The 523,319-nt window shown below is 39.1% G+C and overlaps 3 protein-coding genes, 1 non-coding gene and 1 pseudogene across 8 annotated transcripts; 3 read left to right on the top strand and 2 right to left on the bottom strand.

Moving 5' to 3' along the window:
• The first annotated feature begins 54,872 nt into the window (after positions 1 to 54,872).
• On the top strand, positions 54,873 to 54,977 carry LOC122691128. The gene has a single exon (XR_006340363.1). It is a non-coding gene; the product is annotated as a small nucleolar RNA U13 (small nucleolar RNA).
• Positions 54,978 to 109,209: 54,232 nt separating this feature from the next.
• On the top strand, positions 109,210 to 470,971 carry EDA (ectodysplasin A). 4 transcript variants are annotated; one of them, XM_043896912.1, is made up of 8 exons: positions 109,210 to 109,873; positions 362,037 to 362,142; positions 454,083 to 454,106; positions 458,904 to 459,083; positions 460,984 to 461,018; positions 461,911 to 461,962; positions 464,850 to 464,965; positions 467,106 to 470,971. In XM_043896912.1, exons 1-8 carry the CDS (start codon positions 109,478 to 109,480, stop codon positions 467,355 to 467,357), a joined length of 1,161 nt encoding a protein of 386 aa, XP_043752847.1. In that variant the 5' UTR covers positions 109,210 to 109,477; the 3' UTR covers positions 467,358 to 470,971. The 4 variants fall into 4 exon arrangements, with proteins under 4 accessions (XP_043752847.1, XP_043752846.1, XP_043752845.1 ...); XM_043896911.1 differs by having other exon boundaries at positions 464,850 to 464,971; XM_043896910.1 differs by having other exon boundaries at positions 109,211 to 109,873; positions 464,841 to 464,965.
• Positions 436,088 to 436,832, bottom strand: LOC122690007 (annotated as a pseudogene).
• Positions 470,972 to 471,742: 771 nt separating the features above from the next.
• AWAT2 (acyl-CoA wax alcohol acyltransferase 2) lies at positions 471,743 to 482,334 on the bottom strand. 2 transcript variants are annotated; one of them, XM_043897723.1, is made up of 7 exons: positions 482,164 to 482,334; positions 475,135 to 475,245; positions 474,704 to 474,774; positions 474,254 to 474,458; positions 473,838 to 474,015; positions 472,846 to 473,045; positions 471,743 to 472,632 (listed from the first exon to the last, which is right to left on the bottom strand). In XM_043897723.1, exons 1-7 carry the CDS (start codon positions 482,246 to 482,248, stop codon positions 472,478 to 472,480), a joined length of 1,005 nt encoding a protein of 334 aa, XP_043753658.1. In that variant the 5' UTR covers positions 482,249 to 482,334; the 3' UTR covers positions 471,743 to 472,477. The 2 variants fall into 2 exon arrangements, with proteins under 2 accessions (XP_043753658.1, XP_043753659.1); XM_043897724.1 differs by having other exon boundaries at positions 473,838 to 474,012.
• A 23,398-nt stretch (positions 482,335 to 505,732) lies between these two features.
• Positions 505,733 to 506,608, top strand: OTUD6A (OTU deubiquitinase 6A). Its single transcript, XM_043895387.1, has one exon. It carries the CDS (start codon positions 505,733 to 505,735, stop codon positions 506,606 to 506,608), a length of 876 nt encoding a protein of 291 aa, XP_043751322.1.
• Positions 506,609 to 523,319: the final 16,711 nt, after the last annotated feature.

Below are 523,319 nucleotides of genomic sequence, written 5' to 3'. Positions count from 1 at the left end.
GACTTAGTGGATAATAGTATCACCAATAAACCTGAGAAACGATGGGCTCTGGTTTCACAGTTTGATGGGAGAAGACTCAGGGAAGTTAAGAGCTTGTTTGGGACATGTGAAATACTAGGAGGAGAAGGAAGAGAGAGCCAATAGACAACTGGATATACAGGTTTAGAGCTCAGGCAAGAGGCTCGACTGAAATGAGAGTTTGAAAACTCTTTGGTATGAAGTTAGCTAAGGAGAAGGTCCCCTTCATGGATCACAGCCTTGTTGTGGCAAAGGGGCTTGCATAACTCAATGAAGCTATGAGCCATGCCATGCAGGGCTACCCAAGATGGAAGGGTCATGGTGGAGCGTTCTGATAAAACATGGTCCACTGGAGGAGGGAATGGCAAACCACTCCAGTATTCTTGCCCCGAGAACCCCATGGACAGTATGAAAAGACAAAAAGATATGACACCAGAAGATGAGCCCCCCAGGTCAGAAGGTGTCCAATATGCTACCGGGGAAGAGTGGAGGACAATTACTAATAGCTCCAGAAAGAAGGAAATGGTTGGGCTAAAGCAGAAATGATGCTCAACTGTGGTTGTGTCTGCTGATGAAAGTAAAGTCTGATGCTGCAAAGAACAATATTTGCATAGGAAGCTAGAATGTTAGGTCCATGAATCAAGGTAAATTCGAAGTGGCCAAGCAGGAGATGGCAAGACTGAACATCAACATCTTAGAATCAGTAAACTAAAATAGACAGGAATAGGAGAATTTAATTAAGATAACCATTACATCTACTACTGTGGACAAGAATCCCTTAGAAAAATTGAAGTAGCCCTCATATTCAACAAAGAGTCCAAATGCAGTGAAAGTGAAAGTCCCTCAGTCGTGTCCGACTCTTTGCTACCCCATGGACTCACTATACATTCCATGGACTTCTCCAGGCCAGAAAACTGGAGTGGGTATCCTTTCCCTTCTCCAGGGATCTTCCCAACCCAGGGATCGAACACAGGTCTCCCGCATTGCAGGTGGATTCTTTACCAGCTGAGCCACAAAGTACTTGGATGAAACCTCATAAATGACAGAATGATCTTGCTTAATTTCCAAGGCAAACCATTCAACGTCACAGTAATCCTTGTCTGTGTTCCAACCACTAATGCCAAAGAAGCTGAAGTTGAATGGTTCTATGAAGACATACAAGACCTTCTAGAACTAACAGTAAAAAAAGATGTCTTTTTCATCATGAAAGTGTTAGTTGCTCAGACGTGTCCTACACTTTGCAGTCCCATGGACTGTAGCCTGTTAGGCTCCTCTGTCCATGGAATTTTCCAGATAAGAATACTGGAGTGGGTTGCCATTTCCTTCTCTAGGGGACCTTCCCAACCCAGGTATCAAACCTACATCTCTTCTGTCTCTGGCATTGGTGGGTGGGTTCTTTACCACTAGTGCCACCTATCATAGGGGATTGGAACGCCAAAGTAAAAAGTCAAGAGATTCCTGGAGTAACAAGCAAGTTTGGCCTTGGAGTACAAAATGAAGTAGGGCAAAGGCTAACAGAGTTTTGTCAAGAAAACAGACTGGTCATAGCAAACATCCTGTTCCAACAACACAAAAGATGACTCTACACATGGACATCACCAAATGGTCAGTATCAAAATCAGATTGATTATGTTCTTTGAAGCCAAAGATGGAGAAGCTCTGTACAGTCAGCAAAACAAGACCTGGAGCTGACTGTGGCTTGTATCATGAGCTCCTTATTGCAAAATTCAGGCTTAAATTGAAGAAAGTAGGGAAACCACTAGATCATTCAGGTACGACCTAAATGACAGTGGAAGTGACAAATCGATCCAAGGGATTAGATATGGTGGACCGAGTGCCTGAAGAACTGTGCACAAAGGTTCATATTATTGTACAGGAGGCGGTGACCAAAACCATCCCAAAGAAAAAGAAGTGCAAGAAGGCAAAGTGGTTGTCTGAGGAGACTTTACAAATAGCTGAAGAAAGAAGAGAAGTGAAAAAAGGGAGAAAGGGAAAGATATACCCAACTGAATGCAGAGTTTCAGAGAATAAATAGCAAGGAGAGATAAGAAGGCATTCTTGAGTGAACAATGCAAAGAAACAGAGAAAAACAATAAAAGACTAGCAATCTCTTCAAGAAAATTGGAGATAGCAAGGGAATATTTTATGCAAGGATGGGCATGATAAAGGACAGAAACTGTAAGAACCTAATGGAAGCAAAAGAGGTTAAGAAGAGATGGCAAGAATCCACAGAAGAACTATACAAAAGAGGTCTTAATGACCCAGATAATTATGATGGTATGATCACTCTCCTAGAGCCAGACATCATGGAGTGTAAAGTCAAGTGGGCCTTAGGAAGCAGTACTATGAACAAAGCTAGTGGAGGTGATGGAATTCCAGCTGAACTATTTCAAATCCAAAAAGATGATGCTGTTAAAATGCTGTACTCAATATGTCTGCAAGTTTGGAAAACTCAGCAGTGGCCACAGGACTGGAAAATGTCAATTTTCATTTCAATCACAAAGGGCAGTGCCAAGGAATGTTTAAACTACCAGACAATTGCGCTCATTTTGCATGCTAGGAAGGTTATGCTCAAAATCCTTCAAGCTAGGCTTCAGCAGTATGTGAACCAAGAACTTCCAGATGTACTAGCTGGAAAGGCAGAGGAACCAGAGATCAAATTGCCAATATTCATTGGATCACAGAGAAAACAAGGGAATTCCAGAAAAACATCTACTTTTGCTTCATTGACTATCCTAAAGCCTTTGACTGTGTGGATCACAACAAACTGTGGAAAGTTCTTAAAGAGATAGGAATACCAGACCACCTTATCTGCCTCCTGAGAAACCTGTATGTGGGTCAAAAAGCAACAGAACCTTACATGGAACAACTGACTGGTTCAAAATTGGGAAAGGAGTACAACAAGGTTGTATATTGTCACCCTGTTTAACTTGTATGCAGAGCACATCATGAGAAATGCCAGGCTGGATGAATCACAAGCTGGGATCAAGATTTCCAGGAGAAATATCAATAATCTCAGATATGCAGATGACACCACTTTAATGGCTGAAAGTGAAGAGGAACTGAAGAGCTTCTTGATGGTGTGGCAGAGGAGAGTGAAAAAGCTAGCTTTGCTTTTTTTTTTTTTCCGGTAAGTGGCCTGAGGTGACCTCTAAAAATGGTGCGCTATTCACTCGACCCAGAAAACCCCACAAAATCATGCAAATCAAGAAGTTCAAATCTTCGTGTTCACTTTAAAAACACTCGTGACTTTGCACAGGCTATAAAAGGTATGCATATCTGAAAAGCCACCAAGTATCTGAAGGATGTCACTTTAAAAAAGAAGCAATGTGTGCCATTCCATCATTAAAACAGTGGAGCTGGATTCTGTCATTACCAGTGGAGTTGGTAGGTGTGCACAGGCCAAACAGTGGGGCTGGATGCAGGGTCGGTGGCCCAAAATGAGTGCTGAATTTTTAACTGCATATGCTCAAAAATGCAGAGAGTAATGCTGAACTTAAGGGCTTAGATGTAGGCTCTCTGGTCATTGAGCACATCCAGGTGAACAAAGCCCCCAAGATGTGGCGCAGGACTTACAGAGCTCATGGTCAGATCAACCCCTACATGAGCTCACCCTGCCAAATTGAGATGATTCTCACTGAAAAAGAACAGATCATTCCTAAACCAGAAGAAGACGTTGCACAGAAGAAAAAGATATCCCAGAAGAAACTGAAGAAACAAAAACTTATGGCCCAGGAATAAATGCTGCAAAAAGTAAATGCAAACAAAAGTAAAAAAAAAAAAAAAAAGCTAGCTTAAAACTCAACATTCAAAAAAATGAAGATCATGGCATCTCACTTCATGGCAAATAGAAGAGGAAACAATGGAAACAGTGACAGACTTTATTTTCTTGGGCTCCAAAGTCACTGCAGATGGTGACTGCAGCCATGAAATTAAAAGATGCTTGCTGTTTGGAAGAAAAGCTATGACAAACCTATACCACATATTAAAAAGCAAAGATATCACTTTGCCAACAAAGACCTGTCTAGTCAAAGCTATGGTTTTTCCAGATGTAATGTATGGATGGGACAGTTGGACCATAAAGAAGGTTGAGCGTCAAAGAATTGATGCTTTCAAATTGTGGTGCTGGAGAAGACTGTTGAGAGTACAAAAGACTGCAAGGAGATCAAGCCAGTCAATCCTAAAGAAAATCAACCCTGAATATTCATTGGAAAGATTGATGCTGATTGGAGCTCCAGTAACTTTGGCCACCTGATGTGAAGAGCCAACTCATTGGAAAAGACCCTGATGCTGGGAAAGATCGAGGGCAGGAAGAGATGGAGGCAACAGAGGATGAGATGGTTGAATAGAATCACCAACTCAATGGACATGATTTTGAGCAAACTCTGGGAGATAGTGAAGGACAGGGAAGCCTGATGTGCTGCATTCCATGGGGTCACAAAGTGTTGGACACAACTCAGTGACTGAACAACAACAACAAAAGCAAGAAGGTATAGAGACAAGCAATGAGGATTAAAAACAGGACTTTCAAATATGCCAACTTTAAAAATACATATGAAAGACTATGTATAGGGGGATAAGTTAGGAATTTGGGGTTAACAGATACACACTACTATATATAACATATATAAATAATAGAACCTACAGTATAACACAGGGGAACCATGTTCAATATCTTATACTAACTATAGTGGAAGAGAATCCGAAAAGAATTATGTGTGTGTGCATGCTAAGTCTCTTCAGTCGTGTCCGACTCTGCGACCCCATGGACTGTAGCCTGCCAGGCTCCTCTCCATGGGGATTCTCCAGGCAATAAAACTGGAATGAGATCACCAGTCCAGGTTGGATGCATGAGACAAGTGCTCGGGGCTGGTGCACTGGGATGACCCAGAGGGATGGGATGGGGAGGGAGGTGGGAGGGGGGTTCAGGATGAGGAACATATGTAAATCCATGGCTGATTCATGTCAATGTATGGCAAAAACCACTACAATATTGTAAAGTAATTAGCCTCCAACTAATAAAAATAAATGAAAAAATAAATAAATAAATAAAATATTTATTTAAAAAAAAAGAACTGGAATGGGAAAAAAAAGAAATGGAATGGGTTGCCATGCCTTTCTCCAGGGGATCTTCTCGACCCAGGGATCGATCCAACATCTCTTGTCTCCTGCATTGGTTGGCGGGTTCTTTACCACTGGCACTACTACCTGGGAAGCCTGAAAAAGTACACACACATATATATGTGTGTGTGTATATATATATATAAACTGAATCACTTTACTGTTTATCTGAAACTAACACACACTGTAAATCAACTATATTTCAATTAAAAAAGACTATAGATAAGGCAGCAATGAAGACTGAGAAGAAACAGACCGTCAAAGAGTTAGGAGGTGAGCCATGTTAGGAGACAATCATGAGAACCAAGGTAGGTTTTCAAAAGGCAGTAGTGCTTAGCACAAATGGTGTAGAGAAGAGGTCCAATCAAAGAAAGACTGCAAATGCCCCTGAGGCTTCTGCCCTGACAATTGCCCGTACAATTAACATAGTAGCAGAAGCCTGGTAGCTGTGGTCTGAGGAGTAACTGAGAGGAGAGGAAATGGAGGCAATGAATTAGACCACTTTTTCAAGGTTAGCTGAGGCTCAACACATGAAAATCCTAGCTGAAAGAAAATAGATGCTCAAGAGAGAGTTTTTAGAAGATGAGACGTGTGTGTGTGTGTGTGTGTGTGTGTGTGTGTGTGTGTGTGTAATTGCTGGGGAAGAAGCCAGCAGAGATTGAAGAGACAACAAAGAAGCAGGCATGATGATTGCATCCAGAACACAGAAAGAAGAATTAGCCTTTTGCAGGAAAAGAAATACTCCTCTCAGAGCAAAAGGAAAGAGTGAAGACTAGGAGATGCAAAAAAAAGCTTGTGATTCTGGAAGGGGAGCTCATACCTTATGGCCTCTATTCAAAAAAGGGGCAAATGTTTAGAATTGTGGCCAAGGGAAATGGGAGAGAGTTGAATAGAAATAAAAGGATCAACAGTGTTCAGAAAACAACTAAAACAACTAAAGTTAGAAATCACACATTTGTAGTAGTATCCATTTGACGAGCATCCAATTCTTCTCTAGAAGTTCTGGCAGAAGAACAGAGGAGGCGGATTTTCCAGTTGAATCAGGGTTTGGGATTTGTAAGATAAGTGTGATAGATAGGTAAGAGAGCTTGGATGGTAAAGTTATACTGGTCAGAATGATTAACCACAGAATCCAGAATGTGTAGGGAAAGAAGCAAGGACGGAGGATTGCTAATAAATTAGGAGAATGATGGGGTTAAGCGTCTGAAGTTGTAATGAGATAGAAGAGGTGTGCAAGTAGGGAAGTATGAGAGCTAGAAGATTGTAGTGGGACTCTTGGGATGACAGAAGTCAGAAGTAATGAGATTCTAGCTGATATCAAGGTCAAGATAAGACCATGAAGTTGGTTTTCTGAAGTTTGGTGGAAATGAAAGTCATTAGAATTGAGGATGTCAAGGATCTGTGAGGCCAGGACAATGGTCCTTGATCCAGCTTGTATTAGAAATCTTAATGTTCATTGCAATCCTGACACACTAGAATCACCTGGGAGCTTTAAAGAAATCTATGCTAACATCCACAGACATTCAGATTCAATTGGTTTGAGTTGGTCCTAAGCATAAGTATTTTTTAAGTTTTCCAAGTGATTGCAGATTGAGAACCACTGGATGCATGCACTCATGCATGAGAATCATCTGCATGCATTTTGAAATCAGCCAGTGGACAACAGCAGTTGAAATAGGAAAGGAATATATATAAACCAGAGGGAACCAAAATCATCTAGGAATGTGGGAGAGTAGATGACAGTGATGGTGGAAGGAGGAGGATAGAGGGTGATAATACCAGGTGGAAAGCGTATTGAAGGAGGAAGTGGTTTTACACAATAGTGGGGAGCAGTGGTCTGGGAGCAGCTGCAGGGATTTAGGTGATGCTGATCCTAATTTGAGGCAGTGCACTGGTGGGATGTGGGAGGCGGAGCTGAGTTGTAGAGAAAGTATTGTGCCCACAAAGAACCTGGTTTTTGGAGTTAGTGCAGGAGGTACAGGGTGCATGCTGAGAAGAGGCTGAGCATGTAGAGGAACTTGCTTACCTTAGAGAGGTATTTGTAGAGCACACATTGGAATCACGGCTGCCACACTGCTCAGCTCCAGAGATGCCATTCATATTGGGAATGATGGGCCGGGTAAGGAAGAAAGTTCAGAGCAGTATGGGGGTGGGAGAATAAAAGAATGTTTGCAACTAGATGAGACTTCTGTGATTCTTCTCCCTCATATTGCTTTAAGTTTTGGTTTGTTTGTTTTTGGCTTCATGAAGAACTGATTAACAAATAGGTTTTGTATCTCACTCATTTCAAGTGGGTTTTTTCTAATGGCCTTCACTTTACATTTCTCAATGCATCTTTTTTCTTGAATTTTTCTCAGCCTTATTTGCCACTTACTCCTTACAATTTCTTGATGTGTCCCAGCTTGAAAGAACACTATTGTGACCTGATTTCACCACATCACCTTGCATTCAAAGGTCAGAGAGGCAACCGAGTCCCCCTACAATAAGGGCTGGTCTGCAGTTTCAGAGAAGCTGTTGAAGCTTTTACCACAAGGCTCCAATTGGGCATTACCTTCTGAAGACCTGATTCTTTCAGAAATAAGAGATGTGATAGATGTCTTCAAGAGAAGTGCAAAGGTACAAAAGGAGTTCCATGGTTAAAAGAAGTCACAGTTAAAAGAAGTTTAACCTTTGGGCCTCAAACACTGATGATTAGCGGACTAGAACATTCATTAGCTGAATAGATCAGAGACAGAATACTGACTCTGGTAAAGGTTAGAAAATAGATTGCAAGAGAGTAGGCATTTCCTATGTTAATTGGGCCTAGGAAAAGCTTCTGCTCTGAGTTGGCTAATCTGAACTCTATTTTCAAGGAAAAAAGCTCACGTAATAGTGCCCTTCCCCCACCCCATGCTTCGCATCCCCATCACAGCTATTTAGTGCAGAGTGAAAGCACCCGGCCCTGACTCTGGGAAGAAACAGCCAAATCATATTTGGCTTGGGGCTTGGCATTTACACATGTACCCTTACCTAACTTCAACAACCTATGGAACTTCCCAAACCAACCATACCTCACCTAGACAAGACACCAAGCCTAGGTAGTCTTTCTCAAACCTAGGGAAAGAAAAAATGGGTATGAATGGATGTTCCCAGCCTGTGATAAAAAGACTTGTAGGATGACCCCCTTCCAGTGATCCATATCCTTATATAACCTCCTCCCTTTGAGTGTAGGTAGGAGTATTAAATATGGTGTGCTATGCTACCACATTTCAAAATGGATGTTCCAGATGTAATTAAAGTCTGTAATCAGTTGACTTTGAGTTAATCAAATGAGAGATTATTCTGAATGGCAACTGAATCAGGTGAGCCCTGAAAAGAGACAAGAAATGTTTTCAACAAACAATGCCGCTGCATTTGGATATCCATAGGCAGAAAAAAAAAATTAAAGTTTGTGTAAACTTTGTACCTCATATAAAAATTAACTCAAAGTGGATCATAGATTTAAATATAAAATGTAAAACTATAAAATTTTTAGAAGAAAACATAGGAAAAAATCTTTGAGACCTAGGAATTGGTAAAGTGTTCTTAGGTTTAATATGAAAAGCCTGATCCATAAAAGAAAAAAATGAATATATTTGATGTCATCAAGATTAAAAACTTTTTCTCTGTGAAAGATTTGTTACAAGAAAGAAAAGAAAGCTACAGACCGGGAAAAAATATATGCAACCATGTATACGGTAAACAACAAGTATCATGAATGAACTCTCGAAACTCAGTGGTAAAAAACCATCTAATCCAATTAGAAAATAAGCAGAAAGTATGAAGATACACTGAAGAGAATATGGAGATAGTAAATAAGTAAATGAAAATATGTTCAACATCATTAGTCATAACGGGATTAAAGTCACCTATCCAAAAGGCTGGAGAAGGCAATGGCAACCCACTCCAAGATTCTTGCCTGGAAAATCCCATGGATAGAGGAGCCTGGTAGGCTGCAGTCCATGGGGTCGCTAAGAGTCGGACACGACTGAGAGACTTCACTTTCACTTTTCACTTTCATGCATTGGAGAAGGAAATGGCAACCCACTCCAATATTCTTGCCTAGAGAATCCTGTGAACTGAGGAGCCTGGTGGGCTGCTGTCCATAGGGTCACACAGAGTCAGACATGACTGAAGCGACTTAGAATGCATGCCTGCATTGGAGAAGGAAGTGGCAACCCACTCCAGTGTTCTTGCCTGGAGAATCCCAGGGACGGGGGAGCCTGGTGGGCTGCCGTTTATGGGGTCACATAGAGTCGGACACGACTGAAGTGACTTAGCAGCAGCAGCATCCAAAAGGCTAAAATAAACTTTTTTTTAAAGTGACAACACCAAATGCTGGTTAGGAGGTGAAAAACTGGATCACTCATACACTGCTGGTAGAAATGTAAGATAATATAGCCACCTTGGAAAAAGAGTATGGTAATTTATTTAAAAACTATAAATACACTTACCAAGTAGCTCAGCAACTGTACTCTTATGTTTATCCCAGGAAAATGAAAACCTATGTTGACACAAAAATCTGCACACAGTTGTTCATATCAGCTTTATTTGTAACAACCAGAACTGTAAACACCAAGATGTCCCTCACAAGTGAGTGAGTAAACAAACTGTCTTACATCCAGACCATGGAATACTACTCAGCTATAAAAAGGGACAAACCAATTGATACCTGCAAAAGCTTAGGTGGATTCCAAGTGTATTTTGCTGAGTGAAAAAAAAAAGCCAAAGGCCTCAAAAAGTCACGTTCTGTATGTTATATAACATTCTCAACATGACAAAATTATAGAGTTGGGGAGCAGATTAATAGTTGCCAGGAGTTAGAGATGATGGGAGGGAAGGGGGTGGGCATGACCATAAAGGAGTAGTAGGAGGGAGACTTTTGAAAGGATGAAATGCTTCTGAAACTTGACTGCAGTGGTGGTTACACAAATTTGTACATGCAATACAATTGCACTGAATTATATGCATACTTTGCACCAATGTCAGTTGCCTGAATTGGATATTAAACTGTAATTAAATAAGATGTAATCACTGAAGAACACTGGATAAGGAAACATGGGTCTTCTCTGTACTATATTTACAACTTCCTGCAATTTTATAGTTATTTCTAAATAAAAAGTTAAAAATGAGAGAGGGAGAAAGTCAGAGAGACAGAGAGGGCCAAGCAGATGCTCTTTTTTGGCCTCATAGAAGTAAAACACCATGTTATGAACTGCCTATGGAAAGGGCCATGTGGCAAGGACCCAAGAGTGACCTCTAGGAGCTGAGAGTAACCCCCAACCACCAACCAGTAAGAAAATGGAGACTTAAGTCCTACAATCACAAGGAACTAAATTCTGCCAACAACTAGTGAGCTTGGTAGAAAACTCCAAGCTTCGGAAAAGATTGCATTCCTGTGGACATCTTGATTTCAACCCAGTGAAACCCCAAGCAGATGACTCAGGTAAGCTTTGCCCAGATTTCTGAAGCATACAAACCATGAGATAACAAATTTGTTGTTGTTTTAAGCCACTAAATTTGTGATAATTTGTTACCCAGCAGAAGATAACTCAGGTACATCCCCAAGGGTGAGATGCCTTTGAACAACTGGGAGCTTTCCTTCTAGGGGCCACAGTTGAGACGTACACCACAGTCTGACAAAAGAAATCAGATCAGCAACATCGGTGGGGAGGGTCCAGTCTTGGAGTTGAAACAGATGCTCATGGTCTTTCCCCCAAAATATGATTTTTTAGTTTAGAGTCTTGAACTGCCTCCAAACCAACCCAGCCCTGCTGGCTGCTTGACCCTGCAGTCTGCTGTCATGTCCCAAATATGCTGTTCACAGTCACAAATGAATTGTGCATTGATGGCACCATGCATTTGCCCTGCTTCTTGCTGCAAATTTTCAGCTGGAATTAATTCCTCTTGCAGCCTTCCTGGCCCCGCCTGGGGAGGTGGCCTCACACCCAGGGCCCCAGCTGCTCGAGCAGCCCTATCTAGTTCATAGGCAGATGCATCAAGCCAGCTTCAGCTTCAGAAACTGGCTCCATTCCCCTTCCTCCTAGGCCCCAGAGCCAGGGCCGGGAGGACACCCAGGCTGGCTCTCACTGAATACCAAAAAGGTCGAAGAAATAGAGTGGGATTGCACAGTGGGCTGGGAGCTTTCTTTCAAACTTGCTGCTTGCTCACTCTCTCAGTCTACTCAGGCTGCCTTAACAAAATACCACAGATTGAGTGGCTTAAACAACAGAAATTTATTTCCCTACAGTCTGGAAGCTGGGAAGTCCAAGATCAAGGTGCTGGCAGACTTGGTTCCTGGAAAGGGTTCTCTTTCTGGCTTGCAGACAGCTGCCTTTCTCACTATGGTCTCACATGGGAGAGCGAGCGAGCTCTGGGGTCACCTCCTCTTACAAGGACACCAGCCTGTGGGATTAGGGTCCCACTCTAGAGGAGCCTGCTGGCTACAGTCCATAGGGTTGCAAGGAGTCAAACACTTGCAACTAAGCATGCACGCACATACGTATGCATGCACTTATGACCTCATTTAACCTTTATTACCTCTACATAGTCTCTATTTCCAAATATACTTGCTTTGGTGGTTAAGGCTTCAATATATGAATTTGGGGGAAACAAACATTTAGTCCTCAACAGCCACCTTCTGCTGTGCTGCCAGCATTCACAAATACTGTTCCGCTACAGGTGGGCAGGGTTGGGGAGGGGTAGAGAAAAGAGTCATCTGATCATGCCCTCAGAAGCTTGACCAACCTCACTTCCAGGATTGGAAGGTGGTATGTATTGTGGAAGGGCTTCCCAGGTGGCATTAGTGGTAAAGAACCTGCCTGCCAAGGAAGGAGATACAAGAGACTCAGGTTAGATCCCTAGGTTGGGAAGATCCCCTGGAGGAGGACATGGCGACCCACTCCAGTATTCTCACCTGGGAAATCCCATGGACAGAGGAAACTGGAGGGCTACAGTCCACAGGGTCGCAAAGACTCGGGCACAACTGAAGCAACTTAACACACATTCACAAATGTATAGTGGACTTTGGTGTTAGGCGTGTGTTTCCATTTACTGGTTGTGAGACTTTGGGAGAATCATTTAAACACACTCAGCCTGTTTCCTCATCTGTCAAATGGGGACTATAACATATATTTCTCATGGGTGATTTGAGGGTTAAATGTAAAAGCACCCTATCAGCACATAGCACATGGTGGGTATTCAATAAATATTGGTGTCCTTCCCCACTGAATCTCTCAGCCCATTCCCCACACCACCTACCTTCACCAGGTCCAACGCATGCTCTGACTACCACACACACTGATGTGTTTGTTCTGGGTAGAAGACAGCAATACTCAGCCTCCTTGAATTTAAGGCTGTGGTAGGCGGAATTTCTAAGAATGACCTCTAGGATTTCATGTCCTCATTCCCAGAACCTGTAAATGTGATAACACATTACGGCTGTGCTTGTGCTATGTTATATAGCCTAGTTGACCTTAAAAAATGGGAGATGCAAGGGAATAGTTTTCACCCTTAAAAAGGAAGGAAATTCTGATGAATGCTACATCATGGATAAATATTGAAGACATTATGGTACATGAATAAGCCAATCACACACAAAAAAAGTATTGTATAATTTCATTTATATGAGGTACCTAGAATAGTCAGATTCATACAGAAAGAAAGTAGAATAGTGCTTTCCAGGGGCTGGAAGAGGAAGGAATGGATTACTGTTTTATGGATATAGAGTTTCAGTCTGGGGTTTTGCAGATGAATAGTGGTGATAGGTGCACAGCAATACCAATGTATTCAGTGACACTGAATTGTACACTTAAAAATGGTTAAAATAGTATATTTTCTGTTATATATATTTTACTATACAAGAAAGGGATTTTTCTGAATGGACCTGATCTAATTACAGGAACCCTTAAAAGTGGAGCTTTCTCCAGTTGGTGGCAGGAGAGAAGGCAGAAGGAAAAGTCAGCGTTGATACCTTGTTGCAGGTTTGAAGATGAAGAGGGCCACAGGAGAAGAAATGCTGGTGACCTCTGTTTAAGCAGTGAGGGCCCCCAACTGACAGTCAGTCAGGAAGTGGGCCTACAACCATAAGAAAGTGGATTCTGCCAACAACTTAAACCAACGTGGAAACGGATTCTTACTCAAGCCTCCAGATAAGAACCTAGGACAGCCAAAACCTTGATCTTGGTCTTAGAGACTCTGAGCAGAGAACCTAGTGGAACCCATCCGAACTTCTGACCTGCAGAACTGTGAGCTAGTAAGTATTGTTTTAATCTGCTTTGGGTTTTAGTCCTATGAGGAAGAACCAGTTCATGCCCTAGAAATTTGCTGCTATAAGCTTTACTCTTTTAAATACATATGCATGCACTTTGCCACCTATTTTTTGAGTGCCTCCTTTGTGCCAGACAGTAGGCTTTGAAGATGCAGGAACAGCACAGATGGAGCTATGAAACTTCCAGCTTTGCCCAAGGGCAGTATTCCTCACTCTGGCCAAATGGAGGCATGCTTTCTGATCTGTTATCAAAAATCCCCTTGGGCCTTCCCAGCACCTGAAGGCTAGGTGCCATTCCCTAGTGGTTGTGATGGGAGTGGAAAAAGGGGCATTGACAGAGAGGTCCAGGTTGGGCAAATCTCTCCAAGGCTCAGGGCCTGGGCACAGCAATTCTGTACCAAAGCATGTCAACATCCCTTGGGTCTGCTTGTGGGAGCTGGGCAGGGCTCTCAGTATCTTGGGACAGACTGAGGCCCAAACAAATGAAATGGAACATTCTGCCTGAATTTCTGAAAGAGTAAGCATAGGGGGAGTTCCTATGGTCCAGCAGCTAAGATTCCATGCTCCCAATGCAGGGGATGTGGGTTCGATCCCTAATCAGGGAACTAGATCCCGTGTGCCACAACTAAGAGTTCACATGTCACAACGAAAATTGAAGACCTTGCATATTGCAACTAAGACCCAGTGCATCCAAATAAATAAATATTAAAAAATAAATAAAAAGAGTAAGTGCAGGGACGGGAGGTGAATTGAGTGTTACCTAGGGCCATTTTCAAGGTTCATTGTGTATGTGTGTGTGTGTGTGTGTGTTAGTTGCTCAGTTATTCCTGACTCTTTACGACTCCATGGATTGTAGCCTGGCAGGCTCCTCAGTCCATGGAATTCTTCAGGCAAGAATACTGGAGTGGGTTGCCATTCCCTTCTCCAGGGGATCTTCCCAACCCAGGGATCAAACCTGGGTCTCCTGCATTGCAGGCAGATTCTTTATCACCTGAGCCATCAGGGAAGCCCAGTCAAGGTTCATAGTGGTTATTTGAAAAGGAGAGCCAGAGAGAGGGCTGCATGGTGGAAGATGTGCTTGAGGGTGACTGGGAAAGTGGCTGGGAGCAGAGAAAGACTGGCCAAAGATAGCAGAAGTGCATACACAAGCCAGATGGGCAGGAGTCCAAGCCGGAGAAGAAAACAGAGTTGGAGTGGGATACCGAGAGAAGGCAGGGAGGAAGGGGCAACAGTGGAGAGAGGCCCAGGCCTGGCCAAGCTCAGGACTTCCATCAGCAACTGAGAGCCAGGGTGGGGCCTATGCTTTGGAGACCTGATTCTTCTTCCAGGCCCTCCTGGGCAAAGCTGGGGCCTAAACTTTGGGGGAAGTGCCAGGGGTGAGGCTGGGGACAGTTCAACTCTCCAACCCCTTAGCAGCCCTTACTAACTCACTGGTAATCTGTTTATGTGTTTATTTGCAAGATTGGTTTCTGCTTCAGTGAGGGGAAGTTTGGCTCCCTGCCCTCAGTCCCCCAGTTCTGAGTTAAACTCCTCTACAGGGCAAGCTGCCTGCTCCCTACCCCACTTGGCTGACTTTCCCCTGCCCACTCTGTGCCTTTGGCCCCTGGCTGGTGGACTAAGAAATTCTGGAGGGCTGGTCCTCTGGGACAGGCCAGGATTCTGGTTCCCTACAGACCCAGACATCTGGGGTGGGGGTGGGGCGGGCCTGGGCAGAAACTCAGGCTCCATAGGAACCCTGAGAAAATCAAACTGAAATCTCGCCCAGGGAAATTTGCAGTTGTCCAGCAAGAGCTTCATTTTAATACATGCGGTAATTTTTTGTTGTTGTGTTTATTCAGACTGCAGCAGCTGCAGAGGGAGAGGTCCCCAAGGAGGGCAATGAGGTTGGAGCAGAGTGGCAGGGTGGGGAGAAGGTAAAGGCTGGGTTGCCACCAAAGGCCAGAGTTTAATATGGGGGAAAGAGAGAGGTACAGGCAGTTGGGATATAAGAGGAAATACTTAGGGATGCAGGACTGTGTCTGGGGGGAGGGAAGAAGGGGAGGTATAGCAGCAGCCAAGGGTGGGGTGAAGGCCTGATTAGGGTGGCACATGGTGTGGATGATGGAAATGGGGCAGAGTAGGGAGGGCAGGAGAGAATCACCCTTTTACTGTTGATGATGATGGTCTATTGCCATCATTATTCAGCACGTGAAATATTTTTCTACTGCAAAACTAAAGAGATAAAAATCTGGAAGGTCATTCCCAAGGATAGGAGAGGGGCACCTGAATGAATCATCAGAGAAACCCTGGGGAAGTAGGTGGAGTTTGTAACCTGAACTGGAAAAAGCCTGATGATTCATTGGGCTCGAGACCTGTCAATCCTCTCTCCTCTGCCAACAGACTAAGAACTGGAGGTGTTGCTCAGGCGAGACATAGAAACCCAGTGAGTGCTGTAATAGGGGGAGGGGAGTGAGTTTTGAAACGGGAAGAGACAGAGTGTCTGCTATTGACCTTTGAAGGGGCCTGACCTGAATCATAGAACCAGAAATGACCTTGTGATCATCTGATCTAATCTTTTAATCTTACACTTACAGAACTGGAACTCAGAAAAGCAAAGTGATTTGGCCAAGGTCACAAAGTTGCAGTAGTGAACTGGGCAGATGGACGGGCTTCAGAAAGAGGCCACATAGGTCACTAGAGAAAATGGCCCCAGATGTTAGCCTAGATAAGGTCTGCAAATACTCGATGCCATTTAACCACTGCAAATACAGCTGGCCCTCCATATTGGCAGATTCTGTATCTGAGACTTCAACCAGCCACAGATTGAAAATTTATATTTTCAAATTTGCTGTTGTTGTTGTTGTTGTTCAGTCGCTCAGTCATGACCAGCTCTTTGTGATCCCATGGACTGCAGCACACCAGGCTTCCCTGTCCTTCACCATCTCCTGGAGCTTGGACTCATCTCCATTGAGTCGGTGATGCCATCCAACCATCTCGTCCTCAAAAATCAAAACTTGAATTTGCCCTGCTCTGGCAAATATTTTCATAGCATTTACATTGTATTTACAACTATTTTCATAGAATTTATATTGTATTAGATACTATAAGTAATCTAGAGATGATTTAAAGTATAAAGCACGATGTGCATGGATTATATGCAAATACTACGCCATTTTGTATAAGTGCCTTAAGCATCCATGGATTTTGGTATTCATGGCAGTCCTGGATACAGAGGGATGATTGTATGTAGTACCTTATATCCATTTCTCATGGTTACAGAGGGATGACTGTATGTAGTGCCTTATATCCATTCCTGTTCCCATGGTGGACATTGTTAATTGTTCACTGTACCCCAACTTCAGTGCTGACTCAACCTGAAAGTCCTTCTTAAACTGAGCACTCTAGGCAACATTGCAACAGAAATGAAAGCAGTTTGTAATTTCAGACTTAGAATAAATGCTGTGTGTCACAAAAGGATAGAAGTAGTTCTAATGTCTAATCGATTAGATGTCTTTATCTAAGGCTCTTTGTGTGCATGCATGCTAACTCCCTTCAATCATGTCCGATGCTTTGCAACCATATGGACTATAGCCCACCAGGTTCCTCTGTCCATGGGATTCTCCAGGCAAGAATACTGGAGTGGGCTGTCATGCCCTCCTGCAGGGAATCTTCCCAACCCAGGGAATGAACCTGCATCTCTAATGTCTCCTGCATTGGCAGGCAGGTTCTTTACCATTAGCTCCACCTGGGAAGCCCAGGCTGCAAGCAAAAGAAAGAAGAGTTGCCCTCAGGAAGGGAAGAAACCAGGACATCTCTGTCAACCTAAAGAGTAGAAGCTTGTGACCCTTCCTCACAAAAGCACTATGAGTCATGAGACTCAGCTCCCCAAGCTTTGTTGCTTTGTGTCTCCCATTATCAAACTCCCCAGACAGAGAAGTTGATTGGACCAACTTGGAACAAATTTTTAAGCCCTGGAACAGTAAGTGATTGGAGGGAAGACAGAGTCATATAGCACAGGGCAGACTTTGCCATTAGGCCTGTGAATTGGGGCATGCCTAGAGTTGCTTTCAGGAGAAGGCAATGGCACCCCACTCCAGTACTCTGGCCTGGAAAATCCCATGGATGGAGGAGCCTGGTAGGCTGCAGTCCATGGGGTCGCTAAGAGTCAGACACGACTGGGCGAATTCACTTTCACTTTTCACTTTCATGCATTGGAGAAGGAAATGGGAACCCACTCCAGTGTTCTTGCCTGGAGAATCCCGGGGATGGGGGAGCCTGGTGGGCTGCCGTCTATGGGGTCCATGGAGTCAGACATGACTGAAGCGACTTAGCAGCAGCAATAGCAGCAGAGTTGCTTTCAGCTACAATTAATAGAAAACACATCAAAAGTGACTTACATAATGAGGAAAATTCATTGTCTAACCAATACCATGTTTAGGAATATGGAGTTCTGAGATTGGTTAATTCACCATCAGTTCAGTTCAGTTCAGCTTAGTCGCTCAGTCGTGTCCGACTCTTTGTGACCCCATGAATCACAGCACGCCAGGCCTCCCTATCCATCACCAACTCCCGGAGTTTACTCAGATTCATGTCCATCGAGTCAGTGATGCCATCCAGCCATCTCATCCTCTATCATCCCCTTCTCCTCCTGCCCCCAATCCCTCCCAGCATCAGGGTCTTTTCCAATGAGTCAACTCTTTGCATAAGGTGGCCAAATTATTGGAGTTTCAGCTTCAGCATCAGACCTTCCAATGAACACCCAGGACCGATCTCGTTTAGGATGGACTGGTTGGATCTCCTTGCAGTCCAAGGGACTCTCAAGAGTCTTCTCCAACACCACAGTTCAAAAGCATCAATTTTTCAGCACTCAGCTTTCTTCACAGTCCAACTCTCACTTCCATACATGACCACTGGAAAACCATAGCCTTGACTAGACAGGCCTTTGTTGGCAAAGTAATGTCTCTGCTTTTTAATATGCTATCTAGTTTGGTCAGAACTTTCCTTCCAAGGAGTAAGCGTCTTTTAATTTCATGGCTGCAATCACCATCTGCAGTGATTTTGGAACCCAAAAAAATAAATTCTGACACTGTTTCCACTGTTTCCCATCTATTTCCCATGAAGTGATGGGACCAGATGCCATGATCTTAGTTTTCTGAATGTTGAGTTTTGAGCCAACTTTTTCACTCTCCTCTTTCACTTTCATCAAGAAGCTTTTTAGTTCTTTTTCACTTTCTGCCATAAGGGTGGTGTCATCTGCATATCTGAGGTTATTGATATTTCTCCTGGCAATCTTGATTCCAGCTTGTGCTTCTTCCAGCCCAGCGTTTCTCATGATGTACTCTGCATATAAGTTAAATAAGCAGGGTGACAATATCCAGCCTTGATGTACTCCTTTTCCTGTTTGGAACCAGTCTGCTGTTCCATGTCCAGCTCTAACTGTTGCTTCCTGACCTGCATACAGGTTTCTCAAGAGGCAGGTCAGGTGGTCTGGTATTCCCATCTCTTTCAGAATTTTCCACAGTTTATTGTGATCCACACAGTCAAAGGCTTTGGCATAGTCAATAAAGCAGAAATAGATGTTTTTCTGGAACTCTCTTGCTTTTTCGATGATCCAGCAGATGTTGGCAATTTGATCTCTGGTCCCTCTGCCTTTTCTAAAACCAGCTTGAACATCTGGAAGTTCACAGTTCACGTATTGCTGAAGCCTGGCTTGGAGAATTTTGAGCATTACTTTACTAGCATGTGAGATGAGTGCAATTGTGCAGTAGTTTGAGCATTCTTTGGCATTGCCCTTCTTTGGGATTGGAATGAAAACTGACCTTTTCCAGTCCTGTGGCCACTGCTGAGTTTTCCAAATTTGCTGGCATATTGAGTGCAGCACTTTCACAGCATCATCTTTCAGGATTTGAAATAGCTCAACTGGAATTCCATTACCTCTACTAGCTTTGTTCATAGTGATGCTTTCTAAGGCCCCCTTGACTTCACATTCCAGGATGTCTGGCTCTATGTGAGTGATCACACCATTGTTACTATCTGGGTCATGAAGATCTTTCTTGTACAGTTCTTCTGTGTATTCTTGCTACCTCTTCTTAATATCTTCTGTTTCTGTTAGGTCCATACCATTTCTGTCCTTTATCGAACCCATCTTTGCATGAAATGTTCCCTTGGTATCTCTAATTTTCTTGAAGAGATCTCTAGTCTTTCCCATTCTGTTGTTTTCCTCTATTTCTTTGCATTGATCACTGAGGAAGACTTTCTTATCTCTCCTTGCTATTCTTTGGAAGTCCTGTGTAAGTTCTGTGACTCTGTGCTGGAGTTAATGGTGACCTCCTCCAAGAGGGCTTATGCCATACCCAGGTCTGCTGTACCCGGAGCCCCTGCCCCTGTGGCAGGCCACTGCTAACCTGTACCTCTGGAGGAGACACTCAAACACTCAAACACTCAAAGCAGGTCTAGTTCAGTCTCTGTGGGTCTCCTGGTGCGCACAAGGTTTTGTTTGAGCTCTCTGAGCATCTCTGGTGGGTATGGGGTTTGGTTCTAAACATTATTTTGCCCCTCCTACCATCTTGCTGGGGTTTCTCCTTTGCCCTTGGATGTGGGGTATCTTTTTTTGGTGGGATTCATCTTTCTCCTGTCGATGGTTGTTCAGCAGCGAGTTGTAATTTTGAAGTTCTCACAGGTAAAATGAGTGCGTGTCCTTCTACTCCACCATCTTGTAGGCAGAGACATGCTTCAGGAAAACCAAAAGGGACCAAGGGAAACAGGTTGAGGTGAAGGTAGGCTTTTCAGAGATCAGAGCCATAGAGATCTCTAAGAAGAGCTACAGAAACCCCTTCAAGGCCTCCTGAGGTGCTAGATAGGGCTTTTGAGGGCTAGATAAGTGTTTTTCTTATGCATGAGACCAGGACCCAGGATAGTTCTCTCAGGGGTCAGCAGAATGACTCAGGACAAATATAATGTTTCCTAGGACCAAGAAGTCATCTGGAAATGTTCCCCATCTCACCCCCTGTCCAAAACTAAATTAACAAAGCAGTTTCTGGAAAAGACAGAGAATCCCATCAGCCCTAATGGTGGCACTAACCCAAACTTTCCAGGCAATGAGTCTGAGTAGCGTGATTGAGACACGATTGAGGCCAAGACTAGGAATAGGAATTGAGTGCCCTATATACTGTGCCAGCCAAGCCCATCAGTGGAGAGAACTGAGCTCCATTAGGAAAAGGAATCAGTCTTCTGTAAACTCATTTATTTCTAAGGTTCTGTAATTTAAAAAAATTTCTTGTGTTGCCCTCAATTTCTGAGGAAAATTTCTTTTGCAAACTCCCATCCTGTCTCAGATCAGTTCAAATGAAATGGCATTTGGCCACAGATGGGTCAAGACTGCTAGGAAGATGATCAAGCTCCCAAGCAGGAGGAATGGAGGTGGCTGTAATGGGCGACTTGAGGTCTTGGGATGAGAAGAGGGAGCCAAGGTAGATCAAGAGATGTCATTTCTTTTTTTTTTTTTTTTAAAGATGTCATTTCTATGAGACAAAGGTCCTTTCCAGACATATCCCTCATAGAGAGGGAATGTACATGACTGTGGTCTGTGTATAGGACACTATTTGAACACTTTGGACCTGAAGGCAAGAGGAGCTGATGAGGATTTAGGTTGGGGTCCTTTTGAGGAAAGACTATACCCAAGGGAGTTTCCACTCTTTACTCTTTCTCACTTTTGCCTCTGCCTTGAATATATATGTGAATGTGAAAGTGAAAGTTGCTCAGTTGTGTCTGACTCTTTGTGACCCCATGGACTACACAGTCCATGGAATTCTCCAGGCCAGAATACTGGAGTGGGTAGCCTTTCCCTTCAAGAGGGGATCTTTCCAACCCAGGGATAGAACCCAGGTCTCCCAGATTACAGGCAGATTCTTCACCAGCTGAGCCACAAGGAAAGTCCAAGAATACTGGAATGGGTAGTATATCCCTTCTCCAGTGGATCTTCCCAACCCAGGAATCGAACCAGGGTCTCCTTCATTGCAGGCAGATTCTTTACCAACTGAGCTATCAGGGAAGCCCATATGTGAATATGCACGTTACCAAATCTCAAAGAGCCCCAGTTTTTCTCATTTTTAAGGTAGAGATACCAAGTAGGGATGCTGAGAGGATTAAATGAAATAATTTGTCAAATGTTTAACATTCATAGTCCAGAGCAAGTGGTCAAAGAGTCAATAAAATCAATAAAACATATTTCCTTTTTTTTTTTAACTTACTTCAGTGTGTGTGTGTATATATGTTTGTGCCAGACATTGTATACTCTGCTAGGGGTTGAGTATTCAGAGATTAAATTATACAGTCCTCCTGCCCTTGAATATCTTGCAGTCTATAAGAAAGTTAAAGAAACATCATTTACAATGAAGTCTCTAGTAAGGGTATATATGCATATGGAGAAAGTGAATCCAAGGTCTACTTGAGGAATTCTGGGATGACTTTACAGAGGAAGTAGCATTTAATCTAGGCTCCAAAGGATAAAGAATTTGTTTGGTGGGCAAGCATGGAGACAATCTTCAAGATAGAGGAAACAGTACTTTTAAAGCACAGAGGTCTGGGAGGGCATACTTAACCCAGTGTTGTTGGAACTTTACCTGTTACTGTAATAGGCAAAGAAGGTACATTTAATCTTATAGTCTGGGGTATGTTACTGAATGATTTTGAGCAGGAAAGTGGCTTATAACATTAGCAGTGATATTTTAGGATGATTTGGGGGGTGGGAATGAAATTAGAGGTTAGACAAAAGAGTACTATGTGGGGCAAGGTTGGACCTTATCTGGAGCATTGGCAAATGGAGATGAAGAGGAGGAAATGGATTGGACAGTTATTGAGAAATCAGAACCTTTAGAACTTAGTGATGAATCATTTGTGGAGAATGAGGGAGGAGAGGCATCTACTATATGTCTGGTGTTTGAGTAGCTGGGTAAAATGATGGAAACATGCACTGGGATAGGCAACATGAAAGGAAGATGGATCACAGTGTGGGGCAGGGAGGAGATGACGAGCTCCATTTTGGAATGTCAGGTTGAAGAGCCTAGGGGATGTTCAAGTAGAGATATTCACAGTCAACACGGGAGTGAAATAGGAGCTAGAAATGGAAATTTAGAAAATACCAGCAGCAGTTAAGAGAAGAAGAGGAACAGTGACATTAAAAGGTAGACAGAAATCCTTTGGAAGACAGTCTGTTAGTTCTTCAAAAGGTTAAAAATGGAGTTACCATTTGACCCAGCAATTCTGCCCCTAGCTGTATACTCAAGAGAAATGAAAACATATGTCCACACAAAAACTTGTGCATAAGTGTTCCTAGCAGCACTATTCACAACAGTCAAAAGTTCTGAAACATCCATCAATGGATAAATGGATAAACCAATTGTGGCATATGCACACAATGGAATATTGTTCACTCATAAAAAGGAATGAAGCATTCACACATACTTTGACAGTGATGCCAAAGGAAAGAAGCCAGACACAAAAAAACCACATATTGTTTTTTATATAATTCCATTTTAATGAAATGTCTGGAATAGGCAAATCCCGAGAGACAAAGTAGACTAGGGGTTTCCTAGGGCTGGTGAGGATTGAGAAATTGGAGGTGGTGGCTAAGGGGTATTGGGTTTCTTTTGAGGATAATGAAAGTGTTCTGAAATTAGACAGTAGAGAAGGTTACACAACTTGGTGTTTACACTAAAATCCACTGAATTGGACTTACCTGATGCTACAGTGGATAAGAATCTTCCTGCCAATGCAGGGGACACAGGTTGGATTTCTGGTCCAGGAAGACTCCACATCCTTGGAACAACTAAGCCTATGCACTACAACAACTCAGTCCACACTCTGGAGCCCACATGCTGCAACTACTGAAGCCCATTGTGTGCCTAGAGTGTGTGCTCCACAACAAGAAAAGCCACCACGATGAGAAGACTGTGCACCACAACAAGGAGTAGCCCCTGCTTGCCACAATTAGACAAGCCCTCACGAAGCAACAAAGACCCAGAGCAATCAAAAATTAAATAATTAATGAATTAAATAAAATAAATATTCTAAAAAACCCCACAGAATTGCATACTTTAAATGGGTGAGTTGTTGTTGTTTAGTCACTTATTCGTGTCTGACTCTTTGCAACCCCATGGACGCCAGGCCTCCCTGTTCTTCACCGTCTCCCAGAGCTTGCTCAAACTCATGTCCATTGAGTCGGTAATGCCATCCAACCATCTCATCCTCTGTTGTCCCCTTCTCTTGCCTTCAATCTTTCCCAGCACCAAGGCTTTTTCTATTGAGTCAGTTCTTTGTATCAGGTGGCCAAAGTATTGGAGCATCAGTCCTTCCAATGAATATTCAGGATTGATTTCTTTAGGATTGACTGGTTTGATCTCTTTGCTGTCAAAGAAACTCTCAAGTATTCTCCAGCACCACCGTTCGAAAGCATCAATTCTTCAGTGCTCAGCCTTCTTTATGGCCAAACTCACACATCCATACATGACTACTGAAAAAACCATAGCATTAACTATACAGACCTTTGTTGGCAAAGCAATGTCTGCTTTTTAATACGCTGTCTAGATTTGTCATGAGTTAAGCAGGTTCCAGGAGTTGGTGATGGACAAGGAAGCCTGGAGTGCTGCAGTTCACAGGGTCGCAAAGACTCAGACACAAATGAGTGACTGAGCTGAGCTTTGTCATAGCTTTTCTTCCAAGAAGCAAGCATCTTTTAATTTCATGGCTGCAGTCACCATCTGTAATGATTTCGGAGCCCAAGAAAATAAAGTCTGTCACTGTTTCCACTGTTTCCCCATCTATTTGCCATGAAGTGATGGGACCAGATGCCATGATCTTAGTTTTCTGAATGCTGAGTGTTAAGCCAGCTTCACTCTCCTCTTTTACTTTCATCAAGAGGCTCTTTAGTTCCTCTTTGCTTTCTGCCATAAGGCTGGTGTCAGGTGCCATCTGTGTATCTGAGGTTATTGATATTTCTCCCTGCCATCTTGATTCCAGCTTGTGCTTCATCCAGCCCTGCATTTTGCATGATATACTCTGCATAGAAGTTAAATTAGCAGGGTGATAATATACAGCCTTGATGTACTCCTTTCCAAATTTGGAACCTGCTCATTTTTCCATGTCTAGTTCTAACCGTTGCTTCTTGACCTGCATACAGGTTTCTCAGGAGGCAGGTAAGGTGGTCTGGTATTCCCATCTCTTTAAGAATTTTCCACAGTTTGTTGTGATCCACACAGTCAAAGGCTTTAGCGTAGTCAATGAAGCAGAAGTATGGTGTGTGAATTGTATCTTAATAAAACTGTTATTAAAAAAATTTAATATGGGCAGAGAAAGAAAAACTGTCAGAGAAAATGATAAGGGGGAAAACCCAGAGGTAGGGTAACGCAGAGCAAGCACTGGGGCAGATACACAGAAAATAAGAGCAGATCAAGAGAGTTTTCTACAAGAAGGGTTAAATGCCATGGACAAGCCATGTATGATTACAGCTGCCTTTCTTCTTCTCTTCCCTCTTTTTCCTCCTGTCTGGATAAGGAGACATCTCCACTCCTGATCCCTAGAAGGCAGGAGAGTCTAGACCTTCTCATACTCAGGCCCTAGAACTTGTTCTCATGCAAAGTAATGGCAGTGTATGAACAAAACAAAAGCTTGTTTACACAAAGGCAGGGACCACATTAGGGGAAAGGATAAGATTATTACCAATGAGAAATCTTAAGATAATCAGCCAGTCTCTTCCAGATGACCAGTTTTTTTCCTAGAAGAAATATGAATTTTTTCAGTAGCTGGTACAAAGACAAATGCCAGTGGGGCATGGTACAATGAAGTAGAATGACACTTAAATACCCTTCATTTTGGCAAAGTCATCATCAAAAAGCACTAAGTCATTTCATATGCAAGACCCTACATAAAGTATTTTGACCAACTGGTTCCTTTGTCTTCAATACTTCCTTGAATGGAGCTTATAATCCAAATCCATGAAGGCCATGTGTACACTGGACTGTGAGTTCTACCCGTGAGAAGATCACTAGTTATTTGTTTCTCTACATCCAGCATACCACAGGAGACATGATACAATAGAGATGTTCAGTAAGGATTCCTTAACTGACCAATTGACTGACTGTCTAAATGAATGAAGCAAGTGGACACACATTAACAAAAGAGCAACATGTGTAAAGGCTAGATGACAGGAGAAATTAAATTCCTATAGTAGAGGGGCATGCAAGTGAGGGAAGATATGGAAAGTTCCAGGTTTAGTTGAAGGGAGTCTAGTTTGCCTTGCCAGTTCAGACCAGGCAGAGAAAGTTCCTGAGTGGAGCTGACCTAATCTGAGGCAGTATGGAGTGATGACCTGTGGAAAAGCAGAAAGGCAAGCCCATTCCACAGGCATACCAATCCAAACACTGCAGCCAACACACACAACAGAACTGCAAACCCAGTTTGGCCTGAGGGCCATATTTGGCAACCTTTGGGAAGCCTTCTTAAGAGGAGGTGGCAGTCAGAGATGTTTGGGTGAAAGGAGATAGAAAGCTTGTGTGTTATGGGGAGTCTGTATTCCAAGCCCAAGTTGGGACAGGTTGCTCTGAGGAAAGGAACTTTGAGTTAGGGACACAGACAGGCCAGCCAAGGAAGAAAGAAGAGATTGGAGAAATGAGGTTAGCTGGAGCTGCCAGGAAAGAGACAAAGTCCCAGTAAGTGAACAATGGAGAAGTCATCCCAGGAGAAAGAGATAGAATTTGGACTGGACTCATAACACTTTTGGGGTTTCCCAGGTGGCTCAGCAGTAAAGAATCCACCTGCAATGCAGAAGACGATGATTTGATCCCTGGATCAGGAAGATCCCCTGGAGGAGGGCATGGCAACCCACTCCAGTATTTTTGCCTGGAAAATTCCATGGACAGAGGAGCCTGGCAGGCTACAGTCCGTAGGGTCACAGAATCATACACAACTGAATCGACTGAACACAGCACACACACATAGCACTTAGAGCATAATATCACGAATATTTGCTGAGATGCTTGTCTTACCACCAGACTGAGCACAGGACCCTCATCTGATTGTTCTGAGCATGTGCCCCAATACCTGACAATGCCTGCAGACTGAATGAATGGTTGGAGAAGAAGTAGTATATTTAATGTGGTAGAGAGTTTAGGAAACCATCCAAAAGAAGAAATAGCTCTGTGTAGAGATGTTTATTGCAGCATCATCTGTAGTGGTGAAAAATTGGAAATACTTAAGTAAATGTTGGTGCATCCACTCAATGGAATATTATATGGCCATTAAAATGATAATTATAAAGACACTGTAGCAGCACAGCAAATGATTATGATATAATCCTAAGTGACATAAGCAGAATGTGAAATTGCATCTATGCCATGACTATATGTAAGAATGATGTATGCATAGGCCCAAGCCCTGGAAAGGGGAGCATAAAAATGAAAATAGATGACTCATGGGGTGGCAGGATGATGAGTGAATTATTTTTCTTTTCTTTTGATTTGTGTTGATGTCATTTATGACTTTACAAAGAAAAAATAAAGTTGATAGATGGCAGGCAACCTGAACCATGACCTTGAAAACTGGATAGAAGGGCTGGTGCCAGAGATGGGAATCCCCACAAAACGATATTGCCACAGTGAAAGAAGGCTGAGGCTGGAGCTGAGGCTGCTGGCATAGAAAGGAAGAAATGAGTTAGGGAGATATATGCAAATCTATGACCTCAGCAGGTTGTATCTGCACTGAAATGAAGACAGTAGGGAATTAGAAACAAGAAGACCAAAGTTCTGCTCCTTACTAACTGTGTGATCTTTTGGGCACATTTATGAACCTCTCTAAGCCTCAGTCTGATCATCTGTAAAATGGAGCTAGAAATCATTAATTCACAGGGTTGTTTTGAGAATTAAGTGGAACAGAATGCAGACAAAAGCCGTTTGTAAATGACAAAGCCTATACAGCTATAAACAGTTATAGTTACCATTCTTATAATCATTATAGTTATTATGTCTCCCAATTTGGCTTGAAATTCCATCTATAAGAGATTTATTTCGATAACAAGCACATACTTCTGTAGTAATTTGAAGGAGGAGCTACCAGTCAAACAAGAGTCAGTAGAGTCTAGTTCAGTGGTTTTCAACTCTGGCTCCTATTAGAATCATGTGGGATGATTTCATTAATTGATGCCCAGGCCCCAGCCCTAAGTAATTAAGGCAGAATCTCTTGAGGTGGAACCCAGGCAGGGGTATTTATTAAAGCTCCCAGTCTGGGACTTCCTTGGTGGTCTCGTGGTTAGAACTCCACGCTTCCACTGCAGGGGGCATGGGTTTGATCCCTGGCTGGAGAACTATGATCCTGCATACTGTGCAGTGCAGCCAAAAAGAAAAGCAGGGGCTCCCAATCTGCAGCTGGGATTAAGACCCACTGGTAAATGGGACCTGAAGCTGGGCAGCCACAACTTCAAATTCCAGGTTAAATTTTGTCTCCCCACGCAGACATAAAGAACAGACATGTGGTTGCCAAGGGGGGAGGGCTTTAGGGGGAAGGGATGGAGTGGGAATTTAGGGTTAGCAGATGCAAACTGGTATATATAGAATGGATAAATAACAAAAGTCCTACTATATAGCACAGGGAACTATATTCAATATCATGTGATAAATCATAATAAAAAAATATAAAAAATATATATAACTGAATCATTTTGCTGTACAGCAGAAATCATAACATTGTATATTAACTATACTTCAATTTAAAAAAATCTGTCTCCACTTAGTGTGTGATCTCTCTAAGCCTCACTTCACTTATTTTGAAATAGAACCAGCAATGGTACATACTTCATAGGGTAGTGCTGAGGAATTAAAGAAATTAATACATATGAACAACTTTAGTATATTGCCTGTCCCACAGTAAGCATTATGTGGTGTTCACTAGTTTTGTCGTTATTTGTAGGCTCTGCTCAGAGAAGGCAATGGCAATCCACTCCAGTACTCTTGCCTGGAAAATCCCATGGACGGAGCAGCCTAGTAGGCTGCAGTCCATGGGGTCACTAAGAGTTGGACACGATTGAGCGACTTCACTTTCACTTTTCACTTTCATGCACTGGAGAAGGAAATGGCAACCCACTCCAGTGTTCTTGCCTGGAGAATCCCAGGGACGGGGGAGCCTGGTGGGCTGCCGTCTATGGGGTCGCACAGAGTCAGACACAACTGAAGCGACTTAGCAGCAGCAGCAGCAGCAGTAGGCTCTGCGTCAATCTCACCCTGAGGGACCAGTCTTGACCTTAGCAGAGGGAAGAGAAGGTGCAGCATGGAGTCTGCTTTATCACCAGTTTTGTTCCCACTTTCTAACTCCAAGCCCCCAGTGGCTGGTATTCTTGCTCACAAGTTCTAATACCTTAAGCTTGAATCCCTGACACATGACTTTTTTTTTTTTACATGACTTTTATAGCTGACTCTCTTTATTTATTTATTTATTTATTTTATAGCTGACTCTCTTTAATGAAAATTGGCTTCCCCTGGAGATTTCATATGTCCATTTATCTCTTTAACTTCTAGGCCTACCATGTGCTATGGACAAGTCTTGGTTGTTGTTTGAATAAGCCTGTCACTTAGGCCAGATTCTACCTTCCCACTTTCACCTAAGCCTTGGTCCCAACCAGCCCAAATATTGCTTCTGAAGCATTCCTGAAAAGAAAACCCATCTCTGGAACAAAGTACAGAGATAAGTCACCCCTGATTTCTTATCTAATGGGGAGATGAGAAGGTAGTAGAAAGAGGCTGGGCATCTCTCTTGAGTGTGCACAATCTACAATGGTGACAGGCATCTGCAATATCTAAAAATGTCTGAACATTTTGGTACTTTGTATAAGTTTCCTATCGCTACTGTAACAAATCACCACAAACTTAGTGGCTTAAGACAACACATTTAACTTTTTACAGTTCTGTAGGTCAGAAGTCCAAAATCAATCTCCCTGGGCTGAAATCAAGGTGTCAGTAGAGCCACGCTCCTTTTAGAGAATCTAGGGGGAGAATCCAGTCCTTTTCTCTTTCAGTTTCTGGAAGGCCTCTGCCAGCATTCCTTGGATTGTAGCTGTATCACTCCAATCTCTGCTTCCTTGGTCATATTGCTTTGTCAATGTTCTCTCTGACTCCCTCTGATAAGGACACATGTGATGGCATTTAGGGTCCACCCAGACAACCCAGGATAATCTCCCCACCTCAAAATCCTTATATTAATCACAGCTGCAATGTCCTTTCCTACCATATAAGGTAGTATTCACAGGTTCAGGGGATTTCAATGTGGATATTTTTTAGGGGCCACTTTTCAGCCTACCACACACTCTCAGGTGTTTTCTCCTTTAATTCCCCTCAAGCTCTCTGCCTGGTTCCCTCCTGCCTGAGAAATGAGACCTGTTCAAGCTTCACAGATTTTGTTTGTGTCTTTTCTGTTTGTGTTTATGGTCTGTTTTCTGTCTGTTATTCATTTGAATGGCCATTGTCGAGCCTTGAGCACCCAGTGACCTGGGAATTTTAGTATTCCTATGCGATCTTCCCTTCCTTTGTATGGATCTGGGCCTCACTGGAGCAGGCTTTCAAGGAGCTGACTAGTTTGTTTCTCTGGAGAGATTGGATAATTGCTGGTCTGGATCTTCCTGCTCTTGCCTGAGTCCCCTGCCCTATCTTTTAGATTCAGCCCCTTCCTGTTAGTACCTGTTTCCTAGATGTAGTCCAGTACCTCACTCTGTGCCATGATATAATATTATTGATATTATATTAATAAAAGTAGGGGAGAGAGAAAAGTGTGATTCTAACACAGCTTTCTGAATGTGATACTAGAAATCCTAAGGTGTTAAGACCCCACTGAGAAGGGCCCCTGACACAGATAGGAGTTGTGTGCAAAGGGTCAGGAACCCTGAACTGCCTCTAACAGAAAGGTTATCTCACTTGCCCTAAATCTCCCTGCCCTAAGATGCTCTAAGGTGTAGTTGAGTATGGCAGGTATGGCAGTTCATGCACTTGAAGTGGAGTCCTAGCTTTCTCATTGATAGCTACATGGCTCTGCCAGGTTACTCTTACTCTTCTGAACCTCAGTTTCTTCTTGTGCTAAAATTAAGAAGGAATTTATGTTAACAATAGAACTCATATTAAAAACAGTTATATTAAGAACTCATATCATAATGCTAATAACTCATCTAATCATAATATCATCATAACTCATATCATAATAGCTATATTAACTAGTTGTTGTGAGGATTTGGTGAATAGGGTATGTGAAGGGCTTTATAAAATATAAAGCACCATAACCTGTTCTAGTGGTTATTCTTAGCTCACCACTCACTCAGTCTTTTCCTTCCTTGCCTGCTCTCCAGCTTTTTGCAGGCTATTTCATGCTAACCTTCTGTTTTAGCTAATTCCGTCCTGCTTCTTTCATTGTTGCCTGACTCATTCCTTGGTCTACACAAAGCAGGGAACAATTTGTTTCTCACCTATTGTTCTGCTTCCAGTCAATCTCTTGCCAGTCATACATTAACATTTACAAACAAGCCCATTTATAGAGAAGCACTACTTCAATGGGGGTTATTTATCAGCCTTCCAAATTTCTGTCCAGTCTAGAGGAGATTTCTCTACTGGGTTCCAAGCACTCATGCGGTCAACCAATATTTACTGAGCGCCTACTCTGGAATGGGCTTCCCTGGTGGCTCAGATGGTAAAGTGTCTGCCTACAGTGCAGGAGACCTGGGTTCAATCCCTGGATCTGGAAGATCCTCTGGAGAAGGAAATGGCAACCCACTCCAGTACTCTTGCCTGGAAAATCCCATGGATGCATGGGGAAGCATGGTAGGCTACAGTCCATGGGGTTGCAAAGAGTCGGACAGACTGAGCGACTTCACTTTCACTTTCACTTTACTCTGGAATAGGTACTGTGTTAAGCACTAGGTATATAAGTGAAAACAAGACAGTCCTGTTCTCTGGCCTCAAGGGAGCTCACAGGCTGGTGGAGGGGCTCAGACAAGCAAACAAGTGATTCAAGTTTAGTGTGAAGTTACCATTAAAAAAAAGAAAGCACAAAGTTTTGGAGGAGCAGATGAAGGGGCAGCAGACTCAGTGGCTAGCTGTCATCCAGAGAGCCTCCCAGTTTGGGACTAGTAGATCCAAATTATTATATATAGGATGGATAAACAACAAGGTCCTACTGTGTAGCACAGGGAACTATATTCAATATCCTATGATAAACCATCATGGAAAAAAACATGAAAAAGAATATATATGTATAACTGAATCACTTTTCTGTACACCAGAAACCAATACAATATTGTTAGTCAACTACACTTCAATAAAAAAGAGAGGCCTTCCAGAGGGAATGATACTCCAGAGGGGGTGATATCGAAGATGAGGCCTAAAGGATAAGTAGAAATTCAGTGAGGCAGAGAAGGAATTTTCCAAGCAGAGGAAATGGTATCCATTACAGACGGATTGAAAGAACTTTAGTGTGGCAGGAGCATACAGTGTAAGGAGGGGCCTGATGGGTGGTGAGCATGGAGGAGGAAGCAGGAGAGAGAGGCGGCAGCCTGATCGCATTGATCTATTTTCAAAGACATGTTTTGACCTTCAGTTCAGTTCAGTCACTCAGTCGTGTCCAACTCGTTGCAACCCCATGGACTGCAGTGCGACAGGCCTCCCTGTCCATCACCAACTCCCAGAGCCTACTCAAACTCGTGTCCATCGCATCAGTGATGCCATCCAACCACCTCATCCTCTGTCATCCCCTTCTCCTCCTGCCTTCAATCTTTCCCAGCATAAGGGTCTTTTCCAATGAGTCAGTTCTTCACATCAGGTGGCCAAAGTATTGGAGTTTCAACTTCAACATCAGTCCTTCCAATGAATATTCAGGACCAATTTCTTTTAGGATGGACTGGTTGGATCTCCTTGCAGTCCAAGGGACTCTCACGAGTCTTCTCCAACATCACAGTTCAAAAGCATCAGTTCTTCAGTGCTCAGCTTTCTTTATAGTCCAACTCTCACACCCATACATGACTACTGGACAAACAATAGCTTTGACTAGACAGACCGTTGTTGGTAAAGTCAAGTCTCTGCTTTTTAATATGCTGTCTAGGTTGGTCATAACTTTCCTTCCAAGGAGTAAGCATCTTTTAATTTCATGGCTGCAATCACCATCTGCAGTGATTTTGGAGCCCAGAAAAATAAAATCTTTCACGGTTTCCATCATTTCCCCATCCATTTGCCATGAAGTGATAGGACAGATGCCATGATCTTAGTTTTCTGAATGTTGAGTTTTGAGCCAACTTTTTCACTCTCCTCTTTCTCTTTCATCAAGAGGATCTTTAGTTCTTCTTCACTTTCTGCCATAAGGGTGGTGTCATCTGCATATCTGAGGTTATTAATATTTCTCCTGGCAATCTTGATTCCAGCTTGTGCTTCATCCAGCCCAGCATTTAGCATGATGTACTCTGCATAGAAGTTAAATAAGCAGAGTGACAATATACAGCCTTGACATACTCCTTTTCCGATTTGGAACCAGTCTGTTGTTCCATGTCTAACTGCTGCTTCCTGACCTGCATACATATTTCTCAAGAGGCAGGTCAGGTGGTCTGGTATTCCTATCTCTTTCAGAACTTTCCACAGTTTATTGTGATCCACACAGTCAAAGGCTTTGGCATAGTCAATAAAGCAAAAATAGATGTTTTTCTGGAACTCTCTTGCTTTTTCGATGATCCAGCAGATGTTGGCAATTTGATCTCTGGCTCTTCTGCCTTCTCTAAATCCAGCTTGAACATCTGGAAGTTCATGGTTCACATACTGTTGAAGCCTGGCTTGGAGAATTTTGAGCATTACTTTGCTAGCGTATGAGATGAGTGCAGTTGTGTGGTAGCTTAAACATTCTTTGGCATTGCCTTTCTTTGGGATTGGAATGAAAGCTGACCTTTTCCAGTCCTGTGACCACTGCTGAGTTTTACAGATTTGCTGGCATATTGAGTGCAGCACTTTCACAGCATCATCTTTCAGGATTTGAAATAGCTCAACTGGAATTCCATCACATCCACTAGCTTTGTTCATAGTGATGCTTCCTAAGGCCCACTTGACTTCACATTCTAGGGTGTCTGGCTCTAGGTGAGTGATCACACCACTGTGGTTATCTGGGTCATGAAGATCTTTTTTGTATAGTTCTTCTGTGTTTTCTTGCTACCTCTTCTTAATATCTTCTGCTTCTGTTAGGTCCATACCATTTCTATCCTTTATTGAGCCCATCTTTGCATGAAATGTTCCCTTGGTATCTCTAATTTTCTTGAAGAGATCTCTAGTCTTTCCCATTCTGTTGTATTCCTCTATTTCTTTGCTTTGATTGCTGAGGAAGGCTTTCTTATCTCTCCTTGTTATTCTTTGGAACTCTGCATTCAAATGGGTATATCTTTCCTTTTTTTCTTTGCCTTTAGCTTCTTTTCTTTTCTCAGCTATTTGTAAGGCCTCCTCAGACAACCATTTTGCCTTTTTTACTCTACTTCCAGGCAAATAGGAAACAATTGAAGAGTTTTAAAGAGTGATGCATCATATCTCCATTTACAAAGTACTTCTCACAGTTTTATAGGGAACAGATTGGAAGAAAGCAAGAAATGGATGCAAGGGGACCAGCTGAGAGTCCCATACAGGGATCCGGTGAGAGCGTGTGTTGACCCAGATAGGGTGATAGCAGTAGGGATGGAGCAAGTTAGAGCAATGCCAGAAAGATGTGGATGGGATGATTGATGGGATTTGCTTGGTGATTGATCAGATGTGGGGGCCAAAGAAGAGGAAAGAGTCAGAGTTCCCAGATTTCTAGTCACCTAGATAGACAGCAATGCCACGTGCTGGAATAGAGAGCACTGGAGCAGGGGCAGGTGCAGGGTGGAAGAAAATAGTTCATTGAGTTTGATGCATGTTGATTTCAAAGTGTTTGCAAAACATCCAAACAGATTTGTGGATGTGCAGGATAAAGGATCAGATGAGAGAGAGATGTGGCATCAACTGACCAGGGCTGCCCCCTGGAGCCATGTGAGTGAATAGAATGGCCCATGGAGAGTGCCTGGAGAGAAATGAGGAGAGGAGATGAGGACATGGTGCTGAGGTACCCCAGTCTTTAAGGAATAAGGGAAGGAATAGGAGCCCACTCTCTACCTCATGGTAAACAGATAATAAGCATTGCCAAAGGAATGAAAGTAGACTGAGAAGAATTGACTAGAGATAATTAACTCTCTTTGGGATGGAGAAAAAGAGACACAAGGCCTCAGAAAGGAGGTTAAGCTTGAGCTAAATCATGAAGGAAGGAAAGTTATGACCAACCTAGACAGCATATTAAAAAGCAGAGACATTACTTTGTCAACAGAGGTCCGTCTAGTCAAGGCTATGGTTTTGCCAGTAGTCATGTATGGATGTGAGAGCTGGACGGTGAAGAAAGCTGAGCACTGAAGAATTGATGCTTTTGAACTGTGGTGTTGGAGAAGACTCTTGAGAGTCCCTCGGACTGCAAGGAGATCCAGCCAGTTCATCCTAAAGGAGATCAGTCCTGGGTATTCATTGGAAGGACTGATGTTGAAGCTGAAACTCCAATACTTTGACCACCTCATGAGAAGAGTTGACTCATTGGAAAAGACCCTGATGCTGGGAAGGATTGGGGGCAGGAGCAAAAGGGGATGACAGAGGATGAGATGGCTGGATGGCATCACCGACTCAATGGACATGGGTTTGGTTAAACTCCAGGAGTTGGTGATGGACAGGGAGGCCTGGCGTGCTGCGATTCATGGGGTCGCAAAGAGTCAGACACAACTGAGTGACTGAACTGAAATCATGAAGGATGACTAGGAATTCACCAAAAAGACAGAGGAGGAAAACTTCATTTCAAGAGGAGTAAATAGCATGTTCAAAAGTTCAAAAATAGGAAAACTCATGGTCTTTGTACCTAGATTCCTCGATTCCATTTATGTATTTTCCCCTTATGGTCTGGCTGTGTATCCTTATTAAATCTTAATATCCTTAATAAATTCCTGTAATAAATCTTAGCCATGAATATGAAAAAGCAAAAGTGATGGTATATTCAGGGAAGATTTTCTGATTTACTATATAAGTGTCTTACTTCCCTTGTGGATCTGTATTCATGGCTCTCTCCATAACCGAGGGAGCCTAGATTCAGGTGGTAAATACATTTCACGCTGCACTCCAACTGAATGATGTGTTAAGGAGTCAGAGGATACAAGTAGACTCAGTGGTAGAATGCTATGATTAATAAGCAATGTCTGCCATGGATGACAGAAAGAGGAGTTGTCTCCTCCCATATGTCTGTCATGCTGGCCTAGACTTTTCCCTTATGCTTTCACCTCTCCCTCACCATCTAAACACTTCAGAGCTGAGGGTAGGGTCTCATGAATCATGAATTGACAGCTAGCTGTGAATTGACAACTCTCCACTCTTAAAGGACATGGTCTTCATGAAAGAATGAATATTTGCTGAGAACTTATTCACTGATCAGTCACCAACTGCATATGTACTATATGCCAGGAGCTAAAACTAGCCCCTGGTGGTGGTTTAGTCGCTAAGTCGTGTCCAACTCTTGCGACCCCATGAACTGTAGTCCACCAGGCTCCTCTGTCCATGGGATTTTCCAGGCAAGAATACTGGAGTGGATTGCCACTTCCTTCTCCAGGGGATCTTCCCAACCCAGGAATCGAACCCAAGTCTCCTGCATTGCAGGCAGATTCTTTACCGACTGAACTATGAGGGAAATCCTAACTAACCCCTAGGGGTTCCTTATAGGATGCATGATTGTTCACTCAGCCACAGACTTCATTGTGTTGAACTGATGGAATAAATCCTAGATTCAGGGCTCCATGCTGAAAGAAAGCATGGTTCCTTTATTCTCAGAGCAAGGGCAATGTCCATATTTAACTCTAAGGCACTAGCATGCAGTAAGGGTTTGTTTACTGTGAACTAGTTCTATTTTTTACCTTAGCTTATGCTGTGTTTACTGGCCCAGTGAGCACAGAAAAACAGAGCTGCTTGCTCTTACAAAAACTTGTAAATCATACAAGCATATTCAGCACAATGTAGCATACTCTTTTTCACACAACCACTGCTCAAAGCTTGTTTTTTGTCTGCCTCTTGTTTACATTGTATCCCTCCTCTTTCTATTCTCCCAAAACAACCTCTGTATGGGTTCTAATGCTCACTGCAGGACTGTTCTGAGTATTGTGTGATAGAGGGGAGTGAGTGATAAAGAGAGCACCTGAACACTTAGAGAAGGCTCCAGGGCCAGTTCTGGAGAATCAAGGATGCAATCATTCCTCTCCAGCAAATTGGCTAAGAAATAGGTAATTGTTGTGGGCTGAACACCAGAATTGAAAGTGTGAATCCTTTCAAGGCCTGTGAAATTTGAAGCAGCAGAGTGAGGATTTTAGCAGCTGATAGTTGGAAATGGGGAGGCAGAGGTGAGAGAGTTTGGGGGCTGAGATATCCAGAGGGCCTCATGACTAAGCAACAGGCAGGGTGCAAGGTGGTGGTAAAGGAAAACCAGGAGAAGCTGCTGGCTGATGGTCACATCAGCCCATCAGTGCATCTCAGTTCCCTGGATGTAAAGAGTGAAAGTGAAAGTCACTCAGTTGTTTCCAACTCTTTGTGACCCCATGGACTATACAGTCCATGAAATTCTCTAGGCCAGAATACTGGAGTGGGTAGCCTTTCCCTTCTCCAGGGGATCTTCCCAACCCAGGTATCAAACCCAGGTCTCCTGCATTGCAGGCAGATTCTTCACCAGCTGAGCCACAAGGAAAGCCCAAGAATACTGGAGTGGGTAGCCTATCCCTTCTCCAAGGTATCTTCCCAACCCAGGAATTAAACTGGGGTCTCCTGCATTGCAGGTGGATTCTTTATCAACTGAGCTATGAGGGAATGTAAAGAGAGACATTATTAATTGGAGTGTGCCGTACATGGGAAAGGTGTTGGAGCAGGGAAAAATTTATTTAGCAGGCCTAAACAGTAAATCTATCTCAAGAAAGAGGGTTTGGGGTCTCTGTAAATAACACTTCTATTTGCTTATTTTTTATTGAAGTATAGTTGACTTACAATGCGTTAATTTCAGGTGTACAGCAAAGGGATTCAGTTATATATATATTCTTTTTAAATTTATTTTTAATTGAAGGATAATTGCTTTATAATATTGTGTTGGCTTCTGCCATACATCAACATGAATCAGCCATAGGTATATATAAGTTCTCTACCTCTTGAACCTCCCTCCTACTCTCCACTGTATCCCACCCCTCTGCTGCTGCTGCTGCTGCTGCTGCTAAGTCGCTTCAGTCGTGTCCGACTCTGTGCGACTCCATAGACGGCAGCCCACCAGGCTCCCCCGTCCCTGGGATTCTCCAGGCAAGAACACTGGAGTGGGTTGCCATTTCCTTCTCCAATGCATGAAAGTGAAAAGTGAAGTCGTTCAGTCATGTCCGGCTCTGCGCGACCCCTCTAGGTTATCACAAAGCACCCAGCTGAGCTCCCTACATCATACAACGAATTCCCACTGGCTATCCATTTTACATATGGCAATGCACATGTTTCAATGCTCCTCTCTCGATTTATCCCATCCTCTCCTCCCCCACTGTGTCCCCAAGTCCATTCTCTATGTCTGCATTTCCATTGCTGCCCTGCAAATAGGTTCAGCAGTATCATTTTTCTAGATTCCATATTATATTCTTTTTTAGATTCCTTTCCATTATAGCTTATTATAAGACATTGAATATATTTCCCTGTGCTATACAGTAGGTCCCTGTTGTTTATTTATTTTATATATAGTAGTGTGTATATGTTAATCCCAAACTTCAAATTTATCCTTCCCCTTATTTCCCCTTTGGTAACCATAAATTTGTTTCCGAAGTCTGTGATTCTGTTTGTAAATAAGTTCAATTGTATCGTTTTTTTAGAGTCCACGTATAAGTGATATCACATGATATTTGTCTTTGTCTGACTTACTTCACTTAGTATGATAATCTCCAGATCCATTCACATTGCTGCAAATGGCATAGTTTCATTTCTGTAAAGAAAACTTTTCACTGCTTTTACTGGGCTTGCGAAATTCAAAACCTGTGGTATAGAAACCTGACTCTGTTGTTACTATTTTCTATAATTATTTTCTGTTTTCTCTTAGGATTTAGTAAAATTCCTTCAGAGAATGGAAGCTACACTAAGGAAAAACAGAGAATGGGGCTTTTCCCATTGTGGGCCTGATTTTTAAAGGGAGAGTGGAAATCCCCCAGAGAGTTAAGCATCATGCACTCATTTATTCACTCATTCATCGAATAGTTAAGTACTTACATGTGCTAGACACTGTACTAGGTGCTAAGGATTCAAAGAGGAGTAAGACATATCAAGGAACTTAGATTCTAATAGATGAGACATTCCTGTAAGCAAGTAAGTACACTGCATGATTTTAAATGGTGCAGAGATAAATATGATCAGGGTAGAGAATGGTGTAATAGTTAAGGTAAGTAGGGCCGCTTCCTGTAACATATGAACTCCCAAATATAAGGGACTTAACACACACAAAAAATGTGTGTGTTAAGAATAGTTAAGAATAAACTATTTCTAGCTCATGTTCAGGTTTATTGAGGGTCAGCTTGGGAAGGGAGGCTCTACTCCACAAAGTCATTTAGAGATCCAGGCCTGTTCCATCCTCTCCTAAAGACTGTTAAGCATCACCTAGCTGGCATATGGGGAGAGAGAGCCAGATTGGAGAAAATATACCTTTTCATAACCATTTTGTGGAAGAAGTAATACAGCATGTGGTCATGTGGCCCCATCTAGATGCAGGAGGGCTGAGAAATAAAGTCCAGTGCTATGCTGAGAAGGAGATTTGAAAACATGTTTTGGTGACATGTAGCTGGACCTCCTCAGATGGAATGCTCAAATCAGTCTGAAAGAAGAGAGGCCAGAGAGTCCTCATAGAAGACTCGACCCCTGAGTGGAATATCTAAAGAGAAATACATTTTGGGTATTAAAGTGAAATAATACTGTGGGGGGAAAATGAAACCTCAGAGGATGAAGCTGGAGTTGCTGTTACAGCCACATCTCACATGGAAAGTCTCTTTCCAGAACTCATTTGACCTAAATCTTTTAACTTTCTCCCACTCCCTACCCACCTTCTTTCTTACTCATTCTTTTTTTGTTTTTAAGTCTCAGTTTAAATATTACTTCCGCTAGAATTGTCTTACCTGATCAACTGACTGGGGAAAGTTCTCCCACAATGTGGTCCCAAAGTATCCTCTGATTTTGGTGTACTATTTAAATATCAATTTTTTTCTTATACTGTAAGCACCAATAAGGGCAGGGACCATGTCTGGTTTTACTCATCGTTGTATCTTTAGTGATTAGCACTGTACTGGTCAACATAGCAAGCCCTTGATAAGTATTTGCTAAATAGTGGATCTACCTTCCCAAAGCATTCTCTTACAGCATTTTTGTCAGTCATTCCTGCCACTGATCAGTCAACTGCTATTCATCCTCATTAAGTGCTAGACATTCTTTCGTGTACTGGAGTTGGTGATGAATAAAACACTGTCTTTTTGGTTTGATCATAGTTGCTTGTATTCCCATTCGATTGAGAGAAGCATAGGGTGGCCAAGTCATCCTGGTTTGCCAGGGCTTTCCTGATTTTAGCACTGAAAATATCATATCCTGGGAGCTCCCCCACCCCACCCCAGTGCTGCACAATATGGGACTGTTGGTCACTCTAGAGTCAGTTTCTTATCTCTATCCCAGATACCCAGCATTATACCCAGCATATGATAATTTCTTAATGAATATTTATTGACTGTAGGTGGGTAGATTGGTGGATGGATGTGACTGTGGATTTGGGTGAGTGAGCAGATGGCTGGATGGGTGAATGGATATGTTTGCCTTGGGAACTTTTCAGAATTTGGAGGAAAAGAAAAGAGACACCTAGAGATCTCAAAACACTCAGGAAAGTTCTACTGCAGAGGACTGGGAAGGAAGAGGGCAGGGAGGACAGCTTCTGGGGGCTGAAGGTAGTAACACTGTCCTTTGGCCACTTGTCTAAATGAGACTAATCTGGAGTTTTCTATAGACCCAGAGGTGAGGAGTGATTGCCACTGAAAGAAATCCCCAGCTAGGATGACTGGTGTCAGAGTGACCTGGCGCAAAAAAAGGCACCATTCTGCTTGTCCAGTCTCTGGATACATTCCAGAGTAGTCTGTGGCTACATTCTCAGGGGAGATCAAGGTATAAATTAATATTTTCAAGACTTTACTTTGAGAAAAATGCAACAAGACTATTGCATAGATAAGATATGTGGAGAGATGAGAAAACAGCCAGAATCTTGTAATAATTACAGCTAATTACATTTTTAATGACTTAATGGATAAAATAATTCCCTGGTAGCTCAGACGGTAAAGCGTCTGCCTGCAGTGCCGGAGACCTAGGTTCAATCCCTAGATTGGGAAGATCTCCTGGAGAAGGAAATGGCAACCCACTCCAGTAGTACTCTTGCCTGGAAATCCATGGATGGAAGAGCCTGGTAGGCTACAGTCCATGGGATCGCAAAGGGTCGGACATGACTGAGCAACTTCACTGGTTCAATGGATAAAATATAGCTAACAAAACTACAAAGATAGTAATGATGACCCTATATGCGAGACAGCAAAGGAGACACAGATGTAAAGAACAGTCTTTTGGACTCTGTGGGAGAAGGCGAGGGTGGGATGATTTGAGAGAGTAACATTGGAACAAGTATATTATCATATGTGAAACGGATTGCCAGTCCAGGTTCGATGCATGAGACAGGGTGCTCAGGGCTGGTGCACTGGGATGACCCTGAGGAATGGGATGGGGAGGGAGGCAGAAGGGAGGGGGGTTCAGGATGGGGGAAACATGTACACCCGTGGCTGAAATTAATTATTTTTAAAAAACTACATTTTTTTTTCCAGCTCAGATTCCTTGTGGGGATGGAACAAAATTTTCAAGTAATTACATTATAAGTGGCTGTGTATTCTTAAGAATTCATTCTCTACTGTCTTCTAGAATGTCCCTCAGCCCTAGTTCCACCGTTATTCCTCAAAAAATGAGTCACTTTGAGGAAGTATTTTTAGATTCCTCCAAGGATTTGGAGTATTTTATTCATACCCTTTATGGCAGGTCTTCTTGAAGAGAACTGTGAGGTATAAACGCCTGTTCTTCTCATTAGGTGGCCACTTTCCTGAGTACAAATACAGATTCAAGTATCCACCCAGCCACTTACTAGTTGTGTGACTTTCAGCCAGTTACTTTTTTTTTTTAACTTAAACAACAGAAATTTCTTTTCTTACACTTCTAGAGGCTGTTAGTTCAAAATTAAGGTGTCCACAGGCTTCATTTCTTCTGAGGCCTCTCTCCTTAACTTGTAGATGACCTATGTCGCATTGTGTCCTCACATGGTCTTTCCTCTGTGCACAAGTGACCCCTTTTCTGTGTTTGAATTTCTTCTTATGTGTCTAAATTTCCTCTTCTTATAAGCACAAGTGAGTTTAGGTTTGGGCTTCCCTGGTGTCTCAGAGGGTAAAGCATTCACCCACAATGCAGCAGACCTGGGTTTGATCCTGGGGTGGGGAAGATCCCCTGCAGAAGGTTTAGGGCCCACCCCACCAGCTTTATCTTACCTTCATCATCCCTTTAAAAGCCCTGTCTCCAACTATATAGTTACATTTTGAGGTACTATAGGTTAGGGCTTCAGCATATGACCATGTCACCCCATAACACTTGACAAAGTAAATACAAATTACAAGCCAATTTCACTTATAAACATAGATGCAAATGCTGGTAAACTCAATCCAACAATCAATCAAGTTATAAAACCTTAATACTAGGTTTGTTTTTTCCCCAGAATATTAATATATGGCACTTTTCATATTTAAAAAATCATTCAATTTAATGTGCCAGATTAACTATTGAAAGGAGAACATGGGCAATCATCTCGCTATAAACAGAAACTATTTTATGTCACCCTCTCTTCAAGATATGTCCAGCTCTAGTTATTTAACTTCTCTGAGCTTTAGTGTTTTCTTTTATAAAAGTATAACATTATTTATCTCATAAGATTTTTGTGAGGATTAAATGAGATAATATAAGAAACCTAGCATACAGCCTGGCACAAGAGCGCATTTGACAAATGTTAAGTCTCTTCCTCTTCCCCTTCTTTGAGGAAGGAACTGTGCATTTTTTCTGTATTTTTGGATCTCTGGCGCAGAGCTTGACACACAGAGGGCCTCAAATGTTTGCCAAGCTGAACTGTCAAAGAACCATGGTCATGTAGAGGATGACATTAGGTAAAGGCTCAATGACTTGGTATAAATCATGGGAAACAGGAAGAGGAGTCTTGCACAAAACAGTTTGCGGAATTAAACACAAGCCATTTACAATTCATCTATTTCTATCTTTACTGGTTTAGTATTAACCACATTTTTTTCCACTTGCTATCCTGCCTATTTTTTAACATTTATTTTGTTGAGATGTAGCTGATTTAAGATGTGTTAATTTCTGCTCTACAGCAAAGCGTGTGTGTGTGTGTGTGTATGTGTGTGTCGCTCAGTCACGTTCAACTCTTTGCGACCCCATGATTGTAGCCCGCCAGGTTCCTCTGTCCATGGGATTCTCCAGGCAAAAGTACTGTAGTGGGTTGCCATTTCCTTCTCCATACAACTGTGTGTGTGTGTGTGTGTGTAAAGTATACAAATATATACACTTTTTTTCATATTCTGTTCCATATGGTTTGTCACAGGCTATTGGATATAGTTCCCTGTGCTAAACAGTAGAACCTTGTTGTTTATTCCTATGTATGATAGTTTGCATCTGCTAATCTCAAACTTGCAATCCATCCCTCCCCCTAACTATATTTTTTAATTCAATTTTTTGTTCCCATTGCATTACTGGCATACTTGTACCTTAGCAATTATCAAGTTATAATAAAATTATATATTTATACTTTGTCTCCCCAGCTGAATTGTAAATTCCTTGAGTACAAATAATGTGTTTTATTTATCTTTGTATTGCCTGTACCTAGAATAATTCTTGTCATATAAATACTCATTTGACATTTGTTTGGTTTTTTGAAACTGTTGAGCTGTTTTCACTTACTTTGACATATCTACATTTGGTTAGAAACTTCTCCCTAATATGAATCTTGTCTCTTCAACTGAATTGAAATTTCTTTCAAGGGTGGCAACTCTATTTCTCCTATAGGTCCCAGCACAGGAATGGAACCATAGTGGGTGCTAACTGCATATTTAATTAACCAATACATATTCTCCTATAACAGAGAGATGTCATACCACATCATAAAAAAATTTCTGTGTGAAGTGAAAATATACAAGGTTCTGATATGGTCCACTCATGTCATACCATACCAGACAAAATTTGATTCCAGTGTAACCAAAGAACAAATACAGTTTACTTTCTTCTGAAAAAAATAAAATGAAAATCATGTTATTGTTTTTATACAAATAAAAAAGCAACAGATCACCCCAAATTCCACCATCCAAAAATAATCATTGTTAATATTTAATGAGACATCTGTCTATGCACAGACACAGAAAAGAGATGGATGGATGGCTAAATAAAAAAGATTTTATGATAATAGAATCATAGTGTGCAGGCCAGTTTTATTAAAAAGTATTAAATCTAATTTTACTTGAATTTAACAGAAGACTAAAATGAAACCAGAGGAATTGCAAACCTTTGGATAAATATTATTTCACCTCAGGAGATATTGATTCTACACTGTGGAAGATAAGATTATCACCGTTATACCTTCTCTCATCTCCTCTCCTCCAACCTTCAGATTTTTATTAGTTATAACATTATTCTGTCAATGTTGTTAACTTTTATATGCTGCTTTGCCACCAGCATCACCCCAGTTATTTAGGGAATGTATATATAGTATAAATATCTATTTGCTTAACTGAATTCAATGCTCTACCTGTATTCTTGGGTTTTTTGTTTGTTTGTTTGTTTTAAGCCACACTGCAGGGCTTGCAGGATCTTAGTTCCCAACCAAGGATTGAACCCAGGCCCATGGCAGTGAAAGGGCAGAATCCTAACCACTGGACAGCCAGGGAACTTCCCTACCTATATTCTTTTATCATGGTTTATCTATTCCCAGGTTTTTTCATTTCATTTTTCTCTTGGTTGGCTGGATTTCATAGACGGTTCTCTGAATGCTGTACTTGCTGAGTACTGCCTGTTGCCTTTTTGTTTGAAAAAGTGGTTGACTGGGTATGATGTCTGTGAGTCTCACTTAAACTTTGTCTCAACATTTTATGGACCTGTGTCATTTTCTTTTGATATTGAATAATGCTGTAAAGACTGAAGCCAAGCTGATTTTTTTTTCATATAAATATATTACTTTTTTTCTGTCTATACAACTGAAGAATAGTTTTTTTATAATCTTTGATGTTCAAAAGCGTGCTTATGGTAAGTCTCAATATCAGTCGCACTTAAATTTTTTCTGGAGCACAATATGTCCTTTCAGTCTACAGATTTGGTTCTTCTTTCATTTCAGGGAGAATCTTCTCTATTATATTTCTAAGTACCTTTTCTGCACAATTTGTTGAATTCTCCATAGACTTTAGGAACCCTGGCTAACCTAGTTAGATTGTCTTCATTTTCCATGATTATTATCCTGTCTATGATTGAATTAACACCTTTGTCCTTTAGCTTTGATTCATTATGATTATCACAATACTTCCTTCCATGTCAGTGATTCTATTTTCAGTCATGGCTATTTTGAGACACACTCTTTCCAACTAATTTATTAGTTCTGAAATAGTTATTATTTTGGTTCTTTCTATGTTTCATTAATTCTGCCACATCCATATTTTATTTTTTATTATCTTGTCTTCAAGTTCTTATTTATTGAATTCATGTTTTGGGGGAGTTCTAACATGTAAGACACTCAGAATTTTCTTGTATTTCTTGGGTTGTGTTTTCTTCCACATATTTTTATTTTAATTACACTTTTTATTAAGATCATTATAGCTTCACATGCAATCTTAAGAAATAATATAGGGAGATGCTGTGCACTCTTCATCCAGTTTCTCCCAAAGGCAACATCTTGAAAACTATAGTACAAATCACAACCAGAATATTGACATTGATGCAATTCATATATTTTATTCAGATTTCCCCAGTTTTACTTACATTCATATATGTGTATGTGTTTACCTCTATGCGTTTTGTCATGTGCAGGTTTGTATATCTACCACGGTAGTCAGTATACAAAATAGTTCCAACACCACAAGGATCCCTTGTGTTGCATTTTTAGCCACACTTTCCTACCTCACAAAGGGAGGGGATTGGCTTTTTTCACTCAGTATAATTTTCTGAAGATCTAACCAAGTTATTTTATCAACAGTCTATTCGTTTTATTGCTAAGTAGTATTCTATGGTATGGATGTACCACAGTTGATTTAACCATTTGCCTGTTGAAGTACATCTGGGTTATTTCTAGTTTGGGGCTATTATAAGGAAAACTGCAATGAAACATTTTTGCACAGGTTTTTGTGTGAATATAAGTTTTTATTTCTCTGGATAAATGCCCAAGACTGCAATTGCTGCTCTATATGGATTTAATCACTTGTTTGTATACTATATTTCTTTCCTTTTCTCCTCTGGTTATGGTGGTATATTGGCATGGTTTTTAAGTTGCTAAGTCATGTCTGACTCTACGATCCCATGGATGGTAGCCCTCCAGGTTCCTCTGTCCATGGGATTTCCCAGGCAAGAATACTGGAGTAGGTTGCCATTTCCTTCTCCATACCATTTCTTTTTGCTTCGCTTATGCTTAATGTGGCCAGGTCTGGCCAGAGCTTCTATTTGTTTTGATATAATTTGGTTGAATTCTCCATGGCACCCTTGCCAGCCTATCTATCACATTTTCATATTCCCTTCCAAGGTCTTGTTTGAAAGCAGAATGTTCTGTTCAATCCATTATTCTGTAGCTAAAGCTGTGCCTCTCTTCCTGGGGAACCTGATTCTGATCTCTGTCTTCTAATTTTTTTAAAAATATCCATACATGTCCCATTTCCACCTGCCAGGGATATATTCCACTTCCAAAGTTTTGGCTCAATATTCCTAAGAAATAACAAAGTAAGGAACCTCCAGAAAATGGCAAGTCCTAATAGCATCCCTGCCTTGGCTAAGATCCTGCAATAAAATGTTGGAACTCCCCTCTTGGACGTTTTCTCTGGATTCTTCCTCAAATTCTCTGTTCTTCAACCCTTCTCCCACCCCCCAGGCCATGCCAAACTCCTGTTGATTACTCCCTAAATTGGTGAGGTTTAGTGATAACTTATAGGATTTTGTTGAATGGCCTTTTTCCCTAAATGATACTTCTGGGGGTGGGAACAGTGTTAGAAACCTTGTAACACTGTCCCAAGGTCTTCAGTTTCCATCCTTGGCTGCTACTTTTGGTATTTTATGGTTATAAGTTTTACTCTTTGCTGTTGTTCAAATTTTTAGTGTTTTTTTTAAATTATGATTTTGTTTTGTTCATTTTGTTAGATATCTGGCAGCAGTGGTAGTGGATTAAGAGTCTGTAGGTCAGCTTTATTCTATCAGCTTTCCCAGGAAATCTCAGATAATATATTTTTAAAATCCTCTTTGTGCTGAGGGGCCTGAGGCTGAACTTTTAGGAAAGCAAGGAAATATTACAGAGTTGGGAAGTCACTGCATTTAGAACCAGGAAGGGAGGACATAAGTTGGCAAGGCACATCCAAACACGGAGCTGACCTGTGACCCCTAACAGAATATGAACCTTCCTTTCCTTCATTACCCGTACCCAACTCTTTCCTAATTTGATCAATTTGCCTCCAAATTCTTTTTCACATGTGGCCCTTACTCTTTACATTTTTGTCACTGTCTTTAGTGAAGCCCTCCTCTTTCTCCTAATACTGCTTCATGCCTCTACTTTCTTTCCCATGGAAGCCATCCTCCTCACACTGCTACTGAGTCAATTTCCCTAAAACACCACTTTGTGTATATCCTCTACATCTAAAAGCCATCAGAAAACTCCCAGCTGAAAAAAATGAAAAGAAAAAGAAAATTAAGTTTAAACTTCTTAACATGGCCGACAATAATAAGAGGAACTAATATTTACATAGTGCTTCCTAAATACCGAGAACATTCTAATTGATTTTTACATATTGAATGATTTCATCTTCAAATTTTTGGGGTAATTGTTGTAATTATTCTCATTTCCACATCAAGTGACTTGCTGTTCTCCAAACATACTTTCACACCTCTGTCCCTTTTCACATGCTGTTCTTTCCATGGACCACTCTCATTACCCTCTGCCAAATCTACTTGGTAAATCCCTTCATCATTTTCTCTCTTACTGTTTTTGCTAAAGTGCAAATCTAATTTTGTAGTTGTTGCTTTGCCCTTTAGTGAGGCCCCATTGCTGCTAGGACACACAGCTTTCTCAGCACAGTAGATAAAGCCCTGCCTGGTCTAGCCCTTACCTACCCTGTAAGTACCATCTTTTCATTTTTCCCTTCATGCCTCACACTCCACCCATACGAAACTACTTGAAGTCTCCTGAACACACCATTCTGCTCCATGCCTCTATATTTTTGTTTCCATTCTTCTTTTTGATTAGAATCCCTATCCACCTGAAAGACTCCTACATATACTTCAAGACTCAGTGTAATCATCTTTTCTGTGGTGAAGTTTCCCTGCCCTTCTCTTCCCTGCCATGACTTGCCCTGACCTCTTCTCCTTTATTCTCTTCCAGGAGAATTGACTAATCTTTTCTCAGTATCACCCATGTACTTTGTACATTAATTCCATTGTAGCACTTATCACACCATTGCACAATTATTTTTTTTTTCATACAGCTATCAACTGTCTCCTTTTTAAACCTTTGTGAGGGGAGTAACAAGTTGTTTTATTTCTTCAAAGTTTACTCTAATTTGTATTAGCAAACATCAGATACTCCCAAAATATGTGTTGTATAAGTGAATCTTTATACCACCAGCACTTAGCACAGTGCTAGGACACACACATTAGGTGCTTCATAAATATTTGTTTAGTTAACAAAGCAATGCTTAATCCCTTTTCTCACTGTTATGTGCTCTCCTTCTAGGTACTCTCCTACTTCTTCAAACAAATCCTTTAGTAGGAAGCCCCCAGTGCCTCTGAGCCAGCTTGTGGGTCTGTTTTCCAGGGCAAAGGGTTACCTTGAAGGATAGTATGACCTATGGAAACATGGCTAGAAAAGAGGCTGTATCAAGCTGGCAGTAGCGGACAAGGGTAGAATATTTGTCAGCACTTAAATAGGCTTGCTGCAAAGGTTGAAGAAGGAAATGGCAACCCACTCCTGTATTCATGGCTGGGAAATCCCATGGACAGAGGAGCATGGTGGACTTTAGTCCATGGGGTCTCAAAGGTGTCGGACACAACTTAGTGACTAAATAACAACAACAGACTTGGTGCAAAGGTAACTGTAGATAATGGCCAAGTCTTTCTGGAGCAATGATTCCCAAACTTGTGTGGACATCAGAATTATTGGGAAATAATTCTCCATGAGTCTATTCATGTGTTATGAGTAGAGGCACTGACTTTTAAAGAATGATTGCACAGTGAAAAGTCTTAGACGATAGAGATAGTATATCCTTCCAGAACAAAAGACATATTTATTTCTCTCCCATATAGTAAAGATAATCTCTCCTTCTAAAGCTCAGACATGCTTTTTGTAAAAGATTATGCTTATAAAAGATTCAGCTTCCTAAACTTGACATTCTTCTTCTCTAACACAACCCACAACACATGTGCTTGCATCACTTGACCCTACTCGTGTCATCTATGAGAATTAGGGCATTGGAAACTGACATGCATGCTAACAGTCTGGCTACTGGTACTGCTGAGTAGTAATAATAATGACCATATAATAAAATAATAATAACAACAACTCTTAACTCTGACCCAGGAATTTCATGTCTTATGCCAGAATTCATGAAACCATGACAAGCAAACTTATTAACATGCAAGTAAAATAAAATCTCAAACCTTTCATAATTCTTAGCAGGAATCACATGAAGAGCTTAGTTAAAATGTAAGTTCTTGGGCCCTCCCTCAGACTATCATTTGGTGATTCTAGAATGAAGCCCAGTAATATGCATTTTTGATAAGTGTTTCTGATGTCAGAAGTCTTTAGACCTCTCCAGAGAAATACTGTTTTTAGGATTTTGCTAACTTAGATTTGACTATTTGCTTGTGCTACATTGCTTCAGTCATGTCCAACTCTTTGTGACCTTTGGACTGTGGCCCACCAGGCTCCTCTCTCCATGGGATTCTCTAGGCAAGAAAACTGGAGTGGGTTGCCATGTCCTCCTCCAGAGTATTTTCCCTACCCAGGAATTGAACCTATATCTCTGATGTCTCCCGCATTTGCAGGCGGGTTCTTTATAGACAAGAGATATCACTTTCTTCTTGCATGGCTAGAGGTAATCATTGATTAGCATTGGCAGATTTTTTGGTTCGAAAGAAACTGTTAAAACAGAAAATATATACTCACTATTCCCTAGTAGCTCAGTTGGTAAAGGATCTGCCTGAATGCAAACTAGTACAGCCGCTGTGTGGAGATTTCTTAAAAAACTGGAAATAGAACTGCCATATGACCCAGCAATCCCACTTCTGGGCATACACACTGAGGAAACCAGATCTGAAAGAGACACGCTCACCCCAATGTTCATCGCAGCACTGTTTATAATAGCCAGGACATGGAAGCAACCTAGATGCCCATCAGCAGATGAATGGATAAGGAAGCTGTGGTACATATACACCATGGAATATTACTCAGCCATTAAAAAGAATTCATTTGAACCAGTTCTAATGAGATGGATGAAACTGGAGCCCATTATACAGAGTGAAGTAAGCCAGAAAGATAAAGAACATTACAGCATACTAACACATATATATGGAATTTAGAAAGATGGTAACGACAACCCTATATGCAAAACGGAAAAAGAGACACAGAAGTACAGAACAGACTTTTGAACTCTGTGGGAGAAGATGAGGGTGGGATGTTGCGAAAGAACAGCATGTATATTATCTATGGTGAAACAGGTCACCAGCCCAGGTGGGATGCATGAGACAAGTGCTCGGGCCTTGTGCACTGGGAAGACCCAGAGGAATTGGGTGGAGAGGGAGGTGGGAGGGGGGATTGGGATGGGGAATACGTGTAAATCTATTGCTGGTTCGTGTCAATGTATGACAAAACCCACTGAAAAAATAAATAAATAAATAAATTTAAAAAAAAAAAAAAAGGATCTGCCTGCAATGCAGGAGACCCAGGTTCAGTCCCTGGGTAGGGAAGTTCCCCTGGAGAAGGAAATGGCAACCCACTCCAGTACTCTTGCCTGGAGAATTCCATGGACACAGGAGCCAGGCGGGCTACAGTCCATGGGGTCACAAAGAGTCAGACACAACTGTGTGACTTTCACTTTTTTCCTAAGAAATACATAAGAGAAAGTTATGTACTGGCTAGAGTAAAATTGAGAGAAATGGAAACATAAGAATAAACTCATATGTATGTCAATAAGCTCAATATTTTAATCATTGTGTAAATTAAACTTGAGCTTTTGTTTATCCTCTGAGAAAAAGTGGGAAGTGGTTCTTACATTCACACTTAATTTTTTATTGGATTGGTTCCTCCAGCCTGAGTTTCCACAAATATTTATTGAACACCTATTGTGTGTTCAGCACTGTTCTAGTGTTGCAGAAACCAGTACTCGAGAAACCAAGCACCACACTCAGAGAGTTGGAGAACTCGGGTTTATTACACCGGCGGGCCCAGAGGAGTTAACACTCCAAGCTCTGAGCCCCGAACAAAGGGATTACAGAGTTTTTATACACGGACAGGCATGATTAAGCGGGTTTGTGGGTTTGCAGGGGCTAGGACGTTTGCAAAGAGCAGGACAAAGATGAGTGAGATAAACTCCAGTTCCTAGTATTGTGAGTCCCCACTTTTTGAGACCTACGTGATCCAGACTTTGCAAGGAGCAAGCTGAGTTACAGAGGCAGAAGGAGCAGGAGGTTATGTAAAATTTTAACTTTTCCTCTTCACTAGGTGTCAGAAATCCAGAGATGAATAAGACAAAATCCCAAGTTTGAGGCATTTATATTCTAGTGGGGGGATACAGACACTGAACCCATAGACAGACACCTCGCATATTTTCAGATGGCAAAGAAAATAAAACAGAGTAAAGAGATAAAGACTTGGTGAGTGTTTAGGGACATTTTAGCTATAATCAGAGAAGGCCTATCTGAGGAGGTAGCATCTGAGCTGTGTTTAAAGGAGATTTTTTAGCTCTGTCAGTTTCTGCCTGCTAGAGGCTTGTCCATTTGCAGACATGAAACCCTTTAGCCTTCATGGTCAGCCTCACCTCACCTAGCTTCTGACAAGCTTGAAAACATATCAAGGGCTTCTTTTTATTGATGGCTGAAGTTCAGAATTAGCCTGCTGCCTTGACTTCATTCATTTTACACATATTTATGGAATACATACCCTATCAAGACTTATTCTAGGCACTGGAGATGCATGCATGCATGCTCAGCCACTAAGTCATATCCAACTCTTTGTGACCCCATGGAGAGTAGCCCACTAGGTTTCTCTGTCCATGGGATTTCCCAGGCAAGAATACTGGAGTAGGTTGCCATTTCCTACTCCAAGGGATCTTCCTGAATCGGATCAAACCTGCATCTCTTGAGTGTATTACATTGGTGGATGAATTCTTTACCACTGTGCCACCTAGGATTTCCAGGCAGTGAGGATACAGCAATAAATAAGAAAGACTCCAACTTTCCCAGAACTTCTAGTAGCTTCTATGGCAGTCACTAACTTGAACTATCCCCTACATACACACACCAGCCTAGAACTTGCCTAGTCTTTTTGCTTAGGTTAAAAAGGGAACTGGATCATTTCATGATTCTCCAGCTGTGGGCTTGAATACTCTTCAATTCCAGATCAACCTCTGGAATCCAGACATTTCCCCCAAATTTCTGTGATTATCACCAGTATGCAAATACTACTGTTCCTAGTCCTCAGACTCCAAATTGGCTCTCAAAACCAGTGCAAATAAGACCTGAATTAGGGAATTCCCTGGTGGTCCGGTGGTTAAGAATCTGCTTGCCAATGCAGGGGACACAGGTTTGATCCTTGGTTGGGGAATACCCCACATGCTGTGGAGCAACTAAACCTATGCACCACAACTACTGAAGCCCACACACCTTAGAATCTGTGCTCCACAACAAGAGAAGCCACTGCAATGAGAAGCCCATACACCTCAATGAAGAATAGCCCCCACTCACTACAACTAGAGGAAGCCTGCATGCAGCAACAAAGACTCAGCACACCCAAAATAAATAAATAAATAGTTTTTTTTAAAAAAAGACCTGAATTAGCTGCATCCCTTTTGATAGGGATAGAGTTATTAGTTACTTTAGAAATTCAACTTGTGGATTAAAGATAGAAACGGAATTTTAAGAGAGTTTGGGAGACTGCTGTAAACTAATGACCACTCAAGAAAAGAATCCAGTAACCAAGCAACAATCTACATATGTGGTTAAAGTACAAGACAATAGATATGGGATCTGAATCTTGTTACATGAAGCCAGAGGTTAATGGTCCTTGAAGAGTAGCATTTCTGCACATAGCCAAGACAGGAATATAGGCGAAAGGAGAAAGAAACTAGGTGAAAGGGAACACTATACCAAAATCTGAGATGAATTACTGAATTTTAGAATGTCACCACCCTTCTACTAATATGATTTAAATAGTGTCATGACAGTCCCAGTTTAACCATATATGGTGAAAGGAGGAACGAATGATGTAAGCCTTAAAATCTACCCAAGGATGAGGAAGAAGATAGTCTTCTTCCCTTCCTACTTTTTCTTTGATTATAAAAATGTAGCCCCCTTTGTTCCTGGGACAGCTGTGCTCCCTTGCCTGCCCCATTGTATCCCTCACTAGCATCCTATGCTAATAAACTCACTCTTCACCTGTCACTTTGCCTCTCATTGAATTCTTTTTTGCACCAAGACTAAAGAACCTGAGCTTCACTAAGTCCTGAGGCCAGGTGTGCAGTTTCAATCAAAACACTGTGGGTTTGAGTCCCCTCCTAAGTCAGGGATTGTGGGTTCAGGTCCCAACTGAAGTATGGCTGGGTTTGAGTTTCATCTGAGGAGTGTAATTTCACCTTGAACCCTGCAACTTGGACTTTTGGTCATCTCTCTTCTTCAGGTTGGGCCCTGTACCCTAGAGGTTCTCTTCTCCTAATCACTGCCTGCCACTTTACTCTTTCCTCTCTTCCTGTCAAAATCACCAAAAGCCTGTTGATTTGGTTATTACACTGACTCCTAAAACTGCTTCTAGCTGACTTGCTCATTGCCTGATGATCAAAGCTAAATGAAAACAAAGATGATAGAGGCAGCAGTGCCTGCATGAGCAGCTCCTCTCAAATGAAGGGTTCCTTCCAATCAGGAAGAGGTTGCTCCAGCAACCAGACTCCTCACTTCTCACTTCTAATATACTCTAATCCCTCTCTTATTAATTTCTATTACAATGGAATGAGTTTTCTTCCCTGAGATAATTTTCTCAACCATTTTTACAACCTGCTTTGTGGCACCACTTAGTTTTCTCTTAAGGGGAACAAGTTCTTTCTCTTTCTAAATGCTTTCCAACAATTATCTCAGTGCTTATTATATGAAAGGCAGCATGCTGGACCTTGATGATAGATACAAAGATGGAAATATATTTATGATATGTGAGAAAGAGCACTGGATTTTGGAATCAGAATACCAAGTATTGTTAAGTAACTTCTTAAATTTATAGAAGTCATACAAACACATGCCCAAAAGCTAAAATGCACAAAGAAGCATAAAGTGAAAAATGAAAGTATTCACCTCTTATTCCCATTTCTCACATATAAGTAATATTTTCTTTCATTCTAGTAATTTTCTAGACATATATGCTTTTCTTATTTTCCCTCACAAATACAATCAATACTGTACATATCATCCTGCTAATTGACTTTTTGTTTCATATGTATTGAGCATTTTCTCTATCATCAAGAATCTATCACATCCTTTTTAATGGTTATATAGTATTCCATTGTATGGGTATACAATCCATTGTATTGATGATGATTTATTTGTCTGAACTGTTTTATTATAATGAATTTACAATAAACATATTATTACATAAAATTTGGTCAAAGACATAGTATTTGTGTTGGGCAAATTACTAGGTGTGAAACTGCTAGATCATAGATGTACACATTTTAAAATGTTTTGCCAAATTGCTCTCAAAAACAGTTGTATCAATTTACTCTCTTGACAACAGTAAAGAAGAATGACTGTTTCTTAAGAAAACCGGGGTTTAGATCCTTTTGTAGTTCATGAGCATGATGATTGGGTGTTCACGCTGCTGCGTGACATGTGCCTCCCTCTAAACCTTGTTACGACATCGGCACATTACCTGTCTGACGTGAGAAAAAAAAAAGAAAACCGGGGTTTGAATTCTATTATTTTTGGGTAGCAATGGCTTTGAACAAAGTACTTAAATTGGTTAAATTTATATTCCTCCTCTGTATAATAGAGATGCTAATACTATCCTCATAGAAATTTGAGAATTAAATAAGACAGTCTCAAGTTCCAGTTCGAGATGGCAGAGTAGAAGGACGTGCTCTCATCTCCTCCTGTGAAAGCATCAAAATTGCAACTAGCTGTTGAACAACAATTGACAAGAGAATGCTGGAACCCACCAAAAAAAGATACCCCACATCCAAAGACAAAGAAAAAGCCACAGCAAGACAGTAGGAGGGGCACAATCACGATAAAATCAAATCCCATACCTGCTGGGTGAGTGACCCACAGACTGGAGAACAATAATACCAAAGAAGTTCTTACACTATTGTGAAGGTTCTGAACCCCACATTAGGCTACCCAGTCTGGTGATCCGAGAAAGGGACTGGGAATCCCCAGGGAATCTGGCTGTGAGGGCCAGCGGGATTTGATTATAGGCCTTCCAGAGGACTGAGGGAAATAGAGACTCTAGTCTTCGAGGGCACAAAGTTTTGCATGCTCCAAGACCCAGAGGACAGGAGCAGTGACCCCACAGGAGACTCAACCAAAACTACCTGCTAGTGTTGAAGGGCCTCCTATGGAGGCATGGGTCAGCAGGGGCTCACCACAGGGATGGGGCACTGGAAGGTCGCCCTTGGAGTAAACTCTCTTGGAGTTCACCATTAACCCCACCATAGACCCTAAGTCTGGGTCGCCTCAGGCCAAATAACTACTAGGGAGGGAATGCAACTCCACCCATCAGCAGATAATTGGATTTAAACTTTACTGAGCAAGGCCCTGCCCATCAGAGCAAGACCCAGTTTTTCCCATCACCAGTCCCTCCTCCCAACAAGAAGCTTACACAAGCCTCTTAGCCTCATCCATCAGAGGGCAGACAGAAAAAGCAAGAAGAAACACAGTCTCACAGCAGCTAAAACAAAAACCATATTACAGAAATTTAATCACAATGAAAAAGCAGAAAGTTACATCCCAGATGAAGGGACAAGATAAAATCCTAGAAAAACAAAAAAATTAAGTGGAGATAGGCAACCTTCCGGAAAAAGAGTTCAGAATAATGATAGTGAAGATGATCCAGGATCTTGGGAAAAGAATGGAGGCAAAGATTGAGAAGATGCAATAAATGTTTACCAAAGACCTAGAAGAGCTAAAGAACAAACAGAGATGAATAACACACTAGAAGGAATCCATATCAGAATAACTGAGGCAGAAGAATGGATAAATGATCTGGAGGACAGAATGGTGGAAATCACTGCCACAGAACAGAATACAGAAAAAAGAATGAAAAGAAACAAAGACAGCATAAGAGACCTCTGGGACAACATTGAATGTACCAACATTTGCATTATAGGGGTCCCAGAAGGAGAAGAGACAAAGGACCTGAGAAAATATTTGAAGAGATAGTAGCCGAATACTCCCTGAACATGGGAAAGGAAACAGTCAACCAAGTCCAGGAAGCACAGAGAGCCCCAGGAAGGATAAACCCAAGGAAGAAGACACCAAGACACATAGTAATCAAACTGACAAAAGTTAAAGACAGAGATAAAATATTAAAAGCAACAAGGGAAAAATGACAAACAACATACAAGAGAACTCCTGTCAGGCTGTCAACTGATCTCTCAACAAAAACACTACAAGCCAGAAGGGAATGACATGATATATTTAAAGTGATTAAAGGGAAGAACCTAGAGTATTCTATCAAGAATACTCTACCCAACAACACTCTCCTTCAGATTTGACAGAGAAATCAAATAGTTTGCAGACAAGCAAAAGTTAAAAGAATTCAGCACCACCAAGCCAGCCTTAGAACAAATGCTAAAGGAACTTCTCTAGGCAGGAAACCCAAGAAAAGGAAAAGACCTACAGAAAATAAATCCAAAACAATTAAGAAAACAGTAATAGGATCATACATATTGATAATTACCTTAAATACAAACGGTTTAAATGCACCAACCAAAAGACATAGACTGGCTGGGTGGATGAAAACATGTGTATATATGCATTTCCACTTACCACATCACTCTGCTTGACTCCCCCCAACTGTTTGTAATTATTTTATATTGTTAAGTTAATCATGTTCCCATTATGGCTTGCAACTGTAATTATCTTTTAATTTTTGTCTGGCGACTGATTGTGAAAACTGATAAACATCTTTTACTATTGTGATTATTTACTATTACTCACTTAATACCATTGTATCATGATTAGTCAACAGAAAAATAATAGAACACTATATCACCAAAACTAAGATCGAATAGAAAAATACCTATAGTCACTTTTTAAAATCCAGATGCATATCAGAATTATCTTGGAATTTTTGAAAAATACAAATGCTCAGGTATTGCTTTTTTTCTCCAGAGCTCCAGATGTGTTTTTAATGAGCAGTCATGTTTAACAACAACTGGACCATATGATGATCTTTTACTTTTATCTAGTTCGTTGCACTTTTTCTATTTCATATTCAGTGCTCCCATTTCATTTAGTTTATGTTCTCCAATTTCTTCATCTCTTCTTTTTTCTTCTGATGTTCTTTCTCAAGCCTTTATCAAAGGTAGTAGAAAAGCTTTTGTATACATATATACATATAGATATGTATAATATATATTTTAGAAAACTTATAAATTTTTGCCTAACTAAAAAAATTATGACATTTTGATTCCACTTGTTTGACTTAGTATAAATAGAATGCTAGATTTATAATTTAAAAAAATAGATATGCAATAAGCAACAAAGGTTTACTGTATAGCACAGGGAACGATAGTCAATATCTTGTAATTAATAGCTTACAATGGAAAATAATTTCAAAAATAATATATGTATATTAGTATAACAAAAATCACGTTGCTGTACACCTGAAACATTGTAAGTCAACTATACTTCAATAAAATACGTATTTTTTTAAAAAAGAAAAAGAAAAAAGAAAAAAATAAGATAGTCTCAAAGGGTTAGCATTGAGTTACTTTGTGATCCAATAATTTCATTTCTAGGTATACACACAAGAGAAATGAAAGCACATGAACACACAAAAATTTGCAAATAAATACTCATAGAGGCTTTATTCATATATCCCAGCAGTAAAAACAACTTAAACATTCATCAACTGATGAATTAATAAATAATATGCATATACATGCAATGGAATATTATTTGGCAATAAAAAATAATGAAGTACTAATACATGCTGAAACGCAGAAGAACTTTGAAAATATTATACCATGTAAAGAACTAGTCACAGGGACTTCCCTGGTGGTCCAATGGCTAAGACCCTGTACTCCCAATGCAAGAGGCTGGAGTTCCATTCCTAGTCAGGGAACCAGCTCCCACATGCTGCAACTAAAGATCCCACATGCTGCAACTAAGAGTCTGTATGCTGTAACTAAAGATTTTGCATGCCACAATGAAAACGAAGATCCTGCATACCACAACTAAGACTGGGCACAGACAAATAAATAAATAAATATTGTAAAAAAGAACTAGTCACAAAAGACCACATATTGTATAAGCTCAATTATATGAAATGGCCAGAATAAGCTCATCTACAGAGACAGAAAGTAGATTAATGGTTGCCTAGGGCTGGGGAGGGAGTAGGGGAAAATGCAGAGTGATGGTTAATGGGTAGAAGATTTCTTTTTTGGAGGGTGAAATGTTCTAAAATTGATAATGGTAATGGTTGCACAGCTCTGTGATATACTAAGAATCATTAATTTGTACACTTTAAATAGATAAGTCATATGGTAAGTGAATTATCTCAATAGAGCTCTTGTATAAAAAATATTAAATAACATAATACTTCTGCTTCCAGCCAAGATGGAGTGATATGTAACACATTTACTCTACCATTTGAAACATCACTGCCCTTAAAAATGTAGACAAAATATATGAAACTAGGGTTTTCAGGACACTAGCTGTCAAGCAAAGAACAATAGTGATTCCCGAGAAATGGAAAACAAATAAAATGGGCCCTAAGATTGCCAGTTTACTGCTAGGAGAGAGTTTTCAGGTTATGACACAATGAGAGGAAGCCCAAGTGGATGCCTGCACACTTCAAGTTGACAAGATGGAGCTGACAGTCCAGGGAGACTAAAGTGGCTAGAGTTCATAGCTCAGAGTACTGAAGAAAAGAGAGTTGCACAAAAAAGAGAGACCCCTGAAGATTTTGAAGAGATTCTCTTGAGTATTCAGCAGAGTACTGATCACTGCATGCATGTGAGGAAACTACCTAAAGCCAGGAAAAAGCCATGCAAAAGAATTAAAGGGAGTATAACATTCATACGGGGCCAAGAACAGTGCCTGTTCCCACCAGAATGGGATAACTCAGAATTCACAAGGCATTAGAGTACACAGAAGTGTCAGTAATGGGAGATAATTAGCCCTAGATTGAGTACTATTCCAGATTCACATAACAAATCATAAAAGCAAGACCTTTAAGGGTCTGAGTTTTTCCAAGTAACATAACTGCATCCCAGATTACAGTTCAAGATTTATAAGAATACAAAAATATCTAGCACACAATGAGGTGAAAATCAATATCTGGCATCCAATCAAAGCTTATTGGGTGTGCAAACAAACATGAAAACACAACCTATAATGAGGATAATCATCAGTCAATTGAAACTGACCCTGAACTGACACAGATGTTACAATTAGTAAAGAAGTGCACATGAAAGAATTTGTTATAACTGCATTGAATATCTCTAAAGAATTAACTACAGATACGTACAATATAAAATAGACTCTAATTGAACTTTTAGAGATAAAAACTATAATGTGTGAGATGAAAAATATACTGGAGGGGGATAACAACAAATTGGACATAGCAGGAAAAAAATTCAGTGAATCTGAAAGGATAGCAATAGAAATTATCCAAAATTAAATACAGAGAAAAAAGGATTTTAAAGAGTTAAAAAAAAAGCATCAGTGGGGGAAAAAAAAAGCATCAGTGAACTATGGGACAACTTTAAGCAATTTAACACATGTGTAATTGGAGTTTCTGAAAGCATAAGGGAAAAGGGGTACAAAAAAATATTTGAAAAAATAATGGCCAAAATTTTCAAAATTTGATGAAAAATATAAGCCACAGAATAAGAAGCTCAAAAAACTTCAAGAAATATGAAAACTAAGCCAAGACGTATTATAATTAACTCACTTAAAAACAACCAGAGGGGGGTGGGGAATAAGCACATTAAATGCAGAGGAAAATGTTAACAGCAGCCAGAGGAAAAAAGAAATATTGCATTCAAAAGAACAAAGAATGAAAATAAACTTGTTATCATAAAAATGCAAACAAGCAGACAGTGGAAACTCTTCTTTAAAGGACTAAAAGGAAAAAAAAAAAAGCTGTTAATCTAGAAATCTTTGCCCCGTGAAAATAACTTTCAAAAATGAAAATGAAATAATTTTTAGATATACAAGAACCAAACTAATACATCACCAGCAGACCTGAACTATAAGGAATATTAAAGGAAGTCCTTTATCAAGAAGGAAAATGATACGAAGTGGAAATATGTAATTCTCAAAAGGAATAAATAGAACCAGAAATGCTAACTATGTGAATTAATATGTAATATTTTTCTTGTTACCTAATTCTATGTAAAAGATAATTGAGTGTTTAAACAAAAACAATAACAGTGTATTGTGGGATTTATAATAAACTAAAAATAAAATATGTGACAATAATGCAAAAGTCAAGAGGGAGAGACAAAAATAGACCATTTTAAGGTTCTTATAGTATCTATGAGGTGATATAACATCCTTTAAAGGTAGCCTGTGAAAAGTTAAAGACATATAAACCCTAAAGCAACCAGTAATAAAACAAAACAAAGAATTATAGTTAATAAGCTTGCAAAGGAGGCAAAATGGAAAAATTAAAAGTACTCAATCCAAAAAAAAAAAAGGCAGGAAAAGAACAAAAACAGACGGAACAAATAGAAAACAAATAACAAAATGATAGATTTAAGCCTAGCTTAACTATATAATTACATTATATGTAAATAATTGAAATGCCCCAATTAAAAGTCAGAGAATGTCAAGATTGGATAAAATAGCAAAACTCAATTGTGATTGCCATCTTTTTGTTGTTTGTAGCTCAAACAACAGAAGTTGTAAGAAGTGTGATACCTTCATCTTTGTCCTTTTTCAAGATTGCTTTGGCTACCCAATGTCTTTTTTGGTTTCATCCAAACTTTTGGAGGTTTTTCTGTGAAAAATGCCAGTGGAATTTTGATAGAGGTTGCCTTGAATCTGAAGGCACCCAAATTGAAAAGGAAGAAGTTAAATTTCAGTGTTTGCAAATGACATGATCTTATATATAGGAAACCTTATACATATATTTATATATATAAACCTTATATATATAAAGACTCCATCAAAAAACTGTTAGAAGCAACAAATTCAACAAAGATACAGTATACAAAATTAACATACAAAAATCAGTTGCATTTCTATACACTAGCAAAGAACTATTTAAAAAAGAAATTAAGAAAACAATCCAGTACTTCCCTGGTGGACCAGTGGTTAAGAATCTGCCTGGCAATACAGGGGACACAGCTTTGATCCCTGATATGGGAAGAATTCACATGCCATGGGGAAACTAAACCTGTGTGCCAGAACTACTGAGCCCTCTAGAGCCCTCATGATACATCTACTGAGTCTGTATGCCCTAGAGCTGGTTTTTGCAACAGAGAAGCCTCCACAATGAGAAGCCCATGCACCACAACAAGAGAGTAGCCCTCACTTGCTGCAACCAGAGAAAGTCTGTGCACAGCAATGAAGACCCAATGCAGCCAAAAATAAATAAATAAATAAATAAAATAAAAAATTTTTTAAAGAAAACAATCTAATTTACAATAGCATCAAAAAATATAAAACACTTAAGAATAAACGCAACTAAGAAGGTGAAAGATAAATATACTGAAAACTATGAGATATTGATGAAATTGAAGAAAGCAAGCATAAATAAAAAGATATTCTATGTTCACGGATTGGTAAAATTAATATATATGATGCCTTTTTTTGAAGTGTCAACTCAACTAGATTTCAATCTGCAGTTATCTAAGTGTTACTGTGAAGATATTTTACAAGTGAAACTAAAGTGTCGAGCCAGTTGACTTTAAGTAAGGAATTTTTTTCTCCTAGATTATCTGGGTGGACCTATGTGAATCCATTGGGAGGCCATAAAAACAGAGCTGATATTTCCCTGGGATAGAGAAAAATTTCCACCTATAGATTACAACTTTGGCTAATATGACTATAGAGTTCCACCATACTCTTGATCTTCTCTCCCTGACTGCACAAAGACAACAATTTCAGCCTGTGTTTTTCCTTCTCTGGCTGCTTACCTTTTGGATTTTTTATTTAGTTAGCCAGTTCTCACATAACTTAACAATTATGTGAGCCTGTTTCTTATAATCTCTCTATTTCTCTCTCCACAAACACAGACACACACGTGCACAATTCTACTGGTTCTGCTTTCTGACGTCAGTCACCCTAAGTCAACCTAAGACTCTTAAGTCATCCCTCAGCTGGTGATGGACAGGGAAGCCTGGCGTGCTACAATCCATGGGGTCGCAAAAAGTTGGACACGACTGAGCAACTGAGCTGAACTGACAGATTATCTCTTTTATGACTCTACCCCCTATCTTTCCCAAAATTCTGAAATCCTTCTACTATGCTCCCTGGAATTTGTGAGCAATCTTCACCAAATTTTCCTACATCCATATAACTGATCCTCTGTATATTCCCTTCTTCTTCTCACTTAAGTGAAATAAAACTCTCCTCTAAGGTCGTAACTCTCCTTGGAACCCTTTTAAATGTGCTATCTTTCCTCTCATGTGATAGATAGCTAAAACATCTATCACCAGAGGCCTGGAGGTGGGGAAAATATCCTCCTCATTGTCACTTTCAAGACATTCTCCTCCCTCCTTAGTAATAAGCCCCATGTTATTGAGGCTTGTTTGAATCTCATAACATGTTTGAATGATGACACAATATTCACATTATCAAACATCATAACATGTTTGAATCTCATGTTATCAGGTTACATCACCCACTATCTGTCCTCATGGAACTCAACCACTGACTCCTGAAACACTCACACTTATTCACTGAAGGTTTCAGTACCAGGCTCACTGTCACTTCCTCTAACACAATTCCTGTCAAATCTTGGTTACTCTGTTATCCACATAGATGATCTTCCTAATAGTCTGGCCTCTCAGATCCTTGACCTCTACTCCTCTAATTTTCTTGTTCTCCATCCTACTTTATCCACTAATCCACATAGCCATACCATTAATCTTACAATTACTAAAAAAAATCCCACTATTCCTCTCTTTTCTGTTTCAAGTGTCCCACTCTTCAACTACCACCTTCTTTTTGACTAATTTCTTATCTTTCTCCCATTTTAATGATACTTCAGCCTCACTTATTGAATCTACTATTCCGATTTTCCTGCATGTCCTCATCTCCCTCCCTAAGGAGTATAAATTTCATGGTTAATTATTATATTAATACTTCTATATGTGGTCTCAATTCCTATGCCCACTGTCATTCCTTATACAAATGGCCAACCCTCAAGTCTGGTTAAATCCAACACTTCATCTATTATGCATCTCCATTATGAAATTCAGTTCAGTTCAGTTACTCAGTTGTGTCCGACTCTTTGCAACCCCAAGGACTGCAGCACGCCAGGCTTACCTGTCCATGACCTACTCCTGGAGTTTACCCAAACTACTGTCCATCGAGTCAGTGATGCCATCTAACCATCTCATCCTCTGTCATCCCCTTCTCTTCCCACCTTCAATCTTGCCCAGCATCAGGGTCTTTTCAAATGAGTCAGCTCTTCGCATCAGGTGGCCAAAGTATAGGAGTTTCAGCTTCAACATCAGTCCTACCAATGAACACCCAGGACTGATCTCCTTTAGGATGGACTGGTTGGATCTCCTTGCAGTCCAAGGGACTCTCAAGAGTCTTCTCAAACACCACAGTTCAGGAGGATCAACTCTTTGGCGCTCAGCTTTATTTATAGTCCAACTCTCACATCTATACATGACTACTGGAAAAACCATTGCCTTGACTAGATGGACCTTTGTCAGCAAAGTAATGTTTCTGCTTTTTAATATGCTGTCTAGGTTGGTCACCTATATGCAGATCAGGAAGCAACTGTCAGAACTGGACGTGGAACAACAGACTGGTTCCAAATAGGAAAAGGAGTACGTCAAGGCTGGATATTGTCACCCTGCTTATATAACTTATATGCAGAGTATATCATGAGAAACGCTGAGCTGGAGGAAGCACAAACTGGAATCAAGATTGCCAGGAGAAGTATCAATAACCTCAGATATGCAGATGACACCACCCTTATGGCAGAAAGTGAAGAAGAACTAAAGAGCCTCTTGATGAAAGTGAAACAGGAGAGTGAAAAAGTTGGCTTAAAGCTCAACATTCAGAAAACTAAGATCGTGGCATCTGGTCCCGTTACTTCATGGCAAATAGATGGAGAAACAGTGGAAACACTGGCTGACTTTATTTTTCTGGGCTCCAAAATCACTGCAGATGGTGATTGCAGCCATGAAATTAAAAGACGCTTACTCCTTGGAAGGAAAGTTATGACCAACCTAGAGAGCATATTAAAAAGCAGAGACATTACTTTGTCCACAAAGGTCTGTCTAGTCAAGGCTATGGTTTTTCCAGTGGTCATGTATGGATGTGAGAGTTGGACTATAAAGAAAGCTGAGCCCTGAAGAATTGATGCTTTTGAACTGTGGTGTTGGAGAAGACTCTTGAGAGTCCCTTGGACTGCAAGGAGATTCAACCAGTCCATCCTAAGGAGATCAGTCCTGGGTGTTCATTGGAAGGACTGATGCTGAAGCTGCAACTCCAATACTTTGGCCATCTGATGCGAAGTGCTGACTCATTTGAAAAGACCCTGATGCTGGGAAAGTTTGAGGGTGGGAGGAGAAGGGGACGACAGAGGATGAGATGGTTGGATGGCATCACTGACTCAATGGACATGGGTTTGGGTGGACTCCAGGAGTTTGTGATGAACAGGGAGACCTGGCGTCCTGCGGTTCATGGGGTCACAAAGATTCAGTCACAACTGAGTGACTGAACTGAACTAAATTAGGTTGGTCATAACTTTCCTGCCAAGGAATAAGCATCTTTTAATTTCATGGCTGTAGTCACCATCTGCAGTGATTTTGGAGCCCCCAAAAATAAAGTCAGCCACTATTTCCCCATCTATTTGCCGTGAAGTGAAGGGACCGGATGCCATGATCTTAGTTTTCTGAATGTTGAGCTTTAAGCCAACTTTTTCACTCTCCTCTTTTACTTTCATCAAGAGGCCCTTTAGTTCTTCTTTGTTTTCTGCCTTAAGAGTGGTGTCATCTGCATATCTGAGGTTATTGATACTTCTCCTGGCAATCTTGATTCCAGCTTGTGCTTCATCCAGTCCAGCATTTCTCATGATGTACTCTGCATATAAGTTAAATAAGCAGGGTGACAATACACAGCCTTGATATATTCTTTTTCCTGTTTGAAACCAGTCTGTTGTTCTAGTTCTAACTTTTGTTCTTGACCTGCATACAGATTTCTCAAGAGGCAGGTCAGGTGGTCTGGTATTCCCATCTCTAATAACATAAAAATACACAACAATACTGAATGGTCTCATTTTATGTTCATGAGAAAGTTTTCTTTCTGTGTAGTTTTCTGGAGTTTTCTTTCTGTGTAGTATCTTTTCTTGGCCTTGATATTAGGGTGTGTGAGTGTGTTAGTCACTCTGTCATGTCCAACTCTTTGCAACCCCATGGGCTATGGCCTGCCAGGCTCCTCCGTCCATGGGATTTTCGAGGCAAGAATACTGGAGTGGGTTGCCATTCCTTTCTCCACAGTGGCCTTATGCCATGAGTTGGGAAATTCTCTCACTTCTTTTAATTTCTGTAAGAGATTGTGTGTGATTGTTATTATTTCTTCCTTAAATGTTTAGTAGAATTTGTGAGTGAAACCATCTGGACTTGGAAGATTTTTAACAACAAATTAAATTTCCTTAAATATTAGACTATATTAGTTGTTTATTTCTTATTGAGTGATTTTTGATAATTTGTATCTTTCAACAAATTGGTCATTTTATCTAAGGTGTCAAATTTATGATTATGAAGTTGTTTGTAGTATTTCCTTATTACACTTACAATGTCTGAAGTGTCAGCCATCGTTAAAATAGCAAAACAAATAATTAGAGCCAATAATTTTTTAAAAAGACAAAATTAATGATAAAAATTATATAAATAATCCAAAAGAAGGGAGAAAAAAAGGAAACAAAAATCAGATGGAATAAATAGAAAACAAACAGTAAGTTGATAGATATAAATCTATATATACACAAAATTGCATTAAATGAAAATGACTTCAACACTCCAGTGAAAAGGCAGATATGGTCAAACTGGGTAAGAAAACAATACCCAACTATATTTATAGCTTATAAGAAACATGCATTAAATATAAGGAAACAAAGAGATTAAATGCAAAATAATGGGAAAAATATACCATGGTAAACCTAGTCAACAGGAATCTGATACGGCTATTAGTGAGGGTTTCACAGGTGGCTCAGTGGTAAAGAATCTGTCTCCCAAGTAGAAGATGCGGGTTCAGTCCCTGGGTCAGGAAAACCCACTGGAGAAGGAAATGGCAACCCACTCCAGTATTCTTACCTGGGAAATCCCATGGACAGAGGAGCCTGGTGGGCTACAGTCCAAGGGGTCGCAAAAGAGTTGGACACAACTTAGTGACTAAACAACAACAATGGCTATTAATAGCAGATAAAATAAATTACATAGCAAAAGATATTACTAGGGATAAAGAAGTTAATTTTATAATGATTAAGAATTGAATTTTATCAGGAAGAAATGTTAATCCTAAATGTTTATGTGTTTAATAAAAGAGCTTCAAAATACATGAAACAAAAGCTGATAGAACTATAAGAAGAAATAGACAAATTCATAATCTTTTTTTTTTTAATATTTATTCATTTATTTGGCTGCACCAGGTCTTAGTTGCAGCATGTGGGATCTAGTTCCCTGACCAGGGATCGAACCTGGGCCCCCTGCATTGGGAGCTCAGAGTCTTAACCACTGAGCCAGCAGGGAAGTCCCACAAATTCATAATCTTGATTGAAGATTTTTATATCCTTCTCTTAACATTTGGACAAATAGAAAATTACTAAGGATATGAATCTGAACAACACCATCAAGCAACTTGACCTAGTTAACATTTATGGAACACTCCACACAGTGACAGAAGAATACAGTGTACATGGAATATTCATCAAGATTGACCATACTCAAGGTAATAAAAGAAACCTTAAGAAAATTAAAAGGATTCAGTTCATACAAAGTATGTATTCTCACTGCAGTGGAATTAAATTAGAAATCAATACCAAAAAGATACCTGGAAAATCTCCAAATATTTGAAAATAAAATAATACCTTTCTAAATAACCCATGAACCAAAGAAAAATCTAAATGTTAATTAAAACATATTTTAACCTTAATGAAAAAAAAACAACAAAATTTCTGGGGTGCTGTCAGAGCGGTAAAAAGTGGAAAATTTAAGCTCGGCTGGTAAAGAATCCTCCTAGAATGCAGGAGACCCTGGTTTGATTCCTGGGTTGGGAAGAAGCCCTGGAGGAGGGCATGGCAACTCACTCCAGTATTCTTGCCTGGAGAATCCCCATGGACAGACGAACCTGGCAGGCTACAGTCCATGGGGTGGCAAAGTGTCGGACATGACTGAGAGGCTAAGCACAGCACAGAACAGCTATATTAGAAAAAAACAAAGTTCTAAAATCAGTGACCTCAGCTTCAAACTTAAGAAACTAGAAAAAGAAGATCAAATTAAACCCAAAAATAAACAGAATAAGAAATATAATAAAGATCAGAATAGAAGTTAATGACAGGGAATGGTAAAAAGTAGAGAAATAGCAATAATATCAAAATTCCATTCTTTGAAGAAATCAATATAATTGATAAACCTCTAGCCAGACTACCCAAGAAAACAGAGAGAAAACATGCATTACTAATCAGTTCAGTTTAGTCACTCAGTCGTGTCCAACTCTTTGTGCCCCCATGGACTGCAGCATGCCAGGCTTCCCTGTCCATCACCAACTCCTGAAGCTTACTCAAACTCATATCCATCGCGTCGGTGATGCCATCCAACAATCTCATCCTCTATCATCCCCTTCTCCTCCCACCTTCAATCTTACCAGCATCAGGGTCTTTTCCAATGAGTTGGTTCTTCACATCAGGTGGCCAAAGTATTGGAGTTTCAGCCTCAGCATCAGTCCTTCCAATGAATATTCAGGACTGATCTCCTTTAGGATGGACTGGTTGGATCTCCTTGCAGTCCAAGGGACTCTCAAGAGTCTTCTCCAACACCACAGTTCAAAAGCATCAATTTTTCGGCACTCAGCTTTCTTCACAGTCCAACTCTTACTTTATAGTTCAACTCTCACATCCATACATGACTACTGGAAAAACCATAGCTTTGACTAGACATTTTGTTGGCAAAGTAATTTCTCTGCTTTTTAATATGCTGTCTAGGTTGGTCATAGCTTTTCTTCCAAGGAGCAAACGTCTTTTAATTTCATGGCTGCAGTCACCATCTGCAGTGATTTTGGAGCCCAAAAAAATAAAGTCTCTCACCGTTTCCATTGTTTCTCCATCTATTTGCCATGAAGTGATGGGACCAGATGTCATGATCTTAGTTTTCCGAATGTTGAGTTTTTTGTTGTTGTTGTTTATTTTTTTTTTCATTTATTTTTATTAGTTGGAGGCTAATTACTTTACAATATTGTAATGGTTTTTGCCATACATTGACATGAATCAGCCATGGATTTACGTGTGTTCCCCATCCCGATCCCCCCTCCCGCCTGAATGTTGAGTTTTAAGTCAACTTTTTCACTCTCCTCTTTCACCTTCATCAAGAGGCTCTTTAGTTCTTCTCTTTCTGCCATAAGGGTGGTGTCATCTGCGTATCTGACGTTATTGATATTTCTCCCTGCAATCTTGATTCCAGCTTGTGCTTCATTCACCCCAGCATTTCGCATGATGTACTCTGCATAGAAGTTAAATAAGCAGGGTGACAATATACAGCCTTTGCGCACTTCTTTCCCTATTTGGAACCAATCTGTTGTTCCATGCCCAGTTCTAACTGCTGCTTCCTGACCTGCATACAGATTTCTCAGGAGGCAGATAAAGTGATCTGGTATTCCCATCTCTTGAAGAATTTTCCACAGTTTGTTGTGATCTACACAGTCAAAGGCTTTGGCGTAGTCAATAAAGCAAAAGTAGATGTTTTTCTGGAACTCTCTTGCTTTCTCGATGATCCAACAGATGTTGGCAGTTTGACCTCTGGCCCCTTTGCCTTTTCTAAATCTAGCTTGAACATCTGGAAGTTCATGGTTCACGTACTTTTGAAGCCTGGCTTGGAGAATTTTGAGCATTACTTTGCTAGCATGTGAGATGAATGCGATTGTGTGGTAGTTTGAACATTCTTTGGCATTGCCTTTCTTTGGGATTGGAATGAAAGCTGAATTTTTCCAGTCCTGTAGCCACTGCTGAGTTTTACAGATTTGCTGGCATATTGAGTGCAGCACTTTCACAGCATCATCTTTTAGGATTTGAAGTAGCTCAACTGGAATTCCATCACCTCCACTAGCTTTGTTCATAGCGATGCTTCCTAAGGCCCACTTGACTTCACATTCTAGGATGTCTGGCTCTATGTGAGGATCACACCATCATTGTTATCTGGGTCATGAAGATCTTTTTTGTATAGTTCTTCTGTGTATTCTTGCCACCTCTTCTGAATATCTTCTGCTTCTGTTAGGTCCATAACCATTTCTGTCCCTTATTGTGCTCATCTTTGCATTTCTAGCACTAGAAATGAAAAAGGTGACATCACTGCGGATTCACAACATATTAAAATAATAACAGAATGTTATGAACAACTATATACATGGCTCAGTTGGTAAAGAATCTGGCTGCTATGCAGGATACCTGGGTTTGATCCCTGGGTCAGGAAGATCCCCTGGAGAGTGAAATGGCAACCCACTCCAGTACTCTTCCCTGGAGAATTTCATAGATAGAGGAACCAGGAAACCTATAGTCCGTGGGATTGCAGAGTCTGACATGATTGTGTGACAAACTTTCTTCCATATGCACATAAATTTGACAATTTAAATGAAACTGACAAATTCATTGAAAGAAAAACTACTAAAGCTCATGTAAGAAAAATTAGATAACCTGAATAGCCCTGTATTAATGAAATTAAATTAGAAATTATAAGCCTTTCCACAGAGAAGAGGTGGACAAGAAAATGGAATAGGTAGACTCTTAACTCGCCTCCTCCCATGGACCACCAACTTACAGAGGACCTACCTATGAGAACAACATGAAGACTAGCAGAAAAGATTTTCTATGCATGAAGACATAAAAAGTAAACATAACAAAGCAGGTAAGAGTGGCAGAGATGCAGTATAGTCAGGAACCACACCTTCAGGTCAGTTCAGTTCAGTTCAGTTCAGTCACTGAGTCATGTCTGACTCTTTGCAACTGCCATGGATTGCAGCATGACAGACTTTCCTGTCCATCACCAACTCCCAAAGCTTGCTCAGACTCATGTCCATCGAGCCAGTGATGCCATCCAACCATCTTGTTCTCTGTCATCTCCTTCAGGCCAGCAACCCACAAATGAGGAATATCACAATTGTAAAGGACCTCCACAAGAAGTGAGGGCTCTGAATGTAACATTGAGCTCCCAGTCCTGGGGTCCCACACCAGGAAAATGAGCCTGCAGAATGTCTGGCTTTAAAAATCAGCAAAGCTTAGGTTTGAGAGAAGAGGTCTATAGAAAACAGAGACTCTGCTCTTAAAGGGTGCATGCAATATCCACATGCTCCAAGTCCCAGTGCAGAGACAGTAATCTGAGCCTAGATCAGACCCATTTACAGATCTTGGAGAGCCTCTCAGAGAGGCACGAGGAAAGTGGGACTCCTTTTGGGTACAGAAACACCAGTAGCAGTCGCTTTGGAGAGTGTTCTACAGTGATAATACCAACACTGTGCTGCGCGGTTCACTCAGTCATGTCCAACTCTTTGCGATCCCGTGAACTGTAGCCTGCCAGGCTCCTCTGTCTATGGGGATTCTCCAAGCAATTATACTGGAGTGGGTTGCTATGCCCTCCTCCAGGGGATCTTCCTAACCCAGGGATCAAGCCCAGGTCTCCTGCATTGCAAGCAGATTCTTTGCCATCTGAGCCACCAGGGAAGCCCAAGAATGCTGGAGTGGGTAGCCTATCCTTTCTCCAGGGAATCTTCCCAACCCAGGAATCAAACTGGGGTCTCCTACATTGCAGGTGGATTCTTTACCAGCTGAGCTACCAGGGAAGCCCAATAGCAGCACTAGCAAACATCATTTTGGTATTAGCCTATCAGTGCTAGGATCTTGCCTGCCCACCAGCAGGCTGGCACCTACTCCAAGACACCAGACCATGCACACAGTTGCACAGGGACTTGGACCCAACCTCTGGCAGGGCAGCACCAATCCCATTCCTCCTTAGGCCATGTGGCAAACCACACTGGAAGTCTATGTCACACTCCAGTGGGGCCAAGGATATTGCAAAAACCAGGGGCTCATAGCCAACCAGGTTGAGGTCCACCACTATCCACCAGCGTGCCCATGGTAGACAGCCCCACAACAAAAGAAAGGCTCACATATCCCATATAGGGGCATTCCTAGAGCATATAACTCTGGTGGCAAGAAGGGCCTGTTCTGCTGGACCTCATAAGACATCTTTGAGATAAGGCCACTTCTCCAAAATCAGCAAATGTAGTTGACCTACATAATACTTAGACACAAACACACACACAAAAAATTGCAAAATGAAGAGACAGAAGAACATGTTCCAAATTAAGGAACAAAATAAAACCATAGAAAAAGGGGTAAATGAAGTAGATGTAAGAAATCTGCTCATAAGGAGATCAAGGTAATGATCATATAAAATGCACATTGAAATCAAGAGAAGATTGCATGAACACAGTAAGAATTTAAAAAAAGAGTTAGAAAATATAAAGAAAAACCAAACATGGCTGAAGAACACAATAACTAAAATTAAAAATACACTGGAAGGAATCAATAATAGATTAAGTGATACAGAGAAACAAATCAGTAAACTGGAAGCCAAAGTAGTGGAAATCACCCAAACTAAGCAGGAAAAAATAAAAAGGACAGTTTAAGAGACCTCTTAGACATCAACACATGCTAACATGTGCATTATAAAGATTGCAGAAGGAGAAAAGAGAAAGAAGTGGGCAGAGACTCATTTGAAGAAATAATAGCCGAATACTTCCTTAACCTATGAAAGAAAATGGACATCCAAGGTCAGGAAGCATAGAGTTCAAAATAAGATGAACTTAAGGTTCATAGCAAGGCATATTATATTTAAAATGGTTAAAGATAAAGAGAGGATCTAAAATGCAGCAAGACAAAAGCATTTAGTTACACACAAGAACTCTTATAAGACTAGTAGCTTACTTTTTAGGAGAAACTGTGCAGACCTGAAGAGAGTGGTACAAAATAGTCAAAATAATGAAAGGAAAAATGTTACAACCAAGAATATTCTACCTGGAAAAGCCATCATTCATATTTGAAAGACAGATAAAGATTTTTATTAAAAAGTCAGGCATAAATTAGTTCAGCATCACTAAACCAGCTTTATAAGAAATGTTAAAGGGACTATCATAAGCAGAAAAGGTCACAAATAGAAATATGAAAGGAAAAATTTCACTGGTGAAGGCAAACATACAGTACAGTAGTGAGTAAACCAACCACATATTTAACTAGTAAGAAAGTTAAAGACAAACATAGTAAAATTATCTATATCCATAGTGCATAGTTAAGTGATACACAAAACAGAAGATTGTAAAATATGATGTCAAAAACGTTAAACCTGGAGAGGAGGAGGAGAAGTGTAGTATTGTTAGAATTTTTTTGAACTCAAGAGATCATCAACTTAAAATATATGACTGAATGGATTTTTAAAAAGACCCATACATATGCTGATTACAAGAGATTCACTTTCAATCTATAGACACACACACAGTAAAAGTGAAAAGATGGGAAAATGTATTCCATGCAAATGGAAATAAAAAGAAAGCCAGGATAGCAATACTTGCATCAGACAAAATAGACTTTAAAACAAACACTTGCAAGAGAAGGAGATTACTTGATGATAAAGGGACCCATCCAGCAAGAAGATATAACAATTGTAAACATATAGGCATCCAACATGAGCACTAAATACATAAAGCAAATATTAACAAACGTAAAGGAAGAAACTGACAGTAACAAAATAACAGAAGGGAACTTTAACACCTTGTTTACATCAATGCACATATCAGCCAAATATAAAATTACTAAGAACCACTGGCCTTCAAGAACACATTAGATTACGTAGACTTAATAGGTAAATACATAGAACATTACAACCCAAAGCAGTAGAATACACATTCTTTCTAAGTGCACCTGGAATATTTTCCAGGGTAGATAACATGCTAGGCCACAAAGCAAGTCTCAATAAATTTGAAGATAGAAATCATGTTTTATGATGTTTTATGAATGTTTTATGTTTTATGACCATAAAGATATAAGACTAGAAATCAACTACAGGAAAAAAAAAAAACCTGCAATATGCAATAAACACAAACACACAGAGTCTGAACATCATGCTACTCAACAATCGATGGATCACTGAAGAATGCAAAGAGGAAATTAAAAAATACCTGGAGAAAAGTGAAATTAGAAAAACAATGATCCAAAATCTATAGGACATAGCAGAAACATGTCCTATAAGGAGCATTCTCAAAAAAAATAAAAAAATAAAAAAATAAAAAAAATTAAAAAAAAAAAAAAGGAGCATTCTCTAACAGGAAAGTTCATAGGGATGCAAGCCTACCTCAGGAAACAAGAAAAATCTCAAATAAACAATCTAATATCACACATAAAGTAGCAAGAAAAAGAACAAACAAAGCTCAAGTTAGTAGAAGGAAAAAAAATTATGATCAAATAGAAATAAAAGAAATAGAGACTAAAAAACAATAGAAAATATCAATAAAACAAAGAGCTGATTCTTTGAAAAGAAGAAAAAAATTAATAAACCTTTAGCCAGACTCATGAAGAAAAATAGAAAGAGGGCTCAAATAAATAAAATCATAAATGAAAGAGAAGTGACAACCAAGATGACAGAAATACAAAGTATTATAAGCTATTGTTATGAAGAATTATATATCAATAAAATGGGCAACCAGGAAGAAACGGACAAATTCCTGGAAATGTTCAATCTCCAAGGAATCAAGAATTACCAAAATATAAACAGACCAATTACCAGTAATAAAATTGAATCAATAATAAAAGGAGCTCCCAACAAACAAACTCCAGGACCAGGTGGCTCCACTGATGAATTCCACTGAACATTGCAAGAAGAGTTAATACCTATTCTTCTTAAACTATACCAAAAAATTGAAGGGGAATTTGAAATCATCCCAAAAGGCCAGCATCACCCTGATACCAAAACCAGCCAAAGACACCACAAGAAAAGAAAATTACAGGCCATAATCACCAATGAACATGCATGCAAAAATCCTCAACAAAATATTAGCAAACTGAATTTAACAATATATTAAAATGATCATACACCACGATCAAGTGAGATTGTCCTAGGGATGCAAGGATGGTTCAATATCCACCAATCAATCAATGTGATATATCACATTAACATACTGAAAAATAAAAATTATATTATCACTTCTATAGATGTATAAAAAGCTTTTGAGAACTTTAACATGTATTTGTGATAAAAACTCTCAACAAAGTTGGAACAGAGAGAACTTATCTTAACATAATAAAGGCCAAATATGAGAAACTGAGAACCAATATCAGACTCCAAAGTGAAAACATTTCCTCTAAGTTAGGAACAAGACAAGGATGCCCACTCATGCTACTTTTATTCATATTCAACATCATATTGGAAATCCTAGCCACAGCAATCAGAAGAAAAAGAAAATAAAGGGATCAAATTTGAAAAGATTTTAAACTGTCACTGTTTGCAGGTGAGATGATACTATAAAAGAAACTACCAAAAAAAAAAAACAAAACCCTATGTATTAGAACAAGTCAATGTATTCAGTAAAGTTGCAGGATACAATATTAACATACATAAATCTGTTACATGTGTACACATTAATAATGAACTTTCAGAAAGATAAATTAAGAAAACAATCCCATTACAATTACATCAAAAGAATAAAATACCTAAGAATAAATCTAACCAAAGAAGCAAAGACTTGTACTCTGAAAACTATAAGATTTTGATGAAAGAAGTTGGAGATGACACAAATAAATGGAGAGGTACACCACACTCATGGCATATACTGAAATCAGATTGATTATATTCTTTGCAGCTGAAGATGGAGAAGCTCTATACAGTCAGCAAAAACAAGACCGGGCGCTGACTGTGGCTCAGATTCAGTTCAGTTCAGTTCAGTCGCTCAGTCATGTCTGACTCTTTGCAATCCCGTGGACTGCAGCACTCCAGGCTTTCCTGTCCATCACCAACTCCCAGAGCTTGCTCAAACCCATGTCCATTGAGTTGGTGATACCATCCAACCATCTCATCCTCTGTTATCCCCTTTTCCTTCTGCCTTCAATCTTTCCCAGCATCAGGGTCTTTTCTAATGAGCCAGTTCTTCACATCAGGTGGCCAAAGTATTGGAGTTTCAGCTTCAGCATCAGTCCTTCCAATGAATATTCAGGACTCATTTCCTTTAGGACTGACTGGTTGGATCTCCTTGCAGTCCAAGGGACTCTTAAGAGTCTTCTCCAACTCAGATTATGAACTCTGTATTGCAAAATTCAGACTTATATTGAAGAACATAGGGAAAACCACTAGACCATTCAGGTATGACCTAAATCAAATGAGTCTTGTGACCCCATGGACTGTAGCCCACCAGGCTCCTCTGTCAATGGGATTTCCCAGGCGAGAATACTGGAGTGGGTTGCGATTTCCTTCTCCAGAGGATCTCTTCCCAGCCCAGGGATAGAACCTGGGTCTCCTGCATTACAGGCAGATTCTTTACCAATTCAGTCACCAGGGAAGCCCCCACAAAAAATGCCAGGCCTAAATTACTTCACTGATGAATTTACTCTACCAAAAATTTCAGGAAGAAACAATACCAATTCTCTACCATCTCTCTCTAAATAACAAAGACGAGGGATTATTTCCTGACTCATAACAACTAATAAAATATTTTCTATGAGGTCTGCACTATCTTGATACAAAATTTTCTTAACAAAATGTCAGCAAATTGAATCCAACAATATCTGCAAAAGATAAAACATCATGATGAAGTCAGGATTATCCCAGGAATGCATAGATGGTTTAACATTTGAAATGTAATTCACTACATTAACTAAAAAGGAAAAACATAATCTTAACAAAAGCAGAAAAAACATTTGACAAAATTCAGTGTCCATTTCTGATGCAAATTGTCAGCAAAGTTGGAAGATAAGGGAACTTCCTTCCATTTAACGAAAAGCTACTATTAAAAAAAAAAAAAAACCCTACAGTTAGTATCATACTTATTGTTGAAAGATGAGGAATAGGAAAAGAAATGTCTACTTTTTCTCTTCTTTTCAACATTATATTGGACATTCTAGTCAGTGCAATCAGATAGGCAAAGAAATAAAAGACGTTAAATGGAAAAAGAAGAAGTAAAACTGTCCTTATTCACAGACTTCATCACCAAAGTTGAAAATCTGATGGGATTGTCAGAAAATCTCCTCCAACCATTGTGTGTATATCAAGATTGAAGAATACAAAGTCCATATGTAAAAATTGTGTTTCTATATACCAGCAATATTACCTGATTTCAAGACTTCTTTTAAAATTATAGTAATATCAAAGTTACACTGTGATATTGGCGCATAACAGAAAATAGATCAGTGAAACAAAGTATAAAGTTCAGATAAAGACTTTTAAGTATATGGATAACTGCTTTTTAACAAAGGCAAATAGATACTTCAGTATAGATATAATAATTGTCTCAATAAATGATGTTAGAACAAATGGATGGATATCTGTATGTGAAAAAAGAATGTCTATCCATGCTTTGCACCTATAAAAAATTAAGTCAAAATGGATCAGAGACCTAAACGTAACACTTTTAAATAGAAGATCATGGACCTAAATATAAAACTTTCAGGAGAAAACAGGAAAAATTTTGTGAATTTGGGTTAGGTAAAAATTTTCTTAGACAGGCCATCCAAATCACAATCTATTGAAATATAGATAAATTTGGCTTCATAAAAATGAAAAACTTCTGTTCTTCAAAAGACACATTGAAGAAAATGGGTAGACAACCCATAGAATGAGATAATGCATATGCAAAGCATATATCTAATAAAGGACTTGTACCCAGAATATATAAAAAATTGTTGAAAGTTATTACTAAGAACACAAACAACCCAATTTAAAATGGGCAAAAGAAATAAACAGACATTTCACCCAGAAAAAATAAATAGATGGCCAATAAGTATTAATACATGAAAAGATGCTTAACATCATCAGTCATTGGGGGAAATGTAAATAAAACTACAAATGAGATATACACTAGAAGATTGGCTAAAATTAAAATTTTGACCATACCAAAAGTTGACAAGGATGTGGAGGAACTGGAACTCTCATACATTGCTTATGGGAATGTATATGGTACAGCCATCTTGGAAAACAGTTAAGCAGGTTCTTAAATAGTTAAAAAAACATTTTCCATATGATCTAACCATACTATTCTTAGGTTTTTACCCATGAGAAATTAAAGCATGTGTCAAAATAAAATGCTTGTACTGAATGTTCATAGTGACTTTATCTGTATTGGTGAAAAACGAAATAACTCAAATGTCCCTCAGGTCGGCATGTATGGTTAAACAAACTGTGATATGTCCATACAATAGAACACCACTCAGCATTAAAAAGAAATGAACTATCCCATGTGAATCCTTTTTTACAAAATTGTAAAACAAGCAAACTAATGTATAATGACCAAAATCAGATCAGTTGCCTTGAGACATTGTTGAAGGCCCGGGCGGGGGATTTACAAAGGAGCATGAAGAACCTTTGGAGGGTGATAGATTAGATATGCTCAATGGTGGTGTGTATATATGTCAAATTTTACTAAACTGTATAATTTCAATATGTAAAATTTTATTGTATGTCAGTTATATCTCTATATAGCTGTTTAATTAAATGATCCCAGAAAACTTTTTTCAGATATAGGCAAGCTTAATCTAAAATTTATATGGAAAAACAAGGAACCTAGATTAAGTAAAGCAATCTTGAAAAGGAAGAATAGGGCTGGTCTGAGTGCAGTGGTGTTTACAATTAACTGATCACAGCCAGCTACAGATTTCTTTGTTCCTTCTCCACTCCCACTGCTTCATTTGACTAGCCTTTTACTGAGTGTGGGAAAAGGGAAATTCATATTTTAAAAAAAAAGAAAAAGGAAGAATAGGGCTTCCCTGGTGATACAATGGATAAGAATCTGCCTGACAATGCAGAGAGGACATGGGTTCGATCCCTGGTCTGGGAAGAGTCTGAAAACTGCAGAGCAGCTAAGCCCACATGCCACAACTACTGAAGCTTGCAAGCTGCAACTACTGAGCCTGTGTGCCGCAACTACTGAAGCCTAGGTGTCCTAGAGCCTGCACACCATGACTACTGAAGCCCATGCACCTAGAGCCTGTGCTCTGCAACAACAGAAGCTGCCACAATGAGAAGCCCATGCACCACAATAAAGAGTAGTCCCTGCTTACTGCAACCAGAGAAAAGCCTGCACAACAATGAAGACCCAGCACAGCCATAAATAAATTAAAAAATTTTTTTATAAAAAGAATAAAATGTGAGGAGTCACTCTACACAATATTAAGGTCTACTGTATAACCACAGTAATCAACAGTGTCATATTGCAAGAAGGATAGACAGATTGATAGAACAGAGCAAAGAACCTAGAAATAGAACCACATTGATTTTTAACAAAGGTGCAAGACCAATTCAATTTAGAAAGTGTAGACTTTTCAACAAATGGTGCTAACAACAAATGAACATTCATAGAAAAATGAACCTTTATCTAAACCTTGCACCTTATGCAAAATTAACTCAAGATGGATCACAGACCTAAGCATAAAATGCAGAACTATACAATATTTAGGAAAAAAATAGAGAAACCTTCATGATATAGAACTAGTCAGAGTTCTTCACTTTATACTGAAAGCATCATACATAAAAAATTAATAAACTGGACTTCTGTGCTGTGAAAGACTATGTTAAGAGGATGATAAGACAAGCTACAGACTGGGAGAGAAGCAACCACATATTTGAAAAAAGGACTTGATATAGAATACATTAAAAAAAAACCCTCAAAATATAATAAAAAATTAATTAGAAAATTAGTAAAAGATATCAAGAAGATATACAGATGGCAAACAACTCATGAAAATATGTCAATAACACTAGGTATTAGAGCAATGAAAATTGCTCCATGTTGTGGGCAGAAGATATCAGCACACAACTATCAGAATGGTTAAAATAAAAAAATAAAATAGTGACAACACCAAGTACTGGTGAAGATACAAAGAAACTGGATCATTCATACATTGTTAGTGGGATTGTAAAATGGTTCCCCCACTCTGGAAAACAGTTTGAAAATATCTTCCAAAATTAAACATGTGACTACCATACTACCCAGCAATTGCTCTCCTGGGCAATTTTTTCTCCCAGAGAAATGAAAATTCATATCCAAATCAAAACCTATACAGGATATGATAACTATAGTTAACAATACTATATTTGTATATTCAAAAATTGCTAGAAGAGTAGAATTTTTTTTAAATTTTTTTATTAGTTGGAGGCTAATTACTTCACAACATTTCAGTGGGTTTTGTCATACATTGATATGAATCAGCCATAGATTTACACTTATTCCCCATCCCGATCCCCCCTCCCATCTCCCTCTCCAAGAGTAGAATTTAAAAGTTCTCATCACACACACACAAAAAAAATGTAACTATATGAGGTGATGGATAGTAACTAAACTTACTATGGTTATCATTTTCCAATATATGTATATGTCAAATCATTATGTAATACACCTAAAACATGTTATATGTCAATAATATTTCAACTTTAAAAGCCCCTGTATTTATGTTCATACAGAGTCCATAGCAACTTTATTCATAACAGAAAATATCTAGAAACAATGCAGAAAGCCTTCAACAACCCAGAGAGCATTCATGTGAATGATTAAACAAACTGGTAATCCATTGTTGCTGTTGTTGTTCAGTTGCTCTGTCCTCTCCGACTCTGTGTGACCCCATGGACTGCAGCACGCCAGGCTTTCCTGTCCTTCACCATCTCCTGGAATTTGCTCAAACTCATGTCCATCCAGTCGGTGATGCCATCCAACCATCTCATCCTCTGTTGTCCCCTTCTCCTTCTGCCTTCAATCTTTCCCAGCATCATAGTCTTTTCTAATGAGTCAGCTCTTCATATAAGGTGGCCAAAGTATTGGAGCTTCAGCATCAGCATCAGTCCTTCCAATGAATATTCAAGACTGATTTCCTTTAGGATTGACTGGTAGGATCTCCTTGCAGTCCAAGGAATTCTCAAGAGTACTCTCCAACACCACAGTTCAAAAGCATCAATTCTTTCACACTCAGCTTTCTTTATGGTCCAACTCTTACATCCATACATGACTACTAAAGAAACCATAGCTTTGACTATACAGACCTTTGTTGCAAAGTTATGTCTCTGCTTTTTAATATGCTGTGTAGGTTGATCATAGCTTTTCTTCCAAGGAGCAAGCATCTTTTAATTTAATGGCTGCAGTCACCATCTGCAAAGATTGTGTGTGCATATGTGTGTGTGTGTGTGTGCGTGTGTGTGTGTGCATGCTTAGTCACTCAGTAGTGTCCAACTCCTTGGGACCCTATGGACTGTAGCCTGCCAGGCTCCTCTGTCCATGGGGATTCTCCAGGCAAGAATACTGGAATGGTTGCCATTCCCTCCCCCAGGGGATCTTCCCAACCCAGGGATAGAACCCCGGGTCTCCCACATTGCCGGCAGATTCTTTACCATCTGAGCCACCAGGGAAGCAGTGATTTTGGAGCCCAAGAAAATAAAATCTCTCCCTGTTTCCATTGATTTCCCCTCTACTTGCCATGAAGTAATGGGACCAGATGCCATGATCTTAGTTTTTTGAATGTTGAGTTTTAAGCCAGCTTTCTCACTTTCATCTTCATCAAGAGGCTCTTTAGTTCCTCTTCACTTTCTGCCATAAGGGTGATGTCATCTGCATATCTGAGATCATTGATATTTCTCCCAGCAATCTTGATTCCAGCTTGTGCAATCTTGTGAAATCTTGATTCCAGTCCAACATTTTGCATGATGTATTCTGCATAGAAGTTAAATAAACAGGGTGACAGTATAGAGCCTTGTACTCCTTTCCCAATTTGAAATCAGTCCATTGTTCCACGGCCGGTTCTAACTGTTGCTTCTTGACCTGTATACAGATTTCTCAGGAGGCAGATAAGGTGATCTGGTATTCCCATCTCTTTAAGAATTTTCCACAGTTTGTTGTGATCCATACAATCAAAGGATTTAGCATAGTCAATGAAGAAGAAGTAGATGTTTTTTCTGGAATTCTACTGCTTTTTCTATGATCGTACAGACTTTGGCAATTTGATCTCTGGTTCCTCTGCCATTGCTAAATCCAGCTTGAACATCTGGAAGTTTTCAGCTCACGTACTGTTGAAGGCTAGCTTGAAGGATTTTGAGCATTACCTGCAAGCATGTGAAATGAGTGCACTGGTGCAGTAGTTTGAATATTTTTTGGCATTGCTTTTCTTTGGGATTGAAATGAAAACTGACCTTTTCCAGTCCTGTGGCCACTGCTGAGTTTTCCAGATTTGCTGGCATATTGAGTGCAGCACTTTAGCAGCATTATCTTTTAGGATTTGAAATAGCTCAGCTGGAATTCCATCACCACCACTAGCTTTGTTCATAGTAATGCTTCCTAAGACCCACTTGACTTTGCACTCCAGGATGTCTGGCTCCAGATGAGTGATCATACCATCATGTTTATCAGGGTCATTAAGATCTTTTTTGTATAGTTCTTCTGTGTATTCTTGCCACCTCTTCTTAATATCTTCTGCCTCTATTAGGTCCATACTATTTTTGTCCTTTATTGTGCCCATCTTTGCATGGAATGTTCCCTTGGTATCTCTAACTTTCTTGAAGACATTTCTAGTCTGTTCCATTCTATTGTTTCCCTCTATTTCTTTGCATTGATCACTTAGGAAGGCTTTCTTATCTCTCCTTACTATTCTTCGGAACTCTGCATTAAGATGGATATATCTTTCCTTTTCTCCTTGCCTTTTGCTTCTCTTCTTTTCTCAGCTCTTTGTAAGGCCTCCTCAGACAACCATTTTGACTTTTTGCATTTATTTTTCTTGGGGATGGTTTTGATCACCACCTCTTGGACAAGGCTATGAACCTCCATCCATAATTCTTCAGGTACTCTATCAGATCTAATCCCTTGAATCTATTTGTCAGTTCCACTTATAATCATAAGGGATTTGATTTAGTTCTTACCTGAATGACCTAGTGGTTTGCCCTATGTTCTTCAATTTAAGTCTGAATTTTGCAGTAAGGAGTTCATGATCTGAGCCACTGTCAGCTCCTGGTCTTGTTTTTGCTGATGTAGAGAGTTTCTCCATCTTCAGCTGCAAAGAATATAATCATTCTGATTTCAGTATTGACCATCTGGTTCTGGTGATGTCCATGTGTAGAGTCATCTCTTGTGTTGTTGGAAGAGGATGTTTGCTATGACCAGTGTGTTCTCTTGGCAAAACTCTGTTAGCCTTTGCCCTGCTTAATTTTGTACTCCAAGGCCAAACTTGCCTGTTACTCCAGGGATCTCTTGACTTCCTCCCTTTGCATTCCAGACTCCTTTGATGAAAAGGGCATCTCTTTTTGGTGTTAGTTCTAGAAGGCCTTGTAGGTCTTCATAGAACTATTCACCTTCAGCTTCTTCAACATTAGTGGTTGGGGCATAGAATTAGATTACTGTGATGTTGAATGGTTGGCCTTGGAAATGAACAGAGATCATTCGGTCATTTTTGAGATTACACACAAGTACTGCATTTCAGACTCTCTTGTTGATTGTGAGGGCTACTTGATTTCTTCTAAGAGATTCTTGCCCACGGTAGTAGATATAATGGTCATCTGAATTAGACTGAATGTGGGTTTGATCCCTGGATCAGGAAGATCCCCTGGTGAAGACAATGGCAACCCACTCCAATATTCTTGCTTGGAAAATCCCATGGATAGAGGAATTTGGCAGGTTACAGTCCATGGGGTCTCAAAGAGTCAGAAATGACTAGAGCATAGACTCAGCAGTCATAGCAGAATTAAATTTGCCCATTCCCATCTGTTTTAGGTCACTGATTCCTAAAATCTCAATGTTCACTCTTACCATCTCCTGTTTGACCACTTCCAATATACCTTGATTCATGGACCTAACATTCTAGGTTCCTATACAATATTGTTCCTACAGCATCAGACTTTACTTTCACCACCAAACACAACAACAACTGGGCGTTGTTTCCAATTTGACTCAGACTCTTCATTCCTCTTGGAACTATTTCACCTACTGACTTCGGGAGTTTATCTTTCAGTGTCATATCTTTTTGCCTTTTCATACTGTTCATGGCAATCCATACCATGGAATACTACTCAGCAATAAAAAGGAATGAACTACTGATACACACAATGACTTGGATAAATCTCAGGGTGATTAATGCTAAAAAGTATACACTGTCTTATTCCTTTTCTATAATATTCTTGAAATGACAGAACTATTGAGGTGGGAGACAGATTGTGGTTGCCAAGGGATTAAGATGGGATGCAGGAGGGTATGGGAAGATGATATGTATGGTTTTAAAGAGGGATGTGAAAGATGGATGTAATGATGGAGTTGTTCTGTATCTTGACTTGGTGGTAGATACAAGAACCAGATGGCTTCCCAGGTGGTGTAGTGGTAAAGAACTTGCCTGCCAATTCAGGAGATGCGGGAGACATGGGTTCACTCCCTGGGTGGGGAAGATCCCCTGGAGGAGAAAATGACAACCCACTCCAGTATTCTTGCCGGGATAATCCCATGTACAGAGGAGCCTAGTGGGCTACAATCCATGGGATAGCAAAGAGTTGGACAGGACTGAACAGCTGAGGGCACATAAACACAAGAACCTAAACATGTGATGAAATTGCATAGAAGTAAATAGCCATGCACACACACAGCTGAGTCCAGGTAAAACTGGGATATCTGAATACATTTGGGGGATTGTATCAACGTCAATATCAAGGTGATGATAGTGTACTGTATTAAACAGTTTTGCAAGATATTGCCATTGGAGGAAATATGGCAAAGGGTAAATGGTATCTCTGTATTATTTTTATAACTTCCTGTGAATCTACGATTGTCTCAAAATTAAAAGTTCAATTTAAAAAAATCTTCTGCTTATAACAGTGAGTTCTAAAAGACTTCAATGATATATAATTTGTGTAAAAGTATCAAGCACATTTTATGTACCTAAACATTCAGAAAAAAATTATAATAACAAGTCATTCATTTAATCAATTATTTAACATGTATTTATTGAGGATCTATTACACGTCAAGCACCACTCCAAGCTCTGGGTTATACAGCAATGGAAAAAGTAAAAATGATCTCCACCTTCATAGAACTTATAATCCAGAGAAGGAGACTGACAGTAAACCAAAAAATAAATCATTGAAATTACAAATTTTGAGAAGTGCTCTGAAAAAAATAGAGGGTTGTGAAAGAGCAACACGAATGGATCTCCTTTTGATAGAATGATCTAAGGAAGCCTCTATAAGAAGACAATTTGAGTTTGAGAGTTGAAGGATGAGAAGGAAAAGGCTGTACTCTCATGAAGAAAGATGTGAATGGATGTTTGAGAGAAACTAAAGGTCAGTAAAGATAGAGGGAATAGCATGTGTACCGGCCCTGAAGCAAGAGAAAATTTGTAGGGGGTTGGGGAAAAGGTGTTACAGAAAGAAGATAGTTGAAGCAGCGGACATCACCAGGGAGAGGAAATGAGTTCAGGATTGCAGTGCAGCTAAGGTCAAGATTATGTAATGCCCTATAGACAATGGTAAGGATTTGGGGTTTTATTCTGACTGAGATGGAAATCATTAGAGTTTTAAGGAAGGGAGTACCATGATCTGCTTCTGATATTTTAATCAGATCGCACACTCAGGTATATGAACCAAATGAGGAAGAAAGTGAAAAAACCAATTAGAAGATTGTTGCAGTTATATAGTTAAAGAATAGTGGTTTAGCCTAGAGTGAAAAGGACTTAATTTGTTAGCTTTGGGGAGTGAAGAAATGGCCAATGTTATGGACACGTTAAGGATTTTTACTAATCTTTCAAATAAAACAGATGGTGTTGAATGTAAAATTCTAATAAATCTCTCCAAATGGGACTTTCTAGCAGGTGGGTGGAAATCCAAGACATCAGCAGGGATTAAAGATATAGATATGGGAGTCATTGTCATTGAGGGTATGATTGAATGCATAGGAATAGATGACATCACCAAGGGAGAAAGAGAGGCAAGAAAGAACAGAGAGGATCATGTGTATAAATTTTCTGTTCTTAATAAAAAATACTTTTAATTACAAAAGTAGTATAACCGTATCACAGGACATTTGGAAAGTAGAAAAGAAAAAATATCTAATCATCTAACTCAACCTGTGAAGAAAGCTGAGTGCCGAAAAATTGATGCTTTTGAACTATGGTGTTGGAGAAGACTCTTGAGAGTCCCTTGGACTGCAAGGCGATCCAACCAGTCCATCCTAAAGAAGATCAGTCCTGGGTGTTCATTGGAAGGACTGATGCTGAAGCTGAAACTCCAATACTTTGGCCACCTGATGCGAGGAGTTGACTCATTGGAAAAGACCCTGATGCTGGGAGGGATTGGGGGCAGGAGGAGAAGGGGACGACAGAGGATGAGATGGTTGGATGGCATCACCGACTCGATGGGCATGAGTTTGAGTAAACTCCGGGAGTTTGTGATGGACAGGGAGGCCTGGCGTGCTGCGATTCAAGGGGTCGAAAAGAGTCGGACATGACTGAGCGACTGAACTGACTGACTGACTGACTGACTGAAGTAAACCTTTTATCATTTGGAAGTATTTCTTCCTCTAAAGCTTTCATGTACATCTGTTTTAAAATTTTAATTGGAGAATAATTGCTTTACAATGTTGTGCTGATTTCTGCTGTACAATAATGTGAATTAGCCATGCATGCATGTTAAGTCGATTCAGTCGTGTCCGACTCTGTGCGGTCCTATGGACAGCAGCCCACCAGGCTCCTCTGTCCACAGGATTCTCTAGGCAGGAATACTGGAGTGGGCTGCCATTTCCTTCTCCGAATTAGCCATAAGTATATATATATATGTCCGCTAATTCTTGATCCTCCCTCCCAACTCCCCATCCCACCCCTCTAGGTCGTCACAGAATGTCAGGCTGTACTGGGTTCCCTGTGTTATATAGTATCTTCCCACTAGCTATCCATTCTACACATGGTAGTGTATATATGTCAGTGCTAATTTTTCAACTTGTCCCACCCTCTACTTCCCCCACTATGGATGGCCGTAAGTCTGTCTCTATGTCTGCATCTCTATTCCTGCCCTGCAGATATATATATTTCTCGATTCCATATATATGTGTTAGTATACAATATTTTTCTCTTTCTGACTTACTTCATTTTGTATAACAGGCTCTAGGTTCATCCACCTCAGTTCAACTGACACATTATTCCTTTATGTGGCTGAGTAATATTCCATTGTATATATGTACCACAACTTCTTTATCCATTCATCTGTCAACATACATCTAGGTTGCTTCCGTGTCATGGCTATTGTATATAGTGCTGCAATGAACACTGGGGTACATGTGTCTTTTTGAATTATGGGTTTCTCAGGATATATGCCTAGTAGTGAGATTGCTGGGTCATATGGTACTTTTATTCCCAGTTTTTTAAGGAATGTCCATACTATTCTCCATAATGACTGTTATCAGTTTACATTACCACCAACAATGTTGGAGGGTTCCCTTTTCTCTACATTTTCTCCAGCATTTAGTGTTTGTAGTTTTTTTGATGATGGCCATTCTGACTGGTGTGAGGTAGTAACCTCATTGTAGTTTTGATTTGCGTTTCTTTAATAATGAGTGATGTTAAGCATCATTTCATGTGTTTATTGGCCACCTGTCTATCTTCTTGGGACAAATATCTGTTTAGGTCTTATGCCCATTTTTGACTGGGTTATTTTCTTTTTTTCTATTGAGCTGAATGAGTTGCTTATACATTTTAGAGATTAATCCTTTGTCAGTTGCTTCATTTGTAATTATTTCCTCCCATTCTGAGGGTTGTCTTCTCAACTTATTTATAGTTTCCTTTGCTGTGCATCAGCTTTTAAATTTAACTAGGTCCCATTTGTTTACTTTTGGTTTTATTTCCATTACTCTAGGAGGTGGGTCAAAGAGCATCTTGCTACAATTTATGTCACAGAGTGTTCTGCCTATGCTTTCCTCTAAGAGTTTTATAGTTTCTGGACTTTCACTTAAGTATTTAATCCATTTTGAGTTTATTTTTGTATACAGTGTTAGGAAGTGTTCTAGTTTCATTCTTTTATACTTAGCTGTCCAGTTTTCCCAGCACCACTTATTGAAGAGACTGTCTTTTCCTCATTGTATATTCTTGCCTCCTTTGTCAAAGATAAGGTGCCCATAGTTGTGTCAGTACCATTTTGGTTTCTATAGCTTTGTAGGATAGTCTGAAGTCAGGAAGTTTGATTCCTCCAGCTCCATTTTTCTTTGTCAAGATTGCTTTGGCTATTCAGGATCTTTTGTGTTGCCCTACAAATTGTGAAATTTTTGTTCTAGTTCTATGAAACTTGTCATTGGTAATTTGCTAGGGATTGCATTGAATCATGTCCATCTTTTAACTAGTATGCATTTAATCTTAAATTGTATTTCCTCACTTACTAGTATGTTTCAAAATAGCCTACTATTGGAAGTGGGAAAAAAGCTTTCAGCAAAGCCAAGAGAAGTAGTAGTTGGCAGAGGAGAATAATTTAAGGGAGTAAGTTCCATTATACTGTTATTGGTGACCTTGAAGAGGAAATACAAGTTTGTGTAGAGATGACCAGTTTTTATTTGGTGGCAAAGTGACAGAGAAGGACAAAATTTTGAATTGATGACTGGTTCCAGGAAGTGTATTTAGAGAAATAACTGAGTATGGTTATAGATAGAGCAAAGAAGCAGAAGACATGGTGAAATTAAAGATGTTGTTGACAGGATATAATTAGTGGAGCACAGTCTTTACAGAAGTAAGAGGGGTTGGGATTAAAAGCAGGAAATGAGACAAATTTTTCTCTAAGATTGGAGAGAAGAGACTGGGTAAGGGAAGAAGTGGAAGCAGCTCCTGCTGGAAGATAACTAGAGAGTCTCAGTCAAGTAGAAGATAAGGTCAAGGTTATTGCCTGAGAGTGAGGGAGAGACAAAAGTGGATCAGAGGCTTTGGGAATGAATAATGTTTGGACTGGTTTAAAATAGGAAGTCAACAAGATTGCACAGCAGACCAATGGATAACTAGTCATAGTACATCAGAATTAGGCAGGACCTCCAATATCATCGAGTCTGGTTCCTGATTAAACATGAGGAGTTGAGGCTCATTTTAAGAGACATGTGCCAGGAATTCCCTGGAGGTCCAGTGGTTAGGACTCTGCACTCTCACTGCCAAAGGCCCAGGTTCAGTCCCTGGTTGGGGAACGAAGATCCCACAAGCCACTTGGTGTGCCAAAAAAAGAAAAAGTGTGCTAATCTCACAACTGGCAAGAGCCAGAGCTGGCATGTGAGCCTAGGCCTACTGAAACCCTGGTCCAGCCCAGGATAGCAAGCTTAATGATTTCTTTCTGATCTATCCCATGGGAGGGACTTTCCCCTATTTAGCCAGAGACAGAACAGGACAAAACCAGAAGCAACTTTATTCCAGCTGCCAGCACTCTCCCAAATCTGCATGTTGGCTACCTTGCTCCCTGAGACTCATCTTCATGGATAATCTCTGGTCTAGCATATTGGAAAGCCAAGCACAGGCTTTCAAAAAAGGGTTGGATGGTTTTTACCTTAATCAGTTAGACAATCCTCCTCAAAAGAGCTTCTTTCCTTTTCATCAGAACGAAATAGAGACTAGCTAAAATTGAAAACAACCTAGAATGACCAACACTAGGGACAACGTTTGACAAATGATGAACCATCAACAGTAAGGAATACTATGGAGTCATTAAAACAATCATTGTGAAGACTATAGAAATGAAATATACTTGTAGTACAATGGTAAGAGAAAACACAGAATTCAAAATGGTATGTATACCATAATTGCAATATGTAAAAGTCATTTATGCTCACTGAAGGTGATATTCAGAAAGGGAAATTGTTCACATGATGGAAATGTTATAACTTTTAAATGTTCTTTATTTTTCTTATAACATCTATTCAAATGAACGTTGCATAAATAAAAAGTAACTATTAAGTTACTGGAAAAGAAATATTTATTTTCATAGTTACGGAAAATAAATGTTTTCTATTGTTAAATAAGTTTAAATTTAGACACTGAGGGGAACCTAATCCATTGAAATGCTCAACTTCTTCAGCACAGTAAGCAGAGGCATTCAGCAGCAATAAATCTGACTGTCTCAGGCACATTTTCTTGGGTACCTCTCCTTTAATGACATCCCTTCTTTCTCCATTTTCCTTCTCCAGGATTAGAAGCAGATGGTATAACTTATAGAAGCTTATAGAACTGAAAGAGCAGCTCAGGGAGAGAAGAGATTCTAATATTAAGCTCCCAGGTGTTAGGTCATCACTTGTTTCATTATTTTTTTTTTCATTATGTTTTGTTTTATTAATTTTTTTCATTATGTTTTGTTTTAACATTACTTTTAACTTATTTTAGAAACTGTACTTCACAAAAGGAAAAAAAATTATTTTTATCTGTAATCCCATCATCAAACAATTGTTTCTAGAGATACATTTTTATGGAGTTACAATCAAAATGTCTATACAATTATGTGTTTATTTTTTGCCTCAACCTATTATTGCATTTAAGCCTTTCTATGATTATTGCAGTCCTTAGAGTTTTGATTTTTATTGTCCACATAATAGTTCATTCAATCTATGTCTTTTTAAATGTATCTTAAATCACTTAACTACTCTTATTTTATTGGACATTTAGCTATTACCAGTGGAGAAGGCAATGGCAACCCATTCCAGTACTCTTGCCTGGAAAATCCCATGCACGGAGGAGCCTGGCAGGCTGCAGTCCATGGGGTCGCTGTGAGTCGGACATGACTGAGTGACTTCACTTTCACTTTTCACTTTCATGCATTGGAGAAGGAAATGGCAACCCACTCCAGTGTTCTTGCTTGGAGAATCCCAGGGACAGGGAGCCTGGTGGGCTGCCATCTATGGGGTCGCACAAAGTCGGACATGACTGAAGTGACTTAGCAGCAGCAGCAGCAGCTATTACCAGCATTTTTAGATTATACATAATGGCATGTAAAATGTGTTTGTATCTACATAGTTTTTTCCTGCTTTTGAATGATTACCTTAATGACAAATTGCCAGGAGTGGAATTAGTATGTGAAAGAGAACGAGTAGTTTTTATGACTTCTGATATGTATAGCCAAATTGCCTTTCAAAAGAACTATCCTAATTTATCCTGCTGAAAACAGTTTGAAGATATCTTTCCATCCTCTCCCTCCAAGCCAAACCAGCATTGTGCTTGATAATATTTTCAACTTTAATAAGTATAAAATGGTTACCATTCTTTAGTACTAGCATGGTTGAAGGTGTTAAATCACACTATCTAAGAGCCAGAAGGAATCTTAGATTGGGGATTAGGTCTTGGTAGCTCTATAATCATAGTCCAGTGCTCCCCTCCTCCCCTATTTTTATGTATGTATGACTTGTCTGTTTCATTCCTTTTCCAGCTGCCTAGTGGTGTGGGCTGTTGTTGGAGAGGGATGAGTGGGAAAGGGGCAGCTAAAAAAGCATTCAGGTTATCCAAAGCCACTGCTCTTCCACATTACCCAAGGGATGCCAAGATGCCAGTTATCTCCAATTTGGTCAATGAAGGGATGAAGAAAAAGGCAAGTTGATGAGTACTGCTGAAGAATGGAGAAAAGCACCAATGAAAAACTGGCTTGCTTTCAATTTCTGGACCTCTACTCATTTTCAGGCATACATAAAACCCAAAGGTGTACAGGCACTTAACAGAAAATCAGTTACACAATATGTGAACGGCTAGAAAAATTGGCAGAATTCTTCACAATCCTCCCTAATGTGTTCCTGAAGTTTCCCAGTGGGCCTGCTCATGGGGATTGTATTTACTTGTACTTTGTTGCCAGGCGAGAATCAAGGTGTTATATTTCAACCAGATGTCCGGAGTTGGGCTCTGCAAGATAGAGTAGCAGAGAGAGACATGTGTTTTCCTTTACAAAGACCTTCTCAGGCCATCACCAGCTGCTTTCAGTCTCATGGGTGGATCTCTCTGCTTGTCAGATTTTCTAGCTCCTGAAGCTTTGGAAAAGCCACCCTGGGTTTATCTAATCCACCTTGGGCATTGCTAATTCTCTGTTAAGTGTCAAGTTACACTTCCAAGAGTTTTCTTAGGCCACCCCCTTGGCTGCCTCCTGACCTGGGCCCCCAGAGTTATGGAGCTTGCTGACCTTAAAGCAGTTTGATTGCAACAGTTCTTTCTAGTGTCAAGGAAATTTGTGAAAGACTTTAAAAGGACAAAAAAGATTATTGGATATCCTGACTTGTGCACTCTTCTGTGTACATGCCTTTCATTGGCTTTGAGCTCTTTAACAACTCTATAGATTGTGAAAAACTAAAGGTAAGGCAAAAGATTCTTATACATAGAAATGCAAATGAATTTTGCCTGTTGTAATGCAACTGGTTATTGTCCCATGGGTATTGACCAGTTTTGCATCTGTTTGAAAATTCAGTGCAACATTCCTTATTACCTATGGGAGTCTCTGTCCTTGAATTCTCCTTTGAACTGGTTGTAACATCTTACTGCGTCCCTCATTAATGAGTTAAATACAATTTTTAACATGAGTTCCTTTTATATTTGTATGAAAATCATGATTTTACCTTTTAAAAAATTATCTTTTAACACTATCTTGCCTTTCCACAGGGGCTTACAGGACCCCATGGGTTGTTTTGTCTGAGCTGAATCTGTTTACTGTGATATTTTCAATTTAGCTTTTCTTTTTAAGGAGAAAAATTCAAAACAGCAACTATATTAGTTATAACTTTAACCAATGCTAACTCCAGCCAGCACTTCTCAGAATTCTGTTCTCCGGCTTCCCCAAAAGACATTTTTGGAAGAAGCAATTTACTTTGACAATAATTTTTTAGCCCTATCAGCATCTGCAGAAAGAAGCTCCTTGGGCTTTTCCAAAATAGGTCTGATCACCCCCTCAGATGTAGGGGCTTCTCATAAGTCAAGTGGTTCTTTGTAGTAGGTTTTGATCTTTCCAAAAGGGCAGTCTTGTGAGAGAAACCATTTATACTAGAAACTTCTCATTTCTCTCTCAAATTTCAAAATTTGAAGAGTGTATTTAAGGGACAGCTTGACAACTGTTTCTTCAAAATATAAATGTTGCTAATTAAATAATAAAGATAGCCTCATAAAGCCGCTTTTGGCGGCCGGATTCTGAAATAGGCAAGGTAAGATTATCATTTGCATTCAGCAGGTTGAAAACAGGAATGAGAAAATGGAGGAAGGAATACCTCAAAACAAAGTATAAACCAGGAAAATTATTGGGTATTTGTAGGGAATAAGACTAAGAATCAGAAGCAAGTCCAGTTATTTCTAGCCAATTTCCTATTTCATTCTTTTGGTTCAAAAGAAGTAAAATATAACTAATTTATGTGTTTCTAAAATGTTTAAAGATTTAAGGTATAGATAGATAAACTAGTGGCTTGAGGGGAAAGGAAGGAGGGGCAATTGGTTCTAGTCCAGTTAATTCATTAACTTGATGGGCATGATTGTTGGGTTTGGGGGCTTCAGTTTCTTCTGAAAAAAGGATGGGTTGGACTAGGTGGGCTCCAAAAGGTGTTCTAGCTCTGATCTCTTGAGTCAGCTGTAGAAGCTAAGGAAAGAAAACGGCTGTGACTTTAGAAACTCTGGGGGTTAAACAGAGTGAGGTTCTGCTAAACTAAGGGTGTCATACTTATTCTTGCAAGGCTAAGGCCTTTGGGCCTGAAATCAAGTCCCCTGAAACCAAGTTCCTCTGCTGAGTTTATGATTAACCTCTCTTTCCAAAACTTTATTCCCTTTCTTGCCCTCCCTGGTGCCCCTCAGGATTGAGAAGTATCAATGAAAAGAGGGGATAAAACCAAAAAGGGCTTCCCTGGTAGCTTAGACAGTAAAAAAAATCTGCCTGCAATGCAAGAAACCCAGGTTCAGTCTCTGGGTTGGGAAGATAGGGAATGGCAACCCACTCCAGTATTCTTGCCTAGGAAATCCATGGACAGAAGAGCCTGGCAGGCTACAGTCCGTGGGATTGTTGCAGGAAGGGGGACCCCTTCCAGGGCCCGAAACTGGGCTCTTGTCTAACACTCGGAAATGAATTGTCCGAGGAGACACATGCTGACAAAGCAAGAGATTTTTATTGGGAAAGGGCACCCGGGTGGAGAGCAGTAGGTAAGGGAACCCAGGAGAACTGCTCTGCCGCGTGGCTCTCAGTCTTGGGTTTTATGGTGATGGGATTTGTTTCTGGGTAGTCTTTGGCCAATCATTTTAATTCAGAGTCTTTCCTGGTGGTGCACGCATCGCTCAGCCAAGATGGATGTTAGCAAGAGGGATTCTGGAACGTGGATAGACATGCGGTGTTTTCTTTTGACCTTTCCCGAACTCTTCCGGTTGGTGGTGGCTTATTAGTTTCGTATTCTTTATCAGGATCTCCTGTCATAAAACAACTCATGCAAATGGTTACTATGGTGCCTGGCCAGGGTGAGCGGTTTCAATCAGTGTGCTTCCCCTAACAGGATTACCAAAAAGGACCCCGCAGCACCTTCTCAAGTACAAAAGACCTTCCATGTTCCCTGTTTTTCTTGTTTGTAGAAATAAGGCTTTAGTCTCCTAGGCCTTCCCTGAGTTCCAAAGATCAGGCACATGCAGTTATTTATTAGGGAAGTGAGACAATGCAGAAACAAAGGAAAAGCAGTTAAGCAAGAAAAGTAATAATAATAGTTCAGCGATAAAATAGAAACCTAGTTTTTCCTTAAGGGAGGAACATAACAGTTTTACACATATCTTTGTGTTGTTTAGCAGAAACTAAGACACTTCACCCAAATGAAGGAGGGTGGCTATGAAACAGGAAAGAAGGGGCGAAGACACAACTTTTATGAGAATGATATAGCTTTTGAGGATATGACATAAATTGGTTAGAACCAATTAGGTCCAAGATGGTAGAAGATTCTTGACTTCCAGTGGACCTGGAACTTCATTATACGCTCACTGTAATACCTTATCATCTATATGTATGGCTGATTCCCTTTGCTGTTCACCTGAAACTATCAAAACATTGTTTGCTAATTGGCTATACTCCAATACAAGATAAAAAGTTACCAAAAAATACATTAACATCTAAATGACACATTCACCAGCACCATGACAGTTCTGAGGTTAACCATAATAGGATAAAAAGTGGGTGGTGGCTGAATTCCTAGAAATCTCTGCCCCTTACCCAAAATAGTTGGAATAACCCTCCAGTCATTAGACTATGAAATTACTCAGCCTATATAAACTAACCACACCATATTTTTGGGCCTCTCATCTTCTCAGATGGCCCACAGTCTGTGGAAAGTGCTTCTCTCTAAATAAATCCACTCCTTACCTATCACTTTGTCTCTCACTGAATTCTTTCTGTGATGAGACATCAAGAATCTGAGCTTAAGTCTGAGAACAGGTGTGTGATCTAAATTAAAAGACCATGGGTTTGGAACTTCCCTGGGAGTCCAGTGGTTGGGACTCTGCACTTGTAATGCAGGGGGCACAGATTCAACCCCTGATTGGGGAACTAAGATGCCACACGGTGAGGCAAAAATAAGAACTTAGATTTGAATCCCAATTTGGGTTTTAGCTGGGTTTAAGTCACAGCACATGGGTTCAAGTCCCAAGCTGAGTTGGACAGTTTCAGCTACGTGCTGACCGCAGGCACCCCAGGTGATTAAGATTCCTGAACATCCTGTTACCTCTGTCACATGAGTGTGTGCTCCTCAGTTCTTTGTCTCGTCACAACAAAAATTTGGAGTGACGCCTCACTACTAACCAATCAAAAGAAAGTCATACACACTGCAGCCCTTATCAGAGATGTTGCCTTTAAAGATCCTTACCTGAAAAGCCCACTGGGGAGTTCAAGTCTTTTGAGCATGAGCTTGGTGCTTTTGTGCATGAGCTTGGTGTCCTGCACATAAAAGTAGTAAATGTGGTACTTTCCTTCACTGCAAACCAGTGTCACAAAGTTGGCTTTGCTGTGCGGTGGGTGAGTGGATTGAAGTTCAGTTTAGTAACACACACAACTACCCAAGTTCTGTTGGGCAATAGTGAAACTTAAGCCACTTCTCTGGGCTGCCACCTCATTCCCTCTCAGAGAGCAGTCTCTTTTCCCAAGCAATTTGATACATTCATAAGGGCAGCTCCTTTCCCTTAAGCATGGGCTTGGCATCTCAACTCCATTTTCTATGGATCCCACTTTCTATTGCCAGGTTAAGCTCAGCTTCCAGACTCCTCACAAAAGAGCAAGTTTATGGAAGCTTATTCTTCACAGCCATTGTTTATAAAGCACATTTCTGTCCAACAAAACCTATACTCCTAGAACTAATTGGAAATAGGTTCCCATAAGAAAACTAAAATTCCTACATTAACTGAGTTGAACTTGTAGGAAGAGAAGGGTTAAGTTGGTGATGAGGACTGCCACAGGCCTGTGGCCTGCTGGATTAGGCCTCCTGAGCATTCATTCCTTAGTTTCCACAGTTCATGGAAATTCTGTGATCTTTGTGTGCCTACAGACAATACTCAATATCTCTTTGAAAAGTGGAGAAATGAATGAAGTTAAAAATAGAAAAATGAAAGAATAAATACAATGCCTTCTGGGAAGTTTTCACTGAGAATATTCCTTTTAATAATGCTTTGACAATCCCCTCTGCCACCACACATACTACTATTTCTCCTTGGCTCTATCTCATATAATCTCCTGGGTCTATATTTTCTTCTACTAGAATCTTATTTAGTTTTGCTATTTTCAAGATCTAATTTGATTTGGCTTTGGTATTATCCTTTCCCATTAGACTGTACGATCATATTGGGGTGAAGAAAGTGTACCACCAACTAACATCTAATACATTCCAGCTGGAAAATTACAGAAAACTCCTTATTTCTTGGGTTCCTGTGTATGCAAAATAAGTTATTCATCATGGCACAATGGATGTGCCATGGCACATGGGCTTTCCAATTAGGATAGACCTAGATTTGAATCTTAGCACTACCATTTACTAGCTGGGGGGTATTAGGCACACTACTTCACTTTTCTTTGGACCTTTTCTTTTAACATGTAGAAAAATGAGTAACTTCCTTCAAGAAGTTGTTCTGTAATTGAGCAGGACCCTATGCAGGCTTCCTGGAACAGACACCTCCCCGGTATCCTCTGCTTTCACTCTTCTCTAGATAAAAATATTTGATGCTCATTTCCTGAGTTGTTTTACAGATGTTAAGACCCCTGCACCAAACGGAAGATGTTAACTACTTAATGACCATTGCCCCCCCAGGCCTACTGGAGCCTAAGGATTGATAATGTTAACTCCTGTGACACAGCCTGGTTAACTCACTATTAACCAATCAGAGAATTGTGCACGAGATGTTCACATACCCTGGGATGCCCCTGCCTCCCTCATGTTGCCTTTAAAAATGCTTTGCTGAAACTCATTGGGGAGTTTGGGTGTTTCAAACATAAGCTGCCTTGGATTCCTTGCCTGGTGCCCTGCAATAAACACCACACTTTCCTTCACCACAATGTGATGTCAATAGGTAGGCTTTACTGAGCATGGGTGAGCAGACCCAAGTTTGGTTCAGTAAAATTCCTGAAGATTAAATGAGATAAATATATCTAACTTTGTCTAGCTTAGTGCCTCACGCACAGTAGGTACTCAGTACAAGGTAGCTATTATCTTAATATCTTAACATTTGTGTAGCACATTCCATCTTACAAAGCATTCTGCCATACCTCCTTTTACACATTTCATACATATAAAACACACACATACAAATATCTATCAGACATTGATGCCCTAAGACTCAAGTTCAGCCAGAGCTTATCTTCAGGCTGACCTCTGATATCACAGAGGTCTGCTCACTGCACGACAGGTCAATGAACCTGAGAGATGAGGTGCTGAGGCAAGGAAAACAACTTTATTCGGAAAACCTGCTTACCGAGAAGATGGCAGACTAATATCTCAAAAAACCATCTTGTCAGGGTCTGGATGCCAGTTTCTTTTATAGAGCCAGAGAGAGAGTGATAAACAATGAGGAACTGGAGTCAAAAGGCAGAATAGAGAGGGAGAGGAAGTGAAGAAATAAAACAGTCCTCAGTGTGTATGTAAAGTCACATCAGTCGTATCTGACTCTGCTACTCTATGGACCGTAGCTCTCCAAGCGCCTCTGTCCATGGGATTCTCCAGGCAAGAATACTGGAGTGCTTTCCCATTTCCTTCTTCAGGGGGACTGAACCTGCCTCTCTTAAATTTTGTGCATTGGCGGGTGGGTTCTTTACCACTAGTACCACCTGGGAAGCCCCCAAAAAGGGTCTTAAGTCTTGCAAAACATTTCAGGGAAGGGTCAGCCTTTGGAAAGGAGTGTGTTAAGCTCTTCTTTTTTTGTAGTCGTTCACAGGTGCATTGGGTCAGGTTATCTCTTAATGAGCTGAACAAAGGCACTTTATTTTAACAGTAGGCAGAGAGGCAGGGTCCTTTGAGGCAGGCCATTATGTATGATTATAATAACAAAGCAATGAAAAACAAGTCAAAGAAACAGTTTCTAATATGGAGTCAGAATTGGGTCTTTTCTGCAACACTGACTATTCACCTTGGATGTAAGCTTCCATGTTTCCTGTCATTCAAGAAGCCAGACTATTTACCCAAAGATTTCTTTCCTGGACTTCTATTGAGTAAGTACTAAGCAGGTAAGTTGTTGTTTTAGTCGCTAGTCAGTTCAGTTCAGTTCAGTTCAGTTCAGTCACTCAGTCGTGTTCGACTCTTTGTGACCCCATGGACCGCAGTACGCCAGGCTTCCCTATCTATCACCAACTCCTAAAGCTGACTCAAACTCATATCCATAGTCAGTGATGCCATCCAACCATCTCATCCTCTGTCGTCCTCTTCTCCTCCTGCCTTCAATCTTTCCCAGCATCAGGGTCTTTTCAAATGAGTCAGTTCTTTGCATCAGGTGACCAAAGTATCAGAGTTTCAGCTTCAGCATCAGTCCTTCCAATGAATATTCAAGACTGATTTCCTTTAGGATGGACTGGTTGGATCTCCTTGCAGTCCAAGGGACTCTCAAGAGTCTTCTTCTCCAACACCACAGTTCAAAAGCATCAATTCGTTGGCGCTCAGCTCTCTTTATAGATCAACTCTCATATCCATACATGACTACTGGAAAAACCATAGCTTTGACTAGATAGACGTTTGTTGGCAAAGTAATGTCTCTGCTTTTTAACATGCTGTCTAGGTCGGTCATAGCTTTTCTTCCAAGGAGCAAGCGTCTTTTAACTTCATGACTGCAGTCACCATCTGTAGTGATTTCGGAGCCCAAGAAAACAAAGTCTGTCACTGTTCCCATTGTTTCTCCATCTATTTGCCGTGGAATGATGGGACCAGATGCCATGATCTTAGTTTTTTGAATGTCGAGTTTTAAGCCAACATTTTCACTCTTCTTTTTCTAGTTGCTAAGTCATGTCCAACTCTTTTGCGACTTCATGGACACAAGGCCTGCCAGGCTCCTCAGTCCATGGGATTCTCCAGGCAAGAATACTAGAGTGGGTTGCCATTTCCCTCTCCAGGGGGTCTTCCTGACCCAGGGGTCAAATCCACATCCCCTGCATTTGCGGGTTCTCTACCACTGAGTGGATTCTTTACCTGGGAAGCTCAAGCAGGTTGGAGGGGTGATTAAGTTCTAACAGTAGGCTGTTTCCTTAGCATTTCTTACTTCAGGGATACATTTGCTAGTTTTCCTGAGTTATTTACAGGAAAGATTTCGAGTTGGGGTAATTTGTGTATTTGTTCAACTTTTGCAGGCCCTGAAACTCTTAAAGACATGCGTGTGTGCTAACTCACTCCGTTGTGTCCGACCCTTTGCAACCGTATAGACTGGAGCCCACCAGGCTCCTCTGTCCATGGGATTCTCCAGGCAAAAATACTGGAATGGGTTGCCATTTCCTTCTCCGGAGGTTTGACAGAGGGATCAAACCCACGTCTCTTACGTCTCTCACATTGCAGGCAGATTCTTTGCCATCTGAGCCACCAGGGAAGCCCCTTAAGACATGGCACTTCCCCAAACCAAGGAATGTACCTGTGAGTCTAGCCTAGCTCAGAGGTGTAGTGGGAAGAGGCATAAGGCCATTTGAATGCACTTTGCTGTTAAATTGCCTTTGTGAAAAACAGAGTGATTATTTTTCAAAAAAATAATTGTAGGGCAGACAAAAAATCATGCCTGCCATTTCAGTAAACAATGAATGTTGCCTGCCATCAAGCCATCAGCCAATGCAGCCAACCCCTGCCCCAAGGGTGCACCCTGAGGGGAATTCAAGATGGAGATAAACTGGATACTGGCCCTAGATAGTTAAAGATGCATATCAAAGGAATGATTTCAATGAGCCCAGACTCTTGCCTCTTCTCATACATAGAAAAGCACTAAAATCATTAACTTTAGATGTCTGGTTTGTGCAATTAGCAGTCATCCTTTGATGTTCCACTACATGTTTTGTTTTGTATTTCAAACACCTATTTTGAAAAACACCCATTTTTTCAAAAAAACCTATACATCCTGGTTCCTCCATTACCTCTTTGGAAAAGTTCCTCAGTTCTCTGAGAGGCTGTCTATAGTGCTCAGTAAGTTCCCAAAATAAAACATAACTCACAACTTTTAGATTGTGTGAGGTTTTTTTTTTTCAGTTGATAGTAGACTGTACTAATTGTAGCTTGTATTAATTGTTTTTTCTACTGATGTATCCTTAGCACTTAGAATGGTGCCTGGCACATAGCAGGCACCTAGTATTTGTTGAATGAATATGATAGTTCAACCACTGAAAGCCAACAGTATTCCTTCAACATAATCTAATGGGTAGGAGGGTGGGTTTGGGGGAGTTGGGGCAAGTTTGGAAAGTTATTATAGCTTGAGAGTCTTCCAAGTCCTGCCACAGACTGTTTCTCACAGAGCCAAGATTTGATCCCCCAAATGCCTGATTCTCCGGGCCTGAGCCCGGAGATTTAAAAATCTAGTCTAGTCTAGTGTTAGTCACAGTCATGTCTGACTCTTTGTGATCACATGAACTGTTGCCCACCAGGCTCCTCTGTCCATGAAATTTTCCAGGCAAGAATATTGGAGTGGGTTGCCATTTCCTTCTCTAGGGGATCTTCCCAACCCAGGAATCAAACTCCGGTCTCCTGCGTGGCAGGCAGATTCTTTACCATCTGAGTCACCAGGAGGCTCTGTTTAACGATCTAAATTCCCCTAATCTCATTTCTCAGGAAACATATGTTATGGGCAGTCAATAAACTCTGGCCAGATCAACTAGGCAGATGTAAGTGTGATGAACAAGTATGAAAGTTCAGTAAGAGTAAGAGCCCTAGGCTAAAAGTCAGGTACCCTGACTATATGATCTTGGAAAAGTCATTCTATCTCTACTGGCTTCAGTTTCCTCCCCTCTTAAATAAGGGCTTCTCAGGTGGTGCTAGTACTAAAGAATCCGCCTGCCAATACAGGAGATGCAAGAGATGTGGGTTCGATCCCTGGGTCAGGAAGATCCTCTGAAGTAGGAAATGGCAACCCACTCCAGTATTCTTGCCTGGAAAATTCCATGGGCAGAAAAGCCTGGGGGGCTACAGTCCCTGGGGTCACAAAGAGTCAGACACAACTGAGCACACATACACACACCTCTTAAATAAAGGCAAATAGCCACTCCATTTACCACAAAGAGTTGTTTGGAAGAGGTGACAACCTATAAAGACAAAGTCAAAGATTTTCTTAAAGCCCTATTCTGCCAAAAACTGAAATTGTGATCTCACTATGGTGGTCTTGATGTGCCACGTATCAATAGCTCTGTGGAATGTGCAGTTTGTTTCTAAGCTACCTGATGATCTGAATGGTGGGACTGATACACATTGCAGGGGATATAGATGCAAATGACCTTTTGCCAACAACAAGGTCTTCTATTTTTGAATGAAAAATTCTTCTCTTGAAGTGAGAGGCTCTCCATATGCTCAGCCACCCTGTGAGTAGCCAAAGGCTTTATTGCAAAAATGAATACTCCATGTTAATGTTGTGCCATCTTGCTCTCTTACACCAAGAGGCATGTTTATCTCCTTATCACTGCTTCGTGGATTTCTACAAACATTTCTATGCCAGTCATGGCTATAGTCATTTCCTCCAGCAAGTAAGAGGTCTGCTGCTTTTTCCCTTCGTCAGTGTGTGTTTTACAATTTTTTCCCTAAATACTAAATGTGCTTGGCATTTTATTTTACTTTGCTTTCCATTTAGAACTGTCATCTTGTCTCCATCAAACCCAGACTACTTTTGCCTTCAAAACACTGCTTAAAAGTCATCTCTGCAGAATCTTTAATCCATTAACAAAAATTGGGTAAGCACTCGCTCAAGGTAAGCCCTGTGGGGGTTGAGACAAGGTCCCGCCCTTTGAAGAGCAGCAATTGTAATCTGGGGAAAATGAGACCCTCACAAGGAATAGTGGAAGAATTAGCAACTGTGATTGGCATATTCTAAATGCCAGAGGAATTGTATAGACAGAGTCTCCTGGTTGAGAACACTGTGGGCAGGTGGGGGGTCGAGGGAGGGATATGTGGAGTTGAGCGGGACCTTGAAAAATGTGCTGATTTTGAATAGGCAAAGGGGAGAGACAGGACATTAGAAGGAGGAAGAGGAGTAATGTCAGGAAAAGGCACTGAGGCAGGAATGTATATGTTTGTTTTCCAACAATGAGAGACACAGTTATGCAGACAGAATTTTGTCAAGGCCTAGTAACAGCATGGCTGGAACGGTAGTAGTGTTAGTCACTCAGTCAAGTCCGATTTTTTGTGACCGCACGGGCTGTAGCCCACCAGACTCCTCTGTCCATGGAATTCTCCAGGCAAGAATACTGGAGTGGGTTGCCTTTCTCTTCTCCAGAGGATCTTCCAGACCCAGGGATTGAACCCAGATCTCCCACATTGCAGGCAGATTTTTTCCTATCTGAGTCCTAGTTTAGGGCCAGATTGAAGGGCTTTGGATGTTGGGCATTCTATTACTGTTCTGTAGTTAGTTGATGGGAAGCTATTTAGGCTTACTATACAGAAGAATGACCTTGGGAACCAAATTTAAGCACATTCATCTAATCATAGTACACAGAATGTCCTTGGAGTTGAAGCAAAAGGGTGGTAGTGGCAGCAGCCAGCCTCGGGGGAGAAGAAACTATGACTTCCATCTGGTTTATAACTCTGTCACCCCAGGAATCTCACAGTTCCTGCCTGTATGTCTCTATAAAGCTGAATTTTGGATCTATCTGCCAGTAGGCAAGAGCTAAGGTTGAGAATGGAATATGGAATGTTTGAACCAATCAGATCTGGATTCAAATTCAGACACTGACACTTAGTTGTTTTGTGAATTTGGATTGGTCATTTAACCTGTCTGGTAAGGGCCTCAGTTTCCTCATCTGTGAAATGTCATAATACTAACTTCACACAGAAGTTAATGAGAAAGGCTGACACATAGGAGACAGAGGTTCAGGCAGTGTTCTTTTCCTTCCTGATCCGCTCCTTTAATTAGCTGTATGGCTCTTTATTTTTCTCTGGGGGTGTTGTCTCATGTAAAGTGAAAGAGCTGTTCCTTTCTGCTTTACCATACTGGAAGAAATGCCCTTGCCCATCCTCAAACCCATCTCACTAGTTCTCCTTTCTCTCTCCTCTTAATCTACCAGGGAAGGAATTCAATCATTTCTTCAATAAATATTTATTGAGAGTCTATTGTGTCAGGTACTGCTCTTGGTCTGATAGATAAAACAGTGAACAAAAACACAAAAATCTCTGCCCTCCTGGAACTGATATTCTAATTGTGGCTTCTCAGGAGTCACACAATAAACACATATCTAATACATCAGATGATAAATGCTAAGAAAAAAAACACAGCCAAGGAAGGGGACAGAGAGTGATGGGAAATGAGCCAGGGAAAGATTCTCTAACAAGGTGACATCTAAGAAGAGACCTGGGAGAAGTGAGGGAGAAGCCATGCAGTTAGCTAGGAGATTAGCATTCCAGACTAAAAGAAATACAGGTAAAAAAGACTCTTAAGTGGGGGCATGTTCAAGGAACAGCAAAGGGGTCAATGTGTTTGGAGTACAGTGCAAGGAGAACAGTAGTGGAAGGAGAGATGGCCAGCAATCGGATCATGTAGGGCCTTGCAGGCCAAGGTAGGGACTCTGAGAGAGAAAGGGAGCCACTGGAAGGATTTGGGGCTGGTAAAAGGATCTGACTTGATATTTTAACAGAAGTTTCTCACTATAGGGTAGGGAATAGATTGTAGAGTGGCAAGGACAAAAGTAAAAAGCTTGGAGACCTAAGAGAAGGCTAAAATAGTAATCCAATGAGAGAGCATGAGTGTTTGGACTAGGGTGGTAATCAAAAGATGGTAAAAAGTGGTAAGGTTCTGGGTCTATTTTAAAGGCAGAACTTACAGGATTCACTGACAGATTGGATGTGGGGTATTCAAAAAGAGAGGATTCGAGGATGACTTCAAAGTTTCTGTCTTGAACAATGAGAAGATGGAGTTGCCATTTGCTGAGATACAGAAAATCAAGGAATAAACACATTTGGGAGAAGAAGAGTTTTGCTTTTGGTCATACTGAGTGTAAGATGTCTACTAGATATCCAAGTGGGCTCTATGGTGGCTCAGATGGTAAATAATCTGCCTGCAATGCAAGAGACCTGGGTTTGATCCCTGGGTTGGGAAGATCCCCTAGAGAAGCGAATGGCTACCCATTCCAGGATACTTGCCTGGAGAATTCCATGGACAGAGGAGCCTGGTGGGCTACAGTTTGTGGGGTCACAAAAAATCAGACATGACTGAGTGACTAACACTTTCACTTTTCACTTCACAGACATCCAAGTGGAAACAGAGAGGAGGAAGTTGGATATAAGTTGGAGTCAAGAGTTGGTAAGAGGGTGGTGTGAATATCTGAAACTTCAAGAATACAAAATGGGGGCAGACATTTGGCAAGGGCAAAGTATGTAGCTGCTTTTCTGCATTTCTGCTATATTCTTGAGAACTGTTAAATGTTCTTCCTCTCATTTCTTTTTGCTGGAAGTCTCTTAGCAGAGACTAACGTTTACTGTGCATTTATTATGTGTCAGACACTTGGACATATAGCATCCCATTTCAGCACAGTTATCTTACTAAGTATAGGTTGTCATCTCCATTTTACAGATAGGAAAACTGAGGCTCTGCAAGACAGGCAAAAATTACTTGTCCTAAGTCACATACCTGGTAAATGAATACACTGGGATTCAAACCAGGATAAGACCTAAGCCCACAGTCTTCCCAACTGTCTATCTGCTTGTCACTGAATGGGTCAGAGAGTCAACTCTGTGATTTCTATGTCAGTGATTTGTTCTGTGTATTAACCAGAGCTAAGAGGTATTTAAAAACCAGTCTCTGTCCAACTCCTTAGCATCTTCTGCCCAATTGGTGAGTGCTCAGAGGTGGTCAACTTATTTTTGAATACTATTCAGATATTGCCAACTAATATTTTTTAAATATTTGTTGTTGTTCAGTCACTTAGTCATGTCCAACTCTTTGAGACCCTATGGACTGCAGCACACCAGGCATCCCTGTACTTCACTATCTCCCGGAGTTTGCTCAAACTCATGTGCATTGAATCAGTGATCCCATCCAACCATCATATCCTCTGTGGCCCTATTCTCCTCCTGCCTTCAACCTTTCCCAGCATCAGGGTCTTTTGCAGTGAGTCAGCTCTTTGCATCAGGTGGCCAAAGTATTGGAGCTTCAGCTTCAGCATCAGTCCTTCCAATGAATATGCAGGGTTGATTTCCTTTAGGATTGACTGGTTTGATCTTGCAGTCCAAGGGACTCTCAAGAGTCTTCTCCAGCACCATAGTTCGAAAGCATCAATTCTTTGGCATTCAGCCTTCTTTATTGTCCAACTCTCATATCCATACATGACTATTGAAGAAACCTTTGACTATATGGACCTTTTTAATATTGGGCCCAGGCAAATAAAATTAGGAAGAGAAATTTGATGGGACAGAAAGCCAATTAGGTACTACAAACCTTTTTGTATTTCTGGATTATCCACAACTTCAACAGTGGTACAAATAAAGAGGATAATTGTACAAATGTCATTTGGTTCTATTTCCCTTATATCCTTTGATAGTATATTATACAGCTCTATACACAGTAGTAGCTTCATAAGTAGTACTGACAGGCATCCTTTGGCCCAGTTTCATTTTTGGAATTCTAGGTAGCCTGGGTTACCATAGCAGATGTCATGCCCCATTCATTTGACAAACAATACTGGTATCTACTGTGTGTTACATGCTATGCTTTGTACTGAGACTACCAAAATGGAAAAGACATGGTTTTTACTATCAAGTTGTTCACAGGTTAGTGGTGAGAAAGCCTGGGGATAAAACAATATGATGTAGTCAGAGATATGATCATACCAGGGTGCAGTGAAAGCAAAAACGGAAATCTGTTTGGAATGAGTTGTGGGGCCATACCAGAGGGAACAAATGATTTGATTCTTGAAGAATATATGTTTTCCAAGGTGGGGGCATTCTTAGCAAAGAAACAAGCTTGTTCAAGTGTGGGACATGTCAGTGATTTTAGGATTGTGGGAGTATGGGTTCTTTGTAGGGTGGAGCTGACATCTTGTATTCTAGAGTACATGGGACCAGACAGGTAAGGTAAATGGGTGACAAGCACAGTAATGGAGACTAAAGGAATGAGTTGGGGAATGACTGTGTGAAACTTGATTGCTCATTCTTATCTCAAGGGGGCAGTTCTAGCTGATTGTAGCCATATGAGAATGTGGATCCAGTGTTAGCATGCTTTAAAGAAATAGGGATTTTAAAATGTGAAATCTCCTGATTTCTGTATCCTGGCAATTATTTTTCTTTAATCCAAAGTTTTAACCAACACTGCTCCAAACACAACACATCTGTAGACTGGATGTAACCTGCAGGCTGTCATTTTGAGACCTGTGCTGTAGAGGAGAGGGTACTTATGGAAGCATAGAAACTAACAGAGTTAACACTTCAAAACACTTTTTTTTTTCTTTCAAAACACGTTGAAAAGATAACCATGTACATTCCTCACTGGATTGCCCCATTCCAATATTTCTACTGCATATGAAGCCATATGTTCTTCTTCTGAGGAACCAAAGTGAGGTTCTAGATCAAATGCAATTTGCAGGACTTCTAAAGGCAATGGTGCAACCCAGGGTCTCAGTCAAGCTTCGGAAAGCCTGGTAGAACATGTTAAATTGAGACCAGTAAAACCTCTGAGCACGACCACCACTGTCAGGAGTAGCTGTTATTTGTTCCTTTTTCATTTTAGGGGAAGAAGAAGCAGCCTCTTTGAACCCTTTATGTATGCAACCAAGTCAAAATGTCAATGATATCACAGATAAAACACAATATTTTAGCTGTTTAAGTTCAAACTTCTCATTTTACAGTTGGAGAAACTAAGGTACCCCAAAACAGTGACTTGCTCAGAGTGACCCAGCAAACCAGTGTCAGGGTCAGATCTACTGGTTTCTAGTCTAGTATTCTTTCTAGTAATTCTGAGCTGTAATAATTAAAGTAAATCAGCCTGGCAGTTCCCCCTGCCAGCATCTAGAATTCCTTGCTAAATGCTCATTTTTTATTTTCATTATGATGATAGTCTTTGGAAACTTTATATTTCATCCATAAGGGCTAATGAGGAGACACAAAGATATTTCTGAAGCACTGAGGCAATACATAAAGTGTCTGAAGGACAAAATTGGCTGTGGCTAATATATTTAAGATTTATGACTTCTGTAATCTCGGGACTGACCTCCCTACCATATGCTTTGCTTTCATTCTTTTTGTTTCTTTTCTTCTCTATTCTTTCCTACTTCCCCTTAATTTTCTTCTTTCCTACCAGCCTAGGTCTTTGGTTCAGTTCAGTCGCTCAGTCGTGTCTGACTCTTTGAGACCCCATGGACTGCAACATGCCAGGCTTCCCTGTCCATTATCAACTCCTGGAGCTTACTCAAACTCATGTCCATTGAGTCAGGTCTTAGGCCTACTCTTTTCAGGTCAATAAAACTGCTAATTATTCCTCACATGGGAATATTCCTCACACAGTGACCAAGAAGCATACATACTTCCCCTGCTATGGTCATTTGGCTCTCTATAATCACAGACTAATAACTCTTGTCAATTTTGACTCAACTAATCCTTTCCATACTTCATTTCAGAGTCTTGTTCTGACATTTGCTACTTTTTTATTTGTTTTTCTGTTTGTTTGTTTTTTGCTCTGAACCCTTTTCTGATTGGTGCAGCTATTGAAGATACTGCAGTTGCAGCAGTGTACATCTGGAACACTTGGCCGACTTGTTGAACTTCCCCCAGGGACTACTCCAGGGAGAGGAGGAGAGGGGTGGAGAGGCCAGAACAGTTGCCTGCAAATAGAGATGCCAGTACTGTCTGGCCATTCTGTGGACCAGGCTTGTAAAAAAAATCCACCTTATTCTGGACCTCAGTTTCCCCATTTGCTTATTGAAGGCACTTGTTCTCCACTCCAAACTCCTGTTGCAGTGGAAGAGGAAAACTACGCTGGCTGTGGATTCTCTCCTACAGCACTTTCTACACTGTAAAGGGATCAATACGTTGAAATTATATACCAAGAAATCTTAGGGACTGTTTTATCTTGCACGAGGCAGCATCACTTCAGTTCCACCTGGCACAGATGGGTTTCTTACGCTTAGACTGAGGCCCCAGACTCACTCCAGGAGTGGGACTGACTCAGTCCCACCCCATTCTCACTCCCTTTGGCTCTCAGGCTCCTGGGTCTCCTTTGCTTTTGGCGGGCCATTGAATTGCAAACACAGCAGGCATGGTTTCATTCCAAACCCAGGACTGTTTTAATTAGTTTAACGTCTGTTAAACGCTTTGAAGATTGAAAGAAACAGATAAGTACTGGATGATGTTATTAACAACTGCAGTTAATTGCAAACATTTCTATTAATACTAGTTTCCGCCTCCTTTTCTTTGCTCTAGTTTCCTTCCAAGGTTCCCCAATTCTTCTCAGCCTCCCTCGCCTCGCCTCCTCCTCTCCCCTCTCCCCCCCAACCTCGAACTGGCGCTCAAGGGTTAAATTGGGGCGGAGTCCAGGGATGAACGACAGCCGCAGTCACCAACTGGAACAGGGAGAGCTAGAAGAGCTGGGTGGGGCCGCGGGACAGAGGCGAACCCACACGCCCCCAGGCCCCGCCCCGCGGCTGGAGGCCCCGGGTGGAACTGTAGGGGGCGGGGCGCCGAGGCTTGGCGGGCCCGGTGGTTGGGCGTACCAGCACCCGCTTGAGGCACGGGGCGGGGTCGGCCGGGGCCTCCTCCCTCATTCCCTCGGCGGGCCGAGCCGCCTGTCCCTCCCTCCCCTCCTCCTCTCTTTCCCACCCCTCGGAGAGGAGCTGCACATGAGGCTGCTCCCTGCTGGGTCCCGCCCAGCCTCCGTCGCGCAGGAACGGGTCCCTGCAGCCCCCAGCCGATGGCAGGACAGTAGCCGCCTGTCAGGGGTCGCGAAGGGCTGAGGCAGACGCGGCGGCTCCCGGGCCTCAGAGAGTGGGTGTCTCCGGAGGCCATGGGCTACCCCGAGGTGGAGCGCAGGGAACCCCTGCCCGCGGCAGCGCCGCGGCAACGCGGGAGCCAGGGCTGCGGCTGTCGCGGGGCCCCTGCCCGGGCCGGCGAAGGGAACAGCTGCCGGCTCTTTCTGGGTTTCTTTGGCCTCTCCCTGGCCCTCCACCTGCTGACGTTGTGCTGCTACCTAGAGTTGCGCTCCGAGTTGCGGCGGGAACGGGGAGCTGAGTCCCGCTTCAGCGGCCCCGGTACCCCTGGCACCTCGGGCACCCTGAGCAGCCCCGGTGGCCTCGACCCCGACGGTCCCATCACCCGCCACTTCGGGCAGCGGTCCCCGCAGCAGCAGCCGCTGGAGCCGGGAGAAACTACGCTCCCCCCAGACTCCCAGGATGGGCACCAGGTGAGTCACTCTGGAGGGGCAGGGCCCCTTCACCATGTGCGCGGGGCGGGGGCCGGGGGAGGACTCCGCCACCTCGAGCCGAGTTCGACGGCTGGACCGGGGAGGTGGTGGGCGAGCCAGGGAGAGGTCGCCTGGGGGCAGGTTGTCCTCGGTCCCTGGCCCAGCTCACCCTGAGTCTCTCAGGACCCCCGGACTTGGGAACTCTGGCCGGCGCCCGCCGCCCCCGGCTCCGGCTGCCTCTGGAAGAGTTGGCTGCGCTCCCGGCCGGGCCGCGGCGCGAAGGTGCGGGCGCTGCCCCCCTGGCCGACTAACGGCAGCAGCCTGGCCGTTCTGCTCCCGGTGAGATTCTCCACCCGCTGTGCTTGTTTTTTCGTGTCCAGAGTTGATGCCAGCACTAGCAGACTCTCGTTTGGAGTTGGAGCTGTAAACAGCTGTAATAACTGCTCCACGCCCGTTGAAACAACTTTGAACCGTGTTTTCTGCGCGGGGTCCTGGTGCGCTGACCATCGTGGACTTGTTCACACTTACCTGCAATTTGAGACGAATTGTCCTCGGTAATTTAGTGAGGATCAGCGCCCCTGAGGAATTCTGGTAGAAATATACCGTCTTGCTATACAACTTCTGAAACAGCAAATCTCTTTATTTAGGGAAATTTAGTGCACTTAAACTAAATATTCTCGTTTGCCATATTTTGTCTCCTGTAAAACTTAAGAGAAGCAGCCAAGGATCTTTTTGAGGTGGTTAAAGAATAACAGTCAATTTGTTCCTCTTGAGGAAGAGGGCAAGTTGTGCAAATAACTCCTTGAGGTGAGCGACCCAGGCCTTCTATATTTACTACCACATTTAGAGTCATTGCCATACTGTATAACATTGTGCTACTTTGACCACCCATCCAAAGCTGGTGTTGCATTCATGATAATGCTGTAATATTAGGACTGACACAGTTTCTACATTGTAAAGTTGTCCTGAGCCTTAAAATGTTTTGCTAGCACACTTAAACTTATATAATATAACAGTTTATCAAAGAAGTGAATCAATAGACATGCTTCTGGTACTTGAAACTTTAAACACTGTAGCTACATGATAATTAACTAGGATTCTGGTTCCCTTTATCTATCCACCCTACATCCCTGACTATACCCAGTAGAAATACTTAGCAGCTGAACATTGGTATTCTGTGAAAAGATGAAGGATTGAACTTACTTAGTCAAATAGTGGCCAAGGCTTTTTGGCATTCAGAACTGACAGACCTATGTTTGTAGGCTGAGGACTAGCAGAACAGCTGTATTCTGGGGCTTCTGTGATGGTATGGGATTCTCATATGGTCTATAATGACGTTTAGTTGCCTTTGCATGGTACTCAAAATAGTTCTGTCTAGGTTTAAATACAGTGCCCTATCTTCTGTCCTTTATTCTGTTTTAGTCTTTTCGAGGAGTAGAAATAAGCCTACTGGCTCTTTACGTTTACTGACATCAATTGGAGTTAGAGTTTTTTCTGAATTATGAGGGGCCATGAGTCCATTTGATCTTTGGAGAACACATGATTCCTATGGGGGAAATGACTTGTCTAAAGTCATACAACTATGATCAAAATTAGAATGGTAGCTGGTCTCTTTGCTCCCAGTTCAGTTCCCATTCCGAGATATACTACTTTCTGGAAACTTTTTGTCAGGTAGCTGGGTAGAGCTATGTAAATTTTACAAAGTAGTTTGCATCATTTTTTACTCTACCTTCATTTTAGCCAGACTAAGTTTAACCATGTATTCCTTATTCTTCCTGAACTTCACTTTCAGGAGAATTAGAGTAGCTTTGAAGGAATTTTATCCCAGAACAAACTTAAGATTTAAGGATATTAGGTTTAGTATACCAAGCGAAAAAAAAAAAAGGGAACTGTTGATTGGCTAGTAAATTGATACTGCTACATCTTGGGCAAAATGTTTAGTGCCCTGGTGCACCCTCTGCTGGCTTTGCAAGGACATTCAATTGCAGTATTGCTGACAGTCAAGATTCTAAATCGTGCTGACAGAATCTGATTCATAAATAAGGAAGTAAACAGCCTAGTGGGATTTGGCCACGTAGGTCATATTTTTATATTTCAGTTTTCAACACAAACAGCTGCTGTTACAGCAACTCTTAGATGGAGAGGAAGAAAGATAAAAATATACACCCTTCCATGGGCAAAACACTCAGGTTTCACACCAGTTTATCTGCAAGGAGTGCAGGCAAACTGATAAGAATAAATTGCAGGAAGATCTCATGAGACCAGGTAGGGAGAATAGTCACAGGCACTTCATTGTATAAGGTCATGCAAACCTATCCATGCTATGAGAGGATGGGCTCAGTTATGACTCAAGAAAGGGATCTAGAAGTCACTGAAGATGTATGTAGGCCATCTTTCAATTTTAAAACTTTAAAAACAGAATACAGAAGGAAATTAGGGCAGCCAGGATACATAGCAGAGAGATCGACAAAATTCTCCTAGGGACATATTAGAAAAGCCTCCCCAGTGGAGACAGTTGTTTGTGATAAAAAATGAAAGGGTCACTGTGGACCTTCTGGAATCATGCCTGTCTCCTTCAGCTGGAGTAGCTGAGTATCTGTAGGTTTATCTGGATACTCACTGGAGATGATCTCAGGAACTATTATAAATACATCTTATCAGTCTCTGACTCAGATAATATACAATATTATTGTTAGAGTAAAATAAAAATCACTGTTTATGAATCTGTGAAGAAGTTGGCCCAGTTGTGACTGTGGTCCTAAAAGCCAAGAATATGGTGGGCATTAACAGGAAGAGTGTTGAAAACAACGATGAAACAAAACTCTTATCATTTCCCTGTAAAAGACAAAAAGTGGATTTGCATTCACAATCATACAGGTAATCCTTGTGGCTGCTCATCAAGAAAAACTTAACAGCTGATACAAATCCCCAGAAGCCAACCTAAATTGATCAAAGTGTTGGAGGGATTTTCTAGTCTGTTTTTTTCAGTCTGTAGAGAGAGCAGTAGAGAGGATATGATCAAAGTATACTAAACCATGAGAGAGATGAGTAAGGTTAATGTACTAGTGTAATTTAACAATATAGTTCAATAAATAGAAAGCCTGCTATGAGCCAGCCACTATATTAGGTATTCAGTTCAGTTTAGTCTGTTCAGTTGCTCAGCTGTGTCTGACTCTTTAAAACCCCATGGACTGTAGGCTTCCCTGTCCATCACCAACTCCCGGAGCTTGCTCAAACTCATGTCCATCGAACTGGTGATGCCATCCAACCATCTCATCCTCTGTCATACCCTTCTTCTCCTGCCTTCAATCTTTCCTAGCATCAGGGTCTTTTCTAATGAGTCGGTTCTTCACATCAGGTGGCCAATGTATTGGAGCTTCAGCTTCAGCATCAGTCCTTCCAATGAATATTCAGGACTGATTTCCTTTAGGATGGACTGGTTGGATCTCCTAGCAGTCCAAGGGACTCTCAAGAGTCTTCTCCAACACTGCAGTTCAAAAGCATCAATTTTTTGACACTCAGCTTTATAGTCCAACTCTCATCCATAAATGACTACTGGAAAAACCATAGCTTTGACTAGATGGACCTTTGTTGGCAAATAATGGCTCTGCTTTTTAATATGCTGTTTAGGTTGGTCATAGCTTTTCTTCCAAGGAGCAAGCGTCTTTTAACTTCATGGCTACAGTCACCATCTGCAGTGATTTTGGAGCCCAGAAAACTAAAATCTGTCACTGTTCCCATTGTTTCCTCATCTATTTGCCATGAAATGATGGGACCAGATGCCATGATCTTAGTTTTCTGAATGTTGAGTGTTGAGCCAACTTTTTCACTCTCCTTTTTCTCTTTCATTAAGAGGTTCTTTAGTTCTTCTTAGCTCTCTGCCATAAGGGTGGTGTCATCTGAATATCTGAGGTTATTGATATTTCTCCCGGCAATCTTGATTCCACCTTGTGCTTCATCCAGCCCAGCATTTCGCATGATGTACTCTGCATAGAAGTTAAATAAGCAGGGTGACATTATACAGCCTTGACATACACCTTTCCCAATTTGCAACATGTCTGTTGTTCCATGTTCAGTTTTAACTGTTGCTTCTTGACCTGCATATAGATTTCTCAGGAGGCAGGTAAGGTGGTCTGATATTCCCATCTCTTGAAGAATATTCCACATTTTGTTGTGATCCACACAGTCAAAAGGCTTTGGTGTAGTCAATAAAGCAAAAGGAGGTGCTTTTCTGGAACTCTCTTGCATTTTAATGATTCAACAGATGTTGGCAATTTGATCTCTGGTTCCTCTGCCTTTTCTAAATTCAGCTTGAACATCTGGAAGTTCACGCTTCACGTACTGTTAAAGCCTGGCTTGGAGAATTTTGAGCATTACTTTGCTAGCATGTGAGATGAATGCAATTGTGTGGTAGTTTGAATATTCTTTGGTATTGCCTTTCTTTGGGATTGTAATGAAAGCTGACCTTTTCCAGTCCTGTGACCACGTCTGAGTTTTCCAAATTTGCTGGCACATTGAGTGCAGCACTTTATCAGCATCATCTTTTAGGATCTGCATAGTTCAACTGGAATTCCATCACCTCCACTAGCTTTGTTCGTAGTGATACTTCCTAAGGCCCACTTGACTTCGCATTCTAGGATGTCTGGCTCTAGGTGGGTGATTCTGTGTATTCTTGCCACCTCTTCTGAATATCTTCTGCTTCTGTTAGGTCCATACCATTTCTGTCCTTTATTGAGCCCATCTTTGCATGAAATGTTCCCTTGGTATCTCTAATTTTCTTTAAGAGATCTCTAGTCTTTCCCATTCTATTGTTTTCCTCTATTGCTTCCGCACTGATCTCTTAGGAAGGCTTTCTTATCTCTTCTTGCTATTCTGCATTCAAATGGGTTTATCTTTTCTCCTTTGCCTTTAGCTTCTCTTCTTTTCACAGCTATTTGTAAGGCCTCCATAGACAACCATTTTGGCTTTTTGCATTTATTTTTCTTGGAGATAGTCTGGAATACTGCTTCCTGTACAATGTCAGAAACCTCTGTTCAAGGTTCTTCAGGCACTCTATCAGATCTAATCCCTTGAATCTGTTTGTCACTTCCACTGTATAATAGTAAATAATATGATTTAGGTCATACCAGAATGACCTAGTGGTTTTCCCTTTCTTCAATTTAAGTCTGAATTTTTCAATAAGGAGTTCATGATCTGAGCCACTGTCAGCTCTCGGTCTTGTTTTTGCTGACTGTATAGAGCTTCTCCATCTTAGCTGCAAAGAATACAATCAATCTGATTTCGGACAACAACACAAGAGATGACTTGACACATGGACATCACCAGATGGTCAATACCATGTGTCAAGTCATCTCTTGTGTTGTTGGAAGAGGGTGTTTGCTATGATCAGTGCATTCTCTTGGCAAAACTCTGTTATTCTTTGCCCTGCTTCATTTTGTACTCCAAGGTGAAATTTGCCTGTTACTCCAGGTAACTCTTGACTTCCAATTTTTGCATTCCAGTCCCGTATAATGAAAAAGACGTCTTTTTTGGTTATTAGTTCTAGAAGGTCTTGTAGGTCTTCATAGAACCATTCAACCTCAGTTTCTTCAGCATCACTGGTTGGGGCATAGACTTGGATTACTATGATATTGAATGTTTTGCCTTGGAAATGAACAGAGATCATTCTGTTGTTTTTGAGAATGCACCCAAGAACTGCATTTCGAACTCTTTTGTTGACTATGCTGGCTAGTCTATTTCTTCTAAGGATTATCTTCATTACCTCCACCATATTTTGGTCTCAGGTCAAACAACAGGGAGGGAACACAGCCCCGCCTATCCACAGAAAATTGGATTAAAGAGTTACTGAGCATGGCTCAACCTGTTAGAACAGGATCCAGTTTCCCCCTTAGTCAGTCTCCCATCAGGAAGCTTCCATAAGCCTCTTATCCTTATCCATCAGAAAGCAGACAGAATGAAAACTACAGTCACAGAAACCTAATCAAACTGATCACATGGACCACAGCCTTGTATAACTTAATGACACTATGAGCCATGCCATGTAAGGCCACCCAAGTTGGATGGGTCATGGTAGAGAGTGCTGACAAGACATGGTCAGTGGAGAAGGAAATGGTAAACCACTTCAGTCTTCTTGCCTTGAGAACCCCATGAACAGTATGAAAAGGCGAAAAGATATTAGGTATTAGGCATATTTAAATGGTTGGAAGATTATTTTGTGGGATAGGCAAATAAAGGTAGTATCTCATTCAGACAGTTTCCCTAAGAGATACTCTAATTGGAACTCTTAAGGTTTAAGTGCTTAGAAAAATGTTTGTGTAGATTTATAATGGTTTATTGAGAACTGTTAGCAATATTTGGAATATGTCCCTAATTATTTGAGGTGAGGCTTTCATCAAGAGCCTCTTGATGAAAGTGAAAGAGGAGAGTGAAAAAGTTGGCTTAAAACTCAGCATTCAAAAACTAAGATCGTGGTATCCATTCCCATCACTTCATGGCAAATAGATGGGGAAACAATGGAAACAGTGACAGACTTTAGTTTTCTGGGCTCCAAAATCACTGCAGATGGTGACTGCAGCCATGAAATGAAAAGGCACTTGCTCCTTGGAAGTAAAGCTATGACCAACTAGATAGCATATTAAAAAGCAGAGCCATTATTTGCCAACAAAGGTCCATCTAGTCAAAGCTATGGTTTTTCCAGTAGTCATGTATGGATGTGAGAATTGGACTGCAAAGAAAGCTGAGTGATAAAGAATTGATGCTTTTGAACTGTGGTGTTGGAGAAGACTCTTGAGAGTCCCTTGGACTGCAAGGAGATCCAACCAATCCATCCTAAAGGAAATCAATCCTGAATATTCATTTGAAGGACTGACGCTGAAGCTGAAACTCCAATACTTTGGCCACTTGATGCAAAGAACTGACTCATTGGAAAAGACCCTGATGCTGGGAAAGATTGAAGGCATGAGGAGAAGGGGACGACAGAGGATGAGATGGATAGATGGTATCACCGACTTGATGGACATGAGTTTGAGCAAGCTCTGGGAGTTGGTGATGGATGGAGAAGCCTGGCGTGCTGCAGTCCATGGGGTCACAAGGAGTGAACAACTTGTCACACAACTGAACAACTGAACTGACTGATTTGAGGTGATGTCGTTGAAGTCAACCTTAACTTTGCACAAAACATCTCTTGGTTTAACTGGATAGGACATTAGTGTATCTAGATTTGATATCAATTATTAGTGTCAGTTGATGAAGAAAATGACTAGGAATCACTAAATCTAAGAATTATTTTAGGGGAATAGGATCCAGATAAAATCACTTTCTATAGGTTTAAATTTAAACTTTTCAGTGTGACATTGAAGGTTTTTAATGAACTGGCTCCATTATACCTATCCCATTTTGTCTCTTACTAATCTGCTCCTGCAACCCGCCCACCATATTCTGTCTTGGAATCATTCTCCAGTTTTTATTGCTGTTTCTGTGTTTAATAAATTTTGTGTTTTTATATTAGAGCTCGGAAATGTGCCTTCTTTTTTTGTCTTTTTCCACAATACTTGACACAGTGCTGGTTATAGTTGGGATACCTGAATACTCGTCAACTTATATATTATTTGGGGCCTTTGGAGATGTTCATATAAAACAAAGAGTTTTGTAACAGGCCTGTTTTCCTCAGGTCTTGCTAAGACTATGAATTGTCACCTATGCTTAGGTAAGTAGATAGCTCCACTGGCAATATTTCACTGGTTTTTAGAATCATTAGACAGTGAAATGGAGAAGAGGCCTAACTACATTACCTGTATGATGGTGCAAAAAGTTTCCTGTTATGTATTTGATGTTCTGTTTTATTTGCATTTAGGTCTTATCTCTTTCTTTTTCTCTTAGATCTTGTGAAAAATAACTTGTGATTTATCTGTGACTACCTTACAGAGAAGATCTCCTTATACCAGAGAACTTCTGAAGCCATTTAGTTCCCAAGAACATTACCAAGAAAACCTGCTTGCCTTGCCTGCAGGGTGCCCTCATAGAGGGTCGTTTTCATCTGACTAGTCTATAAATATTCATCATTCAGCTCTTCATTTCTTTTTTCCCCCTACTTTTTTATTGAAGTATACATACAGGAAAGGTCACAAATCATAATTGTACAACTCAAAGAATTACTATAAAGTGAGTACACTAATGTAACCAGAACTCAGGTCAAGAAATAGAAGTATTGGTAGCATCTCATAACCCCCATCTTACACCCCAACCCTATCACTATATCATCTTCTTTCTCCAAAGTGAATGACTATCCTGATGTCTAACATCATAGATTACTTTTTCCCATTGTGAACTTGATATAAATGATATCAAACAGTACATATTCTGGGGTGGCTTTTTTTGGCTCAGTGTCATGCTTTTTTGATATCCATGATGTTGCATGCAGGTGTAGTTTTTTAGTTGTATTATTGTATATTATTCACTTATTTGAATATACCACAGTTTATTCATTCATTCTACTGATAATGAATTTTTGGATTGTTTACTGTTTGGGGTTAGTGTAAATAACAGTACTATGAATATTGTTACACAGGTCTTTTGGTTATGTGTACTTGAATTTCTGTGGGGTATATACATAGGATTGGAGTTTCTGGGTCATAGGGAATGCACATTTTCAAATTTATTGATAATGACATCTTTTCTCAGTGATTGTACCAATTTGCATTCCCAACGTATGGCAATGTATGAGAATTCTGGGTATTCTACATCCTTGCTAATACTTGTTATTGTCACTGTTTAAATTATAGCCATTCTGGTGGGTGGGTTTGTAGTAATACCGCATTGTGATTTTAACTGGCATTTCTCAGAAGTTTAATGAAGTTGTACTCCTTTTCATATGTTTATTATCTGTTTGGTTATCTTCTTTTGTGAAGTGCCTATACAAGTCTCTTGCACATTTTTATTGGATTGTTTGTTCTTTTCTTATAAATTTGTGGATTCTCTTTTTAGATTTTTTTTTAGATTTTTAAAAATTAATTTATTTTTATTGAAGGATAATTGCTTAACAGAATTTTGTTGTTTTCTGTCAAACCTCAACATGAATCAGCCATAGATATACATATATTCCCTCCCTTTTGAACCACCGTCCCATCTCTCTCCCAATCCCACCCCTCTAGGTTGATACAGAGCCCCTGTTTGAGTTTCCTGAGCCAAACAGCAAACTCCCACTGGCTATCTATTTTACATATGGTAATGTGAGTTTCCATGTTACTGTTTCCATACATCTCACCCTCTCCTCACCTCTTCCCATGTCCATAAATCTATTCTCTATGTCTGTTTCTCTATTGTTTCCCTGTAAATAAATTTATCAGTACCTTTTTTCTAGATTCCATATATATGCGTTAGAATATGCTATTTATCTTTCTCTTTCTGACTTACTTCATTCTGTATAATAGGTTCTAGGTTCATGCACCTCATTAGAACTGATTCAAATGTGTTCTTTTTTTATGGCTGAGCAATATTCCATTGTGTATATGTACCACAACTTCTTTACCCATTCATCTGTCTATGGACATCTAGGTTGCTTCCATGTTCTAGCTATTGTAAATAGTGCTGCAATGAGCATTTGGATACATGTGTCTCTTTCAATTTTGGTTTCCTCAGGGAATATGTCTAGGAGTGGAATTCCTGGGTCTTATGGTGGTTTTATTCCTATTTTTTTTAAGGAATCTCCATAACGTCTTCCATAGTAACTGTATCAATTTACATTGCCACCAACAGTGTAAGAGGCTTCCCTTTTCTCCACACCCTCTCCAGCATTTATTGTTTGTAGACTTTTTGATGATGGCCATTCTGACCAGTGTGAGGTGATATCTCATTGTAGTTTTGATTTGCATTTCTCTAATATTGAGTGATGTTGAGCATCTTTTCATGTGTGTGTTAGCCATCTGTATATCTTTGGAGAAATGTCTGTTTAGGTGTTTCTCCCACTTTTTGATTTGTTTTTTTGTTTTTCTGGTATTGAGTTGTATGAGCTGCTTATATATTTTGGAAATTAATCCTTTGTCAGTTATTTCATTTGCTATTATTTTCTCCCATTCTGAGGGTTGTCTTTTCACCTTGCTTATAGTTTCCTTTGCTATGGAAAAGCTTTTAAGTTTAATCCGGTCCCACTTGTCTACTTTTGTTTTTATTTCCATTACTCTAGGAGGTGGGTTATAGAGGATATTGCTTTGATTTATGTCATCAAGTGTTCTGCCTATGTTTTCCTCTAAGAGTTTTATACTTTCTGGTCTTACATTTATTTAAGTCATTAATCCATTTTGAGTTTATCTTTGTGTATGGTGTTAGGAAGTGTTTAACTTCCTGATGTACCTGTCCAATTTTCCCAGCATCATTTATTGAAGAGGCTGTCTATGCCCCATCGTGTATTCTTGCCTCGTTTGTCAAAAATAAGGTACCCTTAGGTGCCTGGGTTTATTTCTGGGCTTTTTGTCTTGTTCTATTGGTCTATATTTTTGTTTTTGTGCCAGTACCATACCATACTTGATGATTGTAGCTTTGTAGTATAATCTGAAGTCAAGAAGGTTGATTCCTCCAGCTCCATTTTTCTTTCTCAAGACTGCTTTGGCTGTTTGGGGTCTTCATTGTTTCTATATGAATTGTGAAATTTTTGTTCTAGTTCTGTCACAAATGCCATTGGTAATTTGATAGGGCATTGAATCTGTAGATTGCATTTGGTAGTACAGTCATTTTCACAATATGGATTCTTCCTACCCAGGAACATGGAATATCTCTCCCTCTGTTTATGTCATCTTTGATTTCTTTCGTTAGTGTCTTATAAATTTTCTGTGTACAGTTCTTTTGTCTCCTTAGGTAGGTTTATTCCTAGATATTTAATTCTTTTTGTTGTAATGGTGAATGGAATTGATTCCTTAATTCCTCTTTCTGATTTTTCATTGTTAGTATATGGAAATGCAAGTGATTTCTCTGTATTGATTTTGTATCCTGTAACTTTGCTAAAGTTGCTGGTTAGCTCTAGAAATTTTCTGATACTATGTTTAGAGTTTTCTATGTACAGTATCATGTCATCTGCAAACAGTGAGAGCTTTATTTCTTCTTTTCTGATCTGGATTCCTTTTATTTTTTTTTTCTTCTTCTCAGATTGCTGTAGCTAGGACTTCCAGAACTATATTGAATAATAGTGGTGAAAGTGGACACCCTTGTGTTGTTCCTGATCTTAGGGGGAATGCTTTCAGTTTTTCACCATTGAGAATAATGTTTGCTGTAGGCTTATCATATATGGCCTTTACTATGTTGAGGTAGGTTCCTTCTGTGCCCATTTTTTGAAGGGTTTTAGTCATAAATGGGTGCTGAATTTTGTCAAAGGTTTTTTTCTGCCTCAATTGAGATTATCATATGTTTTTTATCTTTCAATTTGTTAATATGGTGTATCACATTGATTGATTTGTGTATATTGAAGAATCCCTGCATCCCTGGAATGAACCCAACTTGATTATGGTGTATGAGCTTTTTGATGTGTTGCTGAATTGTTTCCTAAAATTTTGTTGAGGATTTTTGCATCTATGTTCATCAGTGATATTAGCCTGTAGTTTTCTTTTTTTGTGTTGTCTTTGTCTGGTATTGGTATCACGGTGATGAAGCCTTATAGAATGCATTTGGAAGTGTTCTTTCCTCTGCAATTTTTCATAAGAATTTTAGAAGGATAGGCATTAGCTCTTCTCTAAATGTTTGAAAGAATTCTCCTGTGAAGCCATCTGGTCCTGGGCTTCTGTTTTTTGGGAGATTTTTGATCATAGCTTCAATTTCAGTGCTTGTGATTGGGTTGTTCATAATTTCTATTTCTTCCTGATTCAGTCTTTGAAGACTGAACTTCTCTAAGAATCTGTCCATTTCTTCCAGGTTATCCATTTTATTGCCATATAGTTTTTCATAATAGTCTCTTATAATGCTTTGTATTTCTCCATTGTCTGTTGTAACCTTTCGTTTTTCATTTCTAATTTAGTTGATTTGATTCTTCTCTCTTTTTTTCTTGATGAGTCTGGCTAAAAGGTTTGTCAATTTTATTTATCTTCTCAAAGCACCAGCTTTTAGCTTTATTAATCTTTACTGTTGTTTCATTTCTTTTAAATTTATTTCTGCTTGGATGGAATGTCCTGAAGATATCAATGAGCTCCATCTCATCTAATGTATCATTTAAGACTTGTGTTTCCATATTAATTTTCTGTTTTGATGATCTGTCCACTGGTGTGAGTGGGGTGTTAAAGTCTCTTACTATTATTGTGTTACTGTCAGTTTCTCCTTTTATGTCTGTTAGTGTTTGTCTTATGTATTGAGGTGCTCCTTCCTATGTTGGGTGCATAGATATTTACAGTTGTTTTGTCTTCCTCTTGGATTGATCCCTTGATCATTATGTAGTGCCCTTCCTTATCTCTTGTAACCTTTATTTTAAGGTCTATTTTGTCTGATATGAGGATTGCGACTCCAGCTTTCTTTTGCTTCCCATTTGCATGGAATATGTTTTTCCATCCTTTTATTCTCATCCTATATGTGTCTTTAGGTCTGAAGTGGGTTTCTTGTAGACAGCATATATGTGGGTCTTGTTTTTGTATCCATTCAGTTAGTCTGTGTCTTTTGGTTGGAGCATTTATTCCATTTCCGTTTAAAGTAATTATTGATATATATGTTCCTATTGCCATTTTCTTAATTATTTGTGGTTGATTTTGTAGATCTTTTTCCTTCTCTTGTATTTCTTGACTATATAAGTCCCTTTAACATTTGTTGTAAAGCTCGTTCGGTGGTACTGAATTCTCTTAACTTTTGCTTGTCTGAAAAACTTTTGATTTCTCCATCAATTTTGAATGAGATCATTGCCGGGTACAGTAATCTTGGTTGTAGATTTTTCCCTTTCAGTACTTTAAATATATCCTGCCATTCCCTTCTGGCCTGCAGAGTTTCTGCTGAAAGATCAGCTGTTAAGCGTATGGAGTTTCCCTTGTATGTTACTTGTTGCTTCTCCCTTACTGCTTTTAGTATTCTTTATTTGTGTTCAGTCTTTGTTAGTTTGATTAGTGTGTGTCTTGATGTGTTTCTCCTTGGGTTTGTCCTGTATGGGACTCTTTGTGCCTTTTGGACTTCATTGACTATTTCCTTTTCCATGTTGGGGAAATTTTCAACTATAATCTCTTCAAAAATATTCTCATACACTATCTTTTTCTCTTCTTCTTCTGGGACCCCTATAATTCAAATGTTGGTGCATTTGATATGGTCCCACAGGTCTCTGAGACTGTCCTCTGCTCTTTTCATTCTTTTTACTTTTTTCTGCTCTTCAGAAGTTATTTCCATCATTTTATCTTCCAACTCACTGATTCGTTCTGCTTCAGATATTCTGCTATTGATTAATTTCAGTAATTGTGTTGTCTGTCTCTGTATGTTTATTCTTTAATTCTTCTAGGTCTTTGTTAATTGATTCTTGCATTTTCTCCATTTTGGTTTCAAGGTTTTTGATCATCCTTACTATCATTATTCTCAATTCTTTTTCAGGTAGTTTGCCTATTTCCTCTTCATTTATTTGGACTTCTGTGTTTCTAGTTTGTTTCTTCATTTGTGCAGTATTTCTCTGCCTTTTCATTATTTTTTTTTTAAGTTATTGTTTCAGGTCTCCTTTCCCAGGCTTCAAGGAAAGTTGAATTCTTTTCTTAAAGAAGTTAAATTCTTTCTTCCTTTTGGTTTCTGCCCTCCTGAGATTGGTCCAGTGATTTGTGTGAGCTTTGTATAGGGTGAGATTTGTGCTGAGGTTTTGATTGTTTGTGTTTCCTCTGAAACAAGGCTGAGTAAGGTGGTAGTCCTGTCTGCTAATGATTGGGTTTGTATTTTGGTTTTGTTTGTTGCTCAGATGAGGCGTCCTGCACAGGGTGCTACTGGTGGTTGGGTGATGCAGGGTCTTGTATTCAAGTGGTTTCCTTTGTGTGAGTTCTCACTATTTGATACTCCCTAAGGTTAGTTCTCTGGTAGTCTAGGGTCTTGGAGTCAGTGCTCCTACTCCAAAGGCTCAGGGTTTGATCTCTGGTCAGGAACGAAGATTCCACAAGTGGTTTGTTATGGCATTAAGTGAGATTAAAACAAATATCCAAAAACGAGAAACCAAAGATGAACCCCAGACAAGTGGCAGTTACAAAGTCAGGCAAATAATAATTAAAATGATGGAATACACACACATATATATATACACCTATGAGCAAAGTGAAAAAATGAAGTACAGTAGATTGCCCCTGTGAACAGTGGAAATCAAAAATTATATTTACTAGTTAAGAACAAAACTACCTTAAGCACACACTGAAAAACAAAACTAAAGCAAGGTGCCAAGTGGGGAATAAAGCAGTAAAACCAAAACTAACAAATATGTTGAGAGGAAAGGAAAGAAAGAAAAGAAAGAATAGATACACAAAGTTAAATAGAGGTAGATGAAGAAGACTTATATACATTAAAGATTAACTGCAAGGGGAAAAGAACAGTAGGAAAAGCAAACAAAGGAATAAACATAAAAATATCATAGGTTTGAAAAAAATTAAAAATTTAAATTATAAAAAAGAGAAAAGAAAAAAACAGAAGAAAGAAAAAAGGGGAAAAAAAGGGAAAACTCCACAGAACTGCAAAAACCCAGTGTAGAGGCAGAGGTTTATAACAACAATAGAAAGTGTGACTGAATATACACATTTACATATATGCTCATGAGCAAAGTGAAAACAGTCCAACAAAATTAAAGTATAGTAGATTGACCCAGCAAACAAAGGAAACCAAAAATTATATCTACCAGAACAGAACTAATTAAAGCACAAACTAGAAAATGAAACTAAAGCAAGGTGCCAATTGGGGAAAAAGGCAATGAAAATAAAACTAACAAATATGTTGAGAGGAAAGGAGAGAATGAAAAAGAAAGAACAGATATGCAAAGTTAAATAAGAGTAAATAGAGAAGATTTACATATGTTAAAGTATAACTGCAAGGGGAAAAGAACAGTAGGAAAAGCAAACAAAGGAATAAATGTGGAAAAATAATAATGGGTTTTAAAAGTTAAAAAATAAAATTTAAAAAAAAATAAAATTAAATTAAATTAAAAAAAGAGAAAAGAAAAAAAAGAGGAAAACTCCACGGAACTGCAAAAGCCCAATGTATAGGCATTGGTTTATAACAACAATAAAAAATGTGACTGAGGGAAAAAAAAAGCTCAAAAGCTTAATTGGATTTCTTAGTGCCAATAAAATCGACAACTACAACAGAGGGGGGAAAATCCTATAGAATCTACAGAACAAGTCAGAAAATAAGAATAATCAATGTTTTTCTTGAGTCACTGCTGTCAGAGTCCTTTCCCTCGCTGGGAATCACAGTCCACCTCACCTCCCTAGGATGCCCTCCAACACTGTGCTGATCTCTGGACCTGCTGTGGGGGCAGCTCAGATTCTAATCTGGTCCTACTCCTGTGTGTTCTTGCCTCCAATGTCCACAGCTATCAGAGCTAGTGTGTTTTCTTTGTGGGAGCTCTCAATGGCCTTTTATATATTCCATCGACACAGTCTAGTTGCTTAGTTGATCGTGTGGATTTAATCTGCAGCTTGTACAGCTGATAGGAAGGTTTTGGGTCTTCTTCCTTAGCCATGCTGCCCGTGGGTTTCAACTGTGGTTTTATTTCCACTTCTACGTGTGGGCTGTCCACTGGAGTTTTGTTCCTGAGGCTGCCTTGGAGGGCTTGGGTTTGCCCTATGAGGGCCAGGTATGGAGGTGGTGCAGCTGCTTGGGTTGCAGGGGTTCCGGCAGCACCAGGTCGTTGGGGGTGGGCAGCTAGGGCAGCAGGAAATATAGTGCTCTAGAAGGGTATGGCAACCAGTATTAGCCAACATGCTCCAGTATTCTTGCCTGGAGAACCCTCTCTCTGACAGAGAAACCTGGCAGGCCACAGTTTATAGGGTCGCAAAGAGTCAGACACGACCAAAGTGACCCTGTGTGCATAGACGCAAGACTTTTTTTTGCCTGTGGCACTTCTGCCCCAGTGAGAGTTGAGCATGAAGGTGGCGCAGCTGCTTGGCTTGAAGGGACCCTGGAGGTGCCAAGTACACAGGGACATGGACTGCCTCCGCCTCAGGAGTTATGGCCCTATCAGAGTCTTTTTTTTGAGCTTCTTGTAGCTGGTGATCAGAAGGCCTCTTTGGCCAGTCTTTCCTCCGTAGCTCCATCCCTTCAAGCACTTAGAGGGTCCTTCTCTGTTGTTCGGCGCCTCAGGCACAGAGAGGGGCCCCCCTGGCTGGGTTCCTAGTCTGTAGATCAGTGTGTCAGGCACTTAAAAGAGCACCCTGGGTGTGGCCCCACACTGTAGTTCAGTGCATCAGGCGTTTGATGGGCCAGACTCTCTATTGTTCAGCTGCTGATGCCAGCCTGTGGGGAGAGAGAAGCTATGGTGATGGCTCCACCCCCTATGGGTGACTCAGCAGTCACCTTGCTTCCATGGCTGCCTGGCTTTCTTCCACCAGCATTTCCCACCACGATCTCCTCCCTCACGTCCCCTCAATCCATCTCTCCACAGTCAACAGCAGCCCCCACCCTGGGATTGCTCCACAATCCCTAAACTCCAGCTCCCAGCCGCTGCGCCTTCCAGGAGACCAGTGGTCCTGTCCCAGGTATGTATGGCTTCAGCAAGGACTGATTCTCATTCCATTTAGGCTGCCATAGATCAGGTGTTTCATTCAGCTTTAAATGTTTCTCTTCTGACTCAGACAATTGCCCTGCTGTGGGGATTGGGCCCCTGCTTCAGTACCCCCACCCACTGAGGGCAGGTCTAGTCCTACCAACACTCCTGTTTTTCCCCCTTGTTCCTTTGTCCTACAAGTTTTGCATGCTAGTGTATATTCTTTTCCAGTAGTCAGGTTCTCCTGTCTGCTGTCAGCTGGTCTTCTGCATGCACTTCTGTGTCTGAAGGTGTATTCCTGATGTATCTGTGGAGAGCGATGTACTCCACGTCCACCTACTCCTCTGCCATCTTGTTCTCTGCTTTTTAATATGCTGTCTAGGTTGGTCATAGCTTCTCTTCCAAAGAGCATGTGTCTTTTTATTTCATGGCTGCAGTCACCATCAGCAGTGATTTTGGAGCCCCCCCAAAATAAAGTCTCTCAGTGTTTCCATTGTTTCCCCATCTACTTGCCATGAAGTGATGGGATTGGATGCCATGATCTTAGTTTTCTGAATGTTGAGTTTTAAGCCAAATTTTTCACTCTCCTCTTTCACTTTCATCGAGAGGCTCTTTAGTTTCTTTGCTTTCTGCCATAAGGGTGGTGTCATCTGTGTATCTGAGGTTATTGATATTTCTCCCTGCAATCTTGATTCCAGCTTGTGCTTCATCCAGCCCAGCATTTCACATGATGTACTCAGCATAGAAGTTAAACAAGCAGGGTGACAATATACATCCTCCTTTTCCTGTTTGGAACTAGTCTGTTGTTCCATGTCCAATTCTAACTGTTGCTTCTTGACCTGCATACAGATTTCTCAGGAGACAGGTCAGGTGGTCTGGTATTCCCATCTCTTGAAGAATTTTCCAGTTTGTTGTGATCCACACAGTCAAAGGCTTTGGTGTAGTCAATAAAGCAGAAGTAGTTGTTTTTTTCTGCAACCGTCTTGCTTTTTCAATGATCCAATGGATTTTGGCAATTTGATCTCTGGTTCCTCTGCCTTTTCTGAATCCAGCTTGAACATCTGGAAGTTCACGGTTCACGTACTGTTGAAGCCTGGCTTGGAGAATTTTGAGCATTATTTTGCTAGCCTGTGAGATGAGTGAGATCTGAATCTCAAAATATTTGCTTTTGCAAGTTCATTGCAGCATTCAAAATAGCTAAGATGTGGAAACAATAGAAATGTCCATTGATACATAAATGGATATAGAAAATTTGGTATATATGTACAATAGGGTACTGTTTCACATTGAAAAAGAGATTCTGCCACATGTGACAACATGGATGAACCTTGAGGACATTATGCTAAGTGAAATAAGCCAGACACAGAAAGGCAAATAGTACATGATTCCATTTTATATGAGGTATCTAAAATAGTCAAATTATAGAATCAGAGAGTGGCATGGTGGTTTCCTAGAGCAAAGGGTGGGGAGAGAAAATGTGGTTACCAATCAACAGGCATTGAATTTCACATAAGCAATATTAGGACTTCTTGGTGGCTCAGATGGTAAAACGTCTGTCTACAGTGCGGGAGACCCGGGTTCAATCCCTGGGTCGGGAAGATCCCCTGGAGAAGGAAATGGCAACCCACTCCAGTACTATTGCCTGGAAAATCTTGTGGGTGGAGGAGCCTGGTAGACTACAGTTCATGGGGTCGCAAAGAGTCGGACACGACTGAGTGACTTCACTTTACTACTTCTAAGCAATATAAGTTCTAGAGATCTGCTATAGAACATATATAGTCAAAAATAACATGTTGTACACTTAAAATTTTAAGAGGGTGGTTCGCATGTTATGAGTTCTAACCACAGTAAAATAAAATTAAGGGAGAAGACCCTCCTGGGATTTTTGTTTTGATTGGATTGCATCTAAAAATCAATTTAGGGAAAACTTTCCTTTACTATATTGAATCTTCCAACCTATGAATATGGTATATATCTCCACTAACTTAGGTCTTTAATTTTTCTTGGTAATATTTTATAGTTTTCTATGTATGGCACTTGTATACCTTTCACTAGATTTATTCTAAGACATTTGATATTTTTGAAGCCATTTAAAATGTTATCTGCAGTTGATGCTGTGATCCATTTCCTAAGTCCATGTCTTAGTTGAAGAAAATTGTCTCAAGGACAGTTGTCTCATCTCCCAAGGAGACGCTTCCTTGCATCATCATGCATCCAGTGCCTGATTAATGAGGAGGTATAAAGGCTTGCCCTTTCCTCCCCAAATATAGAAACCTTTCAAGGGCCATATTAGCTCCAGAGCTATCTATGAATTTGGCTAGGGTCTTTTGGAGATTGTTTTTTCCCTCTTACACGTATGTTGATCCCCAAAGCACTTTCTAATAAAAGTAGTTCTTGATAAACTATGTCGCCCAGTCTGCTTCACAGGAAAACCAACCTGGGACCATATAATTTTAAAACTTAATTTTAAAATTGCTTCTGGCTTATGCCTAGAAATATATAGTTTATGTTATATAAAAAAAAATTGTGTTGAACTCATTTATTAGTACTAACAAAGTATCTGTAGGTCTTGTGGATTTTCTATGTACACCATCATACTATTTATGAAAAATGATGTGAGTCCTGCAAAAAGATGGGGAAAACTGAAATTTTTTACTGGGATGATGTCAAAAGGCAAAATTATATTACCTACACAGCTGTGATACATAACACATTTCCCAAGGAATAGAATTCTGGTGTTCAATGTTTAAATGCATACATGCACAAACAGAATCAATCAATGAATGATGTTTTATCTTTTTATTTCTTCCTTTCTAATATCTATACTTAAGATTTTTTTTCTTACCTTATTGCACTGGCTTGAACCTTCAGAAAAATGCTGTTTAGGAACAGTAATAGCAGGACAGAGGGAAGGAAAAAAAAAAGAAATAGTAATAACATGCATCTTTATCGCATTCCCACTAAGAGGGAAAAGCATTTAATGTTTCACCTCCATAATGTTTGCTATAGTTTTAAGTTTTTTCTAGTTATTTATCACTTTAAAAATTCTTTTTTAGTACTGGTTTACTGAGAGTTTTGTTTTAATCATAAATGGAAATAGCATTTTATCAAATGGTTTTCCTGCATCTACTGAGATAATCATATAACTTTTCCCATTTAATGTAGTGTTTAATGTAGTGTTAAAACAATTTTACACTTGTGGGATAAACCTAGTCTTGCTGTTTTATTTATTTAGGACTTTTGGTTTATTGTATAATTAACTCAGATTGTCATATTTCTTCTCATATATGAAGTGCAAAGCCTAGAAATTAAGGCTTTCATGTTCATATAGAATCACCTGTAATAATCCTGTTTGTTTAAAGAAGATCCATTTGCAAACACTTAGAGTGGGTGACAGTCCACATTATCTCCTATCTTTTGTGACATTCAGCATTTCCCCTAGCTCCATCCTAAGTAAGCACTGATATATAATTTCATAATTCTGTTTGAAATACATACTGTTATTTATTTTTCTTGATTTCACTTAGCTTTGTACATTTCTGATTATCTGAATATTTATTTTCTTCATAAAACTGTCATCAAAAAAGAGAGATTACTTCAGTTTGCTTCAGTGTTCAAGTTTGTTTTTCTTTTTCCCAACTTTGGTTCAGTTGTCCTAAATATGATGTATTATTTATTTTATATATTGCTAGATTTGGTTTGCTAAAATTTCATTTAGGATCTTTGCATCTATGTACATGATTGAGATTAGCATGTAGTTTTCCTTCCTTATCAGTCTTGGACAAGGTTAAAATGTTCCCATAAGATTAGTTGAAAGTATTTCATTTTTACTTTTTGTCTGTAAGAGTTTATGTAATACTAGTAATAATTCTTCCTCAAATGTAGCAAAGCATCTGCGCCTGGAATTTTTTGGGTGGGGGAAAGGGAGATTTTAATCTCTAGATTTTCTATCTTTTAAAAAACATTTATTTATTTGGCTGCACCAGGTCTTAGTTGTGGCATGTGAACTCTTAGGTGCAGCATGTAGGATCTAGTTTCCTGACCAAGGATTGAACCCGGGCCCCCTGCATTGGGAGCACAGTCTTAGCCACTGGACCAACAGGGAAGTCCCATTTGCTATGTTAATAGAGATAAGATTTTCAGATTTTATTCAGTTTTTTGGTAAATCTATGTTCTAGAAATTTATTTAGCAAAAAAATTTAATTTATTCACAGAATCAGTTTCATGATATCCTTTGCTGCTGCTGCTGCTGCTAAGTTACTTCAGTTGTGTCTGACTCCATGTGACCCCATAGACGGCAGCCCACCAGGCTCCGCCATCCCTGGGGTTCTCCAGGCAAGAACACTGGAGTGGGTTGCCATTTCCTTCTCCAATGCATGAAAGTGAAAAGTGAAAGTAAAGTCGCTCAGTCATGTCCAACTCTTCGCGACCCCGTGGACTGCAGCCTACCAGGCTCCTCCGTCCATGGGATTTTCCAGGCAAGAGTACTAGAGTGGGTTGCCATTGCCTCACTCTTTTGTTAATGATGTGGTAAAATATATGTTACATGAAACTTATCATTATAACCAATTTTTTGGTTCAGTGATATAGAGTACATTCAGAATATGGGTACCCATTGCCAGTATCTATTTTCAAAACTCTTTCAGTCCTCCCAAACAGAAAATCCATACCCATTAAACAGTAACTCCCTATTTCCCCCTTCCTGTGACCACTAGTAGCCTCTATTCTACTTTCTGTTTCTTTGAATTTGCCTATTTTAGGTATCGCATATATCAGTGTACTCAACTTGGGCTTCCCAGGGGGCTCAGTGGTAAGGAATCCACCTGTCAATGCAGGAGCTGTGGGAGATGCTAGGCTGGGAAAATCCCCTGGAGGAGAACATGGCAACCCCACTCCAGTGTTCTTTCCAGGATAATCCTATGGACAGAGGAGCCTGGCGATCTATAGTCCATGGGGTCACAAAGGATCAGACACAAGTGATTGAGCATGCACACATAAGTGGAATCATACAATATTTCTCCTTTTGTGTCTGTGTTATTTCATCAATGTTGTAGTATGTGTCAGAATTTTATCCTTTTTTAATGGCTAAATAATATTTCACTGTGTCTGTATGTGTGTGTATGTGTGTACACCATATTTTGTTTATCTGTTCATTTGTTGAGGGGTGTTTTGGTTGTATTTTTGGCTTTTGTGAATAATGTTGCTATGAATATTGGCGTTCAAGTGTGTGTGTCCCTGCTTTTAGTTCTTTTGTGTGAAATTGGTGGATTATATGGTAATTCCGTTTAATTTTTTTTGAAGTACTGACAAATTGTTTTCCACAGTGGTTGTATTTTTTTTTATATTCCCCCAAACAATGCAGTTTCACATCCTACCAACACTTGTTCCAATTTCTCCACATCCTCACCAACACTTGTTATTTTTTTATATTTTTAAAAATTACTATCTTAATTGGTATGAAGTCTTTTCTCATTGTGGTTATCATTAGCTGTTTTAAAAACTTTTTAAAAAATAAGTGTAGATTCAGAGGAGTTTTACTGTGAAGTTGCAAAGAGATCAGTTTTCCCCGTTGGTTACACTGAATGTAACTATGGTACAATATAAAAACCAGAAAACTTTATGTAGATATAAAGTATGTGTATAGTTCTATCATTTTACCACATGTAGATTTTTGTAGCCACAATTGCCAAATACAGAATTGTTTCATCACTGCAGTGATATCCCTTGTACTATTCTTTTTATTCACATCTCCCATTCCCTGTTATTTCTAACCTCTGGCAACTAATCTCTTCTCCATCTCTATAATTTTGTCATTTTGGGACTACTATATAGATGAAATTATACTGTATGTTAACATTTTGAGGCTAGCATTTTTTCACTCAGTATAATGCCCTTGATATCCATGCCAGTTGATATATGTGTTATTAGCAGTTTGTGTACTATAGTATGTTTAAATCTTTAACTTCTAGTCTATATGACCTATAGTGTTTCCCCTTTTCAATCCTGATATTGATTATAACAGTATGCTCTCTTTTTTCTTGGTTAGTCTTACAAGGGATTTATCAGTTTTACTACTTGATTCACACTATGGATTGTTTGATTTCTGTTTCATTAATTTCTGCTATTTTAAAAATTTTCTTCTACTTTCTTTGGTTTTAATCTAATGGTTTTAAAAGAATCTAATTTCTTGAGAAGATGCCCAAATCACCCTTCTTTTCTAATATCTGCATTTTTCGAATATAAATTTCTAAGCACAGTTTTAACATGTAAGTTTTTTTTATGATTTTTTTTTGATGTGGACCATTTTTAAACTCTTTATTGTATTTGTTATAATATTGCTCCTGTTTTATGTTTCGGTTTTATGTCTAACCTTCTGCAGTTAGGGAACATCTCTGTATGATTTAAAGTACTTGTGTATTCAAGGGATTAGATCTGGTAGAGTGCCTGAAGAATTATGGACAGAGGTTCACAACCTTGTACAGGAGGTGGTGACCAAAACCATCCCCAATAAAAAGAAATGCAAAAAGCCAAAATGGTTGTCTGAGGAAGCTTTACAAATAGCAGAGAAAAAAAAAAGTGAAAGGCAAAGGAGAAAAGAAAAGATATACCCATCTGAATGCAGAGTTCCAAAGAATAGCAATGAAAGATAAGAAAGCCTTCCTTAGTGATCAATACAAAAAAATAGAGGAAAACAATAGAATGGGAAAGACTAGAGACCTCGTCAAGAAAATTAGAGATGCTAAGGGAACATTTCATGCAAAAATGGGCACAATAAAGGACAGAAACTGTATGGACCTGACAGAAGCAGAAAATATTAATAAGAGGTACAAGAATACACAGAATACACAAAAAAGGTCTTAATGGCCCAGTTAACCATGATGCTTTGATCACTCACCTAGAGCCAGACATCCTGGAGTGTGAAGTCAAGTGGGCCTTAGGAAGCATTACTATGAACAAAGCTAGTGGAGGTGATGGAATTTCAGCTGAGCTATTTCAAATCCTAAAAATGATGCTGTGAAAGTGCTGCACTCAATATGCCAGCAAATTTGGAAAACTCCGCAGTGGCCACAGGACTGGAAAAGGTCCGTTTTCATTCCAATCCCTAAGAAAGGCAATCCCAAAGAATGTTAAAACTACTGCACAATTGTACTCATTTCACATGCTAGCAAGGTAATGCTCAAAATCCTTCAAGCTAGGCTTCAGCAGTACATGAACCAAGAACTTCCAGATGTACAAACTGGATTTAGAAAAGTCAGAGGAACCAGAGATCAAATTGCCAACATCTGGTGGATCATAGAAAAAGCAAGAGAATTCCAGAAAAACATCTACTTCTGCTTCACTGACTATGCTAAAGCTTTTGACTATGTGGATCCCAACAAATTTGTGGAAATTCTTAAAGAGATGGGAATACCAGACCACCTTACCTGCCTCCTGAGAAATCTATATGCAGGTCAAGAAGCAACAGTTAGACTGGACATGGAACAACAAACTGGTTCAAAATTGGGAAAGGAATATGTCAGGGCTGTATATAGTCACCCTGCTTATCTAAATTCTTTGCAGAGTACATCATGAGAAATGCCGGACTGGATGAAGCCCAAGCTGGAATCATGCTGGGAGATGACACCACCCTAACGGCAGAAAGCAAAGAGGAACTAAAGAGCCTCTTGATGAAGGTTAAAAAAGAGAGTGAAAAAGTTGGCTTAAAACTAAACATTCAAAAAACTAAGATCATGGCATCTGGTCCCATCAGTTCATGGCAAATAGATGGGGAAACAATTAAAACAGTGACAGACTTTATTTTCTTGGGCTCCAAAATTACTGCAGATGGTGACAGCAGCCATGAAATTAAAAGATGCTTGCTTCTTGGAAAAAATGATATGACCAACCTAGATAGTGTATTAATAAGCAGAGACATCACTTTGCTGACGAAGGTCCATCTAGTCAAAGCTATGGTTTTTCCAGTAGTCATGTATGGATGTGAGAGTTGGACTATAAAGAAGGCTGAGCGCTGAAGAATTGATGCTTTGAACTGTGGTATTGGAGAAGACTCTTGAGAGTCCCTTGGACTGCAAGGAGATCCAACCAGTCCATCCTAAAGGAAATCAGTCCTGAGTATTCATTGGAAGGACTGATGCTGAAGCTGAAGCTCTGGTACTTTGGCCATCTAATGGGAAGAACTGACTCATTTGAAAAGACCCTGAGGCTGGGAAAGATTGAAGGCAGGAGGCGAAGAGGAAGACCGAGGATGATTGTTGGATGGAATCACCAGCTCGATGGATATGAGTTTGAGCAAGCACTGGGAATTGGTGATGGACAGGGAAGCCTGGCATGTTGCAGTCCATGGGGTCACAAAGAGTTGGACACAACTGAGCAACCGAACTGACTGACAAATTTAGTACTGTTACAACTTTCTGTTTAATTGTACCTTCTATTATGAAATGTCCCTCTTTATCTGTAGTAATACTTTTTACCTTAAAGTCTACACTGCTTGATAGTAATACTACTTCTTTTTTTCATATACCATTTGCATGATATATCTTCCATCTTTGCCTTTTTGATGTAGACTGATCTCTTCTAAAGAGACATAGTTTCCTTTTTAAATTCAGGTTGTTTCTTTTAACTGGCACGTTTAATTAATTTTCATTAATGTAATTAATTATATATTGCCTTTAAATATGCCACATACTGTTTGCATTCTACTCATCTATTGCATTCTTTTGGCTATTTTTACTAACGTTTTTTAACGTTTTGTTAACTTTATAGATATATATTCTTTTACTATTGGCTTAGTAGATATCCTAAAGATTACAACATGCATACTTATTATACTCTGACATAAATTAGTACTTTGACCTCTTCCTATATAGTGAAAAATCTTTATAATACTTTAACTCCATTTACCCCCTGCTATCCATATGCTATTGTTGTTTTGTAATTTAATTATCTATATAATTTAAACTGCACATGACATTATTGTTATTGTTTTATTTAGATTCCCCATGTGTCTACCCTTTTCTTTGCTCTTCATTCCTTCTTCTGAAGTTTCTGTCTGGCATAATTTCCTTCTGCTTAATAATACCCTTAAAAATTTCTTTTTGTGTGTGTCTGCTGATGATTTTTTTGTTTTTGTTTGTCTGACAATATGTCTTTATTTCACCTTCATTTTTGAATGAAATTTTTATGGAGTATAGAATTCTATGTTAGCAGTTGTTTTTCTTTCAATGTTTTGAAGCTACTCTGTCACTTCTTACTGGCTGCTACTATTTGTGCTGGGAAATAAGCCGAAATTTTTATATTTACCTCTTTGAAGGTAATGTGCCTTTTTCTCTTTGCTGTTTTTAATGTTTCTGCTGATCTTTGGGGTTTAGTCATTTATCATGATGTGCTTAAGTGTGACTTTCTTTATATTTATCTTCATTGGAATTCAAAGAACTTGAAATCTGTCGCTTGATCATTTTTGTCAGTTTTGAAACATTCTCAGTTATTATCTCTTTAAGTGTTGTTCCTTCCTTATTCTATTTTGTCCTTTTTAAGATTGAGTTACAACCTTTTTAAGAAATTTTCTCTGTATCCCTGATGTCTCTTAAACAATTTTTGCTAAATTCCATCCTTTCTTTTCTCTGTATTTCATTTTGTGTATTTTTTCTGACTTCTCTCATTAGCTTTGTCTAACCTGTTAAATTCACCCTCTTAATTTTACTTCTGACATATATTTTTTATTTCTAGACTTGTTTTTTTTTAAATACTGTTCTTTGCCATAACTTATAATTTAGTCTTTTCTTCTGTTGAACTTATTAAGCATAACTGTTGGAAATTCTTCATGTGGCAAGTCCATTATGTGAATCCTTTAAGGTATATTTCTGTAGTCTGTTTCTGTTGATTGTCTATCACTTTTCCTTGTTCCTCATATGCCTGGTTATTTTTGGTTGAGTGCTGGACACTGTATATGAAAAACTATAGTAGAGATGGTTTGAGGCCTCAGTTGTTTTTAGTTTTATTCAGAAAGTAGGATTTATGCTCACTTTTGGCAGGTGGTTTTGGGCACATCCCATTACCACCTTAATCCAATCTGAGACTGAAATAATTTGAAGCTGTCCTTTATTTTAGACTTCCTTTAGGTATCTTTCCTTTCTCAGTTGGAACCAAACATCTGAGGACTTTTCTATGGTTCCCCCTCATGATGGGTCCTGAATTCCTAATTCTGCCATTTTAGTGCCATGAGCCTATCCAAAGCTCTGCTTTCTCTAAGCTGCCTCTTCTGTGATGAACCAATGATCTAAGGAGAAAAAGAGCCTGAGTTTTCTTTCTATACTGAATATTGGTTCCATAACACTTCATTGCATTGTTTGAACTTGGATGCCTTTATATATATATATATATAATATATATATATAAATATATAAAATTTATATTCTATCCCTCTTTTCTTATTGTTTCTAGCAGGAAATTTGGTCTGAATTACTTAGTCTTCCATTTCTAGAAGCAGAATCAGTTAATCATTCCTTCAACAAGTATTGATCATCTCCTATGTATCAGGCACTGTACAAAACAGTGAAGAGGCAACTGTTGAATTTGTTAGGAATATTGCCATCATAGTGTTTACAGTCAAGTGAACAGGCAATTATAATATGATAATGCATTGATAAGGTTAATTATAAGATCTGGAGCACTAAGGAGGAGTACTTGACTCAGCATTTTCTGAGCTTAGACCTGAAAATAAGTAAGAATTATCTATGATAAGACTGTTTTAGGTAGAAGGATTAAAACGTGCAAAGACTTGGAGGTGAGAGATAACATGGCATATTCAGGGAACATAAAACTCAGTTTCTATAAAGCAGTAGCTACCAAGACAGTGTGTTACTGGCAAAAAGATAGGCATATAAATCAGTGGAATAGAATTATGTGTTTGGAAACAACCCTTATGTTAATGGTCAATTGATTTTTGACAAATGTACAGACAGTTCATTGGGAGAAAAAATACTCTGTTCAACAAATGGTGCTGGAACATTTGGACATCCACATACAAAGAGATTATCTTAGATCCTCATAATGCACCATATCCCGAAGTTAATTCAAAATGTTTGATAGGCTCAAATGTAAGTGCCAAAAGAATAAACATTTTAGAGGAAAATATAGGAGATAATCTTTCAGACTTTGAACTGGACAAGGATTTCTTAGATAGAACACTGCAAATACAGTCCAAAAAAAAGAGAAATTAATAAACTGGACCTCATCAAAATATAAAAACTTTTGTTTATCGAAAGAAACATTAGTAAGTAAACATAACAGATTAGGAGAAAATGTTTGCAACATAAATATTCAATAAAGAATTCATATCCAGGATTTACAAAGGACTCTTGGGATTACAACAATAAGAAGATCACCAAAATTTTTAAAAATGGGCAAAGGAAACAAATATTTTAGCACAGAGGATATTCAAATAGCTAAGTAAAAAATTCATGAAAAGATGCTCAGTGTCATGATCTATCAGGGAAATGCAATTTAAAACCACAATAGAGATAAATACCATATGATCTTATGTGGAATCAAAACAAAAACAAGCTCAAAAATGCTGAGAACAAATTGGTGGCTGCCAGAGGCAGGGAGTGGGTATGGGTGAAATGAGTTAAGACAGTCAAAAGAAAGAATCCTCTAGTTATAAAATTAATAGGTCCTGGGAGATGTAATGTACAGCATGGCAACTATAGTTCATAATACTATATTGTATGTTTGAAGGTTGCTGAAAGTAGATCTTAAAAGTTCTCATCGTAAGAAAAAAAATTCTGTAGCTATGTATGGTGATAGATGTTAGCTAGACTTTCTGTGGTGATCAATTTACAAATTTATATACAAATATTAAATCATTACGTTGTACAGCTGAAACTAATGTTGTATGTCAATTGTAACTCATTTTTTTTTTTGAAAACTACAATGGAGTTACCATCTCACATTCACTAGAGTGGCTGCAATGAAAAAATAAAGAGCAGAGGTGTAGAGAAGTAGAAAACTTTATACACTGCTGGTGGAAATGTAAAATGATGTAGCTGTTTTGGAAAACAGCTTGGCAGTTCCTTATGACCCAGCAATTCTCCTCCTAGGTATATACCAAAGATAATTGAAAACATATGGACAAATGTTCCTAGCAGCATTATTCATGATAACCAAAAAGTGGAATCAACCCAAATGTCCAATGGGTAAGCAGAACAAGGCATAATATTCTCTACAATGGAATATTATTCAATCGTAAAAGAAATGTAGTACAGATACATGCCAAAACATAGATGAGCCCCAAAAACATTGCACTAAGTGAAAGAAGCCAGCCACAAAAAACATAATGTATGATTCCATTTGTGTGAAATGTCCGAAACAGGCAAATATGTGGAGACAAAAATTAGTGGATACCTGGTGGAGGAAATGGGGGTTAAGTGAATATAAGCCTGTTATTTAAAAATGTGTAAGGCACATACAATATGGTCAATAAATGTGTAAGAGGTGTTGGTTGTTTCTGATACCTGTTTTTAGAAGAGAATGTTCAAAATTTTCACCCCAATTACCCTCAGATTTATCTCCTGCTAATCAATGTTTCCAGGACTCCAACCCAATATCAACTCAGGAAGAAGCTCCAAGGGTTGAGATTTGGTCATGCATAATTTTAAGAATTTATGGACAGAGGAGCCTGGCAGGCTACAGTCCGTAGGGTCGCAAAGAGTCGGACACGACTGAAGCGACTTAGCGTGCAGGCAAGCACACATAGGTGATTCTGGTGTATTAGGGTCGGAATCTTTGACTCATGGAATTGTGCATCTGTAGTTAGAAGCTAGAGTGCATATGGGCCCAATGGCTACTTGTATTAGGGTGGGCATACAGTAATCAGGAATCTTGGCCCAGAATGACCTCTTTCTCTGTTTCTCTTTTACTCTCATTCTGTCTGAAATAGCTAGCTATTCCAAAGTCCTACTAAGAATCTTTTCCAGAATTGTACTGTTAACATATATTATGCAGATCATCTATTGCAGTGGTTCTTAACCAAGGGTACATAGTTGTCTTATTCTGGGAACCTTTTCAAAATGCATATGTCCCTGGCCACACACTCAAACATATGTCATCAGAATTTTTAGAGTAGTACCACGAACATTTATTGTTTGGAAAAAAGACTTTGCAGGTGATACCATGCTCATTTCATTTGAGAATTAATGCTCTAAAGGAAGAAATGAAGGAAAGAGTATAAAGGAGATGACATTTGGTTCCCTGTGACTAACTTCAGCTCTTCTGTTATGGGTTATTAGGTCTTTATCATCTGTGATACTGGGGCTGACTACTGGACTGTGAGCTTGGGGTGGTAATGAGTGTTTAATGAACATCTCTCTGTAGAACACCATTTGGGAAATCTATTGATAAACTCTGTCTTTGAGGGAGAGAGGAATTTCAGTTGCCAATTTCTCAGCTAGATAATAGTCTTGTGTGCTTGGGATAGCCAAGGGAGGAGAGTGATTCTTTGTCTCCTGTGGCTTCTTGGGGACTCCCCTGCTGCTTGCTGCTGAAATTACTTTAAAACTATAGGCTGCTGAGTAAACGTCCCCATGCACATCCACCTGTTAGTAGGCCTGCACTTTGGAGATGAAGAGTAATTTTTTTTAGAATGATGCATATAGCATAGATTGAAACTTAACAGGCACAATGAAATTGATTTTCAGAAGACTACTTCTGAATTTTATTTTGTGGTTTGTGGATCGTTATTCTTGTTTCATCCTGCCATATTAATGGTCTACAAGGGCAGCAATAGCTTGAACATTTGTAAGGTTTTGGATCAATCCACATGGCTCTGTGCTAGGGGCATTCCATGCTTCTAATGCGCTTTTTGCTGTGTAGTCTGAATACTCAGTCTGGGGAAACTCTGAGGTTTTCTTTTATGGAAGAAGGTTAACACTTGTCAGGGTTAGTCAGACTGAGAAGGAGGGGGAAGGGCAGTAGAGCTGAGGAGTTCCCTTGACTCAACCACCACTTCGCTGAGCTTATACAAGACACATTACTAGTGGGGCTTCTATTCCTTAAAGCTCATTTAGCTAACAGAGTCAACCAAGGAGTACAAACCTATGTTGTTCTTTCTTTTTTTGGCCATGTCATGTGGCATGTGGGATCTTACTTCCCCATCCAGCAATTGAATCCACACCCCCTGAATTGGGAGCATGGAGTCTTAACCACTGGATCGCCAGGGAGTTCAAACCTCTGTCATTCTTAATGATGTTAGACAAATCCTTTTGGTGCTGTTTGTTTCTGCTTGGATTTCCAGCTGACACCTCAAATTCAGTAAGTTAAACTGAAATCATCTTCATTCTTCCCTACTTTGTACCCACCCCAGCCCCCTGCACACTGACTTTTACAAAATTAAATCCAAGTTTCATTTTCTCAGTCACTCAGGCATGAAACTTTGGAGACTTTGTTTTTTTTTTTTCATTTCCTGCTTTCCCTTGCTTCTTGTATTTAGCAGCCAATTGCTAAGTTGATTCATACTTTGTGAAGTTGATTTATAGTATTCATGATGCCTCTTGCATGACTCCCTGTCTTTCTAGTTCCTTTGCTACTACTCTGGTTGTGTTTGGCACAGATGACGTTCAAGGTCCCTCCCAACCTACCTCTCCCCTGCAGTGGTTGTCCAGTTGGGAGTTGCTTTATTCTGTACTTCATATGCACACCTCAGCTAGATCATTTTTCTTCAAGTGCCACTTTCTCATGTCACTCCCTCCTCAGAAATCTTTTATGTCTCCACACTGCCACTCTTCAGACTTCTTAAACTGGCATTCTAAAGTGAAAGTGTTAGTCTCTCAGTTGTGTCCGACTCTTTGCAGTTCCATGGACTGTAGCCTGCCAGGTTCCTCTCTCCATGGAATTCTCCAGGCAAGGATACTGGAGTAGGTAGCCATTCCCTTCTCCAGGGGATCCTTCCAACCCAGGGATTGAACCTGGTCTTCTGCATTGCAGGAGATTCTTTATGATCTGAACCACCAGGGAAGCCCCTCTATATTCTAAGCCCCTCTTCAATCAAACTTGAGCTGCTCTGCCACTCTTATACTCTACATCTAAATCCTGTACCATCCAGAGAAGTCCATTCATAGGTCTCTCACATTCTAGCCTTTGTTTACTCATTCCCCAAAGTAGAATGTCCTTTCTTCCAACCTGCCTCTTGGATTCCTTCAGGTCCTTCACAGCTCAACTTAAACCTTAGCACTAAAGTGAATTCTTCCTTGCCCATTTATTTAAGTGCTTCTCTAAAACCCCATTTGACATTACATTGTGTTGTAGGTTATCTTGTTCTGTCAACTAGATGGGAAGGTTTTCTAAGGCAGAGACTATTATACTTCATTGTAGCGTCTACAATACTGATTTGTATTCTTTTTAGTTAAATATGGAAGTAAATGTTAACATATTAAAACATTCTCCCTAATATTGGACTCTGAAACACAGTTGTACACATTTATTGAGGGGAATATCATGCTACCTTAAGGATCTGGTGGTTATTAATGAGGTCTGTCACTAAGGTTTCTTTTCTTTCAGAGCCCCGCTTAAGGTTAAACACCCTCACACAGGACATATTGGGCCCTTGAGCCTCTACCTGCAGTTTCTCTCCCTCCTTCAAATCTTTAAACGCCTTCCACATAGCACGAATTCATATTCCTTTGACCTGCTATGTACTTCTTGATTTCCTCAACCCAACAACTTTTTACATTTAGAGTGACTTTGGATTTAATCCCCCCTGCAGACTAGTAAAGGTACCTCCATTTCTTGGCCTTCTGATTCTAACTGATATGCTAGGTCATGGGAAGCTCCATGGGCTTCACCCGTGGCTCAGTGGTAAAAAATCCACTTGCAGTGCAGGAGCCACAGCAGACCCGGGTTCAATCCCTGGGTTAGGAAGATCCCCTGGAGGAGGGCGTGGCAACCCACTCCAAATATTCTTGCCTGGGAATCCCGTGGACAGAGGAGTCTGGTGGGCTACAGCCCACAGGGTCACAAAGAGTTGCACACAGAGTCTCACACTACTTAAGCAACTTAGCAGCAGCAGCAGGTAGGCTCCATACCCAAGTTTCCTTTCAAGTCAAAGGCCCTTCCCCATCAGATATCAGAATTCACTAACCTTGTTTGTATTTTAAACAATATCTCATTTAGGGTGTAAATATGGGTAAGCCTTAAGGCAAGGGCTTTCCATATCTTGTGTAACATGAAATAGGCCAGTGTTCCAAATAATAAAGGCTTAGGGGAAAACGAGGGTTGTGGTTAGGTGTGTGTGCACCTGTTGTGAGTGTGTATGCTTGCGTGTGTGTGTGAGAGAGCAAGAGAGAACAGAGAGATTGATTCTGTTTGTGCATGTGTGCATTTAAACATTGAACACCAGAATTCTATTCTTTGGGAAATGTGTTATGTATCACAGCTGTGTAGGTAATATAATTTTGCCTTTTGACATCATCCCAGTAAAAGAAATTTCAGTTTTCCCCATCTTTTTGCAGGACTCACAAAGCATATGTTTTGTGACCTGAGAATAATGATAAAGGCATATTTATCAACCATAGACAATGTATATATAGATTGACATTGGTGCCATTAAATTATTTAACTAAGCAAAAAATTACTCTATTCCTACTATGTACCAAGCATCTGTAGGAGAGATATGATTCATGGATAAAAACATAAGTCTAAGTAGTACTGCTATTTCATAAATTACTTTTTCACACCTTAAATTAACCCATTTTCTCCTCAGCCCCTACCTTTATCTATTCTTTAACAAAGTCAAGTCCTGCTTCCACCTTTGAATTAGAGTTGCTTTATGTGAAACCAGACTTGCCTCATGCTTGTTTTGGTCTATTTGGGAGACTTGCATTGTCCAGGAACTTGTGGAAAGAGTACTAGAATGAATTCTGACTCTTCATTTAGCCAGTTAGCACATTTTGATGTCTGTTTGTAAAATGGGAAAGGTAATACCTTCCCTATCTCCTTTACAGTGTTTTTCTAAGGAACAAAAACAAATAAATGTAAAAAATATAAAACTGTCCAGTTGATTTTTAGAGGGCTTATTGGTATATGTCTTTGTCTCAATTGTGTAAAACTTTTATTCCAATTGTTACCTTATATATTCCATGTCATTGGCCCATCTGTTGACAAAAATCCACAGGAATTGATGATGGCATTGCAGTTCTTCGAGTTACATGCTTTTGTGTGTATTTCTTTTTTATATTTGCAAATGGTTTCTTTCAGCCTGGTCATGTGATAGTTTCTTTCCGTGTGCGGTAGAAGGAGAACTACTGGAAATTGAGGCAAGGGTTCTGGTCTCAGCTATGAGTCTAGTTTTTCTCTCCTAGTTAAGTTGGGTCACCTTAGTTAGGTCACTTCACTTTTCTGGCTCTCAATTTTCTTATCTGTAAAATGTTGGAAATTGAAGTTGGTGACCTATAAGATCTCTTCTAACACTAGCAATTTTATCACTGCAGCTAAACAGAATCCCCATTGCTCTCCCTCCCCGATTTTCTTAGCCTGTTCCTCCCCCTTGAGAATCCCTGGCATAATAAATATAGCCCAAATGCTTTAGCCAGCCATTCAAGACCTGCATTAATGTTGGTTTGCCAGCATTATCTACTGTTCATAATAGAAATCACAGTTATATATGGATTGATTTTCTTACTGCATATTCCTGCCTTCATTGTCACTTGTGCTATTGCTCCTGTTAAAATTCTCTTTGACGATAGAATACTCCTCATCTTTAAGTACAAGTTTAAATTTCACACTTTCCTGTGAAGGTTTTTCTGATCTCTTAGCCCTTAGTGATTTTTTTTCTATTTCATCTAACCTCAAATCAGCATTTATGCATGCCACATACTCTACATGGCATTGTAGGAGATAGAAAGATAAAATAAGTCCCTGACATTAGAGAACCTGAAATTGCAGATGAGCATGGTGAGCAGAAGGAGCAGCATGAGCAAAGACTTAGAGACAGTAGGGTGGAGGGTGTGTTTGGGTAAAAGCTTGGAGCCCATTCACCTTACTTATTTGGTCTATGTATTGTCTAAAAACAGTTCTTGAGATAGTATGCTGCTATATAATATGAAATTATGGTTCATTTGTTATTTATTGGCCACCCAGGTTCCATTTCCTTTTTCAAATAATGTTGCAGTTTTTGGAGTAATCAGTCTCCATTATTGGATAGTTCTGGTGTTATGGCAAATCTCAGTGCCTGTATTCAACATAAGCCAAAATGATCTGGTCTTTTTTCTTATTACCCCAATAAAACCGAAGAGCAGTGGCTACATGATAGGAGAATCAGTTTACATTCTCTTTTGGACCTGGCCATCTCTTCATGGGAAATAGATGGGGAAACAATGGAAACAGTGACAGACTATCTTTTTTGGGCTCGAAAATCACTGCAGATGGTGACTGCAGCCATGAAATTAAGACTCTTGTTCCTTGGAAGAAAAGTTATGACCAACCTAGACAGCATATTAAAAAGCAGAGACATTTTTTGCTAACAAAAGTCCATCTAGTCAAAGCTATGGTTTTTCCAGTAGTCATGCATGGATGTGAGAGTTGGACTATAAAGAAAGCTGAGTGCCAAAGAATTGATGCTTTTGATCTGTGGTATTGGAGAAGACTCTTGAGAGTCCCTTGGACTGCAAGGAGATCCAACCAGTCCATCCTAAAGGAAATCAGTTGTGAATATTCACTGGAAAGACTGATGCTGATGCTGAAGCTGAAACTCCAATACTTTGGCCACCTGATACAAAGAACTGACTCATTGGAAAAGACTGATCCTGGGAAAGATTGAAGGCGGGAGGAGAAGGGGATGACAGAGGGTGAGATAGTTGGATGGCATTACTGACTCAATGGACATGAGTTTGAGTAAACTCTGGGAGCTGGTGATAGACAGGGAAGCTTGGCATGCTGCAAAGAGTTGGGGTCGCAAAGTGTTGGATACAACTGAGCAACTGAACTGAACGGACCTGACTTTTTTTACCTTACCTGTGTAGATCCTTTTACCTATCACCCCAATCACCCTCTTGGAATCACCCTCAAGTCTCTTGACTCCTTGTCCCCAGTTCTCCCTGCCTTGACAAAGCCCCCCAGACAGTAGGTGTTCCATTCCCCTCATTCACTGGAATACCTGCAGGTTGAACTCCATTTGTACCCACTCTTGTGCTTCCACCTCCATAGGGAAAGTATGTTCCTTTGGTCCAAGACCAGTCCTTTCACTTAAGCTTTGAATCCTCGCCCCGCCTACTTTTTAAATGGCCCATTCTATACCAGTTATTTCCTTTCTCTCCTGTATTTTTGCACTCTCTCAAATGTCTTTTTCTTTTTAGCGTATAATCATGTTCACATCTCACCTTGGCAGGGAAGAACGTTCTTTGACCCAACATCTTCCCAAAACTACTCTATTCTCATTTCTCTTAATAATCAAGCTTCTGAGAGGAATGGAATAAACTTGCTGTCTACATGCTAACAAGTTCATTTTCTTATGGTTAGGTTTCTATGCCCTCCTCACCACTGAATCTTTTTTTTCCTAAAGGTCGCTAATGATCTCCATATTGCAGGTTTGATGGGATTCTTGTAATCATATTTCACTTTCTGTCATGGTTGATATTGTCAAACCCTATTCCCCTTTTTCTATTTTAAAAAGTTTTTAATAATAACCAGAGAAAGACGTTTGGCATTTTGAATTTATTGATAATAAGATAGTTATTTCATTTATTAATGTTCCTCAGTGAATATTTATTGAATGTAAAATTTGTTTTGTTTTAAAATTTTGTAATTGAGTTATAATTCACATACTATAAAATTCACCCATTTAAGGTGTACAGTTTATTGGTTTTAAAGTATAGTCACAGAACTGTGCAGCCATTACCTCTCTCTAATTCCAGAATATTTTATATCCCCAAAAGAAGCCCTGTACTTATTATCAGTTCCCTCTCCCCATGGGCCTTGTCAACCACTAATCTAGTTTCTGTATCTATGGATTTGCCTACTCTAGATAGTTCATATAAATGGAATCATATGTATCTGGTCTCTTTCATTTAGCATATTTTTAAGGTTCATCCTTATTATAGCTTGTATTGATACTTCATTTCTTTTTATGGATGAATACTCCACTATAATTAATTAATTAATTGCCACCATCTAAGTGGAAATGACTTTGAAAACAAGGTTGCAGTCCATAGCTCTTTTTTAAAAAAATTTTCTCCTCCATACCTACTGAATTCCAGTATAATTTCTATTGGAATTCCTTTTGATTCCCATAGGCAGTTTAAAATTAGCTTATCCAAAACTGCATGTATCTTCTTTCTATCCCAAACTGGTTCCTCCTACCCTGTTCACTATCTCAGTGAATAGCACAATTGTCCATTTACTTATCCAAGCCAGAAGTGTGTGTTCTAAATTCCTCCTCTCACTCCTTCCCCACCCACATTATCTCCTATAGAATCTCCTTTTAATGATTCTTCAATCTCCCCTCTCATTTCCCTACTGCCTCAAATGCCATCCTCACCCCTGTTTAACTTCTACCTTTTCCCTCCGAACCTCAGTTTAAATGTCACCTATTCAAAAAAATTTTCCCTGACTACTCTTTGCCAAGTCTAAAATAAACGCTCTTTTGTATTCTCATAGAATTCTAGGCTTACTCCTGTCACTGCACTTAACTATAATATACCATACACTATGAATGTTATTTAATCAATCTGCCTTTACTCACTAAACCTGGTCTTACATGACTTAAGATCATAGAATGATGTTGCTCACAGTTGCACAGACTTGTTTTGTTGTTGTTGTTGTTTCTCAAACTTTTAAAGGAAAGAACGAAAGTGTGATACTTTATTATGAACTCCTAGGCAAAATAATGTTCATCCCTAGGCAGAGTAATGCTCAGGGAAACTTTTTTCTGAGGCTTTTTGTTACCATGGCTATTTTTTATTACCATAGCCATTCACTTATTAAGAGAGTTCTGTTCTTAGTGGGACCTGGGCTTGTGTGAGGTGAACAAAAGAAGATGGACTGTGCTCTGTCAGACATGCCATCTTACTTTTTCCATTTTGCTTCAGTGGGGTGTTGCAAGGTTGTGGCATTGTTACAAGCGGGACAGAGATTGGAAGGATAGGACAAACAAACCTTTCAATCAACCATTTTTTAACATTGCCCCTGGAAATCACACAATAGTAGAACTGAGGAGAATTTGAAGAGACTGTCTCGTCCAGGCCCTCTGCCTTAAAGCAGTCAATTCTAAAGCATTTGTAACAGATGGTCACTCAAGGATATTCAATGTGGATGGAAAGAAAAAGTAAAGAATATATAGTATATAAAAGTACAAAAATTATCCCTGCCAAGTAGTCTACATGTGTACTTCAACATAGAGAACTGAAAAATTGGACAATTATTGACTAAGGGGCAACCCTGTATTTAGAACATTGTTTTCTCATTGCTTTCCATTAACGCATGGAAGGTTTCCTTCTTCAGAGAACTGAACATTTTCTGTTGTGGAGTCAAAGAAAAGAAGAAATTAGAGAATAAAAAAGACTCGAAGTGCTCCTAGGATCTGGGCTAAAGGAGTGGTGAGCCAGCTGCCTTGGGAAAGACCTGTATCGAATAGATGAGTTACACTTCTGGCTACTTAATTAATGAGCTTGAATTCTGTAACAGATTCATTGATATAAAATCTGAAGATTGAGGTTGGAACATCCTGTTGTAAGAAGAGTTTTCATTCTAAGTGGACTATTGTGCAGAGACAGTTTATGTGGTACTTAGATACATGGGCTTGGCCACTTGAAGTAAGGATTTGAATCCCAGCGCTGCCATTTACTACTAATCTCCTACTATTCTTCTCCATTTCCTCTTTGTGTCACTGATCGTCCTGTTCATGAGGCCAGTCGTCTCACTATATCTCACTGTGCACACTATTCGTCGAACCTGTGGTAGATAAGGTGCAAGCTAAGAGGCTGGAAGAAGACATGAGGAGCCATAGGAACTGCAGACACATTTATTCTCTCCGGGCTGATGCAGCAGCCGTAGCAGCAGACACGCTTTCTAGGTGGAGCTCACATATAGGCGAACTGCACAAAGTATCCCGTGATCAAGCAGGTACCTCATAACATGCATATGCAGTGCTACAAATGAGCTCAGCTGTAAATAATCATTATTTACAAAATGTGGGGCAAGAGAGCCTGAACACACCATCTTGGCTAATTTGCTCTCTCCCCACACTCATGTATAAAATAAAAAATAGTAAGATATCTACTCTCTATAAAGTTTTTATGGCAATCAAAGAGAAAATGCATTTGAACCTTACAGCACAGTGCTTGACATATGGTAAGTGTTCACTAAATGTTAGCTACTGCAGAATTCTTTAAATTATTATTGTGCTGTACTGAAGAGACAGTGAAGAAGCAAAGTGGGGGATCTTGGTCAGTCTTGATTAGATGAAATTTGGTAGTTGTGGTCATGGTGGTTATTGTGGTGATGGTTGCAATGAAAATAGGCTACCAATAGTGTAAAGTGGGTACCTTGATTCTATCACATTTTCTTTATTAGACAACATTTGCCCATTGTATGCGGAGAAGGCAATGGCAACCCACTCCAGTACTCTTGCCTGGAAAAGTCCATGGACAGAGGAGCCTGGTAGGCTGCAGTCTGTGGGGTCGCTAAGAGTTGGACACGACTGAGTGACTTCACTTTCACTTTTCACTTTCATGCATTGGAGAAGGAAATGGCAACCCACTCCAGTGTTCTTGCCTGGAGAATCCCAGGGACAGAGCCTGGTGGACTGCTGTCTATGGGGTTGCACAGAGTCGGACACGACTGAAGCGACTTAGCAGCAGCAGCAGCCCATTCATTATATGATGGTTACAGTTATCACATGGGGTTTACCTTAAAACTGTTTCCATTGTCTTAATACTTTAGGCTCTACCTCTCCTTCCAAATATTGATACAAAGCAAAAAAAAAAATTGCTGAAAACTATTTTACTTCTGATTCTCAGTTTAAGAAATACTGTAGTTCTCTCCCTTCCCACCACCAAAAAGTGTTGACACTTTGTCAATGAATTAAACAAGAAAGGAGAAAAATCCATCATGTTGTACCAGAAATAGCCGGTGTTTCCATCTGATGGGTCTGTGGCTTACAAGCAAGAGAAGTTCAAGAATAGTTCAATATTTGTAATCTATTTGCTAGATTAGGAACTCGTGTAATAGGTTTTAACCCCAGTTTGAGGAAATTGTTTTAAAAACAACTTCCTGATATTCATTTACAGTCAAGTTAGCTATTTTCCTGTTTGTAGTAAGGGTTTTTATTTAGCGTGGCTCATTTAAAATTGGTTTTCAGTAATGCATTGGGGCTTGATAACTAAGTAAATGATTTTCTCAAATAGCATTGTGATGATGCCAAGTGTTCTGTGTGCTTTTTATAGCTTCACTATTTTACATTTGAACCTGAATGTACTAAACCAAGATTTCTCTGAACTAGTCTGAGCATCAACTACTTGATATGGTACTATAGTAGATAAGATATAGGTGAAAGAGTCATATATCTGCTTTTTTTATTTTTATAAATATATATATATTTATATATATTATTATATATTATATATTTATTATATATTATATATTTATAAATATTTATATTTATATAATATATATATAACATAAAATTTACCACTCTAACTATTTTTAGGTATACAATGCAGTGGCATTAAGAATGTGCAACCACCATCACTATTCACTTCCAGAATGTCTTCATCCTCCCAAGTTGAAACTCTGGACCTGTTAAACAATAGCTCACCATTGTCCCCTCCTCCTAGGCAACCATCATTCTACTTTGTTTCTGTGAGTTTGACTGCTTTAGGCACCTTGTATCAGTGGAATCATATAGTATTTGTCCTTTTGTAACTGGCTTATTTCACTTAGTATATTGTCCTCAAGGTTCATCTTTTAGCATGCATCAAAATTTCATTCCTTTTTAAGGCTTAATATATATATATATTAAGTATATAATATTCTATTATATACTATATTTGTTTATCTATTCATCCATTGATGGTCACTAAGATTGCTTCCATCTTTAAGCTATTGTGAATAATGCTGCTATGAACATGGATGTACAAATATTTATTTGAGTACTTGCCTTTAATTCTTTAGAGTCTATACCCAGAAGTGGAATTGCTGAATCATATGGTAATTCTATTTTTAATTTTTTGAGAATCACCAAACTGTTTTCCATAGCAGCTGCACTATTTTGTATTCCTACCACCAGTACACAAGGGTTCCCAGTTTCTCTATATCTTCACAAATATTTATTTTCTCTCTTTTTTTTTTTTTTTGACAATAGTTACTCTAATGTGTGTAATGTGGTATTTCCCTGTGGTTTTGATTTGCATTTCCTTTATTATCAGTGGCACATTGAGTATCATCTCTTGTGCTTCATGGTCATTTGTATATCTTCTTTGGAGAAAAATGTCTATTCAAGTCCTTTGGCCATTTTTTTTATTAGATTATTGGGGTTGTTTGGTTGTTAATTGTAAGAATTCTTTATGTAATTTGGATATTAACTCCTAATCAGATATATGATTTGAAAATTTTCCCATTGTGTGATTTGGCTTATTCTGTTGTTAGTGTCCTTTGATGCACAGTTTTAAATTTTGATGTAGCCTAATTTATCTATTTTTTGTTGTTGTTGACAATGTTTTCAGTGTCACATCCAAGAAATCATTGCCAAATCCAATGTTATGAAACTTTTGTTCTGTGTTTTATACTAAAAGTTTTATAGTTTTAGCTCTTACACTTGGAATTTTGCTTCATTTTGAGTTAATTTTTTCTATATGCTGTGAAGTAAGTATGTATTTCTTTTACATGTGGATATCTGGTTTTCCCAACACCATTTGTTAAAAAAGGCTGTCCTTTCCCCACTAGATGGTTTTGGCACCCTTGTCAAAAGTTAATTGACTGTATATGCAAGGATTTATTTCTAGGCTTTCTATTCCATTTATAGATCTGCTTTTGAATCTTGGCTTTGTTACTTACTAGTTGCTAATCTGTAAGTTACTCAAGCATTCTGGTATCTCCCCACAGCAGATAGTAAACTCCATGAGGGCAGAGATTTTTGTCCCTTTTGCTTACTATTGTATTCTTAGTATTTAGAACAATCAATCAGCAATTAATTATAATCAATAGTATTCACTGTTGAATGAATGAGCAATAACTTCCCTCAGAAGGTTTTTTAAGAATTAAATGAAATAATATATGTAAAGCATTCAGCATTCTGCCTGACAAAAAAATGTGTGAGAAATGATAGTTATTTAATATATTTATATTAATTACATAACTCCTATGAATAAATTAAATGGTGATTATTAAACAGATACTATAATTGGGTGAGTATCTTTTCAAATACAAGCCACAGGTTGGTGTGGGTATTGTGTCACCTTGAATTGAGTGGCCCTCAATAGGGGGACACACAAAAAAGCACATCCATGTAACCTACTCCTAAATTGTTGAGACTGGCTCCCTTATATCTGGCACCCCAGAGACAAAGGCTAGAATAATGCTGTTCCTGGAAAACAAAAGGAGGAAATGAATTTATAGTAAAGTTTGGAAGGGAGGAAGTCGGCATCTGGTAGGCAGCTCCTTAGGTCTGAGGGGAATGAAATCAGTATCACCATGATTATGTAACCACTCTGCACTAATAACAGGCCTGTCAGGGAGATTAGAGGGATTTTGATCATTGAGGGTCTATCACGAGCTAAGCATTGACCACTGGACTAAGAAATTTACATATATTCTAATTCCATCTTCACAGTTTCCCTGCAAAGTAGGTATCCCCATTTTACAGATGAGGAAACAAGCTCCAAGAGATTAAATAACAGACAGTAAACAGCAGATCTGGGATTTAAACCCAGGTCTGTTTTAACTCCAAGGTCTGTGATCTGAAGCAACATAGATTTTATTTCATTTCCTTTTCAAATTGTAACCCTTCTGGTAAATATGAGAACAGCTAATACAAATTTTTCGACTCATGTAATGTTATATTCTGTTGCTGTTTTCTGATACGTAATTGCTAAGCCCTTGCTTGTCACTATGTCCTATCATGTTGTTTTAGCAGACAAATTGGAGGTTCCAAAACGGCTAGCAAACAGTTTTTCTGAGAAATGTAAAATTTTCTAACTTATAAGCCTATGCATTTTTTGTAACTTGCAGTAGTAATTATAAAATGAAGGAGCAATTATGCTAGTTGTAGTCTGGTGCATTTGGCAAGATCTGTGATGGTTGAGAGTGTGTATATTTATGTGACAATACAGGAAAATGGTAGGAAACAACTGAGTCAGCAAAATGGACATCGAGGAAGATAGCTTTAAAATTCCCAAAGAAAATCATGTCATTCTTGTGCTAGGTTTTGGACAAGTTTGTTTCACTCTCTTTCTAAGCCAGACCAGTCAATTTTATAAACTCATACTATTATTGAAAATAATACAGGTGGAAAATATAGCTTAGCTCATCAAAAGTTATTACCTTTGCCGTAAGATGACATGAAGGGCTATCTTTCTGGGAGATTAGTGTCATCTTGGAAAGATTGGCTGTTGCTCAGATGTATGCATGTGTCTAGATAGATAATGGTGTAGCAGGAGTTTTGTCAGGACTTCCATGGTTGCATTCCATGTGGACTGTAAGAGGACCAGAGTTCAGACTTCAGAGCTGAACTGTGTGTGGCTTTTGCATCCTTGTTCTGACATACTTGTTTTGTGACCTTGAACAAGTAACTTAAGGAAACCTAGGCTTAAAGTTTACATGAAAAGTGGGAATAATAACAAGCTATCTACCTCATAAGGTGGTTTTAAGAGTCCACAGAAAGTGTCCAGTAAGTGTTAGCTGTTGTGGTTGTTTGGTTGACTACTGTTGTTATTACTGCTACTAGTATTCAATTGTAGTAATGTAGATCTACCACAGACTGATACGGGTGGGGAGATAATGCCATGTAACTGCAAAATTTTAGCTTTTGAGACTAAAAGGCCTAGGTTTGATTACTGCTTTTATTATCTACTAGCTATGTGATTTAGAAGTTACCTGGTTATTCATTAATCATACTACTACTGTTTATTTATGCTACAGAATTATTGTGAAGACCAAATTAAAATCACATATGTTAAAGCACTTGGTAAAGGAAATACTATGTGTTAGGTATCTATATTGCTATTTTCCAGCTATCTTATAAAACGTCCAAGAGCACTGAGAATGACTTATTTAAAATGAAAAATGTGGATGCTGCCTAAATTCATTCAGTGTACAGCAGTCCCCAACCTTTTGGCACCAGGGACTGGTTTCATGGAAGACAGTATTTCCACAGACTGAGGATGGGGAGGATGGTTTTGGGATGATTCAAGGGCATTACATTTATTGTGCACTTTATTTCTGTTATTATTGCATCAGCTCCCCCTCAGATCATCAGGCATTAGATCCCAGAGATTGGAGACCCCTGGTAAAAGATAGACCAATAGTAAAAAGCTTTGAATTATTATTTATGCTCTTTGTTAAGTATTTTCTTTGTGCTAAGTATTGTGATAGACACTTTATAAATCTTGCTTCATGTGTTCCTTATACGAGCTCTGTCAGTAAGTGGCCAAGGAAAGAGCGTCTCAGGGAGCCAGAACAACATGTGCCAAGGCCCTGAGGCAGGAAGGAGATGGCACATTCAAGTGAAATTGCTGAGTAAAATACTGAGTGCCCAGTTAAATTTGAATTTCAGGTAAACTGAATAATTTTTAGTAGAAATTATATCCTAGAATATTGAGGACATACTTCTACTAAAATTTGTTATTTATCTGAAATTTATATTTTAACTGGGCCTTGTATATTTATTTGCTAAGCCTGACAGCCCTAATTTAAGAGACTAAGTAGCTGGATTAGAGAAGGTAAGCGGGAACATGGTATGAGAAGAAGTCAGAGAAGCAGGCAGACAGGAGACTGTACAGGGCCTTTGGAAGCCTTGAGGAGGGAGGACTTTGGTCTCCATTTTAAGGGTAATGGGAAAAACTATTAAAGGGTTTTTAGGTAAGGTGCAGGACCTTGATCAAATTTGAGTTTTGAAATAGTAAATAGTACTGTGGCTGCAGTGGGAAGAACAGAAGAAGCAACTGAAATTCTGAGAGGTTAACTTACCTGTGGCCGCAAAGCTAATAAGTGACATAACTGGGACTGAAATTTAGCCGATTTCAAAGCCTCTTCTCTTAACTGAATTTGGAAGATGGCAATGGGAGGTAAAAGCTAGGTGTGTACAGAATTATGGAAGATATTGTGATATTGTGATTTATAAAAATAAATATGTTTGATCTTCACCTCATTTCTGGCATACAACTCCTAAAACCTTTGGAATTTCATAAATGTTGAGCCAATCAGGTATCTTTTATTATGTCAGTGAGGTGACTTTTGGAAAGCCCCTAGGTAACCTAAGGATGGGAGCTTGTTATCAGTTGAGCCAACCAAGTGATCAGAAGGTTGGCACTTTCAGTCCCACCTTTATGCCTCCTAGGAAGGGAGAGGGGCTGGAAACTGAGTTCTTCAATCACCAACAGCCAATGATTTAATCAACCATGACCATGTAATGAAGCCTCCATAAAAACCCAAAAGCACAGAGTTCAGAGAGGTTCCAGATTAGAGATTTTGAGTGCCTCAGAGAGGGCAAGGAAACTCTGCACCCTCTACATCTTTTCCATCTGGCTGTTCCTGAGTTATACACTTAAGTAAAAAAAAAAAAAATTATTTAGCTGTGCTAGGTCTTAATTGCAGCACACAGGATCTTTTAGTTTCGCCATGCAAACTCTTAGTTGTGTCATGTGGGATCTAGTTCCCTGACCAGGATCAAACCTGGCCCTCCAGCTTTGGGAGTGCAGAGTCTTAGCCACTGGACCACCAGGGATGTCCCTATACTTTAATATTTTTTAAAAAGAAACAAAAGGAAAAAAAAACCCTACAAACTACCAAAAAATGATAATCAGTAAGCAAAATGTTTCTCTGAGTTCTGTGAGCCAATGTAGGATATTAATCTAACCCAAGGAGGAGTTCATTGGAATCTCCAATATAGAGCTGTTAGGGTCAGAAGTACAGGTGGGGACATGAACTTAACGATTGGCCTCTGAGAGGGGTGGGGACACAGTCTTATAGGATTGAGCCCCTAACCTGTGGGATCTGATGTTATCTCCAGTTAGATAGTGTCAGAATTGAGTTGAATTATAGGAGCTCCCAGCTGGTGTCGGAATTGTGGATACCCTTAATAAATGCCTTGCTCCTACTTTCAACTTTAGTAAAAACGTTATTGGGGAAATTCTAAAACCTAGTGAAGAACCTGAGGAAGCCAAAATATATATTTCAATGTGAACAAGAACTATTTCCTCTTTTGCACTGTATCCCCTGTGCCTAGAATAATTCCTAGTACATGGTAGAAAGTGAAAGTGAAGTTGCTCAGTCATGTCCGACTCTTTGCGACCCCATGGACTGTAGCCTACCAGACTTCTCCGTCCATGAGATTTTCCAGGCAAGGGTACCAGAGTGGTTCCCATTTCCTTCTCCAAGTACATAGTAGGCTCTCAACAAATAATGTTGCCTAGTGGTAAAGAACCCTCCTGCCAACGCAGGAGACTAAGAGACATGGGTTTGATCCCTGGGTCAGGAAGATCCCCTGTAGAAGGGCATGGCAACCCACTCCAGTATTCTGGCCTGGAGAATCACATGGATGGAGGAGTCTGGCAGGTCCATGGGGTTGCAAAGAGTCCGACACAACTCAAGCAACCTGCTGCTGCTAAGTCACTTCAGTCGTGTCCGATTCTGTGCTACCCCATAGACGGCAGCCCACCAGGCTCCCCTGTCCTTGGGATTCTCCAGGCAAGAACACTGGAGTGGGTTCCCATTTCCCTCCTCAATGCATGAAAGCGAAAAGTGAAAGTGAAGTCGCTCAGCCGTGTCCAACTCTTAGCGACCCCATGGACTGCAGCCCACCAGGCTCCTCCATCCATGGGATTTTCCAGGCGAGAGTACTGGAGTGGGGTGCCATGGCCTTCTCCAGCAAGCAACCTAATGGAGTATCAATAATACCTAGTACTTTTTTTTGTAGAAAATGCATCAAAACACATGATACCACAAAGAATAGTATTTTGAATTTTTATGAAGTAGAATATTATATACTGCATATGATAGTTTCTGAAATGGTTTCAGTAAATTTTGAGTGCATATAAATGTGAGGCTTGGTAAATTATATATCCTGCCTGGTCCGTCCAATTGTCAGAGTCAATAGGAAACTGGTAATTCTATTTACTTTTTTAAGCAATGCAATTATAGTATCTATCTGGGGACTAGATATTGGGAACCTATTTACTGACAAACTTATAAGATAGAGCTATCATTTCTTTGCTTTTATTGGCTTATAGCAAGCTTTCCAGTAGAATCCCATTACATGCTATGAAATAAGCAAATGAATGCCCAAACCTATTTCATTTGTCTCCTTGTGTTACTTGAAATATAGTCTTTTTCCCACCCTGAGGATGAAGAAAGAGTAATACTTACCTCAGAGAAATTCTTAAAATCAAAGAGCTGGAGTATTGAGGTTGCCATATCTTAATGGGAAATGTGATTTAATGAGTTTATTATATTATTTGTGTTCATAGAACAAAGAACACTCCTTAGTTGATGAAGTAGTGTAATATTAATACAAGAGCATTGGATTTAGAGTAAGAAGACTTTGAGTTTACTACCTACTGTGTGACTCTCCTTATTGCATAGGATGTTGGCAAATTCAAAAGGAAATGATGAATGTTTGTTCATTTATTCCTTTCAGAGATATTATTGAGTTACTAGTTTATGTAAGGTATTGTGTATTAGATGCTGGGTATATGACAGTAAAGAAAATAGTGTCCTGGCCCTGATATCACTTATAACCTAATGGCAGAGACAGTCAGTACAGAAGTAAATTTGTGTTTACAAAGGACCATGAAGTGTGCTGTGAGAAAATAACAGTAGTGTTCAGTCGCTCAGTCATGTCTGACTCTTTGTGACCCTATGGTGGTGGTTTAGTCACTAAGTCGTGTCCAACTTGTGACCCTCTGTCTCCTCTGTCCATGAAACTTTCCAGGCAAGAATACTGGAGTGAATTGCCATTTTCTTCTCCAGAGGATCTTCCCAACTCAGAGATTGAACCTGTTTCTCTTACATCTCTCCTGTGTCTCCTGCATTAGCAGGTGGATTCTTTACCACTGAGCCACCTTGGAAGCTCAAATAACAGGGGAGGACCTGCTTTAATTAGAATGAACAGAAAAGGCCTCACTGAGGAGGTAGCATTGACACTGAGATATAGAATAAGAAGAGGATTGGAGGGTTCTATACCATGTAGTGGGGCTTCCCTGGTGACTCAGTGGTAAAGAATCCACCTGCCAATACAGGAGATAGGGGTTGAGAAGATCCCCGGGAAAAGGAAATGGCAACCCACTCCAATATTCTTGCCTGGGAAATCCCGTAGACAGAGGAGCCTGGCAGGCTACAGTCCGTAGGGCTGCAAGAAGAGTTGGACACAACCTAGTGACTAAACAACAACAACATACCACACAGTAAGATAGCTTGTGTGGAGATCGTGGAGCAAGGAAGATTTTGGAATGTTGAAGGAACCGAAAAAGGAGCAATGTGACCTGGACATAGTAAGGTGGAAAGTCATGCAAGATGAGGTTGTAAAGGCAGGAAGATGCATGTCTTCTGGGCCAAAGTTAGCACTAGAGTTTGGATTCTGCAAACTTCTAAGACAGAAAAGAGTTTGGCATATTCAGGTACAAGAGGATGCCAATGGGACTAGAGAACAGTGTGAGTAAATGGGAGTTTGGTGAGGACAAGTAGTTTGGATTTTTTATGTTAGTAGCCGAGATTAATCTAAAGGAGAGACTGATAATGCAGGATAACCAAAAAGTTGAAGATGGCATGGGGAGAAGAGTGGAATACACAGTACAAGTAGAAGACTTAGCCTTTGAGAGAGAGAGAATTTCATCCACTGTAACAGGAAAAAGGAGAAAATGTGCTCAGATGGAGATCAGCTGATAAATTTAGTGGTGGGAAGAGGGGACTTGCACACCTAATGGTACTTTTTTCAATGAAATATGGGGCAAGATCACTGGGTAGAAGGCAGAGGAGAATGGTAGGAGAGGTTTGAGAAGGGAAAAAAAGATAATTGTTCTGGAAAATAAGCTTGAGAAAGCTAATAGATTTTAAACAGGCAGCATTTAGTACTGTTTGAGGTCTGTGATCATGAATTTAAGTGCAACCTGTCAGCAAGACTGTGTGATTTCCATTTAGCTGCTCAAGTGTAAATTCAGAGCAGATACATAATTGAATTTACCAGGATCAAGAATTTGTCATACTAGTTTACTGACCAGGTAAGAGAAGAAAGGGAATTTAATTCTCTGGAGGCTCAGTTTGTAAAGAATCCACCTGCAATGCAGGACACCTGGGTTTGATCCCTAGGTTGGGAAGATCCTGTGGAGAAGGGAATGGCTTACCCACACCAGTATTCTTGCCTGGAGATCCCAGGGATAGAGGAGCCTGGTGGGCTACATACAGTCCATGGGGTTGCAGAGTCAGACAGGTCTGAGCCAATAAACACACAGGAGAAGAAAGGATGTTGAGGAAGTGATTATAATGGTAGGACATTGAATATACTGTATCAGAAGGGACAAGAAGACAGAAGAGGTGAGAACAGACTCAATATATTGGAGCCTTTATGAAGTTCATCCATTTATTCATTCAACAAAGAATTTGAGGGGTTAAAATATACGTGTAAATGAAAAAATTTTAAATATTAGAATTAAGTGAAAAATTTATTAAAATTAAATATAACTATAAAGCATATGACTATACATGTAAAAGACTGATGGAGCAGAGGAAACAGAAATTGTAGTACATGATATTGATTGGAGGTAAATGGCAGTACAAAAGACAAGGGGTTCATTAAGGACAGTGGGCACATGTTTTTGGTGCAGCTAACAGAAATAAGCTTTTAAACTTCTCAATATATTTTATGTCACTACACAATCCTTCCTCTTGCCTTTTAGAACAGGCTTCCAGCTTAAATATTCTTAATAGAAAGTAGCTTCACTGTTGAAGAAGTTCTTTATTCTTGTCTTTGAACTTTTGCCTCTGGCCTCCAGGGAGTTGGTCCAGGAAATACTTTTAGAATTAGCCTCTTAAACTTTCCAACTGTCCTTATGAGCTAACTGTCTCATAAGAAATAAGATATAGTGCTTAAAGATATTATATCAAAATGTTAGAGAGTTTTCTATTGTAATAATCATAGAAACAGCTTTTATTTCATATGAATTACTGTTAAAAATTAATACTTGAGATTTGTGTAGAATTCTCAGACATAAAGTCACTTATTTTATACTCCTATACTCATTCACTTAACAAATATTCACAAGAACCTGCTATGTGCCAGCTAAGTGCTGGTGGTGGTGGTGGTGGTTTAGTCGCTAAGTCGTGTCCTATTCTCTCGACCCCATGGACTGTAGCCCACCGGGCTCCTCTGTCCATGGGATTTTCCAGGCAAGAATACTGGAGTGGGTTGCCATTTCCTTCTCCAGGGGATCTTCCCAACCCAGAAATCGAACCCAAGTCTCCTACATTGCAGGCAGGTTCTTTCCTGACTGAGCTATGAAGGAAGTCCAAGTTAAGTGCTAGAGATACACTATCAAACAAGACTGTAAAGGCCCCGCCCTCAACAATCTTACATTCCTCTGTACAAACCATATGATTGTGTAGGGAGGGTATCATTACTTTCTCTTATAGCTGATGAAAGTGAAACTCAGACTACTCAACTTGATCTAACAACCAGATCTTCAGATCCCCCAGTTCTGTTTTCTATTCTGCACTATGTCCTTAATAGCATGATAATACCTACCTTTAGTGATCACTTTTGGATAAATTTGAAATTTTTTTGATCACATATCTTCCCCATGTGTCTGAATTCATTCCAGTTGTGTGTATGTGCCTGTGGGGTATCTTAAGAAGGTTCACCATTATTTACATCACTAGAGTATATATTGTACTTTGTGATTTAAATTATGCTGCAAAATTTGGTGGGAGTGAGAAGAAACAAGCCTAATCACACACGATAAAATACTTGCTCCCCCTCTCATGATTCCAGTCTTCACTACTGATCCTGTCCTTTGTTGTTGTTGTTCAGTTGCTAAGTCATGTCAGACTCTTTGCAACCCCATGGACTGCAGCACGCCAGGCTTCCCTGTCCTTCACCATCTCTGTCCTTCACCTAGGAGCCCATTTTGCCTCTCCACGTTATTGTTAGGTGATAATCTCCTCCATTATCTACTGATCTCTTTGCCTGCTGCCAGGGAATAAGAAATTTTTCTCTACATTTCTAGGTTCTTCTGGCTGGTCTAAGAATTAAAATTGACATGAGACATATTCACAGGAGAAAACCAAAGGTTAATAACATATATACATGTGCGGACAAAAAAAATGTTGCCTGCCAATTCTGTAAACAAAGAAATGTTGCCTGCCAGTCCAGCAAACAATGAAGGTTACTTTCTTCAACCCAGCAGCCACTGTAGCCTCTGTGCCCCCAACTCCCCCTTCCGTCCCCCATTCCGTGGTGCCCCTTGAGGGGAATTCAGGATGGAGAAAACAGGATACCAGACCTAGGTAGTTAAGATGCATATCAAAGGAATAATTCCAGTGAGCTCAGACTCTTGCATCTTCCCATACACAGAAAAGCACTAAAATGATTATTTGAGATGTCTGGTTTTTGTGATTAGCAGTCATCTTTTGATGTTCAACTACATGTTTTTGTTTTCAGGAAAAACTCCTATATATCCTGGCTCCTCCCTTACTTCTTGGAACAGTTCCTCAGAGCTTTCTCAGAGGCTGTTTATAGTCCTCAGAAAAGTCCTCAAATAAAACGTAACTCATAAGTTTTACGTTGTGCATCATTAGTCTGTCAACAAATGAGACAAAGGCAAACCGAATAACTTACCAAAATGACCAAAGCCCTCACCTTAAATATCATCTTCAGCTAAAGAAAATGTTGAAGGTGGGAAGAGTAAGTTATGGGAAGTTACCTGGAAAAGCACAGCAAACAAGGGCGATTGTGATGCAAATTTAAGTCCTGCTTTCTCCGTTTATGAGAGTTTCTAGATATTTGGTCATCTTCCTCTTCCCAGTACTGCCTAGGAGATACCCTTATAAATGGAAATTTTCCTTACAAAGGTAAATGTTTTTTTAAAAAGTGCAACTCCTACTGGTTTTTAGTTTTTCATGTCTGCTGTTTCTTAGAAAATAACCCACTGAAGATAATGAATATTCCAAAGAGACTTAGGGGTGGCAAATTCTGCTCGCTATGCCACCATCACACCTATTGCCAATTTAGGCAAAATTACTTTGGCCTTTCCCTTCTAATTTCCCTAGTCCACTATTTGCCAGGTATATAAATTTCTGTGCTCTGCTGTACTTGAGGAAATTTAGGATTACAGCTGAGTGTTCAGATGCCATTGCCTTACTTAAACCTATTTTGAGGCATTTTTGAATCTCTCATGCTCCTTAGCTAAATCATGTCAATCTGATCATCAGGAAATATCTCAGTCTTATCCTTTTCTGTTTCTACTGCCACCACTCTAATTCAGGACCCTGTCATGCATATACCCTTAACCCCCTTTCCTCCTCTCACTTCTTTTATTCACTTGGTAAAATCACAATCTTTCTGTAAAATCTAGTAACTTTATGCCTACTATGTGCTTGTACCCATACAGTGAAAGAAGCTAGCGAAAAACACATGACTTAGTCTCACTTTAAATTCACGACCACAGAGCTAAAGTTAGACGCTTTAATGTTACCCTCCTAATCCATTTCTTCCCTCCTTTTTCTAGGTATTTTTTCATAAATTCTCTCTCCCTAAACCCCCAACACCATTATCCCATCCTCACTCTCTACTGAGAACTTTCTTTCCTATATTTGCATAGTATTTAAGAGTTTACAAAGTACTTTGGCAGGCCTTTTCTGACAATCTCTCCCTAGGAAATGGCTGGTTTGAACAGCATCCTTTAGAGTAAATAGTTTTTGTTATTCAGTTGGTTCTAGTGTTTAGTTTATCTGTCTACAGTTCAGAAATCTTCACCATTTACACTGCACAGATCAACCTGTGATTGTGTTTCTGGTTCGGGAAAAAGGAGGATCCTCATACCTGCCCTTTTCACTTACTCACAGGAACATTGTGTGAGCATTTGTGCTTTGATTCACTTAAATCTTAGAAGTATAAAGAAAGACTTGCCATCCACATACTTTGCTAGGTTAATGCACAACACTACAAAAAGATAACCTCCTTGGTCTGGAGATTCTGTGGTTACTTTTTGGGGTCCAAAGTATATGATCTACAGTTTGATATTCAAGAAAAATACCATTCGTACTATAGCCTGGACAAACAGTGGTGTGCCCTCTTTTAATATCTCTCCATGTATTAAATTGACATTTTCAGAGCAAATAAAATAATGAACTTTAATTTCCTAAAATTATTCCTTTCTTTACCAGAGTTCTTTAGGTTAAGCAGATCCTTGGAAGATTCTAAATGATTTGACTGATAGAAATTCAGTTTATACCACTTTCCAAGAACATATCTTTTGTGAAACATGAGCTACACTTGTACAGGCAGGCCCTGATTTTTTCACCTCCACGATGTTCCTAGAAGCTGCATCATAAAATGGATCATATTATCCTACAGGAACAATATTATAATTAGAGATAATGTGCCTGACCAAAGTCTCTTCATCATATAAATCATAGATATAATCAACAATGTGACATAAAAGCAAAGATACTCTAATTATTTAAAGTAGTTAAAATTATGCACCAAGTCTTAGAAAATGGAAATAAATATTGTATATGCAGGGGACATCAATGCATTATAAACCATGCATAAGTCATTTAAAGTACTGTGTAGTAAATTTTACTGAAAAATAACCTGCTGGCCTCAAGAAATCTATTTTCAGCAATAAATCAATGTTATTTTGCTATTCTGTAATACAGAAATTCTTGTGGAGTTGGGGGTGGTGAAGGATCTAAATGATCTAACCTTGGTTCTCAAACCTGGCAATGCCTAAGAATCTCCTGAGAAGTTATGAAGATGCAAATTTCTGGTCCCAAACCCCAGAGACTCTAAGTAGGGCTGGGGGACAATACTGTGTATATTTGAAAAGCCCCTAGGTGATTCTAGTGGCCAAGTTTAGAACCCTAGGCATGGATATGTCAGTACCTATTTTTCCTTTTCCTCCCCCTTTTTTTTTTCAGTAGGCTGATACATTTAAAATAATTCCACTAACCATAAAATTTGTACAGAGATAGGTTTAATAAATGTTTCCAAGGTGTCTTCCATTGAAAAACATTTTGAAAAGTAAAGAGTGTCTTGAAATTTGAAAAACGTTTTAATAAGGCAGGACTAACTCCACAATTCTCTACTCACCCACTCCTGTGTCTTTCAGGACTTGGAAGAAGTGCATGCTGTTAAATCATATCTTAGGAAGTGACAGTTTCTTGACAGCCATCAAGAGTTTTTCACAGTTGATTGGGAAGCAATAAAAATTGCTAGGTCATTAATCACTAGTCTTTTTAAAAGGAACTGTACATGTCACCTAATAGAGATATTTATATAAGGTCATTCTTCCCTTGTAGATTGAGAACTCCATGAAGGCAAAGACTAGGTCTTATACAGCCTTTATTTTCCCCTGTAAATGAGTACACAGAGAATGAACTCAGTACAGTCGACCCTTGAACAACATAGGGATTAGGAGGGCTGACCCTTTGCTCAGTCAAAAATCTGAGTATAGTTGGCCCTCTATATTCAAGTATGGTGTAGTACTGTAGTATTTACTTTTGAAAGAATCCCAATGTAAGTGGACCAACTCACAACTCAGTTCAAACCCGTTCAAGGGCCAATAGTAAATATTTTTAGAATTGTGAATTATCATACCTCCCCCAACTGGGAAGACAGACATAAGATGGTATTTCCTGGCGTCTACTTATGCACATTTTTTTTGGTCCACATCATGTGGCATACAGGATCTTAGTTCCCTGATCAGGGATCAAACCCATGCCCCCTGCAGGGGAAGTGTGAATTCTTAACCACTGGACTGCAAGGGAAGTCCTGTGCTTGTGCACTTTCAAGAAAATCTTTCTCTGGACAAGTCTTGACATGTAAGTCTAAATTTTATTACCACAGCAGTTAGACTTGTTGTTCAGTCACTAACTTGTAGTGTCCAACTCTTTGTGACCCCAAGAACTGCAGCATGCTAGGCTTCCCTGTCTGTCCTTCACTATCTCAAACTTATGTCCACTGAATCAGTGATGCCATCCAACCATCTCATCCTCTGTTGTCCCCTTCTTCTGCCTTCAGTCTTTCCCAGCATCAGGGTCTTTTCCAATGAGTCAGCTCTCCACATCAGGTAGCCAAAGTATTGGAGCTTCAGCTTCGGCATCAGTCTTTCTAATGAATATTCAAGGTTGATTTCCTTTAGGATGGACTGGTTTGATCTCCTTGCGGTCCAAGGAACTCTTAAGAGGCTTCTCCAGCACCACAGTTTGAAAGTATCAGTTCTTCGGCACTCAGCCTTCATTATGGTTCAACTCTGACATCCATACATGACTACTGGAAAAACCATAGCATTGACTATACAGACCTTTGTCGGCAAAGTGATGTCTCTGCTTTTTAATACACTGTTTAGGTTTGTCATAGCTTTTCTTCCAAGGAGCAAGTGTTTAAATCTACCCTTTGGTACTTAGGGGAGTTGTAGGAGGCTAAGACCTTTAAACTGCAAATAACAAATGGCGGACCTGGTAAAGCCGTTGTTCCCAGGAGGGCACCACGGAGTCCTGCTCAGTTTCAGAACCTAAGCTGGATAAGGAAAGAAGAGGAAATCAGGGAACTGAAGATTTTGATGATCTGAAAGAATGGTGATAGTGAAAATAGTTGAGCCAGAAACCTGGAAGATTTCAGATAATGTTATATTTTAATTAGTGATTTTGGAGGAGTGTTAACGGGTAATGATAGCAAGGTACAGGGAGTAGGTGGCTGACATGGAATGGAGGAGAGTCATTGAAGATAAGGAGGTTAAGGAACTGAGAAGTCAGCGTATCAGATAGGCTATCCCTCACTTTCATTAAATTATCTTCCTTTTAAGTGGTAATAAAATATACCCCACTCCTGCCAATTTTTACTCTATTAAAAAAAATCGTTTGGAAGCAAAGTTATTACAGTGAGTTGAATGCGTTCTAAAGCATGAGGCAATTCATGAGAGCTAACAATGTTCAATAACTGTTTCCTCCATGTTCAGTAGTTTTACTATGAAATTTATTGTCTGAATCAAGCTTTTTTTTAGGTGGAGGGTGGGTTATTAGTGTTCACAAGAGACATGTTTAAATGTCAGCTCTAGGACAGCTATGCTATGTTATTCAAAGTCCATTCTCCAAGGAATTTGAAGAGCTCTCAGAATGGACATGTTAACTTAGCCGTTGCAGTAAGAAAGATGTGTGAATTTTCAATTTCTGCCTCTGTGGTATCTCCTTTGTCTTGGTAAATATTCAGGTTCCAACTTCTGGAAAACATTTCTTCAAACCTTGCTTCCCTGTCAAGCCACCTGTCTTCTTCCTTTCATTGCTATAAACATTTACTTTTTCTTTATTTATTGAAAAGAGCTATTTTTCTTGAAATATATTGAGGAGAAAAGCCATAATCTTATCATCATAACATACAGCTTTTGTCTTTTGAGGGTATACTGTTTTCTGTTTGTGTATATCTTTTCTCACAGTATTAATCATAGACTATAAGTCTCACAAAGATAGATGTCCTGTCTATTTTGTCTGCCACTGTATATGTAATATGTACATATCACGTTAGGAGGGACTCCATAATTAAACATCAAATGAATGGATGGTGTGCATTTCAAATAAATTTTTTTCTATTTAACCCTATTCTATTTTTTCCTATTTAACACTATTCTACTTTTTTCTATTAAACATGTATTTAACAAGTATTGTTTTACTATATCATACATTAGTCAACTATTTTGGACATTTCAAATAGTTTACAAATTTTTGTGATTACTGACAACAGTGAAATGTACATCTTCCTGCATTCATGTATTTGTTTACTATTATTCTTTTGTTGAAATATTTTTAAGATAAATTCCAAGGAATGGGATTACTAATTAAAAGGGTATGAACATTTTTATTCTGTTCAGCTTATTCAAAGAATTGTACAAAGGTCACCAATGGCTTCCTAATTGCCAAATCAACCTACTTATTCTAAGAAAGTTCTTGACTTCTCTTTCAATATTTAACACTAATTTTTCATCACCTTTTTACAACTCTTTCCTCTCTTGACTTGATGACATGGCATTATTTTTGTTCTCTTTCTACCTCCCTGGCTGATTTTCTTCCTTGGAAACCATCCCCCTGTGTAACTTTCCCCAAGATTCTGTCCTATTTGCTCTAACACTATTATCTCTATATTAATAATTCCCAAACCTATGTCTTTACCCTGACCTCTTTCTTAAGCTCCAGGCTTGCATTTCTTGATATCTTATTAGTGTCCCAGGCCATATACTCATGTCTAAGAATGAATTAATTTGACTTTTCCAATCAGTTTTCCCTAACCATTCTATCTCTGCTAGTGCTGCTTCCATTTCTTGAGTCTGGACACCATGAAAGCACTACAATTCTTTTTCCTTCTTTGCTTTATCCATTCTGTCAGTTGCCCTGTTATATAAATTCTAATTCTTCACTGTCCCTTGTTTCTTTCCCTTTGTTTTTCCTGAACTTACTCATTCATCCAATAAATGTTTATTGAGTACTACCATGTGCCAGGCCGTATTTAAGGCACCGAGGGTTTAGCAGTGAACACAATAGACAAAAATCCTGGCCCCCTTGGAGCTGATATTCTAGTGGAAGAAGACATACAATCAGATAAGTAAAATATATAGAATTTCAGATGACGAAAGTTACATAGAGAAAAATTAGGAAAGTTGGGTAGGGAATATGGTGAGAAGAGGTGTATGTGCTTAAAATTTTAAATGGTATACTCCAGGAAAGCTTACTTAGAAGGTGACATTTGAACAGAAATTTGAAGGAGTTCAGGGGCTTCCCTGATAGCTCAGTTGGTAAAGAATAATCCACCTGCAATGCAGGAGACCTTAGTTCGATTCCTGGGTTGGGAAGATCCCCTGGAGAAGGGAACGGCTACCCACTCCAGTATTCTTGGGCTTCCCTTGTGGCTCAGCTGGTAAAGAATCTGCCTACAATGCAGGAGACCGGGGTTCGATCCCTGGGTTGAGAAAATCCCCTGGAGAAGGGAATGGCTACCCACTCCATAATTCTGGCCTGCAGAATTCCGTGGACTATATAGTCCATGGGGTCACAAAGAATCAGACACAACTGAGTGACTTTCACTTTCACTTTCACTTTCGGGAGATAGCCAGGCAGAGAGAGAGGAGACAAGTGGAGCCTTACAGAAAGACTCCCAAGTTTTTATACTAAGATGGGGGAGAACATAAATGCTCCAGAAATAGCAAAGTGGCATTCTGACTGAAGCAGAGTGAATAAAAGGGAGAATAGTTGGAAGTGAGATCAGAGACATGAGGGGAGAGGTCCAAATCATGTAGGGTTATATAGACCATTGTATAGACTTTGGCTTTTTACTGGGAATGAAATGGGAAGCCATTGGAGGATTTTGAGCAAAGAAACAAGCTGACTTGCCTTTTTAAAAAATCAGGATAACTCTGGCAGCTCGATTGAGGCTAGGCTGTAGTGGGACAGGGTTAGAAGCAGGAAGTAGGGAAGGAAACTACTGCAGTAAGCCAGGTGAGATTTGATAATGGCCTGGACTAGGGTAGTGGTAGTGAAAGTGGTGAAAGATTATTGGATTCTGGATTTGCTATTGATTGGATGTGGAATGTGAAAGGAAACAGGAGTCAAGGATGACTTCAAAGTTTTGCCCTAAACTGGGAAGAATGAGTTTTAAAATTACTATTTATATGTTTTATCTCTTGTTTCTTAGAAATTCTATGTTATGTTATTTTGTATTATATTGTATTACACCATATTATATTCTATTCCTTAATCAATTTTCAGCTGTGTCAGTAAGTAGTCTTAATAAATGTGGACTTTTCTCTTGGCCTCTCTCCTCACTCCAGTTCATCCTTTATAAAGTGAGGCACTAATTATATGACTGTCTTCAGTGGCTTCTAATTGCGTGTAATTCAGCAGGCCAACTCCTGTCTTCTACCGGAGGCCCTCCATAGTATGAGCCCAACCTATTTCTGTAGCTCTTATCCTTCACTGTTCCCTTCTGTGTTCCATATAAGTTGGCCTACTGCTCCTTGAATGTAGTGTTTATTACATCAGCAGCTAACGTTATAAATCATGCTTATTTGGTATAGCATAATGATTAAGAACAGAGTCTATAACTTGGACACCCCAGGTTTGAATCGTGGTTCCATTTCTCCTGTGCTTTTGGGTAGTTTATTTATCTGCCTTCAGTTTTCTATCTATAAAATAGGGACAACAGAAATTCACTTCATGGAGATGTTTTGAAGCTGAAAATAATTTGTGTATTAGGCATTTAGTACCTGACATGTTAAGTGAGCTAATTGTTAGCTGTTATTATTTTTATTGTATTTGTTTATCCCCATTCCTAAATGATAACAGTTGCTTGAGGGCAGGGATTTTTGTCTGTTTTGTTTACTGCTCTATCTCCAGTAACTACAACAGTACCTGACACATGATAAACTCTCAGTAAATATTTGTGGAGTGAATGATTGCAGTTTCCTTAGCCTGAAATGCCTACTATTGCTGCATCTTCTGCTCTCTTAAGAACCTGCCTAGCATGTAAGGCTCATCACGAATGCCATTTATTCCATGGAATGCTTTGTGATTTTCTGATTCTTTTCTGCATACTAAATCTCTCATTTCTTTGAACTCCCATGATATTTTGTTTATGCTTTTCCTAGATCTCTTACCTTTATTTGCCTTTCATCTTAGTCATCTGTATTCAGTCTTCCTCACTAGACATTAAAATTTGAAAGCACGGACTGTGTATTACTCATTATATCCTCATTAGTGTCTAATATAATGCCTTGAACATAGTAAATGCCCAATAACTATTTACTGATTAAAAGTGAATTTGTTCTCCTATTTATATACTTAGTTTTATATGAATTTTCAGGTTTCTAAGTCATGCTTCCAAAGTATTTAATCTCTATGCAATTTGTTTCTTAGGTTATTCTGAGTGTTCCAGCTTAAAAGACTACTTTTTTTTTTATTTGCAGTTGCAGAGGTGAATTTATCTTAATTAAGCTTTGTTTTAATTGCCTAAGGACTTTGTACCAGGTCATAAATTGTTCTGATGGTAAAGGAGAGGTTTTATTAAATATGGTGTCACACAGCAGGAATTCAGTGGGCTAATAACCTCACCTAAGAACTAGGATGGAGGGAAAAAGGCTTTGTATAGATGAAGTATGTGTCACAAAATCCATACACTTAAGCTCGTGAACTTTATAGGGTAAGTTCTTCAGGTTCTTCAAATCCATACTCATAATTTATTTACTCATTATTGTGCTTAAATCATGATTATCAGATTTTCCAGCCAATAGCTATTAAGAGGCAGTTTAGAAATGTTAGAAAGGCTCATAGTAGATAGTAGGAAGGAAAGACAGCTGATTATAAGGATGGAGACAGAAAAACCAAAAAACAGGCCAAGGACTGACAGCAGTGTGTGACTGACTAATAGCCCTTTATTACTGAAATAAGCCTTGAGGGCATCAGTGCGTTATAATCCAGTACAGTAAATGTTGTTCACAAAAATGACCCAAATTTATTAAAAAAATTAACCTTGACCATCTACATTATTATGCTTATAAAGATAAGTAGTAAGTATGTGTTTAGATTTCTATCCAACAGATGAAACACTTTGTTTCTGAAGTGTGTTTAAACTCTTAACTAGCTGGATAACTTGGATAGCTCATTCCTGAGAGGTTTTCCTGCATTAATATATTCTTTCCTGTTCAACTCCCTCTAACTAGAATTGAAATACAGTGGTGAAGCAGCAAGGACAGTAAATCCATAAAAATGAATTATTCATTCACACTACATTTATAACATAGGAAATATGATTATAGAACAGATGTTGACTGATTGAAATGCTGTATGCTCAATCATGTTAGTGTTTATTTGATAAGGAATGCCATTTGTTTATCTTCATTCATTTATTCAGTGACTGTGGCCTGGAATTTTATTAGATGTTGTATGGCTGTACATCTCTACCCATCAGAATGCTGAGAGAATGTGAACTTGAATGAGACTGGGTAAGAACTTAGTACTTTTTAGCTTGGACGGTAATGCTGGAAAGAAGGATGTATGTTAGAAGATTTTCAATTTTAAACCCCTTGGTTTTGTCTTATTTCATTTACATATGGGTGCTAGAACAAAGAAACAAGAGTTTGGTAGTATTCATTACTTGACTAACTTTTTTTCCTGAAACTTGCATCTTCTTAAATTTTCAGTGACTAACTACGGAGAGAGAGAACCAAGAAAACTTCCTGAAATGGAACCATTTACAACTGATGTTTCTGAATAATGGAGAAAACTAAGATTTAATTTTAAAAGTACTGCAGTCCTAAACAGCTCTTTTATTTGAAATAAATTATTCAACCAATTTTTCATTCTCTCTTGGAGCCAGTTAACAAATATCTTTTGTGTTGTAGCAAGATCACAGCAAATGATTTCTTGGGAACATTCATTCAAATGTTGTATTTTATTAGCTGATAATATCTGAGCTGTTATGCTATAGAAACAAGTACAATATATATTTGAATGAATAGATTTGAGACCTAGATAATTTGGAAGAATCATTTCAAAATTTTTATTAACTGTGACATCTAGAACTATCATTTTAGACTATATTGTAACATACTGTACAATTCAAGATACAATGTAAAAGAGTTCAAAAATTAAGACCATAAGAGAATGGACTTATGGACACAGTGGGGGAAGGAGACAATGGGACAAATGGAGAAAGTAGCATCGAGAAATATGCACTGTGATGTGTAAAATAGATAGCAACATATTTTAGAAAGAACTTGCCTCATTTTTAAGAATAAAATAAATAGGACTCTAGCACCGTCACTCAAATACTTTTCGGTATATAGTACCCTCTTGAGAAAGGCGGAAGAGGATTTTTAATTGTTGCCAACACGGATGAAGAGTTATTAATCTCTACAAGGTACATAACCAAATTAAAGTCAGTTCAGAAGAATGTGGCGTGTTATATAAATGTAATATGTTATGTGGCATTACACATTTCTTATACTCTCTGTAAGTAGCCTTGAACAGTTTATTAATTTATTTAAAAATCACAATAAATAAAAATCACAAAAATAAACCCAATGCACATTAACATAAATAGCATTTTAAATGAACAATAACTATAATTTCTAGCTTCATCACAATATCATCAAAAAACATTCTTTTTTTAAATTTATTTTTTAATTAGAGGAAAATTGCTTTACAATGTAGTGTTGGTTTCTGCCATACAATAACATGAATTGGATATAACTATAGATATATCTCCTTCCTCTCAAGCCTCCTACCCCTCTCCTCATGCAATCACTTTAGGTCATCACAGAGCACCAGGCTGGGCTACCTGTGTTATATAGCGACTTCTTACCACCTATCTATTTGGCACATGATAGTGTATATTTCTTGATGCTACTTCCCTGGTGGCTCAGCTGGTAAATCTGCCTGCAGTGCCAGAAACCTGCGTTTGGTCCCTGGGTTGGGAAGATCCCCTGTAGAAGGGAATGGATACCCACTCAAGCATTCTAGCCAGGAGAATTCCACGGACTTTCACTTTCACTTTCTTCATTAGTACCACTCTTTCCTTCCCCCACTGTGTCCACAAGTCCAATCTCTATTCCTTCCCTGCAAATAGGTTCATCAATACCATTTTTCTAGATTTCATTTATATGAGTTCAGTTCAGTTGCTCAGTTGTGTCCGATTCTTTGTGACCCCATGGACTGTAGTATGCCAGGCTTCCCTGTCCATCACCAACTCCCGGAGCTTACTCAAACTCACATCCATTGAGTCGGTGATGCGGTCCAACCATCTCATCCTCTGTTATCCCCTTCTCCTCCCACCTTCAGTCTTTTCCAGCATCAGGATCTTTTCCAATGAGTCAGTTCTTTGCATCAGGTGGCAAAGTATTGGAGTTTCAGCTTCAACATCAGTCCTTCCAATGAATATTCAGGACGATCTCCTTTAGGATGGACTGGTTGGATCTCCTTGCAGTCCAAGGGACTCTCAAGAGTCTTCTCCAACACCACAGTTCAAAAGCATCAGTTCTTTAGCGGTCAGCTTTCTTTATGTTCCAACTCTCACATCCATACATGACTATTGGAAAAACCTTAGCTTTGACTAGATGGACTTTTTTTGGCAAAGTAACGTCTCTGCTTTTTAATATGCTGTCTAGATTGGTCATAGCTTTTCTTCCAAGGAGCAAGCGTCTTTTAATTTCATGCTGTAGTCATCATCTGCAGTGATTTTGGAGCCCAAGAAAATGAAGTCTGTCACTGTTTCCATGGTTTCCTCATCTATTTACCATGAAGTGATGGGACCAGATGCCATGATCTTAGTTTTCTGAATGTTGAGCTTTAAGCCAGCTTTTTCACTCTCCTCTTTCACTTTCATCAAGAGGCTTTTTAGTTCTTCTTCACTTTCTACCCTAAGGGTGGTGTCATCTGCATATCTGAGATTATTGATATTTCTCCTGGCAATCTTGATTCCAGGTTGTGCTTCATCCAGCCCTGCACTTCGCATGATGTACTCTACATAGAAGTTAAATAAGCAGGGTGACAACGTACAGCCTTGACATACTCATTTCCCAATTTGGAACCAGTCTGTTGTTCCATGTTTAGTTTTAACTGTTGCTTCTTGACCTGCATACAGATTTCTCAGGAGGCAGGTAGGGTGGTCTGGTATTTCCATCTCTTGAAGAATTTTCCACAGTTTGTTGTGATCCACACAGTCAAAGGCTTTGGCACAGTCAATAAAGCAGAAGTAGATGTTTTTCTGGAACTCTCTTGCTTTTTTGATGATCCGATGGATGTTGGCAATTTGATCTCTGGTTTCTTTGCCTTTTCTAAATCCAGCTTAAATGTCTGGAAGTTCATGCTTCATGTACTGTTGAAGAATTTTGAGCATTACTTTGCTAGTGTGTGAGATGAGTGCAATTATGTGGTAGTTTGACCATTCTTTGGCAGGGATTGGAATGAAAACTGACCTTTTCCAGTCCTGTGACCATTGTTGAGTTTTCCAAATTTGCTTACTATTTTATGAGTTAATATATGATATTTGTTTTTCTCTTTCTGACTTACTTCACTCTGTGTAACAGACCCTGGGTTCATCTACCTCACTAGAACTGACTCAAATTCATTCTTTTTATGGCTGAGTAATAGTCCATTGTATATAGGTACCGCGTCTTCTTTATCCATTCATCTGTTAATGGACATCTAGGTTACTTCCATATCCTGGCTATTGTAAATAGTACTGCAATAAATATTGGAGTACATATGCCTTTTAGAATAGTAGTTTTCTCAGGGTATGTGTCCAGTAGTGGGATTGGTGGGTCATGTGGTATATTTATTCCTAATTTTTTAAGGAATCTCCATACTATTCTTCAAAATGGCTTTACCAGTTTACATTCCCACCAGCAGTGTAAGAGGTTCCCCTTTTCCCCACATCCTCTCCAGCATTTATGGTATATAGATTTTTTGATGATGATCACTGGTGATACCTCATTGTAGTTTTGATTCGCAGTTCTCTAATAATTAATGATGTTGAAAATCTTTTCATGTGTTTATTGGCCAATAGTATGTCTTCTTTGGAGAAATATCTGTTTAGGTCTTCTGCCCATTTTTTGATTGAGCTATTTATTTTTCTGATATTGAGCTGTATGGGCTGCTTTATAATCTGTGTGTGTGTATATATATATATGATATACATGTTGTATAATCCAATGCAAAATGGCAGCAATTTTACTCACCATTGCTTTTATGTCAAACAACAGCTTTATTAAGATAAAATTCCCATACCATATGCTTCACTCACTTAAAGTATATAATTCACTGATTTTTAGTATATTCACAGAATAGTACAACAATTATCAAAATTAACTTTTGAGCCAGAAGATAGCCTTGAATCCACAACCTGTCATTTCCCCATTCCCCCCTAATCTTTCTATCTTCCAATCCCTAGAATTATTATTCTACTTATTATCTCTATAGATTGGATTATTCTGGATATTTCATATAAATGGAATCACATAATGTGTGTTTTTTGAAGTATTGTCTTTTCAATTTAGCATATTTTCAAGGTCATTCATGTTGTAGCATGAATCAGTATTTCATTCTTTTTATGGATAAAGAATATTCCATTGTACAGTTTTTACATCTTGTTTATCCATTTATTAGTGGATGGATATTTGGGTTGCTTCCACTTTTTGACTATTATGAATAATGCTGCTGTGAACATTCATTTACATGCTTTTGTGTGTACATTTGTTTCCAGTTCTCTTGAGTATATACCTAGGAGTGGAATTTCTAAGTCATATGGTAACTCTGTGTTTAACCTTTTGAGGGGTCACCAACCTGTTGGACAGAGGAGCCTGGTGGGCTACAGTCCATGGGGTCACAAAGAGTCGGACACTACTGAGTGACTAAGCACCACCTCTTTTAAGGTGATTGTACCATGTTATGTTCCCAGAAGGAACATATGAGAGCTCCAATTTTCCCACATCCTCTCTGGCCCTTGTTAATATATCTTTTTTATTTTTTCATCCTAATAAGTCTGAAGTGATATTTCAATTATGATTTTGATTTACATTTCCCTAAACATTTGTGATTTTGAGCATCTCTTTTATGCATTTACTGGCTAATTGTATATGTCCTTTGGAGAAATGTTTGTGCACATCCTTTGCCTATTGAGTTGTAGGAGTTCTTTATGTAATCTGGAGATAAGTTTCTTATCAGATATATGTATGACTTGCAAATATTTCCTCCAATTCTGTGGGTCAGTTTTTTTCACTTTCTTAATGGTGTCCTTTGTAGCATAAAAGGTTTTAATTTTGATAATGTCCACTTTATCTCTTTTTTCATTTGTTGTTTGTCCTATTGCCTAACCCAAGTTCACAAGTATTTACTCCAGTATTTTCTCCTAAGGATTTTATAGATTTAGCTCTTACACTGAAGATTATGATCCATTTTGAGTCAATATTAGTATATGTTATGAAGAAGGGATCCAACTTTTTTCTATTGCACATAGGCATACCCAGCACCACTTCTTTATAGACTATTATTTTCTTCCATTGACTGGAATTGTCTTGGTACCCTTGTGAAAAATCAATTGATTGCAAATGTAAGGATTTATTTCTGGACTCTCAATTCTCCTCCATTGATCTATATGTCTATCCTTATGCCAGTACCACACTGTCTTGCATACCTTGTAGCTTTGTAGTAAGTTTTGAAATCAGAAGGTGTGAGTCCTCTACCTTTGTTCTTTTTCAAGATTATTTTGACTGTTATATGCCCCTTGAATTTCCATAAGAGTGTTAAGATTAGCCTGTCAGTTAGCAAAGATTCTGGCTGGGATTTTCACAGGGAGTATGTTTTTTCCAGCTTTATTGCAATATAATTGACAGATAACATTGTGTGAGTTTAAGGTATGTAACTTATGATTTGAAATGTGTATATATTACAAAATAATTACAACAGTAAAGTTGGTTAACATCTATTACATCACAGTTTCCTTTTTTTTTTTTTTGTATGTATTTCAAGAACTTTTAAGATATATTCTCTTGGCAAGTTTCAAGTGTACAATAAACAGTATTGCTGACTAGAGTCACTATGCTGTTCAGTAGATACCCAGAACTTATGCATCTTATAACTGGAAGTTTGTACCCTTTGACTCTGACAATCTCCACTAATTCCCCAATACCCACTGCTCCCTCCCCACTCTTTTTGCAACCACCAATCAACTCTTTCTGTGTGTTCAGAATTTTTTCAGATTCAGCATATAAGTGAGATCATGTGGTATTTATCTTTCTCTGATTTAATTCACTTAAGACAATGCCCTCTAGGTTTATGTATATGTCACAAATGGCTGTATTTCCTGCTTATTTTATGGTTGAATAATATCCTATTATACATACATATAATTATCAAATTTTCTTTATCCATTCATCCACTGAAAAATGTTTAGGTTGTTTCTATGTTTTGGCTATCATGAATAATGCTGCTATGAACATGGGGGTTACAGATATCTGATTGAGACACTGATTTAATTTCCTTTGGGTATTGTAGGATTGCTGGATCATATGGCAGTTCTGTTTTCAATTTTTTGAGGAACCTCCATATTGTTTTCCATAGTGACTATACTAATTTATATCCCCACCAACATTGCATAAGTGTTCCCTTTTCTCCACATCCTCACCAACATTGGTTTATCTCTTTTGTCTTTTTTGATAATGCTACTGAATTGGTTGACCCCATGCCATGGTCCTAGCACAGGCCAAGACTCCCTCTCTTTGCCAGAGAGATTTTTTTCCAGTTGAATTCACACAGCGAATAATAAAACTGATGCTGAGACTGGAACAGCACAAGCTTTATTCAGTGACCAAAGAATGGAGTATCAGGAACCTAGTTCACAAATCAACTTCTTGACCCAGTTTGGGTGAAGATATCAAATATATAGGAGGGTCAAGGTAAAAGGGGTAACTTGCCTGGTGACTCAGAAGGTAAAGCATCTGCCTGTAATGCAGGAGACCTGGGTTTGATCCCTGGGTCAGGAAGATCCCCTGGAGAAGGAAATGGCAACCTACTCCAGTACTCTTGCCTGGAAAATCCCATGGACAGAGAAGCCTGGTAGACTACAGTCCATGGGATCGCAAAGAGTCAGACACAACTGAGCGACTTTTCTTCAACGTAAAAGGGAGGGACTTGGAGAGAGTGGGAGGAAAATATATTCATGACTTATCTGAGAACTAGGGTTTGATTTGGACCCGGAACTAATAAAACTTACCCTTTCAGTCCTTGAAGGGGCATTTCCGATTGTTGTCCTGGCAATAAGTCTACTGTCATGGCACAGTTGGTGTGTGTCATTTAGCTTGATAAAGTATTACAATGAGCCTATAATGAGGCTCAAGGTCTACTGGAAGTCACATCTTCCACCATCTTGGGCATAGTTGGTTCTAACCAGTTCTTTTTTGTTTTCTCTTTGCAGCTTCCCCCTGAAACTTAGCTAAGAGTAATTGATTTCTATTTGAGGAGAAGCAGGGGTATGATTCTGGGGCAATAGCCTTGGTAACAATAATAGTCTTTGTAACAAGAGTGAGGGGATATCTCATTGTGGTTTTTATTTGCATTTTCCTGATGATTAATGATGTTGTATATCTTTTCCTGTATTTGTTGGCCATTTGTATAGCTTCCTCTAGAAAATGTCTTTTTCAGTTCCTTTGCCCAGTTTTAAACTGGATTATGCATTCATTTTTATTTTGGTTTTGATGCTAATTATTTTAAATAATTATTTAAAAGTTTCATTTCCAATTGTTTATTATAAGTATAGACATAAGACTAATTTTTTTGTATTGACCTTGCATCCTAAAAACTTGCTGAACTCATATATTAACTCTAATATTTTTTTTTTGGTGCATTCCTTAGGATTTTCCTTATGTCATCTGCAGGTAGAGACAGTTTTGCTTCTTCATTTTCAATATGGATGCTTTCTGTTTCTTAATATTGCCTAATTTCATAGCTAGAGCCTCTAGTACAATACTGAGAGGAAGTATTGAGAGTAGACAACCTTGGCTTGTCCAGTCTCATCATTTAGTAGAATATTAACTCTGGGTCTTTCCTCAGTGACCTTTATTTAGCTGAAGAAATTCCATTCTATTCATAACTTGTTCAATGTTTTCATTATGAAAGAGTGTTGAATTATGAAAGAGTGTGATGTCTTTTCCTGGTCTTGGTATCAGAGTTCATCAGATAATCATAGCTTAGTCTATAAGCACAACTGAGATCCTATATAATTAATTATCATGCTCTGTATGATTTTCATCTTTTTCTTGTCTCAGTTGTAATTTCATTTTCCTATCAGATCTCCATAGAGATAATTTCTCTCTTCTTGAAGGAGAGTGCTGTCTCTAAGATAACTCTAACATGTTTGAGCAACAATTAGGATCTTTTAGTGAACTTTTATGATCTTTATGATAATTTTGTACAGTTATAAAAGTTATCAAAATTCCTTTCAAATCATGGTATACAGTAATTCAGGTAAAGAAATAGATCTCTGATCCAATTTTACTTTTTATTAAAAGTTTCTACATCCAGTTATTATGATTTACATTCTCTTTTTTCCTGAGTATCCTTTGGTCTAATCTCCATAGTTGTGGAACATCATGACTTGCTAATAATTTGGAGAAGTAAGAATATTTTTCTTATCAACTTTGTGTCAATGAAGAGTGACTCCTTCGGAAATAGGAACTGAATGTTATCATCACATATATGAACTCAGTGTTTGGCCCACATATTTTCCATTCTTCTGAAGTGAGGCAGAATTGATAGTGCCTTCACATGAAGGAGAAATTAAATTGCACAGTGGGTTTATGGTGTGGCTATCATAGGATCTCTGTGGCTCAGCCTGATACAAGTATATCACACAACATCATGATTCTAACACTGATGATAGGAAAGCACTCCATTCCATCTCCCCAAGGCCCATGTTAGTAGAGTTCTCAGGAGCAACCTCTTATCTCAATAGGTCTCCAGCTCCAATCAGGACACATTTTTCCTCTATGAGATATGGACAGTGAAGACTGAATGGATATGAAGAATTCATTCTTAAGAATGAACTAGCTCATATCCTTTACTAGCAATGTGATCTTAGGCAAAATATTCAACTTAAGCTAAGGCTTTAAGCCTTAGCTCATATGCTTTACTAGCAGCTATTAAATTGATCTTAGGCAAAATATTTGACTTTTCAGAGCTTCAATTCCATGTGCATAAAATGCTGGTGGTGATAAAGGGTTGTTGGAAGTTTTAATAAGATAATATGTGTAAGCACTTACCACAATGCCCAGGTCATTGTAAGGAATCTTGTCAAAATAACTTCTCTCTTGTGACCCATGTGCGTGTTGCAACAGGCTCATTAAAGCTTTCTCTGACCACATTTAAAATTCCGGACTTTGGACTATTTGATCTTAAATATTGTTTAACTTTTTAATATTCATACAATCTAAGTTACTAGTGGTATCAAACCATGTTCGTTTACCCTATTCTGTTATTGAAACTCAGCTCAGCCATCACTGGTCTCTTATTTTAGTTTCTGTCCATCCCATGCCTGTGCTAACGTATATTGCCACCAGCTCTTATAATCCTGGGCTTCCCAGATGGCTTAGTGGTAAAGAATCCTCCAGCCAGATTTCTCCCTGGAGTAGGAAATGGCAACCCACTCCAGTATTCTTGCCTGGAGAATCCCATGGACAGAGGAGCCTGGCGGGCTACAGCTCATGGGGTCACAAAGAGTCGGACATGACTAAGCAACTGAGCACACACTTATAATTCTGCTGTGTCCCAGGTGTTCCCTACTAGTCTGGATGGATCAGGCCCCTGACTCAGTCAGGCCAAATGGTATCTTACCAGGAAAAGTATACCCTGTTGGCTGACATCTTGTTGTGATGTCAGGAAATGAATCTCAGTAGATGAATCTCTTGCATTATAACAGGCAGGAGATTTACATCTGGTTTGGTAATATTACTGAAGTTTATTTATGGACCCATAGGCTCTTCGGGCTTCCCAGGTAACGCAGTGGTAAAGAGGCCAATGCAGGAGACACAAGAGACACCGGTTCAATCCCTGGGTCAGGAAATCCCCTGGAGTAGGAAATGGTCAACCCACTCTAGTATTCTTCAAAAATTGCATGGGGTTGCAAAGAGTCAGAAATGACTGAGCAACTTAGCACACACATGCAGAGGCTTTTATAATTGGAAGATACTTTAAAGATTCTCTAATCCCATTCAGTAATCATGATATCAGACATCTACTGAGTTTTCATCGTGTGTCAGACACAGTAATAAATGCTTACGTGCATTATTTCACTTAATCTTTTCAACAGCCCAGAAGTATCCTATTTTTGTCACATTTTTATGAGGAAACAGATTCAGAGATGTTAACTTGCCTAGGCTGATATAGCTAAGAATTGACAGATCCAGGTGTCAAACTGAAGTCTGATTAGAAAACTGCATTTTTAGTAAACTGTTGACTCTCCTACACTGCAAGTAACCCTTCTAGAGTATTCCTGAAAGATTATTCTGTATTTTGCTTGAATATCTTCAGGGATGGTCAGTTTACTATGCTTTTGAGGTAGCTCCTTTCATTATTTGACAATTTTAGTGGCTTAGTGGGAAAGATGTTGAGTCAAAATCTGATTCTTTATAACAACAAAATCATAGAGTAGGAGGAAGATTGTCTGAAAGATTGTCTCAATCATTCTCTCCATTTTACAGATGAGAATCTCAACTTAATGAAGGCACGTGGACAAAATCTCACAGAACTTCCAGAAAGCTTGTCTTCTGGAGCCTGACAGAATAACTCTGTTCCTATTCTTCAGATCAGTACTTTTAATATTTAAGATAGGTTTTATAATTTCTTTTCATTTTACCTTTATGCTGAACATTCCTAGTTTTTTCATTCCTTCCTTGTATGAATGATTTGAAGGATTTTCATCATACTGGAAACACTACTTGGAACCTACTTCTGGTGCTTCAGTTCAGTCGCTCACTCGTGTCCGACTCTGCGACCCCATGTCGCAGCACGCCAGGCCTCCCTGTCCATCACAAACTCCCGGAGTTTACTCAAACTCATGCCCATCAAGTCGGTGATGCCATCCAGCCATCTCATCCTCTGTTGTCCCCTTCTCCTCCTGCCCCCAGTCCCTCCCAGCATCAGGGTCTTTTCCAATGAGTCAACTCTTCACATGAGGTGGCCAAAGTATTGGAGTTTCAGCTTCAGCATCAGTCCTTCCAATGAACACAAGGACTTACCTCCTTCAGGATGGACTGGTTGGATCTCTTTGCAGTCCAAGGGACTCTCAAGAGTCTTCTCCAACACCATAGTTCAAAAGCATCAATTTTTCGGCACTCCGCTTTCTTCACAGTCCAACTCTCACATCCATACGTAACCACTGGAAAAACCATAGCCTTGACTAGACGGACCTTTGTTGGCAAAGAAATGTCTCTGCTTTTTAATATGCTATCTAGGTTGGTCATAACTTTCCTTCCAAGGAGTAAGCGTCTTTTAATTTCATGGCTGCAGTCACCATCTGCAGTGATTTTGGAGCCCCCCAAAATAAAGTCTGACACTGTTTCCACTGTCTCCCCATTTATTTCCCATGAGATGATGGGACCAGATGCCATGATCTTAGTTTTCTGAATGTTAAGCTTTAAGCCAACTTTTTCCCTCTCCTATTTCACTTTCATCACTTCTGGTGCTTACTCCTCCTTTAAAATGGAGCAGAAAGAACTGGGCCTTATACTTTAGAGATTGTCTGGCTCAGAGTATAGTGGAATTGTCCCTTCCTTTAATCCAGTCATTAGACTTCTACTAGTATCGACTAAGATTGCTCTAGGCTTTTCTTTACAGCAGCCATGTCATGAACTTGTGGCCAGAAACCATTTTTGAGACAAGAGGCATTTCTAAAATCATAGTTCTGAGCCACTGATTCAAGAATTACTTTCTTCAGCCCTGAATCTCTGCATCCTGGTTTCATCAGTAATCTGTTTGCTTAAAGACTGATTTACTGAACAAATCAAATGGCATTTGTAACTGTGTATTAAACCTTTTATTTTTTACCTATATACCTACATTTGGCTAATTTATAAGCACCAAGATTTTCCACATTTGCTGTTCAAATCTTGTTTAGATGCACTGGCTTATAGACCAGTGACTCTGAATGGAATTATGAAGCTAATCCTTATCTGAAGCCTAGGTTATGAAAGCCTTTCTTTCCCAAGCAAAAAGAATGATACTACTGAGTTAAATGAAAATCGCCTAACTGGAAACCAAGAGCATGTTGCCTTCTCAGTGCTGTAGTCTTTCTCTGCCCTCTAGGAGGAAAGGAGAGGACAGCATAGCCTGTGGGAAAAGGCTGCAGGAGTTGGAGTAGCCGACCTACAGCTGACCGGAACAATATTGTTAAAGGAAGAAGAAATTGCAGAATGAAGAGAGGCTCTGTTTTTATGGGAATTTAGACATCTTTACTGGTCCTTGGATGATTCAGGGCAGACTTTTAAAGGACAAATCTTGGAGAATAGGAGGGAAGCACTAAGGATGGAACTTCTTTTTACCACACTTTATTTTGGTATCATCCAAAATTATTTTGGTACATTGATGTTTTTAAGATGCAAAAGCTTACTCATTGTAGTATATAGAAGGACTGTCATTTGCAAGTATCTGAGGATATTTGCCTTTGAAAAAGCTCAGCCCCCTAGTCTATACTCAGCTCCCTAAATCTATACCTTGACTTCCTTTTCTGTAAAATGAGGATAAGAGTACTAACAATACTCCCTAGCTTCCCTAGTGCTTTAAACTGCTCTTTGGATCTAAGATAAATTGTATAAATCATGGTTACATTGTATATGTGTTTTATGTATCCTACTAAATTATAATCTTCTTGAGATCAGGGGCTAGCTGAGTTTTCATCCTTATTAACCTTCATAGTTCCAGGTCTAGTGCTCCTATGTTTAATACACCTAAATGTTTATTGTAATAATTTTAGAGGCCTTCTTTAAATCAGGATTTTGTCTAAACTTCTTCTGAAGAACATTAAGAATTTATTTAGGCATGTGGAGCAGCATAAACAAGAAATAAGCAAAACAAAGAAGAGAATAAAATATACCTGATAGAAGAGCCAAGTTAGGAAGCACACAAGGAATGCAAAATTATGTGGATGGTTTAAATTTTAAGTGGAAATGTATCAATGACTAGAGAAGTCAGTTGTCAGTATGAGAAAGCACTGAAGTCATAGTTTTTATCTCTACCAGTAAATTAGTACTAGTTCTTGAGTGCTCTGAGTATGAGGAATCTTAAGAAAGTCAAGTGCTTTGAAATCAAACAGCTGTATGAACTTTGCCAAATTACTTAAATTTTGTTTAGCTTCAGTTTCTCCTTCTATAAAATGAGTTTTATAGTATCTATTTCAGGGGATTTTTGTAAAGATCAGTTGAAGAAGTATGTGTCAATGTAATGGTATAAGCATTCAATAAACATTTGTTGTTGCTGATTATGTCTTCATTGAAACTACTACATTGAAATTACAGTGAAAAAAGCAAAAAAAGTCGTGATAAAGTGGGCGGGTATAACTAGAGGTAATATGTCAGCCGGATGAAGTGGAAGAAAATAAAGTTTGACTGGGAGGAGCTAGGTTGTATTATTATTATTAATGATAATCATGTTTAGCACTTAATTTATAAAGTGTTTTCTAGTACAGTGTGTCATTTGGTCCATACTTCACTTCAAACCACTTAAACCATCCTCTGGAGATCTGATTGATTTTGGCATGTGTGTGGAAGAGCTGTTGTTAATCAGGATAGTTAAGCAGCCAGAGAAAATAGAAGTAATTGTCAAACTTGTTACCTTCTCCCCTCCCTGACTCCCCATCTCTATTTCCCTTTGATTGGAAAGGGGTTGAGGGTAGCCAATTTGCTTACCAGAGGATGCAACAAACACAGTCACCTTGCTCTTGCTCCCCATTTTTGTCACCCCTGCACAACCTTTACTCTTTTGAGCAACACATTTGGAACAATGTTTCAGAGTTTATTTGTGGAGCATATTCTTTGAGGGATGGATTAAAACGCCAATGAAACAAGAAAGTAGTTGGGCGCATAATTGAGCAGGTGGAACAAATTTGTTAAATCTGTTTTGAGAAAAAAATAACTGGTTTTACAGTAATAAATCAGCCTCAGGTTCACTGTTCCATAATCAGGGTGGGAATGAGGGAGGAAAGAATGTATAGGCTTCCTGAAGACATCTGCTGCCTCTAACATGGCTGATGTCAATGGGGAATGGAGGAACATTTTTCTAGTCATGTCCAGAAAAATTGGGAAGCTTGTCATTCATTAGCTCTATTGTGATGCAGATATGATTTCAAAGCACACATTCACTTCATCTTGTATATATCATGATAGACAGCAATATTTCAGACAGCCACAAAACAAAGAAGTAGGAAAATGAGATTAAAGTCTGACATGTACTACATGGAGAGACATCATTTCTATCAAGTATTGATCTTGTACTTAGATAGCTGGACAGATATATTTAGTATAGGATTCTTGTATGAAAAGATACATTCTTTTCCCTCTCTCTATCTAAAGTATGGACTACCCTGATGGCTCAATAGAAATCAGGTAAAGAATCTGCCTGCCAATGCAGGAGACACAATTATGATCCCTAGGTTGGAAAGATCCCCTGGAGAAGGAAATGGAAACCCACTACAGTATTCTTGCCTGGGAAATCCCAAGGACAGAGGAGCCCTGCAGGCTATACAGTTCATGGGGTTGCAAAAGAATTGGAAACAACTTAGCGACTAAACAACAAATCTGAAGTATAGGTCAAAAGTATCAGAGAATTTCTGAATTAGAATTGATAACAAAGGTCATCTACCTCAAGTCCTCATCTCCTCCATCAATCACCATAACAATACCTCTACCAAGTGTTTATCATCCTAGATTTGAAATGTGTCAATTACAGAGAACTTGACCTCACTGGAACCAGCCCATGCCATTTGCAAGCCAACCTGCTGCTGCTAAGTCACTTCAGTCGTGTCCGATTCTGTGTGACCCCATCCCTGGGATTCTCCAGGCAAGAACACTGTAGTGGGTTGCCATTTCCTTCTCCAATGCATAAAAGTGAAAAGTGAAAGTGAAGTCGCTCAGTCGTGTCTGACTCTTCGCGACCCCATGCACTGCAGCCTACCAGGCTCCTCTGTCCATGGGATTTTCCAGGCAAGAGTACTGGAGTGGGGTGCCATTGCCTTCTCGTGCAAGCCAACCTAGTTTGTTATAAAAGTCTTTGTTATTTAATAGTGCAGTCAGCTACCCTTCCCTCTTTGTTGTTAAGTCACTCAGTCCTGTCTACTCTTTGAGAGCCCATGGACTGCAGCATGCCTGGCTTCCCTGTCCTTCACCATCTCCCAAAAACTTGCTCAAACTCATGTCCGTTGAGTCAGTGATGCCATCCAACCATCTCCTCCTCTGTCATCCCCTTCTCCTCCTTTCTTCAATCTTTCCCAGCATCAGGGTCTTTTCTAATGAATCAGCTCTTCGCATCAGGTGGCCCAAGTATCAGCATCAGTCCTTCCAATGAATATTCAGGATTGATTTCCTTTAGGATTCACTGGTTGGATCTCCTTGCAGTCCAAGGGACTCTCAAGAGTCTTCTCCAACACCACACACAGGTTAAAAGCATCAATTCTTCAGCACTCAGCCTTCGTTATGGTCCAACTCTCACATCTATACATGACTACTGGAAAAGCCATAGTTTGACTATATGGACCTTTGTCAGCAAAGTAATGTCTCTGCTTTTTAATATGCTCTCTAGGTTGGTCATAACTTTTCTTCCAAGGAGCAAGTGTCTTTTAATTTCATGGCTGCAGTCACCATCTGCAGTGATTTTGGAGCCCAAGAAAATGAAGTCTGTCACTGTTTCCATTGTTTCCCCATCTATCTGCCATGAAGTGATGGGACCTGATGCCATGATCTTAGTTTTCTAAATGTTGAGCTTTAAGCCAGCCTTTTCACTCTCCTCTTTCACTTTCATCAAGAGGCTCTTTAGATTCTCTTCCCTTTCTGCCATAAGGGTGGTGTCATCTGCATATCTGAGGTTATTGATATTTCTCCCGGAAATCTTAATTCCAGCTTGTGCTTCATCTAACCCAGTATTTTCCATGATGTGCTCTGCATAGAATTTAGATAAGCAGGGTGACTATATACAGCCGTGACATATTCCTTTCCCAATTTTGAACCAGTTTGTTGTTCTATGTCCAGTTCTGTTGTTTCTTGACCTGCATACAGGTTTCTCAGAAGTCAGATAAGGTAGTCTGGTACTCCCATCTCTTTAAGAATGTTCCACAGTCAGTTTGTTGTGATCCACACAGTCAAAGGCTTTAGCCTAGTCACTGAAACAGAAGTAGATGTTTTTCTGGAATTTTCTTGCTTTTCCTGTGATCCACTGGATGTTGGCAATTTGATCTCTGATTCCTCTGCTTTTTCTAAATCCAGCCTGAACATCTGGAAGTTCTCGGTTCACATACTGTTGAAGCCTAACTTGAAGAGTTTTAGCATTATTTTTAGTATATTTCTAATGAAATTATTTTCATTAGAAAATATTGTTTTCAACATATTTCTAAAATATTATTTTGAGTATATTTCTAATTTTGAGCATTATTTCGAGCATATTTCTAATACTTTTGAGCATTATTTTGAGCATATTTCTAATGATGGCTTTTAGTGCTACAAATTGGCCTCTCAGTACTGCTTTAGCTGCATCCTAGGTAATTTGCTATGTTGTATCTTCATTTTCACTCTGTAGTATATTTTTATTTCCTTTGATACTTCCTCTTTCACTCATGGATTATGTAGAACTGTGTTTTCTACTTTCTGTGTGTTTAGAGATTTCCTGTTGTCTTTTATTACTAATTTCTAGTTTCATTCCACTGTGATCAGATAACACACTCTATGATTTTAATTCTTTTAAGTTTGTTCAGGTTTGTTTTATAGGCTCTTTCCTGAGCATTTGAAAAATAATGTGTATTCTGCTGTTGTTAAGTACAGAGTTTTATATACGGAAATTAGATTCAATTGGTTGTATTTTCTGATCTTTTCTCTCTTATGGTTGTATCAGTTTCTGGAGGCAGGCTGTTTAAGGCTCTAATTGTAATCCTTGATATTTCTGTTTCTACACTTAGTTCTATCAATTTCTGTTTCATGTGTTGTGAGGTTCTGTTGTTCATTGTGCACACATTTATAATTGCTATATATTCCTTGTGGATTGATCCTTTATCATTATGTAATATACCTGTTTGTAGTAATTTTCTTTGTTCTTCCGGCTACTTTATCTGATATTAATATAGGTATTTTTGCTTTCTTTTAAAAAAAGTAATGGTTATAAGGTAAATTTTTTCAATAATTTTACTTTAACTTACCTACATTTTTTAGTCCAATGTGAGGGTTTTTTTGGTAAAGAATATATACATTTGGTCATGTATTTTTATTCACTCTGTACATCTTTATCTTTTGGTATAATTTTTAAAATTGAAGCTTAGTTGATTTATAATATTATATTAGTTTCAACTGTACAGCATATCAACTGTACAGCATTACAACATTACTGTTATATTAATTTCAACTGTACAGCATATCAACTGATCAGCATTTTTACAGATTATATTCCATTAAATGTTATTGCAAGATAAAGGCTATACTCCCCTATGCTATAGAATATATCCTTGTTGTTTATTTTATACATAGTAGTTTGTTTCTCTTAATCCCATACTTTTAACTTGCCCCTTGCCGCTTTCTTCTCCCCTCTGGAATCAGTAATTTGTTTTCTTTATTCATGAGTCTTTTTGTTTTGCTGTGTATATTTGTTTATATTATTTTTTAGATTCCACATCTGAGAGATATTATACAGCATTTGTTTTTCTAAATCTGACTTATTTCATCAAGTATAATATTCTCTATATCCATTCACATTGCTGCAAGTGACAGAATTTCATCCTTTTTGTGGCTGAGTAGTGTATATATATATATGTATGTATATATCTCACAATTTCTTTATCCTTTTGTTTACTGTTGGCCACTTGGGTTGCTTCCATGGTCATTGTAAATAGTGATGCTATGTATGTATCTTTTTGAATTACTGTTTTTGTTTTTTTCTGGATATATACCCAGTGCTGGATCATATGGTTATTTTTAGTTTTATTAAGAAACCTGCAAACTGTTTTCTACAGTGGCTGCATAAATTTATAGTTCTACCAACAATGCACAAGGGTTCCCTTCTCACCACATCCTCACCAATGTTTGTTATTTGTGGTCATTTTAATGATAGTCATTCTGACATGTGTAAGGTGATATTTCATTGTTATCTTGATTTGCATTTCTTTAATAATTAGAGATATTGTACATCTTTCAAGTGCCTGTTAGCCATCTGTATGTCTTCTTTGGAAGAATCCCTATTCAGGTCTGTTGCCAATTTTTTCATTGGGTTGTATGCTTGTTTTTGATTGGTATATTTAGACCATTTATATTTAAGATTATATATATACATACATACATATAAATATGGTACTTAAGGCTACCATTTTATTATTCATTTCATCTATTGTCTGTGATTCTCATCCTTCTGCTTCTGTGTTCTTGACTTCTCATGGGTTACTTGAGCATTTTCATCTTGATTTAGGTAAGTCACTAAAGTCTAATCCCCTGATTTAGACATTATAAAGTGTCTTAGTGCATCTGTTTTTTAATAGTTGCTCTGAATATTGCCATATATACATATGACTTGTAACAGTCTACTGGTAACATTTTACCACTTTAAGTGAAAATCTCACTTACATTTAGGTCTCTTTACCTTCCTTACATTTAAATACCATTGTCTTGAGTATTAAATGCTGTTGTACTCTTTGTTTTGATCATAAAATAAGATTTATGCAATTCATGAGAGAAAGAATACTCTACTGTGTTATCTATATTTCTGCTCTTTTTGTTGTTCCTTTCTCCTTTCTGATGTTACAAGTTTACTTCCTTTATCATTTCCTTTGTGTTTGAACTTCTTTTGGCCAATCTTTCAGGGTAGGTCTATAGCAATAAAATCTTTTAGTTTTTCCTTATTCGAGAATGCATTTATTTCCTTTCACTTTAAAAAGTTTCATTAGGTATAGAATCTATGGTTGACTATTGTTTTCTTTTAGAACTTGAAAAGTATTATAACAGTTTCTACTAGCCTTCGTGGTTTCAGAATACAAATCTTTGGCCTTTTGAATTCGTGTTTCCTTATAGGTAATGTGTCATTTCTTTTTGCTTTCAAGACTTTTTTGGTCTTTAATTTTCAAAATTTTAATTATGATGTTTTAAGGAATGCATTTCCTTAAAGTTTATCTGGTTTGGAATTCACTCAGCTTGTTATTTTTATTTCCATGCTGAGCTTTTTCTATTTTCCTTTGTTTTTTTAAGAGAATTTGTAATTGATGTTTGAAGCATTTTTATAATGGCTGCTTCAAAATCTTGTGAAATATTTTCAACATCTGATTCATCCCTGTGCTGGCCTCAGTTAATTGTCTTTGCCCCTTCAAGTTGTTATTTTCTTGTTTCTTGGTGTGATGGATGATTTTTGACTGTATCATGAATTTGTATATATTAATTTAGGAGACTCTGGGGCCTATTTAAATCTTTTATTTTAGCAGACAGCACATTGTTTAGGTTTAGCACATGGGCTGTGGTTCCAATGACAGTAGTGTTTGTGGTATCACAACATGAGATTTGTGAGTTTTATTTGGGGCAATACTTCAAGCTGGATTTAGAAAAGGCAGAGGAACCAGAGATCAAATTGCCAACATCTGCTGGATCATCGAAAAAGCAAGAGAGTTCCAGAAAAACATCTACTTCTGCTTTATTGACTATGCCAAAGCCTTTGACTGTGTGGATCACAAAACACTGTGTAACATTCTTAAAGAGATGGGAATACCAGACCACCTGACCTGCCTCTTGAGAAATCTGTATGTAGGTCAAAAAACAACAGTTAGAACTGGACTTGGAACAACAGACTGGTTCCAAATCAGGAAAGGTGTACGGCAAGGCTGTATATTGTCACCCTGCTTATTTAACTTCTATGCAGAGTACACCATGCGAAATGCTGGGATGGATGAAGCACAAACTGGAATCAAGATTGCTGGGAGAAATATCAATAACCTCAGATACGCAGATGATACCACCCTTATAGCGGAAAGCGTAGAAGAATTAAAGAGCCTCTTGATGAAAGTGAAACAGGAGAGTGAAAAAGTTGGCTTAAAACTCAACATTTAGAAAACTAAGATCATGGCATCCGGTCCCATCACTTCATGGCAAATAGATGAGGAAACCATGGAAACAGTGACAGACTTTAGTTTTTTGGGCTCCAAAATCACTGCAGATGGTGACTGCAGCTATGAAATTAAAAGATGCTTCCTCGTTGGAAGAAAAGTTATGACCAACCTAGAGAGCATATTAAAAAGCAGAGACAGTACTTTACCAACAAAGGTCCATCTAGTCAAAGCTATGGTTTTTCCAATCATCATGTATGGATGTGAGAGTTGGACTATAAGAAAATCTGAGTGCCGAAGAATGATGCTTTTAAACTATGGTATTGTTGAAGACTCTTGAGAGTCCCTTGGACTGCAAGGAGATCCAACCAGTCCATCCTAAAGGAAATCAGTCCTGAATATTCATTGGAAGGACTGATGCTGCAGCTGAAACTCCAACATTTTGGCCACCTGATGGGAAGAACTGACTCATTTGAAAAGACCCTGATGCTGGGAAATATTGAAGAAAGGAGGAGAAGAGGACGACAGAGGTTGAGATGGTTGGATGGCATCACCGACTCAGTGGACATGAGTTTGAGTATGCTCCGGGAGTTGGTGATGGACAGGGAAGCCTGGCATGCTGCAGTCCATGGCATTGCAAAGATTCGGACACAACTGAGTGACTGAATTGATCTGAACTGAACTGATGAATGCAGCCTGGGAGGCAGCACTTAAGATAGCCCTGAGAAACTGCTTCAAAGAGGTAGGGGGAAATGACAACATATATGTGATTTTGGTAAAGGGGGAGTACATGCAATAAAGCACATATTTTCTGTAGAAAGTTTCTGCTGGTCTCATGAAGCTTCTGCCAGTCATGAGAAACAATCATTATCATGAAGGATTTTAGTACTTTTCTATATATGAGAAGGTATACAATGGGACTCATAAAATCAGCTCCTGAGACTATTTAACTAACTAAAGACCTGTCCTGCCAGTTTTCCTGGAGCACAGAGTGCCTCATCTCTGCTCTCCACCCTGTACTCCTTCAGGGGATATTGGAGATCAGCAGCTGTGGTAGCATATGATTTAATCGTTATAGAGGTAGATGGCAAGCACCTATGACTAATGCCAATTTGTGGTTGACATTGGTTTGCTTGGCTATTCTGATGCTGCTGGGACTTCTAGTGGTCCCTGCTGATGATGCCTTAATGGGCCCAAAGAATTTCCCCAGGCCTGCCACTGGATGTCTCTTGAGTGAAGGAGGAGTGCAGTGGAATTCTTCATCAGTGTACCCCTACCCCCTCACTGGTCCAATGTCTCTGGACAGGCGTGGAGAATGTGAGTCTGTAAGATAAAGAAGCTTCCTAAAACTGGGTTGATTCTTGTGACTTGAGTCCCATTTCTGGTTCCATTGTCCTTCCCATTGTCTTTGGGTAGGGGTGGAGAGTGTGGGGCCCACAGGGAAAAAGAGGCTTCCCAGACTGGACTATCTGCTGTAGTTGGGTCTGTCTTATATGCTTTGCCTGCGAGCTTCAGTATCTCTGGGTCGGCAAGGCATCTCAGATCTCAGAGTCGGGGGATGGTGAGAGGTAGGGGGAAGGAGAATACCTTTCCTGTCTACTTATTTCTGACTAAGCTTCTTTGATATTGTGATTTATAAGATATATATGTTTGCCCATTCAGATGACTAAACATATATTTCTCATATATATTTGGTCTTCACCCATTGTTCCTTGCTCACACTAACGAGACCTTTGGAATTTCCTGAGTGACTAAGAGCAATGGGAGCATCTTTTGTTATAAAATTTGGTCTTTGTCCTCAGTTACTGAAATAACTTCAGAGCAATAGGTGAAATGGGTGTTTTATAGGTCATAACAAGCTTTTTTTTTTTTTTACCACTACTGTGTTTCTGTTAATGAGGTAACTTTTGGAAAGCATCTAAGGATGGTGGTTGTTTGCCAGGGGAACCAATATCAGTTAGAACTTTAAATGTTGAAACTTTCAGTCCCATCCATTCTTTGATTTCCAGGTACTGGAGAAGGGCTGGAGTTTGAATCAATCACCAATGGCGAATGATTTAACCAGTTATGCCTATTGTAACAAAGCCACAATAAAAACCCAAAAGGATAAGGTTAGAGAGCCTCCAGATTGGTGAACACATCGAGATTTGGAGAGAATTGCATGCTTGTAGAGGGTACAGAAGCTCTGCACGCTTTCCCCATACCTTGCCCTATGCATCTCTTTCATCTGGATTTTCTAAGTTAAATCCATTTATAACAAACTGGTAATCTAGTAAGTAAAATATTTCTCTTGAGTTCTGTGAGCTACTCTAGCAAATTAGTCAAGCCCAAGGAGGGGGCCACTGGAACCTCCAATCTATTTTGTGGTCATTCAAAAACACAGATGACAACATGGTTGTGTGACTGGTGTCTGAAGTGGGTGTGAAGGGGCAGTTTGTGAGATTGAACTCTTCATTGGTGTAATATGATGCTATCTCTAGGTAGATAGTGGCAGAATTGAGTTCATTTCTCGCATAACTTGTTGGTATTGGAGAATTTTTGGTGTGGAAACAAGCCCTTCTCCCTACATGTTGAAATTGGGTCCAGCAGCTCTCTAGCTCCCAATTGATCCTCTGTATTAGTGATATTGGGCTCTCCTGATGTTGTCAGAAGGACTTCCATTTGACTCTGCAAAGCAATGAGGCTTCCTGGGCTGACTTTTTTGTTAGGGTGGAGGTTCTGGAAACACCAAGTTTGGGTGGCCTTTTTCTGTTGGAGGTGGGGATACAAAATATCCTGTTGTTGTGCTGTTCCTCCATTTATAGGGTCCCAAAACAGCTCAGCTTCTTACCACCCTTTAGATTTTTCCTTCACTTGTCTCTCATGCCATTCCCAGGAGGGAAAAACACCATTCTTTCCCAGGCCAGACGTCTTCCTTTCTGTTTAATAATGTGTTCTATACAGAGTGCTTAGAATTGAGATTAAATTCTCCAGCTTGCAAACATTACTTTCTTCTTTTTGAAAATCAGAACTGTGTTTGCCTCCCTCCAGACTTCTGTCCCTCTCTCATTATTCACAATTCTGTCTAGACAGCAGTTTGGAAATCTCAGCCCAAGGTCTTTCCAGTATCCTAGAATGTGATTATTCTAGGATAAATGCTTCTTGACCTGTTCTTGTGTCTGTTTTCAGTTTCTTTCTAATTCATGTTGTACCCTTTTGTGTCCTAATTTTTCTTAACGGAGGATGCATGGAAATAAAGTAAGAATTAGGATTTTTTCTCTTTGTAACCTAATGTTACATTTTTTATTATTGTTGATGTCAATTTGAAATCCCCCTTTGTTATCCTTGGAATATGTCTCCTTCTAAGGCTGAAATCATTCTGAACCTTGGCTTTTTTAGTGTTTTACAGGTATATGACATTCTTTTATACTTATCATTGGTTATATCTCTTTTGTTACATCAGTAGAATGATGTACACCAACTTGAGAGTCAGACAGACTTGTGTTTGAATCTCTCCCCTACCTCATCCTAGATGTGTGATTTGGAATTGATATTTTAGCTTCTGAGCTTTCATTTCCTTATCTATAGAGTGGAAACAATACTACTACTACTAAGACTAACTTCATAGGACTTCATAGGACTGTTATAAGGATTAAATGAGATAATATATGTTAAGCATGTAGCATAGTTCCTGACACAGAGTAAGTATGCAATAAATGCTTTTACTGTTGTTATTATATGGTTTTTAAAAATCTGAGATTATAGATAACTTTTTATAGTACCTCTTTTGATACCTATCTTTTTCTCTTTTGTAATTTTATAGTTGGGATTTCATTTTTGAGAGCCTTCCAGTCAGCTTATGTAAATTAAAGTTCTCAGGGAAGGAGATTGCATATCTTTTAAATTGTGAAATTTCATCTACTTTAATTGCAACTGGCTTTCTTATGCCAGTGCTGGTGATCGTCCTCTTACTGAGTAGTAAATGCAAATATTTCACAGCACTGTCTCCATGCAATTGATGTGTAGGTGTTAAATTAGCCTTTCTGGTTAACCATCCATAAATATTTCAAAATACATACTCATGTGGGTACCCAGCTTGCTTCTACATGCTACAAAAATTCTTGCTTGTTAGACATTTCATATTATCATATATCCTACCTGTATTTCTTGTTATATTTTAAAATAAGTTAATAGTTATAGCACATCAGTATACTTCTCTAGTGAAAAATGAAATTTATCGGATGCTTGATTTGAACTCTCTGCACAAGAAACATTGAATTTTATATTTTGTACAATGCCCAACCCACTGTCATTCAGGTGTTTATCACTGACAATTATACCTAAAATGATGTAGCAATTGACTGAAGGTCAGCAAACCAGTACCAGTGTGTTCTAACTAACCTGTTTCTTCCAGTGTGTTTTTCCTGAGTTAAAGTTGGTAATCTTTTTAATCTTGGTAAATTCTTTAGGTTTCATGTTTGATAGCTATAATTCTGGAACCTCCCAAAACTATCTTAATTAGAGGCATGTTGGAATGTGTTTGAAATTTTTCTGCTGTAGTTCAGTTACTTCTGGGCAGTATTATGTAATCTTAAGGATGTGAGGTTTCTTCAGGGATTCAACCTTTCATGCTTTCCTGAATCTAGTTTTGTTTTGTTTTGTTTTAATCTCTTCACCTTCTCCCCTGGGGAGAATAGGTATCCAAATTGTTTCTAATCTTTTGGAGGTGATTGGAACTAGGGTCTTGATAATGTTAAACTTTGGATGTTCTAGATTGTGTTTGAGTGCTAGCATTGGTATTATGGCCAAATTCTAACTGGGATAATTTAGATTCTGCTTCAGAAATCTAACTGAAATGGCACAAGGTTTAGGTTTTTCCTTCTTGGTATCATGAAGTGGTGATTCGCTGTAACTAGGTATTATGCTTTCTCAATGATGTTTTGTTGGTGAGTAGATTCCTAGATATGGTTTATTTATATGCTTATAGGGTGTTCTTGAGTTCTTTGGAGGAATAAAGGATTGATCTGTGGTGGTTGGGGATGCTTAATATTCAATTATAGAATTGTAACTTGCCAGAAGAAATATAAATAAGGGATTGAGCCATTGTACCTAAACTGCAGATGAACCCTCTCTGGGCTTCATGGCCCACTGCTCTTTCCCTGTCTCTTCCTTTAGTGCAGTTCATAACTTTGCTTTTCTTAGATGTATTCTGGCTTCTTCTTTGTGAAGGATCTTCTTGCTTAGACTGCTTCCACACTGTACCGTGTGTCTGGAATAATGCCCTTTCCTTTGTCTGCCAAACCCTTTCTCTGCTGTCAGCCTGAGAGAGCTAGAAATCTCATCTCCTTCATTAAACTCTGCTGACCTGAGTGTCACAGAAGTGACAACTCCCTAAGGCATAGATCATGTAAACACTTCTTCTTGTCAGTTTATGTAGATGCTCAATGTTTTTATGCTGCTGTCTTGGTATCTTTGTGGGATAGTTATCTGTGTTGTCTGGCATCTTAGATTTTTGAATCCACAAAAGGGAGAAATCCTATCAGACCTGTGGATATGTGTCACAGAGTAAGTAGGCATTTAATAGATTGCTTTGTGATGGCACTGTCATTGAGGGCAAAAATGGACAAATAGCCTCTGAAAATTTAGAACTGATTGTTGCTTGTTGAACTTTCTAATAGGTAAACTGAGCTTATAAGCTTAAGAAATGACACTTGAATCATTTCAGTCCTTGGCCACACAGTATTTTATTTCTTTTCCCCATAAACTAGTCAGGTGACTCAAAGGCTTGACTTTATTGCTTAGCAATCCTACTACATTGCTTAGTAAGTATGATAATGTTGCCTTTGAATTTACAAGCCATTGGCTGGAGAAGTCTTAAATTTCTGTTGTTAAATTCTCCACAAATCTTACTGAACATTGATCTCTGGGAATGCCATTTATTACCCATTAACTATGTGAACAATAACTTTTAGGACAGAGACAGAACCCTCCACAATCAGAACTCATTCTTTCCCTCATGTAGTTCCAATAGTACCAAACTAATGATGATTTCTCATGCTTACTGTCATATCTTTACTCATATAATGTTATCTCCTCTTGAAGTGCCTTTCTTCTCTCTCTGACTCCTTATTCACCTGGTATATTCTTGATTTACCTTAAATGAATTCTATTCTGTGATCACTTTTTGACCTCTGCATCAGACAAAGATAGTTATTTGCACTTCTCCCATATAACATCTTCTATACACCACTAAACAGGCTTCTCAGGTGGCACTAGTGGTAAAGACCTAGCCTGCCAATACAGGAGACATAAGAGACACAAGTTCGATCCCTGGGTCAGAAAGATCTCCTGGAAGAGGGCATGGCAACGCACTTCAGTATTCTTGTCTGGAGAATCCCATGGACCGAGGAGCCTGGCGGGCCACAGTCCTTAGGGTCACAAAGAGTCAGACATGACTGAAGTGACTTAGCATGCATGCACACACCTCCACTGATTCCACTGTGAGTTTCTTAAAGGTAAGAACATTTTGTTTTCCCAGAGTCTTGCAGAGTTATTGGGACATAACATGTGCTCAATACATGTTGGAAAGAAAGAATGAATGAACCAAGGCAAACAGGTCAGTGGAATTAGAAACCATGTCTGTGGAGACTTCTGCTTCTGGCTTTGACAAAGTTGTATCAGACCAACTATCCCTGAAGAAAAGCTAGAAAAGCTGGATTAAATTAAAATATATTTATTTCAAAGCATCAGAGAGCTAGCAAAGCAAGAAGAAATCAAAATCCCAGAGAGGAGAGATGTACTGAGGTATGCTCAACATTCAATGCTACAGTTTCCTTTAAGGCATTTGCCACTGTAAGAGGTGTGGGCAGAGACACTGAGAAGCCAAATGAAAATAATAGCTAAAAGACAGAGAAGCTGAGCAGAGGTTTCAACAGTCTCACAGGGCTGTAGAGAGAAAAGAGGGCTACCATAGTAATCAGGACTTGCCAGAAAAAAGGAAGTACAATAAATTTAGTCCGATATTTTATGCTACCTTTTCTCTTGTGTCATTTGCTGATTTGTAAAGTGGTACAGGGCAAGGAAGTTGAGAAGTTAAGCAGAAAGTGCCAGATACAAATCTGAGTAGTTAAACAGAGCCTTCAGCAATTTCACAATGCTGGAGAGACAGAAATTGGAGTTTAGAGATTGCCAAAGAGGAGGGACCCTGGTAATTACCCCAGGTTTTCAGTTGGGATCCCCAAAGGGCTAAACTCCAGGAGTAGGGATGAATTAGAAAAATACCATTCCTCACAAAGACTAAAGCATGGTTCTGAATCAGCTCAATCTCAGGCAGTATTAAGGTGATTTGTCCTTCATCACCTGGCAGAAACAAAAATAAATGTTCTCTGGAGGAAGATAATATCATCCAGAGTTCCTCTAACTTTTAACATGCAATGTCTGGCATTTAATAAAAAATTACTAAGCTTACCAGTATGAGTTTGCTAGGGATGCCATAACAAAGTACCACAGATTAGGTATCTAATCAACAGAAATTCTTTGTTTCAGAGTTTTGTGTGCTAGAAGTAAAATATCAAGATATTGGCAGGGTTGGTTCCTTTTGAAAGAAGGCGTTGAGAAAGGGCTCTCTTCCAGGTCTCTCTCTTTGGCTTGTAGATTACTATCTTTCCCCAATGTCTCTTCATATTGTCTTTACTCTATGTGTATCTCTTTTTCCAAATTCTCTCCCTTTTATAAGGATACCAGTCATACTGGATTAGGGCTCACCCTAATGGCCTCATTTAAACTTATTATTTCTGTAAAGACTCTATCTCCAAATAAGGTAATTGTTGTTCAGTCATTCAGCCATGTCTGACTTTTTGTGATCCCATGGAGTACAGCATGCCAGACTTCTCTGTCCTTCACTAACTCCCATAGTTTGCTCAAACTCATGTCCATTAAGTCTAAGGTAATGGGAATTAGGACTTCAGTATGTGTATTTTGGGGGACACAATTCAACCTAATATCAGGTCAGAGGACTATGAGGAAAAACAGACAATAGAAAGGCCTTGACATGTGGTCAAGGCTTTAGAGTTAGGATACTCAGACTTAAGTATGCCTAATATGTTCATAATACTTGACAAGATGGAGAATTTCGGTAGAAAAGTAGATACCATATGAAAGAAAGGAAATTCTGGAATTGAGCATTATAATGACTAAAATAAAAATTTTAATAGATGAGTTTAACACTGAATTAGACACAGCCCAAGAGAAGAAGATTGGTTGACTGGAAGATAGGTCAGTAGAAAATAGACTGAAGAATCAAGAGGGAAAAATAGAAAATACAAAAATCATGTCAGCAATTTATTGATTTCATTTTAGTGTACTTCTTGGGAAGCCATGATTATATCACTTAGCCTGTATAGAGAGCAATAGATTTATATAGTCAAGCACACCTGAATTAGAACCCCAGCTGTGCCTCTTACTCTCTTACTATGTTATCTTGGATTAGTGATTGTTTGAGCCCCAGTTTCCTCATCTGTAAATGGAAGACAATAATACTTACCTGACAGGATTTTTGTGGGAATTAAATGAGATAATACATGTGAAAGTGCTTTATAAACTACAAAGTCATATAATGGCATCATTTGTTCTTTGTTGTGTGTATACAGTAACTTGGACATTTCTACTACTCTGGGTAGACATCTACAGATTTGCCTTAAAAATGCTTCAGAGTAAAAGCCTATTCCATCTGTTGCTGTGACTACTTGGTGAAAAGAGAGGGGTGTTTACTGGGTTGTACCTTATTCTGTCAGGTCTTATTTTCCCATCTTTGTCAAAAATTATATCTCCTTAAGATTGATGAGACTTTTCTGTTTTCTTTTTTCCTATTTCTAAAATACTTCATAGAAATATGTTATTTGGGTACATTAAAGAATTTTTATTTGTGTTTTACTTGTCTACTTATACTTTTGTTTTATCACTGTTGCTAATATCTTCAATTCTTTTAATATAATAAACTCATTTGTAAAATATTTGTTGATATGTCAGGCACTGTGTTAAGTGCTTGATAAAAGATGAGTAACAGAGCCAGGAGCTCCATACCTAAACACTTTTGATATTAAGATGAGTGCTGTAGGGGATGCGTGTGAGCACAAAAGTGAGGTTACCTCTGCTTGTTCTTTGAGGATGGGGATTTGTGTGTGTGTGTGTGTGTGTGGCATATCTGCAGTACTTAGGTGTAATTAGGTACTGAACATTTTGACTGAGCAAATTAATTAATCAATCATTGTATCCATCCTGGAGGAGTTAAGTCTTGAGGAAGGTTTTCAAAGAGAAGAAGGCATTCCAGATAGAGGCAGTGTCGTTTACCAAGACAAGGCTATAAGAATGATCTTCTGTGGTTTGGGAGACAGCAAACATATCACTGCTATGAAATGGCTGCTAAGTTGTGAGTGGAAATGGTAGCATTATCTTCTTGCTTTTAAAATCCTATTCTGTTCCTGGTTTTAGGAAGAAAATATTAAATCACTATTAAGTATCTTGTTAGCTCTAGATTTTTTTATAGGTGCTCTTTATTAAACTGAAGACGTTTTCTTCTATTCCTAGTTTGCTTAAAGATTTTCATGAAGAATAGATGTTGAAGAACTTCTGGTAGTCCAGTGGATAAGACTTTGAGTTCCCAATGAATGGGGCCCACGTTTGATCCCTGGTTGGGGAAATAGATCCCACATGCCACAGCTAAGAGTTTATATTGCACAACTAAAAGATCCTGTGTGTCACAACGAAGATTGAAGATCCTATATGTTGCAACTAAGACCCAGTATAGTCAAATATAAATAAAGAACACTTAAAAATTAAGAACAGAATAAATGTTGAATTTTGTCAGAAATATTTTGAATCTATTGACGAGATTATCTGCTTTTCCTTTTTTATTCTGTTGCCATGATGAATTGTGTTGATTAATTTTTGAACATTTTATTGAAGATTTCTACATCTATGTTCACAAGACATTATTTGTCTGTAGTTTTATAATGTTTTGTTTGGCTTTGGTATTAGGATAATAATAGCTTCATATAAAGTGAGCTGAGAAGTTGTCCCTTCTTTTGTATTTCCTGAAAGTTTGTGTGAAATTGGTCTTATTTCTTCCTTCAGTGTTTGGTAGAATTCACCAGTGAAAACATTGGGTTTGGAGATGTTTCTTGTTGAAAGATTTTTTAAAGGATCATTTTTAAAATAAATGCATAGCTATGGGTTATCTATTTTTCTTCAGTGACCTTTAATAGTTTCTGTTTTTCAAGGGATTTGTCTATTTTGTCTAAGTTGTCAAGCTTATATGCATGGAGTTATTTGTAGTATTCCCTTAGTATCTTCTTAATGTTTGTGGAGTCAATAGTGATTGCCCCCTTTTATTTCTAATATTGATGATTTGTGTCTTACCTCGTATTTTCTTGGTCTGTCTGGCTGTAAGTTTATCAATTTTATTGATCTTTTCAAAGGAGCACCTTTTGGTTTGATTAAAAACAGAAAATAAACAGACAATTTCACTGCTTTCTGCTTCTATTAATATCATTTCTTCTCCTTGCTTTGGATTTAATTTGCTTTCTTTCCCTAGTGATTTATGTTGGGCACTTAGATTACTAATTTTAGTCCTTTCTTCTCTTCTAATATAAGCATTTAATGATGATTTCCCTGTCCACACTGTTCTTAACCAGTGTGGACAGGGTTCTTAACCACATCCCAGAAATTTTGATATGTTCAATTTTTATTAAGTTCAAAATATTTTATAAGTCCTTTGAGAATTCTCCTTTGACTCATGGGTTATTTAGATGTTTGCTGTTTGATTTCCAGACAGACATTTGGAGTATTTTTTCTGTATATCTTTGTGTTATTAATTTCTAGTTTAATTCCATTGTGGTTGGTGCCTAAAAAATATTTTGTCACACCTGTTAGGATGGCTACTATACAAAAAAGAAATAATAAATACTGGTGATGCTGTGGGGAAATTGGAAATGTTGTGCACTTTTGGTGGTATTGTAAAATGATTCAACCCCTATGGAAAGCAGCATGGAGTTTCCTCAAAAAAATTAAAAATAGAACTAGCATATGATCCAGTATACCACTCCTGGATATATAGCCAAAAGAGGGCTCTTGAAGAGATATTTGCACACCCAAATGTTCATAGCAGCACTATTCACAATAGCCAACAGGTGGAAGTGACCCAGATTTCCACTGATGGATGAATGGATAAACAAAATAAGGTATATACATACAGTGGAATATTATTCAACCTCAAAAAGTAAGGAAAACCCCATGACACATAGCATTGTGCTGGTTTTATAGCCCCTATGCTTGTATTAAAATGGTGGTAAACCAAAGGTCTTAAAGTTGTAATTACCTGAAATTTCCTCATGCTGTATTTATTTATTCAACTAATTTTCTAAGAAGCATTAGCATTGGAAGCAGATCAGCTAGATTTGACTCTCAGTGCAGATATTATCATCTGTATGGCACTGAACTTTGGTCTTCATGTTTATAAAATAGAGTTCCTAATAATCAAGTACCTATTTTATAGAAGTGTTGAAGAAATTGAGCGTATAAAATATTAGCATAGAACCTAGTACACAGTAAAGGCAACTCTTGTTATAGTTGTTTTTGGTAGTGACGTTGGTGGTATTATTGTTGAAATATAAACATGGTAATGTGCATTTGTTAATAATTAATGTATTATTACATTCATTAATAATCTCACTGATTTTGATTCATTGTCCCAATATATTTGGAATCTGATCATGTAATACAACTACAAATCCATTTAGTTGAGCCATCATCTTAAAAAAGAAAAATCAAGTAAATCCTACTGTTACATGCTACAGGATTGATGGACTTTAAGGATATTGTACTAAGTGGAGTAAACCAGTCATAAAAGGGCAAATACTGTACGATTCCACTTATAAAATGTGTCAAAAGTTAAATTTCTAGAAACAGAAAGTGCAATAGTGATTACCAGGGGCTGAGGGGGAGGATAAAAGGGAAGTTGTTAAAGGGAGAATTTCAGATTTGCAAGATGAAAAAGTTTTGGAGATCTATTGCACAACAACATGAATATACTTAACACTACTCAACTGTACGCTTAAAACAGTTAAGACAGTAACTTTTAGGTTGTGTCTGTGTGGTATTTTTTTAACAAAATTTTTTTAAAAATGAACTTTTTGAGGTTCATTTTATGGATCAGAATGTGGTCTAACATGGTACATACTTCTTGTACACTTGTAAAAAGACTATGTATTCTGGTCTTGCTAGATAGAATGTTCTATAAATGTCAATTAGGTAAAGTTGGTTAATAGACTTGTTCAGTTCTGTATCCTTACTGATTTTCTGTCTTCCTGTTTTATTGATTGCTGAGAAAAGAATGTTAAAATCTCCCACTATAATTGTCAATTTCCCCTATTTATCCTGTTCAGTTTTATTGCTTTTTGCTTCATGTACTCAGAAGCTCTGTTGTTAACTGCATATATATTCAGGATTGTTATGACTTGGTGGTAAATTGATCATTTTATCACAGCATAATGTCTTTATTTATCCCTACTAATATTCTTTCTTCTGAAGTCCACTTTGTCTTATTTTAATATAGCTTAAGTAAGCTTTATTTGAATTAGAGTTTACATAGTATATAATTTTACTTCCTTTTACTTTTAACTTAAATATATCTTTACATTTAAAGTGAGTTTGTTAGTTTGACAATCTCTGTCTTTATTAGGTATGTCTAGACAATTTACATTCAATGAAATTATTGGCATGGCTGGATTTCTATGTTTATTGTTTTCTGATTGTTCGCTCTGTTCTTTGTTATTTCCCATTTTCTGCTTTCTTTTGGAATATCATGTGTGTGTGCTTAGTCACTCAGTCATGTCTGACAGTTTGTGACCCCATGGACTGTAACCCACCAGGCTCCTCTGTCCATGGAATTTTTTCAGGGAAGAATACTGGAGTGGGTGGGTTGCCATTTCCTCCTCCAGGAGGTCTTCCCGACCCAAGGATCAAACCCACGTCTCCTATGTCCTGCATTGCAGGTAGATTCTTTACCCAATTAGAGTGTTTTTAATAACTGATTTTAATTTATCTATTGGTGTTTTTGTTTTATCTCATATTTGTATTTTGGGCTTGCTGTATGATTCTTCCAGTAGTCATATATGGATGTGAGAGTTGGACTATAAAGAAAGCTGAGTGCCAAAGAATTGTTGCTTTTGAACTGTGGTGTTGGAGAAGACTCTTGAGAGTCCCTTGGACTGCAAGGAGATCCAACCAGTCCATCCTAAAGGAAATCAGTCCTGAGTATTCATTGGAAGGACTGATGCTGAAGCTGAAGTTCCAATACTTTGGCCACCTGATGTGAAGAACTGACTCATTGGATGCGACCCCAATGCTGGGAAAGATTGAAGGCAGGAGAAGGGGACAACATAGGATGAAATGGTTGGATGGCATCACCGACTCAATGGACATGAGTTTGGGTAAACTCCAGGATGTTGGTGACGGACAGGGAGACCTGGTGTGCTGCGGTTCATGGGGTCGCAAAGAGTCGGACACAACTGAGCAACTGAACTGAACTGATACGATTGACAATTCATATACGTAATATTGCATTGTCTACTTTGAGTTAACACTGTACCACTTCAGGTATAATATAGATGTCTATAGATGTGGATTTGTGTAATATAGATATGAATTTGTTTATTGTGCTCCACTTTTATCATTGTTACATATTTTACATCTCCATGTGGAAAATCCCACACACCATATTATGAGATTGTTTCTAATAGTCTTACAGATTAAAGAACTTGAGTGTAATTTTTATTATTTACCAGGTATTTATTTCTGTTGCTCTTCTATTATTATAAGATCTAAGATTCTCTCTAATACCATTTTCCTTCACCTAGAAGAATCTCCTTTAGAGCAGATCAACTGGTGATGATGTACTCTCTTAGTTTTCATTCATCTGAAAATGTCTTTATTTCACCTTTAGTTTTGAAGATTGTTTCACTGTATATAGAAGTCTTGGTTCACAGTTCTATTTGTTTAGTACATTAAATATAATTTTCTTCTGACCCCCATGGTTTTTTACGTGAAATCCATGTTTTTTTAGTCTTTGGCCACCTATGTGTAATAGGTAAATTAAAGACTGATTTTCAAGATTTTTTAAAAAAAATCTATTGTTGTCAACATTTTGGTTATGATGTGCCTAAGCATAATTTTCTTTGAGTTTATCATGTTTAGTGTTAGCTGAGCTTCTTGAATCTTACAAACATGCCTTCACCAAATTTGATAAGTTTCTTATCATTATTTCTTCAAATGTATTTTCTATACCCATTTCCTTCTCTTCATCTTCTAAGATTCCAAAGACATGAATGTTAGAACTTTAGATGTTGTCCCACAGGACTTTGAGCATTTGTTAGTTTTCCCCCAACATTTTCCCCTCTTTGTCTCTCTTACTGGATAATTTCTGTTTATGTATCTTAAAGTTCACTGAATCTTGGGACTTTCCTGGTGGTCTAGTGACTAGAATGTTGCATTCCCAATGCAGGGGGCCCAGGTTCAATCCCTGTGTGTGGAATTATATCTCACATGCTACAACTAAGGTTTCGCACTCTGCTAATAAAGATCCTGCGTGCTACAAGAGATCCCACATGCTGCAGCTGCAACCAAGACCCAGTGTAGTCAAATAAAAAAATATTTTTTAAGTCTGTTGACTCTTCTGTCACTTGCCTTGTGCTGTTGAGTCCATTTAATTTTTAAAAATTTGAGATCTTACATTATTCAATTCTATAATTTGCATTTTTTCTTAGGTTAATAGTTTTAATTTTTTTCTGCTGAAACTACTATCTTTCTATTCCTTTACTCCATGGAGCACAATTTTAATATATGTGTATTAGTTTTCTATTGCTTCAGAACAAATTGCCGCATACTTAGCAGCTTAAAACAACATGCACTCCCAGTTTCTGTTAATCAGCAGTCTGAGCATGGCCTAGTTGTTCAGGATCTCACAAGGTTGTAACCAAAGTATCACCTGAGCTACATTCTCATTTGGAGTTTGGGCTCCTCTTCCCAGTTACATGGTTGTTGGTAGATTTCAGCTCCTTGCAGTTCCCTCTCACACATGGCCCTCTCCATAAGTAGTTCACATCATAACAGCCTGTATCTTCAAGGCTAACAAATAATCTCTCTCGACAAAGAATCTCAATCCACTAAGATAGAATCTTATTTAATACAACATAGTCTTTGGAGTGACATCTCATTACTTTTGCCATAGAAAGTAATCTAATTGAGGGATTGGTATCCCATCATCTTTGTCATACTCTATTGCTTAGAATCAAGTTACAGATCCTGCCTGGACTCAAAGGTAGTTTACCGTTTTATTTCTTTTCCATACTTATGCCCCTGAGGGATTTGTCTAAGTGTTTGTATCTTAGTTTATATTCAGTTCAGTCACTCAGTCATGTCCGACTCTTTGCAACCCCATGGACTGCAGCATGCCAGGTTTCAGTATCTATCACCAACTCCAAGAGCTTATTCAAACTCATGTCCATCACACTGGTGATGCCATCCAGCCATCTCATCTTCTGTCATCCCCTTCTCCTGCTACCTTCAATCTTTCCCAGCAACAGGGTCTTTTCCAGTGAGTCGATTCTTCACATTAGATGGCCAAAGTATTGGCATTTCAGCTTCAGCATCAGTCCTTCCAATGGATATTCAGGACTGATTTCCTTGAGGATGGACTAGTTGGATCTCCTTCCAGTCCAAAGAACTCTCAAGAGTCTTCTCCAACACCATAGTTCAAAAGCATCAATTCTTCGGCACTCAGCTTTCATTATAGTCCAACTCTCACATCCATGCCTGACTACTGGAAAAACCATAGCTTTGACTAGATGGACCTTTGTTGGTAAAGTCAAGTCTCTGCTTTTTAATATGCTGTCTAGGTTGATTATAGCTTTTCTTCCAAGGAGCAAGCATCTTTTCATTTCATGGCCGCAGTCAGCCTCTGCAGTGATTTTGGAGCCCCAGAAAATAAAGTCTGTCACTGTTTGCACTGTCTCCCCATCTATTTGCCATGAAGTGATGGGACCGAATGCCAACTTTTTCACTCTCCTCTTTCACTTTCCTCAAGAGGCTCTTCAGTTGCTCTTCACTTTGTGCCCTAAGTGTGGTGTCATCTGCATATCTGAGGTTACTGATGTTTCTCCCGGCAATCTTGATTCCAGGTTGTGCTTCATCCAGCCTTTCATTTTGCGTGATGTACTCTGCATATAAGTTAAATAAACAGGGTGACAATATATAGCCTTCAAATACTCAGTTCCTGATTTGAAAGCAGTCTGTTGCTCCGTGTCCAATTCTAACTGTTGCTTCTTGACCTCATACAGATTTCTCAGGAGGCAGGTCAGGTGGTCTGGTATTCCTATCTCTTTAAGAATTTTCCACAGTTTGTTGTGATCCACACAGTCAAAGGCTTTGGCATAGACAATAAAGCAAAAGTAGATATTTTTCTGAAACTCTCTTGCTTTATCGATGATCCAGCAGATGTTGGAAATTTGATCTCTGGTTCCTCTGCCTTTTCTAAATCCAGCTTGAATATCTGGAAATTCACGGTTCATGTATTATTAAAGCCTGGCTTGGAGAATTTTGATCATTACTTTACTAGTGTATGATGAGTGCAATTGTGCATTAGTTTGAGCATTCTTTGGCATTGCCTTTCTTTGGGATTGGAATGAAAGCTGACCTTTTGCAGTCCTGTGGCCACTGGTGTGTTTTCCAAATTTGCTGGCATATTGAGTGCAGCACTTTCATAGCATCATCTTTTAGGGTTTTAAATGGCTTAGCTGAAATTACATCACCTCCTCTAGCTTTCTTCATAGTGATGCTTCCTACAGGCCACTTTACTTTGCATTCCAGGCTGTCTGGCTCTATAGTGGTTACTACCTTGGTTGCTTTATTGTGGTTACACCGTTGTGGTTATCTGGGTCATGAAGATCTTTTTTGTATAGTCCTGTGTATTCTGGGCTTCCCTGGTGGCTCAGATGGTCGGGAAGATCCCTTGGAGAAGGAAATGGCAACCCACTCCAGTTCTCTTGCCTGGAAAATCCCATGGACAGAGGAGCCTGGTAGTCCATGGGGTCGCAAAGAGTCGGACACAACTGAGCGACTTTACCTTACCTTACTTCTGTGTATTCTTGTCACCTCTTTTTGTCACCTCTGCTTCTGTTAGGTCCATACCATTTCTGTCCTTTATTGTGCTCATCTTTGCTGAAATGTTCCCTTGGTATCTCGAATTTTCTTTCTTTCTTTCTTTCTTTTTTTTCTGATTTTCTTGAAGAGATCTCTAATCTTTCCCAGCCTGTTGTTTTCTTCTATTTCTTTGCACTGATCACTGAGGAATGCTTTCTTATCTCTCCTTGTTATTCTTTGGAACTCTGCATTCAAATGGGTATATCTTTCCTTTTCTCCTTTGCTTTTTACTTCTTTTCTCAGCTCTTTGTAAGGCCTCTTCAGACATTTTGCCTTTTTGCATTTCTTTTTCTTGTGGATGGTCTTTATCCCTGTCTCCTGAATAATGTCTCGAACCTCTATCCATAGTTCTTCAGGCACTCTATCAGATCTAATCCCTTGAATCTGTTTGTCACTTCCGCTGTATAATGAAAGGGATTTGGTTTAGGTCATACCTGAGTGGTCTAGTGGTTTTCCCTACTTTCTTCAATTTAAGTCTGAATTTTGCAATAAGGAGTTCATGATCTGAGCCACAGTCAGCTCCCGGTCTTGTTTTTGCTGACTGTATAGTGCTTCTCCATCTTTGGCTGCAAAGAATATAATCAATCTGATTTCGGTATTGACCATCTGGTGATGTCCAACTGTAGAGTTGCCTCTTGTGTTGTTGGAAGAGGGTGTTTGCTATGACCAGTGTATTCTCTTGGCAAAGCTCTGTTAGCCTTTGACCTGCTTTGTTTTGTACTCCAAGGCCAAAGTTGCTTGTTACTCCTTGGTACCCTTTATTATCTACTTTTGCATTCCAGTCCCCTATAATGAAGAGGACATCTTTTTTGGGTGTTAGTTCTAGAAAGTCTTGTAGGTCTTCATAGAACCATTTAACTTCAGCTTCTTCAACATTACTGGTTGCGTCGTAGACTTGGGTTAATGTGATAATGAATGGTTTGACTTGGAAACGAACAGGGTTCATTCTGTCCTATAACTATGATGGTTACTGCATTTCTTCTAAGGGATTCTTGCCCACAGTAGTAGATATAATGGTCATCTGAGTTAAATTCACCAATCCCAGTCCATTTCAGTTCGCTGATTCCTAAAATGTCAATGTTCATTCTTGCCATTTCCTGTTTGACCACTTCCAATTTGCCTTGATTTGTGGACTTAACATTCCGGGTCCCTATGGAATATTGCTCTTTACAGCATCATACTTTACGTCCATCACCGGTCACATTCACAGTTGGTTTCATTCTTCAAAGCTTTTATTGGATCCTTTGGGTCTCTTATTGTGATCCTTTGGGTCTTACCTGCACTTGCACAGTTTAAAGATGAGAATGGGACTTGTGTAAGTTCATTTGCAGAATTAGAGGGTCCTTTTACTCCAGTTCTTTCCTGTATAGAATATCCTTCATCAGCCCATTCTTGAGGCAATGAATACTCCCTTCATTGGCTCCTCTGGCCAGAAAGACATGGTATATCTCTTGGCTTTCTAGCTGCTCACACAGTTATCACTGCCAAACAACCCCATGACTGAGAAAACTGCTAGAAAGAAAACAAAACAAAAACCCAACAGAATTACCCCTATACTCTTTGCCTTCTAGTCGCCCTTTTTATGATTATTCTGCCGTGTAATATAAAATTTCTGCTGGAATTTTCACCTATTATACCAATGCTCTGCTGTGCAGTTGAGCAACTGGGAATCACCCTCAGAAAATCTGCAACAGAAAAAGAAAATATGGGACATCACTTTGATGCAGTACTTGTCTAAGTTTTAACTTTCTTTCATAATTGACCTGCTTTTGGTTACTTTTTAGTGTCTAGGCACTTGATTTTTGTGTGTTTTTTCCCATCATTTTTAGTTGCATTTGCAGGAGAGATAGATTATAGTGGACTTACTCTATCTCTTTCAGAACTAGAGTGAGTGAGTGAAAGTCATCGGAATCTTTGCAACCCCATGGACTATACAGTCCATGAAATCCTCCATGCCAGAATACTGGAATGGGTAGCCTTTCCCTTGTCTAGGGAATCTTCTCAACCCAGGGATCAAACCCAGATACCCTGCATTACAAGCAGATTCTTTACCAGCTGAGCCGCAAGGTAAGCCCCAAACTAGAACTTGTCCTTTAATTTGTAAACCATTTATAGTTAAATTAGGTTTCTTATAGACAGGAAAGAGTTTGCTTGTGCTTTTTAATCCAGTCTGACAATGTAAGGCTTTTAATTTGAATGTTTAGATAATTTTCAGCTATATTTGTAATTATGGCTATATTTGGGTTTGAATCTACCATTTTGCTATTTGTATTGTGTTTATTCCATTTGTCCTCTAATTCTTTTTCCTTCTATTCTGACCTTCTTTTGGAGGAGTTGAATTTTTATGATTTCACTTCATCTGTAATCTTGACATTGGCTATATGTCTTTGTTTTTGATGGTTGCACTTGTTACAGGCTTCCTCAAAACAATATTATGTTACTTTACATGTAGTAGAAGAACCATACAAATATTTTTCCCTTCCAGTAATTTGTAGTTTCATATACATTTTACTTCTACGTGTGCTTTAAACGTCACAATGCATTATTATTTTTGCTTTACTAGTCATTTATCTTTTAAGGAGTTTTCCTTTTTGAATGATAAAAAGTCTCTTATATTTACTGTTTATGGCACTCTATTCCTTTATATAAATCAAAGTTTGCTTTTGGTGTCATTTTTCTTCTACCTGAAGAACTTCATTTAACTTTTTTTTGTTTTTTATTGAGTAGATCTGCTGATGAGGAATTCTCTCAGCTTATAATTTCCTGAAAAAGTCTTTATTTAGCACTCAATTTTGAAGGTTTCACTGGGTAAAAAATCCCAAATTGACAGATTTTTCTTTCATCTGTTTACAAATGTCACTCTACTGTCTTCTGAATAGTATAGTTTCTGATGTCATTCTTACATTTGTTCCTTTATGTAGTATCCCTTTAATTTGTATGCTTTTTGCATTTTCTCTTTATCACTAGTTTAAATAACTTTGATTATGGATGCCTTAGTGTTGTTCTCTTTGTGTTTTACCTTGCTTGATATTTATTGATCTTTGTTAAATTTCAGGCTTATCATTTTTGATATATGATCAATTTTGGGCCAGTATTTTTTTGCTTTTATCTCCTTCTTGGAGTCCAATGACCTGTTTATTTTTTCAATTTTTAATAGCTTTTCTTTCTGTGCTGGATTTGGATTGTTTCTTTCCTTATTCTTTGAGTTTATCTGTTTGTGCAATGTCTGATATGTTGTTAATCCCATCCAGTATTTTCATTTTAGATATACTATTTTTAATCTCTAGAAATTCTATTTCTCATTTTTATAAGGTCAATAATGGTGTCCCCATTTTCTTTCCAGATTCTACTAATTTGATTGTTGTCTTTGTTTTGCTTTGTTAGTCTAGCGAAAGGTTTCTCAACTTTGTAGATCTTTTCAAATAACCAACTTTTGGTTTTATTGATTTTCTCTATTGTTTTCTATTCACTACCTCATTTCCTTTCTTCTGCTTGCTTTGGGTTTAGTTTATTCTTGTTTTTCTAGGGTTTTAAGGTAGAGGGTTATTGATTTGAGATCATTTTTTCTTATATAGACACTTAAAGCTATAAATTTCCCTCTAAGTATTATTTTAGCTGCATCCTGCAAGTTTTGATGTTGTTTTCATTTTATAAATCTCAGAATTTTGTAATTTGCATTGTGATTTCTTTACTGCCTCATGGATTATTAAGAAGTGTGATTGTAATGTCTGCATATTTGTGACTTTCTCATATTTGTTATTGATTTCTATTTCACTCCAATCTTTTCAAGAGAACATACTTTGTATATGTCCTTTTAAATTTGTTGAGGCCTGTTTTATGGCCTAATATAACACTCTGCTGCTGCTGCTGCTAAGTCACTTCAGTTGTGTCCGACTCTGTGCGACCCCATAGACGGCAGCAGACCAGGCTCCACCGTCCCTGGGATTCTTGAGTAGAATATATATTTTTCTGTTGGGTAGTGTCTTATCAATGCCTGTTAAGATTTATTTGGTTCTTAGTTTTGGTCAATTATTCTATATCCTTGTTGATCTTCTGCCTAGTTATTTTAATAACTATTAACAATGGGATACTGAAGTTGGCTATTATTGAATTATCTAATTCTCACTTTAATACTGTGAGATTAATGTCCATGTATTTGGGGACCTTGTTTTTATGTACACAGATAGTTTATAATTATGTCTTCCTGATGGATTGGCCCTTTTGTTGTTAAATAATATCCCTAGCAAATATCCCTACATTACCTTAACCAGTGTAAATTTATTGTTTTAAGTTTATTTTATTGGATATTATATGTAGCCACTCCAAATTTTCTTTAGTTGCTGTTTCCATGACATATCTTTTTCCATTCTTTTATTTTTTATTAATCTAAAACTTTGAATCTAAAATATATGTTCTCAAAACAGCATTTCCTTGAATCTTATTTTTAATACAATATGACAATCTCTGACTTTTGACTGGGTTGTTTAAACCATTCATATTTAACATAATTGGTATAGTTGAATTAAACCTAGCACTTTAGTTTTGGTTTTCTATATGTCTTGTCTCTTTCTCCCCTCTGTTTGCTTTTGATGCTTTCTTTTACATTGAATGAATATTTCTTAGTGTAACATTTAATTACTTTTATGATTTTTTTTAAAACTATTTTTCAGTTCATTTCCTATTTTTTATTCTGGAGCTTACCATATACATCTTAATTTATCATAATCCAGTTCATGTTTTTGCTAATTTAATTTCTGTGAGATTTAGACACTTCACATATACAGCTCCTTCCCTTTTGTGCTATTGTTATTTTGCATACTATATCTGTATATGTTACAAACCCAACACATTATTGTATTTATTACCTCATATAATTTATATTTCATACGTTTAGTTCAGTTCAGTTGCTCAGTCGTGTCTGCCTGTTTGCGACCCCATGGATTGCAGGACGTCAGGCCTCCCTGTCCATCACCAACTCCCAGAGTTTATTCAAACTCATGGCCATTGAGTTGGTGATACCAACCAATCATCTCATCCTCTGTCATCCCCTTCTCCTCCCACCTTCAATCTTTCCCAGCATCAGGATCTTTTCAAATGAGTCAGTTCTTCACATCAGGTGGCCAAAGTATTGGAGTTTCAGCTTCAACATCAGTCCTTCCAATGAATATCCAGGACTGATTTCCTTTAGGGTGGACTGGTTGGATCTCCAGGCAGTCCAAAGGACTCTCAAGAGTCTTCTCCAACACCACAGTTCAAAAGCAGCGATTCTTTGGCACTCAGCTTTCTTTATCATCCAACATTCACATCCATACATGACTACTGGAAAAACCATAGCTTTGACAAGACGGACCTTTGTTGGCAAAGTAATGTCTCTGTTTTTAATATGCTCTCTAGGTTGGTCATAACTTTCCTTCCAAGGAGTAAGCGTCTTAATTTCATGGCTGCAGTCATCATCTGCAGTGATTTTGGATCCCCAATAATAAAGTCTGTCACTGTTTCCACTGTTTAGAAGTGGAAAAAATAAAGGAGAGCAAGTATATGTTCATAGAATTTATTATATTAACCTTCCTTCTACCATTCTGGTTCTTTTCACTTTTTTCCTATAGATTAAAGTTACCTTTTGGTGTCATTTCCTTACTTCAATAGATTTACTTCTTGCCTAACACTATGGTGCTGTTATTGTCAAATTTATTATATTTCTATATGTTATATTTCCAACAATTGAATAATATACATATTGTTTCAAAGAAATTAATTAAAAGAAAGGAGAAAAATATATACTTTACTGTCATTTATAATCATATAATTACATTTACCAGTGCTCCGTGTTTTTTTGTTGTGGGATCAAATCACCATCAGAGGTCAGTTTCTTTCAACCTGAATAACTTTTAATGTTTCATAAGGCAGATCTGCTAGCAATGAATTCTTTCAGTATCTGTTTTCTGGGAGTGTCTTTATTTTACCTTTAGTTTTGAAAGATAGTTTCTCTTGCTGACAGTTTTTCTTTTCTTTCATTACTTTGAAAATACTATCTTAATGCTTTTTGTCCTTCATTGTCTTTGATGGAATTTCTGCTGTTAAGCTTATTGGGTTCCCTTGGATATGATGAGTTGATTTTCTCTTGCAGCTTTTAAGATTTTAACTTTTTCATTGCCTTTCAGCATTTTTTGCTATGATTTGCTTCTTGGGTTTGAATCTCCTATCTTTATTTTAGAGTTCCTTGACGTACCTTGATGTTGATGTTTTTCACCAAACTTGGAAAGTTTTCAGTCATTATTTCTTCTAATACTTTTTCTGCCCCTCTCTTCTCTCTCCTCCTTCGTATCTGTTACTCCATTATGTATGTGCTGTTGTTTGTAAGGGAATCCCGTATTAATCTGAGGCTCTGGTCATTTTTCTTCATTCTCTGCTCTTTAGATTGCATAATCTGTTGATCTTTCCTCAAGTTCACTGATTCTTTCTTCCGCCAATCAAATCTATCAATATTATTGAGCCATTCTAGTGAATTTTTCACTTCAAATTATTGTACTGTTTTCGTTGGATGTTCTCCTTTAAAAAAATAATTTATATATTTTTAATTAGTTTCTATCCTTGATGAAGAGTTGTTGTTATGATAGCTTCCTTTACTTCTTTAACCATAGTTTCTTTTAAGTTTTTTAAAAACATTTACACTATTTGCTTTGAAGACTGTATTTGCTAAGTCTAATATCTGAGCTCTTTCAAAGACACTTTCCATTGCCTACTTTTTTCTTGTGTGGAGTCACAGTTTCCTATTTCTTTGCATGTCTTGTAATTTTTTGTTGAAAACTAGAATTTTAGATGATATATTGTAATATGAATGCTGACTACAGCTCCTCCCCTTCCGAGTCTTGCTGTTTGTGTTTATTTGTTTAGTGATTTGACTGTACTAGTACATTGAAATTTATTTCCCTCATAGTGTGAAGTTTGATATTTGGTATGTGCATAGTCAACATGGGAGGCAGTGGTTTTATAGCTGGGCGCTATTTGACAATGTCTTTCTCTGATCTTTCTGTTATTTGTTTCATAACCAGCTATTATTGCTATTAATTGCCATCTGGTTGTTTTACTATTTTTGACAATGTCATGGGGCATAAATTCTATTATAATGGAGCAACCAGCCCCTTCTTAAATGCTCATAATCAAAATCTCCTTTGTTTTCCAAGGGCTCCAAAGGCTTAAATTTACTGGTGCTGTATTCCAAATAAAGACAATTCCCTAAGGGAGAATTTGGAATCCTCTATTCTATGGCCTTCCTGTGCCCCTGGGGAAAACATCTGTATCATTCCTCTAGAAAAATAGGTTGAGATGGTGGCCTACTTCTGTCTTGGTTACATCCTTGATTCACTCATGGTGTGCTGGATGAGGGTAGTAGCTTTTGAACCTCTTGGCTTATGTAGAACCTCACTTTATAAGTTACCTGAGATGCGGGCATTCGAGGCTCAATATTCTTGGCCTGCCCTTCCTGGAGTAGAGCCTCTGTCCCAAGATTGGTACCTGGGTGGAGGAAGAGGTTTCCAGACCTTTCAGTCATAACCACCTAGATTAGAACTTGTGAGGCAGAGGATTAGGAGATGATTAATGTGAGCAATTTTCCCCCACCACATGTGACACTGTGAGCTAGGTTGTGACTGGGTTGTGAGCTGAGGGGAGAAAGAGTTGTTTCGTTGTTTCGTTGACTGCCAGAATAGAGTTTCTGTCACACTGAGTTGGGGAACTCAGGGGTGTGGGGAGAGCAAGGTATCTTGTCCAATGTGCCACAGATTCTCATTGTTCTTATGAAAGTTAGTAGATTTTTCTGGAAGACATGTTTCTTTATTTGCTATGTGCTCTTAGGACAATTTCTGGGGCTTCCCCAGTAGCTCAGCGGGTAAAAAATTTGCCTGCAATGCAGGAGACATAGGAGATGTCTCATTCATTCCCTGGGTTGGGAAGATCCCCTGGAGATGGAAATGGCAATCCACTTCAGTATTCTTGCTGGGAGAATTCCATGGACAGAAGAGCCTGATGGCCTACAGTCCAAAGGGTCAGAAAGAGTATAACTTGGCTGAACGACTAAGCACACATTTAGGACAATTTCCGGAGAGTTTTAGTGGTTGTTGCTTTTTTATAATTTTCACCAATTAAGGTTCTTTGGCTGAGTATTCAGTCTGTCGGGCTCCATATGCCACTGTCCTAAAAGTCATTCCCCCTATTCTTTTCTGATGGTTTGATCCCCAGCTTTGAGTAGCTTCCTCTCATGCATATATGCTGCTGTGGCTGCTGCTAAGTCGCTTTAGTCATGTCTGACTTTGTGCGACCCCATAGACGGCAGCCCATGAGGCTCCCCCGTCCCTCGGATTCTCCAGGCAAGAACACTGGAGTGGGTTGCCATTTCCTTCTCCAAGGCTTGAAAGGAAAAGGGAAAGTGAAGTCACTCAATCGTGTCCGACTCTTAGCAACCCCATGGACCGCAGCCTACCAGGCTCCTCCGTCCATGGGATTTTCCAGGCAAGAGTACTGGAGTGGGTTGCCATTGCCTTCTCTGCATGCATATATAGTTTGGTAATTAGCCAAAGACTCAAGAATGCTCTCTTTATAGATCTCTGGAGGTCACACTCTGTATAGCTCCCTTACCTCCTTTATTCTCCTACACAGTTTCAAACCATATTGGTTTGTCTGTATTCTAATATCTGGCTCTTCAACTCAGTGAGTCCATTGGGCTTTGTTTAAATTCCCTGTCCTTGTACCGTGGCCAGGAAACTGCCTCCACATAGTAAACTGGGACAGTAATTGCACTTATCTTGTCCATTTCCCTTTTGAGGGGGATCACAGTCCTGTTCTACTTGTTATCAATATCTGAAAAAAATCTTGTTTTATATCCCCTCCCCCACTGATTTTCACTTGTTTAAGTAAGGGGAGTAAATCTGGTCCTCTTTATTCCATCTTGGCTGGAAAAGGAATTTCTGTCTAGTGTTCTTCTGCTACTTTCTTTTTGCATAGTGATTCAGAGCTGAAAATCTAGGTTTGAATTCTGGTTCTCTGCGATTAAGGCAAGTCACTTCACTTTTCTGTGGCTCATCTTCCTTTTCTACGAAGTGGAGGTAATGAGCACCTCAGTTTTAGTGTTGTAAAGTTTAAATGAGTTTATGCTTATTAAATATTCATAAAAAGATATGGCCCAAAGGAGGTTGAAATAAGTTTAACATTACTATCACTACCATCACCACTATTCCTATTACTATTACTACAACTCACATCTTCATTTCCCATATATCATTGAAATTTCCTAAGGCATTGCATGTGGTAGGGATATAGAAGAAGATTGGACCATAATATATAGTGAAAAAGTGTGAAAGTGTTAGTTGCTCAGTCGTGTCCAATTCTTTGCGACCCCATGGACTATAGCCCTCTAGGCTCCTCTGTCCATGAAATTCTCCAGGCAAGAATACTGGAGTGGGTAGCTAGTCCTTTCTCCAGAGGATCTTCCTGACCTAGAGATTGAACCGAGATTTACCACACTGCAGGCAAATTCTTTACTATCTGAACCCCTAGAGAAGCCCATAAAGTGAAGTCACTCAGTTGTGTCCAACCCTTTGTGACCCCATGGACTGTAGCCTATCAGGCTCCTCTGTCCATGGGTTTTTCCAGGCAAGAATACTGGAGTAGGTTGCCATTTCCTTCCCCAGGAGATCTTCCCGACCCAGTGATTGAACCCGGGTCTCCCGCATTGAGGGAAGCCCATATGGGCCATTATATAGCATTTTATATTAATTTTTGTATTGTAACTTTCATTTATTTGTATGAATGTACAGACTTAAGTGAGGAATAAGGAGGCCTGGCGTGCTTCAGTCTGTGGGGTCGCAAAGAGTCGGACATGACTTGGCGACTGAACAACAACAGAGTTAAGATGACAGACTGTTAGAGCAGGAGAACATCACGTATGTTGAGTCAGTTAATTTGAGTATGAGCACAGTTAGTTCTGTAGGGCTATTACCATGGGCTAGGATTACATAACAACTCAATTTCTTTCATTGAGTACTCTTGGCTTTTCTTTATATAATGTGTTCTTCTCTTTATATAATGTGTACAGATCCCATGGACTGTATAGTTAATGGAATTCTCCAGGCCAGAATACTAGAGTGGAGAGCTGTTCCCTTCTCCAGGGGATCTTTCCAACCCAGGGATCGAACCCAGGTCTCCCACATTGCAGGCGGATTCTTTACCAGCTGAGCCATCAGGGAAGTCCAATGTGTTCTTGACCACCATCCAAATGAAAATGGTGCTAGTAAATCTCTAAAATTGTGTGAATTTAAGAAATTGAGGTATAACCAAAGTTAGCATTAACTGCTGACATGAAGTCTTAGGGTAATTCATGCTAGCTAGGTGGATCTGTTCAACACCCAGGCATTTGCATAATATCCATAGCTATTTATATTTTATAAAGATCTGGCAATAGTTAAGGTGGCTAATTTTGGAAATGTATTGCATTTCCATCTGGTCTGAATCAATGAACTTGAACTTCATGCTACATGAGATGGAGACATTTTATGAGACACTAGATTTAGACACTGTTATATCATGTTCCCAGAATCTTACTCTGATGTAATTAGAGGATTTTAACTACTTATCTGGGCACAAGTGGTGTGGTATCAGTAATATTTGATGAAGAAAACAAATGGATACTTCCTATTACCTTAGATACCCTGCTTTGAGCCCTCAAGCCTTCACTCTGTGAATGATATAGTCTGTCAGGAGAACAGTGCATTGGTGCTATATATAATACTCTTGATCATATCAAGGTAATATTTTAATAAAACTGACAACCCATGATTGAACATCTGTGTGCCAGACATTGTGCTATGCCCTTTACATGTATTATCTCATTTAATCCTTGCAGAAACGTTAGGAAGTAGATATTATATTCCAATTTTACAGAAGAGGAAACTGAAGCTCAAAAAAAATGAAGCATCTTTGTCAAGATTATATAGCAAGACAGGGTAAAAATGGAATTCTGACCCAGAGTGTCTGACTCTGAAACACTATGCCTCCCATAAGAGTTATCATTAGAATCGTTTCTGCAATCTTTGGTTGTAGCACTGTTATCTAATGCATGGCACTACTGAATGAAATCTTAAAGACAATGTTATAAATATACTCTAGCATATCTTTGTACCTAGAAGATCAACAAGGGAAACAGGTAATTAAAGATTTCATGTTAGATAAGACTGGTGAAAGAATACAAGAAGCTAAAGACTGTGGACTGGACTCCTGAATGGTATCTACCCATTGTTTTTACCATCCTGCAGATTATCTTTGAGAAAATAGGATGTTAGAGGCTAAGCAAAATAATATTGTGGTTTTGAATTATAAGGGTGATTGGGTGAGTGGAGTAGTGTTGCTAGGAAGTTTATGTACTTCTCATTGGATCCTAATAATAGTACATTAAAGTAGGTGATATCATTCCCATTTTTAGATAAAGAACTTGAAACAATAAATTGCTTAATGGCATAAGATGGTATATTCTTTTCTTTTTAACTTTTTATTTTGTATTGGGATATAGCTGACCAACAATGTTGTGATAGTTTCAGGTGAACAGCGAGGGGACTCACCCATACTTATACATGTATCCATTTTATGCCATCCAACCATCTCATCCTCTGTCATCCCCTTCTTCTCCAACCTTCAATCTTTTCCAGCATCTGGGTCTTAAATGAGTCAGCTCTTCACATCAGGTGGCCAAAGTATTGGAGTTTCAGCTTCAACATCAGTCCTTCCAATGAATATTCAGGACTGATTTCCTTTAGGATGGACTGGTTGGATCTCCTTGCAGTCCAAGGGACTCTCCAGAGTCTTCTCCAACACCACAGTTCAAAAGCATCAATTCTTTGGTGCTCAGCTTTCTTTGTATTACAGGCTGTATTGTAGAGCTAAAGGGACCTCCAAGAGGGCTTACACCAAGGGACACCTCCCAGGACTACTCCCCCTTCCCCATCCCCTTGGTGAGGTACCACCAACTCAACATCTCCACAGTGTACCCTCCAACACTAGCAGGTAGTCTGGGTCAGTTTCCTGTAGGTTCACTGCTCCTTTCCTCTGGATCCTGGTGCACACAAGGTTTTGTTTGGCCCCTCCTTGAGTGGAGTCTCTGTCTCCCTCAGTCCTGTGGAAGTCCTGCAATTCAATCCCTCTGGGCTTCAAAGTCAGATACCCTGGGTATTTCTAGTCCATTTGCTGGATCCCTAGGCTGGGAAGCCTATCATGTGGTTCTGAACCTTCACAACAGTGTGAAAACGTTTTTGGTATTATTGTTCTGCAGTTCATGGGTCACCCACCCAGCAGGTATGGGATTTGATTTTATTGTGATTACACCCCTCGTACCATCTCGTTGCAGCTTCTCCTTCATCCTTGGATATGGTGGGTTTGTTTTTTTTTTTTGCTGGGTTCCTGCATCCTTCTATCAATGGATGTGTAATAGCCAGTTGCAATTTTGGTGTTCTCACAGGATAAGCTGATATCTTCTTGTTGTGGAATTTGACAGACCCCCCCTACCCCTTACCCCAGGTCTGCCTTCTCTAGAGCCTTGTTTTACCTCTCTGTCTGCCTAAAGTGTTGTCTAGATAGCACCAACCCTGCAGCTAGTTCCTCTTCTTCCTCTCAGATTTGGAATTTTGTATTATTTTTCAATAGATAGAAAGATGTATTTCTGTATCACTTGTTTTTTTTTTTTTTTTTTCACTGAACAGCCTAATGGGATTCTTTAGATCACACTGAATTCACCTGCAGTCTGTGAAAGGTAGGGATGGGGATTTTTGAGCAGTTTTCACATGCTAATTAACAAGTCCAGTTTGTATGCTTTGCCTTGGAATTTTGTCAACTTGTGATAATACTCATGTCATACTGATCACAGATTCTGAGGTGTAGTATATATTTTCAATTGATAAACTCTAAAGAATGATTAATTAATAAATGCCTTTTGTCTAGGCGATTAAACCTTTCAAAAATTGTGTCCTTTTGGGGAAAATAGAATGAAAGTACCTTTGGTAGAAAGGTTTGGAAGCCACTGCGTTAATAGATCAGAGCAGCAGCTCTTATTGCTAATACTATTTGAGATTGGTGATCTTGGCAACTAATGATTCTGCCTTCTGTCTTCCATTAACTAACCTTTAATCGGAATTATCACAAAGGAAAAATACAAATACATGGCTTTGAGCTCTAAAATCTTTTTACTTTGGCTCTCTTGTGCTCTGGAGCATCAAAGCAATCTATTCTTTGCTCATTAAGAAGGAAGAGATCCCACAAATAAGATACTAAAAGCCTCGCTAATGGAGTTGACTTATCTTATTAGTGCTCCAAAATATCGAGTGTCCTCAAAACATTCAGCCATAAAAGCTAAATTCTGAAAATCCAGATCCTCTACTCCTCCCTCCCTTCTCCCTTTCTCCCCCCACCTCATTCTATCTTGTTTCCTCTCATTGTTTTACTTTCATTGTCTCGCTTTTGTTCTCTCTCATTTTCTCTGTCTCTTCAGTTCTCTGCCTCCCCTCTCATTCTCTCTCTAGTCTCCCTTTCTCTTGTTGCCTCTCTCATTGTTTGCATTATAGTTGTCTTTCCTTTATTCAAACACTAAGCAAGAAGTCATGTTTGCTCCAGGTTGCCGTGGAAATATTGCAAGTAGTCCTTTTAGGGAAACTGGCCAGCTCCATTAGTGAAATCATACCCAGATAGGCTAAAGTTGGTAATTTAAGGAGATTTTCTACATAGAAATTACAACTCTCTGAAATTTAACCACCCCTACCAATCTGAACTTCAGTTCTCCTACATATAGTTTTCTTCTGGTTTGTCTTAGAGACCTGGTATGATTTTATTATGGGAAATGATGGATTTCTTGAGACTTCTATTATAATTTGATTTTTTTCAAGCTCATAAAACTCCCTCTGTGACTTCCATTGTACTCTTTTCCAGGTCAGAATAGAGAGTACAAATTGGATTCTTAGCCATATACAACCTGGCTTGCAGTGGAAGTAAAGGTGTTTTGCAGTAAGAGGAGGGATGTCTTAACTCCTGCAAAGAGATTCAGATAGAAAAAGATGAAAGTTTTGTCGGGTAGAAGTGTCCATTCTTCCCTCTCTTGGCAACAGAAAAGAGTTGAATAGGGGTACAAGCTTCTGGATGGTGGGAAGAAATGTGGCCACCATATTTTTCCAGCCTCTAGAAATGGAGTGAGGTGAAATACTTGCTACTGCTGAGGCCACAAGTAGGAAGAAAATTTATGTCCATTATTGCTTTCTGGAATGTGACCACAGGAAGGCCCAAGATTTAGTAAAAAGCCTCACACTAGCAGAGGCTCCTCCCTGCACTACAAAGGGTAGCTGTTTCTTCACTCTCAAAAACTTGTTCTGAGAATCTAGTTGTTATGCCCGATGTCCGAGCGGGAAGAGAGAGAAGGCTTCCAAGACAATGCAACTCGCAAAAAAGGGAAGTTTATTACTGTCTCGAGCCAGGGCTTTCTGCCACAAACATCACAGTGGTGCAGGGTCAGAAAGCGCCGAGCTCAAGCTTGTTACACAAATTTATAAGATATGCAAAAGCGGTTAGTAGCTGGCTTAAGAGGATTGGTTACATGTTTGCAAAGCAATTCTATTGGTACAGACTTTCGCGGGCTTTTTTTCAAACCTGGGCGTTCGCGGGCTTTTCAGCTCTCCCTTTGTTCTTACTGGGCGCATATTGATTGGCTGGCTCCAGGTTACCTGATGGGGGTAGGGAATCTTACCATTTCGGGGGAAGCTAAAACTTAGGTCCAGGCCGCCCGTCATGGTATTAACCCTGGCAGCCTCACACTAGTCACTGGAGATACAGTAATGAATAGAAATAGCCTCTACTCTCTTAGAGCTTACAGCTGTACTGGGGAGGAGGAGGGAATAAATTTTAAAAATAGCTCAAAAATTGTGAAATGTTATCAAATATGAAGAAACAAATAAATGGAGTTAATAAGATAAAGATAATAATGATGGAAAGGATACATATGATAGGATGGTTAGAAGGCCTCTTTGAGGAGACAGTATTTAAACTAAGACTTATAGATAAGATAGATTTAGTCAGAAAAAGAGCCAGGAGAGAAACAGTGTTCCAGGTATAGGAAAAGACTCAGTTCAGAAGCCCAGAGATTAGGAAGAGTTTGGGCTTTCTTAGGTACCAAAGGAAAAACATGAGTGGAGTGAGATGTCAGCAGAGGTCAGATCATTCAGAGTGATTTATAGACAATGGTAAGGAATTTGGGTTTTATTCTGAGTACAATAGTAGGCCATTGGAGAATTTTAAGGGTGGGGGGCAATAGATGTGATTGTGCTTTAAGAGAGTTACTGTCTGCAGTGTAGACTAAGGATTGTAGGAAGTCAAGCAGAAGCACAGAAACTTGTTAAGATAGTAACAGTGGAGAATGAAAGAAATGGAAGGATTTCGGTTATGACTGACTATAGTCTCAACAGGGCTTACTGATGCATTGGATTTGAAGGTAGAGGAAAGAGAAGGAATAAGACCATCTTCTCTTTCTAGCTTTAGTAACTGAGTAACTCAAAAGGTAGATCGGTGTTGGTTAGGATTATCAGGAGAGATCATGGACTGCAGCCTGCCAGGCTCCTCTGTCCATGGGGATTCTCCAGGCAAGAATACTGGAGTTGCCAGGCCCTCCTCCAGGGAATCTTCCCAACCCACGGGGAGACATTGAAAAGTACAAACCCAAGTTAGACTGGCTGAGCTCTGAAACCAACAGACTAATAGCAGTCAGTTCAACAGCTGCCACAATGGAAACAAGAACGAGTATAAGAAATAGCCCCTTGGAGGAGATTGAAGGTGGGAAGTTGCTTAGCGCACCCCTGTGGTTGCAGGGAACAGTTAGCAGATACAGATGAGATCTTGCCTGGGCCAGGAAAAATTGGAAAACCTAGACTTCTAGGATTTGAAGGGAGGGACTTGATGTTTCTTGTTACATTCAGTGTGATCCAGATACCTTGATTTTAGCCCTCAGGCTAATAGGATCTAAAGAAACACCTGTTAAACCTGTAATAGAAAAATACACCCTTTTGTTTTATAAAGGAGAGTTGATTAGGTAAAGGTACAATAGATAAGATGATTTGCAAAGTTCTGTTCCCTCCCATCTCCAAGAGTATGTAAAGCTTTCTTACTAAGAACTGTGCTAAAAAGCCCTGTTATGTAATGCATCATATAAACATATAAACAAAGTTAGGGATAGTAATGATGGTTGCCTTAAAATCATGATAGCTTTAACATTATTGCACATTAAAAAAAAAGAAAAGCAGTGAATCTTGAGGATAATTGGTGAACCAGCAACCATCTTTGGACTGTCTCCTTTGTGAACATAGCACGTGCTATGCTGTGCTGTGCTTAGTCACTCAGTCATGTCTGACTCTTTGCGACCTCATGGACTGCAGCCTGCCAGGCTCCTCTGTCCATGGGGATTCTCCAGGCAAGAAGACTGGAGTTGCCATGCCCTCCTCCAGGGGATCTTCCCAACCCACGGATTGAACCCAGCTCTACTGTATTGGAGGGAGATTCTTTACCAATTTAGCCACCATGGAAGCCCAAGAATACCGGAGTTGGTAGCCTATTCCTTCTCCAGGGGGTCTTCCTGACCCAAGAATTGAACTGAGATCTCCTGCATTGCAGGCATATACTTTACCAGCTGAGCGTCTAGGGAAGCCTGAAGATAACATAGTATGGTGGTTATGAGCATGGTCTCTTGAGCTGCCTGGGTTCTAATCTCTGTTCCACTGCTTATGTATAACATGATCTTTGGGTCAGTTAATTAACCTTCTCCAAGTCTAAGTTTTTATCATCTATAAAATGAGGATAATAGAACTTCCCTCATAAGATTGTGTTGATGATAAAATGTATTGATGTTCATAAAGTGCTTAAAACAGTACCCCAATTATTTATTTGTAAGTGTCTCATATAAGCTAGAATAAGTAAGCACTTGGATGTGATGCTAATAAAAGATTGTAGTACTGGCCTAGGTGGAGTAGGCAGGACAGAGAAAGACACAGGTTTAGAGTGGCTCTGAAGTAGAACCAGGTGCCTGCTATGATTTGATTAGTCTTTTCCCTGGCTGCAGGACAGGAACTGATAAAGACCTCTTGAGGCCCAAAGACAAATGAAGAATCTGTAGATTCTCTAAGAACACGGAATTATGTACAAGAAATATAAATAGGTAACTTCCTGTTGACATAAAGTCTAAAAGGGTATTAGTCCCTCTAAAACCACTGTTTTTGCAGAAGTAAATTATATGTCCTTTTAGAAATTATTCCTCTCATTGAGGTTCCTTGTTTTCTTTTTTATTTTATTCCTTCTTTCCTTCCTTTCTTCCCTCCCTTCTTTTCCTTCTTTCTCTCTTTCTTTTTTTTTTTTTGAAGGGGGTGGGTTATCACTTCTTTGAAAAGAATGGATGACATAAAAATACCTTTCTCTTACAGTTTATCATTCCTTTGAAAAATTGACTATAAAGACTTTATTATATACATATTGTGTAATTTGTTCCTATTAACCATGACTTTTCCTCCTCCCTCCCATTTTGTTCCAAATATTGCCTACTCAAAGACTTATAACTGCATTCTTTATATATTAGAACTAACAAGTGGTGCTTTGTGGCATTAAATGGCAAAAGTCAGGATCTGAGGATGAATCACATTAGTAATAAGTGGCACATTTATCTTATTCCATTTGTGGAATGCAGCAAAATTGAGACCCTTTTTATTTCATCTTTTAGGTTAGTGAAGTTTATTTTATTTTACTCTATTTTATTTTAGGCCCCTTTTAGAGTTATAGCACTGCATGAGTTGGAGAGGTCTCATCCGTCTTCTTCCCTCTAGGCTGAATTCTACTAAACCTTCCTTGAAAGATGAATATCTTATTTTTAAAGGGCCCTTGAGAATGAAATTTTGTAACCTCCTTCTAAGTCATTTCTATGTTTAGGACTTTCATAGAACATTTTACCGTTTTATTCAAGTAAAATCCTATTACAAAGACAAAGATATTTCCACTTGGAGGTTCTATAGTAATGGTGATTTGTTACACTACCATATGAACCTATACAAGCAAATTTTTTTCTGGCCTTGATTCGGTAATAGCTAGTTTATAATACAAATATCTGGTTTTGTGTCTGCTTTGTGGAGGGAAGAAGAGAATTAAACTGGGGAAGAGATGTGAGGGGTTTGCTTTTATAACATTTTTGTTACTGTTATGTTGTTATCACTTGCTAATTTATCATAAATAGCTTAAGGTGAGCTCTCTTACATTTTTGTTCTATGGGTCAGGGATGTAATTTCTAGCAATATGCCAATTCTAAACAAATTTCTACTCAACCAAAGAAATGGGAGGATCGGTTGAGGGAAGATAAATTAGTGATGAACTCTTACCTGTATTTAACATGAGTACCTTTTTTCTTTCCCAGTGCTTGTTAGTCTCCTGGTCCTTTTGACTTTCACATTTTTCAGATTGTAGTCCCTGAGAAAGTCCTGGTAGATCCTGCTGTACTAGGAAGAAAACCTTGATTGGTCATGTGTGATAGCTCACAGTTAACATTTGTTTAGCCAACTGAACATGAAGGTTGAGCATTAGTGAAATCTCTCTCTCTCTCTTTTAAATAATATTTATTTATGATTCTGAATATTCAGTGTTAAATCATCTTAACCCAATATATTTTTTTTAGGTAGTAAAAGATTATCATCTGGTATACATTAAATTCAACATCGACATTTTAAGAATCAATCAACTAAAGTGGACCAGAATGGGCAAATTTAATTCAGATGAGCATTATATCTACTACTGTGGGCAAGAATTCCTTAGAAGAAATGGAGTAGCCCTCATAGTCAACAAAAGAGTCCAAAATGTAGTACTTAGGTGCAAGCTCAAAAACTACAGAGTGATCTCTGTTCATTTCCAAATGATTGAGTGATTTCTGATCAACTGAATTCAATATCACAATAATCCAAGTCTATGCCCCAACCACTAAAGTCAAGGAAGCTGATGTTGAACAGTTCTATGAAGACCAGAAGACCTACTAGAACTAAGACCCCCAAAGAAGATATCCTTTTCATCATAAGGGACTGAAATGTAAAAGCAGGAAGTCAAGAGATTCTTTGAGTAAAAGGCAGGTTGGGTCTTGGAGTACAAATTGTAGATAAAAGGCTAACAGAGTTTTGCCAAGAGAATGCACTGGTCATAGCAAACATGCTCTTCCAACAACACAAGAGAAGACTCTACACATGGATATCACTAGATGGTCAATACCAAAATCAGATTGATTATATTCTTTGCAGCCAAAGATAGAGAAGCTCTATACAGTCAGCAAAATCAAGACTGGGAGCTGACTGTGTCTCAGATCATGAACTCCTTATTGCAAAATTTAGACTTAATTTCAAGAAAGAAGGGAAAACCACTATGTCATTCAGGTATTACCTAAATCAAATCCCTTAAAACTATACAGTGGAAGTGACAAATAGATTCAGGGATTAAATCTGATAGACAGAGTGCCTAAAGAATTGTGGATGGAGGTTTATAACCTTGTACAATAGGCAGTGACCAAAACTGTCCCCAAGAAAAAGAAATTTAAAAAGTCAAAATGGTTGTCTGACGAGGCCTTACAAATAGCTGAGAAAAGATAGAAGCGAAAGTCATGGAGAAATGGAAAAATATATTCACCTGAATGCAGAGTTCCGAAGAATAGCAAGGAGAGATAAGAAAGCCTTCCTCAGTGATCAGTGCAAAGAAATAGAGGAAAGCAATAGAGTGGGAAAGACTACAGATCTCTTCAAGAAAATTAGAGATACCAAGGGAATATTTCATGTAAAGAAGGGTACAATAAAGGACAGAAATGGTATGGACCTAACAAAAACAAAAGATATTAAGAAGAGGTGGCAAGAATACACAGAAGAACTATACAAAAAAGACTTTCATGACTGAGATAACCATGATGGTGTGATCACTCACCTAGAGTCAGACATCCTGGAGTGCAAAGTCAAGTGGGCCTTAGGAAGCATCACTATGAACAAAACTAGTGGAGGTGATGGAATTCCAACTGAGCTATTTCAAATCCTAAAAGATTATGCTTTGAAAGTGCTACACTCAATATACCAGCAATTTTGGAGAATGCCGCAGCGGCCACAGGACTGGAAAAAGTCAGTTTTATTCCAATCCCAAAGAAAGGCAATGCCAAAGAATGTTCAAACTACCACACAATTGCACTCATTTCCCACGCTAGCAAAGTAATGCTCAAAATCCTTCAAGGTAGGCCTCAGCAGTACATGAACCGAGAACTTTCAGATGTTCAGGCTGTATTTAGAAAATGCAGATGATCAAATTGCCAACATCTGTTAGATCATAAGAAAAAAGCAGAATTCCAGAAAAACATTTACTTCTGCTTCACTGGATATGATAAAGCCTTTGACTGTGTGGATCCACAACAAACTCTGGAAAATTCTTAAACAGATGGGAATACCAGACCACCTTACCTGCCTGCTGAGAAATCTGTATGCAGGTCAAGAAGCAACAGTTAGAACCGGACATGGAACAACGGACTGCTTCCAAATTGGGAAAGGAGTATGTCAAGGCTGTATATTGGCACCCTGCTTATTTAACTTATATGCAGAGTATTTCATGCAAAATACTGGGCTGGATGAATCACAAGCTGGAATCAAGATTGCCAAGAGAAATAACAATAATCTTAGATATGCAGATGATACCACCCTTTTGGCAGGAAGTGAAGAGAAACTAAAGAGCCTCTTGATGAGGGTGAAAGAGGAGAGTAAGAAGCTGGCTTCAAACTCAACATTCAGAAAACTAAGATCATGGCATCCGGTCCCATCACTTCATGGCAAATAGATGGGGAAACAAGGGAAACAGTAACAGACTTTATTTTCTTGAGCTCCAGAATCACTGAAGATGGTGACTGCAGCCATGAAATTAAAAGACACTTGCTCCTTAGAAGAGAAGCTATGACAAGCCTAGACAGTATATTAAAAAGCAGAGACATTACTTTGCCAACAAAGGTCCATATAGTCAAAGCTATGGTTTTCCCAGTCGTCATGTATGGATGTGAGAGTTGGAACATAAAGAAAGCTGAGCACTGAAGAATTGATCCTTTTGAACTATGGTATTGGAGAAGACTCTTGAGAGTCCCTTCGACTGCAAGGAGATCAAATCAGTCAATTGTAAAGGAAATCACTCATTAAAATTCATTGGAAGGACTGATGCTGGAGTTGAAGCTCCAATACTTTGGCTACCTGATTTGAAGAACTGACTCTTTGGAAAAGACCCTGATGCTGGGAAAGATTGACGCCAGGAGGAGAAGGGGATGACAGAGGTTGAGATGGTTGGATGGTATCACCGACTCAGTGGACATGAATTTGAAGAAGCTCTGGGAGATGGTGAAGGACATGGAAACCTGGTGTGCTGCAGTCCATGTGGTTGCAAAGAAATGTACACAAATGAGCTCCTGCACAACACAATACATTAAAAATTTACTAGAGTCCAAATCTCTTTCTTTATAACTGGAAGGGTATTCTAACTTCATCCCAGCAAATACTATTTTATGTTAACTGCTTAACAGCACCATTTTCATAAGGAAGAAAATACTACACATTTATTTCTACCTGGAAGGATACTGCAAATCTTTGTGACAGAAAGCTGAACTTTCATACTACACCCCTTATACATAATCAAGATATGATTTTAATAATCACAATTTTAATCATTTTGACTTCACCTGTCACATCATATTTTATTTTCTATTAGACACACACCTCTGAAAGCCTCACTAACGGGCAGTGGTGGTAGAATCTTGACTTGTCCTGATACATTTATCTACACTGTCCGGTATGATGGAAGAAGTTTAACATTCTTTGTGCAAAGATCTCAATATGGGTCCTGTCTCTCTATGGAATATATTATTTAATTTACTTATTTTATTTTATTATTTGGCTGCACTAGGTCTTCTTGCTGTGCATGGGTTTTCTCTTTTGGCAGCAAGCACAGGCTAGTCTCTAGCTGTGTTGTATGAACTTCTTAGTGTGGTGGTTTCTCTTGTTGTATAGCAGAGCCTCTAGAGCACACAGGCTTCAGCAGTTGTGCATGGGCTTAGTTGCTCCGTGGCATGTGGAATCTTCTCAGATTAGGAATTAAACCCATGCCCCCTGCATTTGTAGGCAGATTCTTTTTTTTTTTTTACTTTTTTTTTTCATTTATTTTTTTATTTTTTTATTAGTTGGAGGCTAATTACTTCACAACATTTCAGTGGGTTTTGTCATACATTGACATGAATCAGCCATGGAGTTACATGTATTCCCCATCCCGATCCCCCCTCCCACCTCCCTCTCTACCCGATCCCTCTGGGTCTTCCCAGTGCACCAGGCCCGAGCAACTTGTCTCATGCACCCAACATGGGCTGATTCTTAACCACTGGACCACCAGGGAAGTCCTAGAATATACTCTGTATGTAGCTACAGATAAGAACTTATCTTTCGGCTATAGAGTCCTCATTTTTAAGAAACTTGTTTGCATTTTTGTTGTTTATCACTCAGAGGTAGAGTTTATACAGAAATGTACTTTTGGATGCTAGAATAATTCATGTTTGTATCCTTGCAGTTCTACTATTACCATATAATGTTTTTTGGAACTTTCCTTTAAGACTACTTGCAAACGTTAGGTACACTGTATAGAAAATGTCCATCTTTGTATACACAAAGAGCAAGGGTTAGGTGTTCTGATTCATCCAGATAAATGAACATAAACCAGAAGTTCTAGTGGGATAGAGGATCAGACTATTGCCCATGAATAGGATAAAATAGGAATCTTGGATGAAATTCTTCGGTAACATGGACATGATTCAGTGTCAAGGTGTTACCTCTATATCTTCAGAAAGAACTGGTTTGACAATAATAGTTCATTGATTATTTTATTGTGCTTGCTTCCCCCTCTTCTGTTACCTACATTTGTGTCTTTTTACTGTTACTTACACCTGGAAACAGAATTAATAATCAACAAGTATTTTTTGAGAAAATACTTAAGTACAAATTTTAAGAGACAAATCCAATAAATAAATAAAAAACCTCTTTTCCATATTTATGCATATGAATCCTATTTCTGAGTTTAGAATTTTGGATATCTGATTCTTGGTTTCACACAAGAATTTATGGACTATCTGATCTGTTTATCCTTGAATGCGTTATGGTTTTTAAAGTTTACTTCAAGTAATATTTGCATTAATTAAAGAATGGGATTTTATTATTCAGTAATTGTATATACCTTAAGGTTTCTTTACCCTCTACTTGTTCCAGGGAAATCAATGACTTTATTATTTTTTTTAAGCCAATATCTTTCCCCTGATACAGCATTGCAACTGATGATAGCCAGAATGTACTCAGTTCCAAGTGGGCCAGTGTCATTTTTTTCTATACAGCAGGAGTAAATAAGATTATCTGTAGGTTAGTCAGAAGGAAAGAGGAACGTGGCTTTGTGTTTTACCTTTGTAACAGCCTCATGAAAGGTTTTTAATTTGATACTGTTATCTGTAAGAAATAGAATAGAGCAGAATGAAGCATGTAGATTCAAATGTGTGGCTGACAGCACTATTGAAAGCACAAAGTGCTAATTTTTCACTTTAAAGAATTTGGAAGAGGGCCCCAAATAATTCTTGGGGAAAATGATGCCCAGGTGAAGTCACATGACTCAGTGGATAATTCCAGTGAAACCCAGGAAGAACCGCATTAGTGATAGTCTGCAAGTATACACAGTTCTTTACAATAGGTTGATTGCACTAAACAAAAAAGAAAATCCTTTCTCTGAGGAGCTTACAGTCTAAGACACAGGTTGGTGCCATACAATATGGAATGAGAACAATAACTGAACCCCATGGTGGGTGGTCTTCATAGCTGAAATGCTTCAAAAACAAGTGCCTTCTTGGAAAGGTGGAGGTTGGGGAGGGAGTGGCCCAGACGTGCAAAGAAGTAGGAGACTGTGCTTCTGGGGCTGAGGGTAGGGAGAAGGAAGGGGAGTTGGATCGGGTTTCTGAAAGGAGGCTCAACATAAGAATGGGTAAAGAGATTAGACTGACATTGGCATAGTAGAGCCTGGTGATTTAGCAAAGAAGGTAAAATGCCAGCAGAGGAGAATTAAGAGAGGGGTAAACAACATACCATACCAATCTCTACTACAGCAAATGTTGTTGTTGTTGTTGTTATTTAATCGCTCAGTCCTGTCTGTATGGACTGTACCCCACCAGGCTCCTCTCTCTTCATGGGATTTTCCAGGGAAGAATACTGAAGTTGGTTGCCATTTCCTTGTCCAGGGGATCTTTCTGACCCAGGGATCAAACCCTAGTCTCCTGCATTGGAAGGTGGATTCTTTACCGCTGAGCCACTGGGGAAGCCTTTTACAGCAAACACCACATCTTTAAAGACTGGGATATTGAGAATGTTGCTTGCAATAGCTTCTTGCTAGTGTGAATGGTTTCTACAACAGAGAAAAGAATAGTCCAGAGTGGTTCCAGTGAAATACTGTATGTGAAAGGGCTTCATAAGCAGCAAAGCAGTATAAATATGTCATCATAATATTCTGCTTAGCTTTGACTTCATTAAATTTTTGTTTGGTAAAATATTTTAAGACAAAAGATTAGCAATAGAACTTTCTATTTTCAGAAATGTTGTCAGGAACAGATTTGTTATTATAAATGCTTCATTTGTTTTCACGTTAGCTCATTACAAATTCTCATAGTAAACGTTCCCCAAAGGGCTTTCTCTATTTTCTTTGCAATTGAACTAATATTGATCTTCTTGTCAGTGAAGATCCTGATTCTCATCCTTATCCTTTTTTTTTTTCTCATCCTCATCCTGTTCCCTTTCTTGCTATCCAGCCTCTTTTCCACCTCTGTTCATATGGTCATGTATTTTCTTTAGTTTCACAGTATCATTTTAAACTATGCCTCATTCTAACAAGAATTTGATTGGTTTACTGACAAATTAATATAATAACAGGGTGAGCAAATTGGCAGAGAAATGAGTACAAAGGGAAAATAAATATAAGAAACTGAAATTAGGCCAGAGTAAGGTTTTTATGAAGTATCCAGCATGGGAGACTTTATAACCTTGCTGTTAAGTTTGGCTCTGAGTGTGTAAGAAGATAGATCAAGGAGTGAAATATTTTCAGGTGTCCATAAGGTAAAAATGAACCAATTTGTGAGAAGTACAATTTTCTTGAGAGCTGTGAGAAATTCCTCCCATGGGTTTTTTAGAGATGCCAGTTTGGTGAGTTTGGATTTTATCCTGAGGGCACTGGGAAGCCAGTGAAAGCTTTTGATCCAGGGAATGACATACAGAAAACTATATTTAGAGTAGGTCTAGGAAAGCTCAAATGAGTGAGGAGAAACTAGATATAAGAGAACCAGTTAGAGATGAGCTCTAAGGGTCTGGACAAAGATGTATCAGAGGGAATGGAAAGGAAGGGAAAGCTATAAGAGGGATTAGGAAAGTGGAGAAGATCATTGCTGAGCTATGAATGGAAAGGGAGGAATCAAAGAAGCATGCAGGGTTCAGGACCACCTAGAGTGATGGTACCATAATCCCTTGCAAATATAAGGGGGAAAGAGATGTGTTAAACAAGAAAGCACAGAACATTATGAAAACGGAAAGATAATCACTATGGATTTTTATAGTCATATTTCAGAGCAAGCAGAGCAAAGAAAATGGAAAGCTACCATTTATGTAGCACTTTATATTTTATGAAGTGCTTTACATACAGTATGTCTTTATGGACAATCTTTTGATCATTTGTTCATGCTTAGTCACTCAGTTATGTCCAATTCTTTGCAACCCTTTGGATTGTAATCCGCCAGGCTCCTCTGTCCATGGGATTTTATCAGGCAAGAATACTGGAGTGGGTTGCCATGTCCTTCTCCAGGGGGATTGTCCTGACTCAGGGATCGAATTGGCATCTCCTGTGTCTCCTGCATTGCAGGTGGATTCTTTACCTGCTGAGCCATTGGTGAAGCCCACATATCCACATTTTATAGATAAAATATCTGAGACTTAATAGCACCTAAAGCTGTGTAACTAGAAAGAGACTTGTGTGTCCCCACTGTCTCAAGAAGACCTTCTGCTTTGAGCTATTGGTATAATATTAGCAGATGACAAAATCAGGACAAGGTTAGAGTTTTTCCATCATTATGAATCTCAGTTTTTGGCTTTGCTTCACTGTAATTATTCCACTGGGTACATTTGATATGAATAGAACTTTTTGCCCCATACACTAAATGTCCCCAGACTGCTGTGTTTTTCAAATTTCATATCTGGTTTTTATAGTTGTTTAATCTCTACCACTGCTGTCAGCTGTTACTACTTGATGTGTTTGGCAGCTTCTCTACTCCTAGTCATTTGTGCCCTTGGAAACCAGATAAATATCCTTGTTGCTTTTAGATACAACTTTAAGAGTGAATGTACATTGAATGAGGACATTGGGAGTTCTCTTATGAGAGTCTAATCCTAATTTATCCTATGCTGTGTTTTTATGAATGAAGGTCATAACTCTTAATGCTTGATTATTCTTGGAATGTGTAGTTTTGACTATCTTCTGTGTTATTGGATAATTCTGGGTCATTGAAGGTGTTAGGTTATTTACCTAGAAAGATGAAGTGTCAATATGTATATTTAGTATGTAACCTGTGACCCTTAATTTTTAGAAAACAGATGCTATTGGTGGCAACAGGGAAATATAATTATGCTTTACAAACAGAAGGTTGTGAATTTTTGATTAATAGCAGTCTAGTTGTCAAAGGTTTGGATTGACTGCCCAGTCCTCTTTATTGCAAAATAACTTGTCACTCCTTATGTCAGTCCCCACTCCCTCTACTAGAAATGTTGCAGACAGTCCCTTTTGTCTTCCCTGAAACTACCAACCAGCCCTGGTTCACTCATCTTTCCTTTTTCCCCTATGTGAGGAAGGCTTTTATTAATAATAAAGGTTTATTGACTATTCACAGGGGCATTGTTCCTGCACTCCTTAGTTTGAAATCTGTGTCTCCAGCTGGCTGAATAAGGCATTTTCGTGACACTTGGTACACTGTGTGCATAGTTCAGAGGTGTGGACTGTAGACAGCTCAGGCTTCATGAAATGATGTTTTTTCCAAATCTACTTTTCAAGTTAGTTTTTAAGATGATGGATAATGAGTCACTAATCAGCACATTTAGTAAGCCCCTGAACTTGGGGGAAATGATACAGAAAGAAGAGGAAAGGTGATTTCCCTTTATACTTTACTGAAGGATGAAATTAATAAAAGTTGATATCATTAGAAATCATTCAGCTAACACTTGGCCTTTCAAATGTTGGTAGGTAGATTGAATTTTTTGTAGTATTGGGAAGGGAAAGTGTTTATTTCTTTGCATAGGTAGTTTGGGACAAAGAGGCTGCTTTTATTGTTAACTAGAGGTACCCACATATCACTTTGTGCCCAGAAAAATAGGAATGATTTTGGTTTAGCTGTGGTCTATGGAAAATAAAGCTGTGATACTAGCATCCTGTGGCTCTGAATTGGGATTTTGTTGAAAATGTCTGGTGTGATGCTCTTTGGAACTCATGACCAAAGATAAGATTTACAAAGATGATTCGTAGAATACGATTCCTGATGCTTTTACAAGAGTACATTTAAGGCATGAAAGTGTTTCTAGAAATAGGGCATCTAAGCATCAATGAGAGTGAAAGAGATTTCTTAGAAGCCTTTGGGCTTTAGTAGTTTTCCTGCTTTGCATTTGACCATGTCCATATATCCATTTTAGACACCTTTCAGAAGGAGACACATGTGTTCCACCACCCCAACCTTTTTTTCCCATGCTTTTTGTCTAAGTATCTATATAGGAATATACATTTGGTGGACATTCAAATGTCTTTGATGAAATGTTTACTGGTGAATGAAAAGTGTTTTCTGAAGGGAGCAAGTGGTATGCCCTCTAAAGATAATCAGGTTTATCAGTTTGAAAATATGACAGTGCCACAGAAGTATCTAAATTAAATGAATGCTGTGAATTAATGCCTATAGAATGCTGCAACTGCTCCCTTATGTGGCCTCAACTTTGGCAGTATAATGAAGGTAAATTATTTATAGCCTTGTGGGAGTGAAAATCGCTGTCGTGTCTTACTCGTTGCGAGCCCATGGACTATACAGTCCATGGAATTCTCCAGGCCAGAATACTGGAGTGGGTGGCCTATCCCTTCTCCAGCAGATATTCCCAATCCAGGAATCGAACCGGGGTCTCCTGCACTGCAGGCGGATTCTTTACCAACTGAGCTGTGTGGCTTGGTGTTATCTTTGGACCTAGCATTAGAGAAGTTTCACTCAGTATAGCACTTGTGAGCACTGAGTTCAGCCCCTGGTATTTGAGGGACGTTATGCCAATTTCCCCCGAGCAGCATGGTTAGGAGTTCTCTGTCTGATGCATTATGTGTGTGTGTGTGCTATGTTGCTTCAGTCGTGTTTGTCTCTTTGCAACTTTATGGACTTGTAGCCCCTAGCCTCCTCTGTCAATGGGCCTCTCCAGGAAAGAATACGAGAGTGAGTTGCCATGCCCTCCTCCAGTGGATCTTCCCGACCCCAGGGATCGAACCTGTGTCTCTGACGTCTCCTGCATTACCTAGCTTTAATACCCTCTGACTAAAAACGATATGATGGGTAGGTATCAGATGTAAGATTTAATATAAACCAATGAGATTCGAGAGTTTAGACTTTGATTGCATTTTATCTCTCAACCACATCAAACTTTCCTTTAGAAAACCAGACTAACATTGACCTATTATGATAAATCTTGATTAGGTATTCATAAATATAATAGGGACAAGCAATGAGGTAGTCAGAGAGGGAGAAGTAGGCATAAGGGACATTTTTTATACTGAGAAGGGGATAATGAGATTACCCCAAAAGAAACTTTATATCCCTCCTTGTCATTCCTCTCTGCCACTACCTTTATCCAATGCTGAGCCCTGCTCATAGCTGTTTTCTTATCCTTCTTTATTTTAGCTTTTTTCTGTGACTACCACCCCTAGAACCTCTGTTCTAAAGGAAGTTCCATATTAAGATTTTAATTACATAATAAGAACACACCAAAAAACTGCTTTTCTTTGTTTTTGTTGTACTTTTGAAAAATACTTCCTTCTTTCCCCCCTTACCTTGCCTTATGGGTGCTACCAAATAAAGTATTTACCAGATAATCACTTCTCCTATATTTTAGTAAAGGGACACTGTTATAAATGGCTGGAGCTGAGATCATTATGTTTTTCCAAAAGGAATAATATTCTCTGGATGGCATCTCAATCACTCTGACATCCTGTCATCTAGAATAGCATCTCAAGGTATTTATAATCTTATCAATAGATAGTATGAATTTCCCAAACCAAAATTAATTTGAAATCACTTTAAATTAAAATGATTTGACAGAAGACAACAAAATTCTGTATGGCAATTATCGTTCAATTAAAAATTAAATTTTTTTTAAAAAAAATTAAAACAAAAAAGATTTGGATAAGATCCCCAAATCAAATTGTCATAGGCATGGAACCATCTAACAATTAGAATTTGGTGCTTTGGAGCAGTGGTTGTTTTTTTTTAACTATTTCATTTCTGAAGGAAATAAAATTCTAACACTCTACCTGAAAGAAAGGAACAATCATTTATCACCAAACAGCCAAAACTCTGCTCTCCCTTCAGACCCCTCCTCAAAAAAAGTTTTTAAAGGCTGTCAGAGTTGTAACAACAGTGATATAGATAAGAAGGAAACTGGAGCTCTCATTCATTCATTCAACAAATATAGCCTACCACTTACCATGATTGTTCTATCTACCTTGTCATTCAAAAGATAACGTTTCCTAATTTGAAAATGTCCATTCTCTAGTGGTGAGTAAACTGATAGTAAACTGATAGTTAAATTAGAGTAAACCTCAACTATACTTTTCTTCTATAGCCAAGAATTATTGTGTACTTTTGGTCCTGTGTAGTTTGGATGACTATGGAGTACTTTTTCTACACACTTTGGAATGTCTCTGTATCCAGCAGAATTTTGCTCATCATTCATAGACATCATTTGTGTTTGTTGAATTGTGCTTCAAGTTGCTTGCAATGTAGATTTTATTATTTTTTTAAACATTTTGTGTTAAAATAATAATTTATTGTTAATGATGTAATTTAATGTAATTTTAATATAACATTTTAAATTAATATAAAATTTATTATAAATTTCAATATGTTATTAAAATTTTTTTAAAAATAACCTTTTATCTCAAAAAGTTCATGTGAAGTTGCAAAAATTATAAAGAGAGGCCTGATTTTTCACTTCATCCAATTTTCCCCAATGGGTGCATTTTACATAACTAGAGTGTAGTATCAAAACCAGGAAAGTGACACAGGTACCATGTGCATGTATATAGCTCTATGTCATTTTACTACAGTGAAGACTTGTATAACTAGTCAAGATATAGCATTATTCTATTACCACAAATATCTGCCTCTTGTTACCTACCTCTTTGAAGTCAAACTCAATCCCTTCCATCCATCACCGTCCTTAACCCCTGGCAACCACTAATCTGTTTTCCATCTCTAAAACTCTGTCATTTTCATAATATTATATTAAAAAACATAGAAAATGTAACCTTTAGAGAATGACTTTTTTTCACTGAGCAGAATTCTCTTGATATACATCTGAGTTTTTGGCTGTATCAGTAGTTTGTTTCTTTTTCTTGTTGAGTAGTATTCCCTGTATTTATGTGCCATACTTTGCTTAAATTTTGCCTGTTTTATTGTCCTGTTTCCAAGACAGTGATTCTTTCCTCTGTTTTCTCACTTCTGCTGTTGAGCCTGTCCATTGAGTTTTAATTTAGTTATTGTATTTCTCAGTTCTCAAATTTACATTCAATTCTTTATATTTCTTTTTCTTTGCTGAGACTTTTTTGTTTGTTTGTTTCAATTGTGTTCATAATTGATCCTTGAAGAATGTTATGTTGTTCACTCACTCAGTTGTGTCCAACTTTTTGCAACCCCATGAACTGCAGCATGCCAGACTTCCCTGTCCTTCACCATCTCCCAGAGCTTGCTTAAACTCATGTCCATCGAGTCAGTGATGCCATCCAACCATCTCCTCCTCTGTCATCCCCTTCTTCTCCTGCCTTCAATCTTTCCCAGCATCAGGGTCTTTTCCAATGAGTTGGTTCTTTGCATTAAGTGGCCAAAGTTTTGGAGCTTCAGCTTCAACATCAGTCCTTCCAATGAATATTCAGGGTTGATTTCCTTTAATATTGACTGGTTGTGTCTCCTTGCAGGCCAAGGGATGCTCAAGAGTCTTCTCTAACACCAGTTTATAAGCATCAATTCTTAGGCACTGAGCCTTCTTTATGTTCCAACTCTCACATCCATACATGACTATTGGAAAAATCATAACTTTGACTATATGGACCTTTGTTGGCAAAGTAATGTCTCTGCTTTTTAATAAACTGTCTAGGTTTGTCATAGATTTCCTTCTATGACAGGAGCAAGCGTCTTTTAATTTCATGGCTGCAGTCACCATTTGTAAGATGTTATAGCTGATATAAAATACTGGTCACATCATTCTAATCTCTTTCATCTCAGAATTGGTGTCTGTTGATTGTGTCTTCTCTTTCAAGTTGAGGTTTTTCCTGATTCTTAGTTTGATGAGTGATTCTTAATTGAATCCTCAACATTCAGGATATTATGCTGTAAGTTCTGTATCTTATTCAAATCTGTTTTACCAGGCCTCCTCTGACATTACACCAGTGGGAGATGTGGGACACTGCCTGGTTCCCATCATGTGGGTGTGGATATCTATGTTCCCCAGGTAATCTTCCTTGACAGGAGAGGATGCTTCATTAATGCTAGGTGAAGGTGGGGGTTCAGGCTCCCCACTAGTCCTACAATGACACAAGCCTGACAGGAATATGAGGTCTGCCTTCTTACCATTCAGTTCAGTTCAGTTCAGTCGCTCAGTTGTGTCCACCTCTTTGCGACCCCATAGACTGCAACATGCCAGGCCTCCCTGTCCATCACCAACTCCCGGAGTTCACCCAAACCCATTTCCATCGAGTCAGTGATGCCATCCAACCATCTCATCCTCTGTCGTCCCCTTCTCCTACTGGCCTTATTTCCAGCATCAGGGTCTTTTCAAATCAGTCAGCTCTTCACATCAGGTGGCCAGAGTATTGGAGGTTCAGCTTCAGCGTCAGTCCTTCAAATGAACACCAAGGACTGATCTCCTTTAGGATGGACTGGTTGGATCTCCTTGCAGTCCAAGGGACTCTCAAGAGTGTTCTCCAACACCACAGTTCAAAAGCATGAATTCTTTGGCGCTCATCTTTCTTTATAGTCCAACTGTCACATCTATACATGACTACTGGAAAAACCATAGCCTTGACCAGACGGACTTTTGTTGACACAGTAATGTCTCTGCTTTTTTTTTTTTCCTCCTGCTTTTTAATATGCTGTCTAGTTTGGTCATAACTTTCCTTCCAAGGAGTAAGCATCTTTTTATTTCATGGCTGCAATCACCATCTGCAGTGATTTTGGAGCCCCCAAAAATAAAGTCAGCCACTGTTTCCACTGTTTCTCCATCTGTGTGCCATGAACTGATGGGACCAGAGGCCATGATCTTAGTTTTCTGAATGTTGAGCTTTAAGCCAACTTTTCCACTCTCCTCTTTCAATTTCATCAAGAGGCTCTTTAGTTCTTCTTCACTTTCTACCATAAGGGTGGTGTCATCTGCATATGTGAGGTTATTGATATTTCTCCCAGCAATCTGGATTCCAGGTTGTGGTTCATCCAGCCCAGCATTTCTCATGATGTACTCTGTGTATAAGTTAAATAAGCAGGTGACCATAGACAGCCTTGATGTACTACTTTCCCAACTTGGAACCAGTCTGTTCCATGTCCAGTTCTGACTGTTGCTTCCTGACCTGCATACAGGTTTCTCAAGAGGCAGGTCAGGTGGTCTGGTATTCCCATCTCCTTCAGAATTTTCCAGAGTTTGTTGTGACCCACTCAGTCAAAGGCTTTGGCATAGTCAATAAGGCAGAAATAGATGTTTTTCTAGAACTCTCTTGCTTTTTTGATGATCCTGCGGATTTTAGCAATTTGACCTTTGCTTCCTCTGCCTTTTCTAAATCCAGCTTGAACTGGAATTTCACAGTTCACATATTGCTGAAGCCTGGCTTGGAGAATTTTGAACATTACATAACTAGCATGTGAGATGAGTGCAATTGTGCGGTAGTTTGAGCATTCTTTGGCATTGCCTTTCTTTGGGATTCAATGAAAGCTGACCCTTTCCAGTCCTATGGCCACTGCTGAGTTTTCCAAATTTGCTGGCATATTGAGTTCAGCACTTTCACAGCATCATCTTTCAGGATTTGAAATAGCTCAACTGCATTGAAACAAGTATACTATCAAGGGTGAAACAGATCACCAGCCCAGGTTGGATGCATGAGACAAGTGCTCAGGGCTGGTGCACTGGGAAGACCCAGAGGGATGGGATGGAGAGGGAGGCGGGAGGGGGGATCGGGATGGGGAACACATGGAAATCCGTGGCTGATTCATGTCAATGTATGGCAAAAGCCACTACAACACTGTAAAGTAATTAGCCTCCAACTAATAAAAATAAATGGAAAAAAAAAAAAAAAAGAAATGGCTCAACTGGAATTCCATCACCTCCACTAGCTTTGTTTGTAGTGATGGTTCCTAAGGCCCACTTGACTTCACATTCCAGGATGTCTGGCTCTAGGTGAGTGATCACACCATCGTGATTATCTGGGTCATAAAGGTCTTTTTTGTACAGCTCTTCTGTGTATTCTGGCCATCTGTTCTTAATATCTTCTGCTTCTGTTAGGTCCATACTATTTCTGTCCTTTATCGAGCCCATCTTTTCATGAAATCTTCCCTTGGTATCTCTAATTTTCTTGAAGAGATCTCTAGTCTTTCCCATTCTATTGTTTTCCTCTATTTCTTTGCACTGATCACTGAGGAAGGCTTTCTTATCTCTCCTTGCTATTTTTTGGAACTCCGTATTCAAATGGGTATAGCTTTCCTTTTCTTTGCTTCTTGCTTCTCTTCTTTTCACAGCTATTTATAAGGCCTCCTCAGACAGCCATTTTGCTTTTTTGCATTTCTTTTTCTTGGGGATGGTCTTGCTCCCTGTCTCCTGTGCAATATCACGAACCTCAATCCATAGTTCATCAGGCTCTCTGTCTATCAGATCTAGTCCGTTAAATCTATTTCTCACTTCCATTGTATAATCATAAGGGATTTGATTTAGGTCATATCTGAATGGTCTCCTGGTTTTCCCCACTTTCTTCAATTTAATTCTGAATTTGGCAATAAGGAGTTCATGATCTGAGCCACAGTCAGCTTCCCATCTTGTTTTTGCTGACTGTGTAGAGATTCTCCATCTTTGACTACAAAGGATATAATCAATCTGATTTCAGTGTTGGCCATCTGGTGATGTCCATGTGTAGAGTGTTCTCTTGTGTTGTTGAGGGATTTTGCTATGACTAGTGTGTTCTCTTGGCAAAACTCTATTAGTCTTTGCCCTGCTTCATTCTGTATTCCAAGGTCAAATTTGCCTGTTACTCCAGGTGTTTCTTGACTTCCTACTTTTGCATTCCAGTCCCCTATAATGAAAAGGACATCTTTTTTGGGTATCAGTTCTAAAAGGTCTTGGAGGTCTTCATAGAACTATTCAACTTCAGCTTCTTCAGCATTACTGGTTGGGGCATAGACTTGGATTACCGTGATATTGAATGGTTTGCCTTGGAAACGAACAGAGATCATTCTGTCGTTTTTGAGATTGCATCCAAGTTCTGGATTTCAGAGTCTTTTGTTGACTATGATGGCTACTCCATTTCTTCTAAGGGATTCCTGCCCATAGAAGTAGATATAATGGTCATCTGAGTTAAATTCACCCATTCCAGTCCATTTTAGTTCGCTGATTCCTATAATGCCGACGTTCAGTCTTGCTATCTCCTGTTTGATCACTTACAATTTCCCTGGATTCATGGACCTAACATTCCACTTTCCTATGCAATATTGCTCTTTACAGCATCGGACCTTGCTTCTATCACCAGTCACATCCACAGCTGGGTGTTGTTTTTGCTTTGACTCCATCCATTCATTCTTTCTGGAGTTATTTCTCCACTGATCTCCAGGAGCATATTGGGCACCTACTGGCCTGAGAAGTTCATCTTTCAGTGTCCTGTCTTTTTGCCTTTTCACACTGTTCATGGAGTTTTCAAGGCAATAATACTGAAGTGGTTTGCCATTCCCTTCTCCAGTGGACCACATTCTGCCAGACCTGTCCACCATGACCTGGCCGTCTTGGGTGGCCCCACATGGCATGGCCTAGTTTCATTGAGTTAGACAAGGCTGTGGTCCATGTGATCAGAATGGCTAGTTTTCTGTGATTGTGTTTTCAGTCTGTCTGCCCTCTGATGCCCTCTGTTAGCACCTACCATCTACTTGGGTTTCTCTTACCTTGGATGTGGGGTGTCTGCTCACATTCTCTACTCCTGACCTTGGACGTGAGGACCTCCTCTCAGCTGCTTGTGCTGCAAAGCCGCCGCTACTGTGTGGCGCAGCCACTGGTAAGTTTTCTTACCTTTAGGTACTGATAGAAGTCAACATTTACCAAAAGATTTCTACTGAAATCAAAAGGTAGGGGGGAAACTCATTACTGCCATGCAAGGATGAATGTCCCAACTTCTCACTTCAGACACCTCCTTGGTGGGAGGTAGCAGGGGCAGCTTTTTATAGTTGGGCTAAAGTGGAAGTCTAGGTTTCCTACTTGGCCTTTGTTGAAGGTGCTATGATTATGGCCACAGTTTTATCTATTGTTTGGGTAGGGGATAATGGTCTAAAAGTGTTCTGTCTTGGTAGCCTGCCATTGTCCTGTACTTTGTCTAGAAAGAGTTGCCTTTTCTTGCGGTTTGATCTTAAAAAGTTAGCATCCCTTAAAAATAATAGTATAATTATAAATTATAAAAGCAATTATAATTTTATTCATAATTGTGTTAACTATGCCATATATTTTCCACACTTTTATTGAGGTATAATTGAAATATGATAAAGCACATTTAGGGCTTCCCTGGTGGCTCAGATGGTGAGGAAGCCATCTGCAATGCAGTTGACCTGGGATGAATCCCTGGGTCAGGAAGATCCCCTGGAGAAGGGAATGGGGCTCCACTCCAGTATTCTTGCAAAGAGTCAGATATGACTGAGCAGCTAACATTAAACTCAAAGCACATTTAAAGTCTTCAATTTGATGCAAATAACCATCACCACAATCATGATAATGAACATATCCATTACCCCCCTTAATTTCCTGATGCTCCTTGTGTTCCCTGCATTCATCTTCTCCTCTCCCAGGCAACTACTTATTTACTTCCTGTCACTATAGATTAGTTTGTAGATTCTAAAACATACTATATGGATTCAGACAATATAAACTCTATCTACCTTCTTTTAGTCAGCATAATTATTTTTGTATTCATCCACATTGTGTTTATGAATAGCTCATTCTTTTTTTACTGTTGAGTAGTATTACATCGTATATGACAGTTTATTTTTATTTTCAATTGATAGATATTTGGCTTGTTTTCACTTTATAGCTGTTACAATAAAGTTGCCTATTAATATTTGGGTACAAGTGTGTATATATGCCTTTATTTCTTTTGGATAAATGGATAGTGGAGTTTCTGAGACACATCATAGAATATATTTATCTTTTTAAAATCTTCCAAAGGTCCAACTTTTTTTTTTTTTTAGATTCTTTTTTTTTTCCCCCATTTGTTTTTATTAGTTGGAGGCTAATTTCTTTACAATATTGTAGTGGTTTTTGCCATACATTGACATGAATCAGCCATGGATTTACATGTGTTCCCCATCCCGATCCCCCCTCCCACCTCCCTCTCTACCCGCTCCCTCTGGGTCTTCCCAGTGCTCCAGGCCGGAGCACTTGTCTCATGCATCCAACCTGGGCTGGTGATCTGTTTCACCTTCTTTATAGTCCAACTCTGACATCCATACATGATTATTGGAAAAACCATAGCTTTGACTAGATAGACTTTTGTTGGCAAAGTAATGTCTCTGCTTTTTAACATGCTGTCTGGGTTGGTCACAGCTTTTTTTAAAGGAGCAAGTGTCTCTTAATTTCACAGCTTCAGTTACCATCTGCAGTGATTTTTTTGCAGCCCAAGAAAATTAAGTCTGTCACTGTTTCCATTATTTCCCCATCAATTTGCCATGAAGTGATGGCACTAGATTCCATGATCTTTGTTTTTTGAATGTTGAATTTTAACCAAGCTTTTCCTGTCTCCTCTTTCACTTTCATCCAGAGGCTCTTTAGTTCTTCACTTTCTGCCATTAGGGTTGTGTTATCTGCATATCTGAGGTTATTGACACTTCTCCCAGCATTCTTGATTCCAGCTTGTGCTTCATCCAGCCTGGCGTGTTGCATGATGTACTCTGTACATAACTTAAACAAAGAAGATGATAGTATAACTCTTGGTATAATGAAGTTTTTTAATTGTAGCAATTTCTAATGAATGTATAGTATTCTCATTGTGGTTTCAGTGTGCATTTCTTTGGTGGTTAATGATATTAAACACCTTTTCATGTGCTTAGTGAAGTGTCTGTTTAAGATTTTGCCTATTTTTTTTATTTAAAATTCTTTGTCATTAAAGTATTAGCCTCCAACTAGTAAAAATAAATGAAAAAATAAAAATAAAATTCTTTGTCATCTTATTATTGAATTGTAAGAGTTCCTTATATATTCTAGATTCAAAGTCCTCTGTCATATAAATGTTTTACATATATTTTCCCCAGTCTATGGCTTGCCTGTACACTTTTACAGTGGTGTCTTCTGAAGGAGAAACATTTTTAGGAGAAAGGTCAAACATTTTTAATGTTGGTTAAATCCAATTTAATTATTTTTCCCTTTTATAGTAAGTTTGTGGTTTCAACGTCATAGAAATGTTTGGCAAACTCAAGGACACAGTTTTTCTCATATATTTTTGTCTAGAAGTTTTATAGTTTTAGCTCTTACATTTAGTTCTATGAATCATAATGACTTAAATTTGTATATAGTGTGGGTATATTATTATTATTGATTTTTGCACGTTAATATCTATTTGTTTCTGCACACTATTAAATAAACAGTTTTTTTCCTCAGTGTATTGGTTTTGCATCTTTGGTGATAATCAATTGACAATATAAGGGCAGGTCTATTTCTACACCGTATGATGTTTAATTGACCTGGTTTTTTGTCTTCACAGAGATACATACTGTCTTGATTACTCTAGCTGTATATTAAGTCCCAGACAGAGTAGTGTAAATCTTCCAACAGTGTTCTTTTTCAAAATTGTTTCAACTATTCTAAGTGCTTTACCTTTTTTAATAAATTTTTGAATCAAATTGTTATTTTTACAAACCTTTCTCCCTTTGTGGATTTAATTCATTGTTATTTCAGTATGTTCTTTTAGTATGTACTCTTTGTAGCATGCTGAGGTCATTAATTTGAGAACTTTCTTGTTATTTTAATATATAACCATTAGTTCTATAAATTTTCCCAAAATTATTGATTCTGATATATTGCATATTTGTCATCATTCAGATCAAAATCTTTTTCTAATTTTCCATTTGATTTCTTCCTTGACAAGTGAAATAGGAAGTACAGTATTTAATTTCCAAACACTTTATGATTTTCCATTTATATTTGTTTTTATTTCTGTTTTAGTTTCACAGGTATGAGATAATACTTCTTATGACTTGGATACTTTTTTTTTTGACTTGGATACTTTTAGATTTATTGAGACTTATTTGGTGCCCAGGTTGTATAATCTATCTTAGTTCCATGTGCAGATAAGAAAATGAGTGATCTTCATTTGCTTAGTGAAGTGTTCTATAGGTATCAATTAATTTATCTTGGTTGATAGTAGTTTGCAAAGTCTTCTGTTCCATTACTGACTTTCTGTCTTCTTATTCTGTCAATTATTGAAGAGGGAGTAATGAAATCTCTGAGTTTACTTGTGTATTTGTCTATTTCTCCTTATAGTTCATGATTTTATGTATTGTTAAGCTCTGACTTTAGATGGATAAATATTTTGAATTGTTGTCCTCTTTATGAATTGATCCTTTTGTCACTATGAAATGACTTTTTTTGTCCCTGGCTATATTCATTGCCCTGAAATCTACTTTGTATGGTTGAAATAAATACTTTTACATTCTTTTGATTGGTGAAAGGATGGTATTTCTTTTCACATCCTTTTACTTGAACCTATTTGTGTCTTTGTATTTAAAGTATATTTGTCATAGGCAGCATATAGTTCAGCACTACTTTTTTATCAAGTGTGATAGCCTGTGTCTTTTAATTGAGCTGTTTAGACCAATTAGATATAATATGATCATTGATATGTTTAGATTTAAACCTGTAATCTTATCCTTTGTTTTCTATTTCTCCAATCTGTCCTTTGTTCCCTTTTTCTTCATTTTATGCTTTTTTTGAATTAAATGATTATTGTTATATTTCTATTATATTTGTTAGTTAACAGCTTTAATTCTTTTTTTTTTTTTTTTTTTTTTTTACTGTAGTAGTTGCTTTAGGGATTATGAACAATAAGAAAAAAAACTCTTTTTTTTTTACTCATGTAGTTACCATTCCTATTGCTCTTTATTTCTTTGACTAGATCTATATTTCTGTCTGTTGTCATTTTATTTTTTCCTGAAGGATATGGTGTAACATTTCTTGTATTGTAGGTATGCTGATGATGAGTTCTTTCAGCTTTTGTATCTCTGAGAAAGTCTTTATTTCCTCTTCTTTTAAAAAATGAAAATACTGTAATCTTTTTATTTTGAGGTAGTAGTAGATTGGTATGCACGTGTAAGAAATAATGCATAGAGATCCTATATAGCATTTACTCGGTTTCCCCTATGGTAACGTCTTATAAAACTATAATACAATATAATGACCAGATATTAACACTGCTATGGTAAAAATACAGAAAAGTTTCACTACCATGAGGATCCCTCGTATTTCTTTTATTAACCACACCATGAGCGGTTGCCTGCTCATGGAAACCACTAGTCTATTATCCATCTCTATAATTTTCTCATTTCTAAAATGTTATATAAATGGAATGAAGTATATGTCCTTTTTTCATTTAGCACATTTCCAAGTTGTTGTATATATGAATAGTTTCTTTTCATTGCTACAGTTCAGCCATTCACATATTGAGGAACATCTGGTCTTTCTCCAGTTTGGGGTTATAATAAATTAACCTGATATGAACATTTTTATACAAGTTTTTATGTGAACATATGTTTTCATATCTGTGTTAATTGATCAAGAGTGCAATCGCTGGATTGTCTGGTAGTTATATATTTTGTTTTATATTTTTAAAAAAGCAGCCCAATTGTTATCCAAGTTAATTGTATTATTTTCCATTCTCACCAGCAATATATAAGTGATCCAGTTTTTTCACTTTCTTTTCCGGCATTTGGTGATATCACTGATTTTTATTTTTGCCGTTTGGATGGGTATATAGTGATATCTCATTGTGATTTGAAGTTGCATTTTCCTAATGGCTAATGAGGTGGAACATATTTTGATGTGCTTATTTACCATCTCTATATCCTCTTGGGTGAAATGTCACTCTCTTTATGTCATTTTTTTTTTTCAAATTGGATTTTTTAAGCCATTACATCTTGAGAGCTCTTTATATGTTCAACATAGTACTCTTTTGTTGGTTCTGTGGTTTGCAAATATTTTCCCCTATTCTGTTCACTGTCCTGTCATTCCCTTGATAGTGTCTTTGGATGTACAGAAGTTTTTAGTTTTGTGGGTGCCGAATACTTTTGTATTCCATTAATGTTCTTTAGCTCTATTCTGGGATGCAGTGAAGTTTCTAGGAAACAGTTAAATCCTTTTAGTATTGCTTTTAAGATTAGGTAGAGTACAGAGAAGAGCTCGGTCTATCTAGTACTAATTATTCCGTACTCCTTACTCTACCCAATGACTCATGAAATATGAGTTTTTCCATCAGTAGGTGTTATTTCTCAACTCTGCATGATCACTGGATGCCATTCCTTCTAGTCTATTTGGATTTTTTCCCCCGGCTTGGGTAACTTCTCCACGTTCCTGAGTTGGCACTAATCAATACTCTGCCGAATTCTCAAGTGGGAACCTTCCCAGACCTCTGGGATTTTCTTTCTATGCTGCTCTCTACTCTCCAGTATGGCATCCTGTGATTAAGAATAAGATATCTTCGTCTTCTCAGACATTCAGTTCTGTCTCCTCAACTCAGTCTGCCAGCCTCTACCTGGGTTCTTCCTGTCTTGTAGCACTAAGCTAGGGTAATCATTGCACTTACTTCATTTGTTTCTCATCTCTTGGGATCATTCTCCTTTGCTTTCTTGATGTCCAGGGTCTTGTAAACCTTTGTTTTATATATTATGTTTTTAAACAAACAAACAAAAGAAGCTGTATTGCTTTTTTTCTGGTTGTTTCAGGCTGTTAATCTTATCTTGATCAGGAGTGAAGGTGTCATATTGTTTTAAATTATAAATTTCTACATATAGCTCAGAGAAATGTCTGGCGCCAGAGACATCTCTGAACTTGTACAGACTTAAGTTTTTTAGACATATCATACCTGAAAAGTTAAATATAAAAATATAATACTGAGATCAACCCAGTCATCTTAGTTCCATCCCTGGTGACTCAACTAACTGGAAATCTTTTTCCCTATGCAAAGCACTCCCTCAAATTATTAGTCTATGTTGAACTGAAAGAGGCATTAAAGAATGTGTTGCAGAATGGCATGATTGCTTCTGCTGTCCCCAATCTCCTGTGTTTAAGATAAGCTCCATGCATCTAGTTCTTCCAGTAAAATGACTGCATTATCCAAGAATCCTACTTTTAAAAAACATCCTTTATATTCTAACCCATCTTTGGAGGTTATCTTAAGTTACTGCCCACCATGAATAGTGTTCTTCTGTTTTTTTTTTTTTTATAGTATTTTCTCAATTCAGATCCCTGAAATTTGAAACGGAATTCATTTTTTCCAGTATTTTTGACAGACATGTTTGGGTTCACTGCCCCTATGCTGTTCATGTTATGGTCTGACTATGATAATTTTAGTCATCATCTTTCAAAACTAAAGAGACCTTGCTCATACTTTTAATCTATTATCATATAATAACATTCCCTTCTGTATCCAAACTAATCCCTTCAATTATTTCTGTATTCTATCTTAATGTATAAACCCAGAGCTACACTATTAGTCTGCATTGTATCTAAAATATTTATATCATAGTATGACAGAGAAAAATAGTATTCTTGTTTTTCTCTTTCTTCACAATTCCTAGTATTAAAAAAAACTCTTCAAAGTTTTAAACACATCACATAGAGTTGACAGCACATCGACTTGATGTCTTCTGGAAATATTCTTACATTTCTGTTTTGGCTTATACAGTTAACTTAGAACACATCATATTGTAATTATTTATATCATTTCTCACTGAATTTATCCCATTATCTGTATAAAAATCACCTAATTGGTGTAATTTATTTTATAAGCTCAATTTTTTTATCATTTATTATGAAGTTAACAAATTAGAATAGCATTGCCTTAATGAATGCCAAAATTTGAAATAAGGAGGTTATAGATGGTTAGTTACATCCTATATCTATCTCAACATTTGTTGTGTTTCTTCATTTCGGTTTTGATGCATATTATGGATAAAATACTACTTCATACAGATAAATAGCCCTAAATGCCAAAAAATTTAATAACATATCTTATAATCATAGGTTACTATTTAATTAACTGGTTGAAACCTAAAAGAAGAGTAGTAGCAAACTTTTATTTTGAAATTAAATCATTTACTGTCTGACAAGTGCTCATATCCTTTAGCAAAAGTATAAGAGAAATATCCCTAAATTTACAAATAAGTGCATACATGGTAATGCAGTATATTAATATCTTCACTTGTTATTTTACAACAGATTCTTATAACATGGCAAAGGTGTACATTGAACAGAGGTATACAAGCTCATTTGTTGCCAGGCAAGTTCAATATGTGCCAGGCATATATGCCATATTATTTTTCTCTAAAATTTTATATGAGCAGGGACTTTCCTGGCAGTCCAATGTTTAAGACTCTGTGCTTCCAATACATGGGGCATGCTATCAATCCATGCTCAGGGAACCACAATTCTACATGCTGTGTGGTGTAATGAAATATTTAAAAAATAAATGAAAATAAAACAAAAGCAGATAAGCAGACATGTATATTCCTAAGAGGAAAAGAGTGACCTTCCTAATCATAAACCTATTCAGATGAATTTAAATAAATGTGTAGAAATGACAAGATAAGATTTATTCTGAAGTTTGAACAGATACTAGTTGACTTGCTAAAACAAGTTAAAGAATAGGTGGTCTTCAACATAGGTACATAGATTTGGTATATAAGATTTTTTCTATAGCTTTTAAAATAACCAAAAACATTTTAGTGATTTTCATGTTAAATTTTGGCAGAACCCCTGAAGCACCTCTATATTCTAGAATTCTGTGGAATATACTCTGAAAACCATTCAAAATCTAAACATTTATTATTATCCTTTGGCTAACTTATTTTTTCCTCAAAAAATTCAAATGCTTTTAGTCAGGGATTATTTTCATTTACAAAATCTACAAACCTTTTCTCTAATATCTTAAGGCAATGGTTTATTTTCATTCTGTTTCATTTTTTAGACAGGTTTTATAAACTTGCTGGTTTGTTGTTCTTTAGATATCTCTAATGAATGCTGGGGGTGGATGGGTAGGTATTTTGCTGACAGCTCCTCAGCCCTTTGGTATAATAGCCATACATCATGGTAAAGCTATACTTTTATAAATGGTAATTTTGATTTCTCACCTGTGTTTCTTTTAAAATATTGGGTGAATGAAACTCTAATTGATATAATTATATAGTTTGTCATTTTGGGGCCATGAGTTACCATCAATGAAGTTAGTACATCTAACCCGTGTATTTCATACACCAGTTTGTGAATAAAAGGCTATCTAATATCCTCTAGGTTAGTACTGGCAATATTTTCCCTTCAATCTCTCTGATAGTCCCTTTTCATCTCTGACTGTTTCCTTTTCACTGTGATCTTCAAGTGGCGCCTGTCACTTTCTTGTATGTCATGTGGTGTGACCAGAGCCATGAACTGAGCTAGACTACATTATTTCACTTGGGACGCTAAATGAGTTTTATGGAGAAAGAGATGTTTTATAAAATTGATCCCAAATTAAGAAAGCCATTTCCATACAACGTAGTCTTATGACATTGAAGATGAACCAGCATTTCAGAAAAAAATTTGCTAAAAATACATGTGAATATTGAATACACAGCATACAAAAACAAGCTTATACCTTTTCTTGTTTAGGAAGTGAATTTTGCATAGACCTCCATTCAATAGGGATTGTTGTAGATTGATTCCTCTTTGTGTGATTAACGATTCCAGTCATAAGAGACACTGCTGGGTTTTTTTTTTTACAACAGTCTAAATTCTTATTCTTGTCGAATCTATATAATGATCTATGTAGTTGAGTTTCTGAGGTTTATCTTTTAATTCCAACCTTTTGTATAATCTTGAATGTGTAAGTTTCCCCCAGTTTTATTTACATTTGATTATAGCAGTGTAATACAAAAGTCAAAGTTAATATGCTGGAATTTTAGAAATGCTTATAAGTAGAGGCTCCACTAAATATAGTTGGGACTTTGATAAAATATTTGAATTCAAGCTGGTAAACTAAAGCTGTAATCTTTATAGCTACAGATAAATGAAAAGAAGTATGGTTTTTCTATTGGGCCCTAATATTATTGATTGAGGAAAAAATAACTGGAGGCAGGAGGTGCACCAGACTTCTAAACAGTGTTATCTGAAACCCATACCACTGAAGGTTTAAGAGTCGGAATGCCAGGAAGTACTTGTTAAATGTCTCCTCCATTATGTATTTAGACTGTTCTGGCTTTTGAGTGCCCCTTCATTTTCCTCTCTTGAAGAACTTGCTAAGTAAACCTTCTAAAACATCTGTGGTGAACCATGATTACATCTTATGGTTTTGACAATTGAAGGGTTCATTGGATTTTTATGCTGGCAGTTAAGGACAGTAATCATTAGTTTACCAAAGTATAAGAGATCTGGCTATCTCCCTTTACTTTTGAATTGCTGTTAAGGCAACCTTTTGTGTGAGCTTGGATCTTGCCACTCCAAGTTTTCTTAGTGATGAAACTGAGCAAAGCATGAATGAATGAATCTTGAACTTTTAGAATGGTGCAGTAAAAACACTTACTACAATTTTTTAGTCCAACTTTCTACCTTGGAGCCAGTAAACATTTCTGTCAAGAACCAGATAGTAAATTTTTGGTTTTCTGAGCCATCAGGTCTCTGTCACGACTACTCATGTCTGTTCAGTGCATCAGTAGGCACAGACAGTACATAAATAAATGAACGTAGCTGTGTTCCTATAAAGCTGTATTTACAACAACAGGCGACCAAGAGTATATACAAATGGCCAACAGGCACATTAAGAGATGTTCAAAATTATTAGTCATTAGGGAAATGCAAGTCAAAATCATTTTTCACCCCACTCTGTTCTGCTCATTTCATGTCCAACTCTTTGCGACCTCATGGACTGCAGCACACCAGGCTTCCCTGTCCATCACCTACTCCCAGAGCTTGCTCAAACTCATGTCCATCCAGTCGGTGATGCCATCCAACCATCTCATCCTCTATCATCCCCTTCTCCTCCTAGGATGGCTATAATTTAAGAAAAATAGAAAATAATAAGTGGAATGGAAAATATTGAGGATTTGGAGACATTGAAACCTTCATATATTGCTGATTAGAGTGTAAAATGGTGCAGCCACTGTGGAAAACAGTTTAAGAATTCCTCAAAAAAGTTAAACATAGGATAACCGTATGACCCAGCAATTTTACTCCTAGGTATATGTCAAAAAGAATTAAAAACAGATATCTGAACAAATGTTAATGTTACATAAATGTTAATAGAATTACTATTCACAATAGCTAAAAGATGGAAACAACCAAATGTCCATCAGTGAATAGTGGTGTATCCATGCAAAGGAATATTATTCAGCCATAAAACAGAATGAACCTCCAAAGCATTATGCCAAGTAAAAGAAGCATATATTATTATACTATTCCATTTGTATGCAATATCTGGAAGAGGTAAATTCATGAAGGCATTGTTTATTTCTGTAAATTGATGCTTTGTTAATACCTGCTTCACTGTATGGCTGAAGAACTGTGCATTGTATGAAAGCACCATGTTTTATTTATCTACTCATTAATTCATGAACATTTTGGTTTTTCCATCTTTGGTCCATTATTAATAATGCTTCTAAGAAAATATGTGTATAAATTCTTATATAGACTTCTGTAAGTATTTACTTCTCTTGTATATGGAGAAGGAAATGGCAACCCACTCCAGTATTCTCTCCTGGAAAATTCCATGGACAGAGGAGCCTGGTAGGCTACAGTCCATGGGGTCGTAAAGAGTCAGCCATGGGGTTGCAAAGAGTGAATGAGCACATCTCTTGTGTTCTACTTAAGCGTAGAATTACTGGATCATATGTCAACTATGTGCTTAACCTTTTAAGAAACTGCCAGATTGTGTTCCAAGGTGGCTGAACCATGTTATATTACCATCAGTAGTTTGCAAGTGCTCCCATTTCTCCATACTCTTGCCAACACTTATTATTATCTGTCTGTAAATAAGGTTTTATTGGAACACCACCATGCTCATTCATTTACAAATTGTTTATGACTGCTTTCACAGTGCAATGACATACCATATGTGAAAGATACCATATAACTCTCAAAGGCCCAAATATTTACCATCTGGCCCTTTCCAGAAAAAATTTGTCAGCCGCTGCTATAGAGGTATTCTCATGAAGTTGATCATGTTTTGAATATCTTAGTGAAGTTTGCTAATTAGAGGAATTTCTAGTACATTGCTTTGTATTGCTTTCTTAAGTGGGCTAAGAAATCTATAGTTACTTAAAACAAAGTATACCTGTATACCAGTTTCCAAGATATCCAATTATATATGTTAGACAGAAGTTCGATTATTAAAAAGAGGACAATTTTTTGTCACAGCTTATTATCAAGAGCTTTGTGATAAATGGTAAAAATACCAGAAAAGTGTACTATCAAAACATAAGTAACAGTAAACATGATGTCTCAGAACATGTAAAATATATATCTTGATGTATTACAGAATGGAGAGTTTTCAAAAGACAGGAATGGTTTTGGGAGGGAATTTTCAGGGAAAAGACATGGTTTACAGACTTTGGAGGATAAGACAGGTGCTAAATCAGAGAAATCTTCAATTCTTATTTTGTTCCCAGAATTAGCTACAGCCAAGTCATTCCCTGGTTTGTTTTCTTTCCCCTAAGAGAACTGAATACAGACTGTGGTGGCTAGAGATGTGGAAAGCTGGTATCAAGATCTTTCCCTTTTTTTTTTTTTTTTTTTTGATAAGGGAAAAAAGACAGTAAATTAGAAGCAACACCAAGATGGGGGAGAAATGGTGGGAGAGTAGAAAGGTGAATCAGTCACACAGAAAATTTGATTTCTTGGCCCCTAAACAATTTTCTCTACTTTCAATTGTGTATAGACAAATAACATGAAATGTGATAGAAAACAGTAAATAGCCATTAAGGAGCCTTGGACTGAAGGGAAGGGGAGGAGTTAAGGAGCCTTGCCCAGAAGTTATTTTGGTCTTCTATGGCCACACAAATGTGTATCTTAGCAACTGTGTTTGTCTGTGAGGCATACTAGTGCTGCATTGTGTGATTATGAAATGGTGCTTGTTTTATACAGAGCCAATTTCATTGTAGAAGAGCTTTATTCCTGGAGGATTTGTTAATCAAGTTGTCTCAGTGATAGAGTTTTAAATATATTATAAGAAATCACAAGCCTAGGCTAGGGAGCAAGCCAATAAATCATACAATGCCTGGCTTCTCTGTTGTCATTTAACAGGTGAAAAGATCTTTGAAACCAACCCAGTTCTGAGAGACCTGACATAGCATCTATCATATAACCTGTCTGAGCTCTCAAACTATTACTGGAGCATGTACATGTACATACACTTGAAATGAGAAGAGGTTTTGTGACCAATATGGAATATTTTCTCCTTCCTTGACTTGTAGTGCAGAATTACTTCTTATATAGAATGAACTGAGGCCATATCAACTAACTATTTTCTGAGGATCATTCACCAGGTCACAGGAGAGGTCGTATTCCTCAGAATCTGAGTCTTACTTTGATAGGTATGAAGTATAAATGTATCTCTAGGTCAATAACTAATTATAGAATAAGGAATTAATGTCCGAAATAAGTTCAGCTAAAATTTAATATAGTGGAGCTTGGGGAAAGTACAGTACTGTTGCAGTGAAATAGTTTTTATTGGATGAAATAAGGATGGTTTCCTGGATGAGTTGACAATCAGAACAGTCTGAATAAGGAAGATGTTTTGTGAGCCATGGGGGGAACACAATCTGATCTTATTCCTGAGCAGAACCAGAGATAGCAAGAGCATGACCAAACAAAAGAATTTATGAAATTAACAGAGATATTGGGAGAAGAAGTCATCTCAGATTTCTAGCAGGCAAATTCATTCCAAATGAATGCTCTGGATTGGCTACCCCTATTTCCTCTCTACCCACCTTCCTTAAGATCTTACAGTATAGCACTCATCCACTGTCATGATTATATTAAAATCAGTGTCAATGTAATTCCAGGCTAAATTCCCAAACCCACTGGCCTTTACTCAATCCTTCATGATCTTTTTGGCATATATTTTTAACAAATTTCTTTATTTACATATTTATTTATTTTTGACTGCATTGGGTCTTTGTTGCTGTGTGAAGGCTTTCTCTAGTTGCAGTGCCCATGTTTCTCATTGCAGTGGGTTCTCTTGTGAAGCACGGGCTCCGTAGTTGCAGTGCACTGGTTTAATTGCTCTATGGCATGTGGGATCTTCCCTTACCAGGGATTGAACCCGTGTCCCCTGCAGTGGCAGGTGGATTCTTATCCACTGGACCACAAGGGAGGTCCCTGTCATATTTTATGTACTTTCTCAAAACTATTCCTTGATCTTGGTGATACTGTTCCAACCTAGCTTTCCTGCTGCTTTTAAAAAAAATGTTCCATTTCTTTCCCTCTTTTTTCCCCTCCTTTCTGTATTTGTTCTATTATAAGACTATCTACTTTTCAGTATGCAGTTTATATTCTCTTGTCATAAACTCAGAAACTAGACAAGTGATCTATTAAAATAGTTTAACATCTCAAGTGGCTAATGGCAATGCTTTCCTAAATGAACAGGGGAAATTGAAACAAAAGGATGGTTTGTAATTTGGTGTTAAAAATAGCATATTAATGTTGCTAACTTGAACATAAGGTTGCTGATTCCCAGGCCTATTTTAGAACCTTTTAGAATGTTTCTCTAGGTTTATTTGATTAGCCCATCTTGAGCATCTTGAGCTCTTTTTGATATCAGTCTCGTGATTGCTTTAGTAAATCTAATCCTTAACAAACCCTAATGGCTCTGATTTGGCAGTATTCACAGAAGTTCCATGACAAGGCTTTTAAGATCTCTTTGTTAAGGTGTGTGTGTGTGTCTGTGAGAGAGAGAGGGAGACATGAAGACAGAGAGACAGAGAGATCAGATCCTTCTTTTGTCCAATAAGTTGCTTCAGTTCAGTTCAGTCGCTCAGTCATGTCCGACTCTTTGTGACCCCATGAATCGCAGCATGACAGGCCTCCCTGTTGATCACCAACTCCCGGTGTTTACTCACACTCATGTCCATCGAGTCGGTGATGCCATCCAATCATCTCATCCTCTGTCATCCCCTTCTCCTCCTGCCCCCAATCCCTCCCAGCATCAGGGTCTTTTCCAATGAGTCAACTCTTCGCATGAGGTGGCCAAAGTATTGCAGTTTCAGCTTCAGCATCAGCCCTTCCAATGAACACCCAGGACTGATCTCCTTTAGGATGGACTGGTTGGATCTCCTTGCAGTCCAAGGGACTCTCAAGAGTCTTCTCCAACACCACAGTTCAAAAGCATCAATTTTTTGGCACTCCGCTTTCTTCACAGTCCAACTCTCACATCCATACGTGACCACTGGAAAAACCATAGCCTTGACTAGACGGACCTTTGTTGACAAAGTAATGTCTCTGCTTTTTAATTAAGTTGCTTACCTATATATTAATAGTTTATTGAATCATAGTTTCATTAATAGCAGATTAATCAAGACAGCAAATCCATTGTGTGACCAACTTAATGACTGAAATAGCTTGCTGCCAAGAGTCCCTTAATATGTGTAGCATATCTTATATATTTAGCAAGACTGTTTGGGCCTGAAAGTGTAGCAGAACAAAGTATGAATCACTTGGCAACCAACGTTTGTTATTGTTCTCAACTTTGTATGAGAATATGTATAGAATAACATGTTAAACATGAATCAGTCCCTGACTATCTTCTTGTAGTAAGTGGAGCAAAGTTTCTAGGTGGTCTGCTCTACAATGTAATATTTAAATATACCACTGATAATAACTGTTCACCTGTAGTCCAGGATGCCTCACATAATTTCTTGGATGAACTATAAATTTTTCAGTCAGGAATTTATTTAGAAAATATGCTTTGAAACATGTATATTATCAAGTGTGAAACAGATCGCCAGTCCAGGTTGGATGCATGAGACAAGTGCTTGGGACTGGTGCACTGGGATGACCCAGAGGGATGGGATGGGGAGGGAGGTGGGAGGGGGATTCCGGATGGGGAACACATGTAAATCCATGGCTGATTCATGTCAAAGTATGGCAGAAACCACTACAATACTGTAAAGTAGTTAGCCTCCAACTAATAAAAATAAAGGAAAAAAATATGCTGAATTTGTATTATTTTCTCACTCATATTGCCCCCCGAAACAGGCAATTGAAGTAGAGTAGTAAGTGAAATATAGTACTTTGATTTTCATTTGAATTAAATATTGCCCTTTGAAGGGTATATGTGCTTTTACTTAATTTATGACAGGGAAGATGTACCTCCTTTAAGCCTTTTTACTTTATATTATGGAAAATTCAATATCAACAATTCTATCAACAGATAAAATAGTAATTGGCCTCCCCCTGTATGTATGCATCACCTAGCTTTAACAACTATCAAACCATGGTCATTTTTAAAAAAACAAAGTTTCAATTTGCAAAATTAATCATGGATTCTATATTTACATCTAAGAACTGGATAGAATTTAGAGATAAGTTGGAACTTCTGGAGGTAGAAGTAGTACAATAGTAACAAAATCAAATGGTTATTGGTACCAAGCTCTTTTTATGAGCTTTATTTGTGTTAAAGGCTTTATTTTCACAAAACCTCATTTTGTGGGCACTATATACTTAAAAAAAATTTTTTTTTATGTGGACCATTTTTTAAAGTTTTTATTGAATTTGTCTAATACTGCTTCCGTTTTATGTTTTGGTTTTTTGGCCACGAGGCATATGGGATCTTGATGGGAAAGACTGAAGGCAGGAGGAGAAGGGGACCACAGAGAATGAGATGGTTGGATGGCATCACTGACTCAATGGACATGAGTTTGAGTAAACTCTGCAAATTGGTAATGGACAGGGAGGCCTGGTGTGCTGAAGTCCATGGGGTTGCAAAGAGTCAGACACAACTGAGTGACTGAACTGAACCAAGGATAAATTCCCATAAGTACAAGTTCTGGGCCAAAGAACATGTATATTTTATTTTTACTACTATTCCCTATATCAATAAAAACAACTTGATATCTCATTAGCAGTTTTTAAACTAGAGTACTTGATGTGGAAGTTCTTAAGAACTTCCGGTAGACTGTGATAATTTTGTTAAGCACCAAAAGACATCATAACAAATCCAAAAAGTATGTGATGCTGTCTGTTGTATATGTGGGTTCCCAGGCATGGAAAAAAATTTCATTGTTCTAAGAGAGCCTAGTAAAAGTGAATTTGCTCAGTCGTTTCCAACTCTGTGTGACCCCATGGAGTGTAGCCCGACCAGGCTCCTCTGTCCATGGGGATTTTCCAGGGAAGAATACTGGAGTGGGTTGCCATTTCCTTCTCCAAGGGATCTTCCCCACCCAGGGATCTAACCCGGGTCTCCCGCACTGCAGGCAGACGCTTTACCATTTGAGCCACCAGGAATGTTCCAGAGAGCCTAGAGACTGGTCAATAATGGAAAGGAATTGAGAAAATTACACAAAGGAAAAGCAGTGTCCCAGGTTCTATCAACCTCTGATATATTATGATAATAACGATCTTAATCCATCACATATTTTTTACTTTAAATATGAGAAAATTTCTCTACTTTTTAGGAAAATAAATTTTGTTCTTAGGATTCATTCAGTTATCAAACTTTTGCTGTTCCTTGAAGCAAAATACATTTGTGAAGTTACCCTTAAAGAGACTCATGACCCCTGCACATTTATCAATGTCAGAGCCATATTGCACCTGAGAGTGTTATGGATACTCTTTTTTTATCACTTAAAAGGTCATGTACTGTTCCAGATTAGATCCATGGAGTGTCTTGTTAGCTGCATTTATGATGTGTGTCTTTCTGACCAGAACAAGCCTGACATTTCAGTAGAATGAAGAGTGTTTCCTGCATTTAGTACATTCCTTGAAACAAATTACTGCTGTACTAACACAATACTTTAAAAAGCTTAGGTAAAATTATAGGAAAATGTATTTATGACCTTAGAGTATGGAATTTCTTGAGATAAACCAGTGATCAACCATAACATTAAAAGTTGATAAATTTGACACATTAAAATTTTAAATTTCTGTTCATCAGAAGACATGATTATAATGTGAAACGGTAACCTACAAACTGAGAGAAGATATTTGTAGCACATGCAAGAGACAAAGGATTGTTACCCAGCACATATAAAGGATTTCTAAAATCAGTTAAAGATAAAAGACACTCATTAAAAAAGTGGTTTGACCATAATGATGGAGAATAGATTAACGGTTGCCAAGGATTGGAGTGGGGTAGAATGTGAGTACAAATGGGAAGCCTGAGAAAGTGTTTTGGGAGTAATTGAACTGTTCTGTATCAGATTATGGTGATGGGTAGATGAATCTATATGTGTATTAGAATTTCTGAAGCTCTACATCAAAAAGGTCCATTTTAATATGTGATAATTAAAAATTTAAAACAAAAGTTTAAAAATGGTTTAAACAGGCAGTTTACAGAAGAGATGACCTATATAATCATTCTTACTAGTAATCAGGAAAATACAAGTTAAAAATCAAGTTAACATTTCATGCCATCAAATTTATAAAAGTTACCTTGTCTGGCAGTTCCAATTTTTGGCCAGAATATTGAACACTGAGACATTTTCTACACTGCTGAAGAGAGTGCAAATAGGTCAACCCCTTTGGAGAAAAATATGGCAACATTTTTTAAAGTTGAATGTATGTATAATCTATGACCCAGCACTTCTAGGTGAATTCCTAGAGAGATTCTTTCATGATAAGTCAGGAGACATGCACATGAATATACACTTGACCCTTGAAAAACATGGGTTTGAACTACATGGTCCATTTACACACTTTTTTTTCCCCTATTAAATACATACTATAGTACTACAAAATCTTTGGTTGTTGAAATCCGAGGGGTCAATTGTATTTTAAAGGCACATTGTTTATAATAGGAAGAAATTGGAAACAGCTTAAATCTCAGTGAGCAAGAGAATGGATAAATAAAGTATAATATATTTATACAGTAGAATAATATACATTAGAGGAAAAGGAATAAACTAGAGCTACATGAATCAATATAGATGAATATCACAAGCAGTGCTGAACAAAAAAGAGGAAGCTGCAGACTAATATATGTATACAATGAAACAGTTTATATAAAGTTTAAAAAATCCCCAATCTATATATTACTTCAAAATACAAATATAAACCTCAGTGATCAAAGAGAAGATTCAATAGTAGTTTTTTTCCTTTGGTATGTTAACATTTTTGTGGGTGACTGAAATAATTATATATAGATGATATAGAAATAGCTCTCTCTCTATATATATATATAGAGAGAGAGAGAGACAGAGAGAGATAGATAGGGAAGATTAGAAGTCTTGCCAAAGGTGGTTCAGTTCAGTCTCTCAGTCGTGTCCGAATCTTTGCGACCCCATGGACTGCAACACGTCAGGCTTCCCTGTCCATCAGCAACTCCCGGAGCTTGCTCAAACTCATGTTCATCGAGTCAGTGATGTCATCCAACCATCTCATCCTCTGTCCTCCCCTTCTCCTGCCTTCAGTCTTTCCCAGCATCAGGGTCTTTTCTAACGAGTCAGCCCTTCTCATCAAGTGGCCAAAGTATTGGAGCTTCAGTTTCAGCATCAGTGCTTCCAATGAATATTGAGGATTGATTTTCTTTAGGACTGACTGGTTTGACCTCCTTGCAGTCCATAGGACTCTGAAGAACCTTCTCCAACACCACAGTTCCCAGATAGTGCTAATGGTACAGGATCCACCTGCCAGTGCAGGAGACTTAAGAGACGTTTGTTCAATACCTGGGTCAGGAAGATCCCCTGGTGGAGGGCATGGCAATCCACTGCAGTACTCTTGTCTGGAGAATCCCATGGACAGAGGATCCTAGTGGGCTGCAGTCCATAGAGTCACAAAGTGTCAGACACAACTGTAGAGACTTAACACACAAACACTTAGAAGTGTACATAGAAGGGCATGAAAATGATAAGCAAAAAATTTTTAGATGGCACTTAATTTTGTCACAATGAAGGGTGAATGGTCTGGGATGAAGCACACCATAAAAATTCAGCTGTGTTGGCAATGTTGTGTTTCTTAAGTTGAGTAGTAGGGATATGCGTGTTAACTGTATTATCCTTTGTGGTGTTTTATAAACTTTAAACATTAAAAAAGTGTTTTGTTAAGAGTATTAGATTGAAAAAAAAAAAGAGTATTAGATTGGATTAGATTAGAGTCAGGAAAACACTGTAGCTTGCCTCTCAACAAGTGTAAGACCTTAAACAAGTCATTTCCAGAAACATTGTGAGCAGCTTTTATGACTGCAAATGTTGGGTCTATTTCAACTCATTGTCAGACTGTATGTAACAAACACTTGCCAATGACTGTCTGGCTGGTTTTCTCTGTTGCACCTAAACTCATAAATAAAAAAGGAAAATCATGCAGAAAGGGCATAGAATACTAAAAGAAAACCCGTGCAATGTCAAAACTCTTGGTTTTTCTAACACCTACCTGGCCACACTGTGTTTTAATTGTTTTAAATTCTTTATTATATGCCTGGTTACTGTGATATCTTGTAGAAAGGTGCTAGGCCTACAAATATAAGGTTCTACATGATTGAGAACCAACCATCTATATTTAAAGACCCGAAGAAAGCAAACCTCAGTGATCAAAGATGAGATTCAATAGTAGTTTTTTTTCCTTTGGTATGTTAACATTTTTGGGGGTGACTGAAATAATTATGTATAGATGATACAGATACTAAGATTTCTGAGATGCACCCATACCAATCTTTCTGTGAACATTCTCTGTATTAAAATGTACTTTGGCTTTTTAACATTTTAAAAACGTTATTCAAAGGATGACTTTTTTTCAAAACTTACTTTAGAAAAATGGTTCACCTATCATGCATGATACCTGATGTCACTGAATTATGTTGCTTTTAAACACGACTGTGCTCAGTGGTAAAGAATTCGCCTGCCAATGCAGGAGATACAAGAGACATGGGTTCAGACCCAGGGTTGGGAACATCCCCTGGAGTAGTAAATGGCAACCCACTCCAGTATTCTTGCCTGGAAGATTCCGTGGACAGAGAAGCCTGGTGAGATACAATCCATGGGGTCACAAAGAGGTGGGCATGACAGAGACTGAACACACAATCATGACTATTTTAATTTATATTTGAGAGAGCATGTGCTTTACTTTCTAATATTTCATTTATATAAAATAGAGCAGATTTCTGATTTTTTTTTTTTTTTGATGTACAGCTCAAAGGATCCTAGAAATCAGAGTTGGAAGCAAAGAGTTACTTAGTTTGCTGAGAAGGCTGAGGTTGTTATTTAAAAATTGTCGGAGAGTGTTTTGCCTATGTTCTCCTCTAGGAGTTTTATAGTTTCTGGTCTTACATTTAGATCTTTAATCCATTTTGAGTTTATTTTTGTGTATGGTGTTAGAAAGTGTTCTAGTTTCATTCTTTTACAAGTGGTTGACCAGCTTTCCCAGCACCACTTGTTAAAGAGGTTGTCTTTTTTCCATTGTGTATCCTTGCCTCCTTTGTCAAAGATAAGGTGTCCATAGGTTCGTGGATTTATCTCTGGGCTTTCTATTCTGTTCCATTGATCTATATTTCTGTCTTTGTGCCAGTACCATACTGTCTTGATGACTGTGGCTTTGTAGTATAGTCTGAAGTCAGGCAGGTTGATTCCTCCAGTTCTATTCTTCTTCCTCAAGATTACTTTGGCTATTCGAGGTTTTTTGTATTTCCATACAAATTGAGAAATTCTTTGTTCTAGTTCTGTGAAAAATACCGTTGGTAGCTTGATAGGGATTGCATTGAATCTATAGATTGCTTTGGGTAGAATAGCCATTTTGACAATATTGATTCTTCCAATCCATGAGCATGGTATGTTTCTCCATCTGTTTGTGTCCTCTTTGATTTCTTTCATCAGTGTTTTATAGTTTTCTATGTATAGGTCTTTTGTTTCTTTAGGTAGATATATTCCTAAGTATTTTATTCTTTTTGTTGCAATGGTGAATGGTATTGTTTCCTTAATTTCTCTTTCTGTTTTTTCATTGTTAGTATATAGGAATGCAAGGGATTTTTGTGTGTTAATTTTATATCCTGCAACTTTACTATATTCATTGATTAGCTCTAGTAATTTCCTGGAAGAGTCTTTAGGGTTTTCTATGTAGAGGATCATGTCGTCTGCAAACAGCGAGAGTTTCACTTCTTCTTTTCCTATCTGGATTCCTTTTACTTCTTTTTCTGCTCTGATTGCTGTGGCCAAAACTTCCAACACTATGTTGAATAGTAGTGGTGAGAGTGGGCACCCTTGTCTTGTTCCTGATTTCAGGGGAAATGCTTTCAATTTTTCACCATTGAGGGTGATACTTGCTGTGGGTTTGTCATATATAGCTTTTATTAAGATGGCAACGACAACCCTATATGCAAAACAGAAAAAGAGACACAGAAGTACAGAACAGACTTTTGAACTCTGTGGGAGAAGGTGAGGGTGGGATGTTGCGAAAGAACAGCATGTATATTATCTATGGTGAAACAGGTCACCAGCCCAGGTGGGATGCATGAGACAAGTGCTCGAACCTGGTGCACTGGAAAGACCCAGAGGAATCGGGTGGAGAGGGAGGTGGGAGGGGGGATCGGGATGGGGAATACGTGTAAATCTATTGCTGATTCATGTCAATGTATGACAAAACCCACTGAAAAAATAAATTAATTAATTTAAAAAAATAAAATAAAATAAAAAAAATAAAAATTGTCCCCACATCTATGAGTTATTATTACAAGAGAATGTCAACCACCAGTTCTTTCTCTCACAAAGACAAAGCCAAAAGAAAAACGCTTAAACTATATTGGGAATTTTAGGTTACACATAAGGAAGAAATGCTTAATAATGAAATTTATTAGTTACTTTATCAGTCAGCCAAGGGAAATGGCTGAATCTCACTCCTGAGAAAAGCCTCATGAATTAGGATAGGTGATCATCTAACATGATTGGATAATGGGAATCATTTTCATGTAACTAAATGGTCCCTTAGTATGCCTTCCAAACTTTGGATTATATAAAAACTATTTAACTTAAATCTGTTACCAAAATAAATGTGTAGTTTTTAATACTATGTCAAATGGTTTAAAAGTTTACAATGAATATCTACCAAATTGGCATAGAAATCTAGACTACCCTGCTGCTCATTAAAATGTTGTCATGGAATCTTGTTATTCATCTTGTTATTATTGTTTGAGCTGAAATATTATCTAATATATTAGGAAACTGAGGATCAGAGGTAAGTAAGTTGCCTAAAGTGTCACATGACTAGAACCCAGAACCTATTTCCTTATTTCTTTTCTTGGTTCAGAGATTTTTATTTCAACAACCTACTGACTTTAGGCTGTCCTATTCTGGGACTGCTTGGAGGTGAGTTCTTTAACAAGGCTTTCTGAAATACCCTAATTCTCCTGAGATATGCCCTGAACCAACTTACTTTAATGTAAAATTCTGTATCAGAGCTTCAAGAAGTGTAGAAACTTCAGCAACCTTGAAATTAAAAAACACTTTGGCCTTTTCTGCCTCTGACGAGGCCTGGGTAGTTACGTGTAGTCAGTCTACTCCACTGCACTCAAGGGAACCATCCATGTCTGCTTTTGCTCTCTACTGAATCTCCAGTGCTTGGCACAGAGAAGGTACTCAAATATCTGTTAATTGTGTGAATAGGTATGAATGAAATTAACTTTCTTTATTATCAACCAGACATATGCTGTTGCACTGAGCCACTGGCTATTTTTAAAGCTGGGTGAATCTTATATGTTTCAAAATGCCTTTCCAAGATAAATGTAATTTTTTACCTTCTCTTGCTTAGAAAAGTGAGACAAAGCTACTAAACTAAAAGAACTTTTCACTATTTCCCAGGTAGGAGCTTCCATGTTAGTTTGTCTCTTTGGTTAAAGTCAAACTGACTGTAGCAATTAAGAACTTGTACTATTAAACTCGGCACAACACAAAATGCTTTAATTAAGCAACCACATGCCCAAGATACTGGCTGAAATTAAGCAGCTGTGGTCCCTGCTTGTACTCTAGTTCAGACAGGACTGATCAGGACATGCTGTATATGTAAAATGACTAAAAACTATGTAAATGACAAGTAGGTGTTCTAAATTATTTACATGCATGTGTTTGCCGTGTTATATAATATGCTCTGATATAGGGAAACACAATACACAGAAGCTTGAATTTTAAGATGGACAAACTAAAGTTTAGGTTACAACATATCTACCATTTATTGACTACCTACCATGTGCCAGGCATGATGCTGAGGCTCTCTGTATTTTTTTCATTCTCACCAAAAAAAGAACCATATGACAGATATTATCTTCAATACGTAGACAGAAACAGGCTTGGAGAAGTTAAGTATTTTACACATTGTCCCATATTAAATAAAACAATTTAAGCCCAGGATACCTGAGTTGATAATCTATGATTTTTCTATGGTACCATCATACATTTTGTGTTATAGTAGAAGGAACACTGGATTAGTAATCAGGATATCCGAATTTGAAACCTTGTTCTCCCCCTTGAGGAACTCACCTAGTCACTTTAGACTCCAATTTTCCTCTGTATAATGGAGAAGGATCATTTATTATTAATGTTAGGGCATGTCTGTGGACAGAATATTTTCTAAATGAATAGTCTTGACTGGTTTTATGAAACAGGAGAGAGTATTTAATATTGGGATTATCAACAAAGGCATTTGTATTTTATCGGACGTACGTATTTATTTATCCAAAAATTATATGTTGAGTACTTGGAATATGCAATGTGCTAATTCACTGGAGATAAGCTGGTATAGGGGAGACAAAAAGACAATGAATCCCACTGTTGTGGAGTTTTTGATGATTTAGTGGGGAAGATAGACATCAGAGGGCTTCCCTGGTGGCTCATATGGTAAAGACTCTGCCTGCAATGTGGGACAACCAGGTTTGATCCCTGGGTCAGGAAGATCCCACGGAGAAGGGAATGGAAATCTACTCCAGTATTCTTACCTGGAGAATTCCATGGACAGAGGAGTCTAGCAGACTATAGTCGATGGAGTTGCAGAGTCAGACGTGACTGGACAACTAACACACACACACAAACATCAGAAATCACCAATAAATGTAAGTTTCACAACTGTGTTACATGGTGCAAAAGAGAAATATACAATAGCTAGAACATGGAAGCAACCTAGATGTCCATCAGCAGACGAATGAATAAGAAAGCTGTGGTACATATACAGAATGGAATATTACTCAGCCATTAAAAAGAATGCATTTGAATCAGTTCTAATGAGTTGGATGAAACTGGAGCCTATTATACAGAGTGAAGTAAGTAAGAAAGAAAAAAATACCAATACAGTGTATTAACACATATATATGGAATTTAGAAAGATGGTAACAATGACCCTATATTCGAGACAGCAAAAGAGACACAGATGTAAAGAACAGACTTTTGGTCTCTGTGGGAGAAAGCAAGGGTGGGATGATTTGAGAAACTAGGATTGAAACATGTATATTACCATATGTGAAACAGATCGCCAGTCCAGGTTCAATACATGAGACCGGGCAGTTAGGCCGGTGTACTGGGATGACCCTGAGGGATGGGAAGGGGAGAGAGGTGGGAGGGGGGTTCAGGATGGGGAACGCATGTACACCCATGGCTGATTCATGTCAATGTATGGCAAAAACCCCTACAATATTGTAAAGTAATTAGCCTCCAACTAAAATAAATAAATTTTAAAAAGAAAGAAAAAAAAGTGTATGGCAAAACCCACTAAAATATTGTAAAGTAATTAGCTTCCAATTAAAATGAACAAATTAATAAAAAAAGAAATATGATGGCATGAAAGCATATGATAGCATACCTTAACTCAGTCATGCAATGAATGAGGGTTTCTTAAATAAGTGATGATTAGGCAGAGATCTGATGAAAGAGTAGGAGTTAAATAGATATAGGAGGAAACTGGTAAGAGAATTCCAAGCAAAAGGAATTAGATGCCTGTGGTGGACAGAGCATGGCAAATCTGAACAGATGAAGGGATTGAAGTATAGCTGGAGCAAAGAGAGGAAGAGTGAAAGAATGAAGCAAGAGGAAGCTTAAAGGGTAGGTAGAGGGTAAACCATACCAGGGCTCATAGACCATGTTAAGAGCTTGGTTAAGTTCTGGTTAAATGCAGCTTGTTTTGGATTTTTTGAAGAGAATGATACAATTTATATTGTATTATTTATGTTTACCCAGCATTTTTACAGAGAAGTTAAATGGTTTTTACAGAGAGGTTATATGGTTATATGCCCTCCACACCTCAACCAATTAAAAAGAGTAAGCAATAGTTGGAAATATAACTGAGTAATCAATGACATGCAGTTGTGAATGGGAACCAGGAAGAAAATTCTATAGATAAGGAGAATTAAAACTCTGACACAGTATCAAGAGGATTCAATCCACTAAGTAGGCAAAATGGACCATGTATTTTTTGATGAGCTATTCTATGAGATACTGCTAAATAAGAAAAATAATGCTGTGTATGAGTAAGAGTTAAAATGAGTGGAATAGATAAGTACTAGTGGAAGTGAGAGAAGGAAGAAATGACTGTGGCCTAGAATGGTCTAGGGAAGCATTATGAAGATAATTAGAATTGAATTCATCCCTGGATACTGGGCAGGATATGTAGAATGGGGCACACTCGATACTTCTTACTGTGTCTCAAAAATAGAAATAATTATTTCAGATTTTGGAGCATAGATGAGCAAAAATTGATTTATTAGTCTTTGCTTCTGCTCCCACAATTCTCCCGTTTATAGTAAATCTTCTAAAGACAAGTTGGGGAGTTATTTCCTAGACCAGATTATGTGTGTGTCCACCTAGCAACTACTTCTAACAATACACACTTTCAAAGTATAATAGTACCTTAGAGACCATCTGATCTACTTCCTTTATTGGATAGAGTGAGAAACATGTTCCTGTCATACACTGGATCAGAGCTATCAGTTTCCATCCATCTGATTATTAAAAAGAAATACTCAGAGAGATATCATTTAAAGAGAAAAGTAAGGGCAGGAGAAGACCTAAGTGTGTCAGTATAATTAATGTGAACTTTAATCAGAAGACTCAGCTTCCAATCCTGGTACTACCAGAGACCTTAAATAAACCACTCAGTATTTCTGAACTTAAATTTACTCAAATGTAGAATGGCGCTATAAAAACTACTTTTTCCACAAGTAGGTATAAAGGGTAAATGAGATTACAAATAAAATTTTTTATAATAAAAACACTTCATAAATTATGAAGTTTTATACAAATGTGTATCACTGTTGTGACACAATACACCAAGCCAAATTATGTAACCAGCAACAGCAACTGTACTGATCTTAGACTTGTATTTTAGCTTCTTTTTTCTTATTCCTATTTTGTTAGTTTTATTATTTATTTATTTATATTCATTATATATCTTTTATCATAGGAAAAGTATGTAAATTATCACGAACCAAAGGAAGAGACCCATAGAGCAGAGTCAGAGCAGGTTCTGAACATGAAGCTTCCATTATCCTCATTAACCCTTCTAGTCACACACAAAGTATTGCCAATCCAGGAAGCTCACCTGAGTCTTGGTGTCCAGACTCTTCATTGAGGCTTGATTATATAGACATGATTGGTTTATTGATTGCCCATGTGGCTGAACTCAGTCTTTAGGTCAACTGATACTGCATGACACAAAGGACACATCCTAAGTGATACGGCTGGTCTTCGTGGCATGGCCAGCCCCTACTCTAGGGTTCTCAGATATGTAGTATCATACCTGTACTTCTGGAAAAAGTTGGATGCAGATAAGTTCTTGCTGGCAAATACTATGTTCATAACAGGTCTATTGAGTTATGCCCGATGAGTAGCCACATAATATGTGTTGTATCAATTTGAAGGTGAAGACAAAATGCAGCTTGAGAGGATATTGAATATATTAACCAAACCTATGAAAGGAAAATATATGACAATTGTTGATAGGATGGAGTCCATAATTTTAGTATTTTCTCGGTTCATGTACTGTTGAAGCCTTGCTTGAAGGACTTTGAGCATTACTTTGCTAGCATGTGAAATGAGTGCCATTGTGAGGTAGTTTGAACATTCTTTGGCATTGCCCTTCTTTGGGATTAGAATGAAAACTGACCGTTTCCAGTCCTATGGTCACTGCTGAGTTTTCCAAATTTGCTGGCATATTGAGTGCAGTACTTTAGCAGCAGCATCTTTTAGGATTTGAAACAGCTCAGCTGGAATTCCATCACCTCCACTAGCTTTGTTACACTTGACTTCACATTCCAGGATGTCTGGCTCTAGGTGAGTGATCACACCATTGTGGTTATCCGGGTCATTAAGATCTTTTTTGTATAGTTCTTCTGTGTATTCTTGCCACCTCTTCTTAAGATCTGCTTCTGTTAGGTCCATACCATTTTTGTCCTATATTGTGCCCATCTTTGCATGAAATTTTCCTTTGGCATCTCTAATTTTCTTGAAGAGATCTGTAGTCTTTCCCATTCTTTTGTCTTCCTCTATTTCTTTGCATTATTCACTTAAAAAGGTTTTCTCATCTCTCCTTTGTATTCTCTGGAACTCTGCATTCAGATTGGTGTATCCTTCATTTTCTCTGTGCCTTTTGCTTCTCTTCTTTTCTCAGCTATTTGTAAGGCCTCCTCAGACAATCATTTTTGCCCTTTTCCATGTATTTTTCTTGGGGATGGTTTTGATCACCACCTCCTGTGCAATGTTACAAACTTCCATCCATAGTTCTTCAGGCACTCTCTCTATCAAATCTAATCCCTTGAATCTATTTCTCACTTTCACTGTATAATTGTAAGCAATTTGATTTAGGTCATACCTGAATGGCCTAGTGGTTTTCCATACTTTCTTCAATTTGAGTCTGAATTTGGCAATAAGGAGTTCATGATCTGAGCCACAGTCAGCTCCCAGTCTTGTTTTTGCTGACCGTATAGAGCTTCTCCATCTTCGGCTACAAAGAATATAATAAATCTGATTTCGGTATTGACCATCTGGTGATGTCCATATGTAGAGTCATCTCTTGTGTTGTTGGAAGAGGGTGTTTGCTATGACCAGCACATTCTCTCGGCAAAACTCTGTTAGCCTTTGCCCTGCTTCAAACTTGCCTGTTACTCCAGATATCTCTTGACTTGTGACTTTTTCAGTCCAGTCCCCTGTGATGAAAGTATAGTGCAGCACAACTCATAGCACAAGCTGGCCAGCAGGCAGCAGCACAGCTCAGTGTCCCCTAGGCAGCAGACAGCAAAGCCAAAGGAGGAGAAGACAGACCCCCCCCACACCAGGTGGTGATAGCTACTGCTTCAACATCCTACTCATATTGCTTATTGTTTTGTTGTTGCCCTGCAAGCGGTAGGATCAATTCCCCTACCAAAAATATTGATGTCTGATGATACCATACAGTTACTAAGAGGCTTGAAAAGACTTATTACTGACATAATGGGGTTTTCTGGGAGAGGGGAGAGCTGGCTCCCAAGCTGGTCTGAAATAGCTTGAGTGAAGGGAAAGGAAAGTGACTTTGGTTTTTTTTGGTGGTTAGTTGGTAGGGTTTAATACCCTGGCTGTGACTTGCATGGTTTGAACCTCCCTGTCAGCACCATGGAAAGGAGTGTCCAGGCCTTTCTTATCATCTCACCCTTATGTGGGGCAAAAAAGAGAAAGAGAAGCAGTGTGGGGCTTAATCTATCATTGGTTACACATAAAATTGGAATTAGACTCTTTATTATAGTTTATCATGTCTAGAAACACATTCCAGAGCCACTAATAGAGGCAAAAAGAAGCTTGCCAGATAAAGAAGACTAAAATGAAAAGGAAAACATGTTTAATTTTTAAACTACTAATATTTTTAAAATATTGTTATTAATTAATCTGAGATTTCAGATTTCTTCTTATCAAATTGTTCTCCATTCTTTTTCCCCTTATACTGATACTTAAAATGTAATGGTGATATTTATTTCCCTCCCATTCCATAATTCTATTTTTAGGAATCATATGTAACATTAATGTTATACTTTATTTTGAAAATACATGGTTTTATATCTAAAGATTTCTCTTACTGGATTGACAATATTGTGTTATTTTCAGGTGTAGAGCATCGTGATTCACTTACAGATTTACAAGACAGAAACAAAACTCACAGACTTCAAAAACAAACCTGTCGTTACCAAAGGGCAAATGTTGAACAGAGGGATAAATTAGGAGTTTGGGATTGACATATTAATAATAACCTATATCTGCAAGTCTGCTTCTGTCTTGTAAATAGTTTCATTTGTATGTTTTTTTATATTCCACATGTAATTTGTACCATATATTTGTCTTTCTCTGCCTGACGTACTTCACTTAGAATGATAACCTCTGGGTCCATCTATATTGCCGCAAATAGCATTATTTCTTTTTTTGACCCTAGTAATATTCCTGTGTGTGTGTGTGTGTGTGTGTGTGTGTGTGTGTGTATCAAATCTTGTTTACCCATTCCTCTGTCAATGGACATTTAACTTACTTCCATGTCTTTATCTGTCTTAAAATAAAGCCAAATATTGCCTCACGGAAACTGAGACCTCTGGTCTTCATCCGTGGACTGCATATTACAACTCAAACTAGCTGTGCTGTCTTGGGGAAACTGTTTGTTCTGTGCCTCATGTTATTCATCTGTAAATTGATCCATCCAACAAAAGTTTTTTAGGTGTCTTCTGTGAGATAGATGTTGATCAAGGTGCTGAGAGTACAAAGCTGAGTGAGACTTGGTCCCTGCAAAGAGCTCATAATCTGGTGAGGCAGTTGCAATCTGGTATGCTAATTGCCATGTTAAAAGGATGCATATGATGCTGGGAATAATAATTATATGGAATGTATCTTTACTGTTTTCCTCACTAGGAAGAGAATAAATTGAGAACAACCATATTCAAGTACTTTTGGCTATATAAAGCAAAACAAAAGCACAAATAGACACCCTGCCTCCTTTAGTCTAATTTATTCATTTTGTGCTTAAGTACTGAGAGCTTTCAGTACTCTTAAAATTATTTTTGGAATTTGAATTACTTGGGAGAGTGTTTGATATATTTCTAATTAAGATTCAATTTTTTTTTTAATGGTCTTATTCTCCAGATTATGGAACTGTGTGTTCCTCTTACCATAATGGCTGAATGTTCCTGGAGCAAATGACACAACTGTGGAGACTGTTAATACTACAAAATTGTGGTTTCTAAAGACTGCAACTGAACCCTTTGCACATCATTGAACAATCCTTGTATATATCCTTAATTATTCCCCTCTCCTTTTGGCAATGGCTGCCACTGCAAACCTTTACCACCTTTCACATGATCACTGCTGTGTGCATTCACCTTGATATAACCCTTGCCAGCCTCATCAGTCTCACTTCCTATCATCCTCTACGACACCAGTATATATCTATTGAGTGAGCCATGTTGCTTTAAGTACCTTTGCACATGCTAGTCTGCTGCCTAGAATAAACACTAGACTTAACTAACATCTATTGTTTTTAAGACTCAGTTCATGGATCTCCATTCTGTGAGGCCATCTTTGACAGCCAAAGCATAACTGTCCACTCTTTCCTTTGCACCACCACTAGATATAATATTTTTTGCTGCTATGGAATATATTATATGGTATTGCACTTTTTTACCTTTATCAACTATTTCCTCTAATAAACTGTAAAGTCCTAGAGATCAGGGACTACCTCATATGTCTTTGAATCTCCAGCTCCTAGTATAATGCCTAGCACTGACATATTAAATAAATATTTATTGAGGGAGGAAAGGGAAGGAAACAATTAGAAATATACAGCTTCTTTGGGAAAGTACTTTTTTTTATTACTCTCAACTTTTAAGTTAATTTTCAGTGGTATATTCCTATTTCCCTTTTCTCTCAACCTCTAGGAAAATTACTTTCCATTTAATAGATACTGAAAACTTCTTTTAAAGAACTTCAACAAAGACAGCTGTCTGACAGCTGTACACCATCTGTGCTTTCAGGCCTGGATAAATACATCTGGTTACTTGAGAATAGAAGCTCTTTACTAAAGGAGTTTCCCAGGCAGGCTGGTGGTGATTAGTATTCCACAAATATCCCTTGCATTGTCTCGCTTTGACATGATAATGTATACAACTTGTCCCTCTAAATTATAAAGTTTCTTTTTGTTTGTGCACGTCAATGAAAGTAAAAAAAGAAAAAAGAAGTATTAGCATGTTGCTACATTTTGCTCATAAAAATTGCTTTTATTGTAAATGGCAACATCACAACACAGTAAGTGATTGATCCAGAGATATATGTAGATGTGTACCCACATATTTATGCTGTTAGGCAACAACTTAAACTGTGTAGAAATTTCTTTTCAAACAAAATAATCAAATTAAACTTCAAACACTCCTTTTTTTATTTCCCTGATTTGGAACTACCTCAGAGACTATTTTCATGAAGAAAGACTTGGAATAAATGGTATAAAAGATCTGGTTCCCTATGTCAAAATACCTGCAGTGCTATCTAGCTATACTTATCCTCCTTCATCAGCCTACTGTAACTTACTTGTACAAACCAGTTATGAAATATACCTTATGAATCACCATTAACATCACAGACACATGCACAGACACACACACACAGAGGAAGAGAGAGAGAGACAGAGTCTGCCTTTAATAAAGCTGTGAGTAGCTATCTTTATGATAATGTTTCAGTTTCCAAAATTGTGTTGAAATTGTGACCAACCTAGAGAGCATATTAAAAAGTAGAGTCATTACTTTGCCAACAAACGTCCATCTAGTCAAAATTATGGTTTTTCTAGGAGTCATGTATGGATGTGAGAGTTGGACTATAATTAAAGCTGAGCACCATAGAATTGATGCTTTTGAACTGTGGTGTTGGAGAAGGCTCTTGAGAGTCCCTCGGACTGCAAGGAGTTTCAACCAGTCTATCCTAAAGGACATCAGTCCTGAATATTCATTGGAAGGACTGATGTTGAGGCTGAAACTCCAATACTTTGGCCACCTCATGCGAAGAGCTGACTCATTTGAAAAGACCCTGATGCTGGGAAAGATTGAAGGTGGGAGAAAAGGGGGTGACAGAGGGTGAGATGGTTGGATGGCATCACCAACTCAGTGGGCATGAGTTTGGGTAAACTCTGGGAGTTGGTGATGGACAGGGAGGCCTGGCATGCTGCAGTCCATGGGGTTGCAAAGAGTCGAACATGACTGAGTGGCTGAACTGAACTGACCATGTATCTCAGATTTCAAAGCTGTGATCCAGATTCATCCAATATACTTTATGTTACATTCTGTAATGAAGGAGTAAAATACTGCTTAAATGGCTAGTCTCACTAATGACTTGAAAGGAAACTGAATTTCTTAATTTGGTAATTATCCTTCATTAGCATAACTTTAAAGTTAGTACAGAATTGACAATAGTTCAAATTTTGGTGACACAATTCTGACCTGTGTGTGTAAAGATAGGAGTAAACATACAGATGGAAGTCTGATATTCTAGCAAGTGGTTAATAAAATTAGGTAGCGTGACAGTGGTGCCGAGACCATTTGCAACACATTGTTTCTTCTGGGTGCTTATTTTATTGTATTTATACTTATTTTAGAGCACTTCAGAGTTCAAGCTTCTTGAGAGAAGGAATATTTTTAATTCACCCTGTAAATCTCCCTAGCATGTAACATCATGCTCTGCATATATCTAGTAATCAACAGATGATTCTTGAACATACTTGGTGAAAGTGCTAGAATTTCTTTTGAGAGTTGGGGCCCAAGTCTTTACCTTACAAAATGTGTTGGTGTATCTAGAGGCAGTTTGGCTTTAAGATAACTTACCAAGAAATTCTCCTTCATGGATCACAGCTAGTGGAGGTGACCGAATTTAAGCTGAGCTATTTAAAATCCTAAATGATGATGCTGTTAAAGTGCTGCACTCAATATATAAGCAAATTTGGAAAACACAGCAGTGGCCGCAGGACTGGAAAAAGTCAGTTCACTCCCAATGAAGGGCAATTCCAAAGAATGTTCAAACTGCCATACAGTTGCTCTCTTTCACATTTTAGTAAGGTTATGTTGAAAATCTTTCAAGATAGGCTTCAGCAGTACATGAACTGAGAATTTTCAGTTGTACAAGCTGGGTTTTGAAGAGGCAGAAGAACCAGAGATAAATTGCTAACATTTGTTGGATCATGAAGAAAGCAAGGGAATTCCAGAAAAATATCTACTTCTGTTTCATTTACTATGCTAAAGCCTTTGACTGTGTGAATTCACAACAAACTGTGAAAAAGTCTTAAAGAAATGGGAATATCAGACCACCTTACCTGTCTCCTGAGAAGCCTGTATGCAGATCACCTGGAACAAGTTACTCATTCAAAATTGGGAAAGGAGTACAACAAGGCTGTATATTGTCACCATGTTTATTTAACTTATATGCAGAGTACATCACGTGAAATGCCAGGCTGGATGAATCAGAAGCTAGAATCAAGATTGCCAATAGAAATATCAACAATCTTAGATATGCAGGTGATAACACTCTAATGGCAGAAAGTGAAAAGGAACTAAAGAGTTTCTTGGTGAGAGAGGAAAGTGAAAAACCTGGTTTGAAATTGAAGATAGGCCAGTCCCATCACTTCATGGCAAATAGAAGGAGAAAAAGTGGAAGCAGTGACTTTTATTTTCTTGGGTTCTAAAATTACTGTGGACAGTGACTGCAGCCATGAAATTAAAAAACCCTGCTCTTTGAAAGGAAAGCTATGACAAATCTAGAAAATGAAAGTGAAAGTTGCTCAGTCACGTCCGACTCTTTGTGACCACATGGACTATACAGTCCATGGAATTCTCCAGGTCAGAATACTGGAGTGTGTAGTCTTTCCCTTCTCCAGCAGATCTTCCCAACCCAGGAATCGAACCTAGGTCTCCCTCATTGCAGGCGGATTGATTCTTTACCAGCTGAGCCACAAGGGAAGCTCACAATGAACCTAGACAACATAGTAAAAATAAAGACATCACTTTGCCAACAAAGGTCCATATAGTCAAAACTATGGTATTTTCAGTAGTCATGTATGGATGTGAGAGTTGGACCATAAAGAAGACTGAGCGCTGAAGAACTGATGCTTTTGAATTGTGCTGGAAAAGACTCTTCAGAATGCCTTACACTGCAGAAAGATCAAACCAGTCAATCATAAAGGAAATCAACCTGAATAGTTGTTGGAAGGACTGACCCTGAAGATCCAATACTTTGGCCACCTGATGCGAACAGATGCCACATTGGAAAAGACACTGATGCTGGGAAAGACTGAAGGGAAAAGGAGAAGGGGGCAGCAGAGGATGAGATGGTTAGATGGCGTCTCCAACTCACTGGTCATGAATTTGAGCAAACTCAAAGAGAAATTCAAGGCGGACAGAGGAGCCTGTTGTGCTATACAGTCCATGAGGTCACAAAGAGTTAAACACGACTTAATGAATGAACAACAACAACCAAGAAGGTATTGTGTGTCAAAATCACTTAGGCAATTTGTCGTCATTTATGGTTCCATGTAAATTTATTTGTTCTAGGTCTACAAAAAATGTCATGAGCATTAAATCTGTAGATTGCTTTGGGTAGGATGGGCATTTTAACAATATTAATTATTTCGATTTTGGAGCATGGAATATCTTTTCATTTCTTTGTATCGTTTTCAAATTCCTTCCTCAGTGTTTATAGTTTTTAGCCTATAGGTCATACACTTCCTTGATTAAGTTTATTTGTAGGTAATTATATTATTCTTTTTAATGCAATTTTAAACAAAATTGTTTTCTTGCTTTTTCTTTCTAATAGTTAATTATTAGTGTTTAGAAATACAACCAGATGTCTGTATATTAATATTGTTTCCTACAGCTTTACTAAATTCTGATAGAATTCTAATAGTTCTAATAATTTTTTTATGGACACATTGGGGTTTTATATGTAGTATCGTGTCATCTTCAAATAGTGACAATTTTACTTCTTTCTTTCCAACTTAGATACCTTTTATTTATTTTTCCTGTCTGATTGCTTTGACTAAAACTTCCAATACTATGTTAAGTAGAAGTGGCAAAAGTGGGTGACCTTGTCTTACTCCTGATTTTAGTGGAAAGGCTTTTCACTGTTGAGTATGATGTTACGTGGGGTTTCCGTGATGACTCTGTGGTAAAGAATCTGCCTGCCAATGTGGAAGACACAGGTGAGATCCTACAGTTGAGAAGATCCCCTGGAGAAGGAAATGGTAACCCACTTCAGGATTCTTGCCTCGGAAATCCCATTAACACAGTTGTCTGGCAGGCTACAGTCCGTGGGATCATAAAAGATTTGGATACAAGTTAGCAACTAAACAACAACAATGATGTTAGGTGTGGGTTTGTAATAAATTTCCTTTATTACTTTGCGATATATTCCTTCTATACCATTGTTGATGAGAGTTTTTGTCATGAATGGATGTTGAATTTTGTCAGATGTTTTTTTCTGTGTCTATTGAAATACTGTATTCTTTCTTTTGTTATTGTGGTGATAGCATTGATTTGTAAATACTGAGTAATTCTTGTATTCCTGGAATGTGGTGTGGTGATCTTTGTGTTCCTGGAATAAGTCTCACTTGTTCATGGTGTTTGATTCTCTTTATATATTGTTGAATTTGATTTGCTAACATTTTGCTGAGGATTTTTCCATCTATATTTGTCAGAGTTATTGGTCTGTGATTTTCTTTTTTTGTAATGTCTTTGACTGATTTTGGTATCAAAACAGCATGGTACTGGCTCAAAAGCAGATGCATAGGCCAGCTAAACAGAATCATGAGCCCGGAAATAAACCCACACAATTAGAGTCAGTAAATGTGCAATGTGCAAAGGAGGCAAGAACATACAATGGAGAAGAGACAGTCTCTTCAATAAGAGGTGCTAGGAAAACTGGCAACAATATGTAAACAAATGACATTAGATCATTTCCTCACACCATGTACAACAATAAACTAAAAAATGGATGAGAGACCTAAATGTAAGACCTGAAACCATAAAACTCCTAGAAGAGTCATAGGCAGAACTCCGTTTGACATCAATCATAGCCATATTTTTTGATCGGTCTCCTAAGGCAAAAGAAATAGCAAAAGTAAACAAATTGGGCCTAATTAAACTCTGCACAGTGAAGAAACCATAGACAAATTAAAAAGGCAACCTCCTGGATGTGGAAAAGTATTTGCAAGTGATATAACTGATAAGGAGTTAATATATAAGATATATAAACAGTCCATACAGCTCAGTTTCAAAAAATCAAACAGCCTGAATTAAAAATGAGCCAAAGACCTGATTAGATATTTTTCTAAGGAAGATATACAGACGGCCAACAGGCACATGAAAAAATACTCAACATCACTAATGATTAGAGAAATGCAATGAAAACCACAATGAGATACCGCTTTACACCTGTCAAAATGGCTATCATCAAAAGGAACACAGATAACAAAAGTTGGCAAGGATGTGCAGAAAAGGGAACCCTAGTACACTATTGGTGGGATTGTAAATTGGTCTAGCCACTGTGGATAACTGTATGAAGTTTCCTCAATAAAACTAACAGTATAACTACCATATGATTCTGCAATTCTACTGGCTGATATTTTGTTGTTGTTCAGTTGCTCAGTCTTGTCTGACTCTTTGTGACCCCATGGACTTCTGCATGCCTGGCTTCCCTGTCCTTCATCATCTCCCAGAGCTTGCTCAAACTCATGTCCGTTGAGTCAGTGATGCCATCCAACCATCTCATCCTCTGTCGTCCTTTGGCTGATATATATCCAAAGACACTGAAAATACTAATTTGAAAAGATACATATAAATGCATGCTAAGTCGATTCAGTTGTGTCCATCTCTTTGTGACCCCATGGACTGTAGCCAACCAGGGTCCTCTGTTCATGGGATTCTCCAGGCATGAATACTGGAGTGGATTGCCATGCCCTCCTCCTGGGGATCTTCCCTAGTAAGGGATCGAACCCAAGTCTTTTACATCTCCTATGTTAGCAGGCAGATTCTTTATCTGTTGCACCACCTGAGAAGTTAATAGCAGCATTATTTATAATAGTGTTCATCAACACATGTATAGATAACAAAGACATTGTATATTTCTCAGTAATAAGAATGAGATTCTGCCACTTGCAACAATGTGGACGGTCCTGGAAATTATGCTGAGTGAAATAAATCATGAAGCAGGGTACCCAAAGCTGGTGCTCTGGGATAACCCAGAGGGATAAAGTGGGGAGGGAGGTGGGAAGGCCATTCAGGATGATTGGGACACATGTATGCTGCTGCCACTGCTGCTAAGTCGCTTCAGTCGTGTCCAACTCTGTGCGACCCCATAGACGGCAGCCCACCAGGCTCCCCCATCCCTGGGATTCTCCAGGCAAGAACACTGGAGTGGGTTGCCATTTCCTTCTCCAAGGCATGAAAGTGAAAAGTGAAAGTGAAGTCGCTCAGTCGTGTCCGACTCTTAGCAACCCAATGGACCACAGCCTACCAGGCTCCTCCGTCCATGGGATTTTCCAGGCAAGAGTACTGGAGTGGGGTGCCGTTACCTTCTCCGGGGACACATGTATACCCATGGCCAATTCATGTTGTTGTATGGCAAAAACCACCTCAATATTTTAAAGTAATTATCCTCCAATTAAAATAAATAAATTAAATTTTAAAAAGAGACACAAACTGCTAAGTATAAAATAGGTAAGCAACAAAACAAAACAACAAAGGGAAGTAAAACTATTATTTTTCGAGTAGTCATGTATGGATGTGAGAGTTGGAACATACAGAAGGCTGAGTGCCAAAGAATTGATGCTTTTAAACTGTGGTCTTGGAAAAGACTCTTGAGAGTCCCTTGGACTGAAAGGAGATTGGATCAGTCAATCCTAAACAGAATCAACCTTGAGTATTCATTTGAAGGAGTGATGCTGAAGCTGAAGCTCCAGTACTTTGGCCACCTGATGCGTAGAACATAGACCCTGATGTTGGGAAAGATTGAAGGCAGGAGAAGAAGGGAATGACAGAGGACGAGATGGTTGGATGGCATCACTGACTCAATGGACATGAGTTTGCGCAAACTCTAGAAGATGGTGAAGGACAGAGAATCCAGGTGTGCTGCAGTCCGTGGGGTCACAAAGGGTCAGACATTACTGAGCCAGTGAAGAGCAAATTTTGTTCTGTGCTGTGGTCAGTCGCTTCAGTCGTGTCTGACTCTTTGCGACCTATGGTCTGTAGCCTGCCAGGCTCCTCTGTCTATGGGATTTTCCAGGCAAGAATACTGGAGTGGGTTGCCATGCCCTCCTCCAGGGGAAATGGAATATGATCTATAAAAATATTGCATCATTATGTTGCACATCCAGAATTTTATAAAATCAACTATACCTATTTAAAGAAAACTCAAGTGTATCCAGAGTAATCATAATATCTAAATCATCTTGAATCCTTAAATAGTGATTGAAAGATTTCTGTCCTAGAGCTGACTACTGAGGGGAAATATACTACTTGCCTTTGAATATTTGAATCGGCAGAATTGGAGTCAATGAGTGAGACTGACACAAAGCCAATTTCTGCTCAGTTTAAAAAAAAAAAACTTGCTACTACCTGAGATGCCTCACAATTGAGTGAAATCTCTTAAACAGTAAAGGTGTTTAAGCAATATAGCAATGACTATCTGTGTGCAGTATATCGTGCAGAACCTTAGACTAAATAAATTCTAACCTCCTTCTGTGTTTCAGTTAAAGATGGAAAAGATATGAATAGTTATGTTCTTACCTGTTATATTTTCATACGCCCCTCAATGAGATATTTACTTTTTGTATCATTACACCGTTTATTCAATGACAGCCAGTGTATTCTTTAGCTCTTTCTGTTTGCTCTGCCAAGAATATTCTTTCCCTAGATAGAAGTTCAAGTAACAGTGTCACTTTTATCACTAATATCTCAGCTCAAAAAGTATCACTTTAGAATAGTCCATCTCTACCCCTTCCATCACCATCCCCCATTACTATCATATCACCTTGTTTATTTCCTTTGGAGAGGTGATTATACTCTGAAATTTCCTTGTTTGCTTTTTTTCTGTCTTTCTCTGCTCCAATATAAGCCCCATGAAAGCATGAATCTTGTCTGTCTTATTCATAGGAAAATCCCTAGTTCCCAGCACCATGCCTTGCAAAAAGTAGGAACTTGGTCAATTTTTGTCATGTGGATGAAAACTCTCACACAGGTTGGATTTTGTATTATGTTAATGCCATTCTGGGGCTCGAAGGTCCTTGCTCAGAAATATTTTGCCCTTCTTCACCACCCAAAATCAGGTACTTGGATGTCTAAAGTTGATCATTTTTCCATTTTTATTGTGTGTCAAAAAGTGATCCATTTTCTTACACTGTTTTCAATGATATTAGATATTCTAAAGTATAAATGCAAGAACTGGAACTTTCATGGGAATGAATGTTTTGCAATTAAAATATTGTGTGCTGTATTTAAGAATAAATGATGACCATAACAGATGGTTGTTTGCAAAGATATACATGAGAGCTTGCTTACTTGGGCTTCATCCAATTTGCTTTGATTTAATTACTTAACTGATGAAGTCAGAAATAGAAACACCTGAGACCTAATAATAGCACGTGCTTCTCAAACCCCTATGGAAATTGTTTTTATGGCATTTTCTTCCCCAGGGTCTACTGAAGCTACCCACTCACTGTTACTGTCCCTTACTTCAGTGCTTACTGGTCCTGTTTCCTTTGTTTTCTTATCCTCTTAATTTTAATTTTTGAAGATAATTTCATTGTATCTTTAAATATGTTCAAATATGTTGTATGTGAATGCTCCTAACATCAAGCCCCATTTCTCTTTTCACAGATTCTTTAAAAGTACATCTTTTGTCAAAATATTTTAGTTTGCAATGACCCTGTGTTATAATTTGCCATTGCTTTATTTTCTATTTTTGACAGTATGACCTTTTTGATCCGTTTTTTTACTGACAGTACCTTGCAAGTATTTCCATTAGTCCTAGACTTTCTGCTCCTGTTACCTCTGTATTCTTTATTTCTATCTTTTCATTTTGCTTCTTCCCAATATACTTTTTCTGGAGAATGAAATGGCAACCCACTGCAGTATTCTTGCCTGGGAAATCCCACAGACAGAGGAGCCTGGTGGGCTTCAGTCCATGGGGTCGCAAAAGAGTCCAACACGACTGAGTGACTAAACCAACACCATTAATATTTTTTTTTCTACTTATCCTAAAAACATTTTTCTTGAGTGATGTGGCATGAATTGCCATTGACAAAATGGTTTCTACCAGTAAGATAGAATTTACTTGAAGCTTCTTGAATTTAATGCAATTTTAACTGAATTATTCAAAGCCAGAATGGCTCCTTGTTTCCTCCCAAAGGAAAAAAATCTGTTCATGTGCACACCTGCTAATCTGAGCCTTGAATTCTTGATCATTTGAAAGACACAAAGTAGTATTCAGTAAAATCCGTGGTTTTCTTCTAAATTCCAGAATACTGGCTCCTGATGAGGTAATGATTTATTATGCAAGTTAGCCACATGTTCTATATGTTATAATTGTGGCTCTTAGCTCCAAGTATGAGAAATCCTAGAAGCTGAAAAAAAATTATGCATAAGCCTCCAAATATTTATTTTTCATAAAAATTATTTGCAGAGATGCCATGTAAGATTGCCCTTGAAGATCAAAAAGAAAGGAAGAAAATAATTTAGGGAATAGTAATACTTATGTAACGTCATAAGTGACTTTTAACCACTAAAAATATTAAAAGTATGACAATTGATAGTATATATTTTGGGTATCCCATGGAAATTTTGCTTATAATTGTTAGTAGTAAAGTGTTTGATAGAAATATGGTTGCAGAAATGATCAGATGACTAACTGGGTATTTGGTGAAATAGAGTGTTTACCAAATGCCAGCCTCTGATGAAACATTCTGAGGCTTTGAATGTTTATGTTTGTAGAGCAGCTTTACTCAAACTGGGATCCTGAACTGCAGTATAATATGAGATATGAATAATTTGCTTGAGAAGAATAGATAATCCTGGAGCCAAAGAATTTTGAGGAATACCACATTAACATATTACTTAAAAAATTTAAAAAAAATATTAGTTGTTTACCTTAGTTTACCCATTGTTTCCAAACCTCTTTGATGAGGAATTCTCTATTATAGGTCAACTATTAGTATCTTAAGAGACACCAATTTTTCTCAGACCTGTTAGGAAAATTCTATTTTAGGATACCGTTCAAAATTTACTGGCTAGATAAGCCATTCTCTTAAATGCTCTAATTGGAAATCTGCCATAGTCCATCTTTTCTCTAGCAAGTTTGATGATGTGTCTGATATACTTCATCAGCAAATTTGAAAAATAAAGTATGGATAACTGTCTAAAAGTAAGTACACAGTTGGATCAAAACCTACAGTCGGATTTATGGCCCACTCCAGTAATTCATTCCTTTGTTCTAGTCCATCCATGGTGCTGCAACCTTGTGTCACTGCCACAAAAACCTATCTTCTTGCTTTTGTCTCAGATTCTTTTGCTTTCATTGTTCCCTGGGATGATGACTTTTCATTGTATTAAAGACTAGATGAACCACCTGGCACTCCTTAAGAGACTCGCAAACCAGAATTAAATGAGGGCTCATAGAGACAATTTTTAACATGGAGCTGTAATAATTTTTTTATAACTGTAGCAGCTGTTTTTTTTTTAAAGACCATGTTTCTCTTTCTATTCCGCAAGGTACATATGAATAATTCCCTGTTTTTACTCACTCTATGACATGCTATAGAGTGTTGTCTATGCGACCAGTAGCTCGATTGAAAGTCAATGCCTACAATTCAATGTGCCTGCCTTTGTGATTTATAGATAGTCATGGAGATACCAGGAAATGTAGATCTTTGAAAACAATGGGATCATTGAAGGGAATTGGTAGTGTCTATGGAATTAATTGACCCTTTTACCATAACCTGTTGAAATGTGCTCTGGTAGAGCCCCGTTCTGTGTGAATTCCATATGTTGTTCTTCAAATTAAGCTTTCTAGGGGACATAAAAACTCAGGAACAGATCCCAGTATTATTTTACTCTTTCATGTTTAAGCTGACCTTTCTATTTTAGAAGTTAACAATTGTGATACATTCAGATTAACCAAATGTTGCATTCCTTTGGGGCCCCTGTTTGAAATCATTGCTTGCTTTCCCTGCTGTAGTATCTCAACACTGTTAGGAGGATATCTCTCACCTTTGATAGCCACATATCTCCTCATGTTGAATTTCAGAGTCTACTTTATGGTAAAAGATAAGGTTTTCTTTTCAGTAAACTTCTTAGTGGAACTCTGTTTTATCTAGTCTAGTAAAGGATGCTCTCTTGCACTTTGCATGATCAAACATTCCTTACATTAGGTGTCAGTTACCCTCTGAATAGCATGCTACCTTTCCAATCAAATACCAAATGATCTTCACATCATATATCTCCTTTATTTTCCCTGAAAACTGCCTGTCATTCATGTTTGGCCATTAAGTGATTATTCTTTTCAGACTAAATTTCAGAGTCTCAAAAATCTGATTTGCTTTTAGTATTTGTCAATCCAGATTTGTTCGTTTTCAAAATGGCATTTTCTTCATCTAATTGCTTCAGAGTATCCACAATGAAAAAAGTAAGTCCTATATTATAAATATTTAGCAACCCCTCCTATACATATTATGACAAATATTGTCGTTGTTAAGTTGCTCAGTCATGTCTGACTTTAGAAAATGTAAATTTATTAATCCAACTAATCAACACTTTATTTTTAGTTGATGTATAATATTATAAAAGTTTCAAGTATGCAATATAGTGAGTCACAATTTTTAAAGGTTATACTTCATTTATTTGGTTGTTGTTCAGTCACTAAGTCATGTCAGACTCTTCACAATACCATGGACTATAGCATACCAGGCTTCCCTGTCCTTCACTATCTCCCAGAGTTTGCTCAGATTGATGTCCATTGAGTCGGTGATAATATCTAACCATCTCATCCTCTGCCTCCCTCATCTCCTCTTGCCATCAGTCTTTGCAGCATCTGAGTCTTTTCCAATGAGTAGGCTCTTCCCATCAAGTGGCCAAAGTATTGGAGCTTCAGCTTCAGTATCAGTCCTTCCAATGAATATTCAAGGTTGATTTCCTTTAGGATTGACTCATTTGATCTCCTTTCAGGCTCTTTAGTTCCTCTTCACTTTCTGTGATTAGAATGGTATCATCTACATATCTGAGGTTGTTGATAGTTTTCCTGGAAATCTTGATTCCAGCTTGTGATTCATCCAGCCTGGCATATATAAGTTAAATAAAGAAGGTGGCAAAATGCAGCCTTCTCGTACTCCTTTCCCAATTTTGAACCAGTCAGTTGTTCCTTGTGAGTGTCTGTTACTTCTTGACCTTCATGCAGGTTTCTCAGGAGACAGGTAAAGTTGTCTGGTATGACCTTCTTTGGGATTGAAATGACTTTTTCCAGTCTTGTGGCCACTGCTGAGTTTTCCAAATTTGCTGACATATTGAGGCGTAATTTATAGTGAATTTTTAACCTCGCCTTTCATGGTTCTTAGGCACCAAGAACAGATCTTTGGTTTAATCTTGGCCCAGTTGAGAAGGAAAATTTAAAGAGACGATGCTGCTGCTGCTGCTAAGTCGCTTCAGTCGTGTCTGACTCTTCACAACCCCATGGAGTGTAGCCTACCACGCTCCACCATCCATGGGATTTTCCAGGCAAGAGTACTGGAGTGGGTTGCCATTTTCTGCTCCTCAAATAGTCTCATGTCTTTGAAAGACAGACTCTGAAAAAATGTATTGATTAGTATCACTCTTTCTAACTTGTGAAAAATCCAAGTGGACTTTTGATTAACCCCTTTTATATAAGTGGTGGGAAATAAAGGGGCTTTGCTAAAGGCTGCTGTTGTGTTGATCTTCTAATAGAAATCAAGGCATTTGAGTTTCTGTTACAGAATTATGCTCCCAGTCTTGGTGAGTTTTCTCTTCCTTGGCAGAATCACCCAGTACTGTACTCTTAAGTGTTGTGTGCCTATTCCTTGTACCTCAGCTTTGAAGTACATTGGGAAAAATGTATCAGCCTAAATAATTATCATAAGACAAGACCTCCTAGATCTAGCAGAACAAATTCTGTAAAGTGGGGCCCCATCTCTCAAAGGTTTTAGGCTGGATCTGCAAACTTTGGCCACCACTTGCGTATGTTTTTCTTTTGCAGACATTCATTTAGAATATGCCACATTAGCTTTTGTCTCACAAGCACAATTCATTCAATCCTATGTGAAAATCACATGAAATGAGGATGATGAAACCTGCTATAATGATAACCAATGAGTTCTTTCCCAACACCACCTGACCTAATTGGCATCAACTATAGCCTTGTTCAACTCATTGTTTCCCAGAAGTGACCTAAGCATAAGTACATTTCTCCTCTTCAAACCTAAATTTGATCCTCGTGGAATGGGTAATTTAAGTGTTGATGAGTTGAGAAGAAGGAAATGAGGGAAAGGAAAATAAGTAATTATCACCGGTTGGTAACCTCATAAACTTGGCTTTTCATGGGACTCATAAAGTAGAATACAGAGCGTATTCAACTATAGTTACTCTTCTAGAAAATCCAGACTTACTCATGCATTTCCATATATTAGAGTAGCTCTAGTTCAAACAAAATTGAACAGGAAAATACATTTTCAGTGTATACTTTTAATTTGAAATGGAGACTTTGCTTGTATGATACTTTAATTGCAGATAATCTTTCACATCTTGTTTTGTTACAGTTGGTTCATTTTTTTTAACACAGAGATGTATCCGTTTTTTTTTTATACATTTTTCATATACTTGGCTAATTGCAAAATCAGTGAAATTGGTCTCTGCTCATTTGTGGATTTTCAGAATATATATTCTTCACTTTTCTTTTTGACAGGCTTTTGTCTCCCAATGCCTAATTATAGAGTCAACCTTACCTGTACAAGGCTTTTTCTGTCAAATACTTGACATACTAATGAGAAAAAGCAATTAGCAACCTTAGGTTTCATTTCTGTGTTAGGCTTCTTTTGCTAGGGTTAATTGGATAGCCTTTGGCCTTGATCAAGTCTATTAGCTTGAGAAGTTAAAAAAATTCCTTCCTTGGTCTGAAGTGGGATTAGGTAGCTTTCAAAATGGCCCCTATTTATCCTTCTTTCCTGATATTTTAATGCATTTGTTGTTGTTCCTTCCCACAGTGAATAAGGTTGATCTGTAAGGGCACTGTAGAAATGATGGAGTGTGACTTTCAACAGGAGGTCATGAAAAAACAAGACTTCCACCTTGATCCCTTTTAGACTGAAGGAAACCAATAACAAGGCATGAGGGTATTCAAGCATTCTATGAAGAGCCTAAAATTTAGGCTTCCTTTGAATAGCCAGCAAATAGCTGAGGTCTTCTGCCAATAGCTATGTGAGTATACCATCTTAGAAGAATCCTCTGGGCCCAGTTAAGAATTCAGATGACTGTAGCCCCAGCTTACATCTTTTTTTTTTTTTTTTTTTTTGTCTGCACCACACCATTTGTGGGATCCTAGTTCCCTGACCAGGGTTTGAACCAGGCCTTCAGCAGTGAGAATATGGAGTCTCAACCACTGGTTGTTGTTGAGTTACTAAGTCATGTCTGACTTTTTGCGACCCCATGGACTGCAGCACACCAGGCTTCCCTCCTTCGCTGTCTCCCTGAGTTTGCTCAAACTCACATCCATTAAGTTAGTGATGCCATCCAACCATCTCATCCTCTGTTGCCCCCTTCTTCCCCTGCCTTCAATCTTTTCCCAGCATCGGGGTCTTTTCTAATGAGTCAGCTCTTTCCATAAGGTAGCCAAAATATTGGAGTTTAAGCATCAGTCCTTCCAATGACTATTCAGGGTTGATTTCCCTCAGGATTGACTGGTTTGATCTCCTTCCTATCCAGCCACTGGACTACCAGGGAATTCCTCCCAGCTGACATCTTAGTTGCAACCTTAAAGAGACCCTAAGACCAGAACTTGTTCCTAAGTTTTGGAACCAAGAAACTGTATGTGATAATAAATACTTGTTGTTTTAGGATAAAAGTTTGTTTTATATATATATATATATATATATATATATATATATATATATATACACACACACACACACAATATTTGCACACACACATTTAGCACGAGCAGTTAACATGAGATCTCCCCTCTTAACATTTTTTTTAATTGGAGGATAATTGTTTTGCAGTGTTGTGGTGGTCTCTGCTATACATCAGTGCAAATCAGTCATAATTATATATATATATATAGGCTTCCCAGATTCATTGGTATAGAATCTGCCTGTAATTCAGGAGCCACAGGAGACACAGGTTTGATCCCTGGGTCTGGAAGTTCCCCTGCAGGAGGGCATGGCAACCTACTCCAGTATTCTTGCCTGGAGAATACCACAGACAGAGGACCCTGGAGGGCTACAGTCCATGGGGTCACAGAGAGTTGGACACAACTGAAGTTACTATATATATTTCCCCTCTCTCTTGAACCTCCTCCCCATCCCCATACCCCCAATCCTAACCCTCTAGGTCATCACAGAGTGTCAGGCTGGGCTCCCTGTGTTATATAGCAGCTTTCCACTAGTCATCTATTTTATACATGATAGTGTGTATATGTCAGCGCTACTTTCTCAGTTTGTCCTACCTTCTCCTTACCCTGCTGTGTTTAGGACACAAGTTTTGGAATCATTGGTTGAACAGCAATGGATATCTGAGAGAGAAGTCAAGGTCTGTGAAATTCAAACATGGTTTGATTTAGTAGTAGCCAGGCTCAATGAAGAGATTTTCAAATAAAGAGGTTTTAAAGGAGCAGTTATTCTTGAAAACAGGGCTAATAAGGGAAACATGAATTTCCTTGGTGGCTCAGTGGCAAAGAACCACCTGCCTGCTGATACTGATCTTCCCTGGGTTGGAAAGATACTGTGGAGAAGGAAATGGCAACCCATCACAGTATTCTTCCCTAGGAAATTCCATGGGCTGACGAGACTGGCAGGCTACAGTCCATGGGATCACAAAAGAGTCAGACATGAGTTAGCGGCTAATGATAACAACAAAGGGAAATATAATTCATGAAAGTTCCACTTTTTTTTAATGTTATTGTTTGTTAATTCTATCAGTCAACAAAAAGAAAAATTGAAAAGGGAATGCCATGTTAGAAAACAACAAAAATGTGACCCCCACCCCCACTTGAGTGTTGAGGACAAAAAATACAGGTTTGTCTCCATTTTACCAAATATATGACTCCCAAGAGTATTTGGGAGATCTGGGCACCTGGAAGATCCTCAGAAATATTTGTCTAATTAATTCGTTGAATGTACTGAAAGGAAATCTTGATCTCTTCAGATTCCAGGCAAAAAGAGTGCTGAGGTACTCAGCCCCAAACGTTATTGCTCCCTCAGTCTAACCTAATAATCTTCACTGTGAAATTGAAGGAAGATTGGAGAGTATGTGATAGTGGCAGAGACTAAAGTAGCTTGTTCAGGTGTTGATAAGAGTAGAGGACTGGGTGCTTTAGAGTTTTGACTGATATGAGAATCAACCTATAGAATAAGTCATGTGTATGGAATTTGAAAGAATGAAGTGGAACTCAGGGTTGTGATAAGAGTCTTTGGTGCTTATTGTGACATCCAATACAGAAGTAGTGCAAGTACATTTCTATCACCAATGAGCAAGGCTCTTAAGGACATCTGCCCCTGAGTGGCTTATGCCCAACACACCAGACAGTTGGACAAGCATTATTGCTAAATTTATTAGGGGAACTGATGAATGAATGCATACTATTTACATTTTTTAAATTGACATACAGTAAAATTTTCTTGTAGGGAGTAGTTGGACCTTTCAATGAGTTTAATGCATATATATTAATAGATTCCTTAGCCCATTGCTTTAATCAAAATATGGAACAGTTCCATCCGTGAAAAAAACTTTTGTACTCATAATCCATCTCCCTCCACTTACCTCTAGCAATCACTCATCTGTTCTATCACTGTAGTTTTGTCATCTCCAGAATATTATATATATGTAAATGCATAAATACAGCATGTAACCTTTCAAGACTGACTTCTTTCATTCAGTATAATGACTTTGGGATTGATCTAACTTTTTGATTATATCAATAGCTCATGACATTTTTTGCTGAATAGTATTCTTTGGTATGGATATACCACAGTTTGTTTATCCACTCACAGACCAAAGGATATTTGGTCTGTTTCTGGGTTTTGGTAATCAAAAATAGAGCTACTATAAACATTCATGTACAAGCTTTTGTGTAAACATAGGTTTTCATTTCTTTGGGATAAATACCTAAGAGTATGATTGCTGGGTTATATGGTAGGTGTATGTTTTGGTTTGTAAGAAACGGCCACACTGTTTTCCATCAGCAATGTATGAGAGTATCAGTTTGTCCATATCCTTACCATCACTTGGCATGTTATCACTTCGAAAAATTTTAGCCATTTTAATTGGTGTGTGGTTGAATATTCACAGTAATTTTAATTTTGCATTTTCCTAACAGTCAACATCTTCTCATATGCTCAACCCCCTACTTTTTGCTTTGCAAATGGCATTTAATAAATTAAGTATAAGAGGATATTTTAACACCAAAAAAGTAAATAATTCTAGCTTGACACAGGGGTTACCACACTGTTTTGATTATTTTCATTTTACCTCAGGACAGTTGAAAGTTGATTGTGATCACAGACTGGTCTACTGAGAAGCCTTTGGGAGCCCTGCAATCCAGAATTGTTCTTTTGGCATTGACTTTATTGTAAGAATGCATGGATTAGTATAGTCAATTCCCCTTACTAAAAGTTCCTACTAGATAAATTTTCATTGACTCTACACCATATACAAGGTCACACGTAAACTTTCTGGCACAGCAATTGAGATACATCATAATTTTCTATCATGAAATACAACACTACCCTTTTTAGCTTTATATTCTACTATTCTGCCCATTACTGTGCTTCCAGCAACCTCATATATTTTACTGACCCCCACGGAATCCCCATTTCATCCCTCATCTAAAAAGCGTACAGAGTCTCTATTCAAATTGTATTTATTCTTCAAGCTGTTGCTCAATATTTCGCAATGTGTTTTCTGAGGAACCCCTGCATTAGAATCATCCGTAATTGTTAAATATGCAGATCTCTCGGTCCTGCTCTGGATTTACTGAATTAGACTTCTTGGAGATAGGAAATTTGCATTTTAAACAAATGTTCCATATATGGTCCTTAGGTACAACTGGAATTCCAGTTGGGCTATTTCAAATCCTAAAATATAATGCTATTACCGTGCTGCACTCAATATGCCAGCAAATTGGGGAGACTCCCCAGTGGCCACAGGAATGGAAAAGGTCATTTTTCATTCCATTCCCAAAGAAAAGCAATTCCAAAGAATATTCAAACTACCACACAGTTGCACTCATCTCACACACTAGCAAAGTAATGCTCAAAATTTTCCAAGCCAGGCTTCAACAGTACATGACCCGTGAACTTCCAGACATTTAAGCTGGGTTTAGAAAAGGCAGAGGAACCAGAGATTAAATTGCCACCATCTGTTGAATCATAGAAAGCAAAGAAGAACTAAAGAGCCTCTTGATGAACATGAAAGAGGAGAGTGAAAAAGTTTGCTTAAAGCTCAACATTCAGAAAACTAAGATCATGGCATCTGGTCTCATCGCTTCATGGCAAATAAATGAGGAAACAATGGAAACAGTGAGAGACTATTTTGGGGGGCTCCAAAATCACTGCAGATGGTGACTGCACCCGTGAAATTAAAAGGCTCTTGCTCCTTGGAAGTAAAGCTTTGACGAACCTAGACAGCGCATTAAAAAGCAGAGACATTACTTTGCCAACAAAGGTCCATCTTGTCAAAGCTATGGTTTTTCCAGTAGTCATGTATGGATGTGAAAGTTGGACTATAAAGAAAGCTGTGCGCCAAAGAATTGATGCTTTGAACTGTGGTGTTGGAGAAGACTCTGGAGAGTCCCTTGGACTGCAAGGAGATTCATCCAGTCCATCCTAAAGGAAATTAGTCCTGAATATTCATTGGAAGGACTGATGCTGAAGCTGGAACTCCAATACTTTCGCCACCTGATGCGAAGAAATCACTCATTTGAAAAGACCCTGATGCTGGGAAAGATTGAAGGTGGGAGGAGAAGGGGATGACAGAGGATGAGATGGTTGGGTGGCATCACCGAGTCAATGGACATGGGTTTGGGCAAACTCCGGGAGTTGGTGATGGACATGAAGGCCTGGCATGGTGCATTCCATGGGGTCACAAAAAGAGTCAGACACGACTGAGCAACTGAACTGAACTGTTAAGTCTTTCGTTGTTTAGTTTTCCACATATGAGTGTCTTATTTGGCAAGCTAACCAAAGTTCCTTGATGTTAGGGATCTTTTTTTAAGAAATAATTTTCTAGGCCTAAAGAAATGAATGAGTGAAGAATTAGGTAGTTTTGATTGTACAAATAGTTGTTAGATAGTTGTAAGAATACATTGATCTTTGTAAAGACAGCTGTTGGTAAGAACTGGTAGTGTATGCTGGAATTCCAGTTTCTTAAAGAGACAACCTGTTTTAAATTTAAAATATAAATTTAAAACAAATTTATATCGGCAAATCTATTGGTACATGACAACTTTAGTGTGTATTTTTCATTCCTTGCTGGTAAATATGTTCATAATTTGCAGTTGATAATGATTAATGTTCTTAGCATGTGATTGAGGCCATATCTATATTTGACCTGCATAGTGATCCTTAAGAGGCATGACAAATCTCCTCATTTTTGCTATCTTGTTAATCAGTACTAATTGCTGTGGCTGAATCCACCATGTAATGAGTCCCATCCATTGTTAAGACAATTCTAGAAAACAGATGCCTGGTGCATTGGTCTGTTGGTTCCACACACGTTAGATGTGGCCTTCTGTTCTGAAGGACCAGATGACATTACACAGCACTGATATGGCTTTAGTAGAATTGATCTGCTTCAAAGGATACCTTGGCAAACTGGACTTTTTGTACTTTTACAAGGTCGAAAGTAATAGGAAAGTTTTGAATCTGTGTTATCTTCTGATATTCTTGTTGCTTCAGAGGCTACTTATCCAGCGCAGAAACCCAAGAGTCACTCATACCTCTTCCTTTCTCTAACTTAATCCAATCAGATGACTGTTCCTATGTAGTCTAGACCTATGACATCTCTGAAAGCAATGCCTTATGCCCAACCTTACTTTTACTGGCTGATTTCAGTTTCCAATTTAATCATATTAACTTTTTCTCTGCCTACAGTCTCATCTGTGCTTCTAATACATCTGTCACATTGTCATTGTGGGGCTATCATGTTTGTTCTTCGTAAAATGCTTTCATGACTCTCCTCGCTTAAATGATAAAATGAAGTCTTTAGCTGTCCCATATTGGTCCCTCAGCAAGCCACAATGAGACCCAGTTCTACCCACCACAGTCCTGCATCAGCCTGGGGAACACCCTAGGTCACAATGCCAGCCATGCTGGGATCCATCCCCATCTATCAGCATGCCAGCAGCCATTGCATCCAGGAAGAAACTGGCAGCAAACTGGACCTGAGACCAGTCTGCCTAAAAGCATACCCACAGTAGTTGAACCCATCATAACAGATGGGGCCTCACAGCCCACATGGTGAGCACGTGTAGAGTATATAGTTCTGATGACCAGAAAGGAGTGTGTTGCTGGACCCCATAGGACATTTCCTGTGTGCTGTGCTATGTCGATTCAGTCATGTCCAACTCTTTGCGACACTATGGACTGTAGCCCCCCTTTCCCCCAGTTCTTCTGTCCATGGGATTCTCCAGGCCAGAATACTGGAGTGGGTTGCTGTGCCCTCCTCCAGGGAATCTTCCAGAGCCAGGGATCAAACCCATATCTCTTATGTCTCCTGCATAAGGCCAATTCTCCAAGATCATAAAATGTAATCTACATACATATGTGTATGTGTATGTGTATATATATACATATATATATATAGAATTTGGCAAAATGAGCAGACATAAAAATATATTTTAATCAAAGGAACAAGACGAAACCTCTGAAAAAGTAATAAACATAGTGGGTATAACCTATCTATCTGATAAAGAGTTTAAGGTAACCAACATGGACCTAATATTTAGGACACAGAACTCTACTTAATATTAGATAACAAATGGGAAGAGAATTTGAAAAAGAATAGATACATGTATATGTATAACTGAGTCACTTTGCTGTGAAATGAATACAACATTGTTAATCAGTTGTACTCCAACATAAAATAAACATTTTTGTTTTTAAAGTTTAAGGTAATTATCATAAACATACACACCAAACTCAGGAGCTGATAGAATGGACACAGTGAGAATTTTAAAAATGAGTTAGAAGTTGTAAAGGAGAACTATACAGAGTTGAAGAATATCATAACTGAGTGATGCAAAGACAGCCTCTTCAATAAATGGGGTGGTAAACTGGACAGATACAAGCAAAAGAATCAAACTGGACTACTTTCTCACAGCACATACAAAAATAAATTCAAAATGGGTGAAAGACTTAAATGTGATACTTGAAACTATAGAACTGCTAGAAGAAAGACAGCATGCTTTTTAACATTAGTCTTAGAAATATTTTGGGGGGCTATTTCTCCTCAGTCATGGGAAACAAAAGCAAACATAAATAGGACTGTATCAAGCATGAAACAAAAAGGCAGCCTATTAAATAGAAGTTATTTTTTAAATGGTATATCTGATAAGTGTTAATATGCAAAACATATAGGGAAATCATACAACTCAACATCAAAAAGCAAACACAAACAACCCAATTAAAAAATGGGCAGAAAACCTGAATATACGTTTTTCCTGAAAAGACATACAGATGGCTAACAGGCACATGAAAAGATGTTCAACATCTCTAACTATTAAAGAAATGCAAATCAAACCTACAAGGAGGTACCATCTCACACCTGTCAGAATGGCTATCATAAAAAAGACAACAAATAACAGAAAAGAGAATGCTCATTCACTCTTGGTGGGAATGTAAATTGATGTGATCAGAATGGAATACAGTATGGAGGTTCCTCAGAAAGTTATAAATAGAACTGCTACATGACCCAGTGAGTCCACTTCTGAATATATATACAATGAAATAAAAAAACACTAATTTGAAAAGATATATGCACTCCAAGGTTCATTGCAGCGTTATTTACAATAGTCCAGATATGTTAGCAACCTATGTGTCCATTGATAGATGAATGGATAAAGAAGAGGGATGTCAGCATCGAAACATGTATATTATCAAGTGTGAAACAGATCGCCAGTCCAGGTTGGATGCATGAGATAAGTGCTGGTGCACTGGGATGACCCAGGGTTATGGGATGGGGAAGGAGGTGGGAGGGGGGTTCAGGATGGGGGACACGTGTAAATCCATGGCTGATTCATGTCAACATATGGCAAAAACCACCACAATATTGGAAAGTAATTAGCCTCCAACTAATAAAAATAAAGGAGAAAAAGAGATATACAGAAGCAAAAAAAAAAGTGGTATGTATATACAGTGAAATATTACTCAGCCTTATAAAAAGAAATCTTGCAATTTGCAACAACATGGATGGATCTAGAGGATATTATGCTAAGTATAACGAAGACAAATACTGCTTGATGTCACTTATATGTGGACTCTACAAATAATACAGCATGAAAATATGTTCAAGCATGAACAAACAAGTGGTTGCCAGAGAGGTAGGTGGTTGGGAAAAATAGGTGAAAGTGATTAAGAGGTAAAATCCTCAGTTGCATAATAAATAGTATGTGATGTACAGCATAATGAATATATCAGGAATATTCTAGTAACTTAGTATGGGGACATATGGTTACTAGACATCATAGTTTTTCTTTCATAATGTATGCAAATGGCAAGTCACTATGTAGTACACCTAAAATTAAGAATTAAACTTTAAAAAAATCTAGTCTCTAGAATGGCACACAAAGCCTTTGGTTATCTGGTCCCTGTCTAAACTTCCAGCCTTATTTATGGAAGATTCTGTTTTTATTCTCTAGCCACACTAAATTATAGGTTCCTGGATGAATAATGTGGTTTCATGCGTCCATGCTTTTGCAGTCACTGCACTTTGTAATTGCAGTGCCCTACTCTACCCTGCCATCTTACCTCATAAAGTTTCTGTGCAAGTACCATTTCCACACTAAAGCTTTTCCTGACCACTCCTCTGTCGTCGGTGCACCTACTTCATCCCATGCACACTTTCATCTTCTTTTTTTTTTGGCCACACTGCACAGCATGTGGGATCTTAGTACCTCGATCAGGGATTGAATCCATACTTCTTGCAGTGCAAGTTTGGAGTCTTACTCATTGGACTACCAGAGAAATCTCCACACTTCCATCTTTGCATCTGTAAAATCTTTATTGAGTTAATTGTTTACATGTCTGACTTACCCAATTAGATTATAAACTTTTGGGGGTATAAAAGTGAATATTTAGAAAGAGAAGAAATTTCGAAAATTTATGAGTTTTTAGATGCAGATGCCAAAACATCACAAAAGCTGGAACTGCTATACATACACACACATACACGTATATACACATACACACAGAAGATTATGTATGTATATTATATCATTAACAGGTCAACACATTTCTATAACTCTTCACTATGTATTTTTGACTTACTGTTTCTTTGAATTGTGGTAAGACCACTTCATATGAGATCTACCCTCTTAGCAAAATTTTAAAACAGTATTGTTAACTTTAGGTACAATGTTGTACACCAGATTTCTCTAACTTAGTCATCTTGCCTAATGGAAACTTTCTGTTTAAAAGCAACTCTCCTTTTTCCTTCCCCCAGAACTCAACCACCACCATTTTATTACCTGTTTATGTTTACTGCGGTTAGATATCTCATATAAGTGGAACTGTGCAGTATTTGTGTTTCTCTAATATGTTTATTTCACTTAGCATGATGTCCTCAAGGTTTATCCATGTTAACACATATGGCAGAATGTATTTTTTATAGCTGGATAATATTCCATTACATGTGTATACTGTATTTTCTTTATTATTTTGTTGATGAACATTTAGATTGTTTCCACATTTGGCTATAATAATGCTGCAAATATCTCTTCAAGATCCTGATTGTAAGTCTTTTGGATATCCACCCAGAAGTAGGATTACTGGATCATATGGTAGTTTCATTTTTAATTTGGCAGGAAGGGCACTTCCATACTGTTTTGCATATCAGTTGCACCACGTTACATGCCCATCAACAATGTATAGGGTTCCAGTTTCTCCACAACTTGAACACTTATTATTTCTTGTTGTTTTTGATAATAGCCATAATAAAAAGTGTGAGGTGACATTTACTATGGTTTTGATTTACATTTCCCTGATGACTAGTGATCTCAATTATCTTTTCATATAACTGTTGAGCAATTGTATGTCTTTTTAAAGAAATATCTATTCAAGTCCTTTGCCATTTAAAATTTGGTTTCTTTGTGGGTTTGCTGTTGCATTGTAGGAGTTCCTTATATATTATGAAGATTAATTCCCTATGAAATATATGATTACAGATACCTTCTTCCATTCCATATGTTGCTTATCATGCTATTCTTTCCCTTATTGTGCCATTTATCTTGATATAGTCCCACTTACCTATTTTGCTTTCATTCCTTATGTTTTTGGTCATGTGTGTGCAAAAGCATTGCTTTAGAGCAGTATCTTAAAGATTTCCGCGTATATTTTCTTCTAGAAAACTTTTGCAGTTTCTCAACTTGCATTTAGGTCTTTAGTCCTTTTTTTGTTGATTTTTGTGTGTGGTATAAGGGTCCAATATCATTCTTCTGCATGTAGATATTCAGTTGTGCCAGCACCATTTCCCCATTGTGTAATCTTGGCATTTTTTGGAAGATGAGTTGACCATATATGTGAGTTTATTTCGGGGCTCTCTATTCTTTTCCGTTGGTCTATATATCTTTTTTTGTTTGTTTTTTTAATATTTATTTCTTTGGCTGGGTTTGGTCTTAGCTTCAGCATGCAGGATCTAGTTCCCTGAATGGGGATCAAACCTAGGCCCCTACATTGAGAGTGCACAGTCTCAGATCAGTTCAGCTCAGGCACTCAGTCGTGTCCAACTCTTTGTGACCCCATGGACTGCAGCACACCAGGACTCCCGATCCATCACCAACTCCCAGAGTTTACTCAAACCCATGTCCATTGAGTCGGTGATGCCATCCAACCATCTCATCCTCTGTCGTCCCCTTCTCCCGCCTTAAATCTTTGCCAGCATCAGGGTCTTTTCAAGTGAGTGATTTCTTCATATCAGGTGGCCAAAGTATTGGAGTTTCAGCTTCAGCATCAGTCCTTCCAATGAATATTCAGGACTTATTTCCTTTAGAATAAACTGGTTGGATCTCTTTGCTGTCCAAGGGACTCTCCAGAGTCTTTTCGAACACCTCTATTCAAAAGCATCAATTCTTGGGCGCTCAGCTTTCTTTAGAGTCCAACTCTCACATCCATACATGACTACTGGAAAAACCATAGCCTTAACTAGTCGGACCTTTGTTGGCAAAGTAATGTCTCTGCCTTTTAATATGCTGTCTAGGTTGCTTGTAACTTTTCTTCCAAGGAGTAAGCGTCTTTTAATTTCATGGCTGCAGTCACCATCTGCACTGATTTTGGAGTCCAAAAAATAAAGTCTACCACTGTTTCCACTGTTTCTCCACCTATTTGTCATGAAGTGATGGGACTGGATGCCATGATCTTAGTTTTCTTTTTCACTCTCCTCTTTCACTTTCATCAAGAGGCTCTTTAGTTGTTCTTTACCTTCTGCCATAAGGGTGGTGTCATCTGTGAAGTTAAAATTATAGATGTTTCTTCAGGCAATCCTGATTCCAGCTTGTGCTTCATCCAGCCCAGCGTTTCTCATGATGTACCCTGCATATAAGTTAAATAATCATGGTGACAATATACAGCCTTGACGTACTCCTTTTCCTATTTGGAACCAGTCTGTTGTTCCATGTCAAGTTCTTACTGTTGCTTCCCCATCTGCATACAGATTTCTCAAGAGGCAGGTCAGGTGGTCTGGTATTCCAATATCTTTAAGAATTTTCCACAGCTTGTTGTGATCCACACAGTCAAAGGCTTTGGCATAGTCAATAAAGCAGAAAAAGATGTTTTTCTGGAACTCTCTTGCTTCTTTGATGATCCAACAGATGTTGGCAATTTGATCTCTGGTTCCTCTGCCTTTTCTAAAACCAGCTTGAACATCTGGAAGTTCGCGGTTCACATATTGTTGAAGTCTGGCTTGGAGAATTTTGAGCATTACTTTCCTAGTGTATGAGATGAGTGCAATTGTGTGGTAGTTTGAACATTCTTTGGCATTGCCTTTCTTAGGGATTGGAAGGAAAACTGACCTTTTCCAGTCCTGACGCCACTGCTAAGTTTTCCAAATTTCCTGGCATATTGAGTACAGCACTTTCACAGCATCATCGTTTAGGATTTAAAATAGTTCAACTGGAATTCCATCACCTTCTCTAGCTTTGTTCATAGTGATGCTTCTTAGTACCCACTTGACTTTGCATTCCAGGATGTCTGGCTCTAGGTGAGTGATCACACCATCATGATTATCTGGGTCGTGAAGATCTTTTTATACAGTTCTTCTGTGTATTCTTGCCACCTCTTCTTCTTTTTTTTTTTTTCAATTATTTTTATTAGATGGAGGCTAATTACTTTACAATATTGTAGTGGTTTTTGCCATACATTGACATGAATTAGCCATGGATTTACATGTGGTCCCCATCCTGAACTCCCCTCCCCCACCTCTTCTTAGTATCTTCTTTTAGGTCCATACCATTTCTGTACTTTATTGAGCCCATCTTTTCATGAATTGTTCCCTTGGTATCTAATTTTCTTGAAGAGATCTCTAGTCTTTCCTGTTCTATTGTTTTCCTCTATTTCTTTGCACTGATCACTGAGGAAGGCTTTTTTATCCTTCCTTTCTGTTCTTTGGAACTCTGCATTCAAATGGGTGTATCTTTCCTTTTCTCCTTTGCTTTTCACTTCTCTTCTTTTCACAGCTATTTATAGGGCCTCCTCAGACAGCCATTTTGCGCTTTCGCATTTTTTTCTTGGGGATGGTCTTGATCCCGGTCTCCTTTACAATGTCATGAACCTCCGTCCATAGCTCATTAGGCACTCTGTCTATCAGATCTAGTCTCTTTAATCTATTTCTCACTTCCACTGTATAATAGTTAGGGATTTGATTTAGGTCTTACCTGGATGGTCTAGTGGTAATTTAAGTTTGAATTTGGCAATAATGAGTTCATGATCTGAGCCACAGTCAGCTCCCGGTCTTGTTTTTGCTGACTGTATAGAGCTTCTCCATCTTTGGCTGCAAAGAATATAATCAATTTGATTTTGGTGTTGACCATCTGGTGATGTTCCTGTGTAGAGTCTTCTCGTGTTGTTGGAAGAGGGTATTTGCTCTGACCACTGCATTCTCTTGGCAAAACTCTATTACCGTTTTTCCTGATTTGTTCTGTACTTCAAGGTCAAATTTGCCTTTTACTTCAGGTGTTTCTTGACTTTCTACTTTTGCATTCCAGTCCCCTATAATGGAAAGGACATCTTTTTTGGGTGTTAGTTCCAGAAGGTCTTATAAGTCTTCATGGAACTGTTCAACTTCAGCTTCGTCAGCATTACTGGTTGGGGCATAGACTTGGATTATCATGATATTGAATGGTTTGCCTTGGAAATGAACAGAGATGATTCTGTCATTTTTGAGATTGCATCCAAGTAATGCATTCTGGACTGTTTTGTTGACCATGATGGCTACTCCATTTCTTCTAAGGGATTCTTGCCCACAGTAGTACATATAATGAAACCCTTAGGGAGACTGTATAATTGGGAGCCACATCTCTACTGGCCACATACTCTACTGGGTAAGCAGCACTTGTCTCAGGTTCTCTATTTTGCAGAAGCTTCAAGGCTCCATGAAAGTCCCATCTAGATGTTGGTGGCCAGTGACAGCCTGTCTTCTTCATGAGTTAGTATGAATCAAACTGGAATTCATTTGACTTAATATTTTTATAGGGGATGAGGGGAGATGATGTTGCTTCTCTTAAGATAAAGAGGAGGAAATCACGGCCCTTCTAAGGCTTTGTAGAGTACCTAGTAGTGTTTATCCAAAGATTAGTCATTTAGGAATTCTTTGATCAACTAAGCAGTCTTCAAAATGTGTTTTTCCGAACTCCTTTCCTAGGTTAGTAAGTGCAAATGAATAGGTTTCTCTCTTTTAATCCAAAGAGTAAGTTCCCTGAATGTAGATAATAATGCTTGACATATTTCTTCAAAGAGCAATCAGGAAACCCATTCTAATATTTGTTGGTCAGCTTACATCGAGAAACGTGACTGTGTGCTCCACATATTTCTAGTTTAGTTACTGACTTGATATTATAAGGAAATCTCAGTTCAATGCACAGAATGTATTTTATTTTTCTTTTACTCCTCACGATCACCTTTCTGGTGCCATCACCACCTTCACTTCTCAGACCAGACGATTATCCATGGTGTCATGCAGTCATCCCAGTGACAGGCACAAGAGGGTAGCTGTCCTGACTGACCCTCCAACTCCATTTTTCAGGGTAGGTGAGACATTTTCAGTGTGCCTCTAAATTAGCTCCAGGGCATATCCCAGGCCAGCTCTTGTGCATAAGCTTTTTTAAAGGAGGCTTCTCAATTTGTAAGGAATGTCTCAGGAAATATGAGCCATTTCTTTTGGGGGGAAGGGATATGTTTTCAGAGTGTGTGACTGTATATGTGTATCTGTTTGTATGTCTGTGTGTACTCATCTTTGTGCATTTCAATTCCATAAAGACCCATAGCCCAGGCTGCTGGGGACCATGTGTTCCCGAGTATTCTGAAAGCAAAATGTAAGAAGTGAGCCTTTCCAATGAGGGTTCCAGCAAGCTGGCTCTGGGAGTGAGTCCCATTTATCAGGCAACAAAGACAATAACAACAGAAAGGATAGATGAAACCCAAAATATTATAACCCCCCAGTGGAGAATAATGTTGATTTGGCAATTTCCATGGGATATGCTCTAATTTATTATGTTATTATTTTGTCTGTTTTTTTTTTTTTATCTTTGCCCATTGTTCTCTTAAGAAGGTGTTAGAAAACTGATTGCAACTTTTTAAAAGCTAGATAATATATACGTCAGCTATGGAAATCAGTTTTAATTGATGTTTGGATGTCTCTGATTACTGTTAAATACCTTTTAAAAAGCCATTTTCTTTTAGATACATAATGTTGTTTCATAAAACCTGACACTGTTTGCAAAGCTCAGCTGTGAAAACGTAACTTTTTTGAAAGTATTCTTTTTTTTAGAAAAGTATTCTTAAACATGAATGTCAATTTAAAGTTATTTGAAATGATTCCTTGAGGAGTATAGTTTTCCATTTTATCTGAAACCAGAACCCGTCTATTTTTGCTTTAGACAGTTGATCTTTTATAGTATTTTAAAATAGGCAAAATTATATCTCTTATGTTGACCTTCATTTTAACCATTTTCAAAGATCTTCATTTTCAAAGATCTTCACATATTTAGGTTTCTGTCTGAGCATATACTTCTGCCTGAAGAAATTTTTTTTACATTGAGTATAGTGCGGGAGAAGGCAATGGCACCCCACTCCAGTGTTCTTGCCTGCAGAATCCCAGGGACAGGGAGCCTGGTGGGCTGCCATCTATGCACAGAGTTGGACACGACTGGAGCGACTTAGCAGCAGCAGCAGCAGAGTACAAGTCTTCTTGTAATTACTTCTGTACGCTTTTTTCGTCTGAGTTTATTATTTCTTGTTAATTTTGAAAGATATGCTTTGTTGAGCATAAAATTCTTGATGACAGCTTTTTGTTTTTGTTTTTTTCAGTACTTTAAAGATGTCACTTCTGGCTTACATAGTTTCGAATGAGAATTAAGCTATAATTATTATCTTTGATTTCTCTAGGATTGTTTCTTTTTCCTCTGGCTACTTTCAAGATTGTCCCTTTATTTTGTAATTTTAAACAGTTTTAATATGATGTGTTTATATGTTTTCACATGGTATTTATCCTGCTTGGCACTTTTGAAAATTCTTGGATGTGTGATAATTTGTCTTTTATTATTTTTCCAAAAATGTCACCCATTATTTTTTTAATTATTTCTATAAAGAAATTATTTCTTCAACCCTATTCTCTGTTTTTAGTCTTATATGATACCAATTACATACATAAAAAACCATTTTATATTGTTCCTCATCTCAGCTCTTTGAAGCCCTGTTCTGGTTTGTCATTTTTCTCTCTTTGGGCAGTTACTATTGATTTATTTTTCAGTTCACTGATGAGTCAGTTAAAGGCATTCTTAATCACTGTCACTATGGGCTTTTCCTTTAATGCCTGAGGAAGTTTTGAATTTTACATAAAATTTTAATTTTTGGCAAGACAGGTTAATTTACAAAGGTGAAAAATTTATTTCTTTTTTGATTGTTGTAAGACACTCACCAAGAGATCTACCCTTTTAACAAAATATTAAGTGCACAATACAATATTATTGACTATAGGCACCAGGTTTCACAGATCTTTAGGACTTAATCATAGATGCAAAAATCCTCAAGAAAATGCTAATAAAGCAATTCAGTAGCACATCAACAGGATCATATACCATGACCAAGTAAGATTTATCCCTGGAATGAAAAGATGATTTAACATAACCAAATCAATTAATATGATCCCCCACACTGACAGAATGAAGGATAAAAATCACATGATCATCTCAATAGTTGGAAATGGGGTATTTGACAAAATTTAACACCCTTCCATAAAACTGTCAAACTATTTATTGAAGGAATTTATTTTAATATATTGCACTACACATGTTACCATGTTTTAACTTACATATCAATATCATTCGTTTTTATAGTTACCATTGCTCTGTTGAAATTACCCATGTGTCCTTGCTTGCTGTCCATCTTTTTTAGATGGACATATTTAGATAAACATATTAATTGCACTTGTTTTAAATTCTCTGTCAGAGCCTGATTCTATTAATTGTTTTGTCTCTTAATAATGGGTTGTTTTCTTCTATATGTGTGTGTGTGTGTTTGCATCTCATAGTCTGACTGATGGCAGACTTGTCTGTAGGGCAATAGAGAGTGATATAAACAATCATCATCTTTAAAGATGATAGTCATCTTTATGTTCACTATTTCACTTAGCAATTAAAGTTTTAAATTGTTGCCACGGGTAGTGTGAAATTATATGAAACTACTTCTGTTGAAGGCTTATGTTTCTGTACTTTGCTTGGTTAATCTTAAAGAAGTTTACATTTCTTTTACTTTAGTATAACTTCACCACAGAAATTGCACTCTCAAAGTAAATTTTTAGAGATAATGATAAATATAATGGTACTGTATTGTTGTTGTTATTGTTCAGTCATTAAGTCATGTCCAATTCTTTGCGACCTCATGAAGGGTAACCCCTGCAAGCTCCACTGTCCATGGGATTTCCCTGGCAAGAATACTGGAGAAGGTTGCCATTTCCTTCCCTAGGGGATCTTTCCAACCCAGGGATTGAACCTGCGTCTCCCTGCATTAGCAGGCAGATTCTTTACCATTGAGCCACCAAGGGAAACCAGCTGTGGTGAGAAATAACTAATTGCAAAATGGCCTTAGTTGTTATACTTAATATTTGAAACAGGGTAAATACAAAAAAAAAAAAACAAAAACCTGATTCGGTTGATCCAATCATGAAACATTTACACTTTCTCTTTGGTGTTTCAGAATTGAGAAATAATTCATTTTACATATTATTTACCTGTTTAAAGTATATAGTTCATTGGTTTTTAATATGTTCACTGAATTGAACATATTAAATCATCACAACAGCCTAATTTTAAAATGTTTTTATTTCACCAACAGGAAACTCCATGCCTATTAGTTGTCATTCCACATCCCCACACCCCTCTCCCACCAAACCTAGGCAACCATTAATGTCTTTTATAGATTTGCCTGTTCTGGATATTTCCTATAAATTGAATCATATAAAATATTGTCTTCTGTGATTTATTTCTTTCACTTAGCATAATATCTTTAAGGTTTATCCAGGTCATAGCATGTGTCAGTACTTATTCGATTTTATTGCCCAATAATAATCCAGTGTATAGGCATTCCATATTTTGTTTATCCATTCATCAGGTGATAGACATTTGGGTTGTTTTCACCTTTTAGCTATTGTGAACAGTGATACTGTGAACATTTGTGTACAAGTTTTTGTTTGAATATCTGTTTTCAATTCTCTTTGTATATATCTAGGAGTGGAATTTATGTTTTATATGATTACTCTATGTTTAACTTTTGAGAAACTGTCAGGCTGTTTTCCAAAGTGGTTGCAACATCTTCCTTCCCTACCAACAATGTTTGAAGATTCCAATTTCTCCACATCATCACCAAGCTTTATTTTTTTCCTCTCTCTTTTCTATTATAGCTATTCTAGTGGGTGTGAAGTGATATCGCCTTGTGGTTTTGACTTGCATTTTCCTAATGACTAATGATGTTAAGCATCTTTTCATGTGCACATTTGCTCCTTGTATATCTTTGAAGAAACATCTGTTCAAATGCTTTGCCCAATTTTTAATTGGTTTACTTGTCTTTTTTATTGTGGCAAAATATATGCAACATAAAAGTAATCATTTTAGCCTTTTTAAAGTATACAGTTCTGAGACTTTAAAGTCAGTAAGTCACACTGTTTTCTACCCACCACCACTCTTCATCTCCAGAACTTTTTCACCTTCCCAAACTGAAACTCTATACACATTAAACACTAATTCTCTTTCCTTCTTCACCTCAGTCCTTGACAATTTACATTTTACTTTTTGTCTCTCTATATTTGACTATTCTATGTACCTCATATTAATGATACCTTATAATATTTGTCCTTTTGCGACTGGTTTATTTCACTTAGCACACTGTCTTCAAAGTACTTCAATGCAGCCTATATCAAAATATCATTCCCTTTTTTCCCCTATTTTTTGGCCATGCCATGGGACTTGGGGGATCTTAGTTCCCTAAACAGGGATGAAACCTGAGCCCCCTGCAGCGAAAGCTCAGAGTCTTAAGAACTGGACTGCCAGGGAAGTCCCCAGTACCATTTTTTTTCAAAAGACTGTTCATTCCTCATTGATCTCTATAGGCATCTTTTCCCTTTTATTTAATTTGAAGTGAGGTACAATTTATATGGGTCACTAGAAAAGTATAGGAAAGAAAAATTTGTAAGGTCATGGTTTTCAGAAGCTAAACTTTTAGTTACATATTCATATTTCTTTTGAGTACAATCTGATAATGAATTTAAGATTCTGTTTCACAACAAAGTCTTGAAGGGTATATTTCACATTTTCAGAATCTGTTTAACTTTATCATTTGCAAGTATAAGCCACTTGCATGCTTTTTGGAGGGGCTTCCCAGGTGGCACTAGTGGTAAAGAACCCGCCTCCCAATGCAGGAGATATAAGAGTCATGGGTTCAGTCGTTGGGTGGGGAAAGATTCTCTGGAGGAGGGCATGGCAACCCACTCCAGTACTCTTGCCTGGAGAATCCCATGGACAGAGGAGCCTGGCAGGCTATAGTCCATAGGTTGACAAAGAGTCAGACACGACTGAAGTGACTTAGTATATGCACACACACATGCTTCTTGAATAAATACTTGTAAATGTGATTATATAGAAAGTTAACTGAGTTTTTAAATGCATTTTCTGCTGAAGAGGATAGATTAAAATGTAAATGTCTTTTGCCAAATAGAAATTAATATTACGTTATCTTTCAATTTCTCTTTCATACCCAATAAAACTTTTAGTAAATGGAAATGAAGCAGCTAGAGATCCCACTTCCTGAGGTGTGTTTTAATGCGAAAAGTTTCTGACCTGTCAATTTTAAATAATCCAAGAAAAAAAGTGTTTACCCTGACTTTGCTTTTAGACATGAACTGAAGAAAAATTTCAGTTATGTTCTGATCACAGCACCTATTGTCCCACCAATGATAGTCACAAAAGAAATTTTCCACCTCTAATTACTAAGCTAGGATGAACCAGTTGAAACATTGAAGACCAAAAATCATTAAAGATTATCTAATATTTAGCCCTCAAATTGTTTGTTTGACACAGTGTTTTTATTTATTTATTTTTTTTGACACATAGTGTTTTTAAAGTTAAACTTGGTTTCCTTCATTTTATTAAATAGGATTTAAAATAAAAGATTGAACTTTAAATTTTCCTTGAAATCCTAATCCTCTGGCAATATGGGATCTTCATTCCCAAGTGCTAATTATAGGCTGAAACTGAAATGTATTCTTGAGACCATCATTCTCTTTTCTCTATGAGACTGAGATGTTGTTCCGATGAACAATTATTACTATTAGGTATTACACTTAACTGGAGAAGGGAATGGCAATCCACTCCAGTATTCTTGCCTGGAGAATCCCATGGGCGGAGGAGCCTGGTAGGCTACAGTCCATGGGGTCGCAAAGAGTCGGACACGACTGAGCGACTCTCTCTCTCACACACACACACACACACACACACACACACACACACACACACACACACACACACACACATTACACTTAACAGTTGTGTTTCATGTAGCAGCCCATTTCATTCGTGTTACTTGCTGGACTTTCATTCATTTATGTTCTTGCTGGACCTGATCCATACTCACCCAAGTGTATTTTCCTAAGACTGTCTTAACAAATTACCATAAACCTGTGGCTTAAAATAACAAAAACTTCTTTTCTCATTCTTCAAGTGGCTGGAAGTCTGAAATCAAGATATTAACCTGTTTGCCTCTTTCTGGAGGCTCTAGAGGGTATATGTTTCATGCCTCTGTCTTAACCTCTGGTGGCTACAGGCAATTCTTGGCATTCCTTGTCTTGTAGATTCATCATTCTAATCTCTGCCTCTTTCTTCACATCACTTCCTTATCTGTGTTTGACTGTCTCAAATCCCCCTCTGCCTTTTTTCTATAAAAATACCTGTCGTTGGATTTGAGGGCCCACACAAATCCAAGATTGATCTAATCTCAAGATACTTAATTACATCTGTAAGATTCTTTCTCCATCTAAGGCAATATTCTCTTGTTCAAGGGTTTAGGACTCTTTTGGGGGCTACCACTACATCCCCACTGTACAGATAAGAAAACTGAACCCTAGACAGGTTAAGTAACTCATTCAGAATCATACAACTAGTTTATGAGACAGAGTTGATTCAAGAACCCTAATCTATGGAGTCTAAAAAGTCCTTTCTGCCATCATATGCTACCATCACTTCTGCTCACTTTATTTTCCAAATAAATAGAGAATAAATACACATAATATGTTGCCTGTAGCTTTATTTGTTTGTCATTTTGTTATTTTGCCTGATGGAGACCTTTAGAAGTCATATATTCATTTCAAAATGATCATCACAGTAATTCTAGCTATGATATGTCATCATACAAAGATATTACAGAGTTACTGACTATATTACTGTGGGATTCTATTTTTTGTAGAATTAATCTGAATGTGGTTAGTGAGCCATTTTGCTGTTTACTGTCTAACTAAGCTATTGGTCAGAGTAGTTTCTAGTAGATAAAATCTGTTCTACCATTACCCCTATTTTGTTGAGGGTACTTTAAGTTTAATTCTCAGTGGTAAGAGTGGATTTGTACTGAGCCCTTTATATCCTCCCCCACCCTTTCTTTGTAGCCTCTCTGACCTACACACACACACACACACACACATAGATGAACATGCTGTATTATAGTCTTCCTGTCCCAGTCTACAGCTATCAAAGAATAAGCGAACTGACAGACCAAGATATCAAATCCTGATTTTTGACACATTAACACTATCTTGAAAACAAAAATAAATACCATTTTGAATATAAGTTCAATAAAAGAGTAAAAATAAAATTTCATTATCATAAATTGATCTCACCCTGGTTTCTCTTCATTGTGCTCCAAGGTTTTGGTCCCCTTGACATCTGAATATATAAGCTACAAACTTACACAATGGCAATTATAATTTGTCCACTGTCTACTTTGGGAAACCTACAAGTTCTGAAATGAGGAGCTAGGAAATTTGAACATCCAGCAATCACCCTGTACAATTCATTAAGTTTATTCCTTTTGGTGTAAATTATTTGAGTTTTTACTCAAATGATACAGTGTGTTAGTTTTCTAGGACTGCTATACAAATTATTACAAACTCGGTCACTTAAAAACAGAGATTAATTTTCTTACAGTTTTAGGGGCTGTAAGTCTGAGATCAAAGTGTCAGCTACATTGGTTTTTGAGTTTTTTTTTTTGTTTGTTTGTTTTGTTTTGTTTTAGGTCTCTCTCCTTGGCTTGGAGATGGTCACCGGCTTGATGCTATTTCACATGGTCTTTTCTGTGTGCACTCATCCCGCATATCTCTCTGTGTGTCCTAATCTCTTTTCGTAAGGGCACCAGTCATACTGGATTTTGGCCTACCCTGATACCCTTTCAGTTCAGTTTAGTCACTTAGTCATGTCTGACTCTTTGCGACCCCATGGACTTCAGCATGCCAGGCCTCCCTGTCCATCAAAATTCTCGGAGTTTATACAAACTCATGTCCATGGAATCGTTGATGCCATCCAGCCATCTCATCTTCTGTTTCCCCTTCTCCTCCCACCTTCAATCTTTCCCAGCATCAGGGTTTTCCCAATGAGTCAGTTCTTCACATCAGGTGTGCAAAGTATTGGAGTTTCAGCTTCAGCATCAGTCCTTGCAATGAATATTCAGGACTGATCTCCTTTAGGATGGACTGGTTGGATCTCGTTGCAGTCCAAGGGACTCTCAAGAGTCTTCTACAACACCACAGTTCAAAAGCATCAATTGTTCGGTGCTCAGCTTTCTTTATCGTCCAACTCTCACATCCATACATGACCACTGGAAAAACCATAGCCTTGACTAGACGGATCTTGATTGGCAAAGTAATGTCTCTGCTTTTTAATATGCTCTCTAGGTTGGTCATAACTTTCCTTCCAAGGAGTAAGCATCTTTTTATTTCATGGCTGCAATCACCATCTGCAGTGATTTTGGAGCCCCCAAAAATAAAGTCAGCCACTGTTTCCACTGTTTCCCCATCTATTTGCCATGAAGTGATGGGACCAGATGCCATGATCTTAGTTTTCTGAATGTTGAGCTTTAAACCAACTTTTCACTCTCCTCTTTCACTTTCATCAAGAGGCTTTTTAGTTCCTCTTCACTTTCTGACCTAAGGGTAGTGTCATCTGCATATCTGAGGTTTTTGATATTTCTCCCAGCAATCTTGATTCCAGCTTGTGCTTCTTCCAGGCCAGTGTTTCTCATGATATATTCTGCATATAAGTTAAATAAGAAGGGTGACAATATACAGCCTTGACGTACTCCTTTCCCAACTTGGAACCAGTCTATTGTTCCATGTCCAGTTCTGACTGTTGCTTTCTGACCTGCATAAAGGTTTCTCAAGAGGCAGGTCAGTTGGTCTGGTATTCCCATCTCTTGAAGAATTTTCCACAGCTTGTTGTGATCCACACAGTCAAAGGCTTTGGCATAGTCATTAAAGCAGAAGTAGACCTTTTTTCTGGAACTCTCTTGCTTTTTTGGTGATCCAGCTGATGTTGGCAATTTGATCTCTGGTTACTCTGCCTTTTCTAAATCCAGCTTGAACATCTGGAAGTTCATGGTTCATGTACTGTTGAAGCCTGGCTTGGAGAATTTTGAGCATTACTTTGCTAGCTTGTGAGATGAGTGCAATTGTGCGGTAGTTCAAGCGTTCTTTGGAATTGCCTTTGTTAGGGATTGGAATGAAAACTGACCTTTTGCAGTCCTGTGGCCACTGCTGAGTTTTACATGTTTGCTGGCACATTGAGTGCAGCACTTTCACAGCATCATCTTTTAGGATTTGAAATCAACTGGAATTCCATCACCTCCACTAGCTTTGTTCATAGTGATGCTTCTTAAGGCCCACTTGACTTCACATTCCAGGATGTCTGGCTCTAGGTGAGTGATCACATCATCGTGAATATCTGGGTCATGAAGATCTTTTTTCTACAGTTCTTCTGTGTATTCTTGCCACCTCTTCTTAATATCTTCTGCTTCTGTTAGGTCCATACCATTTTGTGCTTTATTGAGCCCATCTTTGCATGAAATGTTCCCTTGGTATCTCTAATTTTCTTGAGGCAATCTCTAGTCTTTCCCATTCTATTGTTTCCCTCTCTTTCTTTGCATTGATCACTGAGGAAAGCTTTCTTATCTCTCTTTGCTATTCTTTGGAAATCTGCATTCAAATGGGTATATCTTTCCTTCTCTCATTTGCCTTTCCTTCTTTTCTCAGCTATTTCTAAGGCCTTCTCAGACAACTTTTTGCCTTTTTGCAATTCTTTTCCTTCGGTTTGGTCTTGATCCCTGCCTCATACAATGTCAGGAACCTCGTACATAGTTCTTGAGGCACTCTATCAGATCTAATCCCTTGAATCTATTTCTCACTTCCACTGTATAATTGTTAGGGATTTGATTTAGGTTATACCTGAATGGCCTAGTGGTTTTCCCTACTTTCTTCAATTTAAGTCTGAATTTGTCAATAAGGAGTTCATGATCTGAGGCACAGTCAGCTCCCAGTCTTGTTTTTGCTGACTGTATAGAGCTTCTCCATCTTTGTCAGTAAAGAGTATAATCAATGTGAATTTGGTATTGACCATCTGGTGATGTCCATATGTAGAGTGTCTGTTGTGTTGTTGGAAAAGGGTGTATGCTATGACCAATACATTCTCTTTCAAAACTCTATTAGCCTTTTTCCTGCTTCATTCTGTACTTCAAGGCCCAATTTGCCTTTTACTCCAGGTGTTTCTTGACTTCCTACTTTTGCATTCCAGTCCCCTATAATGAAAAGGACATCTTTTTTGGGTGTTGGTTCAAGAAGATCTTGTAGGTCTTCATAGAACTATTCAACTTCAGCTTCTTCAACATTACTGGTCAGGGTAGACTTGGGTTACTGTGACATTGAATGGTTTGCCTTGGAAATGAACAGAGATAATTCTGTTGTTTTTGAGAATGCACCAATACTGCATTTTGGACTCTTTTGTTGACTATTAGGGCTACTCCATTTCTCCTAAAGATTATCTTCATTACTTCCATGATAGTTTGTTCTTAGGTCAAACAGCAGGGAGGGAACACAGCTGCACTCATCAACAGAAAGTTGGATTAATGATTTACTGAGCATGGCCCAGCCCATTAGAACAGAACCCAGTTTCCCCCTCAGTCAGTCTCTCCCATCAGGAAGCTTCCAAAGTCTGTAAGATCATAGTTAAAGCAGGAGAATTCCAGAAAAAGCATCTACTTCCGCTTCATTGACTATGCTAAATCCTTTGACTGTGTGGATCACAACAAACTGTGGAAAAGTTTAAAACCATGTTTACTTTCTTTTCCTATACTACCCCCTATAACTCACATTTAGAAGAGAAAAGAAAATTAATGGATTTTCTGCTTAATTTCTTATCACTTTTCTGTTTTATATATACATTTTTCATCCTTGCTTTGAAATAACTGGATTATTTTCAAGGTAAATGAACTTGTCCTAGCCTGGTTAGAGAAAGGACCAAAATCAAAGCAACCTCATTTTTTTCCACCTTCTTGAGATCTGAGGTAGAGAAAGAAGATTAGCATAAATCTCTGCTTCTCCCTTATTTTTACCTGCCCTGTTTCCTTACAGCAGGAAGTCAAGGCTTCTAGAAACCTTGATATACATCCCTCTTCTCTACTCATGTTCACACCCCCAACCCCTTATAAGACGGTAAATTTCAACAGTGAGCTGGTGTTGTAAAAACTATCTGATTATTCTTCCTTTATGCTGAGGTAACTTAGTTCAAACCTAGGAACCTGATGGGAAAGAAAATTCTAAATGCAAATGTACCTTTTCTTCACTTGTATGTCTTGTCCGCTCTGCCATCTGAAAATGATGTGCGTGCGTGCGTGCGTGCGTGCGTGCGTGTGTGTGTGTGTGTGTGTGTGTGGAGGAGGAGCCAAGATGGCGGAGGAGTAGGACGGGGAGACCACTTTCTCTCCTACAAATTCATCAAAAGAATAACTGAATGCAGAGCAAACCTCACAAAACAACTTCTGATCGCTAGCTGAGGTCATCAGGCGCCCAGAAAAGCAGACCATTGTCTTCGAAAGGAGGTAGGACAAAATATAAAAGATAAAAAGTGAGACAAAAGAGCTAAGGACGGAGACCCGTCCCGGGAAGGGAGTCTTAGGCGGCCTTGCTTGGGCTAGGGTCCGGGCCTGAGTGCCCTGAGGACAATCGGAGGGAGCTTCTGTGAGGTGCCAACTTGAACTGTGGGAGACCAAAAGAGAGAAAATTAACCGGCCGGAACACACTGCCGGCCGTTCGCAGAACAAAGGGACGGAGAAAGTCCCAAGAAGAGGTCGCAGGCTGCGGACCCGCCCAGCCCCGCCGGAGGCAGGAGGCAGGGGGGAGGGGAAGGTCGCGGCGAGACACAGGGCGCAGGCACCCGACCGGCGCGGGCGGGGACTGGGGCTGGGGACGCAGAGGGTGGAAGGCGCGCGCACCCGACTGGCGTCAGCGGAAACTGAGACTGGGTCCGCGGAAGGGAGTGAGTGTGCCACACCTGGGGATAGTGCGCCCATCAAGCCCCTCGCTGCCTGGACCGCTCTGACGGGGAAGGCACAGAGAGCAGGCGCAGCTTTTCCTTCCGCGCTTTTGTGTAACACCCGAGGGCTGGAACCTAGCGCAGCGCGGGGCGCGCTCCATATAGAACAGCCGGGAGCCTGAGCAGCGGCAGACGGAGAAAGCAGCGTCAGCCCCTCCCGGCAGCGCCAGCCCGCCCACGCAGGGCCAGCCCCTCCCCGCAGCGTCAGCCCCGCCCCGCAGCGCCAGCCCATCCCCGCAGCGCCAGCCCCTCCCAGCAGCGCAACGGAACTAGCTAACTGAATAAGAGCCCACCTCCGCCCGCCTGTGTCAGGGCGGAAATGAGGCTCTGAAGAGACCGGCAAACAGAAGCCAAATAAACAAAGGGAACCGCTTCAGAAGGGACTGGTGCAACAGATTAAAATCCCTGTAGAAAACACCGACTTCACCGGAAGGGCCCTGTAGATATCGAGAAGTGTAAGCTGGAACGAGGAGCTATCTGAAACTGAGCCGAACCCACACTGACCGCAGCAGCTCCAGAGAAACTCCTAGATATATTTTTACTTTTTTTTTCTAAGGAAAAAAAAAAAAATTTTTTTTTCTTTTTATATTTTTTCTTTTTTATTTTTTCTCTTTTATTTTCCTTTAAAATTCCCTATTACTCCCCCATTACTCCTTAACTTTCATTTACATAGATTTTTACGATTTTTTTAATTAGGGGAAAAAAAATTTTTTTTTCTTTCTTTCTTTCTTTTTTTTTTTTGTTTTTTTTTCTTTTTCTTTTTTTTTCTTTTTTCTTCTTTTTTTTCCTTTCCGTTTTCTCTTTTATTTTCTATTTTTCTTTTTCTCTTATTTCTTTTAAAGTCCTCTAGTACTCCTCTACTACTCTTCATTTTCATTTTCACTACACTATAACCTTACCAAAAAAAAAAAAAAGATAAGCCCTATCTTTAAACCGAAGATTATTCTCTCCCAATCTTGACTCTCTGTTTTCTACCTCAGAACACCTCTATTTCCTCCTTTCCCCTTCTCTTCCCAATCCAATTCTGTGAATCCTTGTAGGTGTCTGAGATACGGAGAACACTCTGGGAACAGACAGCTGCGTAGATCTGTCTCTCTCCTCTTGAGTCCCCCTTTTTCTCCTCCTGCTCATCTCTATCTCCCTCCTCCCTTTTCTCCTGTTCATGTAACTCTGTGAACCTCTCTGGGTGTCCCTAACAGGGGAGAATCTTTTCGCCATTAACCTAGAAGTTTTATTATCAGTGCTGTATAGTTGGAGAAGTCCTGAGACTACAGGAAGAATAAAACTGAAATCCAGAGGCAGGAAACTTAAGCCCAAAACCTGAGAACACCAGAAAACTCCTGACTACATGGAACTTTAAGCAATAAGTGACCGTCCAAAAGCCTCCATACCTACACTGAAACCAACCACCACCCAAGAGCCAGTAAGTTTTAGAGCAAGACATACCACGCAAATTCTCCAGCAACATAGGAACATAGCCCCGAATGTCAACATACAGGCTGCCCAAGGTGACACCTAACACATAGACCCATCTCAAAACTCATTACTGGGCACTCCATTGCTCTCCAAAAAGAAGAAATCAAGTTCCACGCACCAGTACACTGACGCAAGCTTCCCTAACCGGGAAACCTTGACAAGCCAATCGTCTAACCCCACCCACTGGGTAAATCCTCCACAATAAAAAGGAACCACAGACCTCCAGAATACAGAAAGTCCACTCCAGACACAGCAATCTAAACAAGATGAAAAGGCAAAGAAATACCCAACAGGTAAAGGAACATGAAAAATGCCCACCAAGTCAAACAAAAGAGGAGGAGATAGGGAATCTACCTGAAAAAGAATTTAGAATAATGATAATAAAAATGATCCAAAATCTTGAAAACAAAATGGAGTTACAGATAAATAGCCTGGAGACAAAGATTGAAAAGATACAAGAATTGTTTAATAAAGACCTAGAAGAAATAAAAAAGAGTCAATTAAAAATGAACAATGCAATGAATGAGATCAAAAACACTTTGGAGGGAACCAAGAGTAGAATAACGGAGGCAGAAGATAGGATAAGTGAGGTAGAAGATAAAATGGTGGAAATAAATGAAGCAGAGAGGAAAAAAGAAAAAAGGATCAAAAGAAATGAGGACAACCTCAGGGACCTCTGGGACACTGTGAAACGCCCCAACATTCGAATCATAGGAGTTCCAGAAGAAGAAGACAAAAAGAAAGGCCATGAGAAAATACTCGAGGAGATAATAGCTGAAAACTTCCCTAAAATGGGGAAGGAAATAGCCACTCAAGTCCAAGAAACCCAGAGAGTCCCAAACAGGATAAACCCAAGGCGAAACACCCCAAGACACATATTAATCAAACTAACAAAGATCAAACACAAAGAACAAATATTAAAAGCAGCAAGGGAAAAACAACAAATAACACACAAAGGGATTCCCATAAGGATAACAGCTGACCTATCAATAGAAACCCTCCAGGCCAGAAGGGAATGGCAGGACGTCCTGAAAGTAATGAAAGAGAATAACCTACAACCTAGATTACTGTATCCAGCAAGGATCTCATTCAGATATGAAGGAGAACTCAAAAGCTTTACAGATAAGCAAAAGCTGAGAGAATTCAGCACCACCAAACCAGCTCTTCAACAAATGCTAAAGGATCTTCTCTAGACAGGAAATGCAGAAAGGTTGTATAAACGTGAACCCAAAACAACAAAGTAAATGGCAACAGGACCACACCTATCAATAATTACCTTAAATGTAAATGGGTTGAATGCCCCAACCAAAAGACAAAGATTGGCTGAATGGATACAAAAACAAGACCCCCATATATGCTGTCTACAAGAGACCCACCTCAAAACAAGAGACACATACAGACTAAAAGTGAAGGGCTGGAAAAAAATATTTCATGCAAATGGAGACCAAAAGAAAGCAGGAGTCGCAATACTCATATCAGATAAAATAGACTTTCAAATAAAAGCTGTGAAAAGAGACAAAGAAGGACACTACATAATGATCAAAGGATCAATCCAAGAAGAAGATATAACAATTATAAATATATATGCACCCAACATAGGAGCACCGCAATATGTACGGTGTGTGTGTGTGAGTTGCTTAGTCGTGTCCAACTCTTTGCAACCCCATAGACTATAGCCCACCAGGCCCCTCCATCCATGGGATTCTCCAGGCAAGAACACTGGAGTGGGTTGCTATTTCCTTCTCCAAAAGGAACTATAGAAAGAAAGAAAGTGAAGTCGCTCAGTCGTGTTGGTTGCCATTTCCTTCTTCATGAGAATGATATATCAAGAGAGAAATAACAGAAAATTTGGGTTATAAAGTGAAAGATCTGAACATTCAAAGATTTATTGAAATTAGGTGTACTGTTTCATTTAATTCTTGAGGGGTTTATTTTTACTTAAACTAGTGGCAGTAGCTATTTGCTGTCAACAGTCGGTTAATTACCTCATTGGACCAGAGAAAACTTTACTGTCTCTAAATCCCCAGTTCTTTGCTTCTTGAGAGACAGGTGTTTAATGACAAAAAGCCTTTCTTCAGTTGAGTCTCTTTGGATAACATTGGCCCATGCTGCCCCTCTCTTATCCTGCAGATTACTAAGGAACTCATATGGTTAAGTCATCCCCTGTGAAGAGATTAGACGGGTAGGATTCATCTTATTGCCCCTACTGTGATGTGTATTGCCCACCTGCTCAATACAGACAGAAGCACTGGGGGGCACTAAAATAGCATATAGATGCCTGTGCCATTGAGATAAGAAAACAATTTCGTCTTTCAAGCTGGTAATGTATGGTATCACAACCTTAATGATGTTGACTCTTCAGGAGGTAGAGACATAGATTAAATTGGACTAGCATCTGCTTAGACTGGACGTGAATGTCGAGGTGAAAATAAGCATAGGATTATTTAATAAATAGTTTGGACAACATGAGACAATAAAGCAGCAATTTCTTTTTCAAACTGCATTATAGAAAGTCCCACTTAGGAGATGGGGTTTGGCTACTTCCAATCCTTTCCCTACTGAAGTCATTTCAACTAGACATTTCTCTTTTATATATATATTTAAATGTATAGATGCATATATACATTATATGTGTAAGTCTTTATATAAAGTGGGTGTCATTCAAAAAGCATTTAATACAATGTTCACATTTATATTTTAAAAATTTAGTTTCTGATTAATAGTTTATCCTCTAAAAAGTGTTCTAAAATACTATAAGAGAATTTATTCCTGATTTGTGAATATATTTATATTAAAAATCTTAAGCATATAAAACAAAAATAAGTATTGTTATATCCTTAAATATTTTTTACTGAAAAGAATAAAATTGAAACTGCCATGGTTTTGCTGTACCTATTGAACAAGTTTCCCTCCTAGAGTGACAATTCACATGAATCATCAGCCTTTCCCTATTCTTGTTTTCAGCAGTCAGAATCACAAGTGTTAGTATGTTGTCTGATGTATCCAAAGCCACGCTCTCATAGAAACTGAGTTTTCTTGCTTTCTTCTCTTTGGCAATTACTAAGGCTTTCATCAGACATGTTTACCTCTGTAATTTGGTGGCTACCACCCTTACTGTAATTTTTAAGTGTTTTGCTCTATTATGAAGTATGGTCCTGGAGAAGAGATACTGTGTAGTAGGAACAGAAGTGTTGAGTTCCAGTGGATGGTTCTTTTGTGAGATCATACCATCATAGGAATGTACTGAAGGGGGATATTTGAGAACCAGTTCTATTGTTCTCCAGCACTACTGCTCATTCACATGGACAGTTCTATGTGAGACACACATTGTGAGACATCTGTTGGGCTAGATTTGCTGCGATGGCCTTATCAACTGGTTCATATTAATCCTAGCCACTAGCCATGGCTTTACCATTGGCTTTACTATGGGTCTAGTTTGCCATTTGCAGCAGTCTTTGTTTGGCAATGAACTGTCCTTAGCCTAATTGCAGATCTCAGGTCTGTTTAGCAGACCTGAGACATTATCAGAAGTACACCATTTCGAGTACTGAAATCTAAAATTCTGAGAGATGTTGCAAATAGGAGGGAAGACATAATTTCTGTCTGAGTATTTGATTTTCCCATTACTACAGTTTACATATATATACATAAAATTTCTTACCTGTTCCTACCCACTCTATTCATTAATTCCATAAAATTACATAGTACTTTACATTCTCCAAAGTAGTTTCACATACATTCTTGTTTAATTCTTACACTATCCCTGTGAATTTAAAATTACTCTTTATTTTATAGATAAAAGAAATGAGGTTCAGTTCAGTCACTCAGTCGTGTCTGACTCTTTGCGACCCCATGGACTGCAACACACCAGGCCTCCCTGTCCATCACCAACTCCTGGCGTCCACCCAAACCCATGTCCATCGAGTCGGTGATGCCATCCAACCATCTCATCCTCTGTCGTCCCCTTCTCCTCCTGCCTTCAATCTTTCCCAGCATCAGGGTGTTTTCAAATGAGTCAGCTCTTTGCATGAGGTGGCTAAAGTATTGGAGTTTCAGCTTCAACATCAGTCCTTCCCATGAATAGTCAGGACTGATCTCCTTTAGGATGGATTGGTTGGATCTCCTTGCAGTCCAAGGGACTCTCCAGAGTCTTCTCCAACACCACAGTTCAAAAGCATCAATTCTTCGGCAATGAGGTTAAGAGAGGTAACATATGTTGTTGCAAGATTTCAGAGCTAAGGAATAGGTCCTGAATTCTAAATTCCTTGCCTATTACCCCAGCTATCTTTGTTACAGAGGCAGTGTGTTATAATAGAGCCAGACTGCCTGCACTTAATTGAAGATCATTTACTTTCTACTGGTGTGACCTTGGATAAGTCATTAAACCTCTCTGGGTCAAACTTTCTCCAGTGATAAATGGGTGATAATAGTACCTCATAGGGTTTTTGTGAGGATTAAATGAGCTGACATATGGAAATACTTGGAAGAGTGATTTGAATAGGCAGTGTTATATTGATGTTTGTTGCCATTATTACTTTTATTATTATCATCCTTGTTATTAGCAGCAACAACATTATTGGATAACATTGTGGTTAAGATCTCATTTGTTTTATGCAGACTGACTGGATTCAAATGTGGACTCCACCACTGACTCTGTAACTTTGGACAGGTTATTTCAATTCTCTGTGCCTCAGCTTCTTCATTATATAAAATGCTCATCACACATTATATAAAATACTCATCACATTATGACTATGTTAATGCATGTAACATGCTTAGACCAATGCTCAATGCATAGAACCCTCACTTGCCTTATTCTTAACATCCTGGCTGCAAACTCAACCCCACAAAGTGTTTGTATGGCAGTTGTGTACTGTATATGCCATATGTAATTCATCAGTTCTCTATAGTCTAATCACACAAGCCAGTGGTTTGATTGTTATGGAAGTTTTTCAATAGGAATGTATTTGTCATATAAAAGTTATTTTTGGTCAGTCAGTGTGGTGTGGTGAAATGAGCATTCACTGGAGATCTGGTTCTATTGCTGAGTGGCCTTCCAAGTGAAATTCCAGAGTCTAGAGAAATTATTTTAGCAAGAGTAAGAAATAATAACTTCCCAGTCCCCCTCTTTTCTCTCTCATGCTTAGGTGTGATGCTTTTGTTTCCATCTTATAGTAGAACGGGCCTATACTAGAAGGAAGTGTGATATCATTATACTTAGGAACAAAAAATGTTTCTAGTTTGAATTTTTTTTCCAGTACTATACTACAAGTCAATAGGAATATGAGATATACTTAGCAGTTACTTTAGAAGTAACTTTGCTAGACCCCACTCATTAAGCATTCAAGGGGTTCCTATGCATAGCTTCACAAGTAAACCCTTAGTTTATGGGATGATTTTATTCCAAAAGATCATTTTAGGTGGTCTGTTGGGAAATTTTATATTTTCTTATAGAAATAATGTTGTTATGGTCCAGAAGGTCTCAGATTAGCCCGCAAAATTGGTTTTAGCCTGTGATAGGGCTGAAATATTGTCGACACAGATCATAAGTCATGTGTAAGAGTGCTAAGTACTTATAATTAAAGCAAAAACAAAATTGAGTCTCAAGAATTAGCACTTTAAATGCAAAAGCATGAGAATAGCACAGTTAATTACAGGGTGAGGAGGTAGATCGAGGCTTTGGGAGGTTGTTTCTGAAGAGCACTTCTGGATACTTTCAATGGACTCTGGAAGTTGATGGCACAGGTGTTATGTCTAATTGCTGGGGGCTCAGATGGTAAAGAATCTTCCTGTTATGCAGGAAACCCGGGTTCAATCCCTGGGTCAGGAAGATGCCCTGGTGAAGGGAATGGCTACCCACTCCAGTGTTCTTGCCTGGAGAATTCAATGGACAGAGGAGCCTGGCAGGCAACAATCATGGAGTCACAAAGACTCAGACACGACTGAGCAACTAACACTTTCAGCTTTCACTTCAGAAGAGATGGCTTTTCTTTTTCTTGATACAGGTATCTCACTAACAGTGCTCTATCTATCCAGCCATGATTATGGTCATTTGGGGTTCACAAATAAAACATATTGACTGAGAGAGAGGTTATCTTGAAGTACATGGGCAAGAAAGATGGGGAGGAAGAACAATTTAAAAGGATGATATTGGTCCATGAAAGAATAAATGATTGTTTAAGGTGGTGTTAACTAACCACTGTGAAGATGAAAGAAGAGAAGTGGGAGCTCAGCTCCTCTATAGGATCCCAATGGAAATAGAGAAAGTGAGGCTCTTTCCATGAGACCCCAGCGCCTTTTAAATTTCTACTCAAACATTCTTCCTATACTGTAGATCTTCATATATGTCCTCTCTCCCCTGCTTGACTACCTCTTGGAGGAAAAAATGATTTCTTATTCATCCCTCTACTTCCAATAACAGCTAGCACATACTAGGTGTAGAACACGTTGTATGTTGAAATGAAATTAGATGTGATCTCAAAGCGGAAACCATTTCGTTGTTATTTGACCAGAGCATTAAAAGGCTGTAAAACTCTACCCTCAACTAACATGTGGTACATAATACTAGTATTTCCCAGAGCTGAATTCTGCATTGCAATATCCCAAATAGATAATTGAGAATTCACACATGAATTATCTCTGTTTGGCTATAGACATATTCTGTTGTCTCCATTTCATGGATAGTAGCTTTATTCAGTCTTCTTTATTTCTCTAATCTCCCTACCTTGGAGCAGTCCGGGCAAATGGAATTTCCACACACTCTATACTTGGAGCTTTGGCGGCTACCTGATTGACAAAGCTCTTTGGAGACATACATTTTGTAGTTTCCCTCAGGAACACAGAGTATCATGCTGGATCCAAAGAGGTTTGACTATTGATTCTTTGTCTTCTTTGCTTTTGTTGTCCCCTTCTCTGATTCATTCCTGCTGGAGACAAAGCTATATGCTGAACTATGGAGAGCAGTTTGTAATGAAACAACAAACTGCTCCCAATTTTCAATATTGCATGTTGGGGCAAAGGCAGAGTTCCTTTTCCTCTAAAGGTATAACATTAAAAAAATTCTGTTTGATATTCAGAGTTATTTGATCTGGCAGTTTAACAACTGTTGATGTTTTAATTGCTTCTTTAAAGGATTTCATCTACATTTCTAGGTTTATTTTTATTTTACTCTGAAAGAATGTCAATATTAGCCATCACTTTGCCCAGTAAGTTACCATTGCAGGATCTTGGGGTAAAATCCAGTAATTACTGTAGCTGGTAATTTAAGACTCTGCTGAGAAATTTGGCAGTTTCCCTTTTCCTGAGGAGGCATCTCTTCCCATGGGGCTAGCAATCATTTATTGTTCTAAATCAGTTTTCACACAGTTTATTGAGAAATAATGGACATATATCACTGTTTAAGATTAAGGCATACAGCATGATGTTTTGATTTACATATATTGTGAAATGATTATCACAATAGATTCAGCTAACTTCCATCTTCTCATACAGATAAAATGAAAACAAAGAAAAAGGAAAACAAGAAAAAATTTCTCCTTGTGAGGACAACTCATAAGATTTACTCTCTTAACAACTTTCCTATATATCATACAGCAGTGTTACCTGTAGTCATTCTGCTGCACATTACATCCCTTTGGACTTTGCTTTAGATCTCACATACAATATTTGTCTTTCTCTGTCTGACTTATTTCACTTAGCATAATACCTTCAAGGTCCATCCATGTTGCCATAAATTATAGGATTTCCTTGTTTTTATAGCTAATATTCCATTGTATATATACACCACAACTTCTTTATACATTCATTCAAGGTGTTTCCATGTCTTGGCTATTGCAGATAATGCTGCTGTGAACATGAGGGTTCAGATATCTTTTCAAGTTTGTATTTTTGTTTCCTGTAGATATATTCCCATATATGGAATTGCTGGATCATATAGCAATTCTATTTTTAGTTTTTTGAGGATCCTCCATACTGTTTTCCATAGTGCCTGTACTAATTTACAATCCCATCAGCAATGCACAAGGGTTCCCTTTCCTTCACATCCACACCAGCATTTGTTATCTTTTTAAAAAAAATTATTTTATTGAAATAGTTGATTTACAGTGTTGTATTAATTTCTGCTATACAGCAAAGTGATTCAGTTATACATATATATGTACACATTCTTTTTCATATTCTTTTCTCTGATGGTTTATCACAGGATATTGATTATAGTTGCCTGAGCTATACAGTAGGACCTTGTTGTTTATCCAATATCTATATAATAGTTTGCATCTGCTAATCCCAAACTCCCATTCTAACCCTCCCCCACCACCTCCCCTTGGCAACTACAAGCCTGTCTCTATGTCTGTGAGTTTTTTTTTCTTTTCTTTTTTGATGCCAGTCATTCTAACAGGTGCAAGGTAATATCTCATTGTGGTTTTATTTTGCGTTTCCCAACATCCTAGTGATGTTGAACATCTTTTTATATACCTATTAATCTTTCATATATATTCTTTGGAGAAATATCTATTTAGATCCTTTGCCAATTTTTAAATTGGGTTTCTTTATTTTTAATTGTTTGATGATTGCTTTATAATATTGGTTTGATTTCTGTCATACCCCAACATGAATTAACCAGAGGTGTACATATGTCCCCTCCTTCTTCAATCTCCCTCCCACCTCCTACCCATTCCCACCCCTCCAGGTTATTACAGAGCCCCAGTTTGAGTTCCCGGAATCTTACAGCAAATTCCTATCAACTATCAACTTACATATATTAGTGTATATGTTTCCCTGGTAGTCTATCCACTCATCTCACCCTCTCCCTCTTCTCCCCAACTCTTGTCCATAAGTCTGTTCTTTGTCTGCATCACCATTGCCGCTCTATGAAAATGTTCATCAATATTGTCCTTCTAGATTCCATATATATAGGTGTGTGTTAATATATGATATTTGTTTTTCTCTTTCTGACTTGCTTCATTCTCTATAATAGCCTCTATAGTCGTCTACCTCATTAGAACTGACCAAATGCATTCCGTTTCCTAGCTGAATAGTATTCCATTGTATATATGTACCACAGCTTCTTTATCCATTCTTCTATCCATGGACGTCTAGGTTGCTTCCATGTCTTAGCTATTATAAATAATGTTGCAGTGAACATTGGGGTACATGTGTCTTTTTCAGTTTTGGTTTCTTCAGGGTATATGCCTAGAAGTGGGATTGCTGGGTCATATGGTGATTTTATTCTTAGTTTTTTAAGGAATCTCCATGTCTTCCATAGTGGCTGTATCAATTTACATTCCCACCAGCAGTACAAGTTTTTCTTTTCTCCACACCCTCTCCAGCATTTATTGTTTGTAGACTTTTTGATGATTGTGATTCTGTCTAGCCTAAGATGATACTCATCGTAGTTTTCATTTACATTTCTCTAATAATGAGTGATATTGAACATCTCTTCATGAATTTATTAGCCACCTGTGTGTCTTCGTTGGAGAAATGTCTGTTTAGGTCTTTTTCCCACTTTTTGATTGGGTTGTTTGTTTTTCTGGTATTGAGTTGTATGAGCTGCTTGTTTTGGAAATTAATCCTTTGTCAGTTGTTTCGTTTGCTATTGTTTTCTCCCATTCTGAGAGCTGTCTTTTTACCTTGTTTATAGTTTCCTTTTCAGTGCAAAAGCATTTAAGTTTAATTAGGTCCCACTTGTTTATTTTTGTTTTTATTTCCATTCTTCTAGGAGGTGGGTCATAAAGAACCTTGATGTGATTTATATCATACAGTGTTCTGCCTATGTTTTCTTCTAAGAATTTTATAGTTTCTGGTCTTACATTTAGATCTTTAATCCATTTCAAGTTTATCTTTGTTTATGGTGTTAGAAAGTGTTCTAATTCCATCCTTTTGCCCGTAGCTGTCCAGTTCTTCCAGCATCACTTGTTGAAGACTATCTTTTTCCCATTGTATATTCTTTCCTCTTTTGTCAAAGATAAGGTGCCCATATGTGCATGGGTTTATCTCTGGACTTTCTATCCTGTTCCATTGATCTATGCTTCTGTTTTTGTGCCAGTACCTGATGGTTTCTTTCCTGTACAGAAGCTATTTAGTTTGATGTAGTCCTACTTGGTTTTTGTTTTTTTTTAGTTTGTTTGTTTTGTTGCTTGTGCTTTATGTATTATATCCAAATTATCATTACCAAGACCCATATGAAAGAGCTTTATTCCTGTTTTCTTCTAGGAGTTTCATGGTTTCATGTCATACATTATAGTCTCTAACCCATTTTGAGTTTATTTTTGTGACTGGTATAAGATATGGCTCCAGTTTCATTCTTTTACATATGAATATCCAATTATCCCAACACCATCTATTGAAGACTATCTTTTCCCCATTGAGTCTTCTTGGCTCCCTTGTTAAATAATAGTTGATCGTATATACTTGAGTTTATTTCTAGACTCTCCATTCTGTTCCATCTGTCTATTTTTCTATTTTTATGCCATTACCATACTGTTTTGATGACTACTGGTGTATAGTTTATCTTACAGTCAGAAAGTGTGATTCCTCTACTTTGTTTTTTCTTTCTCATGAGTTCTTTGGCTATTTGGGGTCTTATTTGGCTCCATATAAATTTTAGGAGATTTTTTTTTATTTCTGTAAAAAATGCCATTGTAATCTTGATAGGGATTGCATTGAATCTATAGATGACTTTTAGTAGTGTTGATATTTCGGCAATATTAGTTATCCAATCCATCTACACAGGATACCTTTCCATTTATTTGTGGCTTCTTTGATTTCTTTCATCATCGTCCTATACTATCTCATAGGGTATAACTTCACTTCTGTCTGTTCATATTCTTCCAGGATCAAGTAGAATGCTGTGTTGGCATGCTACTTATATTTATGCATTTAGTCATTTGAATTCTCTGAACCAGACTACTTATATTTGAAGATGAAAGGGTCTTCTGAGGTCATCTAATCTAGCCCCCTGTAAATGTTTTAACTTGTATTCATTAATAAAAGAGGGGCTGGTTGAGCTTACATCTTTGCTTTTTTATTATATTCTTTGAATTTTTCCCATTAAGAAATGTTTATTAAATGCTTACATGGTGAACCTAGTCTAAATTAAATTTGCTTCAGAATACATCGTTCTTGTAGTTTTGTAGCCTACATGCTAAAACCAATGGTACTGATATATAGCATATTGACTTTTACATTTTCTCTTCTAAACTTTCTTTCTACTCCCTCACCACCACCACTACCACCACCCACCCACCCCACAGCATACATTTTGAGGTGATAAAAACAAATGTCTCCTAGACATTTATTTTTCAGGTACTTCCCTGGCAATCCAATGGTTAAGACTTCATCCTTCCAATGCAGGGGATGCAGGTTCGATCCCTGATTTGGGAAATAAGATCCCACATGCTGCAAAGCATGGCAAAAAATGATTTTTCAACTTTGAAGCAGCACTGCCAGAAGAGGCTTCCTTTGGCACATTACTCTTGTCAGGGATGGGCTTCCCTTGTGGCTTAGTTGGTAAAGAACCCACCTGCACGTATTCCCCATCCCGATGTGTAAATCTATGGCTGATTCATATCAATGTATGACAAAACCCACTGGAAAAAAATAAATAAATAAATAAAGGAGAAAAAAAATAAAAATGGAAAAAAAAAAAGAATCCACCTGCAATGCAGGAGACCTGGGTTCGATCCCTGGGTTGGGAAGATCCCTTGGCGAAGGGAAAGGCTACCCACTCCACTCTTCTGGCCTAGAGAATTCCATGAACTGTATAGTCCATGGGGTCGCAAAGAGCTGGACATGACTGGAGTGACTTTCACTTTCACTTGTCAAGGATAATCCAAGTTTAAATGAAAGGACCAGCCAGCTGATTGACAAGGGGATCACTAGGTAGGATGGCTGGGGAAAAGTAGACTTAAGCAACTAGGTATATTATTCAGTTACCCATTATCTTTTCCTGCCTTTATCCTCTCTTCCAAATACTAGGAATATAAGACCTTAGTATCAACAACCTTTTTTTGAGAAACTGAACCAAGTGCTAATTCAACTGTCTCGTCCCTCCTGTGAAATTAAAAAAATAAACAGCCTAATATCCAGAAACTGCCCAATGAAGCTCACAACTTTTTCTACTAGTCATTTCTTGTGCCACTTCACTGGGCTTGAGGTCAGTTTTCTTTGGTCTGTGACTTTATGATTGTAACTCTGGACTATTTTCTTCTTGGCATTCCTTTTTAATAGCTAACACTCAGTCTTGACAATTGAAAAGACTGCTACCATGTGGAGAATTTCAGAATATGAACTATGGTAGTTGGAAAATTATATGTACAACATCATAATGTTAGAACCTGTTCTTGCCTTGATCAGTTTTACTGAGTCTACCCCTTTCTGCTAATGCTCACCTGTCTTATCCCTTCACAGTCCAAGTGTTTTTTTTCTTTCCTCTTGACTTTACCAGATGGGTAAACTATATCAGTCTGTCTGAGTCACTGCTATAAATCTGTATATCTCATATGCCTAATGTAATACATGGCACACAGAACACTCAATAAATATTTACTGACTAAACTAAGAGGTTCTTGTATTTACTTCTACCATCAGCCTAGATAGAGTCTTCTGACTGACCTCTGCCTAGTTATTGATGAAACAAGGTCATTTATGACTCTCTGTTTACCATGAGTATAGACTACACCCCAGCAACCCTCAATTACCTTCCTAGTTATAATGGCAATATTTCTCTGATCACCCAGTCCTGAAACTCTTCAAGTGCCCTCTTCTCACAACAAATTTTTCTCCTAACTAACCGTCATCTTTCCTTTTGACTCATCCTTTCCTCTTTTATATTATGTACTGTTTTGAAGATTGCCTGGTCTCAAAACATTTCATGCAGTGTGCTATCCTGCGTCAGTCTCCTGCTTAATCTCCTACAGAGCACAAATGTACATTTACACTCTTATTTGCAGTATAAGGGCCTACTCTTTTCTACCCTGAAGAAGGGCTACCCCAAGTCACAAACAGCAGGGAGGATCTTTTGAGTACAAGGACACAAAGAAGCTGGGCAATCCCATTCTTTTAAGGCAATTTTTAAAATAACCACATTGAGGTGATGGTGTGAAAGTACTTTCGTGAAGTTAAACTTGCAAGGGTCTGCCCTCTTCTTCTCTGGATATCATACTGACACATCTGCCATTCGACCTGGATTTTGCGAATCTTTAAAAAGTGGGAGTGGTGACATGGAATGCTGTGGCTTTCACAGTGTCTTCCTATTGTTCCCTCCTGAGAGCCAGGATGATGCGATGATATTACAATGGTTCTGTCTGTATTCCCAATCATCATTGCAAATTGACAGTGGTACTCTAAAGTCAGGCTTATTGGCCAAAAAAAATTCCACAGACTGTTAGACTTTGAGTTCTACAGCATTTATGTAGAAGAAAAAAGAAATACTTTTAGCTATAGATTATGTCTTGTCACCTCTGTATTGCAACACATAGCTGGGAACATAGAAGTTATTCAGTAAGTATATGGCAAAGTTAAAATTGTTGCCTTGATAGCAATTTTTTTTTTTTCCTTGATAGCAATTTTATTCCTCAGGTTGTAGAACAATTCAAGCAAGAAATTGCTACTGTGATCCTAATTCTAAACAGGAAGGAAGAGCTGATTGATTGGTAACATAGTGGTGATAGGAATCTTGGAATTTCTCATCTTAGAGTTTATAGTAATAAAGGAAAGAAAGTTTGTTTATGGCCCCACATCTATTATAGACTTTAGAAAAGCATATTTCAAAAATCAGGGGAATGAAAGATAAATGTGTTCCTATTGTCCTGACATATTACATTTTTTAAATGATTAGATTCTCAAAATCAAGAACTCCTAATTTCTGGTCAACAAAGAAGAGAAAGTAATAATTAAAACAGTTACACTCAAGGTTTATCATGCCCCATTGCAACAAAAGGGACACACACCAGAAGGGACATGACATATACCTAGTAATAGTGCTCAGTCCAGAAGCTGCAAAAACACACATTGTAATTTGTAGAGAAGAATGTGGATCCCTCAGGATCCACAGAGAATTGGTTCTAGGACACCTTCAAATAGCAAAATCCATGGTACTTAAGTCTCTTATATAAAATGGTTTGGTATTTCTATATAACCTATGCACATCCTCCGATATGCTTCAAATCATCTCTAGATTACGTACAATACCTAATACAATGTAAATGCCATGTAGTTGCCAGCAGATGGAAAATTCATGTTTTATTTTTTTTTAACTCTCTGGAATTTGTTGTTGTTGTTGTTGTATATATTTTTTATCCTTGGTTGGTTAAATCTGTGGATGTGGAACCTGTGGATACAGAAGCCAGCCTGTAGTTTGAAACTCCAGTCAAAAGGGCCTTCCCCCTTCCATAGCTCCTAAATCAGCACCTGTGTGACCACACAGGAAGTTCTTTCTTGAAAATTTTTATACAATTTTTAAAGGTTACTTTCCATTCACAGTTATTACAAAATATTGCGTATATTCCCCATGTTCTACAATACATCATTGAACAAATGTTGGTGAGGATGTAGAAGGAAGGGAACCCTTGTACACTGATGGGGAAAATGTAAGTTGGTGCAGTTACTGTGGAAAACAGTATGAAGGAAGTTCTTTGATAAGCTCAGTTGTGACATGATAATTGGAAGAGCATAGATCCAAGTATACATTACAGAGAAAAACAATTTTTAAGAAAAGTGTTAGGAAGGAAGGACCACTAAATGTGTGCATATATTTAGTTCTGTTGAGAGCAAGAGCAAGAAAGAGCTAGGCCTGCTTGACATTCTGTGGAAAGTGACAGCTGACAGAACTATTCACCCAGATTTCTCTGTCAATGGGAAAGATGTTCAAACAGAAAAAGGGTGGATGAAAAATGGTTATGAAGGAATTTGAATCTCAAAGTAAATAAGAAATTAAAAGACATTTATCTATTCCCTTTGAGTAGTTTAGGTCTCCAGCCCCAGAAAAACTGGATCTAAAGGCACCAAAAAAAGCTGCAGAAGTAACAATAAAACTATTATTACCAGCTTTTGAGGCATCATAGAGGGCAAGTTCCATAAGACTAAAGATGGACAAAACTAAATGCTCTGATTTTCTCAAAAGGGGGGTTGTGGTAGTGGGAGTGATTTGTTGAAACTATGCCTCTAGAACTTTAGCAATTATTCCCAGCATAATTCTAAAGTTGATTTTTAATCAGATAGTTTATTAAACTCTGAAGCTTATCAGACATACATTAAGGAAATATTGGTCATCAAGATCTTCAAGTTGGTTAACTAAGAAAATAATATTTATGTGGCATTTAGTTCAGTCGGTAAAGAATCTGCCTGCAGTGCAGGAGACCTGGCTTCGATTCCTGGGTTAGGAAGATCCCCTGGAGAACAAAATGGTGACCCACTCCAGTCTCCTTGCCTGGAAAATCTCATGGAGAGAGGAGCCTGGTGGGCTGCAGTCCTTAGGGTCGCAAAGAGTCAGGCATGACTGAGGGACTAACACTTAATAACTTCTTGATAGGATTACAAATTTAGACTTTAAAAGAAAGACAATAGCTAATACATGCATAACAAAATCAGGATTTAGAGGATTAAGAAAGGCTTGAATTATAGCCAACAAGATTAAAGTCACAGTTGCCATGTACAGTTGACCCTTGAACAGTGCAGAGATTAGGGATACGATCCTTCCTGGAGCTAAAGATCTGCATATAAGTTTACAGTTGGCCCTTTTTATCTGCAGTTCCACACATGTAGATTCAACCAACCATGGGTGGTGAAGTACCATAGTATGCATTTATTGAAAAAAAAAATCCCATGTAGAAGTAGACCTGTGCAGTTCAAACCTATGTTGCTCAAGGGTCAACTGTACTCTTCATTGGCTAGTCTGGTGTTAACCAAGGCTGAGTACCATACTTCCAGAATCATTGGGAAACATTGCATCTGGAGGATGATTTACTTAGAGTGTGTCAAACATGTCCAATGAAGAATGTTTCTTTTTTCAGGTTAGAGAATAAGAGATTTTAGTAGGACATGGTAGTGGTCTTTAAATATTTGAAAAACTGTGATATGTAGGAGAAATCAGAATGAGGGAAGAAATGAGATCAAATGGAGGAAGTATAGGAAGGAATATTTTAGCTTAAACAAACTTTCTGACAGTTTTAGCTGTTTAACATTGCAGTTGTCTGTATAGTAAGGTAGTGAGCTCCTTCTGTATCAATACTGTAATTGAGCCAGAAACTAGATGACTGTCTTCTGGACTGTTAGGATTATTCTGTCATCAGAAGAAAATTTAGACAAGATGATTTCTAAAGCCCCTTCTAACTCTGAGGTCCTATGATACTACCTGTAGTAACACTTTTCTTTGTAAACAACTGCTTCTATCATAATTTATAAGGGGAAACACAGTAATTCCAAAAGCCATGTTACAGATCACTGTAAAACATTTTTCCCTGAATATTTCCCCTTTTCTCATATCTTTCCTCCCTATATACGCATTTAAAGATATACTAAACTAATAACACACTCATAGTTGTAATAATCAGAACCCTGCGTATTTGTACAACAGATTGTGCCATCAGAACAAATAATAAATGTGCTTACTCTTTTGTTTAGTATATATGTGTTCGAGAAAAGAAAAAAAAAAAAAACGCTCACAACTACATTTTTAAAATTGGAGAATAATTGCTTTACAATGCTTTGGTGGTCTCTGCCATACATCAACGTGAATCAGTCATAATTATATGTATATATATCTCCCCTCCCTCTTGAGCCTCCCCACCCCACTCCCATTCCATCCCTCTAGGTCATCTCAGAGCACCAGGCTGGGCTCCCTGTGTTATACAGCAGCTTCTCGCTAGTTATTTATTTTACACATGATACTGTATATATGTCAGTTGTACTTTCTCAGCTTGTCCTACCCTCTCCTTCCCTCGCTGTGTCCACCAGACCATTCTCTGTGTCTGTGTTTCCATTTCTTCTCTGTAAATAGTTTCATCAGTACTATTCTTTAGATTCCATATTTATGTGTGTGAATATATGATATTTATTTTTCTCTCTCTGACTCACTTCACTCTGTATAACAGGCTCTAGGTTCATCCACCTCACTACAACTGACTCAGATTTGTTCCTTTTTATGACTGAGTAGTGTTCCCTTGTATATCTGTACCACAACTTATTTATCCATTCATCTGTCAATGGACATCTAGGTTGCTTCCATGTCCCGTCTATTGTAAATAGTGCTGCAATGAATATTGGGGTGCATGTGTCTTTTAGAATTCACAACTAATTTTTAAAGGAATAAGTTCATAATTATTTTGTAGAAGTGTCTCCACCATTGACACAGTGAAGTATTCTGTTTTAGAGATGTATCAAGCACTGTTTTGTAATTTAGAATATTACCTAAAAAGATTAAGGATATAGTGCAAGCCTTATAGAATCCCCTATTAAGGCACTATGGATTTACCTGTTATCTATAAATGTTTATAACTTCTCTTAAACCTTTTTAAAACACATTTCTATTATCAATGTAAATCATTTTTAGCATAGTAATGATAAATTCACAAGGGTAAAGTTGGATGTATCTTTTTTGGCACAAATATTTAGTTCTTGTTGCATATCTCTCATAGATACTTCAACAGTGTTGAGCTATCTGCTAATTATTGCCTATGTGTGAGGCAGTTTCATTACCTACTATCTTGGTTCCTTTTTGAAAGTGCTTATGAAGTAGATGAGGCTTCCTAAGTAGAACTAATGAAGGAGACATGAGAGACACGGGTTCAATCCTGGGTCGGGAAGCATGGCAACCCACTCCAGTAGTCTTGCCTGGAGAATCCCATGGACAGAGGAGCCTGGCAGTCTACAGTCCATGGGATTGCAAAGCATCAGACACAACTGATGTGACTTAGTACACACACAGAGAGACCATTTGGTATCTCACAGGTCTCTGAGGCTCTGCTTCATCTCATCGGTCTTTGAAGCTGTGCTTATTTTTTTCCACTCTTTTTTCTCTATAGTGTTAAGACTGGACAGTTTCTCTGAGTCTATCCATCAAATTCACTATTTGTCATTTCATGGACTGCTGCTGTTAAATGAATAGAGTAAATTTTTACTTTTCAGGTATTAGATTTTTCTGTTTTGAAATTTTCATTTGATTATTTTTTTATATACTTTACTGTTTCTTTGTTGAAATTTTCTATCTTTTCATTTATGACAAGTATATTTTCCTTTATATCCCACAGCATAGTTAAGATAGCTGCTTTAGAAGTTTCAGAATTGCTCTCTGTTGATTGTCTTTTCTGTTGAGAATGAATTGCATTTTCTATTTTTTTTTGAATATGTTAAATAATTTTGGACTTTATGCAGGATATTAGAGAAGAATATATTATAGAGGCTTTGTTATATTCCTCTAAAGAGTATTTTTTTGAAGTAAGTATTTAATTTGGCTGAATTCACACTATAAACCCATTCTCCTCTGCAATGGGATATAGCTCAAATAAAAAAGTTCCATACTTTTAGGTTTAGCTGGGCTGCTTGTAGTCTACTCTGTATGTATACAATTCAGGGGTCTGCAAGAGATTCAGATAGAATTTACAGGCAGAATTTGGGATACCCCTCTGTGTCTCTCCTTTGCAGGATTTCCTCTCACTTCCCAATGGCTGTGATTGCCCTTGAACTTGGTCCTCTAGTTCTTCAAGGAAGTGAGACCACAGATTAATATATGAGTTGTAGCTACCCCATGAGGTGCTAAAAACCATTTTTCACAATGGGAAACTCACTCCATTTCTCTTTTCTTAAAATATCAATTCTCCCCACATCTATCATCTACCTGCTTTTGTTTTACTCCCCAGGTCCTTCAGGTAATTTTGTTTTTCTATTTTACCCAGAGTTTACACTTGTTATCTGCAGAATGATTGGTTTGACAGGAGCTTACTTGGTTATTACCAGAAGTGGTTCCATTCTGCAGTGCATCTACTCAGACATTTTAGCAGAGGAGACTGAGATTCAGAAAGGATAATTGACCTTCCCAACGTTACCTGGCTAGAAAGTAATAGAGCTACAGATTTTTTTTGATCCAAATCCAGAACATCTCTATATTATTATTTTTAAACATCAATAATACTGTTCTGGGCTTCCCTGGTGGCTCAGGTGGTAAAGAACATGCCTACCAATGCAAGAGACCCAGGTTCGATCCCTCAGTTGGGAAGATCCCCTGGAGAAGGAAATGGCAATCCTCTCCAGTATTCTTGCCTCAGAAATCCCATGGACAGAGGAGCCTGGTGGGCTACAGTCCATGGCATCACAAAGAGTTGGACATAGTGAATGTCTGTCTGTCTGAATACTGTTCCTCCCAGATGGGTGAATCCTATCTTGTCTCTTCTCATATAATACCTAGTAGTCCCATCACCTTCATTAGTTTTTTCCTGTAGATGTCCGTTAAACATTTTCCAACTTCCTACTAATCTCCTTTAGGTTCCTGCCATATTCTCCCAGTAGGTTTCACTGCATAAGAGGAAGAAAGTTACTTTTGCCTTTCTTTCTAGTGTCCTTTCTGAATGGTGTCCTAGCAATGTCTTCATGGAATAGTTTACAGGGTTCTTAAATATCATTTCTGTGTTAAAAGTAAAAGCTCAGAGACTGTCATCTTACATGATTTAAATTATTCCTTCTCCTAAATATGTTACCCTACTCACTCTAATAGGAAATTTTACCTTTTCAATTCTCTCATGAGTGTTATTAGATCTTTATTGTTGTAATATTTCCTTGTTGTTAAAGCATCTTATATGGAGAGAACTTGTGTCATCTAACAGTCTTAAACCCACACTCTTTCAGATCAGAAGCAAAAATGTTAAAATAGACTTTGTGGTATAATGAATTTTAAAAAGTATTACAGCAGATGTACATACACGTTAAAACCATGTTCTGAGTGCTTACTCTGCAGTTGTCACTTTGCTAAGTGCTGGAGATGTGATAATGAACAAAACGAACGTAGTCTTTGCCCTCCTAGGGCTTTTAAAGTTTAGTAGAGGAGTCAGACAACTAAATAAGCAATAATCGAAAGAGAATTAAATGTGGATGTGATGGGTGCTATGGGAGCTCATAATAGTAGCACCTTACCTGTCTGGTATGGGAGAGGGTAGATAAAGTGAAGATTCTGATCTGTTTTAAGTAGTGTGGCTTCCTTTTCATATATCCTCTTTTGGCCTCAGTTTTCCTGTGAGTAAAATGAAGTTTATGGGCAAGGATTAACAGTTTTCAACATCTTTTCTAATTAGTTGATTCTTCTGTCTAAAGTGATACATGATCGACTTTGAAGGCAGACACACCTGAGTTTGATAATCTTTCTGATCCCCAAGTTCCACATCTACAAAATGGGAATAATAACTACTTCAGAGTGCTAATGTGAGAATTAAATGAAGTCAGACATACAAGGCTGGGATTGCAGAAAGGTTATAGGATAAACATGTAGCATTTTCCTTCTGGGACTGTTTTAATTAATAGTAAATAGTTTAAAGCATCATTTTTATGGTAAAGTATTTATTATGAAATAGAATGCAATGCTTATGTGAATTTATAAGATAGACCAAAAGAATTCTAGGCATTAGTAATATTAATCTCTTCTGTTCTTAAGGCTATTTGCATAGAAAAATTTTAAGAAGCACTTTGCAAAAATACCTAGAATGGTGCCTAGTGCATGATAGGAATGCAATAAATTATGTTTGTTGGTGTAAATCACTGCTCATCATTTACATTTTTTGCAGTCCCCTTTGTTTACTATCCTTAAAATTGTCTTCCCCCAACTTCTATATGAACTCATTTTTATTTTTAAGCAATCTTTGGTGTGTAATCTTAAAAAAAGTATTGAAAACCCAAATAAATGGCATCCAGTGGTTTCCCAATTGCCACTCTTGTGGAATCCGGAGTTGCAAAACAAACCTTGGAAGACACTCCAGACAATGGCGTATACAGTTTATTACGCCAGTGGGTCCAAGGGGAACTAGTTCCCAACAAGGCCCCTGATGTTTCTGAGAGGCCCAGTTTTATACCCCCCACTACATGACTGGTTACATGTTAGCAACCTCTTTGTTGTATATGATTGAGTTTTACAACAAATAGGTGCTAGGAGAACAAACAATTAAGGTTAAAGCCGGGGGTGGGGGGTGGGGAAGGGCTGTGGTGCGGTGGGGGGGAGACAATGATTTTACATCTAGGAGGGATATCTCCATGGTTAATCTAACAGGGGCAGCCTGACTTCAACTACAATCTCCATTTGTCATGTGTAGGGAGGTAAGGCTCCAGGAGACCTGGTTTTCACTAGCAACGGTTTCCTTACTCTCGGGCAGGGTTCAGGCCAGTTCACATCCAGTCTTTAAAACAGATGACAGGCTTCAAGATGGAGTCTCTCCTGCTTTCCTCACACTGGCCTCACCACCACATCCTTATCTCCTCAAAGAAGTCTTGTAAATGAATCAAGATAAGATTTCTACTTACAGAAAAGTTGTTGCCTTTTCCCCACTGGGCTATATTTCCATTTGTATATTTGATGTCATATAGATTAAGGTATTTGAACTCAAAACTACAAGAATATTTCAGAATCACAGTAAGCTTATAAAGCTGAGTTCCTAGTGCTTGTGCTAATAGGCAAAGGTATCATGGAGAAATATAATCCACAGATAAATCCTCAAACCTTTCTTTAGCTTTGTTTGAGCACATTTTCTCATCAGAAACTATATGCCAGAGGAAGAAAATTGACTAATTTCACCTTTCATTTTCTCCATCAAGTCATCCTAGATTAACTCTATCTTATGCTAATGACTCCTTTACTCCTAATTCCCCTGCCACTTAAGTTTCCTATTTTTTAATAATAGCGTTTTTTAATGCAATATGTTTTAAGTCGTTGTCAGGTTTTTATATGCTTTGTGTTTTATTACCCTCAAAACCCTCCTATGCAAGTATGAAATGTATTTTGAGGTTCTCTTCTCATATATGTTCTTTTCTGTAACCTGTGGTAAAATTTTTGCACAATGTAGATGCTTAGTAACCATCTGTTAACTAACCATATACCTTCTTGTAGGTGTAAGTACACTTAAAAAGGCGAAGAAAAAAAAAAAGGCGAAGAAATGTCAGCAGGAAGGAAATGGAAGGGAATTAATGATGATAAGTATTCATGGGGATGAATTATCCCCAAAGTGACGTATTTCCTGAAATTAAGATTAGACTAACCCATCACTTCTCCTAAAGGGAGCTGAATACCTATTGAAAGTGAAAGGGAAGTTGAACTCTCCAGAAATCATTATTCTGAAATAGTCTGCCTTTATCATAAAGTGACAGTTCTCTAAAAATGTATTACCTTTTTCCTACAAAAAGAACCTTCATTCCTTTAGCAGTCAAGTGAGTTAATTTCCTTTCAGTTTTTTCAAAACCATTTCTAAACTTCATCTTAGTTTCTCCAATGAAGGCAGTCAACTCTGGTGGTGTCTGTATACATAGACTGGCTTGAAAAAAAATATCTGGAAGAATTAAACATGAAGTTCTTTTGAAAACAACTGGTTGGATTCAATCTCAATAGATTTATTTTTGACAGATACCTGAAGTGTTTGTGACTGGTTAACAGTAGGACTATAATAGATTTTGAAATCTAACAGAAGTTGAACTTGAGAAATGGCCACTGATGAAAACCCATAGCTGAAGGATAATTAACCATTTTGAGTACTATAAAATAGGCAGAAAAGCCACTGTTAATTTATTACATTTTCTGTCCCTTTTACAAAAGACACTTCGGTGCATTTGCAAATACATAGACACCAAACATAACTAGCATCACACCTGGACTATTCAGCTTCTCAGAACTCATTAACTGAAAAGATATAGATTAATTGGAGAGAGTTCAGAGAAGAGTAACAAAAAATGATTAAGGGGCCAGAGGGATTGATTTATGAGCAAAGATTAAAAGAATTTTGTCTATACAATTTAGGTAAGTGATGACTAAAGGGGAAGGGGGTGGGGACACACTGTCTGAAGGGTGTAAACACCAGGAGAGAGGAGAATAATTTACTATGCAACATGAGAATATAACTAGGGCTAATAAGCTATAATTACCCAAAGGGAAAACAGAATAAATATGTCAGGGAAACTCAGAACCATAAGACCGCCAACTTGTTTCTCAAGGAGACATAGACATAACCCTAGTCTCATGCAGATTAACAAGTATATGTGATGTAAAATAATAGTCTGCTGCCATTGAGCTCCTGCCTCCCCCTGCCCTCTCCAGTGGCCTTGACTTTTATCTTATCTTATGGCTACTTCAAGTCTAGTCTAGTACATGGGTCTATACAATTTTGTCATTGTTGGTACTGGTGTTTCTTTCAAAGTTCAGTTCTAATAGTGGCCATAGATGAGCCCTTCATTTTGGACATACTATGAATTCGCTTATAAAGATCAAATCTGCAGGTGAGAAAATCTTGGATTCTGCTTGGGGTTATAAAAAAATCAGAAGTCAGTTTTTACATTTGGAATATCCAGTAACGAAGTTTCAAATTGTATTTTATGTCTAAAAAAATTCAATTTTAGCATTATCTGAAAGAAAAAAAGACATTAAAAATAAATCTTTGTAGGCCTCATGATTTGTGTAAACTTTGGAATGTGGTTCTTCAGAAAACCAATTAGTCTGTGGGTAACTGCAGGCTAAGTTATTTGGCTAATTCCTATTGTGCTATCATGACATTCCAGAGCACTGCTATTTAACCTTGCCAGATAAGATTTTGCATGTCACTGCAGTGAAAGCAGCTTTTTTTGTATGCATACTTTTCTCCTTTTCCTTTGTGCTGGGAATCTTCATGGCTTGATCCCACTCTGGAAATATCTTTTTCTTTTCCTTCACCACTGCTTTGACAAGTTTTTCTGGTTTTATTTTAGGTTATATATTTGTCCAGTTTTTCCTAGACAAATAATATCTTAATGCAATATTTAAAATATAAAGTTTTTAAAATAAATTTTTTACTTTAAAGTAGCTTTAGATTTACAGAAGGGCTCAAAGATAGTAGAGTTCCTATATACTCTATGCCAGTAGCCCCTATTACATTAGTGTGGTACATTTGCCACATCAAAGGAACTAATATCGATACATTATTATTAACTAAAACTCATAGTTTATTCACATTTCTATCTAATGTCCTTTTTCTCTTACAATGTCCCATACAGGATGCCATAATGTCCACTGTGAGTCTTCTCTTGACAATGGCAATTTCTCAGACTTTCCTTGTTTTCAATGACCTTAACAGTTTTGAGGGGTACTGGTCAGCTATTTTGTAGAATCTCCCTCAATTGGAATTTGTATAATGCTTTTCTCATTAGCTTGGGGTTATAAGTTTTGAGGGAAGAAGACCACAGAGATAAAATGCCATTCTCAACTCATCATATTAAAGGTAGATACTATTATTTTTACTTACCACCATTGATGTTAATCTTGATCACCTAGCTGAGCTAGTGTTCATTGGGTTTCTCCAGTGTAAAATTATTAATTTCCCCCTTGTCATGCTTTAGACTTTAAAAGTTATGGTGTGCAGTGCAGTTTAAGGAGTGGAGAGTTATGCTCCACGTTCTTGAGGGTGAGATAGCTACATAAATTGTTTGGGATTCTCCTATATCATCGATTTGTCACCTGGCTATTTGTTTGTTTGCTTAATTGCTTGTTTATATAAATATAGACAAAAGGATATGTGTTTAATACTTTGGATTATAATCTAATACTACTTTATTTTATTGCTCTAATTGCTCAAGCTTTGGCTCTTGGAAGCTCTTTCATTTGGCCCCTGTGTCATTTGACATTCCACCATCCATGTGGACTTTAACTAAATAGCACTACAACATGCTATCGGCTAACATGTTTATTTCCTGCTTCCAGCAGTCCTATCATGAACCAATTCTCCAAAGATCCCTGGTTCTTCTTACTGGAAAATATTAGTAAAAACCTTGACCTGAGTGCTTGATCCTACTGAGGCATCTTTACTTCTAAGCCTTCTCAGCTGACAGAGGGAAAAAACATGAATATATCCTAGCCAATTTTTATATGCATATCTATATGTATTCTTATATGTAACCATTTTTATCTATATGAAGCTAAACAGGAGTTCATACTGATGTCTCCAATTCTAATCCATTACCATATGGATCATTCTAGCCTTCTCTCCTGCTTGCCTATAACCTCCCACTCCTACCCACCATCCACTTCATCATCCAAATTTAACACTTAACAGTGTTTTCAGAATTGTTAACTCACACCTACACAGGCACGACTTTATCAAATAGAATACATACTTATCTATAGTATCTTTTGTCTTTAGTCTGACAAACTCTACTGATTTCCAAAGTTACTTAGGTCAGCTCTTTTTCTCCCCACCCGCTTCAGTGAGGTTATGTCATACATGTGTAATATAATTAGTATTTCTTTCACATTCTGCATTCCTTCCTGCGATCAATTTCTTGATGACTTCTTAAATGACTTTTTAAACTTTGCATACATAATATTCACTCTTTGTGAATATTCTATGGGTTCTATGGGTTTTGAAAAATATATAGTATTGTATATCTGCCATTGCAATATCATAAAAAATAGTCTCACCACCCTTTTAAAAAGGCAGCCCTGTGCTCCATGTGCTCAGCCTTGCCTCCTCTTCCTCAAACCTCTTAAAACCACCAATCACCTGTTTACCTACCATCTCTATAGTTTTGTCTTGCAGTATGTAGCCTTTCCAACTGGTTTCTTTCACTTAGCAGTATATATTTTAGATTCGTCCACATCTTTGTGTGGCCTAATAGCTTATTCCTTTTTTATTACTGATCATTCCACTATATCCATGTATCTATTGAAGAGAGGCCCTATTGGTATGGTCAGTTTTTGTTAAAATTTTATCCTTTCTAATGAATGTGTAGTGTTACCTTATTGTTGATTTAATTTTCATTTCACTAGTGACAATCTTACTCACTTTTTGTTACAATCTATGAATGTTTTAAACAATAGTCTTTTTTTTACTAACCAATTCTCCCTTTATTGGAATTAAGGGAACAAATGCTTATAAAATGTTAGGCTCCATTTATATTGGGGAAAAGTGTCTGAAATTCAAGCTACTACCATTTTATAATGTGTAGATTTTGTACTTCTGTATTAATTAGCTACAACATAGGCAAAGGAGGTATCTGCTAAAGTGAATGTTAAGTCACTGGAATGTTAAGTCATAGAAAATCAATTCAATGAGATCATTGTGCAGAAAGTAGAGGGAGTTTTATTGGTAAGTAAGTTGGCTGTTTTTCTGGATGTATCCAGTGCTTCTCTTTATTCTCCTCTCCCTCCCTACCATCACCACACACACACACACACACACACACACACACACACACACACACAAAACACCCTATTTTTTATCCTCGCCTCCTGAAAATGGAAACAGTAGCAAGAAAGACTAAAATATACTCAGAATATACACGCAGCATGATTTCTTCTCACTTTAGGATCAGATAACCAGAGTGACTTTTAATTCCTTTTCCTATCACCATATAACTTGCAGATATACAGTTTCTTCTAAAACTCTTCCAAATCTGATTTTGATTGCCTTGTAACCCTAACTTAGGTCCTCCCTTTCGGGTGTGTGCAGCACTGCTCTCTCTTCCAAGCCACAAACTTGTCTTTCCCCTTTTAATACCAATTACATCTTATCCATTCTATGTTTCATTTCTTCAGGGTCATGCTAGGTGGAAAAAATTTATTTCTTAAATCAATTTTACCTTGAATGCTAGGACAAAAAACACAACTTTGATTGGACATCTACAAAACACCAGGCACTTTCATACATGTTCTCATTTCATTCCCATAACACTATAAGGTGATTATAATTCCCATTTTATAGATAAGAAAATTTAGAGCTAAGTAGTATGCTTTAATACATTTGTACATAGTATTCCCTCTACCTATGACGTCCCTTAAGTTCTATCTCTATTTATCAAGCTACGAAAGCTTTAGAAACTGCTTCAAACTTAACTTCTGCAAGTGGTGATCTCAGCAGTGTCTGTGTCAATTTTGCAAAGACTCTCCAAGTAATTCTGATACTTGGCCCTGGTTAAGATCCATCATGCTAAACAGTGACTATGTAGAGGGCAAAGGCCACATCTCACTTTATTTGTATCCCTATTACATTGCATAATATCTTGCATTCCACAGTATTTTAGCAATAAGTGTTTATTAAATGAATGTTTGGGGTTTTATGGAAGTGTAGACATTTTTTGTGTTGCACTTGGTGAGTAAATTTAGAGCCAATTGAGCAAATTTCTTCAGATAACTGCTAAATCTTTGGAGAGTAGTTGAAGTAAAAGGTGGTGATAAGTGTGAATGAAACCCATGTAAACAATGAGGCAATGATTTTTGGAATGAAGAGAATGCTTACCATTTTTGTTTACAAAAATGCATAAAAATAAATATCTACTCTTCTCATAATGCAAACTGTTAAAAGTAGTCTGATTAAGTATTTAGCTGTTGTAGATACACAGTCGATAATTATAAATCAGGGATACTTCCTTGGGAAACAGGTTGCCGTCAGAAACAGGAATGACATAAAGAGTTAAACACGGTGTATATATATGTACCACAGCTTCCTTATCCATTCGTCTGCTGATAGACATCTAGGTTGCTTCCATGTCCCGGCCACTATAAACAGTGCTGCGATGAACATTGGGTGCACGTGTCTCTTTCAGATCTGGTTTCCTCAGTGTGTATGCCCAGAAGTGGGATTGCTGGGTCATATGGCAGTTCTGTTTCCAGTTTTTCTAAGAAATCTCCACACCATGGAATATTACTCAGCCATTAAAAAGAATTCATTTGAATCAGTTCTAATGAGATGGATGAAACTGGAGCCCATTATACAGAGTGAAGTAAGCCAGAAAGATAAAGACCAATACAGTATACTAATGCATATATATGGAATTTAGAAAGACAGTAACGATAACCCTATATGCAAAACAGAAAAAGAGACACAGATGTACAGAACAGACTTTTGGACTCTGTGGGAGAAGGCGAGGGTGGGATGTTTCGAGAGAACAGCATCGAAACATGTATATTATCAAGGGTGAAACAGATCACCAGCCCAGGTTGGATGCACGAGACAAGTGCTCGGGCCTGGTGCACTGGGAAGACCCAGAGGGATTGGGTAGAGAGGGAGGTGGGAGGGGGGATCGGGATGGGGAATACATATAAATCCATGGCTGATTCATGTCAATGTATGGCAAAAACCACTACAATATTGTAAAGTAATTAGCCTCCAACTAATAAAAATAAATGGGAAAAAAAAAGAGTTAAACACTTACTGAAGCAGGCATAGATTAAGTTTTTAAATCGTTGAAAAACACTGCAGTGGGACCTCAGAAAAGTTTTGGTAGCGTAATATTCTTTACAAAAAAGAAACTCCTTGGTGACTCAGATCCTTTGAATACCTTGTGCTCTGTGGTACTGAATGTTGCTGGAAATAAATGTGCCAGCAACTTACATGTCCAAGTTTCCTGATTCTACAAAACCTTCCATTTTATATTAAAGGTGTGTGTTTTAACAGAATTTGACCTTTATTGGCAAGAAGTACTGCAAAACATTTCTAATCAACTCTCTAGCAGATATGGCAATACTTTTCACACAACTAGATATCAACTGATAAGAGATGAGATCTCTGATTACTATCTCAACAGATACTATTAGCACAGGTCAGAAATTGTGACTGGCAAGTGCTCATACTTGGAAATCTCAGTACTAACATAATTCGTAACATTATTTATTTCTTAGAACTGGGCTCTGCACAGTCCCAGTTCAATGTCAACTGAAGACCCCGGCAAGATACTGTACAGCTGACTTGGTTTGCCAAAGAAATTTGAAAACTTGTTTAAAGCGATTAAAAGAATTCTTGCTGTTTTTTGGCAATGCCAGGTAGAACTTGGCTCGTCATGGAGCTAGGGTAATCAGAGAGTGAGCAAATGGTAATTTAGGTCCTTAGGCAAACATACAAGCTTTGAAGCTGGAATATTTCTAATTGCGTGCCTAGTGCTTGATTGACATGATTCTGAGGTTAGACAACTACCCCCAAGAAGCTGCTCCTAGTTTCTGATTGTTTACCAGTGACCGTCTGCTCCTTCACACAGAGCTGTGCCTCACAAACTGGCAGTGGTCTGCCAGGGTCCAACATGTTTCTTCCTAGAGCTTAGATTCCCTCCTGGGTTATAGAAAAGCTCAAGTGTGTGTGTGTAGTAATAGAGTGCGGAATTTCTCTGACATGAATGGAGAAGGCATTGGAAGTATGGGAAAATTTCTAAAGCACTGCCCTAAGTTATAGCCACTTCTCTGGAATTGCCCTTCTCATCTGTCTAGAAATTTCTGCTTACTTTTCAAATGCCCACTCAAAATGCATCCACCCCAACTTCCTTACCTCAAGCAGAAAACTTCCTCCTCTATGATTTCATTGACTTTCCTCCATGACCTTACTCTGGCATTCATCACATCAATGGGATTAGTTGTTTATCTCCTCACTAGACAGACTGTAAACCTCAGAATAACAAGGTCTACAAAATTCTTTATATCCTCAGTGCCTTGCACACTATTTAACTAGAGCAAGTGCCTGACAAACAGTGAATGGATAGATGCATGAGTGAATGGATGGATGTACAGATGATAGGACAGACAGGAAAATGTCCATTCATGAATATCTGCCCACCTGAACAAGATTTTGAGTTCTTCTCCTAATACTTTAGTCAAGGTCTCTGAATATAGAACTAGATTTCCACTGGGTTGTTTTTAATTTGTGTGTCAGTTACGCTTTTACTTAAGTGGGGAAATAATCTATGTGATTAACCCTAATTAAAAGACTCAGGAAGGAAACTCATATGTTCATGTCAATCAATGCAAAGTGGTTAACAAAATCCAAAACAAACCCATGATAAAATTTCTCAAAAAACTAGGAGTAGAGGGGAACTTCTTCAAAAAGCCTATAGCTAACATCGTACTTTATGGTGAATGTTGAATGCTTTCCTTCTAAGATGAAGAACGAGATAAGAATGTCTACTGACATTCTTTCTTGTCAGCTTTGTGAGGAAGGCTCTAGTGTCATAAGGAAAGAAAATAAAAATTACAAGTTACCAGTTTTGGCCAATTTTCTGCTGATGGGTAGGGCTGTGCTCCCTCCCTGTAGTTTGGACTGAGGCCAATAATGGCATAAATGCCATTTATGGCAATAATTGCCATAATGGCAATAAATGGTATCAATACTAAAGAAAATCAGTCCTGAATATTCATTGGAAGGACTTGATGATGAAGCTGAAGCTCCAATACTTTGATTACCTAATGCGAAGAACCGACTCATTAGAAAGAACTCTGATTCTGGGAAAGATTGAAAGCAAGGAGGAGAAGTGGACATTAGAGGACAAGATGGTTGGATGGCATCACCGAGTCAATGGACATGAGTTTGAGCAAGCTCTGGGAGATAGTGAATGACAGGCAAGCCTGCCTGGAGTGCTGCAGTTCATGGGGTCGCAAAAAGTCGGATATGACTGAGCAACTGAACAGCAACAATCAGTTTTGAAAGAAAATTCAACTGTCTTTACATGCAGACAATGTGATCATCTTTGTAGAAAATCATACAAAATCTACAAAACAACCACTAAAAACTGGTAAGTGAATATAACAAGTTCACAGGACACAAACTCTCTATTTAAAAATCAATTATATTCATATATAGCAGCAATTAAACAATCAGAAATATTGACATTTAAAAATATATATTTCATAATGCATTCAAATATGTGAAATAATGTTAAGATGTCAGTTTTCCCCAACTTGATCTGTCCTAACTCTTTTTGTAGAAATTGCCAAATCAATTCTAAAATTTATCTGGAAAGATAAAGTACTTTGAAATAAAACAACTTTGAAAAAAAAATTGGAGGACTACCTGATCTCAAAGTTTATAAGAAAGCAACAGTAATCAAAATACAGTGTTTCTAATATGACAATAGATGGTAGATCAACGAGCAGACCCAGTAGTCCCACACATATGTGGTCAATTGATCTTTAAGAAAGGTGTAAAGCAATTCAATGGAGAAAGCATACTCTATCTAATAATAATCATGTTGGAACATTTGGACATCATTATTTTTGTAAAAGCCTTGATTAATAGCTCACATTCTACAAAAATTAACTCAAAGTAGATCATAGACTTAAATGTAAATTGTAGAGCTATCAGGCAAAGAACAACAACTCAATTTTTTTAAATGGGTGAAACATATAAAGAGATACTTCAAAGAAGATATATGAAAACATGCCCAACATCATTAATTATTAGGGATAAGCAAATTAAAACCACCCTGAGAGAGTACTACACACCTAAACTAAAAACTGGAGTTGGCCCATTTTGTCCATGAACAGGTGAATGGATAAACAAATTCTGTTACATCCATAACAATGGAATGCTACTTATCAATAAAAAGGAACAAACTGCTGATATATGTTACAACATGGATGCATCTCAAAATAATTAAGCTGAGTGAAAGAAATCAGACCTCCCAAAAGTATAATTGTATTGTATTTTTATATATAATTGTATTTTTATACAATGTTTAATTATACATTGTATAATTGTATTTATATGAAATTCTAGAAGATGAAACTAGTCAGTAATGACAGGAAGCAGATCAGTGGTTGCCTGAGAATGCAGAGGGCACTGGACATGTGGCTTAGTGGGAAAGGAATACCGAGGAGTATGAGGAAAATTTGGGAGGGAGATGGATATCTTTGTTCTTTTGATTATGATGATGGTTTCACAGTTGTACATATGTATGTCAAAACTTAACTTGTACCCTTAAATATGTACAATTATTGTATCCATGTTCAACCATTACAAGTAATCTTCATGGTTAAGGATAAAGCTGGTTGTAAATTAATCCATAGTTCATGTTAAGAAAAAGGACATAGGCTTTGGGGCAGGGGTTATAGGAAAGCGAGAGTTGGAATGACAGACAGGAGCTATGCTTAGATGGCCCTGTGCCAGCATTCTTTTTCAGGTGAGGATTCTTGGAGGCTGGTTTGAGTTTAGTAGGGGCAGAAGATTCCTGTTTCAAACTTCCTGGTTGGTTTTGGAGTAGCCAAGTAGTACATGCATGTGGTTTTTAAAAATATGAACTATGTACATAAAGGATTATAATGTAAACAACATTTCATGGTTCTAACCCTCTCTACTCCCAGTTCTAATCCTCTGAGATTATTACTTTTAACTACTTTTAACTCTATTAACTGTTTCTCTAGTTCCTCTGTGATTGCTTCCATAAATACTGCTATTACTTGATTTATCTTTTTTAGACTTTATTTTCTACTGTGATTAATCTTTACTACAGTTATTCTACTTCTTATCCTAATGTGGTTATCATGCCTTTTAGTCTCTCTGTTTATTAGAGAAGTATACTTAGACCTTTATTTCTTCTTCCATAAACTGGGCAGTATCTCATAACTCTTATTTGTAAGATGAAGGCACTAGTTCTTCCCTTTATCTCTCATCTCTTCTACCTACTAACTCTTGTCACTTGTACTTTTACTTTTCGCATTGCCAAGAGGTATCACATTTATGTTTTGTTTTTTATCCATAATTAAGTATCTCTCTACTTAAGTTAGCCTGTGCTTTTGTAAATGGTTTTTTGTGAAAGTTGAAAATCAGTATTCAGTGTTTATACTCTTGTGACTATTTAAAAATTTCCTCTCTTTCATCAAGGGTTATGAGAGATTTAACATTTCCTAGTCTATATGTGTTTTTTTTTCCTGGATTTACTAATTGCCTTTATTTTTTTCCTCATGTTATCTGCAGTATCCACAGTTTCTCTAATTCCTTAAAGGTGAGTAGAATCTTGAGCACCCTTCTCTTATTTTCAGGATTCTTCCCTCCTGGAACCCTCCTTCCTTTCATTCTGACTGAATGCTCCTTAGACCTGTTGTGTAGCTGTTATCCTTGGACTTATTTTTATTAATCTCTAGTTTTATGTTTACCCTTTACAAAATCCCTTTACAGAAATCCTTTACAGAATTCTTTACTCGCATTTCTTTATCATTTTTTTTCATTTTAAATAAATTGTTTAATGTGCTTTCAATTTGCAATAATCATAAACTTTTAGAACTGTAATTGACCATAAATATAATCCAGTGCAATTTCTTTATCCAAAACACTGAAATGAAGCCCAAGGTGCTATACAAATAAGAAAGCTGGCTGAATGGTAATCAAAACAGTTGGGTCAAACTTTACAAAGGCCAATAATTAAATTTTTTTCCAATGACTAATTTTTCAACTATACCAGATGTTCCTTGAAAAAAATACACCAATTGTTATATTTCTTTTTATCCATACATACAATACAGAACCCTGCCCTGTAGAATATTAATTAAAGTTACATATATCTTTATCATTTTGCTGGAGTATATTTCTAAGGAACTTCCTAAGATAGCGGTGAGAGGTGAAATTTGAATCTTTGCAATCTGGAAATTTTTTTTTTACCATCAGACTTAATTTATAGTTGGCTAAAAATAAAACAGTAGGTTCAAAATAAGTTTTCCTAAGAACTCTGAAGGCATTTCTCCATTGTTTGCTCTAACACCTAATGTTGCTAATGAGTTAACCAATCTATTCTAATTCTTCTTCTTTTAAGTATTAATGTTTTTCATCTATGAGAGTTTTCAGAATTTTTTTTTATCTTTGATGTTCTGAAACAATGTATATAGGGGTTGAGAAAAGTGGCTGGATACCCCAAATATGAGGCCTGTAAGTCCCACCCATGTGCAGAGGGCCATTATGCTGGGGGGGGGGGCACTCTAAGTCCCAGAATGTGGATGTCTTTGCTCTGGGGCACTTATGCCCATAGTAGGTACTTCAGATTGTTCTTAGATTACAGTCTCTTTAGAGGATAATGTTCTGGGTTTGTTTGATGTTTGTTTGGGCCTTGAGAATAAATTCCTGAATACTAGGGTGTCTATACTCTGGAGAGGGGATGATTATTCAATACACAGGCTTTCAGTGAATTTTTCACATTCTATTCTCACCCTCTCCCTTACTTGGCATTTCCAAGTTTCAAACTTCTCTGGGGTCCTACAGGAGCAGACCAGCATCCTCCCAGCTGTAAGCCCTCTCTGTTTCTTTCTCAGCCCTTCTTTACCAGTCAGCACCCTATCCACTTTCTGTCTTTCAGAAACATACTGAAATCTCTTTACTGCTAATTTCCTTTGTTAGTCTTTACGTTAAATCTTTTTTTAAAAACTTACTTAATAAAGAATCTTGGGAACAAGAGGAGCTAAAATTGTTTGGTCAGTCAGTCGTCACCTTGATCCAGATGTCCATGTGCTTGTCAAATTTTAAACTTTATAAGCTTTTAATGATTTGTAAGGGATACTTGTAACTAGGAGCAATTAGTTTTAAATTGGGCAAACCTATATTGTTTACTCATTAATTAGAGAATTAGAATTAATTAGAATTAGAATTAGAATTCCTCTCTAATTAGGAATTAGAGAATTCATTGGGGTTAAAGTTTGGTGAAAGAGATCAGTAGACAGCAAAGAAATCTAATGCTCCATTGCTCCATGGAAAGATGACTTTAGTCCCTAAACTAACAATCAAACAATGGATATACATAGAACTGACTTTAATGAACATTTTGCTATACTTCATTTCATTTGTTTTTATTTTATCCTAATTTCTTTTTGAGTGGGTAGCTCTGTTGAAATGTTACAGAAAAGATTTATGAGACAATACTCAGCATGAGACTTCCTTTACTCACTGTCCTGGTCATGAGCAAGAGTCAGGAATTTTCCTCTGAGAAAAGATTTCCATAGAAACACCCTAATGGTGAATCCTAATCAATAGCCATGTTTTTAAAAAATTGTTTTTTCTCTGTTCTATAGCTACTGAAAGAGTATTGGTCTGCCGTTATGTCACATGACCAGTTGTTTTGTATTTACTTCATGTGAGGCCCTGGGCACACTTAGTTACAAGAGACACTAAAATTAAAAGTTATCTAAGGACAAAATTGCAATATTCGATTAATCTCACAGTGCAACAGTCTTCCTGGACTGGCAGCTTTATTACCAGTCCTTTTCTGCCCTTTATGATTGTAGTGTAAGTTAAAGTTCTGGATTTGTGTCCCAGTCCTTTCCTTTTCCCCTCAATACTCAGGTTTGTGCTTCACAGGCATTTATTGCAGTTTGATTCTCTGCTGATTTTATCACCATGATTACCTCCCTGCTCCTAAGATACTTGTATTGATTTCATTTTTGCAGTACTTACACCCTATCCTGCCTCACCTTTCCCTTTGAGATTCACTTTCTATACTCACATTTCCGTGAGCCAGTCCTAGATTGATGGTCCACACACATGTGGGTGTGTGTTCAGCCACTCAGTTGTGTCCAACTCTTTGCCACCTCATGGACTGTAGCCCACAAGGCTCCTCTCTCCATGGGGATACTCCAGGCAAGAATACTGGAGTAGATCGCTATGCCCTCCTCCTGGGAATCTTCTCAAACCAGGGATTGAACCCAGGTCTCCCACATTACAGGTGGATTCTTTACTGTCTGAGCCACCAGGGAAGCCCCACTGGCCACATATCTCTGTTCATATCCTTGGTATCCACCCATCCCCGTGGGTATGAAGGGAATGGCAACTCAACTCCAGTATTCTTGCCTGGAGAATCTCATGGACAGAGGAACTGGTGGGCTACAGTCCATGGGGTTGCAAAGAGTCGGACACAACTGAGCAACTAACACTTTCACTTTCATGACTCATCTTTTCTTAAAATCCTTCTCACTGTTTAATTTTCCTACAATGTTTTGAATGGTTTTGCCTTCTTAGAATCGATAGCAATCTGTTTCATAATTTGCTTCTTACCTAAGTCCTATTCCCCTCCTCTTCAAGTTCAGACTGTTGCAACTGTCTTTTCACTAGCTACCTCATTCTTACCTTTCTTGATCTTGAATATTGTAGAGAATATTTAGAGGTAGTTTATGAGGTTTAGGTCTCCACTGGGAACCAGAAGGGATTTCATAGTGAAATTTTGGACAAGGAAAAAATCCTCCTTTTGGTCATAATGCCCTTTCTAACCTGCATTAGTCCAGCTTTGTAAAGATAAACTGCAACATTATTATAAAATTTTCAAAAACCACTTAAGAATTCATAATTAAGAGAATGTATTTAAGCTAATATTTTCTGAATACCAAGTTCAGTATTGGCTGAGATAGTTTTATCCTGGCACTTATAAGTTCTACAGGTACATTCTGATATATAAATTGATTCTATTCACAAATGGTAGCCTTAAGTGATTTCCAGGTATTACAAGAAGTATATGTTTTTCTCCTTATCAAAGTGTCAAAGCATCTTTCACTTTAGGGTATGGGAAATTATTTATTACACAAGCAGATTCTCCCAAGAGAAGGCAGTGACATCTAACATATTTTGCTGCCCTTCTTTTTATTCAAAGATGTCACTACCAACTTCACCCACACTTCTAGGGATCAAAGACTAAATCTTCAACCAAAAGTCTTTTCTTTCTATATGACACACACACACACACTACTTTTTGATTTGTGACTGCAACTGCTATTTGTAGAGCCTGTCAGTGTCTGTATTTTGTGTTCAACTTGTGGTCAGCTGAAAAAGAGCCTTTGCTCAGAAAGTTTCCAAATTCTGTACTATTGCATTCCAAACTGGTCACGGTTGCTATTTTCCGAAGCAGCCCACAACTATGTCATGTTATTTGAAACTATGCTTCAGTGCATCCTTTAGAGTATTTCTTATGCCCCTTCTGCTTATGGTTATGCCATAAAGCTCACCATACTGAAGATGCTTGGGTATTCTTCTGTCATTGCCTCTCTGCACATGTCAGCTGTGAGCATTGTTTTAATGCTCATAGTCCAGCTGATTTCCAGAATGTCAGTAGGGGTGGACCTCTCCTGCCATTTCACATTAAACATGACTCCAACAATAAAATAGTTCAGCAAGGTAAATGTGCCAACTTTGGCAGGTATGAATTTCAAAGTCATAAAAAGCTACAGACAATTTGCATTATCCGTTGATGAGAATCAATTCCATAATTGTTCTTCAGTTCTGTTCTGGATGTTAGGAATAGGGCCAAACCTAGGAAACAGATGATCAGAGGAGAAATCCATTTTCCCCCTTTGTGTTAGTAGATGTGTGTTTAAAATAACTCACCTTTCCCTGTAATGTGCATCTTAAACAGATTTCCCCTTAACCAGAGGACAAGACCACACAGGTTTAAAACCTTTGAGGAGTTTACTACCAATAGAAGAGAAGAAATTTTCATATTAAAAATATTTGGCATTATTTGATGTCTTAAATGATCTCTAGAGCCCCAAAATAGGAGGTAAGAAAAGGCAGAGATTGAACTGGTCTGTAGTATAATTTCTTACCAATGCCACACTATGGTAATCTCCTCAAATAAAGAAACTCTTCTTTTTTATTTTGCTTTCTACTTTGTAGTCACTTGCATTATGGGGCAGTGATTTTTAAGTCAAACTGCCCAGAGAGCAGAATTCAGTAACTGCTTTTAGCTCTATGTGAAAAATTTTGGTTCTCTTTAATTTCCGTGTTTAATTTACTACATAATTTCAGTCATCATCAAATATATTTTTTAAAAAGTAGATAGTCCCCAGCACTCACATCAGAGATGTCCAGGGTGCCAATTTCCTTTGGCATTCGGACTGATGGCTGCTCCCTCTACCCTGACCCTGCTGCTGGCAGCTCCCATGGGATGCTGTGATCAATGTTGAGTGTCCTTGTTTCCTCTCTTTCAGGAGGCAGCACACTCCATTCAGCAACAGCACACACTGCATTTTCCTTCTTGTTACACTGCTTTTAAAACCTTAGTACTTCCTGTTATGTAGTACTATCATGCACGACAAAGCAAAGGATGATATTTGGATGTTGTTCATGTATATTAAAGATAGTGTCCGGTTCAGTGCCCTCTATGTGGTAAATAATCAGTGTTTGTTCAGGATATAGCAACATCCTGAGTGACCCTCTCCAGACCTTTTGTCAAAAGTCAAAGCATCTTGAGTTAAGGGCTCTTACAAGATTGAGAGAATATTCAATGCCAGCTTCTATCTTCATTTTTATATCCATGACATACACATAAAACTAGCTTGAGCAATCCTACTTCACTCATTGGTACTGGGATGCTCACATATTGCTATGTGGAATCACTTGAGGATTTTGTTAAATACCCCAGGGTATAAATGTTTTTATTTCATTTGATGATCCCAGCTGATTGCTGATGAGTGATGGCAATGGTTGCAATAGAAAAATAGATTTATTCAAGAACATTGAAAGAGAAATCTTTTTAAAAAATAGTTGAATTTCCAATTTTAGAAGGTCTGGTAGGTACCTGCCTCCTCTTGAGAGAGATGAAGTACCAATTTCTATAAACCGATTAACTGTAAAAATGACAGAATAAAAGGCAGAAAACACTATCTATGTGAGACCCCTATTTTACCAGTAGCAAAACAGGACTTCATTTTTAGTTCCCAGATAATGAACCAGTTGAGGAATGAATAATATACTGTAGCAGTTTCTCAAAATTTGGTTCCATAGCTATCTACATCAGAATCCCATAGGGAGCAAGTTGAAAAGTCAGATTCTCATGTCTCACTTCAACTTAGTCTAACTTTGGGGAGGGGAAGGCCCAGAATTCTGAATTTTAATACTCATGCCTAGAGATTCTGATGCACACCAAAGTTTGAAAGCCACTGACCTACAGAATCTCTCACTCCTAAGATCCATTTGATTTGCTAACTTCCAGTAGTATAACGTGCTCTTAGTCTACCTCACTATGGTTGATCTTAAGAAATGTGGTCTCATTCATGTCAAATAAAATGCTGGCTTTATAGAATGGATTACTGATAGTTCTATTATTCTTTTGACAGAGAGATACTTAATTGCTGCTCATGTCAGCCGTGTCCGACTCTGTGCAACCCCATAGATTTAGGGGCCTACTATGTGCCAGGTCCAGAGCTAGGCAATAGGGTTACCAAAATGGACAAAATGAGGTCTCTGCCCTCAAGAAGTTTATGGGTAATTTCCTATGAATCCGTAAACTACTAATACAATCACATACATTGCCATGAAGTATAAAATGAATCAAATTTATTCTATGTCAAATTGGTAAAAATAAAAAGGTACCCAAGAATTTTGTGGGTTGAGATACAAGAGAAAAAGTGTTTGTAGAAATATCTGGAGAGTCACTAGCAATAATGAATTTATCTCTCATGTCTCAGCATTAATGAATTGTTTTCAGCTGAGATCCCTGTCATCTGCAGGTGCTGTTTAACATGTAATTTTACCATAGGAAACAAGGGTGTAATCAGTTAATAAAGTGTAAAGAATTAGATTTTTTTCCCCTTGAACAAATTGCCTGGCTGTGGCCAACATTCCTGATGCCTCCTCCCTTGTGCAACAGTAAAGAAATATTTGAAGAGAGAAGGCTGTTTTGTTCATATTCTGCAACTTGCCTCTGGAGACCATCCTAATGAATGCAAAACTCAAGCTAGAATTCTAGACTTTGTATGAGCAGCCACTGATTTTTGTCTTTACCATTATACTACACAGAGGATAGTTTTCCCTTCTGCCTCTAATTGAGACTCAAATAAGGTCACTGTGAATAGGAATCCTCTTTCAGTTTAACCATTGTTTTGTGTTGCTTTCATTGAGAAAATAGAAACTATGTTCTGTTCAAAGCATTTTCATATACTGGCAGTCCTCGTCTAATGAGCACTTGACTTTTAAATGTCCCATACTCACCAACAGCCTCTCTGAAGGAACTTTAAGCTACTCCTACTACCCATGGAAACTGGAGTTGTTTCTGCTATCTGTAAGAGTTGGTTTCTCCCTCAGCTCTCCTTCTCTGGGAGCCTCAGTTCTCACAGGCTCCCATCAGACCCTTTGAAACAATTAATATGTGAGCATATTCTCCCACTGCTACCATCAGGACATAAGAAGCTGATGAAGACCCTGCCAGAATCCTCATAGGAGCTGAACCCATGAGGGAACACAGGAGCTGAACCCATGAGGGAACACAAAGAAGTATAAAGAAAATTCTAGAATTCTGACTGGTGATGGTGGGGAGGTTCTCCATTTGTGCTTCAAAATCCCTTTCCCCTAGAAATAGCATTATACTGCAATAACATACCTATGTAAAACTCGGTTCACTGACAGATTCACTTATCCAGACCACAGCCAGAAATAAGCAGTAAACAAGTGACTTCTAAGCCACCAGAGAATATTCATCTTACTTATTGCAAAAACCATTCAAAAACACTCTGCCTGCCTCTTTACTCTGTTTGTACATGATTTTAATTAGTTTTAACGAGGTGACAAGCCTATAGAAGATTATAAGCAGCAAATTTGAAGAGATTGGAAAAGATGTTACAAGTAGGTGAAGTGAAATCTGATAGTTGCAGCAAGGTAAGAGACAAAAAAAAAAAAAACGTTAAAAAGAAGTTAAGAATTCAAAACCCAACCACAATGAAAAATTCCTTTGCATCCACAAGCATGGCTACAATTAAAAATTGACTATATCAAGCGTAGTGAAGATGCAGAACACTGGAACTCTCATACATTGCCAGTGGGAATATATTAATACAATGGTACAGTCGCTAGAAAACAGTTTGATAGTTCCTTACAGTAAATACTTACCATATATCCCTAAGGTTCCACCCTTAGGTGTTGACCCAAGAAAAATGAAAATACATGTCCCTACAAAGACTCATACTCATATCAGCTTTATTGATAATAGCCCCATACTGGAAATAACCAAAATGTCCCTCAAAATGCAGATGCGTTAAAAAGCTATAGTATATCCATACAATTAAATACTACTCAGAAAGAAAAAGGAATGAACTGCCAATATTCAATAATGTGGATGAGTCTCACAGACATTGTGCTGAGGTAAAGAAGCAACACAAAATCATATAATCATGTTGTATGATTCCATTTATCTAAACTTCTAGAATGGGAAAAACTAAGGTATGGTGATAGAACAGTGGTTCCTGGGTTTGGGGTAGCACTGAAGAATGATTAGAAGGGACACAAGGGGAAATTCTGGGGTGATGGAAATGTTCCATATCTTGATTTCAATGGTGGTTACAAATATGTGTATTTTTCAGAGTGTATGCTTAAAATATATGCACTTTATTGTATGTTTGTGTGCTCAGTCACTGAGTCGTGTCTGACTCTGAGGCCCCATGGACTGTAGCCCACCAGGCTCCTCTGTCCATGGAATTTTTCAGGCATGAATACTGGAGTGTGCTGCAATTTCCTTCTCTAGGGGGTATTCCCAACCCAGGGATTGAACCCACATCTCTTGGTCTCCTGCATTGGCAGGCAGATTCTTTACCACTAGCCCCACCCCGGAAGCCCCTTAATTGATTATAAATTATAGCTAAAACTTTCATAAAAGTACAAAATTTGCAAAAGGAAAAATTCTTCCGAGAATCTCCCTGCTATAGGATAAAATTTTAATTCCTTAACATTACCTGGTCTTTGTTTAATATCTCTTGCCTCATTCCTTAACCATTCCTTCCCACCTCCTACCACTTATATTAAGCTACTTTTATTTCCAAAAATAGCTTTTCTCTCTTTCCTCTGAACCTTGAAGCACAATGGTTCTTTTGCCGGGAATTCCTTTTCATTTTCCCATTCCTCACTAAATTCTCAATATCCTACAGGATTCATAGAAGTAGCACCTCCTGCAAGAAGCCTTGTGCACTCCCAGTCTGTATTATATACTTTTCCTCTTGCTCCCAGAGAACTTAATGCTTCTCTTTACTTAACAAAGCATGTATCATTCTGTAATGTAATTGTAAGTTTAAAAAAAAAAACACTCAAAACCATAGTGGGCTGGTGCCATTTAATGTACAGGCAAATAGTTTTCTACATTTTCAGTAAACACTGAGTTAAATCATATTGTAGCCTAATTTCTGGTCAAAATAGTTGGAGTTTCAGCACTCAAAGTTATTAAGAACACTCTTCTATCTATAATTACTTGTTCTACACTAAAATAATTGAGATTTTAATGTAAATAACAGTTTGGGATTGTATCATTATTATTGTGATAAATTAGTTATGTTGGCATCACCGGCTCAATGGACATGAGTTTGAGTAAACTCTGGGGAATTGGTGATGGACAAGGAAGCATGGCGTTCTGCAGTCCATGGGGTCGCAAAGAGTCGGACACAGCTGAGCTACTGAACTGAACTGAACTGAACTGATTTATGTTGTGGGTTAAGTAACTTTATATCGGCTTTATCTGGAAACCTAGCTAGACTTTATTATGTTGATTCTACGAGAAAGTGCATTTTACATTCCAGACAAGTGAGAAGGGGGCAATAGAGGACGAGATGATTGGATGGCATCACTGACTCAATGGACGTGAGTTTGAGCAAACTCCAGGAGACAGTGAAGCACAGGGAAGCCTGGCGTGCTGCAGTTCATGGGGTTGCAAAGAGTTGGACACAACTTAGTGACTGAACATCAAGAAAGAAGCGACAAAAACACTGCTCAGTTGAACTATGTGAAATTGCTGATCTTTAACCATTTTTGACATACAAAAATGGCAATTTCATATGATTCAACCTAAATATTTTTAAATAAACCCTAAGGCAAGTTGCAGATTGCCTGTACATTCATTTACCAATTGTGTATTTAATACATGTATATATTCTGCAAAACACTAATCTTGTATATTAAGGCTATTGGCTGTAGTTTTTCTATGTAAACAGTAAATTACATGTTTTTGAAGAAAGTTTGTATAGAATGTTAAGGCTTTCTTGAGTTCTACACATCTTTTTTCCAAATAATCAAAGATGCAGCAGACATGATATTCTGGAATTGTTTATTTTTTCAACCAACACTAGGATGAAAATATAGATTCATTTCTTCCTTTTAGCCTCTAAACTATCTAACAAGTCTATTTTAATATTAATTTCAATTAAAATAATATCTCTCATTTATTAAATGCATATTACATGCTGTGTACTTGCTAACACAATAACTACTTAATGGACAAAGTACAACTATTGCCCCTATTTATAAATGAGGTAATTAAAACTTAAGGACCTTGCCCAAATTTACACAGCTCTAAGTGGTAGAGTTGGGTTTGGAATCACTTTCAATCCTATTTTCTAATACTTGGTCCACTGTTTTCTTCAAGCACATTTTCTTTCGCCACAAATAAGCACTCATGCTGAAAAATTATGATTTAATTCAGTCAAGTATATATTTAAGCTGTGATTATCATTAGTGATACCAGGCCCATTCACATATGAAATACATTGTATTATTATAAGAGATCATCATAAGACGGTAGAGGATCAAGTACTGAAATGAATCTTATAGACCACAAGTTCTATAGGAGTTCTGTTTTAGTAAGAAAGGGAGAAAATAATTGTGCACTTTGTTATTACTAACTCCCAAAATAGTGTTAACATAAACGATACCATCTAATCATAATTGGATGCACAGCATTCTGGGAACAAACCAAATGTTCAGCATAGATAGGAATGTGGAAAAGTAATGGGTATATAATAATGCAATCCAAGAAGGAGTAACAAGCTGAAGTCTACTTCTGGGAAGACATCAGTAGCATGTGAGGGAAATTAGGAATCTATGACCGGGATCTCTGAACCCTAGAACTATACTGACTAGTAGGATTGACCCATTGGATATTTGGGGCAGATGACAGAGGGGCAGAAGATATTAACCAAAATTTCGTGCCTACATTATTAAAATAATAATGGTATCAAAAATGAAAGAATTTGTACAGCAGAAGGGAGGGTGAGCTTAGACTTTAGACACTGAATTTTTTTTTTATTGAAGTATAGTTGATTTACAATGTTGTGTTAGTTTCAGATGTACAGCACAGTTGTTCAGATGAAAATATATATATATAGTTCAAGGTTTTTCACTTACAGGTTATTACAAAATATTTATAGTTCGTTGTGCTATATAGTAGGTCCTTGTTATCTATTCTATATATAGTAGTGAGTATACGTTAATCCTAAACTCCTAATTTATCCCTCCCCCTCTTTCCCCTTTCTTAACCATAAGTTTGTTTTCTATATCTGTGGTTCTAGTTCTGCTTTGTAAATAAGCTCATTTGTATCTGTTTTTAAGATTCCACATATTAGCATATCATATGATTTTGTCTTTGTCTTACTTCACTTAATATGATAATCTCTAGGTCCATCCTTGTTTCTGCAAATGGCAATGTTTCATTCTTTTTTATGACTAATACTCCATTGTATATTCCATTCCATATCTATATATGTATATACATATATATATATATATATATGTACCACACCTTTATCTATTCATCTTAGACACTCTGAATTTAAAGTAAAGGCAAGACTGTCTACAGAAAGCCAGTTTTTTTCTGTTGGCTATTGTTGACTGGGGCTTCCCTGGTGGCTCAGTGGTAACGTATTTACCTGCCAATGCAGGAGACATGGATTGGATCTTCCTGGTTCGGGAAGATCCCCTGGAGAAGGAAATGGCAACCCATTCCAGTATTCTTGCCAGGAAAGTTCCATGGACAGAGGAGCCTGGTGGGCTGCAGTCCATGGATCGCAAAAGAGTTGGATATGACTTAGTAACTCAACCACAACAAAAATAGTTGACTGGGTCAACCTTTAACTTATCTACTCGTTATTTTTCAGATGGCCCTTGTGAATTTCTTCATCCCTAAAGAAAAGTCATACTCTGAAGAGGAAAGTAGGCGTGTTCGCCGCAATAAAAGAAGCAAAAGCAGTGAAGGAGCAGATGGTAAGTCTGCTTGGGTGATCCTTTATCACATATCAAACTATACCATTCTAAAAACTACATTTTCAAGTGTGCATCACCATCTCATATATTATCCATAGACTCAAGGCTGCAGAAGATTTTTCCAGCCTAAACTGCCTAACCTACCTAATCTGCTCTTAGGTGCCTATACAAAGATCCTCCCTCCTCCAACCCCAGATACCTTTAGTCCTTTCACAGTGTATCTGAGAACCATGATGGCATTTGTAACCCTCAAGATCACCCTCCATAAAGACCTCATCTCTCCTAGGGACATCCTATATTTACTAAGACCATCAAGAGGATTCAGTCCTATTCTTGAAATTGACAGAGTATTGTGCCATGGTAGCACTTACATGATATGTTAAATCCAGTGATAATTATGTCTTCATTGGTATCAGCTACCATGCCTCTGGGGCTTCCCTCATAGCACAGTCAGTAAAGAATCTGCCTGCAATGCAGGAGACCCAGGTTCAATCCCTGGGTCAGGAAGATCCCCCTGGAGAAGGAAATGGCAACCAACTCCAGTATTCTTGCCTAGAGAATCCCATGGACAGATGAGCCTGGAAGGCTACAGTTCATGGGGTCATAAGAGTCAGACACGACTTAGCGACTAAACCACCACCACCAGGCCTCTAGAATTCATCTGTAAGTTCCTCGACTACAGAAATTCATTTCTCTTTGTAAAGTTCCAAAATCCAGCCTAATACCTAGCAAGTTGTTGGTGTTTGCAATATAAGTCAATGATGTTGATTGCCCCAATAGCTAAGTTATGATTTGGCATGAAAACCATCCATATTGAAGGTGAAACAGCTTCAAGTTAACTAGCAATGCGTTTTGTGGGGCATAACAAAATGTTGAGCTAGTTCCTGGACAGGGTCTTTGAATTGATCTATTTTTACATCTTTCTGTCAATTGATAGAATGCTACCTCTTTGGCATATGAGTTTGTAGAATGCATAGCTCAGGGCTATTGTAAAGCCATCTAGATTCAAAGACAGCACATGTCTGAATGAATCTTCCAAAGATATATGTTCTAGGGGGTTACAAAGCAATATGACTTTATGAAAGTGAAAATGAGATTTTTTTAAAGCTGACGTTTGTCAGTGTAAAAAGGGTACAATCATGGAAGCAGTTCTAGATGGCATGAGCAATTGATGCAATGGGGCCAAGAGTTTGTCAATTGGGATAAGAAGAGGTAAAGCTGGATGAAGTCTGAAAAAGAGCTCAGAACAACAACCTGTAATAAAGACAAGAGTCAGAAATAAGGTAAGTAAGGTGTTTCTTCAGCACCACTGAAGGCTCAGGGGTAAAGAATCCCCCTACAATGCAGGAGACGCAGATTTAAATGCAGGGTTGGAAAGATCCCCTGGAGGAGTAATGGCAACCCACTCCAGCATTCTTGCCTGAGAAACCCCGTGGACAGAGGAGCCTGGTGGGCTATAGTCCAAAGGGACATGAAGAGTCAGAAACAACTGAGCAACAGAATACACACACACACACACACACACACATTCTCAAACACACACACACAGGTGTTTCTAGTCAATGGAGGTGGCAACAGCTTTGAGCCCTTCAACTGAGAACTGAACCAGTGGGACCGTTCTCTAGAGCAGATATTTAGTATATAATTAATGACCAAGTTTGAGCCTAGGAAATGTGGTCCATGAAGTAATAGGCACCCATTATTGACATCTGTTTTTCGCCAGTTTCCTGGAAGTCTTTGGAAAGTATAAGTCGCTCTTATTCTGTGATCTATGTAGATTTTTCCACCTTCAACTCTTCCTCTGAACCACTCCCAGTACCACCAAATCTTTCATATTCCCTGATTGCTACAGAAGAGAGAAGAGAGGTGGTAAGAACAATATCACTTTCTGTAGTGGGCATGGTCTTCCCTTCCTCTCCACAGAGGCTTTTAAAGTCCAGTGGCTTTTAAACTTTACCTCTACATCTGACTTTCCAAGTTTTCTCGTAAAGAAGGCAACTTCCTCCTCTCTCCCAAACCACTTTATCTGGATCTGGGCACCAGCATCTCTGCTACTGATCTTCTTTAAAGTCTTTATTATGTTTTGAAACAAAATAGTTTTTCCATCTGTTGAAGGACAAAGTCTCTGTTATTAATTTTTAGCACTTCTTGTCTAATTTCCTCCTGATCTCATACTCTCATCAGTCACTACATGCTACTCACTTTGTGCCTACATCAAACTTCTTGTGCAATTTCTGATATATATTATATTTTTAATCTTCAAAGGTTATATTAGTATAATATTGAGAAGTAAAGAACAAAATACAATTATTGGAGGACAAGTGCTCTACAATATTTTATTGGCCTCTACCACACATCAACACGAGCAGATATTTTCTTTAAACAGATTCAGTTCACTTCTAAATTGTATTCAGTTGTACCTCAGTTCAGTTCAGTTGCTCAGTCGTGTCTGACTCTTTGCGACGCCATGGACTGCAGCATATCAGGCTGCTGTCCATCACCAACTCCCGGAGCTTGCTCAAACTCAAGTCCATTGAGTCCATGATGCCATCAAACCATTTCATCCTCTGTCATCCTCTCCTCCTGCCTTCAGTCTTTCCCAGCATCAGGGTCTTTTCCAAGGACTCAGTTCTTCTCATCAGGTGGCCAAAGGATTGCAGTTTCAGCTTCAGCATCAGTCTTTCCAGTTAAAATTCAGGACCGATTTCCCTCAAGATTGACTGGTTTGATCTCCTTGCAGTCCAAGTGACTCTCAAGAGTCTTTTTCAACACCACAGTTCAAAAACATCAATTCTTTGGTGTTCAGCTTTCTTTATAGTCGAACTCTCACATCCATACATGACTACTGGAAAAACCATAGCTTTAACTAGATGGACCTTTGTTGGCAAAGAAATGTCTCTGCTTTCTAATATGCTGTCTAGGTTTGTCATAGCGTTTCTTCCAAGGGGCAAGTCTTTTAATTTCATGGCTGCAGACACCATCTGCAGTGATTTTGGAGCCCCCAAAAAAATAAAGTCTCTCACTGTTTCCATTGTTTCCCCATCTATTTGCCATGAAGTGATGGAACCGGATGCCATGATCTTAGTTTTTTGAATGTTGAGTTTTAAGCCAGATTTTTAACTCTCCTCATCCACTTTCATCAAGAGGCTCTTTAGTTCTTCTTCACTTTCTGCCATAAGGGTGGTGTCATCTGCATATCTGAGCTTATTGATATTTCTCCCGGCAATCTAGATTCCAGCTTGTTCTTCATCCAGCCTGGCATTTCACATGATGTACTCTGCATATAAGTTAAATAAGCAGGGTGATATTATACAGCCTTGACGTACTCCTTTCCCAATTTGGAACCAGTCTGTTGTTCCATGTCCAGTTCAAAATGTTACTTCTTAACCTGCATACAGATTTCTCACGAGGCAGGTAAATTGGTCTGCTATTCCCATCTCTTGAAGAATTTTCCACAATTTGTTGTGATCTACACAGTCAAAGCCTTGGTGTAATCAATAAAGAAGAAGTAGATGTTTTTCTGGTATGCTCTTGCTTTTTTGATGATTTAACAGATGTTGGAAATTTGATCTCTGGTTCCTCTGCTTTTTCTAAATCCAGCTTGAACATCTGGAAGTTCATAGTTCACGTACTGTTGAAGCCTGGCTTGGTTGAGTATTACTTTACTAGCATGTGAGATGAATGCAAATGTGTGGTAGTTTGAACATTCTTTGGCATTGCCTTTCTTTGGGATTGGAATGAAAACTGACTTTTTCCAGTGCTGTGGCGACAGCTGAGTTTTCCAAATTTGCTGGCATATTGAATGTAGCACTTTCACAGCATCACCTTTAAGATTTGAAATAGCTCAACTGGAGTTCCATTACCTCCACTAACTTGGTTCGTAGTGATGCTTCCTAAGGCCCACTTGACTTCACATTCCAGGATGTCTGGCTCTAGGTGAGTGATCATACCGTTGTGGTTATCTGGGTCATGAAGATCTTTGTACAGTTCTTCTGTGTATTCTTGTCACCTCTTCTTAATATCTTCTGCCTCTGTTAGGGCCATACCATTTCTCTCCTTTATTGTGCTCATCTTTGTATGAAATGTTCCCTTGGTATCTCTAATTTTCTTGAAGAGATTTCTAGTCTTTCACATTCTATTGTTTTCCTCTGTTTCTTTGCACTGATCACTGAGGGAGGCTTTCTTATCTCTCCTTGCTATTCTTTAGAAATCTGCATTCAAATGGTATATCTTTCCTTTTCTCCTTTGCCTTTCACTTCTCTTCTTTTCTCAGCTATTTGTAAGGCCTCCTCAGACAATCATTTTGCCCTTTTCCATGTCTTTTTCTTGGTAATGCTCTTGATCACTGCCTCCTGTACAGTGTCACAAACCTCTGTTCATAGTTCTTCAGGCACTGTCTCTATCAGATCTAATCGTTTAAATCTATTTCTCACTCCCACTGTATAATCGTTAGGAATTTGATTTAGGTCATACCTGAATGGTCTAGTGGTTTTCCCTACTTTCTTAAATTTAAGTCTGAATATTTCAATAAGGAGCTCATGATCTGAGCCACAGTCAGCTCCAGGTCTTGTTTTTGCTGACTGTATAAAGCTTCTCCATCTTTCACTGTAAAGAATATAATCAATCTGATTTTGCTATTGAGCATCTGGTGATGTCCATGTGTAGAGTCTTCTCTTGTGTTGTTGGAAGAGGGTGTTTGCTATGACCAGTGTGTTCTCTTGGCAAAACTCTCTTAGCCTTTTCCCTGCTTCATTTTGTACTCCAAGGCCAAAGTTGCCTGTTACTCCAGGTATCTTTTGATTTCCTTCTTTTGCATTCCAGTCCCCCAAATAGTATAGCTGGAAGGAATACAATAGCTCCTTAGAGTTAGGAGTATAAAATGCTTGGGGGTTCTGGGATTTGATTAGTTTTCCAACCTTGCACCTGGCACGCTATAGAACCATTTATTTAGATGTGGTGTGTGTCCCAGTGAGTTAAAATGTGACAAGCCAATCCAAATCTCCATTCCTATTATTCTGCTCAGTATATGTTATATTTATTCAAAACATTCATCAAATATTTACTGAGAAAATACAGCAGTTTCTATAATACTACTATGAAGATGCCATAAGGATATTGGTATTTATTTAATTTTACATCCTCATTGTCTGGTATAGGACATAATAGACTCTCTATAAATATTTCTTGTTGCCCTCAGAAAGCTTACCTTCCAGTGTCTCGAGACTGATAAGGAACAGAATTGGTGGTGATAAGTGTTTTAGAGAAAAATATAGCAGGGCAAGAAGGAGAGAGTGTGATGAATTGTTTTGTAAGGGGATCAGGCAAGCTCCTCTTATAAGGAAACATTTGAGAAGAGAACTGAATGAAATGAAAGTGTTAGCCATGTGAATATCTGGATTTTGAGTGGAGAAGATAAGCAGTACATACAAATGCTCTACAGGATAAGAATGCTTGAAATGTTCCAGAAAGATCAGTGTGGCTGGGAATAGAGTGAGCAAGAAAGAGCAAGAGGGAAGATGAGGTCAGGGGGTGAAGTCAAATCTAGAGCCTTGTTATGGGCCAAGGTAAGGACTCTGACCTCTATGCCTGCACCAGATGGGGAACCATTGAGGTATTTTGAGCAGAGGAGTAACAGGATCTGACTTATGTTGTTACAGAATCCCTCTTGCTGCTGCAGAAAGGACTGAAGCAGGAAGTCATGTAGGGGAATGTAACAATAATCCAGGTGAAATGACAATGGTTTAGACAAAGATGGAGGCAGTCAGTGCAGGTGGGGAGGAGTAGTCAGATTGTAGACAAATCTTTGATGGAATAGCTGACAGGACTGGAGGTTCACTAGGAAAGTTGTACGAAAGATAAGAGCCAAAGATGACCCCACAGTTTTGAACCTATGGAAGCAGACTAATAGAGTTGCCATTTCTGAGATGGGGAAAACAGAAGAATAGGAGGGTAAAGGGGTGTAAGGAAGGAATTAAGAAGTCAGTTAGGCGTGCTAAGTTTGAAATGTCTATTAGACACCAAGTATATATGTTAAAGAGGTAGCTGGATATACAAGTCTCCATTGTATATCAAGATAAAGTGTCTCGAGACAACGAGCTGACTCTGTTTCATAAAAATAAAGCACTTCTCATTGAAAATGTGAGTCAGTGTATAACCTTGTGAACACAGTAAGAGGTCAGATGGGATAGATAAATTGGAGCAGGTGTGAGTTAAGGCGAAAAAAAAAAAAAAAGCCCATTAGGTGTTGTTTCTAAATTCATGAGTTACTTGATATATTATAATAAAAATTTAGCTATGCAGCTCAGGTTTGCATGACATGTATCAAAAGAAAGTCATTTTCCTTGAACACTTAAGAGTGTAATAGGGATTTCAGGAAGAAAACATTTTTCAGAGGTCAAAAATAGAGACAAGTTTAAAAAGAGAGCAGGAAATTCAATTCTAATCCCTTGTATAATTTTTTAATTTTTTGATCTGTTACTATCCTTTAATTTCACTTCTCAACTTTATTTTATTGTCATTCAACAAGACTTCTAGGCCCTATCCGAAGTATAAAGATGAGTATACCCTCATAGAAACTTATATTTTAAAGAGGGAGCAGATACATTTATTGGCAACAGGTAAAAATGAAGCAAAGTAGGGTGGTGACGGTGAGTCCTGGGGTTTTACCTTACACAGTATGTAGAAGGCTTGCAAACATTTGTTAAATGAATGACCAAATACACAAATGGGCAAGGGTTGGAAGGAGTCTAGATTTTTTCTGTCTAGGAATTTATGGGATTAAGCTTGATGATCTTCACTAATCCCTATGGGAGAAAGTAAGTGTTAACAAATTGTTTGTTCACACTTAAGAAAAGCAAGGGACATAGAAGCCTGCATAGGTTCACCAAAATAAAGCATACTGTTTTCCTTTTTTCACCAGACAACTAAACTAGTTGCTTAGGAGCATAACATAAACATAGTCTATCTTTTTTCAATTTATTTTTATTGAATCGTAGTTGATTTATAGTGTGTTAGTTTCAGGTATACAGCAAAGGAATTCAGTTATAATATACATAGAATATATAACACACAGATATATATATTTACACATCTTTTCCAGATTCTTTTTCCATATAGGTTATTACAAAATATTCAGTATAGTTCCCTGTGCTATACAGTAAGTCCTTGTTGCTTATCTATTTTATATGTAGTACTGTGTATGTGTTACTCCCAAATTCCTAATTTATCCCTCCCCTCCATCTTTCGCCTTTGGTAACCATAACACATAGTCTGTCTTGCATTAAAAACATATCAGAGGTTACATCCAATCTTTCTGACCCACCATTCAAGAAAAGATTAGATTCATCTCATTTTCTTCCTTTGGATTGCTCTATAAATGAATGCATTGAATAGGAAGCCAGAGTCCCAAATACAGGGTTAGGTCTCCTCCAGCATAAATCTTGGCACTTTATGACTGAGAAAATGAGTGAAGTCTTTTTTTTTAACTACATCTTCACCATAAACTTTTTTACTCCAACTCCTATTTTGAGCTGGCCAAAACTATTTGACATCGGGTTTTTTTAATTAATTTATTTTAATTGGAGGCTAATTGCAATATTGTGGTGGTTTTTGCCATACATCGACATGAATTAGCCACAGGTGTACACGTGTCCCCCCATCTTGAACCCACTCCCACCTCTCTCCCCACCCCATCCCTCAGGGTTGTCCCAGAATACCAGCTTCGAGTGTCCTGCTTCATGCATAAAACTTGCACTGGTCATCTATTTAACATATGGTAATAAACATGTTTCAATGCTATCCCCTCAAATCATCCCACCCTCGCCTTCTCCCAGAGAGTCCAACAGTCTGTTCTTTACATCTGTGTATCTTTTGCTGTCTTGCATATAGGGTTGTTGTTACTGTCTTTCTAAATTCCATATATATGCATTAATATACTGTATTGGTGTTTTTCTTTCTGACTTACTTCACTCTGTGTAATAGGATCCAGTTTCATCCACCTCATTAGAACTGACTCTAGTGCATTCTTTTTTATAGCTGAGTAATATTCCATTGTGTATATGTACCACAACTTCCTTATCCATTCATCTGCTGATAGACATCTAGGTTGCGTTCATGTCCTAGCTATTGTAAACAGTGCTGCAGTGAACATTGGGGTACACGTGTCTCTTTCAATTCTGGTTTCCTCAGTGTGTATGTCCAGCACTGGGATTGCTTGGTTGTATGGCAGTTCTATTTCCAGTTTTTTAAGGAATCTCCACATTGGTCTCCATAGTGGCTTTACTAGTTTGCATTCCCACCAGCAGCATAAGATTGTTCCCTTTTGTCCACACCCTCTCCAGCATTTATTGTTTGTAGACTTTTTGATGGCAGCTATGCTAACTGGTGTGAGATGGTACCTCATTGTGGTTTTGATTTGCATTTCTCTGATAATGAGTGATGTTGAACATCTTTTCATGTATTTGTTAGCCATCTGTGTGTCTTCTTTGGAGAAATGTCTGTTTAGTTCTTTGGCCCACTTTTTGATTGGGTTGTTTATTTTTCTGGTATTGAGCTGCATGAGATGCTTGTATATTTTTTAGATTAATCCTTTGTCTGTTGCTTCGTTTGCTGTTATTTTCTCCCATTCTGAAGGCTGCCTTTTCACCTTGCTTATAGTTTCTTTCATTGTGCAAAAGCTTTTAAGTTTAATTAGGTCCCATTTGTTTATCTTTGTTTTTATTTCCATTACTCTGGGAGGTGGGTCATAGAGGATATTGCTGTGATTTATGTCAGAGAGTGTTCTGCCTATGTTTTCCTCTAAGAGTTTTATAGTTTCTGATCTTACATTTAAACCTTTAATCCATTTTGAGTTTATTTTTGTGTATGGTGTTAGAGAATTTTCTAGTTTCATTTTTTTACAAGTGGTTGACCAGTTTTCCCAGCACCGCTTGTTAAAGCTATTGTCTTTTCTCTGTTGTTTTTTTTTTGCCTCCTTTGTCAAAGATAAGGTGCCCATAGGTGCATGGATTTATCTCTTCTATTTGTTCCATTGATCTATATTTCACTTTGTGCCAGTACCATACTGTTTTGATGACTGTAGATTTTGTAGTGTAGTCTAAAATTAGGAACAAGACACGGGTGCCCACTCTCACCACTACTATTCAACATAGTTTTGGAAGTCCTAGCCACAGCAATCAGAGATGAAAAAGAAATAAACAGAATCCAATTTGGAAAAGAAGTAGTAAAACTCTCACTGTTTGCAGATGACATGATCCTCTATGTAGAAAACCCTAAAGACACCACCAGAAAATTACTAGAGCTGAGCAGTGAATATAGTAAAGTTGCAGGATATAAATTAATACACAGAAATCCCGTGCATTCCTATACACTAACAATGAGAAAACAGACAGAGAAATTAAGGAAACAATCGTATTCATCATTGCAATGAAAAGAATAAAATACTTAGGAATAAATTGACATGAAGGAACAAAAGACCTATATATAAAAAACTATAAAACACTGATGAAAGAAATCAAAGATGACACAAATAGATGGAGAAATATACCATGTTTGTGGATTGGAAGAATTAATATACTGAAAATGAGTATACTACCCAAAGAATCTGTAGTGTGAATGCAATCCCTATCAAGCTACCAATGGTATTTTTCACAGAACTAGAACAAATATTTTCACAGTTTGTATGGAAACACAAAAAAGCTCAGAAAGCCAAAGCAATCTTGAGAAAGAGGAATGGAACTGTAGAATCAACCTTCCTGACTTCAGGCTATACTACAAAGCTACAGTCATCAAGACAGTATGATATTGATATCGGTTTTAATTTCATTTTTGGTAATTATATGAGGCCTTTCAGTCATCACTGTTCTGCAAGAAAAATACAGTATCTTCATTGAAGGTGTTGTAATGACAATTCAAAAAATTTGTGTCAGGATTTCTTGCTGAAATTTGTCTTTTTGATATATTTCTGAAGTAATAATAGGTCTAGTCTGCTTGCTTGATCATCTCTTTCAGGGTACTCCAGAAATCTGGAGAACTTAATTTTCTAGTTAGAATAAAGTGTGTAATATATTCAGAGGGTCATGAGATCTTAGAATTGGATAACATGAATCCAGAATTCCAACAAAGGTAGTGTCCATGTTTTATAAATGTTACTGTGAAACCAACTGTTCTCCTTCTGAAGGAGCATTTTCAGAAATCAATCACAATATTAATGTTTCTCTACACCTGCCATCCCTCCATGTTTCTAAGAGAATAAGAATAAAAGTGCATCATTGTATAATAGAAAAGGTATTAGATTGAATCATAATTTCTGGATCCTGATCCTAATTTAGTGCTGCATTATTAGCCATGAGATCTTAGAGGAGTGACCTCCCTCTGGGCCTCAGTTTCCCTAGCTATAAAATGGGAGTAATTAGGCTTGCTTACCTCATGCAGTCATTGTAACAATCAAAAGTGTTAATGTATGCCAAAATGCTTCAGAATTTAACAACTGTTACTAAATTCTCTCTAGGAAATGAATATAGTAGCATGGTGTCTGAGGCATTTTAGGCACTCATGATCATTAATTTATGAATAGCCATTCTAATTTCTACAGAGGTTCTCTCTTTCAGCCAGATTGTTCCTTTTGTACTATCCAAGCCCATAGGAAGAAGACTCCAATCCTCAAGCTATGGCCTACCTCATCACTTGAAATGATCACATCTGTACACTTCCATATCACAGCTGGCTGGTTGTGTACATGTGCCTCTTTTTTTAAGTATCTCTTCTTCATAGCTTTCTTTACCTTTGGATAGACTGAAAAAGGTTAGTTTTTTTTGTTGTTGTTGTTGTTATAAAGGAGTAAAGGGGGGAAAATGAGGTTGAAATATATCTTTTGTCCTGTTTCTTAAAAATAATATTGCAATAAGACATTAAGTTGTTACAGGTCAACATGAAAGTCTATCATCTCAAAGGAATATCTTCTGCCTATACAAGTGTTAGCTAGAATTAAGAAGCACTCTCAGGAAGTACTGGACTTCCCTAGTATCTCACTTGGTAAAAAATCCACCTGCAATGCAGGAGACCCTGCTTGGATTCTTGCGTCAGGAAGATCTGCTGGAGAAGGGATAGCCTACCCACTCTACTATTCTTGGGCTTCCCTTGTGGCTCAGCTGGTAAAGAATCCACCCGCAATGTGGGAGACCTGGGTTCGATCCCTTAGTTGGGAAGATCCCTGGAGAAGGGAAAGGCTACCCACTACAGTATTCTGGCCTGGGTCACAAAAGAGTCGATCATGACTGAGCAACTTTCACTTTCACTACTTGCTGATTAAGTGCTTATTTGGGGGTTTCCCTGGTGGTTCAAATGAGAAAGAATCCACCCACACTGTGGGAGACCGGCTTTCGATCCCTGGGTTGGTAAGATTCTCTGGAGGAGGGCATGGCAACTCACTCCAGTTTTTATAGGGATTCCCTTGTGGCTCAGATGGTAAAGAGTATGCCTGCAACATGGGAAACCTGGGTTTGATCCCTGGGTCAGGAAGATCCCCTGGAGAAGGAAATGGCAAACCACTCCAGTATTCTTGCCTGGAAAATCCCATGGACGGAGGAGTCTGACAGGCTATAGTCCATGGGGTCACAAAGGGTTAGACATGACTGAGTGACTTCACTCATTATGCTGTTGCTCTTGTATTTACTGTCTTTTAGTGAGTTATCACTGTGCTATTATCAAATGAGAGAGATGAAAATTGTTTTGAGATCTGATAGAGTCTCAGTGACTTTTTTACAAGACAAAATTAAAGGTTTTCAGAGTTTACCATGAGTGTAGACTTGAACAGGATTGTTCATTTCAGATGTACAGTCCCTAAGGTTGCCTACTGATCATGAAAGCCAACAGCTTAAATCCCCACAGCACAATAGTCTGGAAAGTAGCTTTATATTACTATCAAATAAGATATTAGGTAAGATAAAACATCTTAACTTGGTCACACTCCAAAATAGCACTTTAAAGCTATATTTTCATTCATGGAACTAGCCTTGCAATAAATTGTCTCAACAAGCTTTTAAACTGACACTGAGTTAACAGTCATTTTTAGAGTACCAACTACTTATAAGATGTACCAGGCTCTGAAGTTGGTGTGTGTGGGCTAAGTCGCTTCAGTTGTGTCCAACTCTATGGGATCCTATGGACTATTACCCACTAGGCTCCTCTGTCCGTGGGATTCTCCAGGCAAGAATACTGGAGTGGGTTATCATGCCCTCCTTCAGGGGATCTTCCTGACCCAGGATTAAGAGTCTCTTAAGTCTCTTGCATTGGCAGCAGTGTTCTTTACCACTAGTGCCACCTGGGATGAAATTGGTACAGCTACCAAACTCCTGTCCTTAGTACTGAAGTCCTAAAGTGAACTGGGTATAGAGGTTAGTTAAATATTAAGTGAAAGAAAGTATTAGTCACTCAGTCCTATCTGACTCTTTGTGATCCCATGGACTATAGCCTGCCATGCTCCTCCATCCATGGAATTCTCCAGGCAAGAATACTGGAGTGGATAGACATTTCCTTCTCCAGGGGATCTTCCCAACCCAAGGACCGAACCCAGGTCTCCTGCACTATAGGCAGGTTCTTTACCATCTGAGCCACCAGGGAATTCCCAGTTAAATATTAGGCTGCTTTAAAATATTTATGAGATTTTTTAATTACAAAAATAATACTTATTATAAAAAACATAAGCAATATAGCATCATATAAGTTAAACTGTGAACACATCCACCTCCCACTTGAAAAATTCTGTAAAAGTAAGGTATCTTTGAGGAATATCTTACTTGCCTAAATGAAGTCACGGGCCCAGATGACCTGGGGTTCTCAAAAGGTATTTCTGGTCTGCCTCACTCTGTTAAATTCCTTCTAGTTATTTTTTTCTCAGTATTAGGGAAAATGATGAACCCTAAGCCAGGAGGCCAGGATTTTAGTCTCAGCTGTGCCACTAATAGTTATGCTAGAAATGAACTTTAAGTCTTAATTTCACTTCTCAGATATTAGCTTTTTCTAAAGTTTAGACTAGAATCAGTGATTCTCAACTCAGGTTTAAGAGATTCAATATTATCTAAGTAGTCTGTTCAAGGCAGACACACTCCTGAAAATTCTGACCACTTTGCACCCCATTAAGAAAACTACAGTGAGGTAGTACTATTACTGATGAGATTATATCATATCCCTCAGAGTATTTTAGGGTAAGAAAAAAATGTTGAAGTACTAAAATAGATGGTCTAATTGTTATAATTTGCCCCTAACTATTCCTGATTTCTATAATATAATGATAATAGCTAGGATAATTTTAGACAATTAGATGACGTCTCAGTGATTAAATACTCAGGGTTTCAGTTTGGATGGTCAAATGAGCCTTTTCATTAGTGTCCATGAAGAGGTTCAGTAAGGATTAGTAACATACATTAGTTTTCAAAAAGTGAAGGCTAAGAAGGTTAATATGTTGGTTAAGTGGTGAACTGTCAGCTCCCTTTTGTATAAGACTCCTCAAAATATCATAAGTAGATGCAGACATACAGGCAGAAGATTCCTGTTGGCTCTGTAGTGTATTACTTAATGCAACCTCACCTTACTCTAGATTCTGCTTCTTGACCTTCAGGGCCTCTTCTGTCTCACAAGTGAGGAACTACTAAATTCTAAACTCCTTTTTGTTCATTCATTCATTCAATTAATGTTTATTAAGTACCAAGTAGTTATTGAATAAAATGTTTATTGGTCACTGTTTGGAACACTAGGGACCTAGTGGTGAACAAGCTAAGACCCTAGCATCATCAAACTCACTGGGAGATGTTTTTTTTAGTAGTATGGTAAGTGGTATTATAGGACAAGCACAGAGTGCTATGGGACACATCACTACCTGATCTAGACCTGGAAGATCTGGGAAGGTTTCTTAATGGGGGTATCATCTGACTGTATATAATGTGAGCTATAACCTGACTGATGTTAAAGAGTTTGCCTAGTGAAGATTTGAGGGAAGGGTAAACCAGGCAGAGAGAACATACATGTTGGAAGGCTTAGAGTAAAGGGGAGCTTGGCGTATTCGAAGAACCAAAAGAAATTAGTATGGTTTCCATTAATTTCTAAAAGGGAAGTGATAATAAAAGAGCTGCCCAATGGGGCCAAATCGTGCAGAGCCTTGGCATTCACTTTAAGGAACATAGAAACTATCCTAAAAGACAATGGGCAAACACAGGATCAATGTCAAGAATAAATCATATGGCAAATATATTCATATGCTAACTGCATCTGATCCAGCAATTCTACTTTTAGTTCTACATATACTCACATGTGGAAAATTGTTTATCAACTATGATGTTCTTTTTACTGTACTATTGGTAATAGCAGAGGATTGGAAGTAACCTAAATGTCTATTATTTAGGAAATGATTAAATAAGCTATGATAAATCTGTGTCTCTGGTTGCTCTGGGGAAGAAAACTGAGTGTTTAAGATGGGGCTGGAGAGAAAGTTAATTTTCATGCTTCTGTATCACTTGAACATTTTAAAGCATATACATGTACTACTAATTTAAAATAAAGTTTAATTTTTAAATTAAATTAATTAATTTTTTAAATAAATAAAATATGCTGATATGTTCTTTTTCTACCCATTGCCCAAATACAACAGCAATATTTTTATAATATAATAACATCTTATGCTAATTAGGTGGGGAAACCCATGTATTTGTTGAAAGAATATAAATTGGGTGTTTTCCAGCTTTATTAAAGTACAATTGCCAAATAAAAATTGTATATATTGAAGTTATACAATGTGATATATTGACCTACATATACATTATGAAATAATTACCACAATCAAGCTAATTAACATTTCCATCACCTGACAGTTATCTTTTTTTGTTTTTGTGGTGAGAACACTTTAGATCTAGTCTCTTAGCAAATTTCAAGTATACAATACAGTATTATTAACTACAGTCACCATGCTATGTATTAGATCTCCAGAACTTACTCATCTTGCTTAACTGAAAGTTTGTACTCTTTGATCAACACACCATCACCACCATTTCCTCTACCCTAGGTCCTGGCAACCGCCTCTTGTGTATATATGTGTGTAGGTTTATCACATTTTTTTTTCTTCATCTGTTGATGGATACTTACATTGTTTCCTTATCTTGGTTATTGTGAATAATGCTGCAATGAAAGTGAAAGTGCAGATATCTCTTCAAGATATTAAGTTCATTCCTTTGTATATACAACCAGAAGTAGAATTGCTGGGTCTTATGGCATTTGTATTTTTAATTTTTGAGGAACCTCCATTCTGTTTTGCATAATGGCTGTAATGATCTACGTTCCTATCAACAGTGAACAAGGGTTCCATTTTCTTTATACCCTAACCAACACTCGTCTTTTGTCCTTTTGATAATAGCCATTCTAATAATGTGTGGTTATATCTCATTGTGGTTTTTGGCTTACATTTCCTTGATAACTAGTAATGCTGGGTATCTTCTCATATATCAGTTAGCTATTTGCATGTCTTCTTTAGAAAACCATCTATTCAGGTCCTGTGCCCATTTTTTAAATCAGGTGTGTATTTATCTATGTAAGTGGGCTTTCCTGGTGGCTCCGATGGTAAAGAATCTATGTAAGTATGTATGTATGTACTTGTTTAGTTGTTTGAATTCCTTACATGTTTTGGATATTAAACCCCTTATCAGATGTGTTGTTTGCAAATATTTTCTCCCATTCTATAGACTGTCTCTTCACTCTGTTGATGTTTCCTTTGTTGTGCAGAAGATTTTAGTTCGATTCTATCCCACTTGTCTCTTTTTGTTTTCGTTGCCTGTGGTTTTGAGGTCATATCCAAAAAACCACTGCCCAGACCAATGTCAAGAAGCCTTCCCCCTGTATTTTCTTCTAGTAGTTTTATACTTCCACATCTATGTTTATGTCTTTAATGCAGTTTGAGGGGTTTTGTTGTATCTGCTATGCGATAAGGGTCTAATTTCATTCTTCTGCCTATGGATATCGAATATTTTCCAGCACCATTTATTGAAAAGACTGTTCTTTCTTCTGTGCTGTTGGCTCCGTTATCAAAGATCAGTAACGTATAAATGCATGGATTTATTTCTGAGCTCTCTATTCCATTGGTCTAGATTTCTGCTTTTTTGCCAGGACCATACTGTTTTGGTTACTCTATATAATGTATTTTGAAATTGGCACATGTAATGCCTCCAACTTTGTGTGTGTGTGTGTGTTTTGTTTTGTTTTGTTTTGTTTTGCTTAAGATTTCTTGGGCTATTTGGGGTCTTTTGTGGTTCCATATGAATTTTATGGTTATTTCTATTTCTGTGGAAAATATCATTGGAGTTTTGACAGGGATTGTATTGAATCTAAAAATGGCTTTGGGTAATATGGTCATGCTTCCCTGGTGGCTCAGACAGTAATATGCCTGCAATGCAGGAGACACGGGTTCAATCCCTGGATCAGGAAGATCCCCTGGAGAAGGGAATGGCAACCCGATCCAGTATTGTTGTCTGGAGAATTCCATGGACAGAGGAACCTGGCAGGTCGCAAAGAGTTGGACATGACTGAAACGATTTAGCATGCACGAAAGGCTAATAAATATTAAGGAAAGGTAATTTAAGTCTCCCAAGGCTAGTAGGCTACTAAATGGTAGAAACTGGATCGAAAGCAGATCAGTCCATGGGGTCACAAAGAGTCGGACACAACTGAGCGACTGAACAACAGCAATCCAAGAACACCGGATAAGGTTCCTTTTTGTGTGCATGTTTTTCAATTTCTTTCATTAGTGTTTTGTACTTTTCAGTGTACAAATATGTCACTTTCTTGGTTAAATTTATCCCTAAGTATTTCATTCTTTTTGATGCTATTATAAATGAGATCTTTGTCTTAATTTCTTGTTTTGGATAATTCCTTGTTAGTGAATAGAAGCAAAACTGATTTTTGTATGTTGACTTCATATCCTGTAACTTTACTGAACTCATTTATTATTTCTAATAGTTCTCTGGTGGAGTCTAGGGTTTTCTGCACATAGGAACATACCATCTGCAAACAGATACAGTTTTACTTTCAAATTTGGATGCCTTTTATTTCTTTGTCTTGCCTAATTGCTCTGACCATAGGACTTCAAGTGCTATGTTGTATGGAAGTGGTGAAAATGGGCATCCTATCTTCTTCCTGATCTTAGAGGAAAAGCTTTCAACTTTTCACTGTTCAATATGATTTTAGCCATGGACTTGTTACATGTGGCCTTTATTATGTCAGGATGCACTCTTTCTATATCTAATTTGTGAAGAGATTTTTTTTTAATCACAAAAGAATGTTGAATTTTGTCAAATGCTTTTCTGCATCTTTGAAATGATCATATGATTTTTATTCTTCATTCTATTGATGTAATGCATCACATTTCAGAATGTAATTTGTTATGCTCACTTTGGATATTAATCCAACTCTAGTGAAATTGAACATTAGAATACCTTTGATACAGTTTTGGGAATTTATCCTACATATAACATTACCACTACATAGGTCAAATATGTATAAGGATGTTTATTATAGCACTGTTTTAGTGGCAAAAAGAGGGATAACCCTAAACTCTATGAATAAAGAAATGGTTAAATGACTCAATTGTGACATAGCCATAATATTGAGTATTATACAGCTATTAAAAGGAATGAGTTAGAGTTTTATAGATTGATCTGAAAGAATAGGTATGTTCCTTTGCTGCAAGAATTTTCAGAGTAATGTGTATGATGCTATCACATTTTCATTAAGAAGAGAAAGATTTTTAAACCCTAAGAATGTTTATAGCTATAAATATACATATATTCCAAGAATAAAAATTAAAATAAAGAATGTTTATAGTTGTATAGATAGATAGATAATTACATAGAAACAGATGTGGGAAGCAGAGGCACCAACTGAATTAATGTTTACCTCAGGTAAAAGGGGGTTAGATAGGAAAGGGAGAAATGTTTGTGATTCTTTATATAGTTCTGTATTGTTTGCTTGTTGCAATAAGCATGTGCTACTGTAATTTGTTTTTAAAAATGTAAAAAAGGGAAAATTGGATAAAATGGGGAGAAAATGGACTGGAGAGGGCACGAGGGAGACGAGGAAGTTAGAAGGCTGCTGCAGTGATATCCGTAAGAAATAATGGTGGCTGGAATAGGATGGACAACCAGTCCATCCTAAAGGAGATCAGTCCTGGGTGTTCATTGGAAGGACTGATGCTGAAGCTGAAACTCCAATACTTTGGCCACCTCATGCAAAGAGTTGACTCATTGGAAAAGACCCTGATGCTGGGAGGGATTAGGGGCAGGAGGAGAAGGGGATGACAGAGGATGAGATGGCTGGATCGCATCACCGACTCGATGGGCATGGGTTTGGGTAGACTCCGGGAGTTGGTGATGGACAGGGAGGCCTGGCATGCTGCGATTCATGGGGTCGCAAAGAGTCGGACACGACTGAGCAACTGAACCGAACTGAATTTGACTGAGGGGGGCGGAAAGAGGAGCCAAGGAAACCACCAAGGTTTCTAGAAAGGTGCTGTACTATTTACTGCAAAAATTATCAGAGTGTAAAGATGTGTGGTTTTAGACAGGTTAAGTTTCAGGTATCTATGGGAAATTCAAGAGGAGAAAACCTATTAACAATTGGATATATGTATCTGAAGCCCAGGAAAAATATCTGGACTGGAAATATATATATGGAGATGATTAACTATGCTAGGACTTTCTCAGTTATAAATGAGAGATAGCTGACCTAAACGGGATTAAGATTTGTTTTGTTTTGTTTTTAAGAGGGCATAGGGTTTATTGGGGCTTCCCTGGTGGCTCAGTGGTAAAGAATTCAACTGCCAGTGCAAGAGACGCAGGTTCAATCCCTGGGTCAGGAAGATTCCTTGAAGAAGAGCATGGCAACCCACTCCAGTATTCTTGCCTGAGCAAACCCATGGATGGAGGAACCTGGTGGGCTACAGTCCATGGGGTCGCGAGAGTCGGACATGACTTAGTGACTAAACAACATCAACAACAAGGATTTTATTGGCTTATTTCTAACTGCAAAGTCTCTGACAAAGCTGGCTGAAAACATGGCTGAATCTTGAGGCTCAAATGATGTCATAAGGGACTTCCCTGGTGGTACAGTGGATAGAAATCCTCCTGCCAATGCAAGGAACACAGATTTGATCCCTGGTCCAGGAAGATTCCACATGCCATGAGACAATCAAGCTATGTGCTGCGACTACTGAAAGCCCTGTGCCTCGAGCCTGTGCTTCACAACGAGAGAAGCCACCATGAGAAGAAGCCCATGTACACCAACGAAGAGTAGCCCCCCACTCACTGCAAGGAGAGAAAGCTCATGCCCAGTAACAAAGATCCAGTGCTACCCAAAAAAAAAAAAAAAAATGATGTCATCAGGACTTTCTCAATTCTGCTTCCCTTTGTATTAGCCTCTTTCTTCAGGCAGTTTCTCCCTATAAGGTGGCAAAAATAGCTGCTAGCAGTTCTAAGCTTATATTTTACCAATTTAGCAAGTTCGATAGAAGAAGTGTGTCTTGTCCATCCATTGAATCCTGTAAGAAGTATGGTCAGAGCAGTTTGAGTAAAGTAATAGGGACAGAAAGACTGAGAATCAAGTCAGATGAGTAGGTAGAAAATAGGAAATATAAATGAAAGGGAGTGGGAAAATAGCTAGAGATTTATTAACCATCTACTTTGGACAAGGCACTGTATTATATTACATCCAGAGATACAAAAATTGGGTAAGATAAGGTTCCTTAGTTCTGTAAGTGCATAAGAGAGAATCTTCCCAGAGATGGTAAGTACTTATATGGAAGTATGATAAGATTGCAGTGGAAGCACAGAGGAAAGAGCCACAGAATGGCCAGTCAAATATCTTAAGTATATCTCCAAGGAAATAGCTGGCACATACTAGGCATGTGTATTTGAATGAATAAGCTGACATTTGAATTAGATTTTGGAGGATGAATGGGACTTTGATGAAGAAAAGTAGAAGGTGCATTTCTGATAAAGGGAATAGCAAGTGCAAAGGCTAGCTAATCCCCTAGGTTTTTTGACTCTCCTCTTGGTTTAGGAATCCTGACATGTAATATAGGCAACTTGAAGGAAGGACTGAGGGGAAGCCAGAACCTTTGGGCAGAGAAAGTCTGACTCAAGCCCAGAACCACCTCAGGGCTTTCCAATGCTCACTCAAGCATTTGATCAATAGTATTTTAATCGCAAATTCTCTTGGCATCTTCCCCCATCTCACTACATCTGTCCCCTACCTTCCAAACACTTGAGAAATAAATATTAGCAAGGCAAATGTAATCCTTCTTTGTTTACAAACATGAGCCATGTACAATGATTCTTAACTTAATTTTCTTGATCTTCTTACTAGTCTCTGGTGCAGAGTAGCACCATTTAGACCCCCAGGGTCATTTAGAAACAGTGATTAACCCTACCTTCTCTCTTGTTGAGGACTCCAAACTGAATTAGAAGAGAGATCCTATGCCATTAACATGTTCAGAAATGTAGAGAAAGCTATTTTGAGATGGTGAAGTAAGAGGGATGCTTTGCTGTGAGCTTATGAATCTTGCCTGCATTTTACCACTTCTTCCAGTATGCATCCCTTTAATGAACCTAGTAATGTGGTGCATTAGTTCAGTTGTTTAGGATCTAACCTCCCAGTGTTTCTATATACCCCAACTGGGGGAATCTAACCAATCTGTGCTATTTGTCAAATGGTTTACTGGGGCTTTGTGCAGATATTCTCCCTGTAGCAAAACAACTCATGGACCTGGCCTGCTGCCAGAAAGTTAGTAGTGTCATCTTTATAGATGAAATTCGGCACATCATTATCTTACACTGTGACAGAAGAGCAGGAAGATTGACTTGTTAATTTGCTGTTTTGATTCTAATCGATTTAGAAATATGATTTCTTAAAAAGGAAATGGAAAAAGAATGTGTTTTTCATGATAACTTCGTGGTATCTCCTGAGAGTATATTCAGTTATTATATTTTGATTGTGTCCTCAAACTTCAGATATACTTCATTACTCTTTAAGAAAAAACTACACTGAAAAGATCAAATTTTGAAGTATGAATTGCATGCTTCCAATGATGAAATTTTATATTACAGGTCACATATTTAAATCTCTATTTTGTTCGAAAGAAACAAAAGATTTCTTACCTGAGTCATGAGGTCATTCATTTGTATAGCGCATTATCTTTACAAGTCACTGCCAAGCTCTTTTAAAGTGTAGGTTTACATTATCACCTATTTAAAGGAGAAGAGTGTATGTTTGTGGTACAAATATTTTATTTCAGAGGTTATTTTCTTTTTTTTTCCAGAGGTTGTTTTCAAATTTCAATTCAGCAGTTTGAATATAATCTGTTCTCTCCAACCCAACAGCATAGTATGCAAAATCCATAAGCTATCAGAAACAAAACTCAAATTTAGTACAGTCAAGCTCTGGGTCCCTGGAAGAAATAATACACACAAGAAAGAAAAACTCTGTTGATATCAAGAAGCAACCTTCGTGACTTTTGGTTTCTCTCTCAAATAGCTTGGGGTAAGGAAAGAGCATAGAATTTAAAGCCACATAGACCTGATTTAAAATTTAAAATTACAGAGACCTAGTTTCAAATTCTAGCTCTATTACTTTCAGCTTTGTGGCCTTGACCAAGTCAAATATCCTCTCTTAGCCTAAGTTTTCTCATGACCTAAATATAGTAATGGTACTTCCCTTTAGCATTATAAGGATTAAAGATAAAGTAAAATGCCTAACTCAATTCTGGCACTTACAGGTGCTCAGTAATTGGTAATTATTAGTGTCAACTATAAAATGAGAATAGTACTATTTCCCTTATCTACACAAAGGACAGACAACTCTGTGGTTTGCATTGCATAAACTTTTGCTCCCTCCACTCACTTGACACTATGCTGGATTTGTTTTTACCCCAAGCTAAGTTCATCATGGGCCATAGCAACTGGAAGTTTCTATTTTCTTATAACTTTCCCCTCCTCTAATCTAATTTTTAGTTTCTTTTCTCTAGGACATCACAGGACAATGTTGATGTAGGGACTCCAGCCATTCTCCATAGCAGATCTTGCCAAAATAACAGCAAAAGTCACCCTGGGGCCCCTTTAATGAGACAGGGTGAGAACTCCATGACCCCAGCTAGATAAGGTCTACAAGTCCATTGTCAGCCTCAAAAAATTACAGAAGGCAAACCTTCCCCTTTCATCTTCCCAATAAAGTTTTTTTGGGGTTTACATCTCTCAGGGGGTATTTGACGCAGGAGGTAGATGGCCCCCCAACCCAGGGTACAGCAATTGGAAACTCCAAGACAAGAATATCAAGACAATTAAGGCAGACGGCTGGGCCCTGCCCAGACCACATATTTCTCCTTATTGAAGTCAGGAGTCTTCCCTGACCACCCATGTGCAGAAAAGCCTCCTTGCAGGTCAAAGGGGAAGCAATGTCAAAGGATGCTCTACCCAACCGCCTTTTCGGTAAAATCCATCTTAGCTAAGAGATGCGTACACACACATGGGAGGATTCTGAGATTATACCAAATATGGACTGTGAACCAGGCAAATCAAAATGACTGGCCAAAGAAAAGCCAGAAGAAATAACCCTTAAAAGTAATTCAAGCTGCCCCCAGGGGACGACTCAGTAACTCTCTCTCCCTGAGTTCATCCACATGTCTATCCAAATATACTGTACATTTTTTCCCTCTTAATAAATAATTTACTTGTTTTATTAAAAAAATAAAATGAGAATAGTACTAACCCATCTATTTCTCAGATTATGGGTAGAACAAATGAGAATACTTTTTCTCAAATATTGCAATCTTGTCACCACTTTTATACTTGAGAAAAGAAGCTATCTTGCATATCTCACAGGAATGTGATGATCAAAAAGATAATACATGCTAAAGTACTTAAAAAAATATAAATTGGTGTTAAAGATTCAAGTGGAGTATTTATTTTAAATAAGGCTTGTCTTAAGAATTCTCTTTTTCTTGTCCCACCAATTAATTAAGAATGAAAAAATTAAAAACTGGATATTACAAACTGATATTGCTATTGATAGTTTGTTACATATGTTTTTGTCCATCTTGGAGAAATATACACAATGTGAGTTTCATAAACAAAATATGATTATTCTCAATACACCCTGATTAGTTCAGAGCTCTTTTATTTCACAATCCTCAACACCCAGAACATAGCCTAAAACCCCAAAAGGAGGGAGAATGAAACCCAATGATTGAGGAATAAAATCTCAATCTACTGAGGCTTGTTACTCTACACATGTAAGAGAAGGGTAGCAGCAACCTCACTAAGCCTTTTGGTTTGTTGTTCAGTCACTCAGTCATGTCCACCTCTTTGTGACCCCATGGACTGGAGCATGCCCAGGCTTCCCTGTCCTTCACCATCTCCCAGAGCTTGTTTAAAGTCATATCTACCGAGTCAGTGATGGCATCCAACCATCTCATCCCTTGTCATCCCCATCTCCTCTTGCTTCAATATTTCCCAGCATCAGGGTCTTTTCCAATGAGTCAGTTCTTTGCATCAGCTGACCAAAGTACAGGAGCTTCAGCTTGAGCATCAGTCCTTACAATGAATATTCAGGATTGATTTCCTTTAGGACTGACTGATTTGATCTCCTTGCAATCCAAGGGACTCTCAAGAGTCTTCTCCACATCACAGTTCAAAAGTGTCAATTCTTCGGTGCTCAGCATTCTTTGTGATCCAACTCTCACATCCTTATGTGACTAGTGGACAAACCAAGCTTTAACTAGACAGACCTTTGTCAGCAAAGTAATGTCTCTGCTTTTTAGTTGCCGTCTAGGGTTGTCATAGCTTTTCTTTCAAGGAGCAAGCTTCTTTTAATTTCATGCTTTTGGTCACTGTCCACAGTGATTTTGGAGCCCAAGAAAATAAAGTCGTTCACTGTTTCCATTGTTTCCCGTTTTATATGCCATGAAGTCATGGGACTGGATGCCATGATCTTTGTTTTTTTGAATGTTGAGTTTTAAGCCAGCTTTTTCACTCTCTTCTTTCACCTTCATCAAGAAGCTCTTTAGTTCCTCTTCGCTTTCTGCCATAAGGGTGGTGTCATCTGCTTATCTGAGATTATAGGTATTTATCTCTGCAACCTTGATTCCAGCTTGTGCTTCATCCAGCTTGGCATTTTGCATGATGAAGTCTGCATATAAGTTAAATAAGCAGGGTGACAATATACAACCTTGACGTACTTCTTTCCCAATTTTGAACCAGTCCATTGTTCCATGCCCGGTTCTAACTGTTGCTTCTTGACCTGCATACAGGTTTGTCATCTACATATCTCAAGTTATTGATATTTCGTCTGTTGATGGACATCTAGGTTGCTTCCATGTTCTAGCTATTGTCAATAGTGTTGCAGTGAACATTGGCATACATGTGTCTTTTTCAATTTTGGTTTCCTCATGGTATATGCCTAGAAGTGGGATTGTTGGGTTATATGGTGGTTTTATTCCTAGTTTTTTAAGAAATCTCCATATCTTCTTCCATAGTGGCTGTATCAATTTACATTCCCACCAACAGTGCAAGAGCGTTCCCTTTTCTCCACACCCTCTCCAACATTTATTGTTTGCATACTTTTTGATGATGGCCATTCTGACCGGGGTGAGGTGATATCTCATTGTAGTTTTGATTTGCATTTCTCTAATAATGAGTGATATTGAACATCTTTTCATTTGTTTGTTAGCCATCTGTATGTCTTCTTTGGAGAAATCCCTGTTTAGGTCTTTTTCCCACTTTTTGATTGGGTTATTTGATTTTCTGGTATTGAGTTGTATGAGCTGCTTGTTTATTTTGGAAATTAATCCTTTGTCAGTTGTTTCATTTACAATTATTTTCTCCCATTCTGAGGATTGTCTTTTCACCTTGCTTATAGTTTCCTTTGCTGTGCAAATGTTTTCAGTTTAATCAGGTCCCACTTGTTTACTTTTGTTTTCATTTCCATTACTCTAAGAGGTGGGTCATAGAGGATCTTGCTTTGATTTATGTCATCGAGTGTTCTGCTTATGTTTTCCTCTAAGAGTTTATAGTTTCTGGTCTTACATTTAGATCTTTAGTCCATTTTGAGTTTATCTTTGTGTATGGTGTTGGGAAGTCTTCTAATTTCATTCTTCCACATGTAGCTGTCCCGTTTTCCCAGCACCTTTATTGAAGAGGCTGTCTTTGCCCCATTGTATGTTCTTGCCTCCTTTGTGAAAAATAAGGTACCCATAGGTGCTTGGGTTTATTTCTGGGCTTTCTATCTTGTTCCATTGGTCTATATTTCTGTTTTTGTGCCAGTACCATACTGTCTTGATGACTGTAGCTTTGTAGTATAACCTGAAGTCAAGAAAGTTGAGTCCTCCAGTTCCACTCTTCTTTCTCAAGACTGCTTTGGCTCTTCAGGGTCTTTTGTGTTTCCATATGAATTGTGAAATTTTTTGTTCTAGTTCTGTGAAAAATGCCATTGGTAATTTGATATGGATCACATTGACTCTGTAGATTGCATTTGGTAGTATAGTCATTTTCATAATATTGATTCTTCCTACCCAGGAACATGGAATATCTCTCCATCTGCTTATGTCATCTTTGATTTCTTTCATTAGTGTCTTATAATTTTCTGTGTACAGTTCTTTTGTCTCCTTAGGTAAGTTTATTCCTAGATACTTAATTATTTTTGCTGCAGTGGTGAATAGGATTGATTCCTTAATTTCTCTTTCTGATTTTTCATTGTTAGTATATAGAAATGTGAGTGATTTATGTGTATTGATTTTGTATCCTGCAACTTTGCTAAATTCACTGATTAGCTCTAGTAATTTTCTGATACTATCTTTAGGGTTTTCTATGTACAGTATCATGTCATCTGCAAACAGTGAGAGCTATACTTCTTCTTTTCTGATCTGGATTCCTTTTATTTCTTTTTCTTCTCTGATTGCTGTAGCTAGGACTTGCAGAACTATGTTGAATCATACTGGGGAACATGGACACCCTTGTCTTGTTCCTGATCTTAGGGGGAATGCTTTCAGTGTTACACCACTGAGAATAATGTTTGCCATAGGCTTATCATATATGGCCTTTACTATGTTGAAGTATGTTCCTTCTATGCCTATTTTTGGAAAAGTTTTAATCATAATTGGGTGCTGAATTTTGTCAAAGGCTTTTTATGCCTCTATTGAGATTATCATACGGTTTTTATCATTCAATTTGTTAATATGGTGTACCACATTGATTGATTTGTGTATATTGAAGAATCCTTGCATCCCTGGAATAAACCCAATTTGATCATCGTGTATGAGCTTTTCACTGTGTTGTTGAATTCTGTTTGCTAAAATTTTGTTGAGGATTTTTGCATCTATGTTCATCAGTGATAATGGCCTATAGTTTTCTTTTTTTGTGTTGTCTTTGTCTAGTTTGGGTATCAGGGTGATGGTGGCCTCGTAGAATGAGTCCGGAAGTGTTCCTTTCTCTGCAATTTTTGGAAAGAGTTTTAGAAGGATAGGCATTAGCTCTTTTCTAAATGTTTGATATTATTCTCCTGTGAAGCCATCTGGTCCTGAGCTTTTGTTTTTTGGGAGATTTTTGATCACAGCTTCAATTTTAGTGCTTGTGATTGGTTTGTTCATAATTTCTATTTCTTTCTGGTTCAGTCTTTGAAGATTGAACTACTCTAAGAATCTGTCCATTTCTTCCAGGTTATCTATTTTATTGTCATATAGTTGTACATGATAGTCTCTTATAATCCTCTGTATTTCTGAATTGTCTGTTGTAGCCTCTCCTTTTTCAGTTCTAATTTTGTTGATTTGATTCTTCTCTCTTTTTTTTTTTTTTTTTTTGATGAGTCTGGCTAAAGGTTTGTCAATTTTGTTTATCTTCTCAAAGAACCAGTTTTTAGTTTTATTAATCTTTACTACTGTTTCATTCATTTCTTTTTCATTTATTTCTCCTTGGATCTTTATGATCTTTTTCCTTCTACTAATTCAGGTTTTTGTTGTTGTTGTTATTGTTTTTCCAGTGTAAAGCTAGGTTGTCTATTTGATGTTTTTCTTGTTTCTTGAGGTAGGATTGTATTCCTATAAACTTCCCTCTTAGAACTGATTTTGCTGCATCTCATAGGTTTTGAGTTGTTGTGTTTTCAGTGTCATTTGTTTCTAGAAATTTTTTTATTTGCCTTTTGATTTCTTCAATCATCTGTTGGTTATTTAGAAACATGTTGTTTAGTCTCCATATGTTTGTGCTTTTTTTTTTTTTACAGTTTTTTTCTTGTAATTGATATCTAGTCTCATAGCGTTGTGGTTGGAGAAGATGCTTGATATGATTTCAATTTTTTTAAATTTACTGAGGTTTGATTTGTGACCCAGGATGTGCTCTATCCTGGAGAATGTCCCTTGTGCACTTGAGAAGAAGGTGTAGTCTTTTGCCTTTTGAAGGAATGTCCTAAAGATATCAATGAGCTCCATCTCATCTAATGTATCATTTAAGACTTGTGTTTCCTTATTAATTTTTCTGTTTTGATGATCTGTCCATTGGTATGAGTGGGGTGTTAAAGTTTCCTACTATTATTGTGTTACTGTCAATTTCTCCTTTTAGGTCTGTTAGTGTTTGTCTTTTGTATTGAGTTGCTCCTATGTTGGCTGCATAGATATTTACAATTGTTATGTCTTCCTCTTGGGTTGATCCCTTGATCATTATGTAGTGTCCTTCCTTAGCTCTTTTAATCTTCTTTATTTTACAGCCTTTTTATCTGATATGAGGATTGCTACTCCCACTTTCTTTTGCTTCCTATTTGCATGGAGTATTTTTTTCTATCCTCTTTCTTTCAGTCTATATGTGTCTTTAGGTATGAATTGGGTTTCTTGTAGACAGCATATATATGGGTCTTGTTTTTGTATCCATTCAGCCAGTCTGTGTCTTTTGATTGGAGCATTTAAACCATTTACATTTAAAGTAATTATTGAGATTTTATATATATATATATATATACATATATATACCTATTGCCATTTTCTTAATTGTTTGGAGTAAACTCCAGGAGTTGGTAATGGACAGGGAGGCCTGGTGTACTGCAGTCCATGGGTTCACAAAGAGTCGGACACAACTGAGTGAATGAACTGAATTCATTTTGTAGATCTTTTTTCTTCTCTTGTATTTCTTGACTATATAAGTCCCTGTAACATTTGTTGTAATGGTGGATGCCCTCCAACACTTTGCTGGTCTCTGGACCTGCTGTTGGGGTCAGCTCAGATTCTAATCTGGTCCTACTCCTGTGTGTTCTCGCCTCCAATGCCCATAGCTATCAGAACTAGTACGTTTTCTTTTGTGGGAGCTCTCAATGGCCTTTTTTTTTTTTTTCCTTTATTTATTTATTTTTTTAGTGGGTTTTGTCATACATTGATATGAATCAGCCATAGAGTTACATGTATTCCCCATCCCGATCCCCCCTCCCACCTCCCTCTCCACCCGATTCCTCTGGGTCTTCCCAGTGCACCAGGCCCGAGCACTTGTCTCATGCATCCCACCTGGGCTGGTGATCTGTTTCACCCTAGATAATATACATGCTGTTCTTTTGAAACATCCCACCCTCACCTTCTCCCACAGAGTTCAAAAGTCTGTTCTGTACTTCTGTGTCTCTTTTTCTGTTTTGCATATAGGGTTGTCGTTACCATCTTTCTAAATTCCATATATATGTGTTAGTATGCTGTAATGTTCTTTATCTTTCTGGCTTACTTCACTCTGTATAATGGGCTCCAGTTTCATCCATCTCATTAGAACTGGTTCAAATGAATTCTTTTTAACGGCTGAGTAATATTCCATGGTGTATATGTACCACAGCTTCCTTATCCATTCATCTGCTGATGGGTCAATGGCCTTTTATATATTCCATAGACACAAAATCTGCCTAGTTGATCATGTGTATTTAATCTGAAGCTTGTACAGTTGGTGGAAGGTTTTGAGTCTTCTTCCTTAGCCACACCACCCCTGGGTTTGTTTTTTTTTTTTTTACCCCTGGGTTTTTAATTGTGGTTTTATTTTCACCTCTGTATGTGGGTCATCCCTGGGGTTTGCTCCTGATGCTGCCCTGGAGAACTTGGGTTTGCCCCAGTGAGGGCCAGGTGTGGAGGTGATGCAGCTGCTTGGGTCGCAGGGGTTCTGGCACCACCAGGTATTCAGGAGAGTTGGCTAGGGCAGCAGGAAATATAGTGCCTCTAGAAGGGTATGGCAACCAGTATTAGCCAACACGCTCCAGTATTCTCACCTGGAGAACACCCCTGACAGAGAAGCCTGGCAGGCCACAGTCTACAGGGTTGCTAAGAGTTGGACATGACCGAAGCGACCCTATGTGCATAGATGCAAGACATTTTGCCTGTGCCTGCTCTGCCCCAGTGAGGGTTAAGCGTGAAGGTGGTGCAGCTACTTGGCTTGCGGGGACCCTGGCAACGCTAAGTGTGCATTTATGGCCCTATCAGAGTCTTTTTTCAAGCCTCTTGCAACAGGCGAACAGAAGGCCTCTTTGGCCAGTCTTTCTCTGTAGCTCCGCCCATTCAGGCACTTAGAGGGCTCCCTTGCCTGTGGTCCTTCTCTGTTGTTGTGCACGTCAGGCATATAGAAGGGCCCCCCTGACTGGGGTCCTACTCTGTAGTTCAGTGCATCAGGCAGGGGTTTGTTGGGCCAGCCTCTCTATTGTTCAGCTGCCAATGCTGTCATCTGGGGAAAGAGAGGCTATGGTGATGGCTCTTCCCCCAATGTGTGACTCAGCAATATTGCCTTGCTTCCATGGCTGCTGTGCTTTCCTCCATAGGCATTTCCCACCATAATCTCCTCCCTCACATCCCCTGGATCCGTCTCTCAGCAGTCAAAGCAGCCCTCGCCCTGGGATTGCTCCACAATCCCTACATTCCAGCTCCCAGCTGCTGCATCTTCCAGGGGACCTGCATCCCTGTCCAAGTTATGTATGGATGTGGCATGGCCTGTCTGATTCTCATTCCATTTACTCTGCCACCGATCAGCTGTTTCACTCTCAGCCTTAATTGTTTCTCCTCTGACTCAGACGATTGCCCCAATGAGGGTTCAGACCCATGCTTCAGTTCCCCCACCTGCTGAGGACAGGTCCAGTCCTACTAATGCTCCTATTTTTCCCCTTAGTTCCTTCATCCTGCTGAGTTTTGCGTGGTTCTAGATATTATTTTCCACCAGTCAGGTACTCCTGTCTGCTCTCAGCTGGTGTTCTGCATGCACTTCTGTGTCTGAAGGTGTATTCCTGATATATCCGTGGAGAGAGATATTCTCCACGTCCACCTACTCCTCCATCATTTGTTCTCTCCCTCATCTTCTTAGTTTACTTTCTTCTTTGTACATGCTTGAAACACATTTGTTAGATCTCTTTCATGTATATCTCACATCTTCATAGCTAGATGATAAGTCACAAGAAGTTAGAGATTCCTTCTACCTCAGCACAACAACTAGCTAGGACAAGCAGTCAAGTGGTTAATGAATCTTTCCAGATTCAAAGAAAACATGCTACAGGTCCATGCTAAAGTATTCCCCTCTTTTTGGTTTTTTTTTTTTAATTTTCATTGGAGGCTAATTACTTTACAATATTGTGGTGGTTTTTGCCATACATTCACATGAATCAGCCATGGATTTACATGTGTTCCCCATCCTGACCCTCCCTCCCACCTCCCTCCCCATCCCATCTCTCAGGGTCATCCCAGCGCACCAGCCCTGAGCACCCTGCCTCATGCATCGAACCTGGAGTGGCGATCTATTTCACATGTGATAGTATACATGTTTCAATGCTATTCTCTCAAATCATCCCACCCTCGCCTTCTCCCATAGAGTCCAACAGTCTGTTCTTTACATCTGTGTCTCTTTTGCTGTCTCGCATATAGGGTCATCATTACCATCTTTCTAAATTCCATATATATGTGTTAATATACCATATTGGTGTTTTTCTTTCTGACTTACTTCGCTCTGTATAATAGGCATATTCCCCTCTTTTAACTGAGAAAGCTGCATTTGAAAGATCTTAAGAGACAAATAGTGAATGATGTAAATATCTGTGAAGCCACAGGAATTGTGTATAATAGCAGATACTTGGTAAGTCATTAAGAAATTGAGGGAAGAAGCTGTAATAAATATTTGTTCATAAGGGAGCAACTTGTGGGTCCTTTCCAGTTCTCTTCCTCCCCAGATAGATATTCAAAGGGCTATTTGGGGCAATGTACCATTCTCACATAAAAGTATAAATGAAGAAATAAAAGTTACATTGCCTATAAATCATAATTATTTATGATTTCACCTTTAATTTACCAAATGTAGTTACTTCTCTGACTACTATGATATGTAGTGTGGCAGATTTTGGCCTTTTATCAGCATACTTCACAGCTTGGGTAGACTTCACATTCAGGACTCCCTCCCTGGGGTCCCTGGACTGCCTTCCTGAGGTTCTTGGAGTTTCTATGCATTTTTTAACATGCTGGCTATAGCTAGGTTCCTTTCTTTCATGCTCAAGAAAACTTACCAGAATGCAAATGAGTGGCGCTATTATAGAAACACTGTTAAGTCTATTCCAGTTTTTATATACGTAAATCATTACTTCATTAGCAGCAAAGTATTAGCAACACAGTTTAATACCTCAGTTGTAAATCACTGGGGCAATAAAACAGTCCTTCGTTTTGCGTTTAGGGACCTGGGTTCAAGTTGCTGGTCTGCTGCTTCCTTGCGATGAAACTTTGTGAGCATGCTTATTATTAATCATTCAGCCTCAGTTCCTATAAAGTGGCAATAATGGTAATACCTACTTCACTGGGTTACTGTTGGGATTAAATACAATGTGCTTTGAAAACCACTTTTCAAAATGTAAAGCCCTGGGCAAATCTGAGTTCTGGATCCCCTGTGTAATTACACGCACCTGTGTAATTCTCTCTTTCATCATTGCCAGGCTCTTGGTTGAGGCCCTGAAATTCCTATTGCTGTTTCTCTGTCCTAACTTTATATAAATTCGTCAACCTTTCTTCCATCAGAATCAGTCCCTCATAGCTGATCCAGCTAACAATCCGAGATTCGTGTTTTTTCGTTAGAACCAGCTATACTAAGCTCCAACTCCTAGAGGTTATTTTTATTGTGCTCATAGTGATGAATTTAGTACAGTCTAGGACATAAAATATTAAGCAGAAGGTGGCAAGAATACACAGAAGAACTGCACAAAAAAGATCTTCACAACCCAGATAATCACAATGGTGTGATCACTCACCTAGAGCCAGACATCCTGGAATGTGAAATCAGGTGGGCCTTAGAAAGCATCACTATGAACAAAGCTAGTGGATGTGATGGAATTCCAGTTGAGCTATTTCAAATCCTGAAAGATGATGCTGTGAAAGTGCTGCACTCAATATGCCAGCAAATTTGGAAAACTCAGCAGTGGCCACAGGACTGGAAAAGTTCAGTTTTCATTCCAATGCCAAAGAAAGGCAATCCCAAAGAATGCTCAAACTACCACACAACTGCACTCATCTCACAAGCTAGCAAAGTAATGCTCAAAATTCTCCAAGCTAGGCTTCAGCAATACGTGAACCGTGAACTTCCAGATGTTCAAGCTGGTTTTAGAAAAGGCAGAGGAACCAGAGATCAAATTGCCAACATCCGCTGGATCATCAAAAAAGCAAGAGAGTTCCAGAAAAACATCTATTTCTGCTCTATTGACTACACCAAAGCCTTCTACTGTGTGGATCACAATAAACTGTGGAAAATTCTGAAACAGTTAGAAATGAACATGGATCTTCCCAGTGCACAACAAACTGGTTGCAAATAGGAAAAGGAGTACATCAAGGCTGTATACTGTCACCCTGCTTATTTAACTTATACACAGAGTACATCATGAGAAACGCTGGGATGGAAGAAGCACAAGCTGGAATCAAGATTGCCGGGAGAAATATCAATAACCTCAGATATGTAGATGACATCACCCTTATGGCAGAAAGTGAAGAGGAACTAAAAAGCCTCTTGATGAAAGTGAAAGAGGAGAGTGAAAAATTTGGCTTAAAGCTCAACATTCAGAAAACTAAGATCATGGCATCTGGGCCCATCACTTCATGGGAAATAGATGAGGAGACAGTGGAAACAGTGTCAGACTTTTTTTGGGGGGCTCCAAAATCACTGCAGATGGTGATTGCAGCCATGAAATTAAAAGACGCTTGCTCCTTGGAAGGAAAGTTATGACCAACCTAGATAGCATATTAAAAAGCAGAGACATTACTTTGCCAACAAAGGTCCGTCTGGCCAAGGCTATGGTTTTTCCAGTGGTCATGTATGGATGTGAGAGCTGGACTGTGAGGAAAGCTGAGCACTGAAAAATTGATGCTTTTGAAGTGTGGTGTTGGAGAAGACTCTTGAGAGTCCCTTGGACTGCAAGGAGATCCAACCAGTCCATCCTAAAGGAGATCAGTCCTGGGTGTTCATTGGAAGGACTGATGCTGAAGCTGAAACTCCAGTACTTTGGCCACCTCATGCGAAGAGTTGACTCATTGGAAAAGACCCTGATGCTGGGAGGGATTGGGAGCAGGAGGAGAAGGGGATGACAGAGGATGAGATGGCTGGATGGCATCACTAACTTGATGGGCATAAACTCATGTAAACTCCGGGAGTTGGTGATGGACAGGGAGGCCTGGCGTGCTGCGATTCACGGGGTCGCAAGGAGTCGGACGCGACTGAACTGAACTGAACTGAGGACAGAAAAGCAACTCTCTGTTTTAGAATTTTCTATCTTTCCCCCACTCTCAGAGAATGGTTTAGTGTATACCAAAAGTCAAATTCTTGGTTTGCCCTGCCATTGCCTCCAGTATATACCTGCACATAGCCCAGTACAGAAAGATAATCTAGGGGACGCATAGGAAAGGGATTGACCACCAAGCACCAGACAGGAGTGGAGAGTTTGGGAAGATGGGGCCCTAGTTCTGTAGATGTGTTGAGCGTTGCCAAAATTTTCTTATCTTTATCAGTAGGGCCTGGCTTTACTCACTGCTACTGTTCCAAGCTTTAACTGCCTATGTTGCAGCCCAGTAGAGGAAAACATGACAGAAAAACTAAGACCAACTACAACTCACAATGTTTTGGGGGCCTCCTCAAGCAACACTATCCCTACCAGTTGTTCTTCCTGCTCATTCGAACTCATACTAAAACTCTCCCTAAATGATCTCTACCTGCCTTCTCCCTCATCTGATAAATAATTGTTTCATTTGGGTGAGAATTGTGAATTCCTAGATCTCTACCAAAAAGAAACTGTTATGTGTATAAAATAGTAGATTTAGACAAGCATATACAAAAAATATATATTAACCTAAATGTCCATCAACAGAATAGTGTATGAATAAACTTTAATATAGTCATACAGTGAAATATTACACAGCAGTCAAACCAATGAACTGTAGCAACACTTAGTAGTAGGATGAATCTTACCAATATATTTTAGCTTATAAAAAGGAAGTCCCCTATGTTGAAGTTGTCACAAGAAACCTATGTATGTATGTTCTAGGTATATATCCAAAGGAAACTAAATTACTATTGTGAAGAGATATCTGTACTCCCATATTCACTGCAGCACTATTTACAATAGCCAAAACATAGAAACAGCGTAAGTCTCATTCAACAGATGAATGGACAAAGAAAATGTGGTGTACATATACATATGTATATGTGCATGCTCAGTCATTTCAGTTGTATCCAACTCTTTGATGCCCTATGGACTGTAGTCCACCAGGTTCCTCTGTCCTTGGGATTCTCCAGGCAAGGATACTGGAGTGGGTTGCCATGCCCTTCTCCAAGGGATTTTCCTGACCCAGGGATTGAATCCACTTCTCCTGCATCTCCTGCTTTGCAGGCAGATTCTTTACCCTCTGAGCCATCGAGGAACCCCAATAATAAAATGGAATATTATTGAGCCAAAAAATAGAAGGAAATTTTGCCATTTGCAACATAACGGACCTTGAGGGTGTTATGCTAAGTGGAAAAAAACTAGACAGAGAAAGACAATTATTATATAATGTCACTCATATTTGGCATCTAAAAAAACCAAATTCAAAGAGACAGAACAGATTAGTGGTTGCCAGAGGCCAAGGGTAGGTAGTTGGGGAAATGGACGAAAGTGGTCAAGAAGTATGAATTTCCAGTTACAAGATTAACAAATCCTGGGGATGTAATGTGCACCATAGTGACTATAGTTAACAATGTTGTGTTGTATATCTGAAAATTGCTAAGAGTAGATCTTAAAAGCCAATAGCCAGGACATGGAAGCAACCTAGATGTCCATCAGCAGACAAATGGATAAGGAAGCTGTGGTACATATACACCATGGAATATTACTCAGCCATTAAAAAGAATTCATTTGAATCAGTTCTAATGAGATGGATGAAACTGGAGCCCATTATACAGAGTGAAGTAAGCCAGAAAGATAAAGACCAATACAGTATACTAACGCATATATATGGAATTTAGAAAGATGGTAACGATAACCCTATAGGCAAAACAGAAAAAGAGACACAGATGTACAGAACAGACTTTTGGACTCTGTGGGAGAAGGAGAGGGTGGGATGTTTCAAGAGAACAGCATCAAAACATGTATATTATGTATGGTGAAACAGATCACCAGCCCAGGTTGGATGCGTGAGACAAGTGCTCAGGGCTTGTGCACTGGGAAGACCCAGAGGGATCGGGTGGAGAGGGAGGTGGGAGGGGGGATCAGGATGGGGAATACATGTGAATCCATGGCCGATTCATGTCAACGTATGACAAAAACCACTACAATATTGTAAAGTAATTAGCCTCCAACTAATAAAAATAAATGGAAAAAAAATTTAAAAATAAAAATAAATAAATAAGTATCTGGGAAAAGACAGAAAAGAAAAAAAACAGTTCTCCTCACAAGAAAAATAATTATAATTATGTGTGGTGATAGATGTTAACTTAAAACATTGTGGTAAGATGCCCATCAGCAGATGAATGGATAAGGAAGCTGTGGTACATATACACCATGGAATATTACTCAGCCGTTAAAAAGAATTCATTTGAACCAGTTCTAATGAGATGGATGAAACTGGAGCCCATTATACAGAGTGAAGTAAGCCAGAAAGATAAACACCAGTACAGTATACTAACACATATATATGGAATTTAGAAAGATGGTAACGACAACCCTATATGCAAAACAGAAAAAGAGACACAGAAGTACAGAACAGACATTTGAACTCTGTGGGAGAAGGTGAGGGTGGGATGTTTCAAAAGAACAGCATGTATATTATCTAGGGTGAAACAGATCACCAGCCCAGGTGGGATGCATGAGACAAGTGCTCGGGCCTGGTGCACTGGGAAGACCCAGAGGAATCGGGTGGAGAGGGAGGTGGGAGGGGGGATCGGGATGGGGAATACATGTAAATCCATGGCTGATTCATGTCAACGTATGACAAAACCCACTGAAAAAATAAATAAATAAAGGAAAAAAAAAACATTGTGGTAAATATTTCATGCTTTATACATATATCAAATCATTCTGTTGTACACCTTAACTGAATATGATGTTATATGTCAATTATACCTTAATAAAACTAGGGAAAAAAGGAAAACCTATGTATGTATTATGTAATGTATGTATGTATGTTTGAGCCTGCTCAAACTCATGTCTACCGAGTCGGTGATGTCATCCAACCATCTCATGCTCTGTCTTACCCTTCTCTTCCTACCTTCAATCTTTCCCAGCATCAGGGTCTTTTCCAGTGAGTCAGTTCTTTGCATCAGGTGGCCAAAGTATTGGAGTTTCAGCTTCAGCATCAGTCCTTCTGATGAATATTCAGGGTTGATTTCCTTTACAATTGATCGGTTGGATCTCTTTGCAGTCCAAGGGACTCTCAAGAATCTTCCTCAACACCACAGTTCAAAAGCATCAATTCTTCAGCTCTCAGTTTTCATCATGTTCCAACTCTCACGTCCATACATGACTACTGGAAAAACCATAGCTTTGACTAGACGGAGCTTTGTTGGCAAATGTCTCTGCTTTTTGATATGAGCCAATGTGAAATAAGATATGTCATAAATGTAAAATATGTAACAGATTTCAAAGACTTAGTACCTAAAAAAGCAATATTTTGGGTATATTGAATTAAAGTGTAACATTAATTTCACCTGATTGTTCTTTTGCTTTTATAAAATGGCTAATAGAAAATTTTAAATTACATATATGGCTTAATTGTGTGGCTTACGTTTCTATTGGACAGTTTTCTGTAAGAATTCTATAACACTAGTCCTACACAATGTGTGTGTGTGTATTAGTCACTTAGTTGTGTCTGACTCTTTGTGACCCCATGTACTGTAGCCCACCAGACTCCTCTGTCCATGGGTTTCTCCAGGCAAGAATACTGAAGTGGATTGCCTTTTCCTTGTCCACTTAACACTATAACCAGCTGTTTTCAGGCTTATAGCTATTTAGTTTGTCTCTTTAGACTTGATAATTCTGATTCATTTTATTTTTGTCTTCTAAATCCTCAATTTAAAGTTTCAGTGAATACAAGAGTAGTACATGCTCCTTCTAAAACAAAGTTAAGCATTACAGACATTAATGATGTAGCACAGGGAAAGGAACACCACAGCCTTAGTTCCCAGACATAGCCACTATTGACAATTAAGTAGAATTTCTAAATATATGTGTTTTTAAGGTTTTAAAATGTGAACATCAAAATTGTCCCTCTTTCTCCCTTTCTCTGACATCAGAGAAGCAATGGAAGGCCATGTCTTAATGTGCGTGTCAAACAGTTAAAACTTCGATTCCCACTCCTGGAGTCACAATACTCTATTGTTAGCTGGATTTTGTATTTCTTTTCCTTGCCAAGATTCCTTCTCCTCCCCCAAAGAAGTGCCATTTGGCATATATTTATATAAAAGCTAAAGTGAACTGAAATTAATGTTTCAAGAATTTACAAATACTCCTGGAAGGAAAACAAAGCGTCCCAATGGGATATTTTAAAACCAGGACTAAGAATCACTGTTTCAGTGTATTGATCTCAACAAAGTACCTGATCATTTCTTTCAGCGGGAATGAAGCAGGACTCTGGTGGAAGCATAACGATCTGGAGAAAACAATAGGCATTCATTTTCCTTTAGTCATAGATTTCTCTCTACTCTGAGGAAGCAGTTTAATGGATGTAGTTGTAAGGGGGAAAAGGAATCCAAAGGTCAGAGATAGTTGGATTATGTATGTGATCTTGAAAATGTTCTTTCCAAATTGCCTGAGACTCTATATAAAAATCATTGATAAAGGAATAAGTTTTTTTCCCCCCTAGGTTGGGCTAATTGCCATGGAGATTACAGAAATAAGTTCAAAGAGTTTGGATGTGTTTCTTGGCATGTGTGCATACTAAGTTGCTTCAGTCACGTCTGACTCTTTGTGACCCTATGGACTGTCTGACTCTTTGACACCCTAATCGAGCCCCCCAGCTTCCTCTGTCCATGGGATTTTCCAGGCAATAATTCTGGGGTAGGTTGCCATGCCCTCCTCCGGGGGATCTTCCCGACCGAGACCCAGGGATGGAACTGGTGCCTCTTGTGTCTCCTGCATTGGCAGGTGGGTTCTTCACCACTAGCGCCACCTGAGAAGCCCATTTCTTGGGACAAATATCAAATAATTTGACATTTTTCCTTGTTGTCCATTCAATGAAATAAATTCATTCAACTTCATATTGTTAAGAAACATTTCCATGAATTTTAATTTTTTTTCCAAAGAATTTTTAAGTCATATTCTGTATGATTGTAGTTCTTGCATTTGTTGAGAAAAATACAAACTGCCCTGTTACTGTTGTGCTATTAGGATCTCTTTCCTCTCTCTTTTACAGTGAAATGTCAGATCTGAACTAGGCATTCCAAGACTTTCCTGAAACTCTCTGGTATTGTTCAGAGGCATCCTATCTACCTTCCAGTTCATTATCGTTTTTCTTCTAACCTGACTCTCTTTACTTATCAATCCAAATTTCTTTATTTGTCACCTGTTTTTGTCTTGCCTCCTCCTCCTCCCATTAGATTGACAATCCGTTGAAGTAAGAGACCATGTCTATATCTAATTCCAAAGTAATACAATGCACATGTTCAGAAAATACTTAACAAAATTATTCCCTAGAACCCATGTGCCCCAAGCCTTGTCCAAGTTTGTCTTATGCTATTTATGCCTTATTTAAAAGTCATAAGTGCACATAAAATTGTGTACTTGTTTAGAGATCACAAAAAGATGAACTGAAGTTCAAAACACAAATGGACAATTTGTGAGACTTCTTTATGTTAATGCCTTATTTATATATTTTTCACATTTTTAGTTTTGCTCTTGCTATATAGAAATGTGTCCTGTTCATGCAGCACTGTGTGATCTAATTTATTGAGTAGAATAATAGGCTAGACAGAGCATTGGTTGAAAATAGATTAATAATTCAGGTCCAGTTCAGCTGTGGGACTTAGGTGGCTCCAACATTTATTTAATTTCTTGGGCAAGGGAAAGTGATGGTCTAACACCCATCCTGATCACCTCACAAGAAAATTAACAAGATTGGTACATCAGAAATATATCAGAAAGTGCTTTGTAAATTAAGCACTATATAAATATGAGGTTCTTAAGATGTGATTTTATTTGCAGTTCCAACCTGCAGAAGAACATTCATTTCCTATTGGCTTCTTTTGTAGTTTGTGGATATAGTATCAAGGTTCTTTGGCCTTTGTCAATATAATAAAACATGCCAGGCTTTAGACACAGACGTGGTTTATTTGAGAAAATATTAGATAGCTTTTATCATTTTAAAAAATTAAAATAGAACATGTTATTAAAATGGCTAAACATAGTAATAAAAATATGTTAATATGATAACATACACAGCAAAACCCCAATGTACCTAAGTAATATATTGCTCACTTATCATTTACTGTTGTAATCCTCATTTTTTAAAGAGCAGCTTACATTGAGATAAAAGTCACATACTATGTAATTCATCCATTTAATATGTACATCTAAGTAGTTTTTAGAATGTTCACAGAGTTGCACAACAACCACCAAAATCAATTTTAGAATATTTTTAACACCACAGTGAACTCATACAATATATGGTCTTTTGTGTCTGACTTCTTTCTCTTAGCATAATGTTTTCAAAAGTTTATCCATTTTTGTAGCATGTATAAAGGTTCATTCCTTTTTCATTGTAGTAAAATATATATAACATGAAATTTACCATTTTAACCATTCTTAGGGATACAATTCAGTGGCATAAAGTACACTCACGATATTGTGCAACCATTATAATTCTATGTTTTCAAAACCTTTTCATCCACTCAAAGAGAAACTGTATTCATTAAACTATTACTTCCCACTCTCCACTCTCACCTGTTCGTGGTAACCACTCTTCTACTTTCTGTCCCTATGAATTTGACAACTCCAGGTACCTCATATAAGTGGAATATTTGTCCTTATGAATCTGGTTTGTTTCAGTTAGCATAGTGACTTCAGTGTTGATCCATCTTAAGCGTGAATCCATACTTCATTCTTTTATGGATGAATAATATTCCATTGTGTGTCTATACCATATTTTATCCATTCATCAGTTGATGGACATTTGAGTTGTTTACTGTCTGGGTTGTTATGAATAATGCTGCTATGAACATCCATGCACATGTCTTTAATGAAAATGTGTTTTCATCTTTCTTAAGTATATATCCAAAAGTAGAATTTCTGGGTCAAGTGATAACTCAATGTTTTAACTTTTAAGAACTTCCAGACAGTTTTCCAAGGTAGCTGCATCATTTTACACTCCCACTAGAGTATATGAGGGCTCCAATTTCTCTATACCGTCGTCAACACTTGTTATTATCTGTCTTTTTGTTTAGAGCCATCTATAGTGGATGTGAGGTGGTCTGTCGTTGCATTAAAGTATAGTTGATTTACAATATTGTGTTTGTTTCAGGTGTATAGCAACATGATTCAGTTATATATTTTTTTCAAATTATTTTCCATTATAAGTTATTACAAGGTTTTCAAATTAGTTTTCTGTGCATGCAGGATCTTAGTTCCCTGACCAGGGATCAAACCTGTACCACCTACACTGGAAACGTGGAGTCTTAACCACTGAACTACCAAGGAAGTCGCTATGTTACATAGTAAATCCTTGTTCCTTATCCAACTTATGTATAGTAGTTTGCTAATCTCATCTCATATTTCTTATTCCTCCCCCTGCCCTTTCCAATCTGTTACCCATGTTTGTTTTCTATAACTGTGAATCTGTATTTTCTATATAGATTCATTTGTATTATTTTTCAGATTCCACATATAAGTGATATCATAATATTTGTCTTTCTCTGTCTGACTTACTTTACCAAGTCTAATATTCTCTAGGTCCATCCATGTTGCTGCAAATGGCAATACTCCATTCTTTTTTATGGCTGAGTAATATTCGGTGTGTGTGTGTATGTGTGTGTGTGTGTCACATCTTAAACTAATCATCTATTGATGGGTGCTTGAGTTTTTTCCATGTCTTGGCTATTGTAAATTTCTTTGCTCTTGTAAATTGAGCTATGAACATTGAGGTACTTGTATCTTTTTCAGAGTTTTCATTTTTTTCTGATTTATACCCAGGAATGGGATTGCTGGATCATATGGTAGCTCTATTTTTAGTTTTTTTAAGGAACCTCTATGCTGTTTTCCATAATGGCTGCACCAATTTACATTCCCACCAATAGAGTAGGAGGGTTCCCTTACTCCACACCCCCTTCAGCATTTATTTTCTGTAGATGTTGTGATGATAGTCCTTCTGGCCAGTGTGAGATGATATGTCATTGTGGTTTTGATTTGCATCTCTACAATAATGAAGGATGTTGACCATCTTTTCATGTGCTTATCGACTATTTGTATATCATTTTTGGATAAATGTCTATGCAGATCCTTTGCCCATTTTCCAAGTGGGTTTGTTTTTTATTATTAATTTTTTATGTATTCTGGTTTCAATTATCACAAGGTATAAGATTTGCAAATATTTTCTCTCATCCTATGGGTAGTCTTTTTACTTTCTTGTTGGTATTACAGGCAGATTTTTTTAATTTTTATGAAGTCCAATTTATTTTTTTCTTTTGTGATTTGTGTTCTTCATCTTTTTGCTGCTTCTGTTACAACTTTGAGAAGAAAAATCTAGGATATGTTTCTACTCCCTATGTATTTTGATATTTGGTCACATTACAAGTAGCTCTGTTTTTCCTATGACTTTAGGGATTTTAGGTTTTCATAGCTTCTTTGCAATAGTAGTCTACCTTTACCATCTTTGTTTTTCTGCAGACTGGTTGTCTAAACCAGGTGACAAGGAGTCAGTATTTCTTCTCCCTCACCCTTCAGTAAGGACTGATGCTTCCTGTATTGTTGGCAGAAATAGAGTGAGATTATAGTCATATAGATAAATATGTGCCTTAACATCTAACCAACCTATATTTGTCTCAATAATTGATTGAATTTTGCCTACAAAAACCTACTATAGTAAGTATCCTATAACACTTTACTGTGATGTTATTTGTTAAAATATGTCCTTTTTGTGAGGAGCTTAGTTACAGAAAAGCTCAGCAAAAGAATTTGTCTGAACTGTTTTCCCTATGAGATCACATTTCTGCCAAAATAAAACTCTTACACATTTACAAGAAAATAATGTGGATGACCTCTAGGGTTCCTTTCAGCCAGAAATTATATTAATTTTAGGCAAAGTTGAAATTATTACATAAAAATTATTGTATCCTCACTATCTTACAGGCCCTGTACTAGACACTCTAATTCTCACATCATCCCTGCACATCAAATAGAGGTTACTTTCATTTTACATGCATATTTTACATCAACCTCAGGGATGTTAAATAATTTGAGCAGAAGGTACAGGTGGTGAGTAAAGATAAGAACAAAAATAAAGTCTTCTTTGTCTTAGTTTGCCCCTCTGGGCAGGTGTGCTTTTATGCTTCTAGACCTAGTCTTAACCTTAAAGTATTCATATTGATCTTCTTTTGCCTGAATCTTGGGCAGGCTGGGCTTTCTTTAGAGCTGCTTGGCTGGAAGCTTTTTCTAGCCATAAGCATTCCACTGAGGTTAAAGTGCATCAGCTTGCCTTACTGTCTCTGGGTGGAAAGAACTAAAAGTGAATTTTTTGAATGAAAGTTTACAATCTTAGTAAAGCCACAAGACAGACCCACCAACAAACTGCTTTCTTGGTGATGTCCATCTCTCTTTACCACTAAATCTTTTCAGGTTAGTTGGATAGAACCTTGAACATTATTGCCAGTGATGTGTAGTATCATTAATACAACATTAAAACTCAGAATTTAAGTTCCATCCGCTATTTCTATACCAGAAAAACAATCTTGTACTATAGGAACAAAACTATACTGTAAAATAGAACAGGACTGAGCATGAAATATTTAGGTTGCATTAAAATTTAAGTTTTTACTTTTTTTCCTTTCTTTGAGTATCTTGAGCTTCTACTCTGGAAACTAGACATATTAAGTAATCATAAATATGAGGATAAGATGAGCATATCAATCTTTTCCTGTTCGAAGTGAATTATGGCTCTTTGTCCCATAGGCTATAATATACGTAAGCAGAGATTGAATTTAAAGCATCGGAGAAGTAGGAAACAGACATTAAATGATCAAACGGGAGAAATAGTAGATTATTCATCTACTGTTAGAGATTAGTCATGTTCTCTAGAAGCTAAAAAATTGTTGAGCATCAACTTTGGGCCCTCACTATACGTGCTTTATGTCATTGAATTCTTACAACAATCCTATAAATTCAGTATTATTCCCATTTCCCATTTTACAGATGAGCAAACTGTAGCTCAAAAAGATTAAGTAATTTTTGCCCAAAATCATACAGCTAGTTAGTGGCAAGTGCAAGGATTGATCTCCAAGGTCTTTGACTTCCAATTTCTTTCAACTATGCTTCCTCCAAGTGACTTAGCATGGTCAGACACTTGCTTTTTCCTTATAATACCCAATGCTATAATCAGCCTGGTACTAGTAATATTACAATCTGAATCATACTGATTTGGGGGGAGGAGAGTTTAAGAACCAGAAAATGCCATCTGAACTAGGAGTTGTAAAGATGTGGGCCTCTTCTGAAACGATGAATTTTAAATTTTATCCTTTACAACCAGAATCCCAATAAGTCACTACTACTTAGAGTTGAAAATGTTAGTATTGAAAAATGTTACTGGTATTACTTTTGAGACTTAAACTGAAATTGAAGTCACTCAGTCATGTCTGACTCTTTGAGACCCCATGGACTGTAGCCTACCAGGCTCCTTCATCCATGGGATTTCCAGGCAAGAGTACTGGAGTGGATTGCCATTTCCTTCTCTAAAGGATCTTCCCAACCCAGGGATTGAACCTGGGTATCCCGCATTGCAGGCAGACGCTTACCTTCTGAGCCACCAGGAAACCTTTTGAGACTTACAACGGCTGCTATAGTAACCCCCAAGGGGACTCTGTTTCCACCAGTCTTAATATTACTTAACAGGAACTGTGAATCTCAAATCTTTTATACACAGGGAGTCAAGGTTTCATTGCCACTCACATCTTTCCTCCTAAAAAACCTAAAGAACTTTACAAACCCATAAAGGAGCATTGTACAGAAAGAGAACTTGGGCCATACCAAGTATGATCAGTTTAACACTCCACAAATTTCCAGTGAAATTAGGAAAGGTATTTTGCATGGTTTTCCAAACCTAGTAAATCTCCACCTCTTTAAGTTTTTCCAGATACTCACTGTTTTCACTATGTTTAATTCCTTAATCATTACTGTCAGAAATCCCCTTGGATATTAAAAAAAAAAAATCCATTTTTGAGAATGTTATGTGCTCTGCTTATTTTTTCTGTAAAAAATAAATTAAAGGGATTTACATTTTTTGCCAAGGAGAAACTCCATTTCTTCTAGGTCTTCCCTTTTTCAACAGAAACCTTTGGAACCTAACACAACAAATAAGATTCTGAAAGGTGGAAAGAACAAGACAGACTGCCTGAGAACCTAAGAAGCAATACATCAATGGGCTCCCTTGGTTTCTTTTTTGCCTCCCATATATTCCAGACAAGGCACTACAGAAGCCTCCAGCCATAACTGCCCATCAGTTCAGTTCAGTCACTCAGTCATGTCTGACTCTTTGCAACCCGATGGACTGCAGCACACCAGCTTCCCTGTCCATCACCATCATCTGGAGCTTGCTCAAACTCATGTCCATTGACTCAGTGATGTCATCCAACCACCTCAAGCTCTGTCCTCCCCTTCTCCCCTGCCTTCAGTCTTTCCCAGCATTAGCTTCTTTTCCACTGAGTCAGTTCTTTGCATCAGATGGCCAAAGTATTGGAGCTTCAGCTTCAGCATCAGTTCTTCCAATGAATATTCAGGACTGATTTCCTTTAGGATTGACTGGTTTGATCTCCTTGCTGTCCAAGGGACTCCCAAGAGTCTTCTCCAACACCACAGTTCAAAATAATCATTTCTTTGTCACCGAGCTTTCTTTCTTTTTTTTTTTTTTTTTCATTTATTTTTATTAGTTGGAGGCTAATTACTTTACAATATTGTAGTGTAGCAATCCCACTCCTGGGCATACACACCGAGGCACTCAGCCTTCTTTATGGTCCAGCTCTCACATCCATACATGACTACTGGAAAAACCATAGCTTTGACTAGATGGACCTCTGTTGGCAAAGTAAAGTCTCTGTTTTTTAATATGCTGTCTAGGTGGGTCATATAAGTTAAATAAGCAGGGTGACAATGTACAGCTTTGACGTACTCCTTTCCTAATTTAGAACCAGTCGTTGTTTCATGTCCAGTTCAAACTGTTGCTTCTTGACAAGCATTCAGATTTCTGAGGAGGCGGGTAAGGTGGTCTGGTATTCCCATCTCTTGAAGAATTTTCCACAATTTGTTGTGATCCATACAGTCAAAGGCCTTAGCATAGTCAATGAAACAGAAGTAAATGTTTTTCTGGAATTCTCTTGCTTTTTCTATGATCCAGCAGATGTTGGCAATGTGATCTCTGGTTCCTCTGCCTTTTCTAAATCCAGCTTGAACATCTGGAAGTTCACGGTTCATGTACTATTGGGGCCTGACTTGGAGAATTTTGAGCATTACTTTGCTAGCGTGTGAGAGGAGTGCAATTTTGCAGTAGTTTGAACATTCTTTGGCATTGCCTTTCTTTGGGATTGGAATGAAAACTGATTTTTTTCCAGCTATGGCCACAGCTGAGTTTTCCAAATTTGCTGGCATATTGAGTGTAGCACTTTCACAGCATAGTCTTTTAAGATTCGAAATAGCTGAACTGGAATTCCATCACCTCCACTAGCTTTGTTCGTAGTGATGCTTCCTAAGGCTCACTTGACTTCATACTCCAGGATGTCTGACTCTAGGGGGGTGATCACACCATTGTGGTTATCTGGGTCATGAAGATCTTTTTTGTACAGTTCTTCTGTGTATTCTTGCCACCTCTTCTTAATATCTTCTGCTTCTGTTAGGTCCATACCATTTCTGTCCTTTATTGAGCCCATCTTTGCATGAAATGTTCCCTTGATATCTCTAATTTTCTTGAAGAGGTCTCTAGTCTTTCCCATTCTATTGTTTTCCTCTATTTCTTTGCATTATTCACTTAGGAAGGCTTTCTTATCTCTCCTTGATATTCTTTGGAACTCTGCATTCAGATTGATATATCTTTCCTTTTCTCCTCTGCCTTTAGCTTGTCTTGTCTTCTTTTCTCAGCTATTTGTAAAGCCTCCTCACACAACCATTTTGCCTTTTTGCATTTCTTTTACTTGGTGATGGTGTTGATCATGGCCTCCTGTACAGTGTTATGAACCTCCATCCATAGTTCTTCAGGCACTCTGTCTATCAGATCTGGTCCCTTGAATCTATTTGTCACTTCCACTGATGCCTGCCAATAGGCACAGACAAAAAGAGTGTTCTAAATAAAGCCTGAAGCTCCTATCTAAAGGAAATAGAGAAAGGGTCCCCTAATAGCAGGAAACCTTTTTGCCAATACCTGCCCTACTCCAGCCAAACATTATTGGGGGGGGGGGGAATGCACCCTCTCCACTGTCCCACAGCTTCAGTGGAGCCTAGTGAGAAGGTAATCTTCCACTCTGTCCCTTCCAACACATGAAAAATGGTATGCTGCTATTCTACTCCTGGGGTAGTGTTGGCAGAACTAAGCAGGCAGTCCTAATCCCTCATTTGGCAGGATACAGCGCTCCTGTTCTCCTTCCAGAGTAGTGTCAATCCAGCACAGTAGCAACCTAAGTTGCCACATTCACCCAGAAGCAAGGAGAGTTAACAACTTGGTGCAATGGAGCCTTTACCTCTACGTCAATGAGGGACAACAGGGAAGCTGAGCTTCTACTCCCTCCACACCAAAAGGACTGAACAGAAGGATACGTGTCAGGCATAGTAAGCACTCCACTTTTCCTCCACACACACCTGGCACCAATGAGACTGAAAGAGGCAGTGTCAGGAAAGGTTAGTCAGCACACCACCACCACCACCCCCTCCCCCCACCGGTATCAGTGAAGTACAGTGTGGAACTGAGCCTACACCCACAGTCAGCATTAGTGAGGCTTATCAAGGTGGTATAAAAGCAGAGCTAGTTGGTTCTTTGCTACTCCCCCTTCCCCTGGTGTCAGCAGGGCCTACCAGGGAACTGAACTTACACTTCCATTTAAAGATAAGAGAAGCAAGAGCCCTGTAGTTTAATGCACCACTTTCACTGGGATAGTATCAGCAGAGCCTGATACTATCTGAACTTTCACTGAACTTCCACTGTACCCATTTGTATTAAGGAAATGTGAGTCAATGTCCCACTTTTGCCAGGGTCATGTCAGTGTGATGCAGCAAGAATATATACAAGTATCCAGCCCTCACAGTATATAACAATACAGGGACTGCTTGCTTTAAAAAGATGAATAAATAGATTCCAGTATCTCATAATGTAGCATATAAAAATCTCCAGTTTATAGCCAAAAATCATTCATAAGAACAGACAGCAACACTGAAATAAGTCAGATTTTATCTGACAAGGATAATAAAGCATCTATAATAAAAATTTTCCAACAAGTAATTACAAACTCTCTCAAAACAAATAAAGACAAATAAAATCTTAGCAACAATATAAAGAAGTTATATCAGAAAAGAAGCAAATAGAAATTATAGAACTGAAAAATACCGTCACTGAAATAAACTTGGTGGATGGGCTCAATAGTAGAGTGAAGATAATAGAAGATAGAATCAGTGAACTTGAGGTCAGAGTAGTAGAATTTACTCAGTCTGAACAACGGAGAGAAAATAGACTGGATAAAAAAGAACAGAGTCTCAGGGGATCTGTGGGACAGTAACAAAAGATCCAGCATTCATATCAATCAGTGAAAGAGGACTCAAAGAAATAATGGCTAACTTAAAAAGGAAAGAAATTCTGACACATGCTCCAACAGGGATGAATCTTGCGGACATTATACTAAGTGAAACAAGTCACAAAAAGACAAATACTGTATGATTACACTTATATGAGATACTTACAGTGGTCAAATTCATAGAGAAAGTATAGTGATGACTGACAGAAGCTGGGGTTAGAAGAAATGGATAATTATTGTTTCATAGGTATAGAGTTTTGATTTTACAAGATGGGAAGAGTTTTGAAGACTGAGTTCATAACAGTGTGGATGTATTTAACACTACTGAACTGTAAACTAAAAATGGTTAAGATGGTAAATTTTACGTGTATTTTACTACAATTTTTTTAATTGAAAAAAAGAAATAATGGCTGAAAACTTCCCAAATTTGACAAAATAAAGCTATAGATTCAAGAAGCCAAGTGAAATCCAAATATAATAAATCCAAATAAATCCATGCCAAGATACAACATAATTAAATTTATGAAAACTAAAGGTAATTTAACAATCTTCAGAGCAGCCAGGAAAAACTAAACAATGTATTACTTTTAGGGAAACACCAATTCAACTGTCAACAGATTTCATATTTGAAAGCATAGAGGCCAGGAGAAAATGGTATATTTTTCACATGCTGAAAGAAAAATGTTAACCACAGACCTATATCAAGAGAACCCCTTCAGTAGTTAGGGGAAAGCAAAGGAATTTTCACATGAAGAATATTTGTTGTTGCTAGCAAACCTACACTCAATGATTAGCTAAAAGAAGTTTAATAAACAGAAATTATATTAGCTGAAGGCTTGGAACCTCAGAAAAGAAAGAACTACACCACAGTGGTGAAAACTGTGATAAATACAATAGGCCATGTTCAGTCTCATGAGTTTATTAAATCATTTCTAATAGTTGAAGCAAAAATTAAAACACCATCTGATGTAGTGCCCAATTTCCTGTATGTACATGAAATACTTAAGACAATTAAGACATACTTATTGAAAAAGTGAGGAGTTTACTCAACATTATTAGCAATTAGGGATACGTAACTCAAAACCACAATGAGATACAATTTCACACCCACAAGGATGACTATAATCAACAAAACAGATAATACAACAAGAGTAGACAAGGACTTGGAGAAATTGGAGCTATCGTACACTGCTGGTGAAAATGTAAAATGATGTGGCCCTTCTAGGGGAAAGAAAAAAAACACCAGTCTGACTGTTCCTCAAAATACTAAACATTTACAAGAAGACCCAACACTTCTGCTCCCAAGTGTATAACCAGAAAATTCAAACAGATATAAAAGGCCTGTATATGAATGTTCATAGCAGCATTATTTATAATGGACAAAAACTGGAAACAACCCAAGTATCCATCAGTTATTGGGTGGATAAGTAAACTGTAGTATATTAATACAATGGAGCATTATTTAGTAATACTAATGCTGTGTGGTAAAACATGGATGAATCCTGAAAACATGATGCTAAGTGAAAGAAGCCAGTAGCATATCTTTTGATTCAGTTTATATGACATGCCCAGAATAGGTAAATCCATACAGACAGAAAGGAAATTAGTGGATTCGGGGAAGTGGGCAAAGTTTGACAGAAATTAGAAGTCAATTGCTAAAGGGTACAGGGTCTCTTTTGGGGATAATGAAAATGTTCTAAAATTGATTGTGGTGACGTTTGTAGAACTCTAAGAACCATTTAATTGTACATATTAAATGGATATATTGTATGATATATGAATTACATCTCCATAGAACTATTATTGTTCTTAAAAAAACTGAGGCATGTAAATGGACCTAAAGGGAAGCAGAGTTTCTACACTTCACTTGAAGTGCTAAATCATTGATACCAGTAGTCTGTCATAAGTTATGTATGTATTGTGAAATCTAGAGCAACCACTAAGAACCACTATACTGAATGCAATCTCAAAAACATAAGGACAGAATCCTTTAAAAATGTTCAAATTACTCACAATAAAGCAGGAAAGAGAATAAAGAAATCATAAGCAGAGGAAACAGAAAACAAAGTATAAAATAGCAGACTTAAGCACAAACATATCAATAATTACGTTAAATGTAAATGATGTAAATATACTAATTAAAAGACAGAGATTAGCAGAGTGGATTATAAAATATTACCCAACTAAAAGCTAGCTACAGAAAAAAGGTTTTCAAATACAACAAAATAGGTGAAAAGTAAGGGTGGGAAAAGATATCCCGTGCAAAATTAATGAAAAAGAAGCAAGAGTGGTATATGAATATAAGATAGTGTGCAATTCCAAGCAAAGAAAATTACTGGAGACAGAAGGGACATAGATACAATAAAGGAACAATCCATCAGGATGACCTAATGATCCTAAACGTGTACACACTGAACAACAGAGCCTCAAAGTACACGATGCAAAGAAGAAATAGAAAAATCCACAAATATAGTTGGGGACTTAACATCTTGCAACAATTGATAAGACTACTGGATGGAAAATCAACAAGGATATAGAAGAACTGAACAACACAATGAACCAAAAAAAATCTAATTGTCATATATAGAACACTCCTCCCAACACCACCAAAGTACACATTTTTTAATGTTTTTTTAATTTTTTAATTAATTAATTTTTTAATTTTTTAATGGAACACTTATCAAGATAAAAATTGATCCTGGGCCATGGAACAAGCCTCATCAAATATAATAAGAGAATTATAATAATAGAATATGTTCTCTGGTCATAATGGAATCAAACTAGAAATCAATAATGGTGGGGGGGAGAACTCTCCAAACACTTAGAAATTAAATAGGATGCCTCAAAATAATTGACAGGTCTAAGAAAGAGTCTCAAAGGAAACTTAAAAAATACATAGAGCTCCATGTAATTACAATCTCCCCATCAAGAAATCTCCAAGCCCAGATGGTTTCACTGAATAACTCTATCACATATTTTAAGAATTAGCACCAATTTTACACAACCTCTTTCAGAAAATAGGAGACAGGAAGATCTCCCAACTTAGTTTATGAGACCAGTATCACCCTGATACCAAAATCAGACAAAACAGCAGTAAAAAGGAAAACTAAAGACTAAAACTAAATCTCTCATCAGATTAAATGGAAATATCCTCAGCAAAATATTAGCAAATTGAATGCTATATGTACAAAACAGCAAAGCATCATGACTAAGTGGTATTTGTTCCAGTGTTTAAGGCTGGTTCAACATTTGGAAATCAGTAAATTTAGCCCCACATACCAACAGGCTAAAGAAGAAAAATTATATGATCATATCAATTGACACACAAAAAAACACTTGACAAAATCCAACATGCATTCATGATTCAAACCCTCTGCAAACAAGGAAGCTCCCTCTAGGTAGCTTCCTCAAATTGATCAAAAACATCCACCAAGAAACCTATAGCTAATATCATGGCTTTATGGATGAATGTTTGCCTCCTAAATTAGAACAAGATAAGAATATATATATATATATATATATATATTCTCACCATTCTTATTCAACCTAGTACTGAAAGGATTTCCCTTGCCAAAAAGGCATACTGATCAGAAAGAAGGAATTAAAGTACTTCTATTTGCAGATGATATAATTATTTAGAAAATCTCAGGTTATCTACCCAAAAAATCTTAGGACTAATATATGAGTTCAGCAAAGTCTCAGGATACAATATCAATTACATTGAATGGAAAATTCAATTACATTTCTGTGTATTCTTGTCATATTTGAAGTGAGTTTCTTAATTCACCTTTTAATGGTTCATTGTTAATGTACAGAAATGACAGATTTCTGTATATTAATTTTGTATTGTGCAACTTTACTGAATTAATTGATAAGTTCTAGTATTTTTTGATGGTGTCTGTAGATTTTCTGTGTATAGTATTATGTCATCTTCACATAGTGACAGTTTTTCTTCTCCCTTTCTAATTTGGATTCCTTTTATTTCTTTTGCTTTTCTGATTGCTATGACTAGGACTTCCAATACTATGTTGAATAAAAGTGGCCACTACTCACTTTGGGATACCCCAGCCGCACAGGCTGCCCTGTCAGGAACCAGCCCCACCCACCAGCAGGCTGGCACCACATCTGAGACCCCTAGCTCCACAACTACTCACCCCAGATCCAGGTTCCACCCACTGATGGGACAGCATTAACTACAGAACCCACAGGGCTCCACAGCCAGCCACCTCATAACCCAAGCTAACAGCAGCCTCTGCAAAAGGCAGGGACTGGATGCCAGCCACATCTACCAGACACCCACAGTAGTCAGCCCACCACAAAAGAAGGACCCACTCAGCCCACATAGGAAATGCCCCCAGAGCAGATAGTTCTGACAAACAGGGTAGTGGGGAGGGTACACTGCTGGGACACAAAGGACACTACACAGGGCTACTTCTCCAAGGCTGAGAAATGTAATCAATGTACTGAATACATAGAAATAAAAACAGCAAACTAGACTAAATGAAGCAACAGAGGGATATGTTCCAAAAGAAGGAGCAAGATAAAATCCCAAAAGAAGTACTAAGTGAAGTGGTGGTTTATTCACTCAGTCGTGTCCAACTCTCTGTGACCCCATGGAATGTAGCCGACCAGGCTCCTCTGTCCATGGGATTCTCCAGGCAAAAATACTGGAGTGGGTTGCCATTTCCTTCTCCAAAGTGAAGTAGAGATAAGCAATATATGCAATAATGTGTTGAAGGTAATGATTATAAAGATATTTAAAGAATTCAGGAGAAAACTGGATGAATACAGCAAGTTGAAGGTTTTAACACACTTAGAATGTATAAAGAAGGACCAAACAGAGATGAACACTACAATAATGGAAATAAAGAATAAACTGGGAGGAATCAACATTAGATTAGATGACACAGAGGAACAGATCAGAGACCTGGAAGACAGAGTAGTGGAAATCACAGAAGCTGAACAGGAAAAAAAAAAAAAATAGGGACAGATTAAGAGACCTCTGGTACAACATCAAGCATACTAACATTCTCATTATAAGGGTTCCAGAAGGAGAAGAGAGAGAGAGAGAAAGGGACAGAGAACATATCTGAAGAAATATTTATTGAAAACTTCCCTAACCTGGGAAAGGAAATACACATCCAAGAAACACAGAAAGTCCCAAACAGGAAGAACCCAAAGAGGTCCACATGAAGACATACTGTAATTAATGTGGCCAAAATTAAAGGGAGAATATTGAAAACAACAAGGGGAAAGCAAAAAAGTTACATACAAGGAAACTCCCACAAGGCTAACAGCTAACTTTTCAGCAGACCACAAGGGGGTATCACAACATATTTAAAGTAATGAAGGTAAAAACTTACAACCAAGAATACTCTGGCAAGGCTTTCATTCAGATTTGATGGAGAGATCAAAAGCTTTATAGATAAGCAAAAGCTAAAAGACTTCAGCAGCAACCAAACCATCATTATAAGAAACCTTAAAGGACTTCTTTAATTTGATAAATAAAAGGCCATAACTAGAAATATGAAAAATTACAAGAGTAAAAATCTCATGAGTAAAGGCATATATACAGTAAAGTACTGAATCAACCATGTATGAAGCCACTAAGAAGGTTATAGGACAAAAGTAGTAAAATTATCTATATCCCCAATATGTAGTAATGGAATACACAAAACAAAAAGATGTAAAATGTGATGTCAAAAATGATAAACAGAGATGAGAAGAGTAAAAAAAGTATTTGAACTTGAGATCAGCAACTTAATCACACATATCAGAGAAATAACATAATTTAAAAAGGTACATACACTCCAATGTTCATTGTAGCACTGTTTACAATAGCTAGGACATGGAAGTAAGCTAAATGTCCATCAGCAGAGGACTGGATAAAGATATGGAATATATATACAATGGAATATTACTCTGCCATAAAAATGAATAAAATAATGCCATTTGCAACAATATGGATGGACCTAGAGGTTGTCATACTTAGGTGAAGTCAGACAAAAAGACAAATATTATGTAAATATTGCTTGTATGTGGAGTCTAAATAAAAGGTTACAAATGAACTTACTTACCAAACAGAAATAGAGTCACGGATGTAGAAAACAAACTTGTAGTTACCAGGAGATAAGGTGGGAAGGGATAAATTTGGAGATTGGGATTGACTTATATACATTGCTGCTGCTACTGCTGCTAAGTCACTTCAGTCGTGTCCGACTCTGTGCGACCCCATCCCTGGGATTCTCCAGGCAAGAACACTGGAGTGGGTTGCCATTTCCTTCTCCAATGCATGAAAGTGAAGTTGCTCAGTCGTGTCTGACTTTTCGTGACCCCATGGATTGCAGCCTACCAGGCTCCTCCGTCCCTGGGATTTTTCAGGCAAGAGTACTGGAGTGGGGTGCCATTGCCTTCTCCGCATATATACATTACTATATATAAAATATATTGCTAATAAGGACCTGCCATATAGCACAGGGAACTCTACTCAGTACTCTATAATGGCCAATATGGGAAAAGAATCTAAAAAAATGGATATATGTATATGTATAACCAATTCACTTTGCTGTACACCTAAAACTAACACAGCACTGAAAATTATATTCCAGTAAAAAAATTCTAAATCACCTATACATATAGGTTGCTATATATAAACCTCATAATAACCACAAATCAAAAATCTATGATAGACACACACAAAAAAGAAAGGAATCCAAATACTAAAAATAGTCATCTAATCAACAGGGAAGACAGCAAAAGAAGAAAACTGAATAAAACAGCTCCAAAAACAACCCCAAAACTATTAACAAAATGGCAATTAGTATATATCTATCAATTACTTTAAATGAACTAAATGCTTCAATCAAAGGACATTAGAGTGGCTAAATGGATATACAAACAAGACCTACTCATATGCTATCTCTAAAAGAGACTAGGAAGAACGAAAGACACACACATCTGAAAGTGAGAAGATGGGAAAAGGTACTTCATGCAAGTAGCAATGAAAAGAAAGCCAAAGTAGCAATATTAATATCAGACAAAGTAGACTTTACACCCAATACTTTATCAGGAGACAGAGAGAAACCTTACATAGTGATCAAGGGATCAATCAATCCAAGAAGATATAGCAATTGTGAATATACATGCACCCAACATAAGAACACCTAAATACAGAAAGTAAATATTAACAGACATAAAGGGAGAATTGACAGTAACACAATAATAGTAAGGAACTTTAATAGCCCTGTAACATCACTGGGCAGATATCCAACAGAAAACAGATAAGGAAATGCTGGCCTTAAATGACACATTATACCAATGGAATTAATAGCTATATATATATATACACACACACACACACACATATATATATACATATATATATAAAACATTCCATCTGAAAACAGCAGAATACACATTCTTTTCAAGTGTACATGGAACATTCTCCAGGATAGATCACATGATACAAAACAAGTCCCAGTAAATTTAAGAAAACTGAAATCATATCAAGCATCTTTTCCCACCACAACACTATGAGACTAGAAATCAGCTACAAGAAAAAACTACTGAAAACACAAACACTTGGAACCTAAACAATGTGCTACTAAACAACCAATGGATCACTGAAGAAATCAAAAAAGAAAACAGTATATTTGGAGACAAATAAAACTGAAAGCACAACAGTCCAACAGCTATGTGACACAGTAAAAGCAGTTCTAAGAGGTAAATTCATAGTGATACAAGCATACCTCAGGAAACAAGAAAATCTCAAACAGCCTAACTTTATACCTAAAGGAATTTAAAAAGAACAAAGAAAACCCAATGTTAGTAGAAGGAAACAAATCATAAGAGTCAGAACAGAAATAGATTAAATAGAAACTAAAAAAGAAATATAAAAGAGCAATGAAAATAAAACTTGATTGTTTGAAACAATAAACAAAATTGATAAACCCGTATTCAGATTCATCAAGAAAAAAAGAAAGTGCCCAAATCAGCACAATCAGAAATGAAAAAGGAGTTACAACCAACATCATAGAAATGCAAAGGATCATAAGAGGTTACTACAAACAGTTACACATCAATAAAATGAACAACCTAGAAGAAACGAACAAATTCCTGGAAATGTACAATCTCCCAAGGCTGAATGAGGAAAAACCAGAAAACATGTCGATTACCAGTAATGAAATTGAATAAATAATAAAACAATTTCCCGAAAACAAGGGTTTAGGATCAGATGGCTGCACAGGTGAATTCTACTAAGCGTTTAGCAAAGGATTAACACCTGTCCTTCTCAAACTATTCCAAGGAAGTACAATGAAGGAATGCTTCTAAACTCACTCTACGTGGCCAGCATAACCCTGATACCAAACTCAGACAAAGATATCACAAAAAAGAAAATTACACTCCAGTATCATTGTTGAACATAGATGCAAAAATAAAAAAAAAAAATACTAGCAAACTGAATTCACCAGTACGTTTAAAGTATCATGCACAATAATCAATTGAATTTATCCCAGGGATGCTAAAATGGTTCAGTAATTACAAACCAGTCAATGTGATACAGGACATTAACAAACTGAAGAATAAAAATCATATAATCATTTCAATAGATGCAGAAAAACCTTTTGACAAAATCCAACATCCATTTATCATAAGAACTCTCAAAAAAGTGCTTTTAGAGGGAACATTGTTGTTGTTTAGTCACTAAGTTGTGTCCAACTCTTTGCAACCTCGTGGACTGTAGCCTGTGAGACTCCTCTGTCCATGGGATTTCTCAGGCAAGAATACTGGAGTGGGTTACCACTTCCTTCTCCAGGGGATCTTTTCAACCCAGGGATCCAATCTGCATCTCCTGCATTGGCAGGCAGTTTCTTTACCACTGAGCCACCGGGGAAGCCCCTTTATAGGAGAACATATATCAACATAATAAAGGCCACAGAAACTTCCCTGGTGATCCAGTGGCTGGGAGTCTGTGCTTCCAGTGCAGGGGGCCCAGGTTCAATTCCCGCTCAGGAAACCAGATCCCACATGCTGTAACTAAGACTTTGTATTCCACAACTAAAGATCCCACATGCTGCAACAAAGATTGAAGTACTGCAACTACAACCCAGCACAGCAAAATAAATAAATAAATGAAAATGAATAGTAAAAAAAAAAAGAAGAAAGATCATATTGTACTCAATGGTAAAAGCTGAAGGCATTTCCTCTAAGATCAGGAACAAGACAAGGATGCATCCCATAAATTTTTAGATGTTGTGTTTTCATTTTCATTCCATCCTGTGTGAGCTTTTTTTTCCTTTGAGACTTGTCTTACTCATGGGTTGTTTGAAATGTGTTTTTTAGTTTGTGAGTGTTACCGCATTTTCATATTTTCTTTTATTCCTATTTCTAATCTGATATTCTCTTACTCTGAGAACATACTCTGTATTCTTTAAATACTTCTAGATTTGTTGCAGTTTGTTTTTTGACCCAGGATATGAAATGTCTTTGTGAATGTTCCAAGGCACTAGGCGAAAAGATTGTGTATTCTGCTGTTGTGGGGGGAGTGTGTTACATAATTGGAGATTAGACCCTGATGGATGATTCTAGTGCTCAGTTCTTCTATATCTTTGCTAATTATCTGTCTAGTAGGTCTATATTGCTGGGAGTCAGGTATTAAAATCCCTAAGTACTCACTACCGTCTCCTCATCGAAACTGAGGTCCAGCACGTTGCCTAAAAAAAAAAGTAAATAAAATGAAATCCCTAAGTATAATTTGGATTTTTCTGTCTTTTCAATTCTGTTTTTGTTTCAGGTATTTTGAAACACTATTCTTTGATGCATACACATTTAGGATTGCTATATCTTCTTGGCATGTCTATTTTTTTATCATTATATGTTGTCCCTCTCTGTCTCTGGGAATTTTTTTTCTAAATTCTACTTTAACTCATACTAATTTAGCCATTCCTCCTTTTTTGATTAATATTACCATGATATGTCTCTTTTCTTCCTTTTAATCTATGTCATTGTGTTTGAATTATTTGTTAACTGCATATAATTAGGTCATGGTCATTTTTAGCCCACTCTGCCTGCATCTGTTTTTTAATTGACATATTTAGGCCTTCTCTATTTTAAGTTAATAGTTGATATGTTAGGATTTGAGTATGCTATTTATTTACAATTTATTTTTGTTTCCTCTGTTTCTTTTTTTCTTTCTATGGATATTTTGCACATTTTAGAATCTCATAGTTTTACTTATACAGGTTTTAGTATGTCATATGTTGCTTAACATAATTTTCTTAGAGGTTGCTCTAGATATTAGTGTGTGTGTGTGTGTGTGTAACTTACCACAGTCTATACATATTAACAATTTACCATTTTGAATTAAGTACTGAAACCTTATTATATTGTATTGTTTTTTTTCACTTGCTAAGTCATGTCCGACTCTGCAACATCATGGACTACAGTCCTCCAGGCTCCTCTGTCCTCCACTATCTCCTGGAGTTTGCTCACATTCATGTCCACTGAATTGGTAATGTTATCTAACCATCTCATCCTCTGCTGACTCCTTCTCCTTTTGCCTTCAGTCTTTTCCTAGGATCAGGGTCTTTTCCAATGAGTCAGTTCTTCACATCAGGTAGCCAAATTATTAGAGCTTCAGCTTCAGCATCAGTCCTTCCAATGAATATTCAGGGTTGATTTCCTTTAATATTGACTGGTTGGATCTCCTTGCAGTCCAAGGGACTCTCAAGAGTCTTCTCCAACACCACAATTCCAAAGCATCGGTTCTTCAGTGCTCAGCTTTCTTTTCGGTCCAACTCTCACATCTGTACATAACTACTGGAAAAACCTAGCTTTGATTATATGGACCTTTGTCAATAAAGTGATGTCTCTGCTTTTTAATATGTTGTCTAGGTTTATCATAGATTTTCTTCCAAGGAATAGAAGTCTCTTAATTTCATAGCTGCAGTCACTGTCCCCAGTGATTCTGGAGCCCAGGAAAATCTGTCACAGCTTCCAATTATTCCTCATCTATTTGCCATGAAATGATGCGACTAGATGCCATGGTCTTACTTTTTTACTGTTGAGTTTCAAGCCAGCTCTTTCATACTCCTCTTTCACCCTCATCAAGAGGCTCTTTAGTTCCTCTTCACTTTCTGCCATTAGAATGGTATCACCTGTGTATCTGAGGTTGTTGATACTTCTCCTGGCAATCTTGATTCCAGCTTGTGATTTCTAGCCTGGCATTTCCCATGATGTATTCTGCATATAAGTTAAATAAGCAGGGTGACAATATACAGTCTTGTCATACACCTGTCCCAATTTTGAACTAGTCAGTTGTTCCATGTCCTGTTCTAACTGTTACTTCTTGACCCACATACAGGTTTCTCAGGAGACAGGTAAGGTAGTGTGGTATCCCATCTCTTTATGGGTTTTCCATAGTTCGTTGTGATCCACAAAGTCAAAGGCTTTAACATAGTCAATGAAGCAGAAGTAGATGTTTTTCTGAAACTTCCTTGCTTTCTACATGATTCAACAAATGTTGGCATTTTGATCTCTGCTTCCTCTGCCTCTTTGAAACTCAGCTTGTACATCTAGTATCACATCAGTTGATTTTCTTTTCTCATTCACCTTGTGAATTTTATGGTTTTTGGGATGATGAGTTATTTTATTATATGAGAAGGCTCTTGGTCCTGTTTAATTTAAATCTTCTATTTAAGCAAGTAGCAGATCTGGTTAGGTATAGTGTGTTCAATTTGGCCTACTTTTTGAGCTATAATTTAAACAACAATTTCATTTTCTAAAGCCTTACAGTGCTACTCTGATTGTCTTCATGATCTGGCTCTATTTTAGCTTCTGCTTAATCTCTGCTGGTGCCACCTGTGGGAGTACAAGTTGCTTCCATGACCCCACTCAGTGTCATTAGGTAGAAAACCGGGAATGCTAGAACTATATGACAGAGTGTTTTCCCTTCCCTATTTCCTGAACAACCAGCACTGGTGAACTCTCCTCATATCTACAGAGGAAGGAATAACCTAACTGGGCTGCTTTATGCTGCTAGGTAGAGTACCAGGCTTCCCAGGTAGTTCAGTGGTAAAGAATCTGCTTGCCAATGCAGGATACAAAGGAGACATGGGTTCGATCCCTGAGTCAGGAAGATCCCCTGGAAGAGGAAATGGCAACCCAATCCAATACTCTTGCCTGGAAAACCCCATGGACAGAGGAGCCTGGCAGGCTACGGTCCATGCAGTCACAAAGAGTCAGATGTGACTGAGCACACACACACACAGTACCAGGAAATACAGGTTCTTTATGGGTGTTTGCCACTGGGCAGACGTTTAGGAATTCTTGAGCCTGGTTCATCTTCCGCATCTCATTGGAGGGACAAAATACATTTTGTACAGGAATGGATTTCATATATTAAAGGCCTCTAATGTAATGCTGATGTGATATCAGACTTTGTGTGATTTTTTCATATTGCCACCACTGAATGTTTGTTTCTTATTGAACTATCATTTTCCCTCCTTTAAATCCAATATCTTTTGTTTTCCAAGACTATTGTGAAGTTGTAACAAGTAGCAGAAATGAACAATTTGGAATCAAATAACCTGAGTTTGTGTCTTAATTCTGCCACTGATTGTGGGATACTAGATAAGTGATCTTCTCTTCCTTGAGCTTCTGTTGCATTCTTTGTAAAATGGACATACTACCACCCACCCGCCCACAGTTAACGTGAAGATTAAGTGAAAAAATAATTCCAAATTCACTTTATAAAATGATATGGAAAGGGAGTGGCAGTTTTCTTACTCATCTGCTGTTCTCCGTAAACATTTCTGTTATTGTCATATCTATACCATGAGTACCCCACTAGATGACCATATTGTGCCAACCTTTAAAACCCTTATTCTTAAATTCTAATCATTGAACTGGTGCCAGGCTAACTACATAAGAATCATCTACAGCTTGCTTTTTAAATACAGATTCCCTCACTCTAAGCCCAGATTATATTTAGTAGATCTGAGATAAGGCCTAGAATTTTAAAATTCTCTCCAGACAATTCTTCAGATACAGTCAGTTAGGAGATCCACTTTGTCTGAAACAGCCCTGTACCTTGCATATGGCAGACAGTCGGGAAATGGTTATTAAATTAAAGAAATTCTGGAAAAGAGAAATCCATATGACTAAAAGGTTAGAAAGTTGGACCTTGGGATAGAGAAGAAAGGAGCTGGAGTATATAAGACCAAAGAAAAGGGGACATTTCACTGCTATTTTTTATTCCACTGTAGGTTATTTTGAAGACTCAGACAAGTCGTTCTCCATTTGTGAAATGAACTAAACAATGGACAATGTATATGATAGCAAGAGAAACTTCCATTATATGCCAGGAAGAATTTCTTGACCCTGGGTGGAATTCAGGGTTAAAGCAGATTATAGCAACAGATTGCAAACTAGCCATCCATAATATTTCAAACTCTTACCCCTCCTAGGTCAAAGGGGACCTAGCTACATGATCTCTTATCATTCTCTTCCAATTCTGTGATTCCAGCTACATCATGAGTCCTTACAAGCAAAGTCTAGTAAATTAAACTAGCAATTCTTGCCTTTTAAAGTGCTAGTGATTTTAAGAGTTTTCTTTGAAAAGTCTTATTCAATAGGGATATAAGATTATGAATAACCCTAAAATATTTAGCTATCTATTGAAACTTCTTCACAGTATCAAATAAAACGGAAACAGATGAAACTAGACCAGAGTCTGGTTAGTAGGTAACAGATTTACTGGACTTGCTCATTTTAAAAATTAATATTATAAACAACATATGTCAAAAATCCTATAAAACTGCTCTGGAAATCATCTTCCTGGAAAGCCAAAATCCCTGCTAATGTTCTGAATTTGCTCTTCAGAACTGAAAGATGACATTGTATACATCTGCCACACTGTTTCAAACAATGCTTCTTTGAAACAGAGCTTACTCTGCATGCATGGGTGTGCATTCAGTAGCAACCCCAAAGTTTCAAACACCTGGCCTCTACTCAGAATGTAATCCATCCAATCTTTTGAGAGAAGACAGCTTTTCTATTTATAAATACAGGTGGTGTTGCTATGAGTTACAGTTTTCTGGAAGTTTTCATGCATAGTTCATTATTTTAAAGCAAAAGAAAGTCATATGAGAGTGAAATCACCAGATCTTCAGTCTATCCTGAAGGCTAGAGACTTGAGAAGAATCTTAATTGGCTCTTTTTATTTTTGCTTTCACATATGTAAGTCTCCTGTTGAATCTCTCTGGTCCACTGTTCCCTCTAATGAAGTCATGTTCTGTGCTCAGGGCAGTAATATCCTCAGAAGCAGATGTCTCCCATAAAGCATGACCTCATTCATTGGAATGGGAAGAGCCAGCAGTAGACTGTTGGGATAATGTGGAGGGAAGGGCTTTGTTTAAAAATAGTTTTCTTAAATAATGTGTTCAACTTTTTATGAATTTCTATAAAAAGGCAAATCTAATTTGTTGCTGGTTTTTTGTTAGACTTATTCCTCAAATGCAGAAAGGGCAACCATTAGGCCAAAAGAAACAGAGTCCTCACAGAGCATAGACACTTCTGTCCGGTTGTTATACTGTGACATATTTGTGTATAAAAGGGTGAAACTTGGGCTTTTCCAGATGTTAAATCTAGGCTCTGTATCAGACCCCACTGAATCACAGCCTAGATTTCAGCAAGCATTTTATAAGAGCCCTGGAACTAAGAGGAAATAAACTTAAGTGCCCAAGGAAAGTTGCTGACCCAGATGCTCTCAGCAAATTAGGCAAGTGGGAACATTGCTAGAGAAGGAAAGGTAGAGAAAAAGAGTGGACCAATTAGAAAGATGCAGTTTGAAGCAATCCAAACTTGCCCAGGCGGTTGGGCTTTCCAGGTTATTCCTGTTCTAGATGTAGGGCAGTTCCTGAGTACTGACTTTAAAAATTATTAGGAATAACTGAAATCTATGATATCCTGCACTCTCTGACAACCTATAACCAGGCCTTATAGTCACTGCCCACATGTTCTACTGTGCTCCTTGCTTCTGTTTGTATTTATGCAGAAAGTGAGCATCCTAAGGGAAAAAGATCCAAAGCGCACATTTCCTAGAAAAAAAGCAAAGATTTTTCCACAATCAGCATCACAAGGAAATATAAGATACTTATCATCTGAGTTCATTATCTGTAATTTGTAAGTTTAATCACTGCATCCCCATAAGACGTCCATTTCAGTTACAGTTCAGTTCAGTCACTCAGTCATGTCTGACTTTGCAACCCCATGGACTGCAGCATACCAGGCTTCCCTGTCCATCACCAATTCCTGGAGTTTACTCAAACTCATGTCCATTGAGTCGGTGATGCCATCCAGCCATCTCATGCTCTGTCATCCCCTTCTCCTGCCTTCAGTCTTTCCCAGCATCAGGGTCTTTTCCAAAGAGTCAGTTCTTTGCATCAGATGGCCTAAGTATTGGAGCTTCAGCTTCAGCATCAGTTCTTCCAATGAATATTCAGGACTGGTTTCCTTTAGGATTGACTGGTTTGATCTCCTTGCTGTCCAAGGGACTCTCAAGAGATTTCTCCAACACCACAGTTCAAAAGCATCAATTCTTCGGCATTCAGCTTTCTTTATGGTCCATGTCTCACATCCATACTTGATTACAGGAAAAACCATAGCTTTGACTAAACAGACCTTTTTTGGAAAAGTAATGTCTTTGCTTTTTGATTGCTGTCTAGGTTGGTCGTTGGGCTTTCCTCATAGCTCAGTCAGTAAAGAATCTGCCTGCAATGCAGGAGACCCAGGTTCAATTCCTAGGTTGGGAAGATCCCCTGGATAAGGAAATGATAATCCACTCCAGTATTCTTGCCTGGAAAATCCCATGGACAGAGGAGCCTGGCAGGCTACAGTACATGGGGTCAAAAGAGTCGGACACAACTTAGCAACTAAACCACCACCAGGTTGGTCATAGCTTTTCCTCCAAGGAGCAAGCATCTTTTAATTTCATGGCTGCAGTCACCATCTGCAGTGATTTTGGATCCCAAGAAAATAAAGTCTGTCACTGTTTCCATTGTTTCCCCATCTATTTGCCATGAAGTGATGGGACAGGATGCCATGATCTTAGTTTTTTGAATGTTGAGTTTTAAGCCAGCTTTTTCACTCTCCTCTTTCACTTTCTTCCAGAGGCTCTTCAGTTCCTCTTTGCTTTCTGCCATGTTTCAGTTACAGTTGTATGTTAAGAAGTGAAGATATGCCAATAGTTCTGTAATATTATTTGATGGTGATACACACTGAAATTATATTTCTTTCTCCAGCTCCTACAGTAGTTGCTTTGACTGGCAGCTAATACCCTTCCAAAGATCAATTTAAGCACATAACCACCATAAAGCAAATCTTTCCAGGGCAAACCTACCAGACTTCATTCCTCATGCTCCTTGAGTCCATCCATCCCCTTCCTCCCTCCATACCTCATCTCTCATCCTTCCTCCTGGAGGCAATGACATTGGTACCTTAGATGAAAATACACAGAAAACAAATAAGAAGAGATCAATGGACTTTTTCCTAAGTTAGCATGGCTGCATAAACTCTTACAAAAAACTGAGACTGTGCATCAGTTGTCCTCAAGGAAGTGGTACAAAACAGGACTAGCTGTAAATGTTTTAAATGAAGGCTCTTGTACATTTTTTTTCCACCAGGGAGAAAAACCACCAAAAGACATCCTAAGGGGGAAAAGGAGTTAGGGCTAAATCAAGATATTAGAAAACAAATATTTCCCATGTTCTTGTTGTTGTTCAATCGCTAAGTCGTGTCTGACTCATTTTGACCCCATGGACTGCAGCATACCAGGTTTCCCTGTCCTTCACCATCTCTTGGAGTTAGCTCAAACTCATGTCCATTGAGTCAGTGATGTCATCCAACCATCTCATCCTCTGTCATCCCCTTCTCGTGCCTTCAATCTTTCCCAACATCAGGGTTTTTTCCAATGAGTTGGCTCTTCACATCAGGTGGGCAAAGTATTGGAACTTTAGCTTCAGCGAAAGTCCTTCCAATGAAAATTCAGGATTAATTTCCTTTAGGATTGACTGGTTTGATCTCCTTGCTGTCCAAGGGACTCTCAAGAGTCTTCTCCAACACCACAGTTCAAAAGTATCAGTTCTTCACTGCTCAGCCTTCTTTATGGTCCAACTCTGACATCCATACATAACCACTGGAAAAACTGTAGCTCTGACTATATGAACCTTTGTCAGCAAAGTAATGTCTCTGCTTTTTAATACAATGTCTAAGTTTATCATAGCTTTCCTTCCAGGGAGCAAGCATCTTTTAATTTCATGGCTGCAGTCACCATCCACAGTGATTTTGGAGCCCAAGAAAATAAAATCTGTCACCATTTCCACTTTTTCCCCATCTATTTGCCATGAAGTGATGGGTCTAGATGCCTTGATCTATAAACCTACAAAGTGAAAAAGGAGAAGGAATACTTGTCAATACATTTAATGAAATTGGTATAACTTTGATAATAAATCCTTCTAAAACACAGTACCAAATGTAAACTAAAGACGTCTCACATTAAAAATCCTACATAAATTACTGCCAAATCAAACCCTGCAAAAGAAAGTATAACTTGTCATGATGAAGTAGGATTTGTCCTAGGAAAGCATAGATAGTTCAATAGAACAAAATCTCTTAATATCACATTACATTATCAACTCAAAGGATGATCAGCTCAGATAGCATAAGTGCTCAGGGCTGGTACACTGGGATGACCGAAAGGGATGGGATGGGGAGGGTGGTGGGAGGAGGGTTCACGATGGGGAACACATGTAAATCCATGGCTGATTCATGTCAATGTATGGCAAAAACCACTACAGTACTGTAAAGTGATTAGCCTCCAACTAATAAAAACAAATGAAAATAAAACAAGGAACTACCTTGAGATCAAATTGTTATATATTCAAATCAGGACAAACTGAACAATTTTTTGCCTTCCCCACAGTGTTAAACAATTTTATAAAGTGTTATTCTTTTACAAATCCCAGTTTGTGTTAGTGTTCCAAAAGGGGGAAAAAATAATAATACCTTTTGCTGATAATTTTTAGTAAACTAGGAATAAAATAAGAGTATTATTTAATGCAATAAAGAATTTCTTGGCCTAATAAATAGCATAGTGCATGCATGAGTGCATGCTTAGTCGATTCAGTCATGTCCGACTCTTTGCGTCCCTATGGAATGTACACCACCATGCTCCTCTATCCATGGGGTTCTCCAGGCAAGAATACTGGAGTGGGTTGCCATTCCTTCCTCCAAAGGATCTTCCCAACCCTGGGTTCTAACCCACGTCTCCTGCATCTCCTGCATTGCAGGCAGATTCTTTACTTCTGAGTCATTGGGGAAATAACATAGTACTTTTTGTTGTTGTTGTTGTTAATTTTTTTTCATTTATTTTTATTAGTTGGAGGCTAATTACTTTACAAAATTGTAGTGGTTTTTGCCATACATTGACATGAATCAGCCATGGATTTACATACTTAATGGCAAATATATTAGAGGCTTTCTTGCCAAAATCAAATCAACTCAAAGATACTCATTATAACCTCTGATGTTCAACATTATTTTTTTAGTTCTCTTTTTTAAATTTTGTTTAATCTAGCTGCACCACACAGCTTGCAGGGTCTTAGTTCCCCAACCAGGTATTGAACCTGGGTTCCCTGCAGTGAAACCATGGAATCCTAACCACTAGACCACCAGGAAGTTTCCTTCAACATTATTGTTGAAGTGCTAGCCAGTGCAATGAGGCAAGAAACTGAAATAAGAAATGTTAACTATTGAACAATTATACAGACTCTCGTTATTTTTACAGAAATAATTCTATAGCTAGAAAACCCAAGATAGCTGATTTAAAAGATATGACAAGGTGCCCAGGTCTTACATTGCCTATTTCATGTATTACAAATGTAGTGTTAAACATCTTGTGTTCAAACAACACTTATGAGTTGAATATAATTGAAAGAATTAACTGAAAAGAAAAAAAGTTTCTACAGGAAGCTATATCCTTCAAGGCCATTTCATAATGTTGCTATGCCTTAGTATTGTCATTCTGAACATCAGTTCTTATTAGATTAAAGGTCTTAGTTATTTGAACTTTGTGTTTGCTTGGTTTGGGGATGAATTAAATTTATATGCTTATGAAATTTTACAGAGAACTTCTATTTCTTGAGAGCCTAAGGAATATCTTGCATATATTTTTGTATTATCTTTTATGATCCTTACAACTCTCTAAAGCAAGTAGTAGTATCCTCATTTTGAGGATATAGCCAGGGAGATAAAGCAATTTTCTCAGTGTCAAACAACACTTAGTAAGTGGTAGAACTGGGGCTTGAATGCAATTCTGTGGTTTACTGTTATGTATCCAATATTCCTGCAAAGGGAAAAGTATTTCCTGGAACAAAGTTCTGCAGAATACAATGTATAGAACATGGCATGCAAGATGGGGGTGGCAATACTGAAAATAGAAAAGGAAGCTAACATTTACTACATTGATGGATAACCTCTGATGAAGGCAGATAGGTATTCACTTCTTGGTAAAAAATAAAATTGGGCTAGCTCTTCCTAAATTAAAATATTGAGCAACACTTTCATCCTAGACATGTTCTAACATAAATGACCAGAGTGCACACAGACTGAGCATTGGAAGTCCCCAGTTTGTCTTATTATAAGAAGAATCCAATGTGACTCAGTTGAGCTCTGTCTCTGATTAAAGATACCATAAGCACAGCAGCACAATAGGTAGCCATCTTGGACTATTCTGGGACCCAGTTAAGAGTCATGTTGCAAAAAAAAAAAAAAAAAAAGAGTCATGTTGCATAGGTGTGGTTCTCAATGTAACTGCTCTCTGTGGTTTACCTGGTCAACTGTGGTGGCTGCATTCCTCCCCACTGAAGGGGAACCAGAGGACCACCCACACACCCTTAGCAAGGCTGAGAAAATTACTTCTGAGAATAACCATTTGTGCTATTGATTGGATTGATCTGCCAACAGGAGGCTAGGATAGCTCTGATGATTTATGTCATGTCCCCAGTCCATGGGGTCGCAAAGAGTCAGACATGACTGAAGTGACTTAGCATAGAAGTTATGACTTAGCATAACTTAGAAGATGAATTCAATCTGAAGCATGTAGGTTTCAGGAAACAGGAAATGTATTCAAGAGGCAATGTCACAAGAGAGTTGGAGACATGGGCTGTGACTTAGAAAGTATGATTCTCCATAAGGGTTGAAGCCCTGGAAATAAATATATTCATGAGAGAGGATATAAGTAGAGAAGAACAAGAGCATAAAGGCTAACCTTGATATTCATAGTAAGATTTCTCTTATGAACCTAGCTTAAAATTTTTACAAAGGCCACATGGTTTCTAAATGAAAAAAAATACTTGACTGTTAGAGGCCTCTGTGAAAGGAACTGTGCATGTATCTAAAAGGACCTAGAGGTGTAATGTACTTAGACACTAAAAAAAAAAAAAAAAAAAAAAACCTTTAATTGAAGCTCTGCAGCAAAGGTTATCATGCTTTAAGTTGTGTCAACATGAACCGTGCAATTAGAGGGACCATCCTATGAAGAGGGCTTGAACGCAGGGATAAAGGGTAATGACAAATGCACATCTTACTTGGTCGGGAAGCATAAACAATAGAGTTACTATAATAACCATTTCTGGTTTCATTTAACATTTTTATGTATGGTCTGGGTGAGATTTTGCAGTGAAATGTCTAAGTTCTCAGATGATGAGTCATTTAGTCCAAACACCCATTCAAAGCTCTGCTACTTGCTGACTGTGTGACCCCTGACAAATTACTTAACCTCTCCTGTCCTATTTCCTCAACTCTAAAATAATGAAATTGGACATAAACATCTTAGCTAGAAATTCTATAACTTAGCTTAACTCAGCTCCCTTCTGTATGTCTACAATGAAAACAACACATAATCAAGTTCTTTGGTTGATTAGAGCAATGTTACAGAGTGACGATTATGGGGTCAAGGACCAGAGTAAGCAATTGTTAGAATTATTCACTATACAGAGTTCATTGTAACCAGATTGGCAAAGCACTGTTTCTGCCAGCCATCTGCTGGATCATAAAAATAGCTTTGTTATACAGGACTATCCTTTATAATTGGATTTAACCTGTATCACAGATTTGTTCAGCAATAAATTTATAAATCTCTTATACAGCATTTTAGAGCTGAGGCTCACAAAATTTTAGAGTAAGAGGTCACCTAGTCCTTGCCTATATTTGGCAGAAGGAGAGAGAAATGTAGATGGGTGAAGTGCTTTGCCCAAGGTCAGACAGCTAATAAGTCATAGAGCTATATCTCTGGACAACTAGTCCAGTTCTTTTCTTATACTTGGTTCCTAAAGCAGTCAGAAATATAGCCATTTGAGTCCTCAGGCCAGACCTAGTTTGAAGCTGTTTTGGCAGGCCTGTCAGACACAGATGTGGCTAGATAATAATGGTGATGAGAAATGAATGTGATGATTATAGCTGCTATTTCTTGAGTACCTATATGTTCCAGGCATTGTGCTAAGTACTGTGCATTATCTCACTTAATCCTCCTTACATTTTTTTTTGAGGTAGATATTATAGTCCCAGTTTTCATAAATGAAAAAATTCAAAAGTAGAGTAACTTGCTCAAGGTCACACAGGTAGTGAACGTTAGAACTAAAATTCCAACCCAGTTCTGAAAGAATAACAAAGCTCAAGCTTTTTCCACAACCTTAGTATTTACCAAACATTGTAATCCAGAACATTAATTCAACGAGATAGGTATTTTCAGAAAAAGTTCTGTGGCCAAATGCTGCATTGCATATCCCATTTTGGAGAGTCACACTTCTCATTTGTGTATTAAAAGATGTAAGAACTCTTCAGTGAAGAAACATGTTTATTTTTCCTTAACCCTATGTTTCCCAAACTCTTTTTGTCCAAAAAATCCTTTTTCTAAGGACATCTGTTAATATCACACGGGACCTGGCACTGCCTGGAATGTAGTGAAAAAACTGCACTAGAACACAGTTCATTCCATTCATCTTTCTAATTCTCCTCAGAGACTCTTGCTCTTAGGCCTGGCTTTTTCATCCTAACCACTAAAGTGACCAAAGACTTGATGTTGCAAAATATTTCTTTAGCAAGAACACACGCTTGTCACTTTGGGAACATCGCTGGTGACATGAAGGAACCTATACTTCATGGAGCTTGAGAGACCATTAAGAGTCTGAAATGTCAGCAGTTAGTGGGACTGTTTTTGTGTTGCCTGACTACAGTAATATTTTCATATTTTTGACAATATTTTCAAGTCTTTCCTAAACCAAACCAGAACTGAGCCAGAAAAGTTTCACAGTTGATCATAACTTAAGTCATGTTTGTGGAGCCTGAGGCCCCAGGCATGAGCCCCTGCTGCAAGGCCTAGAGAGGAAATCCTTGGATGAAGAATGTAAGCCTTCTCACATCGGAAATACTTTAGAGATTGGGATGTGATGGGGTGGGGTGGGAATCAACTTGCACAGCTCTACCTTTTCTTGTCTTTTTGTCATGCTTAGAGCAGATGTTGGAACTGAAATTTGGGCTCTGAACATGGGCATTCCATGTGGTTCTCATTCAAAATTCTCACTCTTCTTTGAAGCTAATGGCTTCCATCTTCTTCAAGTGTATTGAACTTCCCACACGTATTTGGGCATTCTCTCTGTTTACAATTCTTATGGTGTGAGATAGAACATGAGGTAAACTCTTAAGGTTACAAGATTTGAAGATACAGACTATGTTGAAGGTTGTTTTTCTTTTTTCTTTTCTTAATAAAAATTTCCAATCCTCATCTGCCAGCCATTATCCTTACTTTCCTCTTTATTGCTTATCACTGAAAAAATGTTGGCCATGTCCAGTTGTCTGATATAACTCTCTATATAAAGTAAGGGAAGCATGAAAGTGGAGAGCCTACTACCTATATAACCAAAGAATAAGTGAAATTAAATTAACATTTATTGAGAACCTGCAATGAGCACATCACTTTCACTTATTTAGACTGCAAAACAACTGTGTAAATTGATCAGCAATTTTTGATGTTGTTATTGGTATACTTAGCATCACTATGATTCAGTAAAAAGTACAATGAACTTGGAGTCAGAGGAATCTTTGTTCACATCCCAAGTTTACGTTTTCCTATAGTCATTCATTTATTCATTCAACAAACATTGTACTGAGCACCTACTATAAAATACATTAGGTACTGGAGATACAGAGATGAATAAGACATAGCCCTTGCCCTCAAGGAGTTAACAATTTAGTGAGTTAAACAATCACATGATCAGAAAACTGTAATTTGATAGATGTAATAGTTTATTATTGGAACACAAAGAATTTGTGGCCTGAGCTGAGTCTTAATGAATGAGCAGGCATTGAGGAAAAGGTGGACTGAAGAAGCACAGAAGGTATGGCATGAAGGAAGGTACAGAGACAAGAGGGAAAGGGAGTAGGTACAGAGGATATAGAGCCAGGGCTTGAAGATCCATGTTGAACTATGTGCCATTTAGTGTTGCTTTTAAACTTGTGGATATTTTATAAAATTTTTTGTAGTTAATAGACTATGTTTTGGAGCAGTTTTAGGTTATAGGAACATTTAGCAGAAACATTCCCATATACTCTCTTTCCCCCAACCCTTGGCAACCACTTATCTTTTAATTAATTGTCTCCACAGTTTTGCCTTTTCCAGAATGTCATACAATTGGAATCATGCAGTAGGTAGCTTTTTCAGATTGGCCTCTTTCACTTAGCAATGTGCACTTAAAGTTCCTCCATGTCTTTGTGTGGCTTTATAGCTTATTTCTTTTTACTGCTAAATAATATTCCACTGTATGGAGGGACCACAGTTTGTTTATCCATTCACCTATTAAATGATATTTTAGTTGCTTCCCATTTTTGGCAATCATGAATAAAGCTGCTATAAACATTCATATGCAGGTTTTGTTTGAATATAAGTTTCAACAATTTTGGGCAAACCTAGAAGTGTGGTTACTGGGTTGTGGGAAAATGTTACTTGCTCAGTTGTGTCCGACTCTTTGCAAGCCTATGGACTGTAGCCTGCCAGGCTCCTCTATCCATAGGATTCTCCAGGCAAGAATACTGGAATGGATAGCCATTCCCTTTTTCAGGGGATCTTCCCGACCCAGGGATCGAACCTTGGTCTCCTGCATTGCAGGCAATGCAATTCTTTACTGTCTGAGCCACCAGGGGAGCCCCACTGGATTGTGTGGTAAGACTATTTTAACTTTGTAAGAAATTGCTAAACTTGCTTTCAGGGTGCCTGTACTATTTTGCATTCCCACCTGCAGTGAATGAGATCCCTGTTGCCTTATATCCTCGTCAGCATTTAGTATTGTCAGTGTGGTGGCTCAGACGGGAAAGCATCTGCCTGCAATGCGGGAGACCCAGGATCCATCCCTGGGTCGGGAAGATCCCCTGGAGAAGGAAACGGCAACCCACTCCAGTACTCTTGCCTGGAAAATTCCACGGACTGAGGAGCCTGGTAGGCTACAGTCCATGGGGTCGCAAAGAGTCGGACACGACTGAGCGACTTCACTAAACTAAGTAGATGTGCTGTGCTAGCTCATTGGCTTAATTTACATTTCCCTAATGACATTTGCTGTTGAGATCATATGCTTATCTGTAATCTATATATCTTCTTTGGTGAGGTGTCTGTTTCAATCTTTTGCCAATTTCTTAATTGGATTGTTTTCTGATTGTTGTTTTAAGGGTTCTTTTTATATACTGAATACCAGTCCTTTACCAGATATGTGTTTTGCAAATACTTTCTCCCAGTCTGTGGCTTGTCTTTTGATTAACTTAAGAGGGTCTTTCTCAGAGCAGAAGTTTTTAATTTTAATTAAGTCCAACTTTACAATTTGTTTCTTTCGTGAATTGTGCTTTTAGAGCACTGCCTAAAAATCCACTGCCAAACCCAAGGTCAAGTAGACTTTTTCATATGTTATTTTCTAGGAGATTTTGTTTTGTTTTGTTTTGTTTCAGAATAAGAAACTTTTGAGAGTTTCTGTAGTTGACTGCCTTTTTCCTGCTGTGCCACTTACTTTGAATCTGTATTACCTCAACTCCTCAGAGAGAAACAAGGACGGGGAGTCCTCATTTAGAAAACATTTCCTAATTTTACATTTTTTAAGTTAATATTTAAAAATAAAACCCTTCTTCAACCCCCAACTGCTAACCCCATCATGAATAATTTGATTTAATACAAGTTAAGTTTATAAATAAATGTGTTCTTTTTCCTCAAAAATCACTTAAGCAACTTTACAAGAATCATTGTTTAAAAAATTTACCTAGAGAAATTAAAGTACCATTTTCCCCCAACACAGATGGTACTCAAGGATTCACATATCAAGGTCATTTGCTTAGTGTATCACCCTTTAGTTGTTCTCTTAGCAGGTGGGTTTTGAGTCTTCTTAATCACTCTTTTCTTCTCCTTGAGAATGTCTATACTCTGGTTTCAGCTCCCATGTGTTTTTGTGGATCCCTTTTACATTTTGAATACCAATTTCTTTTAAAATTTCCTTCAGGTACAACACAGGCTGTTTTGTGATGTCCACCAAGTCCTTACGATTATAATATTGATGTTTCTCAAAAGCCGAAACCAGCTTGCCTAAAATGTGTTGTTTATCAGTTCAGACTTGTTTTCCATCTTCTTTCTTTTTCCTTTTATATTCTGCATTGTATTGATGATTAGCAACAGGTTTGTAATTGGTTGTCACAGCTTTGTCCAGGTGCTGTGGTAGCCTTACAGGATTGGAAGATTCTTCTATTTGTAATCTCTTGAATCACTGGTAGTTTTCACTGGCAGTGGGTCAGCATTCAGCTCTTTGTACCACTATTCCTTCCAGTGAAAGCTTATCTGATGAGCTCTGAGTAAACCCTGTTAATGTCTGTCCTCAAACGCTTTGCAAGATAAATGCATATTCTCAAGGAGCACTGACTGAAGCTATTTTTCTGCCAATATCGTAAGTATTTGCAAGGTCCTCATTCAAAGTAAATAACACCTTGGTCCTTCCTTGATTTTTGGAAATCCAGTTTTCCAACTTCACTTCTTTGGGCCTTAGCCCATTGCAGTGACAGATAACAAAGAACCCTGGCCAGCCACATTCTGGTGCTCTGTTTGGCACCTGTCATGTCAAGTTCCCTGCTTTCGGCCATGGATCTGTTGCCAGCAGAGGTGTTCGGGCCAGAGTAGCAGGCCCCAGGAGCTGGGGGCTATAGGGCAAAGGGCCAGAGCAGAGAGCAAAACTGGCTGGAGGCTGACTGTGAAGAGCTGGAGTTCACATGCTGGGATGCTGGAAGCCAGGGAACTTCCAGGAGTTTTAGAGTTCTGTGTTTTACACTTAGTTCTATGATCCATTTTGAGTTTATTTTTGTGGAAGGTATAAGGACAGTGTCTGGATTTTTTTTTTTTTTTTTTGCATGAGCTGTCCAGTTGTTCCAGCGCCATTTGTTGAAAAAACTATTCTTTCTCCATTGGATTGCTTTGTTCCTTTGTCAAAAATCAGTTGACTATATTTGTTTGGGTCTATTTCTGTGCTCTGTATTCTGGCCCATTAACCTGTATGTCTGCTGTTCCACCAATACCAACACAATCATGAATACCATTGCTCTATGCTAAATTTTGTATCAGGTAGTTTTGGCCCTCCAACTTTGTTCTTATACTTGAATATTGTGAGTCTTTTTCCTTTGTGCATAAAATACAAAGTCAGGGTTTTTTATATCCACAAAATAATTTGCTGTGATTTTGACTGGGATTGTACTGAGTCCATAGATAAGTTGAAAAGAGTGTACCCCAATGTTCATCACAGCACTGTTTATAATAGCCAGGACATAGAAGCAACCTAGATGCCCATCAGCAGACGAATGGATAAGAAAGCAGTGGTACATATACACAATGGAATATTACTCAGCCATTAAAAAGAAAACATTTGAATCCATTCTAATGAGGTGGATGAAACTGGAGCCCATTATACAGAGTGAAGTAAGCCAGAAAGATAAACACCAATACAGTATACTAATGAATATATATGGGCTTCCCTGATGGCTCAGAGGTTACAGCATCTGCCTGCAATGCAGGAGACCTGGGTTCGATCCCTGGGTCAGGAAGATCCCCTGGAGAAGGAAATGGCAACCCACTCCAGTATTCTTGCCTGGAGAATCCCATGGACGGAGGAGCTTGGTGGGCTATAGTCCATGGGGTCGCAAAGAGTCAGACACGACTGAGCGACTTAACTAACTAACTAATGCATGTATATTGAGTTTAAAAAGATGGTAATGATAACCCTATATGCAAGACAGAAAAAGAGACACAGATGTATAGAACAGATTTTGGACTCTGTGGGAGAAGGCCAGGATGGGATGATCTGAGAGAATAGCATTGAAACATGTATATTATCAATTGTGAAACAGATCGCCAGTCCAGGTTTGGTGCATGAGACAAGTGCTCAGGGCTGGTGCACTGGGATGACCCAGAGGGATGGGATGGGGAGGGAGGTGGGAGGGGGGTTCAGGATGGGGACCACATGTAAATCCATGGCTGATTCATATCAATGTATGGCAAAAAACCACTACAATACTGTAAAGTAATTAGCCTCCAACTAATATAAATAAATGAAAAAAAATTATATCATAAAAAAATCCCTATTTTAAAATAAAAAAAAGTTGAAAAGAAATGACATCTTAACAGTGTTGAGTCTTCCAGTCCATGAACATGGCATATCCTTCCATTTATTCAGGCTTTTATTTCTTAAATCAGAGTTTTATAGTTTTCCCTCATATAAGTCTTATACATACTCTGATTTGTGCATAAATATTTCTTCTTTTTTGGTGCTAAAGTGTTTATTTTTTTAATTTCAAATTCCAGTTGAATTCATTCTTAGTATAGGAAAACAATTAACTTTTGTATATTGGACTTGTATCTCACAGCTTTATTATACTTGCTTATTAATTCCAGGAGCATTTTTTTGTCAATGCGCTATTTTTTACATAGAAAATCACATCATCTACAAACAAAGACAATATTATTTCTTTCTTCTCAATCTGTGTGCTTTCTCTTTTCTTGTTTTTAACTTTTAATTTTATATTGGAACATAGGCAATTAACAATGTTGTGATAGTTTCAGGTGGAATAGCAAAGGGACTCAGCCATACATAAACATGTATCCATTCTCCCTCAAACTCCCCTCCCATCCAGTCTGCCACATAACATTGAGCTGATTTCCCTGTGCTCTACAGTAGATCCTTGTTGGTTATCCATTTTAAATACAGCAGTGTGTACATGTCCACTCCAAACTCCCTAACTATCCCTTCCCCCCACCCTTCCCCACTGAAAACCATAAGTTCTTTCTCTAAGTATGTGATTCTGTTTCTGTTTTGTAAGTTCAGTTCAGTTCAGTCACTCAGTCGTGTCCGACTCTTTGCAACCCCATGGACTGCAGCTCGCCAGGCTTCCCTGTCCATCACCAACTCCTGGAGTTTGCCCAAACTCATGTGCATTGAGTCAGTGATGACATCCAACCATCTCATCCTCCATCGTCCCCCTCTCCTTCTGCCTTCAATCTTTCCCAGCATCAAGGTCTTTCCCAATAAGTTAGTTCTTTGCATCAGGTGGCCAAAGTACCAGAGTTTCAGCTTCAGCATCAGTCCTTCCAGTGAATAGTCAGGACTGATTTCCTTTAGTATTGACTGGTTTGATCTCCTTGCAATCCAAGGGACTCTCAAGAGTCTTCTCCAACACCACAGTTCAAAAGCATCAATTCTTCAGTGCTCAGCTTTCTTTTTTTTTCTTGACGTTTTTCTTTTTTTTCATTTATTTTTATTAGTTGGAGGCTAATTACTTTACAATATTGTATTGGTTTTTGCCTTACATTGACATGAATCAGTCATGGAATAGTCCAACTCTCACATCTATACATGACTACTGGAAAAACCATAGCTTTGATTAGTAAGTAAGTTCATTTATATAATTTCTTTTTAGATTCTGCATGTAAGAGATGTCCTATATTTCTCCATCTCTGTCTGACTTCACTTAGTAAGACAATCTCTAGGTCTGTCCATATAGGTGCAAGAGGTATTATTTCATCCTTTCTAATAGCTGAGTTATTATTCCATTGTATATGTGTATCACATCTTCTTTATCTATTCCTTTGTCGATGGATATTTAGGTTGCTTCCATGTCTTGGCTATTGTAAACAATGCTGCAGTGAACATTGGGGTGCATGTATCTTTTTGAATTATGGTTTTCTCCAGGTATATGCCCAGGAGTGGAATTGCAGAGTCTTGTAGTAGCTGTATTTTTAGTTTTTTAAGGAAACTCCATACTGTTCTCCATAGTGGCTGTACCAATGTACATTCCCACCAACACTGTAGGAGGATTTCCTTCTCTTCACAACCTCTCCAGCATTTATTGTTTGTGGATTTTTTTTATGACAGCCATTTGGACTGGTGTGAGGTGATGTCTCTTAGTTTTGATTTGTATTTCTCTAATAATTAGTGATGTTGAGCATCTTTTCATGTGCCTGTTTTATGCCTTTTCTTTCTTGTCTTACCTTATTGCATTAGCTGGGAGCTCCAGTGTGATGTCAAATAGGAGTGGTCAGACAGGACATCCTTGCCTCATTCTCAGTCTTAGAGCAAAATCATCTAGTTTCTCAGTATAAGTATGATATTAGCTATAGATTTTGTAGATTTTTTTATCAAATTGATCAAGTTTCTCTCTTCTCCTAATTTGACAAGAGCTCTTATCACGAATGGATCTTGGATTTGAAATTATTTTTCTGCATCTATTGATAATGATCGTATGGTTTTTCTTCTTAAGCATGTTGCTGTATGATGGATTAAGTTAGTTTTTGGATATTAAATCAGCCTTGTGTACCAGGAATAAATACCACTTAGTTGTGCTGTATAATTTTTGTAACATTGTTGAGTTTGACTTGCTAATATTTTGTTGAGGATTTTCAATGAGATGTTGGTCTGTAGTTTTCCTTTCTTTTAATATATTTGACTTTGGTATTAGGATAATTCTAGCTTCATGGAATGAGCTAGAAAGTGTTCCATCGGGTTCTATTTTCTGCAAGAGGTTGTAGAGAATTGTTATAATTTCTTCCCTAAATGGTAAAATTCACCAACGAAACCATCTGGACCTGGTACTTTCTGTTTTAAAAGGTTATTAATTGTTGATTAAAGTTCTTTAATTTATATAGGCCTGTTCAGATTATATAGTCAATTTCTTTAATATGTAGATGAGTTATCATTTATAAATTATATTTTCAGATTATATATTTTTCCTTATATGAGTCTTGATAGATTGTATCTTTCAAATAATTAGCCAGTTTCATCTAAGTTATCAAATTTGTGAGCAGATTTGTTCATGGTATTATTTCATTATCCTTTTAATATACATTAGATCAGTAGTAATGGCCCTTCTTTCCTTTCTGATATTAGTAATTTGTGTTTTTTCTCTCCCTTTCTTGGTTAGCCTAGGTAAGGGTTTATCAATATTATTCATCTTTTCAAAGAACCAGCTTTTGGTTTCATTGATTTTTTTTTTTCATTGTTTTTCTTGTTTTCAATCTCACTTCTTTTACTTTGATTTTTATTTTTCTTCTCTTGGGCTTACTCTGAATTTAATTTGCTCTTCTTTTTCTAGTTTCCTGAGGTGAAATCTTAGATTAAATATTTTCTGAAATCATTTAGGTCTTTTTTCCTGTTGTAATCCATATAATTTTCCAGCTACCTTCTGTTACTAATCTCTAGTTTAATTCCATTGTAATATGAGAGTACAATTAATATGATATCTATGCTTTTAAATTTGCTAAGGTATGTTTTATGACACATAATGTTTATCTCAGTGAATGTTCCACGTGAACTTGAAGACTGTGTATCCTGCTTTTGTTGGATGAAGTATTTTATAAATGTCAGTTAGATACTAGTTGTTTAATGGTGCTCTTCAGCTCAGTATATCCTTACCAATTTTATCCTGCTAGATATTTCAGTTACTGATCAATGGATGGGGAAGTCTCCAACTATAATAGTGGAGTCATCAGATTTTGCCATAAGATTAAAGGATCTTATGTCATGGAAAATTGACCCCTCTATCACTATATAATGCCTCTCTTCACTCCTGATAATTTCCCTTCCTCTGAAGTCAACTTTGTCTGAAATTAGCTTGCTTTTGATTAGTGTTAGCATGGTATCTTTCACCATCCCTTTACTTTTAATCTGCCTTTGTCTTATGTTTAAAGTGTATTTCTTACAGAAATAGTTAGTTATTGGTTTTTTATCTACTTTGACAGTTTCTATCTGTTAACTGGTATATTTATTCCATTCAAAGTGATTATTGAAGGACTTCCCTGGTGGTCCAGTGGATAAGACTTTGGGTTCCCAGTGCAGTGGACTTAGGTTTGATCCCTGTTCAGGGAACTAGATCTGACATGATGCAGCTAAGAGTTTGCATGCTGCAACTAAAGATGCTGCATACTGCAACTAAAGATCCAGCATGGCACAGTGAAAATTGAAGACTTCAGGTACTGCAACTAAGACCCAGTACAGTCAAATAAATAAGTAAATAATAGGAGAGAACTGAAGAAATTTTTTTTATTTTAATTGATTATTGATATAGCTAGTTAGTATATACTATATTTGTAACTTTTGTATTCATTGACCATTTCTTTTTTTCTTTTTCTGTCTTCCACTCTTTTTCTGCCTTCTCTGGTTTTAATCAAACATTTTATATTGCTATGATTCCATTTTCTTTCATCTTTCATATCAATTATACTTTTAAAAAGTTTAGTGGTTGCCCTAGAGTTTGAAATATACATTTATGACTTATCCAAGTTTACTTTCAAATAATATTATACCACTTCACAAGTAGTACAAGTACCTTATATCAAAGTACTCCCAATTCCTCTCCTGTATCCTTTATAGCACGGCTGTTATTTGTTTCACTTATTCATAAGCTATAATCACTGAATACATCTTTGCTATTATTATTTTGAGTAAACTATTATCTATTAAATCAATTAAGAATAAGTAAAATAAAAGATTTTATTTTACTTTTATTAAGTCCTTCTCTAATATTCTTTCTTTATGTAGATCCAAGTTTCTGACCTATATAATTTTCCTTTTCTGAAGAACTTCTTTTAACATTTCTTATAAGACATGTCTCCTGGCAACAAATTTAATCAATTTTTGTTTGCAAAAGTCTTTATTTCAGCTTCATTTTTGAAGAATAATTTTGCTGGATACAGAATTCTAGCTTTTTTTTTTTCTTTAAACACTTTAAATATTTCACTGCACTCTCTTGCTTGAATAGTTTCTGAAGAGAAGCCAATGTAATTTTTTTTTTACCCCTCTGCCTTCTTTAAAAATTGTCTCTTTGTCTTTTATTTTCTGCAGTTTGAATACGATATGCCTAGTGGTCAGCGTTTTGGTATTTGTCCTGCTTGATATTCTCTTGAGTTTCCTAGATCTAAGGTTTAGTGTCTGCCATTACTTTTAGAAAACTCTTATTTGATATTACTTCAAATATTTCCTCTATTCCCTCCTCTCTTTCTTCTGGTATTCCCATTATGTGTATATACCCCATTTGTAATTGTACCACAGTCTTTGGATATGCTATTCCATCTTTTTCATTCCTTTTTTAGCTCTGCATTTCATGTATGAAGTTTCTATTGACATCTTCAAGTTCACTAGCTCACTAATAGTGAGTTATTGTTGTTGTTGTTTTGGATAACCAACTTTATTTTTTAATTCAATTTATTTAAACTTAAAAAAATGTTCACCCATTTCTCCGACCCCTCCCTGAACCTTCACCTCTGGCAGCCACCAATCTGTTCTCTGTATCTATGAGCTTGGTTGGTTGGTTGGTTTGTTTATCTATTTTTTAATTCCACATATAAGAGAGATCATATGGTATTTGACCTTCTTTGTCTGACTTATTTCACTTAGAATAATGCCCTCAAGGTCATCTGTGTTGTTGTCCATTCTTTTTTATGGCCAAGTAATATTCCATTGGCTTCACTGGTGGCTCAGTGGTAAAGAACCCGCCTGCCAATGTAGGAAACGTGGGTTCGATCCCTGGGTCAGGGAGATCCCCTGGAGGAGGGCATGGCAACCCACTCCAGTATTCTTGCCTGGAGAATCCCCTGGACAGAGGAGCCTGGCGGGCTACAATCCACAGTGTCACAAAGAATCAGACATAACTGAAGCGAATTAACATGCATGCACACAGGCATGCTCCTTTGTATTTCTGTGATATCAGTTGTAATATTTCATTTCTGAGTCTGGTTCTGATGCTTGGTTTATCACTCCAGACTATGTTTTTAACCTTTACTATGCCTTGTAATTTTTGACTGAAAACCAGACATGATTTACTGGATAAAAGAAACTGAGTTAGGTAGGCCAGTAGTGTAAAGGTTTTATGTTCAACTAAGAGTTAATCTGGGCTTCCTAGGTGGCTCAATGGTAAAGAATCTGCTTGCCAAGCAGGAGACACAGTTTCGATCCCTGCGTCAGGAAGATTCCCTGGAGATCTTTAAGAGCACTTTAAATGGCAACCCACTCTAGTATTCTTGCCTGGGAAATCCCATAGACAGAGGAACCTGGTAGGCTACAGTCCATGAAGTTGAAAAAGAGTCAGACACGATTTAGCAACTAAACAACAGCAACAAGAGTTAGTTTCTGTTTACTCTTTGCTGTAGCTATGGTGTCAGAGGCTAAAACTGTCTCATTGTTCTTATATTAGTCTCTTCAGGTGGTCTTTGATTATCCACAGAAACTTCTTAACTAGGGTCTAAGACTTTCAATGTTTTTAGTTGTTATTGTTGTTCAGTCACTAAGTCACATCTGACTCTTTGCAACCCCATGGACTGCAGCACGCCAAGCTCCCCATCCACTACTTCCTGGAGTTTGCTCAAACTCATGTCCAGTGAATCAGTGTGACTATCTAACCATTCATCTTCTGCTGCCCCCTTCTCCTTTTGCCTTCAGTCTTTCCCAGCATCAACTTCTTTTCCAATGAGTCGGCTCTTAGCATCAGGTGGCCAAAGTATTGGAGCCTCAGCATCAGTGCTTCCAATGAATATTCAGGGTTGATTTCCTTTAGGATTAAATGGTTTTGATATTCTTGCAGCCCAAGGGACTCAAGAATCTTCTCCAGCACCACAGTTCAAAAGCATTAATTCTTCTGTGCTCAGCCATCTTTATGGTCCAACTCTCACATCCATAAATGACTACTAGAAAACCATAGCTTTGGCTATTTGGCCCTTTGTTGGTAAAATGATCTCTCTGCTTTTTAATACGCTATCTAGGTTTGTCATAGCTTTCCTTCCAAGGAGCAAGTGTCTTTTAATTTCAGGCTACAGCCACCGTCCACAATTATTATACAGGAGTGCTGTTAATGTGATGATAAAGTGTGAGTAGAGTGGAATCATTCATTAATCTTATGAATTAATCTTAGGTCTCAATCTTTTAGTGTGCCTGAGTTGACTTTTCATTCTGTCTGCCCTCTGATGGATAAGGATAAGAGGCTTCTGGAAGCTTCCTGATGGGAGAGACTGACTGTGGGAAAACTGGGTATTGTTCTGATGGGCGGGGCCGTGATCAGTTCAGTTCAGTTGGCAGTTGTGTCCAACTCTTTGTGACCTCATGGACTGCAGCATGCCAGGCGTCCCTGTCCATCACCAACTCCCAGAGCTTGCTCAAACTCATGTGCATCAAGTCGGTGAAGCCATTCAACCATATCATCTTCTGTCATCCCCTTTTGCTCCTGCCTTCAATCTTTCCCAGCATCAGAGTCTTTTCCAGTGAACTGTTCTTCTCATCATGTGGCCAAAGTATTGGAGCTTCAGCTTCAGCATCAGTCCTTCCAATGAATATTCAGGACTTATTTCATTTAGGATGGACTGGATTGATCTCCTTGCAGTCCAAGGGACCCTCAAGAGTCTTCTATAACACCATAGTTCAAAAGCATCAATTCTTTGGCACTCACTTTCTTTACTTTCAAACGTCCACATCTATACATGACTACTGGAAAAACTATAGCTTTGACTAGATGGAACTTTGTCAGCAAAGTAATGTCTCTGCTTTTTAATATGCTGTCTAGGTTGGTCACAGCTTTTCTTCCAAGGAGCAAGTGTCTTTTAATTTCATGCCTTCAGTCACCATCTGTGGTGATTTTAGAGCCCCCAAAAATAAGGTCTTCTCACCGTTTCCATTGTTTCCCCATCTATTTGCCATGAAGTGATGGGACCAGATGCCATGACCTTCATTTTTTGAATTTTGAGTTTTAAGCCAACTTTTTCACTCTCCTCTTTCACTTTCATCTAGATGCTGTTTAGTTCTTCTTTGCTTTCTGCCATAAAAGTGAAGGTGGTATCATCTGCATATCTGAGGTTATTGATATTTCTCCCGGCAATCTTGATTCCACCTTGTGCTTCATCCAGCCTGGCATTTCACTTGATGTACTCTGCATATAAGTTCAATAAGCAGGGTGACAATATACAGCCTTAACGTACTCCTTTCTCCATGTCCGGTTCTAACTGTTGCTTCTTGACCTGCATACAGATTCCTCAGGAGGCAGATAAGGTGGTCTGGTTTTCCCATATCTTTCAGAATTTTCCATAGTTTGTTGTGATCCACACAGTTAAAAGCTTTGGCATAGTCAATAAAGCAGAAGTAAATGTTTTTCTGGAACTCGCTTGCTTTTTTGATGATTCATCGGATATTGGCAGTTTGATCTCTGGTTCCTCTCTGCCTTTTCTAAATCCAGTTTGAACATCTGGAAGTTGTTCTGTTGAAGTCTGGCTTGGAGAAATTTAAGCATTACTTTGCTAGCGTGTGAGATGAATGCAACTGTGCGGTAGTTTGAACATTCTTTGGCATTGCCTTTCTTTTGGATTGGAATGAATACTGACCTTTTCCAGTCCTGTGGCCACTGCTGAGTTTTCCAAGTTTGCTGGCAAAATGAGTGCAGCACTTTAGCAGCATCATTTTTAGGGCCATGCTCAGTAAATATTTAATCCAGTTTTCTGTTGATGGGCGGGGCTGTGTTCCCTCCCTGTTGTTTGGATGAGGACAAACTATGGTAGGGTTAATGACCTCCTTCAAAAGGACTTGTGCATGCACTATTGTGTTCAGTGTCCCTGACCCTGCAGCAGGCCACTGTCAACTCACACCTCCACTGGAGACCTCCTGAACACTCACAGGCAAGTCTGGCTCAGTCTCTTGTGGTGACACTGTTTCTCCTGGCTCCTGGTGTACACAAGGCTTTGTTTGTACCCTCGAAGAGTCTGTTTCCCCAGTCCTGTGGAAGTTCTGTAATCAAATCCCACTGGCCTCCAAAGTCAAATTCCCTTGGGGTTTTCAGTCACTTTGCTGGATACCCAGGTTGGGAATCTGTTATGGGTCCTAGAACTTTCTTAACAGTGCAAGAATTTCTTTGGTATAATTGTTCTGCAGTTTGTGGGTCATCTGCTCGGCAGCTCTATGGTGGGGCTAATGATGACCTCCTCCAAGAGGGCTTATGCCACACACTGCATGACTGAGGTCTGCTGCAGCCAGAGCCCCTGTCCCCGAAGCAGGCCACTGCTGACCCGTGCCTCCGCAGGAGACACTCAAACACTCAAAGGCAGGTCTGGCTCAGTCTCAGTGGGGTCTCTGGTTCCTGGTGTGCACAAGGTTTTGTTTGAGCCCTATAAGCATCCCTGGTGGATATGGGGTTTGATTCTAAATGCAATTTGGCTCCTTCTACCTTCTTGTTGGGGCTTCTTCTTTGCCCTTGGAAGTGTGGTATCTTTTCTTGGTGGGATCCAACATTCTCCTGTAGATGGTTGTTCAGCAGTAAGTTGCAACTTTGGAGTTCTTGCAGGAGAAGATGAGTGCACGTCCTTTTACTACGCCATCTTGGTAAGTCCAAGCGAGGCTTTAACAGAGAACTTGTAGATGTTCAAGCTGGATTTAGAAAAGGCAGAGGAACCAGAGATCAAATTGCCAACATCCGTTGGATCATAGAAAAAGCAAGAGAGTTCCAGAAAAACATCTACTTCTGCTTTATTGACTATGCCAAAGCCTTTGATGGTGGATCACAACAACCTGTGGAAAATTCTACAAGAGATGGAAATACCAGGCCACCTTACCTCCCTCCTGAGGAATCTGTATGCAGGTCAAGAAGCAACAGTTAGAACTGGACATGGAACAACGGACTAGTTCCAAATTGAGAAAGGAGTACGTCAAGGCTGTATATTGTCACCCTGCTTATTGAACGTATATGCAGAGTACATCAAGTGAAATGCCCAGCTGGATGAAGCACAAGCTGGAATCAAGATTGCCAGGAGAAATATCGATAACCTCAGATATGCAGATGATACCACCTTCACCTTTATGGCAGAAAGCAAAGAAGAACTAAACAGCATCTAGATGAAAGTGAAAGAGGAGAGTGAAAAAGTTGGCTTAAAGCTCAACATTCAAAAAACAGAGATTATGGCATCTGGTCCCATCACTTTATGACAAATAGATGGGGAAACAATGGAAACAGTGAGAGACTTTATTTTGGGAGGCTCCAAAATCACTGCAGATGGTGACTGAAGGCATGAAATTAAAAGACACTTGCTCCTTGGAAGAAAAGCTGTGACCAACCTAGACAGCATATTAAAAAGCAGAAACATTACTTTGCCGACAAAGCTATGATTTTTCTAGTAGTCATGTATGGATGTGAGAGTTGGACCATAAAGAAAACTGAGCACTGAAGAATGGATGCTTTTGAACTGTGGTGTTGTAGAAGACTCTTGAAGGTCCCTTGGACTACAAGGAGATCAAGCCAGTATATCCTAAAGGGAATCAATCCTGAATATTCATTGGAAGGACTGATGCTGAAGCTGAAGTTCCAATACTTTGGCCATTGATGCAAAGAACTGACTCACTGGAAAAGACTTGGACTACAAGGAGATCAAGCCAGTATATCCTAAAGGGAATCAATCCTGAATATTCATTGGAAGGACTGATGCTGAAGCTGAAGCTCCAATACTTTGGCCATTGATGCAAAGAACTGACTCACTGGAAAAGACTCTGATGCTGGGAAAGATTGAAGGCAGGAGGAAAAGGGGATGACAGAGGATGAGATGGTTGGATGGCATCACTGACTCAATGGACATGAGTTTCAGCAAGCTCTGGGAGTTGGTGATGGACAGGGAGGCCTGGCCTGCTGCAGTCCATGGGGTCCCAAAGAGTCAGATACAACTGAGCAACTGAAGTGCACTGAACTGAGTTGGGTATTTCCTATCCCCCATGTCAGTATGCCTCTGGTAAAACCTCAGTCAGTTAGACTCTGATAAAAGTTTTCCTTGAGGGCAGGCCTTGTTAAAGATAATAGAGAGGTCCAGATATATTTCAAAATGGCTGCTTTCCTTTCCCCTTGCTAGAAGCACAAGAGAATTTTTCTCCAGTCTTCATAGTGAAAACCTGGTAATGCTCTTGAAAGTAAAACACATGAAAGTGTGGGGAACCCCATAAGATTGAACCTTCTGAGGACTTTTATCCCTTGATCTACTTGGTCCACACTGAGAATCTAGCAATCTTTTGATTATAGTTTTAAAGTGTTGTTACTGATACTGACTTCAGGTGCAGGCTTCTATTCCTAGTCAGCTATAAGTCTCTATCCACTGGTCTGTCTCTCCATCTTATAGAACAGCAGTTTGCCTTGTGACCTCACTTCTCTGATGGATCTAAGAAGAAGTGATTTTAAGTTTGTTCAGCATTTTTCTTATTGTGAGTATGGGAGTGATGGCTTCTAAGAACTTGATGTGTGGAACCAGAAGTTAGAAGTATATACGTTTTTTTTTTTTTTTTTCAGTGGGTTTTGTCATACATTGACATGAATCAGCAATACGTTTATTTTTTTAACTTCAAAGCACATCTAGAAAAACATGAATCTTTCTGAAGTTTCAACTTACCTGAAAATATGTAGAAGCTGTGTGACTTTGTGCAATTAATTTAATCCATCTCTTCATCTATAAGATAAGCATAATAATGCCTACTTTGCTGGATTGTTATAAGACCTAAATGAGATATGCTAAGTATTCTAGCACAGTGCATGGCTCATATATATTCAATAAATGTTAACTTTAATTATAATGTCATTTTATCTTCATCAGAATCCTAGGCTAGAATAGAGACAAAGTGTACAAAGTATTCCCTAATTTAGAAGTTAAAGAATCAGAAGAAAATGGAACACTTGCCTTATGATCAGTTTGTGATTGAATCAAAACCAGACTGAGGCTAGGACTGCTGCCAGCTTCCACGGCCCTGATGCGGTTACAAGACTCCGTTTTCTTAATATCAGAGCAGATAGCTTGCCCACATTAATCAAAACCTGTCAAATCTCAAATTTACTCCTATAAAAGCAATCTCAGCGACTGCACACCTGTCTGTCCCACTCTGATGTATTTGTGGATTTTGCCTGCAGAAACCATGATGGTTCCAAATAAAGGGTATTAGAATGATAGAGAAATGTAGCCTGCTACCATGGAAACAGACATGTGACACCAGTAGTGCTCTGAGTAGGCATGTAAAAGGTTCTGAAGCATATAGAGAAAATAAGTCAACATATCTAAGAAGATACAGAAATGAGCAGAGGTTACTGCTTTTGCTCTAGGTCAAGGTATTCATATCTAATATGAAATAGTTCTAGCTCTCTGGTATTTTCTCTCTAGAAGATGGAAAACCACAATGACCTCGAGCAAAAGAAATGAGAATGGTTGATATAGAACCAGAACTTGGGGGGAGGGGAGGGAGGCTCAAGAGGGAGGTGATACATGTATGATTAGGCTGATTTTCATTGTTGTGTGGCAGAAACCAATACAACATTGTGAAACAATTTTCCTCCAATTAAATATTTTTTTTAATTTTAAAAAATGAAGCAGGACTTATAGGACCATGTTGAAACTCATAAGAATTATTTACTGGCTATGGTGAGCTATATTAGAAAAAGATGGAACTCCTTCCTATATTGTTGAATGATGTACTACTCACTAGCACCTATGGAAAGTGTGATACAATCTAACAATCTAAGGATAATCTTGTCTATACTTTTTCATCCTCATTTTTTTCAAGGGATATGCCAAATGTACACTGAGCAGATAGAAGCAAGTGGAAGATGGGCCTTGAGTGCCTGTAGCTCTCGGCCCTCTTCACACCATGGCCATTTCAGAAAATAAAAATTAAAATTTTATCCCATCACTTCATGGCAAATAGATGGGGAAACAATGGAAACAGTGGCCGACTTTATTTTGGGGGGCTCCAAAATCACTGCAGATGGTGACTGCAGCCATGAAATTAAAAGATGCTTACTCCTTGGAAGAAAAGTTATGACCAACCTAGACAGGATATTAAAAAGCAGAGACATTACTTTGTCAGGAAAGGTCCATCTAGTCAAGGCTATGGTTTTTCCAGTAATCATGTATGGATGTGAGAGTTGGCCTATAAAGAAAGCTGAGCGGAAACTCCAATACTTTGGCCACCTGATGTGAAGAACTGACTCATTTGAAAAGACCCTGATGCTGGGAAAGATTGAAGGTGGGAGGATAAGGGGATGACAGAGGATGAGATGGTTGGATGGCATCACGGACTTAATGGACATGAGTTTGAATAAATTCCGGGAGTTGATGATGGACAGGGAGGCCAGGCATGCTGCAGTCCATGGGGTCACAAAGAGTCGGACACGACTTAGTGACTGAACTGAACTGAACTTACCTCACACAATATACCAAATCTACACCAGATTTAAATATAAAAAATGAAATCACAAGAGGGAGGTGGAAGGGGGGAACGGGATGGGGAACACATGTAAATCCATGGCTGATTCAGGTCAATGTATGACAAAAGCCACTACAATATTATAAAGTAATTAGCCTCCAACTAATAAAAATAAATGGAAAAAAATGAAATCATGAAAGAACCAGAAAAAATGCAGAGTTACCTATGTAATGCTGATGTATCCAAATTTAAAATGACAATTTAGAAATGTAGTTACTGACATAGAAGAAAGGTATCAAGCAACAAGATCCCATTTTGTGAAAATACCTATTTATATGCATAGAAAATTTCTAGATATGCATAAAGTGTTAATAAGGGTTGTTTGTGAGTAGTTTTTTAAAGCTATTTTTTCCTTTTTGCTCCTCTTTTCTATGTATGTATATGTGCATGAATTTACGTATGTGTAATAAGTAGGTATTTCTGGTATAAAAATAATAGAAGTTAATGAAAAATTCTTAACTTCCCTTTCCCTCCTTTTCCTTGTACGGTCAAACTTCCTCCAGGAATTTTTTTTCCTCAACTAACCAGTATATTTCCTTAAGTCTCCCCCTTTTAGTACTTTCCCATTCAACTGTAAGTTCTCTGAGAATAGACTTGTTTCATTATTTACTGTTCTTCCTTCCTAGGCATGCTCAGTAAGGACTGGTTGCATGGTGATCATTTTCTCAAAGCCTGCTTCAAAGTCTGATATAACAGTGAAGTTAAAGTCGCTCAGTCGTGTCCGACTCTTGGCGACCCCATGGATTATACAGTCCATGGAATTCTCCAGGCCAGAATACTGGAGTAGGTAGCTGTTCCCTTCTCCAGGGGATCTTCCAAACCCAGGGATTGAACCCAGATCTCCCACATTGCAGATGGATTCTTTACTGGCTGAGCCACAAGGGAAGCCCAAAAACTGGAGTGGGTAGCCTCTCCCTTCTCCAGTGGCTCTTCTCCACCCAGGAATTGTACTGAGGTCTCCTGCATTGCAGGCGGATTCTTTACCAACTGAGCTATCAGGGAAGCCCACAGTGTAACAGTAGTAACCTTTTAACCAGCCAAAATGGTCAGAAGCTTGGCCGGGGCTAACACAATCTGTCTGAGGGCAGTGTCTGCAATGGCTGTCATCTCACTGGTCTCCCAGGGTGAGGTAACCAACTGGTTAGCTGGTAGCTGGTTGATGGGATTAGGCCTTTCTATGTAAATCCTTCCCCAAAAAACTTTCTTGTTCAAGAAGGTGGCCCTTCTCAAGCTGCCTCTTATTTAGTAAAATCTGTCTAGCTGTGCTTCCTTGCCAGAACCTCTGTGTACAATCTCAGTGCTGTTGTAAACATAAAAGATAGACAGTAAAGAAACTGGGAGGAGAGAGAGAAGAAATGAGGATAGAAGAATGGAGAATCATGACCTTAAATGCAGCACGTTACTAAACCCAACCATAAACATTCCCTGCACATAATAATACCTACAGTTGCACATGAAATTATTTTGCCAGGAAAGTCTACAGAGACATTGGTTTTCAAGGGACTGATGGCCACACTGGCAGCCCTCCAAGTTAAGAGACTTTACTGACTTCTGATTGAGTCTGCTTAGACAGAATCTTTGATAGAGTGAGCTCTTACTAGTAAAGACCATTCAGGCTTGTTGCAAGAGTAAAATGAGATGGCAGATGGAAATATGTTTTATAGTCAATAAAACAATACACAAAAAATGCTTGATGTTCTTCTTGTGAGCTCCTGAGGGCACTGACAGGGGTTTAATGTGGTCCAGTAGGGTCTTCATGGGAGTTTGGAACAGATTTCAAATACCTGCATCTAAAGAAAATTAAATCCCCCTACAGAATGAAGTGAATTGTGTCCCCAGTAGGGAAAAACATGCCTGCACATCTGGAGACAGCTACACTGTGTAATGTCTGAGGAGTGATTGTTACCTAACTATATGAGAAAAGCCTTGGGTTTTCTGAGTGCCCTCAATTGATTAGAATTGTTTTCTTTAGAAGTAATTCCCCAGAAAATGCTTGTGATTTCATTGTTGGTGAAACTGTTGACACTTCTTTTAAAGTGTCTGTTAACTTATGATAAATTACAGTAGGAGTTCATGTGGCCCCCATGTGAATGTATTATGGCTGCACTACTTGAATAACTAACAATTTAAATAACGGCAAGGAAGGGACTAAAAAGTAAACTGCTACTGCTCTGCTCCATCCATGAAAATGACCCTTTTTTCCTTCAAGCTTCAACTCGAGATTTCATATCAGTTCCTGACCTGAATGTGTGTCTCAGGACTTGCATAATTAATGGAATGCCGTCCTAAGGTTGTTGAGGTCTGCATTTCTGGACATTTCATTTTTATGGAGAAGTACTCATTCCCTCACTCCAAAGATTAAGCCTGAAAAATTTTTCTCCCCAGGAAAGAATCTTCCTTGTAACTTTATTGTTACAACAGTCAGAGACAGATTGGGGAGGTCTGATAGTTGTTAGATGCCTTGCCAATAACCTGACCCTCAGCTTGGGGCTCCCTCAAATTTGCAGTTTCTTAGTGGTTCCTCCTGTGAACATCTTGAAGAATACACACTGTCTGTTAATTTGAAGTGACTTAAATTTCCTTTTTTTCTTTTTAATAGGTCCTGTTAAAAACAAGAAAAAGGGTAAGTCAATCTCTAGATTTTATAAAATTGCCGTCGTGTCTTTTCTAAAATTAGAAGAAAAAAATCAAGGGAGAAGGATTTTTATACTCTTTCAGTGCTGTTTGTCCATTGTTTTACTCAGTCACCTGTGATCTTGAGTACTATAGCTTCCAGGGAATAAGAAATATCTATCATTTTTCAGTGATGCTCTATTAAAGATAGAATTGCTTCTTAGCAACTTATGAAAGTTGTTTTTGCTTTTCTTTCTTGCTCCCTCTTCCATACAATTCATTTACCTCTCTTTCCTTCATTCTTCCTTACTCTTTCCCCTGACCTTCTCTTTTCTCCTTTTTTTCCCCCTCATTTATCAAATCAATGACCAGGTGTGAATGATGTCCTGAGAGATGTCTGTACCCTCTTTTTTGGCCTAAAAGCTATCCCTCGCCTATTTCTCAAGTAGTCAGGGAAGGTATTTCTTGCTCTGGCATTTCAGTATATTCTTTATAATGGAAAAACTTGGCTATAGAAGTACCCTGACCTTTTTGTCTTTTCCAAGAAGCTTCTAGTCGAGCGCATCCATTGTACTATTGCTGGGTCTGTAAGTCTCCAGTGTACTTGCAGTAGGAATGACCCATGAGTTTGTACAAGAGCTTGCCTTCTTGAAAAGAGGAACCCAACAATAGATAGGTTCTAAAAGACAGGACCAGGCAATATGGTTCACTCCTTAAGACCAAGAAACCCAACCTTGAAACCAGTTTTTTTTTTTTTTTTTTTTTGAAACCAGTTTTAAGTACCTATTTGTTTTTGTGTTCTGACCTGGGAGGAAAATAAAGTGAAATTTATGATTTTTCATTAAAATATTCTAAGTGAAATAATTCTGTCTGTTAACACTTCTGGAGCTTTATAGAATATATTATCAACCCCAGATTAGACCCAAAACATTGGCTTCAGCTGCCTCCTGTCACTTCTCTGAGCAGTAGGGTACTCCAGTGGCTTGAGGTGCCATGGCTCACATGGGAAACTTGTGTCCCTGTTGGATAGAGGCTGAGGAATGGCCTGGCCCCTGAGGACCTGAGCTGAGCAAAATTGGGAAACAGTCAGAGAACTGGAGTCAGTGAAGAAACATTTCTCTGTGGGGCCTGGGCATTCACCGAGCTATTCTGTCTTTTAAGAAAGTAAATTTGACTTTCAAGTGTGCAGTTTTCTTTTCTTGTCAGATCCCTTTAAGACAGAAATTTTAACAAACCTAGAAAGCTCCCCTGGCCTGGACAATGACACCCTCTGCTCCTAACACGAGTCCAGGGGTGACTTGTTTTTTTCTTAATAGGTAGCCTCAAGAGTACTTTGTAATGATAACTATTAGGGGTTTTTTCCTACTCACTCATTCACTAGACAGTGAATAAGCATCAGCTGAGATACAGAGATGAAGATAAATGGTTTCTGCCCTCTAAAATCTTCCAGTGTAGTTGGAATCATGGAAGAACACACAAATAATTGCATTATAGTATTTAAAAATTCAATCATAGAAGCATGAGCAGGGTGCTGGGAGAGCACAGAGAAAGAACAAGTAGTTCTCCCTGGGGAGTGAGGTACCACATCTCAGAGAAAATATTATCTAACCTGGACTTTGAAGGATGAGGGGGAAAAAGGGGGATTAACATTCTAGCAAAGAGAACTGGCAGGTCTCAAAGGCATGAAAGAACACATCATATCTGGGGGAACAGCAAGTAGGCTAGTGATTTACCCAATTACAAGGCATGTGTATGGTGGGGAACAGCACCCACTTCAGTGTCATCCAAGGGATGACCCCGAGAGAACACGCTTGGCAGTGGTAATAGAAGGCAATTGTCTAGGTGAGAAGCTCTGGAATTACAAACTCAGGAGATCCCAAAGCTTCTGGCAGTGACTCGAATCGCTGGCCAGCACTACTACCTGGTATGTGGGCCATTATTGGGAATAGAATGCACATAGGCCTTAAACATTTGTCTTGGCTAAAAGTGATTTAGAAGCCATTTAATACAGATTTCCTTGGATACAATGAGTAGGCATATGCCTAAAGAGGTAAATTGATTTGTTCATTTCATGTCCATCCTTTAATGGAAATTTCCCCCTCCCATAACTCTCTCTCCCCGCTCTTAGTTCATCCTGTCAACAATTTGAGTGTCACTAAAAAAATGTGTGTATTCTTCCATCTAAGACTACACAGGGTAACTTTATATGTACAAAAGTCTCTGGGCTTTTGCATCATGAAGTGCTCTGTTAAAGTAAGGAAATCCAGAGAAGGAATGCAGTACTCTAAAGTCATCCTCTTAGTCCAGGGGTCATTTTGTGCATGCTTCTCTCTGGGCCAATTTTCTATAAGGGTGCAAAGATGAGAAGTGCACTTGCCTACACCTGGTTGCAGAGAAGCAAAGACCACCAGCTGCAGAACTAGATCCCAGCAGGAGCTATTTCCCAGATTCCTTCTAGCATTTTTGTAAGTGAACATTCTCTGTTTACACTGCAACCAGTATTCTCTTTCACTGGAGGAGTTTCTGGCTCTGATTCTTCCAAAATTACATTAATAATCACAGGAGACTCACAATCTTGATACTGAAGTTCACACTACCCGCAGAACCCCCTCTAGCTCAAAAATCACTGTTAGGCCTGGAAATTCTGGGACAGGAGACAGCCTACTATGCACCATCCCATGTGTCTGTGCCACCCATAAAAGAATGAGAAAGAAGCAGACTTTATAATCAAACTAGGGAAGCCTCCTGACTATCAGGAGTAAGTCAGTCCTCCTTACGGAACCTCAGTCTTGTGAGGAAACTTAGAGAAATCATCGAAGCCAAGCTCCTCGTTTCACTGATGGAGAAACTAAGGTTCGGGGAGAAGAAGGAATTTGCCCAAAGTATGTGTCCATGGCAGAGCTGAGGCTTACAGACTTATCTCCCGGCTACAGATTCCCTGTTTTTTCCACTACACTAGGTGGAATTGAAACTTGGGCACTGAATAAGCCTGACTTGGAATCTGCCCAAATCTGAAGGGAGATGGCTTTCCTGTTCAGCATCTTAAAATTGGCTAGATCTCATAACTGGGCAGATTGAATCTTTTGCTGCTAAGTGCAGGGAAAATGCTAAAACTCCTGCCTCTCCCTGGGAGAAAAGCTCTCTGTACTTTCCTTATTTTCCTCCCTGGGGAAGGGGCCCCACAATGACCCTGTTGTTTCATTGTAAATGCAGATGTGGTTAGACATGGACAACTGACCTCTTGAGTGGCGTTGCCATGGGGATTGGGTTTCTTGAGCACGGCATTCTCCTTAAAAGAGAACCTGATGAATCAGAACAGGATTCTCCAGCCTGCAAGTCCAGGAAGCCAGAAGGCAGTGTCAGGAAAGAGGTATTTAAGTGAGACTTGACAGGGTTATATTTTAAAAGGAAGAAAGTATCACAAGTGAAGACACCATGATGGAGGCTGGGGAAAGGTTCCCATTCCTGGGACTTCCACAAGACTGTGGAAAGGCAGGGAAGTGAGGAAGCAGCCGCCCTCCTGTGACCACCTGCAGTTCTTGAATTGGACTGCACAGAGCAAGGAGGTAAACAGGAAGGACTGGAGCTTTCAGTTCAAGGCCACAGTTAGGACTTGGTTAACGTAGATCTGGTGGGAATATGGGAAGGACTGGAATGTGGAATAGGAAGGCTGAGACTTCTCTGAAAGGAGGGCAAGGAGGAAATGGGGAGGATCTGGTGGCTTGATTAATAATACATTCAAGAATAGGGCCTCTGAGGAAAGAAGACTCTGGGAAGCTAGATTATTTAGCCTATAAAAATAGAAGTTGATAGGTGACTTAATGTCCTTGAGCACATTAGGGTTATTGTGTGTATGATGTCAACTATTCTTTTCTATCTATACAAACAATAGAATAAGAGCTTAAACTTCCACAGGAGGAATTTCAGTTCAATATACAGAAGAACTTCCTAACAGTGAGGGGGTGATAAACATTGGAACATGCTACCAAGGGATTCTGCAGAATTTCCTTTCCCAGAGCTCTTTAAAAATAGGGTTTAGAGAGGTCAGCTGAGAAAGCAAAACCTGCCTGCTGCTTCCTCCACAGCTCAGCTCTCTCTGGTCTCCACCACCCCTTCTTTTCTTATGTTACTTGAGCCTTCTCTCTCTCTCCTTCTCTCCTCCCTCCCCCTCCCCCCACCACCTCTCATCTTCCCAGACTCCTTCCAATTCTGCTTTCCAGCCTTCATCCCAAGTTCAAGTCCCTGTACATCCTGACTCCTACAGGAAGCCTTCCTGGAGCTGATAGTCTTCCTAAGGTCAAGCTGGCCTCCTAGCTTGCTCGTCTCATCCACATCAAGTCCACCAACCTGGATAGTAAACATGAGAGCCACACTCTGCAACAATAGCCCAGTTCTCAATTCTAAAAGGTTTTTTTTTAAGGTCTACCCACTTGGTGATTCTGATCCTTTGGACTTAGCCAAACTGTAACCTCCTTTTTTAAGCCTTCCCTGACCTCTCCAGCATTTTGTCCCTACAATTAATGCAACACTTCTACTGTCCTGTGACTGTGTCTGTTTCCACATGAGACCAAGTTCCTTGAGGGTCATTATTTCTTCAAACCCAGCCTGTAAATGCTGATTCATGAAACACAAAGTGTGTGTGTGTGTATGTGTGTGTGTGTGTGTGTGATGTGTGATAAAAGTATCCACCTCTTTAAGAGCAGGAACTCCCAGAGGGCCAACTTTGTGTCATGAGAAAGCTGTGGGACTCCTGACAGTACACTCTCAGTCAATAATTATAAATGTGATACCTAATGTCATCTTTCAGGAAAGAAGGCAGGACCTCCTGGACCCAATGGCCCCCCAGGACCTCCAGGACCTCCAGGACCCCAAGGACCCCCAGGGATTCCAGGGATTCCTGGGATTCCAGGAACAACTGTTATGGGACCACCCGGCCCTCCAGGTCCTCCTGGTCCTCAAGGACCCCCTGGCCTCCAAGGACCTTCTGGTGAGTTCTTCCATCTCTCCACTGTCCTAGGCTCCTTAAAAGTTCTCTAATAGAACAGGAACAGGTGATCCCAAGGGCAGTTTAAAATGATGGTGTGTGATCTTCTTGCTCAGTGGAGAGCTAGGAATTGGACAAGCCAGTAGAGCCTGCCCTTCTCTAACTTCTTATTAATGGGGCTTCCCAGGAGGTGCTAGTGGTAAAGAATCTGCCTGCCAATGCAGAAGATGTAAGAGACACTGGTTTGATTCCTGAGTCAGGAAGATTCCCTGGAGGAAGGCATGGCAACCCACTCCAGTATTCTTGCCTGGAGAATCCCATGGACAGAGGAGCCTGGTGGGCTACAGTCCTCAGGGTCGCAAAGAGTCAGACATGACTGATGGCGTGTGGTCTCCTAGCTCAGTGGAGAGTTAGGAATTGAACAAGTCAGTAGGGCCTGCCTTGCTCTAACTTCGTATTTATACCACCCTGTCAAGGAAGAGATACCTGTTCTTGACCTGTGGATTTTGTCTCCTCTGATTTCCAGCATCTAGCTTCACATACTGATGTTTGATTAGAAAAAGGCAAAAGGGAGGAATGGGCTTCCCTAGTGGCTCCCAGGTAAAGAACTCACCTGCCAATGCAGGAGATGCGGGTTTGATCCCTGGCCCGGGAAGATCCCCTAGAGATGGAAATGGTAACCCATTCCAGTATTCTTGCCTGGGAAATCCCACGGACAGAGGAGCCCAGTGGGCTACAGTTCATGGGGTCACAAAGAGTCAGACACAACTTAGCGACTAAACGATAACAACAACATGGAGAGAAATGTTGGGGGCTGGACAGAATGACAAGCCCTAGAGTAGTCTCATCCCATGAACTCTGAAATGCCTTTCCCATAGAGGTAGACCAGTAGTCACTGATAATCAAGGAGTTGGAAACTTATGAGTCATTCAGGCTGTGGAAGCAGCAGACAGAGGCACCAAGACCAACCTGTTGAGGAACCAAGTGCTTATTGTGTTACATCCTTCCCCTACCACATTGCCCATTTGAATAGCATTTAATCTCTTTGCATCTTTCCCCTTGGGCCCAGAAGGCCATCCCAAAGGTATTGATGCAGATCCAAACCTGCCTAATCAGAGTTGACAGGAGTCAGACTGCCTGGGCTTAGGTCAGTTGCTATTTCCTTCTCCTGCTCCCCTCTTGTGTCTTGGGGCTTTTACAGAAATGGACTCTTCACAGCTGATTTCTCTGGGTCCAAGAATACTGCCACAAGACTCATATTCTTTGACTGGTAGTTCAAACAGGGCTAATCAGTGTCATTGTGGCCCCAAGAGATGCAGTTTGGATTTTTTTTTCATCCAATCTTTCTACAAATATTCATTGCGTACTTTCTATGTGCAAGAGATATATTGATTAGTGGTTCTTGTTCTCGTGGAATTTATGTTGTACAGGACGAGAGTGACAATTAAAAAAGCAAGATGTTTACAAATGGCAATGCATTCTACAGAGAAAAGTAATGGAGAACAAAAGGCTAAAGAAGCAAGCACCATTGTCTTGGGGTCACATGGTGGCAGGAATGCACTCTCCTCTGTCACCATGAGTGCTCAGTGGCACTTGCCTTGGGCCATTGTTGGCGAGAAGCCAGTTTCCTGCTGGGTGCTGGGCACACTGAAGATGCAGGTCAGGGACAAGTCAGAGAAGAAAGAGGTGTCATCTCCCACTCCAGAGCCCCGCATCACACCCTGACTCTCCCTCCAGCTCTGAGCCCTGGAAAATAAGGCTCAGATGCTGCTTTGCAAAAGGCTCAGAGTGAGCCTGGCTTGGCTCAGACAGGGAGCAAAAGCTCAGTGCCATTGGCTGCCTAGATGAAGAGAAAAGCAAGTAGACAGAGCATACCCTCTGACTGGCCTGTCCTATTTTGCAGGTGCTGCTGATAAAGCTGGAACTCGAGAAAACCAGGTTGGCTGGGAATTGCTGTCTTGCTGGGAAGGAGGGAAGGCCACAGGCCTGAGCCACCCTTGAGTTTGCTCCCTGCTTAGTTTGCTGAGGCTTTCTTTTGTGAGGAGACCCTGGAGGTTCTGGGGGGTTTTCATTCACAGCCCCCTCCCATGAATAGAAAAACTTTGCCCCAGGGCCTGCTTTTAGCAACAGAACTGAGCTGTGGCTATTTTTCCCCATTCCCTAGGAGACAGAGGGTCACCACAGCCAAGCTCAGTAGTCAGCTGACATGAGCTGTCAGCGAGGCCTATTCACCTGGTCCTGGGCCTCCCCGACTACACCAGACACCTTGTCGGCACTCTAACCACCTGACGTCAGCAGCTTAGAAGTTTAAGAATATGTTCTTGAAAATCAGCCAACCAGTTCCAGGTCAAGCCCAGCCTGGCCTTCTGCCTTCAGGGCCTGAAGGGCTCCTCCCTAGTCTCTGAGCTTCCTGATCCATCTCTACTGGCAGTTTCCACCACCTCGCCTTGTCTCATCACGGCTTCTTTCACTACAGCTGTTTGGCCACAGCAATCAATCTACACAGCTGCACGGTGCTGGATGGCTTGCAGGGTATTTTATATTCTTCACCTCAGTTGATCTTCAGACATCTCTGTGAGAGAGGCCAGACAGAGATTCTCAGCATCCCCATTTCACAGTTAGGGAAATAAGGCTCAGAGGCATTACGTCTGGCAGAGCTATAAAATCATATTACCCTCTAGGAGAAATGTGGCCACTAACATCCCAAGACAGGGGAGAGGGGTCAGAATTGGGATACAAATGAAGACTAGAAGGTGGAATCCTGGCAACTGGTGGCTGAGCAAGCAGCCATTTCTCACAGTGACTATTTTCTCTGTTCTCATCTTCCCAGCCAGCCGTGGTGCATCTACAGGGCCAAGGGTCAGCGATCCAAGTCAAGAATGGTAAGAGTCAAAGTAGGCTCTCTCCTTAAGAAGAGTTTCTTCCCCCCACCACCCTTCCCCACGGCCTTCAAATAATCACCCAGCCTAGTTCCTCTCAGACCTCGGAGGTACCCTTGACACTAGGGGCCATTCTCTACTCCATTTTGCCCTCTGCTGGCTGTTTCAAGTAATTGCTTGCCCTCAGACTGGTTACTACAAATTGCAGTTAGAATCACAGATTAAAAAAAAAAAGAAGTTGAAAGGGGCTTGAGACATTGTCTAAACCAGGGATTCTTGGAAAGTGGAGGCTGAATCAGAGTCACCATTGGGAATATGTGTAGTCTGATCAACATTTTCACAATACAAATTATAGAAAGTAGAAATACATAAAATCAAATCTTCTTGTGTGATGGGTCTAGGGTAGAGGGGCATTTCTCTCAGGGAAGTGGGGGCATGTTAGACTCTGTAGGAATTATGAGATGCTAGTGTCTACAAAAAAAAGGGGGTGGATTGAAGGAGGTTAGAAATCCTACTTTAATGTAATGCTTGCATTTCAAAGGTGGGGAAACAGAGTACCAGAGAGATTGGACAACACCATACTAAATCTACTGCCTTATGTTTGTATGGTACTTTAGAGTTTTCTACATACTTTTTTTGTCTTTGATTTGACTTGATCCTCACAACAAAGGTAGGCATTAGCTCCTTTTTACAGAGACAGAAACTGAAGCTCAGAAAGGTTAATTAACTGGCCCAAGATTTCCATTAAGAGTAGGAGCTGGGATTCAAAACCACATCTCTCTGACTCTTTCCACTGCACTATGCTACTTCAGTGATGTGTGTGTATACTCCACCGAGTGATTAGCTTCATTTTCTTCCCCAAAGAGACATGAACATTCATTAAAGAACAATGCTTTGAAATAATGTCCAGTTCCCAGGGTATACAAAACCTAAAATGCATGAACCCCCAGGAGCCTCAGGAAGCAGCAAACCAGCCAAGATGCCAGATGCTTACAGAGCTTGGAGTAGAAGGGAGGGGCTGTGAGTACAGAAGCAGTAAATGAAGGGTCAGAAACCTGCTGCATGGGGACAGCTTTTAAGAACCCAGTCCATCCTGAACTGGCTGTGCTCTGCTTCCTTACTGACTGGGCTTGGCTACCTCTCGGACTGCCACCTGGATGCCTGACTTAATTGCCTCAGAACTATAAGTAAGAACACAATGGCACCAAAACCCAAACTGTCCTGCTGGGACCAGGTGCCTTGGGACCCAGGACGCTGAGTAGGCCATGGTCACCATCTATCCAGGGAGGAGTGAGACAGTCAGGAAATAGATTCGTTTGGGTGTCTGGATGGGTGGCCTCAGTGTTATGCCAGAAGCTACTGATTTTGCTCTCACCATACAACAAGACTAGTTCCGACCCCTCTGGGCCAATCCCCCAAGTAGTTTATACTGATCTTTAGTTCCAGCAGAAGCAAGAGTGAGGGGTCAGAGGTAGGAAGATTTCCTGCAGAGTGGTCCTCCGTGAGGGACAGAGCCAGGGCGTCTCCTTTGAACTCCTATCCCGTCTGCTTATCACCTCAAGGGAAGATGGGCACCTTTTCCTCACCTCGGAAAGGCAGACTGCCCGAGACTAGCCAAGGATGGACTTTCAAAACATGTTTTCTTGGATGAAGAATGGATTTTTTCAAATTTATTTTTAATTGAAGGATAACTGCTTTACAATATTGTGTCAGTCTCTGTCATACATCAGCATGAATCAGCCATAGGTATACATATGTCTCCTCCCTTTTGAACCTCCTTCCTACCTCCCACCCCTTCCCAGCCCTCTAGGTTGTCACAGAGCCCTGGTTTGAGCTCCCTGGGTCATACAGCAGATTCGCACTGGCTATCCATTTTACAGATGGTAGTGTATATTCTTCCATGCTACTCTCTCCATTCATCCCACCCGCTCCTTCCCCACTGCACACACACCCCCGTGTCCACAAATCTCTTCTCTATGTCTGCATCTCTAAGAATGGATGGTTTTGAAGGGAAAAGGCTCCCAAGCCTGGACTCCCTCCTCTTGAGGTGGGAAGGAACATCCCATTTGCTACAGAGTGGAAAGGGAAGCTCTTCTTCCTGCCTCACATGCCTCTCCACCCACAATGGGGTATTAATGAGAAATGCTTTGCAGCAGCGCCTCCGTGCTCTGACACCCTCTCCATCCATTTGGCTGGTTCTAGGGCTGTGTGGCAGTTGATCCCTCACTCTCATAAAGATCCCTCTGCCCTACATGGCCTTATTACTGGTGGTTCCTTGTCTGACTGCCATGAAGTCTGACTTAACCCTGATCCCTAAAGTTCTCTAGGTAGACAGATCCTTGGGCCAAGTGGTTTACTGGGGGCCCATGGAGACTTTCCAGAAAGAAATGAGTGTGGAGGAACTATAAAAAGGTATCTGTTAAGGACAAGGAGAAATAGGGATTCAGGAGCCATGGCTGGTGAGATGAAATGGAATAATAAGACCTAGCCTGCCCTCATTGTCTGGATTTTGCCTGTGCAGGCCTCAGAACAACAAAGAAAATAGGGCAGCGTGCCCACCCTCTTCTTACCAACCACCCCCAATTCCAGTTGGAAGGTGTTGGTTAAAGATCCTTCTAGACAGAGAAGTCAGAAAAGGAAACAGAAAGGACATGCAGACCCCAGAGGCCTGAAGCAGGCCTGGCTGCCAATTTACAAATTGACAATTTACAATTTACAAAGCTTTCTCTGCTTCCGGATGTTCTTCTTAAAGCTTGGCCTCCTGGGCTATTCGGGTTATATCACAATGGGGGTGGGGGTTGTGTACAACTTGATATTTGTTGTTTCTATTGCCCAGATGATTCTGACATGTACTGAGTGACTGCCGTTCTCTCATACTGAGATCTTTCAGGTGGAGTACTCAATGACTGGTCTCGCATCACCATGAACCCCAAGGTGTTTAAGCTACACCCCCGCAGTGGGGAGTTGGAGGTACTGGTGGACGGCACCTACTTCATCTATAGTCAGGTAGAAGTGAGTACGGTCTCAGGCCTAACTCTTCTTATATCCAGAATGCAGATCCTTTGCATGCCACAGAGGGGCACTGTGGAGCCAGCCCAGACCAGCCAATGGCTGAAGTCCTGGGTGGGGGAGGTTGGAGGGAAGATCCACTATGGGAGGGAGTTGAAAGGAAGGAGGAGAGACAGAAGGGGCTGTTTGGGTTTTTTTCTTAGCCAGATATGATTGAAAACTGAAAAGAGGCCCCTCCCACACCCTGCCATCTGATCCCCTCCTACAGGGCCCCAAGCCCTAGCTTCCCCGCTGAGCTGTTTGGTTCTACTGCCAAAACCGAACTCTGCCTGAGTATATTCTTTAAAAGTCAGTTCCGAGGTTGCTGAGAACCCGTCCCTCCCCACACCACTGGCTTTATAATGAAGAGTGCTCTTCCGGACCTTCTCTCCACCTCAGAAAAATTTCTGTCTTTCCTTTCTCTTTCTTCCATTTGTTTCTCTACCTTTCTGCTTCTCTGTTATTCTTGCTTCTTTAGTCTCCCTTTTTTTCTGTCCCAGCACTTCTCTCCCTCTGTTTTTGTCCTTGTCCTGGCCCAGGGCCCACTTCCCAGGTCAGCCAGTGCCCATCCACTTCCACCCTGTTGTGTGTCTCCAATAGTGTGGCTCCTCAGAGCTAGAGGTGAATGAGCCTTGAGGCTGGGGCTTCTGTGGGGTGAGGGGCAAGCAGGCAGATGGACAGAAAGACAACAAAGCCGGCAGAAGGGTCTCTCAGGAAAGTAGTCAGAGAAGGTGGGTCCTCGAGCATTTGCTGAGCCCACCAAACATCCTGACACAGCTTGGGTCCTGACCCAAAGATTTTTTTTCAATTTATTTTTTAAAAATAAAATTTATAAAAAAATAAATAAAAATTTTAAAAAAATAAAATTTATTTTATTTTTTGGGAGTCCTAATACCTGAATGCGCTGCTGCCTCCTAAACAGTCTATGGAGGGAGCAGCCTTTCTTAAAGTCATTTAGGGTGACATATGGGTGTCCCAAAACCCAGGGGTATGATACCAATGTCCTATGGGACATTTGTCCTAAGTGCCATTTGATGTGGGGTGGGGATCAAAGCTTGGGGTGGGGTGGGGTGTGGTGGATAAGGTGGTGATGAAGAGAAAAATTAATTCTCTGGGCCTGCCCTGGGTTAGAATAGGGGGTGGGCTCAGGCCTTGGACCCCACGCAAATTGGGAAAATCCCCTGGATGTCATGCCACTGAACACAGCTTAGCACGTCTTCTGTTCACCACATAAAGTTAGTTTTGCCTTTCCACATTCTTTATCTCATTTGTGACGGATTGCTCTCCATCTCTCTGGACCTGTTCTTCTATCAGTAGATGAGAGGACCAAGGGGCACTGGGAGAATCAGAGAGAAATTCAGCAGCAGGGCAGGGGGGCTACAAGCAGAAAGAACTGAAGAACCCACAAATTGTTCCTACACCCTCTTAGGGGAATCAATGACTTCTAAGTTTATCTACAGAGACTTCCCTGGTAGCTCAGGTGGTAAAGCTTTCCACCTACAGTGCAGGAGATCTGGGTTCGATCCCTGGCTCAGGAAGATCTCCTAGAGAAGGGAATGGCAACCCACTCCGGTATTCTTGCCCACCCCCATCCCCCCACACCCCCACACCCCCCCCCCCAAAAAAAAGAGGCTAAGTTTATCTACAAATAGTTCCTGGGGCTAGAAATCGAAAATTGATTCATAGTCATTTGTGTCTGCAGCACTGATAGAGCTCCTAGTGTGTGAGGAGAACTGTGCTTCACACTAGGGTCAAAGAGAGCAGCCGGCGGGGGTAGGGAGCTAGAGGAGGTAAAGGGGTGAATGAGGCGTGGCTCTGACCCTTGCAGAGTCTCCCCCCACCATGTGCTATTGAAAGGAAGGTTTCCAGCCCCCTGAGCCCAATGGAGGGGAAGCAGGACAGTGAATAAACCTGTCACCCCACCTGTCCTGTTGTCTAACTAGCGTGTCTTCAGGTGGCACTGTTCCCTTCACAGGGCACAGTGGCAACTCGCATGAGTGAGTCCTGTCTACTGGTCACAAGGGAGGGCCCCACCCAGGGAGGGCCCCACCCTCTCCTTCTGCTCGCCCCCAATCCCTTCTTGTTGCCTCTCCCCCAGGTATACTACATCAACTTCACTGACTTTGCCAGCTATGAGGTGGTGGTGGACGAGAAACCCTTCCTGCAGTGCACCCGCAGTATTGAGACAGGCAAAACCAACTACAACACTTGTTATACAGCGGGTGTCTGCCTCCTCAAAGCCCGGCAGAAGATCGCCGTGAAGATGGTGCACGCTGACATCTCTATCAACATGAGCAAGCACACCACCTTCTTCGGGGCCATCAGGCTGGGCGAGGCCCCTGCATCCTAGATCCCTCCAACCTCATTTTGCCCCTGCCCATGCCCCTACCCCAGGTTAGGGAGCTAGGACTCCCAGAACCTCTAAGTGCTGCTGTGGAATGAGGTATGTGGGTGTCACAGCCGCAGAGAAAATTTTCCCAGTGCTATTTATTCCCCAGTAATTCCAAGATGACAAGGCCAACTTGACTTTCCAGATTGACCAGGAGTGAACAGGACAGTTGATGAAGCCCCAGGGGTGGCGTGAAGCAGAACCTTCCTCCTTGGCTCCCCATTGACTGCTTCTGTTGCACTAAAGTGAGGGGCTTGGGCAGCAGGCGAGAAGTAGCAACAGTACAGCCCAAACTGTGGGGCAAGCCTTTGACCTCGAAGGGTGTGTGTGGAGACAGGGGTGGGGTGGGATGGTAACATTGCAGTCTAAGGAGAGGGGCAAGGAGGGAAATGCAGGTGGTTGTTGCAGAAACCAGGGGAAAAGCCTGCCAGATGTTTTCCCACTCTTGCTGATCCATGTGCCAGCAGTTGGCAGGGCTTTGGGGAGAGAAGATTTGCATTTCCTTGAAGCAGTTGCAGGGCATGGCCATACATCTGCCTGTATAAGAACCAGAGGCCATGCTTGGGGCCACATGTCTTTTTACAGCTGTGTTCCAAGCTCAGAAAACTCCCCGGGTCCCTGCACAATTGTCCCTTTCCCAGCCTGGTGAGAACTCCCATTTTTTTCCTCTCCAGAGCCTACCTCTGTCTGAGACTGGTGCCTATCCCAGGACCTGTGTTTGTGTGAGTCTGAAATACTCTTTAGATTACCTGGGCATAAAGGAAGTTGTCCATGTATTAAGCAGCACAAATATTCATCTAGTCGAGCTATGTCTGGGGGCAAAGAGTTGGACTGGATGACCTCCAAAAGTGCCTTCAAATTCTAGTATCTAGGCAGCTGCCATGCTAGCCTACTAAAATTCCCAAACCCTAGACTGACCCTGGGCATCAGCAAGGCAGAGCTTTTCTATCAGACCCAGAAAGGGTAAGAGCTAGGGATGGGACAGGATTTTCTTCAAGTGTATTGCAATCCAAGTGGTCATTAGCGCAGACCTTGTCTGAAAGGACAACAACTGATGCCCTACTAACCACATACTACCCCCTTTCTTCTCTATGGCTCCAGAAAACCACAGCACAGAAGAGTCACCATAGATTCCAGTGCTGCTTCCCTGAATCCAGGCTCAAGAGGAGGCAGTGTCTAGGCAATGGGCGGGCTTATGCCCTTTAGTCAGGCCCAAAGACACCTTTCCCCCACCCTCAAGCTTCCCATCGAATCATATGATAGGATCATTCAAGGGTCTTATTTCTAACTGTCTGGGCCCAGTCTGGGTGCTGGGTCTGTAGCCCAAAGCTGAGAGAGCCAGTCTTGTAGAATCTGCTACTTTTACTCCTGGAACAAATTTCCTTTTGCAGAGAGAGGGAGTAAGGTCCTTCAGGCAGCTGAAATCCACCAAGAACAACAGGTACTCATTTCCCTGCTGTGCCTTCCTTTTCCAAGAAACTATGCTGCTTGGCCCTTCAAGGATCAGAGCAAGAGGGAGTGAGCTATTCCACCATTATCTGGCTGCTAGTGATAGCCTTCCCACCCCAGATGAGGCAAGCTTGAGGCATGTGTTTGACCCCAGATCCTATAAAGTGCCTGAGACAGTCCTCAGTTAGCAGAATCTGATGAGAACCTCTCCTTAAAGTTTGTATTTTCTCTTTCTCCATTGATAATATTACCAACCCCATCATTTAGACGAGGCTCAGAGGTTGAGTGCTTTGAGCAGGATCTCACCCAACTTAAGTCATACCTGGGGCTTTCAACCAGGTCTGACTGTGAAGCTCTTCTGTTCTTCCCCAGCATTGTTTTGAATTTGGAATCCAAGAGAGAACCAATCAAAATGGTAATATGGACCCCAAATCCTTGAGGGACCAGGGAGAAACCCAGAGAGGCTCATTTTCATTCCTTGATGGTAGTGCCTTTTCTTTTGACTGCCAAAGGCTCTGGGACAAAAGAGTAGGCCATTTCTTTGGGAAACCCCCATCAGCCTTAGAGCTTTTGTGTTCAGAAGAATCGTCTTGGTAGCATGCCCAAGCAGCAGGCCTCCAGTACCCACTGAACAGATACCCCTTGTGCTCTTTCATCCAATGAAAGAACCAACCAATGAACCAACCATTGTGCATGGAGCCCCTCCTGTGGACAAGGGCTTCCTCTGGTTACCCTTCAGACAATTTACAGGAGCTGGTCACTTCCCACAGCTACAGAGTGACTCCTTATCTCTTTCTGCCATACCACAGAGACCTCTGTATTACCAGGATCTCTCAGAGATGCAAAGAAAACCCAAGAGAGGTCTGGATCTAAAGTCAAAAGGGTGTGAGACGAGGGAAGCAAAAGACTTCCTAATTGTGCCACTAAAGGGCATTCTGACACCAACCCTCTTCTCCAGGTACGGAGGGGATTAGAGGGAAAATAGGATTCACACAGGACTCTTATTCATTGTGACCCTTCAAATGCAACTCTGGAGGGAGAGGGGTGATGAGGGAAGCAAGAGGTAGCCGGGGAGCCCTGTTGCTGCAAAGTTATTGAAGTCATTTACCCTTAAGAGAATGTGGAGCTAGATTCACCCCCTTGGAATTACACCAACATGGCTTTAGAAAGCTGAGGCTAGCACAGAGGATGGGATGAGGACATTTGTGAGCAAGTGGATGACAGAGGTTTGAAGGAGAATTGCATGGTGGGGGCTTTGCCAGCTGCTCCGGCTCCAACAGCCAAAGCTGGCACAAAAGGCAGCTGTTGAGGAACCCCTTCATCCATCCTGAGCCAAATTTCTTTGGATGAGCAGTAAAGGGCTAGGAACCCTGAAGGTGAACCAGGAGTTTGAGCCATGTGTGAATATGTGTGTTTTATGTAACTTCTGGTGGATGCATATAGATTCAGAGAAATTAAGAACTCGAGAGGCCCTTAGAAGTAATCTAGCCCAACCCACCTTCTACCCTATTCATGTAGAAACTGAGGTCCAGAGAGGGAAGGCGACCTTCCTGAGGTGAGGGGCCCCAATCTCCAGACTCAGCAAGGTGAGGGAGGCACAGTCTGTGTCCCACACAGCCCCCTTCTTTCTGCAACCCACAGACTCAAGGCTGGAAGTGCTTGGCCCCCTTCCGGAGCCTGGCCAGGCAGGGAATGCATGGCCACAGCCTTTGTCAGAGTGCTTCCCAGGGCGCTTCCCCCAGCTTCTGCCTCAGGATGGAAGCCTCCGGACAGGCCCAACTGCAGGGAGTCCTGGGGCCACCTCAGGACCCACCCCTGCCTGAAGTCTTCCCTAGGCCATGTGAGCACAAAAAAGGAACTGGATTTTTTTCCTTGTAATCCATTTTAGGGTCTCTCTCCAAGTGGAGTTGGGATATGTCATTTCTTTTGTCAAAAAGCTTCCAGCTGGGACAGGGGAAGGGATGCACGGTGAGGATGGCCTGGAGCAGGCCCAATGCTGCTTTGGGGATCAGCATCCAGTGTGAGATACTGTGTATATAAACTATACATAATGTATATAAACCGGGATGTAAGTTTGTGTAAATTAATGGTTTATTCTTTGCAAATAAAGCTTTTTCCCCTTGTTCTTAAAATCAGCTTGAGTACTTCCTACCTGCTAGGTGCTTTTTGGGGGGGTTGGGGCGGCTTGTGGGATCTTAGTTCCCTGACCAGTACTGAACCTGTGCCCTCAGCAGTTTCCTGAAAGCCCGGAATCCTAACCACTGGACCACCAGGGAATTCCACTACATGCTTCTTTGACACCACACATGAACTTGGGGAAGAACCAAGGCACCCATTTCAGAAGGGACAGCAGAAGCAAGGTGGTCTGAGTTTCCTGTCAGAACATCCCATATCCTCTCTGTGCCCCAGCCCATATGCACCCATCCCCATCACCTGGGTCTTTTCCTGTAACCGCATGTCCAATAGGCTAAGGGTCCTGCAAAAACGAACATTTTCCTGAAGTGAAGACACAGTAGGGAGTCACCCTCAGCTTGAGACCCTGACTTCTATAACATTATTCAGTCCTGGGCCCAAAACAGCTTGGGTAGATCCAGCCTCCAGCTCCCCATGACGTATCACTCATTTTGCAGATGAGACCAACAAAGAGTTAAAGTAGCTCCCCAAGCTCATCCAACTAGAAAGGTTACTTAAACTTTCAAACAACTGTTCACAAGATCCTACAGTGTCAACTTTCTTCTTTAAAAATTAGGAATTTCCCTGGCTGTCCAGTGGTTAAGACTCCTCACTTGCAGTGCAGGGGGCACAGGTTTGATCTCCAGTCAGAGAGGGTCAGTGCTGAGGGGCAAACAAATGAAAAATAAAATAGAAAAACTTGGAAAAAATAAAAATAGATTAGAATTTTTTTAATTGGATAAACTTTATTCTAAACATTGAGATGTCATGACATTTAGGGCGTTGTTTGTTCAGAGATAAGAAGTGGGCAAAATGGTTGGAGAATAATTTTGTGTAGCTTTCCAGTATACAAAGTTCAATCACATTCAGTATTATCATCCCACCAACCTTTGAAGTAAGCACTGGAGGAACTATTTGTCTCATTTTACAGATGAGGAAACAGACTCAGAGAAGACTGATTGTTTCAAGTCACAGGGTTTGAAGGTGGAGGGGCCTGAATTCAAAGTCCAGTGGATCTCAAGGCCTCCGGTCCTGGAGAAGCCTTGATGCCAGAAGATGGGGCTGCTTAAGAGCTGAAGAGAAAGAGACAAGAGCAGGGATCCTAGGGAACAGGCTAGTTGGGGCACAGACAGTATCAGAGGTGGGCTTTTTATTCTGTCTCTTGTTTTTCCCAGTTCTGATGCTGAGTGGGTGCATGTGAGGGAGGTTTCAGGACACCTCTCCCCAGGGCCTTCCCTACCTTTGGGGTCATCTCCTTGTAACCCCAAGGTAAAGTCAGAGAAGAGCTGGAAAGAGATGAAGGAGGAAGAGGGATCCAGAAAACAGCCAAACAGGCACCCACACACACAAACCCGTCACTCCAAGCACTGACCAAGTCAGGAGCAGGAGTCACACAAAAGTCCTCTTGTTCACCTGTTCCACACCTTCCAACCAGACTGAGAGGCCATGGAGGATGCCTGTCAAGTTACCACCAGCTCTTGGGCCTCTGAGAAGCCAAACTTGGTCTTGTACTGGTCAAACAGTTGGCGCAGGGCATCCACATAGATTGCGTGGTATTTAGCCACGGTCTTCTTGCTTGGGTTCTCAATCTTGGGCAGTGGTAGAGGCTTCCCAACTGCCAGGGGAGATGGAGAAGTTAAAGGAAAGAGCATCAGAATGGCTCACTCCTCAGAATTGGCCTCCGGCCCAGGTTCTCCCCCATGCTTCCCCCCACCCTACACACATCCTGGCCAGCCTCCCTGCCTCTGAACACGGCCAGAGCCAAGGTCTAGTATTGGAACCAGATCCTGTGTCCTAGACGTGGCTGCCAGCTGAAGAGCCCACTTACCAATGGTGGTAATAGGCCGAGCATAGGGCAGAAAGCCCAGGGAGTTCTCAGTGAAGCCACGCCCATAGAAAGCACAAGGGTAGATGTGCACCATACTCTGGAACCACTTTTGGAAGCGATTGATGAAGCCCCCCGGGGTGAAAATGTACTGATTGTAGAGTTCTGTCTCCCCAAAGGAGTAGGCCGGGATTAGAGCTACCCTGAAGAAGAAAAGCATATTCTCTGACGGTTAGAAATGTAGGGCCCCTACCAAAAGTGAGACATGCTGACCACCAGTGCTCCCTAGGTCTCCTTGTAAGTTCCTTCAGCCCTTAACCCAGCTGGACCCAGGTCCAAGCTAAGTGGAATCAATGCATGGTCTACCCCAGGCTGCCTGCAAGCTAAGGGAAGCGAGTCCCATTGTGTGTGTGTTAGTCGCTCTGTCATGTCCAACTCTGTGATCCCACGGACTGTAGCCTGCCAGGCTTCCCTGTCCATGGGATTCTCCAGACAAGAACACTGGAATGGGTTGCCATTCCCTTCTCCAGGGGATCTTCCTGACCCATGGGATCGAACCTAGGTCTCCCGTATCATAGGCAGGTTCCTTACCATCTGAGCCACCAGGGAAGCCCCAGTGAGTCCCAGACCCTCCTGTAAACCCACATTGTCTGAGACACTGGAAGCTAGGAGCCAAGGGCCATTTCTTCTTGGTTTCTTCCCTTTCACCCACATGGGAATTTTGGCTTTCTCTGACATACAGTTGCAGCCAGTCACCTTTTTATAGAGAGACTGGTCCAGATGAGATGCTAGTCTGAGGCAGATCAGGTTCCAGGCTGGCCTGATGGCCTTTCTTCCGAAGCAAAAATGCCTCTAGAACCTGACCCAGCCTCTACTCCACCACAGAAGAGGTTTTACCTCTCCCTCTTTAAATATCATTTCCTCAAAACCTCTTCCTCCTTCCCTGCTGGGCTTTTGGATCCCATTTCCCCTGTCTGGACCAGAAGTGTCCTTACCCATGCTGAAGGGCTGTGCGTACTAAGCCAGTGCGGCTCTTCAGGAACAGAGTGGTAGATCCAGGCAAGCCATATTTGCACTCAGCCAGACCACCAACCACCACCATCAGCATGTTGCCTGTGCCTCTACGGGTAAGCAAGAAGTCTATGGAGGATTGGCTCACAGAGCAGGCCCCTGGTGGTCAGGAAAAAACAAAAGATCATTGGTGACCTACTAAACCTCCTAACTTTCCTCCCTACTTCTAAGGTGGGGAGAAGCCTCCTTAGGGAAGGGCTCTCTTAGGCAGCTGAGCCTAAGGTAGCTTTTCAGACCAGAGGGGATCACAGAGCCGGCCTTGTTCTCACCTATTCACCCAATACTTCTTTCTCAGGCAGCCATGTATTTCTTCGGCTTTCCATCCCAGGAGCCAACTCACCTATAGACATGACATATTCTCTGAGGAAAGGCACCCAGAAAAAGGCCCCCAGTGTGAGGATATAAGGAGTCATGCCAGGAAACGTCTTGGAGAAGCCTGACATCTCTGTGGCAAAGTGGCCAAACCATGAATGGGACATGATCCCATGAGGGTGGCAGGCGACGATGTAGTTGAGGCTGGGGGAGAGATCATGAGTCTTCAGAAGCTGTGGAGGAAAGTGGAGTCAAGAGAGATATAGCCAAGGAAGAGTTCCTCTCTTTTGGCCAGAGACCTAGAAAGGAAAGGGCTGCCATGTCTGGCCGTGCAGATGGGGTAACACACAACTCTGGGGAGCTTCATTCACATGGGCCTCGATGTGAATGATGCCCCCGCCCCCTGCCCTGGCCCAGCTGCTGCCACAGGGAGTCAGGACCGGGCCTGGGGCCCAAGTGGGGATCTGGGACTCCTCACCTTGAGTGGGAAGTAATCACAGTACTGTTTCCACAGGCACCATTGCCTCACGCAGGTAAACCGGCGGCCACCTGAAAACAAAGCAGATACAGCTGAGCTTTGTCCACTCTGTTGTCTTCTTCAGAGTCCTTTAGGGCCTGTCTCAGGGTGCCCTCACCACTTACTGTTTCCTGCCCCCTTAAGTGACAACCAGGCTGGGAATGAACTTCAGGGCCTGTTTGGGACAGCCCTAGCTCTCTGCTGTACTAGCCGCCCCTCCCCCAGCCCACTCCAGTGCCCACCTGGGCCTCACTAGCATCTTGAAAAGACCTCTTCCCTCACCTCCAGCCCAGACAAGGTCAGGCTGAAGGGCTGCCAGGAAATTGGCTGGAGTATAAGGAGAGAAAGAAAGAGCATGTGGCGAGTGGCAACAGCCCTTCCAGGGCCCTCACCTCTCTCAGGGGTCTTCCAGTCAAAAGCCAGCCAGGTGAGGATGAGCACAGTAATGGGCCAGTACGGCGTGAATACCACCAGGTAGAGGTTGACAGCGATCACGGTGATTACTGGAGGGAGCCCAGGCCAGAGTTAATGAATTGCAAACAGTGCCTCACACTTGCCCTCCCTCTGGGGCTATGTCTACCCCAAGATCACAAGCACTCTCAGCCGGGCTCACATGACCCTCTTACCTCCTCACCCCAGCACATCGCCTGCATGCCCAGAGCCCCAGCATCTGCTCTAGCCTTGGGAACTTGTTTTGAGTCTAGGAGACAAGGTGTTTTTCTCCCCCACTGTGTTCCATGCAGTCAGCCCTCTCCCCCCAGGGCCTGCACCAGCAGCACTCTGGGCTGCAGTCAATGGCAGGGAGCCAGTGGTGGCTCACACTGATTTGGCCACCAGAATTTAGGAGTCCTGGAGAGACAGAGCCAGGAACAGTCTTCCTCCAACTCTCCATAACATCTCTGAGAAGGTGAACAGAATGCCAGAGAAAGAGGATGATAACTAACCTTCAGCCAGGTTGGGAGCATGCAAGTTGGCATGTACCAGAATATGGTATGGACCATGCTGAGCTCGAACAAAATAGGAACAATGTAGGTTAGAGTAGTTAGGACAGACTTCATGGAGATGAGTCACAGGGAGCCATGCTCAGGATTCTTACTGGACTCATTTTTTTTAAATAACTGTGAATAAGACAGGTAGAGAAAGGGGGTCAAAAGTAAGGTTAGAAAAGACATGAAACACTCCTAATTGAACATGGCAGAATGAACACAAGTTTTATCATGACTTCTTGCTGCAGCCTCATGAAAATTATCACAAGGATGTTTTAAAAGATAGAGATTCTGCAAGGAAAAAGAATCAGAGAGATGCCAAAGGTGACTGAAAGCTATCAGCAAAATGTTTGCATGCTGGACAGTGGGCAGAGGAGGGATTAACTGACTGAGAACAAGAAAGTTGAAATGTGACTTGCAAGGGGGAGTGTCTACAAGAGTAAGCCTGTTTCCACTGGAGAATCTAGGAAAGTCTCAGAATTTGGAAACACCAAGTGTTACAAAAAGCAGATGTAACAGGGCTTGATGGAAAGTCTATCGAAGTAGTTAAAACCCCAGACCTCTTCTCCTTCACTATATAGCTGGGCAATGGGAGGATTATTCTCTGAAATAAAATGAACCAAAGAGACTCTAGACTCAGATACTTACACTAGACACAGATAGGATATTCTATATGCAGCCAAATTATTAATCAAGTATGAAGAGAGAATAAAGACAATTTCAGACATATAGTCAGAGAGTTTGTTTCCTACATTCCTTTCTCAGGAAACTACTGGAGGATGTGCTCCACGAAAACGAGGGAGTAAAGCAAGACAGAGGATAGCATGGGAGCCAGGTAAAAAGAAATCCAGCAAAGGAAGGAAGTGAGCAGGGCCAGGAATAGAGTGAGGAGAGCGTGGCACCTAGGGCACAAAATTCAAGGAGACATTCACTCTCGGAGTCAGGTAAATACTGACCCAACACTTGCACAGTGCTGAGAATGAACACCTTCTTAGACTGTGCACCCAGGGCGCCTCACCGGCCCTGGAGGTGACAGTGGTGCATGAGACTGGACTGTAACAGGAGACTGCTAGGCTCTCAAGGAGGTCCTCAAGGAAATAAAAAATGGTGGTGGTGAAGGAGAGGAGACGTGTAGATTCCTGACATGTTTGTGGAGAGTTTGGGGATGGATTATTTAGATAACTAAGAGATAACTAAAATTTAAAATGAGGCAATTAACCCAATCAAAAAATGTGCAGGATATCTAGACATTTCTCAAAAGAAGACATACAGATGGCCAAAAAACACATGAAAAGATGTTTAATATCACTAATTATTAGAGAAATACAAATCAGAACTACAGAGAAGTATCATCTCACACCAGTCAGAATGGCCATCATCAAAAAATCTATGAACAATAAATGCTAGAAAGGATGTGGAGAAAAAGGAACCCTTTTGCACTGTTGGTGGGAAAGTAAATTGGTGCAACCACTATGGAGAGTAGTATGGAGGCTCCTTAAAAAACTCAAAGTAGAACTGCCATACGATCCAGCAATCCTACTCCTGGGCATACATCTGAAGAAACACATGGTCTGAAAGGTTACATGCACCTCAGTGTTCATTGCAGCACTGTTTACAATAGCCAAGACATGGAAGCAACCTAAATGTCCATTGACAGAGGAATGGAGAACAACAGTGTGGTACATATATAGAATGGAATATTACTGAGTCATAAAAAGAAAGAAATGATACCATTTGTAATAACATGGAAGGACCTAGAGATTATCATACTAAGTGAAGTAAGTCACGCAAAGAAAAATACCATATGACATCACTCATATGCAAAACCTAAGTTTTAAAAACTGATATAAATCAATTTATTTACAAGGCGGACTCACAGATTTCAAAAACAAACTTGTGGTGATCAAAGGAGAAATATGGATGAGGGGAATGGATAGATTAGGACCTTGGGATTAATATATACACTACTATATATAAAATAGATAACCAACAAGGATCTACTGAATACCGCATGGAACTCTACTCAATATTCTGTAATAGCCTATATGTGCAAATGAATCTGAAAAAGAATGAATATATGTATGTGTATAACTGAATCACTTTGCTGTACACTTGAAACTAAACATAGTAAATCATCTATACTCCAACAAACTTTTTAAATAAAAAATAAAGGTAAAAAAATAAAATGAAGCAATTATGAATTCCAGAGAAAACAAGAAGTTGCACAAGAAAAGAAATATAATCATAGTGCACTAAATAGTTCAACTATGGAGAAGATTTACTAGTCATAGTTCGGGGTTTAAGTAAAACAACCTGGGTGGGGGAAAAGGCATATATTGAGCTGAAATCTAATGTTCCATATTAGGAAATCAGTGATATTGCCTAAAATTGCTACATTGGAAAATAGTAATATTTAGAAATTTTAAATAGTAAAGTTTAGACATATGGAGGTAAATACCAGGAAAAAAGAGCTAACAAATTTGAGAATAGCTGCCTCTAGGGAACATATCTAAGTGTGGAGCAAAGGCCAGCACTTTCAGGTTTTGATGTACTTCTTACAAAACTACTTGACTTTCTCAAGAAATAAAGAGAGGCATGGGTCTAGTCCAGAAGAGATTTGTTTCTTTTAGGCTTTGCTTGAACCCAGACCGTGTTGGGGATATCTTGGGAGGCAGTGCAGCTTCAGGTGGTGACGCAAATCCTGCCCCTTAGCATGAGTATGACCACAAACAAGACTTTGAGCTTCACACTGGCCAAGTGGGGCTAGCAACACCAGCTTCCACCTTATCTTCCTCACAGGCTTCGTGTGATGGTCTTGTCTCAAGGCCATCAGGGTCCAAATGGATATGATTCCATTGCAGATTTCATCTGGGAAAGCTTCGAGGGACAAGCACTGGAACCATCACCTCCTGGGAGCCCAGACCCAACACTCTTCTATCTGTCCCAGGCTAACTCTCCATATAGCCCAAAGTCAAGCTCTAATTAAGAGCCCTCTGGGAAACTTCTCTCTGTCTTCACCCTGCTTTCACCCACTCTCCTCCTTCTCTGCTCCACCTGCTCCTTCTCCAGCTCACATGGATCCCTGAACCCTCAGTCTCGCCTCCTCCCTTTCTCTCTCCCACATCTTCTGATCATCAAGTCCTATGAACTCTACTCCAATTTCTTGAATCCCTCTTCTCCCCTTCACAATTATGACTGGTCTGGGCCAAATCACCACAATCTCTGACCTGAATTAGAGTGACAGTCTCTTCCCATAATCAGTTTGGTACCCAAAGCTGTAATGATCTCTCAAAACCACCAATCTGATGCTGTTGCCTTGTGTCCAACCCAGTCCTGGCTCCCATGGCCTTCAGGAAGAAGTTCAAACAATTCCATGATTGACAAACCCTGCACAATCTGTCCCCTGCCTCTTTTGCCAGTCTCCTTTGTCTTCCCTCTCCTGCTCTTTCATCCTTTCATTCAATATATATTGAGCATCAGTTCTGCAGCTCTTACCCCCTCATCCTACTTAGCCACGGGCAGCTTCTTGAACGCTTTACACTCTCCCCTCATCTCAGCAATTGCCCACTGTCTGCCCTGAACACTCTTCCTTCATCTATCTCCTACATGTCCTCTAATAGTCAACTCAAATTTAATATAAAAATGGACAAAAGTCATGAATGAGCCGTTAACAGAGAAACAGATGCTAATTGCTAATAAATACATAAGAATACTTTATAATTAACAAAGTTGAAAATAAGGCTCATTGTTGTTTACACCTGTCACTCTGGTGGTGGCAGGAAAGAGTGTGCACGAGGCCTGTTCCCTTTCCTGCTCACTCAGTGGTCATCTCTGAAGCCACATTTTTCAGCATCACAGTTTTGAGGTGTCTCCATCAGCCTGAACATTTGTATCCACAGAGAGCAGAGACTCCCACCAACCTGTGTTTGGTGTTTAACATAAACAGGAAATAATCATTTGTTGAGTTAAGCCACTGAGATTTCCACATTAGTTGGTTACCATAGCGTACATGGGCCAGTCCAATTATTCCACTCTCACATGCTCATTTTACAAATGAAGAAAATAAGACTCAGAGAGGATCGATAAACTGCTCAAGGAGTACAGATAGTAAGGAGTAGAGCTGTGATTCAAAAACAGGCAGTCTGACTCAGAGACTAAGTTTTTCACATCCCTGTTTTTTTGCTTCTTGGCTATATGTGTGTGTGTGTACAGGCATGATGGTGGTGGTGGTTTAATCACTAAGTCATGTCTGACTTGCAATCCCATGGACTGTAGCCCACCAGGCTCCTTTGTTCATGGGATTTCCCAGGCAAGAACACTGGAGTGGGTTGCCGTTTCCTTCTCCAGGGTATCTTCCTGACCCAGGGATCGAACCCAAGTCTCCTGCATTGCAGGCAGTCTCCTGCCTTTCAGGTGGATTCTTTACAGACTGAGCCATCAGGAAAGCCCTATACACACACACACACACACACACACACACACACACACACACACACACACACACATATACACACACATATGTATATCCATAATTTCTGGCTGTGTGCTTAGTCACTCAGCCGTGTCTGACTCTTTGCGACCCCATGGACTGTAGCCCAGTAGGCTCCTCTGTATGGGGATTCTCCAGGCAAGAATACCAGAGTGAGTTGTCATGCCCTCCTCCAGGGAATATTCCCAACCCAGGGATTGAATCCAGGTCTCCCGCACTGCAGGTGAATTCTTTAGGAACTGAACATCAGGGAAGCCCCAATTTCTGGCTACATACACACAAACTGTTAACAGTGGTTACCTCTAAGGAGTAACATCCTGGACTAGACTGAGAAAGGGGAGCTACCAGCCTAGAGGTTCCATCCCCTAGCCTGGCCTGGGCTGTCCATACTGGTCATACTTCTTCCCCTAATATAGTGTCAGCTCCTAGGCCATGGGAACATGGTTGCAGTGAGGGGAGGGGGTGATAACGAGGCAAGTCTGTGGAGATAGGACAAGAACTCAAGAAAGGGGACTCAGCCCTTCCTGAGGAAACAGCCCCAAGGACTGCGTCACATGGAAGGAGATTGAGAGGCCCAGCTGGGGCCCTGGTCCTCAATAAGAGGTCACTTGGAGCGGACTTTTCTCCACTTTCAGTCAGGAATTTGTACATACACTGAAGGCCTAGCTTCCTCCTTCCTCTCTGGCCTAACATGTACACTACGGCCATGTCCATATCCAGCCTCCAAATCAGCAGTAAATTAGGAGATGCAGGCGGTAGGGACAGGAGCTCATAGGCCAGAATCAGGCCCTTGTGGACTCAGGCACAAGCCAGCTCCTCCATTTTCTAGCTGTCCGATCTTGGATGGACCATTCAGATGGCATGTACTTCAGCTCCTTTATCTGTACCATGGAGATGATTAGCCATGTTAGGTGCTTAGAACAGTGCCTGGTGTGGGGGTAGAAAGCACAATCATTATGTGTGTGTGTAGCTATTAGTGTGTATTATTATGCACAATAATAGCTTCTGCCTTATAAGGCTGGCAGGAGGCTAAAATGAAACCATAGGTATGAAAATGCCTGGCACTAAGTAAGTAGCTGGTACATATGAATTCCTTTCTCCTGGCCTCTTCTAGCTCCAATTGCCCATCATTCCTAGGTTAACACTGTTTTTTTTTTCTCTTAGCATTAAGGGGTCCTGGTACTCACCCCAGGTAGGCCTCTGAGCCCCCCAGTCCCTGTTCTTTAGCCCATTCTCCCTATTGACCAGCAAGCCCCAAGCTCCCAAGGCCCACCTGCATTCTTCCTTCTCAGATATCTTCCAAGTAGGGGCATTTAGTTCATCCCCTTGCTTCCAGCCAGTACTCACCTAAACCACTTAAAAATGAGAATTTTGTTCCAGGCCCCCTTTCCATAGGGATGATTTGCATCAGCACCTATAGCACCATGGCCAGCAACTAAGTAACTTTCACAAAGAATTTGTAGGGTGGGTAGAGTGAAAAATGAATGGATAAATGGATTAATTCTTTCAGACAAGAGATTTTCAGAGCTCCCTCTGCCACCAAGACAACTGTCTTGCTCCGATGGTCTGCTCAGGTCCCTGAGGTCATAGCTAAGCCCATTTCCTTGGCAGGCCTCAGTGGAACTGCTCCCCATCTTTCCCAAACATGCCTTCCAGGACCCAGTGATGGCTCAGGAGGGCTTACCACACACAACAGCCACAAGTGTGGCTCACACACACGTGCACACACATTCCTGCACAAGCGTGCACCAAGACCCACATGCACACTCGCAGATCCCACAAGGACTGTGTCCAAGCATGTCAAGCTGGAGGCCGGGGTGGCCAACTGTCCTTATTCACCTGAGACAACCCTGGTTTCAGCATCCAGAGTCCCGCTAAAACCTATAACCTCTCAGTCCCAGGCAAACCAGGACATCTGGTCACCCTGACAAAGGCTGAAGACTCACCGATAACAAAGGCACTAAGGGCCCACTGGAAAATAGCAAAGACCTCCAGGGAGATCTTGAGGTCCTTCTTGGAGGGCAAAACCATTATGCCCAGGGTCCCTGTGACTCCAGGTAAGTGCTGTTCGGCTGTCCAGCCCCGATTGCTCAGGGACCAGTGGCGTTTCCTCCCTTTGTGCTTTATTTTTCAGTCCCTGCCTAGTCTCCACCCCCTACCCCCACCACAGGACCAAAAGACATCAAGCTGCCTCTGCTTGTCCAGTTCCTTCCAACCATCTACCCACCTGTACTTTTACCCACTTGGGCAAGGCCTGGGCTGAGATTGTGACACCCTCTTGCACACCTGTGTAGAGAAGTGTAGATGGAGCTCAGGTGTGGGAAGTGAGTGGAGGTGGGGGTGGGGCTGCTGAGAGGCCTCCAGAGCCAATGTGGATGCGTGAGAGGGGTCAGGGAGGAATGCAAGGCACATGTGGCACCTGTAGCCAGCATTTCTGTTTGTGAGGCCCAGAGGTTTATGGTCTCTCAGTGACAATGTGATTGCAGGGGAGGTCACAGGTCACAGCTGGAAATATCTTTGGCCTTTTGCTCAGTCCAGGAGCATTCATTACTCCCCATGAACAGACATCAGATGTGTATCTCTGAACTTATAGTGGGGGCTGAATAAATTTTCTATTAGATGAATATACAAATGTGAGTACATATATCACATTGTTTTGTGTTCATGAAATTCTAGAACAGGCAAAACTGATCTATGATGAAAAAATTAGTGGCTGCTTCTGCTAGGAGATTGACCAGGAGGGGCATAAAGGACATTTTGGGAGAGATTGACCAGAGAGGGGCATAAAGGACATTTTGGGAGAGATTGACCAGAGAGGGGCATAAAGGACATTTTGGGAGTGACAACAATATTCTCTTTTTAATTTTTTTTTAAATTTATTTTGGGCTGCACTATGTTTTTGTTGCTGTGCATGGGCTTTCCCTAGTTGCTGAGGGTGGGGGCTACTCTCTATTTGCTGTGTTCAAGCTTAAACTCATTGCAGTGGTTTCTCTTGTTGCAAAACACGGGCTCTAAGGTGCAAGGGATTCCATAGTTGTGACTTGAGGACTCAATTGCCCTGCAGCATGTGGAATCTTCCTGGACCAGGAATCGAACCCATGTCCCCTGCATTGGCAGGCAGACTCTCAACCACTGGACCACCAGGGACGTCCAATAGTCTGTCTTGATAGAGCTTTAAGTTACCCAGGTAAAAAACTCATTTGTCAAATAATACAAATGAATGTATCTGCAAAACAGAAATAGATCCACAGACAGAAAATAAAACTATCTTAGCAAAAGAGAAAGGTGAGGGAGGGATAAATTAGGAGCTTGCGATTAACAAATACACACTACTATATGCAAAATAACTAACAAGGACCTATTTATAGCACAGGAACTCTACCCAATATTCTCTAATAACCTATTTGTGAAATTGAATATATATGCGTATAACTGAGTCACCATGCTATACACCTGAAACTAACACGATAATAAACTATACTTCCATTTCTTTTTCCATAAAAGAGAAAAAAACTCATTTGTCAAAACTCAGCAAATGTACAATTAAGACGTGCATTTCTCTGTAGGTCAAGCTAACTCCCTGGTGGCTCAGTGGTAAAGAGTCCGCCTGCAATGCAGGAGACTCGGGTTCAATCCCTGGGACAGGAAGATCTGACCCACTTCAGTATTCTTGCCTGGAGAATTCCATGGACAGAGAGGAGCCTGGTGGGCTACAGCCAATGGGGTCACATAGAGTCGGACACGACTGAGCAACTAACATATTTCTCTGTGTGTTGCAAATTTTACCTAGAAGTAAATAAATACTGAACTATCTTTAATGCTGATATGTTTAAGGGTGAGGAGAACTGATGGCTGCAATGTATTTTGAAATGCATATAGGAGGTATTGACAGCTAGATAAAGGGATATATTGATGGAGAGATGTGTGAGAAATTGAACATAGCAAAATATTATCTATACAGTCTAGGTAGCTGGTGTTTGCTCTACAAATCTTTCAACCATTCTGTAGGCTTAAAAATTTTTATAATAAAAGTTTGCATAAAATGTTTCTCTCAAAGCCACAATGAAAAAATAAAATTTAAAAATATAATTTCTCCAGGCATGGCATATGTGCATGTAGCCTTTGTGTGTGTGTTGTATGTACAAAGTTAAATATTTATCTAGTTGTTAGTACATGTTTATATATCCATTTCACTAGGTGTCATCTCCAATATATGTTTGTATGCTGTGGGGATGTATAAATGTGAAAACAACTAAGTCCATCCAGGTGTGTGCTGCGGACCAAGTCAATGCACGTGTGAAAGACTGAAGGGGTTTCTTAATGCAACACATAATTACTGAAGACATAGTATATGCCAGGGATTGCTCTGGACAGCTGGGTTATATCAGTGAGCAAAACAAATTTATAAAAAAAAAAGTCAAGCTTTCATGAAGTTTACACTCTGGTAGGGGAAGACAGATAACAGAAATGAATTACTTAAACTAATTATATAGCGCATTGTCAAGTGATAAGTGCTATGGGAAAATTAATTGAACAGAGTAAGAAGGAGCCAGAGTACAGGAAACAGGGAGGGGTTAGGTGGGGAGATCAGGCTCTACAGTTTTAAAAGGATTGGTCAGGGACGGCCATACCAAGAAGGTGGCATCTGAGAGAAGACTTGAAGGAGATGAGGAAGCAAGCAATGCTCCTGTCTGGACTGAGAATGTTCCAGGCAGAGGGCACAGCCAGATCACAGACCCTAAGTGGGGATATGCCTGTCAGATGCAGAGGAGCAGAAACCATGAGCTGAGTGAAAGGAGCTGAGGAGGTGAAGTCAGAGAGCTTAGCAGGGCCACAGGGTGTAAGGCCTTGACCTTCTACTCCGACTGAAATGGGAGTCAGTGTGGGGTTTTGAGCAGAAAGGGGAAAGGATTGCCTTGTGGTCAATAAAGAGAAAGGACCCTTTTGAGGGACTGTAGCAATAATCCATGCAGAGATGATGATGGGTCAGATGGCAGGAGTCAGGATGGTGGGAAACAGTCAGATTCTGAGTGTTTCCTCTGAAGCAGAGGCCCCATGCGAGCACTCTCCCCTCTGAGCCTCAGAAGCCTCTACATGGGAGCACCATTGGTGAGCAGCCACCATGGGCTCAGCCGTGGCATGTAAACCTTCCCTGCATTCAACTTCATCTCATCCAGTCCTGCAGGAAACATGTGGAAGGTGTTGGGTGCTGCTCACCTGCTTGACTGGAATGGTGGTGAAGGGACTTCTGGAAAGGGAGGCTGAAAAGGGCAGCAGAGCCAATCTCCAAAAGAGTTAGGACACAGGGATGAGGAGCTTGGGCTTAATACTGAGGGCCTTGAGGAGGTGCCGTCAGTTTCTGAGCAGGGATGGTAACATGCCAAATGCCACAGAAAGACAACTGTCAGGCCCAGGGTTACTGTCAGGGCCCAAAGACCTAGTTGCCCGCATGATTGACACACAGGATCCCCTCCCTGCTTCCTCTCTAATACCTTCTTGCAGGACCAATTCCAAAGTCACATAATCTAAGTGGATGGGCTCATGGGGACTTTCCCCAGCACTGAAAAGCCTGCTGGCCTAGATCTTTCACCTCATTAGACTGACTTCATTGTTTGGGGTAAGGATGGTGCACTCCTTATTCAGGTTCCTGTGAGGGAAACTTTCTGAGACTATTCCTCATCGGGGAACAAAGCTCCATAAACACTGAACATCGGTGAGAGGCAAGGGACAGAGACAGCTCTGGAAGAAAAGAAACAGTCATGCTAGAAGTTTAGGATTAATATATACACACTACTATGTATAAAACAGATAACCAACAAGGACCTGCACAGGGAACGCTGCTCAATATCTTGTAAAAACTTACAATGGAAAAGATTCTGGAAATATATATATAATAATAATATATATGTATTATATATGGGCTTCCCCAGTGGCTCAATGGTAAAGAACCCGCCTGCCAATGCAGGAGAGATAAGTTTGATCCCTGGATCAAGAAGATTCCCTGGAGGAGAGCATGGCAACCCTCTCCAGTATTCTTGCCTGGAGAATCCCCATGGAGAGAGGAGCCTGGTGGGCTACAGTCCATACTATCATAAAGAGTCGGACACGACTGAATGATTGAGCATGCACGCATGCATTATATATATAGATAACTGAATCACTTTGCTGTATACCTGAAGCTAACACAGCATTGTAAACCAACTATATTTTGATGACAAATTTAAAATTTTCAATTAAAAAAAAAAACAGTCCTGCCTGGGTGTCTGCTATGGAAGGGGTAGGCGACAGGAGCCACTGACTCAGTCTCTGGGTGGATAACAGGGAAGGAAATGCAAGAGGATGAGCACTTCTTGCAAGGCTGATAGAGCAAATTAGAAGCTTGGTTGGGGCCACCTCTTGTGAGAGGGACCTGAGGGGCAAGCAAGCCCTGCAATGGCACATGAAGCTAGTTGCTGGTTTCTAGAGTGTGTTCTGCTGACCCTGGGCTTCCAGCAACCTGCTGTGGGGGCAACCGCAGAGAGGGGCTGAGCAAATGGGTCTGGACTTGCCAACTCCCACTTGAAACAGAGCAACAGCTCTCTTTTAATCTCCATCCATTGGCATCCCATGAGAGATTCTACGGGACAAAAGGATGGAATGGGATGGGGAAGGGAAGCCTTGCAAGGCCCTGGGAAGCAAAGCGGAGAAAGGATCTGCAGTTCCCTGCCCAGGAGAAGCTGCCTCTGCCTGGCCAAGGTGGACTGAAGGCCAAATGTACAGAGTCCAGGGACACTTCCAGGGGGCAGAGCTAAGGCAGCAAGTGGAGACTGTGGCTAGTCTGAAAAAAGAGGACGTGCTGCCTGCCACAGAGGAAGAATGTGTGGCCTCTGAGTGGTCACGGTCTCCACAGAGCCAGCCCTGAGGGGGGCTTCCTCATTCATACTCAGTCCAGACTTGAGGACTTGAGTTTTGTTATTCCTGCCTCTTCGTGCATCTGTCCATCCACAGACCCTGACTCCTCCACCTCCCACCTTGGTCAGGAGCTCTCAGGGGCAGAAAATGGATGGTAGTGGATCTCATACACTTGGCCCCTAACACGGGCCACACAGCAGGCATGCACTGGTGTTCACTAAAAATGCCTGAGTGAGTGGAGAGCTGAATGGTTTGGCTGGTACTAGGCAAATCTCTGGGGTTTGTCTTCCTCAAATGTAAATAGGTGATGAGTACTCCTTCTCAGACTTGTGAGAATCCAGACAAGGAACAAATGGCCAGGCACTCTGTGAGCTGTGAAATGGTGTCCACATGTAGGTGGCTGCCGTCACGGTCATTAAGAGGAGGGGATGGGCACTGAGGAAGAAGTTCAACTGGGCCTGCCCTGGGATGGGCTTCCCTCCAGACAATGTTATCTTGGAAAATGGGTGTTGGAAACTCAAGAGCAGAATCAATGACAGCATGAACTTTTAGAATATTCTAGAAGCCCTGACTTCTAATCTGTACAGAGAAAGCCATGGACCCAGCTGACACATCTGCATGCATCCCACCATCATAACACCAAAAAGAAGAAAAATGGTCAAGGCTCTTTGGAGGCTTCTAATTCTTAGTCTTCTCCATCATTTTCCCACTCTATCCTTTTAAAATCCCTGAAGATTCTGAGACTCAGAGACTGTCAGAGCTGGAAGGACTCTCCAAGGTTTCTAATTTCAAGTTACCCAAGGAGGGTTTCTCACAGCTGTCATCAAGTGCCCTGCCAATGAAATCCTTCTTCCTGCTCTCAGACCCAAGCCCAACTCTCTACTGGTCCTACTCTATTCCCCTGGAAACAGACCAAAAAAAGCTAGTCATTGTCTATGTGGGTGGGGTAAAAATTGCTGTTAGGGAAGGACAAGCCAGTTAAATCAGAGTTTCACATAAGCAATAATGTTTTAGCATAAGTATGTGCCAAATGTTGCATGGGATATACTTATACTAAAACTTTGTTCATTGTTCATCTGAAACTCAAACTTAATGGAGTCCTGTGTCTTTATTTGCTAAACTTGTCAACCCTCAGTCCCAGGATCATGTGGTCAGTAGTTGACGTTGTCATATCCAAAAAGCAGATCCCAATCAGTGACCTTGGGAGGTCTGCGGGTCACCTCCAATTTCTCCATTGACCCATAGATCATGATAGTTTTCATCTTCTGCACTTATTGGTTTAGTCAAATTCTTTCACTATGCCAGGGGGGATCTTCCTGCACAACTCACACTCACATCCATCCTATTCAACTCTTCCACTTGCTGAGCAGGGCAAGTGCAGTTTTCTTTTCTCTCAACTGGCAAACTGAGAATGATCAGGAGATGGAGGCTGATCAAGAAACCAAAACAGAAGGTTAATGAAGAGGGCAGGAAAGCCCAAGACTGGTTCAACCAGAAGGTGCCAGACAACTGTAAATGGCTGCTCTCCTCTGTCCTGGTGGTGAACGGGGATCTATTTCTGAAGGGACCTCAGGATTTGGGGGGCTCATGTGGCCATTTCTCCCAGAAGACTCACCCTTACATCTAACCTCATGCCACTGGTAATAGTAATGAGTTTCACACTGTCCATGTGAATGCATGGAATCCCTTAGCAGATGGGGAAGGAGAAGCTACACTGAGTATATAGACCACTGATTAGAAAGAACAAAGGGAGTAAAAGGTCTGGGGCCCTAGTTAAGAGTGAGATTTTCCCAAAGCTTGGTTTCAATTGTGCATGTCATTCTATAGCTCTTTGTTTTTTGACTGTAAGCTCCTTGAGGTTAGGGATCTTTGTCTATTGTGTTCATGGTTATATCCACATGGTTATATCCACTGTGCCTAGCACAGTGCCTGGTGTCTCAGAGGAATGATAAAAGAGCAAAGCAGTTGGGAGATAGGAGTACCGTCAAGAACAAGATTAGGGTCAGTATGGAAACCCAGTGCAAGTAGAGCAGGAAACACTTATGACCTGAGACCGTGAAGGGACAGATGGGAAGAGGAGGAAAGAAAAAATCCTCAGTGACATACTCAGAACCCTTCAATGAAGTTGGCTCTCTGTTGCTCAATCTCCTGGCCTCCTTGCTCACATTCCAACACCTATGCCCCAGCAATGTAATCCAACATCTGAGAGTGCTGGGGAGACAGTGATTCCCCAGACACCTAGGAGCTGTGAGCTCTGGACAGGATGGGATGATTTCCTTACATCTTCTCTCTTTACATCAAAATATCACTGTATGCTGTTGTTCCTAATTAGGAAAACTTGAATCTAATGGCTTGTGTTTGACAATTTCTCAATAGCCCTTGAGCTCACTGGAAAGTTCCCTCTGATGTAAGTTAGGAACCCAGTCCAGACAGACACTTAAGGACCATTAAACTCTGAATTAATGAGGATGCTGATTACCATGGAAACTGCTGTCTCTGATAGCCTATGAAGGGGAGGAGGATTGGGGGCAGTGAAGTGGAAAGGGGAGGGATGTGGAAGAATGGAGTAGGGGCAGAAGCTAGGAAGAAAGAACTGGGTAGAGGAAAGGAACTGCCATTTATTACTGCCTTCCTCAATACCAGGCACTGAACTGGGTACCTGACATACGTTTGATCATCACAACCCCCTGCAAGATAGGCATTAATTCTTTTGCCCCTCCCACCTCACCAAATGGCACAGCATATGCTGTTAATCAACAAGAAGACCTATTGCAATTCCCAGTGTTTATTATTGGAAAGGATAACCTTGAACTCCCTGCCACCAAATCCTTATCAAAAGCTCAGTTGTGAGAAATGATATTCATACAGAGCTGCCTGAAAACAGGCAGCCCAACAACTACTAGAGTTGCATGGCTCTACAAGGCAGAGCATGTGCCCCAGAAGCTGGATCATAATCTCTAGGTGGGACAAGGTGTGTTGCAGAAAGGTGGAGGAGGGGTGGAGATAGAGAGGGTGGTAGGCTTCAATGCAGAGCTGGAAAAGGCACATTCCATGTTATAATAACTATGGTTTACTTAACACAAACTACAGATAGTAAAGCTCAACATTTGCAAAGCTGGTTTCTCCGCACTTCAGGCCATGAAAACAAACCCACATAACGGGGCTTGACATTCAAAGGGACCTGTCATCCCTTCTGCAGCATCTTAAAAAGCAATTTTGATTGCTGCAAACAAGCAGACTCTATGTGACCATTGCTATCATGTCATCAAAGTCCAAAAGATGCCTCTTTCATGATCAGAATAATGGTTTTCTAAAATTATCATTGCTTTGATTCATTTTAAGTCACGGTATTTAATTTCTGTGAAACATGCAAATCACAGTATGGGAGGGTGTGAAGTATTTCTATTTATTTAAAATAAGATGGGTGAAGATGGAATAGCTGCACCTTGCCCTATTCCTCTTGCTATTGCAGCTAAAATCCCTGGACGTTGTGTATAAAACAAACATAAGAAGACTCTGACAAGTGTAGAGAAAAAGGTAGGCCACCTAGTCCTTAGGATGAGAGGAAAGATGTGATTTTTGTTTTTTGCCTCATATATCCCATACTTGGGGCAGAAGAAGCCAGTAACCCAGATACGTCAACAAGTGCAGACAGAAAGAGCCCCAACTAAAGCCTTCTCTCTCTAACCAAAGGACTTGGGAAAGATCAACCTAGCAAGACTGGAAATTTTTAGACACTAACCACTCTGCTCCAACCCAAACCAGAGGACAAACTGTGGCCCTGACCCCACCCCCACTAGGCTAGCAAAGGCTAAGGGGGCAAGTTACACTTCCATCCTCCTGAGGCTGTAATGACATGTCCCAATACTCCCAACCCCCTCCTTGCTGGTGTGGTATCAGAGAAGGCCAGTTACAGAGAAGAGACTTTTATTTCCACAGGCCACACATGCACCACGTCAGCAGAGACAATGTGGGGACCCCACCTGGCAGTAATGAGTTGCCCCTCACCTTCTGCCCCTGACATAAGGTCAGAGAAGATCTAACCAAGAGTCAGGAATTTCACCATCACCCAATGATAAAGAGACCAACCTCGCATCCCAAGGGTCAGAAGAGATAGTAACAAAAGAAGCAGTAACTCTGCATTCAGACCCCTCCCAGGCAGGAAGCTATCAGTGGGAACCTAGTGTGGAACAGAAACTCTCAACCCTGTCCAGTAGTAATGAGGAGTCCCCCTTTGGGATTAGTCGAGGCCAAGTGAGAAACCTAGACTTCTACCTCCACCTGGTAGTAATGGTGTGACAGCCCTCTTCCTTACTGGTGGCAGTGTCAGACAAGGCCAGCCAAAATAGATAGTTTAAGTGAGATTCAGAGTCTCATTTATCCCAATGACATAATACCCAAATGCCCAGATTGCAAACAAATAACACTCAAGAACCAGATGATCTCAAACTGAATTAAAAAAAGAAAAAGACAATAGACAGATGCCCAAACCAAGAAGACAGAGATGTTAGAATTATCTGATAAAAAACTTTAAATGGATCACTATAAAAATGTTTCAGCAAGCAACAAATGTGCTGGAAACAAGTGGGGAAAGAGAAAATCCCAGCAAAGAAAGGGAAAGAGAAAAAGAGAAAGTTTCAAAATAGAAATAGAAGATATAAAGAAGAACCAAAGGAAAATTTAAGACCTAAAATACAATAACCCATACTAAAACCTCAATAGAGGGATTTCCTTAGGCTGTCCAATGGTTAAGACTCCACCTTCCAAAGCAGGGGGTAAGGGTTAAGATCCCACATGTTGCAGGGTATGGGCAAAAAATTTTTAAAAATTCAATGGGCCCACTGAAAAAATAAATAAATAAAGGAAAAAAAATTCAATGGGTAGGCTCAATAAGGAATGGAAGGGACAGAAGAAAAAAATCATGAACTTGAAGACACAACAATAACAATTACCCTACCTGAACAACAGACTGAAGAGAAAACAAACTGAAAACAAAATTAATCATGAGAATGAGAAGACAAGTCATACAATGGCAGACTATATTTGCAAAAAACAAACCTAATGAAAAGCTGATATCCAAAATACTAAAAGAATCATAAAACTGAATAAGAAAATGAACAGCTCAATTTAAAAAATGGGCAAAATATCTGAACAGACATCTCTCCAAAGAAGATATTCAGAGGGCAAGTAAGCATATGAAAAGATGTTCAACATCATATGTCATTAGGGAATTGCAAATTAAAATGAGATAGTACTATGCACCTATTAGAATGACCAAAATCCAAAATACTGAAAACATCCAAATACTTGCATGGATATGGAGCAACAGGAACTCTGATACATTGCTTGTAGGAGTGCAAAATGGTATAGACATTTTGGAAGATGGTCTGATGGTTTCATAAAAAACTAAACATAGTCTTAGCATCCAATCCAGCAATCATGCTCCTTGGCATTTACCCAAATGAGTTGAAAACTTAGATCTACACACAAAAGCCTCACATGAATGGCTTTAGCAGCTTTATTCATAATGCCCCAAACTTGGAAGCCCCAAGATAACTTCAGTAGGTAATGGATAAACACATTGCAGTACATCCAGACAATGGAATATTATTCAGTGCCAAAAAGAAATGAGCTATCAAGCCATGGAAAAATATGGGGGAACTATAAGTGCATATTGCTAAGTCAAAGAAGCCAATATGAAAAGGCTTCACATTGTAAGACTCCAATTATATGACATTCTGCAAAAAGTAAAGGATCAATATGAAGAAGCAAAAGGATCAATACTTGCAAAGGGTTAGAGGGGAAAGAGGGCTGGAAAGGTAAAGCACAGAAGATTTCTAGGACGGTGAAACTATTCTGTAAGATATTTTAATGGTGGATACATGTCATTATACACTTTCCCAAATGAATGGAATGTACAACACCAAAAGTGAATGCTAATATCAATCAGATTTGGGGTGATAATGATGCATCAGTTTTTCATTGATTGTAACAAAGGTACCACTCTGCTGCAGAATATTAATTGAAGAGCAGAGAGCTACCTGTGTGGGGCAGGGGGATATAGGAACACTATATAATTTTCCTTTCAATTTTGCTGTAAACCTAAAACTGCTCTAAAAAACACAGTCTATTAATTTTTAAAACTGAACAGAGATTCAGGGACCTGTGAGACAACAGCAAAGTATCTAAAGTTCCTGGCAGAGTCCCAGAAAAAGAGTAGAAAAGGTATGGGGCTGAAAAAGTACTCAAAGTATGGCTGAAAATGCCTCAAATTTTGTAAGAGATATAAACCTACAGGGGCTTCTCTGTTGGCTCAGTGGTAAAGAATCTGCCTGCAATGCAGGAGCTGCAGGAGGCTGGGTTTGATCCTTGGATCAGGAAGATCCCCTAGAGGAGGGCACGGCAACTCACTCCAGTATTTTTGCCTGGAGAATCCCATGGACAGGGGAACCTGGTGGGCTATAGTCCATAGGGTCACACAGAGTCGGACATGACTAAAGTGACTTAGCACATAAATCTACAGATCCAAGCAGCTGAGCAAAACCCAAATGGGATCAAACCCAAAGAAATGCACACAAGATACCTCATTGTCAAATATCAGAAAATTAAAGACAAATAAACTCCTTCATGGATCACAACCTTGTCATGGTGAAGCAGCTTGTGTAACTCAATGAATCTATGAGCCATACCCTGTAGGGCCACCCAAGACAGATGGGTCATAATGAAGAGTTCTGACAAAATGTGGTTCACTGGAGAAGGGAATGGTAAGCCACTCCAGTGTTCTTGCCTAGAGAATCCCATGAAGAGTATGAAAATGCAAAAAGTTATGACACCAGAAGATAAGCCCTCTCAGGTCAGAAGGCATCCAACATGCTACTGGGGAAGACTGGAGGGCAGTTACTAATAGCTCCAGAAAGAATGAAGTAGCTGAGCCAAAGAAGAAATGACATTAAGTTGTGGATGTATCTGGTGGTGAAAGTAAAGTCTGATGCTGTAAAGTACGATACTGCATAGGAATCTGGGATGTTGGGTCCATGAATCAAGGTAAATTGGACATGGTCAGGCAGGAGATGGCAAAACTGAACACCAATATCTTAGGAATCAGTGAACTAAAATGGATGGGAATGGACGGATCTAATTCAGATGACCATTATAATTTACTACTGTGGGCAAGAATCCTTAAGAAGAAATGGAGTAACCCTCATAGTCAACAAAAGAGTTCAAGATGCAGTACTTGGGTACAATCTCAAATATGACAGAATGATCTCAGTTTGTTTCCAAGGCAAATCATTCAACACCATAGTAATACAAGTCTATGCCCCAACCACTGATACCCAAGAAGCTGAAGTTAACTGGTTCTATGAAGACATACAACACCTTCTAAAACTAACACCAAAAAATATCCTTTTCATCATAGGGGATTTGAGTGCAAAAGTAGGAAGTCAAGAGATACCCAGAATGACAGGCAAGGTTGGCCTTGGAGTACAAAATGAAGCAGAAAAAAAAAGGTTAACAGAGTTTTGTTAAGAGAACACACTGGTCACAGCAAACATTCTTTTCAACAACACCAGAGACAAGTGACTCTACACATGGACATCACCATATGGCCAATATTGAAATCAGATTGATTATATTCTTTGCAGCCAAAGATGGAGAACCTCTATACAGTCAGCTAAAACAAGACCTGGAGCTGACTGTGGTTCAGATCATAAGCTCCTTATTGCAAAATTCAGGCTTAAATTGAAGAAAGTAGGGAAAACCACTATGCCATTCAGGTATGACCTAAATCAAATCCCTTATGATTATACAGTGGCAGTGGTGAATAGATTCAAGGAATTAGATCTGGTAGACAGAGTGCCTAGAGAACTATGGACAGAGGTCGATAACATTGTACAGGAGGCAGTAACCAAAACCATCCCCAAGAAAAAGGACTGCAAGAAGGCAAAGAGTGATTGTTGGAGAAGGCTTTACAAATACCAAGGAAAGAAGAGAAGAGAAAGGCAAGGGAGAAAGGGAAAGATACACCCAACTGGATGCAGAGTTCCAGAGAATAGCAAGGAGAGATAAGAAGGCCTTTTTAAATGAACAATGAAAAGAAATAGAGGAAAACAATAAAATGGGAAAGACTAGAGATCTCTTCAAGAAAATTGGAGATATCACGAGAATATTTCATGTAAGGATAGTCACGATAAAGGACAGAAATGGTAAGGATCTAACAGAAGCAGAAAAGATTAAGAAGAGGTGGCAAGAATCCACAGTAGAACTATGTTAAAAGGGTCTTAACGACCTGGATAATCAAGATGGTATGGTCACTCACCTAGAGCCAGACATGCTGGAGTGTGAAGTCAAGTAGGCCTTAGGAAGCAACAGTACAAACAAATTTGTGGAGGTGATAGAATTCCAGCTGAGCTATTTCAAATCCTAAAAGATGTTGCTGTGAAAGTGCTGCACTCATATGTCAGCAATTTGGAAAACTCACCAGTGGCCACAGGACTAGAAAAGGCTAATATTCATTCCAATATCAAGAAAGGACAATAACAAAAAATGTTCAAGCTACATGCTAGCAAGGTTATGCTCAAAATCCTTCAAGCTAGGCTTCAGCAGTGTGTGAACCAAGAACTTCCAGATGTACAAGCTGGGTTTCAAAAAGGCAGAGGAATTCAGCAACACATCATAAAGCTCATACACCATGATCAAGTTGGGTTTATTCCAGGGATGCAAGGGATGCAAATCAATCAATGTGATACACCATATTAACAAATTGAAAGATAAAAACCATATGATAATCTCAATAGAGGCAGAAAAAGCCTTTGACAAAATTCACCACACATTTATGATTAAAACTCTTCAAAAAATGGACATAGAAAGAAGTTACCTGAACATAGTAAAAGCCATATATGATAAGCCTACAGCAAACATTCTCAATGGCAAAACACTGAAAGAACTCCCCCTAAGATCAGGAAAAAGACAATGGTGTCCACATTACCCACTGTTATTCAACATAGTTCTAGAAGTCCTAGCTACAGCAATCAGAGAACAAAAAGAAATAAAAAGAATCCAGATTGGAAAAGAAGAAGTAAAGCCCTCACTGTTTGCAGATGACATCATACATAGATGTATGTATCATGACATGTACATAGAAAACCCTAAAGATAGTATCAGAAAATTACTAGAGCTAATCAGTGAATTTAGCAAAGTTGCAGGATACAAAATCAATACACATAAATCACTTGCATTTCTATATACTAACAATGAAAAATCAGAAAGAGAAATTAAGGAATCAATCCTATTCACCACTGCAGCAAAAATAATTAAGTATCTAGGAATAAACGTACCTAAGGAGACAAAAGAACTGTACACAGAAAATTATAAGACACTAATGAAAGAAATCAAAGATGACATAAGCAGATGGAGAGATATTCCATGTTCCTGGGTAGGAAGAATCAATATTATGAAAATGACTATACTACCAAATGCAATCTACAGAGTCAATGTGATCCATATCAAATTACCAATGGCATTTTTCACAGAACTAGAACAAAAAATTTCACAATTCATATGGAAACACAAAAGACCCTGAAGAGCCAAAGCAGTCTTGAGAAAGAAGAATGGAACTGGAGGACTCAACTTTCTTGACTTCAGGTTATACTACAAAGCTACAGTCATCAAGACAGTATGGTACTGGCACAAAAACAGAAATATAGACCAATGGAACAAGATAGAAAGCCCAGAAATAAACCCCTGCACCTATGGGTACCTTATTTTTCACAAAGGAGGCAAGAACATACAATAGGGCAAAGACAGCCTCTTCAATAAATGGTGCTGGGAAAACGGGACAGCTACATGTGGAAGAATGAAATTAGAAGACTTCCCAACACCATACACAAAGATAAACTCAAAATGGACTAAAGATCTAAATGTAAGACCAGAAACTATAAACTCTTAGAGGAAAACATAAGCAGAACACTCGATGACATAAATCAAAGCAAGATCCTCTATGACCCACCTCTTAGAGTAATGGAAATGAAAACAAAAGTAAACAAGTGGGACCTGATTAAACTGAAAACTTTTTGCACAGCAAAGGAAACTATAAGCAAAGTGAAAAGACAATCCTCAGAATGGGAGAAAATAATAGCAAATGAAACAGCTGACAAAGGATTAATTTCCAAAATATACAAGCAGCTCATACAAGTCAATACCAGAAAAACAAACAACCCAATCAAAAAGTGGAAAAAAGACCTAAACAGGGATTTCTCCAAAGAAGACATACAGATGGCTAACAAACACAGGAAAAGATGCTCAACGTCGCCTATTGTTGGGGAGATGCAAATCAAAACTACAATGGTAGTTTCTGACCTCACACCAGTCAGAATAGCCCTCATCAAAAAGTCTACAAACAATAAATGCTGGAGAGGGTGTGGACAAAAGGGAACACTCTTGTGCTGATGGTGGGAATGTAAATTGATGCAGCCACTATGGAAGATGGTGTGGAGATTCCTTAAAATACTAGGAATAAAAACATCACATGGGGACTTCCCTGCTGGTCCAGTGGTTAACACTTTGCCTTCCAATGCAGAGGGTGCAGGTTCGATCCCTGATCGGGGAGCAAAGATCCCATATGCCCCATGGCCAAGAAACCAGGACCTAAACAACATAAGCTATATTGTAACAAATTCAATAAAGACTTAAGTTAAAGAAAAAAATCATATGACCCAGCAATCCCACTCATAGGCATATACTCTGAGGAAACCAAAATTGAAAAAGATCATGTATCCCATTGTTCATTGCATCACTATTTACAATAGCTAGAACATGGAAGCAAACTAGATGTCCATTGACAGATGAATGGATAAACAAGTTGTGGTTCATATACACAGTGGAATATTACTCAGCCATAAAAAGGAATGCATTTGAGTCAGTTCTAATGAGGTGGATGAACCTAGAGCCTGTTATACAGAGTGAAGTGAGTCAGAAAGAGAAAGATATATAGTATTCTAATGCACATATATGGAATCTAGAAAAATGGTACTGAAGAATTTATTTCCAGGGCAGCAGTGGAGAAAGAGACACAGAGAATAGACTTATGGACATGGGGAGATGGGAGGAGAGGGTGAGATGTATGGAAAGAGTAACATGGAAACTTACATTACCATACATAAATGAGATAGACAACAGGAATTTGCTGTATGGCTCAGGAAACTCAAACAGGTGCTCTGTATCAACCTAGAGGGGTGGGATGGTGATGCAGATGGAAGGGAGGCTCAAAAAGGAGGGGATATATGTATATCTATGGCTGATTCATGTTGAGGTTTGACAGAAAACAACAAAAGTCTGTAAAGCAATTATCCTTCAATTAAAAAATAAATATTTTTTTTAAAAAAGGCAGGGGAACCAGAGATCAAATTGTCAACATTCACTGGATCATGGAGAAGGCAAGTGAGTTCCAGAAAAACATGTACTCTGCTTCATTGATTATTTCAAAAGCCTTTTACTGTGTGGATCACAACAAACTCTGGGAAATTCTTAGAAATGGAAGTACCAAACCACCTTACCTGTCTCCTGAGAAACTTGTATGTGGGTCAAGAAGCAACAGTTAAAACTGGACATGGAACAACTGACTGATTCAAAATTGGGGAAAGAGTATGACAAGGCTGTATATTGTCACTCTGTTTATTCAACTTATATGCTTTGTACATCATGGAAAATACCAGGCTGGATGAATCACAAGCTGGAATCAAGATTGCCAGGAGAAATATCAACAACCTCAGTTATGTAGATGATACCACTCTAATGGCAGAAAGTGAAGAAGAACTAAAGAGCCTCTGGATGAAGGTGGAAGAGCAGAGTGAAAAAGCTGCTTGAAATTCAACATTCAAAAAACTAAGATCATGGCATCCAGTCCCATCACTTCATGGCAAATAGAAGGGGATAAATGAAAACGGTGCCAGACTTTATTTTCTTGGGCTACAAAATCACTGTGGACAGTGACTGCAGCCATGAAATTGAAAGGTGCTTGCTCCTTGACAGGAAGGCTGTGACAAACCTAGACAGCATGTTAAAAAGTAGAGATATCACTTTGCTGACAAAGGTCCATAATAATCAAAGCTATGGTTTTTCCAGTAGTCATGCACGGATGTGAGAACTGGACCATAAAGAAGGCTGAGTGCCAAAGAATTGATGCTTTTGAACTGTGGTGCTGGAGAAGACTCTTGAGCATCCCTTGGACTGCGAGGAGATCAAACCAGTCAATTCTAAAGCAAACCAACCCTGAATATTCATTGGAAGGGCTGTTGCTAAAGCCTAAGCTCCAATACTTTGAGCACCTGATGTGAAGAACATTGGAAAAGACCCTGATGCTAGGAGAGATTGAAGGCAAAAGAAGAAGGCAGCAGAAAATGAGATAGTTAGATAGCATCACCGACTCAGTGGACATGAATTTGAGCAAACTCTGGGAGATAGTTGAGGACAAAGGAGCCTGGTATGCTACCGTCCAAGGGGTCACACAGAGTCAGGTGCAACTTAGCGACTGAAAGACAACAAAGTCAAATTAAAAATGTTGAAAGCAGAGAGAGAAACAACATCCTATCATCCTAACAATCATGGAAAATAATTCAAAAGACAATAAATTTATCATCAGAAACCATAAAGGTCAACAAAAAATGACATAACATTTTTCAAGTATCGAAGGAAAAGAATTGTGAATTCACCTACCTCCAGAGAAAATACCCCTAAGGAATGAATAAAGGGGAAATCAGGATGTTCTCAGATGAAGGAAAACCAAGAGAATTTTTTCAAAGAGACCTACCTGAAAGAATGACTGAATGATGTTCTTTGAACTGTAAAGATAAAGGAAGAAATTCTAGAAAATCAGGAAGGAAAAAAAAAAAAACATGATAAGCAAAAGTATGGTAAATAAAATGGACTCTCCTTCTCCCCTTGAGTTGTCCATTATGTTTGAAGATTGAGGCAAAAATTAGAAAACTAATATGGTTTTCAATGTACATAGAGGACACAAGACAGTTGTATTGCAAATGGGTGAGGGTAAAGGGATGACAAAACCATAGATTTTGGTAATACACACATATGTGTGCACACAGACACACACACTATAAATGTACCTAGAGCAACCACTAAAGAAGTTATACAAAGAGATACATTCAGAAACACTATACATGCATACCTCATTTCATTGCACTTTACAAATACAGCATTTTTTACAAACTGAACGTCTGTGGCCACCTTGCATTTAGCAAGTATATTGGCCCCATTTTTCCAACAGCATTTGCTCACTCCATGTCTCTGTATCACATTTTGGTAATTACAACATTTCAAACTTTTCATTATTATTATATTTGTTATGGTGATCTGTAATCAGTAATCTTCAATATTATTATTACAGAAAGATTATAACTTGATGAAGGCTCAGACGACGGTTAGCATTTTTTACCACTGAAGCAATTTTAAAAGTAAGGTATGTACATTGTTTTTTCAGACATTATGCTATAGACTACAGTATAGTGTAAACATAACTTTTATATGCACTAAGAAACCAAAAAATTGGTGTCACTCCTTTATTGCAGTATTCACTTTATTGTGGTGATCTGGAATGAAACCTGCACTATCTATGAGGTATGCCTGTAGATAAATCAAAATTGAATTCTAAAAAATGTTCAAGTAATCCAAAGGAAGAGAGGAAAAGAAAACAAAGAAGCGCAGAACAAACAGAAAACAAAAAGTTAATGTCAGACTTAAGCCCTGGCATGTCAATAATTCCCTTAAATGTAAGTGATCTACATACACCAGTTAAAAGATAGAGAGTGACAGAGTAGATTAAAAAACATGACCCAACTACATGTCATCTACAAAAAAAGTCACTTTAAATATAATGATATTGGAAAGTTGAAAGTAAAGGGATAGAAAAATATATATCATGCAAACATTAATAAAGAATGGTTACATTAATATCAAATAAAGATTTTAGATCAAATAAAATTACTGGAGACAGAGGAGGCATTACATAATGATAAAAGGGCGAATTCACCAAAAAAAAAAAAAGCAATCCTAAATGTTTAAGATTTGCAACAGAGGTGCAAAATATGTGAAGCAAATCCTGATAAAACTGAAAGGAAAAATAGAAAAACTAGAATTACAATTAGAGACTTCAAAACACCTCTAAATTTAACAGAAAATCAGGAAGGATATAGAAGTCAACAATACTATCAACCAGTGGAATCTAAACAACATGTATAGAACACATCACCCAACCATAACATAAAATACATTATTTTCAAGTGCCCTTTGAACATATGTCAAGACAGAACATATTCTGGGCCATAAACAATACCCCAAGGTTAAATCAGAGTAGGCAATGGCAACCCACTCCAGTACTCTTGCCTGGAAAATCCTATGGACGGAGGATCCTGGTAGGCTGCAGTCCATGGGGTCTCGAAGAGTCGGACACGACTGAGCGACTTCACTTTCACTTTTCACTTTCATGCATTGGAGAAGGAAATGGCAACCCACTCCAGTGTTCTTGCCTGGAGAATCCCAGGGACAGCGGAGCCTGGTGGGCTGCTGTCTATGGGGTCGCAGAGAGTCAGACACGACTGAAGAGACTTAGCAGCAGCAGCAGCAGCAAGGTTAAATAAATAGAAATCATAAAGAATGTGTTATCTAACCACAAATGAATCAAAGTAGAAATCGTTAACAGAAAAATAACAGGAAAATCTGCAAACACTTGGAAACTAATACTTCACTACTAAATAATCTATGAACCAAACAGTCTCAAGGGAATCCCACAACATACTGAATGAGAATGAAAATACAATATATCAAAACTTGTGAGATACAGTTAAAGTAGTACTGAGAAGGAGATTTATGGCACTAAATGTATATACCTTAGAAAAAGAGGAAAAGCCTGAAATGAATCATCTAAGCTCCCACCTAAAAAGAACAGTGACCTACACCCAAAGCAAGCAGAGAGAAGGAAAGCTGAGAGCAGAAATAAGTGAAATTGAAAACAGAAAAGCAATAGGGGAAATCAGTAAAACTCTGATTCTTTCAAAAGATCAATAAAATTGACAAATGTCTAGAAAGACTGACAAAGAACAAATAATGTAAGAGGAAAGACATACATTACTAACATCAGGAATAAAGCAGGGAAAAGCACTACAGATCCTATACACATCAAACCATAATAATGGAATACAAAGAAACCAACTCTACACACATAAATTTGATTACTTAGATGAAATAGACCAATGCTTCAAAAAAACACAAACGATCAAAATCCACCCAATATGAAATACATAATTTGATTAGCCTCGCAACTATTAAGGAAAATAATTTTGTAATTTTAATGCTTCCCCAACAGTAATTTTTTGGCTCAGATGTTTTCACTGAAGAATCCTACCAAACACTGAAAGAATTAACACTGAGGGTACATAATCTCTTCTAGAAAAACAGAAGAGGAGGGAACACTTTAAAATTCATTTTATAAAGCTAATATTACCCAAATAGCAAAACTAAACAAAACAGTACTGAATAAGAAAACTACAGGCAAATCTCTTTCATGAAGGTAGGTTTTTAAATCCTTAATAAAATATTAGCAAATAAAATTAAGCAATGTATATTAAGAATTATAAATCATGACCAAGTTGAGTTTATTCCAGGAATGCAAGACTGGTTCAGTACTTGACAATCCACCAATGTAATCCACCATGTTAACAGACTAAAGAAGAAAAATCACACAAACAGTTCAATTGATGCAGAAAAAATATTTGACAAAATTTTATGCCCATTCATATTTTTAAAAACTCTCAGAAGAATAGAAACAGAGGGTAATTTCCTCAAGTTGATAAAGATCATCTACCAAAACAAAAGCAAAAACCTTACCGCTAATAACATACATAATGTGGAGAGATGAAATGCTTTGCCCAAGACCTAGAACAAAGCAAGTCTGCCTACATTCACCACTCTTATTCAATATAGTGCTAGAAGTTATAATCAGTGCAACAATAAGGCAAAAGAGGAAATGAAAGGATATAGATTGAAAAAAATGAAATAAAACTGTCCCTATTCACAGTTGACATGATCCTCTACAAAGATAAGTCCAAAGAATCTATGCACCCCTCCCCCCCAAAAAAACCCACCTAGAAATAGTCAGTTGAACAAGGTCATAGAATACAAGATGAACATACAAAAGTCAACTGTATTTCTACATACTAGCAATGCACATGTGAACACCAAAATTAAAAATACAGCACCATTTACAATCACTCAAAACATGAAACGCTTAGTGTAAATCTAACAAAATATGTGCAGGACATAAATGTTGAAAATTATAAAATATTCATTAAAAATCAATGAAATTTAAATAAATGGAGATACAAATACATACCCAGGTGTTCATAGATTCAAAAAGTAAACATAGTAAAGATGCCATTTCTCCTCAAAATTATATATGGCTCTAACATGATTCCTATGAAAATCCTATCAAGATTTTTTGTAGATATAGACAATATTATTCTAAAATGTATATGCAAACACAAAGGATTTAGAATAGCTAAAACAATTTTGAAAAAGAATAAAGTTGAAGAAAGAGTCTAACTATATTCAAGACTTATTCCACAGTAATCAATACTGTATAGTGTTGGAGGAGGGATAGACACATTGATCAATGGAACAGAATAGAGAATGCAGAAATAGATGTACAAAAATATGGTTAACTGGTTTTATACAAAGATGCAAAACCAATTCAATGGAGGAAGCATAGACTTTCCAGAAAATGATGCTGGAGCAATTGGACAATCACAGGTAAAAGAATGAACCTTGGCTTAAATCTCAAACTTTACATGAAAATAAACACAAAAGAGACCACAGATTTCAATCTAAAACCTAAAGTTGTAAAACTTTTAGTAAAAAAACAGGAGAAATTATTTGGGATCTAGGGTTAGACAAAGAGTTCTTGACATCAAAACCATGACTTATGGAGGAAAAATTTGATAAGCTGAACTTTACCAAAATTGGAAACTTTTGCCTGAGAAACACCAAGAGATAAAAAGAAAAGTTACAATGTGGGAGAAAATATTTGAAAGGCACATATCCAACAAAGAACAAGTATCTAAAATATAGAAAAAACTCTCAAAACTCAAGGTCAAAAAAAAAAAACAGTTCAGTTATAAAATGGGCAAATAACAAAGATTTAACCCAAGAGGATATGGCATAGAAGGCAAAAGGGCACATGAAAAGATGAACATGACTAGCCACCAGGGAAACACAAATTAAAACCACAGTGAGATGTCAATACACATATATCAGAATGACTAAAATTAAAAAATTAAGACAACATCAAATGCTGGTGAGGATGCAGAGAAACTGGATCCTGTATACACTGCTGGTGAGAATGCACAATGGTATAGCCGCTCTGGAAAATAGCTTCTTAAAAAGCTGCATACACTTATAATATGACTCAGAAATTGCACTCCTGGGTATTTTCCCCAAAGAAATGAAGACTTGTGCTCAAAAAAAATATGTATGTGGATGTTTATAGCAGGGGTTGTAACAACCCAAAGCTGAAACAGTGTATACATGCCATGGAATACTACTTAGCAATAAAAAAGACTGAAGTTTTTGATACATGTAACAACTTGGACAAATGTCCACTTCTCTCATTTGTAATAAGGAGAAGGTTGTCTCAAGAGCCTTTTGGTTTGGGAATTCAAGATACAGGTGAGCAGAGTGGGGCAAGACGGGAGTATATTTGAACAGTTTAAGGGTTTAATTTCACTTTATTTTTTAGAACTTTTAGAGATTCAGAATAATCGTAAGTAAGTGGCTTGACAAATGCCAATTTTTGTGCTTCGTGGGCATCCTAAGGAGCCCATTTTGGAAGCCTGGAACTGAGGAGAAGGGGAATTTAGGGTGGGTGCATTCTGTTGGCACAAGCGGAAGTCTGCTTAGCTGTAGTGAATGAGTCAATGAGAGTGGCTGTTGGTTTCTCACACCGAGATGGTACAGGGTGGATTTGAGGCCTAAACTGAAAGGACTCTGTGTTCCCAGGACCATAAGGAAATGTCTTTGTTCTGACACACAAAATTAAGTGTTCATCAGTCAAGGCAACGAAAGAACTGGAGAGAGACAAGTTGCCTCCAGAACACTAGGAGCAATGGGAAGTCCAGTGTCAGAGCACACTCAGCTAACAGTATCTGTCATGTGATTCTCAAGCATGACCAGTTGTCTGCCTTGTGTTCAGGCTAGGACGTGAAGTAGGCAGTTAAGAGTCTGTGAAAACTCTCCACAAGCTCAATAGTCACACACCACAGTACAAAAGCGGGACTTAAAAGCGGGAATTAGAACCCAGCTCAAAATGGAAGCACCCGTTGCTATGGGGCCTAATGCGGGCGTATGAAGGGTCTTCCAACAGCCAATCCTAGTGCCAGACGTGTTCACGAGGCGTAACCATGGAGAGACGTTGGCCAATGGCAGAGAGGACCGTGAATAGGGTGAGAGCAACCGGCGCTTGAGGAGAGCAGAACGCAGTGGCCAGGGGAGGTTGAAGAGCTCTAGCTAGGTTGGCGGTAGTACTTAAGCTGCCACCAAACTTCTCGTCTGCCATTAAAGATCATGGAAGATTCAGGGAGTGAAAAACAGCGGATGTTACGACGCCACCACCGCGAGAAGAAAGAGCTACAGGCCCGCATTCAGCTCATGAGGAGTTCGGTCCCCAAGAGCGACAAGAAGAAAAGAAAGCAGTTGCTTCTCGACGTGGCCCGCCTTGAGGCCGAGATGGAGCAGAAGCACCAGCAGGAGCTGGAGAAGTTCCAAGAGGATTTCCCTGGTATCAGCAACCTTGATTCTGTCACTGAAGATCTAGCCAAGATGGATCTTGAGAACCAGCCTCCGCACCTCCTCAGGGCACAGAGAAAGCGCGAAAGAAGGGTTGCCCTCGAGAGAACACGCCAGGAGAGGATTGCGGAGGTTAACATGGAGTATCTGGCCAGCTTCCGCCAAGACGAGGAAGAGAAGCTCGGCGCCATCCTGGAGGCCAAGCATCTGGAGATGAAGGATATGCCGACTGATAGCCACTGCATGTATCGTGCCATCCAAGACCAGCTGGTGTTCTCCGTAACCGTGGAGAGCCTGCGGAACCGCACTGCCGAGTACATGCGGAAGCACATCGATGATTTCTTGCCTTTCTTCAGCGACCCCGAAACCGGTGACGCCTACAGCCGCGACCGCTTCTTTAGCTACTGTGACGACATCGTGTCCAGTGCATCGTGGGGAGGCCAACTGGAGCTGAGGGCCCTGTCACACATCCTGCAGACCCCCATCGAAGTGATCCAGGCCGACTCGCCAGCCATCGTCATTGGAGAGGAGTATACCAGGAGGCCGCTAATCCTGGTCTACGTGCGCTACACCTGCAACTTCGGGGAGCACTACAACTCCGTGAAGCCGCAGGAGGCCGGCGCCACTGGGGGCGCAGCCCCTCGTCTCTTCTAGGCCGGCCTTTGTCATCGCTGTGGCGGTTGCCACCGGAGCCGAAGCCGCCGCTACCAAGTCTCCCTCAGTAGACTGTTTTCTTTTTTCCTTCGGTTTTCTTGTTTTTTGTTTTTCGTTTTTTTTCTTCATTTTACTCAGAGCTCACCCCTCTTCTCTCTGCCCTCCACCCGCTACCTACCCACCTCGCTCTTCTATCCCCTACCATCTTCCCTGAGTTGCTTCTTAAGAGATCTGTATAGTCCTCCCTGAGGGGAGTGAGTTTGTCAAATTTTCACTTCTTGCCCTGAAAGGTCTCTCTCCCCACCACCCCCCAACCCCCCGTGAGAATTGGTCTTGTTACAAATAACTTTGAGGTTCAAAAAATGGCAACTTGGTTTGATGCATTCTTCACCTGGGGGGCGGGGGTGGAGCGAAAATCAGTTTAGCTCAGAATCTTCCCATTGTCCTGTGAATGTATTAATTAAAGGAGCTGATGTGATCAAAATGATTTGTTTTGAGAATGACTTTTGCTTAGTTCTTTGGGGAAAAAATGTACTGTGCACTGTTAGAAAGGGTTGCTTTTCCCTTTACCTGGGCTACTCAGGAGATGTCTCAAGTTACAGACAAGACCTCCTCTAGTATTTTGCTTTGTTTTTTCATAAAACCTTTCTTGGTTGCAAATTAATTGTAGTTTAGATGCTTGCTGAATTCTAAATAATATCGTTTGTTAAATTTGGAAGTTAAATGTAAGCATTAACTATAGAAAATAGATTTACCTAAACTGATAATCTAGATAAGATTTGCTCTAAGATGTGAAAGATCTCAATTTAATTTCCTTTATTAATGATAGGAAAGGATGTGACTTTATTCAAGTAGTTGATCTATTTTATTATATCTGCAATTGGTGTGAAGTAAAAAGAAACAAGCTGATAGGTAGCTTAACTTACTGTGAGGGGTGACATCTGAACTAGTAAGTAAGTTTCCTTTATTCTCAGACATAAGAGGGTAAAACTTTATTCAAGTAGTTGGTCTACTTTGTTCTATCTACAACCAGTATGAAGTGTGAAAGATCGGAACTTAGTAATTTTCCTTAATTCTTAGAGATAACAAGTATTTTAAAAGATTTTTAAAATATTAAAGTAGTTGACTATTGTTATATCTGCAACTGGTATGAAGCAAAAAAACTGAGCAATATACTTTTGTTAATATTTGAGACATGTTGTTATCTTGAATTTGCCGAAAAAATAGTAAAAGTGAAATGATTTGCAGTACATTTAAAAATAACCTTTAGATCTTGTATTTCAGTGAGATTGCTTGAATTCATTTAAGAGTTATTTGTACACATCTAAAATAAAATGTATAACATCAGAAAATATATGCAATGTGTTTAAAGAATAAAAGCAGTTTTAAAATACCTAGTTCTCTGTTTTTGTATAGCTGGCTTAGTTCATATAGAGCTTGTATCCCAGAATCTACTTCAGCAAAGGAATCCTGGAGGGTTAGGGAGTAGGAGTGAAGGGGGAGGACACAGTAAAAGGTGAGGCTTTGGGGAGGAGGAATGGGCCTGCAGTCTTGGTGGTAACCTGCAGTGGAATGCCTTCGAGGGAAGAATTTAGGGAGTAACAAGATAGTTGAGGCTATCCTGAGTTGATGTTTCACTCAGTGAGAACCTGAAATGGCTTCAGTTACAGGTGTTCTCATTGCTATGCATGAAAAAGAACTCCCACTTTCCAAAACTTGCCAGTCCAGTTGCAGGAGCAAAAGTACCACGGCTTTTTTTCCTAAGGGGAAGGGGTCCTGTTCTCAAAATACAAATATGGAATCCTGCCAGATTGCTCACTGTGTAAATGTGTGCAGCAGTTACATTTTCATATAGATAGTTGGCTGAGAAGAGGAAGTCCCCGAGAAAACTAGGTATTTGGATGCATTGTGAGAAGAGAACCTTTTATAGGGATGCGAAAGCTGGCTGGGGAGAGAAGAATAGGCCAGGAAGGGAGGCATAATCTGTAGAAGGGGGCCTGGATGGGAAGGAGGGTGAAAGCTGGGGAAGGGGTCAGTCTAGGAGGATGAATGGGACGGGGCAGGGGAAAGGGGAACTGGCAGAAGAAGGGGAGAGGGCTAGTTAAGGGAACCTGGGACCAGGGTGAAGAGGGAGGCCAGGCTAGGAAGGGGATAATGGGGTGGGGCTGGTTAGGGAAGAAGGACTTGGCTGATCAAGGGAAAGAGGCTTAGTTGAGTTAGGGGCAAAGGATAAGAAAGGAATACTTGACTGATAAAGGGGGGGAAGACTGGGAACTGGCACCTGACCAGGGAAGGTCTGGCTAGGAAAGTAGGCTTAAGCTGGGGAAGAGAGTGAGGCTGGGGAAAGAGGCCTGGATGTGAGAAGGGGCCTGTCTTAGAAAAGGAGCACAGACTTGATAGGATGGCACAAGCTGAGGATGGGAGGCTAGCTGGGATGGGGGGATTAGGAGGTGAAAATATCCTGGCAGGGAAAGGTGGCCTGCCTGGGGAGGGGTTCTGGCAAGGGAGTGGTGCCTGGGAGGGAGGGGACATCTGCCTAGGGAATGAGAGGGTGGTGAGAGCTTTGAATGCTGAGATGGACATAGGCTGGGCATGCAATAATAGGCGGGTTGATGGACCTGGCTGGGAGAAGGGGCTTAGCAGGTGGGGAGGGTCTGCTAGACAGGGATTCTGCCTGAGAACAAGGGTGTGTATCCTGACAGGTCCTGGCTGAGGGAGGGCACATGGTTGAGGAAAAGGATCTAGCTGAGGGTGCAGGATCACAGGCTAGGGATGGGGGGGAGGTCTGGCTGAGGAGAGGGAATAAGCTAGGGAAGGGGTTTGGCTGAGGAAGGGGTACAACAGTTGAGGAAGAGGGCCTTCCTGGGAAGGAGGCCAGCCTGGGAAAATGAGCTGTAGTTTGGAGAGAGGCTGTAGGTTCTGGTGTGAAGTGAGCCTGGCTGGGGGGAGGAATCCAGATGGGAAAGACTTGCCAGCTGGGGGCATGTGTGGATGAAGGGTTCCTGGCAGGGAAAGGTCACATGTTTGGGGGAGGGACTTTACTGGTGATGGAGAGCTGAGACAGGGGAATGCTTGCCTGGGGAAGGAGGCACTGGCTATGAAAGGCCAGTGAAGGGGAACTCCTTAGAAAAGTGGTCCAGCTGAAAAGGGAAAAGACAGGCACAGGCACCTGGCTGTCAGAAGGAGGCCCCTTCTGGGATAGGGGTCCCATGAGGGCAAGGGGACAAAGATTTGAAAAGGGGCCTTGCCTGGGGAAGGGTAGCCTAGCTAAGGAGGCTGTCAACAGGGTCGCAGATTTGGGGAGGAGCCTGGCTGGGTGAGGGTCCTGTGAGCAGAAGGGTCCTAGATGGGGAAGAAGATGGACTGGATTGAGGCCTCTCTGGGGAAGGGAGGCTGGGGCCATAGCATGATAAAGTGGCCGGGCTGCGGCACAGAGTTGCAAAACTTCCAGGTAAGTGGTTAGAGGCTGGAGAGTTGGGCACAGGATGATAAGATGGCTGGTTTAGAAAGGGGCAAATCCAAAGAAGGAGGCATAGGCTGAAGAAGAGGGTCTGGCTGAAGAAAGGATCCTGGCTAGGCAAGGGGACATAGACTGGAAAAGGAAAACCAAGTTGGGTCAGGGAGCCTGGGTACAGGCTCGGAGAAGGGAGTGGTAACACTCTGGGGCAAGGGCCTGAGTAGGGTTGCTGCAAAAGGGGATACTGGCTGGGAATGTGACTCGGCTGGGGAGAAGATCTAGGTGGGTTTAGAGGAAGCCTGCCTAGCAGGAGAAGGAAACCAGGCTGGAGAGCTAGACTTGGCCAGGGAAGCAGGCATAGGTAGCTGGGGTGGAAGGCATAAATGGACAAAGAGAGCCTGGATGAGGAGGGTCTGGCTGATTTTGAAGTACAGGCAGGTTATGGGCTTCTGATAGGGGATGAGTTATGTACAGGAGCAGGCTGCATAATGTGGGGAAATGGGACTACCTGGAGGGGGCAGTGGGGCTGGCCCCACGGGTATGTAGACTGAGGAGCAGCGTTTGGGAAGTAAGAAATGAGGAACAGGCTGGTAACAAGGACTAGGGGCCTGGTTGATACGGGGTATAATTGGTATAAGATGAAAAAGGGATTCCTGGCTTTTGAAGGAGGAAGGACTAGGGCGTGGCACCTGGCTAGGGAAGATATCTGCACATAAAGTAGGGAGGGGCTGGGTAGAAATGGGGAGGAAGGGTACACTGGCCAAGGAAGGGGGCATGGGTGGAGCAGAGGCCCTGAGTGGAAAAGAGGGCTTAGGCTGGTGAAGAGGGCACTGTCTGGATAATGTGGGCCTTGCTGGGAGTGGTGGGGGCGGGGCTTGTGCTACCCAAGGAATTCTTTGGCAGAAGGCACCAAACAACTCAGCAGAGTCCCATTTTACAGGCTTGTCCTTAAAAAAAGAGAAATAACTATTTCTGTCTTGGGAATCTAAGATCTTACTGGGTCTGTCCCCAGCATCCTCCACTGGATTTGCCTTCTTCTGGAAGGACAGGGAAGAGTAAACCCAGGCCAGATCCCACCCAGACCCAGAGCACAAAAAACAAGGTGCCTTCACTGTGGGATCTGGCAGGACAGAGGGACTTGCAGTCTGTCCCATTTTGTAACAGTGACCACAGTCACTAAGGACAGTGATTGTTCTGGGCAATTTTGCGTGCAAAAGCCATGGGGTACTGTTCCCAAAGGAATCCAATTCCAGAAGCAACTTCATTAATTTATTTACTATTCTTCATTCACTCATTATCATGTCTTTTTGCCTTAGGAGCCAAAGACAAGGACATCTAACTGGATTTGAAGCCCAGTTCATCTATCCACTTCCTATTTTTGTGACTTGGATAAGTCATTGAATCTTTCTGGGCTTCAGTTTCCTCATCAGTGACGTGGGACTATTAATACTTGTCTTAGGTATCTCTTGGGATGTTAGGTACATTAAATGAAAATACACATAAAATGTGTGATAAATGTTAGTATCATTACCTAGGGGCCTAAGACTATGACACTATCAGGTGTGGAAGCAACCACTCCTTTATTTTGTCTACAGTAACTTTTGGAGCCACTTAGCCTCTTTCCACAGGTCCCACAGTGGAAGCCAGTCTACAGTGTAAAAGCAAAAGCCACTGGAGTTTATCAAAGTGCTCTCTTGGGGACAGGGTGGCCCGTGTACAGGGACTCTTCAGGTCAGTCAGTATCTTCCTTCCAGGCTTTTTCTACACAAACACATAGACACACATATTGTAAAAAATCAAACTCGTATCATTCTATTCAAACTACCTTATTTTCTTTTACTTAACAATACAATATAAGCATTTCACTTTGTCCTTAGTCTTCAATATGATGATTTTAATGCTTACATTCTAGCCTGTGAATGTGCCATGATTTATTTATTCTATTCTATTGTTGGACACTTAGATTGCTTTCAATTTCTCACTGCTATAAATATGCCATTGTAATATCCTTGTAGCTGAGTCCTTGTCTATATTTCTGATTATTTCCTTTTGATAAGATTTCTAGAAGTGATCTAGATCAAAAGGAGAGGCTTTTAATGCATACTGGTAAATTGCCCTCCAGAAACAGTGCACCAATGTACACTCTCAGGGAATGAGTGTTATTTTTCCATATAATTGTGAACACTGAAAATTATCATCTTTGCTAATTTGTTAAGTGAAAAATGTTGTATTAGTTTACCCTTTGTTGATTACTACTAAGATGGAATATTCCTCTAAGTATTTATTAGCATGTATATTTCATTCCTGACATTTGCTTAATTTTCTATGGGTTTGTATTCTTCTTAGGGATTTTTAATTGGTCTTTCCACTTGTCATTCAGATTTTTAAAAAATAATTTTTCCTATATATTATTAACCTTTCAGTTTTACATATGCTAAAGTTTAAAATTGTAGTGGAGTCTATCTATTGATCTTTTTCTTCATGGTCTCTGTCTTTTTATCATGCTTAGAAAGGGCTTCTCCATCCCTAGGTTGAATCAACATTTTTATATACTTTCTTTCAAGTTATTTACGCTTTCTGTTTATATTTAATACTAACATATCCACCTGGAAATTATTTGGGTGTAAGATAAAGACATAAATTGATTTTCTCCAATTACAGTAATTAAGCAGTTAGCCCAACACCACTTATTGAATAATCCACCATTTCACCACTGATTTGAAGTGCCACCTTCCACATATATTCCATTCTTAATGAGAGGGTAGATTGCTTTTCAGTCAGTCACACAGATAGCTGCATTCCAGTGACCTCCATTTGAAACTGCCAGCTGTCCATTCATCCATTCACTTCATATTTATTGAGGAGAATGATGATAAACAATAGAGGTGGAGAGATAAAAAATCCAGTCCTAGTGCTCACCATCCAGCAGAGGTGGCAGATAGGAAAATAGAAATAGAAAGTAGCATGACCAGTGCTGTGATGCAAGGAAGCACAGATGAAGGACCCTTCATCAGAGCTGAGGTGGCAGGGAGGCTTAGGAGCAGCTCACAAGGAACACAGCCAGACCAGAGGCAGGAGTGAAAAAACAAGGTGTCTCATGTTCAGTGGAGCTGGAGGATAGAGGTGAAAGGTAATGGAGCTGTGGGAAAGAGGCTGCAGGGAGAAGCTAGCATGGTCTCCCAGCTTTAGTAACCATCAGTTTTACCCATAATATTACAAATTAAGTAAATACAAATTAAATTAGATACCATTTTTCATCAGCCAGATTAGCAAAGTCAAGTTTGATAATATGCTGTGTTCATGGGAGAATGCAGAAATGGGCATTCTCAAACACTGTTGATGATATGTAAACAGGACAATTTGTCAATAGATACCAAGTTTAAAGTGTGAAAAACCACTACATATATATATATAAGTATATTTCATAGATATAAATATACTGTTTCCATTGTATATGACTACAGAATATATTTTAAATGATAAGATTGGTTGCTTTTGAGGAAGGGAACCAAGTTGCTGGGGAAAAGGATGAGAGGGGGCTTTGCACTGTGTAATCTCTTAAGCAGCCAAACTGTTTTGAACTATATGAATTCATAAATAAATCTAATAAAATGCATGTAGCTTTTGACCTAGCAGTCTATACCCAGGGATCTATACTACAGATATACATATTATACAACAGTATGTTTCAAGGTTATTCATTACAATGTTGTTTGTCAAAGCAAAAACCTAGATATAGCCTAAATATCCTCAGTAAGGACTAGCTGAGTAAATTTTGGATCATCCATATGAATTGTTCCCTCTAGGGAGAGGGAAAGAAATGGGTGAGTAGGAGAAAGGTGTTGAGCTTTTAAACTATATACTTCTATATAGTTTAATTTTTTTCTGTAAAGCTATACATCTCCTCATCTCTCCCACTAGCCCCTGGCAACCAACATTCTACTTTCTGTCTCTCAAATTAACTACTCTATGTGCCTCATATAAGTGGAATCATACAGTATTTGTCCTTTTGTGACTGACTTACTTCACATAACATAATGTCTTCAAGGTTCATGGACATTGTAAGAGGTGTCAGAATTTCCTTTTTAAAGCTAATATGCCATTGTGGTATATACCACATTTTGTTTATAATGATATCACTGAATTTTTAAGTAGAAACTTTTACCTATGTAGCATCTAAAAAAAATAGAAAAAATGATTTCAAAACACTATTTCCTTTCTTCCTTCTCCTCTGGGGTAATTTAAATAGCATAGGAATTATCTGTTTCTTGAAAGTTTGAAATAGTCCATTCACTTGGGAAACTAGGCCTGGGCCTTTTTATGAATGAGACTCTCTGGCAATCAGGTACAGTCCTTGGAAGAAAAGCTATGTGATGAAAAAACAATCATAATTAATCTAAAATAGATAGGGACAAAAATTAGACAACAAAAATCAGGAGGTAAAGAATAAGTGTGAAATTTTTCTTATCTCTCAGAGGGTAAATCAGAGATACCATTTCACTTTTGAAATTGAAAAATTGATAATTAGAGGCTTAAGCATGGTGCTTACCATCATAAAAATAACTAGTAGAAACTAAAAGCAAATTGCCTATGCTCCCATTTAGAAGATACAAAAAAAGAAGAAAAGAGAAAACCTAGCCCTTGGAGCAACATATAGAAAACAAAGGAAACAGAAATAAACAGTGGACTGCCTTTTGTCATGGGGTAGGGGAGGGTGTGGGAGGAGCCAGGTAGCTTGTGCCTTTTTTTCCTAGTGTCTTCATTTTTGTACTTTGGTTTAAATTATTTTGCCTGTGGAGATACAAAGGTTGTACTGTGCGTCTGTGGCCTGTTCCTAGTTTGAAAAAGAAGACATTTTCTTATCTCATTTTGATTCTTTTTTCAGTGGTATCTCTTAGGGGAGATTATGCAAATATACATTTACTCAACCATCAAGTCCCAACTTCACTCTGAACAGGAAAAATGTACCCCCTAAATATGTTTGTGTGTGTGTGTTAGTCACTCAGTTGTGTCCAACTCTTTGCAACAAGGTCTCCTGCATTGCAGGCAGAGTCTTTACCGCCTGAGCCACCAGGGAAGTCTGAAATATGTTTACTGCTCCTGAACTAATCTTGCCAAAAACTGTTAACCACAGACCTAGATGATCTCTATAGGCCCTTCCAGTTCCCTGTGTGTCTGTTTTGGTCACCCCCACCTCTCTCTCTCTCTCTCACACACACACACACACACACACAAATTTAGGACCTGTCTCTGAACATTGTATATGACTCCTGCAACACCACATGGCAGAACCAATAGGGAAGCAGTTTTGGTTTGGCATAAAAAAGAATGTTTTGCTCATCAGAGCTATTCAAAGATATGAAGAATCATCTCACCGTGGTGAGTTCTCCGTTATTGGGGGTGTGTAAGCCCAGGCTGGATAATCATCACCTCACAGAGGTTTTCAGGCCATTCAAGCATCTAATGGGAATTTAGAAGCTTTCCACTTTACCTGAGAAATTTGAAAATGAAATGGGTTTCTTTTAATTAGAGGTAGGGAGTGAGCCAGAAGAGAACCACAGAAGCCCCATGGCATGGGGGAGAGCCGGGTTAGGAGCTGGGGGATTGCTGAAGGAGGTTTGCTAGCCCCCTTTTACACAATTGGGTCCTCTTTCTAGAACCACAGAAATGTTAATCCCTCCTCCAGGCCCTGATCAGTCTTAAGTTTGAGAACACAACAGTATTGTGTAGCTGCATGAACAGCCTAAGGTGGAGACACTACAACTGCAATATTGACTCTAGCCCATGTTCCTAAGTGCAAAACTACAGATTCAGCGGGCTTGGAGAGTTGCTCAAGGGACCTGCTCTAATGAATAGCCTAGAAACACTGGAATACATTCTTAAGTGTGTAAATAGTGCTTCTGAAATATTTGAGGGGCCTTGAAAACAGTTTAAGTATCCTAATCAGTTCAACCAAATACATTGAGTGTCTCTAATAGCAGGCACTGCTGGCTGCGTAGGGGCCCAGGAAGGCCAAGCGAGGAGCCCCAAAATAATTAAGAGTGAGTTTGTGCTCTCCAAGGTGGCCTTACAGCCTCAGAGATGAGAACCATACAAATCCTAGTGACTGCCAACCCAAAGCCCACCCTTAAGGGCTTTAGTCCACTAAGAAGATGAGGAAATGAAATGGGAATGCTCTAGGCCAGCTCGGAGTGGGGAGAAAGAAGGAACCGGGAACCTTGAAAGTTCAGCTCAGATTTAGGGGAAAAGCACTAAAGGGAAAGGCATCCCAAGTTGTGAGGATCCCAGTAGGCAAACACCAGAAGTGGCAGTGGACAAGACACGAGTAAAGAAGGGTTGTTCACATCTCCGGCACCTGTTTCCCTCCATCCTCACAAAAGCCTTCAATTTCCTTTTGGGGGTGCTATCCCTCTGTCACCCATTTGGGGTGAAAGTGGTTCACCCCCTAGGACCCTCCCCTTTCAGGTCTGCCAATCAAAGCACTGATTCTCCCTGGCCACAGTGATTGGCTCAATGTGAATCTATGGCTTGGGCCCGTCCAATCAGAGTGAAACCCATTGTTTGATGGGCACATGCACTTCTGAACCTGTGGGAAACAAAATCTGGAGCCCCAGCCATCTTAGATCTGTTGAGTTGGGGGTTGGGGAACTGCAGTGACCAGGGCGGCTCAGGTGAAGCCACCATGGAATATCACCAAATTGAATCAGCTCCTAGAGGAGGCTAATAAGATTGGCCTTCCTGGAACCGGAGGCGAGTCCAAAGTTCCTGGAAAATCCCAATCAGAATTTTGGTTGAAAGAAAAGAGGAAGGAAATTGGTAGCAAAACAGTGTTTTTCCATGTCCTTGAAGCTGCTTTATCTGAATTTCTCGGCTACCTTGGAACCAAGAAGGAGCTACGCAGGGTATTCTAACCCCTGGCGAATGGCTTCTCAAAGGAGTAAGTGGGAACTCTGGGACCTGTGGCAGTCTGAAGTGAATTAGTATTTGTCCATTCCAAGGAATGCAAGTATCACTGGGGGATCCTGGGAGTATCCAGTTTCTGATCCTTACCCTGAGTTTCTGATCATGAGCTGCCTTCCTGTAGGGCCCAGATGTAGTGACCAGCCACACCTGAGAAGAGAGAATATTTCTACTACTTGCTTCGTGCATGCGTGCTCAGTCGCTTCAGTTGTGTCCAACTCTTTGCGACCCTATGGACCATAGCCCGCCAGGCTCCTCTGTCCTAGCGATTCTCCAAGCAAGAATACTGGAATGGGTTGCCACGCCCTCCTCCAGGGGATCTTCCTGACCCAGGGATCGAACCTATCTCTTACGTCTCCTGCATTGGCAGGCAGATTCTTTACCACTAGCGCCGCCTGGGAAGCTCCCCACTTGCTCCTCCCTTCCTGAAAAAAATCTTTTGTACTGAAGAGTTACAACGTTACACTAGAGGCAGTGAAATCCATTAAAAAGTTGTTTTTCAGAAGGAATGAGACATCAGAGCTCTGCTTTGGGGATAAGGAATCTTACGGGAAAGGAAGGATTGCAAGAACAGAGATTGGAGGTGAGAAGATGATTTGAGAGGCTCTCTTTTAATCCATGACAGAGGACACTGACCTGGCCTGGGGCTGTGACAGGAGGAAGAGAACAGGGGACCAAAACGATGGACACTGGGAGTAGAATTAACGTTTGCTTTATGTGGAGGGTAAAGACAAAGGAGGGAACAGAGGTGATTCCCTGGTTTCCGGCTGGAGTAACTCAGGAAGTGATCCACTGAGATAGGCCCTTAAAATCCCTCAATTGCCAATCAAGTAGCATGTCCCCAGTTTTTCTTTTTGTACCTCTGAGCCAAACTGAAAGGAGTGTGTGAGTGAGCAGACCATCTTAGAAAGGATACACAAGAAACTCCCAGGAGATGAACTCAGCAGCTGAGAATAGGGTGAGAATGCATTGCTTATTCAAAATACAAGTATAGTTTACAATTTTAAATATATAATCAAAATTAAAAAATAAAAGCAGTACAGGATTTCCCCGGTGATTCAGTGGTTAGTACTCCACACTTTTAGTGATTCGTGTTCCACTGCCAAGGGCCCCAGCTCAATCCCTTATCAGGGAACTAAGATACCACAAACTGCATGGTCCAGCCCTCCCCCCCCCCAAATTAATAATACATAAATAAAAGCAGTAGCAAGCCAAGTGTGTGTCACCCAACAGTACTGTCACCAAGCTTGGAAGTTTTCAGTTGCTAATAATAAGACAAGAACTTCAGCAGGACAATGCAGGGAGGGCTCTGCATCCTTCTTCCTATAGTTCTCTAGTAGATAACTATTTGACCACAGTGCACAGCCTCTCTCTTTGTCCTATGCACATCCCACTGCTTTCAAGGAAAACAATTAATCATCAGAGATAATTGTCTGAATTCCCTATTTTAAAAGCAATATAATTTTTCCTGAATTCGGACCCACAATGAGTTTTGAGTTTTGCATCATTTGCAAAGCAAAATTTCTTTCTTCAGCTTCTACTCATACAGAGATCTGAGGCCCACTACAATGCCTTGTCTAAAAGTAGAACAACTAAACTTTGGTGGCACAAAGAAATTGCAGCAGAAGCTTTGAAATTTAATAAATTTTTGTTTTGCTTTGTTGTTTGTTTGTTTGTTTTTTACTTTGAGCCAGGTCACATTTTTAGCCTTGATGTATTTCCCTCACTGATCTTTGAAGATAGAAGGGAAGTTCCCAGAGGCCGAGGTGGGAAGGGTGATAAGTAGACAGGATGGCAGGGAGCACCTCTTAGAATTCTGTTAAAAAAACAAAATTCACCTGAGTAAATCTGAAGATCAATTGGCTTTATGCAACAATTCATAAATCAGGCAGCATGCCATCTAGCAAGTAGAGAGGAGCTCCAAAGAACTGTACAAAATGGAAGGTTTTTATTTTTATTTTTTTCTCCTTTTTTAAATTTTTTTTTCATTTACTTTTATTAGTTGGAGTAAAATGGAAGGTTTTTAAAAGCAGAGGTCTATGTGGCAAATTATCTCAGTAGTGCTGGCCAGGAAATTCCAGACTGGCTGGTTAAAGTCACTTTCCTGGGATGGGCTAAAACTGCAACTTGGTTAGGTATTAAGTCTGGGTTTACTGATATGGAACTTAGCACAGGCAATTCCATTTTGAGCCTGTTGTTTCTCTAACAGTTCCATTTGTGTAGAATAAGCATGGTAAGAATAGACACAAAATAATAACAGAGGTTTTCTCCCAGTGGAATTATGGAGTTTAACTTCTCCAGATTATTTACAGCATATATTACAGTTTCATTTTAAATTATATTTCAATAAAAACAAATCAGTGTAAAAATACTGTAAGAGACTCATTAAAACTTTTGTAGTATTTTTTCTGCAAACAAAATACCTTTTTTCAGTTAAGAAAAAAATCATTTAAAATTGCAAATGCTTTCCTTTTTTAATGAAAAAATGAGTTTTTTTCAATGAATAAAAATTTCCCTAACAGGCTTGCTCTAATTGTTAAATTTTACAAATTTTAGTATTATAGTGTGCTAACTCTGTGCACAAAGTTAACATGATTAAAAGTTAAACTCTTTCTTAAAACACTGAAAATCATTATAATGAATAATTCAAATTAAAAATTCAGTGTTTTCCTAAAAGTAGCTTCATATTTTAAGTACTCAGAAAAATGAAGCTGCAAAGTAATTTGTAAAATGAGACCATATAAGTAAATAGGTAATTTACAAGAAAATTAAATGTTCTAAATTTTTAGGTATTATATTAAAACAAAAAATGTTTAAAAAATTAATTTGTACAATGGGAGAAGTGACTAAGAGAGTGGGGGTGAGGCTTCTGAGTGTAATGATACTACTACTCCATTTCTTAATCTGAGCACTGGTAATATACGTATTTTCATTTGAAAAAACTCATTGAGTTGTACCCTTAATGAAATGGGCACTTTTCTGTATGTGTATTATTCTTCAGTAAATAATATTAAAAAGAGGGAAGTCAAGCAGAATTGAAGGTCACAAGAATTTCAGGATGAGGACTGAGACTAGATTGTTGGCTATTGTGAATAATCATAATAGTTACCATGTACATGACTCATAATTATTATATTGAATACTTGCCATGTGCCAGGAATTACTTGAAGCACTTTGCATATATTACTAAATTTAACCCTTCCTTATCCTATGAAATATGTGCTATCATAATCCTCATTATATGTATTCACTATCATAATCATCATTTTACAGTTGAGAAAGCTAATGTACAGAGTGGGTTAAGTAATTTGTCCAAGGAGATTATAAACTACTCTTGCTAGAAAGTGAAAAGTGAAAGCGTTAGTCACTCAGTCATGTCCAATTCTTTGTGACCCAATGGACTGTAGCCTGCCAGGCCCTTCTGTCCATGGAATTCTCCAAGCAAGAATACTGGAGTGGGTTGCCATTCCCTTCTCCAGGGGATTTTCCTGACCCAAGGATTGAACCCAGATCTCCTGCATTGCAGGCAGATTCTTTACCATCTGAGCCATCAGGGAAGCCTCACTCTTTCTAGAAGCTGATAGTAAATGAGAAGAGAGAACAATAATTCATATCGAAAGCAGGAAGGTTTGTTTTTTGTTTTTCTGTTGGCCTAGGCAGAGTTGAGTGCATTTATGGTTTGAGAAGAGAAGCCAGAGAGAGGAGGGGAAAGAGAGCAAAGGTGCTTGACCCTCCCTAGAGGCACAGGAGGGGATGGATCAAGAACCCATATTTGTACAGTTTTGCGCAGGGAAAGGCACCTTTTAAGATCTGAAGAAAGGAGAGGCCTACACAGTGGAGAGCCAAGAGAGCCTAACATCAGGAGACAGTGAGAGCCTTTGCTGGGCCAGAAGGAGACCAGGAGTGGGTAAAGAGAGCTGGAGAAAACCTGCAGTGATGATTACTCAGTGTTTATAACAGTGAAAATTATGGCAATTGCTCATTTCTGGATCCCACCTCAGGCCTGCTGAATCAGACTCTCTGGAGGCGGAGCCCCTGTGTTTTCAATAAGCTCTGAAGGAGGTTCTGATAGCCCCTGAGTTTGAAAGACATACTGGCTTACAAAATCCACAGGCCTCAGAAAATGAAGCAAAGATGGGTCCACCATGTGAGACAACATGAAGGGATAGTTTTCCCTAGAATTGCAGCTTTTTAATAGACTCTACAGGTGATTCTGATAGAGGTAGTCTGTGGATACACTGGGAAATTTTGCCTCTACAGTGACGGTGGCTAGTATGTGGGCTTTGGAGCTGGATTCTAAATAGTACTGTAGTCTATGGCCATGCCACCCTGAACACGCCCGATCTTGTCTAAATAATACTATATATCTCTCATGCCACTTTTGGCAAAGTTAGTTAACCTCTCCATGCCCCAATTTAATCATCTGGAAAATGGGGCTAATAATAGTTTTCACTTCGGAGGGTTGTTGTGAGGATTAAATAAGTTAATGTATGTAAAACGTCTGAAACATAATAAACACTTAACTTTCAATAAATAATAGCTATTATTGTTGCTATTTTTATTATTCACCATAGTTGCGGGGCCCAAGGCCACTGAAAGTATGATCTATGAAGAGCAGCTTAGGCAATGGAATGTTCAGGCAGATTCATGAAAATCACCCAGAGAGTAAAAAAGACAGTCTTGTGACCAGAGAAGCACTCACGAGGAGAAAGGAGAAAGATGGCAGAATAAGGGCTTTTCCCTGTCCTGGCTGGCCTTACTGGGGTTCCTGGCTGGCAAAGACAGTCACTGACCAAGTGTACTGGAGCTCCACCCTACTGATTAAGTGAAGGAAGGCTCAGTGGGGGGAATGGGAGTGGCAGAGAGATGAAAGTGCTGGTATTCCCTCTCCAGGGGGATAGGAACCAGTATGCATCGAGGACTAACTGCTTAAAACCTGCCTTGTTTTTCATCTGGTGGAAAGTACCAGGTTCTAAAATATTCTCAAATGAAGAAAAGTCCTTTGTTATTTATCTGACTAAAGGCCTGCCCTTAGATTCCAAGCCAAGCCTCTTGGACGTACACTCGGACCCCTCCCTTCAGCCATGGGTTCAGGCTGCTGCTTAGCCTCTTGGTCTCTCTTTCTGCACCTTTGAACTTAATCCTGCTAGGTTTCCAGTTAAGGGGAGCCCAGACAGCTGGGGAGAGAGCTGGAATCCAGGTCCCATAAGAAGCTGTGGAAGGAGGAGCTGTTAGCTCGGAGAAGAGAAGACTGAAGGCAGTGCGGAATCTGTATCTCTAAAGGGCTCTTACAGGACAGCAAAAGCAGGTGGGGTGGGAGCCCCGAGGGGCAGAGCTAGGGCTTATAAATGGATAGAAACAGTGGGAAAGCATATTTCAGCTCAACACAAGGAACTGACTTTCTAATAGAACTGATCATCCATGAATCAAAATAGATACCTTGTGAGGTAATGAGCTCCCTGACACTGAAGTGCAAGCTGGAGTTGGATGATAGCTTGATAGCAGAGAACACTTCAATGTCTGGTTAACCTTTATAACTAAAACACTTGTTCTGTGCTTTTGTTCAACAGCATGGTTTCATTCCATAACCATTGGTATGCTTAACCTTGCTTTAATATCTGGTAACCAGGTCATATCTAAATATACTGCACATGTGCATGCTAAGTCACTTCAGTCATGTCCAACTCTGTGCAGTCTTGTGGGCTGTAGCCTGCCAGCAACTCTGTCCATGGGACTCTCCAGGCAAGAATACAGGAGTGGGTTGCTGTCCCCTCCTCCAGGAAATCTTCCTGACCTAGGGATCGAACTAGTGTCTCCTATGGCTCCTGCATTGCAGGTGGATTCTTTACCACTGAGCCACCAGGGAAGCCCATCTAAATATAGTAGAGAATACCTATTGGGGAGCACTCTGAGTTTCTCATAGGCCTTGTGTGGGTCCACGTGTGTCTCTCCTTTCTATCTACCATCACCTCTCCCCTCCCAGACTGCCTACGAAGTCTGCTACACTGCTCTAGTTCCCAGCTTGTTGTCTGGCCAACAACAGACTCATTGGCTGTTTAGGATCTAGGGTATAGAGTCAGTGATGGAAGGTGACAAAACAGGAAACATGGCAAGTAATCCAGAGGCCCAAGAACTCTGGCCAAGTTCCCGTGGCTGTTGTCCATGGTCTACAGAACAAGTGTTTCTCAAAGTTTAGTGTGCATCAAATCACCTGGGATCTTGTTATAATGCGAATTCTTGTTCAGAAGCCTGAGATCCTGCATTTCTAACAAGCTTCCAGGTGCTAATGATTAG

The sequence above is a fragment of the Cervus elaphus genome, chromosome X, assembly GCF_910594005.1.
Source record: "Cervus elaphus chromosome X, mCerEla1.1, whole genome shotgun sequence".
NCBI lineage: Eukaryota > Metazoa > Chordata > Mammalia > Artiodactyla > Cervidae > Cervus > Cervus elaphus.
The sequence above is the reverse complement of the archived record's forward strand: the minus strand, read 5'-3'. Positions and strand labels throughout refer to the sequence as shown.

Coding starts and splice junctions, on each gene's coding strand:
- AWAT2 (XM_043897723.1), bottom strand. CDS start 482,248: ATGGTTTTGCCCTCCAAGAAGGACCTCAAGATCTCCCTGGAGGTCTTT. Junction 474,459..474,703: donor GTGATTACTTCCCACTCAAG/GTGAGGAGTCCC, acceptor TTTCCTCCACAG/CTTCTGAAGACTCATGATCT. Junction 474,016..474,253: donor AGAATATGTCATGTCTATAG/GTGAGTTGGCTC, acceptor TTTCCTGACCAC/CAGGGGCCTGCTCTGTGAGC.
- EDA (XM_043896909.1), top strand. CDS start 109,478: ATGGGCTACCCCGAGGTGGAGCGCAGGGAACCCCTGCCCGCGGCAGCG. Junction 454,107..458,903: donor TGTTAAAAACAAGAAAAAGG/GTAAGTCAATCT, acceptor GTCATCTTTCAG/GAAAGAAGGCAGGACCTCCT. Junction 461,963..464,840: donor AGCGATCCAAGTCAAGAATG/GTAAGAGTCAAA, acceptor TCTCATACTGAG/ATCTTTCAGGTGGAGTACTC.
- OTUD6A (XM_043895387.1), top strand. CDS start 505,733: ATGGAAGATTCAGGGAGTGAAAAACAGCGGATGTTACGACGCCACCAC.